This window comes from Chiloscyllium plagiosum, unplaced genomic scaffold (genome assembly GCF_037043375.1).
Source record: "Chiloscyllium plagiosum isolate Xiang-an unplaced genomic scaffold, Cpla_swu_hap1 HiC_scaffold_39, whole genome shotgun sequence".
Taxonomy (NCBI): Eukaryota; Metazoa; Chordata; class Chondrichthyes; order Orectolobiformes; family Hemiscylliidae; genus Chiloscyllium; species Chiloscyllium plagiosum.
In genome coordinates, this window is record NW_028270177.1 from 89,645,186 (window position 1) to 90,221,901 (window position 576,716).

Genomic DNA, 576,716 nt, shown 5'->3' on the forward strand with positions numbered 1-576,716 from the left:
ATGGCTGCGCTCTCATCCCCATACTGTATTCCGTGTTTACTTATGGCTGTATCCTCACCCCCGACTGTACTCCCTGTATACCAAGAGATGTGCCCTCAGCCCCCAACTGTACCCTCTATATACATATGGCCTCAGCCCCCTACTGTCCTCTTTGTAATCCACGGTTGTGTCCACTGCCCTCTTCTGGACTCTCTCTACACCACAGCTGTGTCCTCATCCCTCTACTGTACTCCCTGTATACAAAATGCTGTGTCCTCAGACCCCGAATGTACTCCCTGTATACCAACGGCTGTGTCCTCAGATCCCTACTGTATTCCCTGTACACACACGACTGTCCTCAGCCCCATACTGTACTCCCTGCACACACACGGCTGTGTCCTCAGCCCCCTACTGTACTCCCTGTACATCCACGGCTGTGTCCTCAGCCCGCTACTGTACTCCCTCTATACCACGGCGGTTTCCTCAGTCCCCTACTGTACACCCTGTATGCCAAAGGCTGTGTACTCTGCCTCCTACTGTACTCGCTGTACACACACGACCGTGTACTCAGCACCATACTGTACTCCCTGTACACAAATGATTGTCTCCGCAGTCCCCAAAAGTACTCCCTGTACATCCATGGCTCTGTCCTCAGCCCCCACCTGTACTCTCTGTACACACACGACTGTATCCCTCAGCTCCCTACTGTACTCCCTGTACATCCACGGCTGTGTCCAATGCCGGCTACTGTACTCCCTCTACACCACGGCGGTGTCCTCAGCCCCCTACTGTATTCCCTGAACACATACAGCTGTGCCCTCACCCCCCTACTGTTATCCCTGTACACCGATGGTTGTGCTCTCATCCCTCTACTGTATTCCGTGTTCACCTATGGCTGTATCCTCACCTCCGACTGTACTGCCTGTATACCAAGAGATCTGCCCTCAGCCCCCAACTGTACCCCCGGTACACATATGCCTGTGTCCTCAGACTCCTACTGTACTCTCTGTACATCCACGGCTGTGTCCAATGCCCGCTACCGTACTTCCTTTACACCACAGCTGTGTTCTCATCCCTCTACTGTACTCCCTGTATACAAAATGCTGTGTCCTCAGACCCCTACTGTACTCCCTGTATACCAACGACTGTGTCCTCAGATCCCTACTGTATTCCCTGTACAAACACGGCTGAGTCATCAGCCCCATGCTGTACTCCCTGTACACACAGGGCTTTGTCATCAACCCCTACTGTACTCCCTGTACCCACACGGCTTTGTCATCAGCAACCTACTGTACTCCGGCACACACTTGGCTGTGTCCTCAGCCACCTACTGTACTCCTGTACACACGTGGCTGTGTCCTCAGCCACCTACTGTACTCCCTGTACACATCCAGCTGTGTCCTCTCTTTTCTTCTGTACTCCCTGCACACATATGGTTGTGTCTGCAGTCCCCTTCTGTACTTCTGTACACACACGGCTGTGCCCTCAGCCCCCTGCTGTGATCCCTGTACACCGATGGCTACGCCCTCATCCCCCGACTGTATTCCGTGTTCACCCATGGCTGTATCCTCACTCCTGACTGTTCTCCCTGTATACCAAGAGATGTGCCTCAGCCCCCAACTGTACACCCTATACACACATGTCTGTGTCCTCAACCCCCTTCTGTGCTCCCTGTACATCCACGGCTGTGTCCAATGCCCGATACTGTACTCCCTCTACACCATGGCTGTGCCCTAAGCCCCCTACTGTACTTCCTGTACACATACGGCTGTGCCCTCAGACACGACTGTATACTCCCTGTACACCGATGGCTGTGCCCTCATCTCCCTACTGTATTCCCTGTTCACTAATGGCTGTATCCTCACCCCCGACTGCACTCCCTGAAAACCAAGAGATGTGCCCTCAGCCCCCAACTGTACTCCCTGTACACACACGGCTGTGTCCTCTGTTCTCTTCTGTACTCCCTGTACACACATGGCTGTGTCCTCAGCCCCCTACTGTACTGCCTGTACATCCACGGCTGTGTCCTCAGCCCGCTACTGTACTCCCTCTATACCACGGCGGTGTCCTCAGTCCCCTACTGTACACCCTGTATGCCAAAGGCTGTGTCCTCTGCCTCCTACTGTACTCGCTGTACACACACGACTGTGTCCTCAGTCCCATACTGTACTCCCTGTACACAAATGATTGTCTCCGCAGTCCCCTACTGTACTCCCTGTACACCCATGGCTGTGTCCTCAGCCCCCACCTGTACTCTCTGTACACACACGGCTGTGTCCCTCATCTCCCTACTGTACTCCCTGTACATCCACGGCTGTGTCCAATGCCGGCTACTGTACTCCCTCTACACCACGGCTGTGTCCTCAGCCCCCTACTGTACTCCATGTATACCAACGGCTGTGTCCTCAGCCCCCTTCTGTACTCCCTGTACACACACGGCGTTGTCATCAGACCCCTACTGTACTCCTGTACACACCCGGCTGTGTCCTCAGCCACCTACTGTACTCCTGTACACACACAGCTGTGTCCTCAGCCCCCTACTGTACTCCCTGTGTACACGTGGCTTTGTTGCCAAATTCCACACAATGCCAACTGTAATTTTGCTGATGACATCACCAGAGTAGGAGGGATATCAAACAACGATGTGTCTGACAACAGAATGGAGATAATGGGTTTGGTGGCATGGTGGAATGATAATAACCTCCCTCGCAAAACTGGTAAAAGTAATGAACTGATCATTGACTTTAGGACGTAAGGAGGGGAACAAGCCCCTATCTACATGAACGGTCGAGACAGTGCAGAGCATCAAGTCCCTCGGATCTTAGATAATGCTGATTTTGTTCATATTGATCTCGCCTAGCGCACGCCCTGTGCAGCGTAACCTATATGCCTCTCAGACATGTTTCACAGCCATCGTTCAGTCCATCCATGCTTACCATGATCTTCCTGGACATCTTGGCACAGGACAAAATAAATCCTCACCTCCCTTGCCACAGCTCTCTCCAGTGCTCACGCCCAGTTTTCTTCGGTCCTCACCCCAGCTCCTCCCTTTCCCCCCACCTCCCCTTGACCCTATCCACAGTTACCTGTGACATTTGTCTCTCCCTATTTCTCTCACACTGCCTATTTCCCTGTGATTTCCTTTTCCCTGTCTTCTGTTTCCTTCCCTGAACCTATTATCTTCCCTTCTCCCTGCACATGTGACAGTTTGTTTCCTTGTTTTGTTTCCTTTCTCTCTTTGACTGACTGTCCATCTGTTTCTCTCGCTGTGTTCTCTCGCTCCTTCCCTTTGTTTCTGTCTCTTTCCCCTTCGTTGTGATGGTGATGGCTTCGCTATTCGTTTCAAGCAGGTGATGGCTCATTGGTTCGATGCAATACAATATACTCAACAAGGTTTTGGTATTCGAGGACATAATTTAAAATTATCAATTACATTTCAATTGTTTTCAAAACAGCAACCAGAACGTGGGTATCCATTTAACAGCCAATTGTTACATCTAACTATTTTGAAAACGCCCATCTCCCAGTGCTATGTATACTGGCAACTCAAAGCATTCAATTCGGGTGCACAATGACCTGACATGGTAACTGCTCTGCCTCGTACCATAAGAAACTACAGACGGTTGTGCACAGTCCAGACCATCACGGAAGACAACCTTCCGTCCATTTATACTTGTCATTGTCGCAGAAAGGCTGGCAACATCAAAGATCTCTCCCAAACCAGTCATGATCTCCTACAACCTCTTCCAACAGGGAGGAGACACAGAGGCTTGAAAACATGGACCAGCATGCTCAGGAACACTTCCTTCCCTACCATTATTAGACTGACAAATTGACATCTCTCACTTTTCAAATAATACTAACCTTACTAATGTCGATTTTACTTTGCCCACCTCCTGTGAAGCTGTAACCTTGTATGCCTCACTCTGTCCAAGGACCCTGTGATCTCTGTTTTCTTGTTTAGGGTCATGTGCCTGCACTACAATAAAACAAACCTTTCCATTGTACATTTGACCAAAATAAACGAAACCAAATCAGATCAAACACGTGGACTGCAGTAGCTCAAGGTCTTCTCAAGGGCAACTGGAAAAATGAACTAATGCTGCCCCAGTCAGAGATACCCATATCTAACTAATGAATATAAGAAGATGACCACACTCAGAGAGGACAGACAGAGGGAATAAACTCGCTTTAAACATGATCATAGATTTATACAGTTTTCCCTCACTATTTGTAAGTAGAGTATTCCTACAAAACCGTTCTCAAGCGGATATGGTGTTTAGTGCAGTAGCACTGATTTATATGGGAACATTTTCGGCTTTCTTCGTAAAAGTGAAAATCATGTTCGGATTTCTTTTCGTTAGCGAAACAATGTCCTAATGTAAGTCATTCGGAAAGGGAAGTGGCGAAAAGTGAACTTTTGAAAAGCGGGGGATACCTGTATTTACAAGGGCATGATATTCAGGAAGATGGGAAAGGCGAAAAATAAATGAGGTGAATCTCACATTTTATTTCCAGCCCAGCTGATCATTATTCTCTTTGTTTGATCTTTTTCTTCTTTATCTGTCTTTCTCTGTTGATTCCTCCTCCCCTTCAAAGCACACGTCCCTGTCAACGGTATTAATCACACTCCTTTCCAGCTGCTTTCAGTTCAAGAAAGTTTCCCAGCATTTTCTGTTCGTTTCCTTGCATTTCTTTCTATAATTTCAGATTTTCAGCTACTTCCTTTATTTGATTCCACCTTCAATTTTGTTAATTCGTGGGATGTTGGCATTCGTGGGAAGGGCAGCATTTGGTTACCATCACTTATTTCCCTGACTCTGAGGCCATTCCACAAGCCAATATAAAGTTAAGCATATTGTCATAGGTCTCAAGTCACAATTAACCCACACTGGGTAATAACATTAGATTTCTTTACCGAAGGTGAACAGTGAAAGATGAAGGTTTTCAGACAAAATGTTGCTTTTATGTTTGTTTTTCGTGAAATTCACTTTTATTCGAATTCTTGTCATTATTATTTAAGTTCTGTCATCAGCTGTGGTAGGACTTGAAACAAATCACTTGAAACAATATCTTTCGTTTATTAAGCTTAGCTTCTGAATGACATCCAGCGACATTCCTACATTCATACAGTGTCCTAATCATGAAGTAACTTCCGAGACAAGAACAATTTTATGATTGAAATATTTGTAATCGGAAAAGTAGTCAGAAGAGAGCTTGAAACATTAAGTCTGAATTTTACCAACGTGCAGCCAATGGTTTGTTCAGCAACAATGCTGACACAGAGATGAAGATTGGGGATATTATGAGCTGGTCGTGGACAGTGTTGGTGACAGAGAGAACAGGAGACATAAATCAGTTCAGGGCAAAAAGGGATCTCAAGGTTTTGCACAGTTTTGTTCTCAGATGTTTGTGAGAGAGTGGTCTGCAATTCATGGGTAATGAATGGAGACTGAAATTGAAACTGAAGACAATAGTTTCTTTCTCTGACAAATATAGATAACAGAAATTGCAACGGAGTTCAAACTTGGTTCTGGGAATAAGGAATGGACAGAGGTAGAGAACACCAACAATAGCGAGAATAGGTGAGAAGCACACCGTCCACACCGCCCAGAGTAATCATCAGCACTGCTGATATCCGATATGGTAGAACTCGCCAAGAGAGGGAAATCTTGAAAAGACTCAAGAAAAACCTCCTCTCCATTGTTGTAACGTTCCAGTCCACTATTCTAAGATTCAGATCTATGCAGCTGTTGATCTCTGTTACTGTTGGAGCTGATGCATCTGTAACTACAGTGGGATAGCGCACTGAATGAATCCTCTTACTAAGATGAGAGTGAAACCCTCCAGTGACACAGTTGTATTGCATGGAGACTGATATCAACCACAGTCAGAGCAATAAAGTTTTCAATATAGCACATTCAGTTCACAATATATCTGGACTGGACTACATGTTGACATTGCTGGCTATTGGTCACATCACCCATCACCAATCGCTCTAGTGAAGTCAGTTGTGAGGGAGAATAAGAATATTTTCCTTTCGTAGGCTACATAATTCTGCTCTGTTTTCCGTTTACTATGCTGTAACCATGTCTCCAAAAATCCCTCCACCCCCAAAAGAATCACAGTCAGGATGTTGTTATTGTGCTGATCTCTCCTCCACGGGAACAAACGCTAGCGAACATAGACAGGAAGTGTGGACTTCTCCGAATGTTCCTCTCACTGCTCGAATAAGGCAACTTTTGAACTTCCAAAGGGAATATGCTTCAGTAATTTATTTATATAAATTGACAGACTTCTAAATGCAGTTTCATTTGCTGTAAACCGTATTGTTTAATGCATTTTGAACTCAGTCCAACACTAAAAGTGATAATTACAATGAGCTTATTCATTTAGACTTATGAATTAATGAGTCAGGTTCGAATGAACATGTTATTGGCTGAGAGATAGGGCGGAATGGGAGCAGTGGCTGTGGAGACTGCATGGGGAGTGCAATGATATTCCCCAGTCATCATCCCTCTTCCTGACAGACAGAATTAAATCTAATACACAACAAGGAAACAGCCAATGTTTGGGAGATGCAATGCTGAATGACAATGTGAACTAAAAGGATAATATTACATGTGATAAAGTGAATTATATTTTATATACATACCATTTAATCATTGGGAATATAGATTGAGTACCTGAAACATTCACTTTGATTTCTCTTCACAGATACTCTCAGACCTGGTGAGCTGGCCCTCTAAGATCTGTTTTGCTTTTTGTTTGAGATTGATCATATTGTTCATATCTGGCAGAATACGTACAATTAAAAGTTGACACTCGTAACAAAATGTGAAGGGCTTTGGGGACTATACAGGAGACTAACAGTAGAGATATAGTCATTCCAAGCTGGAAGAGACGATGGGCTGAGTTTCTTCCAGTTTTGCTGTAAATAATTCTGTGATATGTCATCAAAGCTTTTGCAGAGGGGGTAGACAAGCTAGTTCAACGAAGGACACAGAGTGCGCCACCATCAATAATCTATTCCTATTATCTCATGAAATTTCAGCTGCCTCTAAAATGTCTTTTCAAACAATGTGGAGTTCCTGAGATTTACAGGATAATCAGAAAAATATATATTTTTTTCCTTTGAATCTTAAAGAAGAAAGAGATTTCGGCCGTAACACAGGTGTCACAGACACACCAACTATAATAGGAACAGGAAAGGACTACATTGTCCATATATAACCAAATTCAGTATGTAGCCCTGTCAAGAATCATGAAATATAGTGATACGGAAACATGAAATACAAACAGAAAATGATGGTAGATGTGCAACAGATGAAGAAGTATCTGCAGAGAAAAACAGAGTGAACATATCGAATATGATGTGACACTGTTCTGAAAAAGTCATATTGAAATCAAAGGTTAATTCTGTGTATCTTTGCTCAGAGGGTGCCAGACCTGCTGAGTTTCCCTCTATCGGTTTCTTTTTCTTTCTGAACTGTGACAAATTGACTTATCTGAATGATATAAGCAAAAGCTGCTGTCTCAGTTGAATCTCGAATATTTGTTTATGGACATTAAATGAGAAATTACAAAGTTCCTATGTTTGACAGAGCTCTACATATCCATGACGTATTGCATTGTATTACAAAAACATTGGGAGACATTGTTGAAACAAAACCCGAAGTTGCTGAAAAGGTCTGCAGCATCTGTGCAGAGAAATCAGAGTTAACGTTTCTAGTTCAGTGGCCCTTCCTCAGAACGGATGGTAGCCCTGAAAATGTTGATTAGTATAGAGCAGAGGCTGAATAGCTGTTAATGGAGACGATCAGTAGCTAACACTTGGGAGTGAGTAATGGAAGGCCACGTGAGAACTAAGCCTGGTGTATGGGAATGGGGCATTGAGGAGTTCAGTCCCTAAAATTATTGAACATTATTTTGAGTCAGAAGGGCTGCAGGGACCACCCACGGAAAATGAGGTGTTGTTCTTCCAGCTTGCGTTGAAATGTCCTGGAACAATGCAGCAAGCCTGACGCAGAGATATTGGCCAGGGAACAGGATGGGGTATTAAACTGGCAGGCAACTGGAAATTCAGGGTCTTTTGCATAGGTACAGCTTGGATATACTGTGGAGTAGTCACCCGGTCCACCTTTAGTTTCCCCAATGTAGAGCAGACACAATGTCAGCAACAAATGTAGTAGACCGCATTGTGGGAAAAGTTGGTAGGATACTACTTCACCTGGAAGGTATGTTTGGCCTTTGGTTAGTGACGAGGGAGGAGGAAAATGGGAAAGTGTAACACCTCCGGCAGGGGCAAGTGAAGTGTACCTGTGGTGAGGGCTGGGGGAGATGGTGGAGGGGGAGGTGTGGACAGTGAATCACAAGCGGACCAGGGTGTCTTGGAGGAAATGGTCACTTCAGAAGGCAGAAAAGGGAGAGGGGGCAAATATGTGTCTGGTGGTGGCATCCCGCTGGAGGTGGGTACATTCATGGAGAATTCTGAGCTCAAAAACTGCATGAATTTATGTAAAATTCTCTTATCTCACTTTTTAGATTAGAATCAATCTAAACATCAGGTCATAGACAGAGACCACAGGGGGCTAACACCTTCAACATGTTGTCTCGCTATCACCATTGTTAACAGCTAACCCGAGAATGCAACTTTTTTTAAAAAAGGGTTTTGTGATTTACACATGGAAGAAGTAAAACTATCACGGTATAACTAACAGATGAAAGGCTTAACAGACAATCAATTTTTCAATGTTTAATTTCAGTTACATCACACTGCAAATTTTTGTAATAATTCTGTGTTACAATCGAGCCCTCCACTATCACCTGACGAAGGAGCGTCGCTCCGAAAACTAGTGTGCTTCCAATGAAACCTGTTGGACTATAACCTGGTGTTGTGTGATTTGTAACTTTGTAAACTCCCATGGAGAGTTCTCAATGAACAGATTGAATTCAAGTAAACGCCAGAGGAATGGATCCAGGTGGATGGAGAGTGTTGGAGCTGGGCGAAGGGTCTATGGGATGGGGGGTAGACTCTTGCCCAAAGAAATGGACACCGAAGAGAAGATTTTTGAAGAGGAGTTCAACATTATGTCGCTCCTGAAATTCATTAAAATGGGGCGCAGATGGATAAAGCTGAGACATTTGCTGAGTACAGAACATTCATCATTCGAGCGTGGAACGTTAGGAGGGATGGTGAATACACGACAGGCTTGGGGGTGGGGATGGACTCAAATTGCAGGGCATGGGTTGGGTGGCAGGTTCCAGAGGCTCATAGGCATCTGTAAGGTATTCCATCTTGTGGGCCTCGTATATCTGGAGAGCATGGCAAATGAGCTTGAGAATGAAGTAGAATTGGAGAATGGTGCAGCCTTGAGCCAATGTGATGTGATGCTGTTGAACAGAGAAAATGTTGATCTCAGTGGCAACGACACCGCACGACCAGACCTCAGAAAGTAAATGATTGAAAATAATCGGAATCGTTATCTTATTGTAATGCTCTGATTTCATTAGGGTGACACTCAACCAGCAAGGTCTTACTTTTCTGAGACTTTAGACCAAATTGTGAAAACTGATTGTATCTTGATGTTCTTCACAGTAAGGAGGAAAGAGTTAGGCTACAGGACGATATAAAAAGGTGATTTCTATATCCAGACTAATGGCAGATGAAGTTTAACACTGATAAATGTGAGATGATGCACATCTGAATTAACAAGACAAGTGAGTACTCAAATTTTGAAGGGTGATGGCGAAACATGCTCCTTTTTTCTTTGCAGCAGGGAAGGTTGAGTAGGGAACATGGTACAGGTATGCAAGAGCATAAGGGGTATGGAAAGGATGAACAGACAGCAGCTGTTTCCCTTACTCGAAGGGTCAAAAACAAAGGGATAAATACTTAGAGTGAAAGGCAGGGGATTGAGAGAGGATTTGTGGTGTCTGTATTGAATTGAGAGGAAGGCACAGACATAGAATATAAAGTTCTTATGTGTGGAAACAGGCCCTTCAGCCCAACAAATCCACACTGACCCTCCAAAACGTAATCCACCCAAACATGTTACTCCTATATTTACCCCTGACTAATGCACCTAACCTACACATCCCTGAACACATTCGGCAATTTAGCATGGCCAATTCACTTAACCTGCACATCTTTGTATTGTGGGAGGAAACCGGAGTACCTCGACGAAACCCACGCAGACATTGTGCAAAATCCATACAGGCAGTCACCCTAGGCTGAAATCGTACATTTCAGTGAGAAATTAAACTGATTGTTTATATATAAATATATAAGATCGCCAATTCTATTTGTATGTTCAATCGTTTGCTCACTCTGAACATGTAATCATTCAGAAGCCAACCACGTTAAAAATATTGGAGTGGCAAAACATTGCTTTGAATTCTGACATTGAATATCTAATTCTGATCACCACAAGAGTTATGTTCTTTCTTCGATAAAATAAAATGTACATGCTTTATTTCTGTGTTTGAAAATCTTGACATGAGTTTATATTTTAGTTCCATAAATATAGAATCAACATAATTGATTTAAGAGATTATAGTTCAGTTGAATGATTATCATTCACATCTTATTTTTGCCCAATTCATAAAATATAGCAAACACCCGATTATTGTTCGGGTCAGTAAACTCAACGCCTTGCAATGAGCTACGCAGAAAATTGCTTCCAATAGATCTGAAATCATTTACAGTGTTATTGGACCTCACAGCTCCCTGTGATACAGAGAGACTCAGTGGCCTGTTCCAAAATCTGTGCATAGAGCTTCTAACCTGGTTCAGGGCAGTCAGCCAAACATTCTTTCAAAGTAAATCATTTGGAATCCACCTTGGGCAGGGGTGGAAGTTCAAATGTTGTCCAGGTTAAATACTAATGGCTGACCAGCAACCAATCTTTAAAATTCATCTTCAGTCAGAGCCTGGCCCAGAGTGCAGACGTTTTGACATGGAGAGCCAGAATCACACAATACAATTTACCTTCGGAGATGAAACCTGACCTGCCTCACAGACTCCATACATCTGCACCCCGGATGAGATAAGAGTGAAGACGTTAACAAGTTGACAATCTATTGCAGTGCCTTGTGTCTCACAAAGAAACCTCTAAATCCATATCTAATAAATGTCACCTTCACATTCTCCAGTATCAAAATAAAATTGTACATCTGTGTGAATGGTCAGAGATTACTATATGGATCACACAGTAGAATGTATGTGAAATAACCAGCAGCAAACGGCAATCCAAAAATCACATTATTAACTGAATTTGGCGGATTCTGTCTGTTCTAAGTAAACACATATTATACTGGCTTTCAGGTGACTGTAACAATGCACACCATAACTGGAGGTTTTGGCCTTACACCCCTCCAAAGCTTCCTGATCTCACACACATCACTCCATCACACATTCAACAATTGATGAGAATCCAATAGCTGGGTGAAACTGGTAAGATAGAACAGTGCAGCACAGTGCAGGCCCTTCGGCCCTTGACGTTCTGACCACCGTTTATCGTACTCTAAGATCAGACTAACCTACATACCTTTCGTTATGGTATCATTCATGTGCCTATCCAATTAAAGAGCCCTAATATAGCTGACTTTACTACAACTGCTGGCTGTTCATTGCACACACCCACCACTCTCTGTCTAAAGAAACTACCTCTGACATCTCCCCTAAACCTTTTTCCAATTACATTAAAATCATACCCCGTCGAGAGCGATTTCCACCCTGGGAGAAAGTCTCTGGCTATCCACTCTATCTATACCTCACATCATCTTGAACACCCCTGTCAAGTCACTTTCCATTCTTCTTCGTTCCAATGAGGAAAACACCCTAGCTCCCTCAAATTTTCTTTGTAAGACATGCCCTCCAGTGCAGGCAGCATCTTGATAAGTCTCCTCAGCACCCTCGCCAAAGTTTCCACATCTTTCCTATAACGAGGCAATCAGAACTGATCACAATATTCTTAACGTGGTCTCACCAGGGCTCCATAGAATTGCAGCATAACCTCGCAGCTCTTAAAATCAATCTCTCAGCTAATTAACATATCACACACCTTCTTAACAACCTTATAAACCTGAATAGAAACTTTGTGGGAGCGATGCCATGGACCATTAGATCCCCCTGTTCCTCCACAATGTAGGAATCCTGCCTTTAACCCTGTATTCTGCATTCGACCATCCAAAATGAATCGTATCCCAGTTTTCAATATTGAACACGATCTGCCACTTAGCAGACGAGTCCTGCATCCTGTCAACGTCCTGTTGCAAACCAGAATAGAACTCTATACTATCCACAATTCCACCAACCTGTGTTACACCATCAAACTTACGAACATACCCTTCCACTTCGTCATCCAAGTCATTTATCAAAATCACAAACAGCAGAGGTCCCACAACCGATCCTTACGGAATACCACTGCTCACCTAATTCCACACTGATTACTTCCCACTTACCACCACCGTCTGTCTTCTTTGGGCTAGCCAATTCTGCATCCAGACAGATAGGTCTCCCTGTATGCCATGCCTTCTTACTTTCTGAATGAAACTACCACAGGGAAGTTTATCAAACACCTTGTTAAAATCCATCCACTCCGCATTCACTGCTCTACCTTCTCCAGTGTGCTTAATCCCATCCTCAAAGAATCCAATAAGAGTTATGAGGTATGACCTGCCCCTCACAAAGCCATGCTGACAATTTCTTATCAGACTATGATTTTTTAGAATCCTTTCCAATATTTTGCCCAATACTGATGTAAACTGACTGGTCTGTCATTCTAAGGACAATCCTTGTTTCCTTGCCTGAACAAGGGAGTAACATTTGCGACCCTCCAATCATGCGACACTACTCCATTGGAGAGTGAAGACGCAAAGACCATCGCTAAAGGCACAGATATCTCTTCCCTCCCTTCCTGTAGTAACCTAGGGTGTTTCCGTTCCGGCCTAAGCATTTATCTATCCTTGTGTTTTGTACTTCAATCAGTCTGTATTTCACCTCAACTTGTTTACTCCCTGTCCAGCCAACTGATTGACTGCTTACCATTTCAGGGCTCTGTACAGTGCTGCCTTCCTGAACAAATATGATTCCCAATATCCTGTGTATTATGGTATGGCAAAAATGGGATGGGCAGATGCCCAACGCTTTGACTCTGCTGCTCCTCAGATGCTGCCTGACTGGCTGTGCTTTTCCAGTGCCACAATTTTCGACTGATCACCAGGATCTGCAGTCCTCACTTTCTCCATTACTGAGGGCTGTCCCCTCTGCACAATGAACAGGGTAAAAACAATGACTGCAGATGCTGGAAACCAGATTCTGGATTAGTGGTGGTGGAAAAGCACAGCAGTTCAGGCAGCATCCAAGGAGCTTCGAAATCGACGTTTCGGGCAAAAGCCCTTCATTAGGAATAAAGGCTGTGAGCCTGAAGCGTGGAGAGATAAGCTAGAGGAGGGTGGGCGTGGGGAGAAAGTAGCATAGAGTACAATGGTGAGTGGGGGAGGGGATGAAGGTGATAGTCAGGGAGGAGAGGGTGGAGTGGATATGTGGAAAAGGAGATAGAGAGTTAGGACAAGTCCGGACAAGTCATGAGGACAGTGCTGAGCTGGACGTTTAGAACTAGGGTAAAGTGGAGGATGGGGAAATGAGGAAACTGTTGAAGTCCACATTGATGCCCTGGGGTTGAAGCAAATGTGGCTGTGGTAGCGCGTTCTTCAACCATGTCGTGAAACAAACTCAGGGATGACAACTCAATATTCTGTGGTACCAGAACTATAGTCAGGGCAGGAGAGTGGGTAAAAGAGGAGATGGCGTTGCCTTATTAATTATGGAGTCAGTTACTGACGTAAGAAGGGACGATATCTTGAAAGGATCTTGTAATGAGGCTTGGTGGTTAGAGCTCAGGATCAAAACCATGACAGAAACACTGCTAGGGATATATTATTACCCCCCCCCCCCCCCAGATAAAGAAAAGTAAGGGAGCAGGTATATAACCAATATATTGAGGTGTGTAAAAACAATAATAGGATCATTATATTCAGACATGTCAATTCCAAATATTCATTAGGGCAGTGATAACTTTTTAAGAGGGGGCAGGTGTTTTGAAATTTATTCCAGAGAGCTTCTTATATCAATATAGAGCAGATACAACAATGGGCAGTGCAGCGCTGGGCCTCACTGTGGGGCCGAAGCCAGTCAGTTGTTCCAGGCAGAAGTGGGAGAGCATTATAGGACCAGTGACCGTGATATCACACATTTTGACTTTGCTAAGGAAAAGACCCAAAAAAGTTAGAAAAATGAAAGCTTTTTGCATTGGGGAGACAGATTTTATGGAAGAAAATGACAGGATCTGGCCAAAATGCAGTTGTTTCTGGGTGAAACTATAGCAGAACAAGGTGGGGCGGGGATTGGGGGATCATTTGATTAAAATTGAATTGATGACAGTGTCGGCCCAGCATGTTACACCGAAGATAATATTTAGCAAAACAAGCCCAGAAAACTTCAGATATCGACACAAATCCCGAACAGGATGAAAAAGGAAAGAGAAGCTTAAAGCAGGTATCAAGTGAGCAGGTCAATGAAAGTCCTAAAATAGTATGGAAAGTGTCGGACTAAACTTAAAAAGTCAGTGGAAGAGCAGAAGGAGGGGTGATAAAACATTAGCGGGTAAGATTAGCAAGAATCCAAAGTCACTTTTTTTGGTTTATTAAGGGGAAGAGGATAACGCATGGAAGAAAAATGGGAGTATTAGCGACTAAGGAGACAGCCTGTTCACAGATCGAGAGAATATGTTAAACACATCCTACGAATCAGTTTTCAGTTTGTAGGAACTAAGGAAGAATTGGAAGTTTATGCAAGATAGAGTGGGCAAATCATCAGATTAAAGACCACCAAGTCTCACATCAGTGAGAGGGAAACAATTGTAGAAAATTCGGACGGCTGTTGAGGCTGGATCATTAAATATCTTCAAGGCTGAGACAGACAGATTTTTATACAAGTGTTACGGGGAAATCGCAGGAAAGTGGAATAGGGGATTAACAAAATAAATATAACTAAATCGAAGGAAAATCAGACTCAGTTAGCGGACAGACATACTGTTGCCCCTGTGTCTAATGGTGTTCTTTTCCAATAGCCCTGTATTCACAAGAACATCAACCTCTCTCACTATGGAGTGAGACACAGTGTGAAATGCAAGCGAGGGATTCAAGGAATTCAGAAACGCGATACTAATAGACAGAAAGTACGAGAAGACTGCAATAACACGGATTGCCTGTCGGGGTGAGGATTAGCATTGACACAGTCACCAATACCAGAAGGAAGACCTCAGCAAGACACCATCCAAGGCCAAGCAGAGACCTGCACTGGAGAGCAGGTAGTCAGGGACCAGGTGTCAAGGAGTGCTGAAGGCCTAAACACTACATCACTGTCGTGTCTCCTTCCTTCCCTGACCAAAATTAAACGTGGAAGGCTAGAGAGACATGCCGTTGGTAGCAGAGTAAGCAGGAAGGCTTTCACATGAGAGGCTTCGGACAGCTCCAGTTCAGCAAAATGTTCAGGTAAACTCATATAAAGTTCTTTTAACTTTATTGTTACAGCAGTCGAGATGGCATTTAGGGCAGTCGCACGCTCCTCTTGTGGGCTGTGGCAGCTCAGGGAGATTTCCACCGGCTCTGATGGCTACACGTGTGGGCACTGCACCCAGCATCAGCTCCTGGGAGACCGTGTTAGGGAGCTGAAGCTGGGCAGCACGGTGGCTCAGTGGTTAGCACTGCTGCCTCAGCACCAGGGACCAGGGTCCTGTGTGGAGTTTGCACGTTCTCGCCGTGTCTGCATGGGTTTCCTCTGGGTGCTGTGGTCCGCCCACAGTCCAAAGATGTGAGGTTATGTGAATTGGTCATGCTAAATTACCTGCAGTGTTGCGTGTAGGGGCGTAGGTCTGGGTGGGTTGCTCTTCAGTGGGACGGTGCGGACTTGTTGGGTCAAAGGGCCTGTTTACACACTGTTGATAATCTAATCTAGAATGCACTCAGGGTAATCCGAGATACTGACCGAGATAATGACTGTAATATTCCAGTCCAACGTTCATTGCCCTGAGTTTACCTGTCAGTCCTGTTGTATTTGAATAAACACAATTTAATCCAACAGGCATTCCTTGCTTCCTGTCATGTTCCAGGCAGAGAGTAGATGGGCGACCACTAGGAATGGCAAAGGGAGTAGGCAGGGAGTGCAGGAATCCCCTGTGGCCATTCCCCTCGAAAACAAATAGACCATTTTGGATTGTTGGGGGCGATGACCGTTCAGGGGAAAGCAGCAGGAGCCAGGTTGGTGGTACTACCACTGAGGGAAAGCGGGAAAGGGTAAAAGTAAACAGGACGTTAAAGATAGGAGGGTCGATTATTAGTGGGACAGGTCACAGATTCTGTGATCACAAACGGGAATCCAGGATGGTGCGTTACTTCCTGGGTGCGCGGGTCCAATATGTCTCCAAGTGGCTGCAGAACATTCTCAAGGAGGAGGGGGAGCAGCCGGAAATCATTATGCACGTTGGCACAAATGATACCCGTAGAAATAGGGACGAGGTCCTGCAGCATGATTACAGCGAGCTAGGAGAAACGTTATTTAAAAAAAAAACCTTGACAGTGGTAATCTCCTCAGAGGGAGATTACCGTCCGAGACATGCACTGGAGGGGACACCAATATCTTGCCGGCCAGTTTTGCTAGGGTTACAAGGGAGTGTTTAAACTAGATTGGCAGGTGGTCGTATCCTCAAGAGCAGGGAGGAAAGTGGAAGGAGATACAATAATCAGAAATAGTAAGGTTAGGCTGGAAAATGACAGAGAGAAAGTAATGCCTTTTGGATTAAATTGCATCTGTTTCAACGCAAGAGTGCTGACAGGTAAGGCCGATGAACTCAGGGCGTGGATAGGTAGGTGGGTCTGGGATATTATAGCCATTACAGAAATATGGCTATGTGATGGATAGGACTGACAGCTTAGTGTGCTAGGGAACAGATGCTTTAGGTGAGACAGAGCTGGTGGAAGGAGGGGAGGGAGAGTTGCATTACTGATTAAGGGGAGAACCACAGCATTAATCAGAGATAAAATAACTGATGGATCACCCACTGAGGCTTTGTGGGTGGAGTTTAGAAATAAAAAGGGAATGGTCAGGTGATTGGGGATGTAATATAGGCCTCCAAATAGTCAACAGGAATGAAAGTAACAAATATGCAGGGAGAGGGAGGAGACCTGCAAGAGCAATAGGGTTATCATAATAGGCTTTTTTTTCTAATACAGACTGGAACAGCCAGAGTGTTAAGTGATTTGATGAGGTAAAATCTGTTAAATGCGTCAGGAAAGTTTCCTCAAGCAGTATATAGAGTGTCCTACTCGGGAAGTAGCAAAATTCGAAATTTTCTTCGTACATAGGGCATGACAGGTGACTGAGTTAATAGTGGGGGAGCACTTAGGGACCAGTAAACATAGTTCTATTAATTTTCAAATACTTATGGAGAAGGACAAAACTGGTCCTCGGTTCATGTTCGAACTTGGGGCATGACTCAGGTACAGGCAGCTTGGATCAAGGGAATCCCTGCAGATATATAAGAGATACAGGAGTCTATGGAAGAAGGAAAGCAGTAGGGTGAAAAGGGGGCTGAGAAAATTAGGATGAATCCAAAAAGGTACTTTAAGTATATTAATAGAAAAAAAATAACTGGGGAGAAAATAGGACGCCTCAAAGATCAATGTGGACAAGTGTGCGTGGAACTATCAGAGATGATTGAAGTCCTTAACGAATATTTCTACTCTGTATTTACCGTGGAGAAAGACATGATGTCTTGAAAACTTGAGGAAGTTAGTAGTGATATTTTAGGGACAATCCATATCATAGTAGAGAGATTTTGGACGTACTAGAATGTTTGAAAGTTGATAAATCTCACGGTCCTTACCCGATATATCCAAGAACACCTCAAGGGGCTCCAGAAGAATTTGCGGGGACCCTGGATTATAATGTTGATCATCATTAAAGTAATGTCCCGGAAAACTGGAGGATAGAAAATATTGTGCCCTTATTCAAGAAGAACTGAACAAAAAAAAACCTTGGAACTATAGAACAGTAGGTTGAACATCCGTGGTAGGTAATTACTTGAGAAGGTTCTGAGGGATAAGATGTACATGTGTTTAGAAAGACAGTCTTTGATTAGGAATAGTAAGTGCGGCTTTATGCGAGCAAGTTTATGCCTGACAATTTTCTTAAAGTAATTGGATGATGTAACCAGGAAGATTGACTTGGGTGCGGCAATAGATGTCGAAACATGTGGTGTTGGAAAAGCGCAGCAGGTCAGGCAGCATTCGAGGGGCAGGAGAATCTATGTTTTGGACATAAGCCCATCAACAGGAACGTCCAAAACATCGATTCTCCTGTTCTTCTGATGCTGCCTTACCTGACGTGTTTTTCCAGTGCTACACTTTTCGACACTGATCTCCAGCATCTGCCGTGCTCACTTTCTCCAAGGGCGGTAGATTTAGTCAATATGGATTTCAGTTACAGCAGAACAGAATGAGGCTTTTTAGCCTCTAGAGCCTGATATACAATTACAGGAGGAGACCAATAAGCCCCTAGGGCCTATAAAACTGTAACCAGATCATGCAGCACCAGTATCCAGTTGCACAGCAACAGGATCAGTCTATTCAGCTACTTGAAGTCAGTAACACAGGAAAAGGAAGAGGCCACAAAGTGACTCGACTATGGGGTATACTGGAATAAAATCAGACTACATAGCTCCTCAGACCTGCCCTTCCATTCAGTCAGTCAGGGCTGATCTGCACTCGGCCGCAATTTCTCTTTCATGCCCAATTCTTTGTCGCCCTCGACTCTCTGTCGGGTCAAAATTCATTGACACCCACTCGCACCACCCCCAAAAATTTCAGTGACGTAGCCTCCCCTAACTGTCTGGTTCCAACTGTCACTACCCTTTGAGAGAAGGAAACACTCCCCACACATATACCTTGGCCTATTGACATGGATAGAAGATATGAACACCGCGTAAAGTGACTGGCCCTGATATCAAGATAGGATTTGATAAAGCAAGACGTCAAGGAGACTGAACAAAATTGAACTTGATGGGTATCATTTGTAAACTCCCCACTGGTTGGATCATTCAGAACACAATGGGGCTGGTGGATATCAATCCTCCCAGTCTCTGGATATCTCTGTGGGCAATCCTCAGGGTAGCTTCTTTGGCACAAACATCTTCAGCTGCTTCATCAATATCTTTCCCTCTGTCATACGATCAGAGGTGGAGATGTTCTGTGAAGATTATACAATGTTCAGAACAATGAGTCACCTCCTAAGGTACTAGAGTATCAAATCTGGACAACATTCCAGCTTGTACTGTTAATGTATAGGTAACATGAATCAAAAGCACTGCTGGGCACTAAACATTTCCACGGTTAAAAGAAAGAGAAACCCCTTCAGCATCTCTAGCTGGTTTCACAGTAATATAAGAAAGCCATTCAGCCCATCAGATCTATTGGAGAACAAGAGACGCAATGCGTTCACTCACTCCTGCTGGTTACACAAGAAGACAATTTAAAAAAAACAGTAGGTTTTGGAATCCAAAATACACATGCAGGAAGCTGGAAGAACAGAATAAGCAAGGCAGCATCAAGACTTTGAGAAGTAAATGCCTTGTATATAACCCTTCGTCAGGACTGTGGATTCAGGCGCGGTACACCCACCACCGAACACCTCCGTATCTCATTCGAATCTCAATAACTCATCAGCTTTCACGTTTGCACGACCTGCGCAATGGTCAGATTGAATGGCTGCAACAACAAGCTCCATCTAACCTGTCTGACATTTTTGTCCTTAATATTTTCCACAAATGTCAATGTGTTGCGATCAGAGATAACGATTGTCTCAGATGCATTGCTGGTAATATAAACACAGTTATGGTGTAATGCCAACACCAACTTTAAATCTCTTTAGCCACCGTTGAACATTTCTGTGGATGAACGTTCGACTTCCCAGAAAAATACCCGATAGGTCTTTCTATTCCCTCATCATCCTCCTGCAGGAACATCCGACCAATACCCACATCACTGGCATTGATAGCCACCTTGAAAGGATTCGTGTAATCTAGTGTAGCTAATACTGGGGCCAGTGTTAACACAGTCTTTAGGCTGTAAAATGCCTTTTGACAGTCCTCTGTCCACTGAGAGTTCTTGCCCTTGACAATTCGGTGAGTGGAGCAGCCGCATTGTTTAAAGTTTGGCACAAACTTTCAGTAAAATCCAGTCAATCCCAGGAACCGTAGCACTGCATATTTATTTTTGTCGACGGTGTGAAACATTCCCCAACTACTTTCGTTTTCGTATCTCATGGGGCAATTTGTCCATGTCCAATAACGTGACCCATGAACATGACTTGGGCATTCTCAAATTCACTTTTAGCTAGGTTTACCACCAAGCCTCCTTCTGAAGTTGATCGCACAAGTCCGATAAATGCTCTAAATGTTCCTTCCATGAGTGATTAAAAACCACCACATCATTAACGTACACTACATAGTTAGGTAATCCGGCAATGACCTTATTACCAGCCTCTGAAATGTGACTGGATCGTTTTTCATACCAAATGTGCATTTAGCGTTATGAAAGCACCGAAATTGCCTTCGATCTCTCTGACGAGGTCCTTGTCAGTAGCCTCTGAGCAAGTCCAACTAAGAAATGTAAATAGCTTCTCCCACTTTTTCGACACAGTTCTCCAAACTTGGAATTGGATATGCATCAGGCTTTGTAACGGCGTTGACTTTGTGATAGTCCACACGTGACCATTGGGGCCCATCTGACTTTGGCACCATGACTATACGTGAGCTCCAATCACTGTAACTCACTTCGATTATGCCATCTATCACTCTATCTCCTTCTGAACCTGTGCCAATTCTGGAGGGTCGTACCTGTAAAGATGTTGCTTCATCAGAACAGCATCTCCTGTATCTTTGTTATGCACAATTATGTTTGTACTTCACAGTTTATTTCCGCATATCTCTCCATGAGATTGTAATAAGTCTTTCAGGTCACTTTGCTTTTCTTGTGGAAGGTAATTCAATAATTTATCCCAATCTTTTACAACTTTATCGTTCAATTTGATTTGAGGAATGTCCAATTCAGAATCCTCTGAACTTGGTTCTTCCTTCTATGCTCTAATCATTAACGGCTTCTCCACTTGATTTCCTTCCCGATCAAAATATCTTTTGAGCATATTCATATGGCACATAATGTGAGATTTATTTCTGTCTGGAGTCCGTACCAAGTAGTTCACCTCATTCAATTTGTTCCCAATTTGATATGGTGCACTAAAATTTGATTTTAAAGGCTCACCTGTTACCGGAAGTAACACCAAGACCGTATTCCCAATTGCAAAATTGCGAATTTGTGATTTCTGATCCACTTCCTGTTTCATTGTATGCTGAGATACTTTTAAATGCTGCATACCCAACTCCTCAGCTCTATTTAATCATTCCCTAAAATTTGACACATCGTCCAAATGGTTGGTCTCTGAATTCTGACTTGTTAATATCTCCTTAACCAATGTTAATGGTCCTTTTACTTCATGCCTGCAAATTAATTCAAATAGACTGAATTTGTTCGATTCATTCTGTGCGTCTGTGATCACAAATAGTTCAAAAGAAATTTCCTTTTCGCAATCGTCTGGATAATCCTGACCTTAAACCTTCCAGATGGTTTTCAGTTTTTGAGGCCGTATCTCTCATGCTCCCTGTGATTCCGAATAGTATGCATAGATTTGAATTGCTTTATTCCCAAATTATCCATCAACTCGGTCTTATTACTGCCTGTGTGACATGTTTGAGACGTCTGGCAGAATTCAACTACATCCTTGTGTCGTACAGGCCAGTGAAAATATCTTTGTACTTCAGCCTGTATTGTCCTCTCCCCGAAATGATCTCCAAGTGGTAGCTCATATGCCACTCGCAGCGTCCTCCTTTCTATACCCAACAGGCAAAACAATTTGATGAATTTCTGCCCACATCTGATCAGCTTCAATGTGTGGAGAAAGTGAAGATTGCAGATGCTGGAGATCAGAGGTGAAAATGTGTTGCTGGAAAAGCGCAGCAGGACAGGCAGCATCCAAAGAGCAGGAGAATCGACGTTTCGGCTCATTATTTCCAAAACAAAACATTGATAGCATTAAATATAACATGCTTTCCGTGACACGTGTCTTCACATTTGGATGAATACGGAGATCAGAAAGATTTATAAGGATATGGACCAACCACAGAGAAATGGGATAAGCATGAATGGACATTTTGGTCAGAATGAACTAGTTTGGGCTCAAGGGGCTGTCTCCTTGCTATAGGATTCTATGACTCTATGATCATTTACAGAGTTCTGTAGATTCCCCATGTTGGTTGAGAGAGAGCTGCAGGTTCTGAATGAACTCTCACGGTCTCGATGTGCAGTTGGTGTGTGACGCTGCACTGAATGTCATGTTGTTCACAACCTGTCAGCAGCCACTCTCTGACAGAGATCAGCATTCCCACCAGCTTCTGACCTCCATACAAGACACTATCCTGTCTTCTCTGTCACATACCAATCCTTTTATTTGCTAAAAGCTGTTCATTGGCTAAAGGAGACTTTGCCCTTGATGTTTTCGGAGGGGCAATAAAAAGGACGGGCTCCGATCAGTCTGATTTTGTACAGACACGAAAAGGATTTTTAAAGGTTTTTTATTTATATGTAAACAGATGAAACTTCAGGCCAAAGTAGTTATGCTTTAGAAGTGACCTGTATAATGAACGGGGAGTGGACAGCTCTTTTAGCTCACGCTCGCTGAGTTGAGCTGAGCTGAGCAGTTTTCAGTTGAGTCTTGAACTGGATGTTCAACAGGTTAGAATAGTAATGGCTCTTTCAGTCGCCAAACGTTTCAGAAGAAGGGCTCATGCCCGAAACGTCGATTCTCTTTGAGCCAATGAACAGCTTTTCGCAAAACAAAAGATTGGTTTGTGACAGAGAAGACAGGATAGTATCCTGTATGGAGGTCAGAAGCTGGTGGGAATGCTGATCTCTGTCAGAGTGTGGCTGCTGACAGGTTGTGAACAATATGACATTCAGTGCAGGGTCACACACCAACCGCACATCGAGACCGTGAGAGTTCATTCAGAACCTGCAGCTCTCTCTGAACCAACATGGGGGATCGACAGAACTCTGTAAATGGTCATAGAGTCATAGAATCCTATAGAAAGGAGACAGGCCCTTTAGCCCAAACAAGTTCATTCTGACCAAACTGTCCATCCATGCTAACCCCATTTCTCTGCGTTTGATCCATATCCTTCTAAATCTTTCCGATCCACGTATTTCTCCAAATGTGAAGTCTCGTATAACGGAAAGCATGTTATATTTAATGCTATAAATGTTTTGTTTTGGAAATAATGAGTGGTGATTTATAATACTCAAGTGTTAATGCAATCACTTTTTATTCTTTTTATAGTGTTACAGATTAAACATTCATTTCCTTCACACTCTCCTCATGGTATCATCACCACAGGGATTAGTCTGATGAAACTCCATTACACTGTCTCTCTGTAGCAAGGAGATCATTCATTAGAAAGGAGAGAAAATACTGTCTCAAGAACACTCTACAACCGCAGGACGGCGTCTTCACACTTATACTTTAATCATTTTGCAATGATGGACACTATTCATTTATTGTGCAGATTACTTGCTGAGTCATAGAGTCATAGAGGTGAACAGCATGGAAACAGACACTTCGGTCCAACCCGTCCATGCTGACCTGATATCCCAACCTAATCCAGTCCCATCTGCCAGCACCCGGCTGCTCCGTATGAATTCTGTTAGTGACTCATGCCCATGGACATCCAGCTCCATTTCACAAAGAGCACTTCCCATCATCTCGCCTTCTCATAAATACAAAATGAGAAGGATGGTATGTTTTGCCAAATCATTTATTTGCCTTATGAAACGAAGTCACTCCAACAACAACACCACTGTTGCCATTCGAGTTGATTGGTGATGCTGAGGAGGCGATGGCCTAGCTGTTTTATCTCCGGAATATTAATCCAAGGAATCAGACCCCGGATCTGAATCCCACCACGTCAAATGTTGGAATTTAAATTAAATAAAATAACAGGAGTTAAGAATCAAATGAAACAATGAAACCATTGCCGAAAGTCCTCGGGCACCCTTATACCCTTCAGGGACAGAAATCTACCATCTTCACCCCGTCGGGCTTACATGTGACTCCAGACCCACAGCAATGTGGTTAACTTTCAGTTGCAGTTTGAAATGGCCAAGCCAGCCACTCAGTTATACCACTCACTTCAAAGCCTCAAAGAAATGAAACGCATGGACCTCAGCACTGACAACTTACAGCCCACGGACTGCAGTGGGTCAGGAAGACAGCTCACCAACACCTTCTCAAAGACAATGGGGAAAGGGAATTAAATACTGGCCCAGCATCCCACTAATGAATAAAGGAAGATGATCACACTCAAGGAAGAGAGCAAAATCTACATACATCACTTTAAGCAGGGACTTTGATGTATACCTTACATGGTCATGATTTTCATAAATATGGGAACAGGAGAAAAATAGATAAGATTAATATCATTTTTAAATTTCCATCCCAGCTAATCATCAAAAATCCCTTTGTTTGCTTATTTCTCTATATATCTCTCTTTTTCCATCTATTCAACTCAGTCCTCCTCCCTTTCATAACAGATGTCGCAGTCACCAACATCAATCACACTATTTCCCAACTGTGTTCAGTTCTGAACTATTGTCATTAGAATCGAATTGCCAATACTGTGTTTTTCTCTCAACCCGAGGCTGCCACATATGCTCACTTTCTCTGGCATTTTTCGTTCTTTATTGTTTCTGAACTATTGCATCATTCTTTGTTGTATTTAATCATTAATTTCGTTACTACTTGGAATGTCCGCATCGCTGACAGGGGCAGCATTGTTCACCTTACCAAATGCCCTTTAATGTGTGGTCCTTCTTTCAGGCAGTTCAGAACCAAGCACATTGCTGTGGGTCTGATATCAGTCTTAAGCCAGACCAGGTAATAACGCTAGTTTTCTTTACCAAAGGACATCAGTGAAATAGATAAACGCATCGACAAAATGCTGGTGATGTTAAGGTTGTTATTCATAAAACTTGCTTTTATTTCTAATTCTTTTCATTTGAATTTACTTTCTGACATCATCTGTGGTAGGATGTGGAAGAGTGTGTTTCTGTGCAATAACCTGTGCCTCTGAATTACATTTCTTCCGACATTACTGCTCTGAGAGAGTGTTCCTGTCATTAAGTTACTTTAGAGACAAGAACAACGTTGTGATCAAAATATTGCAACTGAAAGTGTGCTTAGAGGAGAGGTGGAACCATAACGTCTGAACTTTACCAAGTCATAGATAATGGCTTATTAAGCGTCAGCATTGATGCCAGGATGGTGCCTGGGGATATAATCGAGCTGGTAGTGGATAGGTTTGGTGATGGGCAGAATACCGAGACGTAAATCAATTCAGGGAAAAAAGGTACTTCCGTATTCTGAACAGTCTCGTTCTCAGATGCTTGTGAGGGCGGGGGTGAGGGCGGTTCTGAAATTTGTGGGGAATGAATGGAATTTCATTTGAAACTGAAGACAATAGTTTCTCTCTTTGTCATATATAGATAACAGAAATAGCAAAGAAGTTTGCCATGGTTAAAGAAATTAATAAATGGATAGAGATGAAGAAACTTACCAGGAACACCAACAATAGGGCGGATAGGATAGTAACCCGCCTGGATAATCATCAGTGCACCTAATATCCGATATGGTAATGTTGACTAACCCAGGAAAAAAAGAAAAGTCCCGAGGATAAACTCCTGCCCATTGTTGCAGCTTTCCAGTCTAATGTTCTCAGATTCTGATCAATTAATGGATCATTCCAGTCTATTCTCAGATGTTTATCTCTCCTTTTCCTGTCTCTGCAGCTGCTGATCCCTGTGAGCGTTGGAGGTGATGCATCTGCTGTTATAATGGCATAAAGCATTGCAAGAAGCCCCTGACTAACATGAGAGGGATACGATCCTGTGACATCATTAGAATCCATGGAGTCCGGCATCAATTACAGTCACTGAACAAACAGATCCAGGTAACACCTTTCAGTATGGTTCCTTCAGTTCACAAAAACAACTGGTCTGGATTGATTGTCGGCATCGCTGACTATTGGTCAAATCAACAATTGCTCTCGTGAAGTTAGTTGTGTGAGAGAATAGTGGATGTTTTCTTATCCCAGGCAAGACGATTCTGCTCCGTTGTCCGTTTGCAATACTGTAACCGCCTGAACGTCCCACTACCACCACCCTCAAAAAACACAATCTAGATGTTGTTACCGTGCCGATCTCTCCTCGACTTGAACAGATACCAGCCAATATAATTACAGTGGATATATTTGCACTCCAATACACAGGAAATGTGTATTTGCACGGGCATTCCTTTAATTGATCTAATGAGGCACGTTTGTATCTCCAACACTCAACATGCTTCAGCACTTTGTAATATAAACTCACAAGCACTTTAACACACTTTATTGACTTCATTGTTTGAATTCAGACAATCCAGACAATCACGTCCTTCTGTTTGAAGAAACCATTCTCTACTTCTACACCATGACGTATTGATATGAACAAAAGAGGGAACAAAGGGGCTCAGGTAAAAGAGACTGGCCCTGCACTCAAGGCAGTATTAGTCTGAGGATGGCATCAAGGAGCCTGAGCAAAATCGCAAAAATGAAAATCGATTGTGACCTCTCCACTGCTCGGAGTTATTCACAGCACAAGGGAAGGTATTTATTATCGGTGGACATCAATCATCTCAGCCGTGGGGTATCTCTGCAGGAGATTCTCAGGGTATCTCCCTCAGCCCAGGCAGCTGCAGTTGATCAGCGGGGAATCCCTGCATTGTGGAGGCAGGCCATTCAGTCCATTGAGTTCACAACGATCCGAAGTGAAGACTACACAATTTTCAGAAAAAAAATTCAGCACTCAGATTCTGAAGCCATCTGTGTTCACGTGCGACAAGACGTAGACAACATTCAAACTTGTGCTGTTAAAGTCTAGGTAACATACATGTAACAGACAAAACGCATTCCCCGAGAAAAAGAAAAAGCTCATTCAGTACCTCAATCTGGGTTCACAAGAATATGGGGAAGTCATTCAGCCCATCAAAACTACTGGGCAAAAAGAGGGATAGCCCATTCAATCCCTCCTGCCTATTCCATAGGAAGACAAGGATACCGATCACTCCCATGCATCATTTGCATGGGATCAGAAAGAGACCATTTCAAATCTGGAACCATTTACAAAGCTACAGGAAGTGGTCATCCAGCTTCTTCGGTCACTGACACAGGAATTGGAAGGTGTCAGAGATGCTCCAAAATCACAAACAAACAGTGCATTGGCTGCACAGATAGACTGCTCTAACTTGTTCCACATTGCTTCATTACTCATAGCACATATGTGTTATTTTATCATGGTTTTCTGGCAGTGCGAATCAAGACAACATTTTTACCCATTCACCAACGTGTTGTCCATTCCAGGAAGTTAGACCCATGGCCTCTATGGAGGTCAGAAACTGGTGGGGATTGGCCAACTGTTTCAGAATGAAGGTATTGCAGCTGCTGACAACGTAACATTCAGTGCAGGGTCACACAGAAACTGTACAGTAAAGTTCATTCAGAGTCTGTTCTTATCTGTCAATAGACATGGGGCTCTGCATAAGCACGGAAACTACCGGGAAACAAGCATCCAATGAGAAGGATGGAATCTTCACCCTATTCAGTTGCTTGGGACATAAAGAGTGTCCAACCATAACCATCGAGTTTCAATTTCTTATTCCCTCACAGTACTACATATCAAACACAAGTTTCTTCATTTCTCCTCATGGTAACACCATGCCAGGGTTTAGTCTGGTGAAATCCCTTCGGACTGTATTGCTCACAAGATCATTATTTATCAAGCATTTTCAACCTGTACACAATACCCTACATAGTGTCTAAACATATCAATTCCATTGGGAAAGATTCATTTACTTAGGTACTTTAATCATTTTGCAAGAAGAGCTACATCTCGTTTACTTCCTGCTGAGTAAAAATTCTGTCAGTGATTTATGACCAAGTACATCCAGGTCTGTTTCCACAACAGCACTTCCCAACCTCTCACTATTTAATGAACGTAAATGTGAATGATGTTGTTCCCATCTGAAACATTTTATTTCTTCTGATCCTTCTGATACCCCAAAGCCTTCACTCTAGATAAAAACACAACTCCCTTCATTCTCTCGATTATCCAACTTTTAAGACATTCGGTGTATTCCACCCCTATATACCCATGGGCTGTAACATTCTGTACTCACCTGTATTCAATCATGACAACGTCTGCTGAAAATGCAAATACTCCACTCTCATTGATTCTCCATTGTCGATGTCACAACGCACAACCTCCACAAAATCCAGCAGGTTTATCAAATATCATTTCCCTTTCCTGAATCTAGATTGATTCTACCAAATTATGTCATTATTTTCCAAGTGACTAGTTGTCACATTCCTCACAAAAGGTTCCAATGTCTTTTTTCCACAGCTGATACCAAGCTAACTACAATTTAGTTTTCTGTTTGGCCTCTCCGTCGTGTTTTAAATACTTAGGTTTACAATAGCTGCTTTCCAATCTGCAGGATCCTTTCCAGAATCAAACTAGCTTTGAAGAATAATCAGTAATTATTTCATTAGCTCTACTGCCACCTCCTCACTACTCTGGGATGTAGCTCATCTGATGCAGCAACATACCGACCTTCAATTCAATGAGATTTTCAAAGACACACCTTTTATGAATTCTAATTTCCTGCTGTTCCTCATTTAACCAGTCACTCTTTCCCTAGTATTACTGGAAGATTGTTTCTGTACCTTCCTCAGGGAGATGGACTCAATATATTGCACTCAGCAGACAGGTGACTTCTGTCAGCCAGTGAATACATTGGAGGACTGCACTTCGGTGATGATGGATATGTTACTCACTTCTGCCTGAAAAGTTCCAGAATTAATCCAGTTTAATTCATGGTGAGCATTAGCACAGTCATGTCACTGGTGTGAGGCTAAGTGGTAAACTGAAAGAGGAGACACAGCTCAGTGACCACCTCAATTTTGTAACAAAATGGTTTCATACCTTATACCTGGTCCAGCTGAGACAAATATCCCGGGAAATCTCAGGAAAGATAGTGCACTGTACTGCTCCACCCTATTTATAGCGCTTCCCTTCTGTGGAGTCTCATCTCCATTTGTTTACCATGGACCCAGACACTGTACATGCAGTGTACAGAGTGGGGTTACTAGATCCAGCAGCTGACAATACAAACCTGAGATAAGCATCCACAGAAACTCCACTGATTTTCCAATGATAGGCACGAGTCAATTTCCCACACGCATGGTGCACGCGTTCAGCGCTGAAGTCTATTTCCACTTCTGAGTTTCTCTTCCTGGCTGAGAAAGCCGTTGCATCCAGCATAGTCCCACAGTAACAGTTTCTCTCTCCAAAGAAGAAGTTGACAGTGTAACATTATCTTTCTCTGTATCTCAGCAACTATAAGGGCAGCACCAGTATTGCCAATGGATTTGATCATCACACTCTGAGAAGAGAGATAGATGGAACCTAACTCACTTTATACAGAGACATATCTAAATGAACGCGATATACAGGAATATGGGAAATGGGGAAATGTGAGAATAACTTGCCATTTTGTTTTCCTTTCAGTTCATCATCAGCAATTCCTTTGCTCACTTTTCATTTCTTTTCCTCTCTTTTTCTGGCCATTTCTCTGTCCATTCTATTTAAACCTGGCTCCCACCTTTCTCTCCAACCCAACCATCCCTGTTTCCAGGATAAATAATATTATTGCCCAGTTTGCTTTCAGTTGTGAATCATGGTTACTGGACTCAAACCGTTATCTGCATTTCTTCTGACAGAGGCTGCCATACCTGCTTAGATTGTCCAACACTTTCAGACGCCGGAGAGTTTTATTTTCGATCTCTAGCACCCACCGTTCCTTGGTTTATTTCACCTTTAATGGTGTTGTTTTCCAGGATGCCAGCATCACGGTCAAAGGCAGCATTTGTTGTCCATCACTAATAATCCTTGACCACGCGGCCATTTGTCAAGACAAAATGGAGCCAACAATTTTGTTGTGGGTCTGGAGTCACACTGAGTTCAGAGTGTGCAATAACGTTAAGTTTCTTCACCAAAGACTATCAGTGAAATAATAAAAATAAATCCTGACGGTTTCTGGTTTCCATGAGTGAAATTAGGTTTTATTCCAAATTTTGTCATTCGAATTTAAGCTCTGACATCGGCTGTGGTAGGATTTTAAACACTGCTTAGGAAGCACAGCCCTTTCCTCTGAATTAACCGTCTGGTTACATTATCACTCTGATACAGAGTCCTTGTTGCCTAGTCCGTATTCCCTAGACCCTGCCAGAGAGAGATGGCGGGGAAATAAGTTTCGTTACCAACAATCAAAAGGATTTTGTTGAAAAAAAAGAAAGGGAGTTTGAGAGACAATTTCATGTAAGGTCATAGATTTCAGAATGCTGAAATGAAGACATTTTGACAGCATTCTGCAACATGAGCCAGTATTCCCAGGAATGATAGCTGAAGGGGATATTGGTGTCAGTAAAGATGATGGAGAGTTTTGGATGAGCATTTGTTCTGCAACATTGTAACTGGGTGTGGGGTCAGCAGAGTCTTCGAATCATTGGGCTGCATCTAACAATATGTTTTTTCAGTGACAATTTTATTAATTGTGATAGAGGGATTGTCTGTACGAGGCTGAACTAGTATCTTGGTGCTATCTTATCGAACTCACCTCATTAACTACCCACTCAATCTCATAGTATTCCTCTCATTCAATGCCAGCCCGTTTCTTCCACCCATCATGGCTGGAGGGACTCACCATTGCACTGATGCCCCTGGATATTCCGTGATCACTGGCATTGGTCCCATCTTTCAAATGTCAATGGGCACACTGTTGAAATTTCTCAGTTTGGAGGACCCTGCACAGTTGACCCCGCACATGGCAGATAAGGGGAATTACCACGACGATGTTTCATCATCTCTGTCTCTCTCTCTTTCTACATATGCACCTATTTTATGTCCAATCACAATTATTAATTCTTGCTATTTCACGTTGTCTCACTTTATAGTATTCAGCCAAAAACCGCTTCTAAACACTTGTCCCGTTCTGAAATACAATTTCTAGTACAGAACATTTTATCCTCAACGTTTATCTTGAACGTTATTTGAAATGTTCCTCTTTCTTTGTTATGAAGTTTCTTTTTTACTTTATCTGTGACTGTCTGTAACAATCACACAATCTCCCACTCAGTTGGCGGGACGGCTGGTTTATGATGCAGAGGGAGGCCAGCATCGCAGTTTGAATTCCCCCCACTGACAGAGGTTACCATGAAGAGGACGCTCTCTCAACAATGGGCAATCTAGCATAGCCAATCCACTCCGAGCTGCACACACCTTTGAACTCTGGGAGGTAACTGGAGCATTGGGAGGGAATCCATACAAATACGTGGAAAATGTTCAAACTCACCTGAGTTTGGAATTGAACCCAGCTCCTTGGTGATCTGAGGCAGCAGTGCTAAGCACATATCCATCATACTCCTCAGTTAGTTCTATGAATTACTTGTAGCTGACTAACGAAATCTAATTGACTTGTTCTGATAATTGAACCTGACCCAATCTTAAACCTTATTCTTCGACCATATCACCAACCTGGTTACATTTAAAATTTGTTGTGAGCAGTGGAGGAGTGGGACTAGAAATTAAAACAGTAACACCCTCGAACCTCAGTCAGAACCGGAGTGAAGAGAAATTCACAAAGTGGGAATTCATCCTAGTGGGAATTCTCTTTCCCAGAAGTTTGGGAGGGCTGAATCTTTATATTATATCGATGCTGACTTTGTCTGATTTTCCATAGATATGTGAATCAGGGAAAATGGTGCAATGAGACGAAAGTGCAGCTGGGAACACAATGGCATGACCTTATTGACTGGTCGAATTGTGTCAAAGGGCCGAATGGCCCAGTCGTGTCTGTCATCCCTATGTTCTGATGTTCCATTCAGCCCTTTGGTCCTGCAGTACAGGAGCAGATTGAGGCCACTCAGATGGTTTGGTGCAGTTTGGGAAATGTACTTGGAAATTCCAGGCTGGGTCAGGAAGTGACACCCCCTCCCTCCAAATCCCTGTTTCCAGGCTTCCCCTCACTGTAACTTCTGCTCCAGATGTGGGTCATGTTACAGACCCAGATTCGCAGTGAATAAAGCCCCCATGCATCACATAGGGTCAATTCAGAAAAATCATCTGCTCTCCCTGAATGCAACATTTTACATCATGAAAATAACCAGTTATTTTCCAAAAGCATAAATAAGAACGTAAGAAATAGGAACAGGAGCAGACTATTTGGCCCCTCAAACCTGCTCTAACATCCAATACGGCATGGCTGATCTACTCCACGGCTCAACTCCTCTTTCCTGCTAACGCTTTACATCCCTCAACACGCTGAAATATCACAAACCAATCAACCCCGTCTGTAAATAGATTCAGTGACCCACCTTCCACAAAACTCTGGGTTAGGAACTTCCAGCCATTCACTACTTTCTGAAAGAAGACATTTCTTTACAGCTCAGTTTGAAATTGATATTGCTTTTTCTTTATCACCATCCCTGAGTTCGAGACTCTGCTCTGGTGTGGAACCACATTCTCAACACTTACCTTGTCAAGCCTCTTCTGTATCTTGTCCGTTTCATTAATGACACTCTCATTCATTTAAACCACAATGAAGGATCGCCTCAGCATTTTTGATTTATTCAATAGTTCAACCCTTTCATCCCAGGAACCAGTCCAATAACCAACATTTCTGCATCAGCATGCTGACGTTACGTTTCATATACAGGATGAGCCCAATCCGTTGTACTGCTCCTTTTTTGGGAGTCCTCTCCATGAAATAACAGCCTGCCTTTTGGTTGTCAGTGTCATCCACAAACTCGGATGTATATTGTACTCAGCTCCCGCCGTCAGGCTATCAGTATAGATTGTAAGCAGCACTTGCCATCGGACTGATATTTGTGGGACTCCAGTCGATACATTTTTTTTCATAATGAGCAATGAAGCCTGAATCTCCGATTTCTATGTGTTTACCAATTGTCATTCGATGCTAATGCATTATCCGTCATACTATAAGCTTCTGTCTTGTGTGAGAATCTTTATTTTGTGATATCTTGTGGAAAATCTATGGAAAGCCTCATGTTTAAAGAGAGTTTAAAGGGAGTTTAAGGGTTACTGCGGATTATATCTGCCTTAAATGCTAGTGGATGTGAATCTTATCAGATCGAGTGGATCGGTTGGAGAGACAGATAGAAGCGATGAAGAATTTGCAACAGCAACAGGATGTGATGGATGGCAGTTATAGGAAGGGGGAACGTCTCAGATACAGTCACATAGATAGGTTACCTCCAGGAAGGGCAAGAGAGATAGGGACCTAGGATAGGAGTCTTTTGTGGATATATCCATTTCGAACAGGTATGCTGTTTTGGAAAATGTAGAGTGTGATGGATTCTCAGGGGAACGTAGCACGAACAGTCAATTTTCTGGTATTAAGGCTGGCTCAAATGCAACGAGGGGTACGTCGGCTTCCAAGCGATCAATTGTGTTAGGGGATTCTGTAGACCGAGGTACAGACAGACGTTTCTGTGGCCAGCAGAAAAAAAAATCAAAATTGTGTGTTGTTTCCCTGGTGCCAGGATCAAGGATGTCTCAGAGAGGGTGCAAAATGTTCTCACGGGGAGAGGGGCCACCAAGAGGTCATTGTTCACATTGGAATCAACGATATAGGAAGGGAAAAGGTTGAGATTCTGAAGGGAGATTACAGAGAGTAAGGTAGAATTTTAAAAAGGAGTTCCTCAAGGGTAGTAATATCTGGATTACTCCCAGTGATACCAGCGAGTAGGGGCAGGATTAGGAGGATAGAGCAGATGAATGCATGGCTGAGGAGCTGGTGGATGGGAGAAGGATTCATATTTTTGGAACAGTGGAATCTCTTTTGGGGGAGAAGTGACCTGTACAAGAAGGACGAATTGCACCTAACTTGGAAGGGGACTAATGTACTAGCAGGGAAATTTGCTAGAACTGTTTGGGTGGATTTAAGTAGTAAGGTGGGGGTGTGGGGTGGGATGGGGGGTTTGGGACCCAGGGAGATAGTGAGTAAAGAGAGCAATCTGAAACTCGTTCAGTTGAGAACAGAAGCGAGTCAGACAGTCAGGGCAAGGTAGGACTAACAAAGTAAATTGCATTTATTTCAATGCAAGGGGCCGAACAGGAAAGGCCGATGAACTAAGGACTGGGATATCATCGCAATTACAGAAACATGGCCCAGGGATGGGCAGGACTGGCAGCTTTATGTTCCAGGATACAATGCTACAGGAACGATGGAAACGTTGGCAAGAGAGGAGGGGAAGTGGCATTTTTAATAAGGGATACCATTACAGCTGTGCTGAGGGAGGATATTCCTGGAAATACATCCAGGGAAGTTATTTGGGTGGAATTGAAATAAAGAAAGAGATGATCACCTTATTAGGATTGTATTATAGTTCCTCTAATAGTCAGAGGGAAATTGAGAAACAAACTTGTAAGGAGATCTCAGCTATCTGTAAGAATAATAGGGTAGTTATGGTAGGGGACTATAACTTTCCAAACGCCGACTGGGAATGCCATAGTGTTAAGGTTTATATGGAGAGGAATTTGTTAAGTGTGTACAAGACAATTTTCTGATTCAATATGTGGATGTAACTATGAGATAAGGTGCAAACCTTGACCTACTCTTGGGAAATAAGGCAGGGCGGTGACTGATATGTCAGTGGGGGAGCACTTTGGGGTCAGCAACCATAATTCCATTCGTTTTAAAATAGTGATGGAAAAGGATAGACCAGATCTGAAAGCTGAAGTTCTAACTTGGAGAAAGGCCAATTTTGACGGTACTAGGCAAGAGCTTTCACAAGCTGATTGGAGGCAGATGTTCGCAGGTAAAGTGACGGCTGGAAAATGGGAAGCTTTCAGAAAGGAGATAACAAGAATCCAGAGAAACTATATTCCTGTCAGACTGAAAGGGAAGGCTGGTAGGTATAGAGAATGCTGGATGACTAAAGAAATTGACGGTTTGGTTAAGAAAAAGAAGGAAGCATATGTCAGGTATAGACAGGATCGATAGAGTGAATCCTCAGAAGAGTAGAAAGGAAGTTGGAGTATACTTAAGAGTGAAATCAGGAGGCCAAAAAGGGGACATGAGATAGCTTTGGCAAATAGAATTAACCAGAATTCAAACGGATTTTACAAATATATTAAGGACCAAAGGGTAACTAGGGAGAGAATCGGACCGCTTAAAGATCAGCAAGGCAGCCTTTGTGTGGAGCCACAGAAAATGGGGAGATACTAAATGAATATTTTCATCAGCATTTACTGTGGAAAAGGATATGGAAGATATAGACGGTAGGGAAATAGATGGTGACATTTTACAAAATGTCCAGATTACAGAGGAGGAAGTGCTGGATGTCTTGAAACGGTTAAAGGTGGAAAAATCCCCAGGATCTGATCAGGTGTACCCGAGAACTCTGTGGGAAGCAAGAGAAGTGATTTCTGGGCCTCTTTCTGAGATATTTGTACCATTGATAGTCACAGGTGAGGTGCCAGAAGACTGGAGTTTGGCAAATATCGTTGCCACTGTTTAAGAAAGGCGGTAAAAACAAACCAGGGAACTATAGATCTGTTAGCCTGACCTCAGTGGTGGGCAAGTTGTTGGAGGGAATCCTGAGGGACAGGATGTATATGTATTTGGAAAGGCAAAGATTGATTGCATCTTGCAAAATGTCTAGATTGCAGAGAATGAAGTGCTGGATGCCTTTGAACAGATGAAAGTGGATAAATTCCCAGGACCTGATCAGGCGTACACGAGAAATCTGTGGGAAGCAAGAGAAATGATTGATAGGCCTCTTGCTGAGATATTTGTAAAATTGATTGTCGCGGGTGAGGTGCCAGAAGACTGGAGGTTGGCAAACGTGGTTCCACTGTTTAAGAAGGGCAGTAATGAAAAGCCAGGGAACAAAAGACCGGTGAGTCTGAACTCGGCGGTGGGCAATTTGTTGGAGGCAAACCTGAGGGACAGGATGTACATATATGTGGAAAGGCAAGGACTGATTAGGGATAGTCAACGTGGCTTTGTGCGTGGGAAATCATGTCTCACAAACTTGATTGAGTTTTTAAAGAAGTAACAAAGAAGATTGATGAGGGCAGAGCAGCAGATGTGATTTATATGGACATCGGTAAGGTGATCGGCATGGTTCAAACAAGGGTTGCAGATGCTGGAAACCAGATTCTAGATTAGAATGGTGCATAAAAGCACAGCAGTTCAGGCAGCATCCGAGGTGCAGGAAAATCGACGTTTCGGGCAAAAGCCCTGCATGAAGAGTAGAGGCAGAGTGCCTGCAGGGTGGAGAGATAAATGAGAGGAAGGTTGGGGGTGGGCAGAAATTTAGCATAGAGTACAATAGGTGACTGGGGGTGGAGATGGAGGTGATAGGTCAGGGAGGAGGGTGGAGTGGATAGGTGGAAAGAAAGATAGGCAGGTAGGACAAGTCATGAGGACAGCGCTGAGCTGGAGGTTTGGAGGGGTGAAAGGGAAATGAGGAAACTGGTGAAGTCCACATTGATGCCCTGCGGTTGAATTGTTCTGAGGCAGAAGATTAGGCGTTCTTCCTCCAGGAATCGGGCGGTGAGAGAGTGGCGGTGAAGGAGGCCCAGGACCTCCATGTCCTCGGCTCCGTGGGTGGGAGAGTTGAAATGTTGGGCGACAGGGCAGTGTGGTTGATTGGTGCGGGTGTCCCAGATGTGATCTCTAAAGCGCTCTGCTAGGAGGCGTCCAGTCTCCCCAATGAAGAGGAGACCGCATTGGGAGCAACGGATACAATAAATGATATTGGTGTATGTTCAGGTAAAATTTTGATGGATGTGGAAGACTCCTTTGGGACCTTGGATGGTGGTGAGGGAGGAGTTGTGGGCGCAGGTTTTGCAATTCTTGCAGTGGCAGGGGAAGGTGCCAGGATGGGAGGGTGGGTTGTAGGGGGGCGTGGACCCTTCTCGGTAGTCACGGATGGAATGGTCTTTGGTGAAGGGGGAAAGGGGTGGGGACGGAAATATATCCCTGGTGCTGGGGTCTGTTTGGAGGTGGCGGAAATGTCGGCGGATGATTTGGTTAATGCGAAGGTTGGTAGTGTGGAAGGTGAGCACCAGGGGCGTTTTGTCCTTGTTACGATTGGAGAGGTGGGGTTTGAGGGCGGAGCGGCGGGATGTGGATGAGATGCGTTGGCAGGCATCTTTAACCACGTGGGAAGGGAAATTGCTGACTCTAAAGAAGGAGGCCATCTGGCGTGTTCTGTGGTGGAACTGGTCCTCATGGGAGCAGATACGGTGGAGGCGGAGGAATTTGGGAAAATGGGATTGAAGTTTTGCAGAAGGTAGGGTGGGAAGAGGTGTGATCCAGGTAGCTGCGGGAGTTGGTAGTTTTTTAAAAAAATGTCAGTGTCAAGTCGGTCGTCATTAATGGAGATAGAGGTCCAGCAAGGGGAGGAAGGTGTCAAAGATGCTCCAAGAAAATGTAATGGCAGGATGGAATGTGTTGGTGAAATTGATGAATTTCTCAATCTCCTTGTGGGAGCACGAGGTGGCACCAACGCAGTCATCAATATAGCGGAGGAAGAGGTGGGGAGTGATGCCGGTGTAACTACGGAAGATGGTCTTTTCTACGTAGCCAACATAGACAGGCATAGCTGTGGCCCATATGAGTGCCCATGGCTACCCCTTTGATCTGGAGGAAGTGGGAGGAATCGAAAGAGAAATTTTTGAGGGTGAGGACCAGTTCAGCCAAACGAATGAGAGTGTCGGTGGAAGAGTGTTGTTGGGGACGTCGGGAGAGGAGGAAACGGAGGGCTTGGAGGCCATGGTCATGGCGGATGGAGATGTAGAGGGATTAGATATCCATGGTGAAGATGAGGCGTTGGGGGCCGGGGAAAGGGAAGTCTTGGAGGAGATAGAGGGCGTGGGTGGTGTCCCGAACGTATGTGGGGAGTTCCTGGACTGGGGAGATGGGTCAGTGCGTATTCAGGTAGAGATGTGTTCAGTGGGGCAGGAGCATGCTGAGACAATGGATCGGCCAGGGAGGTCAGGCTTATGGATAATGGGAAGGAGGTAGAATCGGGCAGTGCGGGGTTCCCGGACTATGAGGTTCGAAACAGTGGGTGAAAAATCTCCTGAGGTGATGAAGTTCTGTATGGTTTGGGAGATGATGGTTTGATGATGGGGTGGGGTCATGGTCGAGGGGGTGGTAGGAAGAGGTGTCTCCTTTATGGCGTCTGGCATCAGCGGCGTAGAGGTCAGTGTGCCAGAGTACCACTGCGCCCCCTTTGTCTGCTATCTTTATGGTGAGGTCGGGATTGGAACAGTGAGAGTGGAGGGCTGCACGTTGTGAGGATGAGAGGTTGGAGTGGGGGAGGGGATAGATAGGTTGAGGTGGTTAACATCCCAGCGGCAAATGGAAATGAAGTGCTCGAGGGCGGGTAATAGGCTGGCACGGGTGTCCAGGTGGATGGAGCGTGTTGGAGGTGGGTGAAGGGGTCCTCGGAAGGTGGGCGGGAGTCCTGATTGTAAAAATGAGCACTTAGGTGCGGAAGAAGTGTTTGACCTCTCAGCGTGTATTAAAGTTATTGATGCATGGGCGGAGGGTGATACAGGTGAATCCTTTGCCATGGACTGATCTTTTGTCCTCCGTGAGGGACAGGACTGGAGGGATAATGAAAGCTCGGCAGGGCTGGGAGCTGGGAATCGGTGTGGGTGTGGAGATGGGAGTGGGGGCGGAGCTTGTAACTGGAGTGGGTGCGGTGGTGGGGGGAATGGAGTTGGAGTCATGAGCAGGGGTGGTGTTCCTCTCAGGATTCGGGAGGCGGGGATGGTGACAAGGTTCCCCCAGGGAGACTGATTATCAAGGTTAGATCTCATGGAAAGCAGGGAGAACTCGCCATTTGGGTACAGAACTAGTTCAAAGGTAGAAGACAGAGGGTGGTGGTGGAGGGTTGTTTTTCAGACTGGAGGCCTGTGACCAGTGGAGTGCCACAAAGATCGGTGCTGGGTTCTTTACTTTTCGTTATTTACATAAATGGTTTGGATGTGAGCATAAGAGGCACAGTTCGTAAGTTTGCAGATGACATCAAAAATGCAGGTGCAGTGGACAGCGAAGAGGGTTTCCTCAGATTACAACAGGATCTGGACCAGATGGACTAATGGACTGAGAGGTGGCAGATAGAGTTTAATTCAGATAAATGCGAGATGCTGCATTTTGGGAAAGCAAATCTTAGCACTTATACACTTAATGGTAAGGTCCTAGGGAGTGTTGCTGAACAAAGAGACCTTGGAGTGCAGGTTCATAGCTCATTGAAAGTGGAGTCGCAAGTAGATAGGATAGTGAAGAAGGCGTTTGATATGCTTTTCTCTATTGATCAGCGTATTGAGTACAGGAGTTGGGAGGTCATGTTACGGCTGTACAGGACATCGTTTAGGCCACTATTGGAATATTGCGTGCAATTCTGGTCTCCTTCCTATTGGGAAGATGTTATGAAACTTGAAAGGGTTCAGAAAAGATTTGCAAGGATTTTGCTAGAGTTGGAGGATTTGAACTATAGGGAGAGGCTGAACAGGCTGGGGCTGTTTTCCCTGGAGCGTCGGAGGCTGAGGACTGATCATATACGGGTTTACAAAATTATGAGGATCATGGTAATGATAAATAGACAAAGTCTTTTCCCTGGGGTCGTAGAGTCCAGAACTAGAGGGCATAGTTTAGAGTGAGAGGGGAAAGATATAAAAGAGACCTAAAGGGCAACTTTTTCATGCAGAGGGTGGTACGTTTGTGGAGTGAGTTGCCAGAGAATGCGGTGGAGGCTGTACAATTGCAACATTTAAGAGGCATTTGGATGGGTATATGAATAGGAAGTGATTGGAGGGATATGGGCCGGGTGCTGGCAAGTGGGACTAGATTGGATATCAGGTCGGCATGGACAGGTTGAACTGAAGGGTCTGTTTCCATGCTGTACATCTCGATTACTCTATGAATCGACGTCTACCAGTCCCCATTTATCAAGGCCGCTTGTTACATTCTAATGGATCTCCAGAAAACCTTTGCATTATTTTAGAGACAAAATAAAGTTCGCCTTTTACATGACCACGCTGACTCTCTATGAAGCTTTTCTATATGCCCTGCAGTCCCTTCCTTAATAACAGAGTCTCACAAATTCCCAGCAATAATGGTTAGGCGAAATGGTTCCTGCTTTCAGGCTCGCTCGTTTCTTGAAGACAGGAACCACAATGGGAGGGTCTCCAGTTTCATTGGAACACCCCTTTAATCCAGAGAGTTATGGAATATTTTACACAGTGCCACCAGCCACTTTCCGACCACTTCTCTTAAAACCAGCTATGAATTGCTGATGACCTGTTTACACTTGCTCTTAACTTTTTGAGAAATCAACTAGGAGAAAGTGAGGACTGCAGATGCTGGAGATCAGAGCTGAAAATGTGTTGCTGGAAGAGCGCAGCAGGTCAGGCAGCATCCAAGGAGCAGGAAAATCGACGTTTCGGGCATAAGCCCGATTCCTGAAGAAGGGCTTATGCCTGAAACGTCGATTCTCCTGCTCCTTGGATGCTGCCTGACCTGCTGCACTCTTCCAGCAACACATTTTTCAGCTCTGTTTGAGAGATGTCTTGTTCCTTTCGTTAGAGACAGTACTAGATCTTCCTTCCTATAACCATTTTGTTTTTACCATTGAAATATTTATAGCACCTTCATCTGTGAGGATCGATGTAAAATGCTGGTGTAAATTACCTGTCTGCTCCCTGTACCAAGTTCCCCAGTCACACACTCCAAATGTCCTGAATATACTTTCCTGACTTTCTTTCTACCAAAGATCACACACACTTCTTGAACTCTTCTTAGATACATGGAAAAGCCCGTGCTGCTTGTTTTTATATTTCTTGCCAATTTGCTTGCATCACATCTTTTCTTCCTTTTTTTTGATTTCTATATTAATACAGCCATCTCACACACAAACACAGTCTTTGATCCAACATGTCCATGCCGGCCTGGTTTTCCAAACTAAACTATTCCCATCTGCTTACATTTGGCACATATGCATCTAAACGGTTCACATTCATATGTTTGTTCTAATGTCTTTCAAATGTTGGATCTATACTTGCATCTGCCAGTCTTCCTCTGGCAGCGTATTCCATAAACACGTCACCCTCTGTGTAAAATAAAATCCCTCTTCCTCCCTTTTAAATCTTCCCTATTCCACCATAAACCTATGGTTCTATGATGTAATTTTTCTATCCTGTGAAAAGACCTTAGCTTTTCACCCTGCACAAGCCTCCCCTGATTTTGTACATTACTATACTGTCACCCCTCAACCTCCGACACTCTATCTGATACTAATTTCAAGAACAAACATTTAAAGATCAGCACTGTAAATTTGAAACAATGTTAAAAGTGACAGGTAAACAACACTCAGCCCAAACTCCATACTGTTATTTGTTTTCTTCTTTATTTTACAATACTGAGGCAGCATGAAAATCTTACTAGTGCCAATAAGCCGGCAAGCACAAGAATTCATTTGTCTGACGGCAGTGATGATCTCTACAGTGAATATTTATCTCTGGCCAGATCTATATAATACAACATTATCAACATTCTCCCTCCTGGTCTCCCTATGATCTTTTGCGGTTGTCTTCTTTATCTTGCATTCAATAGAGAGAACCCCTTCCCCCATTCACATCTTAATTTAAACTCATTTCATGTCATCTTCTCGATCACCACTGCTTAAAGTCTGTTTATCGGTTGTCACGCCCTCCTTTCCCTGTCACCTACCCCCCTCCCCCACCACCTCTGGCAAGGCACTTAAATGCCCAGTTTCCAATAATTTCAGTTCGAAGGAAGTGTCAGACTGGACTTGAAACGCTAATTCTGTTTCTCTGCCTCTGTAGACCTGTTGAGTTTCTCCAGAAATGAATAGGCACGGCACAAATTTTCAATTAAACAAATAACTATGAATACTGGAAATAAAAATGCACAACTTGCTGTAGGAAGTGGGAGCTTTGTCTAAGGGTCACTGGACCTGAAAGATGAACTCAGCATTCACTCAACAAGATGCAGCCAGATCTGCTTAGTTTCTTCAGCAATTTCTGTTTTTGAACATTTTCCAAAGTCGTGTGTCGAATCTGCTCAAACACCCTGTCCAGCACAGAGCGCTGTACATTGGGAAGTGAACAAAAACGCAAAGTGGACAAATTTATTGGCTCTGAAACGAGATAAGGCTGGCATCACTGACGCGACAGAGGTCTTAATCATGGTCAGGGAGGAAAACAGTGGAAAAACATTCACTTCAATCACAGCAGATTGTATTACGGGAAAAGAAACAGATTAATATATTAAAGTATCGGAGTAATGTAACAAATTGGAAGCGTGACGTCAGGCTGAGACCTTCATCAGAATGAGATTATGAAACCGTATGTGTTCGCACATCAGAAACCAGGTTAGGTCACTGAGTACAGGGCTGATGGGTGAATGGGTCTCGGTGTGAACTGGGGGAAAGTCAGTAGAGTTGATTTGCAGATATTGCAGCTCACACTGGGTTATCTTGTGATGCTGTAGATCACAGCAGCAGCCGCAGCAGAGTTGCGCTCAATCACAATCCAAAGCTTTTCCCCCAGGACAATCCATGACTCTACCATTATCATCAAGCCGAGTGATGTTTCAGTGCCGAGTTTGGGTGAACATGCCAGAGTCAGAACCATGTGTATCTAAATCTGATGACAACCCATTAAAGCTACCGCACTTGACTGGTTACATTATAAACAGAAGAACTACCATCTGGTGGAGAGGGAGAAATAATCCGAAGACAAACAGATAAGATCGAAACTCTGCAGTCAAGTCACAACCGGTCATCAATTTCGATGGACTAATAAACAACTTACTGGAGGAGAAGACTCTATAAATAAGCCCAGCCCTGTACTTCAATGTAAAAGACAAGGTTGTAGTATCTGCACCATCCTCATTCAAAAGTGTTGAGTCGATAATTCACCTCACCCTCCTCATGATGCCCACAGAATCACAGATGCCTTTCTTCAATTAATTCGATTCGCTTCCCGTGACATGAAGAAATAGCTGAACACAGTAGATATTACAAAGGCAATGGGCCCGGACACCATTCCTGCAATAGGACTGAAGATTGTGCTGCACAACAAGTCTTTTCGCTGGCGAAGCTGTTTCATTCCAGCTCCAACTCTGACATCTGTCTGGCCATGTGGAAAGTTCCTCAACTATATCCAGTCCCATAACAAGGGAATGACCACAGTCCGACCATTTACCACGCCCTCAGTCCCATCGCGATAGTCGCATTGGTGGGAGTTCTTTTTGACACAGCTGTCAAGCAGCACAGAAATAATGTGCTCAGTGTGGTTTCCGATAGGTTCCCATGTGGACATGGTTCTGTTGTGCAAACCGCATTATTGATCCAGGCCAGAATAAATCTCTGGCAGCTGGTGGAAGTTAAAAACAATTAATAAAATATCCAGACATAAAATCTGGTGCCAGTAATATTGTCCTTGAATCTAATGTCCATTGTAAACATCTGTTCCTTCCCCAATGTACTTTCAGGAAGTGAATCTCCCGTGCTTCCTGGTCTGGCCTACAAGTGTCTCATGACAAACAGACTCGTGATAAACTCTGCAATGGTCTCTGGATCGGCCAAGCAAGACACTCTATTGTATCAAATTGCTCTGAGTTCTTAAAGGATAAAACCAGACAGAACACCGGCAACGAGCGTTCGAAAAGAGAACGGGAAACACAGTCCTTTCAATCAGACAGATGCTGCCTTCCTAATGTTTAAGAGCTTGTGACAACAATGACAGAGCTTTCCCGCACACTGCACAGAAACATCAGGAAGGGAGAAAGGCATTAGATACTTTTAGCTTTTCCTGTTCTAGCTCATGGAGACAAGTTCACTTTTATAACCCTAGTTAATGCATTCTTCAGAAACTCATGAATTCCTGTCTTATGCTGCTCAATGATTGACCGTCCAACCCATACAATCACAGAAGCACTGACTCTGTACTGTCATAAATGCAGCACGATCTACATTCGTCCCACTTTCCGGTACGAGGCACATAACCATGTATGTTATGGCACTTCAAGGGCACGACCATGTATTTATTAACGGTTGTGAGGTTATCTGTGCCAACTGCCCTCTCAGGAAGTGCATTCCTGACCTCAACAGCCTCTGGATTAAAACCAATCCTCCAATCCTCACTAAACATCAAACCCTTCACTTTAAAATGATACTCCCTTGTTCTTCGCCCTTTGACTGAAAGGAACAGTTGCTGTCTATCCATCCTGTCCATGCCCCTGGTAATTTTATCCTTCTGAAGCACGTCCCTCTCAGCCTTCTCTGCTTCAAAGTAAACAACCTGAGCTGATCTACTCCATCCAAGGGAACATCCTGGTGAATCTCCACTGCACCCGCTCCAGTGCAATCACATACGTATTGTAATGTGACTCCCAGAAGTGTACATAGTATTCCATTTGGCCTAACCAAAGTTCCACATAGTTCTTATAATCTGTGCCTCCATGAATAAAGGCTATGTTTATGGTCGCTATGCTTTGTCAACTTGTGCATTAACCTGTTTAATCACATTCAGGAATATGTGGAGAAGCACCCTCTGAGCTTCCTAGTGTGCTGCTATTCATTGAGTCCTCCGCTGTCATGTTCCTTCTTCCAAAGTACATCACCGCATATTTATCAGGGTTACATTCCAACGGCCATTGATTCACCCATTTGATCATTCCATCTGTAGCTTCCTGTAATATAAGGCCTTCCTCCTCACTGCCAACCAACCAGCCAAACTTTGTGTCAAACGCAAACTGATTTATCACTCACCCCAACACCTCCATATTCACAGCTGCATCATTTATGAATACTACAAATAATAAGGTTAAAAATCACACAACACCAGTTTATAATCCAACAGTTATATTCGCACACACGAGCTTTCGCAGCGCTGCTTCCTCATCACGTGATTATGCTCTTCGAAAGGTCGTGTCTCCAAATAAACTGTTGGAATATCATCTAGTGTTCTGTAATTTTTAAACTTTGCCCAAGCCAGTCCAATACTGGCCTCTCCGAATCACAAATAATATGGGACACAGCACTGATCCCTGTGGTACACGATTGGATACTGGTCTCCAGTCAAACAAACAGACTTCTACCAGCAGACCTTCTGACTCCTAAAACTAAGTTGATTTGGATGCAACTTGGCAAGTCACGAATGAGTCCTACCTATTCCCTGGTTATTCTCTTCCACTTGACGTACCAGTAGAATATCTGAGGATTCTCCCTAATCTTGTCCTGCCAGCAGGTTTCCATGTCGCTGTGTTCGTCAGTCCCCTTCAAATCAATAATTGCCTTATTTTCGCAGTCTGAAATGGTCTACCTTTGCCTGCCATTATTTGCCTTAAACGTAGAGTAGGCAGCCAGATAAAAATCCTGTTTATTTTCACCTTGTCCTATGTTTAGAGACTTTTCTAAATTTCACTTTGATCATCTCTCATTCTTTGAAACACTAAAGAACACAAGCCGAGTTTCCACATCAGGCAATCTCACCATCTGAGGGATTAATCTGGAGAATGCCCATTGCACACCTTCCGTGGTCAGTATAATCTTTGTCAGAGTGGGTCACCAACACTGGACTCAATACTCTATGTACAGTTTCATTAGCAAGCAGTGAAACTGCTTCAACATGACCTTCCGACTATGTTCTGATTCTCTTAAATGAAGGCGAACCTGGCTTTAACTTTCCACTTCTATATATTCCTCCAATTAGCATTCACATTACTTTATTTATGAATTCACTGCATGAGTTCTTATAAAAAAAGCCTTCTGAATATCGAAATATGCCATTTCTATGTTGCAATAAACAAGTTCATATCATTCTGACGTTTGTCAAGGATGAAGACTCTGTCAGACTCTGTCAGTGCAAACTGATTCTCTCCAATGTTGCTATTAATTTCTAAATATCCAATATTACATCCTACATAATAGATTCCATCGGTTTCCCTACAGATGTCAAGTTAATTGGTCTGCAGTTCTCTACACTATCTCTTCTTCCCTTTGCAGATGCTTGAATCCCTTCCATTCATCTACAATGCTTGGAACATATTTACTAAATTCCAGCCTCTGCAGAATGTACAGGAAAATCAAAAAGTCATCGACAACACAATTAATGCATCTATTGCTGATTTATTTCTAGTATTTTGATACGAAGTACAACTGGCTCATCATACTTAGCAATGCTCAATCCAGCTACACTACTACTATGCCAGCCTTCAACTACTACCTTGTCACTGATATGAATTGACTTAATGGCTTTAGTTCCACAAGTTCCATGTGATCATTTGGTATTTCTCAACGATTTTCTGGAGCTTCCTCCGTGATGGCAGATGCAAAGTAACTGGTTACTTTCTTGGTAATTTCCCTGTTCTCCACAATAACCACTCCTCTCCCGATTACAAAATTCCACATTGAACTTGCTTTTATTTTGTTTTCTTTGCAATATAGATTGTAGATTTATGTAAAGTTCGTGTTCCTCCTTCACAGAATCATTAAAAGCCTACTGTGTAGAAAATGCCCTTGGGCCCAACAAGTCCACCCTGCCCTTCCGAAGAGTAAACACGCAGACCCATTCCCATCTGATTCTACATTTTGCGACTGATGCACCTAATCTACACATCCCTGAACACTTTGGGCAAATAAGCATGGCCAATTCACCTAACCTGTAAATCTTTGGACTGTGGGAGGAAACCGGAGCCCCGCAGGAAACCCAAGCAGACACGGGGCGAATATGCAAACTCCACACAAACAAATATCTGAGAATTTTCCGGTTGCCACAATGTCCAAAATTCTTCTGAACTCACTTCCTTTGTTTAATATAATCTTTAATGTATTATGTTAGCCTTCATTAAGTCACTTGCCCTTTCTATGGTGATTCTACCTGAAAGAAATAGACATATTTTTCAGTCATTGCAGTATTTTGTGGATCTCCGATCCTGACCATGTGTATCCAAGAACACAGCAAGAGACGAGAGAAGATGTTGCAGGGGTCCTGGCTGATCTTTTTGCATCATCGCTGGCCACGGGGGAGGTCCCGGAAGACTAAAGGGTAGTGAACTTTGTGTCCTTGTTCAAGGAGGGCTGCGAAGAAGAACCTGTGAACTATAAACCAGTTAGCTTAACAACTGTGACAGGCAATTTCCTTGAGAACGTTCTGAGAGGTAACACAGACATGCATTTGAAAAGACACTGTTTCACAAGGAGCAGTCAGCACTGCCTTGTGCATATCATGGCTCATAATTCTTTAGCGTTCTTTTGAGGAAGGGACCTGTAATGTTGATTGATAGACGTAGTCTGTCTAGATTTCAGAAAGGCCTTTGATAAGGTTCCACATGATAGGCTGCTCTGAAAGGTTCGATGGCATGGAATCCAGGGGGATCTGGCAAATTCGATACTCAATTGGCTTGATGGGAGAAAGCAGAGGATAATACTGGAAAGATGATTGTTGGACTTGAGGCCTGTGACTAGTCGAGTGTCTCAGGGGTCGTTACTGGGCCTATTACTGTTTGTTATCTATATGAATGATTTGGATGAGACTGTACAACTCGTGATTAGTAATTATGCTGTTGACAATAAAATAGGCAAAACTGTGAACAGTGAGAAAGGTTATCAGAAATTGCTGCAGGACCTTTATCAGCTGGGGAAGTGGGCCGAGAGAAGGCAAATGGAGATTAATATAGATATATGTGGGGTGTTGCATTTTGGAAAGTCAAATCCAGGTTGGAGTTTCGTGGTGAATGTTAGATCCTTGAAGGAGTGTAGAGGAACACAGGGACCTTGGAGCTGACGTCCGTGGTTCTCTGAAAGTAGTTGTACGTAGACAGGACAGTGAAAAAGGCTTTTGGCACACTGGACTTCATCAGTCAGGGCACTGAGTATGGACGTTGGCGAGTTATATTGCAGTTGGGCAGGACACTGGTGAGGCATGCACTTGGAGTATTGTGTTCGGTTTTGTTCACTTTGCCATAGGAAGGATGTGATTAAACTGGAAAGAGGACAGAAGACATTTACAAGGATATTGCCAGGACTCGACGGTCTGAGTTGTAGGGAGAGGTTGCACAGGCCAGAACACTTCCCTTTGAGTGTAAGAAACTGAGGGGAAATCGTATAGAAATGTTTAAAATTATGAGATGCATGGATAAGGTGAATGCACTCATTCTTTCTGCCAGTTTGGGAATCAATGTCTAGAGGACATCAGGTTAGAGATGAAAGAATAGTGGACTATTGCGGAGTGGGCTCGATGAGCCCCAACGCAGAGGTTGGTATACATATGGAATTAGCAGACAGCGGTTTGGTTGAGGCACGTACATTAACAACGTTCAAAAGGCTTTTAGACAAATACGTGGATAGGAAAGATTTAGAAGAATAAGGGCAGAGAAATGGAATTAGCAGGATGGACATTTTGGTCGGCACGGACCACTTTGCTCCAAAGGGCCTGTATCCAAGCTGCAGGGCTCCATGATTCTATGACTCTAACAACCATTGCGTGTCTACCACTTCATGTTCAAACATTCTATATTGCATGCAGGCGCCGTGTAAAATACAACATATTAACATCTCTAGTCCTCAGAGCAAGGTTACTAATGAGTCCTTCTAACCACACAGAACAAAATCCAAAATTATCTGATCTCTTGTTTGAGTCACAACATACTCTTCAACCAAACTGTTATATGCTTATGGAATTTATTTTTCACAACATTAGTATTCACTTAGTTAACGCAGTTTAGATGCAATTTGAGATCATGCAGTAATACTGCAGCACCTACAATATTTGCATGTCTATTTTCCCGAGCATAAAATGCACAGACTTTGCACGCGAGCATTGGTTTAGATGCATAACACACCAATGCTTGCTTCTCTTTCCTATTTGTAAGATCCACCAAAATTGATTCTGTGGAATCTGAAGGACAGGGTCTGTGGCGTTATTAGTGATTGACCTGGACAAGACATTCGGGGAGGGTCACCTCGACGCTGACATGATCCGAAGAAATGACCAGCATCACAGGACAAGCATTAATATCCTCTCCACTCTGTCAGGTAAACTGTCACCGTACTCTCTCTCCTCCCTCACACTCACTACCTGTTATAGCGCCTACCCCCTAACAAGGCTCACATTCTGTCTCCAAATCAGGCTCACGCATTCACACTCCCACTATTGAATACAGCACCCTCCCCACCCCACCCCACGCGCTCTCTATCTCTCCACTATACTCTCAACACTAATAACACTGCATGGATACAACACTGAGGACTGACTCCCTCCGGACACCTCACCATTCCCCTCCCCCTCTATCTACACCAGCACTAACAGCAGGGCCACACATTCCAAACATCACTACCCCCTCCCCTTTCTCCCATTCCAGGAGAAACGGACTGTAATAGGAGAGAAAGGGCCAGGCCAGATTGTGGAGCACCCTATATCTGATCCCTCCTCCATCCCCGCCCCACCCCCGCGCCATGTGGGGAGAACCCTGGTATGAACCGGAGTGGACCGGGACGTGTCGTATGGAGATTCCGTGACATCCATGTCCCTCCAAATGAGTAAACAACAATGTTCAGTGAAGGGCAATTCGCACTTTAACCATTCTGTCTGTTCTCATAATTTTCTCCCTCCCAAAACAACAAATATCTCATTGCAGAGGGATACAGACACAAAAATATTCAGAGACATATGTAAACACGCTAATATACTGACACTCACAGTACTTACACGGAGATAGAACCGCACACGTGTAGTGGTATACGGAGACATAGACAGTCGCACACAAATAGACACAAGCACAAGTAAAACGCACAGGCTAATACACAGATGAACCGATGTCAGCACATAAATACACAAACACACAGACACATGAACAAACACACACAAGTGTACACATGGACCCATAGAGACACAAACACTAGTGCTTATAAGACAGAGATAGATAGGTTTTTGTTGAATAAGCATGTCAAGAGTTACAGAGAGTAGTCAGGAGAATGATGTTTTGAAACCTCTAAGCCACTATTAAATGCCATTCAGAGTCGATGGGCCGAATGTCCTAATTCTGCGATTTTAATGCTTGTACGGTGTCATGCTATCAGTTATTCTCTTCCTGGGACAGGAACAGAGAATGAGTTTAATACATATTTGATTGAAAAGATTCAGTGGTACAATTGGACAGGTTTAGAGGGCTGAATTGTTTATTTCTATGCCTAATTATTCTGTCCTTGTGTTTCAAAAGAGGTAGCGATTTCATGTTAGGTTAGCGCAGTTTAAAATAACAGGTCCCACACTGAAATAAGGTCGCCCCTTTCACTTTCGTGTTGTATTATCTGTAAGGTCCTCATCCTCAGGGAGCAGTGAAGACTCGGTTTTTGAAGATATTCAAGGGTGAGCTCGGCTGATCTTTGCTGGACAGGGAGTCAATATTTATTGGGAACAGACAGGAGATGGATGGTCAATCACAAAGGGATCAGTCATGAGCATTATGACTGGTGGCGCCAAATTGACATTTGCTGCCCCTACCCTAAGTGTTGTTCCCTCAATCCACCCTTCGATGTAGTTACAGAAATATACTGCTGTTACAAAGACATGCTGCTGTCCCGACGCCATGTGTTTTTCTCGTAATCCATGCTCAATGCTGTTGCAGAGACATACTGCTGCCACGATCCCATGTGTTGTTCCCTCAATCCACCATCGAGGGTGTTACAGAGACATGCTGCTGTCCTTACACCATGTGTTGTTCTCGTAATCCACGCTCGATGCTGTTGCAGAGACGTACTGCTGCCCCTACGCTTTGTTTTGTTCCCTCAATCCACCCTCGAGGCTGTTCGAAAGATATACTGCTGAAAATGTGTTGCTGGAAAAGCGCAGCAGGTCAGGCAGCATCCAGCGAACAGGAAAATCGACGTTTCGGGCATAAGCCCTTCTTCAGGAATGAGGAAAGTGTGTCCAGCAGGCTAAGATAAAAGGTAGGGAGGAGGGACTTGGGGGAGGGGTGTCGGAAATGCGATAGGTGGAAAGAGGTCAAGGTGAGGGTGATAGGTCAGACTGGGGTGGGGGCGGCGAGGTCAGGAAGAAGATTGCAGGTTAGGAAGGCGGTGCTGAGTTCGATGAATTTGACTGAGACAAGGTGGGGGGAGGGGAAATGAGGAAACTGGTGAAATCCGAGTTCATCCCTTGTGGTTGGAGGGTTCCTAGGCAGAAGATGAGGCGCTCTTCCTCCAACCGTCGTGTTGTTGTGGTCTGGCGATGGAGGAGTCCAAAGAGCTGCATATCCTTGGTGGGGTGGGAGGGGGAGTTGAAATGTTGAGCCACAGGGTGGTTGGGTTGATTGGTCCGGGTGTCCCAGAGGTGTTCTCTGAAACGCTCCGCAAGTAGGCGGCCTGTCTCCCCAATATAGAGGAGGCCACATCGGGTGCAGAGGGTGCAATAGATGATGTGTGTGGAGGTGCAGGTGAATTTGTGGCGGATATGGAAGTTTCCTTTGGGGCCTTGGAGGGAGGTGAGGGGGGAGGTGTGGGCGCAAGTCTTGCACATCCTGTGGTTGCAGGGGAAGGTGCCCGGAGTGGATATTGGGTTGGTGGGGGGTGTGGATCTGACGAGGGAGTCACGGAGGGAGTGGTCTTTACGAAATGCTGATAGGGGAGGGGAGGGAAATATATCCTTGGTTGTGGGGTCCGTTTGGAGGTGGTGGAAATGACGGCGGACGATGCGCTGTACATGGAGATTGGTGGGGTAGTAGGTGAGGACCAGTGGGGTTCTCTCCTGGTGGCGGTTGGAGGGGCAGGGCTCAAGGGCGGAGGAGCAGGAAGTGGAAGAGATGCGGTGGAGGACATCGTCGACCACGTCGGGGAGGAAATTGCGGTCCTTGAAGAAGGAGGCCATCTGGGTTGTACGTTTTTGGAACTGGTCCTCGTGGGAACAGATGCGGCGGAGACGAAGGAATTGGGAGAATGGGATGGCGTTTTCACAGGGGGCATGGTGGGAGGAGGTGTAGTCCAGGCAGCTGTGGGAGTCGGTTGGTTTGTAGTAGATGTCCGTGTTGATTTGGTCGCCTGAGCTAGAAATAGAAAGGTCGAGGAAGGGGAGGGAGGAATCTGAGACTGTCCAGGTGAATTTGAGGTCGGGGTGGAAGATGTTGGTGAAGTAGATGAACTGTTCAACCTGCTGCCCCTACCCAATGTGTTGTTCCCTCAATACACCCCTCGATGCTGTTACAGAGATACACTTCTGCACCTCCCCCAGGTGTCGTTCCCTCAAGCCACCCTTCGATGCGGTTACAGAAATATACTGCTGGCCCTACCCAATGTGTTGTTCCCTCAATCCACCCTCGATGATGTTACAGGGATATACTGCTGCCACTACCCTATGTATTGTGCCCTCCATCCACCCTCGAAGCTGTGACAACGATAGGGAGTCACCTCATTCAGCCAGTCATGAGACTGGAGGAGACCATTCTGCCTATTTAACGAGTTACAGAGGAAAATATAACTAATCATTTTAACTCATTGAGTATATTTTACTGCACAGAACACCATGTAAACATCTGAGCTGTTACACAGGAAGCTGTTGCTAACAGGAAATAGAGAGTAGGGATAAATGCTTATTTTCACATTACAAAGCTGTAACTGGTGGAGTGCCTGAGAGATGACTATGAGATCATCAACGATCAATATCTGGACCAAAGATCTGGTGGAAGGGACTGAATATATTAAAGCCCAAGTAGGTTAAACACCAAGCTGGTCATCCAGTATGTCATCAAATGGAGGTCATGTGTGATCAATGTGATATAGGCAAAAGAAGGTTAGTGAGCAAACCTTCACCAGATATAGCATAATGTGAGTTGTCTATTTTGGATGGAAAGATAAAACAATGGTAAACAATTTAAGTGGAGAGAGATTTCAGAACTCTGTGATACAGATGGTATTCATGATCCTGGTACACGAATCAGATGTAGTTAGTCTGCACTTGCTGTTAGTGATTTGGAAGCTAAGTGGAATGATTGTGTTTCTGGCAAAGGGTACCAGGTTTAATCAGGAATGTTTTACTGCATCTGTACCGGTAAAAGTAAGAAGTGCAGATGCTGGAGATCAGAGTCGAACAGTGTGAGGCTGGAAAAGCACAGCCAAACAGGCAGCGCCCGAGGAGCAGGAAAATTGGCGTCACGGGTATAAGACCTTCATTAGGAATATGCCGAAAACATCGAGTCTCCTGTTCGTTAGGTGTGCCTGACCTGTTGTGGTTTTCCAGCATCACATTTTTCGAGTCCACATCTGTACAGGGCGTTGCTAAGACCACATCTGGCACATTATGCGCGGTTTTGATCCCTTAACCTAAAAAAACGTTTTAGAAGCTTATCAACAATGTTTTGATCACACTTTCCTGGAATGAAGGCCTTTTGTTTTAAAACATTATCAGTTTTGGTCTTAGATGAGAAATCCTTTAGAAGCATGCACGATTTTGAGAAAAATCAGCTGGATGCACATTTTCTCTTCTCAGGGAAAGAAAAATTACGGAATAAATTTTAAGAATAAAATGTATTGATTTTAGCACAGATATTATGAAAACATCAAACGATTTTTTAAAATTAAGTGTATGCATACCAAAATATCATCAAATTATAAAGCAGGAATTTTCTCTTTTGCTAATGAAAGGCACTGTGTATAACAAGAGCAATGAAGCACTTGTATATGGTCCATTATGATCCATTCCAGAGAATGTTCACGACGAGCGCACGCGGTCCAGTTTGGTGTTCAGTTGACATGGTTGCATGTTTCAACACAGAGAGGGAGAACAATGCTCCCTGCATGAGAAGCAGCAATCAATTGATCCCTCTGTCTTCTTTTGTTCCACCTGACAACAGTAAATCTCTGACTCACCTCTACCTGATGAGTCGTGGAGAATCCCTGATGAGAGATTCATTGGAATCTCTCTACCGTCTGAAGCAAAGGGAATTCAGCTAAATCCAACTATTCTGGGGAGAAAGCACGGCGGCTCAGTGGTTAGCACTGCTACCTCCCAGCACCAGGGTCCTAGGTTTGATTCCAGCCTCGGGCGACTGTCTGTGTGGAGTTTGCATATTCTCCCCGTGTCTGCGTGGGTTTCCTCCAGGTGCTCCAGTTTCTACCCTCAGGTTCAAAAATGTGCAGGTCAGGTGAATGAGCCATGTTAAATTGCCCATAATGTTCGGTGCATTAGCCAGAGGGAAATGGGATTGAGTGGGTTAATCTTGGGAGGGTCGGTGTGGATTGTTGGGCAAAGGGCCTGTTTCCACACTGTAGGCAATCTACTCTAATGACTGCAGAGGACCGAATAACATTTGGGACATTCTATCATCTATCGGTTTGTTATGAGTTCAACTATTATGAAACTCTGGAAAGCTTTCATTTTTCAGTTTTGTCTTAAGATGTGTGTGTGTTTCACATTATTCTAGAAGGTGAGCCAGCTGACATTTATATCATTAGCCATATCATTAAACTCTGAAATTTGTTGTAAACAGTGGAGCAGTGTGACTGCAAAAGGAAACACTGACCCTGCAATATTGATAGGAGCACGAATGACAAATTCTAAAAGGGCTGTTCAAGTGGGAGTTCCCTTCCCCAGAAGTTTGTGGTGCCTGGATGTTTACATCTATTCAAAGTTGTGCCTGTTAAATATTTGATAGACAAGTGAATGTAGGAAAATAGTGCACGTGCAGAAGAAGTACTGTTGAGACCACAATCAGATCAGCTACAATCTTAGTGCGTGGCAGAGCAAAGACAAAGTGTCTAATGGCCTACTCCCACTCCTCAGTCCGATGCTCCTATATTCCATTCAGCCCCTCATAGCTCCTACACAGGAGTAGACAGAGGCCAATTGCTCGAAATACCTGGTCTACAGTAATACAGGATCTCCTTCTGTCCCTCACAATTGTCACACAAAGTTTGGCGTGGGTTGAAAAGTGTTAATTCAAAACCCAGGCTGATCTCAAAAGATGCCTCTGGTCTATTAATAGAGTGTCTCTTGTCTGCAACTTGTGCTTCATTTGTTGGTCATGGTGCAGACCCAGATTCACTGTGAATACAGTCCTCATACCACACCCTGAGATGACTCATAAAATGCTTTGCTCTCTCTAACTGCAACATCCAATAACGGAATGTTCAGGAAATTTACAACCATTGACTTCCTAATTACAGAATATGAGAGCATAAGGAAGAGGATCGGATGGTAATTCGGATGGTCAGGCCTGTCGTGCCTTATAATATTATGGATGATCGACTGTTGTTATCAACTCTGCTTTATTTCCCAATTCTTCATATCCCTCTATTCTATGGCAGGTCAAAAACCCACCCACCTCCTCTGTAAATACTTTCAGTGATATAGCTTCACGAACTCTCATGACCAGATAATCTCTGACATTCACTATCCTCTGTGAGAAGGTTACACTCCCCAACCATACACTATAATCTATTTGTATGTTCAAAAGATGTGAAGACAGCAGCTCATGTAAGAGTGACAGACCCTGATATCAAGGCAGGAGTTGACTCAGGATGGTATCAAGAAATGTTGACTAAATTAAATTTAATAGTAATCAGCCACAATCTCTCCACTGGAGGTCAGCCATCGCACAGAGGAAGATGCTCATGGTTGGTGGACATCAATCCTTTCAGTCCCGGGACATCCCTACAGGAGATCCACAGGGCAGCTTCCTCGACACAATCATCTTAAGCTGCGTCATATATGTCCTTCTCCATCATTACATCAGAAATGGGGATGATCACTGAAGATCACACAATGTTCAGAACATTTTCCCCCCTCAGCTCCTGAAGCTGTCTATGTCCATGTGCAGTTAGAACTGGACAGCATTCCAGTTTGAGGTGTTAAGGTGTCGGTAAAATTTATGTAATAGCAGGGCCAGACATTGCACATTTCCATCGTTAAAAAAGGAGCTCATTCAGTATCTCAACCTGGTCACACACGAATATGAGCTTGCATTCAGCCCATCGAAACAACTGAACAGGAAGAGTCGCAGTACATTCAATACTCCTGCCTGCTACATAGGAAGAGGAGGGGTCTGGTCAGCACATCGAACTGTTAAACAGGAACAGATGGAGCCCAAGCAGTCTCCAGAAACTGTTCCACGGGACCAGAAAGAGGCCATTCAGCCTCGCAAAGTCTTATACAGGAACAGGAGGATGTCACTCATGCTCCAACATGACAAATCACAGGAGTAGATCATGATGTTCATCGTGGCTCCATTGTCTATGGAACAATTGCTACTTTAACGTGGTTTGCTGACAGTGAGGAGGGAAGCAGATGTTTTCTGTTAAGTCTCAAGGAGACATCTTCCATTTCCGAAAAGGCAGACCCATGTTCTCCGTGGGGATCAGAAGCTGGTGGGAATAGTTAACTCTTTTAGAATGAAGGTATTATGGCTGATGTTGGGATTGTGAATAACATGACGTTCAGTGCAGGATCACACACCAAATGCACTGCATTAATATGTGGAGTTTTTATTCAAATTTTGGATTTCCTGCTCTCTCATTGATATGGACGGGGGGTGGTTGGGGGGAATGTTCTAAAAGGTCTTAAAAGTATCTAGAATTTCGTAAAGTTGGTTAAAAAAAAGAGGCCGTGGGATCTAACACCGTATCAGTGTCAGTTTAGAAAATCATGTGAGATTGTCCATCCCCCTGAAGTTCCAACGCAATCCCATCTTATTCTCTCACAGTGCGACCGATTAATCTTCACTTACTCCTCATGGTACCATCATCCCAGGGATTAGTTTGGTGGAACTCCTTTGAACCTCTCTGTGGTAAGGAGATCATTCCTTATAAAGCAGAGATAATCTATGGACAATGACCCAAATACTGCCTCAACAACACTCTCAGGGATGATTACATTAATTACTTTCCCTCACTTCGCCCTCTCCATTTCTTTCTTATGGTGTAAAAAGCATCATTCTCTATATATTGCCACTGTTGCGAAATTTACAACTTCCTTACATCTGTATGTCAGTGCCAATAAAACCAGCACCAGAGGTGCCTATCGAGATGGACATCACTCTCGGGCACAGACTCAATGAGATGGAATACACCTAAAATACGGAATAGTCGCCTGCCTGATGGAAATTAGATTACTTACAGTGTGGAAACAGGCCCTTCGGCCCAACAAGTCCACATCGACCCGCCGAAGCATAACCCACCCATGCCCCTACATTTACCCCTTACCTAACACTACGGGCAATTTAGCATGGCCAATTCACCTGACGTGCACATCTTTGGACTGTGGGAGGAAACCGGATCACCCGGAGGAAACCCACGCAGACAACGTGCAAACTCCACACAGTCAGTCACCTGAGGCGGGAATTGAACGTGGGTCTCTCTGCAGCTGTGAGGCAGCAGTGCTATCCACTGTGCCACCGTGCCGCCCATGAGCAGTAGCAATATGGAAAACAGGAAGTAGGAGGGAGTTATCTTTACTTTTCTTCTTTTTCACGAGGCATATGAAGCCCTGATCAGACCAGCATGGTATCTCTATCTTGAACTGAGTGGCTGGTTCAGCTGTTCCATTGGACAGTAAAACGTAAACCATATTGCTGTGGGTTTGCAGTTACACGGAGACCTGACCAAGGAAGGATAAGCCATTGCCTTCTCTAAAGGACATGACGCAAGCAGATGAGCTTCTGTTTATTACAAATAATGATGGTTTCTTTTAAATTCCATCAACTTGTTTCATGAGACATCAACAGATTATTATCTGTACCTCTACATGAAGAGTCAATGATTTGAGCATCACGCACTATCTTCCTGTCTGACAGATTCTATGGAGAGAACAAGTTAAACATCTCAAGTATAATTCTCTTGTCATGGACATGTGGTTAGAAACAGATGAATCCAGATTTCATAGTGGCACAAATAAAGAAGTTTATTCAGAAGTTGTACTGAGGCTGACGATTAGACCGGGACATCATATTGGTGGTACTGGGCAGGATTGGTGAGTGGGGAGGATATGGAAATGTAGATCTGTGCAGGGCTAGAAGGATTATGGAGTTTAAGAGCAGTTTGGTTCCTTCTCGCATATCAGTGAGCAATTTATAAATAGTAATTTGCTTTGTAGAATTTATCAGGAAGGAATTTTTGATTGTAAGTGAAGACACTGATTTCCCCTTTTCCAAAATTTACCCAACATGAGCAGAAACACAGGTCCGCCCGGCTTAATAGAGAAAGAGAATGACTTAGTAGGAATACCAACTATACCATTACCTCTGATTCTATCTTCTCCCTCTCAAATTGCAGAATAAATTCAATCATATATTGATTACTGCTTCCTTCGCGTTCCTTCACTTTAAGTTCTCTTAAATAGTCTGCCTCACTGCACAACACTAAACCCAGTATTGCCTGTTCCTGAGTGGGCTCCACCACAAGCTGCTCCAAAAAGCCCTATCGAAGATACTCCATAAATTAATTTTCTTCTGAACCACTACCAACCTGATTTTCCCAGTCCCCCCGTGTATTGAAATCTCCCATGTCTACTGTACTTTGCCTTTTCTATGCATCCTGATGTATATTGTGCCGCAGCTCCTGACTACTTTTTGGAATCCTGAACATAACGCCATCTATGTTTCTTTATTCAACCTTTGGGGATACTCAATTCTATCCACACTGATTTTGTGCCATCTGACCCTACTTTGTGTCATTCATTCAGAAAGTTATACAGTCAGAGAGATGTTCAGCATGGAAACAGATCCTTCAGTCCAACTCGTCCATGCCGATCAGATTACCCAACCTAATCTAGTCCCATTTGCCAGCACTTGGCCTATATCCTTCGTATCCCTCCTATTTACAAACCCATCCAGATTCCTTTTAAATATTATAATTGGACCAGTGTCCACCACTTCCTCCTAAAATTGTTTCCATACACACACTATCTTGTGCATGAAAAACTTGCTCTTTTGGTCCCTTTTAAATCTTTCCCTTCTCAACCTAAACCTATGCCCTCCATTTCTCCACCACCCCAGGGGAAATACTTTGTATATTTGTCCCAGGCATGCCCCTTGTGATTTTCTAAACCGTTATAAGGTCACCTCTCAGCCTCCAACGATCCACGGCAAACAGCCCCAGCCTATTCAACATCTCCATGTAGCTCAAATAGTCCAATCCTTGTAAATATTTTCTGAATACTTTCAAGTTTTGCAACAATCTTCCGATAGCAAGGAGACCAGGATTCTTATGATTGATTTATTTTCATTCTTACCCCCCGCCCCCAACCAACCTATCTTTTCGTAGGATGCATACCCTTGAATATTGTCAATCCTGATCCCCTTTCAGCACGTCTCTGCCAATTTCCATCTGCGCTGCAAGCTCATTTACCTTAGTTCTTATGCGACATGCATTCAGATATAACACTCTCAGTCCTATATTAACCGTACCTCCTCTCAATTTCATTTGTCTGTCCAGTTTGCTTGAAGTTTGATTGTTTACATTCTGTCCTATTTCTGCCTGTGCTGGAGATTTTAATAAACTCCCCTGCGTTCTGCAGTCTTACCTCCTCTTTGAATTCGAGATTTCTAATTTTCCCTATAACTGAAACCCCACCCAAACCTAAAAAATTAAAGATCTGACCGAAGCCCTAGTTATGTGTTAGGACTCTGGTACCATCATTGTTCAGATGAAGTCCATACCATCAGAACAGGTCCCTTCTTCCCCAGTAATACAATATGCTAATGCAACTCAAAATACAGCGTCAAAATGACTTGTCGTACATTCCAAAATATGGAAAGTACAAACAGATGTGATTGTTAAAATACACTCATGACGTTGAGCTATATAAATTGAAATGTGAATTACAAAACCATGGAAATTTTGTGCAAACTTTATCAATCATTATTCGGCCCACAGCTCATATGCTGATTTCCCCTTTGTCAGTATTCCCTCAACTGAGATTCTCTGGTCCTGTCCCACACACAGTATTTCTGGGGCTTATCAGTTCCTGCTGCTGTTCGCCCAGTCTATTGAAGTTAATCCACCTTCTCCCTGGAAGCAATCAATTGGTTGTATTGGATTCCGTTTAATTGTCAGCAACCTAGCTCTGTGATGTTTTGGAGATAAATGATCTGGGATGACAGCCAATATCAGCACAGTGCTTACAGTGTATGGCACCAGACAAAGGCCTTCAGTCCAGGGGGATATCGAAATAAAATTCCCACCTTCTGTCTATTTTCCTCATGGTGTCTCCTGATGTATCCAGCTTCACTCTCTTCTAACACCAGTTTCTCCCACCCTGTCCACGTTTTCTATCCACGCTGTTGATCTCCCTTCACATTCTTTTTTTCTGTTTCATTCTCTCTCTCTCTGTCTCTCTCTCTTTCTGTATCTCCAATAACGCTGTCTGCTTTCGGATAGTGCAGTTGGAGAGCTTGTGGATGTATGATAGGCTAAATTGCCTCCGTCTGTGCCATATTAATCCTGTAGGTCTCTGACACACAATAAAGACGTTCAGTGCCTGGCGAAACAAGCTGGTCCTGCGAAGGACACAGTACACAATCATCCATTATCTCTTCCTGTTTTCTGTCATGGAGTGTCCTATAAATATATGTTCAAACAAAATAGATGGACATTCGAGCAGTTGGGAGGACATTCACCAGACGATAGTGAAATTAGGATTCAATAAACAGGTCCACCATGCAAAATGTGGATTTGCCTGATAGCAGCTCCTCCCAATTAACAGCCTCTCCCTTCTGCCTGATGCAGATTTGCCTTCCACCAATTTATTAACTTCCACAAGGTCCTGACTTACTCCATGATCGTTGCTGTCTCAACCCTGAGGGCATTGTAATCACTGTTTCCAAAATGATCTTCTACTGAATGGTCAGTCACCTGGACAGACTCATTTTCTAAGACGAGGTCCAATATGGCCCCTCCTAGAGTTGGACAAGCCCCATACCGTTGCAAATAACTTTATTGGACGCACTTAAGAAATTCTATCCCGTCTAAGCCTCTTGCTCTAAGGGATTCCCAGTCAATATTGCGGATGTGAAAGTCACTCACCATAGCAACTCTGTTTTTAATACCCGTTTCCATAATCGGCCGACATATTTGTTCCTCAATCTCTCGGTGGCTGTTGGAGTGACAATCTGAACAACAGTACAATACTAACACATACATTCTTCATATCTTGAGCTCTCTTCATGTTGCCTCAGTAGATGAGCCCTCCAATACGTCCTAAGTGCAGATGCAACAACCTCCCTGATTAGTAATTCAACTCCTCCGCCTCTTTTAGCTACCCCTCTATCTCATCTAAAACAACAAAACAATGGAAAGTTGAGCAGCCAGTTCTGTCTCTTTCTCAACAGAGTCCCTATAATGTTTGCAACATCGTAGTCCCATCGTAGTCCCATTTAGGCTCTAAATTCATCTGTTTACCCATAATAATACTTGCATTGAAATGAATACACTTCAGCCAAACACATCACACAATGACCTGATATTTGGTTTGAGATGCCCTGAAGTATTTTCTGCTCTATTTTTCCGGTGACAGGAGATTACAAAAGACTATCAGTAAAGCAGAAAATATTGTAGACAGACAATTCCAGTTTCCTCCTTTGTCACTTCAATCTGTATATTTCATTACACATGGTCCGATTTCGATAGAGTGCTGGATAATTATTTCACTTTAAACGACTGTCTCCAGCCACTCACTGCATATTCAGCAAGTATTCCTGTACCCACTGGATTGATTGCTCTCTTGTCCCTCTCTCAAGAAATCTCTGTAATATTTACATTGGAGTTATATGTACTCATCCAATCTCCAGGTCCCTAAAAGCCAGATTCCTCACATTCAACTAATAACACTTCAGGTTGCCAGTCCCATTGTGTTCAGTGCCCTCTGCGTCTTTGTTGTTGGTCTTAGATGCACTGGTTTTAGTCTCCAATTCCTCCTCAGTCACTGTATTGTGGACCTACTGCTCTGGTTCCCACTCCCCAATGCCACACTAGTTAAAACTGTGCTGAATGACAATAGCAAACCTGCCTGCCAGGAGATTGCCGCCAGTATAGGTCCATTCCGTACTTCCTGTGTAGGTCCTACCGACCCGGGAATCCCAATGATCCAAATATCAGATATTGCTGCCAGTTCAGGTCCACCCCGCCCTCCTTGTGTATATCCTACTAACCCAGGAATCCCAATGATCCACATATCAGATATTGCTGCTAGTTCAGGTCCACCCCGCTCTCCTTGGGTATATCCTACCGAGTCGGGAATCCCCATGATCAACATATCAGAAGTGCTACCAGCTCTTTGGCCGTGTATTTAACTGTTCTACCTTCCTATTCCTAATCTCACTCGCAAGTGACATATTCTAGCGTCTCCAAAATTCAGCACAACTCCAGCAAGGCCTTTTCTTTAAAGTGGATTGACGAGATAATAAAAAAACGTAAGTGTGACTTCATTAACCAGGAAGGTGGAGCCCACTGACTCAGTCCAATGGCCAGAGGATCTGATATCTATCACCTCCACCAAACCTGTTTGACAAGGTAGACATATGGACCATTTCTTTGCAGATTGACGAGGATAAACAGAAGACTACAGAATGTCAGAGCAGATGATGTCATTCAGCCTGTTTACTCTGCTTTGCTTTTCAATTGGATTGTAGTTATTCTGATCCTTGCAATGGCAGGGTCTTTACCCAGCATCCCCAGCGGGTGAGAAAGTGCCCAGTGTCGTTGTGTGCACAGTCTTGCGAAGGGAGTATCCAGTGCCAGGCAATGGGGTGTGGGGAGTCCCAGGGGTGGCAAAGGAAAGGCTGCTTGCAGTGACGATGGACTGAGGGACTGAAAAAGATGGAATGAGTATCCAGGGACACTGAATTCAGACAAGTGGCCGGGCAAGATTCCTAAATACCCAGGGGAATCCGCGAACCACGGCTGCTTTTACAAAAAGCTGTCACATTTGCAGCATTTCTCCATCAAATAAAAGAAAAATACTGTAGATTGTAGAAATCCGAAGCAAATACAGAGACATACTATGGAGAGGGAAAAGAGCTTCTGCTCCCAATGCAGACACGGGAAGAATGTACAAAATCCACACAGACAGTTTGCAGAGATTGGAATTGAACCCACATCCCTATCAATGTGAGGCAGCATTGCTGTGTCACTGTGATGCCCAATTATGGATAATTGCGGATACGACAGTTAGAGGCATAGATAATATTCTCTGTGACCAGGATTGAGAGTCCTGAAGGTTTTGCTGCCTACTGCTACTTGGGTTTGGGATATGTCATCTGGAGTGCAGAAGAAGTTGGAGTGGAAGGGGAATGAGTCAGTGGCCAGGGTTCGTGTAAATACTAACGACTGGACAAGCAAATGACAATGGGAAGAGGGACAGTAAATACAGAACTGCCCTGTTATATCGGAATGCAAGCAGTAGAAGGAATAATGTAAATAAGCTTGTGACTCATATACAAATTGGCATGGATGATGTGGAGGGCATCACAGTGACACCACTGCAAGAGGATCAGGGTTGGGAGCTGAATATTCAAGGGTATTCATTCTGTCGAAATGATAGGCAGGTGGACAGAGAGACAGATTTGTCTCATTAGTAAGAAATGGAATTGAATAAATTAGGAGAAATGAACTAAGATCAGGTGATGTAGAATCTGTGTCGGTAGAATTGGGGAATCAAAAAGGTGAAAACATGCAGTCAGAGTTATGACCCGGCCGCCAAACAGTAGTCAGGAGCTGGGGTGCAAGATACACCAGGAAATAGAAATATCTGTAAGAAAGGCAACTTTACAGTGATAACGTGAGATTTCATTATGCAGGTGGAATGGGAATTCGATTTGATAGTGGTTTGCAGGAAAAGGAATTTGTGGAATGTCTATGAGATGGTTTTTTGTAGCAGTTTGTGCAGGATGACTAGATGAGGGGAGCTTTGGATGAAGGAAATCATAGGAGGCAGCGATCATAATATGATTGAATTTACTCTGCAATTTCAGATGGAGAAGTTAGAATCAGAAGTAATGGTATTACAGCTGAATAAAGGCAATTACAGAGGCATGAGAGAGGAGCAGGGTAGAATTAACTGAGATACAGGTCCAGAAGGAAGGAACGTGGAACAGCAATGACAGGAGATTTTTGGATTAATTAAGGATGCACCAGAGATTTATCTTGAGGATAAAGCGGCATGATAGAGAGATGATGAGGCAACCATAGCTGACTAGGGAAGTCAGGGACAGCATAGAAGCAAATGATAACACATATAATGTGTCGAGTGACTGTGGGAAACCAGAGGATTGGGAAGCTTACAAAGACAAAACGGAGAGCAAACAAAATAAAATAAGGAGGGAGATTATTAAATATGGGGGTAAGATAGCCACTAATATAAAGGAAGTCTGTAAGAGCTTCTTTCAATATATAAAGTACAAAAGAGAGGCAAAAGTAGACATTGGACTGCCGGAAAATGATAATGGAGAGGAAGTAGTGGTGAACAAGAATAGGGTGACGAACTGAAAAATTTGGTCACGGAGCAAGATACGAGTAATACCTTAACATTCAAGATAGTGAGGGGCCAGAGCTGAGTATGCTGGCCAGCACCATGGAGAGCGTGCTAGAAAAAAACTGAATGACCAACAGGTGGTTAATTATCCTGGACCGGATGGACTACATCCCAGAGATATAAGGAAGATAGCTGAAGAAGGTGTGGGGGGATAGTGGTGATCTTTCAGGAATCACTAGAGTAAGGAACGATCCCAGAGCACTGGAAACCCACTAACGTGACACCCCATTGTAACAAGGGAGTGAGGAAAAAGACTAAAATATCCACAATTAATGGCTTAACTTCAGTCATGGGTGTGATCCTGGAATCCATTGTGAAGGATGAGATTTCTGAATACTTGGAAGTCTTTGGTAAAATGGGACAAAATTACTTCATCAAGGGAAGGTCATGCCTGACAAATCTGTTGGAATTATTTGAAGAGGAAATGAGCAGGCTTGACCAAGCACAGCCAATGGGTGTTATCCACCTGGATTTCAAGAAGGCCTTTGACAAGGTGTCACACAGGAGATGACTGAGTATGATAAGGGCCCGTGGTGTTCGAGGTAAGGTAGCGGCATGAATGGAAGCTTTTCTGTCTGGCAGAAAGCAGAGAATGGGGATAAAATTGTCCTTCTCAGGATGGCAGTCGGTGACAAGTGGTGTTCTACAAGGCTCAGTTTTGGAATCGTAACTTTTTACTTGTTACGTTAACAATCTAGATGACGGAACTGAGTGTACTCTGGCTAAGTTTGCAGACGATACTAAATCGGCAGATGGACTGGTCGTATTGAGGAGGCAGAGAAGCTGACGAAGGAGATTGGCAGATGCATTTCAACGTTGAAAAGTGTGTGGCCATGCACTTTGGCATGAAGAATAGAGGCATTGTCTATTTTTAAAATGAGGAGAAAATTCAGAAATCTGAAGCGCAAAGGAACTTGGGAGTTCTAGTGCAGGGTTCTCCCAAAGTAAGCTTGCAGATTGAGGCAGTAGTCAGGAGGGCAATTGCATTTATTACTGATGACATTTATTACGAGAGGAATTGAATATAAAACAGGTTGCATAAGTCTCTGGTCAGACCACATTTGGAGTATTGTGCTAAATTTTGAGCCCCATATCTCAGGAAGGATGTAATGGCCCTGGAGCTTGTGCAGAATATTTTCAAGAGATTGGTCATAGGAATGAAAAGATTATCGTATGATGAATGTTTGTGCGCTCTGGATCTATCCTCGGTAATGTTTAGAAGGATGGGAAGGAACGTAATGGAAGCACAGAGTACTGAATTACCTGGACAGAGTTGATGTTGGTAAGATGTTTCCATTGGACGAGAGCTCGAGGGCAGAGACTTAGATGAAAGGGTGATAAGGAGAAATGTATTTAACCAGAGAATGTCGAATCTTTAAAAATTATTGCCACAGAAGGCAGTGGGGGCCAGGTCATTAAGTATATTTGAGACTGCTTTAGATAGGTTTTTGATTATCCAGGGGATGAAGAATTATGAGGAGAAGGCTGGATAATTGATTTGAGAAACCTATCAGCAATGATTGAATGATGGGCTGACTCGACAGGTTAACTGGCCTAATTTCTGCTCCTGTGACTTATAGACTTCTCTGAGAAGATGGATTCATGTTCTTCATGAATGTCCGAAGCTGTTGGGAATAGTTAATTGTTTTAGAATGAAGGTATTGTGGCTGCTGTCAGGGTGGTGGATACTCTGACATTCAGCGCAGCATCACACACCAACTGCACTATATTAATGTGGTGATAGTTTATTCAAAACCTGGATCTCTCTGTCTCTCTCAATCACCGTGTGGAGTGGAGTTTGGGGTGGGTGGGCGTAACATCCTCAGAGGCACTTAAACTATCCAGAATCATGCATTCTGAGTGAAACAGCAGACATGGAATTTATCATCTCCTCATTATCTATTGAGAGTATATTTAGTGATTGCCCATCCTGCTCAGTGTTCAATGCAATCACCTCTTATTCTCTGAAAGCACTCCAGATCAAACTTTACTCAATCCTTATGATGCCATTATCCCAGGGATTAATCTGGTGGAACTCCTCTTCACCATCTCTGTGGTAAGGAGATCACTCCATATAAAGGAAAGAAAATCTGTCCACAATACCCCAAATACTGCCTCAACAGCACTCTCAGGTTTGATCACAATAATTCCTTTCCCTCAATTAACTGACTCAATTTCCTTCATGTGACAAATGAAACAATTCATATACAATCCATTGCCACTGATGTGGAATGTAAAACATCTGTAGGTCAGCATCAATAAAGCCAGCACCAGAGGTGCCTTTCGAAATGGATATCACTCTCGGGGAGAGACTCAATCACAAAGAATGCACCTAAAACAGTGAATGGTCACCTACTTGAATGGAAATCAGCTGTTGGATTATGGGAAATAGGCAAAAGAAGGGAGCTGCCTTCACTTTTGGTTTTCCCTCACGGGATGTGTGCAGCCCTGGTCAGGCCAGCATGTTATACCGATCTTGAACTGAGTGGCTGGTTCAGCTGTTCCACAGGACAGTAAATAGTAAAATAAACTGCTGTAAATTTGCATTTAAACAGAGACCTGACCAGGGAAATATGACCCACTGCCTTCTCGAATGGGCATCAGGCAAGTCGATATCAATAGATTATTATTCTGTGCATCTAGATTACGAGCCAATGACGTGACCACCATACACTATCTTCCCATCTTTCAGATTCTGTACAGAGAACAAGTTAAACATCTCAAGTTCAATTACTTTGCAATGGACACGTGGTAAGAAGGGACTTGAAACATGTGTTCAGAATTAACAAAGGCGCAAACAATGGTTTATTCAGGAGTTGCAATGAGGCTGAGGAGGAGACTGGGCATCTTAATGTTTGTTCTGGATTGGCATGTGGGGAGGACATGGAGATGTAAACTTTGTAGGAGAAAATGAATCAAGATGGTTGAGAACAGTGTGTTTCATCCTCGCAAATTGTGGAGTTATTTGTAAATAATAATTTGCTCGTTATTATTTCTAAGGAATGGAATCTTTGATTGGAACTGAAAAAGTTGACTTGCGCCTTTCCAAAATTTACATATCATCAGCATCAATGCAGTTCAATCGACAGACTGAGTGACTTACCACGAACACCAACTATAGCAAGAATAGCATTGTAACTATCTTGAATAATCAGCAATACATCTTCAATCCAATATGCTAATGACATCCAAGGCTGGGAAAGCCAGTAAATACCATAGGATAAACTCATGCCCATTGTTGGAACATTGCAGTCTAATGTTCTAACAGACTGATCTCTCCAGCACCTCTCTTTGGAGCTGCTGATATCTCTTACTGGTGTGGGTGATGCTCCCGCTCATACTATGGGTTAAATCCCTGAAAGCATTCCCTTATTGATAGAAGAGAGTAACTCTCTAGGGACGCTGAGGATCCATGGAGACTGACATAATCATAATCGCTGCACAAATTGCTCCAGTTAACCGATTTGAATTCAATACTGTTTTATTAAAGTTCAAAATATCTTTGAACGTTTGTGCATTCTAGATGTGTTATGTGAGTGTGACTGAAGGAAGGAATGTTGAAGATGGCAGATGGATTGTGTGTAATCATTCAGTCTGCCTTGGATATGGAAGTAATTAAAGAAATATTGTTTAACGGAACATAAACACGCTTCTCTGCTCATAAATAGAGAAATAAATCCTGTAACTACAGATCAGTCATTGCAATATCTGTAAAACATTGACAGAACATCTTTCGTCCATGACCTGATGGCAAAATGTGCCTAAGAAAACGTAGGTTATAACAAACACATGGCAAGGATATGTTAACAGAGAATTGTACACGAAAAACACAATTCAGATTGTTATTCCAGAATCAGGGAGTGCAGGTGTGGGTCATGTTGTTGATGGTATCCATGTTAACGAACTGTGATGAAGTGTCATTTAATGGACTTCAATTACATTGTAATTATGACATTGGGGAAAGACAGAAGACGGAGTGGACTGGGTGACATAGTTGTTTAGACTGGGTGCAGGGACAGTGATGTTTCCAGTCACCAGTATTGGAAAGTTACTCTTTATAACTCATATGAAGAACAGATTCCAGGATACATTTATAATGAGGAACTGGCAGAGACAATATTAATGAAATGCATTCATGCAATATAAAATCCAGAAACAAAATGATTTTCTGCACATACCAGTATATGCAAAGTAGAAAGAGATAAGGTTGGTAATATGCACTCCTGATACTGTGCTATATAAATTGAAATGTGGATTACAAAACTAGGTAAGTGGTGTTCAAACTTTATCAATAATTATTCCACCCACAGCTGAGGTGCTGGTTTCCCCTCTGTCAGTGATCCCCCTCACTGTGATTCTCTGGCCTCTCAAACTGTGTGGTCTCTCACACAGTTTGGGGGGATGTGTCATCATTTCCTGCTGCTCTTGGCACAGTGTATTTAAGAACTCTGCTTTCTGCATGGAACCAATCTATTGGCCTAATGGGTTCTGTTTATCTGTCAGTAAATTCTGTGATATTATTGGAAATAAATACTCTGGGATTTGCATAGTTTCAGCATAGTGCTCACATAGTATGGCGTCCAGAGGAATTTCTAAATAAAACTTCTAATTACTGTCTGCACATATTTATATACCCTAATGCGGTCTCCTGATCTATCGAACGTCACCATCATCTAACACCTTTTCCACTCAGCCAGTCACTCCTCTTTCTATTAACTCTCAGTTTATCTCCTTTCACTTTCTTTCTCTCTGTTTATTTCTCTCACACATCATCTATCTCCACACAATCTCTCTATCTCCGTTTGTGTAGTTGGAGGGCTTTTGACTCCTCGATGGGCTGAATGGCCTCCATCTGTGTTCTAATAATTCGGAGGTTCTCTGACCCACAATAAATACTTTACGTGCCTGGACAGACACGCTGGTCCGGTGACACGAACAGTGCACAGTCAGCCATTCTTACTTCCTGGTCTTTTCTGATGTGCAGCTGCCTTGAAATGTCTGTTCAAACGAAACGGCTTAAATGAAATTCAAGCAGTCGAGAGGACGTTCATGACTGTGTATTTCAATCAGGATTTAATGAAGGATGAGATTACAGAATAACATAAGCAATTAATGAAAAACAGGGCAACACAAGAAATGGCAGTTGAGAACATCATGTGGTTCCAAGTAGGCTTGCTGATCTTACAATGTTATTGATTCTTAATAGCCTCCTGAAATGGTCCAGTGAGTCATTCAGTTGTACCAATCGTTACAACGTTTCAAAAAAATGAAACCGGCTGGACCACCTGGCATCAAACCCTGGACCAGAAAAATCAACATTAGAAACAGCACTGTCGAACCTCCAAAGTATTCCTTACTATCATCTAAGGGGTAATGGCAAAACTGGGACAACTGCCTTCCAGACTATTCAAGCAACAGCCTGACATAGTCATACTCACGGAATCATACCTGACAGACAGAACCCAGACACCACCATTACCATTCCTGGATATGTCCTGCCCCAGCAGAGGGGGAAGCTCAGTGAGGTACAGTCGGTAGGTAGTTGCTCTGGGAGTCCCCAAAATTGACTCCAGAGCCAACGAAGTCCTATGGCGTCTGATTGAACATGGACAACGATGTCTCTTACTGATTACCACGTAACGTCGTTCCTCATATGAATCAGTGCTCCTCTATGTTAAACAACACTTGAAGAAAGAACTGACTGTGGCAAGGGCACAAAGTGTATTCTGGCTGGGAGATTTCAAAGTCAACCACCAAGAATAGTTCGGCAGCAGTAAGTACTGATCAGGCTGGTCGGGTCCGAAAAGGACATAGCTACTAAATTGGGTCTGCAGCAGGTGGTGAGGGAAAGAACAAGAGGCAAAACATCATATATGACCACATCCTTACCAATCTACCAACTGCGGATATATCTGTTCATGACAGTATCGGTAAAAGTCTCACGGTGACATTCAAAATAAACTCTTTCGTGTTGTGTGACACTATCACCATGATAAATGGTACAGACTTCGAAGAGATCTAGCAACTCAAGGCTGAGCGTCCATAAGACACAGTGAACCATCAATAGAACCAGAACTGTACTCACGCACTATCTGTAATGTCACGGCCCAAAATATCCCCAACTCAACCATTACCATTAAGGCAGAGGATCAACTCTTGTTCAATGGACAGTGCAGGAGGGCATGCCAGGAGCAGAACCAGGAATATACAAAGATAAAATGTTAATCTGCTGAAGCTTCCAAACAGAAATACTTGTGTGCCAAATAACATAAACAGCAAGGGACAGACAGAACTGAGCTATCCCACAACGAATGCATCAGATTTAAGCTCTGCAGTCCTCCTAGTCCGATCGTGAATGGTGTTGGACGATTAAACAACTCACTGGAGTCTCCACAAATATTCCCATCCTCAATGATGGAAGAGCCGAGCACATCAGTGCAAAAGGTAAGGCTGAAGCTTTCGCAGAAATCTTCAGTCAGAAGTTTCGAGTGGATGGTCCATTTCGGCCTCCTCCTGTGGTCCGCATCATTACAGATAGCAGTCTTCAGCAAATTCGATTGACTGATGTCAAGAAATGATTGAAGGTACTGGATACTGCAAAGGCTATAACCCCTGATAACATGCCGGCAATAGTCCTGAAGGCTTGTACTCCACAACTTCTCGCTTCCCTTGGCCAGCTGTTCCAGTACAGTTACAAACCGACAATGGGAAAAAAATTGCTCAAGTATGTTCTGTGCATAAAATGCACAACCCGGCTCAATACCGCCTCATGAATGTACTCTCCATCATCAGTAAAGTGATGGAAGTTGTCATCAGTCATGTTATTAAGCAGCACCTGCTCAGCAATAACCTGCTTAGTGACGCCCCTTTTGGGTTTTGCCAGACACACCCAGCTCCTGACCGAATCACAGCCTTGGTCCAAACATAGAAAAAGGAACTGAATTCCAGCCCTTGTCATCAAGGCTGCATTCTTCCAAATGTGGCATCAAGGTACCCCAGAAAAAAGAGTATCGCGGGTCAACACTTGTTATTGGAGTCATAACTGACAGATAGGAAAACGGTCATTGTTGTTGGAGGTCAGTCTTCCCAGTTCCAGAACATCTCTGCAGTAGTCCCTCAGGATAATGTTGATGCAGGTTTGCTCCATGAACTGGAATGTTCATTTACAGACGTTTCATCATCATACTACATAAAATCCTCAGTGGCCCTCCGGATGAAACCTAGGTCCAACCATCTTCAGTGGCTTCATCAATGACCTTCTCTCCATCATAAGGTCAGAAATGGGGATATTCGATGATGACTGCACAATGTTCAGCACCATTCGCAAATGCTCAGATACTGAAGCAGTCCATGCCCAAAGCAACAATATCTGGACAATCTCCAGACATGAGCTGACAAGTGGCAAGTAACATTCGCCTCACAAAAATGTCAGACAATGACCATCACCAGTAAGAAACAATATAAACACTTGGTATTCAGCAGCATATTTGTCACTACATTCCCCACTCCACACCACTTTTCAATACACTTGGGATTACCATTGACCAGAACTTCAACTGGACTCGCCACATAAATATTACAGCCGATTAGAGCCTCGGAATACTGCGTGAGTAACTCACCTCCTGTCTTCCCAATGCATGTTCACCATCTACAAGGCAAAAGTCAGGAGTGAGATGGAATACTCTCCACTTACCTGAATGAGTGCAGCCACAACGACACTAAAGAAGCTTGACACCATCCAGGACAAAGCAGCCCATTTGATTGGCACCACATCCACTAACATTCACTGCCTTCACGACCAACGCTTAGTAGCAGCAGTGTGTACTATCTACAAGATGCACTGCAGAAATTCTTCAAAGATCCTCAGACAGTACTTTCCAATCCTACAAGCATTTCCATCTAGAATGACAAGAGCAGCAGGCTTTTGCGAACACTAGCACATTCAAACTCCCCTCCAAAACAGTCAACATGCTGAGTTGGAAATATATCACAACTATTTCACTGTTGCTGGGTCAAAACCCTGTAATTCCCTCCCTCATAGCATTGTGGGTCAACGCACAGCAGGTGGACTGCAGCGGTATAAGAAGGTAGCTCAGCACCACATTCTCAAGGGGGCAACTTGGGACGGACAAGAAATGGTGCGCCCATCCAGCGATTCTCATATCCGAAAAAAAATGTAAAAAGTTCCAAGTTGAGCGCATTGATGGGACAAGTCGTCTGATTGGAACATGAACAGGAAAGCAATGTTTCTGATGATGAACATTTTAGACCATTTTGTTATTAGAAAGGTGTTCAGTGTTCCATGACGTATTGTTGCTGAGCGCTGTGATAAATTGCACCTGTTTTGTTAAATTCAACAATATTAGCGTAACAGGATCGATCCTTCAAAAATACCAAACTGAAAATGACAATCATCGTAGAGACAATGTACTCCCGCCAGATGATACTCACAGATAGCAGCTTATATTCAACATATTACTGCGCTACTGACTGGCACTGAATTCTCCCACCGTCTGTATTACAGGATTACCATTGACCAGAAGGTGAAGTCAAATCAACGTACAGATACAAGGGTTACAAGTGCAGGTCTGAGACTTTCAACTCTGCACTGAATAAAAGACTATATGACCATAAGGGCATGAGATATCGCAATAGCTTTAGGCTATTCAGCCGATCTCTTCACTCAGAAACTGCCATTTTTTCTTAGTCTCTAAGACGAGAGGAAATATCTTCTATACTCTAACTGTATCAATCTTTGCAGTAGTCGGTCAGTTTCAATCAGATGCGCACCCCCCCCCCCATTCTTCTAAATTCCATTGAGTACAGACACAGAGTCCTCAACTGCCCCTCATATGACAAGCCATCATTCCCAGAATAAATCATGTCCAACCCCCGTAGATCCTTCCGCAGAATAGCTCACAATAATCCAAATGCCGTCTGACCATAGTCCATTACATTGTCATCAGTATGTCTCCGCTTTTGTATTCTCACTCTCTTGAAATGAATGCTAACATTGCATTTGCTTTCCTAACTGCCAACTGAACCTGTGCATTAACCGTAAGAGAGGGCGAGGACTCCAAACTGCTTTTGTGCTTCAGATTTCATGAAGCGATTTAGAACATAGTGTCTGCCTGTATTCCGCCTACTGAAGTGAATAATCTCACATGTTCCCATATTGTGTTCCATCAGCCATGTGTTTTCCCAGTGTCCTAAACTGTCCAAGTCTTTCTGAAGCCTCCCCACTTCCTCAATATCACCTGCCCATCCAATCATCATTGTATCATCTGCAAACCTAGCAAAACTGCCGTCAGGTCAGATGGTTCACGTAAATGGCACTTTCTGACGACCGAAGGACTGTCCACCATTGAAAAGGCACAACACTCAAGATGATTGACTCCACTTAGGTTTAAGCTGTGGCTTGACTGGAAGTACACCCTCAAAGTCTTCACTCCTGGCACCACTGGCACTGGCACCCTGCACACCATTTTATTCTGAATTTACCTCATTATCGTGATGCAGAACTTGATGGCGCATGATCCAGTCTATTAATGGCAATCTGTCTCAATGCTGACTGTGTGGTGCTCACACCAACCAATCTCATTGTGTGTTGAAGACGACAGAGGGAGATGGGGGTGGATCATAAATGACTGTGTGACTGTCACTGAGGGCTGACACCTGCCGTGAAAGTCCCAGATGTACCTGTGTCTGTTGTCCCCGCTGCAGGCATGGTCAGTCTTTCAGTGAGTCAAATCAAAGAAAGTGATGGGCCTGGAGAGTGTTCTTGACTGAGCACTCAGATCATGTTTGTACCAACTAGCAGAGGTATTCACATACAACTTCAGACTCTCCCTCCAGACGCCGAAGCCCCAAACTGATTCAAGAAGGCCATCATCATCAGCGTAAGTGAGAAAGCGTATGGAACGTTTCCTTATAGACGATGAAGTGCTTTGAGAGGCTGGTTATGGCCTACACCAACTCCAGTCTCCCAGCCTGACCTGCTGACCTATAATGTGCCGACTAATGTAACGGTTTCACAACAGATGCCATACCCGAGCCTGCACGCATCCCTGGAACATCTGGACAACAAGGGCACCTACACCAGGCTCATTGACTAAAACTCCACCGTCAAAATCATTATCCCTTACAGACTAATCACAAAACTCCGTGACCTTGGCCTTTGTTCGATCTTCTGCAACTGGCTCCTCAGACGTTTAACCCAAAATAGTGAAGATAGGTAAAATCACCTCCTCCACAATAACAATCACCACTAAAGCTGCTGAAGGATGCGTTCTCAACACCCGACAATACTCCCTGTACACCCACGGCTATACATTTAGCCCACTACTGTCCTCTCTGTACACCCACGGCGGTTCCCTCAGCACCTTACTGTACGCCGTGTACACCCACGGTTGTGTCCTCAGCCCCCCAATGTCCTTCATGCACACCCACATCTGTGCCCTCAGCCCCTTACTGTATTCCATGTACACCCACATCTGTGCCCTCAGCCCTTTACGGTACTCCAGCTACACCCACGGCTGTGACCTCAGCCCCTTAGTGTGTTCCCTGTACACCCACGGCTGTGCCCTCAGCCCCTTACTGTATTCCATGTATACCCACGTCTTTGCCCTCAGCCCTTTACGGTACTCCAGCTACACCCACGGCTGTGACCTCAGCCCCTTAGTGTGTTCCCTGTACACTCACGGCTGTGCCCTCAGCCAACCACTGTACTCCCTGTATACCCACTGTTTTTCTGCAGCCCCCTACTGTTCTCCATGTACTCCCACGGCTGTCTCCTCAGCCCCCTAATGTCCTCCCTGTACAACCACGGCTGTGTTCTCAGCGCCCTACGTACTCCCTGTAAAGCCACGGCTGAGTTTCCAAATTCCAAACAATGCCAGCTACAAGTTCGATGATGACATCACTATAGCAGTACGGATATTAAACAATAACGCGTCAGAATCTAGAAAGGCGATAGAGAGCTTGGTGGCATAATCTGTTGATAATGACCTCCCTCTCTAATCCGGCAAACGTAAAGGACTGATCACTGACTTTAAGAAGAAAGGAGGGGAACATATCCCATCTACATCAACCGTTTGAGGGAGTGCAGAGCATCAAGTGCCTCGGAGTGATGATAACTCACAACCTGTCCTGAACTTCTCACATAGGTCCGACAGTCGGTAAGGTTCAACAATGCCTCTCCTTCCTGAGGTGATACAGGAAATTCAGCATGTGCTACTTCTACAGAGGCACCATTGAGAGCGTACTGTCCCGGTGCATAACAGCCTGGTACGGCAACTGCTCTACTCAGGACCGTGAGAAACTACAGAAGGTTGGGTGCACGGCTCTGACCAACACGGACTCTAACATCCCAACCATCGATTCCATTTACATGGCTCGTTGCTGCAGAAAGACTGCTAACATCTACCACAGATTACTGAGGGAAGGGAGACAGGAAATAGCTGAGGTATTAACAGATATCTTTGGAGCATCCTTGAACACGGCTGAGGTCTCGGAAGACTGGATAATTGTTAATCCCCTAGTTTAAGAAAGGTAGAAGGGATAATCCTGTCAATTATAGACCGGTGAGACTGATGTCGGGGTAGGGAACCTGCTAGAGAAGATATTGATGGATAGGATCTACTCTCATTTGGATGAAAATGGTCTTATCAGTGATAGACAACATGGTTTTGTGCAGGGAAGGTCATGTCTTACCAACTCAATAGAATTCTTTGAGGAAGTGACAAAGTTGATTGATGAGGGAGAGACTGTAGATGTTATGTTCATGGACTTCATGAAGGCGTTTGGTAAGTTTCCCCACGATCGGGCTATGGAGAAAGTGAAGTCACATGGTGCGCTAGCTACGTGGATAAAGAACTGGCTGGGCAACATGAGACAGAGAATAGTAGGGGGAGGGAGCTTCTCAAAATGGTGAACTGTGACCAGTGGTTCCATTTCTGGAAAGATACATGAATGAGAAGAGAGCAAATGGATACAGATCCTTAGAAAATAGGCGACAGATTTAGATAGAAGATTTGGATCAGCGCAGGCTTGGACCATCGAATGGCCTGTTTCTGTGCTGGAATGTTTTGTTCTAACATTATCAAAGACCAATCACATCCCAGTAATGGTCTCCCACAACCTCTTCCATCAGGCAAAAAGATATGGATGCTTGAAAACACAGAGCAGCTGGTTCATTAAAAGGTATTTCCTGACTGTTATTAGACTGATGAATGTACTCCCTAATCTCAGATAATGCTGATCTTGTTCATGTTGATCTCGCCTCGCGCACGCCCTGTACAACGTAACCTGCATGCCTCTCAGGCATGTTTATAGCCATCGTTCTGCACATCCTTGCTTACTATGATTTGCCTGTATACCTTGGTACAGGTCATATTAAATCCTCATCTTCCTCCCCCCAGCTCACTCCGAGCCCTCTCTGGTCCTCTCCCCCAGCACCTCCCATTCCCCATCCTCAGCTCACTGTGTGCTTTGCATCTAACTATTTCTCTCAGACTGTCTGTTTCCTTGTATTTTCCTTTTCCCTGCCTTCTGTTTCTTTCCCTGAACTTACTAACTCCCCTTCTCCCTGTCCATGTGACTGTTGTTTCTTGTTTTGCTTCCTTTCTCTATTTTACTGACTGTCCTTCTGTTTCCCTCGCTGTGTTCTCTCTCTCCTTATATGTATCTGTCTATTTCTCCCTCGTTGTGATGGTGATGGCGTCTCTATTCTTTTGAAGCATGTGACGACTCTTTGGTTGGATGATGGCAAAAAAATAAACTCAATTGTGTTCTGGTATCTTGGACATAATTTAAATTTATTAGTTAAATTTCAATTGTTATCAAAACAGCAAGCAGAACTTGAATATCCATTTAACAACCAATTGTTACATGTAAATATTTTGGAACTGCCTTCTTTCAGTGCTCTGCATACTGGCAACTGAAAGCATTCTATTCATGTGCATAATAGTGTGATGGTAACTGTTCTTCCAGGACCATAAGAAACGACAGACGGTTGTGTGCGCAGCCCAGACTATCATGGAAGACAATCTTCCATCCATTTAGACTTCTCATTGTCAGCGAAAGGCTGGCAACATCAAATATCTCTCCAAAACCGGTAATGATCTCCTACATGTACCGGAATGGGCAAGATATTCAGGAATTTGGGAAAAGTCAAAAATAAATGAGGTGAATCTCACATTTTATTTCCATCCCAGCTGATCATCATTCCTGTTGTTTGCTCTTTTTCTTCTATCTCTCTTTCTCTATCGATTTTGCTCACTCCTCCTCCCTTTCATAACAGACTTCCCTGTCACCAGCATTAGTCACACTATTTTCCAACTGTTTTCAGTTCAGGAAAGCTCCCAGCACTATCTGTTCTCTGCTTTGCATTTCTTATGCAATTGCAGATCTCCAGCATCTTCTTTTATTTGGTTTAAGCTTCAAATTTGTTATTCCATGGGAAGTCGGCATCTCTGCCAGGGCAGCATTGGTTAATCATCACGAATTGTCCTGATTGTGACGCCATTCCACAACCCAATATAAAATCAAGCACATTGATATGGGTCTGAAGTCACACTTAACCCAGACCAGGTAATAACATTAGATTTCTTTAAGGTCATCATTAAAGCAGCAAGATTTTCAGACACGATCTGGGTTTTATGGTAGTTTTTCGTGAAATGCACTTTATTCGAATTCTTATCATTTTTATTGAAGTTCTGCCATCAGCTGTGGTAGGACTTGAAACAAGTCGCTTGAAACAATGTCTTTCGTTTAATAAGCTTTGCTCCTGAATTACATCCAACGACATTCCTACTCTGATACATTGTCCTAATCATGTAGTAACGTCCGAGACAAGAACAATTTTGAGATTGTAATACTTCCGACTTGAAAAGTGGCCAGAAGAAAGCATGAAATATAAAGTCTGAATTTTACCAACGTGCAGACAATGGTTTGTTCAGACACAGCGCTGACGCAGAGATGGAGATTGGGGATATTATGAGCTGCTCGTGGACAGGGTTCGTGACAGAGATAACACGAGACATAAATCAATTCAGGGCCAAAAGTGATCTTGAGGTTGTCCACAGTTTTGTTCTCAGATGTTTGTAAGGGAGTGGTCTGCATTTCAGATGAATGGAGACTGCAATTTGAATTGAAGCTAATAGTTTCTTTCTTTGATAAATATAGATAACAGCAATTGCAATGAAGTTCAAAATTGTTTATGGGATTAATGAATGGACAGAGGTAGAAAACACCAACAATAGTGAGAATAGGTTAGTAACACACCTTCCACCCCGCCCAAAATAATAATCAGTACCGCTAATATGCGATATGGTAGAAATTCCCAATAGAGAAAATTTTGAAAAGACCCAAGGAAAGCCTCCTCTCCATTGGTGTAATTATCCAATCCCTTATTCTCAGATTCAGACCTGTCCTTTTCACGTCTGTGCAGCTGCTGATCTTTGTTATTGTTGGAACTGATGCATCGGCTCCTACACTGGGATAGCGCACTGAGTGAAGCCCCTCACCAACAGGAGAGAGACACGCTCCAGTGATACAGTTACAATACATGGAGACTGACATCAATCACAGTCACTGAGCAAACAGTTCTGGCTTGCAATACAGCACTCTCAGTTCACAATATAACTGGACTGGACTAGATGCTGACATTGCTGGCTATTGGTCACATCTCCCATCACTAATTGCTCTAGTGAAGTGAATTGTGAGGGAGAATGTTGGATGTTTTCTTATCGCAGGCTAGATGACTCTGCTCTGTTGTACGTTTGCAATGCTGTAACCATCTTACCCTGAATTTTCACCCCTCCACAAAATAAAGAAACACAATCAGGATGTTGTTACTGTGCTGAGCTCTCCTCCACGGGAAGAAACGCTCTGCACATAGACAGGAAGTGTGGACTTCTCTGAATGTTCCTCTCCCTGCTCTAATATAGAAACGTTGGACATTCAATTTATAATATGCTTGAGTAATTAATTTATACAAATGGTCAAACATTTTAATGCAGTTTTATTTGCTATAAAGCAGTAATTTTTACGCTTTTTCTCCTCAGTCCAAAACCAAAAGTGAACTTATTCATTAAGATTTTTGAATTAATAAATCACGTTTGGCGGGGGAGGAGATAGGGCGGAATGGGGGCAGTGGCTGTGGAGACTGCATGGGGAGTACAATGATATTCCACATGTCATCATCACTCTTAACGTCAGATAGAATTAAATATAGTTCACAACAAGGATATTTTATATTTTATATACACACCATTTAATCTTTGGGAATACAGATTGAGTAGGGTCACCGCACCTGAAGCATTAACATTGAATTCTCTTCACAGCTACGGGCAGACCTGCTGAGCTTTCCCTCCAACGTCTGTTTTTGTTGGAGATTGATCATATTTTTCATAACTTGCAGGATGCTTGCAATTAAAAACAGATACTAATATGAAAATGTGCAGGGCTATGGGGACAATACAGGAGAATAATAGTAGAGATATCGCACATTCCAAACTGGAAGAGACAATGGGCTGAGTTTTCACCATCTTTGTTGTAATAATTCTATGTTATGCATTGAAAGCTTTTGGAGAGTGGGGAGACAAACCTGTTCAAGAAGGACACAGAGTGTTCCATCATCAGTAATCTATCCCTATTATTTCATGAAGTTCAGCTGCGTCTAAAATATATTTGTTTTAAAAAAAGTAGATTTCATGAGATTTATAGGATGTTCAGAATTGTTTTTACTTTCTATCTTAAAGAAGAAGCAGATTTCGATTGTAATTCAGGTGTCACAGTAATACCAACTGTAATAGAAACGAGAAATGACCACATTGTCCAAATATTACCAAGTTCAACATGTAGACCTGTCAAGAAACATGAAACATAGAGATAATGGAAACATGAAATATAAACAGAAATTGCTGGAGAAACGAAAAAGATGAGGAAGTATCTGCAGAGAGTAACAGAACTAACATATGTAATATGATGTGACACTGTTCTGAAAAGTCATATTAGAATCAAAGATCATTTTTTTGCATCTCTGCTCAGATGTTGCCAGATCTACTGAGTTTCGCTCCAGCTCTTTTGATTTCTTTCTTCTTTCTGAACTGTGACAAAGTGTCTGATCTGAATGATAACAGCAAAACTGTTATCTCAGTTGAATCTCGAGTAATTTGTTATGAACATTAAATGAGAAATTACAAAGTTCCTCTGTTTGACAGGGCTCTAAATATCGATGACGTATTGCATTGTGAGAACTTGCGATGAAAATGTTAAAACAAAACAGATGTTGCTGTAACCGCTCAGCAGGTCTGACAGCATCTGTGCAGAGAAACCAGAGTTAACGTTTCATGTCCAGTGCCCCTTCCTCAGAACTGATGGTAATACGGAAAATGATGGTTTATATGCTGAAAAGACTGGATGGTGAGATTGGATGAGAAACCATCACTGTTCAAGAAAGTCGGGATCTGGATTCCATTCAAAATTAAGAAAGGATTTCTTATACTCTCACTTCTATCGCTTGGTCCTTGTTCAGGTTGTACATGTACTATATATTTCTATATCTCTATCAAGTGCAGATGACATGTTTTTTTCTCGCCTACTGTTGTGTTTCAATATTTTTGATTATTTTCCAGTATGTATTTGCTTCCAATTCAAGGTGGATATGAGAATATGGTTTGACCTTCTGCAGTTTGCCCATAATATAGAATTTAATTGAATATTTATCCTCATCACACTTGTTGATCGAAGCAAACAATGCATGAGTCCTCGTCCATCCTGCAGATGAAAAATTTCTTCAGCTCTGGCTATTGCAGGGAATGTTAGAAAGAACAGTGCCACACAAAATGCTAATGTTCCACTGCAAGGTGCCAAACCCTAGTTTATCCTAAATTATTTACAATGCTTATAAATAAAACATGCAGAGGGGCAGAGTGTAAAAGGGGAACACAACTCTGTGCCGAAAATGCTATTTATGGCTCCCTCATAAAGTGTGTTAATTATATCACTCATAAATTCACCAAAATAGGGAAAGCAAGAACCTGGAATTGTCAAACAATCCTCTGAATAACATCAGGAGAACAGAAAGGAAATCACTGGTTGTTTGTGATATTCAGAAATGACGATTGTGAGAATGTTGAGGTGGGGAGCAGTGAAATGATGATCAATGTTGTGGATGACACAAAGATGGGCTGGGTGGATCAAAGTCAGGAGGGAAGTGTTAGGCTACAGGAGGATATAAACAAATTATTCAGATAGCCAGATGAATTGCCTGATGAAATTTAACACCGATAATTTGGGAAGATGCAAGTCAGAAGTAACAAGACAAGTAAATGCGCAAAAGTGAGTATGAAAGAGGAGGGCTAAATTTGCTCGTTTTTACTTTGCAGCCGGAAAGGTTGAGGAGGGAATCTGGTACAGGTGTACAAGAGCATAAGGATTATGGAGAGGATGGACAGACAGCAGCTGTTTTTCTTAGTCAAAGGATCAAAAACAAAGGGACACACTTTTAAAGAGAAAGGGAGGGGTTTGAGAGAGAATTTGTGGAATGTGTTTCGAATTGAGAGGTTAGACTGAATCTGGAATGGGTTGTGCAGGAGGGTGGTTGAGGCAGGTAACCTCACAAACGTTTAAAAAGCCTTTGGATATGCACTTGCTGGCACAGACATGATAGGCCTGTTTTTCATTGCATGATTCTTTGCAGTGGCAGCTATGAACACTCTGGTATATTCTGAAACAAGAAGCAACGGCATTTGCTGCTTTGTTCCTTTGACTCTACTCAGTAAATATAGCTATATTACAAAGCAGCAGCATCTCATGCAGCTTCAGCACTTACTCAACCAAAGTCAGCCCAGCCATCTCTGGGAACATCCAGGCGAATTCACATGCAGTTTGCAAGCATTGTCCAACAACAGCATTGACACTATTCTAGCTGTTTGCCACCATTATTATAGTTACAGCCACAATTTGAACACAGGTTTTCCTCCATTATAATAAACACCTCTATCAATAAGGATGTTATTTCGCTGAAGCATAATAAATTATTTCCCAGGTGTTCACTTTGACAAACAGCAAGTTTTCTGTGTTTTTTTGCCAGTTGTTTCTCACAGAATTCCACACCCCACCCTCTTTCCACTTTATCATTTTCTTGTGCACTGTCTCTCTGCTCTCACACATCTCTCTCCCTCACATCCCCCACACTCTCCATCCTGATTTATGAATCCCTGAAAAACTTGCGCCTAATCTCATTAATTTATTCCAACTCCCAACTCACATTTTGGACTGATTTGATTCCTTCTTTCGGCATGGTCATGAGACTGGTCGTGTCTGATGTCCTATTCACCTCGACCTTCTACTCACTTCCTGATCTGCTGCTTTTGTTCTCACTCTCCTGGTTTATTCAAATCCATCTGACTTGCACTAACAAACCCTCTCCCCCCACAAGGATGTTGGTGCTCGTCCAGTTAAGATACAACCTGTCTTTTTTGTACAGATCCCCACCTGTATTGGAAGAGATCGCAATGATCCAACAATCTGAAACCTCCACCCTTAAACGAACTTGTTAACAACGTGTTAAGTTACACTGTCTTCCTCATCCTTCCCTCTTTTCCACATGGTACGGGGAGTAATCCAGAGATTATAGAGGAATGTTTCTCTTTCTGTCTCTACCTCTCTCTCCGTCTGTCTCTTTCGCCCTCTCTCTCTCTCACCACCCCCCAAAACAAAACACACACACATTCAGAAGACAGACAGAGAGACAGACACCAAATTACTTTGCACAAATAACCTTAAAATAATTGGAATGATAACTGGAATGAAGGATTTAGTTAAAGGGAGGATGTGAGAATTTGCGCTTCTTCTGGATGTCAGTTTGCTCACTGAGCTGGAGAGTTCGTTTTCAGATGATTCATAACTATACTAGGGAACATTATCAGTGAGCCTCTGGTGAAGTGCAGGTATTATGTCCCACTTGCTATTTATGTGTTTAGGTTTCCTTGAGTCGGTGATGTAATTTCCAGTATTGGTGATTTTATGTCCGGTTCTTTTTCTCAGAGAGTGTTAGATGGAATCAAAATCGATGTGTTTGTTGGTAGAGTTCGGTTGGAATGCTCTGCTTCTAGGAATTCTCGTGCTTGTTTCCGTTTGGCTTGTCCTAGATGGACCCAGTCGAAATGGTGTACTTCCTCATCTGTATGTAAGGATACTATTGATAGTGGGTCATGTCTTTTTTTTCTGAATAGCTGTTGTTCATGTATCCAGGTGGCTAGTTTTCTGCCTGTTATTCCAATGTAGTGCTTGTTACAGTTCTTGCAAGGCTTATTATTCCTGGAGGAGAACAGACAAATATGTGAACTTATTGTGGTGCTCAAAAGTATTAAATAAAGTTGTAGAGTAAAACAGGAATACTCTGTTTCCGTTCGTTGGCATTACAGCATCAAGGAGTTCTAATTCCATGATTGTTAACAAAAGAACCAGGTTTGAGATAAGGAAAAACTTCTTTATTGAGAGAGTTGTTAGGATTTAGAATGGACTGCCTGGGAGAATTGTGGTTGAAGATTAAGAAGAGATCTGGATATGTATTTGGAAATATGAATTTAACAGGCTGCAGAGATAAGGCTAGCAAATGGGAGGGGCTTTGGAGACATTCCTGGAGCTGATGCACACACTCTATCATGTGTCTGATGTAAATAAAAGTCATTATACGATTATTTCCCATTGTAAATGCTCGCGGATAATTGCTTATTTAGTGCAGCATTAGCGTTTAAAATGCAAGTATTGCAAGACCATCTTCATTATATAGTCTAATTATTGCTCAGAACATGAATATTTTAAATGTTAAATTCCAATTATGAAAACAAATCTGTCATTGCTTTGGCACAAGTCTCTTTGAAAAGGTTTGACTTTTCACTCACAATAATATTTTATCGTTTTTGTTCACTGTCTGCATTTCAAATTAAATAACGTTTTTTCTAAAAATTAAACGTTGTCAAATTATTGGTCACTAAAATTTGATCACACAAATAATTTATTAAGTTTAATATTCACAGTGCATGTTGAATTATAGCCATTTCTAATTCGCTGGCAAACAGCTGAAGCTTGTACATTTGAGTAAGAAATTAAACTGATTGATTATGTATAAATGTATAAGAACGCTAATTCTATTTGATTGTTCAACCGTTTGCTCACCCTGAACATGCAATCATTCAGAAGCCAACCACTTTCAAAATGTTGGAGTGACAATGCATTGTTTTGAATCCTGACATTGTGTGTGCAATTCTGATCGCCAAAAGAGTTACATTCATGTTGTTTGTTCGATAGAAAATAAAATGTACATTCTATATTTCTGTGTTAGAAAATCTTGACAGGAGTTTATATTATAGGTCCATAAATATAGAATCAACCTAATTATTTTCAGAGATTATAGTTCAGTCGAATAAACATAGCTGACGTCTTATTTTTGCCCAATTCACGAAACATAGCAAAGTTCTGATTACCACATGGGTCACCCAACAGATTGTATCTGCAGAAAAGAGCAGCAAATGAAAAGTCAAGAATCATGTTAATAACTGAACTTGGCGGAGCCTGCCTGGTGTAGGACACCACACATACTGTAATGGCATTCAGGTGAGTGGAACAATGAACAACATAACTGGAAGTTTTGGGCTAACGCCCCTCCCCAGCTTCCTGAACTTTCAAATATCACTATCTCACGCATTCGACAATTGATAAGAATCCACAGGCTGGGTGAAATATAAAACACAGAACAGTACAGCACATTGCAGACCCTTCGACCCTTGACTTTCTGCCGATCTTTTATCCTACTCGAAGATCAGACGAACTGACATACCCAGACATGCTGGTCCGGTGACACGTACATTGCAAAGTCAGCCATTCTTACTTCCTGGTCTTTTCTGATGTGCAGCTGCCTTGAAATGTCTGTTCAAACCAAACAGATTGAATGAAATTCAAGCAGTCGAGACGACGTTCATGAGTGTGTATTTCAATCAGGATTTAATGATGGATGAAATTCCAGAATAACATAATCAATGAATGAAAAACAGGGCAACACAAGAAATAGCAGTTGAGTACAACATGTGGTTCCAAGTAAGCCTCATGGTATTACCGATAGATTATCACTCCAGACAATTAGCTCCTGTTCTTTGGACCCAGGTTCGAATCCCGCCACTGCAGATGGTGGAAATTCAATTCAATAATTTTAAAATATCCATGGATTTAAGAATCTACCTATGAGAATAAAATCATTGCCGATTTTTAGACAAATCCATCTGGATCATTAATATCCTTCAATGAAGGAATCTTCCATCCGCACCTGGTCTAGCTGACATGCAAATCCAGACCCAAAGCAACGTCAATGACTCCCAATCGCCCCCTGAAATGGTCCAGAGAGTCATTCAGTTGTACCAATCGTTACAAAGTTTCAAAGAAATGAAACCGGCAGCATCAAACTGTGCACTGGAAAAGTCAACATTAGAAACGCCACTGTAGAACCTTCAAAGTCTTCCTTACTATCATCTAAGGGATAGTGCCAAAACTGGGACAACTGCCTTACAGGCTATTCAAGCAACAGCCCGACATAATCATACTCATGGAATCATACCTTACAAAAATAACCCAGCCACCACCATCACCATCCCTGCAGGACCGATCCAGCAGAGGGGGCAGATCAGTGAGATATAGTCGGTAGGTAGTTGCTCTAGGAGTCTCCAGAATTAACTCCAGACTTAATGAAGACCCTTGGCTTCAGATTAAACATGGACAAAGAATTCTCTTACTGATTACCACGTAACATCGTTGCTCATATGAATCAGTGCTCATCTTTGTGAAACAACACTTGGAGAAAGCACTGACTGAGGCAAGGGCACAAAACGTATTCTGGCTGGGAGATTTCAAAGTCGACCACCAAGAATGGGTTGGCAGCAGTACTATTGATCACGCTCGTCGGGTCCTTAAGGACATAGCTACTAGATTGGGTCTGCAGCAGGTGGTAAGGGAAAGTACAGGAGGGGAAAAAAATCATAAATTACCTCATCCTTACCAATCTATCAACTGCAGATGTATCTGTCCATGACAGTATCGGTAAAAGTCTCGCGGTCACATTCAGAATAAGCTCTATTGTGTTGTGTGGCACTATCACCATGCTAAATGGCACAGATTTCCAAGAGATCTAGCAACTCAAGACGGAGCATCCATAAGACACTGCGGATCATTAATAGCAGCAGCACTGTACTCCAGCACAAACTGTCATGTCACGACCCATCATATCCCCCCACTCAACCATTACCATCAAGGCAGAGGATCAACTCTGGTTCAATGGAGATTGCAGGAGGGCATGCCACGAGCAGAAACAGGTATATACAAAGATAAAATTTTAACTTGCTGAAGCTTCCAAACAGAAATACTTGCGTTGCAATTAACATAACAGCAAGGGACAGACAGAACTGAGCTATCCCACGACAAATGCATCAGATTTAGGCTCTGCAGTGCTCCTATTCAATCATGGATGGTGGTGGATGATCAAACAACTCACTGAAGTAGGAGTCTCCACAAATATCCACATCCTCAATGATGGAAGAGCCGAGCACATCAGTGCAAATGTTCAGGCTGAAGCTTTCGCAGCAATCTTCAGTCAGAAGTTTTGAGTGGATGATCCATTTCGGCCTGCTCCGGTGGTCCCCATCATTACAGATAGCAGCCTTCAGCAAATTCGATTGTCTGATATCAAGAAATGGTTAAAGGTACTGGATACTGAAAAGGCTATAACCCTGATAACATGCCGACAATAGTCCTGAAGACTTGTACTCCAGAACTTCCAGCTTCCCTAAACATGCTGTTCCAGTACGGTTACAAACAGACAATGGGGGAAACTGCTCAAGTATATTCTGTACATAAAACGCAGGACAAAGTCAACCCATCCAAATACCGCCTTATCAGTGTACTCTCCATCATCAGTAACGTGATGGAAGGTGTCATCAACAGTGTTATCAAGCAGCACCTGCTCAGCGACTCCCATTTTGTGTTCTACCAGGGTCACTCAGCTCCTGACCTCATCACAGCTTTGGTTCAAACCTAGAAAAACGAACTGAATTCCAGCCCTTGCCATCAAGGCTGCATTCTGCCAAATGTGACATCAAGGACCACAAGCAAAAACGGTATTGCGTGCCAACACTGCATTATTGGATTCATACCTGACAGATAGGAAGATGGTTATTGTTGTTGGAGGTCAGTCATCTCAGGTCCAGAACATGTCTGCAGTAGTCCCTTAGGATAATGTTCTAGGTCCAAACAACTTCAGCAGCTTCAACAATGACCTTCCTTCCATCTTAAGGTCGGGAGTGGGGATTATCCAGGCTTGGGCTGACAAGTTGCAAGTAACATTCGTGCCACACAAATCCAGACAATGACCATCACGAATAAGAAACAATATAACCACTTGTTATTCAGCAGCATTATCATAACTAAATTTCCCCACTATCAAAATCCTAGGGGGTATTATTGACCATAAACTCAACTGGACTCGCCACAGATAAGAGCAGATCAGAAGCTAGGAATATTGTGCGATTAACTCACCTTCTGACTTCCCAAAGCCTGTCCAACATTTACAAGGCACCATTCAGGAATGAGATGTAATAATCCTCACTTGCCTGACTGAGTGCAACCCCAACAACACTAAAGAAGCTTGACACCATCCAGGACAAAGCAGCCCATTTGATTTGCATAACATCCATAAGCATTCATTCCCTTTCACCACGGTCGCTCAGGAACAGCAGTGCGTACTATCTACTAGACACAATGCAGAAATTTCACAAAGATCCTCAGAGAGCTCCTTCCAATCTCACGAACACTTCCATGTAGAATGAGAAGGGCAGTAGACTTTTGGGAACACCACCAACTTCAAATTCCCCTCCAAACCAGTCAACATCCTGATTTGGAAATATATCGCCGTTCCTTCCCTGTTGCTGATTCAAAACACTAGAATTCCCTCCTTAATCACGAGTGGGTCAACGCACAGAGCACGGAGATTGCACCAGTTCGAGAAAGTAGCTCACCACCACCTTCTCAAGGGCAACTCGGGACGGGCAAGAAATGCTGGGCCCGTCCAGTGATGTCCATATCCAAAAAATATTTTTTTAAACAAATAGTTCCAAGTTGAGCATCTCGATGGGACAGATTATCTGATTTGAACACGAATAGGTAAACAGTGTTTCTAATATTGAATATTATAGACTTTTTCTGTTATTGGAAAGGTGTTCCGTATTCGATGACATATTGTTACTGAATGCTTTGATAAATTGCACCTTTTTAGTTAAAATCAACAATACTGGTGTAACAGGCTCAATCCTTCGAAATGACCAGATTACAAATGACAATCATAGTAGAGACAATGTACTCCCGCCAGGTGAGACCCACAGATAGTAGCTTACATTCAACAGATTAATGGACTACTGGCTACACTGAATCCTCCCACCGTCTATTTCACAGGGGTTACCATTGACCAGAACGTGAATTCAAATCAACTTATAAATACAAGAGCAGATCAGAGACTTACAATTCGTCACTGTGCTGTTTTAGCATTGTCTCTCTGTCTAGTGGAAATATGTTCTACACACTGACTGTATCAATCTTTGCAGTAATCGATCAGTTTCAATCAGATGCCCCCCCATTCTTCTAAGTTCCATCGAGTACACACACTGCTGCTCATATGACAAGCCGTCATCCCTCAGCAGTTCACAATATGCCAAATGCCATCTGACCGTTGCCCATGACATTCTCAACAGTATGTCTCCTCTCTTGTATTCTTGTTCTCTTGAAATGAAAACGAACACTGCATTTGTTTTCGTAACTGCCAACTGAACCTGCACATTAACCATAAGGGAGGACGAGTGCTTCAAAATCCTTTTGTGCTTCAGATTGAATGGATCCTATTAGAACATAGTGTCTGCCTCTATTCCACCTCTCAAAGTGCATAATCTCACACGATTCCATATTGTGTTCCATCAGCCATATGTTTTCCCACAGTCCGAAACTGTCCAAATCTTTCTGCAGCCTCCCCACTTCCTCAATATCATCTTACCAGCAAACCATCACTGCATCATCTTCAAACTGAGCAAAACTGCCCTCAGCTCCTTTGTCCAAATTGTCCATATATAATACATTTCCTGGCTCAAGGTGTTTGACTCCATTCATGTTGAAGCAATGGCTTGAGTGGAATTACACCTGCAAAGTCTTCACTCCCTGCTCCACTGATTCTCAGTAGAAGCACACCCTGTCCCGTTTTGTGATGAGTTTACTTCATTATGGCGCACAATCCCAGTCTATTGATGGCATTCTGTCTGGCCACTAACTGTGTGGTGTCTACACCAACAATGCCACTGTGTGTTGATGACGATTGAGGGAGGTGGGTGAAGGAATGTCTATGATGAATAACTGTGTGACTGCCAGGCTGAAACCTGTCCCGACAGCCTCGGATGTATCTGTGTCCGCTGTCACCGCTGCAGACATGATCAGTCTTCCTGAGAGTCAAGGCAAGGGAAGCGACAGACCTGGACGATGTTCCTGGCTGTGTATTCAGATCCTGTGAGGACCAACTGGTAGAGGTATTCACATACAACTTCAGCTTCTCCCTCTTACAAGCCGAAGCCCCAACCTGCTTCGAGAAGACCACCATCATCCTCGTAAGTGAGAAAGCACATGTAACGTGCCTTAATGACTACTGCCTTGTGGCTCTGACCTCAATAAACATGGAGTGATTTGAAAGGCTGGTTATGGCCCACATCACCTCCAGTCTCCCAGCCTGACCTGATCCCTTATAATTTGCCTACTGATGTAACAGGTCCAGAACGGATGCCATACTCCGATCCCAGCACTTTTCCCTGGGACATCTGGACAACAAGACACTTACACCAGACTCCTGCTCATTGACTACAGCTCCACCTTCAACATCGTTATACTTTCCAGATTGATCTCAAAATTTCGTGACCTGAGTCGCGGCTCCAACCTCTGCAACTTGATCCCCCGGTTTCAGACCCACAGACCACAATCTGTGAAGATAGGTAACTGCACATCGACCACAATCACACTCAACACTGGATACCCCAAGGATGCGTCCTCAGCCCCCTACTGTACTTCCTGTCCACACACGATTGTGTTGCCAAATTCCAATCAACGCCAGCTGCAAGTTCGCTGATGACATGCCCATGTAAATACAGGTATCCCCTGCTTTTCAAAAGTTCGCTTTTCGCCGCTTCCCTTTCCAAATGACCTACATTAGGACCTGTTTTCGCTAATCAAAAGAAATCCAAACAGGATTTTCACTTTTACAAAGATTGCCGAAATTTTTCCTATACAAAAGAATGCTTCTTCACTTTACACCATATCAGCTTATGAAAGGAACACTGTGCTTTCAGATAGCGTGGGAAACCTGTGTATATCTAAGACAATGTTTAAAGCGATTTTATCTCCCTGTCTCTCTTCCCTGAACGGTGGTCATATTCTTATATTCGTTAATGGGATATGGGTATAACTGGCTGGGCCAGCATTACTTCACTTTTCTAGCTGCTCTTGAGAAGACCGTGAGCCACTGTAGTCCACGTGTTTTATTTGATTTGATTTGATTTATTTTAGTCAAAAGTACAATGGAAAGCTTTGTTTTGTGAGTAGTGCAGGAACATGATAATAGACTAAAAAACTCAGCTCATGAGGTACTTCAACAGAGTGAGGCATATAAGGTTACAGCTGCACAGGAGATGTGCAAAGTAAGATCGCTATTAGCAAGACTAGTATTGTTTGAAGTTAGAGATGTTAATTCGTCAGTCTAAAAACGGTAGGGAAGAAGGTGTTCCTGAGTATGCTGGTTCATGTTTTCAAACCTCTCTATCTTCTTCCTTTTGGAAGAGGTTGTCGGGGATCATTACCGGTTTGGGAGAGTTTTTTTTTATGTTATCAGCCTTTCAATGACAATAAGAAGTATAAATGGATGGAAGGTTGCCTTCCGTGATGCTCTGTGCTGTGCACACAACCATCTGTAGCTTCTTATGGTCCTGGGCAGAGCAGTTACCATGTCAGGCGAATAGAATGCTTTCAGTTGCCAGTATATGGAATAACAGTAGAGATACAGCTCACTATAAGCTGGAAGAGACAATGGGTTGAGTTTCCTCAACCTTTGCTGTAATAATTCTGTGGTATGTATTGAAAGCCTATGGAGGGGGGGAGCTTGTTCAACAAAAATCGATTCTTATTATGTTATGAAGTTCAGTTGCCATAAAAAGTGTTTTAAAACAAAGTGGTTTTCTGAGATTTACAGAATATTCAGAACTATGTTTTTTTCTCTTTGAATCTTATACAAGAACCAGATTTCGGCCTTAATACACGTGTCACAGACACTCCAACTGTAATAGGAACAGGAAAGGACCCAGTTTCCAAATACATCCAAGGTCAACATATGGACCGGTCAAGAAACATGAGATATAATGATATGCAAACATGAGATACAAACTGAAAATGGTGGAGAAACGAAATAAAACATGAAGAAGTATCTGCAGATAGAAACAGAGTTAACAAGGTTGATTATAGTGTGACACTTCTGAAAAGTCAAAAGTTAATTCTATGCATCTCTGCTCACATTCTGCCAGATTTGTTGAGTTTTGCTCCAGCTCTTTCGATTTCTTTTTCTTTCTCAACTGTGACAAATTGTCTGATCTGAACGGTAACAGCAAAGCCCCTGTTTCACTTGGATCTCGAGTAATTTGTTCTAGACATTAAATGAAAAATTACAGAGTTCCTATGTTTGACAAGGCTCTAAATATTGATGACGTATTGGATTGTGAAAACATGCCATAAAAATGTTGAAACAAAAACAGAAAGTGCTTCTAAAGCTCAGTAGTTCTGGCAGCATCTGTGCAGATAAATCACAGTTAACGTTTCGGGTTCAGTGACCCTTCCTCAGAACTGATGGTAGTTAGGAAAATGTTGGTTGATATGCAGAATGGGCTGGACAGCTGTTAATGGAGATTGTTAGTGGCTAAACACAATGGAAGGTGCAATGGAAGGCGATGTGAGAACTAGGCCTGGTGTATTATTGGTCGGGGGCGAGGACATTGGGAGATCAGGGCCGAAAATTAATGAACTTGATTTTGAGTCTGAAGGGCTGTAGGGTCCTCACACGGTAAATGAGGCATTGTTCTTTCAGTTTGCACAGACATTTCCTGGAAAACTGCAGCAAGCCTGACACAGAGATATTGACCAGGGAACAGGATGCAGTATTAAACTGGCAGGCAACTGGAAGCTCAGAGTCATTTGTATAGGTACACTTTGGATGTTCAATGAAGCGCTCACCCAGGCTACCGTTAGTTTCCCCAGTGTAGAGTAGACCACATTGTGAGCTGCGAATCTAGTAGACTAATTGCGGGAAATGTCATTAAGATACTGCTTCATTGGTTCGGTGTCGCTGGGCCCTCGGATAGTGAGAAAGGAGGACAGAAGTGCGAACATGTTACACTTTCGGCAGGGGCAAGTGAAGTGGATCTGTGGTGGGGGTGAGGGCGGGGCAATGGGAGTGAATAAAGAGTGAACCAGGGTGTCCTGGTCCCTCCAGAAGGCGGGCAATTTTGAGGAGGAAAATATGTATCTGGTGATGGCATCTTGCTGGAGGTGGGGGAAATGGCGGCTGATGATTCACTTCATGTGAATGCTGGTGGGATGGTAGGCCAGGACAAGAGGAATTCTCTCGCTGTTGCAGGAATGTAGAGAGACGGTGAGAATGGAAATGCAAGTTGTAGGTCAGACCTGGTTGAGGGCCCTCTCGAGAACAGTGCTGGGAAATTCTCAGTTGAGGAAGAAGGTGGACATTTTGGAAATTTACATCATCAGAAGCAATGTGGTGGAGACAGAAAAAATGGTGGAATGGAGTATTAGCAAGAAACTGGTTGTGAGGGTGTATACTCCAGGTAACTGTGGGAGTCGGTTGGTTAATACTGGATATTAGTGCCCTGTCGATCCCCAGAAATGGAAACAGAGATGCCGAGGAAAGGAAGAGATGAGTCGGAGAAAGACGAGGTGAAAGTGAGGGAGGGATGCAAATTGGAAGTGAAATCGATGATTTTTTTTTTAAAATTCAGGACAAGAGAGAGAAGCAGAATCGATGGAAGAAAGAGTTGTGGATTGGACTGGAATAGAAGTGGAACAGGGAATTGTCTACATACCCCTTGAAGAAACAGGTATGACTGGAGCCCACGTGAGTATCCATGCACCCCCCTCTGTTTGGCAGGAGTAGGCTGAATCAATGGGTCTGCCTGGGCAGTTCTGTTTGTGGAATTTCAGGAGTAGATAGAATTGAGCTCTGCTATCAGAGGACCCTCAGCTTGGGGACCGTTAGGTGTGGGCAAGTCGGGTGTGAATGACCAGATGAAATGTGGTCGATTATCATAGTTGATACAATGGCCTGATGTGCCATGGGAGGGTCATGGTCCAGCAGGTGATATGAGGAGATAACTGAGAGCTGGCCCTCAGTCTCTGCAATGTAGAGGTCAGTCCACCAGACTACAGCAGCATCACCCTTACCAGCACAGGCTGAATAACAAAGTCAGGGTTTGATCAAAGCACACGGCGTACAGACTGTTCAGAGAGTGATTTGTTGGATTGGATGAGGGGATGCAGAGAAATTAAGGCAACCAATGTCACATCGAACATTTTCAATTAACAGATTGAGTTCAAGCAAACAGCAGAGGGAGAGGTCCAGGTGGAGGAAGAGTATTGGAGCTAGGCGAAGAGTCTGTGGAACAGGAACAGAATCTTTGCCCAAAGAAATGGGCACCGAGGAGAAGATGGAGGGAGAAGAGTTCAACGTCATGCCGTACCCGAAATTCATTAAAGTCGGGGCACAGCGGGATAACGCTGGGACCATTGTCAAGTACAGAACATTCAACATCAGAGTGTGGAAGGGTAGTAGGGAGGGTGAAGATACAACAGGAGGTGCATTTGGGGGAGGGGATGCAGTCAGAGTGCAGGGCACGAGTGGGGAGGCAGGTTCCAAGGGATCATAGACATCTCTGTGTTATTGCATCTTGTGTGCCTCATATATCTGATGAGCATGGCGAATGAGCCGGAGAAAGAATTAGAATTGGGGAGTGGTGCAGCCTTGACCCAATGAGATGTGATGCTTTTGCACAGATAAAATGGTGATATCACTGGCACTGCAATCACCTGATCAGTCCTCATGAAGTAACTGAATGAAAATGAACGTAATCGTATTGTAATGCCCTGATTTCAATCAAGCGACACTCAACCAGCAAAGTCTTACTTTTCTGAGATTTTAGACAAAACTGTGAAAACATAATAAATGTTGATGTTATTAACAGGACAAAGTCATCCATGGTTTTGGAAGGTATTAGCAAGGGCAGAGTTTATTTGTCATTCTCAAAAGCTCTGGGGAAGGTGTCATCGTTCAGTGAGGAAATTACCAGGACAGACTTTCCTCCGATTCCCATTGACCACTGTTAACTCAGGGTCCGTGATGCCACATTAATCAAATACTACTTTGATGCAAGGGAAGTTACTCTGATCTCACTTCAAAAGAGGTAAACCGTAAAAATAATAAAAAAGCAAAAGTGTAAAACACGGCTTGTTTGAACAATGTGTTCACTGTACTCACAATGTTTAAGGGAAAACTGATGCATGGACTTCTGATTTTGAGGAAAGGTTCATCCTATTTGTGATGAGGCTGTTTGGTTGTGCACTGTGACACAGAGACAGAAAGACAAGCAAACAACAGAGGGAGAGGTCCAGGTGGACTCTGGACCATGGGAAACAAAACCATCCTATTCACGGTGCATCAGACAGGGACACTATTATCTATTCCGATTGGACATTGATCATCCCAATCTCAACATTCGTTGATGATCAATAGCAGAACAGAAGCCAGCGGATCCCATCATCCCAGTTGGAAAGCAAAAAGGGAATGCGATGGTCAGATGAAGTGAGAGTAACTGGGGAATTGGTGTAACTTACAGTGGGAGTGGCAGAAGGAGTGTGTAAAGAGAAATCATCAGTGGAAGAGCTTGTAGCAGCAGAAGGGGTAGTGCAAGGGAAGTAGGAGTGTGAGGAAAGAGTAGGACAAAGGAGAAAGAGTAGGACAAAGGATGAAGTTTTAGTGACAGGGAAAAACTTGTTTTTGGGGAAGCGGGATTGTGTGCAAAAACATCACTGTTCTGGAAAATCGAGATCAGGTTTCCTTTCAAAATTAAGAAAAAATTTCATGTTCTTTCTTTTCTATCACTTGATTCTTGTTAAGATTGTTCGTGTACTCGATATTTCTGTATCAAGTGCAGAGGATACTTTTTTCTTGTGTTTTGTGGTGTTTCAACATTTTTGATTTTTCTTTACAGTATATATTTGCTTCCAATTCAAGGTAGACATGAAAATATGATTTGATCTCCTTCAGTTTGTCCATAACATAGAATTTAATTGAGTATTTATCCTCATCACACTAGCTGATTTAAACAAACAATGAATTAGTCTGTGTCCATCCTGCAGATGAAAAATGTCTCCAGCTCTGACTATTGCAGTGCCCTCAAAAGGTTAATGTTCCAGCGCAAGATGCCAAACCATAGTTCATCTTAAATTATTTACAAGCTTTATGAATAAATCATGCAAAATGTAAAAGGTGAATTCACCTCTGTCAAAAATGTCATTTCTGGCTTCCTCATAAAAGATGTTAACCATATCACTCTGTAAATTGACCAAAATAAGAAAAAATAGAGACTGGGATTCTCAAATCTTCCTCTGAATAACATCTGGGAAACAGGAAGGAAATCACTGTTTGTTTGTGATATTCATAAATGACGATGGTGAGCATGTGGAAAATGGTGGTGGGGGGGTGGGGGTCAGTGGAATGCTGACCAATGTTGTGGATGACACAAAGCTGAGCTGAGTGGCTCACAATAAGGAGAATATAAATAGATTATTCAGATAGCCAGATAGATGGCCGATGAAATTTAACACTAATAAATGTGGGATGATGCACATCAGAAGTAATAAGACAAGTGAGTACTCAAACTATGAATGGGGAAGGCTAAAGTTGCTCGTTTTTTCTTTGCAGCAGGGAAGGTTGAGGAGGGAACCTGCTACAGGTATACTGGAGTATAGGGGTATGGAGAGGATGAACAATCAGAAGCTGGTTCCCTTAGTCAAAGGGTCAAAAACAAAGGAACGCATTTTTAAAATGAAAGGCAGGGATTTGAGAGAGGATTTGTGGAAAGTGTTTCGTACTGAGAGAGTGGTATGAATCTGGAATTCATTGTCTAGGAGGGTCGTTGAGGGAGGTAACCTCACAAACGTTTAAAAAGCCTTTGGATGTGCATTTGCTGGCACAGACGTGATAGGTCCTAAATTCGTTTCATGATTCTATGCGTTGGCAGCCATGAATGCTCTGATATATTCTGAAGCAATAAGCAATGACAGTTGCTGGTTTGCTCCTTTGACTGGACTCAGGAAGTGGCGAGATCACAAACCAGCATCATCTCATGGAGTTTCAGCCCTTTCTCCACCTACAGCATCCAAGCCATCTCTGGGAACATCCAGGGTAATTCACATGCTCAGTGCAAGCATTGTCTAACAACAGCTAGAGCATTGTTCCAGCTGTTTACCACCATTATTATAGCTACAGCAATGTCATGGACACAGATTTTCCTTCAATATAATGCAGACTTCTAGCTATGAGGGTGCTATTTCTCTGAAGCATAATAAATTACTTCCCAGATATTCACTTTGACAAACAGCAAGGTTTCCTGTGTTTTGCTGCCAGTTATTTGTCACAGAATTCCCCACTCCACTCCACCCCTTCAATATTTACCCTTTAATATTTTCTTGTGCACTGTCTTCCTAATCTCTCACACCTCAATCCCTCACACCCCCCGCACTCTCCATCCTCATTTGTGAATCGGTGATAAACCTGAGCCTCATCTCTATCATTTATTACAACTTCCATCTCACAATTTGAACTGATAGGTTTCCTTCCCTCAGCATGGTCATTAGACTGGCCATGCCTGATGTGCTATTCATCTCGACCTTCTACACAGTTTCTGACCCGCTGCTTTGGTTACCAAACTCCTGGTTTATTAGTTTAAATCCATTCGACATGCACTAGCAAACCTGTCCAAAATGATATTGTTTCTCCTCCAGTTAAGATGCAATCTGTCTTTTTTGTACAGGTCCCACCAGGAAGAAATCCCAATAATCCAAAAATCTGAAACCATCAACCCTGAACTAGATTTTTAACAACATGTTAAGCTATACTGCCGTCCTAATCCTTACCTATTTTCCATATGGCACGGGGAGTAATTCAGAGATTACAGCAGATTGTTCTGGCTCTCTCTCTCACACACACACACATTCGCACACAAAATCAGGCCGACATTACATTACTTTGCAGAAGAATACCAATAACCTTATAAATAATCAGAATGTTGACTGGAATGAAGGATTTAGTTAAAGAAAGAACGAGAGAAATTGCATTTCTTCTGGATGTCAGTTTGCTCGCTGAGGTGGAGAGTTCATTTTCAGATGGTTCATCACTATCCTAGTGAACATTATCAGTGAGACTCCGGTGAAATGCTAGTGTTATGTCCCACTTGCTATTTAAGTGTTTAGGTTTCCTTGAGTCAGTGATGTAATTCCCAGTATTGGTGATTTCAGGCCTGGTCCTTTTCCTCAGAGAATGTTGGATGGAATCAAAATCGATGTGTTTGTTGATAGAGTTCCGGTTGGATTGCCATGCTTCTAAGAATTCTCGTGCGTGTCTGTTTGGCTTGTCCGAGTTGGATGTGCAGATCCAGTCAAAATGATATACTTCCTCATCCGTATGTAAGGATCTAGTGATAGTGGGTCATGTCTTTTTGCTGGCTAGTTGTTGTTCATGTATCCAGGTGGCTAGTTTTCTGCCTGTTTTTCCGATGTAGTGTTTGTTACGGTACTTGCAAGGTTTATTCTACCTGAAGCAGAACAGACAAAGATGTGAACTTATTGTGGTGCTCAAAAGTATGAAGAAAGTTGCAGAGTAAAACAGGAAAACTCTGTTTCCGTTAGTTGGCATTACAGCATCAAGGAGTTCTAATTTCAGAATGGTCAGCAAAAGAGCAGGGACTGAGATACATAAATACTTCTTTATTGAGAGAGTTGTTAGGATTTGGATTAGACTGCCTGGGAGAGTTGTAGATGACGATTCAATAAAGAATTGGACATATATTTGGAAATTATGAATTTAATGGGCTACAGAAATAGGGCTGGCAAATGGAAGGTGCTTGGGAAACATTACTGGAGCTGGTGCACACACAGTAGCCAATAGCCTCCTCCTGTACCTTAAAGGCTTGTACTCTATCATGTGTCTGATGAAATAAAAGTCAGTATCGGATTATTTCCCGTTTTAAGTGCTCGCAAATATCTGATTATTTGGTGCAGGATAAACATTTAAAATGCAAATAGTGCAATGTCAGTCTTATTATGTAGTCTATTTATTACTCAGAACATGAATTTTTAAATGTTATGTTCTGGTAATGAAAACAAATATATCATTGCTTTAGCACAAATCTCTTTGAAAAGGTCTGACTTTTCCCTCACACCATAATAAGTCCATTCTTTTTCACTGTCCACGTTACATATTAAGTATCATTCTTTCTAAAAATCGGAAATTTTCAAATTATTGTCCGCTAAAATTTGACAACATAAATCATTCACAGTGCATGTTGAATTATTGCCATTTCTAAATTGCTGGCTATTAGCTGAAGCTCGTCCATTTCACTGAGAAATGTAACTGATTGATTATATATAAATGTATAACAGTGCTAATTCTATTTGATTGTTCAATCCTTTACTCACTCTGAACATGTAATCATTCAGAAGCCTACCATTTTCAAAATTTTGGAGTGGCAATGCATTGTTTTGAATCCTGACATTGAATACATAATTCTGATCACAACAGTTAGGTACCATGTTCTTTATTCGATGTAAAATAAAATGTGCATTCTTTATTTTTGTGTTACAAAGCATTGATAGGAGTTTATACTTTACTCCCATAAATATAGAATCGACCTAATTGTTTTCAGAGATTATAGTTCAGTTGAATAATCATACTTCATATCTCAGTTTTGCCCAATTCACGAAACCTCGCTAACAGCTGATTATTGTTCGGGTCAGTAAACTCAACACCTTGCAATGAGCTACGCTAAAAATGGCTTCCAAAAGATTTGGAATCATTTACAGTGTTACTGGAATTCACAGTTGCCTGTGATGCTGAGTGACACACTGACCTGCTCGTAAATCTGTGCAAAGAGTTTCTAACCTGGGTCAGGGCAGTTAGTCAAACATTTCTTCACAACACATAATTTGGAATCCACCCTGGGAAAGGTGGGAGCTCGCTAACAGACGATTACTGGTCTCAGTGTAGCTACACATAATGTCCAAATTAGATATCAATGGCTGACCAGCAACCAGGTTTTAAAAAATCATCTTCAGTCAGAGCCTGGCCCAGTGGGCAGATGTGTCGACATGCAGTGTCAGAATCACACCACAAAATGTACTGATGGTGCTGACACCTGGCCTGCCTCCCAGACTCCGTACATCTGCATCCTGGACCGGATGCTGGGAAAAGACGTTAAAAGGTTGACAGCCTGATGCACTATCTTGAGTCTCACAATGAAACCTCTGAAACCATACCCAATAAATGTCACCTTCATGATCACTAGTATCAAAACGAAATTTTACATCTCTGTGCATGGCCAGAGATTAATACATGGTTCATCAAACAGAAAGTATCTGCAGAAAACAGCAACAAACAGCAGGCCAAGAAGCACGTTAATAACTGAACTTGGCGGATTCTGTTTGGTGTGTGGTGACATGCACATATTGTACTGGCACTCAGGTGACTGTAAAAATGCACAACGTAAATGTAAGCTTTGACCTAACACCTCGTCAAAGCTTCCTGATCTCACACACATCACTCCCTCGCACAATCAAAAATTGATGAGAATCTATAAGCTTAGTGAAACAGGAATCATAGTACAAGCCCTTCAGCCCTTGATGTCCTGCCGACATTTTATCCTGTTCTAAGATCAGACTAACCTACATACCTTTCATTATACGATCATTCATGTGCCTATCAACATACATACACTCTCTGTGTAAAGAACCAACCTCGGACATCTCCCACAAATATTCCTCCAATTACCTTAAAGTCGCGCCCTCTCATTTTAGCCATTTCCGTCCTTGGTGAAAGTTTCTGGCTGTCTACTCTATCTATGCCTCTAATCATCTTGTCCACCTCTATCAAGTCATGTTCCATTATTTTTCGTTCCAATGAGAAAAAAAACCTAGTTCCCTGAATTTTCTTTGCAAGACCTGCCCTCCAGTCCAAGCAGCGTCCTGATAAATTTCCTCAGTTACACTCACCAATGCTTCCACATCTTTCATATAATGAGGCGACCAGTACGGAACATAACATTCTAAGTGTGATCTCACCAGGGTACCAGAGAGCTGCAGCAATACCTCACTACTTAAACTCAATCGCCTGCCAATGAAAACATCATCCGGCTTCTTAAGAACCTTATCAACCTGGGTGGCAACTTTGTGGGAGCGAAATCATGGATCATCAGATTCCACTGTTACTCCACAATGTATGAATCCCACATTTAACCGTGTATTATGCATTCAAATTTGACTTTCCAAACTGAATCGCTTCACAATTTTCCAGGTTGAACTCCAATTGTCCCTTATCAGCCCAGTTCAGCATTCTGTCAATGTCCTGTGCAAACTACAATAGACCTCCACACTACCCACAATTCCACCTTGCTTTGTTAAATTGAAAGACTTACTAATCCACCTACCATCTTCCTCATCGAAGTCATTTATAAATATCACAAACTGCAGAGGCCCCAGAACCGATCCCAATGGAACATCAATGGTCACCGAGCACCAGGCAGAGTGCTTGCCACCCCCCCCCCCACTCTGTCTTCTATGGGCCAGTCAATTCTGCATCCAGACAGGCCGGTTTCCCTGTATCCGATGCGTCCTTACTTTCTGAATGAACCTCCCATGGGGAAATTTACCAAACGCCTGGTTAAAAGCCATGGACTCCACATCCAGTACTCTCGTTTCTTCAATGTGTTTGATCTGATCCTCAAAGAATTCAGTAAGATTTGTGAGGCATGACCTGCCCCTCACAAAGCCATGCTGACTATTTCGAACCAAACTATGATTTGCAAGTAATCATAAATTCTGTATCTCGGAATCCTCTCCAAAACTTTGCCCAATGCTGATGTAAACTGACTGGTCTGTAATTCTCAGGATTATCCCGATTCCATTTCCTGAACAGTGGGCGGCACGGTGGCACAGTGGTTAGCACTGTTGCCTCACAGCGCCAGAGACCCGGGTTCAATTCCCGCCTCAGGCGACTGACTGTGTGGAGTTTGCACGTTCTCCCCGTGTCTGCGTGGGTTTCCTCCGGGTGCTCCGGTTTCCTCCCACAGTCCAAAGATGTGCCGGGTCAGGTGAATTGGCAATACTAAATTGCCCGTAGTGTTAGGTAAGGGGTAAATGTAGGGGTATGGGTGGGTTCGCTTCGGCGGGTCGGTGTGGACTTGTTGGGCCGAAGGGCCTGTTTCCACACTGTAATGTAATCTGTATTTGCCACCCTCCAATCATCTGGCACTACTCCTATGGAGAGTGAGGACGCAAAGATCATCTCCAAAGGTGCAGTAATCTCTTCCTGCTCTTCCTGTAGTAAGCCAGGATGGATCCCGTCTCGCCGAGGAGATTTATCTATCCCTATGTTTGTATTTCAATCAGTCTGTACTTCACCTCACCATGTCTACTCACTGTCCAACTATCTGATTGACTGCTTTCCATTTCAGGGCTGCTTTCCTGAACACATATGGTTCCCAATAACCTGTTAATCATGGAATGGAAAACAGGAAGGCACCAATGCCTTCTTTATGAAAGGCTGATGCCCAAAGCTTTGACTCTCCTGCTCCTCAAATGTCGCCTGACATGCTGTGCTTTTCCAGCGCCACACTTTTCGACTCTGATCACCAGCATCTGCAGTCTCACTTTCTCCATTACAAAGGGCTGTCCCCTCTGCACAGTGAGCAGGCAATTAATCAGCAGAAACCCGTTGTATTTGGAGCTGACGGTTCAGATCTGGAAAGTTGCATTTGATGAATACATTTACTGAAAACGAAATTGCTATTCAACAAATATTCATTCAGTCCCAGAGTTACAGTTTTGGTTCATGAATTAGGCAGTCAATGACTGAAGAACTCTGAGGTACAGAGTATTCCAGGTGATATATTCCAGGATGGATGTGCTTTCCCTTAATGTTGGGTATATTATCGGACAGACAGATGTGATAAGGGAACGAGGTGACACGTGGAATTGTGACATTTTGGCCATTACAGAGATGTGCTTGAGGGAGGTCAGGGCTGACAACTCAATATTCTGCGGTACAAGAACTATAGGCAGCGCAGGAGAGGGGTAAAGGAGGAGATGGTGATGCATTATTAGTTATAGAGTCAGTTGCTGCAGTAAGAAGGGAATTAAATCGGAAAGAGAAGATTAAAGCAGGTACAATTTGAACAGGTCAATGGAGGCAACTATCTTATGTGTAGGGCTAAACTTAAAACGGCAGTAGAAGCGTAAATATGAGGCGTGATAAAACATTAGCGGGTAATATGAGCGAGTTGAGAGAGATAGGGAGTAGTGTATGATTTGGGAGGGGCTTAGAGATATAGGGAGAGGTGTAGGGTTTGGAGTGGATTAGAGGGATTGGGGGCGTGCAGGGTGTGAGAGAGTTATGGAGTAGTATAGGGTTTGGAGGAAGTTAGAGAGATAGAGAAGGGTTACGGATTGGAGGAGGTTAGACGGATAGGGAAATGTGTAGGTTTGGAGGGGTTAGAGAGATAGGGAGGCGTGCAGGGTTTGAGAGAGATACGGAGTAGCATAGGATTTGGAGCAGGTAAGAGAGATAGGGAAGGGTGTAGCGATTGGAGGGGATTAGACAGATAGGGAAAGTGTTTGGTGGGGTTGAGTAAGTAGGGAGAGGTATAGGTTTGGAGGGTTCAGAAAGTTAGGGAGGAGAGTAGGGTTTAGAATGGGTTAAGGAGATAGAGTGTGGTGCAGGGTCTAGAGTAGGTTGAAGAGATAGGGATGGGAGTAGTGTTTGGAGGAGTTTAGAGAGCTAGAGAGGAGTTTAGTATTTGGAGATGGTTAAGGAGATAGGGAGGGGTGTCGAGGTTGAAGGAAGTTAGAGAGATATAAAAGGAGTACAGAGCATGGAGGGTGTTATAGAGATAGCAAAGGCGGTAGGGGCTGGAGGAAGTTACATAGATGGGATGGGTGGAAGGCTTAGAGGAGGTTAAAGAGATAGAGAGGAATGTAGGGTTTGGGGAAGGAGAGAGAGATAGCGAAGGGGGTAGGTTTGGAGAAGGTTTGAAGCTCATTGTGTCAGATCAAACACTGACACAGAAACCTCCTGCTGACTCCCGTCCCTCAGCCTCACGGTGTCAGATCAAAAACTGACACGGAAACCTCCTGCTGACTCCCCTCCCTCAGCCTCACGGTGTCAGATCAAACACTGACACGGAAAATCCCTGCTGACTCCCGTCCCTCAGCCTCACGGTGTAAGATCAAACACTGACACGGAAACGTCCTGCGGACTCCCCTGGCTGAGCTGGTGCATCAGTGTCCCTCTACATTGAACAACACTTGGAGAAAGCACTGAGAGACTGACAGAGCTGGCGGATGTACACTGGGTGGGCCATTTCAAAACCACCACCAAGAGGAGCTCAGCAGCAGCGTTGCTGATCGAGGTGTTTGGGTTCAAAAGGACACAACTGCTTCACTGCGTCTGCACCGGGTCAGGGGGAACGACTGATATGGAGAAACATCCTTGACCTCACCACCAACAACCTACCGGCTGCAGACATATTGTTCAATGACCGTATTGGGAACGGTGACGACTGCACACAGTATTTATGGAGACATTTTCGACTTTTACATTGTGAATACCCCTGTGTATATGTGACACCATCACTGTGCTCAACAGGGCAAATTTCCAATAGATTTTGGAACTTTGCACTGGCCTGTGTGAGGTGGTTCGGGTCATTACCAACAGCAGCAGAATTGTACTCCAGTTTAATTTTCACTATCACTGCCTGGCATATGCTCTACTTTATCCTGACCATCAAGCCAGGGATACACCCATGTAAATTGGAGAAAACAGGAGGACCTGCCTATTGTAGCACCAAATACACCTCTGAATGAGATGAAGTTACTAAATTGGGCCACTTACTCACCACATGGTATAAATAGCAAATGATACACAGATCTAACCAATGAATCAGACCTAATCTCTGCAATCCGTGTGAGTGGTGGTGCATAATCACACAACTCACTGGAGGAGAAGAATCCACAAATACCACCTTCTTCGAAGATTTAAGAGCCCAGCACAATAATAGAAAGGCTAAGGCTGAAACTGACACAACAATGTTCCGACAGAAATATCGATGGGATGATCTATTTTAGTCTCCTCCAGATGGCAGTCTTCAGCTAATCCGATTTATTTTTTGTGGTACTTACAAATACTTGGAGGGATTGGAGAATGCAAAGGTTGTGGACCATGATAACATTCCATTCAGGCTGTTCCTGCTGGGATACAGCACTGGGACCTACCTGACAATGTGGGAAACTATCCTGTTCTGTAGACACATAGACAAAACATCAGACAATCAATGACTGCCGCATTGCTCTAATCCCTGTCATTAATAAAGGGATGGCATATGTCATCTACAGTGGGATCAAGCAGCTCTTCCTCAGTTCTAACCTGCTCGCTAAAGCTCAGCTTGGGCTCTCATCCCTTGGGATCATTGAAGCCTTGGTTTAATGATGTACAACAAGAGAACACAGCTGAATTCCAGAGGTGAGGTGACAGTTACTGCACTTTTTACATGATCATAACTGCATTTGACCAAATGTCATATCCAGGATTAACGGCAAACAGGAATCGTCTGCACTGGCAGAAGTTATACCTGGTACAAAGGAAGGTGGCTGGGGTTGGTGGAGAGCAGCCATCTCAGCTTCGCCGCAGTTCCCCAGGGGCGGGATTTCTGGGCAAACCCGTAGATCAGAAATGTAAAGGTAGGGCACCGTATTCCTACAGTACGATAGAGACAACTGGCGGTAGTTTAACTGGACAGTCACCATGCCTCAAGTAAGGGAGAGATTTAGTAGGACAGTCCTTTAGTCACCCCAGAAATTGAACCCACACTGTTGGCATTAATCTGCATTATAAACCAGCCAAACAACTGATTGAGCTAACCAAATCCTCGCGCAGCTCTGTGTGGTAGATATTGTAATATTATTCCATTCAGATATGTTGTTGAGCACCTCTGGAGCAGGTGGAACTAGAAGCACGCTTCCTAGCTCAGAAAGAGGGACAGCATCAGTGAGCTATAAGAGTGCTCTCTGCTCTCGACCCAATAATTTTCAGCTGCTTCATGAATGACTGTATAATCACAAGTGAGGATGTTTTCCAATGACTGTACAGTATTCAACACCATTCATGATTTACTCAGATACTGAAGCAGTCCTTGTCCTAATGTAACAGGATCTGGAAATATGCAGGTGTGTGCTTAACAGTGACAATACAATTTCCATTACACATGTGCCAGACAACGATTACTTCTATCAATGGAACATTGAACCACATCCTCGAACGTTCAATTCCACCACCATAACTGAACACACACCAAGCAATATCGCGGGGATTACCGTTAACCTGAACTGGACTGACCATATGATTTTATACCCATTCCTGTGAAGGGCTTATGCTAAAACATTGACTTCTCCTATACCTCAGATGCTCCCTGACTTGTTTTACTTTTCTAGCGCCACTTTTTGACGCATATAAATTCATTAGCTACAAGAATATGTCAGGGGCTAGAACTTCTGCAGGAATAACTCACCTCAAAATTTCCAAAAGCCTGTCCCCTATTGCTAAGACACATGTTGATTGTGTGTGTGAGATTAAATACTTCCATTTGCCTGTGTGAGTGCAGCTTCACCTCTCTTCCACTGACGCTCAGTAGCAGCAATACCTGCCATTTACTCGGTGCTCTGCAGAAATTTACCAAGGCTCCTTACAACGCACGTCTGAACCCCCGACCATCGAGAAGGACAAGGGAAGCAGATACACGTAACCCCCACCATGTTCGCATTCCATTCCAAGCCATCTACCATCCGGATAGGGAAGTATATTGCCGTTCCTTCAGTGTCACTGTTTCAAGTTCCCTATCGATCAATAAATGCCGTCCAAATCACATTTCATGAATAAATTAACATAAAAGTATCGTCTCGACCTGTTCAATGCTGGACACGGTTTTGGGTTTTGTGAGCTTAGGCTGGTTGGTCCAGGCAGTAGATTGCTTGTTGTGAACAGCTGAAAGGATATGATGTTTGAAACAATCTGTCCGTCTCTCAGAGGCATGGCCTACATACCAAGCATCACAGACACTGGTATTCTCATCCCACATTACTGAGCTCTGAGATAGACAGAAGCAACTAAAAACGTACTCATGTCTGACTGGCACATGTTTAAACATACAGTGACATTGTTGCCATGAAAATGATTATGATGAATATTAGCAGGGAGAAAGAGAGGATTGCAGATGCTGGAGATCAGAGTCAAAAAGTGGTTCTGAAAAAAAAACACAGCCGTTCAGGCAGCATCTGAGGAGCAGTAGAATCGACTATTAGTTAACAATATTAATACAAGGGAAAGTAATTGTGTATTTTCAAAGTCCTTGTACTTAATAACAATTTGGTCTTGGGTGTGGCAATGAGACTCATCTTTTCTATGCTACTTACTGTGTGTTTTCATCATATTGTTGTTATAATAGTGTACTGAATAAATGGGTGAATTTTGTGCTTATTGGAAATCTAAAAGTTGGTATTATGAAAGTTATCGGACCTTCAGTAAAGAGACTTTACTTAATGGCTGTTAACGGTTAGAACAATGCTGCAAACATTTACACAGAGATTTCCAGCTCAAGTCACACACAAGGTTGTTGGGCTGGGATCACGCTGGCCATCAATGGAGCTGCACAATTCTGTTTGGTACTGACATTGTGGAGCTAACATAAACTGGATATGATTTATGAGGGATTCAATGTAAGATACCAGATGTTGCATGGGTTCATCACCTTTATAACACCTTCATTCAGGATCAGGTCCAAGGTGCAGAATTACAGAGTTTAGGTGGCACACGAGAAGAGATATACTTGCAAGACATTGCTGTTTACAGGTCGTTGCTATAAATATTGAACTGCGTCTGGACCAACGCTTTGTGCTAGTCCATTGAACAGTCTGCCCCACACACATCTCCCTGTTGTTCATGTGTATCTCTAACTAGTCTATTGTGAGGGATTGTGTGAGTAACTGCCCAGCTCCAGTTTGGAAACTCTCTGAACAGATTTTGGAGATGGCCAGTGATTTGGAGGTCATGGCGAGGCCTAATAACACTGTGTCTGAATTCAGGCTTTTCCTCAAAGTCATTTCCAACAGCTTTGCTGCCTGCAAGACGGTGTGTTCACTGATCTGAACATGAATTGGCTGTTTACTGCAGTCATTGAATTGTGTAATAGTTAGCTCTGTGCACTGGTATTTCAATTATTGTTCACTTCAATTGTTTTCAACTGAAAAACAATGATCTTTGGTTTATTTTAAAATAAGTAAGAAATAAAGTGATATTAACTCTTCATTACAGACCTGGTATATATTTCCCTTGGACTAATCAAGCAACAGTGAACAGGACTATGTTGCAGGCAACATCACCACCCTTTCTGGTAGGTTCTGTCTCACTGACAGGACACAGCCAGGCAGAGGGGGACAGCTCCTTGGTACATAGTCAATATAGGGTGGCATGGTGGCTCAGTGGTTACCACTGCTGCCTTATTGCACCAGAGTCCCAGCTTTGATTCCAGCCTCGGGCAAGTGCTGGTTGGGAGTTTGCACATTCTCCCTTTGTCTGCGTGTGTTTCCTCCCACAGTCCAAAGAAGTGCAGCTCTGGTGAATTGGCCATGGTAAACTGCCCATAGTGTTCAGTGCATTAGGCAGAGGAATGTATGTTGCTCTTCGGAGGGTCGGTGTGGACTGGTTGGGCCGAAGTGGCTGTTCCCATTCTGTAGGGAATCCAGTCTAACGATAGTGCTCAGCATTGATGCTGGATCCTGTGGCTGATAGACTGCTCTGTGGCAGCTTCTGGTGGAATTAATAAAAGCAAAACATATAATTGACCACATCATCACCGATCTGCCTGCTGCAAATTCGCCTCTCCATTTCATATATCAGTAAGAATGGTGACTCCACAATGGGGAGCAAGGGCTACCTTCACATTTTGCAGCCCCTCCTCACCATGATATGTAGCTCCTTGAGTACTGAATGGGACAGACTTTATACAGATTGAATAACCAATGCTGATGTAGCCATGAGGTGCAGAGGGCCATTGGCGGTAGCAGAATTCTCCTCTGTACAGCTCATGCAGTCTGCAACTTCACAACCCGACATACCTCCCACTGTACAGTAACCATCACGGCCCGACATACCTCCCACTGTACAGTAACTCTCACAGCCTGACATACCTCCCACTGTACAATAACCATCACAGCCCGGACATACCCCCACGATACATTAACCATCACGGCCCGACATTCCTCCACTGTACAGTAACCATAATGGTCCAACATACCTCCCACTTCCAATAACCATAACGGCCTAACATACCTCCCACTGTACAGTAACCATCACATCCCAACATACCTCCTACTGTACAATAACCATCACAGCCCAACATACCTCCCATATCGCGAGGGGCATGGTAGCTCAGTTTTTAGCACTGCTACCTTACAGTGCCAAGGTCCTGGGTTCGATTCTGGCCTTGGGTGACTAACTGTGTGGAGTTTGCACATTCTACCCGTGTCTGCATGGGTTTCCTCCCACAATCCAAAGATGTGCAGGCCAGGGGAATTGGCCATGCTAAATTGTCAGAGGCAGACAGGATACAGGCACGGAGTGCACTTTAATTCAATCAAAAACCGTTTATTTCAGGGACAGTACCAAAGGATCTTCCTCGAATCTGGCATTGACATGAGAAGACAAATGGTTTCCTTAATCCTCAGCTCAGATCAGAAAAGAGATCAATGATACACTCCGAATTTACAGCAAAAATACAGTATTTTTATACGTACTGTGTTGCAATGATCGTACACAACGTTGTCAGTGTCCCCTCCGCTCCCCTTCTGCGGAACCAATCTCGTAAAACAACTGATCAACGATGGACACTCTCATGGAAAGCGTAAGGTTCTTATTTGTTTTGGATGCTAAACGAAATTTGTTATCGCTCGGCTTTGGTATCTTTCTATGTTGCATTGCAAAGATAGTGGCTGTGCTCTTTTTAGTCATACCCCTCATTGTTTATCTTGAAGGATTGCATAATTTTTATTCGCCATTGGGCAGACTATCTGTTATCATATTCCATTGTCACATTTTACATTAAAAGGTTGATTCTGTTACAAAACTCGTAATATTATTATTATTTCTACTGTTAACTTTTTTTTAGCTACTTAGACAATACATTCCAGGCATCCATTTAAGGTTTTCTAATTACGTTGAAATCTGTCTCCATGATTAATTACCAAATCTTTATCAAGAATTTATTACAATTGTAAATACTTTCAAAGGCACAGCTAGCTTCTTAAAGATAATTTGAGTTGCTGTTTTTTGTGGCTGAGCACATCCTTAATGAGATCAGAATAAGTTACCTTTTGTAGTGATTCTTCAAAGTTTTTGTGCTACAATTTCATTATTTCATCTGTGTTCTGTTACAAATGATCTTTTTTTTAAAAAAAAGAACTTTTTTCATCTCTATGTTAGCATGTTTCAAGAATCTTAGATCAGATTATACTTTCTTTTGCCTTGGAATAAATCCCGGCTCAAAGGTCTTTTTTTCACTTATGCTGAAGCAATCTATTCTAAATTCTGACTATTTTGTGACACCTCAAAAACAGGCAGTTGAAGTAGACTTTTAAATTTTGGCTACTCCATGTCGCTAAAAAAAAAGGTAGCACCAACACTGACTATGATCTGCCAGAACTGTGTATAAACAAAGAGTTTCACTCTACTTAGATACATGCGACAATAAATCCTATCAAATCATATTAAACCAAATCATACGAGAGACAGTGATAAATTCTCGCAAAGCCAACAGATCCAGACTGAAGTTCTGCAGCCTGCCACATATGGAAAATATCGTGATAGACGATTAAACAACTAAATGGAGGAGAGTTCCACAGTTATCACTATTCTATCAATGGATCAGCTCTGGACATGTGTAAAAAAACAAGGAAATAGTACCTGTACCATCCTCAGCCAGGAGTGTTGAGTCGATGATTCAACTCATCCTCATCATGATGCTCAGAGAATCACAGCTGCCAGTCTTCAACCAATTCATTTCGCTGCACGTGACATGAAGTAACAATAGAACACTCAGTGTAATTTCCGATAGGTCCCCATGTGGAGATGGTGCTGTTGTGAATACACCACTGGATTAATAATCCAGACCAGACTAATGCTCGGGCTGCTGGCGGAAGTTAAAATCAATTAATAAAATATCGAGGTCTCAAATCTGGTGTCAGTAACAGTGACCCTGAAGCCAATGTCGATCGTAAGCACCAATTTGCTTCCCGATATACTTTCTGGAAGTAAATCTCCTGTGCTTTCTTGGTCTGGCCTAAAAGTGCCTCCAGACACACAGACATGTGATGCACTCTTCAATAGTCTCTGAAATGGCCAGCAAGACACTCAATTGTATCAAACTGCTCCGCGGTCTTAAAGGATAAACCCAGACAGAACAGCCGTCACTAGCCTCAGTGTCAGAAAAGGGAATGGGAAACGGTCCTGTCCATCGTGCAGAGAGCTTCTTCCTAACACCTGAGAACTTGTGACAGCATTTGCAGAGCTTTCCCGCAACTGCACAGAAACATCGGGAGTGGAGTAGGCCATACAGCACATTGAGCCTGCCCCATTCTTGTTCATGACTGAACATCTCCTCAATGCAATTTCCCCGCACACTGTACACATCCCTTAATGTGATTAACCTTGTGAAGCTATAAAATAGGAATTCCAGCAGTCCATTTGGTCTATCGAGTTTGCTGCCCAATTCAACATAATGATGACTGACCCTTTATTTCCACACCATACTCTTGCTCTTCCCCTCCCCCACCTCCCCCAACCCCACCCCCTGCATCCCTTCAGTGTCTAGACATCCTTACTTGTCTTTGGTGCCTTGTCTTCCACAGCCTTATGTGGGAAAGAATTCCCCGGGTTCACCAGTCTCTGAGTGAAGACATTTTTTCTCATCTCAATGAAGTGTGACCTGCTTGTACCTAATACTGTGACCCCTGGTTTTAGACGTTCCAGTCAGGAATATTAATTGCTTCTAATCTGTCTCCCCTTTCAGTGTTTTATACATCTCACTGAGATTTCCACTCATATTTCTAAACCCCATGGAATACAGTCTCAGTCGCTGCAAACTCGGCTCCCACAACAAGCCTGTCATCCCAGAGATTAGTCTGGCCATCCTTCGCTGCACTCCCTCAATGTCAAGTTTGTCCTTTATTAGGTAAGGAGACCAAAACTACACACATTACTGCAAAATGTTTGAGATGAGATCTCACCAAGGCCCTGTACACTGGTCGTAAGAAACCCCTTATTCCTGGACTCAAATCCTCCTGAAATAAAGTCCAACATACCATTGATCTTCCCAACCGCTTTCTACTCTTGCAATATTGCTTTCAGTGACTGGTGTGCAGGGAGATCCAGATCCTTTTCAATGTTACAACTACCCACTTGGTCTGTTTGTCAATGTATTCCCAGAATTGCCTTCTGTCTTCAGAACTCACTGCACTGCATGGAACACGGAGGTCTGTCCAAACAAAAAACAAAAACTGTGCAGTTCCCTTTATAGATCGACATTCCTCAACCACTCCCTTTTCAAATGGTTGGCTGGCGTTCTATTGTTCCCAACAAAGTAGACAACATCACATCTACCCACACTGCTCTTCATCTGCCACATATTTACTCATTCATTCCGTGTGTCTCAATCATCTTGAGACACACATCCTCCTCACCTTTCAAAATCCTAGTTCCGTCAGCAGACGTGGAATCTTTGCATTTGATTCCCTTAACCAGACGTTTAAGATGTATTGTGAATATCTGGCATCCAAACACCAATCATTGCGATGCCACACAAGCCTTCCAAACTGTAAAACATCCATTTATTCCTACTCACTGGTTCCTGCCAGTTCTCCCATTGTAACACCATGTCCATATATTATACCCTATCCCATGTGCTTTACTTTGCACACTAGGCTTGGAAATCTAATAAACATCTTGCTGAAATCCAAGTTCAGTCCCTCTATTGCTTTTCTATCATTCATCTGCCAGTCAGTTTCTCAAATATGTTTCCCATTTCATCAATATGTGTTGATTTTTTCTATGCCCATCCTTTTCTGTTCCAATTTCTCCAAATTAGTTTATTTACTAATTTCATTCTATCTCCTTTCCTCATCAGGTTTTCTCCTATTGTTGGGAAGGATTGTTTATGTCTTTTTCTGTGAAGACAGAAGTGAAGTAGTTGTGTCATGTTTCTCTGTTCTCCATTCTCCATTCCCTGGTTTCAGATTATAAGGAAGCTGAAACTTTGACTAAAAAGAACAGCTGCCGTCTATTCACCTTGTCCTTGCCCCTTGTAATCTTAAATCTGAATTCTTACCCACTCAAATTTCTCTGCTCCAACATAAATATCTCAAGCTTACCCAGCCTCTCTCCACAGCCCATTTGCTCCGTCCCAGGGAACATCCTCTACCTCATCCAGTATAATCATATCCTTCATGTAATGTGGGTCCCAGAATTGCATACGGTATTTAGTTTGGCCTTACCAAAGTGCTGTATAAGTCTTAAAATCTTTAGGTCAATGAATAAAGGCTTTATCTACGGTCCTGCTTAAGTCATCAATGATCATATACAGTCGCATTTAGGGATGTGGAAAAGCATCCTCTGAGCTTCCTTGTGTACTGTCATTCATTGAGTTCTCCGCTGTCTGGTTCCTCCTACCAAAGTGCATCACCTCATACTTATCAGGGTTACATTTCATCTGTCATTGATCTGCCCATCTGACCATTCCATGATATCTTCCTGGAACATAAGACCTCCCACCTCACTGCCAATCTTTGTGTCAAGAATGAACTTGCTTATCACCACCTCCCCTCTTCCCACACACTACTCCCCTCCCCCTGCCCCCCCCCCCCCCCCCGCCCAAACACACACACTTCTCGTTCACATCACTTATGAATACCACAGATAATAAGGGACACAGTACTGATCTCTACGGTACACTAGGAGACATTGATCTCCAGTCACACAAACAGCCTTCAACCACGAAGTGGAGTTTGGATTCAACTTGGTAAGTCTCTAATAGGTCCTACCTGTTCCCTGGTTGTTCTGTTCCACTTGAAATAGCTGTAGAACGTCTGGGGATTCTCCCTAATCCTGCCCTGACATCAGGTTTCCATGCCCTTGTGTTAGTCAGTTCCCTCTGAATGACGAATTTCCATCTTATTACGGTCTAAAATGGCTTGTCCCTTATCCTGTCATTATTTGCCTCAGATGTAGAATAGACAGCCTGAGAAACATCCTGTTTATTTCCACCTTGTCACATGTATCGTAGATTTTCTACATTTCACTGTGATCACCTCTCGTTCTCTGAAACTGGAGAGGTCACAAGACAAGTCTCCCCATCAGAAAATCTTGTCATCTGAGGGATTAATCTGGAGAATGTCCATTGCACGTCCTCTGTGATCAGCATACTCTTTCTTAGATTAGGTCATCAACGCTATACACAAAACTCGAGGTCCTCTCTCAACAACACACTATGCGACTGCTTCATGATGTCATTACATCTATATTCCGATTCCCTTAAACGAACTCCAACCTCACTTTAACTTTCTAATTATATGTATTCCTCAAAATACTATTCACAGTAATTGCATTTACGAACTCACTGGGTGACTCCTTACAGAAAGACTTCTGCAAATCCAAATGCGTCACTTCCATTGGTTGTCCATTGTCAATGCTGCAAGAAACAATCCTCAAACAATTCGGAAGTTTGTCAGGTGTGATTTCTCCGTTAGAAATGCATAGTGATTCTCCGCAATGTTGCTGTTAATTTCTAAATACCCAATATCACATCTTATATAATAGATTGCAACTGTTTCCCTACAGATGTCAAATTAATTGGTCTGCAGTCCTCCGCATTATCTCTTTTTCCCTGTGTACATATCTATAAGGGCTTATGGTCTTTGGAGATCTCCAGGAAAATAAAACACAGTCACCGACAGTTCAATTAATATGCTGCTTTATTTCTGACATTTTGATATGGAGTACATCTGGCCCATCAGCCTTAGCAATGTAGCTCTGTTTTCAAGTACTACCTTGTTGCTGATACGAATCGACTTTATGTCTTTACTTCCACAAGCCTCATGTGATCACTTGCTTTAAAATGAGATTTCCTGAACCATTCTCCATGAAGACAGATGCAAAGTAACTGGGTAGTTTCTCTCCCATTTCCTTGTTCACCATAATAAATTCTCCTATACCTTGAAAATGTTGACATTTGCCGTGCTTTTTTTTTCTTTGGTATATGGATCCGAGATTTAAGCAGCCTTCGTTTTTCCTGTTTGTTTGTATTCATGTTCTTTTGATTTCCTTAACGCTTTCTTCGTCCTTATTATCAGAGAGATAAATCTCTCCGTATGTTCAGGTTTCCACAATATCTTGAATTGTTCTGAAGCTGCTTCCTTTGATTTAATGCAATCTTCAATTTCTTACGTTAACTATCATTGAGTCAGCTTCCCTTTCTTTGGTGTTTGTAACTTAGTGATATGTACGTATTTTTCAGACATTGCTGTATTTCTATCAATAACAACCATTGTTTGACTCACACTAAATGTCGTATTGTAGTTTTCCAATTCACGTGACCTTCTAGCCTCTGAGCTTCCATGATATTTGAGTGTAATGTTCAAAAATTGTATATTACATGCTGACGCCGTGTAAAGTGCAACATATTAATGTCATTATTCCTTAAAAGCTGCTTCAGAGCACGGTTGGTAATTAGTCCTCCTGACCACACAGCACTACACCCGAAATAATCTGCTCTCTAGTTTGGTTCACAACATACTCTTCAAGCTACCTCATATACATCACAGCATTAGCAATCATTTAGTTAACACAATTTAGATGCAATTTTAGATCATCCAATATTACCGCAGCACCCACAATATTTGCATATCTAATTTCCAGAGCATAGGATGCACAAAATTTGCACAACAGTTTTGATTTAGATATGCGAGGCACCAATGCTTGTTCCTCCTTGTTGTTTGCAAGATCCACACAAACTGATTCTGAAGAAGCTGAGGGATGTGCTCTGTGGTGTTATTAGTGATAGACGTGGACAAGACATTGGGGAAGCTCACCCCGATGCTGAGATGATCTGAAGAAATGCCCATCAATTCAGGACAAACACCAATAACCTTCCCCGCTCTTCCATGACAAATGTCTCCCTATTATCTTGACTCCCTCACGCTCTCTGTATATCTGTTATAGTACTAACCCCCAAACAAGGCTCTTGCTCCACCACTCTCACTACTGAATGCAACACTCTCTTTTCTTCAATCTCTCTGCGTTGAAAGCAAATTGAGTTTGAAATTATTGTTTTGCCAAAATCGGACCAGAGAGATGATCTGATGCTGGGGATATAAAAATGCAGACATTTTGAAAATTGGAGAGACAGCAGATGCCATCGAGACGGAAGAAGCCTGGGGATCAACCATTTTGCTCTGCAAGAAATTAGGAAATACTCTCTATCAAAGATATTTTTTTCATATAAAATATATTCACAGTAAACAGAAATATGACGACCCTGGGAATTCAGCAGCCAGAGAGTAAAGTCACAGAGGACGGCAGTGGCTGTGTGGTTTTGAAATTAAATTGATGTAATCTTCATAAGTGTCTTATTGAAACAGCTTATTCTTATAGAGTTGGAGGCAGATATTAAGCAGTTATGGTGGGAGTTAGAGTTGTGAATAGAGTTGCGTAATGTTCACTTGAAGAGTTAAAACATAAATTGACTTTTGTTCTTTAAATAGTGAAATTTGGGAGTTCTCTGTCACTCATATTCTAATAGATTACGAGGTGAGGTTTCCTGAGTGTTTGGTTTAATTAACAGAGGGTTTCACCACCGTGTCGTAACCCTTGCTAAGACTAACAGAGAGCAACGGAAAAAGAAATAACGAGTGAGAAGATTAAATATGAGAGTAAGTAAGCTAGTCATGTAAAGAAAGTCTGTAAAAGCTTCTTCCGATACATAAAAGGCAAACGAGAGGCAAAAATGGGCATTTGATCGCTAGAAATCGACACAAGAGAGATAGTAGTGTGCAACAAGGAAATGGCTGAGGAACTGAATAATTACTTCGTGTCAGTCTTCACGTGGAAGACGCAAGTAACATCCCAAAAATTGATAAGAGTAAGTGGACAGAGCTGGGTATGGTGGCCATCACCAAGGCGAAGGTGCTGGAAAAACTGAAGGGTCTGAAGGTAAGTAAATCAACTGTACAGATGGACTCCAATCCAGAGTTGCAAGGGAGATAGCTGATGAGACAGTGGAGGCGTTGGTGGTGATCTTTCAAGAGTCGCTCGAATCAGGGAGATTCCCAGAGGACTCGAAAATCCGGTTTAAAAAGAGATGAAAGCAAAAGACGGAAACTTACAGGCCGACTAATCTAAACCTGGCTGCGGGTAAGATCGGAATCCATTGTGAAGGATGAGATTTCTGAATACTTGAACGTGGATGATAAGGTAGGACAAAGTTAGCATGGTTTCATCAAGGGGAGGTCATGCCTGGAAAATCTGCAAGAAAAACTTGAGGACGTTACGAGCAGCTTAGACCAAGGAGAGCCAATGGATGGCATCCACATGGGCTTCCAGAAGGTCTTTGACAATGTGCCGACAGGAGGCTACTGAGTAAGGCAAGGGTCCATGGTGTTAGTGGCAAGGTGCTAGCATGGATAGAAATTTGGCTGCCTGGCAGAAAGCAGAGAGTGTCGATAAAAGTGACCTTCCGTGACAGTTGGTGTTCCATAAGCTCAGTACTGGGACCTCAACTTTTCGCTGGATACATTAACGATCCAGATGAATGAACTGAAGGCATTCTGGTTCCGTTTGAAGATGATACAAAGATACGTATAGGGATAGGTAACATCGAAGAGGCTGGGAGGTTCAATAAGGATTTGGAAAGGCTAGAATAATGGGAAAACAAGTGCCAGATGGAATACAAAGTGGGAAATTATGGGAACATGTACTTTAGTATGGAGAATAATAGCATTGACTGCCGAGAAAATTCAAATGTCCGGAGTGGAAAGGGACTTAGGAGTTCTACTCCAGGATTCTCTCAATGTAAACTTTAGGTTGAGTCAGTAGTTAGGAAGGCAAATGCAGTGATAGCATTTATTTTGAAAGGATTTGAATGTAAAAGCAGGGATGTACTTCTGAGGCACTATAAGGATCTTGTCAGACCTCATCTGGAGTATTGTGCACTGTTTTGAGCTCTATATCTCAGGAAGGATGTGCTGGCCTTGGAATGGGTTCACAGGAGGTACTCGAGAATGGTCCCAGGAATGAAAAGCTTAGCATATAGGAAAGTATGAGGACTATGGGTCTGTTCTCGATTGGGTTCAGAGAGATGAGGGGGGATCGAATTGAAACATACAGAATACTGAATGGCCTCGACAGTGTGTATGTTGAGAAGATTTCCATTGGTAGGAGACTCTAAGTCCCAAGGATACAGCCTTAGAGTAAAGGGAAGACCTTTTAGAATGGAGATAAGGAGAAAGGTCTTCAGCCAGAGAGTGGAGAACCTATGGAATTCATTTTCACAGAAGGCAGTAGAGGTCAGGTCAGTGAGTATATTTAAGACAGAGATATTTAGGTTCTTAAGTATCAAAGGGATCAAGGGTTACAAGGAGAAAGCAGGAGAATTTGGTTGAGAAACTTGTCAGCCATAATTGTATGGTGGATCAGACTCGATGGGCTGAATGGCCTAATTTCCGATGATCTTATGGTCGTAAGCCGCAGTCTATTGCTCCCCTCTCTCTCTTACTTTGTCCCTCCTGACAGTAAAGTGTGAGAGTAAAAATTCCCTGAGTAATCTTTACTAACATTGAGGATTCTTGTTGAGGATTCATGGGAATCGTTCCACTGCTTGAAGGAAAGGAAATGCTGCCAAATCCAACTGATGCAGGAAGAAGTCTCATACCAGCAGCTTGTTTAAGAGAATACCGTCGGAGACAAAATAGCAGTTGGGACACGTATCACTTTTCCATTTGGTATGAGTTTAACTACTATGAAACTCTGGAAACTTTTCCTTATTCATTTTCGTCTTAAGACATGTGTGTTTGTGTGTGTGTCTGTAGTGTGTGACTCTGTATCTCACATTTTTCGAGAAAATGACCGAGGTTACACTTCAAACCTGTTGTAACCAGTGGAGAGGTGGGACTAGAAAAGGAAACAGCGACCCTCCAACATTGGTCGGAGCAGGAATGAGAAATTCTCACGGGCTGTTCAAATGGGAATTCTCTTCCCCAGAGGTTTCATTCCCAAGAAGGCAGCTCAACACCACTACTTCCAGCGAAATTAGACATGGCACATAAATGTTGGCCTATCAACAGCACCCACATTCCATAAACAAATCAAAAATGATAAACTGCAGCGGAATTAATTGAATGAGAAAAAGACAGATAGATAAAAGTCTGTGCCTTCCAGAATTGTGCTGCCGGTGTACTTTGGCTTCGTGCAGTTCCCTAGTATTGTGCCTGGGTGTTTGCATTTATTCCAAGTTGTATTTTGCAACATCTGACAGACATGTGAATGGAGGGACATTGTGGACAGACAGAAAAGTGCTGCGGAGACCACACTCAGATCAGCCATGATCTTACTGTCTGGCCGAGCAATGACACAGTGTCTAATGACCCACTCCTGCTCCTCAGTGCTCTGTTCCTATGTTCCATTCCGTCCTTAAAACCACCTGCACAGGAGCAGATAAGAGACCCCTTGCTCCAACTACCTGATCCACAGTAGCACAGGAAATCATTCTGTTCCAAAACACTGTGTGGTTTGGCTTGGGTTGGAAACTGTCATTGGGAAATCCCGGCTGGATACAAAAGAGGCCACCCATCTCTTTACAGATTGCAACTGGTGTTTCATTTGTTGGTCATGTTGTAGACCCAGTTTCACTGTGAATATCGGGCCCATATCTCACCCAGCATTGGCTCACAAAATACGTTTCACCCCCTGTCCTCAGCATTCAATAATAGCACTTCCAATAAATTTGCAACCATTCACTTTCCAAAGACAGAATATAAGAACATAAGAAACAGGAGTACGTATTTCGGAATGTCACACCATCGTATGCATTCATGGCTGACCTTCTGTTGTGATTAACTCCGTTTTAATGCCCAATTCTTCACACCCCTCAGCTCTCTGATAGGTCAAAAGTCCATCTATCTCCTCTTCAAATACTTGCAGTGATCTAGCTCCCCTAACTTTCTAGACCTGAGAATTGCTGACATTCACTACGCTATTTGAGAAAAAAAAAACACTCTCCACGCAGACACCATCACCTATTAACATTAATAAAAGGGGTTAGCTGACAGCTCAGTTAAAAGGGATTGACCCCGATATCAAGGCAGGATTTGACTGAAGATTTTAACCTTAGAGGCACTTAAATATCCAAAATCATGCATCCTCAGTAAAATAGAAAAATACATCCATGGAATTTATCACCTTCTTAGAACATAACGAGTGATTGTTCGTCACCATCAAGTTTCAATGCAATGACCTCTTACTCTGTGACAGTGCTACAGATTAACCTTCACTCACTCCTCTTTTACCATCCACACAGGAATTAGTCTGCTCAAATTCCTTTATACTGTCTCTGTTGCAATGAGATAATTCCTTTTAAAGTAGAAAACAAATCTGTCCATAATACCCCAAATACTGCCTCAACCACACTCTCAGTGATGATCATAGGTCTTTCCTGATTTCCGTGTAAACCTCAAGCACCCTAACTGAGTTTTCATATGTTGTCCTAACATAAGCCTTCTTCTTCTTCTTGACCAGGGATTCCACTTCCTTAGTAAACCACGGCTCACGTTCTATATCGTCCTCCCTGCCTAAGAGGTATATACTTATCTAGGACACACAGGAGGTTTTCCTTGAATAAGCTCCACATTTTTAATTTGCTCATCCCCTGCAGTTTCCTTCCCCATTCTACTATCCTAAATCTTTCCTAATTGCATCGTAATTTCCCTTCCCCCAGCTGTAACACTTGCTCAGTGGAGTACACCCATCGCTTTCCATCACTAAAGTACACCTAACAGAATTGTGATCGTTGTCTCCAAAGTGCTCACCTACTTCAAAATCTAATACCTGGCCAGGTTCGTTACCCAGTACTAAATTTAAAGTGGCTTCGCCCCTTGTAGGCCTTTCTACATACTGTGTCAGGAATCCCTCCTGCACACACTGGACAAAAACTGACCCATCTATAGAATTCGTACTTTAGTGATCCCAGTCAATATTTGGATAGTTGAAGTCTCTCGTGGCAACTACCTTGCCTCTCTTACTCCTATCGAGAATCATCTTTGCTATCCTTTCCCCTCCATCTCTGGGACTACTCGGAGGCCTATAGAAAACTCCCAGCATGGCGACTTCTCATTTCCTGTTTCTAAACTCAGCCCATATCACCTCAGTTAACGAGTCCCCAAACATCCTTTCTACAACTGTAATATTGTCCCTGCTCAACAATGCCACACCTCCCCCTCATTTACCATCTTCTCTGTTCTTATTGAAATATCTGAATCCCGGAACCTGCACCAGCCATTCCTGTCCTTGCTCTCCGTAATGGCCACAAAATCGAAGTCCCATGTACCAACGCACGCTGCCAGTTCATCCATTTTATCTCGGATGCTCCTCACGTTGAAGTACACACACTTCAGTCCAGGTTCTCGCTTGCCAGTGTCACAAATGATAATAGTTTCACTTCAATTGCAACAATTTCCTTCATGAGATATCAACAGATTTTTATCCTGTGACTCTAGATTATGTGTCAATGACAAGCAGCATGCAGTGTCTGACCTTCTGATAGACTCTGTGCAGTGAACAAGTTCAACATACTCAAGAGCAATTATTCTGTAACTGACATGTGGTTAGAAGGGACTTGATAAGTTGTATCCAGATTTAACAAAGGCACAATTGATGGTTTACTCAGATTATGCACTGAGGCTGGAGAGTAGACAGGGATATCACGATGGTGGTATTGTACAGGATTAGGGAGTAGAAACGTAGATCTGTGCAGAGCTAGAAGGATTATGGAGTTTGAGAACAGTCTGGTTCCTCCTCGCATATTGGTGAGTAATTTGTCATGAGCAATTTGCTTGTTAACATTTGTGAGGAATGGAATATTTCATTGGAATTGAAAATGTTGACGTCCATCTTTCTATATTTTAAATAATACGAGCAACAATTCAGTCTAATCTGGCTTAATGAACATATTGAATGACGTACCAGGAACACCAACGAGAGTGAGGTTGGGATAGTAAGCAGCTGGAATAACCATCAATACATCATAGATCTGCAAAGCTAATGAGATCCAAGGTTGAGAATGCCAGTAAAGACCCTCGGATAAACTCCTGCTCATTGTTGGAACATTCCAGTCTAATGTTCTCAGATTCGAATCCATTGTTGGAACATTCAAGTCTAATGCTCTCAGATTCTAATCCATTTTTGGAACATTTCCGTTTAATTTTCTCAGATTCTGATCTCTCCTTCCCCTCTTTCTAGATCTGCTGATCCCTGTTAGTGCTATCGGTGATGCTCCCGCTGATACAATGGGTTATCTCATTGAACCGAGTCCCTAATTAATAGAAGAGGAAAGCCCTCCAGTGACACAGTTAGGATCCACGGAGACTGACAACAATCGCAGTCACTGAACAAATAGCTCCAGTTAACCTATTTCAATTCAATGCCTTTTATTAAAATTCAAAATTATGATTAAAATTTACACACTCTGGATGGGATATGTAGAGGTGACTGAGGGAACAAATGTTGGGGCTGGTAGATTAATCAAGTGTAAGCATTCAATCTCCCTTGGATATGGGAGCAATGCCAGAGGTTTATCCGAACATAAACATGCTTCTCTGTTTATAAATTGAAACATACGTTCTGTAACTACTGATCAGGCATTGCAATATCAGTAAAACGTTGAGAGAACATTTTATCGTCCATGATCTGAGAAGAAAATGTCCCTAAGATGACTTGCGGTTATAACAGACAACGACATGGTTGTGTTAACAGGGAATTGTACCTCACAGACAATGGGGACTGCAGATATTGGATAATAGAGTGTAGGTAAAGTATGGCGGTGGAAAAGGCACAGTAAGCCGGCAACATCCGAGGAGCAAGGGAGTCGACGTTTCAGGCAAGACCTTTCTTCGGGACTGGGGAGGGGGGAAGGGGGTCAAGAGAAAATGGGTGATGGGGTGAGGCTAGCGGAAAGGTACGTGATAGGTGAGTGAAGGTAGGAGGTGATAGTGATAGATCGGTGGGGAGTGTTGAGCAGATGGTGGGAAGGAAGATGGACATTAGGTCTCCTCGAGAGGGCAGATGTGAATCAGTTGGTTGGATCTGGGATCTCGGTTGGTGAGGGGAGATTTGTACATCAGTGAATCCAATATTAATATCGTGTGTTTGTTGGGTCCCGAGGCAGAAGATGGGGTGTTCCTGGTAACATCCTGGTAAATCTCTTCTGAACCATCTCCAGCTTCATAATCTCCTTACTATAACAGAGCTGCACACGGTACGACAGAAGAGGCTGTATTAATATCCTGCACAATCTCAGCACGACTTCCCAACTTCGAACATCAAAGGTCTGAGCAATGAAATAACCTTAAACACCCTGCAGCACAAGCTTCAAAGAATTATACTGGCACCACTGTGTCACTCTTTTCTATATAACTACCAAAGTCGAGCACTAATTGTTTAAGCCCTGCCCTTGATTGTTTTACCAAAATGCAATACCTCACATGTATCCAGGTTAAAATCCATTGGACACACCTCAGCCCAGTGAGTGCTATTACTTCCCACTCACACTCCCCCCTTTGGATTAAAACGACACTCCCCTCTCCAGAAGACCTACAGACACCAGCCTTGAGTTTCCCAAAGTCAGAGCTTGGTTTGCCTTGCGCAGGCAGAGGGAGGAGTCAGTTCGGAGAAGGAAATAGTTGCCTTGTATCAATGAATAATTTTAGGAAGAGGGAAGCCACACGCTAGAAATTTGAAATAGTGGCCGGTGGTTTGGGGCCAGAATTGCGCTCTTTCCTCGTCTCTGGTGTTCAGTATTGATATCTACTCGAGAATCTTCATAGTGCAGAGTGCGTTGCAGGATATCGTTCCCTAATATAGCAGACTACTGATAATAGCCATTTAAACCGTAAATCATAGCCAAGCAATTAAAGATATTCATAGTTTATTTCAATGGCACAGCGAATACACTCAACATCCTATATTTGAGGGTAATAACTTGTACTTTTTTTTTAAAAATGAGAAATGTTCCCTGTATAATTTGGTAATATTAACTAGAATTCAATAAATCCATACACTTACAATATGACCCAAAATCTGGGCATGGTTTAGGTCTTGTTTAGTGGGTGGTGCCCACGTTTCTGAGCCAGAATTCTGATTCGATTCCAGTCCATGAATGATTGGTAGTGCCCCTATCTCTGAAAAGGAGGTGTCCTGTGGAATTGTGTCACGATATGTTAGAACAGACTTGAGGAACAAACACACAATAGCATCATATTGCAGATTTAGGGGCTAATGCTGAATGATGACAGTGTCCCTATCACTGCGGCGAAAGTTCTAGTTTCAATTCCCACAGAGCTGTGTCATAATATGTCTGAACAAGTTGATGAAACTTATTTTAGAATCGTGCCTCGGTGGAGAAGGAAGAGGGGCCACTATTGAATTTGAGTATTTAGGCCGGGGATGACTGAAAGTACAGCCATTTATGTTAATTGGAGTCACATTTGCACTTTGCAGAGGTTTATCAAATTATGACGGGCATGGATAGGGTGAGTGGTGAAGGTATTTTTACACATCACCTCCACCCCTCTCCACCTATATGGCTATATGAATAGTGGGATATGGGCCAAATGCTGGCAAATAGAACTAGATTAATTTGGAATATTTGGATGGCATGAACGAGTTGAAGGGTCTGTTTCCGTGTTGTACTTCTCTATGATTCGTTGATTTAATTAATAAAGATCTCTTTGTAATGTTCAATTCTTCACCATTATACAAACACTGTCCACTATACACTCAAACTTGATATCGTCCACAAATTTGCTAACTATGCCTTCTATAATTCTCATTTAAATCATTTATATAAATGACAAGCAAATGTGAACTCAACAAAATTTTTGGATCATCGCTGCTCCAGTTCGAAAAACAACCATCCACGACCACCCTGCATCCTGCCATTAAACAGATATACATACACAAACACCACACACACACACTCACGCACGCAACCACACAATCATCCATATAGAGACACAGACACAACCATGTCTGTAAGACAGAGGTAGGTAAAGTGGGATTAAAACAATGATCAAGCGTTACAGTGAGAAGGCGGGAGGCTTGGGTTGACAAACACGCAGGCAAGATTAAACAGCAAAGTAGATTTGATGGGCCAAATGGTCTAATTCCAATTTCCTATGCTCCGTGGCCTTAAAGTGTCAGGATTATTTTCTCAAGGATGCAATAGAAGCTAAGTTTGATAAAAGCTTAACTTAACTGTCAATTGGACTGTGTGATAGGTTTGAGGGGTTGAATGGCCTATGTTTTTATTTATTTGCTATAACCTTGTTTCTGAAAAGAGGTGACTTGCAGTGAGGTTAAAACGCTTTAAAATAAGAGGGGTCTTCCATTTCCATTTGAGATAACATTGTTCTTTTGTTCTTTGGATTGTGCAATCTGTGGCGTCCCAACCCCCGGAAGCAGTGAAGTCTGGGTAATCGAGGATATTCAAGGCTGACCTTGACTGACCTTTGATGGACAGGGGAGGGAATGTTTATTGGGAACAGACGGGAGAGGGGGTGGTCAGCTACATTCAGACCAGCCATGATGATTCCAAATTGAGTAGCAGGCTGGTGGGGCCGAAAGGCCAACTGCTGCTCCGATATCACACGTTGCTCCATCAACTCACCCCTCGAAACTTTTACAGAGGGACAGAAAGATCTCATTCCGTGAATCAACCTCGTGACAATGCAGCAGGGGAGGCCATAATGCCCCTCCATGGGGTTAGATAGGAAGAGAGTGAAGTATACAAGTCATTGCAGTCATTACACAGCACAGGAGGACGCCATATAAGCATTCCAGGCTGTTACGCAGGAGCAGGGGCGCCCTGGGTAGCTGTCAGGAAAAACAGAATGGAGATCATTATTCATTTTGTGTTTGAAAAGCTGTAACGAGTGGAATTCTTAAGGGATCGGTGTGAGCTCATCAACAAATTCCAATCGATACTAATGAATTGGATGAAGGGGATGGAGCTCATTTTGCATCAGTATAGCCATTCAATACGATGTCAAATGGAGACAGATCGTCTGCAATGGGACACAGACAGAGGGCGGGAAGAGCGTCTGCAACGGGATACAGACAGAAGAAGGCAGAGCGTCTGCAACGGGATACAGACAGGGGAGGGCAGAGCATCAACAATGGGATACAGATGGGGGAGGGCAGAGAATCTGCAATGGGATACAGACAGGGTGAGGACATAGTGGCTGCAATAGGATGCAGACGGGACGGGCAAAGCGTCTGCAATGAGTTATAAGAGGAGAGGCAGAGAGTCTGCATTGGGATATAGACAGGGGAGGGCAGAGCATCAACAATGGGATACAAATGGGGGAGGGCAGAGAATCTGCAATGGGATACAGACAGGGTGAGGGCAGAGCGTCTGTAATGGGATATAGACGGGGGAGGGCAGAACATCTGCAATGAGATACAGACAGGGGAGGGCAGAGCACCGACAATAGGATACAGACGGGGAGTGCAGAGCGTTTGCAATTGGATACAGACAGGTGGAAGACAGGGCATCTGCAATGGGATACATACAGAGGGAGGGCAGAGTGTCTGCAGTGGGATACAGACAGGGGAGGGCTAGGCGTCTGCAAAGGGATACAGACAGGAGATGGAAGAACATCTGCAGTGAGATACAGACAGGGTGAGGGCAGAGCGTCTGCAATGGGATACAGACAGGGAAGGGCAGAACGTCTGCAGTGGGATACAGACAGGGGAGGGAAGAGCGTCTGAAATGGGATGCAGACAGGGCAGGGCAAGGCATCTGCAATGGGATATAGACAGGGGGAGGGTAATCATCTGCAATGTGATACAGTCTGGGGCAGGTCAGAGACGTCTGCAATGTGATGCAGACGGGGGAGGGCAGAGCATCTGCAATGGGATACAGACAGGTGGAGGGCAGAGCGCCTGTAATGGGATAATGACAGTGGGAGAGCAGTGTGTCTGCAATGGGATGCAGATGGGGGAGGGCAGAGCGTCTGCAATGGGATGCAGACGGGAGAGGACAGAGCATCTTCAATAGGATACAGACGGGGAGGCCAAAGTGTTTGCAATGGGATACAGACAGGGGGACTGCAGAGTGTCTACAATGGGATACCGACGGGGGAGGGCTTGATGTTTGCAGTGGTATACAGACAGGTGGAGGGCAAGGCGTCTGCAATGGGATACAGACAGGGGAGGGCAGAGCGTCGGCAATGGGATACCGACTGTGGCAGGTCAAAACATCTGTAATGGGATACAGACAGGGGAGGACAGAGCATTCGCACTGGAATACAAATAGGGGGAGGGCAGAGTGTCTGAAATGGGATAAACATAGGTGTTAGGGGATATAATCTGCAATGGGAAACAGAAACTGTGACGGCAGAGCGTCGGTAATAGGATACAGACAGGGGGAGAGCAGTGTGCCAGCAGTGGGATACAGACAGGGGGAGGGCAGATTGTCTGCAGTGGGATACAGACAGGGGAGGGCAGATCATCTGCAGGCGTATACAGAGAGGGAGAGGATAGAACATCTGCAATGTGATGCAGATAGGGGGAGGATAGAGCATCTGCAATGGGATAAAGACAGGGGAGGGCAAGGCGTCTGCAGTGGGATACAGACAGGGGCTGGGCAGAGTGTCTACAATGGGATACCGACAGGGGGAGAGCTTGGTGTCTGCAGTGGTATACAGATAGGGGGAGGGCAGAGTGTCAGCAATGGGATTCAGACAGCGGAAGTGCAGAGTGTCTACACTGGTATACAGACAGGGAGAGGGCAGAGTGTCTACAGTGAAATGCAGACGGGGTAGGACAGATCATCTGTAATGGGACACCGCCTGGGGCAGGTCAGAGCGTCTGCAATGGGATACAGACAGAGAAGGGCGGAGTGTCTGCAATGGGATACCGACTGGGGCAGGTCAGAGCGTCTGCAATGGGATTCAGATAGGGGAGGGCAGAGAGTCTGCAATGGGATACAGACAAGGGGTAGGCAGAGCGTCTGCTGTGGGATACAGACTGGGGGAGGGCAGAGCGTCTGCAATGGGATGAATATAGGTGTTACGGGATATCATCTGCAATGGGAACCAGACAGGATGAGGGAAGAGCGTCTGTAATGGGATACAGACGGGGAGGGCAGTTTATCTGCAGTGGGATACAGACAGTGGGAGGACAGATCATCTTCAGGGGTAAACAGAGAGGTGGAGGGCAGAGCATCTGCAATGGGATGCAGATAGGGAGAGGGCAGACCATCTGCAATGGGATTCAGACTGGGGTAGGTCAGAGTGTCTAAAGTGGGATACAGACGGGGGAGGGAAGAGTATCTGCAATGGGATACAGATGGGCGAGGACAGATCATCTGCAACGGGACACAAACTGAGGCAGAGCGTCTGCAGTGGTATACAGACAGGGGAGGGCAGAGCGTCTGCAGTGGTATACAGACAGGGGTTAGGCAGATCATCTGCAGTGAGACACAGACAGGGGGAGGGAATAGTACCTGCAGTGGGATACAGGAAGGAGGAGGGCAGAGCGTTTGCAGAGAGATACAGATCGAGGGAGGGCAGATCATCTGCAATGAGATACAGACTGGGGCAGGTCAGAGCGTCTGCAATGGGATACAGACATGGAGACAGCAGTATGTCTGCAGTGGGATACAGACGGGGGAGGGCAGAGCGTCTGCAGTGGGATACGGACAGGGGAAGGGCAGGTCATCTGCAGTGGGATACAAACAGGGGGAGGGCTCAGCATCTGTATTAGGATACAGATGGGGGAGGGCAGTGTGTCTGCATTAGGATACAGACAGGAGGCTTGCAGAATGTCTGCAGTGGGATATAGACAGGGGGAGTGCAGAGTGTCTGCAATGGGTTGCAGACAGGGGGAGTGCAGATCATCTGCAATCTGATACAGACTGGGGCTGGTCAGAGCATCTGCAATGGGATACAGACAGGGGAGGTCAGAGCGTCTACAATGGGATACAGACAGGGGAGGGCAAGGCGACTGGAATGGGATACAGACACGGGAGGGCAGAGCGCCTGAAATGGGATGCCGAAAGGGGAGGGCAGAGCGTTTGCAATGGAGTACAAACAGGGGGAGGGCAGAACATCTGCAGTGAGTCACAGACAGGGGGAGGGCAGAGCATATGCAGAGTGATACAGATAGAGGTAGGGCAGATCATCTGCACTTGATACAGACTGGGGCACATCACAGCGTCTGCAATGGGATACAGACAGGGGAGGGCAAGGCGTCTGGAATGGGATACAGACTAGGACACGTCAGAGCGTCTGCAGTGGGATACAGACAGGGGGAGGGCAGAGTGTCTACAGTGGAATACGGACGGGGGAGGGCAGATCATCTGTAGTGATATACAGACAGGGGGAGTGAAGAGCACCTGCAATTGGACACAGACAGGGGGATTGCAGTGTGTCTGCAATGGGAGACAGACAGAGGGAGGGCAGAGCGCCTGCAGTGGGATACAGACGGGGAGAGGGCAGAGCGTCTGCAATGGGATGCAGACAGGTGAAGAGCAGAGCGTCTGTAATGAGATACAGACAGGGGGAGGGCAGAACATCTGCAATGGGATACAGACAGGTTGAGGGTAGAGCGTCTGCAATGAGATACAGACAGGGGCAGAGCAGTGTGTCTGCAGTGGGATACAGACAGGGGGCGGGCAGAGCGCCTACAGCGGAATACAGACAGTGAGAGGGCAGAGCATCTGCAATGAGGTACAGACAGAGTGAGGTTAGAGGGTCTGTATTGGGATACAGACAGGGGAGGGCAGAGTGTCTGCATTGGGATATAGACAGGGGAGGGGAGATCATCTGCAGTGTGAAACAGACTGGGGCCGGTCAGAGCATTTGCAGTGGGACACAGACATGGAAGGACAAGGCGTCTGCGATGGGATACACACAGGGGGAGGGCAGATCATCTGCAGTGGGATACAGAGAAAGGGAGGCGAGAGCGTCTTCAATGGGATACAGACAGAGCGAGGGCAGAGCATCTGCAATGAGATACAGACAGGAAGATGGAAGCGTATCTGCAATGGGATACTTGCAGTGGGATACAAACAGGGAGATGGCAGAGCATCAGCAATGGGATACATACAGAGGGAGGACAGAGTGTCTGCAGTGGGATAGCGACAGGGGAGGGCAGAGCATCTGCAGTGCGACACAGACAGGGGAGGGAAGAGTATCTGCAATGGGACACAGACAGGGGAGGACAGAGCGTCTGCAATGGGATACAGACAGGGGTGGACAGAGTGTCTGCAATGGGACACAGACAGGGGGAGGGCAGAGCTTCTGCAATGGGGTCCAGACGGGGGAGTGCAGATCATCTGCAATCTGATACAGACAGGGGAGGTCAGAGCATCTGCAATGGGATACAGTCAGGGGAGAACAAGGCTTCTGCAATGGGATACAGACGGGGAGAGCAGACCGTCTGCAATGGGATACAGACGGGGAGGGCAGAGTGTCTGCAATGGGATACAGACGGGGAGGGCAGAGTGTCTGCAATGGGATACAGACGGGAGGGAAGAGCGTCTGCAATATGATACAGACAGGGGGAGGCCAGAACATCTGCAATGTGATACAGTCAGGGGTAGGACAGAGTATCTGCATTGGAATACAGACGGGGGAGGGCAGAGCGTCTGCAATGGGATACATATGGGGGGGGGAAGATCATTTGCAAAGGGATATAGATTGGGGGAGGGCCCAGCGTCTTCATTGGGATACAAACGGGGGAGGGCAGTGTCTTTGCATTAGCATACAGACAGGAGAAGGGCAGAGTGTCTGCAGTGAGATACAGACAGAGGAAGGGCAGTATGTCTGCAGTGGGATACAGACGGGGAGAGCAGAGCATCTAAATTTGGATACAGATGGGGAGGGCAGAATGTCTGCAGTGGGATACAGATAGCGGGAGGGCAGACCATCTGCAATGGAATTCATACTGGGGCTGGTCAGAGTTGCTCCAGTGGCATACAGACAGAGGGAGGACAGAGCATCTGCCATGAGATGCAGACAGGGGGAGGGAAGATTATCTGCGATGGGATACAGATACGTGGAGGGCAGATCATCTGCAATAGGATACAGACAGGGGAGTGCAGAGCGTCTGCAACGTGATGCAGACAGCAGAGTGCAGAGCGCCTGCAATCGGATACAGACGGGGAGGGCAGATCATCTGCCGTGGGACACAGACAGGGGAGGGCAAGGCGTCTGCAATGGTATACAGACAGGGGAGGGCAGAGGGTCTGCAATGGGATACAGACTGGGGGAGAGCAGTATGTCTGCAGTGGGATACAGACAGTGGAAGGGCCTTGTGTCTGCAATGGGATATAGACGGGGGAGGGCAGAGTGTCTACAGTGGAATTCAGATGGGGAGGTCAGATCATCTGCAGTCATATACAGGGATACAGTCAGGGGGAGGGCAGAGTGTCTGCAATGGGATACAGACAGGGGAGGGAAGAGAGTCTGCAATATGATACAGACAGGGGGAGGCCAGAACATCTGCAATGTGATACAGTCAGGGGTAGGACAGAGTATCTGCATTGGAATACAGTCGGGGGAGGGCAGAGCGTCTGCAATGGGATACATATGGGGGTGGGGGGGAAGATCATTTGCAATGGGATATAGATTGGGGGAGGGCCCAGCGTCTTTATTGGGATACAAACGGGGGAGGGCAGTGTCTTTGCATTAGCATACAGACAGGAGAAGGGCAGAGTGTCTGCAGTGAGATACAGACAGAGGAAGGGCAGTATGTCTGCAGTGGGATACAGACGGGGAGAGCCGAGCATCTAAATTTGGATACAGATGGGGAGGGCAGAGTGTCTGCAGTGGGATACAGATAGCGGGAGGGCAGACCATCTGCAATGGAATTCATACTGGGGCTGGTCAGAGTTGCTCCAGTGGCATACAGACAGAGGGAGGACAGAGCATCTGCCATGAGATGCAGACAGGGGGAGGGAAGATTATCTGCGATGGGATACAGATACGTGGAGGGCAGATCATCTGCAATAGGATACAGACAGGGGAGGGCAGAGGGTCTGCAATGGGATACAGACTGGGGGAGAGCAGTATGTCTGCAGTGGGCTACAGACAGTGGAAGGGCCTTGTGTCTGCAATGGGATATAGACTGTGGAGGGCAGAGTGTCTACAGTGGAATTCAGATGGGGAGGTCAGATCATCTGCAGTCATATATAGGGATACAGTCAGGGGGAGGGCAGAGCGTCGGCAATGGGATTCAGACAGGGGGAGGGCAGAGCGTCGGCAATGGGATTCAGACAAGGGGAGGGCAGAGCATCTGCAATGGGATTCAGACAGAGGGAGGGCAGAGTGTCTACAGTGATATACAGACGGGGGTGGACAGAGCATCTGCAATGGGATACAGATAGGGCTAGGTCAGATCATCTGCAATGGGATACCGAATGGTGAATGTCAGAGCGTCTGCAATGGGATACAGACAGGGGAGGGCAAGGCATCTGCAATGGCATTCAGACAGTGGAGTGCAGAGAGTCTACAATAGGATACAGAAAGGGGAGGGCAGAGCATCTGCAATGGGATACTGATAGGGGCAGGACAGAGCATCTGCAATAGGATACAGACGGGGGAGGGCAGAGCGTCTGCAGTGGGATGCATATAGGTGGTGGGGAGATCATCTGCAGTGGGATACAGACAGGGTGACAGCAGAGCGTCTGAAATGGGATACACACAGGGGGAGAGCAGTGTATCTGCAGTGGGATACAGACCGAGGGAGGGCCGAGCGTTTACAGTTAGTTACAGACAGGGGGAGGGCAGCTCATCTGCACTGGGATACAGATAGGTGGAGGGCAGGTCATCTTCAATGGGATTCAGACTTGGGCAGGTCAGAGCATCTGCAGTGGGATACAGACAGGGGGAGGGCAGAGCATCTACAGTGAGATACAGACAGCAGGAGGGAAGAGTATCTGCAATGGGATAGAGATAGTGGAGGGCAGAGCATCTGCATTGGGATACCGACAGGGGAGGGCAAGGCGTCTGCAATGGGATGCAGACATGGGAGGGCAGAGCGTCTACAACGGGAGGCATACAGTGGAGTGCAGAGCATTTGCAATGGGATACAGACGGGGGAGGGCAGAGCGTCTGCAATGGGATAGAGACGGGGGAGGGCAGATCATCTGCAATGTGATGCAGACTGGGGCAGGTCAGAGCGTCTACAATGGGATACAGACAGGGGAGGACAGAGCGTCTGCAAAGGGATGCAGAAACGGGAAGGCAGATTGTCTGCAATGTGATACAGACAGGGGAAGGGCAGAGCGTCTGCAGTGGGATACAGGCAGAGGAAGGCAGCGCGTCTACAATAGGATACAGACGGATGGTGCAGAACATCTGCAGTAGGATACAGTCAGGGAAAGGACAGAGTATCTGCAATGGAATACGGACAGGGTGAGTGCAGAGCGTCTGTATTGGGATACAGAGAGGGGGATGGCAGAGTGTCTGCAGTAGGATACAGACAGGGGAGGGCAGAGTGTCTGCAATGGGATACATAGATGGGGAGGGCAGGGTGTTTGCATTAGGATACTGACAGGCGGAGGGCAGAGTGTCTGCGGTGGGATACAGAGAGGGGGATGGCAGAGTGTCTGCAGTGGGATACAGACAGGGGAGGGCAGAGTTTCTGCAATGGGATACATAGATGGGGAGTGCTTCGTGTGTGCAATGGGATACAGACATGGGGTAGACAGTGTGTCTGCAGTGAGATACAGAAAAGGGAGGGCAGAGCGTCTACAATGGGATACATATTGGGGAGGGCAGTGTGTCTGCAACGGGATACAGACGGGGGAGAGCAGATTACCTGCAATGGGATGCCGACTGGGGCAGGTCAGAGCGTCTGCTGCGGGATACAGAAAGGGGAGTGCAGAGCGTCTACAATAGGATACACACAGGGGAGGGTAGAGAGTCTGCAATGGGATACATATAGGTGGAGGGGAGATCATCTGCAATGGGATATAGGCAGGGTGACAGCAGAGCGTCAGTAATGGGATACAGACAGGGGAGAGCAGTGTGTCTGCAGTGGGATACAGACAGGGGTAGGGCAGAGCGTTTGCAGTGGGATACAGACGGGGGAGGGCAGACTGCATGCAGTGAGTTACAGACAGGGGGAGGGCAGATCATCTGCAGTGGGATACAGAGAGGTGCAAGGTGGAGCATCTGCAATGTGATACAGACAGGGGGAGGGCAGACCATCTGCAATGGGATTCAGACTGGGGCAGGTCAGAGTGACAGTAGTGAGATTCAGAAGGGGGAGGGCTGAGCATCTGCATGAGATACAGACGACGGGAGTAAAGATTATCTGCAATGAGATACGGACTGGGGATGGTCAGAGCGTCTGCAATGGGATACAGACAGGGGCGGGCAGAGGGTCTGCAATGGGATACAGACAGGGGGAGGGCAGAGCACCTACAATGGGATACATTCAGGGGGAGGGGAGATCATCTGCAACGGGATACAGAGAGGAGAATGGCAGAGCATCTGCAATGGAATTCAGACTGGGGCAGGTTGGAGTGACTGCAGTGGGATACAGACGGGGGAGGGCAGAGCATCTGCTGTGAGATACTGACAGGGTGACGGCAGAGCGTTTGTATTGGGGTACAGACGGGGATGGCATTGTGTCTGTATTAGGAAACAGACAGGCGGAGGGAAGAGTGTCTTCAGTGAGATTCAGACGGGTGGAGGGCCGAGTGTCTGCAGTGGGATACAGACAGGAAGAGGGCAGATCGTCTACAGTGGGATAGAGAGAAGGGAAGGGCAGCATCTGCAATGGGAGGGCAGCAAATCTGCGCTGGGATAGAGAGGGGGAGGGCAGAGCATCTGCAATGTGATGCAGAATGGGGCAGGTCAGAGGGTCTACAATGGGATACAGGCAGGGGAGGGCAGAGTGTCTGCAATAGGATACAGACAGGGGGAGGGCAGAACGCCTGCAATGGGATACAGACGGGGTAGGACAGAGCATCTGCATTGGAATACAGACAGGGGGAAGGCATAGCGTCTGCAATGGAATACAGATAGGGGAGTGGAGATCATCTGCAATGGGATAAAGACAGGGGGAGTGCCCAGCATCTGTAATGGGATACAGACGGGGGAGGGCAGTGTCTCTGCATTAGGATACAGAAAGGAGGAGGGCAGAGTGTCTGCAGTGGGATACAGACGGGGGAATGCAGAGCGTCTGCAATGGGATACTCACAGGGGAGGGCAGAGAATCTGCAATGGGATACAGACAAGGGGAGATCAGTGTTTCTGCAGTGGGATACAGACAGAGGATGGCAGAGCATCTGCAGTGGTATACAGATGGGGGTGAGCAGATCAACTGCAGTCAGATACAGAGAGGGGGAGGGCAGTGTCTCTGCATTAGGATACAGAAAGGAGGAGGGCAGAGTGTCTGCAGTGGGATACAGACAGGGGGAAGCAGAGTGTCAGCATGGACTACGAAATAAGAGGGGTATGATTACATTATTTGGGTTGTACTACAGGCCCCAAAAAGTAAACGGGGAATTAGAGTAACAAAAATATGTAGAGAGATTGGGGAGACATGCAGGGTCAATAGGATTGCCATAGTTGGAGATTTTAATTTTCCTAACATAGACTGGGAATGACATAGAACTAAGGACTGAGATGGGCTTTATGTATTAAATGCGTTCAGAATAGTTTGCTCAAGCAGTATGTAGGGTGTGCAACTCGGGAAGGGACGAAACGTGACCTATGCTAAGAACTAGGGCAGGACAGGTGACTGAGGTGACAGTGGGGGAGCACTCTTGGACCAGTGACCATATTTCCATTAATTTTGAAATAGTTATGGAAAAGGACAAAACTGGTCCATATGTTCAAATTCTAAATTGGGGCAAGGCGAATTTTGACGGATTTAGACAGCAGCTTTTAGGGGTTGGTTAGAGGAGTTTATTTGCAGGCGAAGGGTCCTCTGGCAAGTGGGAGGTCTTTAAAAGTGAAATGTCTAGAGTTCAAGGTCTATTTGTTCCCATGAGGGTAAAAGGCAAGTTTGGCAGGAATAAGGAACCCTGGATGTCAGGAGATATTGAGGCTTTGACCAGCAAAAAGGAGGTGTGGCTCAGGTCCATGCAGCTGGGATCAAGGGAATCCCTGGAGGTATACACGGCATACAGAAGTTTACTGAAGAAGGAAATCAGGGCGGCTAAAAGGGGGCACATCAATGTCTTGGCTGAGAAGGTTAGGGTGAATCCAAAGAGGTTCTTTAAATATATTAACGAAAAAAGATTAACTAAATGAGAATATGATCCCTCAAGGTCCAAAGTGGGCATATATGTCTAGAACTGTAGGAGATGTGCGAGATTCTCAATGGATATTTCTCCTCTGTGTTTACCGTGGAGAAATACATGAAGAATTGGGAGCTTAACAAAGGTCGTGTTGATATCTTGCGGTTAGTCAATATCACAGGAAAGGACGTTGTGGATGCATTAGAATGTATGAAGGTGGATAAATCCCCTGGTCCTAAACAGATGCATCCAAGAACTTTGCAAGAGGCTACCGAAGAAACTACGGGGAGCCTGGGTGATATTTTTGCATCATCGTTAGCCACAGGTTAGGTTCCAGAAAATTGGAGAGTAACAAATGTTGTGCCATTATGCAGGAAGGGAAATAAATAAAAATCTGGGAACTATAGACCAGGAAGTCTTACACCTGTGTTAGGTAAGTTACTTGAGAAGAGTCTGAGGGATAAGATGTACATGCAATTTGAAAGACAGCGTTTTATTAGAAATATTTTTTACAGATTCCCTACAGTATGGAAACAGGCCATTTGGCCCAACAAGGCCACAACGACCCTCCGTACAGTAACCCACCGAGTCCCATTCCCCTACCCTTTTTACCCCTGACTAATGCACATAACACTATGGGTAACTTAGCTTGGTTAATTCACCTGACCTGTACATCTTTGGATTGTGGGAGGAAAATGGAGTACCCAGAAGAAACCCACACAGACACAGGGAGAATGTGCAATCTACACACAGAAAGTCACCCGAGGCTGGAATCAAACCTGAATCGATGGCCCTATGAGGCAGCAGTGGTAAACACTAAGCCACATGCCAGCCTTGCGTTTTTTTCAACACAGTTCAATGACACTGGTACAAAATCTATTTTGCCCTTCACACATGATGCAAGTTCCAATACCACATAGCACGGATAATTATTTCTCCACTGAAAATGTCCTCTTATTACTGTTTATTATTGTTCGTTATTATTAATTTTAATAATTGCTAATAAACGTTGTTTTCAGACTAGAAAGATTGGATGGTTTTGGGAGTGGGAGATCATGCCTCACAAATTTGTTTGAGTTCTTTGATGAAGTGACCAGGAATGTTGATGAGGACAAGGCGGTAGACATAGCCTGCATGGTTTTCAGTAAGGCCTTTGACAAGGTTACCCTTGATAGGCTGGTCTGGAAGGTTAGAATAGCATGGAATCCAGGGAGAGCTGGAAAATTGGACACATAATTGGCTTGATGGTAGTAAGCAGAGGGTAATTGTGGAAGGATGCTCTCAGATTGGAGGCCTGTGACACATGAAGTGCCTGAACGGTCAGTGTTGGGCCCATTGTTGTTTATTATCTATATCAATGATAGTCTTGAGAATGTTCAAGGCATGATTAGTAAATTTGAAGATGACATTAAAATAGCTACTATGGTTGATAGTGAGGAAGATTATCAGAAATTGCAGCAGGATTCTGATCAACTGGAGAAATAGCCTGAAGAATATTTTTGCAAAGTTAGATCAAGGTAGGCGTTTCATGGTGAATGGTAGGGCATTAAGGAATGTAGTTGAATTGAGGGACCAGGGAGTTCAGGTCCACATTTCTCTGAACGTGGAGTCACAGGTAGACATGACCGTGAAGAAGGCTTTTGGCACTCTGGCAGTCATCAGTCAGGACATGGAGGAAAGAAGTTGAGAAGTTATCTTGCAGTTATACAGGATGTTGGTGAGGCTGCACTTGTAGTGTTGTGTTCAGTTTTAGTCACATTGCGATCGGAAGGATGTTTCTAAATTGGAAGGTGTGCAGACGGAATTTACAAAGATGTTGCCAGGACTCAACAATATGACTTATAGGGAGTGGTTGGACAAGTGAGGACTTTTTTCTTTAGAGCGTAGGAGACTGAGGGGGATCTTATAGAAGTGTACAAGATTATGAGAAGCATGCATAGGGTGAATGGACTCAGAGCTTTTCCCACATTTGGGGAAACGAGGACGAGAGGGCATCAGTTTAAGGTGAGAGGGGAAAGAATAAAAGGGAAACTTGTGTAAAGTGTTTTACGCGGAGTGGTACACAAAGGGAATGAGCTGCCAGTGGAAGTGGTTGAAGCATTTATATTAACAATATTTGAACAGCATTTGGACAAGTACATGGGCAGGAAAGGACGAGAAAGCTATGGCCCAAGTGCTGGGAAATGGGGTTAGTGTGGATGGACATTTGAGTCAGCATGAACTAGTTTGGGCCAAACGGCCTCTCTCCACGCTGTAGGACTTGATAACTCTATATATGCAACAGCATTTGGGCCAAACTCTCACTTTTCCTTTGGTCATGAGTTCGAATAATATTTTGACAAAGTTGTTTCAAGTTGCCATTGCAGAGATTTTGTTTTTCCGTTTGCTTTTAAACGTGTTTGTGTGTGTGTTCTTCAAAATTCTTCAAAGGGAAATATTAATGTACATATTTGCAATATCCATTCGTCATTCTACTTTTCATCATAGTTTCATTAACTTTGCTTTGGTCATAAACTTATTGTTTTAGCAGATTAAAGAAATCTGCCTGACAGACTCTGACACCTATAACATTGGCCATATCACCAATCTAGTTATAGTTAATTTATTTAGTTGCTAGTGGAGGAGTGGGACTAGAAAATGGAACAGTGATTCAAAAAACACAGGAAATTATCGACTCAGTGAGCCAAACGTCAGTGTATGGGAGATTGTTGGAGGGGATTCTGAGGGATAGGATTTACATCCATTTAGAAAGACAAGGACTGATTAACGAGTGCCAATATGGATTAGTCCGGTGGAAATCATGTCTCATTAATGTGATTGATATTTTGAAAAGGTGACAAAGAGGACTGATTAAGGCACTGTTAATACATTGTTTACACAAACGTCATCAAGGCATTTAATAAGGTTCCACATCACAGATAGATTTCTAAGGTTAGGTCACATGGAACCCAGATAAAGCCAACCAATTGGATACAAAATTGGCTTGAAGGTAACAGATTGTTTTCCAGACTGGATGCCTGGTGCCAGTGGTTTGCTGAAAGAATAAATATTGAGCTCACTACTTTTCATTATGTATATAAATGACTTGGATGTGAATATCAGAGGCATGGTTAGCAAGTTTACAGAAAACATCAACTAAGTGGTGCAGTGAACAGTGAAGAAGTTTATTTCAGAGAACAACGGCACCCTTGACGAACAAAGGGCCAAAGAATGACTGATGGAGTTTAAGTTCGATATTTGTGAGGTTTTGCATTTTAAGTTAAAGCAGGGTTGTGCCCTGTGGATTTTTGCCGAACAAAGAGACCTACGGGTAGAGGTTCATAGTATCTTGAAAGTGGAGTTGCAGATAGACAGAATAATGAGGAACACGGTTGGTACACTTGGCTTAATCAGTCAGAACATCGAGTATAAGAGTTGGGGTAGGATGTTGCGCTTGTACACGACGTTGGTGAGGCCACTTTAAAAATACTGCGTACATTTCAGTTGGCTCTGCTAAAGGATGGATGTTGTTAAGCTTGAGAGGGTGCAGAAAAGACTTACAAGGATTTTCTGGAACCACAGTGTTTGAGCTACAGGGAGAGGATGAACATGTTGAGTCTTTTTCGCCGGACTGTCGGTGGTTGAATAGTGACATGACAGAGGTTTTAAAAGTCCTGAGGGGCATGGATAGTCTGAATGGCCAAGGTCTTATTCCCTGTGTAGGGGAGTCCAGGAGTAGACGGCATAGGTTGAAGTGACAGTGGAAAGATTTAGAAGGATCCTTAGGGGAAACATTTTCATGCAGAGGCTGGTGGGTGTACTGTCAGAGGATGTGGTGAAAGCGGGTACAATTGCATGTTTAAAATGTATCTGGATTGGTAAATATCTGGGAATGGTACAGGAAGATGTGGGCCAAACCTGGAAAGTGGGACTCGATCAGATTAGGATGCCTGACAGGAATGGACAATTTGGATAAGAGGATATGTTTCCATGCGTATTCTATCTTATTCTATAAGAGGGATGAGGAAAAATGCTAAAAGGTCTTTTGAATGGGAATTCTCTTCCCCAGAAGTTTGTGGTGCCTCTCTGAATACAAGTATCCAAAGCTAAGTTAGTTAAAGATCTCACAGAAACTGAGTCACGGATATTGGGATGCAGACAGGAAAGTGGGACTGAGACCACAACCTGATCAGCCACAATCTTTGTGCCTGGTGGAAAAAGGCTCAAAGTCTCTAATGACCCACTACTACTCCTCAGTCCCATGTTTCTGTGTTCCATTCAGCTCCTCTAACCAACAAGTCAGGAGCAGTTAGAGGCCACTTACTGCTATAACCTGGTGCACAGAAACAGAGGAGACCATTCTGTCTCTCAAGACTGTCTCACATGGTTTGAGAGATTTGGAAAATGTAATTGAAAGACCCAGGCTGGGTATGAAAGAATTCACTCATCTACCTTTACAGAGGTTCCCCTCTCTGTAACTTGTGCTTCATTTGTTGATCATGTTGTAGACCCAGATTCACTGAATACAGCCCCCATACCTCACCCAGAGATGGCTCACAAACCCTCTGCACTCCCTGAATGCAACATTCCATAAAAGACCTTCCAGGAAAATAACACCCACTAACTTTCCAATAACATAATGTGAGAACATCAGAAATAGGGGCAGATAATTCACCTCCCAAGCCTGCCTTATCCTTCAATAAGATTATGACTGACCTGCTCCAAGTCTCACATCTTCTTTAATGTACAAGTCTTCTTCAGCACTTCAATAGAACACAGAACAAAGAACAGTACAGCACAGTACAGGACCTTCAGCCCTCAATGTTGTGCCGTTTATCCTACTCTAAGATCAGACTAACCTACATGATTCCATTCACTTTCTTCTATATGCCTATCCAAGATTCTCTTCTGTTTCCCTCATGTATTTGACTTTGCATCTATCGCTGGCGGTGCATTCGACAAATCCACCACTCTCTGTCTCTGCCTACCTCTGATATCGCCCCTAAACCTTCCTCCAATTTCCTTAAAATTATACCCCCGAGTGATAGACATTTCTGCCCTGGGAAAACGTCTCTAGCTATTCACTCTCTCTATGCCTTTCGTCATCTTGTACACCTCTATCAACTCACCGCTCATCGATCTTTCCTCCAATGAGAAAAACCCTCACTCCCTCAAGCATTCTTCATAAGACCTGCCCTCCTGTCCAGGCAGCATCCTGGTGAATTTTCTGTTTACCCTCTCTAAGGCTTCCTTATCCTTCCTATAATGAGGAGACCAGAAATGAACACAATATTCCAAGTATGGTCTAAACAGGGCTCTATAAAGCTGCAGCATAACCATGCAGCTCTTAAACTCAATCCTCCTGTTAATGAAAGCCAACGCACCATACGACTTCTTAATAACCCGATCAACTTACGTAGCAGCTTCGAAGGATCTTTGGACACGGACCCCAAGGTCCCTTTGTTCCTCCACTCTGCCAAGAATCCTCCCTTTAACCTGTATTCTGCTTTTACTTTCGAACTTGCAAAGGGAATCACTTCACTCTTTTCCAGTTTGAACTCCATCTTCCCCTTCTCATCCCAGCTCTGCATCCTGTCAATATCCTGTTGCAACCTACAATAGCCCTCCACATTCTGTACCACTCCAACAACCTTTGTGTCAATGGAAAACTTGCTAACACACTCTTCAACATCCATATCAAAGTCATTTATAAAAATAACAAAGAGCAGAGGTCCCAGAACTGATCCCTGCGGAATGCCACTTGTCCCTTTCAGTGATCCATCTCCCCTAACTCTCTGCATGAGAGAATTCCTGACATTCACTACCCTCTGTATGAAGAAAACGTTCTCTCCTTCTACACCATGACATATTGATATGAACAAAAGAGGTAACGCAGGTGCTCAGGTAAGAGAGACTGGCCCTGTACTCAAGGCAGTATTAGACTGAGGATGACATCAAGGAGCTTGAACAAAATCGCACTTAATGAGAATTAATTATGACATCTACACTTTTTGGAGTCATTCCCGGCACAAAGGAAGATGATTATCATAGGTGGGCATCAATCATCTCAGCCGTGGGACACATCTGCAGGAGATCCTCAGCGTCGCTTCCTCAGCCAAGGCATCTCCAGTTTGTCATCATAGAATCCCAACAATGTGGAAGAATGCCATTCAGCCCATTAAATCCAAACTGAGCAGATTACATCCCGTACAGTGTGGAAAATGGCCCTGCGGCTCAAACAGTCCACACCGACCCTCCGAAGAGTAACCCACTCAAATACATAGAACATAGAACATAGAAAAATACAGCGCAGTACAGGCCCTTTGGCCCTCGATGTTGCGCCGATCCAAGCCCACCTAGCCTACACTAGCCCACTATCCTCCACATGCCTATCCAATGCCCGTTTAAATGCCCATAAAGAGGGAGAGTCCACCACTGCTACTGGCAGGGCATTCCAGGAACTCACGACTCGCTAAGTAAAGAATCTACCCCTAACATCTGTCCTATACCTACCACCCCTTAATTTAAAGCTATGCCCCCTCGTAATAGAATTTCCCTCTGACTAATGCACCTAACATAATGGACAATTTAGCACCTGGCCTGAACATCTTCGGACTGTGGGAGGAAACCGGAGCAAAATCATCCAGACAAGTGGGAAGTGTGCAAACTCCACACAGTTAGTTGCCCAATGCTGGAATCGCACCTGGGACCCTGGTACTGTGAGGCAGCAGTGTCAGCCACTGAGCCACCATGCCAGCAGAAGAGGGGGTATTCACTGAAGTTTACAAAATTTTCAGAACAAGTTGTCCCTCTTCAGCTCTTGAAACAGTCTGTGACCATGTGCAGCAAGACTTGACCAACATTCAAGATCGTGCTGTTAAAGTCTGGGAGACATTTATGTAACAGGACTGTACATTTCCACAGTACAATGAAGAGTTCATTCAGCACCTCAATCCGGTTTCACAAAAATGTGGGGCAGCTATTCATCCCATAAAAAACTATTAGGCAAGAAGAAGGATAGACCATTCAGCCCCTCCTGCCTATTGCACAGGAAGGTGGGAGTCTGTTCTCTCCCACATGTCACGTATATGCGATCAGAAAGAACAATGTCACACCCGGAGTCACTTACGAAGGAACAGGAAGAGGTTATTCAGCTTGTCAAGCAACTAACACATGAACAGGAAAGTGTCAGAGATGCTCCAACATCACAAACAAATGGAGCAGGAGCTGTACAGACAGACTGCTCCAAATTGATCCACATCGCTTAATTACTCATGGTACATATGTGTAACTTTAACATGGTTTCTGACAGTCGGAATGAAGCCAACATTTTTTGCCATTCTCCAAGTTATCTTCCACCTCCAAAAAGGCAGACCCATGGTTTTCTTGGAGGTCAGAAACCGGTGGGGAATAACTAACTGTTTCAGAATGATGGTACTTTGGGTGCTGACTGGATTGTGTACAAAGTGACATTCAATGATGTGTCACACAGTAACTGTGCATTCAAGTGTTCAGAGTTCATTCAGAGCCTGCACCTCGCTGTCAATCGACATGGGGGCTCTGCAGATGCATGTAAACTGTCAGGAATCAAACATCCAATGAAAAATATGAATTTTTCAGCCTATTCAGCTGTTTGGGACATAATGAGTTTCTGTCCATACCCATCAAGCTTCAACATCTTATACTCTCACAGCTCTACAGATTAAGCACATAGTTACTGTACTCGCTCCTCATGGTAACATCATGCCAGTGTTTCGTCTGGTCAAACTACTTTGCACTCTCTCAGTGACAAATAGATCATTAATTATAAAGCAAACCAAACCTTTACACAATGCACTAAATACTCTCAACAAAACACGATCATTGGGAAAGATATTCTAACTTTTGTACTTCAATCATTTTGCATGAAGAGCCACATATCATTTACTTCCTGCCCCCGTATGAATTCTGTCAGTGTCTTATGACCAAGGACATCCAGGTCCTTTTCAATAAAAGCACTCGCCAACCTCCTTACCATTTAATAAATATAAATGTACATGATGGTATTTGTTGTTCATATCTGAATCATTCTTATACCTTGTGAACAGCTATTGTCCAAACACTGATCCTGCCTCCACCCATCAATCCTTCAGTCCAGAGAAAAACAGTATTCTTCTCGTATCTCCATCACCCAATTTTTAATCCACGTGATTTACATTCCACCCCTACCTACCCATGGACTCCAACATTCCCCATTCACCTGTATTCAAACATGTCTAAAAATACAAATACTCCACTCCCATTGGTTCTCAACTGTGATGTCACAACGGACAATCTCCACAAACAGGTTTATCAAAGATCATTTCCCTTTCCTTAATCTAGGCCGAATGTACCAATTCATATCATTATTCTCCAAGTATCTAGTTGTCACGTTCCTTATAAAATGTTCCAATATTTTTTTCTCACAGCTGACATCAAGCTATTTAGTTTTCTGTTTTCCCTCTCCATCCTGTTTTAAATATTTAGGTTTACAATAGTTGTTTTCCAGTCTGCAGCACCTTTCCAGAATCTAACTAGCTTTGAAGAATAATCAATAATTTTTTCACTAGCTCTGTTCTCATCTCAATCACTCTGAAATATAGCTCATCAGATGCAGCAACTTATGAAACTTCAATTCAATTAGATTTTCAATAACATGCTCTTCATTAATTCTCATTTCCTGCAGTTTCCAATTTTTACCAGTCATTCTGTTCCCTAATATTCCTGGAAATTAGTTTCTGTACCTTCCCCTGTGGAGATGGAACCAATGCATTCCTCTCAGCAGGCAGATGGTTTCATTCAGCTGTGAATACATTGGAAGTCTGCACTTCGGAGAAGGTGGATATATTACCCACTGCTGCCTGCAAAGTTCCAGAATCAATCCAGTTTAATTCATCGTGAGTGTCAGCACAGTCCTGTCCCTGGTGTGAGAACACAGGGTGATACTGAAGGAGGGGATACGCTCAGTGACCACCTCAATTTTGAGATAAACTAGTTTTACACTTTACACCTGAATGGGTGCAGCTTAGACAAATGTTCCTGGAAATTCCAGAGAGGAAAATACAGTGCTGTTTACACAGCTTTCCTTCTTTGTAGTCTCAGCAACAGAACTCAGGCAGAGCTGGAGACTGGGGATATTATGAACGTGGGCGTCGGCAAGTTTGATGACAGAGAGAATATGGAGACATAAAACAGTTCACGGTAAAAAGGAGACTCAAGGGTGCGCACAGTCTTATTCCTTCTCAGATGTTTATGAAAGTAGTTATAAATGCATGAGAAAGAAGTGGCGTTTGTGACTGAAAGTTTATGTATTTGTTAAATATAATCAACCAGAATAGCAATAACATTCAGCATCATTTATAGAATTGACAGAGATAAGCTTACCAGGAACACCAATAATAGCGAGGATGGGATAGTACCCAGCTTGAATAATCACCAGTACGGCTCGTATCCGCAACGGTAACTGTGGCCAATCCTGAGAAAGCCAGTAAAGACCATCGGAGAAAACCCTGTCCATTGTTGGAACATTCCAGTCTAATGTTCTCAAATTAAAATCCATTGTTGGACCATTCTAATGTTCTCAGATGCTGATTTCTCTCTCTTTCTAAATAGCAATCTTGTTGAGGTTGACTTTTGCACCGAATATTATGGCATAACAAGTTGAAAGAACTCCCTATTTATGGAAGAGGGAAATCCTCCAGTGACCCAATTAGGTCCAGGAAGACTGATATTAATCACAGTCACTGAACAAACAGCTCCAATTAACCCATTTTACGGCAACTCTGATATATCACAATAATACTTGGTGTGGGTGCGATTTAGATATCTCTGATTATTGGGCTAATGGCACATCTCCAGTTGTAAACATAGAGGTGAGGGAGCGAGATTATTCTTTCTCTTCACAAGCTCGATGATTCTGCTGTGGTTTGGCAATATAGGAATTGTTGGGCTCCTGAAGTGGTCTGTGTCTGATCACCAGGCCCGCTGCATCTTTTTGTTTTATTTATTTATGTTTAACTTTGACTTTTGCCTGTCCAGCATTTAACGGCTTAGGTGGGTTTAGGCATTTTTGAGAGACACCTACAGGGCCATAGACGAAGTAGATACAGTCCATTCCTTGTGTTCTTGCAGCCGTGGCCTGGTCCTGTGCAGTGATGGTCAAACTCTTGCAGAACCAGGATTCTTAGTTTTATCTTTCGCCAGTTATTGCTGGTGTCTCAGCAGGGTTGAGGCAGTAAATCTCTCCCGGGTGCTACACACTCTCTCTGTGATGTCTCTCAGAACTGTCTTTTGATGTTCTTTCCTGCTGGATTGGAGAACTGCATGTCAGACAATCTGTTTCCTGCATTTGTTTTTTTTTGGCATTTGTGTGCTTATCGGATGATACCATATTGGAGCAGTTACTGTATAGTAGTTAAATAAAATATTATTCTGCTAAGTTTTCCAACAGAATTAAGTTATTGCAAGTTTGTCTTCCTTTTGTAGCCTTTTATCGACAGTGTTCAAATAAATTGTAGTTTGCTTAATGTCGAATATTTTGACCAAGCAAATTCTATCTCAAACACAGCACCTCACATTTAGCAGCAGAATGGGCTGAGCTGGAGGAGTGATAATCATGCCAGGAATTATATCGGATACTCAATCCACCTCTCAGATCCAGCCCGGACACTTATAAGCCCAGATGAGATACCTGCTCAGCATGAAGCACTGCGTAGACCAGGCTCGTGTACTGCTCAGTAATCCGTCCAGGAGCTCACCAGTTCACTACATATGTGTCCAACAGTGCACTGATCCATAAACCTGGACTAAATGATCTGTTCATCACAGGGCGCTGTGCAGAACACACAAATGCATTGTTCTATACACACGGACTGATTATCTGTGCAGCATGGGGAGCTGTGCAGTGAATATCCGTGAATTTATCGATTAATCTGGAGCAGGTACCTTCCCAGCATACACAGCTGTGTACACCAATGCTGCATTGCTGAGTAACACTGTGTTACATCACTGCCCAGCGCGTGGAAACTTGCAGCTCATGCTGGAAGTGACAGGATGTGCATCTCCCCTCCATTTACAGCTCTATATCTCCATTGCGGCATGACACAGGAGTGCCGTGGGTGTGAAACTCACTGCCAGAGAGAGATGGCAGGGAAATCCGTTTAAATATCAACAAATGGGAGAAGCTTGGTTAAAAGAGAGGGGGAGATTGAGAGACAATTTCAGAGAAGGATCTGATGGTACGTTTAAAAATTGTGAAATGAAAACATTTCGATAGCATCTTGCAATATAGGCTGCTATTTCCAGGAATGATGGGGTGAGCAGAATATTGGTGTAAGTTAAGATGGTGGAGAATTTTGGATAAGCATTTGTCCTGCAGTGTTGTAATTGGGAGTAGGATCAACAGAGTCTTCGACTCATTAGGCTGAATCGAACAATAATTTGTCTCGGTGCCATTTTCATTGAATGTGACAGAAGGAATGTCTGCACGAGGCAGAGCTAGTTTCCTGGTGTTATCTTATCGAACTCACCTCATTAACAATCCACCCCACTCCATGGTGTCCCTCTCATTCAATACCAGCCCGATTCTCCCACCCATCATGGCTGGAGGTACACACCATCTCCCGGATGCCCTTGGATAGTCAGTGATCCCTGGTACTGCTGCCATCATTAAAAGGCCAATGTGCACATGGTTGAGCTTTCTCAGTTTGGAGCTGCCCTGCAAAGTTTATCCGACCATGGCAGACAAGGGGAAATTACACCACAATTTGTCGACAGGGGCACGGAGGACCTGGTGAATAGTTTAGTACAGAGGGAGACCATTCTCTTGCCAGAGGGAGCCGCACCACCAGACCCACCGAGCATGGGATGAGCTCCCCACCCAGCTCAGTGCAGTATCTGCGGTCCAATGAAAAGTCCAGCAATACAGGAAAAATATCAATAACCTTCCCCGTTCTGTCAGGATAAGGGTCACAGTATTATCTCTACTCTCTCACACTCACTGTATATCTGTTCGCGCCTTCCCCAGAATAAGGCTCCATAACTCTCACCACTGCAATGCAGCACCTTCTCTCTCTCTCTCTCTCTCTCTCTCTCTCTCTCTCTCTCTCCCCCTCTCTCTCGCTCCTACGCAGTACAAGGTTTGTGAGAAGATTTGTAGCTCGGGTGCTCATTGTTCTGGTTCTGTTCGCCGAGCTGGAAGTTTTTGTTGCAAACATTTCGTCCCCTGTCTAGGTGACATCCCCAGTGCTTGGGAGCCTCCTGTGAAGCGCTTCTGTGGTGTTTCCTCCGGCATTTATTGTGGCCTGTCCCTGCCGCTTCCGGTTGTCAGTTTCAGCTGTCCGTTGTAGTGGCCGGTATATTGGGTCCAGGTCGATGTGTTTGTTGATGGAGTTTGTGGATGAGTGCCATGCTTCTAGGAATTCCCTGGCTGTTCTTTGTTTCGCTTGCCTTATAATGGTAGTGTTGTCCCAGTCAAATTCATGTCGCTTGTCGTCTGCGTGTGTGGCTACGAGGGATAGCTGGTCGTGTCGTTTCGTGGCTAGTTGATGTTCGTGGATGCGGATCGTTAGCTGTCTTCCTGTTTGTCCTATATAGTGTTTTGTGCAGTCCTTGCATGGGATTTTGTACACTACATTAGTTTTGCTCATGCTGGGTATCGGGTCCTTCGTTCTGGTGAGTTGTTGTCTGAGTGTGGCTGTCGGTTTGTGTGTTGTTATAAGTCCTAGTGGTCGCAGTAGTCTGGCTGTCATTTCAGAAATGTTCTTGATGTATGGTAGTGTGGCTAGTCCTTTGGGTTGCGGCATGTCCTCGTTCCATTATCTTTCCCTTAGGCATCTGTTGATGAAATTGCGAGGATATCCGTTTTTGGCGAATACCTTGTATAGGTGTTACTCTTCCTCTTTTTGCAGTTCTGGTGTGCTGCAGTGTGTTGTGGCCCTTTTGAATAGTGTCTTGATGCAACTTCGTTTGTGTGTGTTGGGGTGGTTGCTTTCATAGTTCAGGACTTGATCTGTGTGTGTGACTTTCCTGTGTACCTTGGTGGTGAATTCTCCGTTTGGTGTTCTCTGTACCCTCACGTCTAGGTATAGAAGTTGGTTGTCCTTTTCTTCCTCTCTCGTGAATCGGATTCCTGTGAGTGTGGAGTTGATGATCCGGTGTGTTTTCTCTATTTCCGTGTTTTTAATGATTGCAAAGGTGTAATCAACGTATATGACCCAAAGTTTGGGTTGAATTTGTGGTAAGACTGTTTGTTCTAATCTTTGCATTACTGCTTCTGCTATGAGTCCCGAGATCGGTGAGCCCATGGGTGTTCTGTTGATTTGATCGTATATCTGAATGTGAAATGTGTTGTGAGGCACAAGTGTATATCTGGTTGTTGAATGTGAAGTGTGTTGTGAGGCACAAGCGTATATCTGGTTGTTGAATGTGAAGTGTGTTTGTGAGGCACAAGACACCTTTGTAATTATTAACAACACGGAGTTGTGAAGTACAGACTGGGAGCAATTGTTCCACAGAAAGGGCACAGCAGATATGTGGAGACTGTTTAAGGAGCAGTTGTTGCGAGTGATGCACAAATGCATTCCTCTTAGACAGGTAAGAAGGGGTAAGATTAAGGAACCTTGGATAGACGAGAACAGAGGAACGTGTCGACAAAAGAAAGCAGGCAGCTTACGTAAGATGGGGGAAGCAAGGATCTAGCACAACTTTAGAGGATTACAGGCTTGCTAGAAAGGAGCTCAGAAATGGACTAAGGCAAGCCATGACGGGGCACGAAAAAGGCTTGGCAAGAAGGATTAGGGAGAATCCAAAGGCATTTTTCTCATACGTGAGGAATAAGAGAATAATCAGGGAGTAGGTAGGGCCGATCAGGGATAGCGTAGGAACGTATTCGTGGGGTCTGAGCAGATCGGGGAAGCCCTAAATGAGTTTTTTGCTTCGATTTTCACCAAGCAAAGGGAACTTCTTGTAAAAGAAATCTTAGACGAGCTGGGCCAGATCACTCTTGACCAGGTCAAGATTGATAAAGTTGATGTGCTAGAAATTTCGGAAAACATTAAGATGGATACGTCCCCAGGGCCACATTTATCCAAGACTGTTCCGGGAAGCGAGAAAGGCGGTTGCTAAGCTGCTGGTGAGGATATTTGCCTCCTCACTCTCCACAGGAGTCGTAGCAGAGGATAGGAAGGAGGCGAATGTTGTTCCTTATATCAAGAAGGGTAATAGAGAAATCCTTGGCAATTAGAGACCAGTCAGTCTTACGTCTGTGATCAGCAAAGTTTGGAAAAAAATTCTGAGGGATAGGATTTTTGACTATTTGGCAAAGCATTGTGTGATTAAAGCAGTGAGCATGGTTTTGTCAGGGGCAGGTCATGACTCACAAATCTTATTGATTTCTTTGAGGAGGTATCAAGACAGGTCGACGACGGTCGAGCAGTGGACGTGGTGCATGTGGACTTCAGCAAGGCATTTGATAGGGTTCCCCATGGAAGGCTCATTCATAAAGTCAGGAAGTATGGGATACAGGGAGATTTGGCTATCTGGATTCAGAATTGGTTGGCTGGCAGAAGGCAGACAGTGGTTGAATATGGAAAGTATTCTGCTTGGAGGACAGTGTTGAGAGGGATCCCACAGGGCTATGTCCTTGGGGCTCTACTTTTTGTAGTTTTTATAAATGATGAGGAGGTTATGGGGTGGGTTAGTAAATTTGCTGATGACACAAAGGTTGGAGGTGTCGTCGATAGTATAGAGGGCTTGTGTAGGCTGCAGCGCGACATAGACAGGATGCAGAGCTGGGCTGAGAAATGGCAGATTGAGTTCAACCTGGGTAAATGCGAAGTGATGCATTTTGGAAGGTGAAATTCAAATCCTGAATATAGCATTAAATACCGGATTCTTGGCAGTGTGGAGGAGCAGAGGGATCTGGGTGCGCAAGTGCATAGGTCCCTCAAAGTTGCCATCCAAGTGGATAGGTGTCAAGAAAGCATATGGTGTTTTGGCTTTCATTAACAGAACGATTGAGTTTAAGAGCCACGAAGTTTTTCTGCAGCTCTACAAGACCTTGGTGAGACCACACTTGGAATATTGTGTCCAGTTGTGGTCACCCTACTATAGGAAAGATACTGAGGCTTTGGAGAGGGTGCAAAGAAGGCTTACCAGGATGCTGCCTGGACTGGAGGGCTTGCTTTATGAAGAAGTTTGAACAAGCTTGGACCTTTCTCTCTGGAGACAAGGAGGAGAGAGGGAGATCTGATCGAGGTGTACAAAATAATGAGATGAATAGATAGAGTCAATACCCAGAGACTTTTCCCCAGGGTAGGATTGACCACTACGAGAAGTCATAGTTTGAAGATATTAGGAGGAAGGTAAAAGGGAGACGTCAGAGGTAGGTTCTTTACGCAGAGAGTTGTGAATGCATGGAATGCATTGCCAGCTCTGTTGGTGGAAGCAGAGTCATTGGGGACAGTTAAGCGACTGCTGGACATGCACATGGATAGCAGTGAGATGAGGAGTGCGTAGGTTAAATTACTACATTTTACATTAGGATTAAATCTCAGGACAACATCGTGGCCTAAAGGGCTTGTTCTGTGCTGTACTGTTCTATGTTCTATTTAGTATATTTAAAACATACTCAGATAAGTTCTTGAATGACAAGGGGATCAAAGATAACTGACAGGAAGCAAGGGAATGGGGTTGAAAATCTATCATTCGTAATCGAATGGCGGAGCAGACTTGATGGTCCGAATGGCTTCATTTCTGCTCGTATAGAGTTGTGGCCTTATAATATTTCGGTCCTGGATGGCACGGTGTGTCTCAGCGGTTTGCACTGCTGCCTCACAGCCTCAGGGAACTGGGTTCGATTTCCTCTGGGTGTTCCAGTTTCCTGTCACAGTTCAAAGTTGTGCAGGTGAGGTGAACTGGCCATGCTGAATTGCCGATTGTGTTCAGGGATGTTGATATTAGGTGCAATAGTCAATGGTCTATGTATAGTATTAGGGTAGAGAATGGAATTGATTCGCATACTCTTTGGAGGGTCAGTATAAACCTGTTGGGCTGAAGGGCCTGTTTTCACACTGTAGGGATTCTAATAAAATGCAGGCTGCTGCAATGTTCCAATGATGCACAACCCAAGCTCGAGTAATACCCCACTTTACACTTTGGTACGTCAAATATAGGAGTTAATATTCAATTCCACAAATTCACAGCCTGAATCCATTATGGCTGTTCTCCATTTTCCGTGCACTCTCCCTCCTGGGCTCCCTAAGTTCGTGTTTTGTTTATGTTCCATTCAACAGAGAAAATCAGTTTCTAATATTTACACATTAATTTACACCTATTATATATCTGTGTCTCTTTCACCACAATTTCAAGCTCATTTGTCTTTCACACTGGGCCTCCAAACACTCTTTCCCACCTCTGCCAAGATACTAAAACACTCATTTTCCAATCCTTTACACGTCTGAAGAAGAGTTACACTGGACTTGAAACATTAACATTGTTTCCCTGTCTCTGCAGATGTTGCCAGACCCCTGAGTTCCTTCAAAAATAAAAAGTTACAGAACACATTTTCAATATAGCAAAGATCGTTGGATACAGGAAATCTGAAACAAAAACAAAAATTGTTGGACTTAATCTGTGCTTTGACGAACAGTCACAGAACCCGAAATATTAACTCTGCTTTCACTCCACAGATGCTGTCAGACTTTTCAGTGTCTTCCGCAATTTTTGTTTTTCACCAAGTTTCAAACATGTTTGTCAAAGCTGCTCACATGCCCTGTCCAACATGGAGCGTCATACACCAGGAAGTGAATGATTATGCAAGGTATACGAATTCGTTTGTTCTGAAAATAAAAAAGGCTGTCATCACCGACACTACAGAGCTCTTAATCTTGGTCATGGAGAGAAACAGAGGGAAACACATTCGCTTTCAACAGAAGATGGCATTACTGGAGGGGAAAAGATTCAGGTGAAAACGTTAAATGCTTTTGAGGAATGCGACAAATTGGAAGCATGGCATCATGAAGATACCGAAACAGGATGAGAATTTTAAAAAAAGGAAGCGTTCCCACATCAGAAATCGGGATAGGGCACTGTGTACAGGGGAGAAGGGTGACCGGGTCCCCATGCGAATTGAGGAAAGGCAGCAGAATTGTATTGCCGATATTGCAGCTCAAACTGGGCATTCATGTGATGCTGCAAATCATAGCAGCTGTAGCAGCAGCAGCAGCAGAATTATATTCAACCACAATATAATCTCTCAGTCTACCATTACCATGAAGCCGATCTCCGGTTCAGTGATGAGTGTGGGTGAACATGCCGCGGTCAGAACCATGTGTACCTAAACCTGATGACACCCCATTCAAGCTATCGTGCTTACTGTTTACATTAACAAACAGCAGAAATAACATCTGATAGAGCGGGCGCCATGACCCCAAGACTGTGACCACTTCTTTTAAAACCAGCTGGGAATTACTGCTGGCCTGTCTACTCTTACTCTTATCTGTTAGAAAACTCCTTGTTCCTTTTGTTAGAGACGGTTCAGGAATTTCCCTCCTATTACCATTTGGTATACATCATCGAAATACTTACTGTGAGGAAAGATGTAAAACATGGGTGTAAATTATCTGTCTGTTCCTTGTAGCCAATTCTTCAGTCACACCCTCCAATTATCCTGACTTAATTTCTACCTAAGGTCACACAATCATCTTGAACTGTTTTTAAATGCTCGGAAAAGCTCATTCTGCTTGTTTTTGTATTTCTTGCCAATTTACTACATCATATCTTTTCTCCCCTTCTCATCGCTTTCTAGATTCATACAGTCATATCGTGCACAAACAGACCCTTTGGACCAACTTGTCCATGCTGACCAGGTTTTCCAAACTAAACTTGTCCCATCTGATTGCATTTTGTCCATATGCCTCTCAACTTTTCCCATTCATATGTTTGTCCTAATGAGTTTTAAATGTTGTCGCTGTACTTGCATCTCCCACTCTTCCTCTAACAACTCATTCCGTATACACACATCACCCTCTGTGTGAAAACATTGACCCTTCGTCCGTTTCAAATCTTCCATCTTTCACCTTTAACCTGTGCCTTCTATGGTTGGACTCCCCCACCCCGTGGAAAAGACCTCGGCTGGTCACTCTATTCATACCTCTCATGATTTTATGAACTTCTACAATGTCATCCCTCAACCTCCTACACGCTATCTGACACTAACTGTACGAACAAGCATTTCAAGGTAAGCACTGCAAATTTGAAACAGTATTCAGATGACAGGTAAATGACATTGAGCTCAAGCTTCATACTGTGATTTGTTTTTCTCCATGTTACAGTACTAAGGCAGCAGGAAAGGTTACTAGTACCAATAAGAGGTCAAACGCCTGAATTGCTTTGTCCAAATGGGGCGATGATCTCTACAGTGAAAGCGCATCACTGGCCTGAACCGTTTCAGAAGGGGAATTCTTGTACCACATGGTCAGTGTGCAGTTGCCTTTAGCAGTGTGAGATGAAGGCTGAGTATATCTTTTTGAAATTTGGATCACAGTGTGAATTCAGTGCAAAGGGGGAGAGGTGTTTTCAATAAAGTTTACTCAAAGAAGGAAACATTCCGGAACGAGATGTGAGTTGATGGTGTGAAGCAGCATGATGGAGAGGCCGAGACACACTGAGACCAGAGGCAAAATGGCAGCACAAAACGCAGCTTGATGCTACTGCAGAATAGGTAGATTTGACCAAAGAGTTTCAGGTGAAGTGGGTAGGGACCATTACGTGAGAAAATTTACTCTGCAATTGGAGAGGGAGAACCTGGAATCGGAAAGGGGAGAAAAGCAGGGAAGAGGATGAAGCAGCATTGGCAGGGTTTTCTGGGGCGGGTGGGGGATAAATCAGGAAGCACAGCTGAAGTCCATCTGCTTATGGTCCCTGAAATAAACATTATAAATCTGGCCCTCCACTAATGCTCATCAATAGTATGCTCGAGAGCTTTAGACCAGAGTGGTTCACCTTCTTATCGAGTTCTTCTTTTTGAACAGAAACAATAATTACTGAGCGGTTTGGGGTATCTGCTTGAATGTCTGCTCACGTATACTCACTGACCTTCCTCTGGGTCTATATTCACGTTCCGCTTCAGATCAGATGTGAGGCAGAAATCCTCAATTTAGATGCTTGGTTCTTTTCAATCATTCAGGGAGAGCTTCTGCATGTGGCTGAACACATGATCGGGGAGGCTGAATCCATTTTTCAAGTTTCTCCATGTCTGTTGTTTCTGTTTGGTGACACCACATTCCAGAGAGCTGCGTCTGACGTGACCTCTTTTTCCTTCAAACTAGAAATCCCCAAACGTTTGTGAACAGGGCCTTCAGCTGTGACTGTCCGATCTCCCATGGTGTTGCCCTCACTCCATTCCCTCCTTCCCAGAACAATGATAGATCTCCCTTTGTCCACACTGCCTCCTAAACTAGAATCCACATTCACATAATCATCTTATGCCATTTCCACCATCTCCAGCAGGACAGCACCATCAAACACATCTTCCCCTTCCGTCCACTGTATTTCACAGGGACTATTCCCTGTGTGTCACCCTTCATCACCCCGAACACTTCCCCACTCCGCCATGGCACCTTCCCATGCAATTGCAGAAGCTGCAATACTTGCTCATTCACCTCTTCCCTCCTCACTGTCCAAGGCACCAAATATACCTTCCAGATGAAGCAGCATTTCACTTGTAAACTTTCAATCTGGTCTCCTATCATTGCTGCTCACAATGCAGTCTCTCTATATTGGCGAGACCAAACAGAGATTGCTTTGTGGAACACTCCCTCTCGGTCTGTAGAAATAACCCTGATCTTCTCATTGCTTCCCATTTCAATAACCTACATTGCTCTCATGCTAACATTTCGGACCTGGGCTGCTGTAATGTTCCAAGGAAGTCCAGCCCAAGCACGAGCAACACCTCACTTTACACTTTCATACGTTACATCCTGTAGACGTTAATGTACAATTTCATAACTTCACAGTCTGACCCCATTATAACTGTTCTCCAGTTTCCGTACATTCTCCCTCCTGGCCTCCCTATGACCTTGTGTGGTTGCATCTTCTTTATCTATCACTCAATGGAGAGAACGCCTTTTCCCCTTTCATAGCGTAATTTAAAGCTATTTCACATGATCATCTCGTTCACCACTACTAAAAGCTCGTTTATCTTTTGCCACACCCTCTTTTACCCGTCAACCCACTTCTCACATCTGTCAAGGGATTATAAAGCTCATTTTCCAATCCTTTTCATTTCTGAAATCGTGGCATACGGGATTTGAAACGCTAAATCTGTTTCTCTGTCTCTTGCAGATGATGCCAAACCTGATGAGTTTCTCTAGAAATGAATATGCTCAGAACAAGTTTTCAATTAAACAAATAACTATGGATCCTGGAAATGAAAATGCAAAAATTGCTGGAGAGAATGGGAGATTTGTAGGAGGAAAACTGGCCCTGAAAGATTAATTCTGCTTTCACTCCACAAGATGCTGCCAGACCTGCCGAGTTTCGACAGCAATTTCTGTTTTTAAACAAGTTCCATAGACATGTGTGAAAGATGTTCAAACGCCCTGTCGAACACGGAAGGCCATGCACTGGGAAGTGACCGATAATGCAAGGTGCACAAATTACTTGATCTGAAACTGCATAAGCTCTTAATCATGGTCAGTTAGAGAAACAGAGGGGAACACATTCACATCAAACACAGAAGATGGCATTGGGGGAATGGAAAAGATTCAGATACATATGTTAAGGAGTTTGAGTAAAGTAACAAATTGGAGGCATGACACCAGGGAGAGACCCTCAGCAGAATACGAATAGCAAAATGGAAGTGTTAACACATCAGAAACCAGGTTAAGACACTGAGTACAGGGCTGATTGGTGAATGGGTCTTGGTGTGAACTGGGGGATAGTCATCAGAATTGAATTGAACATATTGGAGCTCAAAGTTGACATTCATGTGCTGCAGTACAATCACAGCAGCAACAGAACTGTACTCAACTGCATTCTGTAACATTTTCCCCAGGATAATCCCTCAGCCTGCCATTACCATCAAGCTGACTTTTGGTTCAGTGACGAGTGTGAGTGAACATCATAGGGTCGGAACCATGTGTACCTAAACCTGATAATAATCTAATAAAGCTACCGCACTTGACTGGTTACATTCGAAACAGCAGGACTTATATCTGATACAGAGGGCGAAATGATCCCAAGACTAACAGATCAGATCGAAGTTCTGCAGTGCTGCCAAATACAGACAGAAATGTTGAATGAATATTAAATAACTCACTGGAGGAGAGGACTCCATAAACATCGCCATCCTAAATCACGGGACAGCCCTGTACATCAGTGTAAAATACATGGTTGTATTGTCTGCACCGTCCTCAGCCAGAAGTGTTGAGCTGATGATCCACCTCACCCTCGCCATGCTGCCCACAGATGCCAGTCTTTAATCAATTGACTTGCTGTATGTGACATGAAGAACAGCTGAACACAGTAGATAAGGCAAAGGCAATGGGCCCTGAATCCATTCCTGCCATCGGACTGAAGACTTGTGCTGCAAAACAAGCCGTGTCCCTGGGGGAGCTGTTTCATTCCAGCTGTAACTCTCACTGGCAATGTGGAAAAATACTCAGCTATGTCCAATCCCATAACAAGGGAATAACTACAGTCTGACCATTTACCACGCCCTGAGTCCCGTGACAATAGTCACATTGGTGGGAGTTCTTTTTGACAGAGCTGTCAAGTAGCACAGAAATAACCAGCTCAGTGTGGTTTCAGATAGGTCCCCATGTGGAGTTGGTGTTGTTGTGGAAATATCACTGGATTACTAATCCAGACCCGGCTAATGGTCTGCAGCTGGTGGAAGTTATAATTAATAAAATATCGAGATGTAAAACCTGGAGTCATTAACAGCGACCTTGAAGCCAATGTCGATTGCAAACACCAATTTCCCTCTCCAATGTAGTTTCAGGAAGTGAATCACCCGTGCTTTACTGGTCTGGCCTAAATGTGACTCCAGACACACAGAGATGTGATAAACTCTTCAATCGTCTCGGAACTGGCCAAGCAAGACACTCTATTGTATTAAACTGTTCCGGTGTCTTAAAGGATAAAACCGTACCGATCACCCAGCACCAGCCTCAGTATTGGAATGGGAAACACTAACCTATTGACCCTGCAGAGACCTCCTTCCTAACATCTGAGAGTATGTGACAGCATTTACAGAGCTTTCCCACAGACTGCACAGAAACATCGGGAAAGGAGTAGGTCATTTAACACACTGAGCATCCTCCATTCTAGTTCATGGTGAAAATCTCCTCAATTCAGTTTTCCCCACACAGTGTTCGTATCCTTTAGTATGTTTAAACATCGGAACATATAAAATAGGAACTACTGTATTCGCTTTGGTCCATCAATTTTGATCCTCCATTCAATATACAGGCAGTTATCCAGTAAAGGTTTGTCTATTAAACGCAATTTCGCTGCAACACAATGCAACACAATGAGTGAATTGCACCCATTTCTTTACAAAACGAGCTCCCTTTCACTTATGTGAGACCGTCTCTGGCACCAGCTGAACAGCAAAGCCTAGCCTCAGGATCCCTCTGTCTGCCAAATGCACCCTCAGCTAAAAGCAGTAACCGCTCTGCAAGCCTTGAAACTGTGCCTGAATGTGGGATTTGTAGTCTACATTTAGAAGGAACTTTATTTGAAAACCGGGAGGGGAATATCTTGGAGAGAACTGGAATTCCGCATCGGCATCACGTGGTCAGTCAGCTCGCGCACTTTCTGGAGAAGATCTTGGTGAAAGGTGCAGTGCTGTAGTCAGTTACTGTAATGGTAAAGTGTGACATTTACTCTACTAATTCATTACAATATACGGTTTAAAGATTTATGCAGGTTTGGATGGAATGGATGAGGTTTGCTGAGGGATAGAACATAAATCTTTTAATCTTTTTAATCTGTCTTCCCTGTATGTGGGAGTATTGTCGAAACACTGCACTGTTGTATATGTTTCACCCTGTTTATAAAAGGAAGCAGGAATAAAATAACAGACGGGCTGCATAAAATGTTTGGTGGAGAGGTTTCTAGATACTTTTGTCTAATGCTGCTCCAAGTTTGAAATTCCCTATTATCAAGTCCTTTCTTAACCTTGTGACATCATTCAAAGCATTCAAACGGCTGCTCAGGAACAGGGAGAAATAGGAGATAGTCACTTAACTGCTCGATTCTGGGACAGGAGACAGTCTTTCAACTGCTCAAGACTGGGACACAGGAACAGGAGGCGGTCAGTCAACTGCTCGAGACTGGGATACAGGGAAATCTGGAGGCTAGTGAGGCCCCAGATTTCTGTTCCCCAGGAACAGGAGGAGGTGACTCACTATCCACCAGAGTGGGACACTGGGACAAAAGGGAAATCGGTTTGTTATTACCAGAAATATCTGAATAGGTTGCATGAGCGAGCCACTCAATCCTGCTCCAACATTCTTCAAAACCATGAATGATCTGATTGCAATTCCCTCATTCCATTTTACAGAGATTCCCCTCTCTGCAGCCTCTGCGCCATTTGTTGGTCATGTTGCAGATCCAGACGCTTTAACTACAGTCACCATGTTTCATCCAGAGTTGGGTCACCAAAGCTTCTGGTATTCCTGAATTTCCACAGCAGTTTAATACATAGCCTCCAGGAAACCATCCCCAGCACTTCCACGAAGGTACAAAATCGAGAGTTAAGTCAAATGTCAGTGAAATGTAAGTGAGAAGTCTGATATGAATCACTAACAGTTGTGGGGATTCCTCACGGAACTGAGCACATGAGCAGCAGAGAGTGATTAACACAGGTGTTCAATGGATAGGCACAGAGCAAGTTACAAAGATGTGCCTCAAAACTGCTAAAACCCCACTATCCAACATGGAGCACAGGGCAGGACACTAGTTCATACACAGAGATAACACATGCACACAGACACACTAGCATCTTTAGGATATAACTAGATAAATTATGCTTAATGATGGGATCAAGGCTTGTTGTGAGAAGGCAGGAGAATTGGCTTGAAAAGCATGTCAGCCATGATTAATAGCTCAGTAGACTGGATGGGCCAAACGGCCTTTTATTCTGCTCTAATTATTTACGGTCTACGGTACATGCATTTGTCTGTGTTTGTGCGCATACTTGTATGTGCAAGTGTCTGTGTGTGTGACCGTGTTTTTGTGTCTGTGTTTTTGTGTGTTTGAGTGTGTCTGTGTGTACATGTGTGTGTGTGTGTTTGAGTGTGCTTGTCTGTGTATGTATCTGGGTGTGTGTCTGTGTATGTTTGTGCTCCTCAGTATTTTCAGAACTGGAAATATCAATGTACATTTTTTTAAAATTTCTATTCTGTTTGACATTCAACTTCCATCATAGTTTGAGGAACTTTGTTTTCGTCATGAATTTGTTATTTTCACAAATAAAGGAAATCAACCTGACCTCTTCCGAGGATGACCCTGACCCAATGTGAGACCTATAACATTGGCCATATCATCAACCTGGTTTCTCCGATAATTTGCTGTGATCAATGGAAGAACGGCAGTAGAAAATAAAACAGTTACCCAACAACCCAAGGAACTCTGGACCAGTGAGCCTGACATCAGTGGTGGGTGAGCTGTTGGAGGGGATTCTGATGGATAGCCAATTGCATGCATTTTCAAAGGCAAGAATTGATTGGGGATAGTCACCATGGCTTTTTGCATGAGAAATCGTGTCGCACTAATTTGACTGAGTTTGTTAAAGAGGTGACAAAGCAGATTGATGATGGAAGTGTTGTATATGTTTTCCATACAGACTGGAACAAGTTGTTCGACACATTCTGCATATTAGACAAGTTAGCAAGGTTAGGTTACATGGGAACCAGCGCACCCAAGCCAATTGAATACAAAATTAGATGGAAGGGAGGAGACAGAGGCTGATAGAGGATTGCTTTTCAGACTGGAGACCTGTTTTAAGGTACGAGGGGAAATATTTTAGAGGGAACTTAGACGCAATGTTTTCATACAGAGGGAGGTGTCCATATGGAATTATCTCCCAGAAGAAGTGGTGGAGTCTGGCATCTTGATGGGTATTTGAATAAGGAGATTTAGAGATATGAGACAAATGGTCTTAAATCAGACTCGAACATAATGGGATATCTGGTCAGCACTTACACATTTGCATGCTTTATGACTCTATAAGAGGGATGAGCAGAAATTCTAAACAGGCATTTTAAGTGGGAATTCTCTTCCCCACAAGTTTGAGATGTCTCTTTGTTTATATTTATTCAACACTGAGTTGGTTAAATATTGGAGAGAGAAGTGACTCTTGGATAATAGCACACAGACAGGAAAGTGGAGCTGAGACCACAACTTGATCAGCCACATTCTTAGTCCCTGATGGAGAAGGGCTCAAAGTGTCTAATGACCCACTCCTGCTCCTCAGTCCCATGTTTCTGTGTTCACTTCAGCCCATCAAACCTGCTAGACAGGAGCAGTTGGAGGCTACTTACTCCTATCACAGAAACAGAAGAGAGCATTCAGCCCCTCAAAACCGTCAAACCCAGTTTGGGCTGGTTTAGAAAGTGTAATAGGAAAACCCAGGCAGTGGTATGAAAGAGGGTCCTCATCACACCTAACTGAGTTTCTCCTTTCTGCAACCTGTGCTTTGTTTGTTGGTCAGGTTGTAGACCCAGTTTCTCTGTGAATACAGTCCCCATTCCTCAGCCAGAGATGGTCCAGACAATCTGGTAATATTCAATTACAGAGCTTCCAGGAAAATAACAGCCTCTATTTTCCAATAATAGAATGTGAGAAGGCCACAAACTGGGATATGTCATTCATCCACACGCCACCCACCCCCTACCCCCACACAGAAGCAGGTCTTCTCCCACAATAAGATCATCAGGTCTAATATCCTCTTTCGTGTCCAATTCATGGCAGAGCCCTCAACTCTGACTGGTCAAAAAGTACTCCCTGCCCCACACTGTGGCCTAATGATATGAGCAAAAGACGTGAACACAAGGGCTCAGGAAAGAGTGACCGGCCCTGACATCAAGGCATCATTTAACTCAGGACGGTCTCAAGGAGCCTGAGCAGGATTGCACTTAATGGGAATGAGTTGTAAACTTCCCTGGTTAGAATGATTTAAAGCATAAAGCACAATGATTGTGGTTTATGTAAAAAAATCCATGCAGTCCTGGACATGTCTGCAAAAGATCCTCAAGGTAGCTTCCTCAGCACAAATATCTTCAGCTGCTTCATAAATGTCTTGCCCACACCATAAGATTAGAAGTGGGGTTGTTCACTGAAGATCACACAATATTCAGGAAAAATGTTCCCCTTCAGCTCTTGAACTAGTCTGTGTCCATGTGCAGCAAGACCAGGACAACATTCAGGCTTGTGCTGTTGGAAGTATTGGTAACATTCATGTACCAGTGCTGCTGGACACGGCACATTTCCACAGTTAAAAGGAGAAGATTATTCAGCTCCTCACGCTAGCTTCACAGGAATATGAGGAAGTCATTCGGCTCAATGAAATTATTGGAGAAGTGTAGAGATAGCCCATTTAATGCCTCCAACCAATTATACAGGAAGAGAAGGTGTCACGTGTTATGAACGACAGCATAGATCCTCAAAAACATTTGAAGGCCTTGGTCTAGACTCTATTAATAATTAAGTGTTCTGATACAGTAATATCCCATACACATGTACTTGGCAAAAAGGAAAGATCAGACACAGATTTTCAGATGCAGTTCTCCAATCGAGGAGGGAAAACAAATCAAGTGAAAATTTAGAGAGAGTTGCAGCTAGGAGACTTCCACTGAAGCTTCCAATTCTGTGGAGACTCCAATAGCTTCTGATGCTACTGAGAAACCAAAACCCTTCCTGTAATGCGGCTGCCAGAACTGCACACAATATCCTATCTATGGCCTAACCAATGACATGTTTAACTCATATTATGTCGGCTCGATGAATAAACACTATGCCTACAGTCCCGTGTGATTTCTTAACTGGCCATTACACTGTCTAGTCACATTCAGGGATGTGTGGAGAAACTCCCTCTGACGTCCCTCGTGTTCTGCTATTCATTGAATTCCACCCCTGCCTGGTTACTTCTTACAAAGTGCATCACCTCATATTTATCAGGGTTCCATTCCATCTGCCATTGATCTGACCATCTGACCATTCCACTTGTATTTTTCTGTAACATAAGGCCTTCCTCCTCACTGCCAACCACCTGGCCAATCTTTGTGTCAAACACAAAATTACTTATTATGCTCAGCCCCCACCACCCCCTCCACATTCACATTTACATCATTTATGAATACCACAAATAATTTGATACACTGCACTGCTCGCTGTGGTACACCACGAGGCACTGGTCTATCTCTACCACCTTTCCAGTAACTTGGAACCACATGGCTATTCTCCAGTCCTCTAGCACCTACCTTGTGTGGTCAGATTCGACTAAAACAACTCATCTGGACTTTACATTATCCAAAACCATCAATCCCAACTTGCATCTCATATCAATTTGTTCGAGAGCTTCCCAGTCTATCTTCTTGAATTCTGTACCTGCATCTTCCTTATCCCAACTAAAACAGATGTGAAGCTCTCGTGTTACAGTCTATCAATGTTTCCCAGTTTCACAGACTGATTACCCCCCTTGGTTTCGAAATGGATCCTAATTTTACCCTGGTTATTCAGCAATGGAAGAGACCTGAACCATGGTGGAACTGATCTCAGCCAAGCTGCAGAAGCATGGCCAGGAGATCCAGCGTCTCGGGCCACATGTCGTGGAGGTGGAAGAGTGGACTGCGGCTTTGGAAACCATGGCAGAATCCTCAGCGGGTCGGGTCCAAGCCCTAGAATGGTAGGTACAGACCTTAGCAGAGCAGGTCGAGGACCTCGAAAATTGGAGCCGTCAGAAGAACATCAGCTTGGTCAGGCTGCCGAAACGGAACAAGAAGGCCAGCTCGTCAGCTTCTTGGAACAATGGCTCACACAATTTTTGAAACTGGAAGTCAGGGCAGACTGGGTGCGGGTCGAGCGGGCCCACCAGGTCTCAGCATCCCTGTCTGGTCCTTGTGCAACTCCAGCATGAAAGAGAAAAAAAACAGGTGCTGGAAGCTTCTTGAGCCTTGGGGCACGTCGTACAATTAAAGGGAGACTTTAACTGATGTGTGGACCCGGAGGTGAATAGGATGTCGAGGGGTATTGGAGGTATTTCCCCGCCACCCAGGCAGCTGGTGGACCTGAACAGGTAGCGGGGTTGGTGGATGTGTGAGATGTCTTCACGCTGAAGATAGGGACTTCACCTTCTTTTCTAACCCACATAAATGCTATACTAGGATTGACATCTTGTTTGCCCATTGGTCTTTTTGAATTCGGTGCTGTCCTTTAGAATTGGGAACCATTTCTGATCATGTGGCAGTGCACATGGAGTTCAAGGATGGTGGCGATGGGACAGGCTCATGGCACTGGCACGAGGGTTCTTTCCTCCTGAAGGACAGGAAATTCATTGAGTATTTTTCAGGGGAATTTAATTTTTTTTGGAACATGAACTTGTGCACGACCAGTAAACCGACGGTGCTCTGGGAGACTGCCAAAGCCTATACAAGGGATTTGATTATTTCTTACTCGGTGACTCAGAAGCGGCAAAGGGGAGAGCAGCAGCGTATGCTTGAGGCTCGGCTGAAGAGAGCTGATACACCATATTTTGTCTGACTGTCTATAACTTAATTGCAGCAGATTACAGCCCTCCGCACTGCTCTGAATGCTGCACTCGCCATGAGAGCAAAGAGAGAGCTTTCCTTTGCGAAACAGAAGGTATTCGAGCATGGTGATAACCAGGTAGATATTAGGCGTACTTGGCCAGAAAAAAGATTGCTGCTATTATCACCCGCGATCACAAAAAGATTAATGCAGCATTCAGTAAGTTCTACTCTGGGTTGTTCCAGTCAGCGGGCTGGGAGGACTGACTGGCGACGATGGAGTCCTTTATTAAGACCTTGGACCTCCCAGGTGTAAGTTCAGAGCAGGCGTCTCTTTAGATTGCCCCTCTGATAATCCGAGAGATACAGAAGACAGTGAGGCAGCTCCAGAGTGGTAAAGCCCTGGGCCCAGATGGATTTTCAGAATGAGTTTTAGAAGGAGTTCATAGACATGCTGGCTGGGCCAGTGTTGGATATGTACAATTATTGTACAGCCAGGACTGCCTCCCATCCTCTCTGAGAGAAGGAAATATTGATCTTATTCTCAAGAGAGGGAAAGTCCCAGAGGATTGCACTTTGTATGTGCCTATTTCATTATTAAACGTGGACTTTAAAATTTTGTCGAAAATGCTGGCTTTGAAGGTCCATTGCGAAAGAGGATCATTTTTATAAGGGGCCGTAGGTCCTCTGATAATATTAGAAGAGTGCAAAATATGGTTCCAGTGTGCCAGCAAGGTTCGATTCCAGGCTCGGTAGTCTCCCTGGTTGCAGAGAAAGCATTTGTCCTGATGGAGTGGATGTGCACCTTTTATGTCCTTGAATGGTTTGGTCTTGGAGGGGTCTTCGCCAGGTGGGTGGCAGTGTTATATAGTGACCCAAAAGCAGCGAATTTCACTAATGGTATAAGGTCTGACAATTTTAGTATTGACAGCGGTAGCCAACAAAGTTGCCCTCTTTCACCTTTACCATTTACATTAATGATTGAGCCGTTGGCAGAAGCCATCCGGAGGGACGCCAATATCACTGCCAAGGAGGTAGGACCAGGAAGGCATAAGATCACCCTTTAAGCAGATGGCGTTCCTCTCTTTCTAACTAGCCCAATGATATATGTGTCCTGTTTAATACGAATGATTAATTTATTTTGATCTTTCTCAGGGTATAAAATCAATTTTATGAAATCGGAGGCCATCCCTGTTGGGGGTCTTATTAGAGAACCCGACCTTGGGGTGGAATCTGATTCCCTTCCAGATGGTCACAAGGAGGTTTAGGTATTTTTATCACCCAAGCCTTCGATCAATTATATAAAGCTAACTTCGTGCAGATTCTAGAGAAGATAAGACAGAATTTTCCAATATCCTGTTTGGGTTAGCTCTGGTTAAAATGAATGTCCTTCCTTGTGTATGGTACCCCATGCCAATTCACCCTTTGACGCTCTCCAGGCAGGCGCTACGGAGGCTTAACAGTTGGCGTTGATGTTTCATCTGGCATCACAGATGGCCTCCTATTAAGCTGGACAAATTGCAGCTTCCACAGTGAATGGGGGCGCGTCGATTTACCATACTTTTTAGAAATACAAACCAGGTTCCTTGCTTTCTGATGTGGCTGATTGGGCTTGTCAGGACCCATGGTCAATTTGGCTGGACATCGAGGCCTTCTCGGCAAATTGTCCCCTCATTAATCTGTTGCTCATGGACAAGATGAGGACTGTTATGGAGAATTGCAGAAACCGATTGTCCTTAACACAGTGAAAGCATGGAAAATGATGGGACAAGTTGAGGGCACTTTACTAAACAAAAACTTTGGCTTTTACTCTCATTGTAGGATTGGTAGGATTCCAGCCAGGATTGATGGATTCTGGCTTTAGGCTCTGGGAGGCCAGATGAGTTTCCTGTTTTGGAGAATTTTTTGACAGGGAGGTCATGATGAATTTTGAGCAGCTGAGCCAGGAATATGAGGTATCTGGGTGGGACCTCTTTTGTTATTTTCACCTTCAGGATTTTATCCAGAAAAAATACTATATTAATGGTTCGTCTCTGTAAGATATGGAGACGAGAGGGGCCTCATAGTACGGTCTCTGTCGTTCAGCACTTTCTGTCATTTATTAGGAGGTAGTGTCTCGAAGGACATCGACCCTGTTACACCAGAACAGGAAGAGGCTATTCAGTCCCTGGAGCCTGATTTCCAATTACGGGAGGAGGCCAGTCAGCTCCTCGAGTCGATAACACTGGGCCCAGAGTAGGCCATGCAGCACAGTACCCTGTTATGCAGCAATAGGATCAGGCTATTCAGCCTCCTCAAGTCTGTAACATAGGAACTGGAAGAGGTCACACAGGGACTAAAGATTGGTGCACTGGGATACCAGGAGGACATTCAATCCCATCGAGTCTGTTGCACGGGAATTGGAGAAGAATGCCAACTCTCAGATTTCTTATGGGAAAGGAGGAAGAAGTTTACCTCACATGTCTCGTATATGGGAACAGAAGAAGCCCAATCATTCCATCAGTCCTATATCAGGGAATCAGGAGAGACCGTTCAGTATCTCCAGCCTGTGATGGAGGAATATGAGTAGGTTTTTTACAGCCCGTCAAACTGTTACACAGCAACAGGAAGATTGCATAAGCTCTCACGACTCTTATGCATCAACAGGAGGAGGACAGGCAGACCATCGAGATGGTGATGTGGAACACCAGAAAGATATCAACCCATCGATTTTGTACACAAGGAAGAGAATGAGTCCATTAAGCAACTCAGACCTCTTACAGAGCAATCAGAGTAGGTCATTTCACGCCATGTGCCAATTATACAGGTTTGCAGTGAACAAAAAGATTATAGAGAGTTAAGAATTTAGAATTATCACCTTCACGATGGAATATATAGTAGTGAGAAAACTGTTCAAATTTAAGAAATATTGTTAAAGTTGATTCTTCAGGACTTAATGACAAGAAATTTGAAAAGTCAAATCACAATCCATCAGAAGCAACATGATTTCGATCATGGGGATCCGGGAGATGAAATATTTGGACTTCCAGAAGGCATTGAATAGCTCTGCACAAATGATTAATCTGCAGAATAAGATCGTTTACGATTAAAAGTAATTTATCAACTTGGTACAGGCTTGGTGAGGCAACAAAACGCGGCGAGATGGAAAAAATATCAGTCATTTTCTGTTTGGCAAAATTCAACTTTTAGGAAACCATATGTCTTGGTCTCCAGGCCCCAAATATTTACAATCTATAGTCTTACGTACTTGAGAGGATAGAACATGTTATAACCAAATTAACAGATGACTCTAACTCAGGTGATAAATTGAAATGAAGATTGAAGAAATTAGAAAATGTATATGGATAGATTGGGGCAACATTTTGCAGAAGAAACTGAACAACTAAATGTATGAGTGTATCCATTTGGATCAGTGTAGCAGAAAGGCAAATTATTATCCAAATGGAGAGAGACTTCATAATGATTAGGTGCAGAGGGATCTGGCTGCCCGCGTCCATACTGCAGAATACTCAGATGTAGGTACAGCAGATAATGAGAAAGGTAAGTGCAACTTTGGCATTTATTTCTTAAACAATGGATTATAAAGGGAGGGAGGGGTGAGATCGCAACTGAGTACTGCGTACAGTGTTGGTGTCCTCTCTGTAGGAGGGATGCATTTGCCATGGAGGCAGTTCAGAAGTGGTTTACTCGATTGACTCCAGAGATGAGGAGTTTGTCCTCTGAAGAGAGATTGAGCAGTTCAGGCCAACTCTGCCTGGAGTATAGAAAAATGAGAGGAGATGTCAGAGGTCTGGACGATGTTAAAGGTGATTGACAATGTAGATGTGAAGTGGATATTTCCTCATGTGGGACAATCTCGAACGATCGTAAAACCATAGTTTTAGCATGAGGTGGGGGAGAATTTAAACAGGGGTGAGGAGAACGTACTTCTGTCACAGGGTTGGGAATCTGTGTAATTCACTGCCCCAGAGTGCAGTAGGTGCTGGGATATTGAGTAACTGAAGGAATATGGAGAGCGGACAGGAACGTGGAACTGAGGACGCAATGACATCAGCCATGATTGTATTCAATGGCAGAACAGGCCTGAGGGGCTGGATTGTTTCTCATTCTTATTCAGCCCTTTGAGTGTGTTACATATAAATGGGGAAGGACTGGTTATTAGACAGGAAACAGGCATTCAGGAAGAATCAGCCTTAGTCAGTTTGACAGAACGTCACCAGTGGAGTCACACAGTGACCAGTGCAGGGTCCACAGCTCTTTACAATCTGTATCAATGATCATGAGGTGTGGAAAAAATGTACTGTAACTAAGTTTGTCGATTAAACTAAGATAAACAGGAAACTAAATTATCCCGCCTCAGGCGACTGACTGTGTGTTTTTTGCACGTTCTCCCCGTGTCTGCGTGGGTTTCCTCCGGGTGCTCCGGTTTCCTCCCACAGTCCAAAGATGTGCAGGCCAGGTGAATTGGCCGTGCTAAATTGCCCATAGTGTTAGGTAAGGGGTAAATATAGGAGTATGGGTGGGTTGCGCTTCGGCGGGGCCGTGTGGACTTGTTGGGCCGAAGGGCCTGTTTCCACACTGCAAGTAATCTAATCTAATCTAAAAAAAAGGGAAGGTGGAGAATCTGTAATTTGATATGGATAGGTGAAAGTGAGGACTGCAGATGCTGGAGATCAGAGCTGAAAAATGTGTTGCTGGAAAAGCGCAGCATGTCAGGCAGCATCCAAAAATCAGGAGAATCTACGTTTCGGCCATGATCTTTGGATGTAGCCTGACCTGCTGCGCTTTTCCAGCAACACATCTTTCAGCTATGGACAGGTGAAGTCAATGGATAAATGTTTAGCAAATGGGATTTAAGGTAGTATATAGTCTGTCTTTTTTAGGAAGAATGGCAGGCAGTACCTTCCTGAAACGGAGAACGTGTAGAGGACTTAGTGATGCAGTGTGTACTGGGGGGTTCATTCTGACCGGATCAGACACGGGAAGTGTTGCTTCATCTCCCTGATGTTCCCAGGGACCCCATTGCTCTCAACTACCATATATATCCTCCGACTCCAAATGGTGACGTTGACGTCGACATACTGGGAGATGATGGAACTGTCACCCACTCCTGCCTGGAAAGTTCCAGATCATAGAAGCTGAATGAAACAGTGACCCTAACAACCACTGGCAGCACCGTCCTCCCCCGGTGTGAAGATGCAGGTCGTGTTTAAGGAAATGATATCGCTCTGTGACCAACTCCTTGTTCAATGAGGGTCCCCTCACACTCTGCTCCTGAGTTAAATGAAACTTGGGAAGCTGTTCCTGGAAAATCCAGAATGGATACAGCAGATCCCTTTCCCCACACACACTCACTCCGTGGTTTCAGATCTTCCACTCTGCTCCATTTGGTGTTCGTCTTACAGACACAGATGCAGTAACTACAGTCCCTATGCTCCATCCCGAGGTGGGTCACCAAATCCTCAGGTCTCCCTGAATGTCTGAGGCAGCTCGCAGCACAACCTCCAGCAAACCATCCAGAGCACTCCACTAACTTTTCAATAACAGAAGTCAGTCAGAGGCCCCTCAGCTACAAGTTAGATGCCTGCTCTTTTACAATAATACTCGAGAGGCTTCCTTGTGTTACTAACTACACAATCATCTGAGAGGGATAAGCACAGGTGTTCAGTGGACACGCACAGACCAAGGTTCAAAGACATGTCTAAAGCTGCTGGAACCCATGTCCAACATGGAGCACCACATGAGGCACACCGGGAAGTGAACAGCAGCCCAGCACACACACACCCCTGTCCATGGAGTACCACATGGGACACACCGGGACGTGAACAGCAGCCCAGCACACACACACCCCTGTCCATGGAGTACCACATGGGACACACCGGGAAGTGAACAGCAGCCCAGCACACACACAACCCTGTCCATGGATTGCCACATGATACACACCGGGAAGTGTGCAACAGTCAAACACAAACACCCATGTCCATGGAGTACCACATGGGACACACCAGGAAGTGAACAGAATCCTGACACACACCATTTCATTGTTTCTGAGCTTCACAATGCCAGCTCTCGATACACGAGGGAGCCAAATGGGACCCACGGACGGGATGTACATGAGAGCACGAGGCACACATTTTGCACATTGTTTCTGAGCTTCATAATGATTCTCCCGAGATTCCATGGATATGAGCACCAACGGCCAGGTTAAGGTACAGAAGGACGGATATTCATGTTATAATTGGATGATTACATGATCGACACGTTCAGTAAACGTGGCTCTTCTCAGACAAATGGCATTAACTGGATGAGTAGTACTTTCGTAGGTCCAATAACAAAAATAAGAATGTAAAGTAAATGTGCTGACAAATCAGCTGAAATCCACGTCACAGAATCAGGCACCATAATCCAGATGATATATCTGTGCAGCTGTGCAGCATGTAGCAGTGTTCAGACCAGGCTAGTGTACTGCTCAATACAACCAAGCAATCTGTGCAGACCACACCAGTCCATGTACTACCTCTCCAGCAGTGGGAGCTATGCAGTGAACAGCAGTAAATTGCTGTGTCACCCAGGAGCAGGTAACCTCCCAGCTTGTACAGCAGTGTACACCACCCCAGGGCATTGATCTGTAACCCAGGAGCTTTTATCCTCCCAACATGTCGAGCAGTGTACGCCAGCCCAGTGCATTGAACTGTAAACCAGGAGCAGTTACCCTTGCAGCGTGTAGAGCAGTGTACGCCACCCCAGAACATGGATCTGTAAACCAGGAGCAGTTCCCCTCACAGCATGTAGATCAGTGTACGCAAGTCCAGTGCATTGAACTGTAAACCATGTGCAGTTACCATCCCAGCATGTAGAGCTGTGTACACTGGCACAGTGCATTGTTCTGTAACACTGTGTTAGATCACTGCCCAGCGTGGGGAACCTTGCAGCCCATGCTGGAACTGACAGGATGTGCAGCTCTTATCCATTTACAGCTCCATATCTCCATTTTGTCAATAGATGCAGGATATCTCAGGAGGAAGGAGGAAGATGACTTAAGGTTAAGTAGGCAAGGATCATACAGGGCTCTAGAGGGTTACAAGGTAGTTAGGAAGAAAGTGAAGAATAATCTCAGGAGAGCAAGAAGCGGGCATGAAAAAGACTTGGTGAGTAGGATTAAGGTAACACTTACGACGTTCTACACTTGTGTGAGGAAAAAGATGACGGTCTGAGTGAGGGTAGGGCTCATCACGATAGTGGAGGGAACTTGTGCCAGGAGTCGGAGAAGATAGGGGAACATAGAACATAGAAGATTACAGCGCAGTACAGGCCCTTCGGCATTCGATGTTGCGTCGACCTGACATACCAATCTGAAGCGCATCTAACCTATACTATTCCATGTACGTCCATATGCTTGTCCAATGACGACTTAAATGTACTTAAAGTTGGCGAATCTACTACTGTTGCAGGCAAAGCATTCCATACCCTTACTACTCTCTGAGTAAAGAAACTACCTCTGACATCTGTCCTATATATATCACCCCTCAATTTAAAGCTATGCCTCCTCGTGCTCGCCGTCACAATAATTGGAAAAAGGTTCTCCCTGTCCAACCTATCTAACCCTCTAATTATCTTATATGTCTCTATTAAGTCACCTCTCAACCTTCTTCTCTCCAACGAAAACAGCCTCAAATCCCTCAGCCTTTCCTCATAAGACCTTCCCTCCATACCAGGCAACATCCTAGTAAATCTTCTCTGCACACTTTCCAAAGCTTCCACATCCTGCTTATAATGCGGTGACCAGAACTGTACACAATAATCCAAGTGCGGCCGCACCAGAGTTTTGTACAGCTGCAGCATAACCTCATGGTTCCGGAATTCGTTCCCTCTCTCAATAAAAGCTAGAAAACTGTAAGCCTTCTTAACAACCCCGTCAGTCTGGGTGGAAACTTTCAAGGATCTGTGCACCTGGACACCGAGATCACTCTGCTCACCTACACTACCAAGAATTTTACCATTAGCCCAGGACTTTGTATTCCGGTTCGTCCAACCAAAGTGAATCACCTCACACTCGTTCGCATGAAACTCCATTTGCCACCTCTCAGTCCAGCTCTGCAGATTATCTATGTCTCTCTGTAACCTACAGCATCGTTCATCACTATCCACAACTCCACCGAACTTAGTATCGTCTGAAAAGTTACTAATCTACCTTCCATGCCCTCATCCAGGTCGTTTATAAAAATGACGAACAGCAGTGGACACAACACCGACCCTTGCGGTACACCAGTGGTAACTGGACTCCAGTATGATCATTTCCCATCAGCCACCACAGTCTGTCTTCTTTCAGCAGGTCAATTACTGATCCAAACTGCTATATCTTCCACAATCCCATTCCTCCGCATTTTGTACAATAGCCTACTGCGGGGAACCTTATGGAACGCCTTGCTGAAATCCATATACACCACATCAAACGGTTTACTCTCATCTACCTGATTGCTCACCTTCTCAAAGAACTTAATAAGCTTTGTGAGGCACGATTACCCTTCACAAAACCGTGCTGACTATCCCTAAAAGAATTATTATTTTCTAGATGATTATAAATCCTATCTCTTATAACGTTTTCCAACACTTTACCAACAACTGGAGGAAGGCTCACTGGTCTATAATTACCAGGGTTGTCTCTCCTCCCCTTCTTGAACTGGGGAACTACATTTGCTATCCTCCAGTCTTCTGGCACTATTCCTGTAGACAATAATAATTTCAAGATCAATGCCAATGGCTTTAAAAACTCCTGCCTGGCTTCCCAGAGGATCCTAGGATAAATCCCATCCGGCCCAGGGGATTTATCTATTTTCACACTCTGCAGGGTTTCTAATACCTCTTCCTTGTGAACCGCAATCCCACCTAGTCTATTAGCCTGTATCTCAGTAATCTCCTCGAAAGCATTGTCGTTTTCAAGAGTGAATACTGTTGAAAGTATTCATTCAATACTTCCCCTATCTCCTCTGACTCCACACAAACTTCCCACTACTATCCTTGATTGGCCCTAATCTTACTCTCTTTATTCTTTTATTCCTTAAATTCCTATAGAAATCCTGAGGGTTTACCCTGATCCTATCCGCCAACAACTTCTCATGTCTCCTCCTGGCTCTTCTGAGCTCTCTCTTTATGTCTTTCCTGGCTACCTTGTAACCCTCAAGCGCCCCAACTGAGCCTTCACATCTCATTCTAACATAAGCCGCCTTCTTCCTCTTGACCAGAGTTTCCACTTCATTCGTTCCACTTCAACTACGGCTCCCGCGCTCTACAGATTCCTCCCTGCCTGACAGGTACATACTTATCCAGGACACACAGTAGCTTTTCCTTGAATAGGCTCCACATTTCTAAAGTGCCCATCCCCTGCAGTTTCCTTCCCCATAATATGCTTCCGAAATCTTGCCTAATGGCATGATTATCGTGTTTCCCCCAGCTGTAACTCTTGCCCAGTGGTATACAGCTACCCCTTTCTATCACTAAAGTAAACATAACAGAATTGTGATCGCTATTAAAAAAGTGCTCACCTATTTCCAAGTCTAACACCTGACCGGGCTCATTACCCAGTATCAAAACTAATGTGGCTTTGCCCCTTGTTGGCCTGTCTATATACTGTGTCAGGAAGCCCTCCTGTACACACTGGACAAAAACTGACCCATCGATAGTACTCGTACTATAGAGTTCCCGTTCAATATTTCGAAAGTTGAAGTCCCCCATGACAACTAACATGTCTCTGTCACTCCTATCGAGAATCATCTTTGCTATCCTTTCCCCTACATCTCTGGATCTATTCAGAGGCCTATAGAAAACTCCCAACAGGATGACCTCTCCTTTCCTGTTTCTAACTTCAGCCCATACAACCTCAGTTGACGTGTCCCCAAACATCCTTTCTGCAACTGTAATACTGTCCTTGACCAACAATTCGACACTTCCCCCTTTTACCATATTCTCTGTTCTTCATAAAACATCTAAATCCTGGAACCTGCAACATCCATTCCTGTCCCTGCTCTTAACCATTTCTCCGAAATGGCCACAACATTGAAGTCCCAGGTACAAATCCATACTGCAAGTTTACCCACCTTATTCCGGGTGCTCCTGGCGTTGAAGTGGACACACTTCAAACCAACCTCTTGCTTGCCGGTGCCATCTTGCGTCCGTGAAACTTGATTTTGGACCTCCCTACTCTCAACCTTTTCTATACTCGAACTTCAATTTTGGTTCCCATTCCCCTACTGGATTAGTTTAAGCCCACCCCAATAGCCTTAGCGAATTTCCCACCCCAGGATATTGGTACCCCCCCAGTTCAGATGAAGCCCACCCTGCTTGTAGAGGTCCCACCTAGCCCAGAAAGAGCCCCAATTATTCTAGAATCCAAAACCCATCCTCGTGCACCATGCTGTAGTCACGTGTTCACCTTCTCTCTCTCCCTATCCCTTGCCTCACTAGCACGTGGCACGGGCAACAGACCACAGCCAACAACACTGTTTGTCTCAGCTCTAAGCTTCCATCCTAGCTCTCTGAATTTCTGCCTAAAATCCCCATCTCTCTTCCTACCTATGTCGTTGGTGCCTATGTGGACCACGACTTGGGGCTGCTCCTCCTCCCCCTTAAGTATCCCAAAAACACGATCAGAGACATCACAGACTCTGGCACCTGGGAGGCAACATACCAACCGTGAGTGTCTCTCCTCCCCACAGAACCTCCTATCTGTCCCCCTAACTATGGAGTCCCCAGTGACTACTGCTCTGCTCCTCTTCCCCTTTCCCTTCTGAGCAGCAGGGACAGACTCTGTGCCAGAGCCCTGTACCCCACTGCTTTCCCATGGTAAGTCCCGCCCCACCAGTATCTATAATGGTATACTTATTGTTGAGTGGAATGGCCACAGGGGATCCCTGCACTGCCTGCCGGTTCCCTTTCTGTCCCCGACTATAAACCATTTGCATTTTTCTTGTACCTAAAGAGTAACTACTTCCCTGTAACTCCTCTTAATAACCCCCTATTCCTCCCGAATGATCCGAAGTTCATCCAACTCAAGCTCCAGTTCCCTAACGCAGTTTTCGAGCAGCTGGAGTTGGGCGAACTTCCCGCAGATGTAGTCAGCTGGGACACTGGTCGTGACCCTTACATCCCACATTCTGCAGGAGAAACATTCAACTGACCTAACTTACATTTCCACTATTCTAAATTCCCAAAGAGACTGTTGAAAAAAATAAGGAATAAAAAAAAAACTCGTTACCTTACCCTATCCCCAATCTGGTGCACAATCGGGCAACACAACCACACAAATATGTGACTTCCCAGAAGTCCTTCGCTCTTCCCTCGTACCTCTCGGCAAATGGAGGCCCAACTCCTGAAGTAAGTCCCTTTTAATGCCTTCCCGGCAGCCCTTGCTTCACCTCTCCTTCTCTCCTCGCCGCTCTGGCAAAATTCATTAAGGACCTCTGGGAGCTCCCTAATGAATTCCTTGCTTCAGTATTCAGTACAGAGAGGGACCTTCATGTTTTTGGGTACAGTGTGAAACAGGCAGATATGCTAGAACAGGAGTATGTGCTGAAAATTTTGAGAATCACAAGGATAGACAAATCTTCTTGTCCAGCTGGGAAATAAACCTAGGATATTATAGGAAGTGAGAGAAGAGATTGCTGTGTGTTTTGCGATGATCTTTGTGTCATCACCGTCCACTGGATTCGTGCCAGGTGGTAGGAGGTTGGCAAATGTTATTCCCTTGTTCATGAAAGGGATTAGAGATAATCCTGTGAATTAGAAACTAATCATTCTTACGCCAGTGATGGGCAAAGTATTGGAGAGGATTTGAGAGACACGAGTTATGATTATTTGGAAAACCATAATTTGATTAGGGGTAGTCAGCATGCCTTTGTAAGCAGCAGGTCATGCCTCATGAGTCTTATTGAACTTTTTGAGGATGTGAAAGAAAACACATTGATGAAGGTAGAACAGTGGATGTGGTGTATTTGGATTTTAGCAAGTCATTTGATAAAGTTACCAATTGTAGGTTCATTCAGAAAGTAAGGAGGCATGGGATACAGGGAAATCTGGCTGTCTGGATACAGAATAGTCTGGCCCATAAAAGACAGAGTGTAGTGGTAACTAGAAAGTACTCAGCCTGGAGCTCGTTGACCAGTGGTGTTATGCATGGATTGGTTCTGGGAACTCTGCTGTTTATGGCTATTATAAGAGAGTTGAATGGAGAATTGGGAGGGTGGGTTAGTAAGCTTGCGCACGGAGGTTGGTGGATCTGTGGATAGTGTGGAAAGTTGTTGCCCGTTGTAATAAGACATTGAGAGAACTGAGCTGATAAGTGGCAGATCGAGTTAAACCTGGAAAAGTGTGAAGTCATTCACTTTGGAAGGAAAACTTTGCATGCAGAGTACAGGGTTAAAGTCAGGATACTTGGCAGTGGAGAGGAATAGATGGATCTTGGGTTCCATGTCCACAGATCCACAAAGTTGCCACGCAAATTGATGTGGTTGTTGAGAAGGCGCAAGGTGTGTTGGCTTTACAAGCCGGGGAACTGAGTTTCATAGCTGTGATGTTATGCTGCAGCTCTATGAAGTTGAGTCCTGTTCTGCATTGAGAGCTTGTAAGCAACTGTCATATGACTAGGTAGCAGTCTCAGAATGTACTTGGAAAATTGAAAATATATAACGTTTGGCTGTTAAACAGATACCTTGAGTTTCGATTGTTCTCTGGACAACTTTTCATATTTAACGAATCTGTTTAAATTATGCCTCAGGATAATAAATCCAACAGATTTTGAATTTACTGTTTTTCCAACATTTAACCAGAGATGATTTGATGTTGAGGGGGTAAAGAGGTAGGCATTATGAAACTTAGACAGAGAGTAAACTGCAATCGACAGAGACTGCCATGCAAAACATTCTCGATTAAAATTATGTTTTTCTTTTGCATGCAATACCCTTGCAGTAAAAGACAGAAGACACTGGAGATGACAGCCGCTCTCTGGTTTCGAAATTAAATGATGTAATTTTAATTTAGTTATTTTTTAAAAGGAACAGTATATTGTTATAGAGGTGGAGACAAATAACAAATAGTTCAGAGAAAGGGAGCTAAGAGCTGTGAATAGTTGTTGTTCAATGTTCACTTTCAGAGTTAAGAAATAAATTGATATTATTTTTCTTTAAATAGTGAAACTTTCGAGTTCTCTGTCACTCGTGCTTTAACAGGCTATAAGGCAAGGTATGCTTTTCTGGGTGTTTGGTTTAATTAACAAACGGGTTCATTGCTGTGTCGTAACAGCACACTTGGAACATTGTGTTCAGTTCTGGTCACCTTGTTATAGGAAAGAAGTACAAGCTATAGTGATGGTGCAGAGATATCCTTACGGATCAACAGAAATATTGACACACATCACACGATTGAATGAAATATTGAGGAAGTCACCACGCTAAAAATAAATACTGGCAGATTCTCCATGTCTGTATAAACGTCAGTGAGTCAGTGTTTGTGGTATGTCTGTGCTGATGCCTGAATATGTGTGTGTGCACGTGCATCAGTGTATCGGCATTTGTCTCTGTGTGTCTGCTTTAGTATCTGTGTTCCTGCATCAGTCACAATGTGTACCTGTGTATCTATATTAATATCTGTGTGTATCTGCGTGTCTATGTGGGTATCCGTGTGCCGTGTGTGGATCTGCCAGCCTCTGTGGTGTTTAAAGTGATGCAATGTCCCCCTCTGATCGCCTTCACACTCTACTGCATTGATGGCAGTGGAGGTAGAAAACCAGAAGGGATTCAGTCTAGGAGGTGGGGAGAGGGAGATAGATCATAGCACCCTCCAAACTGACAGCACCATCTGCACATGCACACACACATACACACACGCACAATTGGGTATAGGGAGGATCATAATTGTACTGAGGACACTCAGACTGGCGATTGCCTCTGAGGAGTAATATCTGTGCTGGCTCTGCAATGTGGAAGCGATTTGTCTTTGAAGATTATTCGTTACACAAAGTGTACACCTTAAAGAGTATTTCCACTGCAACTGCATCCAAGCAATTCTGACCAAACCATTTATAAGGTGATGCGATGAATTTATTATATGTTCTTTAAATTGAAATATTTTATAAATCACCCCTACAATGTGTAAGTGAGAAAGGATTGAAAAGTCCTGAAACCGACACAGTGGTGGTGGTAATATATCTAGGTATCAGACAAAACTGTTCTGTGCCTCCAGCGATATTTGTAAAACTAAACAGCCGTGCAATGTGAGACATTCACAGTGTTTGATGTCCTCTGATAAAGAGAAAAAAACTGACACTTGTGCAGTGACATGGGGAGACCAGCAGAGGATGGCATTTTATGACTATAACCTTAACAGGGACAGACGGAGAGGTGGAGAAGGGGAGTAGCGGTTTATCTCAATTTCAATGGATTTACCCCCAAAGCCACAGAGCCATCACTTCACAGAGATGCACACAAACATACACAGACACATTAAACACACAACACATATACATATAGATATGGACACTTACACACAAACACATGCAAACGCCTGCACACAGACACAGTGATTTCTTTAATGATTCGGAGATGCCGGTGTTGGACTGGGATGTACAAAGTTAAAAATCACACAACACCAGGTTATAGTACAACAGGTTTAATTGGAAGCACACTAGTTTTCGGAGCGACGCTCCTTCATCAGGTGATTGTGATGAAGGAGCGTCGCTCTAAAAACTAGTGTGCTTCCAATTAAACCTGTTGGACTATAACCTGGTGTTGTGTGATTTTTAACTTGGTTTCTTTAAGATAGAGATAAGTACGTTTTTCATGAATAAGAGAATCAATGGTCAGTTGGTGAAAGCAGGAAAATGTGGCTGAGAAACATTTTAACCGTGATCAAACGGCTCAGCAGATCCAAGGGATTAAATAGCCTAATTCTGTTCTAATTTCCCATTTTGTGAAGGGATTCAATTTTGGAAGTCGAATTTGAATGCAGATTACTGGGTCAAATGTAGGATTCATAGCAGTGTGGTGGAACAAACGAATCTTGGGGTCCATGTCTGTAGGTGTCTCAGTTGCCACCGAAGTTGATAGGTTTGTTAAGATTCCTGAAGAAGGGCTTATGCCCGAAACGTCGATTCTCCTGTTCCCTGGATGCTGCCTGACCGGCTGCGCTTTTCCAGCAACACATTTCCAGGTTTGTTAAGAAGGCATATGTTGTGCTGGCTTTCATTAGCAGCAGGACTGAGTTTAAGAGCCGGGAGATTATGCTGCAGGTCTATAAAGCCCTGGTGAGACCACATTTGAAATTTTCTGATCGCCTCATTATAGAAAGGATGTGGAAGCTGTAGAGCGGGTGTAGAGGAAATTTAGCAGGAAGCCGCATTGACTAGAGGGCTTGTCTTATGAAGAAAGGTTGAGGGAGCTATGGCTTTTCTCATTGGAGTAAATAAGGATGAGAGGTAACCTGATAGAGCTCAAAAAGATGGTGAGAGTTACAGACAGAGTAAATAGCCAGAGACTTCTTCCCAGGGTGGAAATGATTGTCACGAGGTGAGCATAATTTTAAGGTGTTTGGAGAAAGGTTTTGGAAGATGTCAAAGGCAGTGAGACACCAGCCCCCCTCCACCTCCCCACAAACCAGGTCCATGGTACAGTGAGACAGCCGTGCTAACCACTGAGACACCATGCCCCCTCTCCCTCCCCCCAAACAGGGTCCCCGGTATTGTGTGACAGCCGTGATCACCACTGAGACACCAGCCCCCCTCCCCCTCCAAACCAGGCCCCTGGTACTGTGTGGCAGCCGAGCTAAACACTGAGACACAAGCCCTCCTCCCCCTCCCCCTAAACCGGGTCCTTGGTATAGTGAGACAGCCGCATTAACCACTGAGACACAAGCACCCCTCCCCCTCACCCAAACCGGGTCCCTGGTACTGTGAGACAGCCGTGCTAACCACTGAGACACCAGCCCCCCTCCCCCTCACCCAAAACCGGGTTCCTGGTCCTGTGAGACAGCCGTTTTAACCACTGAGACAGCATACACCCCCCCCTCTCCACAACCCCCAAACCGGGTCCCTGGTACTGTGAGACAGCTGTGCTCACCACTGAGACACCAAAGCCCCCTCCCCCACCCCCAAACCGGGTCCCTGGTAATGTGAGACAGCCGTACTAACCACTGAGACATCATGCGACCCCCTCCCCTACCCCCAAGCCGGGTCGCCGGTACTGTGCGACAGCCGTGCTAACCACTGAGACACCATGACCCCCACCCACTCTCCCCCAAACCGGGTCCCAGGTACTGTGACACAGCCACGCTAACCACTGAGACATCATGCCACCTTTCCCCTCTCCCCAATCCAGGTCCCAGGTACTGTGAGACAGCCGTGCTCACCACTGAGACACCATGCCCCTCCCCATCAAACCAGATCCCAGGTACTGTGGCACAGCCGTGGTAACCACTAAGACACCATGCCCCCTTCCCCTTCCCCCCAACCCGGGTCCCAGGTACTGTGACACAGCCGTGCTAACCACTAAGACACCATGCCCCCTTCCCCCTCCCCCCCAAACCAGGTCCCAAGTACTGTGACACTGCCGTGCTAACCACTGAGACACCATGCCCCCTTCCCACACCCCTCAAACCGAGTCCCCGGTACTGTGAGACAGACGTGCTAAGCACTGAGACACCATGCCCCCCTCCCCATCCCCCGAAACCAGGTCCCTGGTACTTTAAGACAGCCGTACTAACCACTGAGACAGCATACCACCCTCCCCCTCCCCCACAAACCATGTCCCTGGTACTGTGAGACAGCCGTACTAACCACGAAGACATCATGCACCCCTCCCCATCCCCCACAAACCGGGTCCCTGGTACTGTGAGACAGCCGTGCTAACCACTGAGACACCATGGAGCCCTTCCCTCTCCCCCTCCCAAGCCCCAAACCGGGGCCCAGGTACTGTGACACAGCCGTGCTAACCACTGAGACACCATGCTGCCTGGACTAGAGGGCTTGTCTTCGGAAGGAAGGTTGAGGGAGCTATGGCTTTTCTCATTGGAGTAAAGAAGAATGAGAGTTAACCTGATAGAGCTGAATAAGATGGTGAGAGTTACAGACAGAGTAAATAGCCGGATACTTCTTCCCAGGGTGGAAATAATTGTCATGAGATGAGCATAATTTTAAGGAGTTTGGAGAAAGGTTTTGGAAGATGTCAAAGGCAATGAGACAACACCCCTCCTCCCCCTCCCCACAAACCGGGTTCTTGGTACTGTGAGACAGCCGTGCTCACCACTGAGACACCATGCTGCCCTCCCTGACACCCCAAACTGTCTCCGTGGCGCCCTTCCCCCTCCCCCCAAACCGGGTTCCCGGTACGGTGTGACATTCGTGCTAACCACTGAGGCACCATGCCCCCTCCCCCCAAACCGGGTCCCTGGTACTGTGAGACAGCCGTGCTAACCACTGAGACACCCGCACCCTTCCCCATCCCCAAAACCGGGTCCCTGGTCCTGTGAGACAGCCGTGCTAACCACTGAAACAGCATGCCCCAGCCCCCTCAAACCGGGTCCCTGATACTTTGAGACAGCTGTGCTCACCACTGAGATTCCATGCCCCCACCCCCCACCCCCCAAACCGGGTCCCTGTTACTGTGAGACATCCGTACTAACCACTCAGACACCATGCGCCCCCCTCCCCTACCCCTACAAACCGGGTGCCCGCTACTGTGCGACAGCCATGCTAACCACTGAGACACCATGCCCCCTCCCCCAACCCCAAACCGGGACCCTGGTACTGTGTGACAGCCGTGCTAAACACTGAGATACAATGCCCCTCCCCCCCAAACCAGTTCCCAGGTACTTTGACAAAGCCGTGCTGACCACTGAGACACCATGCCCCCTTCCCCCATCCCCCCAAACCAGGTCCCAGGTACTGTGACACAGCCATGCTAACCACTAAGACACCATGCCCCCTCCCCCCAAACCGGGCCCCTGGTGCTGTGAGACAGCCGTACTAACCACTGAGACACCGCCCCCCCCCACCCCCTCCCCCCAAACCGGGTGCCTGTTGCTGTGAGACAGCCGTGCTCACCACTGAGACAGCATGCCCCCGCCCCCTCAATCCGGGTATCTGGTACTGTGAGACAGCTGTGCTAACCACTGAGACACCATGCCCCCCCTCCCCAACCCCCCAAACCGTGTCCCTGTTACTGTGAGACAGCCGAACTAACCACTCAGACACCATGCGCACCCCTCCCCTACCCCCACAAACCGGGTGCCCGGAACCATGCGACAGCCATGCTAACCACTGAGACACCATGCCCCTCCTCCCCCACCCCCAAACCGGGACCCTGGTACTGTGTGACAGCCGTGCTAAACACTGAGACACCATGCCACCCTCCCCCTCACCCCCAACCTAGGTCCCAGGTACAGTGAGACAGCCGTGCTAACCACTGAGACACCATGCCCCCCCTGCCCCACACCCAAACCAGTTCCCAGGTACTGTGACACAGCCGTGCTAATCACTGAAACACGATGACCCCTCCCCCACCCCCAAACCGGGTTCCAGGTGCTGTGAGACAGTCGTGCTAACCACTGAGACACCATGCCCCCTTACCCCAACCCCCAAACCAGGTTCCAGGTGCTGTGAGACAGCCGTTCTAACCACTGAGACACTATGCCCTCCTCCCCATCCCCCCAAAACCGGGTCCCTGGTACTGTTAGACAGCCGTTCTTACCACGGAGACACCATGCCGCACTCCCCATCCCCCACAAACCAGGTCCCTGGTACTGTGAGACTGCCGTGCTAAACATTGAGACACCATGCCCCCCTCCCCATCCCCCCGAAACCGGGTTCCTGGTACTGTGAGACAGCCGTAGTAACCACTGAGACACCATGCCACCCTCCCCCTCTCCCCCAAACCGGGTCCCAGGCACTGTGACACAGCCGTGCTAACCACTGAGACACCATGCCCTCCTCCCCCACCCCTCAAACCGGGGCCCCGGTTCTGTGAGACAGCCGTACTAACCACTGAGACACCATGGTCCCACCCCTCTTCCCCTCCCCCCTTAAACCGTGTCCCAGGTACTGTGACACAGCCGTGCTAACCACTGAGACACAATGCCCCCTTCCCCCTACCCCCCAACCCGGGTCCCAGGTCTGTGACACAGTCGTGCTAACCACTGAGAAACCATGCCCCCCTCCTCATCCCCCCGAAACCGGGTCCCTGGTACTGTGAGACAGCCGTACTAACCACTCAGACACCATGCGCCCTCCTCCCCTACCCCTACAAACCGGGTGCCCGCTACTGTGCGACAGCCATGCTAACCACTGAGACACCATGCCCCCTCCCCCTCTCCCCCAACCCGGTTCCCAGGTACTGTGAGACAGCCGTGCTAAACACTGAGATACAATGCCCCTCCCCCCCAAACCAGTTCCCAGGTACTGTGACAAAGCCGTGCTAACCACTGAGACACCATGCCCCCTTCCCCCAACCCCCAAACCGGGTCCCAGTTACTGTGACACAGCCGTGCTAACCACTAAGACACAATGCCCCCTCCCACACCCCCAAACCGGGTGCCTGTTGCTGTGAGACAGCCGTGCTCACCACTGAGACAGCATGCCCCCGCCCCCTCAATCCGGGTCTCTGGTACTGTGACACAGCCGTGCTAACCACTGAGACACCATGCACCCCCTCCCCCTCCCCCCCAAACCGGCTCCCAGGTGCTGTGAGGCAGCCGTCCTAAACACTGATACACCATGCCCCCTTACCCCACCCCTCAAACCGGGTCCCCGGTACTGTGAGACAGCCCTGCTAACCACTGAGACACCATGCCCCCCTCCCCATCCCCCGAAACCAGGTCCCTGGTACTGTAAGACAGCCGTACTAACCACTGAGACACCATACCCGCCTCCCCCTCTCCCACAAACCGGGTTCCTGGTACTGTGAGACAGCCGTTCTAACAACGGAGACACCATGCCGCACTCCCCATCCCCCACAAACGAGGTCCCTGGTACTGTGACACAGCAGTGCTAACCACTGGGAAACCATGCCCCCCTCCTCATCCCCCCGAAACCGGGTCCCTGGTACTGTGAGGCAGCCGTACTAACCACTGAGACACCATGCCCCACTCCCCATCCTACACAAACCAAGTCCCTGATACTATAAGACAGCCGTATTAACCACTGAGAGGCCATGCCCCCTTCTCCCAGCTCCCAAACCGGGTCCCCGGTACTGTGAGACAGCCGTGATAACCACAGAGACACCATGCCCTCCTCCCCATCCCCCCGAAACCGGGTCCCTGGTACTGTGAGGCAGCCGTACTAACCACTGAGGCACATTTCCCCCCTCCCGATCCCCAACAAACTGGGTACCTGGTACTGTGAGACAGCCATGCTAACCACTGAGACACCATGGCCCCTTCCCCCTGCCCCTCCCGCCTCAAACCGGGTCCCAGGTACTGTGACACAGCCGTGCTAACCACTGAGACACCATGCCCCCCTCCCCATCCACACGAAACCGGGTTCCTGGGACTGTGAGACAAACGTACCAACCACTGAGAGATAATGCCCCCACCCCTCACCCCCACTAAACCGGGTCGCTGGTACTGTGGGACAGCCGTGTCAAACACTGAGACACCATGCCCCCACTCCCCTCCCACCAAACCGGGTCCCTGGTACTTTGAGTCGGCCGTGCTAACCACTGAGACACCATGCCCTCCTCCCCATCACCCCGAAACCGGGTCCCTGTTACTGTGAGACAGCCGTTCGAACCACGGAGACACCATGCCGCACGCCCCATCCCACACAAACCAGGTCCCTGATACTATGAGACTGCCTTATTAACCACTGAGACACCATGCCAACTTCTCCCACCCCTCAAACCGGTTCCCCGGTACTGTGCGAGAGCCGTGCTAAACACTGAGACACCATGCCACCCTCCCACTCTCCCCCAAACCGGGTCCCAGGTACTGTGACACTGCCGTGCTAACCACTGAGACACCATACCCCCTTCCCCTATCCCACCGAAACCGGGTTCCTGGTACTGTGAGACAGCCATGCTAACCACTGAGACACTATGTACCTTCCCCCTCACCCCCACCTCAAACCGGGTCCCAGGTACTGTGTCACAGCCGTGCTAACCACTGAGACACCATGCCCCCACTCCCCTCCCACCAAACCGGGTGCCTGGTACTTTGAGTCGGCCGTGCTAACCACTGAGACACCATGTCCCAATTCCCCACCCCCCACCCCTCAAACCGGGTCCCTGTTACTGTGAAACAGCCGTAAATACCATTGTGACACCATGCCCCCTCCCCCTCCCCCACAAACCGGGGCCCCGGTACTGTGACACAGTCGTGCTAACCACTGAGACACGTTGCCCCCTTCCCCCTTCCCCCAAACCGGTCCCAGGTACTGTGAGGCAGCCGTGCTAACCACTGAGACACCATGCCCCCCTCCCCCTCCGCGCCAAGCCGGGGCCCTGGTACTGTGACACAGCCGTGCTAACCACTGAGACACGTTGCCCCCTTCCCCCTCCCCCACAAACCGGTCCCAGGTACTGTGAGACAGCCGTGCTAACCACTGAGACACCATGCCCCTCTCCCCCTCCCCACAAACCGGGTCCCAGGTACTGTGCGACAGCCGTGCTAACCACTGAGGCACCATGCCCCCCCTCCCCTTAAACCGGGTCCCTGGTACTGTGAGACAGCAGTGCTCACCACTGAGACACCATCCCCCCTCCTCCTCCCCCCCAAACCGGGTCTCTGGTACTGTGGGACAGCCATGCTAACCACTGAGACACCATCCCCCCTCCCCCCCATCCCCACACCGGGTCCCAGGTACTGTGTGACAGCCAAGCTAACCACTGAGACACCATGCTCCCCCTCCCCCTCTCCTCAAACCGGGTCCCTGGTACTGTAAGACAGCTGTGTTAACCACTGAGGCACCAGCCCCCCTCCCCCTCCCCTCACACCGGGTCCCAGATACTGTGACACAGCCGTGCCAACCACTGAGACACCATGCCCCCCTCCGCATTCCCCCGAAACCGGGTTCCTGGTACTGTGAGACACCCGTACTAACCACTGGACTCGGAGCAATTGTTCCATGGAAAGGGCACTGTAGACATGTGAAAACGGTTTAAGGAACAGTTGTTGCGAGTGATGCACAAATGTGTTCTTTTGAGACAGGCAAGAAGGTGAAAGATAGAGGAACCTTGGATGTCGAGAGCAGAGGAGCTTCTCGTCAAAAGAAAGTAGGCAGCTTACGTAAGGTGGAGGAAGCAACGGTCTTGCTCAGCTCGAAAGGATAACAGGCAGGCGAGGACGGAGATCAAAAATGGTCTGAGGAGAGCCAGGAGGGTGCAGGAAAAAGGCTTGGCAGGAAGGATTAGGGAGAATCTAAAGGCATTTTGCACATATGTGAGGAATAAGAGAATGATCAAAGAAAGAGTAGGGCCGATCAGGGATAGCATAGGGAACTTGTGTGTAGAGTCTGAGGAGAAAGGGGAAGCCCTATTACCCAGAGGAGATAGGGGAAGACAGTTTTTTGCTTCTGTCTTTACGAAAGAAAAGGACCTTGTAGTGAATGAAACCATTGAGGAGCAGGTAATCATGCTGCAACAGATAAATTGAGGAAGCTGACGTGTTGAAAATTTTGACAAACATTAATATTAACAAGTCGCCAGGGCCAGACCAGATTTGTCCTCGGCTGCTCTGGGAAGCGAAAAATGTGATTGCTTCCCCGCTTGTAAAGATGTGTGCATCCTCGCTCTCCATCGGATTCGTACCCGAGGAATGGAGGAAGACAAATGTAATTCCTCTCTTCAAGAAAGGAAATAGGGAAATCCCCGGCAATTACAGACCAGTCAGTCTCACGTCTGTAATCTGAATGGTTAGAAAGGATTCTGAGGGATAGGATTTATGACCATCTGGAAGAGCATGGCTTGATTAAATGCCATGATTCGGAGATGCAGGTGTTGGACTGGGGTGTACAAAGTTAAAAATCACACAACACCAGGTTATAATCCAACAAGTTTAATTGGAAGCACACTAGCTTTCGGAGCGACGCTCCTTCATCAGGTGATTGTCTGGTCAATCACCTGATGAAGGAGCGTCGCTCCGAAAGCTAGTGTGCTTTCAAATAAACCTGTTGGACAATAACCTGGTGTTGTGTGATTTTTAACTTTGATTAAATGCAGTCAGCATGGCTTTGTGAGCGGCAGGTCATGTCTCACAAAACTTATTGAGTTATTTTAGGATATTACTAGACAAGTTGATGAGGGTCGAGCAGTGGATGTTGTGTATCTGAACTTCAGTTAGGCATTTGATAAGGTTCCCCATGGTAGGCTCGTTCAGAAGGTCAGAAGGAATGGGATGCAGGGAAATTTTGCTGTCTGGATACAGAATTGGCTGATCGACAGAAGACAGCGAGTGGTAGTGGAAGGAAAATATTCTGCCTGGAAGTCTGTGGTGAGTGGTGTTCCACAGGGCTCTGTTCTTGGGCCTCCACTGTTTGTAATTTTTATTAATGACTTGGATGAGGAGATTGAAGGATGGGTTTGCAAGTTTGCAGAGGACACAAAGGTTGGAGGTATCATTGACAGTATACAGGACTGTTGTAGGTTGCAACATGACATTGCCAGGATGCAGAGATGGGCTGAGAGGTGTAGATGGAATTCAAACTGGATAAATGCGAGGTGATGCATTTTGGAAGATCGAACTTGAAAGTTGAGTACGGGATTAAAGGCAGGATCCTTGGCAGTGTGGAGGAACAGCGGGATCTTGGTGTGCAGGTACATAGATCCCTTAAAATTGCCACCCAGGTGGACAGAGTTGTTAAGAAACCATATGGTGTTTTGGCTTTCATTAACAGGGGGATTGAGTTTAAGAGCCGTGAGATCTTGTTGCAGCTCTATAAAACTTTAGTTATACCGCACTTGGAATACTGTGTCTAGTTCTGGTCGCCCTATTATAGGAAAGATGTGGATGCTTTGGAGAGGATTCAGAGGAGGTTTACCAGGATGCTTGCTGGACTGGAGGGCTTATCTTACGAAGAGAGGTTGACTGAGCTCGGACTTTTTTCGTTGAAAAAAAGAAGGAAGAGAGGAGACCTAATTGAAATGTACAAGATAATGAGAGGCATGGATAGAGTTGATAGCCAGAAACCCTTTTCCCAGGGCAGCAATTGTTAACACGAGGGGTCATAGTTTTAAGCTGTTTGGCGGAAAGTATAGAGCAGATGTCAGAGGCGGGTTATTTACACAGAGAGTTGAGAGAGCATGTAATGCCTTGCCAGCATCAGTTGTGGAAGCGAGATCATTGGGGATATTTAAGAGACTGCTGGACATGCGTATGGTCACAGAAATTTGAGAGTTCGTACATTCGGTTTACCTCACATTATCTTATGCTTTAACTTCCCAAAGACTACGTTTCATATATAAGCAACAAGAGGATAACTCGAGAACTATTTGGCCCACACAGGACAAAGGAAGAAAGTTATGCATGGATCAGAGATTCTTAGCGAGTACTTTGCATCTGTATTCACCAAGGAGAGGGACATGATGAATGTTGAGGTTAGGGATAGATCTTTGCGTACTCTGTGTCAAGTCGACATAAAGAGGCAGGAAGGTTTGGATATTCTAAAAGGTAGAAATGTAGACAAGCTCCCAGGTCTGGATGAGATCTACCACAAGTTACTGAGGGATGTGAGTGAGGAAATAACTGGGGCTTTCACAAATATCTTTGCAGGACCCTTGTACATGGGTGAGGTCCCGGAGGATTGGAGCATTGCTAATGCTGTCTCCTTGTTTAAGAAGGATAGCGGGAATTATAGACCAGCGAGTCTCAGATCAGTGGTAGGGAAGCTTCTGGAGAAGATACTGAGGGACTTGAGTAAGGTGTTTTATTAGGTTCTCCAGAGTAGGCTGATGGAAAATGTGATGCCGCATGGCGTCCAGGATGTTTTATCTCGAAGGATAGAGAACTGGCTGGCCAACATGAGACAGAGTATAGTAGTGAAAGGGGATTTCTCAAAATGGAGACCTATGACCAGTGGTATGCAACAGTGACCTGTGCTGGGACCACTGTTGTTTGTGATATATGTCAATGATTTGGAGGAAGGTATCGGTTGCCTGATTAGCAAGTTTGCAGATGACACCAAGATTGGTGGAGTAGCAGATAGTGAAGGGGAATGTCAGAGAATGCAGCAGAATATAGATAGATTGGAGAGATGGGCACAGAAATGGCAGATGGAGTTCAGACTGTGCAAATGCGAAGCGATGCATTTTGGAAGATCCAGTTCAAGACCAACAATACAGTAAATGGAAAAGCCTTGGGGAAAATTGACATAAAGTGAAACATGGGTCCATTGTTTCCTGAACGTGGCAACGCAGGTCAGTAAACTGGTCAAAGCAACATAAGGCATGCTTTCCTTCATTGGATCAGCTGTTGAATCCAAACGTTGGCAGGTCATGTTACAGTTGCATAGGACTTTGGTTTCACTGCATTTGAAATACTGCATATTTCTGGTCACCACGTTACCAAACGGATGTGGATGCTTTGAATAGAGTGCAGAGTAGGTTCACCAGGATGTTGCCTGGTATGGAGGGTGCTGGTTATGAAGAAAGATTGAGTGGATTAGGATTATTTTGATTATAAAGACAAAGGTTGGGGGGGACCTGATTGAGGTCTACAAATTCAAGATAGATATAGACAGGGTGGATAAGCAAGAAGCTTTTTCCCCAGATTTTGGAACTCAATTACTAGGCGTCATGAGTTCAAAGTGTGAGGGGAAGGGTTTAGGGTAGATATATGTGGGAAGTTCTTTACACATATGGTGGTGGCAGCCTGGAACGTGTTACCAGCAGAGGAGATCGGGGCAGGTACAATAGCGTTATCTAAGATGTATCTGACAGATACATGAATGGGCAGGCAGCAGAGGGATACATTCTCTTAGAAAATAGGTGGCACGTTTAGAAAATAGGAGGATCTGGATCAGCACAGGCTAGGAGGGTCAAAGGGTCTGTTCCTGTGCTGGAATGTTCTTTGTTCTTTATCATTCATTCTAAAAATAGCAAGATTTCAACTATTGTATGCTACAATTTAATGATATAAACCATTTATTTGACAGCACATATCAAATTATTGTCATTTCTAAATTACAGTCACAGAGTCAAAGAGATGTACAGCATGGAAACAGTTCCTTCGGTCCAACCCGTCCATGCCGACCAGATAACACAACCAAATCTAGTCCCACCTGCCAGCACTCAGCCCATATCCCTCTAAATCCTTTCTCTTCATATACCTATCCAGACACCATCTCAATGTTGCAATTGTACTAACTTCCACCACTTCCTCTGGCAGCTCATTCCATACACAAACCACCCTCTGTGTGAAAAGGTTGCACCTTGCATCTCTTTTATATTTTTCCTTCCCAATCTAAACCTATGCCATCTAGTTCTGGACTCCCCCACACCAGGGAAATGACCTTGTCTATCTCCCCATTCATGGCCCTCATGATTTTATAAACCTCTTTAAGGTCACCCCTCAGCCTCCAACGTTCCAGGGAAAATAGCCATAACCCATTCAACCACCAGCTATAGCTCAAACCCTGCAACCTTGGCAATATCCTTGTAAATCTTCTTAGAACACTTTCAAGATTCCCAACATACTACCGATATGAAGGGGAACAGAATAGCACGCAATATTCCAAATGTCGCCTAACCAATGTCCTGTACAGCTGCAACATGACTTCACAACTCCTGTACTCAATGCTCTGACCAATTAAGGAAAGCATACCAAATGCCTTCTTCACTAACCTACCTACCTATTCCTCTACTTTCAAGGAACAATGAACCTGCACTCCAAGGTCTCTTTGTTCAGCAGCACTCCATTGGACCTCACCATTAAGAGTATTAGTCTTGCTAAGATTTGCTTTCCCAAAATGCAGCATCTCACATTTATCGAAATTAATCTCCATCTGCCACTCCGCAGCCCATTGGCCCATATGATCAAGATCCTCTTGTAATCTGAGGTAACCTTCTTCGCTGTCCAGTACACCTCCAATTTTGGTGTCATCAGCAAATTTGCTAACTATACCTCTTATACTCACATGCAAATCATTTATATAAATGACAAAAAGAAGTGGACCCAGCACCGATCCTGTGACACTCCACTGGTCACATGCCTCCAATCTGAAAAACAACACTCCACCACCAGCCTCTGTCTTCTACCTTTAGCTAGTTCTGTATCCAACTGGCTAGTTCTCCCTGTACTCCAATGAAATCTAACCTTGCTAAACAGTCTCCCATGGAGAACCTTATCGAATACCTTACTGAAGTCCATATAGATCACGTCCACCGCTCTGCTCTCATCAATCCCCTTTGTTACTTCTGCAAAAAAGTCAATCAAGTTAGTGAGACATCATTTTCCACACACAAAGCTATGTTGACTATCCCTAATCAGTCTTTGCCTTTCCAAATACATGTTCATCCTGTCCCTCAGGATTCCCTGCAACAACATGCCCAACACTAACATCAGGCTCACTGGTCTATAGTCCCCAGGCTTGTCCTTACCACTTTTCTTAAACAGTGGCACCACGTTCGCCAACCTCCAGTCTTCTGGCACCTCACTTGTGGCTATCAATGGTACAAGTATCTCAGCAAGAGGCCTAGCAATCAGTTCTCCAGCTTACCACAGAGTTCTAGGCTACACCTGATCGATCGGGACCTGGGGAGTTATCCACTTTTATTCATTTGAAGACATTAGCACTTCCTCCTCTGTAATATGAACATTTTTTAAGATGTCATTATCTATTTCTCTGTATATCAACATCGGCCATGTCCTTCTCCTGAGTAAACACTGATACATAATACTCATTTAGTATCTCCCCTAACTCCTGAGCTCCACACAAAGGCTGTCTTGCTGAACTTTGAGAGCTCTATTCTCTCCCTATTTCCCCTTTTGTCTTCAATGTATTTGTAAAATCCTTTTGGATTCTCCCTAAATCTATTTGCCAAAACTATCTCATGTCCCCTTTTTGATTTCCTGACTTCCCTCTCTAGTATACTCCTCCTGCCTTTATACTCTACTAAGGATTCACTCGACCTATCCTGCCTGTACCTGTCATATGCTTCCTCTTTTTTCTTAACCAGACCCTCAATTTCATTAGTCATTCAGCATTCTCTATACCTACCAGCCTTTCCTTTCATCCTAACAGGATATGTTGTCTCTGGACTCTCGTTATCTCATTTCTGAAGGCTTTCCATTTTCCAGCCATCCCTTCCCCTGCGAACATCTGCTGCCATCAGCTCTTGAAAGTTATTGCCTAATACCATCAAAATTGGCATTTCTCCAATTTGGATCATTAATATATACATCTAGGCTATCCTTTCCCATCATTATTTTAAAACTAATGGAATTGTTGGCAAATAGCTGAAGCTCACATATTTCAGGTGAGAAATTAAATCGATTGATTATATTTGAATGTGTAAGAATTGTAAGTCTATTTGATTTTTCAATCATTTGTTCAATCTGAATATGTAATCAGTTAGAGGTCAGCCACTTTGTAAATGATAGAGCGACAATGTATGTATTTGAATGCTGAGATTCAATGTGTAATTGTGATCACCAAAATAGCCAGACATTTTCGTTTTCGATACAAAACAAAATGTGATTCTTTACTTTTGTATAATAAAAGGTTTTTCATTTTTAAATTTTAATTCCATCAATATAGAATCAACTTAATTGTTTTCAGAGACGATGCAGTTATTGTTCAGTTGAATAATTGTAGCTCATACCTTATTATTGCCCTATTCACAAACATGGCAAACTCCTGATCATTGTTCAGATCAGTATACCCATGACTTTGCATCATGACCAACATTAAAAGTGGATTACAAAAGGCCTGAATTCGGGTAAAGTGCTACTGGACCTCACAGCTGCCTGTGGTACTGAGTGAGACACTGGCCTGCTCCTGGATCTGTCCAGAGAGTTTCCAACCTGGGTCAGGGCAGTCATTCAAACATTCTTTGACAGAGATTCATTTGGGATCCGCCTTGAGCAGGAGGAAACTAGCCAACAGGCTATCACTGCTCTCAGTGTAGATACAAATGCTGTCTAAATTAGATACCAATGACTGACCAGGAACCATGCCTTATAAATTCATCATCAGTCAGAGCCTGGCCCAGGGAGACATGGAGTGTCATTATCACATCGCACACGTTACTTATGGTGATGACATGTGGCATGACCTCCAGATTCCATACATCTGCCCCCTGGACTAGACACTGGGTGAAAACGTTCACATTTGACAGTCTATTGCAGCGTCTTGTGTCTCACAGTGAACCCTCTGAAACTATATCCACTAAATGTACCTTCACATTAACCAGGATCAAAATAAAATCGTACATGCCTGTGGATGCTCAGATACTAATTATAGGTCATCCAACAGAATGTATCTGAAGAAAACAGGAGCAAATGGCAAGCCAAGAATCGTTTTAATAACTGAACTTGGTGGATTTTGTCTGGTCTTGGTAACCTCAAATATTGTGCTGACATTCAGGTGAATGTAACAAAGCACATCAAAACTGGAAGTCTTGGTCTAATGCCCCACCCCAGATTCCTGACCTCACACACCTCACTCCCTAACCCGCCTCACTTCCTCCCACATTCACCAACGGACGAGAATCCACAAACTGAGTGAAACTTGGAACATAGGACAGTACAGCACAGTGCAGGCGCTTCAGCTCTCAATGTTTTGGCAGCCTTTTATCCTACTCTAAGATCAGACTAACCTACATAATCTTCAATGTACTAACTTCCATGTGCCTTCTTAAATATCTCGAATGTATCTACTACCACCACTGGCGGTGCATTCCGCCCCCACCACATTCTGTGTAAAGAACCTATCTCTGACAGCCCCCGAAACCTTTCTCCAATCACCTTAAAATTACGCCCCTTGTTGATAAACACTCCTGTCATGAGAAAAGACTTTGGCTATCCAATCTATCTATGTCTCTCAACATCTTGTACACCTCTATCAAGTCTTCTCTCATCCTTCTTCGCTCCAGGAAGAAAAGCCCCAGCTCCCTCAAACTTTCTCCCTTAGACGTGTCCTCCAGTCCTGGCAGCATCCTGGTAAATCTCCTCTACACACTGTCTGAGGCTTCCACATGTTTCCTATACTGAGGCAACCAGCTCTGAACACAATGCTCCTAGTGTGGTTGAACCGCAGCTTTATTAACCTAAGCATCAGCCTCGCCGCTCTTAAACACAATCCCCCATAATGAAAGCCAACACAACATACACCTCCTTAACAACCTTATCAACGTCGGTGGCAATACGGAAGAAACTATGGACATGGACCCCAAGATCCCTCTGTTGCTCCACACTGCCAAGGAATCTGCCTTTAACCTTGTATCCTGTATGCAAATGCAACCTTTCCAAATTAAATCAATTCACACTTTTAACGGTTAAACTCTATCTGCCACCTATCAGCCCAACTCTGTATCCTGTCAATGTCCCCCCCCCCCCCCCCCAAACATCTGGCATTCCTCCAGTGAATTGTGAAGACGCATATATTATTACAAAAGTCACACCAATCTACCATCACCTCCTGGAGAAACCTTGTGTATACCCCATCTGGCCCAGGTGATTTATCCATCCTTATATTTGTATTACAATCAGTCTGCATTTCCCCTCAAGCTGTCTACATCCTGTCCAACCAATTGATTGACTGCTTTCGTTTTCAGTGCGAAAAACAGTGCTACCTTGCTGAGCAAGTATGGTTCCCAACGTCCTGCAAATCACAGAATCAAAAAACGGAATGCACCAGTGCCTTCCAGATAAAGAGCTCATGCCAGAACTATCGACTCTCCTGCTCCTCGGATGCTGCCTGACATGCTGTGCTTTTCCAATACCACACCTTTCGACTCTGATCTCCATCAACTGCAGTCCTTTCTTCATTACTGAGGGCTGACCCTTCTGCACACTGAGGGGGGGGGGGGGGGTGGTGGGGGGTGGAATTAACCATCAGAAACTCATTGTATATGGAGCTGACTGCGCAGTTCTGGAAAGTTGCACTTGGATGAATACATTCTTTTTTTAAAAAAGAAATTACAATTCAACAAATATTCATTCAGTCCCAGAGTTACAATTTTGGTTCATGGTTTGGGCAGCCTGACAATAAATAGTGAATGATTGAGGAACTCCGATACACACAGTATTCCAGGTGTTATATTCCAGCTTACATTAATGCTGGAAGTATTATCAGACAGACTGTTGTGAAAATGGCATGAGTCGACATGTGGAGGTGGAATATTTTTGCCATCACAGAGACGTGTTTGAGGGAGGTCAGGGCTAACAACTCAGTATTCTGTTGTACTGGAACTATAGTCAGGACAGGAGAGGGTGCTAAAGAGGAGGTGGTGTTGCATTATTAATTAAAGAACAGTTACAGCAGTAAGGAGGGACAATATCTTGGACGTGTCTTCAAATGAGGCATTATGGGTCGAGGTGAGTTCCAAACGATGACAGGCACACTGCTGGGGATATTTTATAGGGCCCCAGAAAGACGAAAATGCAGGAGCAAATATATAACCAGTTCACTGAGGTGTGTAAAAACCAATTCACAGAGGTTTGAAGGAAATCAGGCTGGATATATTACAGAGATAGGAAAGCAAAGCTGGAGATGTTACAGGGAGAGAGGAAAGCAAGGCTGGAGATGTTACAGAGAGAGGAAAGCAAGGCTAGAGATGTTACTGAGAAAGGAAAGCAAGGCCGGCGATGTTACAGAGACAGAGGATAGCAAGGCCAGAGATGTTACAGAGAGATAGGAAAACAATGTTCGAGATGTTACAGAGAGAGGAAAGCAAGGCTGGAGATGTTACATGGAAAGGAAAACAAGGCAGGAGGTGTTACAGAGAGAGGAAAGCAAGGCTAGAGATGTTACAGGGAGAGAGGAAAGCAAGGCTGGAGATGTTCCAGAGAGAGGAAAGCAAGGCTGGAGATGTTACAGAGAGAGGAAAGCAAGGCTGGCAATGTTACAGAGAGAGGAAAACAAGGCTGGAGATGTTACCGAGAGAGGAAAGCAAGGCTGGATATGTTACAGAGAGAGGAAAGCAAGGCAGAAGATGTTACAGGGACAGAGGAAAGCAAGGCTGGAGATGTTACAGAGATAGGAAAGCAAGGCTGGAGATGTTTCAGGGAGAGGAAAACAAGGCAGGAGGTGTTACAGAGAGAGGAAAACAAGGTTAGAGATGTTACAGGGAGAGAGGAAAGCAAGGCTGGAGATGTTAGAGAGAGATAGGAAAGCAAGGCTGGAGATGTTGAAGAGAGAGGAAAGCAAGGCTGGAGATGTTACTGAGAGAGGAAAGCAAGGCTGGCGATGTTACAGAGAGAGGAAAGCAAGGCTGGAGATGTTACAGAGAGAGGAAAGCAATGCTGGAGATGTTACAGAGAGAGGAAAGCAAGGCAGAAGATGTTACAGGGACAGAGAAAAGCAAGGCTGGAGATGTTACAGAGATAGGAAAGCAAGGCAGGAGATGTTACCGAGAGAGGAAGGCAAGGCTGGAGATGTTACAGAGAGAGGAAAGCAATGCTGGAGATGTTACAGAGAGAGGAAAGCAAGGCTGGAGATGTTACAGAGAGAGGAAAGAAAGGCTGGAGATGTTACAGAGATAGGAAAGCAAGGCAGGAGATGTTACCGAGAGAGGAAGGCAAGGCTGGAGATGTTACAGAGAGAGGAAAGCAATGCTGGAGATGTTACAGAGAGAGGAAAGCAATGCTGGAGATGTTACAGGGAGAGGAAAGCAATGCTGGAGATGTTACAGAGATAGGAAAACAAGGCAGGAGATGTTATAGGGACAGAGGAAAGCAAGGCTGGAGATATTACAGACAGAGGAAAGCAAGGCTGGAGATGTTACAGAGATAGAAAAGCAAAGCTGGAGATGTTACAGAGAGAGAGGAATGCAAGGCTGGAGATGTTACAGGGAGAGGAAAGCAAGGCTGGAGATGTTACAGCGATAGGAAAGCAAGGCAGGAGATGTTACAGAGAGAGGAAAGCAAGGCTGGAGATGTTACAGAGGTGCGAAAGCAAGGCTGGAGGTGGTCGAGAGATAGCGTGGCCTGTGCATGCAAGAACATGTTATTGAGATATTTTATAATTCATTCACAGGATATGGGGAGAGGTGTAGCAGCTGGATATTAGAGAGTTAGGGAGGGGTGCAGGGGCTGGCGGAATTTACAGTGAGAGGTGGGGCTGGAGTATGAGATAAAGATTATGGAGATACGGAGGCTTACTGAGATACAAATGGATGTAGCGGCTGGAGGAGATGACGGGAAAGATACAGAGATACACGTAGATAGTTTAAAAACGGAATTATGCAATGTCTTAATAGAGAAAATATTGTAGAAATCTATGGAATAGACAAGGCACTTGGAGGAACTGAAGGAGTGAGACCTGGACTGTCCAATCACATGAGTCATAGAGTGAGTGTCATACAGTACAGAAGAGGCCATTCGACTGATAGTGACAAAAATTAAAAGCACTGCAGACACTGGAAATCCCTCCTTCCTAATGTCTGGGGACTAGGGCGAGATGTGGGAAAGGTATTCAACAAACTCCTCAAGCAACAATGTGACATAACGAAACCTCATGGTGTCAGATCAAACACTGAAATTGAAACCTCCTGATGACTCCCCTGCCTGAGCTTGTAGATCCCTCTACATTGAACAGCACTTGGAGGACGCACTGACAGAGTGAATGAGCTGGGGAATGTATACTGGGTGGGCCGTTTCAAACCCCACCACCAAGAGGGGCTCAGCAGCAGAATTGCTGATCGAGATGGTCGTGTCCAAAAGGACATAGCTGCTGGACTGGGGCTGCACCGAATCGGGAGGGAACGACTGACAGGCAGAAACATACTTGACTTCATCAGCACCAAACTACCAGCTGCAGACACATTGATCGAGGACCATATTGGGAATGGTGACAGGACGTACAGTATTTCTACAGAGAAAGTCCCACTTTTACATTGTCAATAGTGTGTGTGCGCATGTGTGTACACATGCATGAGCGCACATGTGACAACTACTATCACCATGCTAAATGGTAAAGATTTCAAAGAGATCTAGAACACAGCACTGGCCTGTGTGAGGTGATTCTGGTCATTACCAACAGCAGCAGAATTGTACTCTAGCACAATTTTCACTGTCACTGCCTAGCATATGCTCCACTTTACCCTGACCATCAGGCCAGGGGTGAAACCCTTGTTCTATGAGGAACACAGGAGAACCGGTCAAGAGCAGCACCAGGTATACCTCACAATGAAGTGATGTTACCAAACAGGACCACTTACTTACCAAATAGTGTAAACAGCCAGTGACAGACAGATCTAACCAACAAATCATCCCTAATTTCTGCAATCCTGACGCATGCAATCAGCGTGGATTGTGTGTTCAATCAAACAACTCACTGGAAGAGTAGGATCCACAAATATCACCCTCCTCAACGATGAAAGGGCCCAGTACAACAATAGAAAAGCTAAGGCTAAAACATTCACAAACATGTTCAGACCAAAGTGTCGATGGGATGATCTACTTTAGTCTTCTCCAGATGGCAGTCATCAGCTCAGTCTATTCACTGTGTGTGGTAACTCCAAACGGCAGAACGGATGGGGAATGCAAAGGCTGTGGGCCCTGAGAACATTCCATTCAAGCTTTTCCTGCTGGGATACAGCACTTGCAAGTACCTGACAATGTGGGAAACGATCAGGGTGTGTCCTGTACACACACAGACAAAACATCAGACAATCAATGACTGCCCCATTGCTCTAATTCCTAACATTAATAAAGTGATGGAAGATGTCATCTACAGTGGGATCAAGCAGCACTGCCTCAACACCAACCTGCTCGCTGAAGCTCAGTTTGGGCTCTCATCCCTTGGGCACATTGAAGCCTTGGATTAACGATGTACAAAAGAGAACACACAGCAGAATTCTCGAGTTGAGGTGATAGTGACTGCACTTAACATCATCATAACTGCATTTGACCAACTGGATAACAGCAAAATTGGAGCAAATAGGAATCGTCTGCACTGGCTGAAGTTATACCTGGTACAAAGGAAGGTGGCTGGGGTTGGTGGGGAGCAGCCATCTCAGCTCCGCCGCAGGTTCCCAGGGGAGGGGTTTCCGAGTAAACTTGTAGACCAGAAATGGAAAGGCAGGGAACCATACACCAACAGGATGATAGGATTACTCTCTTGTTAGATAGATGCGACTAGCGGCAGTTTAACTGAACAGTCATCATGCCTCAAGCAAGGGAGAGGTTGAGTAGGACAGCCCTTTTCAGGCACCTCATTCAGTGCTGGAACTCAACCCACACTGTTGGCATTAATCTGCATTACAAACTAACCGTTCAACTGATTGAGATAACCAAGTCCTCGCTCAGCTCCTTGGGGAAGATACTGCAACATTATTCTGTTCAGATATGTTGTTAGACACCTTTGGAGCAGGTGGAACTAGAAGCAAGCTTCCCAGCTCAGAGAGAGGGACAGTATCAGTGAGCTGTAAGAGTTCTCTCTGCCCGAGACCCAATACTTTTCAGCTGCTTCATAAATGACCACCCCTACTCAAGTAAAGTCACAACTGGGGATGTTTGCCAATGATTGGACAATGTTCAACACCATTCGTTATTTACTCAGATACTGGAGCAGTCCTTGTCCAAATTCAACAGGTCCTGGAACTATGCAGGTGTGTGCTTAACAGTGACAAGTACCATTTCCATTACACACATGCCAGACAACGATTACCTCTGACAATAGAAAAGTGTACCATATCATTTAATGTTCAATGCCACCACCATCAGTGAACACCCACCTAGCAATATTCCAGGGATTATCGTTAACCAGAACTGGACAGACCATATAATTTCATTGCCCAGTCCTGTGAAGGGCTTATGCTAAAACGTCGACTCTCCTGTACCTCAGGTGCTGCCTGACCTTCTGTGCTTTCCTAAGGGCACACTTTGACACATATTAATTCATTGGCTACAAAAATATGTCAGGGACAAGAAATCCTACAGGAATGACTCACCTCAAAATTTCGGAAAGCCTGTCTCCCATCAAAAAGACTCATGTTGAATGTGTGTGTGATTAAATACACATTTGGCTGTGTGAGTGCAGCTTCACCCCTCATCCACTGACACTCAGAAGCAGCAATGTCTGCCATCTACATGGTGCTCTGCAGAAATTTGCCAAGACTCCTTACAACGTACTTCTGAACCCCCGACCATCAAGAAGGACAAGGGAAGCAGATACATGGGACCACCATGTTCACATTCCAATCCAAGCCATTTACCGAACTGATTGGGAAGCATATTTGCCGTTCTTTCAGTGTCACTGTTTCAACTTCCTCCCTAATGGTATTGTAAGTCTACCTACAGCACATGGGCTGCAGCGGGTCCATGTGACAGCTCACGCTCACCTTCTCAAGGCCAACAAGGGACAGGCAATAAATACTGGTCTTATCATATTCCATGAATAAATTAACATGAAAAATATTGTCCAGACCTGCCCAATTCTCGACACTGTACTTTGGATTTTTTGAGCTCTGGCTGGTTGGGTCCAGGCAGTAACCTATTTTTTGTAAACAGCTGAAGGAATATGCGATTTGAAACAATCGGACAGTCTCTCAGAGGCATGGCCTACATGCCGAGCATCACACAGACACTGACAGTCACATCACACATTTCTGAGCTCTGAGACAGACAGAGGCAATTGAAAATATACTCATATCTGGCTAACATGTTTAATCACACAGTGATATTGTTGCCACGAAAATGATTATGAGTGAATATTAGCGGGGGGAAAGTGAGGACTGCCGATGCTGGAGATCAGAGTCAAAAAGTGTGGTTCTGAAAAAAAAGCACAGCCGTTCAGGCAGCATCTGAGGAGCAAGAGAGTCGACTATTAGTTCAAAATATTAATACAAGAGAAAATAATTGTATATTTTCAAAGTCCTTGTACTTAATAATAATTTGGTCTTGGGTGTGGGAATGAGATTTATCATTTCAATGCACCGTGCCGCCCTTATCTTGTGGGCACAGTGTTTAGCACTGTTGCCTCACAGCGGAAAAGACCCGGGTTCAATTCCCGCCTCAGGCGACTGACTGTGTGGAGTTTGCACGTTCTCCCCGAGTCTGCGTGGGTTTCCTTCGGGTGCTCCGGTTTCCTCCCACAGTCCAAAGATATGCAGGTAAGGTGAATTGGCCATGTTAAATTGCCCATAGTGTTAGGTAAGGAGTAAATGTAGGGGTGGGTTGTGCTTCAGCGGTTCGGCGTGGACTTGTTGGGCTGAAGGGCCTGTTTCCACACTGTAATGTAATGTAATGTAATCTAATCTTACTGTGAGTTGTGCACTGTTTTCATCATAATGTTGTTATAAAAGTGAATGGAATAAATGGGTGGATTTTAGATTCGATTACATTACAGTGTGGAAACGTAATCTAATCTAAAATCCACCCATTTATTCCGTACACTTCTATAACAACATTATGATGAAAACAGTGCACAACTCACAGTAAGGAGCATTGAAATGATAAATCTCATTCCCACACACAAGACCAAATTATTATTATATACAAGGACTTTTGTGCTTATTGGACAATCTAAAAGTTGGTATTAGGAAAGGCTTTCGAAACTTCAGTAAAGACATTTTGCTGTTAACGGTTAGAACAATGCTGCAAACATTTACATAGAGATTTCCAACTCAATTCACACAGAAGATCATTGGGCTGGGATGATGCTGGCCATCAATGGAGCTGCACAATTCTGTTTGGATACTGACATTGTGGGGCTAACATACATTGGATATGGGTTATGAGGAATTCAATGTAAGATGCTATGTGCTGCAGGAGCCCATCACCTTTATAACACCTTCATTCAGGATCGGGGCTAAGGTGCAGAATTACAGAGTTTAGGTGCCATACCAGAAGAGATATACTTGCAGGACATGGCTGTTTACAGGTCTTTGTTACAAATGTTGAACTGCGTCTGGATCAGCACCATTTGCTAGTCCATTGACCAGTTTTCCCCACTCAAATCTCTCCATTGTTCAGGTATGTCTATTGTGAGGGATCATGTCAGTAACTGCCCAGCTCCAGTTTGGAAACTCACTGGACAGATTCTGGAGATGGCCAGTGTTTTGGAGGTCATGGTGAGGCCCAGTAACACTGTGTCTGAATTCAGGCTTTTCCTCAAAGCCATTTTCAAAAGCTTTGCTGTTTGCAAGATGGTGTGTTCATTCATCTGAACATCAATCAGCTGTTTACTACAGTCAATGAATCGTGTAATAGTTAGCTGTGTGCTCTGGTAATTCAATTATTGTTCACTTCAATGGTTGTCAACTAAAAAAAATGATGTTTGGTTTATTTTAAAATATGTAAGAAACAAAGTGATATTAACTCTTCATTATACAAAATGTAAAAGTGACCTGTTGTATATATCCCACAGACTAATCAAGCAACAGTCAGATATTATCTGTAAAGCAGGAGTCTGTGAACAGGACTAATACCAGGCAACATCACCACGCTCTCTGTTAGGGTATGTCACACTGACAGGACAAGCCAGCAGAGGGGGACAGCTCCGTGGTATATAGTCAGTATCGTGCTCAGCATTGATGCTGCATCCTGTGGCTGCTGGATTGTTCTGCGGCAGGTTATGGGGGTATCAATAAATGGGAAACATATAATTGACCACATCGTCACCGACCTGCCTGCTGCAGATACACCTCTCCATTTCATATATCGGTGAGAATGGTCACTGCACAGTCCTTACGGGGAACAGGGGCTACCTTCACTTTTTACAGACTCCCCTCACCATGATAAGTAGCCCCCTGTGCTTTAAAACAGATTGAGAAACTAATGATGATGCATCCATGAGGTGCAGTGGGCCAGAGTCAGGAGCAGAATCATACTCTGTACAACTCATACAGTCTGCAACCTCACAGCCCAACATAACCCCCACTATACAGTAACCATCACGGCCGGACATACCTCCCACTGTACAGTAACCATCACACCCCGATTTACCTCCCTCTGTACAGTAACCGTCACGGCCCGACATACCTCCCACTGTACAGTAACTGCCATGGCCCGACACACCTCCCACTGTACAGTAACCATCACGGCCCGACATACCTCCCACTGTACAGTAACCATCACGGCCCGACATATCTCCCACTGTACAGTAACCATCACGGCCTGACATACCTCCCACTGCACAGTAACCATCATGGCCCGACACACCTCCCACTGTACAGTAACCATCACGGCCCGACATACCTCCCACTGTGCATTAACTATCACGGCCCGACATATCTCCTGCTGTGCAATCACCATCAAGAGTTCAGTGCTTATCACTGCTGCCTCACAGCACCAAAGTCCTAGGTTCAATTCCGGCCTTGGTTGACTCTGTGTGGAGTTTGCACATTCCCCCCGTGGCTGCATGGGTTTCCTCTGGGTGCTCCGGTTTCCTCCCACAGTCGAAGGATGTGCAGGTCAGGTGAATTGGCCATTCTAAACTGCCCACCGTGTTTGGTACATTAGTCAGTGTTAAATAACGGGCAGGGGAATGGGTCTGGGTGGGTTACTCATTTGAAGGTTGGTGTGGACTAGTTGGGCTGAAGGCCCTGTTTCCACACTGTAGGGAATCTAATCCAGCCTCCAAGGTTCAAGTCAGGAACATGATGAAATAATCACTTGTCTGAATGAGTGCAGCTCCAACAGTACTCTAGTATAGACTTACAAGCAACAGGCAACACAGTTTTGTGGGGAAGATCATGTCTCACAAACTTGATTGATTATTTTGAGGAAGTGACAGAGTTGATTGATGAGGGCATGTAACTCGATGTTGGCCGTTTGGAACTTAGCAAGGCCTTTGATATGGTTCCTTATGGCAGGCTCATACAGAAGGTGAAGTGAAATGGGATCAGGGGTCAGTTAGTAAGGTGGATAGAGAACTGCTTGGTAATAGAAGACAGAGTAGTGGTGGAACAGTGTTTTTGTGACTGGAGGACTGTAAATAAATTGGCGGAGTTGATGATCGCCAGAGAATACAGCAGGATATAGGTCAGCTGCAGACTTGGACAGAGAAAACACAGTTGTAACTTTATCTGGACAATTGTGACGTGATGCATTTCAGAAGGTCTAATGCAGGAGAGAAGGATGAAGTGGATGGAAAAACTACTGGCCACATCAACATCCGAAGGGATCTAGGTTTACAGCTCCACAGTTCCCTGAAAGTGGCAACACGGGTGGATAGGGTGATCAAGAAGACTGATGGCAAACTTGCAGACAGGCATCGGAGCATGCAGTATGAACATTAGCAGGTCATATTGCAGCTGTAGAGAAACTTAGTTCGGGCAAATTTGGAATATTGTGTACAGTACTGGTTGCCACACCAGCAGAACGATGTGGAAGTGTTGGAGAGGGTATGGAAAAGTTTTACCAGGATGTTGTCTGGCTTAGAGGGTATTAGCCAGAAGGAGAGACTGAACATACATGTTTTGTGTGCACCTGGGCATCATTGGCTACCTGAAAAATATTTACAAAATTATCAGAGACAAAGATAGAAATACAGTTAGAAGCTTTTTTTTTCCCAGAGTAGAAATATCAATTACACAGCACCATAGGTTTTAAGTAAAAGGGAGAAAGTTTAGGAGATATGATTGGCAAGTTTATTTTTTGCTTTTCCAGACAGAATGTGCAAGTGCCTGGAATGCACTGATAGAGGGGAAGGAGCTAATATAGCAAGGTTTAAGAGGGATCTTGGCACAAATATGAGTAAGTAGGGAACAGAATTAAATAGAGGGTGTCGGAGCAAAAACTTTCTTTTTAACTTTAGAAAGGCATCATGTGTCAGTGTGGGCTTGCTGGGCTGAAGGGCCTGGTCCTGTGCTGGACTGCTCATTAAAACAAGAGTTGAGCAAGGGAGTGGCAAGATGTTGACTGAATGATTACATTCAGTGGGTCTCTCCTCAACAACTTGCAGCTTCATACCCTCCACCCCCCCCCCCCCCCCACAGTAGGGAAACTCAATATGGAGAATTGGATGTGAAAGTCCGAGCTGGTAACTGGTGACTTCATCTCGCCCTTCGCTCCTGCGGCCTGCTATCTTGGACACAATGTCTCGGGGGACACTGCACAGCCAGAAACTGCATGTACTCCACACCCACCAATGCTGGCATCTGTCACATGCTAGGCTCACCATGCCATCCCAGCACATCTCCGACCCACAGACAGTACGCTTCTGTACTTCAATGCTGCAGCTCAGGGTGCACTGCCAACTCTCATTGCAAGGACACTGAGCTCAGGGGGACACACCCAGCTCATGGACTGTCCCTCTGGGCTGCTCACTCCGTGTTTGTACACACTCACTTTGAGCGGACTTGAATGCTCACAGAATTATTTCCTTGCGTTACCCTGCCCTCAGCAGTGATTCCCCTCAGCCAGAGATAACAGACTCACCCGCCTGCTGTATTGTCTTGGTGTTTACCACAGACACAAAACCATGAAACTTGATATCATTGTCCACAGTCAGTTATGGTGCCCAGTAATGAGTCAAGGGGAGACTCAGATCCCAGTCCTGGAGCTTGGACACGGTCAGTCAGCCTCTCATGGCTGTTACGGTCAGGATCATTTCCCTGTGATGGGGTGAGGAGCTGAATGTTGGGGAGCTACTTATCCCTCTTGGCTCTTTCTGCTTTCGTGAAATGTGAGAATTGCCAAGCGGTATTAAGGGAGGTGGAATTATTTGGTACAGCTGATACAGCTGGGGGAAAGGTAGCGAGGTGTCCTGAGTGAGTGAGAAGGCAGCACAGACACCAGGCAGAGTTGGAGAGAGGAACAGAGAAGCAGTTAGAAAGAGATTGAGAGAATGTGCTGCATTCAGTGAGAGTGGGAGATCATGAGCCTTGGTAGGAGGTGGGTGCAGTAACAGAGAGAGTGATGGTGAGGGCACGAGTTGGAGATGGTGGCACTTACCCTGGTGGAGTGGGGAAGGTCACCGACCTTCTTCCTACACTGCTGGGCATTCACCCAGAAGGCTGGCACCTCACTGGCACAGGGGTCAACAACGGGCGAAGGTGGCACGGTCTGGTGCCATGCCCTCTCCTGCCAGTCATAGAGGAAGATAATGTCCCTCTCCTGCAACTTTCATTCACCAGAATCTCAGGGGCTTGTCCACAAAGTGGGGCCCCAGTTTTATCCCCTCTGCCATGTCTAGGACAGTTTCGGATTGACAATCCAAGAGTATAATGACTTTTTAAAGATGGCCACTTTAACAGGGAGGCCAGTGCATTCTGGGATATCCAGGCAGTGGGCAGTTGTTATGACAAAAGGGAAAATCATCGTGTTCGTGTCAGTTGAGAAGATAACCACTTGTGCAGGGAGGGTAGTTAATGAGGCAGACTGGGGATGGTGTCATGAGAAAATGCACTTCAGCTTGTGGAGAGTAACCCTCCATGAAACCCGACTAAAATGGGACTTGACCAAATCATAAGATGGTTTAGGTTTCTGTCTGTTTGAGTAAAAATAGGGATGAAATATTGGGTGCAAAGGATTGGAGCAGAGAATTTTACAGGATATTCAAATCCTTAAAATAGGGGTAACACAATGTTCCAGACTGTTAAAAGGAGCCGGGAAAAATCCCCTGCCTTATAGTTACCCACATTATCCAATCCTCACTGGTTGCAGGGATGATGCCGAAGGACAGGAGAATGGCTAATACAGCAACTTTGTTTAATTTGGATCAAGAGACTGACTGAATAGGTCGAGGATGGAATTTTGTGACAGTGGATAAACGGTCACTGAGGAAGTCCCAGGGACTCCAGGACAGTCGGTCTGGATTTGTTCAAGGAAGATCGTGTGTAATTAATCTGACTGTGTCTGTCTGAGGCAGTAACCTGTAACTGCATATGACTTCCTTGGATTTAACGAGAGATCCCATGGCAGACAGTTTAAAAACAGAAACGATAGGATCCAGGGTAATGGAGCAAACAACCCAGGCTAGTGCAAGGTAAGGCATTTGGGGGCATCAACAAGAGAGGAATGTACAATACATGAGAGTATGGTCAGTGTGGGCAAATAAATGAAGGTCGCTGGAAACATCAATAATCTTGTTATTGTAGCAAATGGCGTTATTTCCTCTATCAGACAAAAGGGAAAATCATCGTGTTCGTGTCAGTTGAGAAGATAACCACTTGTGCAGGGAGGGTAGTTAATGAGGCAGACTGGGGATGGTGTCATGAGAAAATGCACTTCAGCTGGTGGAGAGTAACCCTCCATGAAACCCGACTAAAATAGGACTTGACCAAATCAGGAACTGTATAAATAATGCAGGAACTGTATAAATAATGAGCTCAGTCACAGCTTGGGGACTGTGTGCAGTTCTGGTCACCCCACTACATGGAAGGATGGAATTAGACTGGAGAGGGTACAGAGGAGATTCTTCACCCTGTGACAGTGGAAGTGCAGTTATGAGGAAAGATTGGAACGGAGGATGCTGAGAGGAGATTTGATTGAGGTGCACATATTGTCAGGGGCCTGGGTAGAAAGGGAGAGAACACCTTGTTCCTGTTGGACAGCTCAGTTATCAGTGGCGAATATATATTGTAATTGGTTGAAATATTAGAGAAATTGTGAGGAAGGTTGTTATTTCACCCAGAGTATGGTCGGGCTCTGGGAGTCACACATGGAAGCAGAGTAGAGGCAGAAACTCTCAAACTATTTTAAAAAGGTGCCGGGATCGTCACCTGAAGTCCTACACTGTCCGGGGAGACAGAACTGGGGCTTTAAAAAACAACGTTATCTCTCGTCCAATACAAAATGTGGACAGAGTCATCTCCTCTATACTGTGCTATTTTCTGAAGTTTTCAAAGGTTACCAATATCTGATAGGATCAATACGCAGGGATGAGGGGAGAGGGCAGGGAGGAGCAGTGTGTGAATTGATTAGCATCACAATAATACTGATCCCATCCTTTATACACAATGCTACTTCACTGTGTTGGCTTATTTATCCTTCCTGTATAAATGGAGGAAACCTTTGATTATCCAGTTCTCAGTCGTGGTCACACTGCAGCCCCATCTCCATAATCCCAGCTCCATCTGACCTGGTTTACACTATTTAAAGCTACCATTTCACTGGCCTTGTGGAAAAGTTCCCAGCTTCATTCTTGCCCCATTGAAGTCTTCTCTCAGTCAACTACTGTTTCTCCCTCTCAATTATTGCATATCATTCTCTACCATCATCCTGAACTTTACAATAAAATGATCATTGCGCCCCAAAACGATCCCCGACTGACACTGGATCCACTTGCCCCACCTCTTTCACAAGAACCGGGTCCAATAGTACATGGTCTCTTGGGCTGGACACATATTCCTGCAGTAAACTCTCCTCCCTGAAATCCAGGAATACTCGAATCTCGTGACCCTGCACACCAGTATCCCTGGCTATATCTGGAAACATTAAGTTTCTCAGTATAACTAATCTGTAATGTCTTCATCGCTCTGAAATGACCCTGCCTATTTATTCTCTCCATCATTTCTTTAGTTGCTGGCTGACAGACTGTACCTCACAGTGTAATTGCATACTTGTTGTTCTGTAGCTCCAGCCAAATTCATTCTGTGCCTGGACGAATCCTCTTTCTCTTGGACTCCTTAACTAACGCTAATCGAAACCAATACTTCTACCATCATTCTTTCCTTTCCCTTCTAATATTTTGGAATCCTTTACATCCAGCAATATTTAACACCCAGTTCTGGCATTCATTGAACCAGCTCTCGATGAACAGTATATCAGATTTCCACACACCAACCTGCATCTGCAATTCCCCAAACTCCGTGAATTCACGTCCATACAGAGTACATCAGATTAAACCTTTCTTTCTCACTCCATCTTCCACTGATAAACGTGTTGTTGTAAATTAGGACCAACTGTATCTCCCATTATTTTGAGAATCCTGTTAGCCTCATCCACTATTCCTTTTTGGATCCTAAGCACACACCAAGTTATTTTCAATCCCTCCCGCACACCCTGTAAGAAATTCAGTCCCAGCTCTGTCACATTAGCCCATCCAGCTTGTACAGTTGCTACCTTCCCCAACACCAGCCACAATATCCCAGGAATCTGAAGCCCTTCCTGCTGCACCTTCGTTCCAGTCACACTCTCATCTACCTAAAACTCCGAGTCCTGTTCTCACTTGGACACGGCACTGGGAGTATTCCAGGGATTGCTACATTTGAGGCCCTGATTGTTAACCATCCACCGAGCTCCATAAATTCTGATTGACAGACCACTTCACCCTTCCTACCCAGGTCATTCCTACCAACATGGACACAACCTTGACTTTTCACTGTCCCCCAGACGAATGTTCTGCAGACACAGTGATATTCTTCACTCCACTATCCTGGAATTACAGATACGCTGACATGTTCTTCAATTTCCTTTCTCCCCTGTGAATATTGCTCCTCCTTCCTTCTCCCTTCCCTTCTGTACAGTCAGGCTGCTTGTGGTGCCACAAATTTGGCTCTGACTGCACTCCCCTGAGCAGCCAGCATCTTCATCAGCTTCCAAACTGGGAAACTGAATTGGGAGGGAGTCACCAGGATATTCTTGTATTCCCTGACTGTTTCTCTGCGATTGTCTAACCCCCCTTCCCTTCCTTATTCCAGGCCGTCATGTCTGCAGGGTGATCTGCTGTGTGTGTGTGTGCTATCCCCCTAATTCTCAGCATCACAGATGTCGCATAAGAGTCTCCAGTCACTGTCTGAGCTCCAAGACCCCGTGTCCATCTAGGACACGAGCAGGGGCTATGACTTCCCATTGTAACAGAACACATTTTCCATCTGACAAACATGTCTTGCCATGTCTTAAAGTGCACCATGTCTGGAGTAACTTAATTAATTACTTATAATGAAGTTAACATTCGGGAAGTAACAATGTAGTTAAGTCCCTTATTCAACTGTGGCTTACTGAGGGTAATTTATTATATTGGCTCAGAATTTCACTTCTCCCTCTTATTTCTGTGTTCAACCCTTATTGCAGAAGTTGAAAAAATAAATTTTCTAATTATACCAATTAACGGACAGTTGCTAATAACGGTGTATTTATCAGCCAATGAACTTACAGCCTTTTCGATGATGGCTCTGGCACTTCTGTCAAACTCAGTGCAGGCAGGTCCCAGCAGCAGAAATTTATGTCTGTGATTCCCAGGTACGTGTAATCCTCCAGCTCCACCTCCACCCTGCTCCCTCTCATGATCACTCCCTCTGTGACTCGGTGCTGATTTCGAGCCTCCTGCTCTGCTGTTTCTCCAACTCCAAGTCTCAGTCCACCTCTTTCCTCGCTGCTGATTTATATTCTCCCGCTTTGTGCTGCTCTGTCTCAGGTTCTCTCCCCTTGTGACTCCCACGTAATGGTAGGCCTCAAGCCTCAGCTGAGATTTATGACATCCCATTCCGCACTGCTCTCTCACAGGATCGCCGTTGTGCCTGGAAGACAGTGGGGAAGAGGAGGATTAGACAGAGCAGAGGGTCTTACAGTGATTGAGAGAGCTGTAGGGGATGAGACAGGTTATCTGGGGAGCTAGGCAGACCTGCAGCAACTGAAGAACGTTACTGGAAGATACAACGAGAGTTACAGACACTGAAGAAGGCAAAGGAAATAGAGAGATGGTGGCTTGTTCATGACGGAGCTTTGTCGAGTCTAAAGGGCTTTTTCTGAGCTGCTTACAGAGTTGTGTAGACTTCAACAAATGTAAACTGACAGCCAGCAAGTGTTGTATTGTACTGGAGACTGTTGGATATGACAGAGTGAGAAGACTTGCAGTAACTGGGGGAATATAAACTTTTGGAGCACTGGTGATGTTCAAGGACCCTCAGGACATGAGGGGGTGCAGAGAATGGGAGCGTTCGAAATAGAGGGATTATAGGAGCTGGAAGTCCTGAAATGGATAAGGAGGATGAAAAGTGCCAATTTAGCATACGCACCCATTGCAATTACAGAGATTTAAGGAAGGGAGCCTGTGCTGTCATTGATTACATGGAGAGTTACAAAAGCTGAAGGGGTTACAAATTTAAAAAGGGAGAGATTTTGGTGATCAGAATTTAAATAAGAATAAAGAAATTTTAGAGATCCCTAGCACAGATGGGAATGGAGGAGGCGAGATATTGTGAGGAACTAAAAGAGTTATAAGTCGGGGACGATGTCAGATATAAAAGGGAGAGCTGTATTGTCTGTACGCTGTTACAGACATGAGGAGTGTTGTTGTGCCTGCAGGAGGATACACAGGTAATAACAGTTCCAATGGTTGGTGCAGTGGCTTAGGAAGGCAGCTCACTACTACCTTCTCAGGGACAACTCCAAATCAACAATAAATGCTGACTCAGCCAACAACGCTCATGTTCATGATTGAATGTAGGAATAAAAGGTTTGCAAGTAGCACTGAGGTCACTCAGGAAGGCCCTTTCAACAGCCCTTCACAAATCCAGAGCAACTACACCCTGCAAGGACATGAGCTGCAGGTGCATGGGGACACCAGCATTTCCAAGGTGTTCTCCAAGCACTGTGCCGGCCCTACAGCCAAATAACTGCAATGGGTCAGGAAGGCAACTCACCACCATCTTCTCCAGGGAATTACAGATGGGAAGGTAATGGTGAAACTTTGTTGTTTACAGCCAGACAGAAAAATAAATCAAGCAGTATGTGTGAAATGAAATTTCCGTTTCACAACAACATGCTGAGCATGGATAGAGGATTTGTCTGATTGGCACAAGGCAGAGAGGGTGAAGAAAGGGGTCTTTTTCACGATGGGAACTGGTGATGAGGGGAGCTCCGCAGGGGTCAGTGTTGGGACTACACTCTATACGTTATACATTCAGAGTCTGGACAAAAGATGTGAAGGGGTACGAGAAGTGAATTTCCAAGAAAGATCCCAGGGATGAAATCTTTGTCACATGAGGAGGAGGTGAAGTCTCTGGGTCTGCACTTGATGAAGTTTCGTAGGCAGCGGCAGAATCTCATTCAATCTTACAAAATACTGAGGGGCCTGGATGGAGTGGACGTGGGGAAGATGTTTCCATTACTGGAGAGACCAGGGGCCAAAGGCACAGCTTCAGAGTGAAAGGACGACACTTTGGAATGGAGATGTGGAGGAATTTATTCAAACAGAGTGTGCTGTATCTGTGGAAATCATTGCTTCATGGGGCTGTGGATGCTAAGTGATTCAGTGTATCTAACTCAGAGATAGCTAGGTTCGTGGTAAGTAAGGAGATCAAGGGTTACAGGGACTAAGTGAGAGAATGGGGTTACGAAACAATTCAGCCATAATCAAATAGCGGTATAGACCCGATGGACCGAATGGCCTAATTGTACTCCTATAAATGATGGTCTTATGGACTGCACTTATTCCATAGGTTTCTAAGTGTGCAGTTATCATTTCTGGCATATCATTTACCATACATTCCAACACTTTCCTGATTATTGCTGTCACCTTTTGGTTTCGGACCAACTGCAGAAAACTACACCACAGAGTAACGTGGGAATCCTTGTGTATAAATCTCAGAAAGGGGGCATACAGGGTCAGCAGGTTTTAGAAAAGGCAAGTAGAATGCTGACATTGATTCAAAAGGGAATGGAGAATAAAAATACGGAAGGCTTCTCACAACTATAGAGGACTCCAATCTGCTCACATTGAGAATACTGTGATCAGGTTTGGTCCCCGATCTGGAGGGAAAATGTCCTTGCATTGGAGGCAGTCCAGAGAAGGTTCACCAGGCTGATCTTCAAAATGGAGGGACATTGATGGGAAGAGGTGGAGAAGGTTGAACTTGCAGTCGTTAAATTTTAGAAAATGAGGCAAAAGTATTGATAAACCGAATATTGTGTTCTTACTGATTTGGTGTTTCCCTGAGCAAGGATCTGTAACTGGAGATAAAGGGGAATACAGACACCAGAGAAGCAAACAGATATAAGCTGGGTTGTAGAGACTGGAGTATGTTACAGAGTTTGGGTGGTTTGAGATCACTATTGGTGGTTAGAGATCAAATAGGTTGTCGGGCTGAAAGATGTCAAGGAGAGTTACAGTTTTATCAGTCTTGAAGGAGTTACAGAGATCAGGAGGAATATAGGGACTAGAGATCACTCAGATAGGGGTGGTCGTTGAAGCTTCAGGAGATACAGAGACTGGGAGGGACTGGAGATTACACAGATATTGATGGTAGTTGGAGCTAGAGAAGTTTTTAGAGAAAGGGAAGGTTGTAGGCACTGGAGATTACACAGATTGGGGTGATAGTTGGAGCTGCAGGAGTTTATAGAGACCGGGAGGGTTATCGGTGCCGGGAATTACACTGACATGGACAATAGTTGGAGCTGCAAAAGTGAGTTAAATAGGGATGGTTGAAGGGGCTGGAACAGTTCACACAGCCAGGGAGAATTGTAGGGATTGGAGGAACCAGAGGTACTGAGGGCTGTAGTGCTGCAGGAGTTCGGACAGCTAGGGAAGACTGTGAAGGCAGGTTTGCAGCATACCCATCAGTTCCACAGAGATGTGGAGTGTTGTTCTGGAGGAGGTTATAGAAATCAACAGGGTTGCAGATACTGGAAGATATTACAAAGACAGTGAGCTGTAGTATTTGAGGAGGTAACAGCGACAGGATGCATTGAAGAGTTGGAGGCTGCTACAGGTATTAAACATGCTGCAAGGAATCAATAACCTTACATCGATCGGGAGATTGGAAGTTCTGGAGATAAAGAAACATAATTGCAGCAACTGAAGAATATCACAGAGATGGAGAGTAACATATGAGTTAAAGGAGTTAAAACATAAGACGAGCTGTATTCAATGGATTCAGGGAAGATACAGGGAGATCCAAAGGGACCACAGGTGATCAAAAGTACAGTGAGACTTCTCAGCGTAGGATTGGGGTAGTTTACGCAGACAGGGAGTATGTTATGGAATGGTGCTATTATACAGAGATTATGAAGTTGTATGGAATTGAGGAACGAAAAGAGATATGGAAGGCTGTAGTTAATGAAGACATTTGCTGATGCCGGATGCTGAGGTTCTGGAAATTATATAGACCGGAAAGCTGGGCAATCTGTCAGAGCTTACAAAGACAGGAACAGCAATAGAGCCCAGAGACACTAATAGAGATAGGGAGCATTGCACACACTGGAGGATGTTTCTGCTTTAGGGACGGTTGTAGGGGAGTGTAGCGTTTACATAGATAGGGGTGTAAGAGCTGGAGAAGGTTATGGAGATGTTTAGATTCATGGGGAGACTGGAGGAGCTTACATTGACAGGGCTAGTGATAGCGACGGGAGAATGTTACAGAGATAATAAGTCTTGTAGAAACTGATCGAGAGAGTCACAAGCATTGGAGATGGTTCCATAGATCGGGGGTGTTGCAGGGATCTGAGAGGATTACGCTGATAGGGAGGATTGTAGGATGTCCACATTTTCAGAGTGTTTCAGGATTGGAAAAAGTTACATAGTTAAGGAGGGATGTTGGAGCTGTGGGGATTCACAGGGTCTTGGAGGTTTGAAGGGTTTGGGGCTGTTTATGGATAGATGGATATCTTTAGGGACAGTAATATAGAACATAGAGGGAGAGTTTAGATTAGATTCTCTACAGCATGGGAACAGGTACTTCAGCCCAACAAGTCCACACCAACTCTCCAAAGAGTAACCCATCCGGACCCACTTCTCTCTGACAATGCACCTAACACTATTGGCACCAAACGCTGGATTCGAACCTGGGTCCCTGGCGCTGTGAGGCACCATTGCTCACCACAGAGCCACCGTGCTGGCCCAAATTGCAGAATTACACGAAGAGACAATGTTTGAGGTGCAGGGAGGGCTGTAGGGAGTGGAGGAGCAAACAGAAATGTGGATTGCTGTTGTGGCTTGGAAAGAGTCTGGCGGCGTTTATACAGATAAGGAGCTCGGTAGGGATCGGAGAAGGTTGCTGAGATCGTGTGGTGCTGTAGGTCAGGAGGCAGGAGTGTAATCGGACCTGCAGAAGATTACAGTCATATCATGTTCTCTTGGGGCTTGAGGAAGGTTCACAGGTGGGTATTTCGGTTCAAAATGGAGGCTTTTACAGAGACTGGGGCACGGTACATATTGTGCAAAACTACAGAAATAGGGATTATTGTACTGAGTGCAGGATGAGATCATTGCGTTTGGCATGTTATCGATATTGGAGCAATTTACACATAGGGAGAGTCGTCAGCATCGGAGCAGGTTTCAAATATACAGCAGGAATATGGAGGGGTGGAGGTTACAGAAATAGGAACATTTCTGGGAATTACAAGCATTTAAAACATTGTCCAATCAAGTTGGACCGAAAGGCATGTTTCCTTGCTGTGTGACTTAATCGTATAACAAGAGACAGTGTGAGGAGGGAATATAGAACAGCAAGATCCCAGGTTTCAATACCATCTCCTTGAGGGAGGCCTGCTTTCCCCTCTGTTGCACTGATCCTCACTAAGACAGCACAGGCCTGGATTGATAACTGTCAACTTCCTATATTGTCACAGGAAGGCTCAGTACAGCAGAGATGAAAGTTAACAAGAAGGTGGGGTTTGAGCCTGCGACCATCATGCTCTGTGTTCGTTCTTCAACACTGTATCTATGTCATGTCTTCTGGACCAAAGTTCGATCCCTTAAATACACTCTGCTCTGTTAACTGTGAATGATCTTACCCGCTGCAGGATTTACGGAAGGCTCCAGATCTCACTCTCCATCTCTCTGGCTGACCAACTGATAAACGAAACTTGAATTGGGAATTCTGCTGAGTCAGGAGCATCCTGAGTACCTACAGGAGACAGAGAAACAGACAGAATGGGAAATTAGGCTGATGCAGCAAGGGCTATACATGGAGAATGGCACTGAGTACCACAGAGGTCTGGAAAATCCCAGTCTTCATCCCTGGCCTGTGCTGCCTCATCTCCCTGGAGTCAAGAATTCTGTTGGCTCAGGATCTGGAGTAGCTGCAAAAGGTGCAGTCACCGGCAGCAATTAGACCCTCACAGTGACAGATACCACATGGAGAGATACTGCGTGATATCACCAGAGTGCAGGAAGGTATCAGGATCAAAGCACGGTCAGGAAGAAGGTGCATTGGGACCAGTAATCAGGGATGAGGAAGCTATCAGTGGGCCAGGCAATGACCTCGTGTTACTCTCACTCGACTGTTCATCCAGAATTTAATGCCGGAAGCAGGGATACCCATCTAACTGCTTAATACCCTTTCAGTAAGGAAATCTGTTATGGGCTGCCAGTCTGGCCAACATAAGAATCCAGACCCAGAGCAAAGAGGTTGACTCTCAACTGCACCCTGAAATTATCTGGCAAGCCACTCAGCTCAAGGGCAGCTCGGGGGTGGGCATGAAATGCTGGCCAGAAGGAGACAGCAACATTCCAGGAGTGAACTAAAAAATAACATTGCTGGGAGCAGTGTCCTGGTCAATCCTGTCGGTAGGTTTATGGACAGGGCTTTAAACTGACAGAGGGGATGCAGGGACAGGGTTCAGGTGAAAGGAGCTTTCGAACTCCAAAGAGAAAAGGTGACGCATCAGAACAGCTTGGGACTGTGACTAAAGACAAGCAGAAAGGAACAGTAAAGGACAGTGAATTAGGCTCTGATAGGAAATTCTGGTAAAACGTCAATTACAGTTTTTTTTGGAATTGTCAAAGTATCGGAAAGATTTGGTCACCAGAAAGATGTGGTTACAGGAGAAAATGTGCTGTACTATTCTGTGTTCTAAACAGGGAGGTTTACAATGGCAGGAAGAGGTTTCAGGAGGCTGGAGAGAATGGGATCGGAATGAATAGATACAATTAGGAAGGTTTGCTCGGAGTGCCAGAGGTAACAGAAACACCAATGGCCTGATCTGAAGTAGACGACCCAGACTGGGAGGGTTGTGGAGATTGGAGGTAGTTTCACAGAGAGGGAGGACCATAGAGCCACAGGAGATTACAGAAATGTGGAGAGCTGTCGGGCCTACAGGAGTTCATGGAGATGGGGAGGTTGGGAGGAATGGATCAGTTTACAGGGCTAAGGATGTTGGTTGGATGGGGTGTTTTACACAGACAGGAATGTTTCAGGTGAATGGAGCAGGGAAATGCGGAGAGCTGTATGGCCTGCAGGAGTTCATGGAGATGGGGAGGTTGGGAGGGTTTGGCCATTTGACAGGGATAAGGACGCTGGTTGGATGGAGCGGTTTACACAGGCAGAGATGTTTTAGGCGAATCGAGCAGATTACAGCTATAAAGTGGGTTGTATTGACTGGAGGAAGAATCAGAGATATGGAGGGTAGTCATGGCTGAAGACGTTTATAGATACAGGAACGTTTAGACTCTGAAAATTATTTAGATATGGAGAGTGTGGAGTCTGACAGATTTTCCAGAAGGACAGCAATTTTGGAAACAGTTTCACAGATAAGGGAACATTTGTAACCTCCTCCAGAATGGTCAAAGTGGGAAGAGTTGTAGGGGATTTTCCCTTCACATGAACAGAGTCATACTGGATTATTGAGATCACACTTTTAAAAGCCTCCCATTCCTTTTCCTTCAAACAGACTGACCCATGATTTGGACGTGTCGGTGTTGGACTGGGATGGGAAAAGTTAAAAACCACACAACACCAGCTACAGGTGCAATCGGTCTATTTAGAGGCACTAGCTGTCGAAGTGCTGCTTCTTCATCAGGTAGTTGTGGAGCACAGTCATAAGGCACAGAATTTATAGCAACAGGATGGCAGTGTCATGGAATGAAATATTAAACAAGTTTTGATTCAGTCTTTCATCTTTTAGAATGATTACCAGCACTTCGAAATCTAGTGCTTCCAAACACAGAGGGACCTTGATTATCCAAATATGAATTATCCGAATATCGGATTATCCAAAGGAGATCTCGAGGTCCCGACAGAAACATTACAACAAAGAGCTGTTTCAACGCTGATTGTGTTTTTTTATTGTTCACGTTGATTAAAACAGATCTAGGCTCACTGAAATGCTGCCAAGAACAGTCCTGGACATCGAGCCATCTCCAAATGACTGATCTCCCACCCTCTCTGGCTCTCCAGACTTGGACTGAAGTTCTACATAGGGGTAAATCCTAAATCACCCTTCCCCAGATATTCTCTCGAACATTGTCCTGCACAGGGCAGACGTGGAACTTTTCAAAATGTTGAAGGAAAAGTTGTGTGTGTGGCTATGTGTGCGTGTATGCATGCATGTGTGTGTATGTGTGCGTGCGCAATTTGGAGACTTACCCATCAAATGCAGTAGCTGTGTTACTGTTGGTGTCCGCTCTGGCTCCCCAGGAGGGGGAGGAGATGATGGGTCAGGGGCGCACAGGAGGCTGGGCAGCTGGGAGTATGGGCGCAAACGGTGGGTGGGGCGGGCAGGGGGTGTAGTGTTGGACGGGTTTGAAACCGGATGAGGAGTGGCTCTTTTGGAGGCGGGCGGAGGCAGTGTTTGACAGGTTTGGGGGATCTGAGGGTGATGTTGGATGTGTTTGGGGGCGGGCGGGGTGCGCTGTTGGAAGCGGGTGGAGGGGGATGTTGGATGGGTTGGGGCGGGCGGGGTGCGCTGTTGGAGGTGGGTGGGGGGGTGATGTTGGATGGCTTTGGAGGTGGGTGGGGTGCTCTGTTGGAAGTGGGCGGGGGGGTGATGTCGGATGGGTTTGGAGGCGGGAAGGGTGCTCTGTTCGAAGTGGGTGGAGGGGATGTTGGATGTGTTTGGGAGGGCTGGGTGCGCTGTTGGAAGTGGGCGGGGGAGTGATCTTAGATGGGTTTGGAGGCTGGCAGTGTGCTCTACTGGAAGTGGGCGGAGGGGGTTGTTGAATGGGTTTGGGGGCGGGCGGGGTGCTCTGTTGGAGGGGGCGGAGGGGAAAGTTGGATGGGTTTGGGTGCGGGTGGCATGCTCTGTTGGAGGTGGGCGCAGGGTGATGTTGGATGGGTTTGGAGGCGGGTGGGGTGCTCTGTTGGAGTCGGGCAGAGGGTGATGTTGGATGGGTTTGGAGGTAGGTGGGTGCTCTGTCGGAAACGGGCGGAGGGTGATTTTGGATGGTTTTGGGGCAGGTAGGGTTTTCTCTTGGAGGCGGACGGAGGGTGATGTTGGATGGGTTTGGGGGCGGGCGGGGGGGCTCTGTTGGAGGGGGCGGAAGGTGATATTGGATGGGTTTGTGGGCGGGCGGGGGGCTCTGTTGGAGGCGGGCGGAGGGTGATGTTGGATGGGTTTTGAGGTGGGTAGGGTGCTCTGTTGGAGGCGGGTGGAGGGTGATGTTGGATGGGTTTGGGGCGGGTGGGGGGGCTCTGTTGGAGGGGGCGGAGGGTGATATTGGATGGGTTTGTAGGCGGGCGGGGGGCTCTGTTGGAGGCGGGCGGAGGGTGGTGTTGGATGGGTTTGGGGGCGGGCGGGGGAGCTCTGTTGGAGGGGGCGGAGGGTGATATTGGATGGGTTTGTGGGCGGGCGGGGGGCTCTGTTGGAGGCGGGCGGAGGGTGGTGTTGGATGGGTTTGGGGGCGGGCGGGGTGCTCTGTTGGTGGCGGGTGAAGGGTGATGTTGGATGTGTTTGGGGGCGGACTGGGGTCTCTGTTGGAGGCGGGCGGAGGATGGCATTGGATGGGTTTGGGGCGGGGGCGGACGTGGGTTGGTGTTGGGGGCGAGCAGCGGGGTGTTTTGGGGGCTGGCGGGGCGTGAGGTCTCACGCATGGTTTGCTACTGCTTAGTCACCTCAACGGAGACTAGACATTACCGAAAACTCCGAGCCCCAGAGGAAAGGCATTGAATCGATTAATCGAATAATCAATTATCTGAATGAAATATTGCCCGCCCATCTCGTTCAGATAACGGAGGTTCCTGTGTAAACAGCTGGATGTTAACCTGGTGTTGTGTGATTTTTACCTTCACCCAATCAACCCCTGGTCGATCCTGCTGAATAGCGCCAATATTGACCCTGTTCCAGTTTAAGACCTTAATCTGTGAATCTGTCTGATCTTTTCCCATAACTATGTTAAAACGAAGACAGTTGTGGTTACTGGACCCAAAGTGGTCTCTAACTGACAATTCAGTCATTTGCCCGACCTCGGTTTCTGAGGGGAGGTCCAGTGTTGCTTCCGCCTGAGTTGTGTAGAGCCCTCTCCACCTTGGTTTAGGAAACGGTCTTAGACATATTTGACAAATTCCACCCCGTTCGGTCCTTTTACACTCTGGGTGGCCCAGTAAATCCATGGGAAGTTAAAATCTCCATTCAATACTACCCTATTATTTTTATAGTTACCTGCAATCTCACTACGCATTTTCTCCTCTTGTACCCGCTGGTTATTTGAGGGTCTGGAACACCATCCCAGCAGACTGACCATCTCCATTTTATTTCTATTTTTTTAAAAATGGCCTCATTTGAGGACCGCTTAACAATATTGTCTCTAAGCACTGTTTTTATGTCCTCCATAATCAGAGGGACAACTCCCCCTCTTCACTTCCTTGTCCTTCTGTCCCGCCTGTAGATTCTGTATCCTGGAACACTGAGCTGCCAATCCTGCCCTTCTCTCAGCCATGTTTCTGTTATGGTTGTAATATCGCAGTCCCCAGAGCTAATCCATGGTCTGGACTTGTCTGCCTTACCAGTCAGGTCTCGTTCGTTGAAATTAATGCCCTTTAAACCAGAAGTCTTTTCCCTCCCTATACTGTGCCCCGGCAATCATGGATAGGAAACTTGCTCTCGATGGCTGATGTATTTTCCCCTGACGAGTTGATGGCCCCTGTCTTATTCAGGGTCTCAACTCCCTGCCAAAATAGTTTAAATCCTGCTGGGTAACAATAGCAAATCTCCTTCCAGGGATACTGGTGCCCCTCTGCTTCCAGTGCAAACCTTCCCCCTTGTACAGGTCACCTCTACCCCAGAAGAGATCCAAATAACCTAAGAACTGAAAACCCTGCCCCCTATACCAGTGCCTCAGCCACACATCCATCCGGCCGATCGTTCTATTTCTATCCTCATTGGCACGTGGCACTGAGAATGACATGGAGATCTTTTAACCTCAATATCCTGTCTTTTTTAACCTCTTCCCTCATTCCCTGTACTCATTTCACAGGGGCCTAGCCCTTTGTCTACCGCTGACATATGGACCAATGTGCACAATGACCTCTGGATGCTGACCCTCCCCTTCTGAATGTTCAGTAACCGCTCAGAGATATCCTTCAACCTTGTACCCGGGAGGCAGCACACCATCCTGTGGTCTCTTCTGCAGCCAAAGAGTGTCCTGTCTGTCCCCATCACAACCGAGTCTCGTATCAGTATTGCAATCATTAGACAGGATCTGGCAAACAGAGACAGGGAGGAACTCCCTGCACTTGGGTCGATATTTGGAAAGTGGGAGTATTTAAAAGTGATGCTGTGAAAACTCGGGGCCAGCGTGTTCCTTGAAGAGTGAATAGTAAATGCAGCAACTCCAGCGAATACTGATCAAGTGATATCGTGGGTTTGATAAAGAAAATCCAGTTCAATAAAATCTGGTGAAACCATTCACAAGTACAGAGAGGGCAAGCGGATTGTAGAAAATGAGGGACAAACGATGGTCCTGAAATATATTTGGCAGATACAACTGAGGAAAAACCATAAGGTATTTCATCAACATCGTTACCATAAGAGGCTTCCCAGCGAAACAGTGAGGCCTGTTAGAAACCAAAGGGACAATCTGTGCATGGAGCAAGAGGAAGCAGGTGAGGTCTTCAATGAATATTTCCCATCGGTATTCACACAGGAGAAAGGCATTGTAGCTGGGGATTTCATTTGGGATAGTGAGGTTCCAGAACATGTTAAGATCAATAAGGAGGAGGAATTACATATTTTACAGGCATAAAAAGACGGAGAAATCCCCAGAACCCAATGAATTGTATTCCAGGCTATTATGGGAGGTAAGGGAGGAGATTGCAGGTCCCCTGGTGGTGCCCTGGTGGGTACACTTAATACTTTACTGGCCACAAGTGAAGTACCGAATGACTGGAGGATCGCTAATGTAGATCCTTTGTTCAAAAATGGCAGCATGTGTAGGCCAGGTAATTACAGAGCAGGGAGTCTGACAGCAGGGGGAGGGAAATTATTGGGAACAATTCTGATGGACAGTTTGAATTCATAACTGGAAAGGCAGGGATTGATTAGGGTTAGTCAGCACGGATTTGATACAGGAAGATCTTGTCTGATGAAATTAGCTCAGTTTTTTGAAATGGTTTCTGAAAATATTGATGAGGGCCGTGCAGATGATGTGGGTTCCAGGGAGTGCATTAAGGCCATTCACAAGGTCCCACATGGAAGGCTGGTCCAAAAGGGAAGAGCCCATGAGATCCAAGGTAAGTTGGCAATTTGGATTCACAATTGGTCGAAGGTTGATTTTGTGATTGAAAGCCTTTTGTCCAGCGGGTGTACCACAGGGATCTGTGCAGGAGCCATTGCTGTTCCTTATGGGCATTACTCACTCGGATATGAAAGCAGAAGGCATCATTAATAGGTTTACAGATGACATGAAAGGTTGTCCACAGTGAGGGGGATGTCTTCGGCTACAGTCTGAAGGTTGAGACTGGGACAGAATTTCAACAGAGTAATTTCAATTGATTAGCCAGGCAAGAGCACAGCAGGCTCATCAGGGAATACTCATCAATTAAATTACATTTAATTTGATGTAAAATGCCTGACAGGTAAGGCAGATGAATGCACGGCATGGATGCAAATATGGGACTGGGAAATCACAGGAATTACAGAAACACAGCTGAGGGAGGGACAGGACTCGCAGATCATTGTTCTAGGGGACAGATTCAACACGAAGGATTGAAGGGGAGGCAAGAGAAGAGGGGGAGTGGAGTTTTTGATCAGTGAAAACATCACCGCGGCACTGTGAGAGGATATTCCTGGGGATCGCCCAGTGAAGCTATGTCAGTGGAACTGAGAAATAAGAATGAATAATCAGTTTTATATGACTGTATTACAGGCCCGCTGTCGTCAGCAGGAAATTGAGCAGCAAATATGTCGGAGATCTCAGATACGGTTGTAATGGTCGGGGATTTTAACTTTCCAAACCTAGACTGGGACTGCCAGAGTGTTCACAGCTTGGATGGAAGAAATTTTGTTTTTAGATTACTTACAGTGTGGAAACTGGCCCTTCGGCCCAACGCGTCCAGACCTTCCCACGGAAGCGCACCCACCCAGACCCATTCCCCTACATTTACCCCTTCACCTAACACTACGGGCAATTTATCATGGCCAATTCATCTAACCTGTACATATTTGGAGGCAGGAAATGAAACCGGGTCTCTAGCACTGTGAGGCAGCAGTGCTAATGACTGTGCCACCGTGTCATGTTCAGTGTGTTCAAGAAAACTGTCTCAATCAGTATGTAACTGGTCCGACTGGAGAAAGGGATAAAACCTGACCTCCCCTTGGGAAACAAGGCAGTGAAAGGGGCTGAAGAGTTTTTGAGGGAGCACTTTTGCAAAGTCACCACAATTCTGTTAGTTTGAAAATAGCGATGGAAAAGGACAGGCCTGATCCACAAGTTAAAGGTCAAAACTGACCTTGCCACAATCTAGAAGGTATTGGACAACACCATCCAAAAGTTGATTCGTGGAGGCTATTTGCAGGTAAAGAGACGTTGGGATAAGCGAAATGCTTTCAAAAGAGAGATAAATTAAGATTTCAGGGCCAGCATATTCCTGTTAGCGTGAAGGACAATACTGACACAAGTGGGAAACACTGGATGACTGGGGATATTGAGGCTCTGATCAAGTCAAAAGGGGGCACATGTCATATATAGCCAGCTGGATTGAGGGAATCTCTTGAAGTTCATTGTGGGTGTAGTAATATTCTAAAGAGGGAAACCATGAGGGCTTAAAGGGGAAGTGACAGAGCTTTGGCAGATAAGGTTCAGGAAAATCCAGAGAGATTCTACAAGTATATTAACAACAGAAGATTAACGCTGGACAGAATGTGACTCCTTAAAGATTGGGCCACCCGGACGAACCAACCCAACCACCCTGTAGCACAGCATTTCAACTCCCCCTCCCTCTCCACCGAGGATATGCAGGTCATTGGACTCATCCACCGCCAAACCACAACAATGCGACGGTCGGAGGAGGAGCGTCTTATCTTCCGACTGGGAACCCACCAACCACAGGGGATGAACTTGGACTTCACCAGTTTCTTCATCCCCCCTCCCCCCACCTTGTCTCAGCCGAATCCCTCCAGCCCGGCACCGCCTTCCTGACCTGCAGCATTCTTCTTGACCTCTCCGCCTCCATCCTACTCCGACCTATCACCCTCACCTTGACCTCTTTCCACCTATCACATTTCCAACGCCCCTCCTCCAAGTCCCTCCTCCCTACCTTTTATCTTCTCCTGCTGAACACTCTCTGCTCATTCCTGAAGAAGGGCCTGTGCCCGAAACGTCGAATCTCCTGTTCCCTGGATGCTGCCTGACCTGCTGTGCTGTTCCAGCAATAAAGTTTCAACTTTGATCTCCAGCATCTGCAGACCTCACTTTCTCCTCCTTAAAGATTAACCAAGCCATCCATGTGTGAACCCGCAGGAAATGGGCAAGATACAAAACAAAAACGTCACGTCAGAAATTATTGTGGAAAACACACTGGGGAAGCAGGGAAATAAACAGTGATGTTTTCAACAGAGTCCACATTGGAGAACAGGACGTACTGAAGGTTTTCAAACACATTAAAATTAGACAACTCCCTGGCAACTAATCAAGTACATTCCAGGACGTTGGGGTAACTGAGGGAAGAAACTGACACCGATATTTCCATCACTGACAGCCACGGGTGGTGAGCTCGGAGCCTGGAGGTTGCCTAATGTTGTGACAGTATTTTGTTAAGGCTACGGCGGAAATCTGGGGACATAAACACCAATTAGGTTGATGTCAGTGGTGCCAATGTTGTTGGAAGCAATTCCGCGGGACAGGACTTGCATGCATTTCGAAAGGAAACGATTGATTAGGGATAGTCAGCACAGCTTTGTGCATACAAAGTCGTATCTCGCAAACTTGATAGAGTTTGTTGAAGAGGTGACCAAGAGGGTGGATGAAGGTGGAGCAATAGACGTTGTCTATCCTGACTTCAGCAAGGCCTTAGACAGGGTTTAGCCTGGTGCACTGCTTAGTAAGGTTAGATCACATGGGATCAGGGAGAGCAAGACAAACGGACACAAAATGGGCTTGACAGTAGGAGACAGAGGGTAGTGGGAGAAGGTTGTTGTGCAGACTGGGGGCCTCTGACCAGTGGTGTGCCATAAGCAGTGGTGCTGGGGTCACGCATGTGCATTATTGACAGAAACGAGAATATGTGAATTATTGTTAGTAAGTTTGTGGAAAGTAAATTAAGTGTTATAGTGTGCAGTGAATACAGTTATCAAAGGTGATCTAAACCAACTGAGCCAGTAGGTTAAGAAATGAAAGATGGAGCTAAATTCAGCTATTGAATTTTGTTAAGACAAACTAGGGATAACTAATACAATTAATGGCAGAGCTCTGGACAGTGTTGTTGAACGGAGAGAGACCAAGGGGTGCAGTTACATTGTTCCTTGGAAGTGGCGTCACAAGTGGACAGGATGGGGAAAGCGGATTTGGCACACTAGCCCTCATGGGTCAGAGCACTGAGGACATGATCTGGTCCATCATGATACGGCTGTATCAGACATTGCTGGGACGCCAGTTGGAGTACTGTGTAGAATTCCGATCCTCCTGCTTGAGGAAACATATTCTGAAACTGCAAATGGAGCAAAGATTGACGAAGATGTTACTGATACTGAAGGGTTTGACAGAAACAGAGAGTCTGGATAAGCTGGAAAGCAACACGGGTGGAATGAGATAGATTTGGCAGATAAGGCTAAGGAGAATCCAAAGAGATTCTACAGCACACAAAGATCAATAATGTCATCCATGCTTGGAATCACAGGAGATGGGCGTGACCAGAAATGAATATTTCATGTCAGAACGTACTGTGGACAAAGATTAGGAAACAAAAGGAAAGAAACAGTCATGTCTTGAAAAGAGTCCCCATTACAGAAGAGGTGGTGCTGGACGTCTTAGAACACAAAGGTAAAGAAAGCCCGAGGTCCTGAAAAAGGGTATCCCAGAATATTGTGGTAAAGTCGCAGTGGGGACCGTAGCAGAAATATTTGTATCATTATACTTCGTATTTCCATTGGGTGTGGGTGGCTGAGGGGCGACCTTATAAAGGTTTATAAAAACATGTGGAGTATACGTAGGGTGATTATTGAAGGTCTCTACCCCAGGGTAGGGGAATCCATTACTGGAGTGCAGAAATATGAGGTGGGAGAGGAAATACTTAAAAGCAACAAGAGGAGAACATTTCTACACAGAGAATGGCGCACATATTGAATGTGCTGCCGCTGAAGTGAGTGGTAGAGAAAAGTACAATTACATCATGGAATCATGGAAAAGACATTTGGGCAAGTACATGGAGAGGAGAAGGTTTGACGGGATATAGATCAAACGCAGGCAAATGCGACTCGTTCAGGAACCGTGGTCAGAATGGCTCTTTCTCCAGTTATTGGAGCAGGAGACTACTGAGATAAGGCATGTTGTCGGCACCGAAGCAAGTTACAGCGATAGGGATGGTAGTCTGGAATGCAGCATATTTCAAATATGTGGAGGGACTATCAGGAAGGGAGGAGATTACAGGAACAGGAACTGTTCTAGGAGTTAAAAATTATTGAAGACACTGGTCCACGAGACATGGCATACGTTGGAGGGAGAACACAGAACATAAAGATCTCAGGAGCATTCCCACACACTCATGGGAAGCCTGCTTTCCCCTCTGTTATACTGATGTTCACTAAGACATCACAAGCCTGGATTGATAACTGTGACACTATCGATGCTGTCTTAGTACAACAAAACTTACAGGAGGGGTGGTGATTGACCTGGGGTGTGTCCGTACTGTGCTCCCCCTCCAGCACGGTATCCAAGTCATGTCTTGTTAGCCGATGTTTGGAGCCCTCTCATTGCTCTCTGCTCTGCTCACTGTGAGTGATCTTACCTCACTGCAGGATTTATTGAAGGCTCCAGGTCTCCCTGCCCTTTGTCTCTCTGGCTGACCAACCATCTTCAATGTGGTGATGGACGAGACACCCAGCAGTTGGGAAGTCTATTCTGTCAGGAACTTCTCGAGTAACGACAGGAGGCAGAGAGATAGACAGGATGCGAAATTAGACTGACGTAGTGAGGATTACACATGGAGAATGGCACTGAGTCCCACAGAGAATTGGACAATCCCAGTCTCCATTCCTGGCCTGTGCTGTTGTGTCTCTCTGGATTGGAGAATTCTGTTGGCTCAGGATCTGGATTAGCTGCAAGAGTGATAGACACTGATAGAGGCAGACATTGGACCCCCTCAATGAGGAATACCACATGGAGAGAAGTTGAGTGATATCACCAGAGTGCAGGAAGGTATCAGGATCAAACAATCATGAAGGAAAAACAGGTTTGTCTCCATGATGTACTGGTATCAGTGTTCAGGGATGAATAGCCTGTGAGCAGGCGAAGTGATGGCTTAGTGGTGTTAATGCTAGAGCATGTATCCAAAACCTCAGCTAATGTTCGGGGGAGGAAGGTTTCAATCCCACCATCTGAAATGTGGGAATTTGAAACAAATTATTTTTAAAATAGTACTTGACAATCCATCAATACCATTACTGATGTACAATAAATCCAAAAACTTCGCCTTTCAAGAAGAACATCTGCCCACCCTCACGTGGTCTGCATGACATCCCCACATCGAATGTTTGCCTCTCAGTTACCCTCTGAAATGGCCGAGCAAGTTACTCAGCTGAACGACAGTTTGGTCTGGGCAAGAAAGTTTGGTCAGCCAGAGACATCCATAGCCCATACTTATTTTTTTTAATCCCTTCCGCTGGTCCCACTGGAACTGTGCTGGGGCCAGTGACCTGGCCAATCATGCCAGTAGGTTTATGGACAGGGCTTTAAACTGACAGAGAGGATGCAGGAACAGGGTTCAGGTGAACGGAGCTTTCCAAATCCAAAGAGAAAAGATGAAGCCTCAGAACAGCATGGGAAACGTGGTCGGAAATAAGCAGAAAGGAAAAGATGGGTCAGAATTCAACTAAAACTATACATTAGCGAATCGATTTGTGACAGGAAATTGTGGGAAAGAGTAAATTGTGTTTTATTTTGGAATGGACAAAGTCTCTTCAATAAGGTGGATGGATTTGTGACACAGAGGTAAAAGAGATTTAAACACCAGAGATGCATGATTTCAGGGCGAACAAAAGGTGGAAAATAAATATTCAATAGTTCAAAAGCTTGCAGAAACTCAGGCAAAATGGGTAACGCTAACAATAATGGATAACAAAGGCAGTACAGAGAAAGCATTTGATCTCAGATCATGAAGTAGAGTCAGTCTGAATGTAAATTCTGGCTACTACTTGCCAAGGACACAAGGAGCAGAAGAGATTGAGCCACCTAACAGCATTTCATTGCTCATCACTGCATTAAACAGAAACTCACTGGAACTTTTCATAAAGGTATTGTGATAATTTAGTGAAACTTCAACATTCATATAATCTTGACAATCATACTGACAAGAGTGATGATTGAAGAGGAGATTGTAGAATTCTTTTTCAGAGTTTCTTTGAATAACACATTGTGCAACTGGCTAGGGACATAACTATCTCAGAGTGAACGTTGTGTGATGAAACTTAGTGACTGAATAATGTCAACGGGAGAGATCCTCTGGGAAATTTTGATTAAATGCAATTAAAAAGAAATATAAATTTTTGAAGTGAATCACAGAAAGTACAAATTACAACTAGAAACAAAAATAGCCAGTTTTATGAGGTTGACAGAAGAACTGACCAAGGTAAACAGGCTAAACAAACTGAAATATGTGTCTGTAAATAAACAGTGGAAAACATTTGAAGGGACAGTGAAAGATACTCTACAAAAGGACATTCAACTGAAACAGATCAAACCTCAGCAAGAAATTCCCACCTGTCCATCACTCAGGACAAATGGATCATATGAGATTATCAGGCTGAGAAGATCACCAAAAAGTACTTAAAATCCTGAAGTTAGAGAGTGATTCAGGAGTAGGTTTTAAAGGGATTACAAAGGGTCTGCTAGCAGGAGGAGGACAGTGGGAAGGGGAATCATTGTCAGGGTTTAATGGCACAATAGGAACAGGGAGAGGTGAAAGTGCTGGAGGTGGTGAGAGTGTTACAGAGAGTGGTCAGGGCCTGAACGGTGTTAAAAAGTCAGTACGGATTGCTGCAGATGGAGGGGTTTGTAGAGGTAGGGAGTTACATATGTATTTTTATTTATTCATGCGATGTGCGTGTCACTAATTGGACCAGCATTCTTTGCCTCACTGCGAATTGCCCAGAGGGTAGCTCAGAGTCAGCCATATTGCTGTGGGCCTGGAGTCACATGTAGGCCACACCAGGTTAGAATGTCAGATGTCCTTCCCGAAAGTAGGTACGTGAACCAGATGCGTTCTTCCTACTGATCAGCAATGCTTTGACGGTGACCTCACCAATGTCTTGTGCAGATACAACATGGTATAAACAAGGGCTGCAGATGCTGGAAACCAGAGTCTAGATTATAGTGGTGCTGGAAAAGCACAGCAGGTTAGGCAGCATCTTGACATCCCAAATCTTACTCTCAATGCTCTGCCCAATGAAGGTAACCATCCCAAACGCCTGCTTCACCAGCCTGTTTACCTGTGACACCACTTTCAAAGACCTGTGTACCTGCATCCCTGGGTCTCTGACTGACATCACTACCCAGGGCCCAAACATTAACTGTACAAGTCCCGTCCTAGTTTGTTTCACTAAAATGGAACACCTCACATTTATCTAATTAAAATCCATCTGCTATTCTTCAGCACACTGTCCCAGTAGTACTGTTCATCCTGTTGTCTTATAGATATCCTTCTTGACTGTCCACTTTACCACCAATATCAGTATCACCCAAAAAACGTACTTACCAGGAAACCTTCACAAACCTTGCAGAAACCAGTATTCCCATCCAAATCATTTATCTAAATGACAAACAACAGTGGGCCCACTACACCGCTGGTCACATGCCTCCAGTCAGAAAAACAACACATCTCCCATCACCCTCTGTCTCCTACCAGCAAGCCATTTTTGTATCCAATTGACTCGCTCCTCCTGAATGTCATATCCTTTTACATTGATCTGAGCTTATTACCCAGTTTACCATTTAGAACGTAGAATACAGAACAATACAGCACAAGACACTTTGGCCATGATGCCATGCCAACCTTTCACCCGACTGTAAGATCAAACTAACGTACACACCCTTCATTTTATTATCATCCATGTGCCTATCCAAGAGGCACCCACCCACCACTTTCTGTGTAAAGAACCTACATCTGAAATCTCCCCATAACCATCCTCCAGTCAGCTTAAAATTATGCCCCCTTTAATAGCCATGTACGCAATGGGATAATGAGGTCTCTCACCATTCAATCTATCTATGCCTCACACCATCTTGATCACCACTACCAAGTCGCCCTTCACCCTTCTTCACTGCAATGAGAAAGGCCTTAGGTCCCTCAACCTTTCTTCATAAGACATGTTCTCCAGACCAGGCAGCATCCTGGCAAATCTTCTCTTTACCCTCTCTTAAGCTTTCACATCCTTCCTGTAATGAGAGCGTCCGAACTGAACACAATATTCTGAGTGGGGTCTAAACAGGGCTCTATAGAGCTGCAGCATAACCTCATGGTTTTAAAACTCATTCCCCAGCTAATGAAAGCCAATACAACATATTACTTTTTAACAACATTATCAGCTTGGGTGGCAAGTTTGACGGATCTCAGGTCATGAAATCCAAGATCCATCTGTTCCTCCATTATCCAGTATTCTGCCCTTTCCTCTGTATTCTGCATTCACGTCTGACTTTCCAAAACGAATCACTTCGCACTTTTCCAGATTTGACTCCATATACCACTTCTCAGCCCAGCGCTGCATCCTGACAATGTCCCATTGCAACCTCCAACAGACATCCACACTATTCACCACTCCACCAACCTTCGTGTCATTGACAAACGTGCTAACCCACTCTTTAGATTAGATTAGATTAGATTACATTACAGTGTGGAAACAGGCCCTTCGGCCCAACAAGTCCACACCGACCGGCCGAAGTGCAACCCACCCATACCCCTACATTTACTCCTTACCTAACACTATGGGCAATTTAGCATGGCCAATTCACCTGACCTGCACATCTTTGGACTGTGGGAGGAAACCCACGCAGACACGGGGAGAACGTGCAAACTCCACACAGTCAGTCGCCTGAGGCGGGAATTGAACCCGGGTCTCAGGCGCTGTGAGGCAGCAGTGCTAACTATTGTGCTACCGTGCCACCCACTGATACATCTAAGTTATTCATAAACTCACAAAGAGCAGTGGTCCTGTACCTTCTCCCTGCAGAAAACCACTGGTCACCGAGCTCCAGGCTAAATGCTTTCCATCTGTGATCACCCCCTGTCTTCTATGGGCCAGGAATTCTGTATCCAGACAGGCAGGTTTCCCTGTATCCCATGCTCTGTACTTTCTCAATGAGCCATAAATGTGTTTTGTCACATTCTCAAAGGATTCAATAAGATTTGTGAGTCATGAACTGTCCCTTACAAAGCCGTGCTGACTGTCTCTAAGCAAACTATAATTTTTCAAGGAATCATAAATCCTGTCTCTCAGAGTACTCTCCGATAATCTGCACATCACAGACAGAAGACTGAACGATCAGTACTTCCCATGATCATCTCTATTCCCTTTCTTGAACAATGCATGGCTGATTCACCTAACTTGCTCATCTTTGGACTTTGGGAGGAAACCAGAGCACCCAGAGGAAACCCACACAGACACGGGGAAAATGTGCAAACTCCACACAGACAGTAGCCTGGGTCTGGAATCGGAATTGTGTCCCTGATACCGTGAGGCAGCAGTGCTAATCACTGAGCCACCGTGCTGGCCCATGTAACACTTTCGAGCCCTGCTTCTGATTCTTGGTTCCTCAACCTTAGGTTAGCTTCCTTCTTCCTCTTGACTAGCTGTTCCCCATCACTTGGAACCTTGTCAAATGCTTTGCTGAAGTCCATGTAGACAACATTGACTGCTCTGCCTTCATCTATCTCTTGGCCAACTCCTCGAAGAGTCAATCTAGTTTGTGAAATACGGTTTTCCACTCTCAAACCAATGCTGACTATCTCTAATCAGCCCTTGCCTTTCCAAATACATGTAGCTCCTTTCTCTCAGAATCTCCTCCAACAACTTACCCAGCACTGGGCTCACGGCACTGTAATTGTATACATTTTCCCTGCAGCCCTTAAGTGATGGAATAGCATTAGCCACCCTCCAGTCTTCCAGTAACTCATTGTGTCTGTTGGTAATATAAATATCTCTGTTAGGGACACCGCAATCTCTTCCCTGGCTTCTCATAATATTCTAGGATAGACATAATGAGCTACTGAGGATTGACCTACCTTTATTTGTTTTAAGATTCCAGCACTTTCTCTTCTCTGTTGAGGATTCTTTCCAAGACATCACTATTTATTTCCCAAGTTCCCGAGCTTTCATGTCTTTCTCCACAGTAACTTCTGACAACACTACTTTGTCTAATATCTCACCCAACCCCTGATAGTTAAGGTGCCCTATTCTACCAAGTTACTCCTTAGCCCTTATTGAAACTTGTGTAAAGGTTTCTGAAAATTTAAATAAACCTTATCTTCGGTACAACCACTCCTACACCCGTATCTATTCTGCCATTTATACTCACTCCAAAAACAAAATACAATCCAACAGGCTCAAAAACACATTCTCTTTTTATTGAATGCATTTATAAGGGACCAGTTATTGTTTATTGACAAATCCTTTCTAACACATTCCATCTTCCGACTTACTGTCAGGCTAACACTGCTTGGTTTCAGATTGGCAGTAGAAAGAGTTATGGGAGTTCTTGTTAATCAATCTGAAAAAGGTAGCTTACAGGTGCAACAGGTAATAGTGGCTTTAGAAATAGGGAGGGTCGTGGGGAACTGAAGGACATTATGGAGATAGGGAGTGATGTGGAGACTTTATGAGATTATAGACATAGAGAGTGCACTGGTGACTGAAGAACATTATGGAGGTAGAGAGTGCTGTGGGGCCTGAAAGAGGCCAAAGAGATCTCAAGGGCTGTTGGGACTGAAGGAGGTTGCACAGATCAGGAGGATTAGATTACTTACAGTGTGGAAACAGCCCCTTCGGCCCAACAAGTCCATACCGATCCACCGAAGCGCACCCAACCAGACCCATTCCCCTAGTTTACCCCTGCACCTAACACTATGGGCAATTTAGCATTGCCAATTCACCTGACTTGCACATTCTTGGACTGTGGGAGGAAATCGGAGCACCCGAAGGAAGCACACGCAGACATGGGGAGAATGTGCAAACTCCACACCGGCAGTCGCCTGAGGCAGGATATGAACCCAGGACTATGGCGCTGTGAGGCAGCAGTGCTAACCACTGTGCCACCGTGCCGCCCACTAAGATTGAAGGAGGTTACTCTGAATGGGAGAGTCGTCGGGTCTGGATGAGATTATGGAGATAGGGAGGGTGGTGGGAATGATTCAGGTTACATGGATAGGATGAGTCATGAGGACTGAAGGAGTTTTTGGAAATAGGGAGGGCTGTGGGGACTGAAGGGGCTTACAAAATTGGGATGACTGTGGGGACTGAAGAAGGTTATGGAGATAATAAGTTTATACAGAAACATAGGAAAGAAGAGCAAGTATCGGCCATTTGACCACAGAGTCGGTCCCACCATTCAATATGATCAGGACTATCGTCTAACCCAGTACAGTTTTCCTGCTTTCACACCTTACCCTGATATAATAGTGACTACTGGTATTTAGCGATGCAGCGGGCTGTAGTAACTGGGACGGGGTGGGGGGGGGGGGGTTGCTTACAGAGATAGGGAGGGTTGTGGAAGCTGGAACAAGTGACAGTCACAGGAAAGGTTTTAGGAATGGGAGGAATTTACACGGATTTGGAAGGGTGCAGGGATAAGACGTGGTAACAATCCCAGGAAGGAGTTTTGGAGATCGATCTGAGACGGGTACAGCTGAGAACACAAGTGAGTCAAACAGTGAGGGCAGGCAGGAACAAGGTAGGACTAATAAATTAAACTGCATTTATTTCAATGCAAGGGGCCGAACAGAAAAGGCAGATGAACTCAGGGCATGGTTAGGAACATGGGACTGGGATCTCATAGCAATTACAGAAACATGGCTCAGGGATGGCCAGGACAGGTTGCTTAATGTTCCAGGATAGAAATGCTACAGGAAGGATAGAATGGGAGCAAGAAAGGATGGGGAGTGGCATTTTTGATAAGGGATAGCATTACAGCTGTTCTGAGGGAGGATATTCCCGGAAATTCATCCTGGGAAGTTATTTGGGTGGAACTGAGAAATAAGGAAGGGGTGATCACCTTATTGGAATTGTATTATAGACCCCAATAGTCAGAGGGAAATTAAGAAACAAACTTGTAAGGAGATCTCAGCTATCTGTAAGAATAATAAGGTAGTTATTGTAGGTGATTTTAACTTTCTAATCATCGTCTGGGATTGCCAAAGTGTTAAAGGTTTAGATGGAGATGATTTTTTTCCGTGTGTACAAGACAATTTTCTGATTCAGTACGTGGTTGTACCTACTAGTGAAGGTGCAAATCTTGACCTACTCTTGAGAAATAAGACAGGGCAGGTGACTGAGGTGACAGTGGGGGAGCACTTTGGGGCCAGCGACCATAATTCTGTTTGTTTAAAAATAGTGATGGAAAAGGATAGACCAGATATAAAAGATGAAGTTCTAAATTGGAGAAAGGCCAATTTTGAAGGTATTCGGCAAGAACTTTCGAAAGCTGATTGGAGACAGATGTTCACAAATAAAGGAACAGCTGGAAAATGGGACGCCTTCAGAAATGATAACAAGAATCCAGAGAAAGTGTCTTCCTGTCAGGGTGAAAGGAAAGGCTGGTAGGTATAGGGAATGCTGGATGACGAAAGAAATTGAGAGTTTGGTTAGGAAAAAGAAGGAAGCATATGTCAGGTATAGACAGGATAGATCGAGTGAATCATTAGAAGAGTATAATGGAAGTAGCAGTATACTTAAGAGGGAAATCAGGAGGGCAAAACGGGGACGTGTGATAGCTTTGGCAAATAGAATTGAGGAGAATCCAAAGGGTTTTTACAAATTTATTAAGGCAAAGGGTAACTAGGGAGAGAATAGGGCCCCTCAAAGGTCAGCAAGTACCATTTGTGTGGAGCTACAGAAAATAGGGGAGATACTAATTGAATATTTTGCATCAATATTTACTGTGGAAAATGATATGGAAGATATGGACTGTAGGGAAATAGATTGTGACATCTTGCAAAATGACCAGATTGCAGAGGTGGAAGAGCTGGATGTCTTGAAATGGTTAATGTTGGATAAATCCCCACGACCTGATCATGTGTACCGGAGAACTCTGTGGGAAGCTCGAGACGTGATTGCCGGGCCTCTGGCTGAGATATTTGTATCATCGATAGTCACAGGTGAATTGCCGGAAGACTGGAGATTGGTAAACGTGGTGCCACTGTTTAAGAAGGGCGGTAAAGACAAGCCAGGGAACTATAGGTCGGTGAGCCTGACCTCGGTGGTGGGCAAGTTGTCGGAGGGAATCCTGAGGGACAGGACGTACATGTATTTGGAAAGGCAAGGACTGATTGGAGATAGTCAACATGGCTTTGTGCGTGGGAAATCATGTCTCACAAACTTGAATCAGTTTTTTCAACAAGTAACAAAGACAAGTGATGAGGGCAGAGCGGTAGATGTGATCCATATGGACTTCAGTAAGGCGTTTAACAAGGTTCCCCACGGGAGACTGGTTAACAAAGTTAGATCTCATGGAATACAGGGACAAGTAGACATTTGGATACAGAACTGGCTTAAAGGTAGAAGACAGAGGGTGGTGGTGGCGGGTTGTTTTTCAGACTGGAGGCCTGTGACCAGTGGACTGCCATAAGGATCGGTGTTGGGTCCTCTACTGTTTGTCATTTACATAAATGATCTGGATGTGAGCATAAGAGGTACAGTTAGTAAGTTTGCAGATGACACCAAAATTGGAGGTGCAGTGGACAGCGAAGAAAGTTACCTAAGATTACAACAGGATCTGGACCAGATGGGCCAATGGGCTGAGAAGTAGCAGATGGTGTTTAATTCAGTTCAATGCGAGGAGCTGCATTTTGGGAAAGCAAATCTTAGCAGGACTTATACACTTAATGGTAAGATCCTAGGGAGTGTTCTTGAACAAAGACACCTTGGAGTGCAATTTCATAGCTCCTTGAAAGTGTAGTCGCAGGCAGATAGGATAGTGAAGAAAACATTTGGTGTGCTTTCCTTTATTGGTCAGAGTATTGAGTACAGGAGTTGGGAGGTCATATTGCGGCTGTACAGGGTATTGGTTAGGCCATTGTTGGAATATTGTGTGCAGTTCTGGTCTCCTTCCCATCAGAAAGATGTTGTGAAACTTGAAAGGGTTCAGAAAAGATTTACAAGGATGTTGTCAGGTTTGGGGGATCTGAACTACAGGGAGAGGCTGAACAGGCTGGGTCTGTTTTCTCTAGAGCATCGGAGGCTGAGGGGTAACCATACAGAGGTTTACAAAATTATGAGGTGCATGGATCGGATAAATAGGCAAAGGCCCTTGGGAGTCCAGAACTAGAGGGCAGAGGTTTAGCCTAGGAGGGGAAAGATATAAAAGAGACCTAAAGGGAAAACTTTTCACACAGAGGGTGGTAGTGTATGGAATGAGCTGCCAGAGGACAAGTTGGGACAATTGCAACATTTAAGAGGCATGCCAATGGGTATATGAATAGGAAGGGCCGGGTTCTGGCAGGTGGGACTAGATTGGGTTGGGATATCTGGTCGGCATTGACAGGTTGGACCGAATGGTCTGTTTCCATGCTGTACATCTCTATGACTCTATCATTCATGGAGGTTATAGAAATTAATTGCGTGGTCGCGTCTGGAGGAGATTAAAGACATAGAGCTTTGTAGTTACTGAAGGAAATTACATCAATCGGGACCAGCAGAGTTTACAGAGACTGAGTGCGTTTTAGAGAGAGGAAGTGTTCATAGTCATCATTAGAAATGCAGAAACGAATTTATGAGAGAAGCAGAGTCACTCAGCTTTGTGCCCAGAGACAAGGAGGAGTCTAACAGCTGGAGGAGGTTACTAAGTTACAGAGATTTGTTTGTTGTCATGACGGGGAATTTTACAGAGATCATGAAAGTAGTAGGCGTTTGAAAATATCACAAAGACAGGGAGGTTTTTCAGGTCTGGAAAAGACTACACTTACAGGGATGGCTTCAGGAATTGAAGAGTTGTTTTTCACAGTTAAGGAGAGATGTGACAGAACCCGGGATTAAAGGCAAAGGCAGAGACTTGGAGAGTTTTACTGATATGAGGAGCTTACAGGGATAAGCAGGATTGTAGGGGCTGACAGAGATAGGGAAAGTGGTATTTATGAAACAGACATTGGAGAAAGTGACAGACATAGGGAGGGTTCTGTGGAACACATGAATTTACAGACAAGGTGGTGATAATGAAGCCTGAGAATTTTGCATCAGGATCACACAACGGTATCATCAGAAGTGGTTATGACCAGTGAGCACTTCTACCAGTACTCAGGGAGGACTGTTCTATTTTATTGGGATAAGCTCCTCTCGTACCAGGATCACGCACTGTGCTATAAACGGACACAGATGAGGAGGGGGACGGGTCTCAGGTGAATGGAAATTCCCAAGTCCAAAGAGAAAGGTTGAAATATTGAAACACCATGGAGATGTGGATGAAGACCAACAGAAAGAAACATTAAGGGACTGAGCTTAATTAAAATACTACATTGTCAAATAGATTTGTCACAGGAAATTATTGTTTAAAATAAAGTAAATGTCATTTCTGCCCATCACAATTCCTCATACAGGACAAGTGACATCACTTCCGCCCCTCACATCATCGCTGATGTCACACACTCAGTGACTTCCTTGTCCCCCCCTGCCGTGTTTGCCACCACTTCCGACCCCACCAACGCCACTCACCTGCATTCTGCTGACCCCCCCCCCCCCACCCCCCCGGTCCCACCGTCACAATCCGCGTCTACAGAACCCAGAGGGGAACGCAACCACTGCTCATGACTCCACCCCAAATCGGCCTAATACCACACCCACTCCAGTTACAGGCTCCGTCCCCTCCCCCAGCTCCACACCTACGCCTGGTCCCGGCTCCCAGTCCTGCCGAGTTTTCACCATTCCCCTGACCTCCACCTCACTGAGGACAAACGATCAGTCCTCAGCAAAGGCCTCACCTTTATCCCCCTCCGTCCACACATCAATGAATTTAATACACGCCGTGACGTTGAACATTTCTTCTGCCATCTCCGAGCTTACTGTCCCAATCAAGATTCCCACCCACCTTCCTAGGACCCGTTTGCCTGCTTCTAGCACAGTCCATATACCTGGACACCCCGTTCTGGCCTATTACCTGTATGATCTCTTCATTTGCAACTGCCACCGAGACATTAACCGCCTCTCCCACTCGAACCTCTCACCATCGCGACGCGCAGCCCTCCACCCCCGACCTCACCATCAAGCCAGCAGATAAAGGGGCAGCAGTGGTAGTTTGGCGCACTGACCTCTACACCGCTGAAGCCAGATGCCAACTCACAAACACCTCCACCTACTTCCCGCTTGACTATGACCCCACCCCATCACCAAACCTTCATCTCCTAGACCATACAGAACCTTATCACCACAGGCGATCTCCCATCCACAGTTTTCAAACTCAGTCCGGGAACCCCGCACCGCCCGATTCTACCACCTTTCCAAGATCCACAAGCCTGACCACCCCAGCCGACCCATTGTCTCAGCATGCTCCTACCCCACCAAATTCATCTCTACCTACCTCGACACTGTTCTATCCACCGAGTCCAGGAAATCCCCTCATACATTCGAAACAACACCCATGCCCTCCAGCTCCTCCAAAACCTCCGTCTCCCCGGGCTCAAACGCCTCATTTTCACCATGGATATCCAATCCCTCTACATCTCCATCCACCATGACCAGGGCCTCTAAGCAGTCAATTTCTTCCTCTCCCGACGTCCCCAACAGTACCCTTCCACCGACACTGTCATTCGTTTGGCTGATTTTGTCCACACCCTTAACACTTTTTCCTTCAAATCCTCCCACTTCCTCCAGACCAAAGGTGTAGCCATGGGCACCCATACGGGCCCCAGCTATGCCTGTCTCTTTGTTGGCTACGGATAACAGTCCATCTTCTGTAATTACGCCAACACCACTCCCCATCTCTTCCTCCGCTACATTGATGACTGCATTGTGCTCCCACGGAGTGCCACCGTGTGCTCCCACGGAGGTTGAGCAATTCATCAACTTCACCAACACATTCGACCCTGACCTTAAATTTACCTGGACCATCTCTGACACTTCTCTCCCCCTCCTGAACCTCTCCATCCTCATTAATGACAACCCCACTTGACACCGACATTTTTTACAAACCCTCCGACTCCCACAGCTACCTGGATTACACCTCCGCCTACCCTACCTCCTGCAAAAATGACAACCTGTATACCCAATTCCTCCGCCTCCGCCGTACCTTCTCCCAGGAGGACCAGTTCCACCACAGAACACACCAGATGGCCTCCTTCTTTAGAGATCGCATTTTCCCTTCCCACGTGGTTAAAGATGCCCTTCAACACATCTCGTCCACTTCCCGCACCTCTGCTCTCAAACACCAACCCTCCCACCATAACAATGACAGAAGACCCTGGTGCTCACCTTCCACCCTACCAACCTTCGCATTAACCAAATCATCCGACGACATTTCCACCATCTCGAAACGGACCGCACCACCAGGGATATATTCCCCTCACCACCCATTTCCACTTTCCGCAAAGACCGTTCCCTCCGTGACTACTTGGTCAGGTCCATGTCTCCCAAAAACACACTGCCCCATCATGGCACCTTCCCCTGCCACCGCAGAAATTACAAAACCTGCGCCCACACCTCCTTCCTCACCTCCATCCAAGGCCCTAAAGGAGCCTTCCACATCCAAAGTTTTACCTGCACATCCACCAATATAATTTATTGCATCCATTGTTCCCGATGCGTCTCCTCTACGTTGGGGAGACTGGATGCCTCTTGCAGAGCGCTTTAGGAAACATCTCTGGGACACCCGCACCAATCGATCCCACTGCTCTGTGGCCCAACATTACAACTCACCTTCCCACTCTGCCGAGGACATGCAGGTCCTGGGCCTCCTCCACTGCCACTCTCTCACCACCCGACGCCTGGAGGAATAAGGTCTCACCTTCTGCCTCGGAACGCTTCAACTCCAGAACATCAATGTGAATTTCACCAGCTTCCTCATTTCCCCTTCCCCACCTCACCCCAGCTCCAGCCTTGCAGCTCAGTACAGCCCTCATGACCTATCCTACATGCCTATATTCTTTTCCACCTATCCACTCCATCCTCCTCTCTGACCTATCACCCCCATCCCCACCCCCACTCACCGATTGTACTCTTTGCTACCTTCCCCCATCCTCCACTCTGACCTATCACGTCCATCACCACCCCCATTCACCTATTGTACTCTCTGCTACTTTCTCCCCATCCCACGCCCCTCTCATTTATCTCTTCACTCTGCAGGCATCCTGCCTCTATTCCTGATGAAGGGCTTTTGCCTGAAACGTCGATTTTCCTGGTCCTCGGATGCTGCCTGACCTGCCGTGCGTTTCCAGCACCATTCTAATCAAGACTCTGGTTTCCAGCCTTTGCAGTCCTTGTTTCTACCTTATTGGAGGAGGAGACTACCGAGATAAGGCATCTTGTAGACACTGAACCAAGTTACAGGGATTGGGATGGTTGTCTGGAATGCAGTACATTTCAAATATTTGGAGGGACGATTGGGAAGCGAGGAGATTACAGAGATAGGAACTGTTATAGGAATTAAAAATTATTGAAGACACTGGACCACAAGACATGCCATAGATACAGTGTTGCAGAGTAGTAAGTCATTGTACAACATAACTTATAATGGAGTGGTAATTGAGCCTGGGGTGTGTGTGTACTGTGCTCCCCTCCTGCACTTTCTCTATGTCATGTTGTGTTAACAGATGTTTGGAGCCCTCTCATTGTTCTTTGGTCTGTGCGCTGTGCGTGATCTTACCTCACGACAGGATTTATTGAAGGCTCCAGATCTTCATTCTCTGTGTCTCTCTCTGGCTGACCAACTGCGTTCAATGTGGTGATGGATGATCCACCCCGCAGCTGGGAAGGCTATTGAGTCAGGACTTTCCTGAGTAACTACAGGAGACAGAGAAATAGACAGAATGGGAAATTAGACTGAAGCAGTGAGGGTTACACACAGAGAATGGCATTGAGTCCTACAGAGATCACGAAAATTGAGAGATATTAAATAATAGTCCCAGATTGCTGGAAGGTGTCAGGATCACATTGTCATGTTGGAAGAATTGGTTTAGCTTCATGAGGCCCTGGTATCAGTTCTGAGGGATGAGCATCCAGTGAGCAGGTGAAATAATGGCCTAGTGGTATTATTGCGAGAGAATGTATCCAAAACCTCAGCTCATGTTCAGTAGAGGCAGGTTTGAATCCCGCCATCTGAAAAAGAGACATTTAAAATCAATAATTTTAAAAATAGTAAATAACAATCCACAAAAAAGTATGAAACCGTTACTGATGTACAACAATCCAAACACTTTTCCTTTAGAGAAGGACATCTGCCCATCACCGTGTGGCCTGCACGACATCCCCACAACAAAGTTTTTGCCTCTCAATTACCCTCTGAAATGACCGAGCAAGTTTCTCAGTTCAAGGGCAGCTAGGGCTAGGCAAGAACGGCTGGTCAGCCAGAGACACCCACATCCCATACCTGATTTTTAAAAAATCCATTAGGATGGTCCCATTGGAACCGTGCTGGGACCAGTGTCCTGGCCAATCATGTCGGTATGTGTATGGACTGGGCTTTAAACTGACAGAGAGGATGCAGGAACAGGCTTCAGGTGAAAGGAGTTTTCCAACTCCAAAGAGAAAAGGTGAAGCAATGGAACAACATGGGAATGTGTCTGAAGACAAACAGAAAGGAACAGGAAGGGACAGAGTTTAACTGAAATTGTACATCAGCAAATATATTTGTGACAGAAAATTGTGGGAAAGAGTAAGTTACGTTTTTTTTGAATGGACAACGTTGCTGCAATAAGGTCGATGGATTTGTGACACAGATATAAGACCATAAAACATAGGAGCGGAAGTAAGGCCATTCGGCCCATCGAGTCCACTCCGCCATTCAATCATGGCCGATGGGCATTTCAACTCCACTTACCCGCATTCTCCCCGTAACCCTTAATTCCTTGTGACATCAAGAATTTATCAATTTCTGCCTTGAAGACATTTAGCGTCCCAGCCTCCACTGCACTCTGTGGCAATGAATTCCACAGGCCCACCACTCTCTGGCTGAAGAAATGTCTCCGCATTTCTGTTCTGAATTTACGCCCTCTAATTCTAAGGCTGTGTCCACGGGTCCTAGTCTCCTCGCCTAACGGAAACAATTTCCTTGCGTCCACCCTTTCCAAGCCATGTATTATCTTGTAAGTTTCTATTAGATCTCCACTTAATCTTCTAAATTCCAATGAATACAATCCCAGGATCCTCAGCCATTCCTCGTGTTAGACCTACCATTCTAGGGATCGTCCGTGTGAATCTCCACTGGACACAGTGCCAGTATGTCCTTCCTGAGGTGTGGGGACCAAAACTGGACATAGTACTCCAAATGGGGCCTAACCAGAGCTTTATAAAGTCTCAGTAGCACAACAGTGCTTTTATAGTCCAACCCCCTTGAGATAATTGATAACATTGCATTCACTTTCTTAATCACGGACTCAACCTGCATGTTTACCTTCAGAGAATCCTCAACTAGCACTCCCAGATCCCTCTGTACTTTGCCTTTACGGATTTTCTCACCGTTTAGAAAGTAAACCTTGCTTCTATTCTTTTTCCCAAAGTGCAAGACCTCGCATTTGCTCACATTGAATTCCATCAACCATTTCCTGGACCACTCCTCCAAACTGTTTAGATCCTTCTGCAGCCTCCCCACTTCCTCAGTACTACCTGCCTGTCCACCTAACTTTGTATCGTCGGCAAACTTCGCTAGAATGCCCCCAGTCCCTTCATCCAGATCATTAATATATAACGTGAACAGCTGCGGCCCCAACACTGAACCCTGCGGGACACCTCTTGTCACGGGCTGCCATTCCGAAAAAGAATCTTTTATCCCAACTCTCTGCCTCCTGACAGACATCCAATCCTTTATCCATACCAGTAGCTCACCTCGAACACCGTGGGCCGTCGCCTTGCTCAGCAGCTTCCCATGTGGCACCTTATCAAAGGCCTTTTGGAAGTCTAGGTAGACCACATCCACTGTGTTTCCCCGGTCTAACCTACTTGTCACCTCTTCAAAGAGCTCCAACAAGTTTGTCAGGCACGACCTCCCCTTCTAAATCCATGTTGACTTGTTCTAATCCGACCCTGCTCTGCCAAGAATTTAGAAACCTCATCCTTAATGATGGATTTTAGAATTTTAGGTTAGGCTAATTGGCCTATAATTTTCCATCTTTTGCCTTGATCCTTTCTTGAACAAAGGCGATACAACAGCGATATTCCAATCATCTGCGACTTTCCCGGATTCCAGCGACTTTTGAAAGATCTCAACCAACGCCTCCGCTATTTCCTCAGCCACCTCCCCAGAACTCTAGGAAGTATCCCATCGGGGCCAGGAGACTTATCAATTTTAAGACCTTTTAGCTTTTCTAGCACTTACTCTTTTGTAATGGCAACAATACTCAACTCAGGACCCTGACTCCCTTTAATTGTTGAGATATTACTCATGTCTTCCACTGTGAAGACTGACGCAAAGTACTTATTAAGTTCTCCTGCTATTTCCTTATCTCCCATCACTAGGCTTCCAGCATCAGTTTGAAGTGGCCCAATGTCTATTCTTGCCTGTCGTTTGTTTCTTATGTATTGAAAGAAACTTTTACTATCATTTCTAATATTACTGGATAGCCTACCTTCATATTTAATCCTCACCTTCCTTATTTCTCTCTTTGTTACCCTCTGTTTGTTTTTGTAGCCTTCCCAATCTTCTGATTTCCCAGGGCTCTTGGTCACTTTATAGGCTCTCTCTTTTTCTTTGATAGATTTCCTTACTTCCTGTCAGCCATGGCTGTCTAAGCCTTCCCCGGATAATCTTTCTCTTCTTGGGGAAGAACCTCTGTACTTTGTCCTCAATTTTACCCACAAACTCCCGCCATTTTTGCTCTACTGTCTTCCCTGCTAGGCTATGCTTCTAGTCTATTTTCGTCAGTTCCTCTCTCATGCCGTCATAGTTACCTTTACTTAACTGTAACATCATTACATCCGATTTTGCCTTCTCTCTTTCAAACTGCGGACGGAACTCTACCATATTATGATCGCTGCTTCCTAAGTGTTCCCTTACTTTAAGATTTTTTTTATAAAACTTGGTTCATTACATAGCACTAGGTCCAGAATAGCCTGCTCCCTTGTGGGCTCCATGACAAGCTGTTCCAAAAAGCCATCCTATAAGCATTCCATGAATTCCCTTTCTTTGGATCCACTGGGAACATTATTTACCCAGTCCACCTGCATATTCAAGTCTCCCATGATAAAAGAGATTTAGACAGCTGGGAGACATGGATACAGGGTGATCCAAAATATTCAGTGCTTCACAATCTTGTGCAAACTCAGGGAAAATTGGTAACGCTAACAATAATGGATAACAAAGGCATTACAGACAAAGCATTTGGGATTCAATCTTCCTATCTCATCATCTCTTTGGCAGTGGCTCACAGATGAGGCTGACTCTCTCCCACTCTCAGTGGGGGTGGGGGAGTCTGGAGTTGGCTGTACAGACCGATGTGGCCTTCCTCAGAATCTGTTACACTTGAGGCAGAAGGTGGACTTGGAAAGAGGGTGGTTGGGGCGTTGATATGACAGCGATCTCCTTGTGCTGTTTTCTCCTGGATTCCCGTATCCCCCACAGAAAGCCTCGAGGTGTTCGACACCTTCCCAATGCTCCTTCTCACTTCAGACGGTCTTGGCCGATTTGATTAAGAGATGAAAAAAAAACCGATCAATTCTGAAGTAACCAACATTCAGAAATGTGGAGGAGTGCAATCGGAAGAGGAAACATTGTCAGTGTTTGATCAGAGTAGCGGAAAAGGGAGAATTGAAGGTGCTGGAGGTGGTGAGAGTGTTACAGAGAGGGGCAAAGGCCTGAACAACGTTACAAAGCCAGTCCGGATGCTGCAGCTAGAGCTTTTTGCAAAGGTAGGGATGGACATATGTATTTTTCATTGATTCATTCACGGCCTAAGGATGTCACCCGTTGGACCAGAATATATTGCCCTCCTGCTAATTGTCCAGAGGCAGCACAGAGGCAGCCATATTGCTGTGGGACTGGAGTTAAATGTGAGCCAGACCAGGTAAGAATGTCAGATATCCCTCCCTAAAGGACATACGTGAACAAGTTGATTTTTTCCAGATAATCAACAATGCTTATACAGAGGCCTCGCTAATGTCCTGTACAGATACACCATGACATCCCAACTCCTACTCTCAATGCTCTGCCCAATGAAGGGTAACCCTCCCAAACGCCTGCATCACCAGCCTGTCTACCTGTGACGCTACTTTGAAAAAACTGTGTACCTGCATCCCTGGGTCACTGAAATGATTGACAACACTACCCAGGGCCCGAACATTAACTGTACAAGTCCAGCCTGGTCTGCTTTACCACAATGCAACATCTTGCATTTCTCCACCTGTTATTCCTAACCTCATTGGCCCAGCAGTCGTTTTGATTCCATTGTACTCTTCGATAACCCTCTTCACTGTCCACTTTATCACCAATTTCAGTCTCACAAGCTTGCTAACCATGACTCCTGTACTATCATCCAAACTGTTTATATAAATGATGCACAACAGTGACCCAGCACCGAACCCCATGGCACACTGTTGGTCACAGGCCTGCAGTTTGAGTAGTAACCCTCTATGAACACGCTCTGTCTCCTACCGTCCATGCTGTTTTGTATCCAGTTGGTGAGCGCTCCCTGGTTATGTCTGATCTAAACTTACTAACCAGTCTGCCATGTAGAACCTTGTCAAAGGCCTTGCTAAAGTTCATGTGGACATTGTGTACTGCTCTGCTTTGACCTTTCACTTGTCTACCTCCACACTCAGCTTTGAGGCATAATTTCCCATGCACAAAGCCATGCTGACGATCATTAATCTGTCCTTACCTTTCCAAATGCACGATGATCGTTTCTCTCAGAATCTCCTCCAACAACTTACCACCCTGCCATAAGTCTCACTGGTCGGTAGTAGCTGTCAATGATACAAATATCTCTGGAAGGGGCCCTGTAATTTCCTCCCTCGCTGCTCACAAGGCGCTGGGATACATCTGACCATGTTCCAAGGTTTTATCTAACTTTTTGCATTTTAAGACATCCAGCACCTCCTGTTTTCCCACTTGCACTCTTTTCAAGACATCACTATGTATTGCCCAAGTTCCCGAGCTTCCATGTCTTTCTCCACAGTAAATCCGAACGCAAAATATTTGTTCAGTATCTCACCCATCAGCAGTGATTCCACACAGACAGCCTCATTGATCTTTCAGGGGCCCTATTCTCTCACGAGCTAAGTTTTAGCCCTTGTTGAAACTTGTCAAAATGCTTCTGAAATTTCAAATATCCCTCTACCGCATCTCGCCTCCCCCACCCTTATCTATTCTGCATTTATGGTCACACCAAAATATAGAATCCAACAGATTTAAAAATATTCCCCTTTTATAAAATCATACATCTCCCATTGTTTCTATTGTCATTGTTTCATTTATTGTCATATCCTTTAAAACACATTCCAGCACGTTCCCGACTTACTGTCAGGCTAACACCGTTTGGTTCAGACTGACTGCACAAAGGATTTGGGGAATCCTTGTGTATCAATCTGAAAAAGGTAGCTTAATGGATCAGCAGGTAATCGAGAAGGCAAAGGGAATGGAGTCTAAATATAGGGAGGGCTTGCTAAAACGATGCAAGGTACAAATAAGACCACACCTAGATTGTAATGAACAGAATGCGTGCCGTAAGGAAAACATTCTTGTATTAGCGGCAGGCCAGGGAAGGTTCACTCGGCTGATTGTGGAGATGGCGGGATTTTCCAATGAGAAGAGGTGGAGTACATTGATCTTGAACCTAATGTGGTTTTGAAGAATGGGAGGGAAATTGAATGAAACATCCAGGATTCTGAGGGGCTTTGACTGGGTAGATGCTGTGAAGTTAGAAACTAGAACAGTACAGCAGAGTAATAGGCCCTTCGGCCCACCATGGCTGTGCTGACCATGATGCTATTCTAAACTAATCCCATCTGCCTGCACATGGGCGATATCCCTCTATTCTCTGCCTGTTCATGTTTCTGTCTAAATGCCACTTCAAAACTTTGCTCTCTTTGTCACATCTCCCATCTCCTGAGCAGCTTCCACCCTCTCGGTAAAGAAACCTGGTCTCATTCATCTCACTTCAAGCTTCTCACTCTCACTTTAAACAGATGCGCCCTAGTATTTGATATTTCTACATTGGACGGATTCCAACTATCCACAATATTCACGCCTCTCCTAATGGGATATAGCTGTATCCGGTCACCCCTCAGTCTCCAATACTCACGCAAAACAATCCAATTGCGTCCAACCTTCTTACAGTAAACACATTCTCATCCAGGCAACATTCTGCCAACCCTCTGTTGCACGCTCCCCAATACCTCTACATCCTTCCTGTAGTGTGTTCAACGAGAATGACACGCAACCTTCCAAACATGGCCGAATGAAGTTTCATTCAGTCACAACATGGCATGCAAACGTCTGTACTCAATACTGTGACCAATGAAGGGAAACCGACCTTACTCCTCCTTTACTGTGTTGTTATTTTGAGGGAGCTACAGATTTGCATCCAAGGTCATCTGTTTATCAATGTTTCCAATTAGTCAATTAGTGCACTTCTCTCTTCCATTTGACTTCATAAATGCATCACTTCACACTTGTCCCGATGAAATTCGATTTGCGATTTCTCTGCAAAGCGTTCCAGCTGATCTACATAGTTCTGCAACGTTTAACACTCTTCCTCACTATCCACAATTCCCCTAATTATCTCTAATCATTACATGTCTTTCCAAATGTCGTCTGCAAAATACTAAGCAAACTGCTGAAATTTTCATCTGAATCTCAGATATAAATTACACACAGACATCGCAGCACTGATCCTTGTGAAACAGCATTGCCCACAGACGTCCAATCAGAAATTAACCACTCCACATGCCTCTGTCTACTATCACCAAGAAAATATTGTATCCAACTGACCAACGAGCATGGATTTTGATCTGATCTTCCAGACCCCCTTGCTATTTGGAAGCTGTCCATTCAAAATGACTCTATATTTTGATTCCCTGATTAAATTGGCTGTCTCACTAATGCACTGAATGCATCATTTCTTCCCAAAAAATGGGATCTTGTTTGGTTGTTTGCTGATCCTGCCTAAATCCCTACAACCCCTCAATAATCACATTGCTGTCATGATCATTCTGCAGCCACACCTCCACAATAACATTTCGATCATATCTGTTCTCTTCAGTTAATGCTGTCATTCCATCTGCCTTGTTGCAAATGCATGGCGCGTGTCACCGAGAGAGGGCCTTTGAGGGATGGATAGAGGTCACAGAGTGGGAGTGACGTTTGCGGGCGCGACAATGTTGCAGGTTTAAACATAGTTACAGTTGCTACAGAATGTTCACAGGAGAAAAGTTTTTATTGTTTGGAGGAAGTTAGAGAGATAAAGCGTCTTTGATTAGACTTCAGTGATAGGGATGTGTGTCGGGTTGTGGATCGTTACATGTTCTTTGTTGATCAGGGTGTAGAAACATTCGCATGATTCCAGGATGTGGTACACTTAACAACAGTTGTGGGATCTGGAGGATATCACAGCGATAGGGAGGATGGTATGGACTGGAGATTATTATAGGGAAAGGGAGGGTGGTATGGACTGGAGAATGTTGCAAGCACATGGAAGATGATATAGACTGGAGAATGTTGCACGGATAGGGAGGAAGTTGTAGACTGGATAAAGTTAGAAGGAGAGATGATTTTATGTACTGGAAGGTATGTCAGAGAGAGAGTGGTGTGCATGCTGCAAGATACGACAGGGATAGGGAAGCTTGTAGAGACTGGAGGAGAGAGTCGTAGAGAGAATTGTGAGAGACCAGATTCACTTATGAGCATAGGATGTGCTGCAGTGAGCGGAGCCCTTTGCAGATATAAACGAGGATACAATGGCCACAAAGCAGTCACACCAATACATAGGTATATAGGAACTGAAGGATGTGAAGAGATTACACAGACAAGGAGTGTTGTATGCAGTGGAGGAGATTAAACTGATAGGGATGGTTTTAGAGACTCAACAATGTTAGGAAATAATGGGAGTTGCAGTGGTGAGAGCAGGTTTCAACAATTCGGAAAATAAAGACCTGAAAGAGTTTTGACAGGTAGCGATGGTACAGTAAAGGGAATTGTAGTGGCTTCCCTTTCATAAGCAATCCATAATCACTTAAAACAGCCTGTGTGACATATGCATTATCTTTCGACCATTCATCAGACAGTGCTGCAAATACTTCACTGGCTCCGCCTACTAGCTTAGACTGAACTAGCGTTACCCAGAAGACCTCGGGCCACTCTATCCGTCTATGCAATCTTTCAAATGAAATACCGAGTTCCTTGACAGTAGAGTCACACATAGTTAGGATAGCGAAGAAGGCGCTTGGTATGCATTCCTATATTGGTCAGAGTATTGAGCACAGGAGTTGGGAGGTCATGTTGCGGCTGTACAGAAGAGTGGTGAGGCCGCTTTTGGAATGCAGCATGCAACTCTATTCTACTTCATATTGGAAGGATGTTGTGAAACTTGAAAGGGTTCAGAAAAGATTTATAAGAATGTTGCCAAAGATGAGCTATAGGAAGAGTTTGAACAGGTGATGGTTGTTTTTCCTGGAGAGTCGGAGGCTGAGGGTGACCTTATAGAGGTTTAGAAAATCAAGAGGATAGGGTAAATAGACAAAGTCTTTCTCCTGGGGTATGCGAGTCCAGAATTATAGGGCGAGTTTTAGGGTAAGATAGAAAGATACAAAAGAGAACTAAGGGGCAACCCTTTCACGTAGAGGATAGTACATGCATGAACGAGCTGCCAGAGGAAGTTGTGGAAGCTAGTACAACTGCAACAGTTAAAAGGCACCTGGATGGGTATCTGAATAGGAAGGGTTTAGAGGGAGATGGGCCGGGTGCTAGCAGGTGGGACTACATTCGGTTTGGATATCTGATCTGCAGGAAGGGACCATGAATGGGTTGTGGAACCTGGAGGATGTTATGATTTGAACCACCTCTAATTTGTGATTGGATCTTTCAGCCAATCTTACAGATGGTACAATTGCAACATATAAGAAGCATTTGGATGGATATATGAATAGAAAGGGTTTGGAGGGAGACAGGCCAGGTACTGGCAGGTGGGACTAGATTGGATTGGAATATCCTGTCGGCATGGCTGGGTTGGAATGAAGGGTCTGTTTCCATGCTGTACATCTCTATGACTGTAAGATCGGCTGAATGGTCCAATCAAAACTTACCTGTGTTCAAATCATAATATCCCTCAGGATCCACAAGCCATCCTCGGTCCCAGCCTGCAGGTTATATGAATCCCAGAACCTCTAATCTCCTGCAAGTCCCACGTCCCTTCCGACATTTGTACTATCCTCCAATTTCTGCAGCCCTTCATACCTCGTAACATGGCCCAGACTCTCCAACTCCTCCTTTCTCTACAATGTTCCCCAGAAGGGCACTGGAGGATGGTAGGGGTTACAGGGATAGGGAGGGACATCAGGACAGGAGGGTTTTGCAGACATTAGGAATATAGGGACTTGAGGAGGTGTCACAGTTTATGAATATTGTCGGAACTGGAGGAACTGACAAAGATAGGGATAGTTTTAGATTGGAGGATTCTGCAGAAAACCTTTACGTGGTTAAAGGCAGGATTCTTAGCAGCGTGCAGGAACAAAGGGATCCTGTGTCCTTCAGGTTACCACCCAAGTTGACAGGGTGTTAAGAAGGCGGATGGTGTGTTGGCTTTCATTAGCAGGGGGATTGAGTTTAAGAGATGTGAGATTTTGCTGAAGATCTACTGAACCCCAATTAGACCACACTTCGAATACTGTGAACAGTTCTGTTCGCTTCATTATAAGAAGGATGTGGAAGCTTTAAAGACAGTGCAGAGGACATTTAGCTGGATGCTGCCTGGACTGGAGGGCATGCTCATAGAAGGTAGGTTGTGGAAGCTAGGGCTTTTCTGATCAGAGCGAAGGAGGAATATTGGTGACTTGATAGAGGTGTACAAGGGAATGAAAGGCATAGATAGAGTGGATAACCAGAGACTATTTCCCATGCCGAAGTGGCTATCACAAGGGAACATAAGTTTAAGGTAACTGGCGGAAGGTTTAGCTTAGATATTAGAGGGATATGGGCCAGGTGCTGGCAGGTAGGACTAGATTGGGTTGGGATATCCTGTCGGCATGGATGGGACTGGTACGTTATTTACACAGAGTGTGGTGGGTGCTTAGAATGGACTGCCAGCCACGGTAGTAGATTCAGACACATTACAGACATCTAAGCAACTCTTGGATAGGCACATCAATGATAGTAATATATAAGGTATGTCGGTTCGTTTCATATTCAGAGTAGGATAAAAGGTCAGCATAATATTGAAGGCGGAAGGGCTTGTACTGGAATGTGCTATTCCATGTTCTAAATAGCAAGGGTTATGATGGCAGCAAGAGGTTTCGGGAAGCGGGAGAGGATGCGATCTGAATGAAGTGACACAAATAGGAAGCGTTGCTAAAATTGTATGAGGTAACAGAGACAGCAATGGTCTGATCTGGAGCAGATGAACAGACTGCGAGAATTGTGGGGACTGGAGGTGCTTTCACAGGGAGGAAGGAGCATAGAGCTACAGGAGGTTACAGAAATGTGGAGAGCTGTCAGGCCTACAGGAGTTCATGGAGATGGGAGGTTGGGAGAAATGGAGCATTTTACAGGGATAAGGATGTTGGTAGGATGGGGTATTTTACACAGACAGGACTGTTTCAGGTGAATGGAGCTGAGTACAGAGATAAAGTGGGCTGTACAGATTGGAAAAACAGATAGACGTATGGAAGGTATTCGTGACTGAAGATGTTTATATTTAGAGGAAGGCTTAGGTTCTGCAGGTTATTTAGATAAAGAGGGTGTGGAATCAGACAGATTCTTCAAGTGACAATTTTGGTTGGAGACAGTTTCACAGATTATGGAGCATTAGTAACCTCCTCCAGTTTGGTCAGAGTGGGAAGAGTTGTAGGGGAGGGTGATGTTTACACATGTAAGAGCTGGAGAAGATTATGAAAATGAGTAGATGGATGGAGACACTGGAGGAGCTTACATTGACAGGGTGGGTGCTGGCAATGAAAATATATCACATAGATAGTGGGTCTTGCAAGAACTGTATTGAAAGAGTCACAGGCATTGGGATGACTTCTGCAGATTGTGAGTATTACAGGGACTGAGAGGATTGTAGGGTCTCCACAGATTGATCGTGTCTTTAAGAATATGTAGATACGGAAATCTTAAACCCAATGCATGCAGTCTTCATTTCAAGACCAGAGCCTTATTATCCCTCATCAGCCAAGGATCCCTAACCCTGCCAGCTTTTCCCTTTACCCCAATGGGGAATACTGGCCCTGGATTCTTGAGATCACACTTTGAAAAGCCTCCCATTTGCCAGTTGTTCCTTTTCCTTCAAACAGACTCACCCAATCGATTAGAATCACAATATGGAGGTGCCGGTGTCGGACTGGGGGTGGACAAAGTTAAAAATCACCCAACACTCGGTTCCAGTCCAACCGGTTTATTTGAAAGCACTAGCTGTCAGAGCACTGCTTCTTCATCAGGTGGTTGTGGAGCACAATCCTGAGGTACAGAATTTATAGCAACAGGATGGCAGTGTCATGGAATATAATATCAAACAAATGTAGTTTAAGCCTTTCATCTGTTACAGTGATCACCAGCTCTTCCAAAGCGAGTTAGATTATAGCTGGGCATTGTGCAATTTTAAATTCACGGCATTGACGCTGACCAGATCCTGCAGAATGGCCCCAAACCTGGCCCTGTTCCAGTTTTCCTCTTCAATCTGTGGACCTGCTGCTCTTTTTCCATAACTATGTTAAAACGAAGACAGTTGTTGGCACTGGACCCAAAGTGCTCTCTGAATGACACTTCAGTCACTTGCCCGACCACGTTTTCTGAGGGGAGGTCCAGTGTTGCACCTGCCTGAGTCGAGTAGGGCCCTCTGCATATTGATTTACGAACCTTCCTTGGACACATTTGAAAAATTGCCCTCCGTCCAGTTCTTTTTATACTCTAGGTGACCCAGTCAATACAGGGAATATTAAAATCTCCAGCCTGCACTCATCTATTATTCCCATAGTTATCTGCAATCTCTCTGCTCCTCTGGTATCTGTTGGGTCTACAACAGTCTACAATACAGTCCCAACAAAGTGACCACCCCCCTTCTTCTATCGAACTTCTAACCATATGGAATTTTAAATGAATATATGTTTTAAAAATTGGAATTAAAAATCCATAAATAAGTATTGATAAAAATCCAAACACTTGACCTTCAGAGAAAGACAACAGTTCACTCTCATGTTGTCTGCACGACATACCCACAGCAAAGTGTTTGCCTCTCAATTACCCTGTGAAATGGGCGAGCCAGTTGCTTAGCTCAAGGGCAGCAAGGGATGGACAATAAAGTTAGAGACACGCACATCCCATACCTGATGTTTAAAAAATCCATTCAGATTGGTCACAGCACAGTTCCAGTGGAACAATGTCCTGGCCAATCACATTGGTAGATTTATGGACAGGGCTTTGAACTGACAGAGAGGATGCAGGGACAGGCTTCAGGTGAAAGGAGCTTTCCAAATCCAAAGAGAAAACGTGAAGCATCAGAGAAGCATGGGGATGTGACCGAAGACAACAGAAAGGAACAGGATGGGACAAAGTTTAACTAAAACTGTAGATCAGCAAATCCATTTGTGACAGGAAATTGTTGGAACGAGTAAATTATGTTTTATTTATTAATGGACAAAGTCTCTGCAACAAGGTAGATGGATTTGTGACACAGAGATAAAAAGGATTTAGACAACAGAGAGATGTGGTTACAGGGCGAACAAAAGGTGCAACATAAATATTCAATGCTTCATAACCTTGTGCAAACTCCGGCAAAATGGACAACGCTAACAATAATGGGTAAGAAAGGCATTACAGAGAAAGCATTTGGCATGAGATCATGAAGTAGTGTCAGTCTGAATGTAAATTCTGGCTACTACTTGCCAAGGACACAAGCAGCAGAACAGTTTTAGACCACCGAACAGCATTTCATGGTTCGTCATTGCAATAAATAGGAATTGATTGGAATTTTTCATACAGGCATGGTGAACATTTCGTGAAACGTCAATATTCGCAAAGTCTGGGACAATCACACTGACTACAATGATATTGGAAGAGAAGTTCAGAGAATTTTTTCAGTGTTTCTTAGAATAACACATTGTGCAACTGGCGAGGGACGTAACAGTCTCAGAGAGACTGTTGTGTCATAAAACTTAGTGAATGAGTAATGCCACCTGGAGAGATCCTCTGGGAAATTGTGATAAAGTGCAGTTTAAAGAAATATAAAGTTTTAAAGTGAAACACAGAAAGGACAAGCTACAACGAGAAAGAAAAATAGCCAATTACATGAGTTGGACATGAGAACTGACCAAGATAAACAGGCTAAACAGACTGTAATATGTGCCTGTAAATGAACAGTGGAAAACATTTGAAGGAACAGTGTAAAATACTCAACAAAAGGACATTCCATTGAAGCAGACAAAAACTCAGCAAGAAATCCCCACCGGTCCCTCACTCAGGACAAAATGGATCATCTTAGATTATGAGGCTGAGAAGATCACCACAAAGTACTTAAAATACTGAAGTGAGAGAGAGTTTCAGAGTAAGTTTTAACGGGATTGCAATGGCTCTGCTTGCAGGAGGAGGGCAGTGGTAAGGGGAATCGTTGTCAAGGTTTATTGACACGATACGAACATGGAGAGGTGAAGGTGCTGGAGGTGGTGAGAGTGTTACAGAGAGTGGTCAGGGTGTTACAAAGCCAGTACGGTTTGCTGCAGCTGGAGGGGTTTGCAGAGGTATGGAGGGACATATGTATTTGTATTTATTCATTCATGAGATTTGGGTGTCACTGCCCAGACCAGTATTCTGTGGTACACAGCTAATTACCCAGAGATTGCTGGGGCCCTGGTGGATATATTTAATACTTTGCTGGCCACAGGTGAAGTGCTGAATGACTGGAGGATCGCTAATGTGGTTCCTTTGTTCAAGAAGGGCAGCAGGGATAGGTCAGGTAATTACAGAACAGATAGTCTGACAGCAGGGGGAGGGAAATTATTGGAAACAACTGTGAGGATGAATCGACACTTGCAAAGGTAAGGATCAACTCGGTTTAGTCATCACGGATTTGGCAGAGGAAGATACTGTCTGAGGAATTCAGTTCATTTTTTTTTTTGAAATGGTGCTTCAGTGTATTGATGAGGGCAGTGCAGATGATGTGGTTTGCATGGACTTGAATAAGTCCTGAAACAAGATCCAACATGGAAGGCTGGTCCAAAAGGACTGGGTTCCAAGGCAAGTTGGCAAATTGGATGCAAAATTGGTGGATAGAATATTTTCACCACCGGGTGTACCACAGAGATCTGTGCAGGAAACCTTGAACATTAATAACTCGGATATGAAAGCAGAAGGTTTCTTTCGTCGGTTTCCAGATGACATGAAATGTGAGGGTGTTGTTCACAGTGAGGTGGATTGTGTCCGTCTGCTGTCCGATGTCGATCGGATGATAATCTAAGCAGAGTTTAGTTCTGATCGAAGTGAGGGAATACTCTGTGGGAGGTACGATAAGTGAAGTACAGACATAATAAACGGTAGGTCCTTGCGGAGTACAGAGGAATACAGGGACCATGATGGACAAGTCCATAGATCCCTGAAGGTGTCAGCACAGGCTGACAGGGTGGGAAAGGCACCTCAACTGGGAGCGGGAGAGGGGCCCATATCCTGGTGGAGTGAATTGCTCGAGATGCTTGAGAGGATATAACCTGGTCTGACAGGGTGGTGGACCTTAAATAAACATAAGGCCAGAAAGAAGATTGAGGCTGATACACGAGTTAAAGACAGCAATTTCAGCAGATAAGGCAGGCAAGAACATAGCAGGGAATGGGGGAAAACTGATGATTAAGCTGCATTTATTTCAATGCAAGGGGCCAGCCAGTTAAGGAAAATGAACTCAAGGCATGGACTGGAACATGAGACTGGGATATTATAGTTATTACAGAAAAACAGCTGAGGGGGGGGGGGGGGTGGGCAGGACTGGCACTTCATTGTTTCAAGGTAGAGATGTTACAGGAAGGGGAGGCAAGAGAGGTCGCGTGCTGGTGGGTTTTGATTGCATATATCATCACAGCAGTACTTAGAGAGGATATTCCTGTGGGATCGCCCAGTGAAGCCATGTTAGTGGAACAGAGAAATAAGAATGGGTCATCACTTTGATACAATCGGAAAGCTGACCCCGACTAATCTGTGGCAGACTGAGGAACAGGAATTCAGAGAATTAGTTTTCAGTGTTTCTTTGAATAACAAATTGTGCAACTGGCTAGGGGTGTAACTATCTCAGAGCGACCATTGTATGATGAAACTTCGAGAATGAGCAATGTCTCCTGGAGAGATCCTCTGGTAAATTGTGATAAAGTGCAGTTTAAAGAAATATAAAGTTTTAAAGTGAATCACAGAAAGGACAAGCTACAACTAGAAACAAAAATAACCAATTACATGGGTTTGAGAGCAGAACTGACCAATTTAACAGGCTTAACAGACTGAAATATGTGCATGTCAATGAACAGTGGAAAACATTTGAAGGAGCAGTGTAAAACACTCAACAAAAGGACATTCCATTGAAACAGACAAATCCTCAGCAAGGAATCCCCATCGGTCCCTCACTCAAGTAAAAAGGATCATATTAGATTATCGGGCTTGGAGGATCACCAAAAAGTACTTAAAATCCAGAAGTGAGACAAGGTTTTAGGAGTAAGTTTTAAAGGGATTGCAATGGGTCTGCGCGCAGGAGGAGGGAATAATTGTCAAGGTTTTATGTCACAAAAGGAACCGGGAGAGCTGAAGATGCTGGAGGTGGTGAGAGTGTTACAGAGAGTGGTCAGGGCCTGAACGGTGTGACAAAGCCAGTACAGATTGCTGCAGCTGGAGGGGTTTGCAGAGGTAGGGAGGGATATATGTATTTTTATTTATTCATTCATGTGATGAGGGTGTCACTGATTGGACCAACATTCTTTGCCCCATTGCTAATTACCCAGAGTATAGCACAGAGTCAGCCATATTGCTGTGGGTCTGGTCTCACGTGCAGGCCAGACCAGGTTAGAATATCAGATGTTCTTCTCTAAAGGACGTAAGGAAACCAGATGAGCACTTCCTACTGGTCAACAATGCTTTTATGTTGGCCTCACCAATGTCATTAGATTAGATTACTTTACAGTGTGGAAACAGGCCCTTCGGCCCAACAAGTCCACACCGACGCGCAAACCACCCATAAACCTACATTTACCCCTTACCTAACACTACTGACAATTTAGCATGGCCAATTCACCTCACCTGCACATCTTTGTGACTGTGGGAGGAAACTGGAGCACCCGGAGGAAACCCACGCAGACACGGGGAGAATGTGCAAACTCCACACAGTCAGTCGCCTGAGGCGAGATTTGAACCCGGGTCTCTGGCGCTGTGAAGCAGCAGTGCTAACCACTGTGCCACCGTGTGTCCTGTATAGCCACAACATGACATCTCAACGTCTACACTCAATGCTCTGCACAAAGAAGGTAACCATCCCAAACGCCTGCTTCCCCAGCCTGTCTCCTTGTGACCCCACTTACAAAGAACTGTCTACCTGCATCCCTGGGTCTCTGACTGACAACACTACCCAGGGCCCGAACATTAACTGTACAGGTCCCACCCTGGTTTGTTTCACCAAAATAGCACACCTCACATTTATCTAATTAAACTCCATCTGCTATTCTTCAGCCCACTATCCCAGTGTACTATTCATCCTGTTGTATTATAGATAACTTTCTTCACTATCCACTTTACCACCAATTTAAGTGTCACTCAAAAAACTTACTTACCACAAAACCAATATTCCCATCCAAACCATTTATCCGAATGACAAACAACAGTGGGCCCACTACACCGCTGGTCACATGTCTCCAGTCAGAAAGGCAACATGTCTCCCATCACCCTCTGTCTCCGACCATCAAGCCCAATTTTGTATCCATGTTGACTAGCTCCTCCTGAATTCCATATCCTTTTACATTGATCTGAGCTTATTACCCAGTTTACCATACAGAACGTAGAACACAGAACAGTAAAGCACAAGATCCTTCGGCCATTATGCCATGCCCATCTTTTACCCGACTGTAAGATCAAACTAACTTACATTTCTTCATTTTGCCTATCCAAGAGTCTGTTAAAGTGTCCCATTCAACCCACCCACCACTCTCTGTGTAAAGAACCTACATCTGCAATCTCCCCTCACCCATCCTCCAATCACCTTACAATTATGCCCCCTTGTACCATGTATACCATGGGATAAAGAGGTCTCTCATTGTTCACTCTATCTTTACCTCACACCATCTTGTTCACCTCTACCAAATCACACTCATCTTCACTCCAATGAGAAAAGCCTTAGCTCCCTCAACCTCTCTTCATAATACATGCCCTCCAGTCCAGGTAGCATCCTGGTAAATCTCCTCTTTACCCTCTGTGAAGCTTCCACATCCTTCCTGTAATGAAGGGACCAAAACTGAACACAATATTCTAATTGGTATCTAAACAGGTCTGTATAGAGCTGCAGCATAACCTCATGGCTTGAAAACTCAATCCCCCAGCTAATGAAAGCCAATACAACATATGCTTTCTTAACAACACTATCAGCTTGGTGGCAAATTTGATGGATCTCTGGTCATGAAATCCAAGATTCATCTGTTGCTCCACACTATTCAGTATTCTGTCTTTACCCCTGTATTCTGCATTCAGGTCTCACCTTCCAACATGTATCACTTCATTCTTTTCCAGATTTGACTTCATCTGCCACTTCTCAGCCCAGCTCTACATCCTGTCAATGCCCCATTGCAACCTCCAGCAGACATCCACACTATTCACCACTCCACCAACCTTCGTGTCATTGTCAAACTTGCTTAACCACTCTTCCACTCACACATCCAAGTCATTCATAAAATCACAAAGAGCAGAGATTTTTTGACCTCTCCCTGCAGGAAACCACTGGTCACTGAGCTCCAGGCTAAATGCTTTCCATCTGTCATCACCCTCTGTCTTCTATGGGCCAGGAACTCTGTATCCAGATAGGCAGGTTTCCCTGTATCCCATGCTCTGTACTTTCTCAATGAGCCATAAATGTGTTTTGTCACATTCTCAAAGGATTCAATAAGATTTGTGAGGCATGACCTGTCCCTTACAAAGTCATGATGACTTTCTTTAATCAAACTATGGTTTCCAAGGAATCATAAATCCTGTATCTCAGAGTCTCCAATAATCTGCACATCACAGACAGAAGACTGACAGGTCTGTGATTCCCAGGATTATCTCTATTCCCTTTATTGAACAACGCATGGCTGATTCACCTAACCTGCACATCTTTGGGCTGTGGGTGGAAACCGGAGCACCTGTCGGAAAGCCACGCAGACATGTAGAGAATGTGCAAACTCCACGCAGATAGTCGCCTGGGGCTGGAATTGAAATCGCGTCCCTAGTGCTGTGAGGCAGCAGTGCTAACCACTGAGCCACCGTGCTGGCCCATGTAACTCTCTAGAGTCCTGCTTCTGCTCCTTGGTTCCTCAAACTTAAGTTAGCTTCCTTCTTCCTCTTGACTAGATGTTCCTGAAGAAGGGCCTATGCCCGAAAAGTCGATTCTCCTGTTCCTTGGATGCTGACCGACCTGCTGCGCTTTTCCATCAACACATTTTCAGCTCCTCCTAGATGTTCTACATCCCTTGGAACCTTGTCAAATGCTTTGCTGAAGTTTATGTAGACAACTCTGACTGCTCTGCCTTCATCTATCTCTTTGTCAACTCCTCGAAAAGTCCTCGGTTTGTGAAACACGGTTTTCCACTCACAAAGCCATGCTGACCACCTCTATTCAGCCCTTGCCTTTCCAAATATTTGTAGCTCCTTTCTTTCAGAATCTCCTCCAACAACTTACCCAGCACTGGCTCACTGGGCTCTGATTTCTTGGTTTTTCCCTGCAGACTTTAACTGATGGAATAGCATTAGCCACACTCCAGTCTTCCGGTAACTCATTGTGTCTGTTGATAATATAAATATCTCTGTTAGGGACAGTGCAATCTCTTCCCTAGCTTCCCATGAATATTCAAGGATAGACCTAATGAGCTACTGACGACTGATCTACCTTTATTTGTTTTAAGATTCCAGCACATTTTCTTCTCTGTTGAGGATTCTTTCCAATACATCGCTATTTATTTTCCCAACTTCCCGAGCTTCCATGTCTTTCTCCACAGTAAATTCTGACAACATTATTTTGTCTAATATCTCAACCACCTCCTGACAGTTAAGGTGGCCTATTCTCCACCAAGTTACTCTTTAGCCCTTATTGAAACTTGTGTAAAGGTTTCTGAAAATTCAAATAAACCATAATCCTCGGTACAACCTCTCCTACACCTGTATCTATTCTGCCATTTATATTCTCACCAATAAAAATAAAATCCAACAGGCTCAAAAACACATTCTCTTTTTATTAAAAGCGTTTCTAAGGGTCCAGTTATTGTTCATTGACATATCTTTGCAAACATATTTCAGCTCCCGACCTACTATCAGGCTAACACTATTTGGTTTCAGACTGGCAGCAGAAATGGTTATGGGAGTTCGTGTTTATATATCTGAAAAAGGTAGATTAGAGGTTCAACAGGTAATAGAGGCTTTGGAAATAAGGAGGGTCGTGGGGACTGAAGGACATTATGGAGATAGGGAGTGATGTGGGGACTGTATGAGATTATGGACACAGAGAGTGTAGTGGTGACTGAAGCACATAATGGAGATAGGGAGTGCTGTGGGGCCTGAAAGGGGCCAAAGTGATCTGCAGGGCTGTTGGGTCTGAAGAAGGTTGCACAGATCAGGAGAATCATGGGGATTGAAGGAGGTTACTTTGAACGGGAGGGTCGTTGGGTCAGGATGAGATTATGGAGATAGGGAGGGTCGTGGGGCCTTTTGGAGGTTATGGAGTTAGGGAGGTTTGTGGGGAATTATTCAGGTTACATGGATAGGAAGAGATGTGGGGACTGAAGGAATTGATGGAGATAGGGAGGGCTGTGGGGTCTGAAGGAGGTTATATAGATAGAAAGATTACAGAGAAGCACAAGAAAGAAGAGCAGGTATCGGCCATTTGACCACAGAGTCGGTCCCACCATTCAATATGATCACGACTGATCATTTAACCCAGTACAGTATTCCTGCTTTCACACCTTACTCTAATATTATAATGACTACTGGCATTTAGTGATACAGCGGGCTGTAATAACTGGGACGGGGGTGTTAGGGGGGTGGGTGTCTTACAGAGATAGGGAGGGTTGTGGAAGCTGGGACAGGTGAGAGATACAGGGCGGGTTTTAGGAATGGGAGGACATTACATGGATTTGGAGGAATGCAGGGATGGGACGTGATAATAATCACAGGGAGGATTTTGGGAGCTCGTTCTGAGATGGGTACAGCTGAGAACAGAAGTGAGTCAAACAGTCAGGACAGGCAGAAACAAGGTAGGACTAATAAATTAAACCACATTTATTTCAATGCAAGGGGTTTAACAGGGAAGGCAGATGAACTCAGGGCATGGTTAGGAACATGGGACTGGGATTTCATAGTAATTCCAGAAACATGGTTCAGGGATGGGCAAGACTGGCAGCTTAATGTTCCAGGATACAAATGCTACAGGAAGGGTAGAAATGGAGGCAAGAGGGGAGAGGGAGTGACATTTATGATAGGGGATAGCATTACAGCTGCGCTGAGGGAGGATATTCCCAGAAATACATCCAGGGTGGAACTGAGAAATAAGAAAGGGATGATCACCTTATTAGGATTGTATTATAGACCCCCCCCCCCCCAATAGTCAAAGGGAAATTGCTAAACAAACTTGTAAGGATATCTCAGCTATCTGTAAGATAATAGTGTAGTTATGGTAGGGGATTTTAACTTTCCAAACATCGACAGGGAGTGCCATAGTGTTAAAGGTTTAGATGGAGAGGCATTTCTTCCATGTGTACAAGACAATTTTCTGATTCAGTATGTGGATGTACCAACTAGAGAAGGTGCAAAACTTGACCTTACTGCTAGGAAATAAGGCAGGGGAGGTGAGTGAGGTGTCAGTGGGGGAGCTCTTTGAGGCTAGCGACCATAATCCTATTTGTTTTAAAATAGTGATAGAAAAGGCTGAACCAGATCTAAAAGTTGATGTTCTAAATTGGAGAAAGGCCAATTTTGACGGTATTAGGCAAGAACTTTTGAAAGCTGATTGGAGGCAGATGTTCGCAGCTAAAGGGACAGCTGGAAAATGGGAAGCCTTCACAAATTAGATAATATGAGAACAGAGAAAGTATATTCCTGTCAGGGTGAAAGGGAAGGCTGGTAGGTATTGGGAATTATGGATGACTAAAGAAATTGAGTGTTTGGTTCAGAAAAAGAAGGAAGCACATGTCAGGTATAGACAGGATAGATCGAGTGAATCCTTAGAAGAGTATAACGGAAGTAGGAGTATACTTAAGAGGGAAATCAGGAGGGCAAAACGCGGACATGAAATGGGCCTGACAAATAGAATTAAGGAGAATGCAAAGGGTTTTTACAAATATATTAAGGAAAAAAGGATAACTAGGGAGAGAATAGGGCCCCACAAAGATCAGCAAGGCGGCCTTTGTGTGTAGCCGAAGAAAATGGGGGAGATACTAAATGAATATTTTGCATCAGTATTTAATGTGGAAAAGCATATGGAAGATATAGACTGTAGGAAAATAGATGGTTACATCTTGCAAAAGAGGAGGAAGTGCTGGATGTCTTGAAACGGTTAAAGGTGAATAAATCCCCAGGAACTGATCAGGTGTACCCGAGAACTCTGTGGGAAGCTAGAGACATGATTGCTGGGACTCTTGCTGAGATATTGTATCATCAATAGTCACAGGTGAGGTGCCAGAAGACTGGAGGTTGGCAAAAGTGGTGCCACTGTTTAAGAAGGGTGGTAAAGACAAGCCAGGGAACGATAGAACCGGTGAGCCTGAACTCAGTAGTGGGCAAGTTGTTCGAGGGAATCCTGAGGGACAGGATCCACATGTATTTGGAAAGGCAAAGACTGATTAGGAATAGTAGACATGGCTTTGTGCGTGGGAAATCATGTCTCATAAACTTGATTGAGTTTTTCGAAGAAGTAACAAAGAATATTGAGGAGAGCAGAGTGATAGATGTGATCTATATGGACCTCAGTGAGGCATTTGACAAGGTTACCCATGGGAGGCTGATTAGCAAGGTTAGAACTCATGGAATACAGGGAGAACTAGCCATTTGGATATAGAACTGGCTCAAAGGTAAAAGACAGAGAGTGGTGGTGGAGGATTGTTTTTTTCAGACTGGAGGCCTATGTCCAGTGAAGTGCCAAAAGGATCAGTGCTGAGCCCACTACATTTTTGTCATTTACATAAATGATTTGGATGCGAGCATAAGAGGTATAGTTAGTAAGTTTACAGATGACACCAAAATTGGAGGTGTAGTGGACAGCGAAGAGGGTTACAACAGGATCTGGACCAGATGGGACAATGGGCTAACTACCAGATGGAGTTTAATTCAGATAAATGCGATGTGCTGCATTTTGGGAAAGTAAGTCTTAGCAGGACTTATACACTTAATGGTAAGGTCCTAGGGAGTGTTGCTGACCAAAGAGACCTTGGAGTGCAAGTTCATAGCTCCTTGAAAGTAGAGTCGCAGGTAGATAGGATAGTGAAGAAGGCGTTTGGTATGCTTTCCTTTATTGGTCAGAGTATTCAGTACAGGAGATGGGAGGTCATGTTGCGGCTGTACAGGACATTCGTTTGGCAACTGATGGAATATCTTGTGCAATTTCGGTCTCTTTCCTATCGGTAGAATTGTTGTGAAACTTGAAAGGGTTTAGAAAAGATTTACAAGGATGTTGCCAGGATTCGAGGATTTGAGCTACAGGGAGAGGCTGAACAGGCTGGGGCGGTTTTCCCTGGAGCTTCGGAGGCTGAGGGGTGACCTTACAGAGGTTTACAAAATTATAACGGGCATGGATAGGATAAATAGACAAAGTATTTTCCCTGGGGTCAGAGAGTCCAGACCTCGAGGGCATAGGTTTAGGGTGAGAGGGGAAAGATACAAAAGAGACCTAAGGGGCAACTTTTTTACGCAGAGGGTGGTACGTGTATGGACCGAGCTGCCAGAGGATGTGATGGAGGATGGTACAATTGCAACATTTAAGAGGCATTTGCATGGGTTTTATGAATGGGAAGCGTTTGGAGGAATATGGGTCGGGTGCTGGCAGGTGGGACTAGATTGTGTTGGGATATCTGGTTGGCATGGACGAGTTGGACCGAAGGGTCTGTTTCCGTGCTGTACATCTCTATGACTCTATCACTCATAGAGGTTATAGAAATAAACTGTGTGGTCGCGTCTGGAGGAGATTAAAGGTATAAAAGTTTGTAGTTACCGAAGGAAATTACATCAATCGGGACCAGCAGAGTTTACAGAGACTGAGTGCGTTTTAGAGACAGGAAGAGTTCATAGTCATCATTAGAAATGCAGGAACTATTTTAAGAGAGAAACAGGGTCACTCTGCACTGTGTCCAGAGACAAGGAGGGGTCTAACAGCTGGAGGAGGTTACTAAGGTACAGAGCTTTTTTGTTGTCGTGACGGGAAGGTTACAGAGATCATGAAGGTAGTAGGAGTTCAAAATAGTCACAAAGACAGGAAGATTTTTTAGGTCTGGAAAGGACTACACTGACCAGGATGGCTTAAGGAACTGAAGAGTTGTTTTTCACAGTTAAGGAGAGATGTGACAGAACCCGGGATTAAAGGCACAGGCAGAAACTTGGAGAGTTTTACTGATATGAGGAGCTTACACGGAGAAGCAGGATTGTAGGGGCTGATAGAGATAGGGGAAGTGGTATCTATGAAACATACAGTGGAGCAAATGACAGACATAGGGAGGGTTCTGTGGAACAGATGTATTTACAGACAAGATGGTGATAATGAAGCCCGAGAATTTTCTCATGTTCCTTGCCCAGCATTGTTCTTACATCATGCCCTCAGGGTCTGAATTAAAGTCCATGAACTCCTCCCTGTGCTGTTTACTGTGAGTGATCTTACCAGCTGCAGGATTTACTGAAGGCTCCAGATCTCACTCTCCATCTCTCTCTGGCTGACCAACTGTCTTCAATGCGGTGATGAACGAGACAGGAAGTGGGAATTCTGCTGAGTCAGGGACATGAGGAATACCTACAGGAGACAGAGAAATAGACAGAATGGAAAATTAGACTAATGCAATGAAGATTTCGCATGGAGAATGGCACTGAGTCCCACAGAGGTCTGGAAATTCCCAGTCTCCATCCATGGCCTGTGCAGTTGTTTCCCTCTGGAGTGGAAAATGCTGCTGGCTCAGGATCTGGAGTAGCTGCAAGAGTGAGAGACACTGATAGAGACTGCAATTAGACTCACACAGTGAGGGATATCACATGGAGAGGGAAAGCGATATCAGCAGAGTGCAGGAATGTATCAGGATCACACAATGGTATCATCAGAAGTGGTTCTGACTAGTGAGCACTGCTACCAGTACTCAGGGAGGACTGTTCTATTTTATTGGGATAGGCTCCTCTGGTACCAGTATTATGCAGTGTGCTGTAAACGGACACAGATGAGAAGGGGGACAGGTCTCACGTGAATGGAAATTCCCAAGTCCAAAGAGAAAGATTGAAATATTGAAACACCATGGAGATGTGAATGAAGACCAAAAGAAAGAAACAGTAAGGGACTGAGTTTAATTAAAATATGACATTGTCAAACAGATTTGTGATTAAAATAAAGTAAATGCCATTTCTGCCCTTCACAATTTCTCATACACCACAAGTGACATCACTTCCATCCCTCACATCATCGCTGATACCACACACTCAGTGACTTGCACACCCCCACCCCACCCCCCACTACCGTGTTTGCCACCACTTCCGCCCCCACCAACGCCACTCACCTGCATTCTGCTGACACCACCCCCCCCCCCGGTCCCACCGTCACCATCCCTGCCCCCAGAGCCCTGAGGGGAACACCACCCCTGCTCATGACTCCATCCCCATTCCCCCAACACTAAAACCACTCCAGTTACAGGCTCCGTCGCCTCCTCCAGCTCCACACCGACGCCTGATCCCAGCGCCCAGTCCTGCCGAGTTTTCAACATTCCCCCTGACCTCCCCCTCACTGAGGACGAATGGTCAGTCCTCAGCAAAGGCCTCACCTTTATCCCCCTCTGTCCACACATCAATGAATTTAATACATGCCGTGACATCGAACACTTCTTACACCACCTCCGCCACAGAGCTTACTTTTGCAATGAAGACTCCCGCCTATTTTCTAAGGACCCCTTCGCCCACCTCCAGCACACTCTATCCATCTGGACACCCCGCGCTGGCCTATTACCTGCCTTCGATTTCTTCATTTCCAACTTCCACCGAGACATTAACCGCCTCAACCTATCTACCCACTCCCCCACTCCAACCTCTCACCCTCACAACGTGCAGCCCTCCACTTCCTCTGCTCCAATACTGACCTCACCATCAAACCAGAAGATAAAGGGGGTGCAGTGGTAGTCTGGTGCACTGACCTCTACACCGCTGAAGCCATGATGCCAACTCAAAGACACCTCCTCCTACCACCCCCTCTACCATGACCCACCACCCATCACCAAACCGTCATCTCCCTGAGCATACATAACCTCATCACCTCAGGAGGAGATCTCCCACCCACAGCTTCGAACCTCATTGTCCGGGATCCCAATCTGACCGATTCTCCCTCCTTCCCAAGATCCACAAGCCTGACCGACACATTGTCTCAGCATGCTCCTACCCCACCGAACTCGTGTCTGCCTACCTCGACATTGTCCTATCCCCCAGTCCAGGAACTACCCACATTCGTTCGAGACACCACTCACACCCTCCACTCCTCCAAGACATCCATTTCCCTGGCCCCCAACGCCTCATCTTCACCATGGATATCCAATCTCTCTACACCTCCATCCACCATGGCCAGGACCTCCAAGCCTTCCGTTTCTTCATCTCCCGACGTTCACAATAGTATCCTTGCACAGATACTCTCATTCGGTTGGCTGAACTTGTCCTCACCCTTCACAATTTTTCCTTCAAATCCTCCCACTTCCTCCAGACCAAATGGGTAGCCATGGGCACCCGTATGGGCCCCAGCTCAGCCTGTCTCTTTGTTGGCTAAGTCCATCTTCCGTAGTTACAATGGCACCACTCCCCACGTCTTTCTCCGCAACATTGATGACTGCATTGGTATCACCTCGTGCTGCATCGAGGAGTTTGAGTAATTCATCAACTTCACCAACACATTCCACCCTGACCTTAAATTTACCTGGACCATCTCTGACACCTCCGTCCCCTTCCTGGACCTCTCCATCCCCATTAATGACAACCGACTTGACACCGACATTTTTTTACAAACCTACCGACTCCCACAGCTACCTAGATTACATATCTTTCCACTCTACCGCCTGCAAAATTCCCAACCCCTATTTCCAATTCCTCCGCCTCCACTGTACCTGCTCCCAGGTGGGCCAGTTCTACCACAGAACACACCAGATAGTCTCCTTCTTTAGAGATCGGAATTTCCCTTCCCACGTGGTAAAATATGCCCTCCAACGCATCTCGTCCACATCCCGCACCTCCGCCTCCAAACCCAAGCCCTCCAACCGTAAGAAGGACAGAACGCCCCTGGTGCTCACCTTCCACCCTACCAACCTTCGCATAAACCAAATCATCCGCCGCCATTTCCGCCACCTCCAAACGGACCCCAACACCAGGGATATATTTCCCTACCCACCCCTTTCCGACTTCCGCAAAGACCGTTCCCTCCGTGACTATCTGATCAATTCCAAGCCCCCCAAAAACCCACCCTCCCTTCCTGGCACCTTCTCCTGCCACTGCAGGAATTCCAAAACCTGTGCCCACACCTCTCCCCTCACCACCATCCAAGGCCCCAAAGGAGCCTTGCACATCCAAGGTTTTACCTGCACATCGACCAATATCATTTATTGTATCTGTTGCTCCCGATGCGGTCTCCTCTACATTGGGGAGACTGGACACCTCCTAGCAGAGCACTTTAGAGAACATCTCTGGTACACTCGCACCAATCAACCCCACCGCCTGTGACCCAAAATTTCAACTCCCCCTCCCAATCTGCCGAGGACATGCAGGTCCTGGGCTTCCTCCACCGCCACTTCGTCACCACCCGACGCCTGGAGTAAGAACGCCTCACCTTCCGTCTCAGAACAGTTCAACCCCAGGGCATCAATGTGGACTTCACCAGTTTCCTCATTTCCCCTTTCCCCATCTCACCCCTCTAAAATGAGCGATATTAAGTGATAGTCCCAAATGCTGGAAGATATCAGGATCACACAGTCATGTTGGAAGAATGGGTTTAGCTTCATGATGCCCTGGTATCAGTGCTCAGGGATGAGCATCCAGTGAGCAGGTGAAGTAATGGCCAAGTGGTATTATTGCTTGAGAATGTATCCAAAACCTCAGCTAATGTTCAGGGGAGGCAGGATTGAATTCCACCATCTGAAAAGGAGACATTTTAAATCAATAATTTTAAAAATAGTAATTAACAATCCACAAATAAGTATGAAACCATTACTGATGTACAACAAATCCAAACACTTGTCCTTTCGAGAAGGACATCTGCCCATCCTCACGTGGTATGCACAACATCCCCAGAGCAAAGTGTTTGCCTCTCAATGACCCTCTGAAATGGCCGAGCCAGCTACTCAGTTCAAGGGATTCTGGGACTGGGCAAGAAAGGCTGGTCAGCCAGAGACTCACACATCCCATACCTGATTTAAAAAAAAATCTATTAGGATGGTCCCCCTGGAACTGTGCTGGGACAGTGTCCTGGCCAATCATGTCGGTAGGTTTATGGACAGGGCATTAAACTGACAGAGAGGATGCAGGTGAAAGGAGCTTTCCAAATTCAAAGGGAATAGGTGAAGCAATGGAACAGCATGGGAATGTGGCTGAAGACAAGCAGAAAGGAACAGGATGGGACAGAGTTTAATTAAAGTTGTACATCAGCAAATAGATTTGTGACAGAAAATTGTGGAAGAGAGTATATCATGTTTTTTTTGAATGGACAACGTTGCTGCAATAAGGTCGATGGATTTGTGACACAGAGATAAAAGATATTTAGACACCAGGGAGACATGGATACAGGGTGAACAAAAATATTCAGTGGTTCGTAATTTTGTGCAAACTCAGGCAAAATGGGCAACGCTAACAATAATGGTTAACAAAGGCATTACAGAGAAAGCATTTGGCCGCAGATCATGAATTAGAGTCAGTCTGAATGTAAATTCTTGCTACGACTTGCCAAGGACACAAGCAGCAGAACAGTTTTAGCCACCGAACAGCATTTCATTGCTCATCACTGCATTAAACAGGAACTCAGTGGAATTTTTTAACAAAAGCATTGTGATAATTTTGGAAAACTTCAGTATTTGTATAATCTGGGACAATCACACACACAACATTGATATTGGAAGAGGAGTTCGGTTAATTTTGTTTCAGTGTTTCTTTGAAAAACACATTGTGTAACTGTTAAGGGACATAACTATCGCAGAGCGACCGTGTAATGAAACTGAGTGAATGAGTAATGTCACCTGCAGAGATCCTTCGGGAAATTGTGATAAAGTGCAGTTTAAAGAAATATAAAGTTTTAAAGTGAATCACTGAAAAGTCAAGCTACAACTAGAAACAAATATAGCCAATGACATGAGTTTGAGAGGAGAACTGACCAAGGTAAACACGCTAAACAGACTGAAATATGTGCATGTAAATGAAGAGCGGAAAACATTTGAAGGGACAATGCAAAATACTCAACAAAAGGACATTCAATTGAAACAGTAAAAATCCTCAGCAGGACAAAAGGGATCATACTAGATTATGAGGCTGAGAAGATCACCAAAAAGTACTTAAAATCCTGAAGTCAGAGTGTTTTAGAGTAAATGTTAATGGATTGCAATGGGTCGGCTCGCAGGAGGAGGGCCGTGGGAAGGGGAGCCACGGTCAGGGTTCATTGACACGATAGGAACAAGGAGAGGTGAAGGTGGTGAGAGTGTTACAAAGCCAGTATGGATTTCTGCAGCTGGAGGGGCTTGCAGAGGTATGGAGGGACATATGTATTTTTATTTATTCATTGGATGTGGGTGTCACTGCCTGGAACAACATTCTTTGACCCCTCTGCTAATTACCCAGAGGCAGCTCAGAGTTAGCCACATTGCTGTGGGTCTGTCGGCCAGACCAGGTTAGAATGTCAGATGTCTAAGATTAGATTACTTCCAGTGTGGAAACAGGTCCTACGGCCCAACAAGCGCAACCCACCCATACCCCTACATGTATACCTTACCTAACACTACGGGCAATTTAGAATGGCCAATTCACCTGACCTGCACCTCTTTGGACTGTGGGAGCACCCGGAGGAAACCCACGCAGACACGGGGAGAACGTGCAAACTCCACACAGTCAGTCGCCTGAGGAGGGAATTGAACCCAGGTCTCTGGCGCTGTGAGGCAGCAGTGCTAACCACTGTGCCGCCCTAAAGGACATAAGTGAACCAGATGAGTTCTTCCAACAGGTCAACAATGTTCTTTATGATAGATGCACCAATGTCCTTTACAGATACACCATGACATCCGAACTCCTACTCTCAATGCTCCCATCCCAAACCATCCCAAACGCCTGCTTCACCAGCCTGTCTACCTGTGGCACCACATTGAAAGAACTGTGTACCTGCATCTCTGACTGACAACACTACCCAGGGCCCGAAAATTAACTGTACAAGTCCCACCCTGGTTTGTTTCAGCAAAATGGAACACCTCACATTTATCGAATTAAACTCCCCATCTGCTATTCTTTATGCCCACTATCCCAGCAGTACTGTTAATCTTGTTGTATCATATATAATCTTCTCCACTAACCACTTTACCACCAATGTCAGTGACACCCAAGAAGTTAACCTACCAGGAAACCAATATTCTCATCCAATCCATTTATCCAGATGACAAACAACAGTGGACCCACTACACCGCTGATCACATGTCTCCAGTCAGAAAAACAACATGTCACCGATCATTCTGTGTCTCGACCATAAAGCCAATTTTGTATCCAGTTCACGAGCTCCTCCTGAATGCCATACTCTTTTTATACTGATCTGTGTTTATTACCTAGTTTACCAGAACGAACACAGAACGAAGAACCGTCGGCCATGATTTCATGCCAACCTTTTTTCCAACTGTAAGATCAAACTAACCGACATACCCTTCATTTTACTATTATCCATGTGTCTGTCCAAGAATCTATTAAATGTTCCGAAAGTATCTAATTTTACTACCACCATTGGCAGTGCATTCCAACCACCTACCATTCTCTATCCTCTTATCCATTCTCCATTCACCTTAAAATTACACCCACTTACAATAGCCATTTATGCCATAGGAGGAAAAGTCTCTCACTATTCACACTCTCTGTGCCTCTCATCACCTTGTTCACCTCTACCAGGTCGCCCCGCCACTCCTTCAGTCCAATGAGGAAAGCCTTAGCTCCCTCAAACTTTTTTCTTCATAAGAAATGCCCTCCATTCCAGGCAGCATCCTGGTAAACCTCCTGTGTACGCTCTCTAAAACTTGCACATCCTTCCTGTAAATAGGGGACCAAAGTTTGTGAGAAGATTTGTAGCTCGGGTGCTCGTTGCTGTGGTTCTATTCTCCGAGCTGGAAGCTTTTGTTGCAAACGTTTCGTCCCCTGTCTAGGTGACAGCCTCAGTGCTTGGGAGCCTCCTGTGAAGCGCTTCTGTGATGTTTCCTCCGGCATTTATAGTGCCCTGTCTCTGCCGCTTCCGGTTGTCAGTTTCAGCTGTCCGCTGTAGTGGCCGGTATATTGGGTCCAGGTCGATGTGTTTGTTGACGGAGCTTGTGGATGTGTGCCATGCTTCTAGGAATTCCCTGGCTGTTCTTTGTTTGGCTTGCCCGATAATGGTAGTGTTGTCCCAGTGAAATTCATGTTGCTTGTCGTCTGCGTGTGTGGCTACTAGGGATAGCTGGTCGTGTCGTTTCGTGGCGAGTTGATGTTCCTGGATGCGGATCGTTAACTGTCTTCCTGTTTGTCCTATGTTGTGTTTTGTGCAGTCCTTGCATGGGATTTTGTACACTACATTAGTATTGCTCATGCTGGGTATCGGGTCCTTCGTTCTGGTGAGTTGTTGTCTGAGTGCGGCTGTTGGTTTGTGTGCTGTTATAAGTCCGAGTGGTGACAGTAGTCTGGCTGTCATTTCAGAAATGTTCTTGATGTATGGTAGTGTGGCTAGTCCTTTGGGTGTCGGCATGTCCTCGTTCCGTTGTCTTTCCCTTAGGCATCTGTTGATGAAATTGCGAGGATATCCGTTTTTGGCGAATACCTTGTATAGATGTTCCTCTTCCTCTTTTTGCAGTTCTGGTGTGCTGCAGTGTGTTGTGGCCCTTTTGAATAGTGTCTTGATGCAACTTCGTTTGTGTGTATTGGGGTGGTTGCTTTCATAGTTCAGGACTTGGTCTGTGTGTGTGGCTTTCCTGTGTACCTTAGAGGTGAATTCTCCATTTGGTGTTCTCTGTACCCTCACGTCGAGGAATGGGAGTTGGTTATCCTTTTCTTCCTCACTCATGAATCGGATTCCTGTGAGTGTGGAGTTGATGATCCGATGTGTTTTCTCTATTTCCGTGTTTTTAATTATTACAAAGGTGTCATCCACGTATCTGACCCAGAGTTTGGGTTGAATTTGTGGTAAGACTGTTTGTTCTAATCTTTGCGTCACTGTGACCACTTGGACTTATAACAGCACACAAACCAACAGCCACACTCAGACAACAACTCACCAGAACGAAGGACCCGATACCCAGCATGAGCAAAACTAATGTAGTGTACAAAATCCCATGCAAGGACTGCACAAAACACTACATAGGACAAACAGGAAGACAGCTAACGATCCGCATCCACGAACATCAACTAGTCACGAAATGACACGACCAGCTATCCCTAGTAGCCACACACGCAGACGACAAGCAACATGAATTTAACTGGGATAACACTACCATTATAGGGCAAGCCAAACAAAGAACAGCCAGGGAATTCCTAGAACCATGGCACACATCCACAAGCTCCATCAACAAACACATCGACCTGGACCCAATATACCGGCCACTACAGCGGACAGCTGAAACTGACAACCGGAAGCGGCAGGGACAGGGCACTATAAATGCCGGAGGAAACACCACAGAAGCGCTTCACAGGAGGCTTCCAAGCAGTGAGGCTGTCACCTAGACAGGGGACGAAACGTTTGCAACAAAAACTTCCAGCTCGGCGAACAGAACCACAGCAGGGGACCAGTACTGAACACAATATTCCAAGTGTGGTCTCACCAGGATGCTATAAAGATGCAGTAAAACGTCACGGCTCTTAAAATCAATCCTGCTGCTTAGGAAAGCCAACACAACATATGCTTTTTGAACAACCCTACCAACGTGCGTGGAAACTGGAGGGATCTCTGGACATGGATCCCATGATCTCTCTGTTCCTCAACACTGCTAAATATACTGACTTTCAACCTTTATTCTGTATTCAAATTCGACCTTCCAGAATGAATCACTTCACACTTTTCCAGATTGAACTCCATATGCCACTCCCAGGGCAGCTCTGCGTCCTGTCAATATCCCATTGCAACCTACAACAGCCCTTCACATTCCCCACCACTCCACCGACCTTCATGTGATTGGCAAACTTACTAACCCACTCTCCAACATCGACATCCAAGTCATTTATAAAAATCACAAAGAGCTGAGTCCCAGAGCCGACTGTGACAGAACACCACAGGTCACTGAGCACCAGGCTCAATACTGTCCATCTGCTGCCACACTCTGTCTTCTCTGGGCCACCCAATCCTGTCTCCAGACAGATAGATTTCCCCACATCCCAATCATCCTTCTTTTATGAATGAGCCATCAACGTATTCAGTCATATCCTTAAAGAATTCAATAAGGTTTGTGAGGCATGATCTACCCCTCACAAACCCATGCTGACTATATATAATTTAACTATTGTTTTCCAAGTAGTCATAAATCCTGTCATTAGAGTCCTCGCCAATATTCTGCACACAACAAACATGAGACTAAATCTGTAATTCCCAGGATTCCCCCTCCGTAACAGTGACCAGACTCCACAAACCGTGCCTCCTCTGCCATGTTCCCCAGAAGGGCACTGGAGGTTGGTGGGAATTACAGAGATAAGGAGGAATATCAGGACACGAGGATTTTGTACACATTAGGAGGGTTGCAGTGCCAAAAGGAGGCTTCAGTAATTGTGAGGTTTCATGTGATGAAGGCATTTTTGGAGTGAGGGAGGGAGGATTGTAGGGAAATGAGACGTTTCACAGTTTGAGTGTTTCGTGAGGACAACAAGAGGACACTGAGTTGGGAAGCACTGGCGGTTGTTACATAGACATGGTTTTAGCTGCAATGGCAGGAAGAGGATTCAGGAAGCTGGAGAATATGGTTTCTGAACAAGATTACACAAATGGGAAAAGTTATCAGAAGTGGAGGTGTTTACAGAGACAGCAATGGTCTGATCTGGAGCAGAGGACCCAGATTGAGAGGGATGTGGGGACTGGAGGTGGTTTCATAGGGAGGGAGGACCATAGACCCACAGGAGGTTACAAAAATGTGGAGAGCTGTAGGGCCTGCAGGAGTTCGTGGAGTTGGGGAGGAGGGAGGAATGGAGCAGCTTATAGGGATAAGGAAGTTGGTAGGAAAGGTCAGATCACAGACAGGGACGATTGAGGGATCGGAGTAGATTACAGAGGTAATGTAGGATGTATAGAGTGCAAGAAAAAACACACATATGGAGAGTAGTTGGGACTGAACAGGTTTAGAGTTATCGAAAGGCTTTGGTTCTGGGCTTATTTAGACTTGGAGGGTGTGGAATCGGACAGATGTTCCTGGAGATGAGAACAGCAAGTTTGGTTGGAGACAGTTACACAGAAAAAGGAGCATTAGTAATCTCCTCCAGTTTGGCCTAAGTGGGGAAGTGTTGTAGGGGACGGTGATGTTCACACAGATAGGGGTGTAAGGGCTGGAAAAGTTTATGCAGATGAGTAGATAGGTGGAAATACTGGAAGAGCTTACATTGGCAGAGTGGGTGGTAGTGATGAGAGCATGCTACACAGATCGCAGTTCATTTAGGAACTGGATCGGGACAGTGAGAAGATTATAGGGTCTCCACAGATTGCTTGCGTCTTTAGGGTTGGAAGAGGTTCGGTAGATACGGAAATCTTCAACCCAATGTATACCATCTTCATTTGCCAGACCAGAGCCTCAATATCCCTCATCAGCCAGGGATCCCTAAACCTGCCATTTTCCCTTCAGCCTAACAGTTACATACTGACCCTGGATTTTCAGTCTCACTCTTTTAAAAGCCTCCCATTTTCCAGTCGTTTCTTTTCCTTCAAACAGACTCAACCGCTCAACCTCTGCTAGCTCGTGTTTCATCGCCCCAAAACTGACTGTGTTCCAGCATAACTCCTTAACCTGTGGACTTCCCCTATCGTTTTCCATAGTTACGTTAAAACTAAGACAGTTGCGGTCACTGGACCCAAAGTGCTCTCCGACTGACACTTCAGTCACTTTCTGACCTTGTTTTCTCAGGGAAGATCCAATGTTGGGCCCACCTGTGTAGAGTAGGACCGTCTACATATTGTTGAAACTTTATTGCTGGAACAGCACAGCAGGTCATGCAGCATCCAGGGAACAGGAGATTCGACGTTTCGGGCACAGGCCCTTCTTCAGGAATGAGCAGAGAGTGTTCAGCAGGAGAAGATAAAAGGTAGGGAGGAGGGACTTAGAGGAGGGGAGTTGGAAATGTGATAGGTGGAAAGAGGTCAAGGTGAGGGTGATAGGTCGGAGTAGGGTGGAGGCGGAGAGGTCAAGAAGAAGACTGCAGGTCAGGAAGGCGGTGCCGGGCTGGAAGGATCCGGCTGAGACAAGGTGGGGGGAGGGGGGATGAAGAAACTGGTGAAGTCCAAGTTCATCCCCTGCGGTTGGAGGGTTCCCAGTCGGAAGATAAGACGCTCCTCCTCCGACCGTCGGGTTGTTGTGGTTTGGCGGTGGATGAGTCCAATGACCTGCATATCCTCGGTGGAGTGGGAGGGGGAGTTGAAATGCTGTGCCACAGGTTGGTTGGGTTGGTTCGTCCGGGTGGCCCAGAGGTGCTCCCTGAATCGCTCCGCAAGTAGGCGGCCTGTCTCCCCAATATAGAGGAGGCCACACCGGCTGCAGCGGATGCAGTAGATGATGTGGGTGGAGGTGCAGGTGAATCTGTGGCGGATATGGAAGTTTCCCTTGGGGCCTTGGAGAGAAGTGAGGGGGGAGGTGTGGGCGCAAGTGTTGCACCTCCTGCGGTTGCAAGGGAAGGTGCCGGGAGTGGTGGTTGGGTCGGTGGGGGGTGTGGATCTGACAAGGGAGTCGCGGAGGGAGTGGTCTCTACGGAAAGCTGATAGGGGAGGGGAGGGAAATATATCCTTGGTGCTGGGGTCTGTTTGGAGGTGGCGGAAGTGACGGCGGATGATGCGCTGTACATGGAGATTGGTGGGGTGGTAGGTGAGGACCAGTGGGGTTCTGTCCTGGTGGCGGTTGGAGGGGCGGGGCTCAAGGGCGGAGGAGCGGGAAGTGGAGGAGATGCGGTGGAGGGCACCGTCGACCACGTCGGGGGGGAAATTGCGGTCCTTGAAGAAGGAGGCCATCTGTGTTGTACGTATTTTGAACTGGTCCTCCTGGGAGCAGATGCGGCGGAGACGAAGGAATTGGGAGAATGGGATGGCGTTTTTACAGGGGGCAGGATGGGAGGAGGTGTAGTCCAGGTAGCTGTGGGAGTCGGTAGGTTTGTAGTATTGATCAAGGAAACTTTCTTGGTAACATTTGACAAATTCCAACCCATCCGGGCCTTTTATTCTCTGAGTGGTCCAGTCAATCCAGGGGAAATTAAAATTTCCAATCAATACTACTCTCTTATTCCTACAGCTGTCTACAATCTCTCTACACATCTGCTCTTCTCATACCCGCTGGCTATTTGCGAGTCTGTAATACAGTCCCAACAAAGTCACCACCCCCTTCTTCTTTCTAACTCCTAACCATATGGCCTCATTAAATGACTCTTTAGGAGTATCCTCTCTGAGCACTGTTGTTATATTCTCCCTTATCAAAAACGCAACTTCCCCTCCTCACTGTCTTTCTGTCACGCCTGCACCCTCTGTATATGGAAACTTTGAGCTGCCAGTCCTGCCCTTCTCTCAGCCAAGTTTTATGTTATGGCTGTAATATCCCAGTCCCCAGAGCCAATCCATGTTCTGACCTCGTCTGCCTTACCAGGCAGGCCTCATGAAATAAATGCCCTTTAACCAGAAGTCTTTTGTGTACTTTGACTGTGCCCCTGGATATCCTGAATAGGAAACTTGTTCTCGGTGGCTGGTGTATTTTCCTCTGAGTGGCCGATGGTCTCTCTCTTTTTCAGAATCCCAATCCCCTGGCAAACTAGATTAAGCCCTCCAGGTAACACTAGCAAATCTTCACCCCCAGGTTGCTAGTGCCCCTATGGTTCAAGTCCAACACGTCCCCCTTGTCCAGGTCACCTCTACCTCAGAAGTGATCCCAATGATCCAAGACGTAAAAACCCTTCCCCCTCCACCAGCTCCTCAGGCACTCATCCATCCGGCTTATCTTTCTATTTCCATATTCACTGGTGAGCAGCACTGGGAGTAATCTGGAGCTCACTACCCTTGTAGCACTGCTTTTTACCTTCTTACCTAACTCCCGATACTCACTTGACCAGAACCCATCCAACTGTATCTAAGTCATGTATACTGATGTGCACAATTACCACTGGTTGTTCACCCTCCCCCTGGAGAAAGGGGCAAAACCTGACCTCCCCTTGGGGAAAAAGGTAGAGAAAGGGACTGAGGTATTAGTTGGGGATAGTTTTGACAAAGTGACACAACTGTATTAGGTTGAAAACAGTTATGGAAAAAGACAGGCCTGGTCCACAAGTGAACCATCAACATTGTCCTTCCACAATCCAGAATGTATCGGTCAAGAGCTTTTAACAGTTGTTTGTGGAGACTATTTGCAGGTAAAGGGTACCTCAGGCAGTTGCGAAGCTTTCAAAAGAGCGATAAAATGAGAGTTCAGGGTGAGGATATTTCTGTTTTTGTGAAGGACAATGCTGATTACAAGTAGAAAATTCTGGATGACTGGGGATATTGAGGTTCTGGTCAAGAAAAAAGCAGTCCATGTCATATATGGCCAGCTGGATTCCTCGAAGAACATTGTGGGTACAGTAATACACTGAAGAGGGAAAGCAGTAGGGCAAACAGGAGACCTGGGAAAACCTTGGCTGATAATGCTGAGTAAGATCCAAAGGAATTCTACATGAATACTAACGACAGAAGATTAACTAGAGACAGAATGTGCCCCATTTAAGATCAATGGGATAATCCATGTGTGGAACCACAGAAGATGGATGAGATCCTTGACGAAAATTTCGCATCAGTACTTAAAAACTGGGGAAGTCAGGGAAATAAAGTCTTCAAAAGACTCCGCATAACAGAACGTAAGGAGCTGGTGTTTTAAAAACACATTTAAAAAAGACAAATCCCTCGAGCTAATCATGTATATCCGAGGACATTGGGGGAAACTCAGGAAGAATTGCCCTTTAAAGAGGTATTTATATCAGTGACAGCCACGGGTGATGAGCTGGAAGCCTGCAGGGTGTTTAATGCTGTGCCAGTGTTTAAAACTGCTATGAGGGAAAGCCAGGCACCAAAAGATCAATTGGCTTGATGTTAGTGGTGCGTACGGTGTTGGAGGGGGCTCTGAGGGACAGGAGTTACGTGCATTTTGAAAGGCAAGGGTTGATTAGGGACAGTTAACGCAAAGTACACAAGTAGTGTCTCACAAAGTTGCCTGAGTTTGTTGAAGACGTGACTAAGAAGATAGAAGAAGACAGAACAGGAGACTGTGTCGATACTGACCACAGCAAGGCCTTGGACAGGGTTTAGCATGGAACACTGGTTAGTAAGATTAGATCATATGGGGTCAGGGAGAGATAGCCAACTGGATACAAAATTGGCTTGACAGTAGGAAACAGTGGTGGGAGAGGGCTGTTGTGCAGACTGGGGGCCTATGACCAGCGGTGTGCCAGAAGGAACAGTGCTACATCCACTGTTATGCATCATTTACAGAAAATATTTCTGTAAGAGCATAGGAGTCATTGTTAGTAAGTTTGTTGATAAAGGTCCGTATATAACACGGGTTATAGTGGGCTGGGAATACAGTTATCGAAGGAGATCGCGAACAACTGAGCCAGAGGGCCAAGGAATGAAAGAAGGAGTTGGATTCAGGTGATGGATTTTGTTAAGGCAAATTAGGGAGGACTATCAGTTAATGGTCGGGCCTTGGGCAGTGTTGTCGAACAGAGAGAGACCAAGGGGTACAGTTACATTGTTCCTTGGAAGTGGCATCGCAGGTGGACAGGATGAGTAAAGTGACAGTAGGCACACTTCCGTCATGGGTCAGAGCATTGAGGACACGAGTTGGTACATCATGATACGGCTGTACAAGACATTGCTGGGTCCCCAGTTGGAGTACTGTGTAGAATTCTGATCGTCCTGCTTGAGGAAGCATTTCCTGAAACTGTAAATGGAGAAAGGATTGACGAAGATGTTACTGATACTAAAGGATTTGAGAGAAATGGAGAAGCTGGATAAGCTGGAAAGCAACATTGGGGAATGAGATAGCTTTGGCTAGTAAGGTTAAGGAGAATGCAAGGAAATTCTACAGCACACACATAGAAAAAGCAACTCGAGAGGCAATGGGGCCCAGCAAAGATCAATAAGGCCATCCATGTGTGGAACCACAGGAGATGAGTGAGACCCTAAATGAACATTTTATGTCAGAACTTACTGCGGACAAGTCAGTTAAAGAAACAGTGATGGTTTGTAAAGAGTCCCCATTACAGAAGAGGTGGTGCTGCAGGTCTTCAAACATAAAGGTAGAGAAAGCCCGAGGTCCTGAACAAGTGTATCCCAGAACATTGTGGCAAAGTAGTGGCATGGACCCGAGCAGAACTATTTGCGTCATTGTCCTTCGATGACACAAATCGCAGGACGATGATTAAAACCACGAGGGATACAGGTAAGGTGATTAGCCAACGTCTTTAACCCAGGGTAGTGAAGTCCATAACTAGATTGAATTGAAGTGCAGAAGGAGGAGGTGTTAGCAATTCCGAAAAGTCCGAAAATAGATAAGTCCCCGAAACCAAATGGGATTTACCCTCGATTCTCTGGGAATCCAGGAAGGAGATTGGCAAGCCGTTGGCTTTGAGGTTTATGTCGTAATTTATTACAGGAATAGTGCCAGAGGTTGGAGGAGAGCAAATGTTATCCCCTTAGATTAGATTACTTACAGTGTGGAAACAGGCCCTTTGGCCCAACAAGTCCACACCGACCCTCTGATGAGCAACCCACCAAGACCCATTCCCCTACATTTACCCCTTCACCTAACACTATGGGCAATTTACCATGGCCAATTCAGCTAACCTGCACATTTTGGACTGTGGGAGGAAACCCACACAGACACAGAGAGAATGTGCAAACTCCACACAGACAGTTGGCTGAGGCAGGAATTGAAGCCGGGTCTCTGGCGCTGTGAGGCAGCAGTGATAACTACTGTGCCACCATGCCAACCCAAGCAGGGCATTGGAGAGAATCCTGGTAGTTATAGACCTGTGAGCCTTACTTTGATTCTGGGTAAAGTGTTGGAAAGGCTTGTAAGGGATAGGATTTATAATCATATGAAGATGAGTCAGTTGATTAGGGATAGCCAACACGATTTTGTGAAGGGTAGGTTCTGCCTCACAAAACTTATTGAGCTCTTTCAGAAGGTGAACAAAGAGATGGATGAGGGTAAAGCAGTTGATGTGGTGTATATGTATTTCAGTAAGGCGTTTGTTAAGATTCCCCTGGTAGGCTATTGCCGATAATACGGAGGCATGGGTTTGTGGGTGATTTAGCTGTTTGGATCAGAAATTGGCTCACTGAAAGAAGGCAGAGGGTAGTGGTTGATGGGAAATATCGATCCTGGAGTTCAGTTACTAGTGGGTACTGCCAGGATGTGTTTGGGTCCACTGCTGCTGTCATTTATATAATGACCTGGATGAGGGCATTGAAGGATGGGTTAGTAAATTTGCAGAAGACACTAAGGTTGGTAGAGTTGTGGATAGTGACGAAGGATGTTGTCGGTTACAGAAAGGTATAGATAGACAGCTGGACTGAAAGTTCGCAAATGGAGTTTAACGTGGAAAGGTGTGAGGCGATTCACTCTGGAGGGAGTAACAGGAACACAGAATACTGGGATAATGGTAAGATTGTTGGTCGTGCAGATGAACAGAGAAATCTCTATGTCCATGTACATAGATCCTTCAATGTTGCCACCCAGGTTTATGTTTTTTTTTAAGAAGCCATTCAGTGTGTGAGCTTGTATTGGTAGAGGGATTGAGTTTCAGAACCATTACATCATGCTGCAGCAGTACAAAACTCTGGGTGTGGCCACATTTGTTCAGGAAGGATGTATAAGCTTTGGAAAGAATTCAAAGGAGATTTACTAGGAAGTTACCTGGTATGGAGGGAAGGTCTTATGAGGAAAGGCTGAGGGACTTTAAGCTGTTTTTTTTTTCAAGAGAATGTGTTTGAGGTCAATTAATTGAGATAAGTAAGATAATCAACAGGTGAGATGGGTTGAACAGTAAGAGCCCTTTCTCTGGGATGGCGATGCCTACCACAAGGGGAGATAGCTTTAAATTGAGGTAGATATTAATATTAATAAATAGATATGGGACAGATGCCAGAGGTAGGTTCTTTACTCAGAATAGTCGGGACATGGAATGCATTGCCTGCAAAAGTGGTAGACCCACCAACTTTAAGGACATTTAAACGGTCATTGGATAGGCATCTGGACACGAATTGGAATAGTGTTGGTTCGGTGGGCTGCAGATTGGTTCCACACGTTGGAGCAAAATCGAACGCCGAAGGGCCTGTATTGCGCTGTCATGTTCTGTGTTCCAGTGGGCATAAATATGAGATGGGAGAGGAAAGACTTAAAAGAGATTTTAGGAGAAACTTTTCGACACAGAGGATGGTGCAGTTATGGAATGAGCTTCCAGGGGAAGTGGTAGAGAGAAGTACAATAACAACATGTAAAAGACATTTGGGCAGGTACTTGGGGAGGAGAAGGTTTTTATGGATACGGGTCAAATGCAGGGAAACGTGACTCGTTCATGGACACTGGTCAGCATGGACTAATTGGATTGAAGGAACAGTTTCCGTGCTGCATGACTCTGTCTCCAGTTATTGGAGGAGGAGATTAACGAGATAAAGCATGTTGTGGACACTGAAGCAAGTTACAGTGATAGGGATGGTAGTCTGGAACGCAGTACATTTCAAATATGTGGAGGGACTATTGGGATAGGAGGACATTACAGGGATAGGAACTGTTATAGTAGTTACAAGTTATTGAAGACACTGGTGCACAATAAATGCCATAGATACAGTGTTGCAGAGTAGTGAGTCTTAGTACAACAGAACTTACATTAGGAGTGGTGATTGGGCCTGGGGTGCGTGTAAACTGTGCTCCCCTCCAGCACTGTACCTGTGTCATGTCTTGTTAGCCGATGTTTGGAGCCCTCTCATTGCTCTCTGCTCTGTGCACTGTGAGTGATCTTACCTCACTGCAGGATTTATTGAAGGCTGTAGATCTCCCTGCCCTTTGTCTCTCTGGCTGACCGACCATCTTCAATGTGGTGATGGACGAGACACCCAGCAGCTGGGAAGTTAATCGAGTCTGAACCATTCTGAGTACCTACAGGAGACAGAGGAATATGCAGAATGGGAAATTAGACGGATGCAGTGAGGATTAAAAATGGCACTGATACCATTCTGTTAAAAACAGGCACGAAATTCCAGTGAAAACAAGACTTTCAAAGTGTATTTGACAGCCTAAATACTTTGTTAACCATTGCCAAAGTATCAGCCACACTTAATTACACGAAGGCTTTCAAGGTGCCTATCGATTCCAGTGATGTTCGTGTCTCTCTTCTTCTGCCCCTCTAATTTCGAAATGTAAACATGATTCATTTTTACTCTGCGTTTATGGGGTTTAATTATCTGGACTTCTGTATTTTTGGAAATGCATAATTAAGTCTATTTTGGATACCTCAGTTCTGTGGGTATTCTATATTCTGTTCACTGTGTTTCATCCCTTTATATTGTGAATAATTTTCTCTCTGTTTTTAAAACTGGAAGTCAACCCAGCTAAAGTATTCCGAGTAAATTTTACTATATATTCACCAAAACAAATAACGACGTTACGCTCTGAATTGCCTGCATAACAATGTTTTGAGTGGCGTGGCCTCGGCAAAACGGGGGTTGTTTTTCTCAGAGCAGAAATAATGAGGAGCATGGAATGACAGATTGAAGGACACATTTGCTCTTGATCGATCACCAGGGTTTGTAGATTTCAGAGAAGATGCAGAAAGCTTTGAATCGACTGGTAGGAAAATTTTTATCAGTCAGCGGGTGGTAGACTCTGGAACTCACTCTCTATAAAGATCAGTTGGACAGATAACACTTCATTCTTCTCTGATTCTACCGGCCAAAGAGTTTTGAAAAATGCTCAAAGCCGTTCATCCCCGCGAGCAACAGTTATTCGATCGGTGGCTTTATGAAATGGAAAGGTGCCCATGACTAACACGCGTGACTATCCGGCTTCCCTCCTGTGATGACGCTGGAACATTGACTCTCATGTTCTCAGGGACATTTAATGAAGGCATTCTCGTTCCCGCAGATGAGGAGCTCATACCTTATTTCGGCTTTAGAAAAATCAGTTTTTATGCGTAATTAAAATGTGCACTGACTTCGAGCGAGGTAGGATTCGAAGCTATAGTCTCCGTATCTGTAGTCAAGCGCGTTATCCATTGTGCCACTGGCCCGATGCACCAGAGTGGTTTTAAGAGCCATGATGTTAACACGAACATGGTTAATAGCTGTCATGTTTACCAGTTGAACAAGCGATAAAGATAATCACTGTCATTGCTTCAGTCCAATCTTCATCACCTTGTAAAGCAGCACATTTTCCAAAAAAATACCACATATGTCCTCATGAAGCTTTCAGTCACACTCTGTCTGCTCAGTCATTCAATGGAATCACTGCTGATCTGATAAATTTCGAATCCACTTCTTCAGGATAACTGACGTGAACGTGAGCCTCATCACCACATCGTATATACCAGTTAACTTTCAGAGGTTTCGAGTACAGTAACGACCTTTGCGAGTATGCAGGAAAGTGAATACTGTGAACCGAGCAAAAAATCCCTTCATGGAAATTAATCCAGTTCAAAGTCAACCATATAAGGACGGGCAGATGACGTAAACATTCCTCTGCATCTCTGTGCACAGATGCTTCTCCAAGAATTGACACTTTGCAGAATTCTTCTTTGTAATTTAGACTGTCCCAGTTGCAGATATTCTCTCAATCCACAAACAAGTGCCCTACTGAAAACTACTCCACTTCAGATTAAAATAGGTGACTATCTTTTCGCCCAGCTGATGTCCCAATGTTCCCTGCTCCATGTCAATACAAGTTCCTGCAGGTGAAATTGGATTTCCCAGCCTGATGTCCCATTGCTTCTTGATGCGTGGGAATTTAAGTCGTTGTCGTTAAGGCGAGAGCTTTTAGCCTCGATATTTCACGCGCCTCTGTATCATCGGAGAATGGCATTCCGCTCACCGATTGCATTTTCGCAGTCACATGATCGTGCTGAACGCCATCACCATTTCCAATTAGTTTTCGGTGCAGTGCGACTCAATTTCTCTGATTCCACGCCCTTGAACTGGGACTATATGACATGCCATTATATGATTACGTCAATGAGTGAGGAAATTGGTAAAGTAACCAATGTTAAAATACAGTGGTATTGAGAAAAACACATTTCACCAATACCCTGCAGTATCCCATGACCCTTTGAAGTTTTGTAGCTATCTCGCAAACGTAATATCCTACAACCTCAGTGTTGCAAACACTACAGTCTCTCGGGACATTCGAAGTTAAAGCTTCAACCGAATCTGAGTTCCCACATCTCAGTCACTGTTTGACAAGTATTCCTTTGTACCTGTGGTTCTGTTCCTGCCATAACCTCTGTCACGATCCTTGTTGCTTTTTTGCCTCGTGCTTTTCCATGTGGCGCCAGGATCATGAAATGGTTCATCCTTGGCATTGTCAACACAGCAAGTTCTGCTCGAATCACTGTCACAGCAATCGGTATTTTTCCCGTTTTAGTCCATGTAATATGTGCTTAGCAAACGCTGAGAAAATTCATCTTTGTTTTACATAAAATACTCTACGTGGTGATAAGTTTCCTTCTTCAAACACCCACTGTCTCACATCTTTGCGTTTCACATATTATAACCACCCTTTATCGGAGAAATCTCTCCCTCTCACAAGAGCTAACTCGCCTAAACGTCCACCCTCCCATTTCACTGAGGTATTGCATAATATAATACTCACATTTACACAGTTCGTTCGGTACTGCTGCGGTCACTGTTTTGGGTGAAAGTGCTTAATCCCATGGTCGGCATTTTCAAGCAATTCAATCCATTTAGATGCAGCTGTTCTGTAATTAATCCTCGTGGAGCAGCTTTTACTGACACGGACAAGAGATTACTGGAGCATCTGGCTCAGGGTAAGTGCACAGCGCAGGATTGAGCAAAAGATGTTTTATTGGAAAAGACAAGTTTCTGTGGCTTTCTCCAGTCATTTATTTCATTTGTTCTTTCGGTTCCCCCGAAAGATTGCGTGCAGTTCTGCAATTCATATTACAGTAGTCATGTGATCGCACTGGAAACCGTGAAGACATTTACCAATTTGAAAAGTTTAGGTTATGAAGACAGATTGTTTTGACTGTGGTTGTTTTCTTAAGGCAGAGGACACTGTGAGGATACATGTTTCATATGCACAAAGGAATGAGCGACATGAACAATGCAGACTAAAAGAAATGTTTCCTCTTGAACGATCAGCAGGGGCGAAGACTGAAGTTAAGAGGTGGAAAGGGTTGAGGAGATATGCAGAAAAATCTCATCAGCAAGCGGATGGTTGAATCTGGATTCACTGTCTGAAGGGATGCGGAGAGGTGAACTCACATAACCTTCAGAAATACACGGATCTGAACTTGAGTTCTTAATGCATGCAAGGCCAAGTGATGAAAATGAATGAAGACAGTCAAGCGATTGCATCTGACGAAAGCATGTACAACGACCTTGAGGGCTGTCATTCTACACATACGTGGTATTCGTGTAGCTGTCCATGGTTGGCTAGCAGTTCAATTCTTTTCGATTTCTTCGCTGTGACCCGGCTTTGATTCTCAGTCCGGGAGTTGGGGTTTGTTTTGATCCTGACAGCGACATCAGCAAAAGCAGACCACCTGCAAGGGGAGTGCTTTTAGTACCTCGGATCAATTAATGACGTCGAGAAGTGAGAGACGATGTCGCAGCCTCTTAAAGAAGGGGAACGGTCACTCGGCAGTCTCTGCTCATTCAGACAGTTCTCTCTCCATTCTCCTCTGATTCTGATTCCTGAAAGTTTTCCCAAGATTGCCAAAGCTGAGACTTGGCTCTGTGTCTTGTTTCCTTCACAATCGCAGGAGCCACAGTGAATTTCGGAAAGTTCACATGTGTAAAGGGCAGCGTGAGTGAAGAATTCAGCTTCCCCTCCAGTGATGACTCTGGGATATTGACTCTGACGTTCGCAGGGACATTTAATGAAGGGACTCCTGTCCCTGCAGTTCAAGGTGCAAACCTCATTTCGGCTTCAGAACAGTCAGTTTTAAGTGCAATAAAGTCAGCGCTGCCCGCAAGCCAGGTTGGAATCGAAATTCCACACAGCAGATCTGTCGTTAGGCATGTTATTCATTGGACCACTGGCCCGTTGTATGTCCTACATTGTGTGGGAGATTAGCTTCTATGTGAATTTTAAGCCTGCCAGTCTTGCTCTTGAACCAAGTCGAAACCTTCACTACAATCTCTGGACCAGAACCAAGCGCATTATCCATTGTGACACTGCGCTTGCGCGTGCTTGAGGTTGGTATTCTGCAGAGTTGTGATCTAAACACGGACATGACCAATCGTACTCATGCTCACAAGTTGAATAACCAGGAAAGATAACCGTTACAGCTTCATTTGAATGATCCACTGTTTGTGCAGCGGGAGGTTTTGTAACGAAAAGACATTCATCCTCATGAAGCTTCCATTCACTTTGTGTCGACTCAGCCACTCAATGGGATCTCCGCTCATCTGATGAATTTCAAATTCACTTCACTGATTTTGCTCCATCACTTTTGATAAACTAATGCCTAATCACAACATCATATTCAAGCTAATTTTCAAAGTCTGAAAGTATTTTAACGAGCTGTGCGAGTTTACAAGAAATTGAATAAAATGAAATTAGCAAACAAATTCCCTTTCTGCCCAGAGCAGAGTTAGACATATGAGATAGCTCAGAGAGCGAAAACATTACCTCCGTTTCTCTCTGTGCAGATGTCAATAGAAACTGCTCCAGATACAGTTGGACCTTCCAGCTTGATATCCCAATACTCCCTGCTCGTGTCAATGGAAGCTTCTGCAGTTGAGGTTGGAGCTCCCAGCCTGATGCGACTTCTACTACGTCAATAGAAACTGCTCCACGCAATGTTGGAACTCCCAGTCCCCGGCATCTCAATTCACTCTGAACTTTCCGTGAAATACTTCACACTCAATGATTTCATTACTGAACTCATATCCGCTGGCTCAGCCTCATCCGCATTTCCAGTTTGATCTTCGCTGCTGCACCACACAGTTTCTCGTATTCCAGGCCTGAAACCTGGCACTATATGATATTCCACAGCAGTTGTCACTTCCTTGTATGACGAAATTGGTAAAGTAACTGAAGTTAAACTACATTTCTTTTGCAGAAATACATTCCAGCAATTCCCTGCACTATTCCCTGACGCTTTCATTTTCTGGAGGACTATATCAATCTTCGCCTTCAACAAACTAAGTGATTAAATATCCATCGACTCTAGAGATACCGAAGTTAACCATTCAGCCATGAGTTTGCATGTCTCAGTCACTGTTTGTCAAGTATTCCTACTGTTCATGGAGACCTGATCCTAATATATCCTCTGCCACTATCTTTACTGCTTTTTGCATCATGCTATTCCATGCGGTGCCGGTATATGCAGTGGTTAGCTGTTTGCGTTGTGGCAGCAGAAAGATCATCTGCAATTTGACATCCAGTATTGTCACTTGTTACCGTTTTATGCAGAGTAAGTCATGCTGAACAAAAGCAGGAGCGAATCAATCTTTTTTGACATGAAAATATTCGTCGAGGTGATGATTTTGCTCCTTCAACCCCTCGCCCTTTCACATCTCTGCTGTCTATGTATCTTGATTCAAACCCACCAATTCACGGAGATTTCTCCCCATCACACGATCAGTAAACCTCCTTTAGGTCCCTCCTCCAATTTCACTGAGGTATTTGGCAATCAAGCACTCGCATTGACATTGTTCAGTCTGTGCAGCTGCAGTTAATTTTGTTGGGCGAACGTGACCCAATCCCACAATTAGGACCTTAAAACTAGTCGATCCATTGACATACTGCTGTTGTGAGATCAGTGCTCATGTAGCAATTTTTGCTGACATGTTCCGGAGATCACTGGAACATCCGGCTCAGGAAAATGACACAATGCATATTCAGCAAAGGGTGTTTTTTTTGGAAACGATCAGTTCCTCTGTTCTAATTTCAATGGGGAAGAGGAGATTGTGAGGAAACATGGCTGAAATGTGCAAAACAATGAGAGATAAAGGCATGTTCGGCTGAAAGAAATGGTTCCTGTCGGTCAAACTCCAAGTGGTGTAGACTAAATGTAAGAGGCAGAAAGTTTTCAGGAGATAAGCAGTAAAAACTTTATCTACCAGTGGTGGTGGATAAATCTGCAACTCATTGTGATGAAATCAACACAACCTTCAGAGGTATTGAATCTGTATTTGTGATGCTAAGGCATACAAGGTAAAGGGATGGAAAATGGAATGAGGATAGTCAAGTGGTTGTTTCTGCCAAGAACCGCGTCCAACACATTTGAGGGCTGTCACTCTACGAACGTCTGACCGCTGTACTTCTGTCGTGGTTCTGAATTGGCACTTTTACCACTGCGGCACGGGTTCAATTCCTACTAAGGGCTGTTTTGTTCAGCATCAACAGCGAGGGCTTCTGTGATAGGATTCCCTTCAATGTTTCGCATCAAATAATGTCTCCAAGAACATCAGAGTCAATGTCCCAGCCTCTTGAACAAGGAGAAGGTGCCTCGGCACTCCATGAACCAACATTAGACAAATATATTTATTTAGTTTCCTTGCCATTTCGAGGAACCGCAGCGATTGGGTCGATGGCTCTGTGAAATTGAAACGTGCCGATTCACAGTGTGTAGGACTATTTGGTCTTCCTCACTTGTGATGACGCTGCGACATTGACTGTGATGTTCTCCGGGACGTGTACTGAAAGAGATTGTCGTGTCTGCATATCAGGAGCTCAAACTTCATCTCGGCTTCAGAACAATGAGGAAAATTAGGTTGTAAGTGTAATATGTACGTACGTAAACCTCGAGCGAGAGAGGAGTGAAACCTGCAATGTTCTGATCTGGAGTCAGGCACGTTAGACTTTGCGCCACTTGCCCCACATGTTCTTCATACTTTCATGGTTCAGAGTTGTGATGTTAACATGGACAGGAGAAATAGCAGTCATATTCAAAAATTTAACAAGGAAAGAATATCACCACCACTGCTTCAGTCCAATCCTCCCCACTTTGTGTTTCAGCGCGATTCATAATGAAAACATATCTGTCATGATGAAGCTTCCATTCAGCATCTTGTATGTTCAGCCATTGAATGGTATCATCGTTGATCCTATAAATTTCAACATTAGTTTCCTGCTTTTCCTCCATAAATCAAGATAAACTCGAGCATAATGTCAACATCAAATAGAGTCATAGAGTCAGAGAGATGCAGAGGAAACAGACCCTTTGGTCCTACTTGTTCATGCTGACCAGATATCCCAACCCAATCTAGTCCCACCTGCCATCACCCCGTCCAAACCCTTTCTATTCGTATATCCATCCAAATGCCTCTTAAATGTTGCAATTGTACCAGCCTCCACCACTTCCTCTGGCAGGACATTCCATACACTTATCACTCTCTGTGTGAAAACGTTGCCCAGTCGGTCTCATGTATATCTTTCCCCTTTCACCCTAAAACTATGCCCTCTAATTTTGGACTCACAGACCGCAGGGAAAAGACTTTTTCTATTTTCCATATCTTTGACCCTCATAATTTTGAAAACCTCTAAACAGACACGCCTCAGCCTCCGACGGTCCATGGAAAACAGCCCCAGTCTGTTCAGCCTCTCCCTATATACCAAATTCTCCAACCCTGGCAAAATCCTCATTTTTTTTCTGAACCCTTTCAAATTTCGTAACTTCTTTCCGATATGAAGGAGAACAGATATGCACGCAATGTTCCAACAGTGGCCTAACCAATGTCTTGTACAGCCGCAACATGACCTCCCAACTCATGTACTCCGTACTCTGACCAAAAAAGGAAAGCATACCAAACGCATTCTTCACTATCCTATCTACCTGCCACTCCACTTTTAAGTTAAATTTCAAATATCAGAATTCTATGAACCTGCACTCCAAGGTCTCTTTGTTCAGCAACACTCCCTCGGACATTACCATTAAGTACGGAAGTCCTGTTATGATTTGCTTTCCCAAAATGCAGCACCTCACATTTATCTGAATTAAACTCCATCTGCCACTTCTCAGCCAATTAGTCGAACTGGTCAAGATCCTGTTCTAATCTGTGGTAACTCTCTTCGCTTTCCACTACACCTCCAATTAAATGACAAAAGGTAGAGGACCCAGCACCGATCCTTGTAGCACCCAACTGGTCACGAGATTCCAGTCTGAAAAACAACCGTCCAGCACCATCCTCTGTCATCTCCCTTTGATCTAGTAATATACCGTTAATTTTTGGAAGTTTAGTTTGCTTTAATGACTTGCGTGGGTTTTCAGGAAATTTAATAACATGACACGAGCTGAAAATCGCTTGCTGCAATTTAACCAAATACGCAGTCAGTCTTATGATAAAAGGCAGAAAAAGAAAATACTACCTGCGTTTCTTTCTGCACAGATTCACCTCCACGAGCTGAATCTTTGCCACATTTTTCCTTATTTTTGCGCGATTTCCCTGGGACAGATATTCACTCAATCTATAAACATGGGTCCTGCTAAATACTACTTTAATTCAGATTAAAATAACTGAGTATCCTTTCTTCCAACTTGATGTCTCATTGCTCCGTGCTCCTTATCAATACAATCTGCTCCAGGCGAGGTTGGAACGTCCAGCCTGCTGACACAATGCCCCCTGCTTTATGCCAACAGAAGCTGCTCTATATAAGTTGGAGGTCCCAATCTGATATCACACTGCTCCTTGCTCCATGTCAACAAAATGTACTACAGGTGAGTGCGGAGTCGCAGCCCCGGCATTTCATGCACCTTTATACCGTCACAGCGGGCTCATCATCATGCCCATTTCCAATTTGATCTTCGCTGCTGTACCACTCAGTCTCGCTTAGTTCAGCCCTGGGAACATGAGATTATATGATATTCCGCAACACTGGTTACTTGCGGAATATCACAATTCTCCGTTTCATAAATCAGAAGTCAAACCCACGCACCTTCAGAGATTTCCCTCTCTTCCATGGTCACTAACCTTCCTTTACATCGCTCCTGCCATTTCACTGAGGCATTCCATAATCTAACGCACATATCGGCACCATTCTGTCTGTGCTGCTGCTGTCACTCTTGCTGGGTAAACGTGTCCCATCCCATCATCGGGAACTTGAAACCAGTCGATCCATTTCAATACCGGTGGTTGTGAAATCAATCATCATAACGGAGCCTTTACTGACATGGACCAGAGATTACTTGTTAACAATCCGTCTTGATTTCCTGCCACTAAGCCAGTATGGCACCTCACTTGCTCCGTTTCCATTAATGCCACAGACTTTTATCTTTTAATCAGATTGCCATTGTAAAATAAACACACACTTTGTCAACCATACTAGCCTAATTCTTGTGCTAGGTGGCTTTCAGTCTGATGTTAAGCTGACTGGTTTGTGATCTCTACTACCAAGATGCTCTCTCGACGCCATTCCTCCTATTGTGCTGCTCTTGTTTGTCTTGCCATGACTGATCAAAACAGTGCTCTTGAAATCACTTCAAAAGTCATTTCGCATTACAATGACACACTACAGTGTAGTTGTGAAAAAAACCCCATTATTCCTACCCTTTTATTTGATCATTATTGAGAGATTAACTGCCGTTAGCTTCACTGTACCACGAGGTTGTTCTGGGCTCTGTGGCACTCTTCTAGCAGTGTCACTGCATTTTTTGTTCCTTCACTGAATTTTTACAGTCGCGTTTGATGTTCATTTTAAAGCATCATTCCTCAGAACTACAATTTGTCATTCGACCAAAATCGCCAGACTTTTCATTTAAAGTCTCCTCCAGTGATATCAAAAGGGGAAAAAGTGAGAGCTTTAGCAGCAGATGAACTGAGATTCGGCCGAGTTATCATTTGTCAGAGTGTGGGGCACATGTGATCGAGGTAATGATAAGATCCAACAGCGCAACCCAGCAGCTTTCATGCTAACATTTATTTGGTGTTAGCTGCACAAAATGCCAGCGTCATTCCACTTCATTTCACAATCTGTCTTTTTTGTTTTTGGCTTGTCTTTTTCTCCTATAGTTCTCCCTCGATGACAGTAACTTTGTCTGACGTTCAAAATGCCTGCCTTTTGTATACCCGAAAAACTGGATTATCTCATTGGTTCGATGTTGGTAGAATAATCAATTCGAAATCGATTGGCTTTTAGTTTACTTAGACGTAATTGAAACTCGTTGGTTAAATTTGAATTGTTGTCAAAATAGCAACCATTTCAGGTACCTATTACACAGCCAAATGTTATATATTTTCAATATTCCAGTAAACTCTGACACTGCTCTCATAAGCTCTCAGTGCTGAACAACATTCTACCTCTCTTAAAGGTATAGTATACACTTTCAACTTCATAACAATCTGGAATTCCACATCAGGCTGTCACTGGCCCACCACACACAAAACTAGAAATAAAGACGTCAAATAAAGGACAGTTATAAGTGAATGCGGGAGCATTTAAATGTAGAGAAAGTGAGGACTGCAGATGCTGGAGATCAGAGCTGAAAATGTGTTGCTGGAAAAGCGCTGCAGGTCAGGCAGCATCCAAGGAGCAGGAGAATCGACATTTCGGGCATGAGCTATTCCTGAAGAAGGGCTCATGCCCGAAACGTCGATTCTCCTGCTCCTTGGATGCTGCCTGACCTGCTACGCTTTTCCAGCAACACATTTCCAGCAGTAAAATGTGCCTTGTCACAGTCAAAATAAAACAGGGGATAGAGAAAGATACTGTACTAGCCAGCACACAGAAAGTCGTCAAGTATTTTGCAGGAATCTACATCATAGGCATGAGAATGAATTGTTTTTTTTTACATGACATGGTGATGTGGTAGAACTACATGTTAACGCCAAGAGCAGTAGCCTGTAGTGTTCAGTGAACTACAACCCTGCTTCAGACACGTTCATTCAGCGTAAAATCCATATCTGGCAGTGGGGGAGTAAGGAACTTTCGAATACAGAGAACAGAAGTAGAGGAGTGGGAAGAGCACAGAGGAATGTTGGGCTGGAAGCAGTGGTGGATGAATGGGGTGTAAGACCATGGATGGATTTGACAGCAAATCTGAGAATAACAAAATCAGTGGAGAGGCATCCTGGGATCCAATGCAGATCAGTGAGTTTTATTTCGTCAGAACAGAAGGGTAGTCAAGAAGGAAATGCCAGGCAGTTAGCTGAATATCTGTCACAGGAAAGCTTCTCATTATTCTTTTATTAAAGTTGTTGAGCAAGGCAATTAGAGAAATAAAATCACGGGTATGATGCAAATTCAAGATACTTTCCGAAAGTGTAGTCAGATTCAAACAGATTATTGAAGTTATTTGTGGAGCTATCGTGTACTATGGATAAACCGCCATGTCCTGATCCATTCGTGAGCCTGTCAAACTTCATTTGAAGGCTCCCTCCATCCTTAAACAATCCTTAATGAATGCTAGTACGTTTTCAACAATCAAATTGTATTTCGTGATATTGTGTGGGACCTGAAAAAACGCCTCCTGAGCAAGAAAAACAGTGGGGTTCCAACGTGAATTCCACTCCACAGGAGACTTTGCAGAGATCACATAACTTGAAAGATGACTCCCAGCGCATCCACATTCTCTCCTTGTCTTCCTCTTTCTTCAAATTTCTGGGACGAAGCCTGTCTGGTTTATTTGACTCAAAGTTTAGTCCAGTTAACTTTTGAAGTACGACCTCTTTCCTGTTCTTTTCTTGCCCCTTGTTTCATATTTTGGGATATTTAATCTCCTAATGAAGGGCTCATGATTGGATGTTTACTGACGGGCTGTGTTTTTCCAGTACCACATTCCCACATTCTTGGACACTGATTGCAAGCATTTGCAATCCTCACTTTCTCCTTTTCCACAATCCTGACATTTGTAAAGTTTCTCAGTGTGCTGATTCGCTTTGCGTCTTGCCAAGCCAGATGATCTCCTGAAGCCTCGCCCACACACACGTGCTCTGTTTATCCTGACTTTGAACGAAGTTTGTACTTTTCTGTTCAGAATTCCATATTATTCAGGTTTGGATAAATGATGTGACTCCGTCAGACTCTGCTGTGATCTTTGATCCAAATTTGCTGATTGCAAATCAATCCTTCTAATACCCTGTAAAATTGATTTGAAGCATATAATTGTGAGAGAACCCATTCAAACATGCTCGTCAATTGCCTAAACAACTCTTTATGTGGCTCAGTGTCAAGTGTTGCCTTTTCACATTCCTGTGAATCATCTTGTAAATTTTGATGTTGTTGATTTGGATATCCATTGCAATTGCTTCATCATTTCCAGGTGTTTAACCTGTAACTCATCATCTGCCAATGATCAGGGACCACGTGCACTACTGCACTGCAGCAGTTCAAGAAGATCATTCATCGAATTCTACACCGGCAATTGGAGATTGACAATATCTGCCAGTCTTGCTCAAGAAAGCGCTGGAAAGTGGGGTGAACTAATCTGCTCAGGGAACTAGCATGGGCACGATGCGCCAAATTACAATCTGTTGTAATCATTCGGTAATTGTGACTAAAAGTAAATAAACAAATACTCATACTTTAGTCCATTGATCTGTTTCTGTATCCACCACTCAGTGAGAAAGCAGCTAATCGTTGGAGCATCTGTACTTTCAGACTCAGTGTTGCGAGTAACACCTGCAAGAAAATAATAGCAAAATACTGCAGCAGCTGAATTTTTTTTTTAAAAAACCAGGATATGCTGGATTAAATTAGTTGGTCGGTTTGTATGTGCAGGGAAAGAAGGAAGATAAATGATTTAGCGTGTGCAGACAGACATTAGGAAATAAAAATGAAGCAGATTTTCTTGATCCTGACGATCTGAGAAGCAGAAGGAAAATGGAGTTGAGTTGTGACAGTCACAGGCTCCAGGGATGGTAATTGGTGGAAAACTCAAAAAGACACAGTCGACAAGACTTATGGTAAAATAACAAAAAGGGGTGTATAAAATTCAACACTGTCAATCCAGTTGAGAAATTCAGAAAACACAAATATACCTTGCTGAAAATGTGTTGCTGGAAAAGCGCAGCAGGTCAGGCAGCATCCAAGGAGTAGGAGAATCGACATTTCGGAAACGTCGATTCTCCTGGTCCATGGATGCTGCCTGACCTGCTGCGCGTTTCCAGCAACACATTTTCAGCTCTGATCTCCAGCATCTGCAGTCCCCACTTTCTCAACAAATATACCTTGGTTTGGGTTTGGTGTGTGTCAATGCTCTCCTCTGAACTCACTCTAAATGCAGTTTCGTAAACCCATCTCTACCAGTCCAGGAGAGAAACCCACAATCATTGTATCCTGGTCAAAGTCTTTTTCCATGGACTCTGCTATCCTGTAAAGTTGGCAGACGTTATCCCAAGTCCAAATGGCACTCCGTCAGCGCCTAATAACACCGGATCCAATGCTCACGCCACCTAAACATGTTTTAAGAGAGGATAAAGCAAACATGACTGATAAGAGAAGTCAGGGAGAGCACAGAAACAAAAGAAAAAAAAAATCTGATGTAGATTAGTGAAACCTGGAGCATTGGGAAGACTTTAATAACGAGCACAGAACAGCTGAAATGGCAAGATGAGTAATTAAGATTTAGCACGTAAGTGAGTGAACCTGAAATATAAAGAATGTTGCAAGAGTTTGTTCACATATTTAAAAGTTTACAGAGAAAATAGTAAGGTAAAAACAATGAGTGCAGATGCTGGAAACCAGATTCTAGAGTAGTGTGGTGCTGGAAATAGACAGCAGTTCAGGCAGCATCCAAGAGCAGGAAAATGCGACGTTTCGGGCAAAAACCCTTCGTCAGGAATACAGGCAGAGCGCCTGAAGAGTGCAGATATAACAGAGAGAAGGGTACAAATTGGAGCACAGGAAAAAACGTAATGGGGAACAACGAAATGGTGCAGGTGAGCACGTACATTGCATCAGTTTTCACAGTGGAAGACAACAACAAAATACGTGAATTAAGAGGCGCGTAGGGAAGAAGTGAATGAAATGCCAACACTAACGAGAAGATGCCGGGGAAGCTGCAAGGTCTCAAGGAATTAAATCATTGAGACCAGACGGACTGCATACCCGATTTCTGAAGGAGATTGCTGAGGAGATTGTCGAGGCAATGGTCTTGATCAATCAGAAGTCACTGGCGGCAGAGTGGGTCCCAGATGACTGGAAATTTTTAAATGCAACACCCCTGCTGAAAGAAAGGGGAGAGGCAGACACAGACTACTGTCAGCCATGCGAACGACAGTGTTGCACAGTACTTGGAAATGGATGGTAAAATAGAGCAAAGTCTGCATGTCTTCATCAATTGGACGTCATGTCTGACAGCTATGCTAGATCTCTTTGAGGAAGTACAAAGCAAGTAAGACGAAGCAGAGCCAGTGGACGTGATCTAATTAAATACTCATAAGTCCTGTGATAAGGTGCCATACAGCATACTGCTAAATAAGATAAGAGCGTGCTTAATGACAAGGAGGGGATTGGCTGATAGGCTGAGTGGGAACAGAGGGGTCCTTTACAGGATGGCAGCCACTGACTTCTAAGACGTACGCAGCGATCGGTGTTGAGAGCGTAAATGTTCACGTTATACATTAAACACCTGGACAAAGGAGCAGAGTGCATTGTCGCTGCATTTGCAGTTGACACAAACGAAGTTGGAGAGACAAGTCGTGTCAAGAAAGCTGGGAGACTTCATAAGGACCTGGGAAGACGCAGAGAGTGGTCAAAGAATTGGCAAAAGGAATACAACATGGGATGTGACAGGTTATGCAATATGAGAGGAAGAAGGCAGGCTTCGACTAATTTCTGTTCATGAAAGCCTTTAGAAATCCGAAGCGCAATGTGATTTGGGAGCCCTAGATCAGGCAGGTTCAGTTGGAATTAAGGAAGGAAAATTCAATTTTATAATTTATATCAAGGGGCCTCGAATGCCAGAACAGAGATGTCCAGTTGGGGATTTATATAGTTGTGGCAAACCGCATATGTAATATTGCAAGAAGTTAGGCCCGATATCGAAGGGTAGAGTCAGAGTCATGCAGCAGTTTAACAGACCATTCACTCCATATATACCATGTGGTACACATTGCCAAATTAAAATAGCTCCGCCTGCCTGCATTTGGCCCATATACCTCCAATATATTCCTAATCAGTTACTTATCCAAATGACTTTTAAATAATTTAACTGTACCTGCATCCATCACTTCCTCTCGAGGTTTAATGCACACAGTGACCAAAGTTCGGAAAACAAAAGCTGCCCATCATGTCCTTTATAAATCTTCCTTCACGTACTTTAAAAATATGCCCCTAGATTCGAACTCCCTCACCTTTGATAGTAATCTTATTTATGCTCCTCGTGATTTTACAAATCTCTATAAGGCCATACGTCGAAATCCTCTGCTCCAGTGAAACAAAACCGCAGCCTATTTTAATGACAGAAGACTTCCATTCATGACATCATCCTGGTAAATACTTTCTGAACCCTCTCCAATTTAATAAAATCCTTCTCATAACGAAAACCAGAACTGTACACAATACTCCAGAAGATGTGTTGACATTGGAGAAGGTTCGAAGAAGATTTAAAAGAATGATCCTGGGGGGAGGAAATGCTTGTCATAAAATGTTCAAAACTCGGGGGCTGTACTTGATGCAGTTTAGAAGTTTGAGGAGGATCTGATTGAAACTTAGACAATACGGAGAAGTGTAAGTAAAGTGGCTGTGAAGAAGTTTTTCATCGAGCACGAGAGACTGCACAGGAGCCGACTGTACAGTCTCAGAGAGAAAGGGTGACCATTTGAAGTGAGATGCGGAGGAGTTTCTTCAGCAAGAGGGTAGTCATTCTTTGGAACTCTTTGCCAAGTCATTGCGAATATTCAAGATAGACATAGAGAGGCCCCTGATTGATAAGGGGATCAACAGTTACAGGAGATGGCAAAAAAGCAGAAGAATGAGGTTGAGAAACATATCAACCATGACCAAATAATGGAGAGGTCTCGATGGGTTGAATGGCCTAATTCTGCTCCTTTATCTGGTGGCCTTCTCGCTGTTGCGTGTGACTTCAATCTGCCCATAGACTGAGCAAGTCAGATCAGTAACAATACTATGGAGGAGACGTACCTGGTGTATGTATGAGATGGTTTTCTGAGTCGCTATATTAAGGACACAAATGGAGTACAGAACACCCTCGATTACGTACTGTTTACTGGCCGTTGGTGGGTTAATTTATTTGGCTGGTCGACGAGATTACGATGAAGAATGACAGCAACAGCACGTACACAGTTGTTTTACTGGCCTCATGAAGTCCCCACATTCTCAATCCTGCGCCTTGCCTGAGGCACAACGACTCTCAAGTTAAAGCACCATCAGTCAATTCATGCGATCTCTCTTTCACTCTCTGATGAGACAGCAGGCCTGAGAATATGTCAACTTTGATTTCAAAGGTTTATTTGTATATATGACAAGGAATAATTGACAATCTATCTCTATGCTGTCCCTAATGGAAGAGTGAAGAAGTCAGTGAGCGAACTCTTCATTACGGTGGAGAGTGATTGAGCTGACTGAGATTATGAGCCGAAATCTAAATAGAAGAAATGACACTGATATGAAGCGTGAGCAGGGTACAACGAATTAGGGAACAGACTTAAAGGGAGGACGAGCACTTAAAAAGCATTTGCAGGCACTGCAACTGCTTCTCACTCCTGTATGACACAAAGAAAACGGGAAACATGGCAATGTTATGTCTAACAAGGGATATGAGGGCATTGTATTGCACTCAAGGAAGAGGCTTACAAATTGGCTGAAAATAGCAGCAGATATTAAGACTGGGAGCCGTTCAGATATCAGCACAAGATGAAGCAAGAATTAATGCAGACCGAAAATTTCGTTTAACAGTAAGCTTGAGAGAAGCATATAATGAATTGTTAAAGCTCCTGAAGGTATATGAAGGGAGAAAAAACGATTATTGAAAACAAATCCCTTCCAATGAGAAACAAATGATGTGATAATGTGGGATAAATAAATGGCATACCAAATAAATATGTATATTAGTTACGTCAACACAAAAGATGACAAAAGTAATATTCCTAAAATGCTGGGAAGAAAAGGAGAAGGAGGAACTGAAGGAAAACAGTATTATCAGGGAGTTGGTGTTGTGGAAATTGATGAGATTAAAAGACAATAAATTCCACCAACAGCGAATCAAACACCAGTGTACCCTAAATGCAGTGAATGCTTTCTGTAACTAGAGTGTGGAGTCTAACTAGAGTAAATTAAATGTCATATTTCAATATTCTTTCGAATCTGAAACGATATCAATGGATTGGAGGTCAGTTAATGTGACCCCAATATTTAGAAGAGGAAGTAGCGAGAAAACATGGAATGACAGAAAAGTTAGCCTAACAGGAACTGGATTGGACAGAAGCAGCATAAATTTACGAAAGTAAACTAGGAAAGGAGATCTCGTCTTCTTGTACACAAATCGCTGAACGTCAGCACGCAGGCGCAGCAGCAGGTGAGGAAGACAAACGGTGTGTTAGCCTTTATACTGAGAGGATTTGAACACAGGAACAGGGAAGACTTGCTGAAATTGTGCAGGGTCTTGTTGACACCACAACCGAGAGTGTTGTGTGCACTTATCTGATGAAGAATATTCTCCTTACGGAGAATGCACAACAATGATTTACCAGACTAATTCATGGGATGGCAGGACTCATGAATGAGGATTCGTTAGGCTGAAAATCACTCAAGTTTAGAATGATGAAGTAGGATGTCACAGAAACGAATAAAATTCTAAAAGGTACGAATAAGTTAAATTCAAGGATGCATTCAATGATCAGGGCGCCCAAACCATAGAGGGTGGGGAGGTGGCGTCACTCCTAATAACATGGGGTAGTCCATTTAAGACAGAGATGTGGATTTTATTTTTTTAATCGAAGACTGGTTACTCAGTGAAATTTGATGCCACAGAAAGTAATTAAATCCAGAACGTGGAATGTTGACAAGATGAAGATATCTATAGTTTTGAGGGCAAGAGGGATCAAAAGGTGTAGGCCTAAAGGGTTCGCAGGTCACTGTGTGGAATGATCAGCCAAGATTATACTGAATTGGGGAGAAGGATTAAACATCACAACAAGCCAGTCCTAATTTTTCATTCCTCCATTCTGTTAAAGAAAGGATAAACTATACAATTGTTTTCAACTGACACAAATATCAGTAACACATTATCTAGATTTTTAAAAATAATCCTGTAAATACATACCAAACAGCAATCAGGGAGCAATTTTAGCATACGAACTTCAGCAGTTCGAGGAGGTGCAAAGTAATTTTTGAGGTTCGTGCACAGGCTATTCTGTATCTCAATTTCATTCCAGTTCTCAAATTACTGAATGTTCTGACAAAGGCGACATGGTATGCATCAAATAAGTAAACGTCTTTAAAATGTTGCTGATACTGGGTGGAGGGAGTGGTAGGAAAGGGTGGGGAAAGGAAGCAGTGAGAAAAACAATGGGACGGGTTTTTATTGAGGGATTTGCAACGAATGACAATCGTGCTCAGGATTCCTGTCCCTCCACTTCCTGCTCCATTCTTTCCGTCACTGACACATTTATAGTAAGGTAAGGGACAGAGGTGTTCATGGGGTACACTTTCCCATCAATCCCAGTAACTAATATACACCGAAGCGTCTCCCAACAACATCATATCCTCATGGACCACAGCAATGATTTCAAACAATATCATTTATTTTCAGCTCTACTCACACTAAAGATAGATAAACCAACAGTGGCCTGGTAAATTAAAAAAAAAACAAAATAAAACTGAACCAGGAAAAGCGATCGCTGACTGGGGCCTGCTTCTGGGAAGAAGACTCAGGCTCTCTGTGGCTTAATTCGCGACCCCAGATACACTACGTTTGGGTCCAGAATCATGTAATAACCAAACATGAAACCTCTAACTGGGCTATCGCACTTGGTGCTTCGCTCCCCTTTAGCCCTCACTCACCGACTGTTGATTGGAGACAACAACATTTCGTTCCAATGATTGCTCGCCGCAAGCATGCTTACAGTTCATGGAACCCATGCATGCTGCAGGACCCATCCCAACTGATGACGTATAATGTCCAACAGCGAAGAAGAGGCGGACCTACAGGAACAGGCTAGAGGCACTGGTCCTCCAGCCAATCATACAAATTCATGGGAGTGCAAGGGGATCTGATAAATCAGAGAATGCAGTTGGGCTAAACTAAATTATCCAGAGCTTCCACACCCAAAACTGGCTTGAAAAACTTTTCCAGTTCAAAACACAATTGTTAATGATAACTCTGTTCCCTTTCCCGCAGGCGAAAGTGAGGACTTCACATGCTGGAGATCAGAGTCAGCATTAGAGTGGTTCTCAAAAAGCATAGCAGGTCACGCAGCATCCGAGGAGCATGAAAATCGAAGTTTCAGGCAGGCACCCTTCATCAGTAACCTTTCACGCAGCCAATTTATGATCAATATTGCTACTATCCCTTATATTCCTTCATGCCCAGGTTTCATGCACAGCGGTGTCACAGAAACTTTGTCTTTTGTTTTGCCAGTCTACATTTATCTGATCGTTTTGGATTAGCATCATCAAGACTTCTTCTTACCTCATCAAAATAAACGGCAGTCAGTTCTTCACAATTTTCTATGAACAGTTCTATTTTAGCTTTCCTGAATAAAACACATATTTCTTCACGTGACACCTCATTTTGTCTGATATGACCGTTTGCAACATGTTGCATACAGCTTTAAACGGTTATCCTGTCAGTACAAAATGAATTGACGAAACGTTTATCAGTAAACTGAAAGCGTGCATACCTTTTAAAGATGAGAAAATGTGTCTGAATGAGTCGTGACTTGGACATGAGTTATCGTGAATACAAAATAAAGACAGTTTTTGATGGCGTTGACCTCTACCACATTTTTAGAAGCTGCCAGACAAGCTGAATAGATTAGATTACTTACAGTGTGGAAACAGGCCCTTCGGAAACAAGTCCACACCGACCCGCCGAAGCGCAACCCACCCATACTCCTACATTTACCCCTTACCTAACACTACTGGCAATTTAGCGTGGCCAATTCACCTGATCTGCACATCTTTGGACTGTGCGAGGAAACCGGAGCACCCGGAGGAAACGCACGCCGACACAGGGAAAACGTGCAAACTCCACACAGTCAGTCGCCTGAGGCGGGAATTGAACCCAGGTCTCTGGCGCTGTGAGGCAGCAGTGCTAACCACTGGGCCACCTTGCCACCCACTTCCAGAGTCTTCTGTTTTTTTTTAACTATATATCAGATTGCCAGTATTTGGCTTCTTCACTTGTTCTTGGGACGAAAGGGATGAAACGTTATGGGTCGAAAGCAGGAGCAGTCACCTCCTTCAGTCATGCAACTCCCAGCTTTCGTCTGGTTTTTTGTTTTGTGAAAACACTATCTGGCTTTAAAATTGAATTTTAATGATAATCTAACTGTTTACATGTCACTCTTTTTGCCTAAATATGAAATAAAAATATTCATCAATTTATATCAATTTCACAATTTATATGTGCATGTCCCGGACAGAATTCAACTTTTAAGAAGAAGGCAGCATTTCATATCGGAAACAATAAATGCTAACGATTTGCAGGCCATGGCTGTGAAAGCACGGAATCCAAATTATGAGGCTTCCAGGGACAGTCTCTGTTTCTTTCACCCTGGACACTGTCTGATTCAGCATTACAGTCTCCCATCCTTCTGCACATGATGCCTTCAGTTCTGTTTTGGTTTTGTTACGACTGGTTTCTAATACACAGGCTATCCAATCATCTATTAAGTTGCAGTTTTTAAAGAGTGAGAATCCTTCTCTCAGAGCACACTGCATCCGTAGATCAATGGTTTGATAGAGGAGGAACACGGACAGGGGGATGGCTGAATTCTTCGTTTCATTGCTGTAACAGACTCTGGTGTTGAAAACTGAAATGACACAAAATAAGCCAATTGAGTGAAATCCTACTTTCTGGCTGATCTCTCCTGAGGCCTCAGTCACTTCGCCAGAACGTGTCTGTGTGTTTGCCTCACTAAATGAATTGGGGTTCAGATCACCGTGAGGATGTGAACACAGGTTATCCATCTTAAACCTCAGTCTCATACATTGTAAAACGTGACTGGATAATAGCATTGCGACGAGTCCTTGAAACATTTGAGAATACAAGGGGGCAGGTCAAGTGCTGAAAGCTTGGATGATGGGTTTCTTTTATATTCTGTAAACAGTCAATGACTTGCTCAAACGTATGTCCTGATAAATAAAATGCCATATGTTTTGGCATTACGAAGCAGTCCAACAGCTTGGCAGGCAGCACTGGGGGTGTAATGGCTAAGAGTCGGTGTTTTCTTCACCACGGCCAGAGTTGGGTGCCTGGTCAGTGACAGTGACAACAGCGAGAGTGGAGCAGCTCTGATGGGAATGCTTTCAACATCTCAGATCAGCTCGTGCCACGAGAACATCAGAGTTCATGTCCCTGCTCCTTCAAGAAGGGGAAGGTACCTTGACAATCTCTGCTCAGTCGGTCAGTTCACCCTTCATTCCCCTCCCACAGAGTTCCTAAAGATTCACAGAGTTGAAGCAGGGCTCTGTTTAATTGCTTCCTTTGCACTCCCACGGACTGTAGGTATTGCGTTGGTTTGAAACTGCTAATGTGCACAAGAGCAGCGTGCGAGGTGATGCTATCTTCCCCTCCTCTGACAGCGCTGTGAGGTTGACTCTGATGTTCTCGGTTGCATTCATCGATCGGAGACATTAATCAGTATATTAAGAAGTGCCACAAATAATTCCAAAGAGAATGAAATTCTTTCAAATGTTCTGGCTACAAAGTACTCAGAAACTGCTCATTTTTGAGAGGTATTTAGGAAAACCAAGGTTAAGAAGATAAACAACTTGCGTTGCAAGATTCTTCAAATGAAGACAGCAATTCTTTTGAACGATTCGGTGGAATTGGGTTGATCATTTTTGTACTTTCTGTTACCCCACCGAACTACTGTTTAAAAACGAATCTGTTAAACAAAGAATTATGGTGTAATCGACAATACTTATATGTGGACAATAGATTGAAGTTGGGCATGCCCTCATATCAATAGTTCAGACATCCCAGCATTTCAAAGATTCTTCTTCCTGCAGATAAGGAATTCAAGGCACATCCTGGCTTTGGGACAATGAGTTTCTAAGTGTAATAAAAATCGGCAGCGTTTTAGAGACAGTGAAGAGTCGAATGAACAACCCCCTGATTTGCAAACAAGCAAATCATTAAGCCACTGATTCAAGTGCGCTTGCTGCAGATCTGTGATGATATCAGGGACAAGAGAAACAATTGTAACCGTTCACAGGGTGAATAACTAGTAAAAATAATCAACTTCACCACTTCACACCAATAGACCCCACATTGTGAAACGGACAATTTCGCAAAGAAAACACACTTGTTCTCATGAAGCTTTCATTCCCCCTGTGTCTGCGCAGCCATTCAATGGGATTACCGCTGATCTGATAAAATTTATCTCTACTTTCGTGCTTTTCCTCGATACCTCGAGGTAAACTTGAGATGAATAAAAATGTCGTATATTCTCCTTAATTTGGGAATTTCGTGGCCGTACCACTCAGTTTCTCTGAATGGTAATAGAGAAGATGTGATCGTTGTCAGCAGTGGTTACTTCCACATGTGAGGTAACTGGTGAAGTAAATGATGTTAAACTACATGACTATTGAAACATACATTTCAACAATATCCCAGACTATCCTCTCACCCTTTGATATTCTGTGGAAAACAGTTCATCTCAGTCGTCAACATACCCAATGATGGAAACTACACAGCAACTAGAAATATCGAAGTTAAAGTTTCAGCCCATTCTGAGTTCCTACATCTCGTGCCAGACTTCGCCAAGTGGTCTACTTCTGTTTGTGTTGCTGTTTCTGACTTATCCTCTGCCACTGTAAGTATTTTTAAGTGCATTGGTTTGAATGATGCCGCGTTAGTATTCAGTGGTCAATACTTTGCTTTATGGCTGCATCAGTACGTTTAGAATTCGAGTCATGGTGCGTAATATTTTCCCCATTTTACGCTGGGTGACATGTACTAAATCAACACAGCATGGAATCAGTTGTTTTCATGTGCAAACATTCTCCAAGGTGATGATTTTCTTCCTTAAGAGCCTGCTCTCTCACATTTCAGCGTGTTTTATATATAAGGATTCGAAACCACCCATTGTCGAATATTTTTGGTTTTCTCCCACACTTACTGACCCTCCTCTCGATCTCCTCTCCAAGTTGCCTCAGGCACTGTGCAACCTAACACTTACTTTCACATTGACCCCATTCAATCTGTGATTCTGCAGTCATTGTGGCTGAGTGCACGTGCTCCAAATCAGCATTGGCAACTTCAAATTAATCGATCGTGTTCGATGACGCGGTTGCGTGATCAAAGCTCAAGTGGCAACTTTAACTGACATGAACCAGAGATTCTTGGAGCACCAGTATCAGGAAACGAGAAGTGTTCGGTGAATTGGCCATGCTACATTTCGCATCGTGTTCAGGGATGTGTAAGATAGGCGCTTGAGTTAGGGGTAAATGCAAAATAAAATGTCAGGAGAATAGGTCTAAGTTGAGTTATTCTTCGTAGGGTCAGTGTGGACTTGTTGAACTGAACTGTCTACTTCCATACTGTAGGAGTCCCATGGTTTTATGAAAAGGACACAGATAGTACTGAGAAAAATAGAGTTTGTTGGAAAGGTGTTGTGACATTCGAGCATTTATTTAATTTGCTCATTCCATCAACCAAGGTTTGTGATGCAACCTAAGTTTTGTGGTGTAAAATACTACTTGAAACTTACTTGTTTAATATAACACTTTGCCAGCTTCCCAATATCTCGTTATGCAACTGCGATCAGAATTTGCTTAAACTCCCTTCAGAGGAAAAGCGTTGAAGTTTCCAGTATATGAAAGGCAAGATGCAGTATTGATACAAATTACTGGCGTTGATTTGAACACGTATCACAGTTTTTCCTCATCTTTTGGTGAGTGTCTCCTTTCCTAACGGCATTATGAGATCTCCTTAATGAAGGGATCTCATACTTTATGGCCTTGATGCATGAAATTTCGGGCGCCAGACATAAAACAGTTAAAATCGAGCATGATCAAAAGGTTGGAATTCGAGGGAATGCAGATATCTGAGACAGCTTCATTTATAAAAAAAATATTGGATGTCGGATTCGCTGGCTGGGTTGGTATTTAGTGACCATTTCTAATTGTTATTTAGAGGGCTTTAGGACATTACAACGATAGATGTAGCGGAGACAGTGAAAAGATTTGAATAAAATGACGAAAAAAATTCAGAATTCGCTGAGCTGTGATGGGTGAACAATCACTGTTGTGAATACTCCCACGTGCATCATATGAGTTCGAAGACCTCAGGATTGCATCATTGGGTGAACAACACGCAACTCCTTCCCTTCCACCATGTGGGAGCTCGTGTGGGAAGGTAAAGCTGCGAAGGCAGCAGCACACGGTTGGGAAAAAAGGCGGTGCTAAAAACGTCATTCAAATAAGTCACAATAAAACACTGTACAGCGATCAAGTACACGCATGCATAGAGGCAGAGGACATTTGACCAGAGTAGAGAGGGAATATGAGAGAACGGATGGAAGTGCATTCGGATAGTTTAGTCGAAAGGAATGAAACAGAGGTTGAGCTGCTGAAGAGCAGAGACATTGAAGAGACGTGTGATGTTAATGCGGTGCAAGTGTGCAGACTTGGTGAAGTATCTCACCATGGTTATGACGTGACTGGTTCAGACTCAGACAACTGTCAAAGAGAAATTGAGCCAGTGGTGAGGCGATTTCTCCACTAACGTGGCCAATGCTGCCTTCCTGCGCATCTCATCCAATTACAGCAACTCGGCACTCAATACCCACCCCTCCAATTATGACGAAGGCAGAATTCCCCTGGTCATCACCTTCCACCCCACCAACCTCCGTTGACATCATATCATCCTCCGCCATTTCTGCCACGTGCAAACAGACGCCCCACCACCAGCCGCTTTCTGTGAAGATCATTCCGTCGTGATTCCCTTGTCAGGTCCACGCCACCCACCAACCCAGCCTCTCCTCCAGACACCTACCCATTCCATCACAGGATTTGCAAAATCCACAACACACCTTCGCCTTTAACTCCGTCCAAACACGTAAAGGATTCTTCCACATCCATCAGAGTTTTACCTGCATTTCCACACATGACATTTACTCTATCCGTTGCTCCCAATGCAGTCTACTTTACATTGGAGAGACAGGATGCCTAATTGCAGTGCCCTTCAGAGAACATCGCCGCCACACCAAACGACATCACTGCCCTGTGGACGAGCACTTCAACTCTCGCTTCCACTCAGCCAAGTACATGCAGTTCCTAGGCATCCACCATCGCGATACTTTTACCACCAGACGCCAGGAGGAAGAGGGCCTCATCTTTCACATTGGGACCCTCCAACCACACGACTTCAATATATTTCTCTTTTCCCCTCCGCCATTTTATCCCAGTTCGATTGTTCCAAGTTGGCACTGCTCTCATGAACTTTCCTATCTGTCGATCTTCCTTCTCGTAGTTCCGCTCCACCTTGCTTTCCGACCTATCACCGTTTCCCCCACCTCAACCCACCTATCACACTCACAGATATCTTGCCTCCTCCTATTTGTCTCTCTACCGCCTCGGCTCACAAGCCTCATTCCTAATGAAAGGCTCTTGCCTGAAACGTCGATTCTCCTGCTCCTCGAATGCTGGCAGCCCTGCTGTGCTTTTCCAAGACCACACTCTCTACTCAGTGGCGAGGCAGTGGATTTGTGTTTGGGACTGAAGGAAGAGGCCTCAGTTTTGCATGATTCAATTGTAGGAAATATCTGCTCCAATAGGACAGGATGTCGGACAAGTCCGAACAGTGTTTGACCTCAAGCGAACAGGAGTTGATGGGATTAACATCCAACTGTTGACCTGCTCCTTCTCAGTAGTGGAGGCTGTCTGTATGAAAGATTCTTGCAAAAGTCCGGTCAAATTGTTGCTGTCTACATCTCTTAACTTCAATCCCTATCTTCAGGCACAATCCAGAGTCTGTGATAGACTCTTCCTCATTCTCTTGATTCTTAAAACTATACATCATCAATTTCACAGCATATTAGAAGGGAAATATTGTTTTTTAAATCACTCCACCATGATCTGATGAAGTTGTGCATTTTCTCCCAAATTGAACTTTGATCAGAGTTTGAACATGGAAGGAAAAGGCTCCGTTTATATGGGAGAGAATCGTTCACGTGTTGTGTGTGGACATGGCTTCTGCTATCATCAGAACTCACAAACTACAATTGCAGTCATATTTAGGTGAGACTGTAGACATGTGAGGATTCATTTCTCCATCAGAGCTGGAACCCCATGAAAGCAATGACACCTGGAACAAGCTCAGTGTGTGGGAAGGGATACACTCCTTCTCGGACCTTCTGTGAAACCTGCTCGATCACAATGAGGAGAAACCATTTCAATGTCGAGAATGCGGAAAATGCTTTCAAACGTCCAATGATTGGATTATCCAACACTGTGCTCATACTAATGAGAAACCTTTTATCTGACCAGACTTTGGAAACTGTTATCATTCCACTGTGTTGTTGATGCATGGGAAATGTGCTCACACGAATGAGAGTCCTTGAAAATTTGTGGGGACCTGACGTCCGATCCACGTGCTCACCCGGAGGACAGACATCTTTAATTCCACAACTAACGGACGTGCTGCAAATGTCCGAGCGATATAAAGTCCCAACAACATTAAGAACACGTCTTTTCAACGCCCAGACCGATGGAAGTGCTGTAAATGTTCCTGGGGACTGACATGGCATCAACGTGTTCACAAAGAAGAGACCTTTTAAATGCTTAGACTGTGGGAATCCCTACATACGTTCCTTGTGATCGTTTTAGCATGAACGCCTTCACCTTGAAGAGAGACCTGTCAAATATCTAATGTGTGGGATGTGCTCTCCAGTCTCTGCAGGACTGCTGTTCCATCGGCATTTTCAGAGGATGAGAGATATTTCAATTATTTTCATTTTGGGACGAGGTTCAGGCGATCATCTCAACTCTCAGTACACCAGAGAGTTTGCAGTGGGCAGAACGTATTATCTGCTTCATTTGAAAAAATAACAGTTAGCTCACTGATCGACCCTGCTGAGACGGCAGAGCGATCCACTGGGGGAAAGAATTCACTCACTCATCGAGCCTGCTGAGACAGCGCAGATTTTACATTTCTCAACTGCGATTGTACTTTGTTGTTTATGACATTCAGGACTGAAAGCAAAGTTTTAATATTTTAAATAAATGTCAAACAAATCAATTTCGTATTAAGTACCATATGAGAGGTTAGTGTAACTGTGTGTTTGAGAAACTGTGCTGATGCTTCAAGTAATATGTAAAGGTGGGATTACATATTACTTGAAGCATCAGCACAGTTTCTCAAGGGCAAATGTGTTAGAATTCTATGAGGAGGGGATGATGAAATGAGAAAAGGTCTATTCTGTGAATGTGGTCAGCAGACATTTCTCAAGGTTCTACATCAGAAACTGCAAAATGATAGGCTATGGTGTTAGGGAGAAAGTACTGGCATGGCTTGAGTTCTGGCTGACTCACGGAAGGCAGACAGTTGGGTGAAAGGGTCTTTTCCAGGATGGTAGCGCGTGACGTGTGGAGTTCATCAGGGGTCAGTTTTGGCAACACAACTATTCCCGTTATGCATGAATGATCGGGTCAAAGGAACTGAGAGTGTTGTCGCTCCATTTTCAGAATACACAATGACATGTGGAAGGTCAGATCGTATTGAGGAAGCGGGCAGGCTGCAGAATTACGTGGACGAGCTGAGCGCTTGGATAAAAAATGGTTGCAGTTAGAACACTGTGTGAATAAGTGTGAGGTCATCGAGTGATGGAATGATTAGAGACATAGACTACTTTGTGACGGGAAAAGGCTTCAGAGATCTATAGTTGAAAGGCACTTGAGAGATCTGGTTAAGGTTTCTTTTATGTTTAACATGCAGGTTTTGTTGTCTGTTCGGAAGGTAAATGTAATGTCGGCATTCGTTCAATCGAGTTCAAAACCAACCGCAAAAGTTTGCAACTGACGCGATAAGAGGGTGTCGTCACACGCATTTGTATAATCGGGAATAGCATTTAGCCACATGTCTAAGGGAAGATATGTTATGAGTGGTTGATAGGAGGTTTAGAATAGCTGACTCAGTGGAGAGCACTGCTGTCTTCCAGCCTCAGCGACGCTGGTTTAATTTCTTCTCAGGCTACCGTCTGCAGTCTGCACATTCTTTCCGTGTCTGCCTGGGTTTCCTCCACAGAGGAAAGATGTGTAGTTGACATCATTTGGCTGTGGGAAATGCAGAGTTCCAGGAATCGAATAGAGGTATGAGTTTGAGTGCAATGATCTTCGCATGTTTCATGGGTTCTTCTTGGGCTGAATTGCCTGTTCCCACTTTGTCGGGATGCTACTAGAACACGTTGATCGCAGGGGTGAAGGACCCGTCGTCTTAGAATTTATTTTTTTAAAAATCACAGTTTCTATGTAAACATGCGGTCTCAAGTCAATCTCTTGATCACTATAAGGCGTGAAGGGGCATTCTTCAAAGAAAATCATGAAGGTAAAGCGAGCATATTGGATAGCCTTAGCACATAAAGTTAAGAATAAACTAAAGAGCTTTTATAAGTACATTCAGAGCTAGACACCAAGTAGGATCCCTGAAAGACTTAAGAGCTCACATTTGTCTTGAACCTCAGCAGATGGGAGAGATATTAAATGTTCATTTTGCATTAGTTTATACATTGGAGAACGAAATGGCGGCTACAAACATTGATGTTCTGAAAGTAGTTCATATTGAATAGTGCAAGTTCCAGACGAATTGGATAATATAAAGTTGGATATTTCTCTGGGATCTGATCTCGTGCACCCAGGGCTTCGTGGGAAATTCGGGCAGTAGTGGGCGGCATGGTGGCACAGTGGTTAGCACTGCAGCCTCACAGCGCCAGAAACCCGGGTTCCATTCCCGCCTCCAGCGACTGACTGTGTGGAGTTTGCACGTTCTCTCCGTGTCTGCGTGGGTTTCCTCCGGGTGCTCCGGTTTTTTCCCACAGTCCAAAGATGTGCAGGTCAGGTGAATGGGCCATGCTAAATTGCCCGTAGTGTTAGGTAAGGGGTAAATGTATGGGTGGGTTGTGCTTTGGCGGGTCGCTGTGGACTTGTTGGACCGAAGGGCCTGTTTCCACACTGTAATGTAATCTAATCTAAACTGTTGGGCACTTGGTGGAAATATTTGCATCATCTATTACTTCGAGTGATGTGCCGAATAAATGGGGAGTGGTTTTGTTGAGGAAGGGATGAATGGAGAAAACTGAAAACCATATGCCTGTGAGGCTGGCTAAGGTCGTGGGTAAGTTGCTGGTAGCAATTCTGAATGATAGGACTTATAAGCATTTTGAGACAGGTTTAATGAATAGGGATTATCGGTATGGTTTTGTGCGACGTCATTTGTGTCTCACAAACATGGTTGGGTATTTTGAGGATGTAACCAAGAATATTGATGAGGACTAAGTGGTCGGCATTGTTCACTTGGACTTTAAATAATCCTTTCAAAAGTTTCCACTTGGTCGATTATTTTTTAAAGTTAGATCACATAGAATTCAAGGTGAACTTTCCAATTAGATATAAAATTAGTTTAATGGTAGGAGGCTGGGTGGTGGAGGGTAGTTTCCAGACTGGAGGACTGTTACCAGCTGTGTTCTACAGGGATCAATGCTGAGCCCATTTCGTTTTTCATTCATACGAATGATTTAGATTGAAACATGGAAAGCATGGTCAGTGAGTTTGCAGATTACATCAAGATTGGTAGTAGAGTGGACAGTACAAAGGCTTATGTCAGATTGTAAATAGGTTTTCTCATCAGATCAGTTTCTCTCTGTTCTCGACATTTAATAGCGTGGGAGAAAAGCATCATTCGTCCACTGTGCAGCGCAGGTCATCAGACGTCCATGTATTCTAGTCCGAGTCTGACACATTTGGCCCATAAGCTGGCGCGTTTTGATGTTTCCAGGGCAAATGTCAATGATAATCTCTCTGTAATTTTAAATGGCACATCAATGGAACTGAAAGTTAACATGGTCATACTATGTTGTAACCCCGTTGAGGAAATTTATTCTCATGTTCACTCACAAAGGCAGACACATCAGCACATCCCTGACAGTGACTGAGGCCTCAGCGTTATGTGCTTCACGTCTGCAAGTTTCTCTGGAAAAAGGAAGCTTCACGCGGATACACGAGCCAATTGTCCAGAAAATGTGAACCATTGCGGTGAGCTGGGGTATGAAATGGAAACTGAGTTGAAATAATCCAACACGCTGCTCGTGTGTAAATTTAAATTTACAAATTCCACCCAAATAATCTCTGCGACTCCGGAGATCTGACAGGATAGTCATTCAATACTAAAAACAACCGACACACGCAAACTCGAAGCACTTTCAAGTCTCGTCTCTTTCTATTTCTGTCCTTGTCATAATTCCAGCTTCCTCAGAACATCCAACTCCATGTTCAATGAGCTGCATGATACAAACAGGCGACAGATAATGCAGGCGATCTTTATTTCGAAAGCAGAGCCAGGAAATGCTACACACAAGGGCTTACACACGGCTGGGTAATGTGACAGCACGATATTTTCTTCCTAATTATCCTGTAGATTGATACCAGGAATGTGCACTATACTAGTTATTAACGATTGAAATTTCCCAATGGATGCCGTAACTGACAGGCAGGTCAGGAGAGAGTAGTTAAAACCCTTCATCGCTCTGGGACATTTAGCAAAAAATTCCTGTTACTTCACAAACTGAGCTGCCTACGGCTGGTCATGGAGATCACTAGCACAGAAAAATGCGCTTTGCCCCACCAGGTCTGCACCAGTTTCAGGTAATCCCCTAACTGTTCTTAATTCATTTTGCAACACTTGGCTCAGAGGTGTAAATGAAGTCAGTAATGGATGTGTAAATTAAATGGGTCTCACCTCTTATGGAGGTTTCTGCTTGTTCAACCCTGACCTGCGATGGGTTCCAGATTCCCAACATTCCTAATCTGGGTTATGTGCGTTTTCCCTGAAGAAGGGCTTATGCCCGAAACGTCGATTCTCCTGTTCCTTGGATGCTGCCTGACCTGCTGCGCTTTTCCAGCGACACATTTTCAGCTATGTGCATTTTTCCCTATTCAGTGACTTGAATCCCAAACAAGAAAGCAGAGAACAAGCTCTTTTCCACTTTCCTCTCGGCTCCCAATTACAGTCAGCAAGATGTGAAACTGTACGACAAAAACGTAGTGGATTTAAAGCCCATCACCTTACCCACTTGGCAGCCACTGCAGAAGTACTGCAGAAGTACTGGTTTGCCAGTCCTCTCTCCCTGTGGCGCTAACGGACCGTGCATCATTCTTAGCTTTGTTTCATTTCATTCGACACTGTTAAACGTCGGGGAATGTATGGTCTGTGTGATCAATCCCGATAGTTGGAATGGATACTCAGTAAAAATCAAAAGCAGATATATCAGGAGAAACTAAACACGTCTGGCAGCATCTGTGGAAAGAAAAACAGAGACAATGATTCAGAGCTTCTTCAGAAAGTTGTTAGAACTCTGTTTTCCCCCACAGATACAGAAAACCTGCTGAGTTTCTGCAGCAGTTTCTGTTTTTATTTCTGATTCACGGCATCTACAGCCCCTTGTTGGTCACAAGAGCATTACAGAAACGCTGTTATGGTTCCTCACTGGGTAAGGTTTCCGTTTGGGTAATAGATCCCTGACCTGATTAAAAACCTAAAACCACACAGCAAAGGAAACAGATGGAGTAAGTACAGCGATTACTCCATCCATGAGTGGGTGCGACCCACCACCCTCTCGATTAACAGCCGACCGTGCTGACCCAAAGCACTGAGAGTGGGGAACAATCTTTGTATAGCATCTCATAAAGCAAGCGGTTCGTGGATCCAAGCTATTGCATGGCCTTTAAATGCCGTTTATCAGTTTTACTTATCCACTCTAAAGTCTGGAACATTCATTGTGGAAAGTAGAGACCAGTCTGATCCCACTCTCTGCAGGCGCCTCCATGTCACTGTGAACCAGCTCTACTACAACTGGGAACGACCCCCTTAGAACATTTCAGTGCGTTTTCTGTTCCATTGTTTTCTCATTGTGCCGGAGCCGAGATGAGGTTTGAATTCCTGACGTGCAAGAACGGGTGTCCTTTCAATGTTTCACTTTGTTTCTTTTCCCAAGAATATCAGACCCAACGTATCAGCCTCTAAAAGCATGGGAAGGTGTCGGGCCTGTCTCTGCTCAGTTGGACAGTTCACCCTTCATTCTCCTCTGAATCCACTTCCCGAGTAATGTCTAAAGATTCACAAATCTGGAGACTGGATTTTCTGTTTTGCTTCTTGATAATTTTTGCCGAGCAACATTTTCCCAGCATCTTTTTCACAATCTTTTGCTTTGCACCAGGTCCAGAGGTGAGGAAATAATATTTTGTGGAGAAATTCCGGACTCTGGGAACGTTCTCTTCGAAGCAAATAAGGTTAACGGGAGATTTCCTGGGGAAATTTACAGTGATGTTGGAGGGAGCAGTGGGGATTGGAGGGTTGATGATCAGGAGGAAATTTTGCCTCTGACCAGTGCAACTCACCAGAGGACTGGAATTGAGGACATTTAATGGAAAACAGCATTTGTGTCGAATAAACTTTGTGAATTCTAAATAAACCCCACAGGTCTGATATTGTCTGTGGTTGGAGGAACAGAGCGATGTTTTTGAGTCAGGTCCGTTTCTGCTTCATAACCCAAGTTTCCTACATGTCAATAAAGGAGCAGACCTGACAAAATGTGGAGTTATTGAGACGGACTTTCTGTAGTTTGAGGGAGACCTCATCCACGAAAGTCTTTTAAAAGCAACAGTGTAGGAACCGTATTCGTTTGATTAAAACCTGCGCGGGGAACCACAAATGGATATCTAATACATCGCCTTAACCACTCAGCCACAACTATAACCCTGAGACACTGCTTAATATTTCTCGCGAAATTGGGGCTTCCAACAGAAAACGTGAGGACACTATTCGGTTTGTTCTGTCTGCGCAATGATTCCAAAATTTTGGGTCCCCTGTAATCGATTAGAAAGGAGGAGGCTGATAGGAAATTGGATTGAATGACACATATTAATGAGAGACAGAGTGCTTGGGAAGGATGCATTTGCATGAGCAGAGAGATTAGTAATAATGTAATGGATCGAGAAATGAAGATGTCATTGTATTTTTTTGCGCATTTCAGCACTATCTGCGTCACAGGCACTCAAGGAAATTTGAAGCAGATGTGGCGTTGTCAACTCTAATGTGCAAATCAGGGCAGTTTGTTCAACCAGAGGTCAAAAAGAAAATGCTACAAATACTCAGAACTGACGCGAGAGACGCCAGTGAGTTTATGCCTTTTGGCGTTTGTTCAGCTCTGATTACGATCCAGGATAGTATCGGACTGGTGGTCCAAATATCAGAAGAAGGCTTCAACCAATTAAGACAGAGATGAGGAGGCTGTTCTCACATCCTGAGGGTAGCAAATACGTGTACTTATTTATAACAGAGAGATCTGCCAAGACGGGGTATAGTCAAGTTTCCACTTATGGAGTCAGCTATTACGAGGGGGCATAGCTTTAAGTTAATGGGTGGTATGTATAGGACAGATGTTAGGGGTGGATTCTTTACTCAGCGAGTCGTGAGTTCATTGAATGCCCTGCCAGTAGCAGTGTGGACTCTCCCTCTTTCTGGGCATTTAAACGGGGCATTGGTAGGCATATGGAGTATAGTGGGCTAGTGTAGGTTAGGTGGGCTTGGATTGGCGCAACATCGAGGGCCAAAGGGCCTGTACTGCGCTGTATTTTTCTATGTTCTAAGTATTCAGTTCTTTATCTCTCTGTTCATAGCATGCAGAAAGTGGCATTGTGAATATGTCCAAGTTTGCTGATGATAGACAATAATGGGAGAGCATGTTGTGATGAGGACGTGGGAATCTGCGAAGGCATATATATAGTTTGAGTGAATGGGGGGGGGGAAACTTTCCAGATTAAGTTTTATGTCGGGAGTGTCAGGTTGGAAGAGTCAAAAAGCAGAGCATATGAAAATAGAGGGAAAGTAGAAAAAACGTGTAGGACAGAGGAATCTGGGAGTTCTTGTGCCTAACAGAAACAAAGTTTTGTTTCTTTTCTTTTTCTGACCAACTGTATGGCCTCCTTTCCGAAAGCTTGCAATTAAAGAGATGGTTTCCCGAAAAAAGAACTATAAGTCGAAACTATAAAGCTAAGACCAATAAAAGACTGTGCCGTTCTATTGGACAACCTTGATGTGTATGGTTCTGTAAAATTTGTTTACAATCGATCCGGGAGTTGGAATGGTGGGAGCTCGGGAGTGGAAGTCAGGAGATCCATGATTACTGCCAACATTTATCTGTCTTCCTCACTTTTAGTAAGTTTTATTTTGCATTGTGGACCCTGTGAGTAAACTCAGGTGACGTATTTCCCTCACTGTTCCTCGTCACTCCCCAAAAGAATTCAACGTTCTTACCTACTGCTTCTAGGTAACCGCTAAACGTTGTACAAATGTGACTAAAACCTCGACATTTCCCATATCTGTCTGCCTTCTTACAATGTCAATTGGTTGATTACTGTGTTAGTAATGCACACATGAAGAGCAAAGCAAAACAGCATCAATCGACACTGGGTTGCGAACGCAGATGACTGCAGCCACATCTCAGGGTAGTGACAACTGTACGATCACAAACGCACATACCGAACCACCAGGAAACTCCATATAAGTACACTGCCAGAAGCCGTGCGAGGCATAGAACCTGAAAAACAACAGAAATGCTCTTTTTGGCAATGGACCTGGCTCTATTTCTCAATCAGCAATCGGAGTTTACACTGGTGACATCAGCAGTTCCCTCAAACAAAGAACTAACTACTGCTGCAGACGGAGGAGAAAGTGAGGACTCTATGTGCTTGAGATGAGAGAAGTGAGTGTGGTACCGGAAAGAATAGCTGGTCAGGCAGTATCCGAGGAGCAGGGGAATCGACGTTTTGGGTATAAGCCTGATGAAGTATTCATGCCCGAAACGTCGATTCTCCTGCTTCTTGCATCCTGCCTTACATGCTGTCCTTTTCCAGCAACAAACTCTCCACTGCCACAGACTGTCATATAATCCGAGCTCCCAGGCGCGGAATCAGAGAAACTCAGTGCCCTGAGTACACCTACTGGGGACACCTCGCGTTGGCGTTTAGGGGCAAGTTGTTCTTCATAAATGCAGCTCTGAATTTGCCTGCCTCTTGGTCCTTTACAATGTTTTCTGCACTCCTTGCTTGGAGCATTGTTTGTCTACATGTGCACTGCACATGCAGGGTAGTGGTCATTTGTTCTGGAGAGTTGTTGGCTGAACCTGGCTTTGGATTTATGCTCTCTCATAAACCTGAATGGTCAGAAGAGAGTGGCTGTCAGTTCTGAGATTTCTTTCATATATAAGGTAGAGTGCTTAGTGTGTCGGCTCATGGCATGTTCCACGAGCGTTGTTTATCTGCAAGGATTCTGCGGGAATATCTTTTGTTGGCAAAGCATTTCTGGAGGAGCCAGTTAACACCTCAGCTAGATTCCCTTGTCGCAATTCACACAGTCGACGAGAAAAACAAGTTCGACTGGGGCAACACAAAAATAATAGGACAAGCCAAATAGAGGGCGGCCAGAAAATTTCTAGAAGGACTCTCAGCAGCCCTGAAGATGTCGCCGAGAATGCGGAGGAAACGGCTGCAAACCAACTGCCCAAAACCGCCAAAAATCCCCAAAACCGCAACCTGCACTTGAATTACAAATCTTTAAACAAACCTTGAAACTCCAAATCAGGTCGGGCTGCGCCAGCAAGGAAATTAACTCTGGAATCCCACGTGACATGTGAAGATAATAAATAACACACGACAGAGGAGGTCAGAGCTCCCAAGCTCCCAGGTCTTTGTGCGTCTTCTTGTTAAAAATAACTGCTTGACTCTCCTCATCCCATTTTCCATCCTTTGGCCTTGTATGCTGTAAGCATTACAAATTCACACGTGAACATCTCAGAAGGTTATTAGGGTTTCTGCTACTTCGACACTGAGAGACAGTGAGTTCCAGATTCCAAACACTCGCTGTCTTATGAAGTTTTCATTTGCATCTAATCAGACATTCTTGCCTCTTAACTTAAATCTACGGTTCCCTGGTGATTGACGCCTCCATCAAAGGGAAACGTTTCCTTCAATCTGCCAAATTCAAACCCCTCATTATTTTCGACTTCTCAATCATGTTTCCTCTCAATCTTCCCTGCTCTCAAGAAATCAACTCAAGTCTGTCGAAACTCTTTAATAGCTGCACTTCTTCAATCCAGACAACATATTGACAAATCACTTCTGCACCGTTTTGATTACTGTCATATCGCTTCGATAATGTGAATTGCAGAATTGTATACAATACCCTCGCGAGAGCCGAATGATGATATGAACCAAATGTGTAGAAGCCACCGAAATTGGTCTTTTCCAATAAATCTCTTCCCTTCGATACTGTTCAGTGCCTTTTTCGTGAACCTGATGCTTCAATAATCTCTGGCCCATGCAAATACAACACTATACAGGAGGATTGGTCATGCAGCCGCCTTATCCGATTGCATTGAGTGTTCGAAGAACCTGATGTTGATATTGGGGCACGTTCACCGAGCAACAGTGACAGCTGCAGCACAGAGTTAATGGGGTCAACGTGAAAGTGAGTGTTAACAGTGTAATGCATCTGTGACATGGGAAGAGTGACGGAAATGGGGTATAGTGATTGTGAAAGGGAGAGAAATCTCCGATATTGGGTGAATTTGAATCCTGATATATGACACGCAATGATGTCAGAGAGCAGACTGGAGAGTATCTTCCTGTTAATAATGGATGATTCTTTTCGGTGTTTGTTTCGCACAGGTGATGTGTCATAAAATGGAACAAATGTGCATTGTCTCTACTCGGAAATCAGCGGAATTTGCTGCGGCCACAATGCAGAGTACGAACCACGATATGATCACGTGAAATAGCACGACGTAAAAAGCAAAAAATGCAATGGCATAGATAGGTGAGGAACAGCAGCACATGCACAAGAAAAGTTGCCACATACTGGATTGTGATTGGGTTGCATCTTCTTCTTCGATGTCCTCACAGACTGTGGAGCTTCTATCATTGAGAATATTGAAGACTGAATCCGATATGTTCCTACAAACGATTAAATGTACAGGCGATAGTGCATGGTATTGTCGAAATGCAGTGTTCAGTAACACCGCAGTTTCACATCGTTACTTTACCAGAACCATGAGACAAGGAAGTAAATATTGTTGCACTCTCACATCACACCGGTTCCCAGGTCTGGAATCAGAGAAACTGAGTGGCGCAGAGGCGAAGATCTAATCGGAAATGGGGAGTGGAATGAATGCTTGTATCTACTCTGTTGTCTGGTGACGAAATCCATGAGCACGCAGTCCTTCTATGAAAGCAGAGACGCGCGTGAAACGCGGAGGCTAGAAACTCCAACCACAGCTGGAGCAACTACTGTTCACATGGAGAAGGGAGAATTGGGACATCGGGCTGGGAGGTCGAACCTCACCTGGAGACGCTTCAATTGACATGGCGCAGGGAGCACTGGTCTGGGGGAAAAGATCTTGAGCTATTTTAATCACAATTGAAATAGTTCCTGGCAGCACACATGATTGTGGATTGAGGGAGGGTCTGCCCCAGGGAATGGTCTCATTTGTAAATAAACATTTTGGTAAGATTGAGCTAGTGTAGGCGTATCGGTACAGTGAGAAAATGATTTAATTGTATCGCTCTCTGACATTTCTCGTATGTCTTACTCAACAGTCGGGTAATTTTCTAGAAGGGTTTTTAAAAATCTTTTTTTCATACGATTCAATTTCCTGCAAGCTTGTTCGGTCCATTAAATTAATCTAAAAATCTGAACATTAAAGGAGATATATGATGCTGGGATTCGGCTTGGTGTTTCCCTCGAATTATGGAGGAAGAACAGGAGAGAGGAGGTGAAAATTAACTAGACAGACCGAGGGTGAAAGGAAGCTTCATGAGGAAAAATGTGTTTTCTTTGCCAATGAAGCTGAGCGCGTCACAATGTGGTGATGGCATCTGTGACAGGATTCCTTTCAAAGCCTCGGATCAATTAATCACCCCGAGAACATCAGTATTAATGTGTCGGATTCTGACAGAAGGGGAAGATGCCTGGATAGTCCCTGATCTGTCCGTCATTTCAGCCTTTATTCTCCTCTAATTCCGCTTCCCAAAGAGTTTCTGAGGATTTTGAAAATTGAGATTGGGTATTTCTTTCGTGTCCTTCCCAGTCCCTGGAGCCACAGCAATTGAGCAGCTGGGTTTGGTAAATAGAAAGTAGTGAGAACAAACTATTTCAGCTTCCACTTCTGTGATGACCATGGTATACTCAAGGCATTTATGGAAGTAATTCTTGCACTTGCATATCAGAAATTAAATCCATATTTTAACCTCACAGCAAATCGTCATCAGTTGTTAAAGCTGACAGGCCTTGCTGTCGAGCCAAAGAGGATTCCAACCTTCAATCTCCTGATCCGTAGACAGCTGCGTTATCCATTGCACCACTGGCCAGGATATTACAGCATGCATTCATGCTGCAAAACAGTGCTGTTAACAGGAATATGAACAACAACATGTTCACAAGTTGAATAACCAGCAAAGATAATCACTGTCACTGCTTCACGCCAATGGCTCCCACTTTTTGAAGCAACAGACGCAAAGAAAACACGTCTGTCCCCATGAAACTAACATTCACATTATATCTGCGCGACCATTCAATGTGATTTATGCTAAACTAATAAATTTCAATTCAAGTTCCTTACTTTTCGTAAATAAATCCAGGTAAACTCGAGTGTAATCACGACAGTAGACGTTCCTGTTGATTTTCGGATCTTTAGATTACTTTAACGACCTGTGCGAGTTCGTAGGAAAATCAATAATATGATACAAGCTAAAACTCGCTTCTGTAAATTTAACTCAGTGCAGAGCCAGCCTATGAGAAAGGTCACAGAGCGTACAAATTGCTTCTGTTTCTCTCTGCACAGATTAGGCTCCCTACAAACGGGAAACAGGCCATTTGGTCAAACAACTGCACACTGACCGTTCAAAGAGTAACCCACAAGATCCATTCCCATATGAGTAATGCACCTACCAGTATTGGCAATTTTGCATGGTCAATGCAACTGACAATTTTTATATTGTGAGAGGTGAACAGAGAACCCGGAAAACGCCCGCACATATTCATGGAGAATGTTCAAACTCCACAGAGACAGTCGTCCAATGCTGGAATCGAACCCGATCAATGGCGCTTCGAGGTTGCAGAGATAACCACTGAACTCCTCCACGAGTAGAACCTTTGCAGGATTTCTCTTTGTAATTGAGACATTTACCTTGGGAAACATATTCCCTCAATCCTCAAATATGTGTCCTGCTAAAAGCTGTTTCACTTCAGATTAAAATTGCTGAGCATCCTTTCCCTCAGATGTCCCAATGCTCCCTTCTAAATGTCAATAGAAGCTGCTTATGGTGTGTTTCAATCTCCAAGCCTGATGTTCAAATGGTCCTTGCTCCATGCCAATAAGAACTGCACCTGGTGAGGTTGGACCTTAACGTCTGACGTCCCAGTGCTTCCTTCTCAATGTCAGTAAAAACGGCAGCAAGTGAGGTTGGAGCTCCCAGCCTGATATTCCCATAAGTCCTGCTGCTCCATGTCAAAACAAGTTGGTCCATGTGAGGCTCAAACCCCCACCCTAATGTCAACTTGCTCCCTGCTCCACAACAATAATGGTGTTCTAGGTGAGTTTGGAGATCCCAGTCTCGGCATTTCACGCACCTCGGTACCGCCAGAGAAGGACATCACTGTTGTCTTCCTCCATTCCCATTTCCACCTGGACCTTCGGGGTTGCACGACTCACTATAGCCTCACCCACCCCCACTATTTATCTGGATGTAGGCTTGCTCGCTGATTTGGAATGTTCATTTCCATTCGTTTCGTCAATCTATTAACATCTTCAGTGGGCCTTCGGGAGAAGCACTGCTGCTGATTCCTGCTTTGTATTTATACGTTTCTTTGTTCGAGGTGACAAAACGTGTTTCATAATCGTTCTTTGCTCTCTCTCTCCTGAGTCGTTTTAACGCCACTTGTTGATGACTGAATCAAAGAGGTGTTTCACCGGAACTGCATATCCCTCCGTTTCCTATTCCTCCCTGTTTAGACGTTTCTAAGATGAATGAAACAAAATTGATACGTCGTGATTCGTAAGAAACACTAGCATTTCCTCAGTTTCAGTTCCAACATGGCTTAGATTTCAGAGCGACCACATGAGAGCGTGAGTCAAGCGGTTCATCTGAGGTTCATTGCTGTTGCTGACTGAATAAACGGTAAATGTGCACTGTGCTTAAAATCGCGAAAATGTGAATTGCTGCCAATCATGATTAAGGTTTTCTGGTTTTGTTTCACAAAGATTGAGAAACGGCAGACAACGTCCCTATCAGGTATTTCCCACTCTAGATTTGGATGCAGTTGACAAAGACCATACTTCAGAATCCAATGTTCGTTGTGACCCCAGCAAATGAGATTTCCCCTTGACACTGAACCAGGCCACCTTCGCATGTAAAACAAATGCTGTATGACTGGTGCAGAAGTGATCAATGCCCGGTAACTGGCCTGACACAGCACGGCCATCCAAGGTGAACAATTTGACTTCTATTTAGGAACAGGGAGGACAGAAAATTAGCAGAGAAAGTGATTTTGGAAAAGCACAGCAGGTCAGAGCAGCAGGAGATTCGATGATTCTGGCTTAAGCCCTTCATCATCTCCAATCCTCTTTCCCCAAGGAGAATAAAACATAACAAAGTTTCACACAGAAATTAATCCGGATTAATTATATTCCTTTGCACCACGGCAGCAGATATGAGCGTGCAAATTCCAAGACAGTTTTGCTGATGAGAATATCAAACACGGATGCTCTGTTCACGTCAACCCAAAAGGCTACCGTGTGTAAAAATGGAACAAATATGTTTCTGCCTCGTTTTGAACCGGGATGTCCCGTATCTGATGCGAATTTCGGCTGCGAAAATTTTCTCTGGGGCACTGAGGCGAAATGGAGCTCGTACCTTCCCTTTTAAGTAGGATAGCCACAAGTTCTGCAGACATCAGTGCATATTCAGGATCGCTGCGGAGACAAATTTGAAAAAAAGGAATTCATGCAGCAAGTATTTGCAATTGTGTCCTTTTTCGCTATTAAAGTAATGATGGGCGACTAAATTCAATTCGAGGTTTGCGAAAGAGACTGCAATGAATCCCCATCCACCACAATCCGGAAGCCTGTCGCCCATAAGGAAGGAACAACAATGTTTCTGCCCGTCTCTGAACACGGGCACTTTCGCTGAAGCTGATGCTTCTTCTCTACAGAAAGAATCAGGGCTCGCCGACTGCTCTTTTAAAAATAGTTCCCGTCCCTGGTGGAAACATCCATGCATATTCAGAACAAGGAAGAATAGATGACGAAGAAAATCGTACACAACAATTAATTGGACTTGTATTCCCTTTCACCACAGCGGCAGGAATGAGCTGGGACAATAAAAGGAAAGTTTACTTGCAAGGCCAGCAAGCAATGAGATCGACCCACGTTCAGAAACAAGCCTATCATTCTTTGCGCAGGGCAGTTGGAAGCAGGGATACTTCATGTTGGAGGTGAACGTGATAACCGCTCCCCCACAGAAACACAGCAGGGCCAGTGACTTGACCCCACCCCACCCCCACCCCAACACAAGTGGTGATTGCCTTGCTCACGGGAGATCGTGTTTGCCGTACTGGCATCATACTAAATTTGGTCACACACAAAAACATTGCAACAAGCTGCCAATATTCACGGAGGGGGCCGGGTTCAGACCCACGTTGGAAAACGCACTGGATCCTAAAATCAGATCGAGTAAGCATTGCAGGAAGAATGCAGGAGAATGGTGCTGAGACCCACATCTGCCATGATCACATGGCGGAGCATACTAGATGGACTGAAAGGCCTCACCTTCTGGTCTCTGGCCATCAGTAACGTAACGACACAACCTCTCAACCTCACAACGCGCAGCCCTCCAATCCCTCTGCTCTAATCCCAACCTCACCATCAAGCCAGCGGATAAAGGGGAGGCAGTGGTAGTCTGGCGCACTGACCTCTACACCGCTGAAGCCAAACGCCAACTCGAGGACAGCTCTTCCTACTGCACCCTCGATGATGACCCCACCCCCATCACCAAAACATCATCTCCCAGACAATAGAGAACCTCATCACCTCAGGAGTTCTCCCACCCACAGCTTCCAACCTCATAGTCCGGGAATCCCACACTACCTGGTTCTACCTCCTTCCCAAGATCCACAAGCCTGACCACCCTGGCTGACCCATTGTCTCAGCATGTTCCTGCCCCACTGAACTCATCTCCACTTACCTCGACACTGTCCTATCCCCCCTAGTTCTGGAACTCCCCACATACGTTCGAGAAACCACCCACGCCCTCCACCTCCTCCAAGACTTCCGTTTCCCCGGCCTCCAACGCCTCAACTTCACCATGGATATCCAATCCCTCTACACCTCCATCCGCCATGACCAGAGCCTCCAAGCCCTCCGTTTCTTCCTCTCCAGACGTCCACAACAGTACCCTTCCACCGACACTCTCATTCGTTTGGCCGAACTGGTCCTCACATTTAATAATTTCTCTTTTGAATCCACCCATTTCCTCCCGACCAAAGGCGTAGCCATGGGCACACGTATGGGCCCCAGCTATGCCTGTCTCTTTGTTGGCTACGTAGAGCAGTTGATCTTCCGTAATTACACCGGCACCACTCCCCACCTCTTCCTCCGCTACATTGCTGACTGCATTGGCGCCACCTGGTGCTCCCACGATGTGGCTGAGCAATTCATCAACTTCACCAACACATTCCACCCTGACATTAAATTTACCTGGACCATCTCTGACACCTCCCTCCCCTTCCTGGACCTCTCCATCTCCATTAATGACGATCGACTTGACACTGACATTCTTTACAAACCCACCGACGTCCACAGCTACCTGGATTACACCACTTCTCACCATATCTCTTGCAAAAATGCCATCCCCTATTCCCAATTCCTCCGCCTCCGCCGAATCTGCTCCCAGGAGGACCAGTTCCAAAACAGAACACACCAGATGGCCTACTTGTTTAGGGACCGCAATTTCCCTTCCCACGTAGTTAAAGATGCCCTCCAACGCATCTCGTCCACATCCCGCACCTCCGCCCTCAGACCCCACCCCCTCAACCGTAACAAGGACAGAACTCCCCTGGTGCTCACCTTCCACCCTACTAACCTTCGCATAAACCAAATCATCCGCCGACATTTCCGCCACCTCCAAAAAGACCCCACCACCAGGGATATATTTCCCTCCCCACCCCTTTCCGCCTTCCACAAAGATCTTTCCTCCGTGACTACCTGGTCAGGTCCAAGCCCCCCTACAACCCACCCACCCATCCTGGCACTTTCCCCTGCCATCGAAGGAACTGTAAAACCTGCACCCACACCTCCTCCCTCACCTTTATCCAAGGCCCGAAAGAAGCCTTCCACATCCATCAAAGTTTTACCTGCACATCCATTAATATAATTTATTGTATCCGTTGCTCCCGATGCGGTCTCCTCTACATTGGGGAGACTGGGTGACTCCTTGCAGAGAGTTTGAGGGAACATCTCCAGGACACCCGCACCAATCAACCACACCGCCCCGCGGCCCAAAATTTCAACTCCCCCTCCCACTCTGCCAAGGACATGGAGGCCCTGGGCCTCCTTCACCGCCGCTCCATCACCACCAGACGCCTGGAGGAAGAACGCCTCATCTTCCGCCTCGGAACACGTCAACCCCAGGGCATCAATGTGGACTTCACCAGTTTCCTCATTTCTCCTTCCCCCACCTCACCCTAGTTCCAAACTTCCTGCTCAGCACTGTCCCCATGACTTTTCCGGACTTGTCCTACCTGGCTATCTCCTTTTCCACCTATCCACTCCACCCTCCCCTCCCTGACCTATCACCTTCATCAGTATTTGTTGGGTATTGGTGTTGGGGAAGTTTATAGGATTAAAAGCAAAGCTATCACAGGAATGCTACTCTCCACCGAAGCATACTTAACAAAGTAGCCCAAGAGTTAGTGGATCTAATATGAAACAAAGAGTTGAACCTAAATAGAGTAATCTGAAGTTTCAAGATTCTGTAGAATCTGGAACAATTTCCAATGGATTGGAAGATAGCTGATGTGACTACATTTTTTTTTAAAAGGTAAATATGAAACATGGAATGAAAGTGCAGTTAGCCTAAAACTGGAAACCAATCAACAGATTGGGCAGTCAGTCAGCATGGTTTTACTAAAGGGAAAAGAGAAACTACTCATGGTGCCTGTGTACGCAAATGACTGAAAGTTTGCATGCAGGTGCAGCAGGAGGTAAAGGAGGCAAATGGCATGTTGACCTTTGTAGCGAGAGGACTTGAGTGCAGGAACAGGGATGTCTTGTTGAAATTGTATAGTGTCTTGGTGAGGCCATACGTGGAGTATTATTTGCACGTTTGGCTTGTGGAGACTGTACAACAAATATTTAACAAAGCGATTCTTCAGATGGCAGGACTGAACTTTGGGAACAATTCGAATTGGTTCGAATGAAATCCACTGATGTTTAGAAGAAAGAAGTAGGACGTCACAGCAACTAATATAATTCTAACATGATTAATATTAAATATAGGAAGGATTCCCTCATGACCACGGAGTGCAGACCCATAGGTGTGAGGTTCACAGTTTTAAGATATCGGGCAGGCCATATAAAATCCCTCAGGCGGGTGATCCTGTGGAATGTTCTGCCACAGCATGGTGCATAAGTCAAACCACGGAATGTTTCCATGAAGAAAATATATTTCTGTTTTCTAAAGGGATCAAGCACTATGTCCACTGTAATAACAGACTACCGAATGCAATGACAAGACTTGATTACAGTGAACATTGCAGCAGGATCAACACAACAACAATCTCCTCCTGTTTCAATTTTCTATGTTTATATACCTTTAAAGGTGACAGGCAAAAATAGTTGACACATATATCAGCACATATATCAGATATCATTGGATGAAAATCCGATAACTCCTTAATGAATGGCAATCTGTGATAAGCTTCACCACACGGACTGCATCACTTCATGATGGGTCAAGAAAATGCAGAATTATTTTCAAAGCTTTTGGACTGACTGCTCTGTCTCTTGTTTTCGATTCAGTTCTCAAACTGTTGAATATTCTTATAAATGAACGTAATAAGTCGAAAATAAGTAAACATCTTTGGAAATGTTGTAGGGCAACGGTGGTTGGGATAGGATGGAGCAAGTGTGTGAAGAGGAGCAATGAGAAAAACAATGAGCTGAGGTTTGCAGTGTGTTGGTGTGTGAAGAACAACATCAATTTCCAAACCCAACACCCCAGCTTTCTCAGCTCTATTCCTGCTCCATCCTCTCAGCTTATTTCACACTGACAGCCAACTCAGATGTACATAAATTCGCGGAGAGACTTTCCCAACAATCCCAGTCATTGACTTTCACTATGGCGAACAGAGATTGCAGAAACCAGGCTTAAATACAGCATGGCACAGAAAAAAAGTAATTCAGCCAATTTTATCATTGCCAATTTTCTGCACAGGAATGCAGACTCTTCAAATAATCTGTTTCATTGCAGGCAGGCTCAGATAGAGCTATGCAGTTATGTAACATTGAAAGAGACCCTTCCACCCAACTAGTCTATGCCAACCAGAATCGAAAATTGAACAAGTCCCATCTGTCTTTGCTTTGTCCTTATCACTACGAAAAAATCTTAGTCATGTACCTGAATAAAGGCCATATGAAAGCTTTTTTCCATTGCTCAACCAATTTCCAAATGCTGTAACCGTACTCGCATCCACCACTCCCTCAGGAAGTTCATTCCACACACGAAACACTCTCTTTATAAAGTAGTCTCTTTTTTAAAAAAATCTGTTATGTCTTTTTAAATCTTCCTCCTCTCACCTTAAAAATCTGTTCACTAATTTTGAAATGCCTCATCCAAGGTAAAAATGAACCTGCCATTCACGTTATGTATACCGTTTAAAACTTTATAGCCTGCTATAATGTCACCGCTTCATCTCCTACATTCCACTGAAAACGAGCCACAGACTTTCCAGCTTCTCCATCAAATACAAAACGTCCATTCCTAACTAACGCCTGACATATCTTTACTGCACCTTCCCCAGCTTAACAGTATTCTTCCTAAATCTCGACTGCGCACACTACTCCTGGCAATGCCTCACCAACGTCATGTGCTCCCAAAAGATGACGTCCCAACTCCTATACTTAACGAAATGAGCATCATAAACATCTCCTTTACCACCCGAACTACATGTCATGCAAACTTCAAATAATTATGCGTCAGAACTCCTTGGTTTTCTATTCTACAACATCACCCAAACGCACACTATTAATTGTAGAAGTATTGATCCTCTCATTTATCCTAATTAAACACAGCCTGCTAATCCTTCGTCGAGTCACATATTGATCTTTGTAATCTTAGATAACTTTCTTCACAATTGACTCTGCCACCAATTTTGCTGGCACCTACAAATTTACTTCCCATGCTTTGCATATTTTCATTTAAATAGCTTATGTGAAAATGAGAAACAGAAGTGGACCCAGCACCGATCCCTGACATAGACTGTTGCGAACAGTCCTTCATTCTGAAAAAGAAGCGACCGTCACATTTTGTGTCTGTCTCATGCTATCAGAACAATTTTATATCCAAATGGAAAGTTCACCCTGATTCACATGTAACCTAACTGTAAGAATAAATCGACCATGTGGAACCTTGTTAAAGGAATTACCAATGTCCAAGTGAACACTGTCTACTGCTCTGCTCTCATCAATCTTCTCAGGTATTTTCTCATAAATATGATCATATTTGTGAGACACAATTTCCCTCACTCAAAACCAAATTGACTATAACTAATTATTCTTTAACTCAGAATGCATACATGTCCTATCTTTTAGAATCGCTTCCAATAACTTACCCACCACCAAAGCCAGAATCACAGTCCAAAAGTTCACAGGTTTCTAGGTGCATCATTTCTTAAATAAATGCACAACAGTCGGCAATCCTCGGGTATTTGGCACTTCACCTGTGGTTATAGATAATAAAATTATTACTGAAAGGGGCCCTATATTTTCCTCACAGCCAACTGCAGAGTCGTGGGATACACTAAATCTGATCCCAGAAATATATCCAAACTTTATTTTCAAAGATCTCCAACACTTCCTCTTTAGAATTGTGAACTCTTTTTAAAACATCAATTTGAGTTCTCAAACATCGACAGTAAAACCTGCGAGACTGTCATGTAGTATCTCTCTCATCTACCACGATTGGACAGAAAGATAAATATTTTCATCTCCAAAAGGCACTAATTATTCTTTTGCTTGTAATGCCTTTGTAGAATCTCTTTCGGTTATCGCGGTTGAGCAAATGTATCTCACATCAACTCTGAAATAACCTACATGTCAACATTAAGAGAATACTGAACTAGATCTCCCAAATGTTTTTGCACTTCCCATTTCAGAAGCCTTTTTCCTTTCAGAAAATAGTTATATCTCCACTCTTCTGCCCAATACTTCTGATCACACATTGTTTCATACAGTATTCCATCTGACAAATCTTTATACACACTCCGAGATTGTCTAAGTCATTCTGCAGCCTCCCCGTTTCTAAATGCGACTCACCTGTCTCCCTATCACTGTCTCATCTGAAAACGTAATAATAACGCCCTCTATTCCTTTCAAAAGATCATTCATGCATAACGTGAAAAATTATAGTTTCAACACAAACAACTGATGAACTGTACGCGTCACCGCCTGCCATCCTGAAAAAAAAAACCCGCTATCCCAACTCCACGGTTTCTGCCACTCAGCCACTCTTCAATCCATGCCAGTACCTTGCCCGGAACACAATGTATTCTTATTTAACACCTCCCCAAAATGCACATTGTCAAATACCCTTTGGAAATGGAAACAAGTCACATCCACTGGCTCTGCTTTGTCTCACTTGTTCTTCGACTCCTCAAAGTATTCTACCAGATTTAATGAAGCCCCGCGGACTCTTCATTTACTCTGTGAATTTTATTTAGTGATACTCACTGAGTCGGTGTGATGGGTTACGAGGCCGCCATTTTAGATACTCAATTTATTTGGTATTATACATACGACGAATCTTTCTGTTTACCTCCTACCAGCATAATTGATCTATATAATGCATATAATATAGAATAAAATGTCCCTTGTGCGCTCCAGGGCTGTGATATCACAAAGTGTGACGGTGAGCCACATATTTAACGGTAAAGTCACTATCTTAATTCTGGACTGTTATTAGAGAGAGACAACTGGTGGTGGTTTACTCTGAGGGATAGTACACGGCAATTGAGCAGAGGGGATGCATAGAAGAGTCATTAGTGGGAGCCTGGCCGATTTAATCCAAAACTAATGGCATCATGAGGAAAAGTGGAAAACTGCACCGAGAAAGAGTGTGCTTTTCAGAAATGTCTTCAAACAGGAAAATGTAGCGTTCATGTTCCAACAAACAGCAATGTTTCCTGCCATTGATTAAAGACAATTTGCAAACCTGCTCCTTTTTCCGGAGGCGCTCTGATATTCTCGGCGACATTAACTGTTCTGAGATATTGATTCCCGTCAGACCTACTCAGATTTTGCAGTTGCGACAGTCAGGAATAATAAATATGAATTTTCGCATCTGGATTCGGAACCTGGAAAGTGGTGGTAAAAGCGCCGAATCCTACACAGTGTATGACCAGGGATGGAGGCAAGACAGCCTCCATCGTTAGATGAGGAAACAGTGTTAGGCTTTTATAATACTCAATGGCGATAAGTTTCTTCTCCAATATTTTAGAGTCATCGAGGTTATAAAATACTGACAGCAACCCATCATCCCAGTTTCCAGCACGTGGCCTGTATACTTGAGTGCTCTGCATTTCCGAGTGGTAATTTCAATACTATTTTCCCTGGAACATTTTAAACTCACACAACACAACAAATTGGACTGAACTTTGAGTTGGGAAACAAAGCAGAAGTTGATGAAAAACTCACTAGTTCTGGCTGCATCTGTGTGGAGAAATCAGAGCTTACGTTATGGGTTCGGTGACCCTTCCTCAGAACCAGGTCGTCCATCAACATCTGCTTTTGTCTGAGATTGAAAAAAAAGGGCTCATGCGCCCTCGGGGAACTGAACCTTGTTTTCAGCGACAGCGAAAGAAGTAAATCTGTGGCCTCTAGTTCTGGACTCGCTCCAAACCAGGGATAAGAATCTATCTATTTACCCTATCCACACTCCTCATGACTTTATAAACATTTATAATTTCATCCCTCAGCCTCTGACGGTCCAGGGAAAACAGTGACTTTCTCTTCGGTCTCTCCCGGCAGCTCAAATCCTCTAATTCTGTCAGCATCCTTGTTAATCTTTTCTGAACATTTTCCTGTTTTACAACATCCATTCCAGACGAGGGAGACCAGAATTGCACACAATATTCCAATAACTGACTGAACCTATTTCCTTCACAGCCGCAACATTCCCTCCCAAATCCGATACTCAATGGTGTGACCAATAAATGAAATCATCATGATGTCTTCCCTGCATGTTAAAGTCCCACATCAGCAGTGTCAGATGCAATTTCCTGAAGTGAAATCAGGGTGAAACGAGAACAGGTGGGACATCAGGGAACAAGAAAGACATTCATTGTTTCTGAGTGATGACGGTGAGCCCGTTGGTGCCAGGCTCCATGTAGGTGCTGAAGACGTGCCTTCCTGTTTCTTTTGGTATACACATCACTCCAGATGTATCAACTACAATGACTGCCTATTCTGTGTTGACCTTTTCAAACCTCAGGGGAAAGTGAGGATCACAAGTCATGGAGATCAGTGTCAAGAGTGTGGCGCTAGGAAATCACAGCAGGCCAGTCAACATCCGAGGAGCAGGAGCATTGACGTTTCGGACGTAAGCCCTTCATCAGAAATGAAGCTGGTGTGCTGGGGAGCTGAGAGATAAATAGCAGGCAGTTTGGGGCTGGGGGCAAGGTTACTGAGAATACAAAAGATAGATAAAAGAGGGGAGAAGGTGTTAGATTGGAGAGGAGGGTTCAGCTGATAGATGCGAAAGATTTTGAGCAAGGAAAGAGGGCGGTCTCCACTTGAGGCTTGGGACTGGCATGAGGTGGGTCAAGGGATTTTTGGCCAAAGGTGAAATCCACGTTAATCCCGTGGGCTTGCAGGGTGCCAAGGCGGATAATGAGGCTTCACTCCTCCAGGATTCACCGGCTAGGGTTTGGCGACTGAGGACCCAGAACCTACATTGGAGTGGATAGGGGACTTATATTGTTCAGTTAACCGGCAGTAGGATTGGTTTGGTGGACCAGGTATTTTCCCTCAAATGAGTCGCAAGTTGGCCTCCTGTCTGCCGATATGGAGGAAACATCATCAGATGCAACGGACACAGTGGATGACTTTTGCAAAGGTGCCAAGGATGGACAAATATAATCACAGCATCCGTTGGATCGATTGTGGTCTCCCAACCCTGATCCACTTGCAGGCACATCTCCGTGATACCCACAATAAAGTTCCTGCCAATTTCAAGCTCGTATACCTTTTTTCGTACACTGCTTCTATTTAGGTGCAACATTCTCACTCCTGTAGAGACTTCACCTCTTCTCAGAGATGTCCCCTTCCCTGTTGTGCCTGAAGTAGATTCCTTTTCCTTTACATACGTTCTGTTCAATTACTTGTTGCGGACATTTGAAATTGTGCAGAGCCTTCTACTTCTTTGACATTTTCCACAATTTTCTATGCAACTAAAACAAACACACATTATTTACTTTAAAGTTCTATCGACAGACCAAAGTTTTCAGCTTTTCCAAGGACTTTGGCTCCAGCATCATTCAGGTGGAGACTGTCCCACCGGACAGTTCAATCCTTCGCCAGTTCTGACCCCAAATTCCAATGAAATAGTACGCAGTTCTCCCACACCAGTCTTTCAACCACACAGTTGCCTCGTTATTTTTGCTGATCTTGTGCCGATTTCTTTATGGACCAGGTAGTAATCAAGAGATTATTACTTTTTGTGCATGTTTTCGAATTTAGCACCAACCTAAATTCCACCAACATAAATTATTTCCTCTTTCCACCTACATCAACCTCTGGATCATTCCTCTCCCACTCCAAGTTCATTTACAGCCCAGATGAGTAACTTGAAAATGCGCACCAAGCAGACAATAGAGCATTTGGGACCCTTGAGTCGGGCCATAGGGAACAGTCTCTATTTCCTGGCAGTTACTGTCAACGATTATACCGATATTCCTCTTTTCTCCCTCCTCTTGAATTCCCACCTCAACCACATTTTTTTCCTCTCTTTGCTCATCCTCCCTACAGCCAGCATTTTCATCCATACAGGGAGGAAGTAACTCAAACCTGTTGGAGTGGCTAAAGGGCTGAGAGTCCTTCGTTACTACCCTCTGTTTGCCTCTACCTGCCTCAATCCCAGTCACACGCTTCTGTTATTGATCACTGACCGATATGAGGTAGTTAATCTAAGGAGTGTGACTGTGTCCTCTGCAATACCAAAATGGATGCCTCAGATTTATAATTAACAAATAAACCTGTATCCGCTTCTGCTTGCACAAGTGTGTTCCAAACTTCTGACAAACACAGTGTGTTGCATGCTTTGGAAGATGCACCTCGAATGCTTCGAGAATGAGCCAAAGTAACTCACTAATATTTTGGTGAACAGCCGAACGTGCTGACTAAATGCACCACAGAGTCTGAGGTGTAAAGAAATCGGCAAGGTTCTGAAACCTGGGTGTCAGCGAGTTCTACCTTCAGACTGCAGTTACTGAAACCGCAATTTACCTCGACCAGTTTTACTTTACCAAAATACAGGCCGGGACTTTCATTGTGCAGAGACGAGGAAAGCTTGATCCCAGTCACTGCAAATTCATACATGTCACCAGGAAACGATTTTTCATGTGGATACACAAAACGTAGTTCAGCAGCCTGAACAATAACAGGAAAATCAGAATGGAACCCAGTCCATGTTTTTTTTGAACCCCACGCAGATACTTTGTCTCTCGTTGTCTCTGTCCTGAATCCACCGTGTGACGTACAGACTCGAATCAGACTTCCAGAGACAAGTTTAGAGCCGAATCTATGAAGCAGGAGGGGAATGGCCAAGTTGAGCGGAGTTCAGACAATGAATTGTAGAAGGGAGGAATGGGGGAGGCAAAGTAAAAAAGAAACAGACAGAGAGAAGGGTACGGTGATTCGAGAGACAAAGGGACAGAGCGCGAATGTTATAGAACAGGCATTCGTTTTTTCCCTCTACTGCTGGTCATAATGCAAGATTATCAAAGTACGATAACTTCCCTGAATCGAATGCAATAGCAATAGTGCGGCTGTTGGCTTGTGGAACGTCTGACTCCAGATCAGAAAATTGCGTGTTCAAACCACCTCAGCCTCGCAGTGCGTTTTGAGGATTTACCTCCGTGAGTTTTACCTGGCAACAGATTTTGCTGTATGCGATATTCACTGGGCAAAGTGTTTTTTTTTCAGCTCCTTTCAATCAGACGAGATGTCTTCCTGGCATTTGTATCTGTGAACAATGGTTAAGTGAAGTGGATTTCCCATTGTTTGGCTAAATGCTCAGTTCGCCAAGTGTGATATGTAAAGCACAAAGTGTTCATCATTGGGTAACACGCAGCCACATCCCTCTGGGCAGCCGCCTCTTTCAGTTGGAGACAGCATGGTGTTAATAACATGTAATGACATTTTGTTACTTAATATACCCAATTTTATGCTTTAATCCATCTGGAAATCCCACCTCCTCCCGTTACAGAAGAGTGACAGAGGTTTCGCAAAGAAATGTTTCGCAGCAACAGCAATTCTTTCCTCTCACTGGGCACAGTTAAAGTGATGTTTATCTCAACAACAGGAGCGAAAACCGAAGTCTAACAGACCCTCTCCACATTAACGGTGATTCTGAAATTTACGCGGTGTTGGTAAAATCCAATTACGGACATTTACTTGGTTCAGTCCGCAATATGTTTAATTGGCCGCCAGGACGTGGCTGTGTGAAACAGCATGGGGAATTACTGTGCGGAGTCCTGTGCATGAAACACATCACACCTGATCATTTGTTTTACAAATTCATGAGCTTATTCTCATCTCACAGAAGAGAGACGGTATTATGTAGATCATAGCAGACCGACTGAGAACAGGATAAGGCCATTCAGACCTTCACAAGCGTATCAACTTCTCTGTGCCAACTTCACCAATGTTTTATGCAATATATGTTTGTATCTATTACTGGAAGCACAGCAAATTACAGTGCTCGTGGAATTGACACACAGGAGGAGACGGCGTTGATTCAATGATCACTGGGTTTCACACCTTTAGCTCCGAATGCGCCATTCCACACACCTGAGGTCAATATCTGTAAAGACAAATCTCAATGATGGAGAGAAATACTCAGTTTTCCATCTGGCATGTAGCATGTAACGTTGATAATGATGTTATAACTCCTTCATTGCTGTTGTGTAATGTGCTGTTGGGCAAATATACACATTGTCAAATGTCCCACATTCTATTGTACTAAAGCCGATTTCACTCAGAATCATAACGTGTGTCATAGTGCAGTTGGAGGCCAGAGAGCCCATCTTCTCTCGACTGGCTCTCCAGTGCCATTCTTTTGCTCTCTCAATGTGATTCTGAACATTGTTTCTTTTCATGTAAACATCGAGTTCCCCTTTTTGTCCATCGAATCTGAATCTTTGTCACTGTCAGACAGTGAATTGCGGACGTGTCACTCCCTGTGCAAACTATTATTCCTCATGTCAGTTGTATTTCTTTTCCTGATGACCTTCAGTCTCTGCCGAGACATTCTAGTTATAATCATGCGTTGGAGCATTTTCACTCCCTTATTTCTCCTGACGAGAACCTTCATGACTTTGGAAATGTCAAGCAGATGCTAAACATTTGAGTCTGGAAGAGCATAGCTGGTAAGGCAACATCAGGAGCAGGAAAATTTACGTTGCAGACGTTCGCTCTTCATTAGGAATGTGTGGAGGATTAAAGTGCTGAGAGATAAATAGGTGTGTGGGGGACAGGAGTGGTACTGGAGCTGGGAAGTTAATCAGTCGATGCAGGCTGCAGGTTGATGGTGATAGGTCAGAGCGGAGTATGGAGCTGCTGGTGGGCTGGAAGATGGGCAGATAGGACAGTCAACGGGTAGATATCGAGTTGGAACGTTAAACCTGCGATGAGGGTTCAGGGAGGGCAGATGAGGAAACTGGTGAAGCTAACGTTGATGCCGAGTGGTTGGACGGTCCCATACAGGAAGACGAGGTGTTCTTCCTACAATCATCGATTAGCTTGTATTTGAAGGTGGAGGAGGCCCAGGACTTGCATGTCTTTGGGAGGGGGAGATGAAGTCGTCAGCAACAGTACTATGGGATTGTTTAGTGCGTGTATCCCAGAGATGTTCCCTGCAAGGCTCTAGATATTAGTGTCCTGTCTCACCAGTGTCAAGGACACCACATCAAGAACAACGGACACTGTAGATAAGGTGTTTGCATTTGCAAGAAAATCTCTGCCGGATATGGAAGGATCCTTCGGTGCAACAGACAGAGTGAGGTGAGTGCTCAGGGCGCAGATTTTTCACCCGCTGCAGTGGCAAGGGAAGACCAGCTTTCAGACTTCTGTTCTCTAAGGAAAACTGCCCCAACTTTCCAATCTACCTTCACAGCTGAAATTGCACATACGCTGCACCATTCACATCATCCTGTTCATTGCTTTCTTGAATCACGTAATTTCCCCAATTCCTGAAGTTTCACGAGCTGAATTTACAAATAATGCAGCTGGTAGTTTCATTCAGAGTCGGATTGACTCAGTGAACAATCTGAAACACAGGTTTTCACTTTGACAAATAGTTTCCCTTTTTTGTGTTTGCTGCAATAGCAGCTCTTCTCCATCTCGACTTCAGGCTGTTCAACGTCATTTACACAAACTATTTTTTTAGAAACTTGATCGAATATTTTTGTGTAAGTGCAGACAGGACATATGCACCTGTCCGGGATTTGAACCACGTAACTAAACCCTTGAATGCCATGACACTCGATGAGTAATGAGTGATAGCCTGGTGGCATAGCTCACTGCGCGAGCAGCGGACGTTTTCGCTATCTAAAATCTCAGATTCCAACTTTGTGCACCTTTCAGAACTCTTCCCGAAGCGGAATCAGGAGAATGAAGAGTGAACTGTCCAACTGAACAAAGACAGTCTGGTAATGTCCCCTTCTTTCAGAAAGAGCTCTGGTGTTCTCGACGGAATTGATTGATTCCCGTCATACTAGCTCTGATTTTGCTGTTGCAACAGTCTGCAACAATAAATTCGAATTTTCAGATTAGGAACCGGAAGACGAGCAAACGTGGTAGAAGCACCGATTCCTACTCTCTCTGTCACCAGGGATATAAGCAAGAGCACGTTTCTCATTTGTTTCAAAACAGCTATAGTCGTTGTTTTTGGTCTTTGGAGACAACTTTCTCTTCTAGTCTGATGGAGTCAACGAGTATTTTATTTCACCATTAGTGGCCCATCATCCCAGTTTTCAGCACTTGGCCTTTCACCTTATTTGCACTGAAGTTTCGACTGGTCATCTCAATGATATTTTCACTGGAATAGTTTGCACTTCAACGACACAACAATTAGGACTGAAATTTGAGATGGGAAACAAAAGTAGATGTTGCTGAAAACACTCACCAGTTCTGCTAGTATCTGTGAGGTTAAATCAGAGATAAAGTTACGGGTTCGGTGGCAATTCCTCCGAACCAGGTCTTTCAGCAACGTTTATTTTTGCCTGAGATTGATAAAATGTGTTCTTGCTCCCTCGTGGAACTGAGACTCATTTTCACTGACAGAGAGAATCATGCAGTGACATCCCTCCAAGAGTGACATCGGCCTCAGAACTGACCAAATCCAGGAAGTAGGATTTGACCGGCTTGGCATACTTGTCCCTTTTCAGGCTTGAACAGCAGAATCCGTTTGCTGCAAAGTGCTCCTTTGGATGTTAGATGCGGCAGGTTTGTCAAATTCCACACGTGGCTCAGGGTGGTACAAAACTCACAACCACAGGCTTACAAAAGCAATGAGTCAATCACTGTGATACAGCAGCATAGATGTAAGGTGGGGTCTCATGGCATAAGTACTGCAGTCTAATAGATGACTGAATTGTCTGTGTATTTCAAACAAGCTGTCACAGAGCTGAATGAATCATGTACTGAAAGATGAGGGAATGCAATATTGAATCAGATATTGCCCAATCTGATATCAACAGAGAACTTCCCTGGATTTAGCGTTACCTGTGCCATGGAATATTAATGGCTAAGAATTACAGTAATAATTGTGAAGCAAAATGATATTTTGAAGCAGAATGACGCAGTGGATTAGTCACAGAGTCATAGAGATTTACACAACAGAAACGTATCCTTCGTATCAACTTGTCAATGTCGACCAGATATCCTAACTTAATCTCGTCTCATTTACTAGCACTTGACCCATATTTAGCTAAACCCTTCCTACTCATGTAACTATTGAGATGCGTTTTTTCTTTGTTTGGCGTAATTGTACCAGACTCCACAATTTTCTCTGGCCGCTAGTCCCATACAATTACCACCCTCTGCGTGAAAATGTTGTCCCTTAGATCCCTTTTAAATGTTTCCCTAAATCTCTGGCCTTTAATTCTCGACTAGCCCTGCCCTAGGGATAAGAACTTATCTACTTACCCCATCCAGGCACCTCATGATTTTATGAATATGTGCAAGTGCATCCCGAAGCTTCTGACTCTCTCGGAAAAGCAGCCACAGCATAGTCATCCTCTCCCTATAGCTCAAACCCTCCAACACTGGCAACATCCTTCCAAATCTTTTTGGAACTCTTTCAACGTTTGCTCATCATTTCTACAGGAGGCAGACTGGAGTTGCACACAATGTTACAATGCAGTAAAACCTACGTCCTGCACTGCCGTAAAACGACCACTTTACTGTTTACTCACTGCACTGCTGCAAGATAATCTTTTTATTCTATACTTACTGCCCTGACCATTAAAGGAAAGCATCGGAATAACTTCCCTGCATGTTAAAGTCCGACATCATCAGTGTCAGCTGCAATTACCTGATATGCAATCGGCTTGAGACAAGAACAGAACAGACATTAGGAAAAGGAAAGTCATTGGCGTTTGTCAGAGGTGAAGGTGGCCAAGTGTAGCCAAGCTCAATGTTGGTGCTGAAGACAGATTTTCCTGTTTAAATTGGTACACTTATCACTCCGAATAGATCAGCTACAATGACTGTCCATTGTGTGTTGCACTTTGCAAATCTTAGGAGGAAATTGAGGACTGCAGATCCGAGAGATCAAAATCAAAAGTGTGGTTCTGAAAAGGTGCAGCAGTCAGGCAGCATCCGAGTATCAGGAGAGTCGACTTTTCAGTCATAAGCCCTTCATCACGAATAAAGCTTGTGGGCAGGGGAGCTGGGAGATAATTGGGAGACGAGTGGGACTGTGGGAAAGATAGCTGAGAATGCAGAAAGTAGATGAGGGTTCGGGAGAAAGTGATGGGTGGAGAGGAGGGTGGAGCAGATAGATGTGAAAGATGATGAACAGGTGAAAACGGAGGTGTCGAGTTGGAGGGTGGGGATAAGTTGCAGGGAATGGAATTGAGAAAACAGGTGAAATCTACATTAATCCCGTGGGGTTGCAGGATGGAGCAGCGGAAGATGAGGCTTCTTTTGTCCAAGTGTCAGGTAGTTAGTGTTTGGCGATGGAGTAGGCACAGACTCTTCATGTCCTTGTTGGAGTGGAAAGGGGATTTGAATTGATCAGTAACAGGGTGGTGTGGTTGATGCAGGTGTCCCAGAGTTTTCCCTGTAACGATCCACAATTTGGTGTTCTGTTTGCCGATGTAGGGGAGGCCAAATCGTGATCAACAAATGCTATCTACTCGATCCGTTGCACTGGTAGGGGTCTGCCAGGCCTGATCCCCTTGCAGCATCTACATCATCTGCAATCCTCACTTTTTCCTAGATGATCCCCTTGTAACCACGTCTCTGTGATACACACAATAATAACATACATGCCACTTTCAAACTGTGCTTCAAACTCGTTTAGCTTTTTTCGTATACTGTGTCTGTTTAGGTACAACACCATCACGCATGCCGTGACTGCTCCTCTTCTCAGAATTGTACCCTGAATTGCTGTTCTGAAAATAGATTCCTTACCCTTTCCATAGTTACTGTCCTATTACTTGTCGTGGAAACCTTAACCCGTGCAAAGCCCTCCACTTATGGAAGTTTTTCACATAATTTTCGATGCAATTGAAACCAACACCCATTGTTCACTTTACAGGGCTATAAACCGACCCCAGTTATCAAATTCTCAAGTTCTTTGGTCGCAACATCATGCAGCTGGAAACTTCCCCATCCCAACAGTTGCATCCGTCGTCAGTTCTGACCCCAATATCTTAAGAAATAACATGCATTTCTCCCACACCAGTCTTTCAATCACACATTTACCTCGCTGATCTATCTGACCTTGTGCTGATTTATTTATGGATCCCGAGGTGATACCGATTTGTATCTGTTTTCAAATTTAGCAAAAACTAAATTCCATCAGCAGAAACTCGTTACTCTTTCTACCAATGTCAACAACGGTATCGTTCCTGTCCCAAACCAAGTTCCTCTGCAGCCTAGAAGAATATCCTAAAACCGGGCTTCAGGCAGGCAACCCAGCCATCGGGACATTTGATTTAGGCAATGGGAAAGAGTTTCTGTTTCCTGGCATCTGCTATCCTCGATTATACCGACATTTTTCTTCAATCCATCCTCTTGAATCTCCCACTCTACCACATTTGTGTCCTCAGTTTGTTCATCCTCCAAACAGCCAACGTTCTCACAGCCACGAAGAAAGCTGGGTAACCGTTCGAAGGGCGGGAAACAGTCAGTGCATGGATCTCTTATGGTCTTTCCGCTGAAAACAAAAACAAGTATACCGTTTTGGTTAGTGTTCGGGGACGACTTATCAGGGGCATGCAGTACGTCGCAGGGCTCTGGACAGAGCCTGCCCCTGTTGCATAGAAACGAAGGTGGGAAAGGCGGAGAGTTTTAGTAATTGGGGACACAATAGTAATTGGGGCCAGTGAGAAGGTTTGTTTGGGAGGAACGAGACTTCTGCTTTGTGTGTTGCGTCTGGTGCAATGGTCCGTGTTGTCTCAGATCGTGTCTTTGCGGTCCTCAGGTGTGAAAGTGACCAGCTCCAAATCGGTTCCATGTAAGTACGAAAGACATAGGTTGAAAGAGGGATATGAATATAAGGCAGAATTTCAGAGAGCTCGGTTGCAAGCTCAGAGCTAAAACAAACAGTGTTGTTATCTTTGAATTCTAACCCACGCCACCTGATCGTGAGGGAAGGAATATGGAGATATATAAATTGAAAACGTCGCTAAAGGGATGGTGCAGCAGAGAATGCTTCTGGAACACGGATAATTGGGGATCATTCTGCGGAAGGTGGGAACTCCACAAGCAGGACGGACATCACTTGAAACTGAGGGGTATGATTGTCCTGGGTGGGAAATTTGCTGGTGGTTTTCGGATAAACGAGCTCAGCAGGGGAATGGGCTCCTGAGGTGTCGTTCGAGTGCAAACGAGGATGAGAGTAGGCAGGGCATGGAGAGGAATTCACGGTGATTATAATGTGCTGACTGACAGCAAGCTGGTTAAAAGTGTGCCTGTTTCAAAGCCAGAACAAACCGAAATCAGGTGTGTAAACTTGCAGCATGGATACGTAACTGGGACTTCGATGATGTGGCCATTTCGGGGACATGGATAGACAGGGTCAGGAATCGGAGTTACAGTTTCCAGGATTTGGAATCATCATTGAGAACAGGGGAGGTCTTTAAATATGGGGAGGTGTGGCTTTGTTAAGTCAAGGACAGCATTACGGTATCTGAAAGCAATCTTGACAAGGATAAGTCTACTGAGGTGGTATGGGATAAGGTTAGGAACAGGTCAGTCGAGGCCACACCGCTGGAAATTTTCTTTAGACTTCCACACATTTCCAGGGATGCGGAGGAGAGGTTCAGCCAAACGATTCTGGGTAGGAGTGAAAGGAACAGTTTGGTCATTCTGGGGACACTAACGTCCTCAGATTGAATGGAAATGTGAAACCTCTGGTACGTCGGATGGATCATTTTTAGTCTCAGGTGTGGAGGAGGGTTTCCTGACACAGTATGTCGAAGAACCGACAAGAGGGGCGGCTACACTGGATCTGGTGCTTAATAATGTACCAGACTAAATGTTTGAGTTAGTGTTAGACGAGCACTTTGGCGAAAGTGACCATAATTCAATTGCGGTTAGTTTAGCAATAGAAAGCAATAGGTACGTACCACAGAGCAAGAGTAATAGATGAGGGAAGGGCAACTATAATGCGATTAGGTAGGACTTCGGATGCATAGAATGGGGTAGCAAAATTAAGGGGATGGGACAATCAAAATGTGGCACTGGTTCAAGAAACATATAATGTGTGTCCTTGATAGTTATGCCCCTATAAGGCAGGGAGAAAGTGATAATGTATGGGAACTATTTCTTACTAAATCAATTACATGTCTTGTTCAGCGGAAGAAGGAGGCTTATACGACGTTGAGACGAGATGGTTCATATGAGGCGATGGAGTGTTGCAGATTGGCTTTTAAGTCTTTAAAGACAGACATAAGACGAACAATGAGATCAGGTAAGCAGTCTTTGCCTGGTACAATAACGGAGATCCCGAAAGCTTTCTATAGGTATTTGAGTAATAAAAGAATGACTATGGTTGGGATAGGGCCAGTCAAAGACAGAATTGAAAAGTTTTGTGTGTACACTTTGGAGACTGGAGACGTGCTAAACGAATATTCCCCAACTGTTTTCAATCAGGAAAAAAGAGAATATTGTAGTGTGGAAAAGTGTGATGTGGGATATTAGACTAGAAAGTATCGAGTTGAGTAAGGAGCAGGTGTTATCAATTCTAGAAGTAGTGGAAGTAGACAAGTCCCCTGGGCCAGATGGGATTGACCTGAGGATTCTGAGAGAAGCTGGGGGAGACGTTGTAGACTTTAGTGTTGCTCTTTGAGCAGTCATTGTTTATATTTTTAGTACGAGATTAGTGGAGAATTGCTAACATTGTGCTCTTGTTCAAAAAGGCAGTAGAGATGACCAAGGTAATTATAGACCAGCAAGCCTTACAACTGTTGTAGGAAAGAAAGTTTGGAAAGGATTGTAAGAGGTCGGATTTATAATCATCTTGCAAGCAATAAGTTTATTGCAGATAGTCAACATGGTATTGGCAAGGGTAAGTCATTTCTCACAAAACTCACGGAGAATTTGGAGAATGTGACGAAGCATGTGGATGAGGGTAGAGCAGTTGAAGTAGTGTACATGGACTTCAGTAAAGCTTTTGATAACGTTCCACATTGTAGGCTGTTGGAGTAAATACAGGATCGCTTTTGGGACCACTGCTGTGTGTCATTTCTATAATCACTTTGACGCAAGCATAAGTGGATGGGTTAGAAAGATTGCAGATGACGGTAAAGTCAGTGGAGTAGTGAACAGTGTGGAAGATGTTTGCAAGTTGCTGGGGAACTTAAGGTGATTCACTTTGGGAAAACTAAGAAGAAGGCTGAAAACTGGATCAATGGAAATATTCTTGGAGTGTGAATGGGTACAGTGATCTTGGAGTCCATGTACATAGATTCCTGAAAGTTGCAACTCAGGTTGATAGTACTGTTAAGATGGCATATATTGTGTTCGGTTTTATTACTGGAGGGATTGATTTCCAGAGCCATAATGTCGTGCTACAACTATACAAAACGCTAGTGCAGCTGCACTTGGAACATTGTGTACAATTCTGTTCGCCCCATTACCAGAAGGATATGGAAGCAATGGAAAATGTGCACAGGAGGTTTACCAGGGTGTTGCTTAGTTTGAAGGGAAGGTCTCATGAGGACAGGCTGATAGATTGCGTTCTGTTCTCATGGGAAAGAAGAAGGCTAAAATGGATTTGATAGAGATATAAAAGATGATCAGAGGATGATATAGGGTAGACAGTGAAAATAGTTTTCCGAGGATGATGACGTCAGACTGCATGAGGGTGAATAACTACAAACTGAGATTTGATAGATTTAAGACAGATGTCAGACGCAGGCTCTTAACTCCGAGAGTGAAGGACTTGGAATGCCCTGCCTGCTAAGGTAGTTAACTCAGCCACATTACGGAAATTTAAATAATCCTTGGGAAAGCACATGGATGATGATGAGATTGTGTAGGGGGCTGAGGTTAGATTAGTTCAAAGGTCGGCGCAACATTGAGGGCCGAAGCGCGTGTTCTGCGCTGCATTGTATTCTATGTTCGATGACACGAATGTCGGTGGAGTCGTATACAGTGTGGAAGAATGATGCAGGTTGCAGGGGGACTTGGATAAACTGCTCGTTTGGACTGAAGGGTGGCAAATGGAGTTCAATGCGGATAAATCTGAGTGACCCACTTTGGGAAGAATAACAGGAAGGCAGAATATTGGGTCAATGAAAATATTCTTGGTAGTGTTGGTGTACAGAGTAATTTTGGAGTCTATGTACATAGATCCCTGAAACTTGGCATACAGGTCGATAGTGCTGATAAGAAGGCATATAACGTGTTAGGTTTTATTGGTAGAAGGATTGAGTTCTGGATCCATAATGTCATTCAGCAACTCTACAAAAAGCTAATGCGGCCAAACGTGGAATATTGTGCATACTTCTGAACCCGCATTACAGGAAGGATGTGGAAGCATTGGAAAATGTGCAGAAGAGATTTCCCAGGATGTTGCCTGATCTGGAGGGAAGATCTGTGGGGAAAGTCTGAGAGACTTGATTGTGTTCTCACTGGAGAGAAGAAGGCTCAGAGGGAATTTGTTAGAGGCATACAAGATGACCTGAAGATTAAGTAGGAAAGAAAGTGATCAACATTTTTACGAGGATGATGACGTCAGCTAGTACGAAAGGGCACAGTTGCAAATTGACCGGTGAGAGACTTGTCAGCCGCAAGTTCATTACTCTGAGAATTGTAAGTGCGTGGAATGACCTGCCCGCTAATGTAGTCAACTCAGCCGCATTAGGGGCATTTGGGCAATCCTTGGATAAGCATATTGACAATGCTGGGATAGTGTAGGAGGATGAACAGGGATCAGTTCACAAGTCGGAGCAACTTTGAGGGCCGAAGGGCTTGTTCTTCACTGTAATGTTCCATTTGCTATGTTAATCACACAGGGAGAAAGTACCTCAAACCTGTTAAGCTGAAAGGCTGAGACACCTTCAGTACTACCCACTGCTTCGCTCTATCAGCCTCACTCACAGTCACACCCTTCTGACCCTGACCACAGACTGATTTGAAATAGTTAATCTACGGAGTGTGACTGTCTCCTCTGCAATAAAAACTGGCTATCTCAGATTTAAAGATAACAAATCATTCACTTTACACTGCTGAATGTCCAAAAGAGCTCCAAACATCTGATAAACTCAGTGTGTTGAAGTCATTCTGAACATGCACCTTGAGTGGTCTAATCCTTATTCTAAAAAAAGGAATCATATTAAGTCACTAATATTTTGGTGTATAGCTTAACGTGCTGACGAAATGCACCATAGAGTCTGAGGTGTAAAAATGTTCTGTAAGATTCTGAAGCCTGGGTATCAGCAATTTTAAGCTTCAGATTGCAGTTACAGAAGTAGCAATTCTCCTCTATCAGTTTTACTGTACCAAAATACAGGCTGAGACTTCCATTGTGGAGAAATGGCGACAGGTTGATCCCAGTCCCAGCAAACTCATCCATGTCACCAGGAAACGATCTTTTCTGTTATTACATTCAAAGCAATTCTCCAATCTATCTGTCATTTCCTTAGTTTCAATTGTCATCAAACTTCTGTCTTTATTAGAAACACGGACAAACCTCCCCTTATGGAGTCTCTCTCTACTGTAATCAGGCTAGATTTAAAACACTGCTTTAAGTATTGGTCTAGCATTTCAGGCTCTGGGCTAAACTTCCAATGGGCATCCATCTTGCCAGCAGTGTTTCTCACCATGTTAAACGTTATGCAGAAGTGACCACAGAAATCATTAACCTACATCTGGAATAAATGCTCGCAAACCTACCTGAGGGATTTCGGGTGATGGGTTTTCCCTTTTAAGTAGAAGGAAGGCAGGTTTGCCTCCAGTCTGTCTAATGTAGAGATATGTCCCGATGTGAACTGAACAATCAATGCTTCCCGTTGCAGGCCTGCCTGAACCTCAGGGACGTTTATTTCATAAACTGTCCCCGGGGCTTCCAGCTTCAGCGTGACCTCATAGGGCATGAGCTGGCCCCTGGGACATGAATATGGTTGGTCACGGGTCACGTGGTACTGGACCATTCAATGGAATGTTTTTCCAACGACAGGAATTTACAGCTGTTCATGTCACTCATACGTGATTCCGGGACTGGCTTACGGGTCATCAACTGTTCTGATGGGATATTTTTATTTCTGATATACATGATGAATTTCCTTGGTGAATTTCAAGAACTATTGTGCCTAAATAGCCGAATGTACTGGTCAATATCGGGAAAATGTTAACGAAACGTAGTCCGCATCTATTTTACCTCTCACACATTCTTTGTCTCTCGTTGTCTCGGTTGTTGTCTCTGCCCTGAATCCACCCTGTGACGTACAGACTCGAATCAGTCACCCCAGAGACAGGTTTTGAGCCGAATCAATGAGACAGGAGAGGCATGGCCGAGGAAAGAGAGGTTGAAACAATGAATTGCAGAAGGGGGGAATATGTGAGTGTGAGAGTGAAAAAAACACAGACAGGCAGAAGGAGGCGTTGTTTGGAGAGGTAGAGGAGTAGAGATCGATCTAGACAGTAAAGGCATTAATCTTTGGCCTGTGTTGCTAGTCATAACGTAAAATTGTCGCACAAAAATAGCGTTACTTTATGGAGCACAGTAATAAGTGTGTGGATGTGGGCTTGTGCCACATCTGACTGCAGACCGGAAAGCTGCCTGTTCGAATCACGTCAGGCTCGTGCTGTGTTGTGGATATTTCCCTCCCTGAGTTTTCCATGTCAACAAACGTGCTGTGTGCGGATATTCATTGGTCAAAATGTTCTTTCCAGCTCCTTTGGATCACACGAGAATTGTTACTGTCAGTTTTATTTGTGAATACTATTTCAGGGAGTTGAAATGCCCATCGTTTTGGTGAATGCTCACTTCAACCAGTGTGAGAATTAATAAAAAAACAAACTGTTCAGCGTGGGGTATAAACACACAACCGCCTCCCTCTGGGTAGACGCTTCGTTCAGTTGGTGACAGTTTAGTGTTTAGTTTTATATATTGATATTTTATTACATAATTTATGGACACCCAATTTTATGTTTCAGAAAGCATTGTTTCCCAGCAACAGCAAATATTTCCACTCACTGGACACAGTAAAAGTGATCTTTATTCAACAGAAGGGTCAGTAGTCTGACGGCTTTCTCCCAAAGAAACCGAAACATATAAATAGAAAGCAGGAATTTTCTGCATTGCTTCGTATGAGGTTCACTGAAGATGTTATCGAGTAAGTTAACGAAATGTCTGGAAAAGAGCCTTCCAGCTCAGCGAGCAAATCTACATCCAGAAAGGATTTCTCCATGTTAACGGTGAGACTGAATGTCACACTGTGTTGGTAAAATCCAATTGCAGACATTGTTTTGGTTCAGTCTTATATTTGTTAAATTTAATCGGCTGGGAGGACGCCGCTGTGTGAATCAGAGAGGGAAATTACAGTAGGGCGTGAAACACATCACAACTGACTTTTGTTTTTACAATTTCACGACTTTATTCCCATCTCAGTGAAGAGAGGTTGCATCATTTAGATCATAGCAGACTAACGGAGAACAAAAGAATGGTATTAAGGCATTCACAGGCATATCACCTCCCCTGTGCACATCTCAGCTACTTACTGGAAGCACAGCCAATTGTATTGCTCGCGGAATTGCCACACAGGAGGAGACGGCTTTGATACACTGACCGCGGGGTGCACACCTTTAAGCTCCAAATGCGCCACTCCGCTCACCTGAGCTTAATAACTGCAAAGAAAGCTCTCAGTCATTCAGAGTAATACTTAGTTTTCCATCTTCATGTCGCATGTAACTTTGAGAATGTAGTCATAATTCCTTCATTGCTTTTGGGCAGAATATACGCGTTGTCAAATGTTCCACATTCTGGAGTACCAAATGCGATTTCATTCAGAATCACAAAGTGTGTCACAGCGCAGAAGGAGGCTGGGCAGCCAACCTTGTATCTGCTGTCATATTATTGCTCTCTCCATGTAACTCTGAACATTGTTCCTTTTGAGGTTAACATTGAATTCCATTTTGCATCCATGGAGTCTCACTCCTTGTCAATCTCAGACAGTGAGTTACGGACATGCACCACTCCCTTTGCGAACACATTTTTCCTCGTGTCATTTGTAATTATTTTCCTCGTGAATTTCCATTTCTGCCAAGTCAGTCTGGATCGTTTCTGGCATTGGAGAATTTTCACGTCATTACTTTCTCTGTCGAGAGCATTCTTGACATAGAAAAGGTCAAGCAGATTAAAATAGTGGAGGGCTGGAGTACCACAGCTGTTCAGGCAACGTCGGGAGCAGGAAAATCGACATTTCAGACATTAGCCCTTCATCAGGAATGGGGCGGGTGGGGTGGAACGGGATTGAGAGACAAATTGGAAGGTGCGTGGGCCTCGAGTAAGAGTGAAGTTGGGACCAAGGAACTGGAACGTCAATCAGTAGATACAGGTTGAGGGGAGACAGTGATAGGTCAGAGCAGATTGTAGAAACGATAGGTGGGGGAAGGAAGATGGACAGGTAGGTCAGTTCAAGAGGGCGGTGCCGATTTGGAGGTTTTGACCTGCGATGGGGGGAGGGGAGGGGAGATGAAGAAACTGGAAAAGTTAATGTTGATGCCGAGTTGTTGGATGGTCCCAAAGAGATGTTTGAGGTGGTCTTCCTCCACTCATCGTGCAACTTGTATTTGATGGTGGAGGAGGCCCACGACTTGCATGCCATGACAGAATGGGAGCGGAAGATGAAATAGTTGACTACAGTACGGTGGACTGCTTGCTGCGCGTTTCTCAGACATATCCTCTGCAAAGCTCTGCATAATAGCATCCTGTCTCCCCAAAGTCAAGGAGACCACGATGAGAACAACGGACACAATAGAACAGATGTTGGCATATGCAGTAAACTCTGCCGGATGTAGAAGGTACCTATGGGGCGATGCACAGAGATGAGGGAGGTGCTGAGTGTGCAGGCTTTTCCACCTCTTGCCGTGGTAATGGAAGCCCAGCTTTCAGCTTTTTGTTCTCCAGGACTTGACCCAATTTTCCAATCTATCTTCACAACTGACATTGAACATACACTACACCATTCACTTCAACCTGTTCAGCGCTGTCGCCAATCACTTCACTTCCCCACTTACTGAAGTTTCACGTGCAGAACTGAACAATAAAGCAGCTGAAAGATTCATTTAGAGTCGGATTGACACCGCGAACAATTCGAAACGCATGTTTCAACTTTCAAAGTGCTTCCCTTTGTCGCATTTACTGCAATGCTCGATCTTGCCCATCCTGACTTCAGGCTGTCCGACGTCATTTAGAGAATCTACTTTTTGAGATTATCGAGCGAACATTTTTCCGGAAGTGCAGACAGGACACATTGATCCTTCCGGAATTTGAACGGTATATCTAAACAACTGAAAACTCGATAGAAAAATACATCCCTTGAGCAATGAGCCACAGCCTGGTTGCACTGCCCACTCTGCCAGAAGCTGATTTTTTCTCAGTTTAAATTCCATTCCACATTGCTCCAGAATTCCAAACATCAAAGTGTTTCCAGAGTATCTGCTTCTCATTCTGTCTCCCTGCTCCCTGATGCTGCTGTTTGTCTCATAAAAAGGAACCGGGCTGTCTCCACTGGTGGACAACTTTGTTTCTATGTGTAAGCTGTGCTGGGTGAGGGCAGAGTCCATTCGCTCTTCTGCTCAGTGTCAATCACTTGCGACGGAAGGAGTCAATTACATGGCGGGAAGTTTGCAACTTGATTTGTGGATTTTCTCCAAATGTCTATTATCTGAAAAATAGAAAGATGCTGAGCTGGCGGGAAAGGGATGACCTGACACTGGAGATTCTTCCTTCTGGTAAATAATATGAGTTCTCTTGAGTGCAGTCTGTGTGGTGTTCAGAATTCTTCTCGCAGCAATACTGCCGAATGTCCAATGCAAAACTGGCGTCCGTTGCTTCTCTGCAATATCTGAGCCACCACTGTCGCAGATCAAGAGGATCCAAGATAAATGTTCACTCACTGACAGTCATCAAAACGGCCAGGAGCTGCGTTGCTGCTGACAGCCCAGCGCAGAATATAGACTTAAAAATGAGCCATTGTTTTACCCTCTGTCCCAGCGATAGGGCGAGGGACGGCTTAAACACATGGCGTAATTCGCACGCAGACAGAAGCCGGACAGTCCATCCAGTCCATGGCGAAGCTATGCCACGTGAATCTCTCTGAGACTATTCATAATCGGTTACACATGTCCTAACATTGAGGAAATATGTCTGTGTGGTGATGCTGTCTCCCACATGCTGATCGTCTTGCTATTCATGTCTCAACCAGCAACGGATAACGCGCCTGAGGACGTGTCAGAAGAGTGTCGGTTCGACTCGTAACTGGCTCGAGAGCAATGCAGGTTTTTATTAAACTGACAAACCAATCGTGCCCTTTGATTTGAAGCCGAGTCGACGTTTGAATTCCTGATCTGCAGAAATCTTCAGTCAATGCCCCAACATCATCAGAAGAGTGGAAGCAGAAATAGTTAAACACACTGCTCATGGGTAATTTTCTATTTCCATAACACACTGACCCAAACACTGCTCCTCCTTGAAATGGCAAGGAAATAAAATGAGTAGCCAAGTTGCAGTTTTGAGACTCTTTAGAAACTCCTTGTGAAGTGGTTTCAAGGCAAAATGAAGAATGAACTGTCGGATTGATCAGGGATTTCTGAGGCACTTTCCCCTTCTTAAACATGATGAAAGATTGTCTGTGATGTTCTCGAGGACATTAATTCATCCGAGGCATTGAACGGACTAACGTAACAGATGCTCCACTTTTGTTGTTGGTGCTGCTGGGAGTAAAATAAAATCCGGTCTCCCTGGCTAGGAATCGAAACCCGACCAAAGTGGTGAAAACACTGAATCCTGCCCATTACATTATGCCCAGCAAATATGACTTCAAGAATCAAGCACATGGCTGGAATGACAACTCTCAAGCCCTTTGTAAGTGCTCTTGTCAGAAACAACAACTTGATTATCCTCATCTGACTTTCCATTACTAGGCCTTGTATGGCTCAGCATCACAAAATCACATCGAAATGCCGGTGAAGGTTATGCGGGTGTCTGCTTCTCTGATCCTTCCACAGAGTGAGATACAGATTGAAATACCCATTGGCTGTTTATGTTTTACTGCATATCTCTACAACTCTTTCCGCCTTTTACCTTAAATCTATCTCCCGCGGTGATCGATCAAAAGTAAACATTTCTTTCAGTCTACCCCACGCATGCCCTCATTATTTTATATCTCAATCATGCCTTTACAAAATCTACTCTTCTGTAAGAAAAATAACCCCAGTCTGTCCATTCTCTCTTCACAACTCAAAATCTTCAATTAGCCAATATCCTGTTGAATCTCTTCTGCACCGTTCCCAGTGCTACATTATCCCTGATTTAATGTGAATTGCAGAACTGCACACAATATTCAGATGACAAATGGAATGAACAAATGGAAGAAATGAGGCAGAAAGCTACACAAAATGATCATTTGCAATAAATTCTCTTTTGCTCAATACTGCACTGCATCATCTTCCTGAGCCTGATGCTCCAGTAATTTCTGGTCTACGTCAGTAAATGCTGCTATATGATGATTAATCTCACAAGCACGGAAGCTGAATGTATCGACTGGTTTGAAGGTCCCGATGCTGGTTAGAGGCACGTTCACCCAGCTACAGCACCCCAGCAACACGGATTGCTCGGTGTAATGTAAGTATTAGATTATGGAAAGCATCAGTGAAATCGCAGGAGCTGCGTAAAGGTTGGTTAGTGATTGTTGAGGGAGAGATATCTCCGAGGAAGGAGGGTTTGAATCCTGATATCTGAACCTCTGACATGGCAAAAAGCGGGTGTTTGAAGGCGCGAAATCATCGCCTCGAAGCGTATTTTCATGGCGTATGTTACTGATTCCTCCCCCCGTTTGCTAAGCTGGAGCAGCAGGAATTATTGCAATATTAAGCTGGGAGCTCCAACCTCACCTACAGCAGTTTTTACTGACATTGAGAAGGGATCATTGGGACATCAGGCATTACGTAGCATACAACGTGAATGAAGTATTTTGCCATAACTCAGACTGGCGCTGAACTTGCGGTAGCCACAAGGCAAAGCACGTTTCCCGTGCCACAAGTAAAACTACTATTCAAAAGCAGTAAGGATAGTAACAGAGGATATATCAGCAACAGCTTAACAGGCACAACAGAAATAGTTGCCAAAACAGTGTCTGAGATGTGAGTACTCAGGGTGGGGTGAATTTTTAACTTCGAGTTGTTGAATGCTGAGACTGATGAATTTCTACAAAACTTCAAAGGCTTGGGGATACTGCAAGGTATTGTTGAAATGTATTTCCCAATAGGAATGTAGTTTAACATCGGTTTTCTTCTCCAATTTGCTCACAAAATCAAGTAAGCACTGCTGCGAAATATCATGTCATCCCAGTTCACAGGTCCAGAGTCAGAGAAACTGAGTGACACAGTCCCGAAGATCCAAGTGGAAATTGTGATGGGGAAAAACCGCACCTGTGGCAACAGTGATGTAATCGATGAGGGCGAGGTCCATCTATGACGGTACAGACGTGCGTGAAATACCGAGCCTGGAAGCTCTAACGACACCTGGAGCAGCTTCTGTTGTTGTGGAGCAGGGAGCATTGTGACACGTGGCTGGGGGTTTTAGCCTCACGTGGAGCAATTTCTTTTGACATGGAGCAGCAGGGATTATTGTAATATCAGGGTGGGAGTTCCAACCTCACCTGCAGCAGTTTCTATTGACATTGAGAAGGGAACATTGGGACAACAGGCTGTGAGGTCTAACCGCACCAGGTCCAGCTCCTGTTCACATCGAGCAGGGAGCATTTTGACATCTGGCTGAGGGAAAGGATGCTAAGATATTTTAATCTGAAGTGAAATAGATCTTAGCAGTGCACATCTTTGAAGATTGAGGGAATATGTTTCCCAAGGTATATGTATCTGTTGTAAAGAGAAATACTACCAAGTTTCAACTCGTGGAAGTGTTCAATGGTTATCACTGCACCCTACCAGAGGCATGGATCGGGTTTCATTCCAGCACCGAACGATTCTCTCTGTGAAGTTTGAGCATACTCGTCGAATATGCGTGGGTTTCCTCCTGGTTCTATGATTTTCTCTCTCTATTCAAATGTTGTCAGTTGTATTGGCCATGCAAAAATTACTGATACTGTTAGGTGTATTAGTCAGAGGACGTTGAGTCTTCTGGGTTACTCTTTGAACTGTCGGTGGGCACTTGTTAGGCCAAATGCCTGTTTCCACTCTGTAGGAAATCTAATCTGTGCAAAGAGAAACGGAGGCAATGTTTTTTCCCTGTGGCTTTCTCACTGCACTGAGCTAAAGAAGCGAATTTTAGCTCGTTTCATAATAGTCAATTTCCTGCGAAAACTCACAGGTCGTTAAAGTACTCTAAAGCTCCGAAAATTAAGGGGAACATCCATTGTTTTGATTACACTCGAGTTTATCTTGAGTTAACGACGAAACGGAGGAAACTGGAGTTTAAATTTATCAGATCAGCAGTGATCCCATTGAATGTTTGATCTGACACAGAGTGAATGCCAGCAACATCAGGACAGATGTGTTTTCTTTGCGAAACTCGCTGCTTCAAAAAGTTGAGGACATTGGCGTGAAGCATTGACGGTGATTATGTTTGCTAGTTGTTTAACTTGTGAACATGAATGCTCTTGTTCATATCCGTGTTGACAACACTAATTTGTAGCGTGCACGCCCAAGGTATGCTCGGGGCCAGTGGCGCAATAGTTAACACGCTTGACTATGAATCAACAGCAAGGCTTGTAGGCTTTTGCCAAGCCGTTTCCAGTGGCGCAATGGGTAATGCGCCTATCTACAGATTGGGCAATTGCAGGTTCGAATACTGCTGGTCTCAGCACCAAGGGCTTTCGGCTCTCACAAACTTATGAAGTGTTGTTGTGAAGCTGAGATAAGAATTCAATTCGAGATAGGCAAAAGCAAAAATCCTTTGCATAAAAGTCCCTGAGGATATCCGATTCAATGTCCCAGAGTCATTACAGAGGAGGAAGCTGGATTAGTCTCAAACGCTACTCACGCACAACTTTCCAGTCCCAGCCATCCAATTGCTGTGGCTGCAGGGAATGGCAATGAAACGAAAAGAATACCCAATCTCAGGTTTTAAAATCTTCAGAAATTCACTGGGAAGCGGAATCTGAGGAGAATTGTGGTTGACCTGACCGACGGAGCAGGGATTATCCAGGCATCTGCCCCTTCTGTCAGAGGCCAGTTCATTGACTCTGATGTTCTCGGGGCGATTAATTGATCCGAGGCTTTGCAAGGAATCCTGTCACAGATGCTGTGCGTTTGCTGTTGCCATTGTCAGTAACAATAAAGTTCTCATTCACTGGCAGGGAATCGAAGACGGGACGCGGTGATAAAAGTGTAAAATCCGAACCAGTAAACCACCAAGGATGACTGTAGAACGGGGAGGTACTATTTGGTCATCAGCCATCAATCACCTCTCCGTGCTCTTGTCAGAAACAAAGGCTTGCCGATCCTCATCCCATTTTCCAGGACTATTTTTGCCTTTATATCAAATGTTGACATCTGAATACTTTTGTAGGTAATGTGGGTTCGTGCCCTGCGAACCCTGACAGTGAGTTCCCGATTCAACTACCCGATCATTGATAAATGTTTTCGTTTTCCATACTGCATGTCAGGATCAAAGTTCGGTCACGGTTTTGAGCGGCAATTGAGCTTGGACTGCGGCGCCGAAAGTGCTGAATCACAACGAATGCATCACCAGGGATGACAACAGACAAACGACACAGTTTTTGGCTTTATTTCACTGGAGATAAGTTTCTCTTCCAAAATGATTGAGTCCTCGAGGGTAATCAGCAAGTAAACAAACACATCATCCCATTTTATAAGCCTTATGTGCACTGACGTTCCCAAGTTTCATGTTAATGATGTTGTCCCCCTACCATTTTCAACTAAACGACATAAATACTGGGGTGAAGTTTGAGATGGGTCAATTTTGTGAACATAACCTTGAGGGATTGAACCTCATTTTGACCCACAGAGCGAAACATGAAAATCCATTCACCCGAGAGTGACAGATGTAAGGCGAGAGACGAACCCCAAAAAACAGGATTTCACCCACTTGACTTATATTGTTCCATGTCAGACTTCAACACCAGACTCTGTTTACCGTAGTGAAGGAAGCAAACGGTCACTCCCTGTCCGTGCACATCCCACATTAATTCCATGTAACTCTGCAGTTTATGCGGCCTCGACTGGCTCTTCCAGCCTCACTAGTAAATTGCTTACGTCAGCATCTTACTATTCTTCCAAGTGGTCTTCCTCAAATTCCTGAAAAGACAAAGAGGAATGGGATATTCCATGTGCATTTTTACTTTACAAGGCCGAAGTTCTATCCACTGAGCTACAGAACCAATGCATTGCCATGTGAGAGAGAACCTGCAAACTAATAGATGCACTGATAGCCTGTGTAACATGTAGGAAGTCAGTGTAACACAACCCAGACAGAGCCGAAGGGAGTATGTACGAAAAGATAGCAGGATGTAATTCTAAAATGCACAGTGTTGAGGGTGGTACAAACAGAGTACTTCCATGGTTAGGCTTCAAGAATTCCAATGTCATGGTCTGTTAAGTGTTACCAATTATAGTAATGAATAGGAAATGCTTACTGAACTTTAGAAGCAGAATTATGCGTGAAACAGTCAGAATCATTTCCCTCCATGTCACAGATTCACATCCGTAATGTCTCCTGCTATTGCCAGACGTGCATTCGGCTCAAAACAAGAACAGAGGAGGCCATCGGAATAAGGAAGACTGATGGTGCTCTGAAGGATAGTTTTCCTGTTTATCCTGGTGTAGTGACCACTCCGGAACAATCATCCAATTGACTCTTCTTTATGTGTTGGCCTTTGCAGGTCTCACATCGGTTCAGTGCCCCAAGTGGATGCACACATTTTTAACTTGGCGAACTTTACTCAGATCATCTTTGCAGATTCATATTAACACAGCTATTTTTAGAAGCAGAAAGAGACCATTCAAGCCAAGTCTGTTCCACCATGAACTGAGCTCATGCCTGATTTGATAACTTTTTTCATAACTCTTCATAACTGTACAACTTTGACTCTCTTCGACTTGAATATACTTAATGAGCTAGACCCGACATCCTATGCTGTATAGAATTCCACCAAATACAGAACAATAGTGAGTAAACTTGCCAAATAGGACATAACAGTCAGTCCCACTGGAGTGGGAGAATGGCGAAATCATGGTGAGAGAGAATGTACCAGTTCAATCTAAAGGAAAGGGAAGGAGTGGGTGTGGTTTCACCATTACACCATGGGTCTGCCATTCTCAGATTCCAATCACTTACCCAAACGATTAAGATCGTTACTCACACAGCAGGACACCCCCTCTCCCCACTGTTGCATAACCACTGACTGGATTAGTCCCAAACACTGCTCACGCACAACTTTCCAATCCCAGCCATCCAACTACTGTGGCTGCAGGGAATGGCAATGAAACGAAACAAATACCCAATATTATGATTTAATATGCTCAGAAATTCACTGGGAAGCAAAATCTGAGGAGAATTATGGCTGACCTGACCGACGGGGCAGGGATTATCCCCTTCTATCTGCCCCTTCTATCTGAGGCCAGGACATTGACTCTGATGTTCTCGGGGCGGTTAATTGATCCGAGGCTTTGCAAGGAATCCTCTCACAGATGCTGTGCGTTTGCTGTTGCTGTTGTCAGGAACAATAAAGTTCTCATTCACTGGCATGGAATCGAAGACGTGACGCGGTGGTAAAACTGCAAAATCCGAACCAATAGATCACCAAGGATGCCTGTAGAACGGGGTTGTACTGTTTGGTCATCAGCCATCAATCTCCTCTACGTGCTCTTGTCAGAATCAACGGCTTGCAGATCCTCATCCCATTTTCCAGCATTTCTTTTTGCCTTTACATCAAAAGTTCACATCTGAATACTTTTGTAGGTTATGTGGGTTCCTGCCCCTGCGAACCCTGACAGTGAGTTCCTGATTCGCTGGTCTCTGATGGTTAATTTAATTCAGTGAATGGCTTTTAAACAGTTACCTGGCCTTGATAAGAGATGTGATTGTAGCTTGTTAGTGTTGTCCACTTGCCAATGAATAAGCGATTTTAAATAACAGGTCATAAGTTTGGCACCCCCATTGCATAATCTTCCATTGAATATCTGTTTTCAGAGCTGAACATTGACTTTTCATTCCACTGTCAGTGTAAACATATTCGAAGCGAGTTTATCTGCTGTTCTGAATATTAATACCTTTGTTGCTGGTACAAAGTGACAATTAGGAGTGAATGAGAGACACGTTTGTAGATGTGGTGTAAAGTTGCCTGAGCGGGGGCACTTGAAATTTGACCGCTTCTGCTCATGTCCTGACACCAATAAGCGACTCAATCACAGAATTAGAATGGCCAAATGTTACATGAATCAAAAGAAACTGATCCATATCAACGAACAGATTGGATTCGTATCTAATTTGCCCCCCCCCCCCCCGGATGTGAGAATGGGGTACATATGTGTGCCATCACAGGTGATCAGGGCAGAGAACAGACAAAATTAGGGATTTCAAGGAATGGTGGAGATCTATCCACCATTGTCAGAGAGGAGCTCACTACCTTACCAATGTCCCTGTCCAACTAACATTGAATCTCTGGAGGCAGGGAACAGTAATGAGAATTAGTACGATGTGAAAAATCAAAGTGTTCCCATGGAAAACGGAAATATATTAACAGACAGCGGTCATAGATTTTACTGTGAGACCTAAGAGGAGGAAAGTGAGAATGATAGTGATGGCGCTCACACCCAAAATAATATGAGGTTACCTCCGACCTCTCTATCAGTAACATCCACGATCCTTACCATAACTGAAAGAAGGATGCCCTGGATAACGGTGAGAAATTTCCTTATATTTGAATCAATTTGCTGCTGAGGCAGGCTGGTCTTTGCAAACATCAAACAATCACAGAATTGGTTTCAGGGAAAACATACAAATTTTGGAAGCAAGTGAATTTATGGCTGCGTAACTGACTCTTAATCTTTCCACCGTCTGTTCATTGGAACACCAACTCAGTTTCTATGTACGATTGCAATTTTATACCAATAGGCTGTCACGGTGGTTTTCACTGCTGCCTCACAACGCCAAGGATCTGGGTTCAACTTCGGTCTTGGGTGATAGTCTGTGTGTAATTTTCACAATCTTCACTTGAGTGTGCGTATTTCTTACTACAGTTCAAATGTGTGCTGGTGAAGTGGATTGCCCACAGTGTTCAGGTTTATATTGACTGGTCTTGGAAAGTTCGCTGTTGGTGGGGAGAGTGGTGACTCTCGTATGAATGCTGTGCAGTAAGTTGGTGTGGACATTTTAAGCCGAATGGCCCATTTACCCACATCGGGAATCAATAATGCTAATGTTAGTAAACTTGTCACGTGAACACATTGAGAGGTAGCGTTCAGTTGCTGATGAAACGCGGGGCTCTTTCAGATCTCAGTATAGTGTCTTGTTTAATTTTCCCATCAGCAAATACTCTCGTACTAATCAATTAGAATAAAATGCACAAACCTCAGCTCTGCCAAATATAGAACAGGGATTTTGCCAGGCAATCCAGTTCGTGTTAAAAGTTTTTCATTTCTGGTAACCTCAAAGTTATAAATCTGTTTCCCAGATTCTTCCTTGCGCTTCCACAAAATCGAAATTCTGGTACGGATAATTTATTTATGAAGCTTTTTGTTTAAAAAATTGCATCTGGAATCAGTGATGTGCTTGATAATTCAAGTTAGTCAATGATTCTCTCAAATAATTAATCACAGCATTGTTCAGCAACCAGACTGAATATGAAATATTAGTGCCATGTTCTTGAGTGATTGTGTGGAGATTCAATGAGTAATTTTGAATCACAGAATTGTTCAAGTACAGAGGAGGTCATTCAACCCTTTGGGTCAACACGAGTCCCCGAATATGCTTTCTGATTTTGTGTCATTACCCTGACTTCTCCCGCTGTAATCCTGCAATTTTCCCTATAAAATAACGTTTTACTGTCCTTCACTGGAAAAGCCCAAACCACAGATCCATAAAAAGTTCAAATTCTAACTATGTCATTGTGTGAAGTTTATTTCTTGCATCACATTTTCTTCTTTTGTTTTTTTTAAATTCTCCACTCTTCCTCTCAAAGCTTTTCCGAGTGGGAACACTTTCTCACCATCAATTTTGTACTGTACCCATATGATTTTGAAAAATTGTTTTGAATTTCCTGTCTGCCTTCTCCAATTTAAGGTCATGGCTGAAATGTTTAACTGCCGGAGACTGTTGTTTCAATGTGATTTCTCTCAACCTGCCAGTTTTCCCTTCATTCCTGTTCTTCCGCTTGTACTCAACTGCATCTTAAATCCATCTCGAGAGCCATCTTGCTTTCTGCTTCACTTCATGCTGATTAGTTAACTCTAATAAATACTGAGATGATTTAAGGCAGTGTTTCTAATTTTCAAAACTGTCCACAGTCCCTCTCCCTTGTAATTCGACGAGATTCAGCTCGGAATGTTCACACTGTGCTTGTTACTGCAGGAAACTATGCAGCCGATGCTAACACAAAGTAATAAACAGTCTTATTTAGACTTCTAGGCCAACATTGGGTATTTCTGACATTCCCAGTGTTAGTAAGCCTCCGGTTCCAGCCAGTATGGCTCCAGGCCGTGGTTTGTGTCTGCACCAATACTTCACATAATACTGCACATGTCCGCTAAACAGGTGATTGACAGCGGCTCCTGTCCATTAAGAGTAGGGGGCGGAAAGATTAATCCACCAAACGCAGAGCGAACGAGGATGAGGCTAGTGCCAGCGTAGACAGGTCAGGGAGATATTAACTCGGTCCTTACTGTTAACAAGCCAGACTGGAAATGAGCTACTTATCTCAAAGGTTGTCTCTTTCATGGGGCAGACGGGGGCGCCCAGGACAATCCGTGCACAAGGTAAGACGGAAACATTTTAGTAATCTCCAGGCAGAAGCGTGAAATCATGGAGACCCTGGACGATTCTATACTAGTTCCCCCACCCCGAATGTCCCCAGCATTGATATATCGGTATAGCAGGCGGACATTTAGGCCTTCAAGTCTGTCTTTCCCTTCGATATAATGATTGATGGTCATCATACTCAATGCCCTGCTCCAGCTTTCACAACAGCGCATTGGAACCACGACATTCATATTAATACAGGTTAATAAAAATGCCCAGTTGTGACCAGTCCACAAAAGCAGGACTAATCCAACCCTTAGTCCAGTCAATAAATGCTAAACCATCAGCAAGGTGATGGCAGTGAGTAATAACTGTGCTTTCAGGTTGTACTCAGTCAACAATAAGCAGCTGACTAATACTGCGTGTTCCATCAGAGGCACTTAGCTTTTGTCCTCATAACAGAAATAGTCCAAAATAGATAAAATACTGCACTCAAAAGGCAAGGTGAGACTGACTGCCCTTGAAATTAAGGGTGCATCCGAATGACAAAGTCATTGAAGAGCTTTTGCAAAACTGGCGTCAGTTGGAATCAAAGGAAACATTGTTACAACGAGGACGTGGAATCCCTCGTTAATTAATAGCAAACATTCGGAAAACCTCTCCTCAAATCGTAATCTATTCCAACACTTAAATAAAAACAACTTTTTATTTCAATCTATTGCGAATAGTAAACAAATAATCAACGAACTAAATATTCTTTTCTTTAACTGAAAGCAATCTATTAACATGCTGTTTCAATAACACATTTGTAATACATTACATCAACTTCATCTCAAGTCGACACAGTTTGTATGTGATCCGCTGTTTCCAACTTCTATCTGCTTATCTCAATTGTTTCAACTTCTTTCATTTTTACAGAGTACGTTTTGCAGAAAAAGGTACCTTTTGATAGAGAGTACTTTCTAATTTCTTAGAGAGGGAAGTGTTAGATGGGCAGGTAACTCTCCAGCAATAGCTCTCACTCTAGTTTTCAAAATATTGGTTTATATACACTCCAATGACACATAAATTTGTATAAATTGATTAGATTCCAGATGCCAAAGCAAAACAAAAATTGAAAATTTATTAGCTTCTGGAACCCTGGGCATAATTTAATGTAATTGTTTCAAGGGGAGTTGTTGTCGAAACAGCAAGAAAAAAATTAGGTTTTCGCCGAGAAGTGTTACCTGTATATATTTTGGAACAGCCCGTCCCCCAGCCTTTTCATTCAGGGAGCAAAGCACGCAGTCTTAATTTCCTTCAACATTCAGAAAATACACTATTTTAAAGAGAACATGCGTGCTTTCAACAATGTAACTCTTGGTGTAATCATCCAGCCCAAATGCTTGCAATTTCTGAATGTCAATCATCCCAAGCCCAGCACATCACTGCAGGGGTTTTGCAGGTTATTGTCTCAGTCCCAATCGTTCTGAGCCGTTTCAATGTCTATTGTTCAATCAAAAAATAAGCGTTGGTTATTTGACTCACAGAAACATGGAATCCCTGAGACGGGCCAATTTACCCAACAAGTTCACACCTGCCTTCCAAACACTATCCCGCCCAGAATAATCCGCCAACCTCCTTCAGTAACCCTGCATTTCCCATCGCTAAGTGTCTTACCCAGTCTTCCTTGGATAATTTAGCCATTGCAAATCTTCCTAACCTGCACATCTTTGGGCCGTGGAATGGAAATAACACAAACATGGGGAGATTTTGCAAACTCCACACAAAATATCACCCAAGGCTGCAGTTGAAGCAAGGGCCCTGGCCCTGTGAGAAAACAGTGGTGACTATTGCGCCAAATGTCACACCTGACTGCCTATTATTTAGCACCATTTGTGACTTCTCAGTTACACAAGCATTTCCTGTCTGGACAATGTGGAGAAAATCAGGCACTTCTCTGATGTTTGAAGAATTTATTTTGAATGAATTAGCTGCTGTAGAATAGGAGGAAACTGGAACACATTTAGTTTCTTCTGGAATATTACCTTCATCGGAAAGAAGACACAATGGGCATCAGTGAATCACCAATTAAGAAACAGTTGAATTCCTTCGTACAGCTCCACAGTAAGCTGGAATTGAAACCAAAACTTCTAGTTGAGACTGGCACACGATGAAGCACAGTAAAAACCGGGCACTTCCTTCACTTATGAACTTGCTTTTGTTTCAGTAGTTTGGATTTCACATCAAATCTTTTCCCACACCAGTGCAGATGAACAGCCTCTCCACACAGTGAGATGGCGGGTGCACAGTGAGTCTAATTAACCACTTGAATCCAGGCCCATTTTGAGAGCAACTGACGTTTCTCATTCGTGTCAACGCGCTGATGGGTCAACAGATCCTCAGAGATTTTAAGGCGCTTCCCAGTTTCAGGGTATTTTAAAAAAAAAATCCTGTGTGGAAATGCTGTTGTTCAAACAGTGTGGTGGATCAAGTGAATTCTATCCCACACTCGAAACAGACGAATGACCTCGACCTCGTCTGACTGCGTTTATGTTCTGACAAGGCAGTTTATCTGTTGAATCCCTGTCCACACGTACAAGACACAGTTTCTCCACACTGTGAATGATGCTTTTCCCTTCCATGTTCAAAAGCGAATCATATTCAAGCAACAATCAATTGGACAACATCATCAGATGCTGAAATGATATTTGGTTTTAAGCCTTTGCACTGGAAATCTTCTTCTTCTAATGCCCGGGAAATTTATTGATAAAGGAAAAACAGAAGCATTTTGAAGTCCACAAAAAAAATACAATAAGATGCAAGAGCAGAAGTCAGCAATTCAACCTATACAGTCTTCTCTCTATAAAGTCATCCTTCGACCTCCGATGCTGCAGTCCGACAAGTCAAAGCCTACACAGTCTCTCCTCGTTATATTACAATCGAGTTCTGGGAAAATGTAAACGCTTTGTTGCATGAAGCAACACAGAGTCGAATGCAAACCAGCCGCTAGAAATATCACCTAATGTCAATTTCTTTGATGGTTGGTCAAATAGTTTAAGAAAAGGAATCGTCCTCTTCATACATGGAGAGTGAACATTCGGTATTGCTTTCTGTACAGTAAAAACTGACGTGAAAAATTCGTTTAATGGCTCTTCCATCTGCTGAGCTCAAACGCAATGAAAACCTCTTTAATCTTTATGGTACTATTTATAGAATTGTTCTCTTGCCAGATATGTACTTGTAGACCCTCTTCGGATTATCTTCAGCCCTGGCCGATTCGATAATTTCATATCCCCACTTTGTCTTCCTGGTCTGCATCTTATTGAAGTCCCGAAAAGAAAGTGAGATTACGGCTGATCTGGTAATCCACGGGTACAGCTTCCTGCAATATCAGCTATCCTTCGAATCCCTTACAGATTAAAATCTGTTTGTCACAGGGTTCAAATGACTTTCTTTTCGGGACTTCAATAATTTGCAGACCAGGAAGACAAAGTGGGGATATGAAATTATCGAATCTCCAGACCTTTTTTGGAAGAAATTTCTCATCGCAAGGAAAGAAAGCTGTGCTGTGAAGAGAAGATGCAATTACACATGCCGTCCTTCCTGGACGACTCGTGGTTATGATGCAGCGCTTTCACTGCTGTGGTTTGGGTTCATTTCTTGGTCACGGTATCAGGAATTATTGTACCTGATATGGGCAATAACAAAAGTAGAGCATATTTGACAGGAATCGCATTTCAACCGCGTTCGCATGTGACTTGCAATATTGTTCAGGGCCGCAAGGTGGCTCACTGGTTATCACTGCTGTCTCAAAGCGCCAGAGATATGATTTGCCGACAACTGAGTCGACTGTCAGTAAGGTGCATTATTCAGGTGCAAATGAAGAGAAAAAGGGTAAAGAATTGTTCTGTGAGGGTTAAATCCTGGAGGATTGGTGTGCATTTGTTGCATGTTTCTGAACTGTAGGCATTCTATGATCCCTTTCTGTGTTGCTTTAGCACATGTTCAGACAGGGGAAAAAAGTGAGGAAAAGCACTTCTCAGTCAGGGATTGATCCATAGTGCGACAACCAACGGATTCACTTTTGACTGAACTAGCTCCCATTTTCCCTACATTGGTAATGGCAGTATCCAGCATTAGAGCGGGTTTTCATGTGTTGCAATGGACCCAGCATCCTTTCTATACTGGGATATAAAGAGATAATAAACGACATGGATTACGATGACGTCAGGAGTGAAAAGACGTCAGGAAGAATGGACAGCGTTTACTTGGAAACAAGGAAATGGAAAGGAGGCCAACGATGTAGTGAGGGATAATGCCATTTGAAAAGACAAGGCGGGGTTTTATGGGTTGGTGGAAAAGACGAATAGATCATACGGTGTGACAAAAGGTAAAACGGAGTTGTGTCCATAGAGAAGGTTTCCAGGCGATGTAAATTTGGTGAGTGTAAACAGGAGGGAAATTCCCTCATTCGGATGGATCTACGTCTAGAGTTTAGAACTTCAAAACCAGCGATGAATGATAAAGAGAAGTTTGGAGCACGTTTTCTTTTTCCCTCTATAGCCATTGAACTCGAAAATGATTACTTTTTCGCAGGAAAAATTATTCAGAAGCCGATTCTAAAATATTTGGAAAGACGCGTGCAGAGTGAATTTCACTGGGACAGGGAGTGTGGGCGGCCAGGATGGGTACGCGTTAGGTGCACACTCTCTAATTGGTTAACGTTAATTGGAAAGAAACCTCATAACACCTGCAACTGAGTACGACTAAGTATAGAATGAGCTGATTGCGAGGAAAGGTTGAGCAGCTTGTTCTACGTGAACTTCTATAACTTGTAAAAGAACTGAGCTGTTTGTGTTAGATCAGCATTTAAGGGAAGCCGATTAGTTCAGTCCACTACATAACAGGTTTATGATATAAAGTGATGCCAACAATGTGTGATTAATTGTCGCAATGTCTCAGCATACCCTCAGGATCCTGATCTCCCAACTCAGCTAATATTTTCAACGATGGTGATAATCAAAGTGAAACTATACTATCGTGAGTTGGAACTGACCTGCCGTGTGTAATGCACCTTTTATCTTTCATCTGTTGCATTGGAAAATTTGGCTGCATCACAGAGAAGGGAGTGAGTCCCTTTGCTGCTCACTCATCTTCCCCAAAAATATACAGTGACAAGACACGAAAAATATTCCTGTTTGAATTCTGTAATCTTCACAGCAGTACTTAAAAACATCTTTGTCATTTCGATTCCAGTTTTTCCGATATCAGTCAAAATGTCCAATGAGATAAATCCAGTACTTTGTGGATTGTTTTAATGGCCTGTGCGAGTTTGCAGAAATATCAATAATATGAAACGAGCTAAATATCCTTTCCAGAATGTAACACAGCGCAGGCTCAGCGATATGAGAATCGCCATCGACTTCAAAAATCGCCTCTGTATCTGTATTGAGTGATGGATATTCACTCAGGGAGTATTTATGGCTGGTCTTAAGTAACTGAGGTCTTTCCCAAGGACAGTACACTCAACGAAATCATATTTCATTAGAATAAATGCTGTTTTACTCAATGTTCTTTTGCAACTTATAAACATATATATATATATATATATATATATATATATATATATATATATATATGCGCATATCTGTGTGTGTGTGTGAATTTAGAACATTAGAAATGGATGGTCGGCCATTTGAATGACCTTCCTGTAGAATGTGAGAGCTTGGACTTTACAGTAATGTCCCTGACATTTGAATCTGCGGGAAGTGTACCCAACTCCATCTCCTTGGCAACTGCATTAGGGAACTGGAGCTGGACATTGCATCTTTCGGGAGTCTGAGGGGAAAAGAGAGGAGTGATATGGAGGCTGTTACAATTCAGGTACAAGAAAAAGGTCGATGGGATACAGTCGGGAGACGAAAAGGGAACAAGCAGCCAGTGCAGGCATCCGCTATGGCCGTGCCCCTTAGTAACAAGCATACCGTATTTGTTACTTTATGGAGGGATGACATACTAGGGGTAAGCCATGGGGTACATGTCTCTGGTACAGTGTTTGTCCCTGTTGATCAGAAGGGTAGGGTAGAGGGGAGGAGAGCAATAGTTACTGGGGACTAAATAGTGAGGGGGACCGATTGCAGTTTCTGTGGGTACAGGGCAGGCTCATGATTGATGTGATCCCTCCAAGTTACCAGGGGTGGTGATGTTTCACATCGTGTTTTCAGGATCCTTAAGTGGGAGGGGGAGCAGCCCGAGGTCGTGGTTCACATATGCACCAACAACATAGGTCAGAAAATTGATGTGGATGTATGGCAGAAATTCAGGGATCCAGGGTGACAGCTTCGATCGAGATCAAACAGAGTTGTTCTCTCTGATTTGTTACACATGCCACGTCGTAGTGAGGGAAAGAATAGGGAGAGAGCAGGAGAACACGTGTTTGTAAGGATGGTACAGGTGATAGGGATCCGGATATCTGGATAGTGGTGGCTCATTCTGGAGTCAGTTGGACCTCTACAAACAGGATGGCCTTCACCTGAACCTGAAGGGTACCAATATCTTGAGGGGTATTTTCTAACGCTATTGAGAATGGTTTAAACGAATTCAGCAGCGGAGTGCGAACCTGAATGTTAGCTGCAGTGTGCAGGTAGTTGGGAGTGGTGAGGTCATAAATAGGTTTTCGTGTTCGCGAGTGTATATTTGGAAGAACGAAGGTTATTTGAAGTGTGTCTACTTCACCGAATGGAGCATCTGAGCTAAAGCAGGTGTCATGGGTTGATAACTGGGACTTCAATGTTGTGGCCATTTCAGAGACATGAATGGAGCACTGAAAGGAATGGTTGTTCCTGGCATCTCAGTTTCGAGTTTTCAGTAAGAACAGGAAAGTCGTTACAGAGGGAGAGATATGACGTTATTCGTCAAAGACAGTACTATGTTAGCAGAAAGGATATTTGGTGTGGATTCTACTGAATCTGCTGAACTAGAATGGGCTGAAATTAAAGTCAGGAAAGTAGAGGTCACCACCAAAATGTTCTAGAGATATGGAGGAAAATATTGCAAAGATGATTCTGGATAGGAACGAAAGTAACAGGGTAGTTGTAGTGGGGAACTTTAACTTTCCAAATATTATTGTTTGATTACCTCTGATTGGTCAGTCTTTGTCCATGTCTGCAGGAGGGTTTCGTGACGCAGCATGTAGACAAGCCAAAAAGAATCAAAACTTCATTGGATTTGGTACGACGTAATGAAGCAAGTCAGTTGTTCGATTTGGAGGTAAGTGAGCACTTTGGTGAGAGTGACCACAATTCGGTATGTTTATTTAGTGATGGATAGGAATAGATACATATATCACAGAGCATGAGTTACCGCTGGGACAAAGGCCAGTATGATGCGATCAGGCAAGAGTTAGAATGCACCAGATGGGGAAAGCAACGGCAGGGGTTATGCACACCTGATAAATGGAACTTGTTCAGGGAAGAGCTCCTGCATGTCTTTGATAAGTAGGTGTGCGTCATGCAGAGAATATGAGGTCGAGACTCTGAGCCATTTTTACTGAAAAAGTTGAATTTCTTGTCAAGACGGACAAGGAGGTGCATGTAAACATGAGATATGAAGGCTGAAATAGGGCACTTGAAAATTAAAAGCTGGCCAGGACGGTCCAAAAGAGAGAGCTACTTAGAACGAAGAGGAGACATGAGAAGTCTTTAGCTGGCATAAAATACAGAGACATGGGATTGACCGTGATTTAGCCGTTTAGATCTGTAATTGGCGAGCTGAACGAACATAGAGTGTGGTAGTTGATGGGTTATATTCATCCTGGAGTTCAGTTACTCATGGTGTACCACTAGGTTCCTTTTTAGATCCACTGCTGTTTGTCACTTTTATAAATGACCTGGGTTAGGGTCATGAATGATGAGTGAATTCGTTGAATACACTAAGCTCGATGGAATTATCAACAGTGCCAAAGTTGCTGCGGATTACAGAGGGACATGGATAATCTGCAGATCTGAGCTCAGAGGTGGCAAATGGAGGTTAATATGGAACAGTGTGAGATGATTTACTTTGGAAGGAGCAACAAGAATAAAGAGTTCTGGGCTAATTGTAATATTCTTGGAAGTTTAGATGAGCAGAGAGGTCTCGGTGCTTATGTACATAAAACTATGAAAGTTAACATCCACGTTGATCGATTTGCTTGCAAGGAGCACAGTGTGTTAGATTTTATTGGGAGAGGGATTAAGTTTCAGGGCCAAATGACCCCTTTGCATCTCCAGAAATGTTTCTGCTGTTGCCAAACTTGTAGAGTTGAGTGCAGTTCTGATTGCCACATTATTGGACGGATGTGAAAGCATTGGAAAGGGTACAGATGAGATTTCCGAGCATGTTGCCTTCTATGATGGGAAGGTCTAACGAGGAAACGCTGAGGGACTTGAGGCTGTTTTTGATAGAGATGAAAAATTTGAGAGGTGAATTAATAGAGACATAAAAGATGATCAGAGGTTGACGTAAGGTGGACAGTGAAGGTCTTTTTCTTCAAATGGTGATGGTTGGCACAAGGGCGCATCGATGTAATTTGAAGGCGATAGATGCCGAGGTAGATTCCTTTCTCAGAGAGTAGTAAGGGTGCTGAACGTCTTACCTTCAACAGTCGTAGTCTCACCAACCTTCAGGGCAATTAAATGATCATTGGATAAACTTACAGATTATAATGGTAAAATGCTGTTCAGATGAACTTCAGATTGGTATCATAGGTCTGTGCAACATTAGGGCCAACGGTACGTTTTTGCAGTGTAATATTCTGGGTTTGAACTGATCTTCAGCTAAGTTGCAATCATCTCTGGTCACTATCAGTAAAACAAAGACCTGGCGAGAATCGAATGCGCAACTTTGGCAGCTCATGTCCTGCCGTTCTGTCATGCAAGTATAGCAAACTAACTAATTGCACCACTGGACCTGTCATCTAATGGTGATGAATGGCTCCTGAACTTACCACTGGGACCCTCAACCCAATTACTCATTTTTTTGTCTGTGGATCTGACATGAAACACAGTGCATAGGAGGTTATACCGATCATGGATCATCGATTATGAAGCATCAGGTTCAGGAAAGTGATATAGAAAAATGTGGTGAAAATCGGCTTTATTGAATACTGCGTACAAATACCATGGTATCCTGCGTTGATCACAGGCAATGTGATGTCGCCACTGTACTGGGATTTTCCTTCTATCGGCTTCAATTCGTCAGAAAATTCGATTCACTGATATTTCACCAACGTCCTTTGGCATGTTCATATGACTTCGTCACACTTTCCAGTACCTGGTCCTTTTCCACGTGTGCATCGACCCACACTGCACACAACGTGAATAATGTTCAACTTACTGCATCCACGAGCACGTTGCATGGTTTGTATAAACAGTGAAGACTGAATAATGTTTTGTTAGGGCAATTTGAAATTCAGTTTAATTAGTAAAGTCGCAAGAGTACAGGTGAAGACTCAAAATATCAGAACTTCACGTTCATTACCTTGGCCAGAATTCCTGACCAGCAAAGGGGAAATCTGCCCTGGAATCCCCAGCATCCATGCAATTGCTTGCTCCACGTGTCCACTTGGAAACCTATGTGAAGGAACGTTCAGCCTGAAGGAGAACTTGTGAGAATCCTCCACTGTTTGATCTAAATCTGAAACAAGAGCTGTCTATTCCAGCTGGGAGGGAAGCGAAATGGAGGTGAGACCAAAATATTACTTGGTGGTTAATTCATATTGTCCTCATTGTGATTGTTTAAAAGCTTGTGCCAGAAATGGCACAGACACAAAGGAGCAGAAGGAGGCCATTCTGAACACCGATCCTGCCCAGCCACGTCATTCGATATCATCATGGCTGACACAACAATTTTAAGTCTTTTTCCAGCCTATCCACATCATCGCGTTCCCTAGTGGCTAACAGATATTTATCGATCTCTATCACAAATATACATCGAAAATGTAAATCTGTGAGAGGAAACTGTTCCGTTTAGAGACAGTGGGTTTCTGCACGAATATTGTTCGGTTTTCAGATAACAGCCGAGTCTGGTCTGACCACATTCCAAACAATAAACTAAAACTCGACTCTGATGGGACTCGAACCCACAACCTTTGAATCTCAACCTGAACAAAGGTCTTGAAGTCCAACGCGCTTTCCATTGCGCCACAGAATCACACCAGCAGCGAGCTTTAAGCATGTAACTTTGTCTTTGACCCATTGCGTTCAGGGCACCCACCTCGCGTCTGTCTGCCTTCGTCACAATTTCCAGTACCTGGTCCTAATCCACGTGTGCTCTGGCTCTTCCCGTGTTCGGCTACAGACTGCTGAAATGTTCTCATGACACTCAGCTTTACCACATGTTCAGATAATGATTTCCAGATAAACAACACGCTATAGGTGAAAGCATTCTTCCCAAATCTCCTCAAAATATCTTGTCTCCCGTCTTTCATTTATATCACTCTATTCCTTCCCAATATAGGCTTATCCTTGTCATACATATCTATCCTCTTCATACAATGTTCACGTTAATTGGTTTCTCACTCAGCCTTCGCTGTGCTTAGATAAACAACCCCAGTCTAGCTCGTCTACCTTCACAATGGGAGAGGTCCAACCCTTGCCATTCTTTTCATCTCCTGTGAACTTCTCCTCCTGCAATCAGACGCTTCCAGCAGTCTGGCGATTACAACGGAAAAGCAAAGTTCTCTGAAGAAAAGCCAAAAGGTCTGAAAAAATCAGCAGCTCTTGTCCATCTCTGATGAGAAAGGAAAGTTAACGTTTCGAATCCAATGATCTGTCTTCGGAGAGATGTGATGGGCGGGTGGGTGAAGAATGTGGAAGAGGGCGGACGGTATCTAAAATGATATAACTCGATTTTGGTTCCTAAAGTTTGCATGGTCTCTCGGTAGAAAATGAGTTGCTAATCTTCCAGCTTGTATTGTAGCTAGAAGGAGCACTGCAGCAGGCCAGGGACTGAAGTCGTAGCCTGGGAACACAGTGTCTCGATTAGAGTGGTGCTGGAAGAGCACAGCAGTTCAGGCAGCATCCCAATCGCATTCGACGTTACGGGCAACAGCCCTTCATCAGGAATTCAGGCAGAGAGGGTGAAGAGTGGAGAAACCGTAGAGAGAAGAGGAAAACGTCTTCAAGGCAGGCATCCTTGGAAGACGATTCGCAGTAGTGTTAAACTCAACTAGGTAAACACAATGACTGCAGGTGCTGGAAACCAGAGTCTAGGTTACAGTGGTGCTGGAAAAGCACAGAAGTTCAGGCAGCATCTGAGGGGCAGTAAAATCGACGTTTCGGGCAACAGTCCTTCATCAGGAATACAGGAAGAGAGCCTGAAGGGTGGGAACGGTGTAATGTTGAAGTTAGAGGAAACTGGAAAATCTGGATAGCTTTTCTTGATTATGAACAGACCGTAAGTGATCTCAGCTTTGTCAGCGATTCTGTTTTCCTCTCTCCATTGTACAGGGATCACATTCCGAGCAGGAAATACAGTTGCCTCGATCAAATGAAGTGCAGACAAATCTCTGTAAAATGTGACTGGAAACTTCCACAATGAGGAGAGCAATTGGAAGCCAGCAGGAAATGTAGCTTACGACATAGAACGTTACAATTCAATACAGGCACTTCGGCCCTCGCTGTTGCAGCGACCTGTAAAAATTTATGTGATATCCATTGTAATGGAAAATTAACGTGTATTTTGAAACCAATAAAAGCACAGGGAAACCAATAAGTAAGTATGTGACTTTGCAGAGGCAAGTATTGCAGACAGACAGAAGAAAAAAAAAGTAAAGTTAAATCGAACTAATAGCAGACTTACAAGGACAGTAAAATACCATATCAACAGTCAAAGAATGAGAAAAAAACAACTCCGTATCTGGAAAGGAACTCGATTGTTTCAGGTCGCTGACATTGAGGTGTTGATAAGAAGAAGCGAATTCTAGTATCAAGGGAAAATGTATTATATGTGCAAAGTGCACCAGATATATTTTTGGTAGATACAGGGGCAACATATTCAGTCCTTAAATTAAGGCAGTTCAGAGAGTCGACGCAATGGATGCATTAGGAGTTGTGACATGGTGAAGATTAACCGCACCCCTATTGTGTGAAACCAGTAATGGAGAAACATTCCAATTCTCATTTCTGAACTCGGAATTCTGTCCTTTAACTCTGATGGCTCGCGATCTCATAGAGGGATTGGAATCGGATGAGCGCAGTACCCCGACAGGCTTGCAAGTAATAAAAAAGATTTACCAGCACAGACTGTACAATACGACTCACGACCCCTGATGCATGTCTATGAGTGGCGATTAAGCCAGAGAGCCATAAGTTCCGTGAGCGATTCGCTCGCCCAGGAAGCAAGTAACCATGTTAATCCCATTAACAACTATTTTATTGCTGAGGATATGCTGCACTGCACAGCACACAGACACCATGATGGCCCTTACAAATCATATGAGAAGGATTGTTTGAGGAGATTGCTTTAACCAGATCAGTTATTGTTGTGCGAATTTTATTAAAATGATCACAGAAGTGCAGTCAGTGTAAACTTATCCAAAGTTCCTGTGACGGCAAGTAGACCCTATCTTTTTGACGTGGAACGCTCCTTTCCTCAATAACCATTGGTGAAGGCATCCAGCGACAGGTGGCAGGATTTGGGACCATGGGTACTACAGGCACACAAAACGAAATATTGTGTCTTCAGGGACGATGTGCGTATCTGCTTCAATGCAGATATAAGGACATACATGAAGAAACTAAATTTGCTAACTCAGGCAGATAGGGCAGTCCAGGCAACCCCCGCCAAAAGGGTAGCCTGACGTGTAGCTTATGGTAGATGTCTCGGAGCGAAGATTACGAAGAGTCCCTACTGAGTGCAGGGCAAAAGGCAAACGTGGTATAGGGTTCATACGAAGCTGTGAACCCATAAGAATAACTCCGAACGCTGAGTATCGTCCTTGCAGAACACAAGACTCGTTAGAACCCGAGGCTGTAAAAGGAATTACTCCAGACTTTGAATCCCTTCTGAAGGCTGGAGTGATAATCACCTGTGGATAATCACCGATGGGAGCCAATATTCTTCCGGTCAAAAAGGCAAACATTCCAGATGAATCGGTGAAACGGAGCTTTGTTCAAGACCTGCAGGTAGTCAATTATGCTGTTGTTCCGCCCGCCCCAAATGTTCCGAACCCTTGTACTATATTAGCTCAAATTCCACCGGACAGTAAATGGTTCTCTGCTGTGGGTTAAGCAAATGTCTTCTTTAGCGTACCGGTACACCCAGAAAGGATAGTGAATATTTACGTTGACAGCAGATACGCATTCGAGGTTGTACATAATTTTGGAACCCTGTGGAAACACAGAGGTTTCTTGACCGACACAGGAAAACCCAACATACAACGTGCCTGTTTCTGACTCCTGGAAGCGGTCCTTTCGCCGAAATCAATCGCTGTCTGTAAATGTTTGGACCACACGAAAAATAATGATTCCCTTTCTAAAGACAATGCGAACGCAAACTCAGCCGGAAGGACTGCAGCCCAGCAGCCGCCAAGTGATCAGTTGACATGTGTATATCAAATATTTGTAATGCAAAGCAGACTTATGGGAGTTACAGTCGCAGGCCACGTCGGAAGAGATGCGTGAATTGACAACGGCAGGGTGCAGAATGAGGGAATGGGTGTTGTGTGGCCCCATTAGTAAACCCTGTCTATTGCGATCATTATTCCCATTCTATGCCAAATAACACAGTAAGGACCATGTGTCAAAAGGGGGAATGTACGACAGTATTTCGGCTCACTGGTACACTAAGGGCTTACTCATTACTCCTGAAAATATTGTGAATGATGTGTTATCTGTGCCACTAATAATGAGGGGAGGGGAATCCAGATGAGTCAGGCAGACCATCTCCAATCGCAAAGACCCTTTGAACATTAACAGATTTATTTTGTTGAACTAATGCCCAGGGAAGGGAAAAGGCACTGTCTGGTAATAGTTGATATGTTTTCCAAATCGGTGGAACCGCTCCCCACGTCTAAACAGGATGCCATTGCAGGAGCCAAGGCTTTGCTAACTGAAATAATTCCGAGATGGGGAATTCCTGAATGGTTTAGCAGCGACAATGTGACACTATTTGTCAATATTGCCCGAGAGTAGATCAGTGAGACAACACTGGGCCAACCACCCAGCCAGCGGTGGCAGTGGACAGAGAAATGCTACCTTAAAAGATAAATTGACAAACGCTGTGAGGAGAAAGGCACTTCCAATTGTGCTAAAGAATATGAGATCTAGAAGGAGAGGAATAGCCAATCTTGGCCCGTTAGAGATATTGTTTCGTAAGTCGCCCAATTCAGGAATTGGCCGAAGACATACGGTAAGACCAATAACAGAGCACTGTGAGAATGAGATTACACTAGATTACGTGCAGTGTGGAAACAAGCCCTTCGGCCCAAGAGGTCCACCCCGACCCTCCGAAGAGCAACCCACCCAGAACCACTCCCCTACATCCACCCCACACCTAACACTACGGGCTATTTAGCATAGCCAATTCACCTAATCTGCACATTTTTGGACTGTGGGAGGAAACGGGAGCACCCGGAGGAAACGCACGCAGACACGGGGAGAATGTGTAAACTCCAGAAAGACAGTTGCCTGAGGCGGGAACTGAATCCGGGTCTCTTGGCGCTGTGAGGCAGCAGTGCTAAGCATTGACCACCGGGCAACTGTCTGCACTTCTGTCTCAAATACAGAATCAAGTAAAGGCAGCACTACCCAACTCAGCAGAAGGGAAGATGCACGACCTAGAACCTGGAGATGGATCGTGGTGAAAGACTTCAGGAGGAAACGCGGGAAGGCGAAGAGGTGGGAGGGACCGTTTGAAGTGCTCCTTACAACACAGTCGGCTGTTAAGTTCGCTCAAAGAGACACGTTGATACACGCCAGTCATTGCAAACGTGTAGCTGGACTTGAAGACACATCGGACAACACCGGAACCAAATAAGTGCAAGTAATGATGAGAAGACTCATACAAATATGGGCTGCCCTGGCAGGACGATCCGTGAAGGCAGGGGTGTCTAGGGTACATCCGCAGACGGTAGTCTTAACCAAGGATGCTAAGTTGACCATTACATGTGACTCAGTTTAGTAACCAGTACGACTATAAATGGGACAATAAATATTTATGCAGGAATCCTTATGGTCCCAGTGACTGGGACACAGTAGAAGCAACCACGGCTGCAAGGACACCTGACATGGGATATAAGTATTATATTGTCAAGGAAGGAGGTGCCATGGCACGGGTAATAATAACCAAGACTCAGAAGAGGGATGAGGAGGCCTGGTGGTGTGGAATAGACAGACCCTTCTCCGATATATATGGTGAATATAGTGGTACAGCCCACTCTCCCCGCGAAATATGTTCCACGAAATAGTAGCACCAGGGCACGGCAACCATCCAAACCAAATAATGGACCAAACACCAAGCAGAGCAGAACGTATAAATTTCACGCCAGAACCTCGAGGGAGTTGGTCGGGGTTCGGGAGCGAGTCTTACTCGGTAGTGGAATTGGTGCTTCATGAGATAATTGGCGTAAATGCGATGCCAGTAGGTTGGGAGGTGTGAAGGGCTATTGCTCGATGTGAAAGGAACAGAACGTGTGCCTTGGTCCTAACAACAACGGAGTTAAGAGGTTAGCTACCATTGTTGGATATGTTTGCACACAGCCCGACGTGGACTGCCGAACAAATGACAGAGATTGGCAAGAAATGCTAGCTGCCTGCTTCCACGGGCAGCGACTACCCTGACCCTGATAGGGGGAGCAATTATGGCAAATCTCGCGCCAGCACCCGAACTTAAGGCTAACTGCAATCACAATGCTGACACCCTTCCAACCACATCCTTCAATATAGTGGAAGGCAAGGGAGAAACCTGCATATGCTCACATCAGGGGAGACTACATTTGGGGTTCTTCCAGTGATATACGACGCTGTTCTTGAACAATGACTCTTGCTCCGCAACCTATGCAAGGGGTACGATTTTACACATTACTTGATCCTTTATCAATAATCAGACCAGGATGGCGGGTATAATATGGGCCTGTGCAGAGAAAGGAAACCACCAACGCCTGGGATGGAAGTGGTGCTGCTACCCCTTGGTACTGGTACTGGCACGACAGTGTTCGCCCCAAATGCCAGGAGCGGCCAAAAAGAAGTGACATCCGCGGAATTGGAATGTGTACACACTCGCAGACCCCTGGACTACACTAAGAGCGAATATTGGGTGGTCTATTCTCTTGTGAGCAGGTGCAACGGTGGCAATAAACTTGATGAATTGTCTCGCATACAGTGCATTACTGCCAGCAAATGAGACGGAAGAAGGTCTGACGCTCATTAATACTGAGTTAACGGCAGTAAGCGAAACAGTGATACTAAATCTATTAGTCCTAGACATACTGACGGCCGAGATCGGGGGCGGGTGTAAAATGTTCGTACCTCAAGCTGTTTTAATATTCCTGTCAGCACGTTCCATCTTCAGACTGCAGTTACTGAACCGCAATAATCCTGTACCAGTTTTACTTTACCAAAATACAGGCTGAGACTTCGATTGTGCAGAGATGAGGACAGTCGGATGCCAGAAACTGCAAACTCATCCATGTCACCAGGAAACAATTTTGTGTGTGGAGACACACAACGTAATTCTGCAGCCTGGACAATAACAGGAAAATGGGAATAGAATCCAGGCCATGTTTGTTTTTATCTCACGCAGAGTGTTTTGTCTCTCGTTGGCTCTGTCTTGAATCTGTCTTCACGCTGAAACACGAAGTGGTGAGGATTGGACTGAAGCAGTGGTGGTGATTTTCTTTCCTGGTTAAATTTTTGAATATGCCTGCTATTTCTCCTGTCCATGTTAACATCACAACTCTGAAGCATGGAAGCGTGAAGAACACGTGGGACAAGTGGCGCAAAGTCTAATGTGCCTGACTTCAGATCAGAACATTGTAGGTTTCACTCCTCTCTAGCTCGAGGTTAACGCAGGTATTTATTAATCTCACAACCTAATCTTCCTCATTGTTCTGAAGCCGAGATGAAGTTTAAGCTCCTGACATGCAGACACGAGAATCCCTTTCAGTACACGTCCCGGAGAACATCACAGTCAATGTCGCAGCGTCATCACAAGTGAGGAAGACCAAATAGTCCCACACACTGTGAATCGGCACTTTTCAATTTCACAGAGCCATCGACCCAATCGCTGCGGCTCATAGTGATGGCAAGGAAACAAAATAAATATCTCAATCTCATGTTGGTACATGGAGTGCCGAGGCACCTTCTCCTTGTTTAAGAGGCTGGAAAATTGACTCTGATGTTCGTGGAGACATTGATTGATTCGAAGCATTGAAAGGAATCCTATCACAGATGCCCATGCTGTTGGTGCTGAACAAAACAGCCCTTACTGGGAATTGATCCCGGGCCGCAGTGGTAAAAGTGCCAATTCAGGACCAGTACACAACAAGGGACGAGTACAGTGGTCAGACGCACGTAGTGTGATAGACCTCAAATGTGTTGGACGTGTTCTTGGCAGAAACAACCGCTTCACTATCCTCATTCCAATTTCCATCTCTTTGCCTTTTATGCCTTAGCATCACAAATACAGATTGAATACCTCTGAAGGTTGTGTTGATTTCATCACAATGAGTTGCAGATTTATCCACCACCACTGGTGGATAAAGTTTTTACTGCTTATCTACTGAACTTTCTGCCTCGTACATTTAATCTACACCACTTGGCGTTTGTCCGAGAGGAACCATTTCTTTCAGCTGAACATGCCTTTATCTCTCATTGTTGTGCACATTTCAATCATGTTTCCTCACAATCTCCTCTTCTCCATTGAAATTAGAACAGAAAAACTGACGTTTCCAAAAAAAAACACCCTTGCTGAATTGTGTCATTTTCCTGGGCCTGATGATCCAGTGATCTCCGGAACATGTCAGTAAAAAATGTTACATGAGCAATGATCTCACAACAGCAGTATGTAAATGTATTGACTAGTTTTAAGGTCCGAATTGTGGGAGTTGATCACGTTCGCCCAACAAAATTGACCGCAGCTGCACAGACTGAACAATGTCAATGCGAGTACTTGATATCCAAATGCCTCAGTGAAATTGGAGGAGGAACCTAAATCAGGGTTACTGATCGTGGGTTGGGGAGAAATCTCCGAGAATTGGTGGGTTTGAATCCTGATACATAGACAGCAGAGATGTGAAAGGGCGAGGGTTTGAAGGAGCAAAATCATCACCTCGACGAATATTTTCATGTCAAAAAAGATAGAATCGCTCCTGCTTTTGTGAAGCATGTCTTACTCTGCATAAAACGGTAACAAGTGACAATACTGGATGTCAAATTGCAGATGATCTTTCTGCTGCCACAACGCAAAGCGCTAACCTCTGCACGATACGGGCACTGCATGGAATAGCATGATGCAAAAAGCAGTACAAATAGTGGCAGAGGATATGTTCGAATCAGGTCTACATGAACAGTAGGAATACTTGACCAATAGTGACCTGGACATGCAAACTCATGGTTGGCTGAATGGTTAACTTCGGTATCTCAAGAGCCGATGGATATTTCATCACTTAGTTTGTTGAACGCGAAGATTGATATAGTCCTCCAGAAAGTGAAAGCGTCAGGGAAAAGCGCAGGGAATTGCTGGAATGTGTTTCTGCAATTGGTTCCTTTACCAATTTCGTCATACAAGGAAGTGACCACTGCTGCGGAATATCATATAGTGCCAGGTTTCAGGCCTGGAATACTAGAAACTGTATGGTGCAGCAGCGAAGATCAAACTGGAAATGCGGATGAGGATGAGCCAGCGGATATGAGTTCAGTAATGAAATCATTGAGTGTGAAGTATTTCACTGAATGTACAGAGTGAACTGAAATGCCGGGGACTGGGAGTTCCAACATTGCGTGGAGCAGTTTCTATTGACGTGGTATACGTCGCATCAGGCTGGGAGCTCCAACCTCAACTGCAGTAGCTTCCATTGACACGAAGCAGGGAGCATCGGGATATCAAGCTGGAAGTTCCAACTGTATCTGGAGCAGCTTCTATTGACATCTGCATTGAGAGAAACGGAGGTAATGTTTTCGCTCTCTTAGCTATCTCATATGGCTAACTCTGTTCTGGGCAGAATGGGATTTTTTTTGGTCATTTCATTTTATTCAATTTCTTGTAAACTCGTACAGATCGTAAAACTACTCGCAGACTTCGAAAATTAGCTTGAATACGATGTTGTGATTAGGCATTAGCTTATCAAAAGTGATGGAGCAAAATCAGTTAAGTGATTTGGAAATTCATCAGATGAGTGGAGATCCCATTGAATGGCTGAGAAGACACAAAGTGAATGGAAGCTTCATGAGGATAAATGTCTTTTCGTTACAAAACCTCCCGCTGCTCAAACAGTGGATCATTGGAATGAAGCGGTAATGGTGGTTATTTTTCCTGGTTATTCAACTTGTGAACATGAGTACGTTTGGACATGTCCGTGTTTAGATCACAAATCTGCAGAATACTAACCTCAAGCACGCGCAAGCGCAGTGTCACAATGGATAATGCGCTTGGTTATGGTCCAGAGATTGTAGTTAAGGTTTCGACTTGGTTCAAGAGCAAGAATGGCAGGCTTCAAATTCACATACAAGTTAATTTACCGCACAATGTAGCACATACGACGGGCCAGTGGCACAATGGATAACATGCCTAACTACAGATCTGCTGTGAGGAGCTTTGATTCCAACCTGGCTTGCGGGCAGCGCTGACTTATTGCACTTAAAACTGACTGAAATCTGAAGCCGAAATGAGGTTTACACCTTGAACTGCAGGGACAAGAGTCCCTTCACTAAATGTCCCTGCGAACGTCAGAATCAATATCCCAGAGTCATCACTGGAGGGGATGCTCAATTCTTCACTCACGTTGCCCTTTACACCTGTCAACTTTCCGAGATTCACTGTGGCACCTGCGATTGTAAAGGAAACAAGACACAGAGTCAAATCACAGCTTTGGCAATCTTGGGAAAACCTTTAGGAATCAGAAACAGAGGAGAATGGAGAGTGAACTGTCTGAATGAGCAGAGATTGCCGAGGTACCGCTCCCCTTCTTTAAGAGGCTGGGACATCGCCTCTCATTTCTCGACGTCATTAATTGATCCGAGGAACTAAAAGCACTCCATCTGCAGGTGGTCTGCTTTTGCTGATGTCGCTGTCAGAATCGAAACAAACCCCAACTCCCGGACTGAGAATCAAAGCCGGGTCACAGCGAAGGAAGCGAAAAAAATGGACCTGCGAGCCCACCATGGACACCTACATGAATACCACGTATGTGTAGAATGACAGCCCTCAAGGTCGTTGTACATGCTTTCGTCAGATGCAATCGCTTGACTCTTAAGTTCAGTCTACGCCCAGGTGATCGGTCAAGAGGAAACATTTCTTTTAGTCTGCATTGTTCATGTCGCGCATTACTTAGTGCATATGAAACATGTATCCTCACAGTTTCCTCTGCCTTAAGAAAACAACCCCAGTCAAAGCAATCTGTCTTCATAACCTAAACTTTTCAAATTGGTCAATTTCTGCACGGTTTCCAGTGCGATCACATGACTACTGTAATGTGAATTGCAGAACTGAACGCAATCTTTCGGGGGAACCGAATGAACAAATGAAATAAATGACTGGAGAAAGCCACAGAAACTAGTCTTTTCCAATAAAACATCATTTGCTCGATCCTGCGCTGTGCACTTATCTTGACCCCAATGCTCCAGTAATCTCTTGTCCGTGTCAGTAAAAGCTGCCCCACGAGAATTAATTACAGAACAGCTGCATCTAAATGGATTGAATTGCTTGAAGATGCCGACCATGGGATTGAGCACTTTCACCCAAAACAGTGACCGCAGCAGTACAGAATGAACAGTGTAAATGTGAGTATTATATTGCACAATACCTCAGTGAAATGGGAGGGTGGACGTTTAGGCGAGTTAGTTCTTGTGGGCGGGAGAGATTTCTCCGATAAAGGGTGGTTATGATATGTGAAACGCAAAGATGTGAGACAGTGGGTGTTTGAAGAAAGAAAGATTTATTTTCTCAGCGTTTGCTAAGCACATATTACATGGAGTAAAACGGGAAAAATGCCGATTGCTGTGACAGTGATTCGAGCAGAACTTGTTGTGTTGACAATGCCAAGGAAGAACCATTTCATTATCCTGGCGCCACATGGAAAAGCACGAGGCAAAAAGTAATAAGGATCGTGGCAGAGGTTATGCCAGGAACAGAACCACACGCACAAAGGAATACTTGTCAAACAGTGACTGAGATGTGGGAACTCAGATTCGGTTGAAGCTTTAACTTCTATGTCCCGAAAGACTGTCGAGTTTGCAACATTGAGGTTGTAGGATATTACGTTTGCGAGACATCTACAAAACTTCGAAGGGTCATGGGATATTGCAGGGTGTTGCTGAAATGTGTTTCTCAATACTACTGTATTTTAACATCGGTTACTTTACTAATTTCCTCACTCATTAACGTAATCATATAATGGCATGTCATATAATCCCAGTTCAAGGGCGTGGAATCACAGAAAATGAGTCGCACTGCACCCAAACTTAATTGGAAATGGTGATGGCGTTGAGCGCGAGCATGTGGCTGCGAAAATGCAATCGGTGAGCGGAATGCCATTCTCTGATGTTACAGAGGCGCGTGAAATATCAAGGCTAAAACTCCCGCCTTAACGACAGCGACTTCAATTCCCACGCATCAAGAAGCAGTGGGACATCAGGCTGGGAGCTCCAATTTCACCTGCAGGAACTTGTATTGACATGGAGCAGGGAACTTTGGGACATCAGCTGGGCGAATAGATAGTCACCCATTTTAATCTGAAGTGAAGTAGTTTTCAGCAGGGCACTTGTTTGTGGATTGAGAGAATATCTGCAACTGGGACAGTCTAAATTACAAAGAAGAATTCTGCAAAGAGTCAATTCTTGGAGAAGCATCTGTGCTTCTGCCGTCCTTATAAGGTTGACTTTGAACTGGATTATTTCCATGAAGGGATTTTTTTGCTCTGTTCACAGTATTCACTTTCCTGCATACTCGCAAAGGTTGTTACTGTAATCGAAACGTCTGAAAGGTAACTGATATATACAATGTGGTGATTAGTGTCAGGTTCATGTCAGTTATGATGAAGAAGTGGATTCGAAATTCATCAGATCAGCAGTGATTCAATTGAATGACTGAGCAGACAGAGTGTGAATGAAAGCTTCATGAGGACACGTGGTTATGTTTTGGAAAATTTGCTGCTTTGCAAGGTGATGAAGATTGGACTGAAGCAGTGAGAGTGATTATCTTTATTGCCTGTTCAACTAGTGAACATGACTGCTATTAACCATGTTCGTGTTAACATCATGGCTCTTAAAACCGCACCTGTGCATCAGGCCAGTGGCGCAAAGGATAACGCGCTTAACTACAGATCAGAAGACTGTAGGTTTGAATCCTACTTGGCTCGAATTCAGTGCACATTTTAATTATGCATAAAAACTGATTTTCTAAAGCCGAAATAAGATATGAACTCCTCATCTGCAGGAACGAGAATGCCTTCATTAAATGTCCCTGAGAACATGAGAGTCAATGTTCCAGCGTCAACTCAGGAGGGAAGCCGAATAGTCGCACACGTTACTCATGGGCACCTTTCCATTTCATAAAGCCACCAATCGAATAACTGTTGCTCGCGGGAATGCTCGGCTTTGAGCATTTTTCGAAACTCTTTGGCCGGTGGAATCAGAGAAGAATGAAGTGTTAACTGTCCAACTGATCTTTATAGAGAGTGAGTTCCAGAGTCTCCCACCCGCTGACTGATAAAGTTTTCCTACCAGTCTATTCAAAGCTTTCTGCATCTTATCTGAAATCTACAAACCCTGGTGATCGATCAAGAGCAAATGTGTCCTTCAATCTGTCATTCCATGCTCCTCATTATTTCGTACACGTCAATCATGTCGCCTCACAATCAGCTCTGCTCTGAAACAAAACAACCCCCGTTTTGCCTAGGCCACGCCACTCAAAACATTGTTATGCAGGCAATCCAGAGCTTAACGTCGTTATTTGTTTTGGTGAATATATAGTAAAATTTACTCGGAATACTTTAGCTAGGTTGACTTGCAGGTTTAAAAACAGAGAGAAAATTATTCACAATATTAAGGGATGAAACACAGTGAACAGAATATAGAATACCCACAGAACTCAGCTACCCAAAATAGACTTCATTATGCTTTTCCAAAAATACACAACAGTCCTGATAATTAAACCCCATAAACGCAGAGCAAAAATGAAACAGGTTTACATTTCGAAATTAGAGGGGCAGAAGAAGAGAGACACGCACATCACCGGCATCGATAGGCACCTTGAAAGCCTTCGTGTAATTAAGTGTGGCTGATACTTTGGCAATGGTTAACAAAGTATTTAGGCTGTCAAATACATTTTGAAAGTCTTGTGTTCACTGACATTTCTTGCCTGTTCGGTGAGCGGAGCAGTCCCACTGCTAACATTCAACACAAACTTTCAGTAAAAGCTACTCAATCCGGGAAACCGTAGTACTGCTCTTTTCGTCAGCAATGTGTAAAAGTCCCCCGTAACTTTCGACTTCGCATTCCGTGGGGCTATTTGTCCGTGTTCAACGACATATCCCAGGAAGGTGACTTTGGCTTTGGCAGATTCACTTTCAGCTAGGTTTACAAACCAGTTTGACTTCCGAATTCGATCAAACAAGCCCGATAAATGCTGTAAATATTCAATCCATGAGAGACTGATAGTCACCAGGTACAATATACACCACACAGTTGCGTATCCGACAATTACCCTGTCAGTTAACCTCTGAAATGTGGCTGAAGTGCTTTCCGTACAAACGGCATTACTTTAAATTTCTGCAGGCCAGTTGGCGTTGTAAAATTGCCTTTGATCTTTCTGACAAAGTTCACTACCAGAAACCTGTGAGGAAGTCCAACTTCGAAATGTAAGTTGCTCCTTCAATCTTTTCCACACAGTCCTCCAACTGCAGATATGTATATGCATCAGTCTTTCTAACAACATTGATTTTGTGATCGTCCACACATAACTGTTGGGTCTTTTCTGGCTTTGGCACCATGATGATGGGTGTACTCCATTCATTGAAACTCACTTCGGTTATGCTATTTTGGAGCAGACGTGACATCTCCTTATGAACTTGTACAACTTTAGAGGGTTATGCCTGCAAGGATGTTCCAAAGTCAGAACATCATCTCCTGTACTTACGTCATCTACAATTAGATTATTAATACCCAGTATATGTAGCAGGTCTCCCCATGCAAGAGTAATAACTTCCAATTTTGTTCTGGAAGGTAACTGAATAACTTTACCAATTTTAGACAACTTTTGCATTGTCCAATTTTATTTTAGGAATTTCCAATGCAGAATTCCCTGACATTGGTTCTTCTAATTGTGTCGTAGTCAATAACACATTCTCCTCTTGCGTTCGTTCTCTGCCAAATTACCGTTAGAGCATATTCCAATCGCACATTCTGTGAGATTCCTTCATGCCTGGAATCGCTATCGAGTAGCTATCCTCACTGAATTTCTTCTCAATTTGATAAGGTCTTCTAAACCTTACTTTAAAGTTTAATCGATTATTGAAATTTAAATAAATACATTAATCCCAGTGGCAAAATTGTGATTTTTTTGATTTCTCATTCACTTCCTGCTTCACCATTTGCTGCGATACTTTTAAATACTGTCCTGACAACTCCCCAACATTATTTAGTCCAACTCTAAAATTTGACACATCGTCCAAATGCGTGGTCTCTGTAATCTGACTTAATAATTTTTCCTTAATAAATTTTAATAGTCCTCTTACTTTATGCCCAAAGTTGGTTTCAGACGGACTTAGTTTGGTGGATTATTTTGGTACATCTCAGATTGCAAACAGCACTGACACAACTCCCTTATGGAAATAATCTGGCTACTCCGAGCCATAAAACCTCAACATAGTCTTTAATAATTGATGTCACCTTTCCAGTGCAACCTGAGATTCTGGATGGTACACAGTAGATTTGAATCGTTTTATTTCCAAGCTATCTATCTACCCCTTGAAAAGTTTGGATGTGAAGTTTGACCTTTGAGCTAATTGTATCTCTGATGGTAGTCTTAATCTGGTTTGTAAAAAAATCGTAATTATTCCACAATCCTTTTAACTGTCATATTGCACGATTGAACAACATTTGGAAATCTCGTCAATACATCCATTTCTGTTAATTAATACATATTCCCATCGCTTGATGGATGTTGGGAACCTACACAATGAATGAAGACACTTAAAAAAGATTCCTCGAACGCTGGAATAGGTATCAAAGGTGCAGGCTTTATTATTTCGCAAGATTTTCCTATTAGTTGAAATGTATGATACGTCTGGCAAAATCCAAATGCATTCCTCTGCAATCCAGGCCAGTAAAAATGTTTTTGCATTTTAGCCTCCGTTTTCCTCACGCCTAAGTGACCTCCAATTTGTGGCACATGCAGCACTCGCAGCACTACTTTTCTGTACAATACTGGAAAACTAATTCTTCCCATTTATCACTTGCTTGAACATGTGTTGCTCTCCACTTCCTCCTTAACATATCATTTACTAAGTAATATCACACGGGGATGCATTCACTCTCCTTCCAAGTACATGTCTTCTGATCCAACTGCTTTAATTTTTCATCTTTCTGATGTAACTCAGTAGCATAGTAGAGCTGAATATACTTGCATTATTAACGTTTGTCCCCTGCTGTATCCCACTGATCTGATAAAAAAATTGTAATCATAATTCAGCTTCCATATCCGTGCCTTTTGATTTCTCCTGCTTCAACTTATGACTCTGTGATCGCGTTAAGACAGAATCTGGGAAATTTTCTTGATAAACTTCCTGCATTGCTACACTTGCCTGCATCTCGACTGGCTTTTCAACTGGAGTAGGCAGCACGGTTATCGGTAATTGATGAACATCATTTGAAAGCACAAATTGTATCTTTGGAGCTGCGATTGTTTCCATAACTCCCACCACAAATTCCCCACTCTTTTCTGCACGCTCTAGCCTCACTGTACATAACTGAGCAATTTTTCGTCCCACCATGAATTCCCATAAACATATTTCTTCAGGACTACATATTTCCCCTTCCTTCTGCATCACAGACAGACACGATCCCGTGTCCCTGAATATTGTTACCTCTTTATCTGCTACTCCTAGCCAAGGTAAATGAACTTTAACTTTGCAGGTATATTATTAATGCAGATGTGGCATTTCCCTCTTACCAACCTCTGATCGGTTTGTGCACTCTGATGCAGCTTTCCACCCTCCACTGTGCTTTCTATTGCCTTGCCAACAAAATATCCAGGCTTGTTTCGTTTCCCTGCATCTGACTTTCCAGTGCTTTCCCTCGTTCTCCAACACTGATTTCATGGGGCCTACTTTATTGTAATGAAATCCTCCGATCTTGTTCCCTTCTAGAGTTCCCTATTTATACTGTGATAAGTTATCCTCATGATCTTCACAGAGATTTAACTTTCCCTTTCCACGTGAGGATTTCTCTTTGCCCCAATTTCGAGCCCTCAGACTTAAAATGATTCTGGAAGCCCATCCTTGTTTTATGGACCACTTCATAACAATCAGCCATTTCAGCTGCTAACCTTGCCGTTTTAACAATATGCTCTTCCAGATTAATCTTATCTTCAGCCTTAATCTCCAGCCATTTAAGGTGAATTCCTTTAATAATAGCCATTTTCTGAAGTTCAAACTGTGTCTCCCTTTTTCTCTGATCTGCCGCTTTCTCTTCTTCCCTCTCTCTACTTCGAATCGTATCTCAAACTGCTTCAAATCTGTTATCCTTTCCTTATCTATCCCGTCTAACTCAAGCTGCTTCATTGTTAAATGCATTTTAACCATCTCTACAGATTCTTATGGATTTTCCAGCTTAGTTAAATGCTGAGCGATTGCGGGAATGATCTCTCCTTTCCTCACAGAAATAGACAACTACAACCCCAACATTTCTGCTAATTCCAGAAGCCAGGCCTGAATTATTTTATGTAAGATTACCAACTTTACATCGTCCATAGCCAGAAAACTATTTGTATCTAAATGAGACATTGCTTTCCTAGGCATTGTCTACCCCAATCCAAATCAACACCCGAAATAAAGACGCAAGCACCTTTCAGTTGCTCTTTTAATCCATCAACTACCTCCCAATTTGTTATGGACGAGGCTAAAGCATTCAAAATGTTATTAAGCAGACAACCCAGACCGTAACATTATATTTTTTTTCGTTAAGTGTATAGTGAAAATTACCCGAGTAAACTAGTTACAAACATTATTCACAAAATGACGGATTGAAAAACAAAAAACAGAATATAGAATATCCACAGAACTTACTCTATCCAAAGTAGACTTACTTATTCTGTTCTGAAAATACACAACAATCCTAAAAAAACAAGAACCTTAAACACAGTAAAAATGAAACAGAAGCTTATAGGTAAAAATTAGAAGGGCAGAAGGAGAGAGGTTGTTAGTTCGTGCACCACTGCTGCAGGATCTAAAAACCAGAATTCAGCTTTCCAGAATGACAACTCCTTTTCCATTGTACAGTTCTTTTCTAAAACATTAAGCCTTTAGCTGTTTACGGAGGAATGAAAGGCCTCTCAGCGAACATTTTTATCTCTGTAACACTTCATCCGATTTTGAGCCTGAACTGTTTTACAACGCCTTTGATAAAAAAAAGATATCAAGACACATTATCCTTGAGGAAAAGAACAGCTCCGTTTTTTTTTATAAAAGAGAACATCTTTGTGAGAGCCCAGTCCGTCCAAACTGTCTTCATAAGTGAAACTCTTCGAACAGACAATATCCTGGTAAATCTGTTCTGCACCGTTACCAATGCAATCACATCCGTGCTGTAATGATAATTGCAGAAAGCCACACAATACTCCAGCGAGAGCCGATTGGGCAAATGAAATTAACAACTTAGAAAATCACATAAACTGTACTTTTCCAATAATTTGACTTTTACACAATGCTGCCCCGTGGAGAAAATTAGAACTGCAGATGTTAGAACTCAGAGTCGAAAGTGTGGTGATAGAAAACACAGCAGGTCAGGCAGAAGGCGAGGAGCGGGAGAGTTAATGATTCGGGCATAAACCCTTCATCAGCAATGATGTTCGTGGCCGTGGGGGCTGAGAGATAAATGGGCGGTTTAGGAGGTTTGGGGGAGTGATAACTGAGAATGCGATGAGAAGATAAAGGTCGAGAATAAGATATTGGTTCTGACAGGAGGTGGAGCGCATAGGTTGCAAAGGTGATGTGCAGGTCATGAGGGCAATGCCGAGTTGGAATCATGAAACTAGAATGATGTGAGGGGAGGGCGAATGAGGAAATTGGTGATCCCATGTGGCATCAAGGTCCCAAGTGGAAGATGAGGCCTTCTTCTTTCAGACGACAGGTGTTTAGGGAATGACAATGAAGGTGGCACAGGACCAGCATGTGCTTGTCAGATTGGGAGGGGGAGAATGAATTGCATCAGTGATGAGCTTCCAATCGCATATCAAACGTATCATTACGAACATGTCGTTACACGTCAGGAACAGTATCTCACACTACCACACCTGAGGAGAAGACGAGGATTGCAGATGCGAGAGATTAGAGTCAGGAAGGATGGCGCTAGAAAGCACAGCGGTTAGGCAATATCTGAGGACCAGGAATGTCAATGTTTCCTACATTCCTGACGAAGAACTTATGCTCTAAACATCGACTTTCCTGCTCCATGGATGCTGCCTTCCCAGGTGTACTTTTCGGGATCCACACTTTTAACTCGACACCACCTCAGCTCATCTGCATAGGAAAATTAAGATGCACCTGTCACCACTCAATTGATTCTTCTATCGCATGCGAGACAAACTGCAACGTTCATTTCCCCATAAACATCAGGTCATTCAGATCACTAAAGAAAAGAAAAATGCAGAGGCTGAATGTCTGAGAGAAAAGAAATAATTGTTGTAGAATTTAGCATCCTGTCAGTTCAACTGAATGTTTGGATATTAAAATTGGTAAAGGAAAAGAGAAATCTGCAGTTCAATAACTGCTACATTCTGTTTCTCAAAAGAAAAACGAGTTTAATGAACTGGAATGTTTCGATCAGGAAATGCATGCTCACCTTGTCAAGTGCTGATAGGAATGGAGGAATATATATTGGCTTCGCCACTGCTGACCAGATGAAACATATAATTTTGCATTCCAAATCTGTTGATGCTCCTGCAGAAAAGTCAATGTGACTCATATCCCAGCACTGCCAGTTCGGTGTGTATTTCAGAATCCTGCAACATCACATTTAATTCAAATGATCTTTATTGATTGGTCCTTATAAATATGGCATTCTCCATTTCATAGTGCATTGGACAATATTGCACACACTCATTTATTCATCGTTTCATCACTCAATTTTAGCACCCCTAACTTTCAATTCACGACTTATCTACCAAACGACATTCACGAAAAATGCCTGTTGCAAATCAACCATCATTATCTCACTCTCTATAACTTACTTTGTGTTTCTCAGTGCCTGTCACCATAAACCTGTGCCCTCCAGTTTGAACTTCACCATTCTGCGCAAACGATTTAGGCCAGTTCCCAACCACACCCGTCAAGATCTTATAAACGGTGAGAACGTTACGCGCTGCCTGGAACATTACAGCTAAAAAGCTCCTGCCGACCCCATCTCCACGCTTAAATCCAGCTCTCAGGTCCCCACAACATCCATGTAAATCATTCGCGGACAGTTTCAATTTTCACAAAATCCTTCCTGTAGAAGTTGACCATATTTGCAATCAGTATTCTAAATGTGATCTCACCAATGCTCTATATCGCCACAACATGACATTCCAACTTGGATAATCGACTTTCTGACGAATGACAAAAAGCGTGCCACGTACTTTCTTCACCATCTTGTCTACTTGTGACACCATTTTATCTGCTTTTATAAATTTTGCCTTTACTGATAAAGTTGTGATTGTCACGATGTTCTGCTGCCTTGACGGACTTGTGGCCCAACATGCAAAGTCTCTGTGTTCCTCTGGGTTTCCGCGTGTCCTGCCATTCATTGAGTCATCCGTTGATGTGTTACTTCCAATGTGCATCACCTCACGTTTTTCATGGTTAGTTTCAACATCCCCTATCTGAATTTGACATTTGACAAATCCATCTCTGAGCTCCTCCATCCTAAGACCTTCTTCCTCACTATTAACCACTTTGCTAATATTCGTATCATCGACAACTCTGCTTCTCATTTCCCTCGACTTTGTTCTATATTCTTTACACACATTCACAAACGACATGGGACCCAGCATTCATCCTTGTGTTACACCATTGAATACCAGTTCCAATCACACAAACAGCCTTCATCACCATCCTGTGTCTCCTACCACCAGCAAATTAAGTTTGGATCCAACGTGCCAGGGGACCTTAAATCCCTTTTCACTTTTATCCTCTTACCAGTCTCCAGTGTGGTGTCGTGTTAAAGGCTTTCTTGAAAACCACACAAACAAAATCAACTTTACTGCCCTCGTTAAATAAAACCGATCACTTGCCAATAAAATATACTTCATCCAATCTGTTAGGCATGACATTCTGTAACAAAACCGTGATGACTCTTCCTGATGAAACCTTGCCTGGACAAGTGGCAGTTAACTCTCTCCTTCAGGGTTTGCTCCAAAAGATTTCCTTTAACTGATGTGAGAGTCACTGCTGTATGATTCTCTGGTTTATCTCTCCCAATCTTGCTGGATGTTGAACTGCGTTAGTTCAGTCCACTACAAACCTCAAGAGGAAAGTAAAACATTGCTCCGAACACCTGTAATTCCCTCCCTTGTCACAGAGAGGAACAAAAGATACAAGTGTGTCCTGAATTGGGAATATGCCCACTTCAAGCCGGTCAGAACCACGAACACTTCCTCAGTCACTATATCGCACTTCTTCAGAACCTTTCCATTCCTCTTCCTGAATTCTGCCCCTATATCTTACCACAAGAGGAACGTTCGCTAGCTGAATAAGTAAAGTGATTCACTCAGTTATCCCATTTGCTGACACAACTGTACTGTCAAACTGGAGGGAGATCATTCAGATATTTTAACTCAAAAACGCTGTATTAAGTCTTTGTGGTTATAAAACATTTTGCTTTGATAGGCACAGGCTATTCCAGTAATAAATGGTTTGAATTTTCTCGAACTGAAAAACATTCAGTGATTTCCACCGCTTGTGGAGATTCCTATCTGTTCCCACCTGACATGACGGAGATTTTGCTCTCTGTTGTTTGTCATATCCAGAACAGAACTGCGGGACAAATCCAAGCACATGATTTCTGTATTTATTAATCTTCGAAGTCGATGCCAATGGCTCACATTATAATGGGATTCATCAACAAGAGAACTTTTATGGATTAACACAGTTGTGACTTATGTGCAGGCGGTCATTACACAAGCCCAGTATTAAGCTTCATCGGAGCAAGACCAAAAGATGTTGGAAAGACAAATCGGAGTTAACATTTTCGGTATATAGCCGAAAGAGAGAAACGAACAGTTGGGCATAGGAATTGATAATGATTTGTTTGGAGCATTAACAACTGTTCACGGAGACTGTTTATGACTAACCATAGGCAGTGTATAATGGCTGCTTTGCTATAACTAGGCCTGGGGGTGTGTCGGGGGCCAGGACATGGGAGACTGCAGGCCTCTAAAATGACTGAAATTGATATGGAGGGTTGCGGGATCCTCAAGCAGAAAATCGTCTGTTGCTTTCCCAGCATGCGCTGAGCTATGGTGGAACACTGCAGTCAGCCTGAGATAGAGACGTTGGCGAGGAAACATGGTTCTGTGCGAAAGGAGCAGTCACCCTGAAGCTCAGGGACATTTCTGGCGATAGAACTTGGTATTCTGCAAAATGGTCATTCAGTCCACAGTTCATTTCCCAAGGTAGTGGCGACCACAATAAGAGCAGAGAATCTATTCGACTGGATTGTGCAAAGTGTAGGGAAAGTGTTGCTTCACGTGGAAGGTGTATTTGAGCACTTGTGTACTAAGCAGGGAGTTCAGAAATGGATAAGTGAGGAGAAACAAGAAGAAAGGATAACGTAGAAGATATTATTAGAGATGTTGTTAATCAATGGGTAAGAAAGCGACCATAAAGGCACTATACCTGAATGCTCGTACATTTCAGAAGAAGTTTGGAGATATAACGGTATAAATTATCACGAAACATTCGATTTAGTAGACATTGCAGAGGCATGGAGACAGCATAGTCAAGACTGGGAGGGAAATATTCACGGGCATGAGACAATTTGGAAGGACAGGAAGGTGGTGGAACTCATACATTCAAGGACAACCTCAGACCGATGCATACAGATGATATACGTTCTATGGAGAACAAGTTTGAATCCATTTGGGAGGAAATTAGAAGTTCTAAGAAGAAAATGTGACTGATTCTCGGAGTCTACCGAGTCCAAATTTTAAGATCACATTGGGGAGGGCAGTAAACAAAGGTATAAATAACACCTGAAAAACTGGTATGGCAATTATCATGCGGGATTTTAATCAACATGTCGATCGGTCGAAGCAGCTCAGACAGGGTAGCCTTGATGAGGAGAGTATTGAGTATCTGCGATAGATTCCTTAAATACTGTGCAATGGAACAGGTCAACAAGGGGAGAGGCCAAATTAGATTTGATACTGGGTAATGTACACGGCAAGGTGTTTGATTTGGCGGTAGGTGAGCACTTTGATAAAAGTTATCAAAGTTCAGTTATGTTTACTTGAGCTTTTCAATGGGATAGTAATACACCGGAGGGCAAGCGTTACTGCTGGGGGAAAGAAAATTGCTATGCGATTAGATAAGATTACGCATGCAGAGGTTGGGCAAAGAAACGGCAGGGAATGGGCAGAATAGAAATGTGGAGCTGATTTAAGGAGCAGGTTCTGTGTGTCTTTGATAACTATGTACCTGTCAGAGAGGAAGGAAATTGTCAAGCGCAGGAGTCATGATTACTAAGAAAGTTGAATCTCTTGTTAAGATGAAGAAGGCTTGTGTTAGCATGAGATGTGAAGGCTCAGTTCGGGCCATTGAGAGTTACAAGTGAAACAGGAAAGTCCTGAGGAGAGACTGAAGATGAGCAAAGAGAGGAGCTGAGAATTTGTTGGCAGATAGGATGAGGGAAAATCCTAAAGCTCTCCATCGGTATGTAAGGATTAAAACAATGAATGGAATAAAATATGGCCAATGAAGGACAGTCTTGGTAAGTAGTACGTGGAGTCAGAAGTCATGGGGGAAGGTCAAAAGGAATATCTTTCGTCAGAATTCGCACTGGAAAAACAAAATGTTGTCGAGGACAATACTGAGAAACAGGCTCCGAGACGAGATAGGATTGAAGTCCCCAAGGACGAGGTGTTACAAACTCTGAAAATGTGAAAATATATATATTCCCGTGGGCCGGATGGGATTTATCATAGGATTCTCTGGGAAAACAAGAATCTGATTTCCGAGCCTTCGACTTTGATCTTTATGTTGTCATTGTCCAAAGGTATAGTACCAGAACACTACAGGGTAGTAAAAGTTGTTCCCTCACTCAAGAAGGGAAGTAGAGAATACCATGGAAATTATAGACAATTGACCCTTCCATCGGTTGTGGGTAAAGTGTTGGAAAAGTTCTAAGAGATGAGATTTGTAATCATCTCGATTGGAATAAGTTTATGAGGGAAAGTCAAGCCGATTTTGTGAATGGGAGGTCGAGTCTCACAAACATCAAGTTCTTTGAGTAGGTCATTAAACTAGATGTCAGTTTGCTCACTGAATTGGAAAGTTCATTACCAGACGTTTCATCACCCAACTAGGTAACAATTTCAGTGGGTCTCCAGGTGAAGCACTGTTCATGATTCCTGCTTTCTATTTATATGTTTGGGTTTCTTTGCGTTGATTATGTCATTTCCGTTGGTTATGTCATTCCTGTTCTTTTTCCTCAGGGGGTCGTCGATGGCGTCGAGCTCGAAGTGTTTGTTGTTGGATTTCTTGTCAGAACGCCATGCTTTGAGGAATTCTTCTGGATGCATCTGTTTGGCTTGTCCTAGGATGGATATATTGTCTCAGTCCACTGTCGTGTTTGTCTAATGTAGTGTTTGTTACCGTTCTTGCGCGGTATTTTGTAAATGTCATCAGGTTTTGCATGTGGACAAATAGGCAGAACACGAGACACCAGGATATATGAACATCATTTAGCCACAAAATGACGTGACCCTCTCTCACTGGTATCCTTACATACAGATATGGAAAGGCACAACTTTGACTTGGACAACGCATTCCTCCGAGCACAAGTGAAACAGAGACAGACACGAGAATTCCGAGAAGCATGGCATTCCAACCGGAAATCTATCAAAACGCACACCGAGATAGACCCCATCTACAACCCACTGAGAAAAAGAACAGGAAATGAAATCACTACAGGAAATATCATGACCAATCCAAACAACCCCAAACATGTAAATGGAAAGCAGAAATCATGAACAGTAGGTCGACCGAAGGCCTACTGAAGATGTTACCCAGGAGGTTAACGAAACGTCTGGAAATGAGCCTTCCAACTCAGCGAGCAAATCTTCATCTGGAAGCTAAACCTGAGCTACAAATCTTGTCAAAACTCGCCAGGTGACTCAACAGATAAATGAGGATAAAGCCGTTCATGTAATGCACGTTTGGATTTAAGTTAGCCGTTTGATAAATTCCGCCATGGTAGGTGACAGCACAAAATACTGAGGTATGGTCTTGAGGAGTATTTCGTGCTTTGGATCAGAAATTAGCTCGCTGAAAGAAGGCAGAGGGTGATACTTGATGGGAAAACTTCATCCTGGAATTCATTTGCTTTTGGTGTACTGCAACGATCTGTTTTGGGTTCACAGCGTTTTGTCATTTTTTATAAACGACCTGGATGGGGGCGTTGAAGGATGGGGTAGTAAATTTACGGACGACACTAAGTTCGGTACAGTTGTGCATAGTGCTGAAGGATATTGTAGGTTACACAGGGACACAGGTATGCTGCAGGGCTAGGCTGAGAGTTGGCAAATGGAATTTAATGCAGAAAAAATGTGAGAAAGAACATGGCATTAAAAATTAGCACAGAATATAAAGACCGATAGCAGAAGTTTCTTTTAAAATATAAAATGAAAAAGAGTGGCAAAAGTAAACGTTGACACTTTCGTGGATAAGAAGGGGCATTTACTTATGGGATATGCGGAAATAGCCGTGACATTGTTCAGGCATTCGCTTCGGTCTTCACAGTGGAGGATATGAATAACATGCCAACAGTTGACGAAGAGATGACGGTTGGTGACGACCCGGGAACAGTCATTATAACATAAAATCTATTGTTGGATTGTTGGAGCTAATTTAGCAAAGGATGGTTACGTCTCCAGGCCGTGATGGAAAGCATCGCAGGGTAATAATCACGATAGTGTGTTAAAAAGAGGGGCGCTGGCAGTATTTTTACAGAAATCGTTGATCTCTGGGGCAGTCCCAGCTGATTGGGAAACCACTTCCGCAACATTATAGAAGAATGTTTAATCTCTGCAGTGCAGACATTTCTTGAGTCTATTATTGAGGAAGAGATGGCAGGGCATCTCGACAGAAATTGGACAGACGTAGCATGGGTTAATGAAGGGCAGGTCATGCCTGAAAAATCTTTTCGAATTCTATGATGGCATTACGAGTATGGTGTATAACGGGACCCAGTGAATTGGTGTACCTAGATTTTCAAAATGCCCTTGACAAGGTGCCGTTCAGGGGATGACAGCAAACGGATGCATGCTGTTAAGGGTAAAGTAAGAGAATGGATTCAGGATTGTTTGTCCAACAGGTAGCGCAGAGCGGGAATAAATCAGTGCTATTCTATTGACCATCAACAGTGTGCCTCAGGGATTAGTACTGGGACTGCAATTACTTACAACTTATGTGGATGATTTGGATATTGGAGCCATGCGCATCGTGTCAATGTCTGCAGTTGACACAAAGGTGAGTAGCTGAGCAAAGTGAGCGGAGGACTGTGAAAATTTGCAGAGGAACATTGAAATATTGTGTCAATGGGCAATATTCTGGCGGATGGAATTCCGGATTTGAAGGTGTTCGCTGATGACAGGAGACTATGTGGAATAGGATTGTATCGAAAATTCAGAAGAATGAGGCCGGATCTTATGGAAACATATAAAATTATGAAGGGCATGTGTGAGATAGAAGTAGCGAGCATGCTGCCATTGGCGGATGAAACTAGGACAAGAGGGCACATCCTCAAGATTAGAAGGAGCCGATTTAGGACTGAATTGAGAAGGAATTTCTTCAACCAGATGGTTGTTACTCTATGGAACTGCTTGGCCAACGAAGTTGTTGATGCTACATCAATAAATGTTTTTTTTTAAGCTAGGGCTGATTTTTGACTGAACAATGAAGGAAGTAATGATTATCTTCAGAAGTTGATTAAGTGAATGTATGTCCAATGAAAGATCAGGCATGATCTTATTGAATGGCGAAGCAGTCTCTAAGGCCCGTATGTCATAGTCTTGCTCCGCGTTCTCATGTTCTATGAATGGATGAGTCATATATTCCGCGATTTTAGGGAAAGCTTCCGGGGCCTGTTCGGGAAGGTGTTGAGAGAGAAGGCACAGTGCACCACTGTGCCCCAGAGGGAATGGTTCCTGGGCAAGGCGGACAAGGTCGGGGAGGGGAATACATGTTTGGTCACTGTATTTCGCTGGATGTGGTGGAATTAGGAAAATATTTCGTTGATCACTTGGAGTACCACAGCACTTAAGGATCCAGACCAAGTTCTGAAAAACACAGGATGAGAATGGATCGTTGCTTCATGACGGACATTTGCAAGATGGGACGAAAGTCTTTCTTTGGTGCAGTGAAAGTCACAATGTCTTTGAGAAGCTACCTTTAGCAGCCCAAAGCATTGTGGCCACAAGAGCGGGACATAGTCAGAGATTTTCTTGACTCCCTAAAGCCTGTCTAACACATAGCCTGTGACTACACGCCACCAATGATTTGGCACAGGCAGTCTCCACGAACAGCTGTTCACTCTCCGAGCGAGAGCGGTATTTAACTCAATGACCAAATGTTCTTCTCTTTCTTTTGTTCTTTCCCGACCAACTGTTTACTCCTTTACAATACAGAATGGGACATGATGGGATAGTTCCTGTTCGCCTGGATGATTGCAATGTTAAAGAAACAATGGACAGGAGAAGCACAGCAGATTAGTCAGCATCTGAGTTGCAAGAGACATTTAAATCACAACCTTGTTGAGGATTCCTTAGTGCAGTTAGAACAAAACCGAAAAGCTCAACACCGTCCAGAACAGAGCAGCTGAATTGAGCAGCAACACACAACTAATAAAACATCGACCAACATCCATTCCACAACAACAAAACACTCAGACATGCAGTCTGCACCATCCACAAGATGCACCGCAGATATTCACCAAGGCTCCTTAATCAGTACATTACAAACTCACAACTACATCCATCTAAAAGGAAAAGGGTAGTAGATAGATAGGAAAGACCTCCAACCCACTTACCATCCTGCTCTGGAAATATATTGCCGTTCCTCCAGAATCACTGGGTCAAAATTGTGGATTTCACTCCCCTATAATTTGGGTCTACCGACAGCACACGGAAACGATGGTTCAAGAAGGCAGCTCATCACCACCTTGTCCAGTCAAATCATGAATGAACAATAGATGCTGACTTGTTCTGGAATACCCACATCCGACGAAGAATGAAAATCATATGCTTCGGTGTTTTGAGGAGTTCTCTCTTACTGAGATGTATCTGAATTTATTTGACGGGTATCAAAGATGAGGATTTGCATTTGGGAAACTGAAACGAAGCATCACATCAGAATTTGATGGAGTTGCTTTGTTCCATGTAGCCTGAACCTCACCGGCCTTTGAAAATGAAAGCAGAATGTTACATTCACAGTGGAGTGAAAGCATTCACTATCTGAACTATCGAGACATAATTGGAGGGGCGCTGGAGAGAAACTGCGGAAATGTGGTGACGATTCCATTACTTGTCTGCCCTGAACATTCATCAGTGCTACCACACCGGGGGAAAGCCATTCAACTATTCTGAGTGTGGAAAGGGAGTTACTCAGTTTTCTAACTCGCTGACTCACCAGTGGGTTCACATGGAGAAGAAACCATTTAATTGTCCAGAGTATGGAAAACGCTTTAAAAGTTTTCACGAACTGCTGTACCATCAATGTGTTCACGTTGATGAGAAACCATTCAAGTGTTCTCACAGAGGGAGTGGGTTCAGGCCGTCACTTGATCTCACTTTACATCTGCGAACTCAGTGTACATAGACCGTTACCCTGTTCGAAGAATGGGAAATGATTCATTCAGTCATTCAGTCTGCTGAGACACCAGTGAGTTCACACAGAGTAGAGATCATTCGTCCGTTGTGATTTGAAGTCATTAATTGATTCCGGAAATCTGCTGAAATACAAGAGCGTTCACACTGGAAAGAGACCATTCACCTGCTCTTACATTTCTCAAACTTACTGAAAGACGAGCGAATTCATATTGGCGGGAGGCCATTCATATGTTCTGAATTGGGGAAAGGATGCACTTTAGCCATCCATCCTCCTGATACATCAACAGGTTCACTGTGACAATAATTTGTTTTAATGACGCAGTGTGGGAAATGCTTTATAAGGTTCCATTAGTTGAGGTCCCATTAACATGTTCACGCTGATGAGAACACAATCTTGTGCTCTCACTGTAAGACTGTTGTTTCTCGGATATAAGTGAATACACTTCACAAGGTCTTCATTGAGATGTGAAGAGCATTCAGAAATGCTGAATGTATCGAAATATTTTTAAGTACAAATCCACACTTAACAATGAAGAAAAGGATCAAGAACAGGGCATTTAATGGATATCTCCCAGTCTCCTCTAGTTGTACAGAAATCAGGGGAAATAGTCTTTGAATTTGATGTGATTGAAGACTGAACAATTAAACACCAGATCAACTGAAGAGACTAAACACATCCAATGAAGTAAACCCCTGCTGACAGAATGAACATAGTTCAATTCTCGATGCAATAACACTATATCACATTCACATGCGACCTCACTCGATTATTTGCACTATTACCATTTTACCAGACCGCAGAGGCTGCAGCCTTCATTTGAGAAAGAAGGGGCGGTGGTGATTTAACCAGAGCACCACCAGTCCACAGGTCAGAGAATAATTAGTGAAGAACAACGTTTAAATTAACCTCAAACCAGTGATAGGAATTCGAACCACGCTGCGAGCATCACACTGCTTTATAAGCCAACAAAGCAGCCAACTGAATGGGCTGTCACGCCTGCGAATGAATATTTGAATCCCTTGCTACCCACAGTGCAAATTAACTGCCTCTCCACGCACAGTGCCTCAGTCTTTAGCACTGCTGGCTAAGAGCATGAGGGGCTGGCGTAGATTTCAGCCTCGGAGACCTGTATGTGCGGAGTTTACACGTTCTCCACGTGTCTGCGTGAGTTTCCTCCAGCTCCTCAAATTTCATCCCACAAGACAAAAGGGTGCGCCGATTAGTTGAATTGGCCATGATATATTACTCGTACCGTAGATTAATAGTTGGGGTAAATATAAGGGAGTTTAATGGGTTTGAGTGTTCTTTGGCGGGTTTGTGTGGACTTGTTGGGCCGAAGGGCCTGTTGCTGCACTGCAGGGTTTCTCATGTGTTTTCTGGTGTTCGATCGCATCATTGCTACTCCTTAAGCTCTTTTCAAAGTCAGAATATTAAAATCTTCTCTCATTTGTGGGGACAAGTCCATATCTGCTGAGATTGGCGACCCGAGTGAATCACTTCCCAGGCAAGGAACAAGTAAATGTTTCTCGCTCGTGTGAATATGTTCGTGCTCACTGAATAGAGATGACCAGGTGAATCTCTTTCCACACTCAGTGCAGGCCTCTCAATAGTGTGCCCATTCTTGTTTATCTGAAGCTTTGCTTATTTAATAAATGCCTTTGCATACACAGAGCAGAAGAACGGTGTCTCTCCAGTATCATGTCGATCGGGTGACATGAGGCGGGGTTGTTAAGATAATCACTTACCAAACAGAGCAGACAAATCTTCTCTCCCTTTGTTGAAGTCGTTTGCGTGCCATTAGGATTGATCCCCGAGTGAATACCTTCCAGTCCATGGAACAGCTGAGTGGTTTGTCCCAATGTGAACAGGTTGATGTCGAATTAAGATTTGGAATTTAAAACCTTTGAAGATCTGAAAGTTTATTTTTCAACAGTATGGGAAATGACATGCAAACCTGCCTACAGACAGCATGGCCAATAAGAACACAGAAAATCAAGCCTGTCAAAGCCATACAACGAACACCCAAAATGCATCAGCATTGACCAAACAGGCTGACAAGGGAAACCATACATGATCACAGTCATTCACAAACCAGGGAATACACTTCCCAAGACAAACTACCAATAAGCTTCCTCGACCCGATAAACACAGCTGTCCCAAAGGCCGAAGTGTAATCTAATACCCCAGTGATATCAAAGCCACATGAAACTCAGGTCAGCCAGGGATGCATCAGAATACCTTGCTCATCTCTGGAGAGCACCAATGGTATCACCTTACTGCCAAGGAAAGGGACATTCTCACATACCCACGAAGAGAGCTGGAACCCCCTGATCCCATTCTAGAACTGATTAATGCCGCTGGATGCTTGATTGTATCTTGATTGTATCAATCACGGCCAGAGATTGTGCCGTGATCCGGATCCAGCCAGGGGAGAGCCGGACGGGCAAGGGAAGCCTAGAAAAATAGAATGAGAGACTGCTGATTCAATTTTTCGCATCAATCCTAAGAGATTCCTCAGCTCGAAGGAAATTGCCAGAGGCTCCAACAGTTCACTTATTTTTCTGTCTTGTGGTTTCTGAGCATTTGCTTTGGATATGTCTTTTTGTTTTCCGGTGTCTGACGGCATGTCTTGTCAGTTTCAGGCGCTTCGTCTCAGTGTGTTTATCCATCAGACAAGTGTTTGTTTACAGTGCGGTGCGCGATAATCCTTTATTGCGTGACCTGTCAATCACTCACTGCTTGTGTGTTCTGTGAGTACTCCCTCTGTCTTTCCTCGAAAGCTGAAGTGCAATGCTAAGCAGTCAACGCAGGACGTCCAGTACGCCATGGGAGCAGGGAATTCCACCCACTGCTGGTTTGTCCTAGTTGAGCAACCCCAACCATGTGGTGCGAACGGCCCAGGACCGAAGTTAAGTAGGCGTGTATGTTTAGATTCCCTACAGTGTAGAAACAGGCCCGACGACCCAAGAAGTCCACACCGACCCTCGGAAGAGTAAGCCGTGCGGACCCATTTCCCTCCCACCAATGCACCTGACACTATGGGCAATTTAGCACGGCCATTTCACCTGACTTACACACCTTTGTGATTGTGCGAGAAAACCGGAGCACACGGAGGAGTCCCAGGCAGACATGGGGAGAATGTGCAAACTGCACACAGACAGTTGCCCAAGGCTGAAATCGAACCCGGGACCCTGGCGCTGTGAGGTAGCAGTGCTAACCACGCTGCCCTGTAATTGCGTGAACTTCAAAATAAAGATCGGAGATTCTCTTGTTATACCTGGTTCACTGGCAGACACTGTGCTGAAAGAGACAGGGAATGGTGGTTACTTTACCCACTTTACAGGAGACTTTTACACATGGCCACAAGGAAATTGGCCATATGGGAGGGCCTTTAAATCCGATAAGCTTGATTAATGTAGCACGGCCATTACGGGAGGGCACGTTGACCCCTCCTGGGACACTGTATACATGCTGCAGTGACTTGAAAATTTTCGACATGTTGCCCAGCAGTATCAGGCCGCGAAGGTGAAAGACTGCTGCAATAAGAACCGACACTGTGATCCCAACAATTCCAGATACGGCCACATCGCCATTTGCCCCACAGTACCCGAAATTTCCCATACTAGCTTTAAAGCCAGATACATTGGGCCTGAATGAAGTGGCTGCATTTTGTTTAACCATGCATTACACAGCAAGCCCGCGATGGGACACATTAGCCGCCGGGCAGTATGAATCACCACTGCTGCCCAACACAAACGATAACTCCAGACTCACAAGAAGACCGACTGCTTGCCGAAATTACCAGGCCACCAACTGTCAGTTTCTCCGCATCATGATTGGGTCCACTCCCCTGTATAAGACCTGAATCCAAGCAGAGATCCGGTCCATGCTACAAGATGCCCCAGACCCGTTGAAGTGACTGCTCCCGTTCTATAATTGGGTCCTCGAAATTTCCTGAATATACAACTGTCTGTCCCAAGGTCTGCAGATCGTATTACAGCTTTCGCATATGACCCACTGGGCGATCATTAGCCCTGTTAATGACATCACCATCCAACCCTGGGACACCGCTTCAGACTGGGAAAAAGTGGTTGGACAGCATCGTGAAGGATGCAATAAAGGCCACTGCAAGACTGCACGCCGATATCGGGCTGTTGTCCAGTGTCTGCAGAGCAGCCAAGCATATGCTCGATGTCATTGTCCGCTTTAGGGAGGTCTGTGACTCCTCGTCGGGCATTCCATTCGCAGAGAACGAAAAGCTTGCCGTGCAGACCTTACATATGCTCACGTTTTCACGTTGCACAATCAAACGACGAGCTGGACGGACACTTTAATTGTACTTAGTAATTTGGACGGGAATGGGTTGTTCACTGCACCAAAACCGACGGGGGCATTCGATTGGCTCGCACAAACTGACAACCACAGGGACACCACCAGGGCAATATAGCAAGCTAGGGAAATTCAAAGAAGGCAATGCTGGAACAGTGTGAATTTGGAACACTGAATGAGACAGTGCTGATCTAGGCAATGTCGCCCAGAGACATCTACACTCTCCCTCTCCCCTCAGGCTCGACAGTCCACCAACCTCAGAGGCAGCTTCAACAGACTGCCTACACTGTGGCTGGTCCCTTCTCCCGTGCTCCAGAAACTAACTAGTGCAATTGTGAGAGGGACTTTTCACAGGCGATCTCAATATGTCTCTCAAATGCCCCATCTGAAATTCTGATGATGGATGTGGATGTGGTGGGGAGCTGCTCATTTCTTTTGTGCTGGATTCTGGGTCTTTCCAACCGTCTGCGGCTCCCGACTCGGAAAATTACCGGAGTTGCAAGACCCTCTGACTGTAGGGGTTTTCAGGAGGACACATGACAGACCCACTCTCCTAACCCATTAACTTCAGTATTGTACCTGCCACTGCGACTGATGCTGCCATTATTTCAGATTCTTGCCCAGTCGCCCTCCTGAGCCGGCAGACCTTGTGTAAATTGAATGCCAGTATCCAGTGTTCCTCTGAGGGTCTCACATTAGAGAACCCGGACGTCCATTATTCCGTGCTGCGGGCAGTAATTTCACACAGCCCTGAACCCTCTGTCCAGATAAGCTCCTGATGCTCTTGGTCATGCTCCAATTCACCTCCGTGCGCTCTTCTCGACGCCTACTTGCCCTTTTTCCAACGGCCCCTTTCTGTAGACAGTTCTCTGACTCGCTGCTTCCATAGGGGTGCAAAATTGACGGCATTGGCTTGTCATGCATCTCACCAGAATTAATTGAAAATGTCGATAAACCACGGTGACATGTAATAACAAAGTAGATTCTAGAGAAACTTAAGGTCTTCAAGGTGACCTTCGTAACAAATGCCGGTGCTATGATGTTGCACCTCTCCCCTGACAGCTGAAGTGATGTCAAGCTGCTATCTGTTTTCTCCATTGGTTTTGATCATTCTGGCTCTCGTCTAATTGCCTGAAGACGACAGGGTGCCGATAACCTGAGAGATGTCTGCGCGGATTGTGGTGTAATTTTCAGAGGGAATGAGGAGCTGCTGTTGGTCACGGGAAGTGCCTGTGAGGCCCCCAACCCCCACTCCCCCGAAACCCCACCACTCCCCATTATCCAGTTACTGCAGTCAGCAGCTGATCTACCCTGTCAGGGCACAATAGATCCTCCTTACCCTGACCTTTTGGAAGGACAGTCTGCTGCCATGAATTTGCCAATGGCTAGATGTGATGTGTTTTGCTTTCAATTTCACTTTCATCTCTGGCCACATGTAAGTTCTTCAGTTTAACTTTGTAACTCTTCCAGAAAATGTCCGCTCACTGATCACTTTTTGTCAACTTAACCAGGGTCCCCATACGTAGTCACCACCACAGCAATCTCTACCTGAACTTGCCCACATTGACTTTTGATCTTCTCCAGCCTTGACAAAACAGGGATTGTTCCAAACAGCCTGCAGGAACATTAATGATTCAGGGAGAAACCTGAATCTAATTGATGGAAAATGTTTGTTAGTAGCCAATATCTCTCCAAAGCTGTTGTTTGAAAGTATAGATAACAGTTTTTAAATATGATTGCTGCATTCTCTGAAACGGAACATACTCTGCCCGCATTGGTTGGACGACAGTTAATTGACCAGTTGTGACAATATTGCATTCAATACTTTTCCTACCGTGCCTACGTGGCCACACCTCCTGATTCCAATCCCTGGCCCCAGTATTTCATAGTTTCCAGTAATATTTTGGCACTTATGCTCAATTCCACCACAAACCCCATTCCCGACCTATTACTTTGTGCTTCCAAGCAACTTTGGGCAAGAAAGTTGGGATGCAGAGGTTCTGTTTTGCACCCTTATCATTTTGTTATCTCATCATTCCTGCACTTTCATTTTGTTTTTCTCCCCTCTGGTTCCCCTGTTTGTTCTTTGTCACGAAATCGTTTTAATTGCTGCATTTTTAATTTCTGACGAAAGCAGATGGAACTCAGACAGAGTAAGAGTCTACAGCAGATTGTGAGTATTTGTTAATTGGCAATATAATAAGTAAAGTATGATTAGGATTCATGAAAATTTACGCTTAATACTTATTGATGTTGGAATATAAAGTCCAGGTTCTCCCTTATTGACACTTCGTATTTTCCCCGATTTAATTTTTATATTTCAGATTCCAGTACAATCAGTTCAGTTCAAATGGCAAAAGACAGCTGGAGTCGCTGTAATTACTGCAACACAACTTGACATTGGACACGTGAGAACTTCAGCTTCTCTCCCCAGTGCTCTCTCTGTCTGAGCAAATTTCTCTGATTTACCTTCCTTCCCGTTTAAGCGTCCGTGCTCCAGGGGGAAATGCAATTGGTTGTTGTTGAATCTCCAGCTCGAACTGAGAGAGGGTTATATCCCATTGTGAGGTCAAGAGACCCAACCGCAGTGTGATGAGATTCAGTGGTCAGGCCCCACCGAACAGCCTCTGTACAATCTCCATGTCTCAGTGTTCCCCAATGAGAAAGGCACGAAAATGAAGGAGTCACTGTGGGCCTCACTATAGGCTGCACAGGGGGACACTGACCATGACACACAGAGCTTGGACAGCCAGTTCCAAGGGAACCGATGTGACACCTGTGCCCTGTGACTTTGCTTGGGCATTGAACCTGCATGTGTTTAGGACAGGAACTGTTCCACTGGGTTAGATCCAGACATTCCACAGGGTCGAATATCTACTTTACGAATACCTGATATACTGCAGAACACCTCATGGAGAGTATCGTTTACAGCTGATCCTAGTGGATTGTGCAACCAGAGAACTACACTGAAACGTATAAATAGTTGTCTGCATTAGCTCAGTCAGAAAGGTACCATTCCAGTGGTCAGGTATTTGTTGCAGAAGCACCAGCTGGCGTTGCATGTCAGGGCCCTGCAAAAACCTGGACACAGACTCTGTGGTAATCAACTGGGGACCTGAAGACACTGATGGGGAGACCCTCCTAAATAATTCACTAAATTTTGACCATTTGGAGGGTTCCAATTGGAAAGTTACTATTTGGCCAGGAAATGCGAGCCAAGAATGCTCCCACCTAACAACATTTGGATAGTCACTTCGGCCACGTGCAGGCCTCGTCACATGCCCAACATGTCGCTCTGCATACTCTGCCATTTTTTGTAATCCTTCCCACTCGCCCAAATCCCCAAGCCACCAGCCCCACATCCCTAACACCGCTCAACTCCAGCCTCCCATAACCACTTTTATGACACTCTAACTCCTGAACAAACTGCCACCTGATCCCACAATTACCTAGATACGCATTCTTTCACAGCCGGTATCAGCGTTTGGCTGTGGATCTGAGTGTACAAATCACAGACACTGTACACTCCTGCAAGGAATGACATTATGTGCCTTTCCCCAATACAGCTGAATTGAAGAAAAATGTGTTCATTTCAATTTTACTTTGTGTTTTTGACGGGACTGAAATCGAATTTCCAGCTGGACGTTTGGAGCTCAATACAGTCAGTTCTTACATAACATGATGGGTGTGTTCCTGTGCAATCGTGTAGTATAGAAAAATTGCTCTTTCCAAACCTCTTAAAGTGTTGGCATTGTAATCGTGTGATAATTAAGATACACCTTTTAAAAGTTTGTGCAGTAGGAGTAACATCCCTAATTCGTTAATCGGTACTGCAAAATTGTGGTGACGTTAAAGCAGAATGTTATAACAGCAAGACCTGTACAGACACCTTACAACATAAAATGATTGGACGAGCAATCATAGTCAGAATATCCAGGCCATTGGACTTAATGCAGACTCTATCGCACTGTTATTGGTGTCATTTTCAACTGAACGATGAGTTTTGTAACTGCAGAAAGGGCAGATGACATCTTGAGTATGTCGGATAAAGAACTGACAGGGTAAATTCACCTGCATGCTCGAAAAATAACAAATGTTGTTGATTCAGTGTGAACTATATTGCAGTGAATGGGCAAATAGGGCCTGCATCTAAAAGACTGTGGGTATAATGCATGGTATCTGGTCTTAACAGAACAAGCTTATCGGCAGATAACCAGAGTTAGGACAGTTTGATGTTCTGGGTCAGGTTCCCGATCTCATCACTCTGTTGTATTGATGCTGTTTTCATGATCTGATGACCCGACAATACATCACGTTACATCGTGCTTTATTTTACATCGCGATCAGATGTGGTTTGTCCATTTGTCTCCTTAGGCTTGTATAAGAAATGACAAAGATTCACTGTATGTATCAGTCCTCAGTCATTACAGGATGGCAAGAGTTAATCCAAGTTTCAGGAAGTTGGCCGAACAGCAACAATTCCGGGCAGTGTAGTCCAGTGCAGCATGCAGCATTGAGTTCCTTGTGTTGGGGCAAAGAATACCACAGGAAGGGAGTGAGGCTGAGCTAGCAAGACGGCTGTCAGAAGGTCAACTGGATTTATTCATTCAGAATGTGGCTTTCACTGCCTGTGCTGTCACTTATTCCTCCCGAGAAGGTGGCAGAGTGAGCTCACTTCCTTAACCACTACAGATTACTGGAATATCGTGTGCATTTGTTCATGGGTCAGCACCTTCAATGTTGGGGATGGATTGGAAAGAATGAAACTTTTCACATTGGGAACCTGATGGGACATTCAAAAATCATGAGACCTCTGGGAGAAATTGTTCCCCGAATATAAAGTTCAAGAAAGAGACAACACAGGCTGAAATTATCTGCAAAAGTAACAGATATGTAGTAAGAGATGTTTTTTGTTCAGACAACGCTTGGTGGTTGTGTGGAGGGGCTTGCTGGAGTTCTAATGGGGGCTGCTCAAACTGACGCTTCTAACAGGGAACTAGGTCATTATTTGAATTTCACTGAGAGGTGGAGAATCAATGGACAGAACAGAGTGTCACAGTTATTCAGTTTCTGAATCTCAACCTCCCAGTTAGTCAATGAGGACTTGGTCACTGACATCAAGAGATGTCAGCATGCTGATGCTTGGCTTGGGAGTCCTTGTTGTGGACATCGAGCTTTACTCGCTATCAACCTCCATATAGTAGGACCTGTCTTCAGAACGTGCAGAAGACATAAATTGACAGTGCAGTAAACAGTGAAGAGAATAGTAGCAGAATTTATGAGGGCACATGCAGAAGCTACTTCCAGTCGGTCTGAGGATGAAAGTGGTTCACAGGATTCCTATATTCTCGCAATGAACGAGTCAAAGCCAGACTTCCTTATTGTTAGTGGCCAATTAATATGAAGCACAGAATTCCAGTGAAACAGACACGAGACAGGCGAGAGCTTTCTGTTTGTCATAAAGAGCAAAGCAGTCACCCAATGACCGTGGGGGAAAGACAATTCCTGTATTTAATCAAAATCACACTCTGTCATGGCAAAGCCTCAAAGTCGCTGAGGGATTGAGATTTCTAAAGCATATTCCACGTGAAGCTTGTTCAGAATCAGTCACAGATTTTTTTTTAAATCTGCAATCTGACTAGATTGATCCTGAAGGCAGAAGTTTTAGAGACGCTGGAGAGAAGATTTACCACCATGCCTCCTGGACTGGAGGGCATTTCTTATGAAGTTAGATTGAGGGGCCGACGGCCTTTCTCATTAGAATGAAGAAGGATGCGGGTGAATTTATAGGGGTGTATAAGATAATAAGAGCCACAGATAGAGTGGATAGCCATAGACTTCTTCCCAGTACTGAAATATATTTTCAAGGGGGCATAATTTAAAGGTGATTGGAGGAAGGTTTCGGGGAGATGAGAGGTAAGTTATTTCTATGCACCGACCAGACTCTGTGGCAGGTGGTAGTTGAATCAGATGCATTACGGATGTTTACACGACTCTTCCATAGGCACATGGAAGATAGGTTATGCAGATTAGTTTGACCTGAAAGTAGATTAACCGATCGGCACATCATCGAGGGCTGAAGGACATGCACTTAACTATTCTGTATCAATTGTCCTCCACATCATTGACTCCACTGTCAGTTAAATTACTGATACCATAAATCCTCCTGAATGATAATATTTAATGATGTTTCACCACTTTCATCGGAATCATTCAGTTTCTGTTCGATTCTTCCTGCATACGTGAAGCAATTGTTGTAATTGTACCATTCTCCACCCTGACCTCTGGCGAGAATTTGGGAATATAGCGTTGAGACAGGGAATCAGGCATTATGACATTAAAGGGGAGAGCAGGCTTTAAGGGCTGAATAGCTTCTTCCTGCTCCTGGTTTTTGGCGCTAAATATCTTCCTGATAATTTCATCATAAGAAGTATCAATGATTACATTGCGGAAGCACATCAGTATTTGGTTTCGTTCAGACACTCCTGCATCTTGAAAATTTGATTTTTCTTTGCAGTGACGATGAACAGTCAGTCTGAGAATCAAAGTGTTCTTCAGGATACCTGATAGCGTCTCAGGGAAAAAAAAAATCATAGGAACACTTCCTTACTGTTAATGGCCAATCGCATCCAATAAAGACAGACATTTCATGGAACTTCCGGAGTGTTCACGGACCCGAGATGTTAATTTGCTTTGTGATTTACGGACCATATAAATGTAGAGGAATTACACTGGATATCCGCAAGTAACGTGAGATGGATATTTATAAACACTGTAAAAAAATCTTAAAATATCTTTAAAATGTTTTAAATGTAACTGAACGGTTTTGAAATTTATTCAACACTGTCGAGGGAATGGGAGGCACTTTCAGAAACCGAGAGAGACTCACAAACACAGGTAGAGAGCCACAGCCACAGGTACAGGATAAAATTGCCCCGGAGGTGTTTCGGAGCTCACTCTGTGACCCACAATAGGCAAGGCAGTAGCAGATGGAATGCAGTCATTTTCTGGTTATATGGACGATGTTTTGTTTACTATTTGTCACAGTATTGTTCCTGTTCTGGGAGAGTTTGATGTGGAAAATACAAAGGGAACTTTACTCTTTCTCTAACTCAGCTGTTCCTGACCTGTGAGTCGTTGATGGGAACAGTGTAATTGGACTTTAATCTGTACTTAACCGTATGCCTGTGCTTTTCTGTGAGAGATTGATGGGGACAATGTCGTGTAATTTAAACAAAACCTAATCTCATGCTCAACGTGGCCTGAGTTTTCAAAGGGTTCCAGTCTATTGTTAGATTACTCGACACTGAACCTACTTATAGACTCCAGAAGCAACAACGATATTTTCTCCCTACCTTATCCTGCAGTTCCTGTCGTTGACATTCAAACGTTGATCACTTTAGACCATTCTGAATTCCAGGGATACAGTCGTGGGCTTGTGTCATTTCCATGGCCATTGAACCCGTACCGCCCAGCTATAGTTCTGTGAATCTACTGCATTCATTTGCACATGGACTCCCAAGTCCCCAACCCGTTCTTGCCTTTCCCTGTTTATAAAGTCGCTGTCAGCGCTGTGCTGACATGAATTGACTACCTGAAACAAACCTATAATGGCTAACAGACACTTTTGGAATCATCTGTCCTGGTTTGGCAGATTAAAACGCATCTTACACTTTATAGATTATCCTTGAAAGTGGAGTCGCAGGTAGATAGGATAGTGAACAAGGTGTTTGGTATGCTTTCCTTTATTGGTCAGAGTATTGAGTACAGGAGTTGGATGGTCAGGTTGCGGCTGTACAGGACATTGTTTTGACCACTGTTGGAATATTGCGTGCAATTCTGGTTCCCTTCCTGTTGGAAATTTGGTGTGAAACTTGAAAGGGTTCAGAAAAGATTTACAATGATATTGCCACGGTTGGAGGATCTGAGCTACAGGGAGACGCTGAACAGGCTGGGGCTGTTTTCCCTGGAGCTTCGGACTGAGGGGTGTCCTTATAGAGTTTTACAAAATTATGAGGGGCAAGTGTGTTACAAAGTTTCCATTGATTAAGATGCAGATTCCAAATCCTTTTAAAGTCCGTGCCCTGATATTTTTAAAAGTCTGTCTAACTTTCCAGACTTCAAGAGGAAAATACGATCAACATATGACAGGTCAGCGACAGAATTGTAGGTGCGTGGTCTTGTTCAGAATCTGTCAGAGATTTAACGTGGAGTAAGGTGAATTTTATCCAGAAAACAGGCATTTATCAAGGGCCAGCCTGAAGTAACATGCTTTCAAATTTTGTGTTCTCTAAAAATAAAGAAATCGATTTACCATTAAGCAAGCCTCTCGGATTGTGAATCATTAGTATATATTTGTGAAAGATTAACTATGTATGTGAACGAGCGAGTGTGGATTTGAGGTGTCTGTGACTGATTGAATGTGAGTTGGTGGCTGAGATAGTTTGAGTGAGAGGTTGTGTTCTAGTGTGAGATTCTGAGATAGGGAATTCGAAACGCTCTACTGTGTGTGTGACTGAACATGTGTGACTGCATGACAGTGTGTTTGTGTGTATGAGCTATGTAAGAGTTTGTGATAGACACTGTTGAGGCAGCTTTTCTCTGTAATCGAACACAGAGGTTCCCCTGATACTAGAGTGTTTGTGGACATATCTGTACATTGTATGTAACCCTATTCTTCCCAGACCCAGGGAGTTTTAGCTGTAGAAAGTGCACAGGGAAACATACTCTGCCTCTAAGCCAGTGACATAACTATGCCACGTGTGTTTGACAGGGACAGTGTGAGGATAAGTGTTGACTTAGTCATTATCTAACTTCATGGTGAACATGGTATGGGAGTTAGAAAAGCTGAAGTGTAGAGACAGCTTTCTCTGAACTTTGCCTAAATACAATCTGAAAGAACTGCAGATGCTGTCAATCAGAAACAAAACCAAAAGTAACTGAAAAACCTCGGATACGAAGTGTCTGGTTTCTTTGCACAGATGCTACCAAATCGGCTGAGCTATTATCAGCAATTTTCGGGTTTTTTCCCCTATTCTCTCCCTGCTCAACGAATTGATCCCCTCAATTAGCTTAGATACTTTGTTCTGCTGTACATCAGCTCGCTGACAACACATGGAATTCCAGTTTCTAACTCAATCTTGAGTAAATGAATATATAATCCCAGCGGTGTGAAATTCCCCTGCCCTATCACTGTACATTTCGCTGACTAATGCACCTAACATACACATGTCTAATCACTATGGGCAATTTAGCATGGCCAATGTTACCTAACCCGCACATGTCGAAGTAAACCAGACCATCCGAAGGAACCCCACGCAAACACGGGGAGAACTTAAAAACTCAATATACAGTCGCCTGGAGTCAAACACGAGTCCCTGGAACTCTGAGGCAGCCATGCTAACCACTGAGTCACCGTGCCACCCAAACAGTTAGGTTACAAATTGGGACTGAGAATATAAAAAGCTGTAGTTTATTTTCTGCTACATTCAGTTTCCCCCAAAATAAACTTTTATTGAGTACACCAGTTCAATATGACATTTCACTACCACCTTCTCAAGGGTTGATGGGAATGAGGGATAAATGCTGAGTGCAGCCAGTGATGCTCACATCCAATGAACAAACGAAAACTTCATTCCTTTTCCTTGCTAATACCGTGCTGCTGCTGCAGCTTAACTCAATGTTTTTGATATCCCAGGACACACAGATCCCTCTCTACGTCAGAGTCCTGTAACATCTCCCCATTTAAACTAAAGTCTCTGTCGATTCTCCCTGACAAACATTACACTCTCCACTTTATATTGTAACGGACAATGCTTTGCCCATTCACTTACCATCGCTGCATTGGTCTATGTGACAGCAGCTTACTTCCACTTCACAATTTATTTTAAAATAGTTTCACCAATAACATACTCAAGTTTTAAATCAAGACTGACTTGAACGGATGCCTGTTGAAAATCCCAAAGTCTTTCTGTCACTCTCTGTCCCTTATTCAGTGTGTCTGCCTGTTTCGCTCTGGTCGCCCAGAATATCTGTGAATTGCGACATTCATCCGTTAGCCTTTTGGAGTTGCTTCATGGTGTCCATATCTCCTGTACGATCACAGTAAAAATTCTTCACTTCCCTCCGCCCATGCCCTTGTTGTAATTGCCAAATCGTCCAAATATTTGGTGACGCCATCACTTAAACTCTCCCGATTTGTGTTCAAGAATGTGGACAACGATGTTGAATCACTGAATAAATTCCAGCGTAAAGAAGTATTTGGCTGAAAACAAATACAGTTTTACTAATGGACTGGAGTCAAACTAACATCGGAATTTCCAAACATCAAAGCTTGATTAAACAATCCTGGATGTCAGATAAACAGGACATTCACACACCTGGGTCAGAATCAAGACTGAATTCCCCCGATACCGAAAGGTTCCTGTATAAAACAATACTCTGTATTGGAATCAAAAGCAGTTTTTGTGAGCAGAACAGAGCACATGGGTTGAGGAAAATTGTCCATGGGGATGCTACGATTCAGGAATCGAATTGGAAATCCAATTCGTTTAAAATGGGAACCCGCTTGGATAACAATCGAGAATTAGTGTGTGTGTGTGCGTGTGTGTGTGTGTGTGTGCGTGTGTGTGTTGGTCTGTGTGTGCTCACGCGCGTGTGTGTGCGCGCACGTAAGCGCGTGTGTTTCTGTGGTGATAGTTGAGAGTGAGTTAAATTTCTATCACGTCTCAGATTATACCTTTCTTCAAAATGTTTGGTTAGGCATCATCGACTGAACATTACTTTGTATTTAACCTTGTGTTCTCAATTGATCTCACAACTTCCTATGTACTCTTTTCAAGGCTTCATCCTTTGCCACATCTTATATTTGGTACTATCCTTTTCAGACTGTCCTTCAGCCACTCAGTGACATCCCAGACTCTGCAACCAGGGAGGCAGCGTGCTACCTGATGTCGCATCTACACTGTCACAGACATGTGCCTGATTCCCGAACAATGCAACTCCCTTATCACTATTGTTCTCCACTTCTTTTGTTTTCGGCATTAATTAAATTCAGAGAGGTTTCATTTAGACTCGTAAGCAAGAAATGTAACTTTTCGATTTGAAAATGGAGGGATGCAGAAAACAGGGCCACTGCTGAAATTCTGTCCAAGTAATAATGATAAACCTTTTCATCGTTCTGTGGTTCCTAACATTTATACACTTCCTGTACTTTAGTATTGAAGTATTTCAGGGGGTGGGTGCTGCCTTGTTACGGAATGATGAACTGAGAATAAACGACCTAGTTCTCGAAAAATATCTCGTTGCTTTCATTCAGAAAGTGGTTGCTGATTCCTCTCCTGGCGGCCAGAGGGGATCGCTCTCCCTCACCTCACGGCCCTGACACGAGTCACCTGTTGCCTCCTCTCGCTTCCTCGTTGTCAGACTTTCCCCGCTGGTTGCGGCCATCATTTCGTGACGTCACTGTGCAGCCGCTTGCGCCTTTGCGTCATTCAGGACATTGTGAGACTGTCAGAAATAAAAGAATGAACAGGGACAGGACCAAAGTGTCTCAGAAAAAAATCTGTTGCTTGTACAGTTACACTGGGAGGCCAGCAGTTGGCGGTATTGTATTACTTTAAACAAAGACAGACAGAGAGAGTCTGATACATTTATTCATCAAATTTTAATTAATTCATTTATTGATCAACTCACATTAACACTTCTGTTAATATCGGATCTACACCCTCACTCCCAGGCGCACCTCCCTTGTCTTGGGTGATTCTTGTGCAGATGGCCCTCTTCCTAACAACACTTGCTGCTCTTGGACTCCTTGTGATCCTTCGTCTGATACCCTCCTCTTTGAGCTTCCTGCTGAAGTTCATTTCACAGTCGTCTACCATACATCCAGAAGAACGTAAAGTCTCACACTTTCTCCTTGCTAGGATGAATATTTGAATCATAAGCATTCATATTACCTGGGTGGTATTTCAATAATCCCTTTCATTGCAGAAACATTTAGGGCAATGGGCTTATAGCCGAGAAATGGAGTTTGTGTATGTGCACCTTCATTGTCTGCCAGGACCATTCGTTAACATGTTTCCCTCTGAGCTATAAAGAACAAATGAACACAAGAAATAGGAGCATGAGTCTGGAATTCGGCTTCTCGAACCTGCTACGATATTTAATACAATCATGGCCGATCTCATCTTTGAAGTGTTTTGAGAGGTGAGGAATGGCATACATTAAAGCCCAGATTGCTCAGGTCCTCGATAATTCGCCCACAATCGTAATAGATCCGTGCAGACCCCATCTCTCTGGCACTTCACTCATCCCTGTAACATCTGGATAACAAGGACACCGACATCAGACTTCTGTATATTGGCTTTTGCTCTGCCTTGAATCGCATCATGCCAACAAGACTCATCGACAGAGTCTGTGTACTAGGACTCTTTCCTCACATCGAGAAGTGGATAATTAACCTTCTGACCTGCAGATCACAATAAATGAGGTTAGTTGGTAACACCTCCTATACAATTATCCGCAGTACTGGTGCCCTTCAAGGCTGTGTACTCAGCCCACTTCAACACTGATTACCCTCCCACCACTGTACCGCCAAATTCAGCTCCAACTCCATTTACAGATTTATTAATGACACCATCTTAGTGGGTAGGTCTCAAACAACAGTGAGACAGTGTACAGGAAATAGAGCTTAGTGACATGGTGTAAAAACAACAATCTTTCTCTCAATGTCAGCAAAACAATGGAACTGAAAATTGACTTCAGGAATTCGACCGAAGGACAGACATTGGTCTCTGTCGCTGGCACTGAGTTGGAGGAGATGGACAGCTCCAGGTTCCGAGGAATAAATATTACAAACAATCATTCTATCCATGCCAAATCTACAGCCAAGAAAGCACATCAATGCATGAAGAAAATTTAGCATTTTGGTAATAACCCTGACCAATTTTTACATTGCACTGCAGAAAACATTCTATCCAGACACTTCGTATGGTAGCTGCTCTGCCCGTACTGAAATGAATTACAGAGATGCGTGTACCTCACCGAATCCATCACGCAAATCACATTTCCTTCCATTGGCTCAGTCGTGACTTCCCACTGCTTCAGGAATGCAGCCAAAACAATCAATAGACAATAGACAACAGGTGCAGGAGCCGGCCATTCTGCCCTTCAAGCCTGCACCACCATTCAATATGATCATGGCTTATCATCCTTAATCAGTATCCTGTTCCTGCCTTATCTCCATAACCCTTGATTCCACAATCCTTGAGAGCGCTATCCAACACTTTCTTAAATGAATCCAGATACTGGGTCTCCACTAACCTCTGGGGCAGAGCATTCCACACAGCCACCACACGCTGGGTGAAGATGATTCTCCTCATCTCTGTCCTAAATGGTCTACCCCGTATTTTTAAGCTGTGTCCTCTGGTTTGGCACTCACCCATCAGCGGAAAGTTGTTTCCTGCATCCAGAGTGTCCAATCCTTGAATAATCTTATATGTCTCTGTCAGATCCCCTCTCAGTCTTCTGAACTCAATGGTATACAAGCCCAGTCGCTCCAGTCTTTCAGCGTAAGGTAGTCCCGCCATTACAGGAATTGACCTCGTGAACCTATGCTGCAATCCCTCAATAGCCAAAATGTCTTTCCTCAAATCTGGAGACCTGAAACTGCACACAGTACTCCAGGGCCCTGTACAGCTGCAGAAGAACCTCTTTGCTTCTATACTCAATCCCTCTTGTTATGAAGGCCGGCATGCTATTAGCCTTTTTCACTACCTGTTGTACCTGCAGGTAGTGAAGGCCCCTCTCACCACCGCAATGTTCTTTTCCAACCTCTTCCATCGGACAGGAGATGCAAATGTTTGAAAATACGCACCAATGGATTCAGGAACAATTTCTTCCTTGCTGTTATTAAACTTATGAATGGACCTGTCATATATTAGAGTTGATCCTTCTCTGCACCTGCTCAAAAGCTGTGAAACTATATTAAACTGATGTCTTTATGTAAGGTATGATTTGGACTGAAGAGAATGCAACACATTTTTTTTAACTTTTTCTCAGAATGCATGACTATCATAAAACAAGCAAAATCAATCTGCATACCATACGTTTGGGTCTGGTCTGCTCGATAACGCCTTCAACCTATTTCTCCTGTGGTCTGTGTAAAAAACTTTCACTATCCATTACTTCCATGCCTGTCATAATTTCGAAAGGATCTATTTAGTCTCCCTCAGCCTCGACGTTCATGTGAAAGAAATGATTTATTATATTGTCCCGCATCATTTATGATGGGAGCTGGCAGGATTGCAGAGTTTCTGTCTGATCATGAAAGATGAAGTCAATTAGACTTGTCTGTCCGTTGCTTCTTATGGTTTCTGGCATGCAACTACTTCTGTGTCGTAGCTTCACCAGGTTGACACCTTACGTTTAGATATACCCAGTGTATGCACTCATAGAACATAGAACATAGAAAAGTACAGCACAGAACAGGCCCTTTGGCCCACGAGATTTAATCCGTATGTCAAATATAGTAACTTAACCTACGCACCCCTCAACTCACTGCTCTCCATGTGCATGTCCAGCAGTCGCACTAATGTCCCCAGTGACACTGCTTCCATGACTATAGCTGGCAACCGATTCCATGCATTCACAACTCTCTGCGTAAAGAACCGACCTCTAACGTTTCCTTCATACCTTCCTCCTAATATCTTCAAACCATGACTTCTCGTACCAGTGAATCCCGCCCCGGGGAAAAGTCTCTGGCTGTTGATTCTATCTATTCCTCACATTATTTTCTCTACCTCGATCAGGTCTCCTCTCTTCCTTCTTCTCTCCAGAGAAAAAAGTCCGAGCTGACTCAAACTTTCTTCATAAGGCAAGCCCTCCAGTCCAGGCAGAATCCTGGTAAACCATCTTTGCGTTTTCTCCAAAGCTTCTGCATCTTTCCTATAGTAGGGCGGCCAGAACTGGACGCAATATTCCAAGTGTGGTTTCATCAGGAACTTATAGAGCTGCAGCAAATCCTCGCAGCTCTTAAACTCAATCCCCTATTAATGAAGGCCAAACCGTCATATGGTTTCTTAATAACCCTATCCACTTGGTTGGCAACTTTGAGTGATCTATGTACTTGCACACCCAGATCCCTCCGTTCCTCCACACTGCCAAGGATCCTGTCTTTAATCCTATATTCAGCATACGTGTTCCACCTTCCAAAATGCATCACTTCACGTTTATCCAGGTTGAGCTCGATCTGCCATTTCCTAGCCCAGCTCTGCATGCTATCTCTGTTGCGCTGCAGCCTGAAGTCGCTGTCTATACTGTCGACGACACCTGCATCCTTACTGCCATCTGCAAATTTACTAACCCACGCTTCAACCTCCTCATCCAAGTCATTTATAATCACGAAAAGAGCAGAGGCCCAAGAACAGAGTCCTGCGGAACCCCATTCAACACTGACCACCTGGGAGAATACTTTCCATTTACTCTGCCTTCTGTCAGCCAGCCAATTCTGAATCCAGATCTACAAATCTCACCGTAACCCATACTTCCTGACTTTATGAATGGAACTCCTGTACTCTTCATTTAACCAGGTTTGATCACTGGCTTCAAGTCATAACCCGCCCATTCATCTGCTTCCCCTTCCCTTCGATTTCTTCGTTGCCATGACTTTGGAATGTGCTTTCTTTAGAGCCTTGGTAAAGTTGTACAGTGCATCTTGGAGGCTGTCATTAATTTATACCATGCAGAAGGACTGGTTAATACTTACAATAGTCTCTACCACAATGATTAAAAGGCAGAGCCTTTAGGAACAGCTGAAACAAAAATAGACCAGGTTTCTTCAGGATTAAAGCACCTATCACTGCCGAGAACAGAGAGAACTCCTGAGGAGGTGAAGACTTGTTCAGAGTATCTTGTTCAGAGTAACAAGCTGTTTAGTTGCCTGAGAAACAATCACATCGTTCCTGGCAGCGGACCGCCTTTGTCATTAGTGAATTAGTGGCCAATCATCAATGAGCTCCTTGTTACAAACCAAAGTTGCATCTGTGTATAACTCCGTTCATCTCCAATCACACTTCAATTATTGGATCAGTATCAGGTGAATTGCTCTCAAACCTTACAGCCATCCTCCACTTACGATCTGTTTGTTAGGTCGCTCTTTTCACATTTTAGTCCACAATTAAACTCAATCCTTTAAAAAAAATGTTTTTTTTAAATATGTATTCGCCCTGAGTAAACTAAAATGCCATTTTAAAGACGCATTTTCTTGCAAAATACACGATGCACAATTTATTTTAACAAATGCAGTCTATTTATTCTTCTCCCCTTCTTGCAATGTTATGCAACCTTCGCATTTCTTAAAGCTTTTACGTTTTTCACCATTTGTATTTTAGGACAATATATCAGAATTCACATTAGGTTTTCTAGTGATGTGTATAATAAAACGGTTACAACAAACGACACCATCGAAGTATCTTGCATTGTTAATTTGAAACTTTTAAAGAAGGCCAGTGGATTACAATCTGTGTAATTTTGTATTTCATTGTTCTTTGTTGAGTGGTCTTCGAAGTGCTGAAGATCTAACAGCAATCCCAAAGTCCCCTTTCCTATGGAAGAGGACTTTTCCAATGATCGGTATTGATTCGAATAGAAATATCCTCCAGGTTCTCAATTCCTAATTCATCACCCTGGAACAAGAAAACACTTCGACCCAATTCAGAAGCATCAGCGGCCATTTTGAAAAGACTGGAAAACACAGGGATGGCCAAAATAGCTTCACCGATTCAAATTGCTTTCATCCTTTCAACATTAACTTCGCACTCTGATAACTAAACCAACTTTCTCTTATTTCTTTCGAAAACTTGTTCAAGGTACAGCTGTCCAGCTAAAATTATGGACAAATTTCCTGTAAAGTCAAACAATCCAAAAATCTATTAATTTCTCATTTAGTTTTAGGAAGTTTTACTGGTATCACTTTTGCTATCTCCATCAACATCTGTGTGCTTGTGTGAGCATGTCTGTGTGACTGCTCGTGCACGTGTGTCTCTCTAAGTCGATATGTGTGCTTCAGTCTGTAGGGTTCTCTGCACATCTCTCTGCATATGTGATTGTGTCTAAGTAGTTGTACGGATTTCCGTCTGTCTCACACACACAGAGACAGGGACAAAACTCTCTCTCTCTCACACACACACACACACACACACACACACACACACACACACACACACACACACACACACACACACACACACACACACACACACACACACACACACACACACACACACACAGATAGATTGGGGTTTAAACCCCATTTCAATTGTTACAATCCCGAAGACAACAGAGAGCCCGTTGCACAGACTACAGACACAGAGATACATAAAAATGGAGACACACACTAATACACACAATGAGACACAAACACACTCACATAGGCACAGATAGTCAGACGGAGATAGATGGATAGACACAAACAGAATCGCAGAGACAGGAATACACGATAATGCACACACACATTCAGAGAAGCACATGCTTAAATCCAAACAGAATCAGTGTGCAGTAACTGACACTGCGCTGTGTCTAATCATCTGTAGCACAATCTGTGTCCATCAGCTCGTACCCAGTTTTTACAGATGAAATGTTGGTGAGAAAGTGGAACAGTCGCGTGACGTCTCTCAGCATAATATCCGTGAAAAGGTGAATCTAGTTAAAAGTTCATGGTCATTTGAGCAACTGACAGACTTGTACACCATATCTGTGTAATCACTGGATGTCCAGCTACGAAATGGATTGATGATAATGGCAAGTAGTTATGTTCTCCAAAATGAAGTAGAATTAACTTGCAGTGCAGCTTGCTCAACACCACAGTCACAAACATTCTCTGTCTCCACCACCCACTCTCAGTAGCAGTGGAGTGTACCACAGACAAGATGCAGTGTAGAAATTTCCTCACAGAGCAGCTTCCAGAACCACGGCATTATCGCGTGGAACACTGAGCACAACAGATACACCGGACACCAGTTGACAATTCCACATCAAGCCAATCGCCACCCTGGCTCGGAGAAACGTCTCAGTTCCACAAGTGCCATTGGTTGGAAATCCTGGAACTCCCTCCCTGACATCATTATGGGTTTATATGGACCATATGAATGGCAGCAGTTCAAGAGGATAACTCATTGTCAACTTCGCCAGAACAATTATATCTGAGTCAAACGTGGTAACCCAGAGGCAATGAGCCAAACACATTAATGTATCACAAAAACAAGTTCACTATTTGGACACCACTTGCTCCAGTGCTGAGCTTTTGAATAAGTTGTGCCATATTTCAGAAAATTGAAATACGATTTCATTTGAATGTTTCAAATTCTGAACAGGCTTCAAAGGTTAGATGGTGAGAAATTGATCCTGTGGGTCTGGGTGTCTGAAACACGATAACACAGTCTCAGGAGTTGCAGAAAAGCTCTGCAGGTCTGGCAGCATCTGTGAAGAGAAGTCAGTGTTAAAGTTACACCATTTGCAGATCTTTCAGTTATTATTGCCACACTCTCAGGGTAAGGGGCAGGTTATTTGGGAATGAGATGAGGAGAGAGCGATTAACTGTATGGCCTCTGAGACTTTAATATTCTCTGTTCCTGACGATTGCTGATGCACCCTCACTGAGTGCATTTCAGATTGGAAGACACAGATTGCTGGTGTCTCAGGGAGTCACGCTATATGTGGATTGGACAGGAAACTGGATATGAAATCTAATTGTGGCTTTGATTCGATTGACTACTAGAACAGACTGAACATGTTTAACAGGCTGTATAGTCCCCTCATTATTTCTTCAGCGTTATCCCCATTCCAATTGTACAGTAACTATTACTTTTCTAACTTCCTACCGCTCTGCTGAATTCCCCTACTCTCATAACACAGAGCTAACCTTTCCCTTCTCTCGGCAGATGTTGCATGACCTTATCAGATTCCTCTGAATGGCCTGTGTTTATTTCAGCGAGAATTACATCTCCCTATTCCTGATTCTGTGAGAGGAAACATTCTTCAATCCGACTCCTTGATATTATGTTTGTTCACACAGAAAGGAGGCATTGTTCTATCCAAATTCATAACATGCTCAGAAGTGCATCAATATATTGCGATGATTTTAAAAATAAAATATCTTAAACATAATGAAATTCATGATGAAAACATGAGACGCAATTCGATCTGTAAGGGGCCGGAATTCAGTCATGCGAGGTGAAAGTGAGGACTGCAGATGCTGGAGATCAGAGCCAAGATGAGAGTAATACAGGAAAAGCAAAGCTGGTCAGGTAGCATCCGAGGAGCAGGAGAATCAACAATTTCGGGCAAAAGACAGTCATCAGCAATGAGGCTGGCAGCCTCCAGCGTAGACAGGCAAATGGGAGGGAGTGGGGCTACGGACAAGGTAGCTGAGAGCGCAATAGATGTATGGAGGTGGGGGTAAAGGTGCTTGGTCGGAGTCGACGGTGTAGCAGCTGGGCGGGAACTGGTATTAGCTGGTCGGAGGCGGCAATCAGGCAAATAGTAAAGCCACATTGATTCTCTGGGTTTGGAGGTTCCAGAGGCGGATGATCAGGCGTTTTTTCTCAAGGCGTTGGGTGGTGAGTGACTGGTGATAGAGAAGTTCCTGGTCCTGCATGTCCTCGGCAGATTCGGAGGGGGAATTCAATTCTCCCTCCGCCAGTTGTTGTTTTGTATGTTGCTCCTGACCCATCAAAACACAGATCAGAGTGAATGCACAAACAACCTGTCTCTATACATTTCACTCAGAATAATGTCAATAACAGGGCGGATAAAAACAAAATGAAAACTGTGTTGAATGCAGGATGTAGGGAATCATGTTACTGTCGAGCCTTTACAACACTGACATCAGGCTTTCGGCCCATCATTCACAAACCAGTCTGCACTCCCACTTGAAACCTATCCAATTACTCAGATTCCGGTCTGATTGAAGACTGTCTGTGTGCAGTTTGCACATTCTCCCCATGTCTGCGTGAGTTTCCGGGTGCTCCAGTTTCCTCACACAGTCCAAAGATGCGCAGGTGAGGGTGGATTTGCAATGCTCAATAGTCATAAGTGTCCAGGTGAGTGTAGGTTAGGTTGGTTCGCCATGAGAAATGCTGGGTTACAGAAATAGCGTAGAGGGTAGTATTGGTGGAATGCATGATGTGGCAAAAGGCCTGTTTCTGCACTGTAAGAATTTTATGATCCTATGCTCCATCCCATCTTTCTCTCTGGATGAAGTGAACTGTCACCAGATCAAATATCCCCTTCAATGGGTCAACGTTTGTTTCCTATTTGACAAAGAACTGCAAATGTTGCAGATCTGAGAGACAGCACAGAGATTGCTGGGAAACTCTGCAGGTCCGGCAGCATTTGTGGGGGAGTGAACCTTTTGGATCCAGTGATTGTTCTTAAGAGCTGAAGACTTCTGATTCTGCAGCTATCAGACCTGGTGAGTTTTACTACCAATTTCTTGTTTTGCAATCAGCCCAAATGCAGTTGGTGATGGTCACGGCCTTGTTGTTTGAGACAGCGCTGAACAGGGTAATGTGAATGGTGCAGCGTATGTACAATGTCAGCTGGAAAGTTACATTGGAAAATTAGGTCAGTTCTCTTTGGAGAATAGAAGGCTTAAACCAGGTCTACCCTTGCCACCGCAAGAGTTGAAAGACATTCACCTTCAACAACGACCTCACCTCGTTCCACCACCCCAAAGGATCTTGACATATCCAGTCGAGATTTTCATGCTCATGCAACCACCTCATTTACTGTGTCTGTTGTTCTCGATGCGGTCTCCTTGACACTTGGGAGACAGGATGGGAAAACACAGAGCGTTGCGGAGGACATTTCTGGGAAACAAGCACCAAACAATTCCACCGTGCTTGTGCTGACTACTTCATCTCCCCTTCCCACTCCAAGTGCATGCAAGTGCTGGGCATCGCCCACCATCAAAAACAAGCTACTCGATGAGTGGAGGAAGAATACCTCATTTTCCTCTATGGAGCCCTCCGAACACTCGGCATCAACGTTAACTTCATCAGTTTCCTCATTTCCCCTCCATATCCTCCCATCACAGCTTAAACCATCCAACCCGGCACCGCCCTCTTGACTGTCCTACCTGTCTATCATCCTTTACATCAATCAGCTCCACTCTCCGCTCTGATCTATCGCCATCACCCCGCAGGCCCCCTTTTTTCTCTGATCCCCTCATTCCTACCTTCTTCAATTCATTGTCTCAACTCTGCTCAACTTGGCCTTTCCTCTCCTGCTTCAAAGGTTCAGTACTAAACTTGGAGATTCAAGACAGAGACAACGAGAGACAAAACAATCTGCATGAGATAAAAACAAACATGGGCTGGATTCCATTCGCATTTTCCTGATATTGTCCAGGCTGCAGAATTACGTTGTGTGTCACCACACGCAAAATTGTTTCCAGGTGACATGGATAAGTTTGCAGTTTCTGGCATCCGACTGTCCTCATCTCTGCACAATCGAAGTCTCAGCCTGTATTTTGGTAAAGTAAAACTAGTACGGGATAATTCCGGTTTCAGTAACTGCAGCCTGAAGACGGAACGCGCTGACAGGAATATTAAAACACCTTGAGGTACCGAACACTTTACACTCGCCCCCTATCTCGGCCGTCATTATGTCTAGGACTAATCGATTTAGTATCACTGTTTCGCTTACTGCCGTTAACTCAGTATTAATGAGCGTCAGACATTCCTCCGTCTCATTTGCTGGCAGTAATGCACTGTACGCGAGACCATTCATCAAGTTTATTGCCACCGTTGCCCCTGCTCACAAGAGAATAGACCACCCAGTATTCGCTCCTCGTATAGTCCAGGGGTCTGCGAGTGTGTACGAATTCGAATTGCGCGGTATGTCACTTCTTTTCGGCAGCTCCTGGCATTTGGGGCGAACACTGTCGTGCCAGTACCAGTACCACGGGGTGGCAGCACCACTTCCATCCCAGGCGTTGGTGGTTTCCTTTCTCTGCACAGGCCCATATTATACCCGCCATCCTGGTCTGATTATTGATAAAGGATCAAGTAATGTGTAAAATCGTACCCCTTGCATAGGTTGCGGAGCAAATGTCATTGTTCAAGAACAGCGTCGTATATCACTGGGAGAACCCCAAATGTAGTCTCCCATGTTGTGTGCAAATGTAGGTTTCTCCCTTGCCTTCCACTCTATTGACGGATGTAGTTGGAAGGGTGTCAGCATTGTGATTGCAGTTAGCCTTAAGTTCGGGTGCTGGCGCGAGATTTGCCATAATTGCTCCCCCTATCAGGGTCAGGGTAGTCGCTGCCCGTGGAAGCAGGCAGCTAGCATTTCTTGCCAATTTCTCGGCAGTCCACGTCGGGCTGCGTGTAAACATATCCAACAATGGTAGCCAACCTCTTAACTCCGATGTTGTATAAGGGCCAAGACACACGTTCTATTCCTTTCACATCTAGCAATAGCCCTTCACACCTCCCAACCTACTGGCATCGCATTTACGCCATTTATCTCATGAAGTGCCAATTCCACTACCGAGTTAGACTCGCTCCCGAACCCCGACCAACTCACTCCAGGTTCTGGCGTGACATTAATACGCTCTGCCCTTCTTGGTGTTTGGTCCATTATTTGGTTTGCATGGTTGCCGTGCCCTGGTGCTACTATTTCGTGGAATGTATTTCGCAGTGGGAGAGGGCTGGACCACTATATTCACCATATATATCGGAGAAGGGTCTGTCTATTCCACACCACCAGGCCTCCTCATCCCTCTTCCGAGTCTTGGTTATTATTACCCGTGCAATGGCACCTCCTTCCTTGAGAATATACTTATATACCATGTCAGGTGTCCCTGCAGCCGTGGTTGCTTCTACTGAGTCCCAGTCACTGGGACCATAAGGATTCCTGCATAAATATTTATTGTCCCATTTATAGTTGTACTGGTTACTAAACGGCCATGGGTCACATGTAATGCTCAACTTAGCATCCTTGGTTAAGACCACCGTCGCGGATGTACCCAAGACACCCCTGCCTTCACGGATCGTCCTGCCAGGGCAGCCCCATATTTGTATGAGTCTTCTCATCATTACTTGCACTTATTTGGTTCTGGTGTTGTCCGATGTGTCTTCAAGTCCAGCTAGACGTTTGCAATGACAGGCGTGTATCAACCTGGCTCTTTGGGCGAACTTAACAGATGACTGTGTTGTAAGGAGCACTTCAAACGGTCCCTCCCACCTCTTCGCCTTCCCGCGTTTCCTCCTGAAGTCTTTCACCACGATCCATCTCCAGGTTCTAGGTCGTGCATCTTCCTTTCTGCTGATTTGGGCAGTGCTGCCTTCACTTGATTCTGTATTTGAGACAGAAGTGCAGACAGTTTCCCGGTGGCACAGTGGTTAGCACTGCTGCCTCACAGCGCCAGTGGACCCGGATTCAATTCCCGCCTCAGGCAACTGTCTGTCTAGAGTTTACACATTCTCCCCGTGTCTGCGTGGGTTTCCTCCGGGTCCTCCCGTTTCCTCCCACAGTCCAAAAATGTGCAGATTAGGTGAATTGGCTATGATAAATAGTCCTTCGTGTTAGGTGTGGGGTAAATGTAGGGGAGTGGTTCTGGGTGGGTTGCTCTTCGGAGGGGCGGGGTGGACTTCTTGGGCCGAAGGGCCTGCTTCCACGCTGCAAGTAATGTAATGTAATCTCATCCTCACGGTGGCCTGTTATCGGTCTTACCGTAGGTCTTTGGCCAATTCCTGAATTAGGCGACTTACCAAACAAAATCTCTAACGGGCCAAGATTGGCTATTCCTCTCCTTCTAGATCTCACAATTGGAAGTGACTTTTTCCTCACAACGTTTGTCAATTTATCTTTTAAGGTAGCATTTCTCTTTCCACTGCCACCGCTCGCTGGGTGGTAGGTTGTATCACTGATCTACTCTAGGGCAATATTGACAAATAGTGAAACATTGTCGCTGCTAAGCCATTCAGGAAGTCGCCATCTCGGAATTATTTCAGTTAGCAAAGCCTTGGGTCCTGCAATGGCATCCTGTTTAGACGTGGGGAGCGGTTCCACCCATTTGGAAAACATGTCAACTATTACCAGACAATGCCTTTTCCCTTCGCTGGGCATTAGTTCAATAAAGCACATCTGTTAATGTTCAAACGGTCTTTGGGATTGGGGATGTTCTGCCTGACTCATCTGTATTCCCCTCCCCTCATTATTAGTGGCACAGATAACACATCATTCACAATATTTTCAGGAGTAATGAGTAAAGCCCTTCGTGTACCAGTGTTCCGAAATACTGTCATACATCCCCCCTTTTGACATATGGTCCTCACTGTTTTATTTGGCATAGAATGGGAATAATGATCGCAGTAGACAGGGTTTACCAATGGGGCCACACCACACCCATTCCCTCATTCTGCACCCTGCCGTTGTCAATTCACGCTTCTCTTCCGGCGTGGCCTGTAACTCCCATAAGTCTGCTTTGCATTACAAATATTTGATATACACATGTCAACCGATCACTTACCTGCTGCTGGGCTGCCGTCCTTACGGCTGAGTTTGCGTTCGCATTGTCTTAAGAAAGGGAATCATTATTTTCGTGTGGGCCAAACATTTACAGACAGCGAGTGATTTAGACGAAAGGACCGCTTCCAGGGTTTTCTAGTATCGGTCAAGAAGCCTCTGTGTTTCCACAGGGTTCCAAAATTATGTACAACCCCGAATGCATATCTGCTGTCAATGTAAATATTCGCTATCCTTCTCTCAGCCAATTTACATGCCTCAGTCAAGAGAATCAGCTCTGCTGCTTGAGCTGACAGATGAGAAGGGAGTGTTCCATTTTGACTACCTCGTGGGCAGTTACTACAGCATACCAAACACAATTCTGGCCTGTCTGTTTGCTCCTGAATCCTGACCCATCCACAAAAACGCCATATCCTAATTCTGAATTTTTGAATCCTGCACGTCTGGCCTTGTGGTGCAAATTTCATTAGTTACAGCGATACAGTCATGTGAGTCTCCGTCTCCTTCTGTGGGGAGAAGGCTAGCAGCATGAAGGACGTTGCATCTCTTTATTGTAATGTTGGCATCTCCAATCGCGCAGTATTGTATCTGAGCCAAAGTGCTGCCAACATGTGTTCTGTGTTTTGCTTGAAAGAGAGTAAGCATGCATGTGGGACCAGGAGGGTTAATTCACCACAGCCGACTGTGTCCCTTTTGGCTACAACAAACGTTTTCAGCTGCAGCCGCGACTCGCAGGCATTTAGTCAATCCTGCTGCTACGGGGTCCACGTTTAGCAGAAATGTAAGCTACCTACCTCAATTTTCTCACAGTATCCTGCATCAGCACAGATGTCATGCAGCCACGCTTCTCATCTACCGTTTTTACAAAAGGCTTGTTTGGGTTCGGAATCCCCAGTGTAGGTGAAGATTGGAACGCCACTTTCAATTCAACTGCAACCGTCTCTGGTTCTGCAATTCTTAGCCATGGGAAATGGGGTGGGGGGGGCCTCAAGTGTTGTGTAATGTGGGATTAAAATTCTACAGTAGGAGCGCATGACCAAAAAGGATAGCAATTGTTTCTTAGTGTGAGGCTTTGAAATTTGCTGGATCGATTGAACTCTGTCTTGACCAATGGCCTTCCCTTGTTCAGATAAGAATTGACCTAATAACTTCACCTGTTGTTGCACAAATTGTAGTTTTGTGAAACTAGCTTTGTGCACATCCCTGGGTAGATGGCAGAGCAACGCAAGTGTATCTTTCTCACATTGTTCCTCTGTTGGTGCTGCTATTAAGCATTCGTCTACATACTGCAGAAGCGCTGACCCCGGGGTTAAACCAAGAGTCTCCAGACTCCTGCATAGAGCCTCATTAATTTTGTTGGGGACTCACACTTTTCTTGACAAAGTCGCGTGAATGTACATGATTTGCCTTTGAATGGAAAAGTGAACCAGAAGTGACTTTCTGGGTGTACCAGTACACTAAAGAAGGCATTTTCTAAATCCACAGCAGAGAACCATTTACTGTCCGGTGGAATTTGAGCTAATATAGTACAAGGGTTAGGAACATTTGGGGCGGGCGGAACAACAGCACAATTGACTCCGTGCAGGTCTTGAACAAAGCTCCATTTCCACGATTCATCTGGAATGTTTGCCTTTTTGACCGGAAAAATGGGGGCTCTCACCTGTGATTATCCACAGGGGATTATCACTCCAGCCTTCAGGAGGGATTCAAAGAGTGGAGCAATTCCTTTTACAGCCTTGGGTTTTAACGAGTGTTCTTGTGTTCTGCAAGGCCGATACTCAGACTTCGAGGTTATTCTTATGTGTTCACAGCTTCGTATGAACCCGACATCACGTTTGCCTTTTGCCCTGCACTCAGTAGGGACCCTTCTTAATATTGGGTCCGAGACATCTACCACAGCTAAACGCCAGGCAGCCCTCTTGGCGGGAGTTGCCTGCACTTCCCTGTCTGCCTGGGTTAGCCAATTTAGTTACTTCATGTATGTCCTTGTATCTGCATTGAAGCAGATACGCACATCGTCCCTGAAGACACAATCTTCCGTTTTTTGTGCCTGTAGTACCCATGGTCCCAAATCCTGCCACCTGTCTCTGGATGCCTTCTCCAATGGTACTTGAGGAAAGGAGCGTTTCACATCAAAAGATAGGGTCTACTTGCCGTCACAGATACATTGGACAGGTTTACACTGACTGCACATCTGTGATCATTTTAATAAAATTCGCAAAATACTAGCTGATCTTGTTTAACCAATCTCGTCAAACAATCCTTCTCATATGATTTGGAATGGCCATCGCGATGTATGTGTGCTGTCCCCAGCAAGAAAATCGTTGTTAATGGAATTTACATTGTTACTTGTGGTTTGGACTGTTCTTGGTGTCATTTCCAACTAAACGATGAGTTTTGTAACTGCAGAAAGGGCACATGACATCTAGAGTATGTCGGATAAAGAACTGACAGGGTAAATTCACCTGCATGCTCGAAAAATAACAAATGTTGTTGATTCAGTGTGAACTATATTGCAGTAAATGGGCAAATAGGGCCTGCATCTAAAAGACTGTGGGTATAATGCATGGCATCTGGCCTTAACAGAACAAGCTTATCGGCAGATAACCAGAGTTAGGACAGTTTGATGTTCTGGGTCAGGTTCCTTATCTCATAGCTCTGTTGTATTGATGCTGTTTTTATGATCTGCTGACCCGACAATACATCACGTTACATCGTGCTTTATTTTACATCGCGATCAGATGTGGTTTGTCCATTTGTCTCCTTAGGCTTGTATAAGAAATGACAAAGATTCACTGTATGTATCAGTCCTCAGTCATTACAGGATGGCAAGAGTTAATCCTAGTTTCAGGAAGTTCGCCGAACAGCAACAATTCCGGGCAGTGTAGTCCAGTGCAGCATGCAGCATTGAGTTCCTTGTGTTGGGGCAAAGAATACCACAGGAAGGGAGTGAGGCTGAGCTAGCAAGACAGCTGTCAGAAGGTCAACTGGATTTATTCATTCAGAATGTGGCCTTCACTGCCTGTGCTGTCACTTATTCCTCCCGAGAAGGTGGCAGAGAGTGAGCTCACTTCCTTCACCACTTCAGATTACTGGAATATTGTGTGCATTTGTTCATGGATCAGCACCTTCAATGTTGGGGATGGATTGGAAAGAATGAAACTTTTCACATTGGGAGCCTGATGGGACATTCAAAAATCATGTGACTTCTGGGAGAAATTGTTCCCCGAATACAAGGTTCAAGAAAGAGACAACACAGGCTGAAATTATCTGCAAAAGTAACAGATATGTAGTAAGAGATGTTTTTTGTTCACACAACGCTTGGTGTTTGTGTGGAGGGGCTTGCTGAAGTTCTAATGGGGACTGCTCAAACTGACGCTTCTAACAGGGAACTAGGTCATTATTTGAATTTCACTGAGAGGTGGAGAATCAATGGACAGAACAGAGTGTCACAGTTATTCAGTTTCTGAATCTCAAAATCCCAATTTGTCAATGAGGACTTGGTCACTGACATCAAGAGATGTCAGCATGCTGACGCTTGGCTTGGGAGTCCTTGTTGTGGACATCGAGCTTTACTCGCTATCAACCTCCATATAGTAGGACCTGTCTTCAGAATGTGCAGAAGACATAAATTGACAGTGCAGTAAACAGTGAAGAGAATAGTAGCAGAATTTATGAGGGCACATGCAGAAGCTATTTCCAGTCGGTCTGAGGATGAAAGCGGTCCACAGGATTCCTATATTCTCGCAATGAACTCGTCAAAGCCAGACTTCCTTATTGTTCGTGGCCAATTAATATGAAGCACAGAATTCCAGTGAAACAGACACGAGACAGGCGAGAGCTCATAAAGAGCAACACAGTCACCCAATGACCGTGGGGGAAAGACATTTCCTGTATTTAATCAAAATCACACTCTGTCATGGCAAAGCCTCAAAGTCGCTGAGGGATTGAGATTTCTAAAGCATATTCCACGTGAAGCTTGTTCAGAATCAGTCACAGATTTTTTTTTTTAAATCTGCAATCTGACTAGATTGATCCTGAAGGCAGAAGTTTTAGAGACGCTGGAGAGAAGATTTACCACCATGCCTCCTGGACTGGAGGGCATTTCTTATGAAGTTAGATTGAGGGGCCGACGGATTTTCCCATTGGAATGAAGAAGGATGCGGGTGAATTTATAGGGGTGTATAAGATAATAAGAGCCACAGATAGAGTGGATAGCCAGAGACTTCTTCCCAGTACTGAAATGTATGTTTTAAGGGGGCATAATTTAAAGGTGATTGGAGGAAGCTTTCGGGGAGATGAGAGGTATGTTCTTTCTATGCAACGACCAGACTCTGTGGCAGGTGGTAGTTGAATCAGATGCATTACGCATGTTTACACGACTCTTCCATAGGCACATGGAAGATAGGTTATGCAGATTAGTTTGACCTTAAAGTAGATTAACCGATCGGCACATCATCGAGGGCTGAAGGGCCTGCACTGTACTATTCTGTATGAATTGTCCTCCACATTATTGACTCCACTGTCAGTTAAATGACTGATACCATAAATCCTCCTGAATGATAATATTTAATGATGTTTCACCACTTTCATCGGAATCATTCAGTTTCTGTTCGATTCTTCCTGCATACGTGAAGCAATTGTTGTAATTGTACCATTCTCCACCCTGACGTCTGGCGAGAATTTGGGAATATAGCGTTGAGACAGAGAATCAGGCATTACGACATTGAAGGGGAGAGCAGGCTTTAAGGGCTGAATGGCTTCTTCCTGATCCTGGCTTCTGTCGCTAAATGTCCTCCTGATAATTTCATCCTAAAAAGCATCAATGATTACATTGCGGAAGCACATCAGTATTTGGTTTCGTTCAGACACTCCTGCATCTTGAAAATTTGATTTTTCTTTGCAATGACGATGAACAGTCAGTCTGAGAATCAATGTGTTCTTCAGGATTCCTGATACCGTCTCAGTGAAAAAAAAAATCAAAGGAACGCTTCCTTACTGTTAATGGCCAATCGCATCCAATAAAGACAGACATTTCATGGAACTTCCGGAGAGTTCACGGACCCGAGATGTTAATTTGCTTTGTGATTTACGGACCATATAAATGTAGAGGAATTACACTGGATATCCGCAAGTAACGTAAGATGGATAATTTTAAACACTGTAAAAAGTATCTTAAGGGTGTTCTAAAATGTTTTAAAGGTAATTGAACGGTTTTGAAATTTATTCAGCGTTGTCGAGGGAATGGGAGGTAATTTCAGAAACCGAGAGAGACTTACAGACACAGATAGAGAGCCACAGCCACAGGTACAGGATAAAATTGTCCTGGAGATGTTTCACAGCTCACTCTGTGGCCCACACAAGGCAAGGCACCAGCAGATGGAATGCAGCCATTTTCTGGTTATATGGACGATATTTTGTTTACTATTTGTCACAGTATTGTTCCTGTTCTGGGAGAGTTTGATGTGGAAAATACAAAGGGAACTTTACTCTTTCTCTAACTCAGCTGTTCCTGACCTGTGAGTCGTTGATGGGAACCGTGTAATTGGACTTTAATCTGTACTTAACCGTATGCCTGTGCTTTTCTGTGAGAGATTGATGGGGACAATGTCGTGTAATTTAAACAAAACCTAATCTCATGCTCAATGTGGCCTGAGTTTTCAAAGAGTTCCAGTCTATTGTAAGATTACTCGACACTGAACCTACTTAAAGACTCCAGAAGCAACAACGATATTTTCTCCTTATTTAATCCTACAGTTCCTGTCGTTGACTCTCAAACGTTCATCATTTTAGACCATTCTGAATTCAAGGGATACAGTCCTGGGCTTGTGTCATTTCCATGGCCATTGAACCCGTACCGTCCCGCTATAGTTCTGTGAATCTACTGCATTCATTTGCACATGGACTCCCAAGTCCCCAACCCGTTCTTGCCTTTCCCTGTTTATAAAGTCACTGTCAGCGCTGTGCTGACATGAATTGACTACCTGAAACAAACCTATAATGGCTAAAAGACACTTTTGGAATCATCTATCCTGGTTTGGCAGATTAAAACGCATCTTCCACTTTATACATTATCCTTGAAAGTGGAGTCGCAGGTAGATAAAATAGTGAACAAGGCGTTTGGTAAGCTTTCCTTTATTGGTCAGAGTATTGAGTACAGGAGTTGAATGGTCAGGTTGCGGCTGTACAGGACATTGTTTTGACCACTGTTGGAATATTGCGTGCAATTCTGGTTCCCTTCCTATTGGAAAGATGGTGTGAAACTTGAAAGGGTTCAGAAAAGATGTACAATAATCTTGCCACGGTTGGAGGATCTGACTACAGGGAGAGGCTGAACAGGCAGGGGCTGTTTTCCCTGGAGCATCGGAGGCTGAGGGGTTTCCTTCGAGAGTTTTACAAAATTATGAGGGGCAAGTCTGTTACAAAGTTTCCATTGATTAAGATGCAGATTCCAAATCCTTTTAAAGTCCGTGCCCTGGTATTTTTAAAAGTCTGTCTAACTTTCCAGACTTCAAGTGGAAAATACGATCGACATATGACAGGTCAGCTACAGAATTGTAGGTGCGTGGTCTTGATCAGAATCTGTCAGAGATTTAATGTGGAGTAAGGTGAATTTTATCCAGAAAACAGGCATTTATCAAGGGCCAGCCTGAAGTAACATGCTTTCAAATTTTGTGTTCTCTAAAAATAAATAAATCGATTTACCGTAAAGCAAGCCTCTCGGATTGTGAATCATTAGTATATATTTGTGAAAGAGTAACTTTGTATGTGAATGAGCGAGTGTGGATTTGAGGTGTCTGTGACTGATTGAATGTGAGTTGGTGGCTGAGATAGTTTGAGTGAGAGGTTGTGTTCTAGTGTGAGATTCTGAGATAGGGAGTTCGTAACGCTCTACTGTGTGTGTGACTGAACATGTGTGACTGCATGACAGTATGTTTGTGTGTATGAGCTATGTAAGAGTTTGTGATAGACACTGTTGAGGCAACTTTTCTCTGTAATCGAACACAGAGGTTCCCCTGATACTAGAGTGTTTGTGGACATATCTGTACATTGTATGTAACCCTATTCTTCCCAGACCCAGGGAGTTTTAGCTGGAGAAAGTGCACAGGGAAACATACTCTGCCTCTAAGCCAGTGACATAACTATGCCACGTGTGTTTGACAGGGACAGTGTGAGGATAAGTGTTGATTTAGTCATTATCTAACTTCATGGTGAACATGGTATGGGAGTTAGAAAAGCTGAAGTGTAGAGACAGCTTTCTCTGAAGTTTACCGAAATACAATCTGAAAGAACTGCAGATGCTGTCAATCAGAAACAAAACCAAAAGTAACTGAAAAACCTCGGATACGAAGTGTCTGGTTTCTTTGCACAGATGCTACCAAATCTGCTGAGCTATTATCAGCAATTTTTGGGGGTTTTTTGCCTATTCTCTCCCTGCTCAACGAATTGATCCCCTCAATTAGCTTAGATACTTTGTTCTGCTGTACATCAGCTCGCTGACAACACATGGAATTCCAGTCTCTAACTCAATCTTGAGTAAATGAATATATAATCCCAGCGGTGTGAAATTCCCCTGCCCTATCACTATACATTTCGCTGACTAATGCGTCTAACATACGCATGTCTGATCACTATGGGCAATTTAGCATGGCCAATATTACCGAACCCGCACATGTCGAAGTAAACCAGACCATCCGAAGGAACCCCACGCAAACACGGGGAGAACTTAAAAACTCAATATACAGTCGCCTGGAATCAAACACGAGTCCCTGGAACTCAGAGGCAGCAATGCTAACCACTGAGTCACCATGCCACCCAAACAGTTAGGTTACAAATTTGGACTGAGAATACAAAAAGCTGTAGTTTAATTTCTGCTACATTCAGTTTCCCCCAAAATAAACTTTTATTGAGTACAACAGTTCAATAAGACATTTCACTGCCGCCTTCACAAGGGTTGATGGGAATGAGGGATAAATGCTGAGTGCAGCCAGTGTTGCTCACATCCAATGAACAAACGAAAACTTTATTCCTTTTCCTTGCTAATACCGTGCTGCTGCTGCAGCTTAACTCAATGTTTTTGATATCCCAGGACACACAGATCCCTCTCTACGTCAGAGTCCTGTAACATCTCCCCATTTAAACTAAAGTCTCTGTCGATTCTCCCTGACAAACATTACACTCTCCACTTTATATTGTAACGGACAATGCTTTGCCCATTCACTTACCATAGCTACATTGATCTTTGTGACAGCAGCTACCTTCCACTTCACAATTTATTTTAAAATAGTTTCACCAATAACATACTGAAGTTTTAAATCAAGACTGACTTGAACGGATGCCTGTTGAAAATCCCAAAGTCTTTCTGTCACTCTCTGTCCCTTATTCAGTGTGTCTGCCTGTTTCGCTCTGCTCGTCCAGAATATCTGTGAATTGCGACATTCATTGGTTAGCCTTTTGGAGTTGCTTCATGGTGTCCATATCTCCTGTAAGATGACAGTAAAAATTCTTCACTTCCCTCCGCCCATGCCCTTGTTGTAATTGCCAAATCGTCCAAATATTTGGTGACGCCATCACTTAAACTCTCCCGATTTGTGTTCAAGGATGTGGACAACGATGTTGAATCACTGAATAAATTCCAGCGTAAAGGAGTATTTGGCTGAAAACAAATACAGTTTTACTAAGTGACTGTAGTCAAAATAACATCGGAATTTCCAAACATCAAAGCTTGATTAAACAATCCTGGATGTCAGATAAACAGGACATTCACACACCTGGGTCAGAATCAAGACTCAATCCCCCCGATAACGAAAGGTTCCTGTATGAAACAATACACGGTATTGGAATCAAATGCAGTTTTTGTGAGCAGGACAGAGCACATGGGTTGAGGAAAATTGTCTATGGGGATGCTACGATTCAGGAATCGAATTGGAAATCCAATTCGTTTAAAATGGGAACCCGCTTGGATAACAATCGAGAATTACTCTGTGTGTGTGTGTGTGTGTGTGTGTGTTTGTCTGTGTGTGCTCACGCGCGCGTGTGTGCACACACATAAGCGCGTGTGTTTCTGTGGTGATAGTTGAGAGTGAGTTAAATTTCTATCACATCTCAGATTATACCTTTCTTCAAACTGTTTGGTTAAGCATCATCGACTGAACATTACTTTGTTTTTAACCCTGTGTTCTCAATTGATCTCACAACTTCCTATATAGTGTTTTCAAGGCTTCATCCGTTGCCACATCTTATATTTGTTACTATCCTTTTCAGACTGTCCTTCAGCCACTCAGTGACATCCCAGACTCTGCAACCAGGGAGGCAGCGTGCTACCTGGTGTCGCATCTACACTGTCACAGACATCTGCCTGATGCCCGAACAATGCAACTCCCTTATCACTATTGTTCTCCACTTCTTTTGTTTTCTGCATTAATTAAATTCAGAGAGGTTTCATTTAGACTCGTAAGCAAGAAATGTAACTTTTCGATTGAAAATGGAAGGATGCAGAAAACAGGGCCACTGCTGAAATTCTGTCCAAGTAATAATGTTAAACCTTTTCATCGTTCTGTGGTTCCTAACATTTATACACTTCCTGTACTATAGTATTGAAGTATTTCAGGGGGTGGGTGCTGCCTTGTTACGGAATGATGAACTGAGAATAAACGACCTCGTTCTCCAAAAATATCTCGTTGCTTTCATTCAGAAAGTGGTTGCTGATTCCTCTCCTGGCGGCCAGAGGGGATCGCTCTCCCTCACCTCACGGCCCTGGCCCGAGTCACCTGTTGCCTCCTCTCGCTTCCTCGTTGTCAGACTTTCCACGCTGGTTGCGGCCATCATTTTGTGACGTCACTGTGCAGCCGCTTGCGCCTTTGCGTCATTCAGGACATTGTGAGACTGTCAGAAATAAAAGAATGAACAGGGACAGGAGCAAAGTATCTCAGAAACAAATCTGCTGCTTGTACAGTTATACTGGGAGGCCAGCAGTTGGCGGTATTGTATCACTTTAAACAAAGACAGACAGAGAGAGTCTGATACATTTATTCATCAAATTTTAATTAATTCATTTATTGATCAACTCACATAAACACTTCTGTTAATATCGGATCTACACCCTCACTCCCAGGCCAACCTCCTTTGTCTTGGGTGATTCTTGTGCAGATGGCCCTCTTCCTAACAACACTTCCTGCTCTTGGACTCCTTCTGACCCTTCGTCTGATACCCTCCTGTTTGAGATTCCTGCTGAAGTTCATTTCACAGTCGTCTACCATACATCCAGAAGAACTTAAATTCTCACACTTTCTGATTGCTAGGATGAATATCTGAATCATAAACATTCATATTACCTGAGTGGTATTTCAATAATCCCTTTCATTGTTGAAACATTTCGGACAATGGGCTGAAGCCGAGAAATGGGGTTTGTGTATGTGCATCTTCATTGTCTGCCAGGACCATTCGTTAACATGTTTCCCTCTGAGCTATAGGAATAGGAGCATGAGTCTGGAATTCGGCTTCTCGAACCTGCTCCGATATTTAATACAATCATGGCCGATCTCATCTTTGAAGTGTTTTGAGAGGTGAGGAATAGCATACATTAACGCCCAGATTGCTCAGGTCCTCGATAATTCGCCCACAATCGTAATAGATCCGTGCAGACACCATCTCTCTGGCACTTCACTCATCCCTGTAACATCTGGATAACATGGACACCGACATCAGACTTCTGTATATTGGCTTTAGCTCTGCCTTGAATCGCATCATGCCAACAAGACTCATCGACAGAGTCTGTGTACTAGGACTCTTTCCTCACTTCGAGATGTGGATAATTAACCTTCTGACCTGCAGATCACAATGAATGAGGATAGTTGGTAACACCTCCTATACAATTATCCGCAATACTGGTGCCCTTCAAGCCTGTGTACTCAGCCCACTTCAACATTGATTACCCTCCCACCACCGTACCGCCAAATTCAGCTCCAACTCCATTTACAGATTTATTAATGACACCATCTTAGTGGGTAGGTCTCAAACAACAGTGAGACAGTGTACAGGAAATAGAGCTTAGTGACATGGTGTAAAAACAACAATCTTTCTCTCAATGTCAGCAAAACAATGGAATTTGGCATTGACTTCAGGAATTCGACCGAAGGACAGACACTGGTCTCTGTCATTGGCGCTGAGTTGGAGGAGATGGACAGCTCCAGGTTCCGAGGAATAAATATTACAAACAATCATTCTATCCATGCCAAATCTACAGCCAAGAAAGCACATCAACGCATGAAGAAAATTTAGCATTTTGGTAATAACCCTGACCAATTTTTACATTGCACTGCAGAAGACATTCTATCCAGACACTTCGTATGGTAGCTGCTCTGCCCGTACTGAAAGAAATTACAGAGATGCGTGTACCTCACCGAATCCATCACGCAAATCACATTTCCTTCCATTGACTCATTCGTGAATTCCCACTGCTTCAGGAATGCAGCCAAAACAATCAATAGACAATAGACAACAGGTGTAGGAGTCGGCCATTCTGCCCTTCAAGCCTGCACCACCATTCAATATGATCATGGCTGATCGTCCTAAATCAGTATGCTGTTCCTGCCTTATCTCCATAACCCTTGATTCCACAATCCTCTGCGTACCATCGTTCAGTTGACAATTCCACATCAAGCCAATCGCCACCCTGGCTCGGAGAAACGTCTCAGTTCCACTAGTGCCATTGGTTGGAAATCCTGGAACTCCCTTCCTTACATCATTATGGGTTTATATGGACCATATGAATGGCAGCAGTTCAAGAGGATAACTCATTGTCAACTTCGCCAGATCAATTATATCTGAGTCAAACGTGGTAACCCAGAGGCAATGTATCACAAAAACAAGTTCACTATTTGGACACCACTTGCTCCAGTGCTGAGCTTTTGAATAAGTTGTGCCATATTTCAGAAAATTGAAATACGATTTCATTTGAATGTTTCAAATTCTGAACAGGCTTCAAAGGTGAGATAGTGAGAAATTGAGCCTATGGGTCTGGGTGTCTGAAACACGACAACACAGTCTCAGGAGTTGCAGAAAAGCTCTGCAGGTCTGGCAGCATCTGTGAAGAGAAGTCAGTGTTAAAGTTACACCATTTGCAGATCTTTCAGTTATTATTGCCACACTCTCAGGGTAAGGGGCAGGTTATTTGGGAATGAGATGAGGAGAGCGCGATTAACTGTATGGCCTCTGAGATTTTAATATTCTCTGTCACTGACGATTGCTGATGCACCCTCACTGAGTGCATTTCAGATTGGAAGACACAGATTGCTGGTGTCTCAGGGAGTCACGCTCTATGTGGATTGGACAGGAAACTGGATATGAAATCTAATTGTGGCTTTGATTCGATTGACTACTAGAACAGACTGAACATGTTTAACAGGCTGTATAGACCCCTCATTCTTTCTTCAGCGTTATTCCCATTCCAATTGTTCAGTAACTATTACTTTTCTAACTTCCTCTGCTGAATTCCCCTACTCTTGTAACACATGAGCTAACCTTTCCCTTCTCTGGGCAGATGTTGCATGACCTTATCAGATTCCTCTGAATGGCCTGTGTTTATTTCAGCGAGAATTACATCTCCCTATTCCTGATTCTGTGAGAGGAAACATTCTTCAATCCGACTCTTTGATATTATGTTTGTTCACACAGAAAGGAGGCATTGTTCTGTCCAAATTCAAAACATGCTCAGAAGTGCATCAATATATTGCGATGATTTTAAAAATAAAATATCTTAAACATAATGAAATTCATGATGAAAACACGAGACGCAATTCGATCTGTAAGGGGCCGGAATTCAGTCATGCGAGGTGAAAGTGAGGACTGCAGATGCTGGAGATCAGAGCCAAGATGAGAGTAATACAGGAAAAGCAAAGCAGGTCAGGTAGCATCCGAGAAACCGGAGAATCAAGAATTTCCGGCAAAAGACAGTCATCAGCAATGAGGCTGGCAGCCTCCAGCGTAGACAGGTAAATGGGAGGGAGTGGGGCTCCGGACAAGGTAGCTGAGAGCGCAATAGATGTATGGAGGTGGGGGTAAAGGTGATTGGTCGGAGTCGACGGTCTAGCGGATAGGCGGGACCTGGGATTAGCTGGTCGGATGCGGCAATCAGGCAAATAGTAAAGCCACATTGATTCTCTCGGTTTGGAGGTTCCAGAGGCGGAAGATCAGGCGTTTTTCCTCAAGGCATTGGGTGGTGAGTGAGTGGTGATAGAGAAGTTCCTGTTCTTGCATGTTCTCGGCAGATTCGGAGGGGGAATTCAATTCTCCCTCCGCCAGTTGTTGTTTTGTATGTTGCTCCTGACCCATCAAAACACAGATCTGAGTGAATGCACAAACAATCTCTGTCTATACATTTCACTCAGAATAATGTCAATAACAGGACGGATTAAAACAAAATGAAAACTGTGTTGAATGCAGGATGTAGGGAATCATATTACTGTAGAGTCTTTACAACACTGACATCAGGCTTTCGACCCATCATTCACAAACCAGTCTGCACTCCCACTTGACACCTATCCAATTACCCAGATTCCTGTCGGATTGAAGACTGTCTGTGTGCAGTCTGCACATTCTCCCCGTGCCTGTGTGAGTTTCCTCCGGGTGCTCCAGTTTTCTCACACAGTCCAAAGATGCGCAGGTGAGGGTGGATTTGCAATGCTCAATAGTCATAAGTGTCCAGTTGAGTGTAGGTTAGATTGGTTAGCCATGAGAAATGCTGGGTTACAGGAATAGCGTAGAGGGTAGTATTGGTGGAATGCATGATGTGGCAAAAGGCCTGTTTCTGCACTGTAAGAATTTTATGATCCTATGCTCCATCCCATCTTTCTCTCTGGATGAAGTGAACTGTCACCAGATCAAATATCCCCTTCAATGGGTCAACGTTTGTTTCCTATTTGACAAAGAACTGCAGATGTTGCAGATCTGAGAGACAGCACAGAAATTGCTGTGAAACTCTGCAGGGCCGGCAGCATTTGGGGGGGAGTGAACCTTTTGGATCCAGTGATTGTTCTTAAGAGCTGAAAACTTCTGATTCTGCAGCTATCAGACCTGGTGAGTTTTCCTACCAATTTCTTGTTTTGCTATCGGCCCAAATGCAGTTGGTGATGATCACGGCCTTGTTGTTTGAGACAGCGCTGAACAGGGTAATGTGAATGGTGCAGCGTATGTACAATGTCAGCTGGAAAGTTACATTGGAAAATTAGGTCAGTTCTCTTTGGAGAATAGAAGGCTTAACCCAGGTTTACCCTTGCCACCGCAAGAGTTGAAAGACATTCACCTTCAACAACGACCTCACCTCGTTCCACCACCCCAAAGGATCTTGACATATCCAGTCGAGATTTTCATGCTCATGCAACCACCTCATTTACCGTGTCTGTTGTTCTCGATGCGGTCTCCTTGACACTTGGGAGACAGGATGGGAAAACACAGAGCGTTGCGGAGGACATTTCTGGGAAACAAGCACCAAACAATTCCACCGTGCTTGTGCTGACTACTTCATCTCCCCTCCCACACCAAGTGCATGCAAGTGCTGGGCATCGCCCACCATCAAAAACAAGCTACTCGATGAGTGGAGGAAGAATACCTCATTTTCCTCTATGGGGCCCTCCGAACACTCGGCATCAACGTTAACTTCATCAGTTTCCTCATTTCCCCTCCATATCCTCCCATCACAGCTTAAACCATCCAACCCGGCACCGCCCTCTTGACTGTCCTATCTGTCTATCATCCTTTACACCAATCAGCTCCACTCTCCGCTCTGATCTATCGTCATCACCCCGCAGGCCCCCTTTTTTCTCTGATCCCCTCATTCCTACCTTCTTCAATTCATTGTCTCAACTCTGCTCAACTTGGCCTTTCCTCTCCTGCTTCAAAGGTTCAGAACTAAACTTGTAGATTCACGACAGAGACAACGAGAGACAAAACAATCTGCATGAGATAAAAACAAACATGGGCTGGATTCCATTCCCATTTTCCTGTTATTGTCCAGGCTGCAGAATTACGTTGTGTGTCACCACACACAAAATTGTTTCCTGGTGACATGGATGAGTTTGCAGTTTCTGGCATCCGGCTGTCCTCATCTCTGCACAATCGAAGTCTCAGCCTGTATTTTGGTAAAGTAAAACTAGTACGGGATAATTCCGGTTTCAGTAACTGCAGCCTGAAGACGGAACGCGCTGACAGGAATATTAAAACACCTTGAGGTACCGAACACTTTACACTCGCCCCCTATCTCGGCCGTCATTATGTCTAGGACTAATCGATTTAGTATCACTGCTTCGCTTACTGCCGTTAACTCAGTATTAATGAGCGTCAGACATTCCTCCGTCTCATTTGCTGGCAGTAATGCACTGTATGCGAGATCATTCATCAAGTTTATTGCCACCGTTGCCCCTGCTCACAAGAGAATAGACCACCCAGTATTCGCTCCTCGTATAATCCAGGGGTCTGCGAGTGTGTACGCATTCGAATTGCGTGGGATGTCACTTCTTTTCGGCCGCTCCTGGCATTTGGGGCGAACACTGTCGTGCCAGTACCAGTACCACGGGGTAGCAGCACCACTTCCATCCCAGGCGTTGGTGGTTTCCTTTCTCTGCACAGGCCCATATTATACCCGCCATCCTGGTCTGATTATTGATAAAGGATCAAGTAATGTGTAAAATCGTACCCCTTGCATAGGTTGCGGAGCAAGAGTCATTGTTCAAGATGAGCGTCGTATATCACTGGGAGAACCCCAAATGTAGTCTCCCCTGATGTGTGCAAATGTAGGTTTCTCCCTTGCCTTCCACTATATTGAAGGATGTTTGGAAGGGTGTCAGCATTGTGATTGCAGTTAGCCTTAAGTTCGGGTGCTGGCGCGAGATTTGCCATAATTGCTCCCCCTATCAGGGTCAGGGTAGTCGCTGCCCGTAGAAGCAGGCAGCTAGCATTTCTTGCCAATCTCTCTGTCATTTGTTCGGCAGTCCACATCGGGCTGCGTGTAAACATATCCAACAATGGTAGCCAACCTCTTAACTCCGGTGTTGTATAAGGGCCAATACACACGTTCTATTCCTTTCACATCTAGCAATAGCCCTTCACACCTCCCAACATACTGGCATCGCATTTACGCCATTTATCTCATGAAGCGCCAATTCTACTACCGAGTTAGACTCGCTCCCGAACCCCGACCAACTCCCTCCAGGTTCTGGCGTGACATTAATACGCTCTGCTCTTCTTGGTGTTTGGTCCATTATTTGGTTTGGATGGTTGCCGTGCCCTGGTGCTACTATTTCGTGGAATGTATTTCGCAGGGGGAGAGGGCTGGACCACTATATTCACCATATATATCGGAGAAGGGTCTGTCTATTCCACACCACCAGGCCTCCTCATCCCACTTCCGAGTCTTGGTTATTATTACCCGTGCCATGGCACCTCCTTCCTTGAGAATATAATACTTATATACCATGTCAGGTGTCCCTGCAGCCGTGGTTGATTCTACTGAGTCCCAGTCACTGGGACCATAAGGATTCCTGCATAAATATTTATTGTCCCATTTATAGTCGTACTGGTTACTAAACGGCCATGGGTCACATGTAATGCTCAACTTAGCATCCTTGGTTAAGACCACCGTCTGCGGATGTACCCAAGACACCCCTGCCTTCACGGATCGTCCTGCCAGGGCAGCCCCATATTTGTATGAGTCTTCTCATCATTACTTGCACTTATTTGGTTCTGGTGTTGTCCGATGTGTCTTCAAGTCCAGCTAGATGTTTGGGCGAACTTAACAGATGACTGTGTTGTAAGGAGCACTTCAAACGGTCCCTCCCAACTCTTCGCCTTCCCGCGTTTCCTCCTGAAGTCAATCACCACGATCCATCTCCAGGTTCTCGGTCGTGCATCTTCCCTTCTGCTGATTTGGGAAGTGCTGCCTTCACTTGATTCTGTATTTGAGACAGAAGTGCAGACAGTTTCCCGGTGGCACAGTGATTAGCACTGCTGCCTCACAGCGCCAGCGGACCCGGATTCAATTCCCGCCTCAGGCAACTGTCTGTCTGGAGTTTACACATTCTCCCCGTGTCTGCGTGGGTTTCCTCCGGGTCCTCCCGTTTCCTCCAACAATCCAAAAATGTGCAGATTAGGTGAATTGGCTATGATAAATAGTCCTTCGTGTTAGGTGTGGGGTAAATGTAGGGGAGTGGTTCTGGGTGGGTTGCTCTTCGGAGGGTCGGGGTGGACTTCTTGGACCGAAGGGCCTGCTTCCACGCTGCAAGTAATCTAATGTAATCTCATCCTCACAGTGTCCTGTTATCGGTCTTACCGTAGGTCTTTGGCCAATTCCTGAATTGGGCAACTTACCAAACAAAATCTCTAACGAGCCAAGATTGGCTATTCCTCTCCTTCTAGATCTCACAATTGGAAGTGACTTTTTCCTCACAACGTTTGTCAATTTATCTTTTAAGGTAGCATTTCTCTTTCCACTGCCACCGCTCGCTGGGTGGTAGGTTGTCTCACTGATCTACTCTAGGGCAATATTGACAAATAGTGAAACATTGTCGCTGCTAAGCCATTCAGGAAATCGCCATCTCGGAATTATTTCAGTTAGCAAAGCCTTGGGTCCTGCAATGGCATCCTGTTTAGACGTGGGGAGCGGTTCCACCCATTTGGAAAACATGTCAACTATTACCAGACAATGCCTTTTCCCTTCGCTGGGCATTAGTTCAATAAAGTACATCTGTTAATGTTCAAACGGTCTTTGGGATTGGGGATGTTCTGCCTGACTCATCTGTATTCCCCTCCCCTCATTATTAGTGGCACAGATAATACATCATTCACAATATTTTCAGGAGTAATGAGTAAAGCCCTTCGTGTACCAGTGCGCCGAAATACTGTCGTACATCCCCCCTTTTGACATATGGTCCTCACTGTGTTATTTGGCATAGAATGGGAATAATGATCGCAGTAGACAGGGTTTACCAATGGGGCCACACCACACCCATTCCCTCATTCTGCACCCTGCCGTTGTCAATTCACGCTTCTCTTCCGGCGTGGCCTGCGACTGTAACTCCCATAAGTCTGCTTTGCATTACAAATATTTGATATACACATGTCAACCGATCACTTGCCTGCTGCTGGGCTGCCGTCCTTACGGCTGAGTTTGCGTTCGCATTGTCTTAAGAAAGTGAATCATTATTTTCGTGTGGGCCAAACATTTACAGACAGCGATTGATTTAGACGAAAGGACCGCTTCCAGGGTTTTCTAGTATCGGTCAAGAAGCCTCTGTGTTTCCACAGGGTTCCAAAATTATGTACAACCCCGAATGCATATCTGCTGTCAATGTAAATATTCGCTATCCTTCTCTCAGCCAATTTACATGCCTCAGTCAAGAGAATCAGCGCTGCTGCTTGAGCTGACAGATGAGAAGGGAGTGTTCCATTTTGACTACCTCGTGGGCAGTTACTACAGCATACCAAACACAATTCTGGCCTGTCTGTTTGCTCCTGAATCCTGACGCATCCACAAAAACGCCATATCTTAATTCTGAATTTTTGAATCCTGCACGTCTGGCCTTGTGGTGCAAATTTCATTAGTTACAGCGATACAGTCATGTGAGTCTCCGTCTCCTTCTGTGGGGAGAAGGCTAGCAGCATGAAGGACGTTGCATCTCTTTATTGTAATGTTGGCATCTCCAATCGCGCAGTATTGTATCTGAGCCAAAGTGCTGCCAACATGTGTGCTGTGTTTTGCTTGAAAGAGAGTAAGCATGCATGTGGGACCAGGAGGGTTAATTCACCACAGCCGACTGTGTCCCTTTCGGCTACAACAAACGTTTTCAGCTGCAGCCGCGACTCGCAGGCATTTAGGCAATCCTACTGCTACGGGGTCCACGTTTAGCAGAAATGTAAGCTACCTACCTCAATTTTCTCACAGTATCCTGCATCAGCACAGATGTCATGCAGCCACGCTTCTCATCTACCGTTTTTACAAAAGGCTTGTTTGGGTTCGGAATCCCCAGTGTAGGTGAAGATTGGAACGCCACTTTCAATTCAACTGCAACCGTCTCTGGTTCTGCAATTCTTAGCCATGGGAAATGGGGTGGGGGGGCCTCAAGTGTTGTGTAATGTGGGATTAAAATTCTACAGTAGGAGCGCATGACCAAAAAGGATAGCAATTGTTTCTTAATGTGAGGCTTTGAAATTTGCTGGATCGATTGAACTCTGTCTTGACCAATGGCCTTCCCTTGTTCAGATAAGAATTGACCTAATAACTTCACCTGTTGTTGCACAAATTGTAGTTTTGTGAAACTAGCTTCGTGCACATCCCTGGGTAGATGGCAGAGCAACGCAAGTGTATCTTTCTCACATTGTTCCTCTGTTGGTGCTGCTATTAAGCATTCGTCTACATACTGCAGAAGCGCTGACCCCGGGGTTAAACCAAGAGTCTCCAGACTCCTGCATAGAGCCTCATTAATTTTGTTGGGGACTCACAGTTTTCTTGACAAAGTCGCGTGAATGTACATGATTTGCCTTTGAATGGAAAAGTGAACCAGAAGTGACTTTCTGGGTGTACCGGTACGCTAAAGAAGGCATTTTCTAAATCCACAGCAGAGAACCATTTACTGTCCGGTGGAATTTGAGCTAATATAGTACAAGGGTTAGGAACATTTGGGGCGGGCGGAACAACAGCACAATTGACTACGTGCAGGTCTTGAACAAAGCTCCATTTTCACGATTCATCTGGAATGTTTGCCTTTTTGACCGGAAAAATGGGGGCTCTCACTTGTGATTATCCACAGGGGATTATCACTCCAGCCTTCAGGAGGGATTCAAAGAGTGGAGCAATTCCTTTTACAGCCTTGGGTTTTAACGAGTGTTCTTGTGTTCTGCAAGGCCGATACTCAGACTTCGAGGTTATTCTTATGGTTTCACAGCTTCGTATGAACCCTACATCACGTTTGCCTTTTGCCCTGCACTCAGTAGGGACCCTTCTTAATATTGGGTCCGAGACATCTACCATAGCTAAACGCCAGGCAGCCCTCTTGGCGGGAGTTGCCTGCACTTCCCTATCTGCCTGGGCTAGCCAATTAAGTTACTTCATGTATGTCCTTGTATCTGCATTGAAGCAGATACGCACATCGTCCCTGAAGACACAATCTTCCGTTTTTTGTGCCTGTAGTACCCATGGTCCCAAATCCTGCCACCTGTCTCTGGATGCCTTCTCCAATGGTACTTGAGGAAAGGAGCGTTTCACATCAAAAGATAGGGTCTACTTGCCGTCACAGATACATTGGATAGGTTTACACTTACTGCACATTTGTGATCATTTTAATAAAATTCGCAAAATACTAACTGATCTTGTTTAACCAATCTCGTCAAACAATCCTTCTCATATGATTTGGAATGGCCATCGCGGTGTATGTGTGCTGTCCCCAGCAAGAAAATCGTTGTTAATGGGATTTACATTGTTACTTGCTTTCTGGGCGAACGAATCGCTCATGGAACTTATGGCTCTCTGGCTTAATCGCCACTCAGAGACATGCATCAGGGGTCGTGAGTCGTATTTTACAGCCTGCGCTGGTAAATCTTCTTTTTCAATTACCTGCAAGCCTGTTGGGGTACTGCACAATTCCGACTCCAGTCTCTCTATGAGATCGTGAGCATTCAGATTTAAAGGACAGAATTCCGAGAACAGAAATGAGAATTGCAATGTCTCACCATAACTGGTTTCACACAATAGGGGTGCGGTTAATCTCTCTCGTATCACGACTCTCTGAACTGCCTTGATTTAATGACTGAATATGTTGCCTCTGTATCTACCGAAAAGGTATCTTCTTTGTTTCCCTGTGCTTTTACTGGTTTCAAAATAACTGTTAATTTTCCATTACAATGGACATCACATTATTTTTACAGGTCTCTGCAGCAGCGAGGGCCGAAGTGCCTGCACTGCATTGTAACGTTCTATGTCGTAAGCTACATTTCCTGCTGGCTTCCAATTGCTCTCCTCATTGTGGAAGTTTCCAGTCACATTTTCCAGAGATTTGTCTGCAAATTCATTTAATCGAGGCAATTCTATTTCCTGCTCAGAATGTGATCTCTGTACAATGGAGAGAGGAAAACAGAGTCGGTGACAATGCTGAGATCACTTACGGTCTGTCCAGAATCAACAAGAACTATCCCGATCTTGCAGTCTCCTGTAACATCAACATTACACTGTGCTCCCACACTTCAGGCTCTCTACCCGCATTCCTGATGAAGGACTGTTGCCCGAAACGTCGATATTACTGCACCTCAGATGCTGCCTGAACTTCTGTGCTTTTTCAGCAGCACTCTTATCTAGACTCTGGTTTCCAGCATCAGCAGTCATTGTTTTTGCCTGGTTGATTTTAATCCTACCGAGTTGATTTTAATCCTCTTCCAAGGATTCCTGCCTTGAAGACGTTTTCCTCCTCTCTCTACGATCTCTCCACCCTTCAGGCTCTCTGCCTGTATTCCTGATGAAGGGCTTTTGCCCGTAACGTCGATTTAACTGCTACTCGGATGCTGCCTGAACTGCTGTGCTTTTCCAGCACCACTCTACTCTAGACACTGTGTTCCCAGGCTACGACTTCAGTCTCTGGTCTGCTGCAGTGCTCCTTCTAGGCACAACATAAGCTGGAAGATTAGCAACTCATTTTCTACCGAGAGACGATGCAAACTTTAGGACCCAACATCGAGTTTAATCATTTTAGAAACCGTTCGCCCTCTTCCACATTCTTCACCCACCCGCCCTTCCCATCAGTTCAGAAGACGGATGGTTGGACTCAAAACGTTATCTTTCCTTTCTCATCAGAGATGGACAAGAGCTGCTGATTTTGTTCAGACCTTTTGGCTTTTCTTCAGACAACTTTGCTTTTCCGTTGTAATCACCAGACTGCTGGAAGCGTCTGATTGCAGGAGAAATTCACAGGAGATGAAAAGAATGGCAAGGGCTGGACCTCTCCCATTGTGAAGGTAGACGAGCTAGGCTGGGGATGTTTATCTTAGCGCAGAGAAGGCTGAGTGAGAAACCGATTAATGTGCACATTTTATGAAGAGGATAGATATGTATGACAGGGATAAGCCTCTATTGGGAAGGAATAGAGTGACATAAATGAAAGACAGAAGACAAGATATTGTGAGGAGATTTTGGGAGAATGCTTTCACCTATAGAGTGTTGTTTATCTGGAAATCATTATCTGAACATGTGGTAAAGCTAAGTATCATGAGAACGTTTCAGCAGTTTGTCGCCGAACACTTGAAGAGCCAGAGCACACGTGGATAAGAACCAGGTACTGGAAAGTGTGACGAGGGCAGAGATGGGTGTCCTGAACGCAATTGGTCAAAGGCAAATTTGCATGCTTAAACAGAGTAGCTGGCGCGGCTCTGTGGCGCAATGGAAAGCGCGTTGAACTTCTATGCCGTTGTTCCGGTTGCGATTCAGAGGTTGTGAGTTCGAATCCCATCGGAGTCGAGTTTTAGTTTATGGTTTGGAAGGTGGTCAGACCAGACTCGGCTGTCATCTGAAAACCCAACAATATTTGTGCAGAAACCCATTGTATCGAAACGGAACATTTTACTCTCACAGATTTACATTTTCGATGTCTATTATATCTGTTAGCCACTCGGCAACACGATGACGTGGATGGGCTGGAAAAAGACTTAACATTGTTGTGTCAGCCATGATGATATCGAATGACGTGGTGGGGCAGGATCGGTGTTAAGAATGGCCTCCTTCTGCTCCTTTGTGTCTGTGCCATTTCTGGCACAAGCTTTTAAACAATCACAATGAGGACAATATGAATTAAACACCAAGTAATATTTTAGTCTCACCTCCAATTCGATTCCCTCCCAGCTGGAATAGACAGCTCTTGTTTTCGATGTAGATCAGACAGCGCAGGATTCTCACAAGTTCTCCTTCAGTTTGAATGTTCCTTCACATAGGTTTCCAAATGGACACATGGAGCAAGCAATTGCATGGATTCAGGGGATTCAGGGCAGATTTCTCCTTTGCTCGGCTGGAATTCTAGCCAAGGTAATGAACGTGAATTTCTGACATTTTGAATCTTACTCTGGATTCTTGCGACTTTACTAATTAAACTGAATTTCAATTTGCCCTTGCAAAACATTATTCAGTCTTCACTTTTTATAAAACCCATGCCACGTGCTCGTGGATGTATTATGCTGAACATTGTTGACGTTGTGTGCAGTGTGGGTCGATGTGACATATGAACGTGCCAAAGGAAGTTGGTGTAATATCAGTGAATCGAATTCTCTGACGAATTGAAGCCGATAGAAGGAAAATCCCAGTACAGTTGCGACATAACATTGCCTGTGATCAACGCAGGGAGCCACGGTAAACGTACGCAGTATTCAATAAAGCTGAATTCACCACATTTTTCTAAGTCATTTTCCTGAGCCTGATGCTTCATAATCGATGATCCATTACCAGTATAACCTCCTCGGCAATGTTTTTCATTTCAGATACACAGAAATAATTGAGGGATTGGGTTGAGGGTCCCAGTGGTAAGATCAGGAGCCGTTCGTCATCATTAGCCAGCAGGTCCAGTGGTGCAATTAGTTAGCTTGCTGTACTTACATGACAGAATGGCAGTACATGAGCTGCCCAAATTGCGCATTCGATTCTCGCCAGGTTTTCGTTTTACTGATAGTGACCAGAGATGATTGCAACTTCAAGCTGAAGAACAGCTCAAACCCGGAATATTACACCACAATAAAGTGCCGTTGGACGGAATGTTGCACCGATCTGTGATACCAATCTGAAGTCCATCTGAGCAGAATTTTACCATTATAAGCGGTAAGTTTATCCAATGATCATTTAATTGCCCTGAAGGTTGTTGAGTCTACGACTGTTGAAGGCAAGACGTCCAGCACCATTACTACAATCTGAGAAAGGAATGTAACTCGGCATCTATCACCCTCTAATTACATCATGTGCCCTTGTGCCAACCATCACCATTTGAAGATAAAGGCTTTCACTGTCCACCTTATGGCAACCTCTGATCATCTTTTATGTCTCTATTAATTCAACTCTCAAAATTCTCATCTCTCGCAAAAACAGCCTCAAGTCCCTCAGCATTTCCTCGTAAGACCTTCCCTTCATAGAAGGCAACATGCTCGGAAATTCCATCTGTACCCTTTCCAATGATTTCACGTCCGTCCTATAATGTGGCGACCAGAACTGCACGCATCTCTACAAGTTTACCCACAGCAGAGAAATTTCTAGACCTGCAAAGGGATCATTTGGCCCTGCAACTCAATTTTTCTCCCAATAAGGTCTAACACACTGTGCTCCTTGCAAGCAAATCTATCAACGTGGATGTTAACTTTCAGAGTTTTATGTACATATGCACCGAGACCTCTCTGCTCATCTAAACTTTCAACAATATTACAATTAGCCCAGAACTCTTTATTCTTGTTGCTCCTTCCAAACTAAATCATCTCACACTTTTCCACATTAACCTCCATTTGCCACCTCTGAGCTCAGATCTGCAGATTATCCATGTCCCTCTGTAACCTGCAGCAGACTTTGGCACTGTTGACAACTCTATCGAGCTTAGTGTATTCAGCGCATTTACTCATCCATTATCCCATGCCCTAACCCAGGTCCCTTATAAAAGTGACAAACAGCAGTGGACCCAAAAAGGAACCTTGTGGTACACCATGAGTAACTGAACTCCAGGATGAATATTCCCCATCAGCTACCACACACTCTGGTCTTTCAGCGAGCCAATTACAGATCTAAACGGCTAAATCGCCGTCTTTCCCATATCTCTGTATTTTATGCAATAGCCGACCCTGCCTTCATGAAAACCATATCCACCACGTCAACCACTTTACTCTCATCCACCTGTTTGCTCACCTTTTAAAATCGCTCAATAAAGTTTGTGAGGCACAACCTACTATTCACGAAATCGTGTTGATTGGAGCGAATGAACTTCTTCCTTTTTGAGATGATCATAAATCCTATCTCTCATAATCTTTCCCAAAACTCACTATTCTATAATTACCAGCGTTTTCCCTACTCCTCTTCGTGAAGACGGGGACAATATTTGCTGAACTCGAGTCTTCCCGCACTAATCACATCGTCACTGACGAAATAAAGTTTGCAGTCAAAAGTTCTGCAATCTCCTCCCATGATTCCCAGAGAAATCTAGGATACATCCCATCCAGCCCAGGGGACCAAACTATTTTCTGGCTTTCAAGAATTGCTAACAACTCCATTTTATGAATATCAATTTCATTTATTCCAAAAGGTTGCATCTCAAAATTCTCTTCGACAACATTGTCTTTTTCGTTTGAGATATGATGAAAAATATACATTCAGCGCCTCTCCTATTCTTAGACTCCGTTGACGACTTCCTGCTGCTGTTCTTGACAAGCCCGAATCATATCCTAGATATTCTCTTATTCTTGAAATGACAAGAGAAAGCTTCAGGGTTTTAATTGACCCTGCCAGCTAAAGACTTCTCATGCCCTCTCTTTGCTCAAAGTAGCTCTCTCTTGTGGCCCTTCCTGGTGAGCTTTTAATGATCAAGTGCTCTGTTTCAGCTTTTATATCTCATGTTTACATGCACCTCCTTCTCCCTCTTGACAAGAAATTCAACTTTTTCAGTAAAAGTGGCTCCCTGTCTCGACCTCATATTCCCTGCTTGACGCACACATACTTATCAAGGACATGCATGAGCGCCTCCCGGAAAAAGCTCCATATTTCAGGTATGCATAACCCCTGCGGTTACTTTCCCCATCTGGTGCATCCTAACACTTGCCTGATCGCATCATACTGGCCTTTCTTCCAGCGGTACCTCATGCTCTGCTATATATGTATCTATTTCTATCCATCACTAAATAAACATACCGAACTGTGCTCACTCTCACCAAAGTGCACACTTACCTCCAAATCGAACAGCTGACTTGCTTCATTACGTCGTACCAAATCCAATGAAGTTTTGATTCTTGTTGGCTTGTCCACATGCTGCATCACGAAACCCTCCTGCACACATTGAACAAGAGCTGACCAATCAGAGGTACTCAAACAATAACATTTCCAATGAATATTTAAAAAGTAAAAGGTCCCCACTACAACTACCCTGTTGCTTAAGGTGTAGATTTGCTCGCTGAGATGTTGGTTTAATATCCAGACGTTTCGTTACCTGGCTATGTAACATCATCCGTGGCAACCTTCAAGTGAAGTGCAGCTGTTGTCTCCTGCTTTCTATTTATATCTTTCTCCTGGATGGGGTTCCTGGGGTTTATGATGATGTCATTTCCTGTTCGTTTTCTGAGGGGTTGATAGGTGGCATCTCGGTCTATGTGTTTGTTTATAGCGTTGTGGTTGGAGTGCCAGTCCTCTAGCAATTCTCTGGCAAGCCTTTGCTTAGCCTGTCCCAGGATTGATGTGTTGTCCCAGTCGAACAGGGGGCTTTTTTATCCGTGTTTATGTCTACGAGGGGAGAGGGTCGTGTCTTTTTGTGGCTAGCTGGTGTTCGTGTATCCTGATGGCGAATTTTCTTCCTGCTTGTCCTATGCAGTGTTTGTGGAAGTCCATGCAAGGAATTTTGTAAAGACCCAGTACATCCCATGAACAAAATCAATGTCATCTACAAAATTCCAGTTCTTACTGAAAAATCGAAACTGAGATGCCTTTCAGTGCTCCATTAATGTCTCTGAAATGGCCACAACATTGAAGTCGCAGGTAACAACCCATGACACCTGCTTTTTCTCAGATGCTCCTGGCAGTGAAGTAGACTCACTTCAAATCACCTTCATTCTTGCCAGTATACATTCGCAAACACGAACAATTATTTATCACCTAACCACTCACAACTTCCTGCAAACTGCAGCAAAAATTCAGGTCCGCAGTCCACTGCTGGATTTGTTTAAACCCTTCTGAAAATCGTTACCAATATCCCATCAGGATATTGGTAACCTTCAGGTTCAGGTGAAGACAATCCTGTTTGCAGAGGTCCAATTGACTCCAAACTGAGCCCCAACTATCCAGATATCCGTATCCCTATCACCTGCACCATCCTTACAACCACGTGTTCAACTCCTCTCTCCCTATTCTTCTCCTAACTACGACGTGGCATGTGTAACAAAGAGAGAACAACTCTGTTTGATCTAGATCTAACATGTCACCCTGGATCCCTGAATTTCTGCCATACATCCACATCAATTTTCTGACCTATGTTATTGGTGCATATGTGAACCATGATCTCGGGATGCTCCCCCTCCCACTCAAGGATCCTGAAAACACGATGCGAGACATCACCACCCCTAGTAACTTGGAGGGAGTTAACCGTCACAGAACAATTCCATACCCTTTTTCTGTTCATTTGCTCCTGAATAAGGCACCTTACTAACAGTCGACCCAGTTGTAGGCAAATCATATCTCTGGCGCTGTGAGGCAGCAGTGATAACCAGTGAGCCACCTTGCGGCCCTGCACAATTATGCAAGGCACATGCGGACGCGTTTGAAATGTCAAAGGCGCTCGACTTGTGTTGTAACCCTTATCAGGAACAATAAATCCAGATTCCCTGACCAAGAAATTAACTCAAACCACAGCGGTGAAAGCGCTGTATCGTAACCACTAGTCGACCAGGAAGGACGGCATGTGCAATTGCATCTTCACTTAACAGCATAGGTTTCTTTTCCTGCGATGAGAAATTCCTTCCAAAAAAGAGTGTTTGTGACACCGTGCTTTTACAACACAGAATAATACATTATGTCAGTGCCAGTCATCAAACATCCAAATATTTTCGTTTCCAATTTCCACTAATTGGCCCACAGTCTGACGTCTGAAGTGTTCATCTGAATGAGACTTTCCCTGCAAATTTTTAATCTCAAACGAACCAGTGAATGACACTGAAGTCAGATACCGTCAAATTTGTTCATGTACTGCGGGTGAACTGAACCTCATTTTGACCCATAGAGGGAACTATACAGACACATCTTTTGAAAGTGACAAAGGTCTCAGGAGAAGCCAACTTCCATAAAATGAGGAATTGACTCGTTTGGCCTCTTCTTTCTTCATGACTCGCTTTAAAACCCGATTCTGTTTACATAAGCAGAGGGGTAAACAGGCGGGAGGCTGTCCCTCTAGGACAGTCCCAATCGGCAATAATTGGTACCTGCTAAACGTTGACTTCTCCAACTCCGAGGCAGCCTGGCTAGCTGTGCTCTTCCAAATTCCTGCCTGTTTAATTGGATTCCAGCAGATTCCTGTCTCTACATAAGGAACAGAAGCATTCAACCGCATCCCTGTACGTTTTCGCCCCCCCCCCCCCCCATTGTTCACCGTTACTTTTCTGCTTCTAATGAATCACGTTGTTCTTCCTGCCAAACGAAGGAATTCTTCGTATCAGAAAATTGTCATCCTCATGTTCCTCGAAGGGAAAGCACGGATGTGGACTTCCAAACTGAAACAAATGGGGTCTGGGGCCGGCGGAGGGACGGCGGCGGGGGGGGGGGGGGGGAGGTTGGGGGAGGTCTGCCGATAAAACGACTTCCAGCTATTCCTTCAAAAATATTTCCTAACAACATGGAGAACGCACCTTCGGATGCTTGCTGCAATAGTTGCAATAAAATTCAGCAAGGCTGTAGTGTGAATCGAGGTTACATCCCCGGGCTCGAACCACTGAGCTATGGCAGCACTAACATATGAAGCGTTTTGAGACTGACAAAAGATGATGACCACGAGCAGAAAAACTTCAGTCATCTCAGTTTTGTGATACAAGCTTCGTTTTGTGTGACAAAATACGACTTGAAACCCACTTCTTTGATCACTTGTTTGATATAACACTTTGTCAGCTTACCAATATCTCAAAATGTGACAGGGATCAACATTTGTTTAAACTCACACAGAGTAAAAGTTTTTTGAAGCTTCTATTATATATAAGGCACGATGTAGTATTGATACCAGCTCATTACCCTTGATTTCAGCATGTATTGCAGTTTTTCTCAATCACTTGGTGAGTAATTCCTTTCCTTTTGCCTGGTGCGATTTACGTGGCTACGGGAATTCATAATTTATGGCCTTGGCAGGTGACGTTTAGGCACCAAACGCGAAACAGTTCAAATCAAACATGCTCCAGAGGTTGGAATTCGAGGGAATGTAGATATCTGAGAGTGCACTTTAAAACATAATCTTGGGTGTCGTGTCCACTGGCTGGGTTGGCATACTATTGACCAGCTCTATTTGCTCTTGAGTGGGCTGGAGGACATGACAGTGATAGATGGAGGGAAGACTGTCAAGAGATTTGTAGAAAATGATAAAAAAATTGAAATTTAGCAGCCCTGTGATGGGTGAGCAACCCTTGTTATGAGTACTCCCACATGCTGGAGAGGTATTGGAAGACCTCAGGATTACATCATTGGTTGAATAACCTGCAACCCCTTCCCTTCCACCATGTGAGAGCCTTTGTGGAAAGATAAAGCTGCGAAGGCCGCAGTTCACGTTTGGGAAAATGGGCGTTCGTAAAAATGCTATTCAGATCATGCACAATGAAACACTGAACAGAACGCAAGTACATCCTTGAATAGAAGCAGAGGGAGTTAGACCATAGAACATAGAACAGAGAACATTACAGCGCAGTCCAGTCCCTTCGGCCCTCGATGTTGCGCCAACCTGTCATACCAATCTGAAGTCCATCTAACTACACTATTCCATGTACGTCTATATGCTTGTCCAATGACGACTTAAATGTACTTACAGTTGGCGAATCTACTACCGTTGCAGGCAAAGCATTCCTCACCCTTACTACTCTCTGAGTAAAGAAACTACCTCTGACATCTGTCCTAAATCTATCACCCCTCAATTTAATTCTATGCCCCCTCGTGCTCGCTGTCACCATTCTTGGAAGAACGCTCTCCCTGTCCACCCTATCTAAACCCTCTGCTTATATAACATGTCTCTATTAAGTCACCTCTCAACCTTCTTCTCTCTGACGAAAACAACCACAAATCCTTCACCCTTTCCTCGTAAGACCTTCCTTTCATACCAAGAAACATACGAGTACATCTCGTCTGCACCTTTTCCAAAACTTCATCATCCTTCTTTTCATGTTGTGACCAGAACTGTATACAATAGTCCAAGTGCGGCCGCACGGGAGTTTTGGTCCAGCCGTAGCATAACCTCATGGTTCCAGAACTCGATCCTTCTATTAATAAAAGCTAAAAGACTGTATGCCTTCTTAACAACCTTGTCAATCTGGGAGGCAAATTTCAAGGATCTCTGTACCTGAACACCGAGATCTCTCTGCTCACCTACACTGCCAAGAAACTTAGCATTAGCACAATACTTTGCATTCCGGTTGTTCCAATCAAAATGAATCACCTCTAACTTGTCCGCATTAAACTTCATTTGCCACCTCTCAGCCCAGCTCGGTAGCTTATCTTTGTCTCTCTGTAAACTACAACATCCTTCATCACTATCCACAACTCCACCGACCTTAGTGTCGTCTGCAAATTTACTAACCTACCCTTCTACGCCCTCATCCATGTCGTTTATGTAAAATAACGAGCAGCAGTGGACCCAACACCGACCCTGGCGGTATACCACTGGTAACTGGACTCCAGGATGAACATTTCCCGTCAACCACCACCCTCTGTCTTCTTTAGCAAGCCAATAACTGATACAAACTGCTACATCTCCCAAAATCCCATTCCTCCGCATTTTGTGCAATAGCCTACAGTGGGGAACCTTATTGAACGCCTTTCTGAAATCCATATACACAACATCAACCGGTTTACTCTAACCTGTTTGGTCACCTTCTCAAAGAAATCAGTAAGGTTTGTGAGGCACGACCTACCCTTCACAAAACCATGCTGACTATCCCTGAACAAATTATTCCTTTCCAGATGGTCATAAATCCTATCTCTTAAGCCTTTTCCAACAATTTACCAACAACTGAAGTGAGGCTCACAGATCTAAAATTAATAGGATTGCCCCTACTCCTCTTCTTGAACATGGGAACCATATTTGCTATCCTCAGGTCTCATGGCACTATTCCTGTATACAATGACGATTTAAAGTTCAATGCCAAATGCTCGGCAATCTCCCCCCACCCCGCCCCCCCCCCCCCCCCCCCCCGGCATCCCAGAGGATCCTAAGATATAGCTCATCCGGCCCAGGAAGCTTATCTATTTTCACACTCTGCAGGATTTCTAATACCTCCTCCTTGTGAACCTAAATCCTACCCAGTCTAGTAGCCTGTATCTCAGTATTCTCCTCGACAACATTGTCGTTTTCTAGACTGAATACTGTTGGAAAGTATTCATTTAGTGCTTCCCCCATCTCCTCTGACTCCACACACAACTTTCCACTGCTATTACTGATTGGCCATAATCTTACTCTCGTCATTCATTTATTCCTTAAAAACCTATAGAAAGCCTTAGTGTTTACCCTGATCCTATCCGCCAAAAACTTCTCATGTTTCCCCCTGGCTTATCTGAGCTCTCTCTTTCGGTCTTTCCTGGCTACCTTGTAACCCTCAAGCGCCCTAATTGAGCCTTCACATCTCAAACTAACATAAGCCTTCTTCTTCCTCTCGACCAGACAGTCTACTTCCTTCGGAAACCACGGCTCCCGCTCTCAACAGCTTTCACTCTGCCTGACAGGTACATACTTATCTCGGAAACACAGTAGCGTTTCCTTGAATAAGCTCCACATTTTTAATGTGCCTATCCACTGCAGTTTCCTTCTCCATCCTCCGCTTCCTAAATCTGACCTAATCGCATCATAATTGCCTTTCACCCAGCTGTAACTCTTGCCCAGTGGTACACACCTATCCATTTCTATGTCAAGAGTAAACATAAAAGAATTGTGATCGCTATCACCAAAGTGCTCACCTACTCCCAAGTCGAACAACTGGCCGAGCTCATTACCCAGTACCAAATCTAATGTAACCTCGCCCCTTGTTGGCCTGTCTACATACTGTGTGAGAAAGCCCTCCTGCACACATTCGACAAAAACTGACCCAACTATAGCACTCGCACTATAGTGTTCCGAGTCAATATTTGGAAAGTTGAAATCCCCCATAACAACTACCCTGTCATTCTCACTGCTGTCGAGAATCATCTTTGTTATCCTTTCATCTACATCTCTGGAACTATTCGGAGGCCAATAGAAAACTACCAACAGGGTGACATCTCATTTCTGGTTTCTAACTTCAGCCCATATTACCTCAGTTGACGAGTTCCCAAACATCTTTTCTGCAACTGTAATACTGTCCTTGACCAACACAGCCAAACGTCCCCCCTCTTTTACCTTCTTCTCTGTTCTTACTGAAAAATCTAAATCCTGGAACCTGCAACAACCATTCATGTCCCTGCTCTATTCATGTCTACGAAATGGCCACAACACCGAATTCCCAGGTACCAACCAATCCTGTAAGTTCATTGACCTTATTCCAGGTGCTCCTGGCATTGAAGTAGACACACTCCAAAACAACGTCTTGCTTACCCGTGCCATCTTGCGCCCCTGAAACGTGTTTTTGGACCTCCCTGCTCTCAAACTTTTCGATACTTGAACTACAATATTGGTTCCCATCCTTCTGCTTGATTAGTTTAAACACACCCCAATAGTCCTAGCGAATTTCCCCCCAGGATATTGGTTCCACTCTGGTTCAGATGAAGACCATCCTGCTTGTACAGGTCCCACCTACCCCAGAACGATCCCCAATTATACAAGAATCCAAAACCCTCCCTCCTGCACCTCCCTGTAGCCACGTGTTCAATTCCACTCTCTCCCTATTCTTTGCATCACGAGCACAACAGCAGGGAGGGAATTTGAAAGGACGGATGGAAGTGTATTATGACCGTGACTTTAAAGCGAATGGATAAGAATTTGAGCTGCAGAAGAGCAGAGACGTGGAAGAGTTAATGATGTTAATGAAATGCAAGTCGGCTGACGTGGTGATGTTGGGGATATGTGGTTAAAAACATATCAGGAAATGAAGTATGTCACCATGGTTATGACGTGCCTGTTCAGACTCAGGCAATTACCAGGGAGGAGATTGAATCAGTGGCAAGGCATTTTCTCCTAGGATTTGGTCGATGATACCTTCCAGCTCATCACATCCACTTCCCTCAACTCCGCTGCCAAAACCCATCCCTCCAACTAAGATGAGGTCGGAACTCCCTTCTACATCACTTTAACATCCAGCAACCTCTGTAGAGATCATGTTATCCTCCGGTATTTTCGTCAGCTGCAAATGAAACCGACCAGCTAAGATGTGTATCCCTCCCCACCCCTACCAACTTTCTGTAATGGTCCTTCCCTCTTCGACTTCCTGGTAGTGCACGCCTCCACCAAACCACCCTCCCATTCGCTCCCAGCAAACGTCTCATTCCAACACGGGATTTGCAAAACATCCATCCAAACCTCCTCCCTCAACTCTGTCCAAGGCCCCAAAGGACCCTTCCATGCCCATCAGAGTTTCACCTGCATTACCCCGCATGTCATTTACTGTATCCATTGTTCCCTTTGCAGTCTCCTCGACCCTGAGGAGATCGGATGCCTAATTACAGACCACTTCAGAAAACTTCTCCGGGACACCCGCACCAAACAACACCACTGGCTCCTGGCCGAACATGTCAACTCTCCCTCCCACACAGCCAAGTTCATTCAGGTCCAGGGCTTCTGCCGCTCTCATGAATAGTCCTGTCTGTCCATCTTCCTTCCCACCTATCTGCTGTACCCTGCGCTGCGACCTATAATCATTACCGCCACCTCCATCCTCCTATCACACTCCCAGCTACTTTGCCACAGCCACACACGCTCCCATTTATATCTCTACCACCCCCCCCCCCCACCCCCCCACCCCCCCACCCCGCTTCACAAGCCTCTTTCCTGATGAAGGGTCGTGCCCGGAACGTCGATTGTCTTCCTCATTGGATGCTGCCTGCCCTGCTGTGTTCTTCCAATACCAGACTTCCAACTCAGTGGCGAGGCAGTGGATTTTGAGTTAGGGACAGAAATCAGATGCCTCAGTTTTGCAATGATTCAATTGTAAGAAATATTCTCCATCAGGACTGGATGTCAGACGAGTCAAGACAGTGTTTGGCCTGGAGGGAACAGGGAGGTGATCGTGTTCATATCCACTTGCTGACCCGCTTGTCTCTGTGGTGGAGGCTGTGTGCATGAAAGATTCTGACAAAATTCTCTTCAAATTCTTCGTGTTGAAAATCCCTTACCTTCAGACCTTATCTTCAGACAGAATCTAGAGTCTTGTGAAAGACGGTTTCACACTCTCATTTTTGGATAACATCAGTTTCGCAGGATTTTAGAAGGGGAAGATTTACAAACCAACCTCTCCACCATAATCTGATGAAGCCACGCAGTTTATCCCGAATACAACTTGATCAGATTTCGAACATGAAATGAAAAAGCTCTGGTTGCAGTAGGAGATAAATCGTTCACTTATTGTGTGTGTGGACGAGGCTTCTACCTGTCATCAGACCTTACACACCTCAATTGTAGTCATACTGAGGAAAGACTGGGGAAACGTGGGGATCCACTCCCTGTCTGAGCTGAATTCCAGTGGAAGCAATGATACCAGGAACAAGCCATTCACCTGCTCAGAGTGTGGGAAGGGATTCACTCTGTCTCTGACCTGCTGCGACACCTACTCGTTCAAAATGATGAGAAACTATTTCAATGTCTGAACTGCGGAAAATGCTTTAAAACGTCCAGCGATTGGAGAACCGAACACCTCGCTCATACTAATGAGGAACCTTTTATCTCTCCGAATTTTGGAAAATGTTATCAACCCTCTATGTGCTTCATCTTTGAGAAATATGCTCACATAAATAAGAGTCCATTAAGAATCATAGAGACCTGACGTGTGATCCACGTGCTCACCCGGAGGAGAGACATCTCCAGTTCCAAATCTGTGGGACGTGCTGTAACGTCCGAGCGACCGGATGGCTCATCATCTTTCACACAGTATTAACAGGTCTTTCTAAATGCCCTGACTGCGGGAAGTGCTGTACTCTTTCCTGAATACTAACGTGTCATCAACGTGTTCACACTGAAGGTAGACATTAATCACTATAAACGTTCATGGGGACAGTATATCATGAACGTCTTCACATTGAGGAGAGACCTTTAAAACATGTAGTCTGTGGGATATGCTCTCCAGTCTCTGTAGAACTGATATCCCATCGATATTATCGAATTGTGATAGATGTTTCCAGTGTATTTATTCCAGGAAGAGGTTCAAGCAATCATCTCAACTCTCAGTACACCATCTGTTTTGCAGTTGTCAGCAAAGGTTTACTGGCTGCATGTGAGAAAAACAGTTAGGTCACTCATCGAACCTGCTGAGAGAGTGGAGGGATCCCACTGAGGGATGGAATTCACTCACTCATCGACCCTTAAGAGACAGCGTAGAGTTTACATATCTCAACACCGATTGAACTTTGTTCTTCTCATTCAGGTCTGAAAGCAACGTTTTAATATTCTAGATAGCAATTAAATAAATCAGCTTTGTGTTAAACACAGTATCGAAGTTCATTGGAAGGATGGGATTATAGAGTACGTGAAGCATCAGCACAGGTTGTCAAGAAGAAATCACATTTGACAAATATATTAGAATGCTTTGAGGAGGTAATGAGCAAGTGAGACGAAGTCAAGCCTGTGGAGGTGACCGGCTTGAATTTCCATAGACATATGTCAAGGTGCAGTATGGCAAACTGCTAAATAAGAGGCCATGGATTGAGGTTTGGATGACTGGCAGAAGGCAGGCAGTTGGGTAAAGAAGTCTCTTCCAGGATGGCAGCCCGTGACGAGTGGAGTTCAAATGAGTCAGGGTTTGCACCACAGCTATTCACATTATGTATGAATGATCCATTCAAAGGAACTGAGGGTGTTGTTGCTCCATTTGAAGAAGACACAATGATAGGTGGAAGGCCAGATCTTATTGATGAAGCGGGCATGCTGCGGAATGACTTGAACGGAGTGAATGCTTCGAAAAATGTTGTAGTTGCAATACTTTGTGGAAAATATGAGGTCATATGTTTGGTGGAAAGAGTAGAGGAATAGATAATTTTCTGAAAGCAGAAAGAATTCCAAGTTCAATTTTCTCTTATGTTTAGCATGCAGTTTCAGTTGGTGTTTCGGAAGGCAAATAAAATGTCGCCGTTCAGTTCAAGCAAATTAAAAAGCACGGGCAGAGGTTTAGGCCTCAGTCAATAGGAGGCTCTGGACCATTGCATTTGGAACATTGAGAGGAGGTTTTGGCCCCATATCTAAGTGATGGTATGTTTTGCATGGTGGATAGGAGGTTTATTATGGCTGACACAGTGGTGAGTACTAATGTCTTGCAGCCTCCGCGATGTTTGTTCAATATCTACTTTGGACGAATGTGAATTTGGAGTTGGCACATCCTGTCCGTTTCAGCCTGTGTTTCCTCCCCAGACTAAAGATGTATGGCTGACGTTCTTTCGTCACGGGAAATTCAGAGTTACAGGAATTGGGTAGAGCTGTGAGTTGGGTGCGATTCCCTTCGCATGATTCGTGGGGGTTTCTTGGTCAAAATGCCCGGTTTGCAAATTTTCGGTATTCCGTTAGAACAACGTTGATTGCAGGGATTTAGGCCTTGTCTTAAGATTTTTTTTAACGGAGGTGACACCTTCTTTATAAACACATGGTTTCAAGTGAACGTCTTGAACGATATAAGGAGTGGAGGGACATTCTTGAGGAGGACATCATAAAGGTCAATGGAGAATTTGAAATAGCCTCAGACCATAAAGTTAAGTGTAATCTAAAGAGGTTCTGCAAGTACATTAAGAAATTGAGACCAAATAGGACCACTTTAAGTTGAAAAAGCTCACCTATGTCTTGACCCTCAGCAGATGGAGAAACATATAATGTTCATTTCGCGACAGTTTACACTGTGGAGAACGAAATGGCTAGTACACCTAAATACTGATGATTTGAAAGTAGTTCACATTGAAAAGGGGAAGTGCTGGAGGACCTGCAAAATATAAAGTTGGATATTTCTCTAGGATCTGATCTCCTGTATCCCGGAAACTTGTGGGAATTTAGGGAATGAAACTGTTGGGCCCTTCGTAGAAATATTTTTATCATGTAATATTACGAGTGAGGCGCTGAATGACTGGGGGATGGCTAATGTTGTGCCTTGGTTTAGAAAGGAATTCATGGAGAAGTCTGGGATCGATAGACCTGTGTGTCTGGTTATGGTCGTGGGTAAGTTGTTGAATGCAATTCTAAACGATAGGATTTATTTGAATTTTTAGATACAAGGAATGAATCGGGATAATCAGCATGGTTTTGCACAAAATTGATTGAGTTTTTTGAGGGCGTAACCAAGAAGATCAATGAGGACATAGTGGTAGAGTTTGCTCACTTGTGCTTTAATAAAAGCTTTTACACTGTTCCACATGATTGACTAATTCATAAAGTTAAATCGCATAAGTTAAATGTAAGGATTCCAATTCGATATAAAATTAGTTCGATAGCAGGATGCTGAGAATGGTGGTGGATGGTAGTTTTCAGACTGGAGGATTATTACCAATGGTATCCCATTGGCTGAACGCACATTCATTTTATTTTTCATTTAAATAAATAATGTAGGTGGGAAGATAGAAAGCATGGTAAGTACGTTTGCAAAATTGGTAGTAGAATGGACAATAATAAGGTTCTGGAAGGTTATGAACCGATTTTCTCGTCAGGTCCGTTTCTCTCTGGCCTCGAGTTTAAAAAGGGTGTGGGGGAGGAGTTGTGAAGGGCCATTCGTCCATCGTGAAGCGTACGTTATCAGGCATCCATCTATTCTCGTTCCCGGTTTGCAGCAATGAGATTGTCTATGTGATTTGAAATTGTAACCCCTCTGAGGAACTTATTCTCATGTTCAAATACAGAGGTAGTCACGCAGGCACATTCCCCGATAGTGACAGAGTCATCAGGATTATATCCATTCCATGTGCTTTATGTCTACAAGTATCTCCGGAGAAAGGCGGCTTTAAGTGAAATACAAGGCACTTCGCCAGAAAATGTGCACCGTTGCTGTGAGCCGCGATATGAAATGGATACTGAGCTGAAATGGTCCCAAACGCTTCTCATGTGAAACTTTCAGATTAGATTAGATTACTTTAGATTACTTACAGTGTGGAAACAGGCCCTTCGGCCCAACAAGTCCACACCGACCCGCCGAAGCGTAACCCACCCATACCCCTACATTTACCCCTTTCCTAACACTACGGGCAATTTAGCATGGCCAATTCACCTGACTTGCACATCTTTGGACTGTGGGAGGAAACCGGAGCCCCCGGAGGAAACCCACGCAGACACGGGGAGAACGTGCAAACTCCACACAGTCAGTCGCCTGAGTCGGGAATTGAACCCGGGTCTCTGGCGCTGCGAGGCAGCAGTGCTAACCACTGTGCCACCGTGCCGCCCACTAACACAAATCCCACCACAACAAGCCCTCTGTATCTGTTTCAATACTGTTAATACAAGATACTGTTTCAATACAAGATACTGTTTCAATAACACAAATCCCACCACAACAAGCCCTCTGGCTCCTGGGACCTGACAGGTTAGCGCCCAGCAGACATTCCTCCCTAAAAACAACGGACACACGGCAAAATCGAAACACTTTCATGTCTCGCCTTGTTCTGTTTCTATCGCTGTCACACCGCCAGTTTCCCCTGAACGTCCAGTCTCGATGTCAATGAGCTGTTTGATATAAACACAGGCACATCGAGAAAGTAATCTTTATTTCAAAACCAGAGCCAGGGAATGTGAGCTACAAGGGTTTGCTCTCTGCTGGGTAATAAAACATCACGGTCTCGTTGTGTTCATTATCATGTAGACTGAGTCCACAAATATACAACGCAATAGTTATGACCAATTGAAATGTCCCAATGAATACCATGACTGACAGAAAGATCAGGGGAGAGTAGCTTCGACCCATTCCTCGCCGAGGGACATTTTGCAATGAATGTCCTGTTACTTGACAAAATGACCTCCTCGAAGCTGGCCATGGAAGTGTCTAATACAATAATATCCTTTGGCCCATATGTCTGCACCAGTCCAACACAATCCCCTGAACTGTTCTTATCTCATTTGGCGTCAATTGGTTCAGAGGGGCAAATGTATTCAGTCATGGAAGTGTACAACTAAATGGGTCTTACCTGCTCTGGAGTTTTCTGTCTTTTCCATCCTGACAGGCAGTTGGTTGCAGATTCCTAACGTTCCCTATTTGAGTTTTACGCATTTCACCTAATCCTGCTATTGAATTTCAAACAAGAAAGCAAAGAACAAGCACTCTTCAAGTTCACTCTCGGCTTTCAATCACAGTCAGCAAAATGCTTAACTGAATGAGGAATCCACATTGCATTTAACGCCCATCGCCTAAACTACATGGCCACATCTGCAGAAGCGTGCTACTAAACTGGTTTCAAGTACTCCCTCCCTGTGGAGCTGAGGGACAGGCAATCATTGTTCGGTTTGTTTGAATTCAATCACCACAGTTTCGACAGGGTTAAATGTCAGGACATGTTTGGTCTGTGTAATCAATCTCGATGGTTGAAATGGTCATTCAGTTAAAAAGAAAGGTAGAGATTGCAGGAGAAACTAAACAGATTTGGCAGCATCTGGGGAGAGACAAATAGAGACAACGAATCAGAACTTCTTCAGGAATTTCTCCGAACTCTGTTTTCTCTGACAGGTACTGGCAAACCTGCCGAGTTCCATCATCAGTTTCTGTTTTTGTTTTACATTGCGAGTGTCCACAACTAGCCAGTCAACAATACAGTAACGCATGTGTGGTTCCTCAGTGGATTTGGTTTCCATTTGGGTGCATATCCCTGACCCTATTAAAAACCCGAAAGTGCACAGCAAAGGAGTCGGATGGATAGGAACAACGGCCGCTCCATGCGTGTGTACACTTTCTCGGTTACCAGCCAAACGAGTGGACGAATTGCTCCACAGAGACGTGGTAGTCCCCTGTAGCAGGCCCCTTGCAGGGTCTCCGAAAGCAGACTGTCAGTGAATTCAAGCTTTCGCCTGCCCTTCGCAGAATGAAAATTATCCTCAATTAGTTAATGTTTCCAAAATGAATCCTGGGGCATTCATTGTGGACAATAGGAAAAGTCTGATCTCATGCTTTGCAAAAACATACATGTCACCAGGAAACAGATCTCCTAAAATGGGGAACTTCTCCCTTTGAGCCTTCTGAGGAACATTTTCCTGACCTTGGTAAAAACCCAAAACTGTGCAGACAAAAAAAAAACAGATGGTGTGAGAACAGCTGTCGCTCTGTTCCTGGGTCGTAGGAGAACAGCAACCTGTCAGTGAAGAGCCGAACGCACTGACTAACATCGTCACAGAGACTGATGAGCCAACGGCATCACTGACCCCCGAATGCAAGCTGCAGCCTGCTCCTCCCATATTGACAATCATCCTTAATTTGCACTTGTTCCTAAATAAATCCAGGGAAATTCACGGTGAAGACATGGAAATAGTCTGATCCCACCCTCTATAGACGCACCCATGACACCGGAACCAATTATCCTCCAACCGGGATTGTCTCACTTCCAGCTTTTCAGTGTCCTATCTGTTCCTGCGTTTTCGAATTGCCCTGGAGCTGAGATGAGATTTGACATCCTGACGTACAGGAACGAGAATCCTTCACCATCATAGATCATTTCATGTCCAGAGAACATCAGAGTCAAAGTACCGGCCTCCGAAAGAACGGAAGGATTTCTAAACTGTCTCTGCCCAGTCGGCCATTTCACCCTTCACTTTCCACTGAATCTGCGGCCCAAGGATTATCGAAAGATTCAGAAAGCTCGAGTCTGGGATTTCTGTTTTGCTTGTTGACAGTTTTCCCACTTGACAAGTGGCAACATGTTCCCAGAATCTTTTCACAATCCTCTGCTTTGCACCATGTACAGAGATTCACGACCCTGGGAATGTTTTGTTTGGAGCAAAGAAGATTAATGGGAAATTTCTTGGGGACGTTTATAATGATGTGGGATAAAGAGCTGTGGATGGGCGGATTAATGGTCAGGAGGAACTGCTGCCTCTGACCAGGGTAATTGACCAGAGGACGAGGAGTGAAGACGTTTAATGGAAAAAGACAACTTGTTTGAAATAAACTCAGTGAAACCCATATCCCATGCTTTTTCTTTATCATCTGTGGAGACAGAAACAGCTCCGTTTTGAGTCAGGTCCGTTTCTTGTTCAGAACGCAAGTTTCCTGCATGTCAAGAAATGAGCAGACCTGAGAACATATCGAGTTGTTTAGGCGAGATTTCTGGAGTTGCAGCGATAACTCTTCCAACAAGAAAACATGTAAAATAAACTGTGAGGGAAATGTGCTCGGTATTGATGAGAGATAGAATGAATATGAAGGATCCCTTTTCATGAGCAGAGAGATTAATAACACGGCAATGTTGGAGGAATAAAGATGCACTTCTATCGCGCTTTTCAGCTCCACTTTAATCACAGGCACTGAAGCACCTGTGAAGCAGATATGTCATTGTCAATAATAATGTGCTAATCAGGGCTGTTTGTTCAAACAGAGGTCAAAAAAGAAAACTCAGAACTGGCACTGGAAACGCCAGTGAGATTATGTTTTACTTTAAAAGTTTGTCCTGCTATTGTCTATATCCAGAATAGTGCAGGACCAGTGATCCCAATCTCAGGGGAAGGCGTTACCCTCTTAAGAAACAAATGAGGAGGATGTTCTCACATTCAGTGGGTAGCAAGTATGTAGAAGTATTTACAGCCGAGACTTGTCAAGACTGGGTATGTTCAAGGTTTCAATTATCTCTCTGTTAATAGCATGGAGCAAGTGGCAGTGTGAAATGTGTCCAAATTTGCTGACAATACACACTCGTGGGAGCGCATGTTATGATAAGATCATGGCAATATGCATAGGTATATAGGTAGATTGGGTGAGTGGGGACAAACTATTCAGGTGCATTTTCATGCCCGGATTATGAGGTCATGCACTTTGGTCGGAAGAGTCAAAAGAGAGATTACTATTAAAATCGAGAGAAAGTAGAAGAAACGTGTGACGCAGAGGAATATTATACACGGCACAAAGTTTAGTAACGTATTCTTTCCCTGACAAAAAGGATGGCTACCTTTCCGAATGCGAACAATGAAAGAGATTGTTTCCCAGGAAAGAAAAATAACTGAAACTAATAGTCTAATCGAAAATTTAGAAAAGACTTGAATCGTTCCAATGGATGTCGTGGATGTTTATGCCACGCTAACATTTGTTTCCAATGGGGCTGGGAGTGGGAGTTAGGGGACCCGGGGAGTGGAAGTTAGTTTACCCATGATTACTGTCATCCTTCATCTGTCTACGTCATTTTGTACGTTTTATTTCGCATTTTGGTTTCTGTGGCTGTCATTGTAAACTGTACCCGCTGGTGACTTATTTCCCTGGTTGTTCTTCATCACGACCCGAAAGAATTCAAAATTCTTTTCTCCTTGATTTCGGTGATCTCAAATCAAATGTCACCAGTACCTCGATATTTTCCACGCCTGCCTGCCTTCTTGCAATATCAGTTGATCAGTCAATGTGTTACTGTTTCACAAATTAAGAACAAATCAAATGGCACCAATAGCATCTCGGTTCCGAACGCAGATAACTGCAGCCACTCCCCAGAGTACTGCCAACTGTGCGATCACAGAAGCACACATTGAGCAGCCAGGAAACTCAAAACAACAGAAACACTCTTTTGGGTTATGGACCTGGTTGTATATCTCAATCAACAAACGAATTTTACATTGGTGATCTCAACAGTTCCCTCACACAAGGAACTAACCAATGCTGAGACGGAGGAGAAAGTGAGGACTGTCGATACTGGAGGTCAGATTCGAGAGTGTCGTGCTGAAAATCACAGGTCAGGCAGCATCCGAGGAGCATGATAATCGACGTCTTGACCGAATGCCTGATGAAGTATTCATGTCAGAAACGTCCATTCTCCTGCTTCTTGGATGCTGCCTAACCTGCTGTATTTTTTCAGCAACGCACTCTCCATTGCTGCAGACTATCACACAACCGAGCTTCGAGCCACGGAATCAGCGACACTCAGTGTCATGAGTAAACCTACTGCCGACACCTGGCAGTGGTGTTTTGTGTCACGTTGATCTTCATGAATGTGTATAGTGAGTTGTCTGTCCTTTATAATGTTTCCTGCAGTCACGACGTGCAACATTGTTTGTCCAAATTTGTCCTGCAGATGAAGGGTATTGGGTCCATTTTTTGTTGAGTTGTTGTTAAACGTGGCTTTCGGTTTATGTTGTCTCATAAATCCGAGTGGTCAGAGGAGTCTGGCTGTACGTGCCGAGACATTTTTTTACCTAAAATGTAGAGTGATTGGTGTGTTGGGTCATGGCATGTCCTCCTCGCGTTGATTTTGGCAAGGGATCTGCGGCAATATCTACTGTTGCAAAGTATTTCTGGAGGATCCAGTAAACCACACAACTAGCTGTTCCGAGTAGCAATGCACAGCGATGACGAGGACAACAAATTCGACTGGGTCAACACAAAAAATAATAGGACAAGCTAAATAAAGTGCAGCCAGAGAATTTCTAGAATGACGAGACTCATCCAATGACTCCATCCAAAAACATGTTGATCTGGACCCAACATACTGGAACATGCAAAGGACGACAAGAACCAGCAACTGAAATCTGTGGGAAGGAAATCAAACCAATTCGAAACGCTGCAGGACAGCAGCGCTTCACAGGAGTTTCATCTGCTTTGAGGATATCACCGAGAAACGGGAGGAAACGGCCGCAAAAGCAACTTCCCACAACCACCGATAATCCCCACACCATCTGCACCCTTCACTGGAACTGCAGATCTTTACACAAACCTTGAAACCCTGAAACAGTCAGAGTCACCCCAGCGGGAAAGTGAACCCTGGCCTCTCACGTGACAACTGAGGTTACAAAACGCCACACGGTGGATGTCAGAGCTAACTGAGCCTGCAAGCTACCTGTGCATGTTCTTGTCAATAACACCTGCTTGATTATTCTCATCTCAGTTTCCATCATTTAACGTTGTATGCCTTAAGCATTACAAATTCACAGTTAAATATCTCTGAAAATTGTGAGAATTTCTGCCGCTCTGACACATACAGACAGTGATGTCCAGATTCCAACCACTCCCTCGCTGATAAAGTGTTCTATGTACAGCTACTCGAACATTTATGACTCTTATCTTAAATCTATGGCTACCGTTTGATTGATCCCTCCATCATAGGGAAATTTTTCGTTCAGTGTACCCAATCCATTCCACTCATTATTTCCTACATCTCAATACTGTCTCCTCTCAATCTCTACAGCTCTCACAAAAACAAGGCCAGTCTGTCTGAACTCGATCATAGCTGAAATTCTTCAATCCAGACAATATATTGGCAAATCACTTCTGCACCGTTTCCACAGCTGTCATATCGATTCTTTTATGTGAATTGCAGCATTGTACATAATACTCTAGTGAGTGACGAATAAAGACTTGAAATAAATATGGGGAATTCACAAACATTGGTCTTTTATAATAAAGTCTCTTTCCCTCGAAACTGTTCTGTGTCCTTTCATGAACCCAGTGCTCCAATGAACTCTCGTCCATACAAATCAAACACTGTGCATGAGGATTGATAACCAACCACATTATCTGATTGCATTGAGTGGCTTAAAATTCCTCATGGTGGTATTCGGGCATGTTCAACTAACAAGTGTGACAGCTTCAACACTAACTTAACGGTGTCAATGTGAAAGTGAATGTTAATTTGTGCAATGCCCCAGAGGCATGGGAGGAGGGATGGAAAGGAAGAATAGTGATTGTGAAAGGGAGAAAATTCTCCGAGATTCGATGCAGATAAAGTTTGAAGCAAATAAATCATCGCCTAAGAGAGTATTTTCACATTAAAATTGAATGTTTCCTTTCTGCGTTTGTTTTTTACAGGTTATATGGAGTAACATGGAACAAATGCGCATTACTGATACTCGGATTTGAATGGAGGTTGCTTCAGCCACAATGCAGAGGACGAACCACTACATGATCACATGAAAATCTCAACAGTAAAAGCAATAAATGCAATGGCTGAGATTGGCGAGGGACGGCACCACATGCACAAGAGGACAACGCACTGAGATTGGAATGAATCGTCATCTTCAATGCCTTCATTGGCTGTGGAGATTCCATCATTGAGAATGTTGAAGACTGAGTTCAATGGATTTCTAACAAAAATGAAATGTTCAGGCGATAGTACACAAATTGTTGAAATGTAAGTTTCAATAACAACGAAGTTTCACATCTTTACTTTATCAGTGCAGACGGACCACATAGTAACAACTGTTGAACACTCACATCATACCGGTTCCCAGGTCTGGAGTCAGAGAAATTTAGTGGCGCAATGGCGAAGATCCGATCGGAAATTGGGAGTGGAATGAAGGCGTGGATCTCTACTCCATCTGCCAGTGAAAAAGTCCGTGAACATGCAGTCCTTCTATTAAGGCAGAGAGGCGCGTGAAACGCCCAGGCTGGGAGCTAAAAACCCGGCTGGAGCAACTTCTGATGACATGGAATAGGAGCATTGGGAGAAGAGGTTGGGAGTTCGAACCTCATCTGGATACACTTCAATTGACATGGTGCAGGAAACATTGGGTTGATGGAAAGTATCATGGACCATTTCAATCTGAACTGAAATAGTTTTCGGCAGCATACATTTTTGTGGATTGAGGGAGGATCTGCCCCAGGGAATTGTCACAATTGTAAATAAACATTTTGCAAAGACTCACCTCGGATAGGAATACCTGTGCATTATGAAATGGACTAAATATCATTGCACTCTGACATTTCTCATATTCTGACTCTGCAGTCGGTTAATTTTCTGGAAGGATATTTTAAATTTTTTTTTGTGTCATTCAATTTCCTGCAACCTTGTTCTGGTCTGGTCATTGATGTAACATAAACAACCAGAAATTAGCATGAAGTTAGGATTCGGTTCGAGGTTCCATCAAATTACGGAAGAACAACAGGAGAGTAGAGGTGAAATTTATCAGAACAGCAGTGATCAAATTGAGTGGATGGGCAGACAAAGGGTGAAAGGAAGCTTCATGGTGATAAATGTGCTTTCTTTGCCAATGAAACTTACCGCATCACAAAGTGGTGACAATTGAAGTCAAGCAATGGGGGTGATAATATTTGCTGGTTTTCTGAATGTCTCACCTGCACTGACGGGAAGCTTATAAGTCCTTCTACACAGAGTGAGGCAGGGAGAATGTGAACACAGCAAGCTCCAAAAAAACAGAAATATTTCTTCTTTTCTGAACTTCAGTCCTGGACTGACTAAGATGACCTTTGCAAAATTATTTTACACCATGTCAGAGGAGGATTTACAGATTCGAACACGAAAACCAAATTATGAATCAAGATTAAATCATGCCACTTTATTCGCTAAGACAAAAGCAACATGGAAGTTTCACCTTCTGACTCGCAGTAATTCTTGCACCAGTATCATAAATTTGTTTCCCATGAAACGGGAACAGTTGCTCTTCCTCTAACTTCCTAAACGTATTAAAACCTTGGTATGTTGAACAAATCACACCTGAATCGTTTTTGATCTCTGTAGAACAAATTCAACTTCTCCACCCTGAACTTAGATATAATGTTCCGCATTTCTTTGACTGTTTTGATAAATCTCCTTTTCGATTTCTGCACAGACATTCACATTCTTTGTCGAGATTACCTGTTTGCGCAAACCCAAATGCTGTGTATTCATGTGGGTGATGTTATCACACACAGGCAATTGCTCAGTAACATCGCCCTGATTCCTGTGTATTTCCTCAACTGTGAACGTTTGCTTTGACCACAGTGCTTCTGATTTCGTTCGAGCTGCCGGGTCCAGCATTTGATTACCAAAATGAAATCAAATAAATCAAATAAATTACTTCAGTATTTTTTACTAATAATCTGCTGTTACAATCTGACACAACCTTTTGTACTGTCCACTCTACAACCAATCTTGATCTCATCTGCAAACTCACTGACCATGCTTTGTACATTTATATCTAAATCATTTGTATGAATGAAAAACGAAAGTGGGCTCAGCTTTGAACCCTGTGGAACACAGCTGGTAACAGTCCTCCAGTCCGAACACTACCTTCCACCACCGTTAATGCCTTCTACCATTAAACTAATTTTATCTCGAATTGTAAAGCTTACGTTGAATTATATGTTAAAATTTAATAAATCTTGTGGAACCTTTTAAAAGGATTTATTAAATTCCAACTGAACAATGCCTACCACTTAGTCCTCATCAATATTCTTTGTTACGTCCTCAAATAACCCAACCATGTTTGTGAGACAGAAATTTCCTCGCACAAAACCAAACTGATTAGCCCTATACCTTACTCGTCTCTCAAAATACTTATAAATCTGATTGCTCAGAATTGCTTCCAACAACTTACCCACGACCTTAGCAAGCCTCACAGGTATATCATTTTCAGTTTTCTCCATTCATCCCTTCCTCAACAAAACTACACCCTATTTATTGGGCACATCACTCGCAGTAATAGATGATGCAAAATATTTCTACCAAGGGCTCAACTGTTTATTTCCCTTTTTCCCACAAAGCCCTTGCTGCACGAGATCAGATCCCAGAGAAATATCCAACTTTATATTTTCCAAGTCTTCCGGAACATTCTTTTTTCAATGTGAACTACTTTCAAAACATCAATGTTTGTAGCCTCCATTTCGTTCACTAATGTGAAATGAACATTTAGTATCTCTCCCATCTGCTGAGGTGCAAGACAAATGTGAGCTCTTGCATCATTCTGGGATCCAATTTGTTCTCAAGCTCTGAATGTACTTATAAAATATCTTTACTTTATCCTTAAATTTATGTGCTAAGGCTATCTAATATGCTCGCTTTGCCTTCATGATTTCATTTGAAGAATGCCCCTCTACTCCTCACATTGTTCAAGCGATTGACTTGAGATCGCATGTTTACATGGAAACTGTGACTTTTAAAAAAAAATAAATTCTTAGACGACAAGTCCTTCATCCCTGCGATCAACGTTGTTCTAATAGAATCCTGACAATGTGCAAAAAGGCAAATCAGCCCAAGAAGAACCCATGAAACATACGAAGATCATTTCACATAAGCTCACACCTCTCCCCAATTCCTGTAACACTGCGTTTCCCATGGCCAAATGACATCAACAACGTATTTTTCTTCTGTGGAGGAAACTCACGTAGACATGGAAAGAACGTGCAAACTGCAGACAGTCGCCGATGAAGAAATTGAACCAGCGTTGCTAAGGCTGGAAGACAGCAGTGCTACCATTGTGTCAGCCATTGAAAACCTCCTATCCACCACTCATAATATATCTCTCCTGAGACATGAGGGCAAAAGCTATTCCAGATAATCCAAATGCGTCTGACGAAAGCCTCTTCTCGCGTTAGTTGCAAACCTGTGCAGTTGGTCCTTAACTCGCCTAAATGAATGCCGACATTGCATTTACCCTCCGAAGGGCCAACAGGACCTGCATGTTAAACGTAAGAGAAACCTCAACTAGATCTCTCAAGTGACATTAACCGAGGGATCTCTGAAGCCTTTCCCCGTCACAAAATGGTCTCTGCCTGTAATCATGCCATTACTTTATGACCTCACTATTTTCGACACAGTGTTCTAACTGCAACAATTTTTTATCCAAGCATTAAGCAATCCAAGCATTATCCAAGTATTCTGCAAAATATCAACAAAACTCTCAGGTTTTTTGACCCGATCAGTCACGCATAACGGGAATAGTTGTGGTGCCAAAACTGACTCTTGCTGAACCCCACACGTCACGCGCTGCCATCCTGGGAAAGACCCTTTCACCCAACTGTTTTCAGCCAGTCAGCCAAAACTCAAGCCATGCCAGTACTTTGCACCTGACACCATAGACCCTTATTTCACAGCTTCCGATACTGCACCTTGACAAATACTAGCTGCGAATTCAAGCTGATCACATTCACAGACTATACTGTTTCTCACTTGCTCATTACCTCCTCATAGAATTCTATTGCATTTGTCCTTAAGAACCTGTGTTGATGCTTCAAGTCCTACGGAATCCCATCCTTATATTGACCTCTCGTACGGTATTGAATACAAAATTGTTTTGTTTGACATTTATCTAAAATATTAAAACTTTGCTTTCAGTCCTGAATGTCACGAACAACAAAGTCCAATCGCAGTTGAACTCTGCGCTCTGAGCTCTCTCAGCAGGCTCGATGAGTGAGTGAATTCCTTCCCCCAGTGGATCTCTCTGCGGTCTCAGCAGGGTCGATGGTGAGCTAACTGTTTTTCTCAAATGAAGCATGTAAATACGTTCTGCCCACTGCAAACTCGCTGGTGTACTGAGAGTTGATATGATCGCCCAACCGAGTCCCACAATGGAAACAATTGAAGTGTCTCTCAACTTGTGAAAATGTCGATGGAACATCAGTCCTGCAGAGACTGGAGAGCACATCCCACACACCGGATATTTGATAGTCTCTCCACAATGTGAAGATGTTCATGATTAAACGATCCCAAGGAACTTGTATAGTGATTACCACAATCTCAGCATTTAAAGGGTCTCTTCCTTGTGAATACGTTGATGCCATGTCAGTCCCCAGGAACATTTGCAACACAAGTCACGGTCTGGGCGTTGAAAAGACCTGTTAATAATGTTGATGGGACTTCACGTCGATCGGACATTTGCAGCACGTCCCATAGTTGTGGAATTGAAGATGTCTGTCCTCTGGCTGAGCACATGGATCGGACGCCAGGTCCCCAGAAGTTATGAAGGACTTTCATTCATGTGAGCACATTTCCCGTGCATCAAGTACACAGAGGTATGATAATATTTTCCAAAGTCTGGACAGATGAAAGGTTTCTCATTCGTATGAGCATGGTGTTGGATAATCGAATCACAGGATGTGTTATCGCATTTTACGCAATCCAGACATTGAAATGATTTCTCGTCATTGTGATCGAGCAGGTGTCGCAGTAGGTCGGAGAAGGAGTGTATCCCTTCCCACACATTGAGCTTGTTCCTGGTGTCATTGCTTTCATGGGGTTTCAGCTCAGATGGAAAAATGAATCATCACTTTTCTACAGTCTCACTTAAATATGACTACAATTGTAGTTTGTGGGCTCTGTTGGGTGCAGAAGCCTTGTCCACACACACAAGTGAAGGATTCTCTCCCACCGTAACCGGAGCCTTTTCCTTCCATGTTCAAACTCTGATCAAGTTCTATTTCGGATAAATTGCGCGACTTCATCTTATCATGGTGGAGTGATTGTTTATTAAAACTACCCCTTCTAATATGCTGTGAAATTGATGTTATAAAGTTTTTACAATCAAGAGAATGAGAAAGAGTCTCTCACAGACTGTGGATTGTGCCTGAAGCTAGGATTGAAGTTAAGGGATTTAGGCACCAACAATTTGACAGGAAATTTGCAAGAATCTTTCAGACACACAGCCTCCACTTCTGCGAAAGAGCAGGTCAACAGGTGGATGTGATCACCATCAAATCCCCGTTCGCTCGAGGTCAAACACTCTCCGGACTCCTCTGATATCATGTCCTGTTGGAGCAGACATTTCCTACAATTGAAATGTGCAAAACTGAGGCCTCTATCTTCAGTCTCCAACACAAATCCACTGCCTCGCCACTGAGTCGAGATTGTGGACTTGGAAAGGCACAGCAGGGCAGGCAGCACCCGAGAAGCAGGAGAATCGACGTTTCAGGCAAGAGCTCTTCATTTGGAATGAGGCTTTTGAGCTGAGGAGTTACAGAGACAAATAGGAGGAGACAAGGTATCTGAGAGTGTGATAGGTGGGTTGAGGTGTGGGCAATGGAAGATTGGTAAGATAACGAGTTTTTTTTTATTCTTTGTTTTTTCAACAATCTCTTTGGGAATTTAGAATCGTGGGAATGGAGGTGAGGGCATTTGAATGTTCCTCCTGCCGAATGTGGGAGGTGAGGCTCATGACTAGTGTCCCTGCTGACTACATCTGCGGGAAGTGCACCCAAATCCAGCTCCACGAAAACCGTGTTAGGGAACTGGAGCTAGAGCTGTATGAACTTTGAATCATTCGGGAGGCAGAGAGGGTTATTGAGGGGAGTTACAGGGAGGTAGTCACTCCTCAGGTACAAGTAAAAGGCAAAATGGTTACAGTCAAGGGACGGAAGTGCAACTGGCAGGCACTGCAGAGATCCCCTGTGGCCATTCCCCTCAACAATAAGTATACCGTTTTGAATACTTTTGTGGGGGACGACTTACCAGGGGAAATCAGTGGGGCACCGGGCTATGGCACAGTGTCTATCCTTGCTGGTTAGAAGGGAAGGGGGGAAGAGGAGCAGAGCAGTATTCATTGGGGACTCCATAGTTAGGGGACAGATAGAAAGTTCTGTGGGGACGGAAGAGACTCACGGTTGGTGTGTTGCCTCCCAGGTGCCAGGGTTCATAATGTCTCTGATCGTGTTTTGGGGATTCTTCAGTGGGAACGGGAACAGCCACAGGTCATGGTCCATCGAGCACCAACGATATAGGTAGGAAGAGAGATGGGGATTTAAGGCAGAAGTTCAGGGAGCTAGGATGGAAGCTCAGAGCTAGGACGAACAGATTTGTTGTCTCTGTTTTGTTGCCCATGCCACGTGCTAGTGAGGCGAGGAATAGGAAGAGATTGGAGTTCAACACGTGGCTACAGGGATGGTGCAGGCTCTTGGGTTTTGGATTCTTGGTTGATTGGGGCTCTTTCTAGGGTAGTTGGGAAGTGCACTAGCAGGATGGTCTTCGTCTGAACCAGAAGGGTACCAATATCCTCGGGGGCGGGGGGGGGGGATATTCGCTAAGGCTATTGGGGGTGGGTTTAAACTAATCCAGCAAGGGGATGGGAACCAAAATTGTAGTTCGAGTATACAAAAGGTTGAGAGTATGGAGATCCGAAATCAAGTATCAGGGATGAAAGATGGCACCGGCAAGCAAGGTGTTGGTTTGAAGTGTGTCTACTTCAACGCCAGGGGCATCCAAAATAAGGTGGATGAACTTGCAGCATGGGTGGTACCTGGGACGTCAATGTTGTGGCCATTTCGGATACATGGATAGAGCAGGCACAGGAATGGTTGTTGCAGTTCCCAGGATTTAGATGTTTCAGTAAGAACAGTAGGCGGCAGGGTGACACAGTGGTTAGCACTGCTGCCTCACAGCGCCAGACGCACCAGGTTCAATTCCCATCTTGGGCGACTGTCTGTGTGAAGTTTGCACATTCTCCCCGTGTCTGCGTGGGTTTCCTCCAAGTGCTCCGGTTTCCTCCCACAGTCCAAAGGATGTGCAGGTTAGGTGAATTGGCCATGCTAAATTGCCCCGAGTGTTAGGTGTAGGGCAATGGGTCTGGGTGGGTTGCTCTTCGGAGGGTCGGTGTGGACTTGTTGGGCCTAAGGACCTGTTTCCACACTGTAAGTAATCTAATCTAATCTAAACAGAGAAGATGGTAAAAGTGGCATTATTGGTCAAGGGACAGCATTGCAGTTGCAGAGAGGATGTTTGGGGACTTATCAACTGGGGTAGTATGGGCTGAGGTTATAAACAGGAAAGGAGAGGTCACGCTGTTGGTAGTTTTCTATCAGCTTCCGAATACTACCAGAGATATTGGGGAAAGGATAGCAAAGATGATTCTCGATAGCAATGAGACAGACAAGATAGTTGTCATGGGGGACTTCAACTTTCCAAATATTGACTGGAAACACTATAGTACGAGTACTATAGTTGGATCCGTTTTTGTCCAATGTGTGCAGGAGGGCATCCTGACACAGTATGTGGACAGGCCAACAAGGGGTGAAACCACATTAGATTTGGTACTGTGTAATGAGCGCGGCCAGGAGTTAGACTTGGAAATAGGTGAGCACTTTGGTGATAGCGATCACAATTCTGTTATGTTTACTTTTGTGATAGAAACGGACCGATGCATACCACTTGGCAATATCTACAGCTTGGGAAAAGGCAATTACGTTGCGATTAGACAAGATTTAGGAAGCATCATATGGGGAAGGAAACTGCAGGTTTTGGGCAGAAATGTGGAGCTTAATCAAGGAAACGCTCCTGAGTGTCTAACATAAGTATGCACCTGTGAGGCATGGAGGAAGCTGTAGAGCGCGGGAGCTGTAGTTCTTGAAGGAAGTTGAATCTCTGGTCACGATGAAGAAAGAGGTTTATGTTCGGATGAGATGTGAAGGCTCAGTTAGGCCGCTTGAGGATTACAAGACAGCCAGGAAAGATCTAAAGAGTGAGCTCATAAGAACCAGGAGGAGACATGAGACGTTGTTGGTGGATCGGGTCAGCATAAACCCTGAGGCTTTCTACAGGTATTTAAAGAATAAAAGAATGACAAGAGTTAGATTAGCGCCAATCAATGATAATAGTGGGAAGTTGTGTGTGGAGAAGAGGGCACAGGGGAGGCACTAAATGAATATCTTTCGACATTAATCTCCTAGAAAACGGCCATGTTGTCGAGGAGAATATTGAGATACAGACTACTAGACTAGGTGGGATTGAGGTTCACAAGGAAGAGGTATTAGAAATCCTGCAGAGTGTGAATGTAGATAACTCCCCTGGGCCGGATGGGATTTATCCTAGGATCCTCTGTGGAGCCAGAGAGGAGATTGCCGAGCCTTTGACATTGATCATTAAATCGTCATTGTACACAGGAAGAGTGCCAGAAACTGGAGAATAGCAAATGTGGTTCATCTGTTCAAGAAGGGGAGTAGAGACAACCCTGGTAATTACATACCAGTGAGCCTTACTTCAGTTGTTCGTAAAAAGTTATAAGAGACAGGAGTTATAATCATCTGGAAAAGAATAATTTGATTAGGGATAGTCAGCACAGTTTTGTGAAGGAAAGGTCGTGCCTCACAACTTTTATTGAGTTCTTTGAGAAGGTGACCAAACAGGTAGATGAGAGTAAACCGGTTCATTTAGTGCATCTGGTTTTCAGCAAGGCGTTCGATAAGATTCCCCAGAGTAGGCTGTTGCACAAAATGCGGAGGAATGGGATTATGGGAGATATAGCAGTTTGGATCAGTAATTGGCTTGCCAAAAGAAGACAGAAGGCGGTGGTTGATGGGAAATGTTCATCCTGGACACCAGTTCCCAGTGGTGTACCGCAAGGGTCGGTGTTGGGTCATCTGCTGCTCTTCATTTTAATAAACGACCTGGATGAGGGCGTAGAAGGGTGGGTTAGTAAATTTGTAGACGACACTAAGGTCGCTGGAGTTGTGGATAGTGACTACGGATGTTGTAGTTTACAGAGAGACATAGATAAGCTACAGAGCTGGGCTGAGAGGTGGCAAATAGAGTTTAATGCGGAAAAGTGTGAGGTGATTCTTGTTGGTCGGAGTAACCGGAGTGCAAAGTATTGTGCTAATGGTAAGTATCTTGGAAGTGGAGATGTTCAGGAACAGAGATCCTTGAAATTTGCTACCCAGGTTGACAGGGTTGTTAAAAAGCCATACAATGTTTTAGCTTTCATTAATAGAGGGATCGAGTTTCGGAATCATGAGGTTATGCGACAGCTGTACAAAACTCTGGTGCATCTGCACTTGGAGTATCGTGTCCAGTTCTGTTCACCACATTATAAGAAGGATGTGGAAACTTTGGAAAGTATGCCGATTTCCTCGGATGTTGCCTGGTATGAAGGGAAGGTCTTACGAGGAAAGGTTGAGGGACTTGACGCTGTTTACGTGGACGAGAAGTAGGTTGAGAGGTGACTTAATAGAGACATATAAGATAATCATAGGGTTAGATAGGGTGGTAATTATTTCTGATGAAAAAGCGTGAAGTAGTTTTCTCCAGGGCTAATCTGTTTGAGTTTGGAATTCCACTTCTGTGTTTCTCTTTCGAGGAACATGTGGATAACAAGCAGCTGACGCGAAGAATGCTCCAGTTTGGCAGGAAGAGCAACATGAGAGAATAGAAGCCGTAGAGTAACCGGGAAACAGTTGGGGAGGAGACGTACGGGAAGCGGCTTAATGCTTCTCTTCCTATGTAACGACAACACAACCAGAGGAATCCAAAGTAAACAGGCAGGATGATGGGAGTTTACAGGAAGCCAGGCTGCCTCAGGAGGTATACGTTCAACGTGTATCAATTCTAAACGGCTTGGCCTGTCCTCGAATTGCAGCCTGCTGCCTGTTTACATCTTTGCTTACGTAAACAGGCTCTGGTTTTCAAGTCTAAAGTGAAGAAAGAAGTAGCCAAATGGTTAAATTCCTAATTTTCTGAAAGTCGGTCCCTACTGAGGCATTTGTCACTCTCGCAAGATGTGTCTGTGGTAATAGAAAGAACTAAAATTCCACAGAATCGTTCAAAAGAATTGACGTCTTCATTGGGATCATCTTGCAAAGCAAGTTGTTTATCTTCTTAAACTCGGTTTTCCTAAATATCTCTCAAAAATGAGCTGTTTCTGAGTACTTTGTAGCCAGAACATTTGAAAGAAATTTATTCTGTTTGTATTATTTGTGGCACTTTTTGATATACCGATTAATGTCTCCGATCGATGAATGCAACCGAGAATATCAGAGTCAATCTCAGACCGCTGTCAGAGGAGGGGAAGAGAGGAGCATCTCGCACGCTGCTCTTGTGCACATTATCAATTCCAAACCAATCCAATACCTGCAACCCGTGGGAGTTTTAAGGAAACAATTAAAAAGAGCCCCGTTTCAAATCTGTGAATCGTTAGGGGAATGAAGGATGAACTGACCGAATGAGCAGAGACTGTCAAGGTACCTTCCCCTTCTTGAAGGGGCAGGGACATGAACTCTGATGTTCTCGAGGCATGAACTGATCTGAGTTATTGAAGCATTCCCATCAGAGCTGCTCCACTGTCGTTGTTGTCACTCTCAGCAACAATATAACCTGATTCCCTGACCAGGCACCCAACCCTGGCCGCAGTGAAGAAAACACCGACCCTTAACCAATACACCACCAGTCCTTCCTCGCAAGCTGTTGAACTGCTTTTTAATGCCAAAGCATATGGCATTTAATTTGTCAGTACGTACGTTTGAGCAAGTCATCGACTGGTTACAGAATGGAAAGAGGCCCATCATTCAAGTTTTCAGCTCTTGGCCTCTCCCGTTGTGTTCTCAAATGTTTCAAGAACTCGTCGTAATGCTGTCATCCAGGCACGTTTTGCAATGTATCCGACTGAAGTTTAAGATGGATAACCTGTGTTCACACCCCCTCGGTGGTCTAAACCCCATTTCACGTACAGAGGCAAACACACAGACACGTTCTGGTGAAGTGACTGTGGCCTTTGGAGAGATCAGCCAGAAAATAGGATTGCACTCAATTGGCTTACTTTGTCCCATTTCAAATTTCAACACCAGAGTTTGGTTGCAGCAAAGAGAGGAAGCATTCAGCCATTCCCCTGTCTGTGTTCCTCCCCTATCTAAGCATTGAACTACGGAGGCAGTGTGCTCTGAGAGAAGGATCCTCACTCTTTAGAAAAAGCAACATAATAGATGATTGGATAGCCCGTGCATTAGAAACCAGTCGGAACAAAACCAAGACAGAACTGAAGGCATCATGACCAGAATGATGGGAGACTGTAATGCCGAATCAGACAGTGTCCATGTTGATAGAAACAGCGACTGTCCCTGGAATTCCAGTCATTTGGATTCCGTGCTCTCACAGCCATGGCCTGCGAATCGTTAGCATTTACTGTTACCAATATGAAATGCTGCCTTCCCCTCAAAAGTAGAATTATGACCTGGACATGCACACATAAATTGTGAAATTGATATAAATTGATGTTTTATTTCTTCCATATTTGGGCTGAAAGTGTAACATATAAATACTTAGATGATCATTAAAATCCAATATTTAAGCCAGTTAGTGTTGTCACAAAACTACAAAAACCAGAGGAAGAGCTGGGTTTTGCATGAATGAAGGAGGTGACTGCTCCTGCTTCCGACCCACTTTTCATCCCTTTTCTCCCAAGTTCAAGTGCAGAAGCCAAATACTGGCAATCTGATATATATTTAAAAAAACACAGAAAATGCTGGAAGTATTCAGCTTGTCTGGAAGCTTCTGAAAGTGTGGTAAAGGTCAACACCATCACAATCTGAATATCTTTACTTTGTATTCACGATAACTAATGTCCAAGTCACAACTCATTCAGACACATTTCCTCATCTTTAAAATGTATGCACGCTTTCAGTTTGCCATGAGAAACGTTTTGTCAATTAATTCAGTACTGGCAGGATAACCGTTTAAAGCTGTATGAAACATGTTGCAAACGGTCATACCAGACAAAATGAGGTGCCACGTGAAGAAATATGTGTTTCATTCAGGAAAGTTAAAATAGAATTGTTCACAGAAAATTGTGGTGAACTTTCTGCCGATTTGTTTGATGAGGTAAGAAGAAATCTTGATGATGCTAATCCAAAGCGATCAGATAAATGTAGCTTGGCAAAACAAAAGACAAAAGTTCTGTGAGACCGCTGTGCATGAAACCTGGAGATGAAGGAATAGAAGGGATAGTAGTAATATTGATCATAAATTGGCTGCGTGAAAGGTTACTGATGAAGGGTGCCTGCCTGAAACTTCGATTTTCATGATCCTCGGATGCTGCGTGACCTGCTGTGATTTTTGAGCTTGACTCTAATGCTGACTCTGATCTCTAACATTTGCAGTACTCACTTTCGTCTGCGGGAAAGGGAACAGAGTCATCATTAACAATTGTGTTTTGAACTGGAAGAATTTTTCAAGCGAACTTTGATTGAGCATTGGTGTGTGGAAGTTCTGGTTAGATTATTTTAGACAAGCAGCATTCTCTGATTAATCAGACCGCCCAGAGAGCCCATGAGATTCTCTGATTGGTTGGAGGACCAGTGCCTCCAGCTTGGTCCTGTAGGGCCGCCTCTTCTTCGCTGTTGAACATCATACGTCATCACTTGGGATGGGTCCTGCAGTATGCAGAGGGTTAACATGAACTGTGAGCATGCTCGCGGCGAGTGCTCAATGGAACGAAATGTTGTTGTCTCCAATCGACAATCGTTGACTGAGGGCTAAAGGGGAGGGAAGCGCCAGATGCTATAGCCCAGTTAGAGGTTATAGGTTTGGTCATGAAATGATTCTGGAACCAAACATAGTTTATCTGGGATCGCAAATTTAGCCACAGAGAGCATGAGTCTTCTTCTCAGAAACAGGCCCCCGTCAGCGACCGCTATTCCTGTTTCAGTTTTTTTTTAATTTATCACGTTACGGTTGGTTGATCTATCTTTAGTGTGAATAGAGCTGAAAATAAGTTATATTGTTTGAACTGATTGCGGTGGTCCATGAGGATGTAATGTTGTTGGGAGACGCTTGGGAGTGTATTAGTGACTGGAATTGGTGGGAAAGTGTACCCCATGAACACCTCTATCACTGACCTTGCTGTAAATTTGTCAGAGACGGAAAGAATGGAGCAGGAAGTGGAGGGACAGGACTCCTGAGCAGGATAGCGGGTCGCGGGAGTTTTGGAATTTGGGGTCATTCGTGGCCAATCCCTCAACAAAAACCCGACCCATTGTTTTTCTCACTGCTCCCCTTCCCCACACTTTCCTACCATTCCCTCCACCCAGTATCAGCAACATTTTAAAGACGTTTACTTATTTCATACATACTATCTCGTTTTTGTCAGAACATTCAGCAATTTGAGAACTGAATTGAAATTGAGATACAGAACAGCCAGTGTGCGAGTCTCAAAAGTTACTTTGCACCTCCTCGAATTGCCTAAGTTCGTATGCTAAAATTGCTCCCCGATTAGTGTTTGGTAAGTACTTACAGAATTATTTTTTAAATCTAGACAATATGTTACTGATATCTGCGTCAGTTAAAAACAATTGGTTTTCATATCCTACTTTAACAGAATGGAAATATGAAATATTAGAACTGGCCTGGCTTGTTGTGATGTTTGATCCTTCTCTATAATTCAGTATGATCTTATATGATCATTCCGCACATTAACCTGGTACTTCTTTAGGCGTACACCTTATGATCCCTCTTGCCTCAAAACTTTAGATATCTTCATCTGTCAACATTCCACATTCTGGCTTCAATTACGTTCTGTGGCATCAAATTTCACTTAGTAACGAGTCTTTGATTAATAAATAAAATCGTCATCTCAGTCTTAAATGGACTACCCATATTCTTAGAAGTGACGCCACCTCCCAACCGTCTATGGTTTGGACGCCCTGGTCATTGAAAGCATCCTCCTGCTTTTACTTTGTTCGTACCTTTTAGAATTTTACTCGTTTCGGTGACATCCTACTTCATCATTCTAAACTTGAGTGATTTTCATCCAAACGAATCCTCATACGTCAGTGCTGTCATCCCATGAATTAGTCTGGTAAACTTTTATTGTGCCATCTCCGAATGGAGAACATCCTTTATCAGATAGGGATCCCTAAACTGCACTCTCGGTTGTGCTGTCAACAAGACTCTGCACAATTTCAGGAAGTCTTCCCTGCTCATGTGTTCAAATCCTCTCAGTACAAAGGCTAACACACCATTTGCCTTCCTCACCTGCTGCTGCTCCTGCATGCTTACGTTCAGCGATTTGTGTACAAGAAGACGAGATCGCCTTTCCTATTTTAGTTTCGTAAATTCATGCTGGCTCTGTCCAACCCAATTACTGTTTTCCAGTGTTAGGCTAACTTTTCTGTCATTCCATGTTTTCTTGCTACCTCCTTTTATAAATCGTGGCGTCATATTAACTGACCTCCAAGCCCTAGATATTGTTTCAGAGTCGATAGAATATTGAAATATGACAATTAATTTACTCTATTTAGACTCCACACTCTATTTACAGAACGCATTCACTGCATTTATAGTACACTGATGTTTGATTCGCAGTTGGTGGAATTTACTGTCTTTAATCTCATCAATTTGTTTTCAATAATCGATTTTTTTTTCAATTCATATACCTTCAGGAGCTTTAACAATTCTTTATATGCTTACTGTTAAACGACATTTTCGTTCTGTATGAATTCTTTCTTCATCTTCTGCTGATGTCTGATGTTTGCTGCTATTTGCAGCCAATTTGTAAGGCTCCTTGAGTGCAATGCTATGCCTAATATCGCTTGTTAGCCATGACATGGCCACGTTTCCCGGTTTCTTTGTGTCAGACAGGAGTGAGAAGCAGTTGCAGGTGACTCAAGCGTGAGAGCTCTTCACATCGAGAACAAAAAGCACTCAAGTGCAGTTAGCACCTCTTCCGGAGTGGGGGTGGGGTGAGGTAATTACCTTTTGACTTCTGTTACTATGTTCAGAAACTGGATTTTAGATTGAGGTGAACAGAAACTGCATTTCTAATAAGCACCATGGAATTTAGCAAAATTTATTGAGTCGCTTCTCTTCGATTCCCACACAGGTTTCCAACTCAGTTGGTATCCATGTAGATCATGTCCAGGAATGAACATCTCTGCAGCAAATTGCACGGTTCAGGTAAAAGGCAAGGAAAGTGGCATCTAGAACTGGCCCAGACGTCAGAGCATCCTCATTATGTGTTCTGTCGTTCTAGCATTGTAATGCTACCTCCGGTTTTAGGGTGGAGAACATTCTTTGGGACTCTTATTCTGCAAAACAGACACAGTGACTGAAACTATGCTGCACGGTATGATGTGGAACACGGCCTGCTCAGCTTTGTGCATTTTCCCTGTAGTCCGGTGTGTTTCGTGTTCCGTGTAAACGTGAAAGTCGTCCTGTTTCGAGCAATGGGTGAAATCATTTAGAAAAGCAAGAATCGAAATTGCAGTAATGTCAAGCAGCTCATGGTTATTTCACCAAATCATAAGCGAATATATATCCTCACGCACTCACAGATACATTTGTAGCTGAAAAGAGTCTGAGAAGATAGACTCTGCTTACCATTGATTTTTGTCTGGATTGATGGGCTATCATTATCTGCTGCGAAATTGACAATGTAGCCGGGCACATCCCAGCAGCTGTGCGGATCGGAGAAGGATCATGGAACCCTTTTCATCGCTGTCCTGCAGTGACTCGACTAACAGCTGACTGTGTTGTAAGGAGCACTTTAAACGGTCCCTCCCACCTCTTCGCATTCCAGCGTTTACTTCTGAAGTCTTTCAGCACTATCCAGTCTCCAGGTTCTAGGTCGTGCATCTTCCCTTCTGCTGATTTGGGTAGTGCTGCCTTCAGTTGATTCTGTATTTGAGACGAAAGTGCAGACCGTTGCATGGTGGCACGGTGGTTAGCACTGCTACCTCAAAGCGCCCGAGACCTGGATTCGGTTCCCGTCTCAGGCAACTGTCTCTCTGGAGTTTGCACATTCTCCCCGTATCAGCCTGGGTGTCCTCCGGGTGCTCCAGTTTCCACCCACAGTCCAAAAATGTGCAGATTAGGTGAATTGGCCATGTTAAATTGTCTGTAGTGTTAGATGTAGGGGAGTGGTTCTGGGTGGGCTGCTCTTTGGAGGGTCGGGGTGGACTTGTTGGGCCGAAGGGCCTGTTTCTACACTGCAAGTAATCTCATCCTCACAGTGATCCTTTATCGGTTTACCTTAGGGTTTTGGCCAATTCCTGTATTGGGCGGCCTACCAAACAAAATCTATAACGGGCTAAGATTGGCTGTTCCTCTTCTTCTAGATCTCATATACTTAATCACAATTGGAAGTGCCTTTGTCCATGCCACCCCGAGTTGCTCACAATGTTTGTCAATTTATTTTTTAAGGTTGCATTTCTCTTTCCACTGACACCGCTTGTTGGGTGGTAGGCAAAGTGTTGTCTCACGTTTATTCCCAAGTAATCACTGATCTACTCCACGGCAATAGTGACAAATGGTGTCGCATTGTCCCTGCTAAGCCATTGAGGAATTCCCCATCTCGGAATTCTTTCAGTTAGCAAAGCCTTGGTTCCTGCAATGACATCCTATTTATACGTGGGGAGTGCTTCAACCCATTTGGAAAACATATCAATTATTAACAGACAATGCATTTTCCCTTCGCTCGGTATTAGTTCAATAAAATACATCTGTTAATGTTCAAAGGGTCTTCGAGATTGAGGGTGTTCTGCTTGACTCATCTGTATTCCCTTCCCAACATTATTAGTGGCACAGATAACGCATCATTCACAATATTTTCAGGAGTAATGAGTAGATCTCTTCGTGTACCAGTGCGCTGCAATACTGTCGTGCATCGCCCCTTTTGACGCATGGTACTCACTGTGTGTTAATTGGCATGGAATGGGAATAATAATCGCGGTAGACAGGGTTTACCAATGGGGCTACAGCATACCCATTCCCTCATTCTGCACCTTGCCATTGTCCATTCACGCTTCTCCCTCGGCGTGGCCTGCGACTCTAACTCCCATAAGTCTGCTTTGTATTATAAATATTTGACATACATATGTCAACTGATCATTTGGCGGCTGCTGGGCTGCCGTTCTTCCCACTGAGTTTGCATTCGCATTGCCTTGAGAAAGGGAATCATACGTTTTCGTGTGGACTTCACATTTACAGACAGCGAATGATTTAGGCGGTAGGACCGCTTCCAGGGGGTCATAAATCAGGTCACGGTGTACGTTGGGCTTTACAGTGTAGATCCAGAAGCCCCTGTGTTTCCACAGGGTTCAAAATTATGTACAGCCCCGAATGCATATCTGCTGTCGGTGTAAATATTCACTATCTTTCACTCAGTCAATTTAGATGCCTCAGTCAAGGCAATCAGCTCTGCTCCTTGAGCTGACAGATGACAAGGGAGTCATTCTGCTTTGACTACCTCGTGGATAGTTACTACAGCATACCAACCACAATTCTGGCCTGTCTGTTTTCTCCTGAATGCTGACCAATCCACAAAAAAACTCAGAATATCCTGATTCTGAGTTTGTGAATCCTGCACGTCTGGTATTGGGCTGCAAATTTCATTCGTTACAGCGATACAGTCATGTGGGTCTCTGTCTCCTGTTGTGGCGAGAAGGCAAGCAGCATTACGGACGTTACATCTCGTTATTGTAATGTTAGGCATCTCCAATAGCACAGTATTGTATCTGAGCCAACGTGCTGCCGACATGTGTGCTGTGATTTGCTCGCAAAACAGTAAGCATGCATGTGGGAACAGTGGGGTTAATTCTCCACAGCCGACTGTGTCCCTGGACGCTACAGCAAACATTTTCAGCTGCAGCCACGACTCGCAGGCATACAGGCAATCCTGCCGCTGCGAGGTCTAAGATTAGCTGAAATGTAAGCTACCTGCTCAATTTTCCCACATTATCCTGCATCAGCACAGATGTCATGCAGCCACGCTTCTCATCTACCGTTTGTACAAAAGGCTTGTTTACATTCGGAATCCCCAGTGTTGGTGTAGTTTGGAGCGCCATTTTCAATTCAACTGCTACGGTCTCTGGATCTGCAACTCTTAGCCATTGGAAATTTCACTTGCGGGGGGCCTCAAGGGTTGTATAATGTGGGATAAACATTCTACAGTAGGAGCGCATGACCAAAAAGAATTACAATTGTTTCTTCGTGTGAAGCTTTGGAATTTGCTGGATCGCTTGAACTCTGTCTTGACCAATGGCCTTCCCTTGTTCAGACAAGAAGTGACCTAAGAACTTCACCTGTTGTTGCACAAATTGTAGTTTTGCGAAACAAGCTTTGTGCCCATTCCTGGCAAGATGGCAGAGCAACGCAATCGTATCTTTCTCACATTGTTCCTCTGTTGGTGCTGCTATTAAACATTCGTCTAAATACTGCAGAAGCGCTGACCCCGGGGTTAAAACAAGAGTCTCCAGACTCCTGCATAGAACCTCATTAATTTTGTTGGGGACTCACAGTAATCTTGACAAAGTCGCGTGAATGTACACGATTTGCCTTTGAATGGAAAAGTGAACCAGAATTGACTTTCTGGGTGTACCGGTACGCTAAAGAAGGCTTTTGCTAAATCCATAGCAGAGAAATATTTGCTGTCAGCTGGAATTTGAGCTAATATAGTACAAGGATTAGGAACATTTGGGGCGGGCGGAACAACAGCATAATTGACTACCTGTTGGTCTTGAACAAAGCTCCGTTTCCATGATTCACCTGGAATGTTTGCCTTTTTGACCGGAAAAAATGGGGCTCTTACCGGTGATTATCCACAGGGAATTATCACTCAAGCCTTCAGGAGGGATGCAAAGTAATTCCTTTGAGAGCCTCGGGTTTTAACGGGTCTTGTGTTCTGCAAGGACGATACTCAGACTTCTGGGGTTATTTCTATGGGTTCACAGCTTCGTATAAACCCCATACCACGTTTGCCTTTTGCCCTGCACTCAGTAGGGCCCCTTCTTAATCTTGGATCCGAAACATCTACCATAGCTAATCGCCAGGCTACCCTTTTGGCGGGGGTTACCTGGACTGCCCTATCTGCCTGTGATAGCCAATTTAGTTTCTTCACATCTGTCCTTATATCTGCATTGAAGCAGATACGCATATCGTTCCTGAAGACACAATCTTTCGTTTTTGTGCCTATAGTACCCATGGTCCCAAATCCTGCCACCTGTCGCTGGATGCCTTCGCCAATGGTACATGAGGAAAGGTGCCTTCCACATCAAAAGGATAGGGTCTACTTGCCGTCACAGATACTTTGGACAAGTTAACACTGACTGCACATCTGTGATGATTCCAATAAACTTCGCACAACACTAACTGATCTGGTTTAACCAATCTCCTCAAACAATCCTTCTCATATGATTTGTAAGGGCCCTCACGGTGTATGTGTGCTGTTCAGTGCAGCATATCCTCAGCAAGAAAATCTGTGTTAATGGAATTACCATGGTTACTTGATTGCTGGCCGAGCGAATCACTTACTGAACTTATGGCTCTCTGGCTTAATCGCCAATCATTAACATGCATCGGGGTCGTGAGTTGTAATTTACAGCTTGCGCTGGTAAATCTTTTCGTATTACCTGCAAGCCTGTCGGGGTACTGCACAACCCGACCCCAATCTCACAATGTGATCGCGAGCCATCTGATTTAAAGGACAGATTTCCGACAATAGAAATGAGAATTGGAATGTTTCACCGTTACTGGTTCCACACAATAGGGGTGCGGTTAAGCTTTCTCATATCACGACTCCTGAAGCATCCACTGCGTCGACTCTCTCATACGCGTTGATTTAAGGACTGAATATGTTGCTCCTGTATCTACCAAAAAGGTAACTAGCTCACCTTCCACAAATAATACATTTTCCCTTCATACTAGAATTCGCTTCTTCTTATCAAAATCTCAAGTTCAGGGGCCTGAAACATTCGGGTTACTTTCCAGATACGGAGTTGTTTTTTTCTCATTCTTGACTGTTGATATGGTAGTTTGCTGGCCTTGTCAGTCTGCTATTATTTCGGCTTAACTTTACATTTTATTCAGTCTGTGTGCAACACTTGCCTCTGTAAAGTCAGGTACTTACTTATTTGTTTCCCTGTGCTTTCTTTGGTTTCAAAATAAATTTTAATTTTCCATTACAATGGACATCACATTATTTTACAGGTCGCGGCAATAGCCAGGGCCGAAGTGCCTGTACTGAATTGTAACGTTCTATGTTGTAAGTTACATTTCCTGCTGGTTTCCGATATCTCTCTTTACTGTGGAAGCTTCTCGTCACATCTTCCAGAGATTTGTCTGCACTTCATTTAGTCGAGGCAACTTTATTTACTGCTCAGAATGTGACCTTTCTCCAATGGAGAGAGGAAAATAGTGTCGGTGACAAAGCTGAGATCACTTACGTTCTGTCTAGAATCAACAAAAACTATCCCGATCTTCCAGTCTTCTGTACTTCAACATTACAATGTGTTCCCACCCTTCTGGGTCTCTGTCTGTATTCCTGATGAAGGGCTGTTGCCCGAAACGTCGATTTTACTGCTCCTCGGATGCTGCCTGAACTGCTGTGTTTTTCCAGCACCACTCTAATCTAGACACTGTGTTCCCATGCAATCATTTCAGTTTCTGGTCTGCTGCTGTGCTCTTCAAGACACAACAGAATCTGGAAGACCGGCAACTCATTTTCTACCGACAGACCATGCAAACATTAGGACCCAACATCGAGTTCAATCATTTTAGAAACCGTCCGCCCTCTTCCACGTTCTTCGTCCACCCGCCCTTCCCATCATTTCCGAAAATGGATCATTGGACTCGAAACGTTAACTTTCCTTTCTCATCAGAGATGGACAAGAGCTGCTGATTTTTTCAGACCTTTTGGCTTTTCTTCAGAGAACTTTGCTTTTCCGTTGTAATCGCCAGACTGCTGGAAGCGTCTGATTGCAGGAGGAGAAGTTCACAGGAGATGAAAAGAATGGCAAGGGCTGGACCTCTCCCATTGTGAAGGTACACGAGCTAGGCTGGGGATGTTTATCTAACCGCAGAGAAGGCTGAATGAGAAACCGATTAACGTGCTCAATTTATGAAGAGGATAAATATGGGTGACAGGGATAAGCCTGTATTGGGAAGGAACAGAGTAACATAAATGAAAGATAGGAGACAAGGATTAGATTTAGGAAGAATGCTTTCATCTGTAGAATATTGATTATCTGGAAATCATTATCTGAACATGTGGTAAAGCTAAGTATCATGAGAACGTTTCAGCAGTCTGTAACCGAACACTTGATTGGCCAGAGCACAAGTGGACAAGGACCAGGTACCGGAAAGTGTGACGAGGACAGACAGGCGCGAAATGGGTGTCCTGAACGCAATGCGTCAAAGTCAAACTTGTGTGTTTGAAGCTTACGGCTTGCGCGGCTCTGTGGCGCCATGGAAAGCGTGTTGGACTTCTATATCTCTTTGCAGGCTGCTATTCAAAGGTTGTGGGCTCGAATCCCATCAGAGTCGAGTTTTAATTTATGTTTTGCAAAGTGGTCAGACCAGACTCGGTTGCTCATCTGCAAAACCAGTAATATTCGTGCATAAACCCAACTGTCTCGAAACAGAACATTTTCCTCTCACAGATTTACATTTTCGATGTCTATTTATGATAGAGATCGATAAATATCTGTTAGCCACTCGGCAACACGATGTCGTGGATGGGCTGGAAAAAGACTGAACATTGTTGTGTCAGCCATGATGATATCGATTGAAGTGGCGGGGCAGGATCGGTGTTAAGAATGGCCTCCTTCTGCTCCTTTGTGTCTGTGCCATTTCTGGCCCAGGTTTTTAAACAATCACAATGAGGACAATATGAATTAAACGCCAAGTAATATTTTGGTCTCATCTCCACCTCGCTTCCCTCCAAGCTGGAATAGACAGCTCTTGTTTCAGCTTTAGATCAGACAGCGGAGGATTCTCACAAGTTCTCCTTCAGGCTGAACGTTCCTTCAAATAGATTTCCAAGTGGACACATGGAGCAATCAATTGCATGGATGCTGGGGATTCAGGGGCAGATTTTCCCTTTGCTGGGCTGGAATTCTGCCCAAGGTAATGAACGTGAATTTCTGACATTTTGAATCTTACTCTGGATTCTTGCAACTTTACTAATTAAACTGAATTCCAATTTGCCTTTGCATAACATTATCCAAACTACACTGTTTATGAAAACCATGCCACATGCTCTTGGATGTAGTATGCTGAACATTGTTGATGTTGTGTGCAGTGTGAGTGGATGTGTCATATGAACATGCCAAAGGAAGTTGGTGAAATGTCAGTGAATCGAATCCTCTGACGAATTGACGCCAATAGAAGGAAAATCCCAGTACAGTGGCGACATAACATTTCCTGTGATCAATGCAGGAAGCCACGGAAAACGTACGCAGTATTCAATAAAATCGATTTTCACCACATTTTCTGTGCCATTTTCCTGAAGTTGATGCTTCATAACCGATTATCCATTATCAGTATCACCACCTCTGCACTATGTTTCATTTCAGGTCCACAGAAAAAAATGAGTAATTGGGTTGAGGGTCCCAGTTTGTCATCATTTGACGGCAGATCCAGCGGTGTAATGAGTTAGCTTGCTGTAGTTGCATTACAGAATGGCAGTACATGCACTGCCAAAATTGCGCATTGGATTCTCGCCAGGTGTTTGTTTTACTGATAGTGAACAGAGATGATTGCAACTTCAAGCTGAAGAACAGTTCAAACACGGAATATTACACCGCAATAAAGTGCTTTTGGCACTAATGTTGCACCGACCTGTGACGCCAATCTGAAGTCCATCTGACCAGCATTTTGGCATTATAAGCCGTAAATGTATCCAATGATCATTTAATTGCCCTGAATGTTGGTGAGTCTCCGACTGTTGAAGGCAAGGCGATCTGCACCCTTACTACTCTCTGAGAAAGGAATCGACCTCGGCATCAATCACACTCAAATTACGTCGATGTGCCATTGTGCCAACCATCACCATTTGAAGAAAAAGGCCTTCACTGTGCACCTTAAAGCAACCTCTGATTATCTTTTATGTCTCTATTAATTCACCTCTCAATATTCTTATCTCAATCAAAAACAGCCTCAAGTCCCCCAGCCTTTCCTCGTAAGACCTTCCCTTCACAGAAGGCAACATCCGAGGAAATCTCGTCTACAACCTTTCCAATGCTTTCACATCCGTCCTATAATGTGGCGACCAGAACCGCACGCAACTCGACAAGTTTGGCCATACCAGACAAATTTCTGGAGCTGCGAGGGGATCGTTTGGCCCTGAAACTCAATCCCTCTCCCAATAAAAACTAACACACTGTGCTCATTGCAAACAAATCCATCAACGTGTGTGTTAACTTTCAGAGTTTTATATACATGGACGCCGAGATCGCTCTGCTCACCTAAACTTCCAAGAATATTACAATTAGCCCAGAACTTCTTATTCTTGTTGTTCATTCCAAAGTAAATCACCTCACACTTTTCCACAATAACCTCCATATGCCACCTCTGAGCCCCGATCTACAGATTATTCATGTCCGTCTGTAACCTGCAGCAGACCTCGGCACTGTTGACAACTCCATCGACTTAGTGTGTTCTGCGAATTTACTCATCCATCATCCCATGCTCGCACCCAGGTCATTTATAAAGGTGACAAACAGTAGTGGACACAAAAAGGAACCTTGTGGTACAGCATGAGTAACTGAACTCCAGGATGAATATTTTCCATTAACTGCCACACTCCGTGTTCTTTCAGCGAGCCAATTACTGATCTAAACCGCGAAATCACCCTCAATCCCATGTCTTTGCATTTTATGCAACAGCCGACCGTGCATTCGTGAAAATCATATCCACCATGTTAACCACTTTACTCTCATCCACTTGTTTGTTGACCTTTTCAACGAGCTCAATAAAGTTTGTGAGGCACAACCTGCTATTCGCAAAATCGTGTTGACTGTAGCGAATCAACTTCTTCCTGCTTAGGTGATCATAAATCATATCTCTCATAACCTTTTCCAAAACTTCAACTTCAAGGAAATGCGGCTCACTGTTCTATAATTTCCAGCGTTCTCCCTACTCCTCTTCGTGAAGAAGGGGACAATATTTGCTGAACTCGAGTCTTCTCGCACTAATCATATAGACACTGACGAAACAAAGTTGGTAGTCAAAAGTTCTGCAATCTCCTCCCACGATTCCCAGAGAATCCTATGATACATCCCATCAAGCCCAGGGGACAATCTATTTTCAGGCTTTCAAGAATTGCGAACAACTCGTCTTTATGAATATCAATTTCGTTTATTCTAACAGATTGCATCTCAAAATTCTCTTCGACAGCATTGTCTTTTTCATTTGAGATATGATGAAAAATATACATTCAGCGCCTCTCCTATCCTCGGACTCCGTTGACGACGTCCTCCTACTGTTCTTGACAGGCCCTAATCATATCCTAGATATTATTTTATTCTTGAAATGACAAGAGAAAGCTTCAGGGTTTTAAATGACCCTGCCAGCTAAAGACTTTTAATGTCCCCACTTTGCTCTGAGTAGCTCTCTCTTTTGGCCCTTCCTTGCTAGCTTTTAACTTTCAAGTGCACTAACTCAGCTTTCATATTACATGTTTACATGCACCGCCTTCTCCATCTTGACAAGAAATTCAACTTTTTGAGTAAAAATGGCTCCCTGTCTCAACCTCATATTCCCTGCATGACGCACACACACTTATCAAGGACATGCATGAGCGCTTCCCTGAACAAGCTCCATATTTCAGGTGTGCAAAACCCCTGCGTTTACTTTTCCATCTGGTGCATCCTAACTCTTGCCTGATCGCATCATAGTGGCCTTTCTCCCAGCGGTACCTCATGCTCTGCGATATATATATATATTATATATATATATACCTATCCATCACTAAACAAACATACCGAATTATGGTCACTATCACCAAAGTGCTCAATTATCTCCAAATCGAACAGTTGACTTGCTTCATTATGCAGTACCAAATCCAATGTTTTTGATTCTTGTTGGCCTGTCTACATGCTGCGTCACGAAACCCTCCTGCACACATTGGACAAAGACTGACCAATCAGAGCTCATCAAACAATAACATTTCCAATCAATATTTGGAAAGTTAAACTTCTCCACTACAACTACCTTGTTACTTCCGTTCTTATCCAGTATCATCTTTGCAATCTTTTACTCCATATCTCTAGAACATTTTGGTGGTGACCTCCACTTGCCTGATTTTAATCTCAGCCCATTCTAGTTCAGCAGATTGAGTCGGGTCCTCACCAAATATCCTTTCTGCTACCATAGCACTGTCTTTGACTAAAAATGCCACATCTCCCCCTCTTTAACGACTTCCCTGTTCTTACTGAAAAATCGAAACTGAGGTGTCAGGAAAAAAACATTCATTTCAGTGCTCCATTCATGTCTCTGAAATGGCCACAATATTGAAGTCCCAGTTAACAACCCATGACACCTGCTTTATCCCAGATGCTCCAAGCGGTGAAGTAGACAGACTTCAAACCACCTTCATTCTTGCCAGCATTCACTCGCAAACCCGAAAACCTATTTATGTCCTAACCACTCAAAACTTCCAGCAAACTGCAGCTAAAATTCAGGTTCGCACTCAGCTGCTGAATTCGTTTAAACCCTCCTGAGGAGCTTTAGACAATTATCCACTCAGGATGTTGGTACCCTTCCGGGTCAGGTGAAGACAATCCTGTTTATTGAGATCCAACCGACTCCAGAATGATCCCCAACTATCCAGATATCCAAATCCCTATCAGCTGCACCATCCTTACAACCACGCGTTCATCTGCTCTCTCCCTATTTTTTTCCCTCACTCCAACGTGGCATGTGTAACAAATCAGAGAGAACAACTCTGTTTGATCTAGATCTAAGATGTCACCCTGGAACCCTGAATTTCTTCCATACATCCACATCACTTTTATTACATATGTTGTTAGTGCATATGTGAAACATGACCACGGGCTGCTCCCCCTCCCCTTAAGGATCCTGAAAACACGCTGCGAGACATCACAAACCTTGGTAACTTGGAGGTATCACATCAATCATGAGCCTGCCCTGTACCCACAGAAACTGCAGTCTGCCCCCCTTACTATATAGTCCCCAATAACTATTGCTCTCCTCCCCTCTCCCCTACCCTTCTGATCACAGGGACAAACACTGTGCCAGAGATCTGTACCCCATGGCTTACCCCTCATATGTCATCCCCCCAAAAAGTAACAAATACTGTATGCTTGTTACATATGGGCACAGCCAAAGTGGATGCCTGCACTGGCTGCCTGTTCCCTTATCGTCTCCCGACTGAATCCCATCGACCTTTTTCTTGTACCTGAAGTGTAACTGCCTCCCTATAACTCCTCTCAATTCACCTCAGACTTCCGAAAGATCCAATGTCCAGCTCCAGTTCCCTAAAGCTGTTACCAAGGAGATGGAGTTGGGTGCACTTCCCTTAGATTCAAATGTCAGAGACATTACTGAAAACTCTTCGCTCGCACATTCTACAGGAATAACATGCAAATGGCCGACCATCCATTCCTAATATTCTGAATTCACACACACACACACACACACACACACACACACACACATATGCGTGTGTGTGAGAATTCAGAAAATTTGGAATGGATATATATATAAATGTGTGTGCGCATGCATGTATGTGTGTGTGTGCATATATATGTATGTAAGTTGCAAAAGAACATTGAGCAAAACAGCATTTATTCAAAAAAATATCTGATTTTGTGGAGTGTTCTGTCCTTGGGAAATACCTCAGTTCGTTAAGACCAGCCATAAAGACTTCCTGAGTGAATATTCATCACTCACAAGAGATACAGAGGTGATTTTTGAAGTCGATGACGTTTCTCATGTCGCTGATCCTGCGCTGTGTTAAATTCTGGAAAGGATGTTTAGCTCGTATCATATTACTGATATTGCTGCAAACTCGCACAGTCCATTAAAACAATCCGAAAATTATTAGGTTTATCTCATTGGACATTTTGGTTATTATCAGAAAAACTGAAATATAAATGACAAAGATGTTTTTATTTACTGCTATGAAGACTACAGAATTCAAACAGGATTTTTTTTCGTGCCTTGTCACTAGATATGGTTGGGGGAGATGAGTGAGCTGCAAATGAACTCACTCCCTTCTCTGTGATTGCAGCCAAATTTTCCAATGCAACAGATGAAAGAACAAAGGTGCATCACATCGGCAGGTCAGTTCCAACTCACGATAGTATAGTTTCACTTTGATTATCGCCACCGTCTAATTTATGAGCTGAGTTGGGAGATCAGGATCCTGACGGTATGCTGAGACATTGCGCAAATTATTCCCACACTGTTGGCATAACTTTATATCAAAAACCAGTTATGCAGCAGACTGTGCTAACCGGCTTCCCTTTAATGCTGAGCTAACACAAACTGCTCAGTTCTTTTACAATTTATAGAAGTTCACGTAGAACAAGTTGCTCAACCTTTCCTCACAATCAGCTCATTCTACACTTAGTCGTGCTCAGTTGCAGGAGTTATGAGGTTTCTTTCCAATTAACGTTAACCAATTAGAGAGTGTGCACCTTTTGTACCCATTCTAGCCGCCCAGACTCCATATCCCGGTGAAATTCACTCCTTGTTTGTCTGCACGCGTCTTTACAAATGTTTTAGAATAAGCTTCTGAATAACTTTTCCTGAGAAAAAGTAATCATTTTCGAATTCAATAGCTGTAGAAAGAAAAAGAATGCGAGCTCCAAACTTCTCTTTATCATTCATCGCTGGTTTTCAAGTTCGAAACTCTAGATTTAGATCCATCCGAATGAGGGAATTTCCCTCCTGTTTACACTCACCAAATTCACATCGCCTAGAAACCTTCTATACGGACACAACTCAGTTTTACCAAGTAAACGCTGTCCATTCTTCCTGATGTTTTTCATTCCAGTCATCGACATCCATGTCTTTTATCATCTCTTTCTGTCCCAGTATAGTCCATGTGGAGAAAGGATACTGGCGCCAAAACAACACATGAAAACCCGTTCTAATGCTGCATACTACCATTACCAATGTAGGGAAAATGGGAGCTAGTTCAGTCAAAAGTGAATCCGTTGGTTGTTGCACAATGGATCAATCACTGATTTGGTCGTGCCTGTTTTTCCTCACTTTTCTCCCTTGTCTGAACATGTGCTAAAGCAACACAATAAGGGAACATGGAATGCCTACAGTTCAGAAATTGCCTATTCGATGCAACAAATGCACACCAATCCTCCGGGAATTAACCCTCACAAAACAATTCCTTACCCTTTTTCTCTTTATTTGCTCCTGAATAAGGCACCTTACTGACAGTCGACCCAGTTGTAGGCAAATCATATCTGTGGCGCTGTGAGGCAGCAGTGATAACCAGTGAGCCACCTTGCGGCCCTGCACAATTATGCAAGGCACATGCGGACGCGTTTGAAATGTCAAAGACGCTCACTTTTGTTGTTGCCCTTATCAGGAACAATAACTCCAGATTCCCTGACCAAGAAATTAACCCAGACCACAGCGGTGAAAGCGCTGTGTGGTAACCACTAGTCGACCAGGAAGGACGGCATCTGCAATTGCGTCTTCTCTTAACAGCATAGGTTTCTTTTCCTGCGATGAGAAATTCCTTCCAAAAAAGAGTGTTTGTGACACCGTCCTTTTACAGCACAGAATAATACATTATGTCAGTGCCAGTCATCAAACATCCAAATATTCTCGTTTCCAATTTCCACTAATTGGCCCACAGCCTGACGTCTGAAATGTTCATCTGAATGAGACTTTCCCTGCAAAGTTTTAATCTCAAATGAACCATGAATGAGACTGAAGTCAGATACCGTCAAATTTGTTCATGAACTGCGGGACAACTGAACCCCATTTTGACCCATAGAGGGAACTATACAGACACATCTTTTGAAAGTGACGAAGGTCTCAGGAGAGCCCAACTTCCAAAGAATGAGGAATTGACCCGTTTGGACTATTCTGTCTTCATGACTCGCTTTAAAACCCGATTCTGTTTACATAAGCAGAGGGGTAAACAGGCGGGAGGCTGTCCCTCAAGGACAGTCCCAATCGGCAATAATTGATACCTGCTAAATGTTGACTTCTCCAACTCTGAGGCAGCCTGGCAAGCTGCGGTCTTCCAACTTCCTGCCTCTTTAAATGGATTCCAGCAGATTCATGTCTCTACATAAGGAACAGAAGCATTCAACCACATCCCTGTACGTTTTCTTCCCCCATTGTTTCATCGTTACTTTTCTCCTTTTCATGAATCACGTTGTTCTTCCTGCCAAACGAAGGCATTCTTCGCATCAGAAGCTTGTCATCCTCATGTTCCTCGAAGGAAAAACACGTATGTGGACTTCCAAACTGAAACAAATGGGGCCTGGGGGCGGGGGTCTGCCTATAAAATGACTTCCAGCTATGCCTTCAAAAATAATTCCTAACAACATGGAGAACGCACCTTCGGATGCTTGCTGCAACAGTTGCAATAAAATTCAGCAAGTCTGTAGTGTGAATCGAGGTTACAACCCCGGGCTCGAACCACTGAGCTATGGCAGCACTAACATATGAAGCGTTTTGAGACTGACAAAAGATGATGACATCTAGCAGAAAAACTTCGGTCATCTCAGTTTTGTGATACAAGCTTCGTTTTGTGTGACAAAATACAACTTGAAACTCACTTCTTTGATCACTTGTTTGATATAACACTTTGTCAGCTTCCCAATATCTCATAATGTGACAGGGATCAACATTTGTTTAAACTCACACAAAGTAAAAGCTTTGAAGCTTCTTTTATATAAAAGGCACGATGTAGTATTGATACCAGCTCATTACCCTTGATTTCAGCATGTATTGCAGTTTTTCTTAATCACTTGGTGAGTAATTCCTTTCCCTTTGCCTGGTGCGATTTACGTTGCCACAGGAATTCGTAATTTATGGCCTTGGTAGGTGACTTTTAGGCACCAAACGTGAAACAGTTCAAATCGAACATGCTCCAGAACTTGGAATTCAAGGGAATGCAGAATATCTGAGAGTGCACTTTAAAACATAATCTTGGGTGTCGTGTCCGCTGGCTGGGTTGGCATACCATTGACCAGCTCTATTTGCCCTTGAGTGGGCTGGAGGACATGACAGTGATAGTTAGAGGGAAGACAGTCAAGAGATTTGTAGAACATGAAAAATTTGAAATTTTGCCGCCCGGTGATGGATGAGTAACCCTTATTGTGAGTACTCTCACATGCTGGAGAGGTATTGGAAGACCTCAGGAATACATCATTGGTTGAATAACCTGCAACTCCTTCCCTTCCACCCTGTGGGAGCCCTTGTGGAAAGATAAAGCTGCGAAGGCCGCAGTGCACGTTTGGGAAAATGGGCGTTCGTAAAAATGCCATTCAGATCATGCACAATGAAACAGTGAACAGAACGCAAGTACACCCGTGAATAGAAGCAGAGGAGTTAGACCATAGAACATAGAACAGAGACCATTACAGCGCAGTCCAGTCCCTTCGGCCCTCGATGTTGCGCCAACCTGTCATACCAATCTGAAGTCCATCTAACCTACACTATTCCATGTACGTCTATATGCTTGTCCAATGACGACTTAAATGTACTTACAGTTGGCGAATCTACTACCGTTGCAGGCAAAGCATTCCTCACCCTTACTACTCTCTGAGTAAATAAACTACCTCTGACATCTGTCCTGCATCTATCACCCCTCAATTTAATTCTATGCCCCCTCGTGCTCGCCGTCACCATTCTTGGAAGAAGGCTCTCCCTGTCCACTATATCTAAACCCACTGATTATATTACATGTCTCTATTAAGTCACCTCTCAACCTTCTTCTCTCTGACGAAAACAACCACAAGTCCCTCACCCTTTCCTCGTAAGACCTTCCCTTCAGACCATGCAACATACGAGTAAATCTCCTCTGCACCTTTTCCAAAGCTTCATCATCCTTCTTATAGTGTTGTGACCAGAACGGTGTACAATAGTCGAAGTGCGGCCGCATTAGAGTTTTGTCCAGCTGTAGCATAACCTCATTGTTCCAGAACTCGATCCCTCAATTAATAAAAGCTAAATCACTGTATGCCTTCTTAACAAACTTGTCAACCTGGGTGGCAAATTTCAAAGATCTCTCTACCTGAACACCAAGATCTCTCTGCTCACCTACACTACCAAGAAAAACTTACCATTAGCACAATACTTTGCATTCCGGTTGTTCCGATCAAAAGGAATCACCTCTCACTTGTCCGCATTAAACTCCATTTGCCACCTCTCAGCCCAGCTTGGTAGCTCATCTATGTCTCTCTGTAAACTACATCATCCTTCATCACTATCTACAACACCACCGACCTTAGTGTCGTCTGCAAATTTACTAACCCACCCTTCTACGCCCTCATCCAGGTCGTTTATAAAAAATAACGAACAGCAGTGGACCCAACACCGACCCTGGCGGTATACCACTGGTAACTGGACTTCAGGATGAACATTTCCCATCAACCACCACCCTCTGTCTTCTTTCAGCAAGCCAATAACTGATACAAACTGCTACATCTCCCAAAATCCCATTCTTCCTCATTTTGTGCAATAGCCTACTGTGGAGAACCTTATCGAACGACTTGCTGAAATCCATATACACAACATCAACCGGTTTACTCCAATCGACCTGCTTGGTCACCTTCTCAAAGAAATCAGTTAGTTTTGTGAGGCACGACCTAACCTTCACAAAACCATGCTGACTATCCCTGAACAAATTATTCCTTTCCAGATGGTTATAAATCCTATCTCTTATAACCTTTTCCAACAATTTACCAACAACTGAAGTGAGGCTCACTGATCTAAAATTAACAGGATTGTCCCTACTCCCCTTCTTGAACATGGGAACCATATTTGCTATCCTCAGGGCTCATGGCACTATTCCTGTATACAATGACGATTTAAAGTTCAATGCCAATCGCTCGGCAATCTCCCCCCGGCTTCCCAGAAGATCCTAGGATAAAGCTCATCCGGCCCAGGGGGCTTATCTATTTTCACATTCTGCAGGATTTCTAATACCTCCTCCTAGTAGCCTGTATCTGAGTATTCTCCTCGACAACATTGTCGTTTTCTAGACTGAATACTGTTGAAAAGTATTCATTTAGTGCTTCCCCCATCTCCTCTGACTCCACACACAACTTTCCACTGCTATTGCTGATTGCCAAAATCTTACTCTCGTCATTCATTTATTCCTTAAATACCGATAGAAAGCCTTAGTGTTGACCATGATCCTATCCGCCAAAAACTTCTCATGTCTCCTCCTGGCTCATCTGAGCTCTCTCTTTCGGTCTTTCCTGGCTAACTTGTAACCCTCAAGCGCCCTAACTGAGCCTTCGCCTCTCATCCTAATATAAGTCTTCTTCTTCCTCTTGACTAGGCAGTCTGCTTCCTTCGGAAACCACGGCTCCCGCTCTCGACAGCTTTCACTCTGCCTGACAGGTACATACTTATCTCGGAAACACAGTCGCGTTTCCTTGAATAAGCTCCACATTTCTAATGTGCCTATACACTGCAGTTTCCTTCTCCATCCTATGCTTCCTAAATCTGACCTAATCGCATCATAATTGTCTTTCCCCCAGCTGTAACTCTTGCCCAGTGGTACACACCTATCCATTTCTCTGTCAAAAGTAAACATAACAGAATTGTGATCGCTATCACAAAAGTGCTCACCTACTTCCAAGTCTAACAACTGGCCGAGCTCATTACACAGTACCAAATCTAATGTAGCCTCGCCCCTTGTTGGCCTGTCTACAGACTGTGTGAGAAAGCCCTCCTGCACACATTGGACAAAAACTGACCCATCTATAGTACTCGCACTATAGTGTTCCCAGTCAATATTTGGAAAGTTGAAATCCCCCATAACAACTACGCTGTCATTCTCACTGCTATCGAGAATCATCTTTGCTATCCTTTCCTCTACATCTCTGGAACTATTCGGAGGCCTATAGAAAATAACCAACAGGGTGACATCTCATTTCCGGTTTCTAACTTCAGCCCATATTACCTCGGTTGACGAGTCTCCAAACATCTTTTCTGCAACTGTAATACTGTCCTTGACCAACACTGCCACAGGTCCCCCCTCTTTTACATTCTTCTCTGTTCTTACTGAAACATCTAAATCCTGGAATCTGCAGCAACCATTCATGGCCCTGTTCTATTCATGTCTACGAAATGGCCACAACACCGAATTCCCAGGTACCAACCAATCCTGTAACGTCATCGACCTTACTCCAGATGCTCCTGGCGTTGAAGTAGACACACTCCAAACCAACGTCTTGCTTACCAGTGCAATCTTGCGACCCTGAAACTTGTTCTGGACCTCCCTACTCTCAAACTTTTCGATACTTGAACTACAATTTTGGTTCCCATCCCTCTGCTGGATTAGTTTAAACACACCCCAATAGTCTTAGCGAATGTCCCCCCAGGATAATGGTACCCCTCTGGTTCAGATGAAGACCATCCACCTACCCCAGAAAAATCCCCAAAATATCCAAGAATCCAAAACCCTCCCTCCTGCACCATCCCTGTAGCCACGTGTTCAACTTCACTCTCTCCATATTCCTTGCATCACGAGCACAACAGCAGGGAGGGAATTTGAAAGGACGGATGGAAGTGTATTTTGACCGTGGCTTCCAAACGAATGGATTAGAGTTTGAGCTGGAGAAGAGCAGAGGCGTGGAAGAGTTAATGATGTAATGAAGTGCAAGTCGGCTGACGTGGTGATGTTGGGGATATGTGGTTAAAAACACATCAGGAAGTGAAGTATGTCACCATGGTTATGACGTGCCTGTTCAGACTCAGACAATTACCAGGGAGGAGATTGAATCAGTGCGGAGGCATTTTCTCCTCGGACTTGGTCGATGATGCCTTCCAGCTCATCACATCCACTTCCCTCAACTCCGCTCCCAAAACTCATCCTTCCAACTGAGACGAGGATGGAACTCCCTTCTACATGACTTCAAAATCCAGCACCCTCTGTAGACATCATGTCATCCTCCGGTATTTCCGTCAGCTGAAAATGAAACCCACCAACTAAGATGTGTTTCCCTCCCCACCCCTACCCACTTTCTGGAAATATCATTCCCTCTTCGACTTCTTGGTGGTGCACGCCCCCGCCAAATCACCCTTCCATCCGCTCCCAGCAAACGTCTCATTTCAGCACGGAATTTGCAAAACATCCATCCACACCTCCGCCCTCAACTCTGTCCAAGCCCTCAAAGAACCCTTCCATGTCCATCAGAGTTTCACCTGCATTTCCACGCATGTCATTTACTGTATCCAGTGTTCCCTTTGCAGTCTCCTCGACACTGAGGAGATCGGATGCCTAATTACAGACCACTTCGGGAAACCTCCCCGGGACACCCGCACGAAACAACACCACTGGCTCCTGGCCGAACATGTCAACTCTCCCTCCCACACAGCCAAGTTCATTCAGGTCCAGGGCTTCTGCCGCTCTCATGAACTGTCCTGTCTGTCCATCTTCCTTCCCACCTATCTGCTCTACCCTGCACTGCGACCTATAATCATTACCCCCATCTCCATCCTACTATCACGGTCTCAGCTACTTTGTCCCAGCCACACACGCTCCCATTTGTCTCTCTACCCCCTCGCTTCACGAGCCTCTTTTCTGGTTGCCACCCAGGTAAATAGTGCGGTGAAGAAGGCATATGGCGTACTGGCTTTTATTGGTAGAGGAATTGAGTTCCGGAGTACTGAGGTCATGTTGCAGTTGTATAAGACTCTGGTGCGGCCACATCTGGAGTATTGTGTGCAGTTTTGGTCGCCATACTATAAGAAGGATGTGGAGGCACTGGAACGGGTGCAGAGGAAGTTTACCAGGATGTTGCCTGGTATGGTAGAAAGATCGTATGAGGAAAGGCTGAGGCACTTGGGGTTGTTTTCATTGGAGAAAAGAAGGTTTAGGGGTGACTTGATAGAGGTGTATAAGATGATGAGGGGTTTAGATAGGGTCGACAGTGAGAATCTTTTTCCACGTATGGAGTCAGCTATTACAAGGGGGCATAGTTTTAAATTAAGGGGGAGTAGGTATAGGACAGATGTTAGGGGTAGGTTCTTTACTCAGCGAGTCGTGAGTTCATGGAATGCCCTGCCAGTAGCAGTGGTGGACTCTCCCTCATTATGGGCATTTAAGCGGGCATTGGATAGGTCTATGGAGGATAGTGGGCTAGTGTAGGTTAGGTGGGCTTGGATCGGCGCAACGTCGAGGGCCGAAGGGCCTGTACTGCGCTGTACTCTTCTATGTTCTATGTTCTATGATGAAGGCTCGTGCCCGAAACGTCGATTGTCTTGCTCATTGGATGCTGCCTGCCCTGCTGTGTTCTTCCAATATCACACTTCCAACTCAGTCGTGGCGAGGCAGTGGGTTTTGAGTTCGGGACAGAAGTCAGATGACTCAGTTTTGCAATGATTCAATTGTAAGAAATGTCTGCTCCATCAGGACTGGATGTCAGACATGTCTAGACAGTGTTTGACCTGGAGGGAACAGGGAGGTGATCGTGTTCATATCCACCTGCTGACCCGCTCGTCACTGTGGTGGAGGCTGTGTGCATGAAAGATCCTGACAAAATTCTCTTCAAATTCTTCGTGTCGAAAATCCCTTACCTTCAGACCTTATCTTCAGACAGAATCTAGAGTCTTGTGAAAGATGGTTTCACACTCATTTTTGGATAACATCAGTTTCGCAGGATTTTAGAAGGGGAAGATTTACAAACCAACCTCTCCAACATAATCTGATGAAGCCACGCAGTTTATCCCGACTACAACTTGATCAGATTACGAACATGAAATGAAAAAGCTCTGGTTGCAGTAGGAGATAAATCGTTCACTTATTGTGTGTGTGGACGAGGCTTCTACCTGTCATCAGACCTTACACACCTCAATTGTAGTCATACTGAGGAAAGACTGGGGAAACATGGGGATCCACTCCTGTCTGAGCTGAATTCCAGGGGAAGCAATGATACCAGGAACAAGCCATTCACCTGCTCAGAGTGTGGGAAGGGATTCACTCTGTCTCTGACCTGCTGCGACACCTACTCGTTCAAAATGATAAGAAACTATTTCAATGTCTGAACTGCGGAAAATGCTTTAAAACGTCCAGCGATTGGAGAACCGAACACCTCGCTCATACTAATAAGGAACCTTTTATCTCTCCGAATTTTGTAAAATGTTGTCAACTCTTTATGTGCTTCATCTTTGAGAAATATGCTCACATAAATAAGAGTCCATTAAGAATCATAGAGACCTGACGTGTGATCCACCCGGAGGAGAGACATCTCCAGTTCCAAATCTGTGGGACTTGCTGTAACGTCCGAGCGACCGGATGGCTCATCACCTTTCACACAGTATTAACAGGTCTTTCTAAATGCCCTGACTGCGGGAAGTGCTGCACTCTTTCCTGAATTCTAACGTGTCATCAACGTGTTCACACTGAAGATAGACATTAATCACTATAAACGTTCCTGGGGACAGTATATCATGAACGTCTTCACATTGAGGAGAGACCTTTCAAACATGTAGTCTGTGGGATGTGCTCTCTAGTCTCTGTGGAACTGATGTCCCATCGATATTTTCGAAGTGTGAGAGACGTTTCAACTGTATTTATTCCAGGAAGAGGTTCAAGTAATCATCTCAACTCTCAGTACACCATTTATTTTGCAGTTGTCAGCAAGCATTTACCTGCTCCATGTGAGAAAAACAGTTAGGTCACTCATCGAACCTGCTGAGAGAGTAGAGGGATCCCACTGAGGGATGGAATTCACTCACTCATCGACCCTAAAGAGACAGCGTAGAGTTTACATATCTCAACACCGATTGAACTTTGTTCTTCTCATTCAGGTCTGAAAGCAACGTTTTAATATTCTAGATAACAATCAAATAAATCAACTTTGTGTTAAACACAGTATCGAAGGTCATTGGAAGGATGGGATTATAGAGTACGTGAAGCATCAGCACAGGTTGTCAAGGAGAAATCACATTTGACAAATATATTAGAATGCTTTGAGGAGGTAATGAGCAAGTGAGACGAAGTCAAGCCTGTGGAGGTGACCGGCTTGAATTTCCATAGACATATGTCAAGGTGCAGTATGGCAAACTGCTAAATAAGAGGCCATGGATTGAGGCTTGGATGACTGGCAGAAGGCAGACAGTTGGGTAAAGAGGTCTCTTCCAGGATGGTAGCCCGTGACTAGTGGAGTTCAAATGAGTCAGGGTTTGCACCACAGCTATTCACATTATGTATGAATAATCCATTCAAAGGAACTGAGAGTGTTATCGCTCCATTTGAAGAAGACACAATGATAGGTGGAAGGCTAGATCTTATTGATGAAGCGGGCATGCTGCAGAATGACTTGAACGGATTGAGTGCTTCGAAAAACGTTGTAGTTGCCATACTTTGTGGAAAATATGAGGTCATATGTTTGGTGGAAAGAGTAGAGGCAGAGACAATTTTCTGAAAGCAGAAAGAATTCCAAGTTCAATTTTCTCTAATGTTTAGCATGCAGTTTCAGTTGGTGTTTAGGAAGGCAAATAAAATGTCGGCGTTCAGTTCAAGCAAATTAAAAAGCACGGGCAGAGGTTTCGGCCTCAGTCAATAGGAGGCTCTGGACCATTGAACTTGGAACATTGAGAGGAGGTTTTGGCCCCATATCTAAGTGATGGTATGTTTTGAGTGGTGGATAGGAGGTTTATAATGGCGGACTCAGTGGTGAGTACTAATGTCTTGCAGCCTCCGCGATGTTTGTTCAATATCTACTTTGGACGAATGTGAATTTGGAGTTGGCACATCCTGTCCATTTCAGCCTGCGTTTCCTCCCCAGACGAAAGATGTATGGCTGACGTTCTTTCGTCATGGGAAATTCAGAGTTACAGGAATTGGGTAGATGTGTGAGTTGGGTGCGATTCCCGTCGCATGATTCGTGGGGGTTTCTTGGTCCAAATGTCCGGTTTGCACATTTTAGGTATTCCGTTAGAACGTTGATCGCAGGGATTTAGGCCTTGTCATAAGATTTTTTTTAACGGAGGTGACATCTTCTTTATAAACACATGGTTTCAAGTGAACGTCTTGAACGATATAAGGAGTGGAGGGACATTCTTGAGGAGGACATCATAAAGGTCAATGGGGAATATTAAATAGCCTCAGACCATAAAGTTAAGTATAATCTAAAGAGATTCTGCAAGTACTTTAGAAATTGAGACCAAATAGGACCACTTTAAGATGAAAAACTCACCTATGTCTTGATCCTCCGCAGATGGAGAAACATATAATGTTCATTTCGCGTCAGTTTACAATCTGGAGAACGAAATGGCTAGTACACCTAAATACTGATGTTTTGAAAGTAGTTCACATTGAAAAGGGGAAGTGCTGGAGGACCTGCAAAATATAAAGTTGGATATTTCTCTAGGATCTGATCTCCTGTATCCCGGAAACTTGTGGGAAGTTAGGGAATGAAACTGTTGGACCCTTCGTAGAAATATTTTTATCATGTATTATTATGAGTGAGGCGCCGAATGACTGGGGGATGGCTAATGCTGTGCCTTGGTTTAGAAAGGAATTCATGGAGAAGCCTGGGATCAATAGACCTGTGTCTGGTTATGGTCGTGGGTAAGTTGTTGAATGCAATTCTAAACGATAGGATTTATTTGAATTTTTAGATACAAGGAATGAATCGGGATAATCAGCATGGTTTTGCACAAAATTGATTGAGTTTTTTGAGGGCGTAACCAAGAAGATCAATGAGGACATAGTGGTAGAGTTTGCTCACTTGGGCTTTAATAAAAGCTTTTACACTGTTCCACATGATTGACTAATTCATAAAGTTAATTCGCATAAGTTAAATGGAAGGATTCCAATTCGATATAAAATTAGTTCGATAGCAGGATGCTGAGAATGGTGGTGGAAGGTAGTTTTCAGACTGGAGGACTGTTACCAATGGTATCCCATTGGCTGAGCGTACATTCATTTTATTTTTCATTTCAATAAATGATGTAGGTGGGAAGATAGAAAGCATGGTAAGTACGTTTGTAAAATTGGTAGTAGAATGGACAATAATAAGGTTCTGGTAGGTTATGAAGCGATTTTCTCGTCAGGTCAGTTTCTCTCTGGCCTCGAGTTTAAAAAGCGTGTGGGGGAGGAGTTGTGAAGGGCCATTCGTCCATCGTGAAGCGTACGTTATCAGGCATCCATCTATTCTCGTCCCAGCTTGCAGCAATGAGATTGTCTGAAATGACATAACAATGGTACTGAAGGTTGACCTGGTCACACTGTTGGAACACCTTTGAGGAACGTATTCTCATGTTCAAATACAGAGGTAGTCACGCCGGCACATTCCCCGATAGTGACAGAGTCCTCAGGATTATACCCATTACATGTGCTTTATGTCTACAAGTATCTCCGGAGAAAGGCGGCTTTAAGTGGAATACAAGGCACTTCGCCAGAAAATGTGCACCGTTGCTGTGAGCCGCTATATGAAATGGATACTGAGCTGAAATGGTCCCAAACGCTTCTCATGTGAAACTTTCAAGAACACAAATCCCACCACAACAAGCCCTCTGGCTGCTGGGACCTGACAGGTTAGCGCCCAGCAGACATTCCTCCCTAAAAACAACGGACACACGGCAAAATCTAAACACTTTCATGTCTCGTCTTGTTCTGTTTCTGTCGCTGTCACACCTCCAGTTTCCCCTGAACGTCCAGTCTCGATGTCAATGCGCTGTTTGATATAAATACAGACACATCGAGAAAGCAATCTTTATTTCAAAAGCAGAGCCACGGAATGTGAGCTGCAAGGGTTTGCTCTCTGCTGGGTAATGAAACATCACGGTCTCGTTGTCCTCATTATCATATAGACTGAGTCCACAAATATACAACGCAATAGTTATTACCAATTGAAATGTCCCAATGAATACCATGACTGACAGAAAGATCAGGGGAGAGTAGCTTCGAACCCTTCCTCGCCGAGGGACATTTTGCAATGAATGTCCTGTTACTTGACAAAATGACCTCCTCGAAGCTGGCCATGGAAGTGTCTAATACAATAATATCCTTTGGCCCATATGTCTGCACCAGTCCAACACAATCCCCTGAACTGTTCTTATCTCATTTGGCGTCAATTGGTTCAGAGGGGCAAATGTATTCAGTCATGGAAGTGTACAACTAAATGGGTCTTACCTGCTCTGGAGTTTTCTGTCTTTTCCATCCTGACAGGCAGTTAGTTGCAGATTCCCAACGTTCCTTATTTGAGTTTTACGCATTTCACTTAATCCTGCGATTTGAACTTCAAATAAGAAAGCAGAGAACACGCATTCTTCAAGTTCACACGCGGCTTTCAATCACAGTCAACAAAATGCTTAACTGAATGAGGAATCCACATTGCATTTAACGCCCATCGCCTAAACTACATGGCCACATCTGCAGAAGCGTGCTACTAAACTGGTTTCAAGTACTCCCTCCCTGTGGAGCTGAGGGACAGGCAATCATTGTTCGGTTTGTTTGAATTCAATCACCACAGTTTCGACAGGGTTAAATGTCAGGACATGTTTGGTCTGTGTAATCATTCTCGATGGTTGAAATGGTCATTCAGTTAAAAAGAAAAGTAGAGATTGCAGGAGAAAATAAACAGATCTGGCAGCATCTGGGGAGAGACAAATAGAGACAACGAATCAGAACTTCTTCAGGAGTTTCTCCGAACTCTGTTTTCTCCGACAGGTACTGGCAAACCTGCCGAGTTCCTTCATCAGTTTCTGTTTTTGTTTTAGATTCCGAGTGTCCACAACTAGCCAGTCAACAATACAGTAACGCATTTGTGGTTCCTCACTGGATTTGCTTTCCGTTTGGGTGCATATCCCTGACCCTATTAAAAACCCGAAAGTGCACAGCAAAGGAGTCGGATGGATAGGAACAACGGCCGCTCCATGCGTGTGTACACTTTCTCGGTTAAACGAGAGGACTAATTGCTCCACAGAGACTTGGTAGTCCCTTGTAGCAGGCCCCTTGTAGGGTCTCCTAAAGCAGACTGTCAGTGAAATCAAGCTTTCGCCTGCTCTTCGCAGAATGAAAAGTGTCCTCAATTGGTTAAAGTTTCCAAAATGAATCCTGGAGCATTCATTGTGGACAATAGGAACAGTCTGATCTCATGCTTTGCAAACATTTACATGTCACCGGGAAACAGCTCTCCGAAAACGGGGAACTTCTCCCTTTGAGCCTTCTGAGGTACATTTTCCTGACCTTGGTAAAAACCCAAAACTGTGCGGACAAAAAAAAAAGATGGTGTGAGAACAGCTGTCGCTCTGTTCCTGGGTCGTAGGAGAACAGCAACCTGTCAGTGAAGAGCCGAACACACTGACTAACATCGTCACAGAGACTAATGAGCCAACGGCTTCTTGACCCCCGATTGCAAGCTGCAGCCTGCCCCTCCCATATTGACAATCATTCTTAATTAGCATTTTTCCGAAATAAATCCAGGGAAATTCACGGTGAAGACATGGGAATAGTCTAATCCCACCCTCTATAGACGCACCCATGACACCGGAATCAGTTTTTCTCCAACCGGAATTGTCTCACTTACAGCCTTTCAGTGTCCTATCTGTTCCTGCGTTTTCGAATTGCCCTGGAGCTGAGATGAGATTTGACATCCTGACGTCCAGGGTCGAGAATCCTACACTATCATCGACCATTTCATTTCCGGAGAACATCAGAGTCAAAGTATCTGCCTCCGAAAGAAAGGAAAGATTTCTAAACTCTCTCTGTCCAGTCGGTCATTTCACCCTTCATTTTCCACTGAATCCGCGGCCCAAGGAATATCTAAAGATTCAGAAAGCTCGAGTCTGGTATTTCTGCTTTGCTTGTTGACAGTTTTCCCACTTGACAATTGGCAACATTTTCCCAGAATCTTTTCACAATCCTCTGCTTTGCACCATGTACAGAGATTCACGACCCTGGGAATGTTTTGTTTGGAGCAAAGAAGATTAATGGGAAATTTCTTGGGGACGTTTATAATGATGTGGGCGAAAGAGCTGTGGATGGGCGGATTAATGGTCAGGAGGAACTGCTGCCTCTGACCAGGGTAATTGACCAGAGAACGAGGAGTGAAGACGTTTAATGGAAAAAGACGACTTGTTTCAAATAAACTCAGCGAAACCTATATATATCCCATGCTTTTTTTTATCTTCTGTGGATAGAGAATCAGGTCCGTTTTGAGTCAGGTCCGTTTCTTGTTTAGAACGTAAGTTTCCTGCATGTCAAAAAATGAGTAGACCTGAGAACATATCGAGTTGTTTCGGCGGGTTTTCTGGAGTTGCAGCGATAACTCTTCCAACAAGAAAACATTTAAAATCAACTGTGAGGGAAACATGCTCGGTATTGATGAAAGATAGAATGAATATGAAGGATCCCTTTTCATGAGCAGAGAGATTAATAACACGGCAATGTTCAAGGAATAAAGATGCACTTCTATCGCGCTTTTCAGCTCCACTTTAATCACAGGCACTGAAGCACCTTTGAAGCAGATGTGTCATTGTCAATATTAATGTGCTCATCAGGGCAGTTTGTTCAAACAGAGGTCAAAAAGGAAAACTCAGAACTGGCACTGGAAACGCCCGTGAGATTATGTTTTACTTTAAAAGTTTGTCCTGCTCTTGTTTATATCCAGAATTGTGCAGGACCAGTGATCCCAATATCAGGGGAAGGCGTTACCCTCTTAAGAAACAAATGAGGAGGATGTTCTCACATTCAGTGTGTAGCAAGTATGTAGAAGTATTTACAGCCAAGGCCTGTCAAGACTGGGTATGTTCAAGGCTTCAATTATCTCTCTGTTAATAGCATGGAGCAAGTGGCAGTGTGAAATGTGTCCAAATTTGCTGACAATTCACACTCGTGGGAGGGCATGTTATGATAAGATCATGGCAATATGCCTAGGCATATAGATAGGTTGGGTGAGTGGGGACAAACTATTCAGGTGCAGTTTCATGTCCGGATTATGAGGTCATGCACTTTGGTCGGAAGAGTCTATTACTATTAAAATCGAGAGAAAGTAGAAGAAACATGTGACGCAGAAGAATATTATACACGACACAAAGTTTAGTATCATATTCTTTCCCTGACAAAAAGTATGGCTTCCTTTCCGAATGCTGACAATGAAAAAGATTGTTTCCCAGGAAAGAAAAATAACTGAAACTAATAGCCTAATCGAAAACTTAGAAAAGACTTGGATCGTTCCAATGGACGACGTTGATGTTTATGGCTCGCTAACATTTGTTTACAATGGTGCTGGGAGTGGGAGTTAGGGAACCTGGGGAGTGGAATTCAGGTTACCCATGATTACTATCATCCTTCATCTGTCTACGTCATTTTGTACGGTTTATTTCGCATTTTGGTTCCGGTGAGTGCCCTTGTAAACTGTACCCGCTGGTGGCTTATTTATTTGGTTGTTCTTCATCATGACCCGAAAGAATTCAAAATTATTTTCTCCTTGATCTCGGTGATCTCTAATCAAATGTCACCAGAACCTCGATATTTTCCACGCCTGTTAACCTTCTTGCAATATCAGTTGATCCGTCACTGTGTTACTGTTGCACAAATCAAGAACAAATCAAACAGCACCAATAGCATCTCGGTTCTAAATGCAGATAACTGCAGCAGCTCTCCAGAGCACTGCAAACTGTGCGATCACAGAAGCACACATTGTACAGCCAGGAAACTCAAAACAACAGAAACACTCTTTTGGGTTACGTACCTGGTTGTATATCTCAATCAGCAAACGAATTTTACATTGGTGATCTCAACAGTTCCCTCACACAAGGAACTAACTATTGCTGCAGACGGAGGAGAAAGTGAGGACTGTTGATACTGGAGGTCAGATTCGAGAGTGTGGTGCTGGAAAACACAGAAGGTCAGGCAGCATCCGAGAAGCATGATAATCGACGTTTTGGCCGAATGCCTGATGAAGTACTCATGTCAGAAACGTCCATTCTCCTGCTTCTTGGATGCTGCCTAACCTGCTGTACTTTTTCAGCAACGCACTCTCCATTGCTCTGGACTGTCACACAATCCAAGCTTCCAGCCACGGAATCAGCGACGCTCAGTGTCATGAGTCAACCAACTGCAGACACCTGGCAGTGGTGTTCGTGTCAAGTTGATCTTCAAGAATGCGTATCGTGATTTGTCTGTCCTTTATAATGTTTCCTGCAGTCACTACAGGCAACATTGTTTGTCCAAATTTGTCCTGCCTTTGATGGGTATTTGGTCCATTTTTTGGTGAGTAGTTGTCAAATGTGTCATTCGGTTTATGCTGTCTCATACATCCGAGTGGCCAGAGGAGTCTGGCTGTACTTGCCGAGACATGCTTTTACCTATAATGTGGAGAGCTTGGTTTGTTGGGTAATGGCATGTCCTCCTGGCGTTGGTTTTGACAATGAATGTGCGGGAATATCTATTGTTACAAAATATTTCTGGAGGATCCACTAAACAACACAACCAGCTGTTGCGAGTAGCAATGCACAGCGATGACGAGGACAACAAATTCGACTGGGACAACACATGAATATTAGGGCCAGCTAAACAGAGTGCAGCCAGAGAATTTCTAGAATAACGAGACTCATCCAATGACTCCATCAGAAAACATGTTGATCTGGAGACAACATACTGGGACATGCAAAGAACGACAAGCAACAGCAACTGAAAGCAGTTGGAAATAAATCAAACCAATTCGAAACGCTTCAGGACAGCAGCGTTTTACACTAGTTTCATCTGCCTTGAGGATATCACCGAGAAACGGGAGGAAACGGTCGCCAACCAACTTCCCAAAACCACCGAACATCCCCACACCACCTGCACCCTTCACCGGAACTGCAGATCTTTACACAAACCTTGAAACCCTGAAACAGTCAGAGTCGCCCCAGCGGGAAAATGAACCCTGGCCTCTCACGTGACAACTGAGTTTACCAAACGCCACACGGTGGATGTCGGAGCTAACTGAGCCTGCAAGCTACCTGTGCATGCTCTTGTCAATAACATCTGCTTGATTATCCTCATCTCATTTTCCATCATTTAACATTGTATGCCTTAAGCATTACAAATTCACAGTTAAATATCTCTGGAGATTATCAGAATATCTGCCGCTCTGACATATACAGACAGTGATGTCCAGATTCCAACCACTCCCTAGCTGATAAAGTTTTTTTAATGTAGAGCTACTCGAATATTTATGACTCTTATCTTAAATCTATGCTTGATTGATCTATCCATCATCGAGAAAATTTTCGTTCAGTGTACCCAATCCATGCCCCTCATTATTTCCTACATCTCAATACTGTCTCCTCTCAATCTCTCCTGCTCTCACAAAAGCAAGGCCAGTTTGTCTAAACTCTTTCATTGCTGAAGTTCTTCAATCCAGACAATATATTGGCAAATCACTTCCGCACCGTTTCCACAGCTGTCATATCGCTTCTTTTATGTGAATTGCAGCATTGTACATAACACTTTAGGGAAAGACGAATAAAGACTTGAAATAAATGTGGGGAATTCACAAACATTGGTGTTTTACAATAAAGTCTCTTTTCTTCGATACTGTTCTGTGTATTTTTCATGAACCCAGTGCTCAAATGAACTCTGGTCCATGCAAATCAAACACTTTACATGAGGATTGATAACCCAACCACATTATCTGATTGCATTAAGTGGCTTAAAGTTCCTGATGGTGGTGTTGGGGAAAGTTCACCTAACAAGAGTGACAGCTGCAGCACTAACTTAACGGTGTCAATGTGAAAGTGAATGTTAGTTTGTGAAATGCCCCAGTGACATGGGAGGATGGATGGAAATGAAGAATAGTGATTGGGAAAGGGAGAAATTTCTCCGATATTGGGTGCAGATAAAGTTTGAAGCATAAAAATCATCACCTTCGAGAGCATATTAACCTTAAAAATTGATTGTTTCCTTTCTGCGTTTGTTTTGCAAGGGTTATATGGAGTAACATGGAACAAATGCGCATTACTGATACTCGGATTTGAATGAAGGTTGCTGCGGCCACATGCAGTGGACGAGCCACGAAACGATCACATGAATAAATAACCAACAGTAAAAGCAATAAATGCAATGGCTGAGATTGGCGAGGAATAGCACCACATGCTCAAGAGGATTACCTAATGAGATTGGGTTGTATTGTCATCTTCGATGTCCTCAGTGGCTGTGGAGATGCCATCATTGAGAATGTTGAAGACTGAGTTCGATAGATTTCAAGAAAAGATTAAATGTACAGACGTAGCACACAATTCGTTGAAATGTAGGTTTCAATAACAACGAAGATTCACATCGTTACTTTACCAGTGCCTCGAGACGAGGTAGCAACTAAGGTTGCACACTTCAATCACAGCGGTTTACAGGTCTGGAATCATAGAAATTTAGTGACGCAATGGCGAAGATCCGATCGGAAATTGAGAGTGGAATGAACGCGTGAATGTCTCCTCTTTCTGCCAGTGACCCAAGTCCGTAAGCATGCAGTCCTTCTATGAAGGCAGAGAGGCGCGTGAAACGCACAGGCTGGGAGCTCCAAACTAGTTCAGCGCAACTTCTGTTGACATGGAATAGGGAGCTGTGGGAGACGAGGCTGGGAGATCTAACCCCTTCTGGATACACTTTAATTGACATGGCGCAGGGAACTTTGGGTTAATGGAACGTATCCTGAGCGATTTTAATCTGAACTGAAATAGTTTTTGGTAGCATACATTTTTGTGGATTGAGGGAGGATTTGTTCAAGGGAATTGTCACAATTATAAGTAAACATTTTGCAAAGACTGAACTCGTCTGGGAGTATCTGTGCATTGTGAAATGGGCGAAATATCAGTGCAGTCTGACATTTCTCATATTCTGACTCTGCAGTCGGTTAATTTTCTGGAAGGAATTTTAAAAATATTTTATGTGTTATTCAACTCCCTGCTAGCTTGTTCTGGTCTGGTCATTGATGTAACATAAACAACCAAAAATTAATATGATGTTGGGATTCGGTTCGAGGTTCCCTCGAATTACGGAAGAACAACAGGAGAGCAGAGGTGAAATTTTTCAGAACAGCAGTGATCAAATTGAATGAATGGGCAGGCAGAGGGTGAAAGGAAGCTTCATGGGGATAAATGTCTTTTCTTTGCCAATGAAACTACCTGCGTCACAAAGTGTCTCACCTGGACTGACAGGAATGGAGTTTATAAGTCCTTCTCCATAGAGTGAGGCGGGGAGAATGTAAACACAGCAAGCTCCAAAAAAACCGAAATATTTGTTCTTTTCTGAACCTTAGACTGACTAAGATGACCTTTGGAAAATTATTTTGCACCATGTCAGAAGAGGAGTTACAGATTCAACCACGGAAACCAAATTACATATCAAGATAAAATCATACCACTTTATTCGCTACATCCCCCCTTTTGACACATGGTCCTCACTGTGTGTTAATTGGCATGGAATGGGAATAATGATCGCGTTGACAGGGTTTACCAATGGGGCCACACCACACCCATTCCCTCATTCTGCACCCTGCCATTGTCTATTCACGCTTGTCCTTCGGCGTGGCCTGCGACTCGACCTCCCATTAGTCTGCTTTGGATTACCAATATTTGACGTACACATGTCAACTGATCACTTGGCGGCTGCTGGGCTGCCGTCCTTCCCGCTGAGTTTGCATTCGCATTGCCTTGAGAAAGGGAATCGTACTTTTTTGTGTGGGCTTCACATTTACAGACAGCGAATGATTTAGGCGGTAGGACCTCTTCCAGGAGGTCAGAAGTCAGGCCACGGTGTATTTTGGGCTTTCCAGAGTAGTTCAAGAAGCCCCTGGGTTTCCATAGAGTTCCACAATTATGTTCAACCCCGTATGCATATCTGCTGTCGGTGTCCATATTCACTATCCTTCACTCAGCTAATTTACATGCCGAAGTCAAGGCAATCAGCTCCGCTGCTTGAGCTGACAAATGACAAGGGAGTGATTCCGTTTTGACTACCTCATGAGTAGTTACGACAGCATACCAAACACAATTCTGGCCTATCCGTTTGCTCCTGAATGCTGACCCATTCGCAAAAAAAAAAAATTCCTTCGTCTCCGCCGCATCTGCTCCCAGGAGGACCAGTTCAAAATACGCACAACACAGACGGCCTCCTTCTTCAAGGACCGCAATTTCCCCCCCGACGTGATCGACGATGCCCTCCACCGCATCCCCTCCACTTCCCGCTCCTCCGCCCTTGAGCCCCGCCCCTCCAACCGCCACCAGGACAGAACCCCACTGGTCCTCACCTAACACCCCACCAATCTCCATGTACAGCGCATCATCCGCCGTCACTTCCGCCACCTCCAAACAGACCCCAGCACCAAGGATATATTTCCCTCCCCTCCCCTATCAGCTTTCAGTAGAGACCACTCCCTCCGCGACTCCCTTGTCAGATCCACACCCCCCACCAACCCAACCTCCACTCCCGGCACCTTCCCTTGCAACCGCAGGAGGTGCAACACTTGCGCCCACACCTCCCCCCTCACTTCTCTCCAAGGCCCCAAAGGAAACTTTCATATCCGCCACAGATTCACCTGCACCTCCACCCACATCATCTACTGCATCCGCTGCAGCCGGTGTGGCCTCCTCTATATTGGGGAGACAGGCCGCCTACTTGCGGAGCGATTCAGAGAGCACCTCTGGGCCACCCGGACGAACCAACCCAACCAACCTGTAGCACAGCATTTCAACTCCCCCTCCCACTCCACCGAGGATATGCAGGTCATTGGACTCATCCACCGCCAAACCACAACAACCCGACGGTCGGAGGAGGAGCGTCTTATCTTCCGACTGGGAACCCTCCAACCGCAGGGGATGAACTTGGACTTCACCAGTTTCTTCATCCCCCCTCCCCCCACCTTGTCTCAGCCGGATCCCTCCAGCCCGGCACCGCCTTCCTGCCCTGCAGTCTTCTTCTTGACCTCTCCGCCTCCATCCTACTCCGACCTATCACCCTCACCTTGACCTCTTTCCACCTATCACATTTCCAACGCCCCTCCTCCAAGTCCCTCCTCCCTACCTTTTATCTTCTCCTGCTGAACACTCTCTGCTCATTCCTGAAGAAGGGCCTGTGCCCAAAACGTCGAATCTCCTGTTCCCTGGATGCTGCCTGACCTGCTGTGCTGTTCCAGCAATAAAGTTTCAACTTTGATCTCCAGCATCTGCAGACCTCACTTTCTCCTGGTGTAGATGCAAGATGATTTTCCCAATTGGAAGGGAGAGGCATCATTTTGATTACAGAAACAGATAATATTCACTGCTCCTTTCGGCGGGGAAATTCTAAGGCTATCGATAACAACCTGGGTTTTCAGGGCTGGCCTTGGGAACCATCCTGCAAAGTTATATTTGCTCCTCTCAGATTCCCACTTTGTATTATTTAAGCCCGAGTCAAATTGATATGCATCGTAAATTTCTCTTTTGGTGAGCGGTATTACCGAGGTGGAGATCCCAGATTCGCCATGGTGTGGGATCTCTGAACGGACCCAACAATTAGTAAGTCATTTTAGCTCAGCATAATTTTGGCATAGTGTAGTAAAGTGATTTCTCCCGTTTCCTCGAATAGTTAGTATTACTATTGTTATAATACTATACCAATACCCACCCATATTTAACCACTATCTACTTTCCTGTCACCATATCTTAATGTTTTTTGGCGCCAGAGAGAGGGATGTCCACGCAACCCTTACAATCAGTGCAATATATATCATCAAATATTAATCCTCTCTTTCTCAGCTTAACTTTCAAAGGGTTGTCTGTAGGATGAGCGTGCCACTCCACCAATGGGGTGTTCACAGGACTTTGACGCGAGTGTGATGACTCCACCCTTTCTCAGCAGTCTGGATATCTGTCTCAGTAGTCAGGAGGGTTAGGAATGGTCCCTCCCAGCTCGGGTGGAGATGCTATTTTTCCAGGTCTTGATCAGGACCCAATCACCCGATTGTTGAACTCAAGTTGAGGCATCTGTGTCAACAGACCCTTCTTCCTAAGGACAGACAAACAAGAGCCGAGCATCACAATACAGTTCTTTAAAAACATATCATTTAACTCTACAGTTGGTCATTCCCCTCTCCCACCCAAGAAAGGTAATTCAAACATCATCTTTTAAGGAGAGAAGCCTATATCATGTCCAGGAACAATCCTAATGCGTAGCAATGCGGTAGGGAAACATTTTGTCCATGGTAATCGAGCCTCTAGGACTAGCTTAGATAATTGCTTCTTTAAGATTTGATTTATTCGTTCCATCCGCCCAGAGGAGGATGGAATTGCCAAGAGATCTCTAATCCTGCCATTACTCATTGTAAGATCTTGGAAGTAAAATGGCTACCTTGGTCTGAATCTATACTTTCCACCATTCCATATCATGGGATGATATGTTCAAGGAAGGTTTTCACCACTCCTTTTGAGGTGGCTAATGACTTTAAGAAAGCTTCCACCCACCCGGTTAAGTGGTCGACTAGGCCCAACGGGTACTTCTGTTTTCCCACTGGGGGTAGTTCTGTTTAATGCACCTGTATACTTTGGAAGGGTCTCACCCCTGGGTTTCTTCCTATTTTCAGCCCTTCCCTGACTATTTTATACATAATTAGAATCAGTGTAAATTGTCCAATCCCGATTCTCTAAGTGTTTTGAAGCTTGATTTAATGCGTAAAATTCACAGGTCTGGGCTGACCATGTGTTAGGCAGCCGGTCTGCCTCCACTGGTTGGTTTTTGTTACGTCCATTACTGCATATCCATTATGCCTTTTTTGCTTCTACTACTCTGGATGATCCATCTATAAACAATCTGTCCCCGTCATGTAAAGGTAGATCTCTTAGGTCCTGTCAAATTTTGGTTTGATACTCTATGATATTTAAACAGTCATGTTCTGGATTCTCGTTTGTCTAGAGGTTCTCGCTTCCATAAGAAGGAAGCGGCTTGCCATTTTCGTCCATGTAAAAGGCTGCAGTTAGCAAAACAGGGCATTTCTACCCAAGATCGAACTGGGGACCTTTCACAGGGAAGGCGAATGGGACGACCACAACACTACAGAAACAAGCCTCAGCTACCTCTGCCGGGCGTCAGTGGTGTCCAGCACTGAAAGTTGAAGCCATTCTACGTTTCACCTTCCTGTTTCCAACAGCTCGTTGATGACCAGCGTAATTGACATCTTGAAAACGTAAAAAAAAGGCGCTTGAAATTGATGACAAAATATAGACAAGAATGTCGTCAATGATTGGACCGTAGGGCGAGGTGGAATAGGCTGGGACGACTTTCCTTGCAGCGTAACGGCTGCGACATGATCTTATGGAAGAGTTGTAAACTGAGTATTTACATATTTTAACTAAGCTGGGGCAAGTTGAAAACTCGAGAGCATAGGTGTAAGGTGAGTGGGCTGAAATTGACAAAGGATCTGAGGCACATTTCCCACACAGAAGGTTGTGCTTGTATGGTATGAGCTACCAGAGGAAGTAGAGGAGGCTATTACACTCAGAAAATTGCAAAGGTAATCGAATGAGTTTCTGGATAGGATGGGTTTAGAGGGATTGGGGCCAAATGCTGGGGAACGGGACTTGTTTAATTTTGGCTATTTGGTGAGCATGGACGAGATACCCCAAAGTATCTGTTTCCACGCGGTGTACCCCAATAACGTCGTGTTGCTTACACCGGCTTTAAAGGATTACTTTTTAGCGGAACTTGCCGTCGCAGTCTGTGGCACAATCATTTAGTCTGTTCGACTGCTCACGGGAAAGGTAGTATTGTGAAACACTGCAGAAACGAACGACTTCCTTAATTTTGCTCCGACTGACCATACTCCGTGAAATTTTCCCAGATCCTCGGTTGAGGATTTTTGCAGCTGGAAGTTACCTCAGAAACCCTGTTAACTCGAAATGTATTGAGCGAATCGCAAAACAGAAAGCATTTCACACGGAACACACACACCTAATGCATTTTCAGACACAGCGAAGCATGAATGCTAAATGAGAGTCGTTCCGAGGGCATGAGTCATAAAGTGATCTCACAACTAACAACAGGGCAATTCCAAATGACTCTTTCAAGCCTTAGTGCACCACCACTTCACAGACAATGCTGTAAAGAGAGAAAGAAAGAACATAATAAGTAATGGGCCATAAAAAGTGAATTTCACCAATCACAGTCTCGATTAGGTTACCTTTCCCTTCCGATGTCTCCAGGACGGAAATGAAGGAACTGGGAGAAATTCAATAACATACGACATCCAAATTCATTGGAACGATTTTCCCATTTGCCAGAAAGCCAAATAAAGACGAGTAGAGTCACCGTAGGACTTTGTTTCACAACAGCGATTAAATAACGGTCTCCATTCAGTGCCAGTAAAAGCTCAACTTGCCTGGAAAGGCAGAGTTGTTTGCGATTTTCCGCGCGGGAGGCGAACACAATCATGCACCGTGCACCGTGGGCGGCACGGTGGCACAGTGGTTAGCACTGCTGCCTCACAGCGCCTGAGACCCGGGTTCAATTCCTGCCTCAGGCGACTGACTGTGTGGAGTTTGCACGTTCTTCCCGTGTCTGCGTGGGTTTCCTCCGGGTGCTCCGGTTTCCTCCCATAATCCAAAGATGTGCAGGTCAGGTGAATTCACCATGCTAAATTGCCGCTAGTATTAGGTAAGGGGTAAATGTAGGGGTATGGGTCGGTGTGGACTTGTTGGGCCGAAGGGCCTGTTTCCACACTGTAATGTAATCTAATCCAATGACAGCAGAGACACTTTGAAAAATTTGGCACTATCCCAAACCACAGTTAATCCCCTGGGAAGCGAGCCCATTTTACTTTTGTTTTCTACATCGATATACACATGTTTAAACAGCATTTCAACAAGGCGCAGTGTTGGAGTGGATCAGTGGCGAGATTCGAGCATACGCCCTTTCCGAGACAGGAACCTGGAGCGCGTTAGACCGCTCGGCCACACTACCAGCAGGCCAAGGTCCCCATTTTCTTGCATTTCTAATTGTGCTCCTGCAAAACAACAGATGCAAACTCACGTGAAAAGGGTTCCATGATCCCTCTCCGACTCGCACAGCTGCTGGATGTACCCAGCGACAAGGTCAATTTAGCAGCAGATAATGATAGCCCATCAATCCAGTCAAAAATCAATGGTCTGCTGAGTCTATCTTCTCAGATTCTTTTCAGCTACAAATGTATCTGTGAGGACGTGAGAATACATGTTCGCTTATGATTTGGTCAAATAACCATGAACTGCTTGACATTACTGCAATTTTGATTCTTGCTTTGCTAAATGATTTCACCCATTGCTCGAAACAGGTCGACTTTCACGTTTACACGGAACACAAAATACACTGGACTACAGGGAAACTGCACAAAGCTGAGCAGGCCGTGTTCCACATTATACCGTGCAGCATAGTTACAGTCACTGTGTCTGTTTTGCAGAATAAGAGTCCCAAAGAATGTTCTCCACCCTAAAACCGGAGGTACCATTACAATCCGAGAACGACAGATCACATTGTGAGGATGCTCTGACCTCGGAGCCAGTTCGAGATGCCACTTTCCTTGCCTTTTGCCTTCACCGTGCAATTTGCTGCAGAGATGTTCACACCTGGACATGAGCCACATGGATACCAACTGAGTTGGAAACCTGTGAGTGAATCGACGAGAAGCGACTCAATAAATTTTGCTAAATTCCATGGTGCTTTTTAGAAATGCAGTTTCTGTTCACCTCAATCTAAAACACAATTTCTGAACATAGTAACAAAAGTCAAAAGATAATTACCTCACCCCACCCCCACTCCAGAAGAGGTGCTAACTGCCCTTGAGTGCTTTTTGTTCTCGATATGAAGAGCTCTCACGCCTGAGTCACCTTCACGTCTCTGGTTGCTGAATGAATCACAAAGAAGGAATTTCACCAGAGCTGTAACTGCCTCACTTCCCCACTCGCCCTCCCCGTTTACATTTTGCTGCTCCTCAGTGATTTAAAGAAAACCAAATGGATGCGATGTCATTCTGTAGCCTCTCTGTCGATTCCTCCGTTTCAGTTCAAACGTGGCTTAGATCTCGGGGCGCACCTTAATACTAGCGATGCTATTAAAGCACAGGTCCAGAGGTTCCTCTGACAGTGTAATTTCTTTCATTGCTGTTGCTGATTGAATGAGCCACTAACGTGCGAACTGCTCCAAAACATGATTCAGGACCTCTGGTGACGACTCTCGCACGTTGAATAACGACAGACAGCTTCCAAATGAGGCCTTTCAGAGACGACTTTGGGGTACATTTGACAGACAGACAAGTTCAGGAATCCGTGGTGCGCTGTGACACCAGCGCATCAGCTTCTTCCCTGTCTTTGAACCGGGCCGCCTGCGCAAGGAATGCAAATGCGGTACTGCTTATCGTGGAAGAATCAGAAGGCGGTAACTCCACTCTCAAACAGAATGGCAATCTGCACATTCTCTGCGTGTTTGTATTTTTATTTCTTCCTCTGACCAAAGATGTGTCAGTTACAGGGATCAACAGCAGGAAACGCAGGCTTATGGGAGAGGGAATGCCGTGGGGTCTGGTGGGATGCGCTTCGGAAGGACCGTGTGGACTGGAAGGGCCGACTAGCCTGCTTACCCACACGATGTGGATTCATGGATTGAGGGTCACCCCTTTTTGTGTGGTCCTGGAGTCTCTCGTAGGCAGGACTGGGTGAAGATGGTAGAATCCCCTGCATAAGGGACATGAATGAAAGGGATTGCAGGAGATTAATGTTATTATCTCTGTTTATGAGGTCAAGCTTGCATTTCAGGTTTTATTTGTCGAACTTAAACATCACCGTTTCCGTGTACCAGTCGCCAAGGATGACTAGTTTAAAATATCAGCCCAACACCACCTTCTCCAGGTTGAAGTCTTAACTGTGTGGAAGAAACTGATACTGAGCTGATACAAGCAAATGCAGCTGCCACCGCCAGTGTCGGAAACACAGATCCAAATATCAAAAACTTATTTTAAACCCACCACTGGAAAGTTCACGGCTCAACACGCTCCTTTTGTGCCACTTAGCTGTCTTAGCAAGATGCACTGTAAATAGCTATGATAGTATAGACGGGGACAACCATCACAGTCAACCTACGAATTTCTTGCGCCTCTATACCATCACAGAAGGGCAGGACTCTTACCTATTGCATCACTGGAGCCAGAGAGTAACTCTGTGCACTCATTCCCATCCCCATTTCTGGTTGGATCTGTGTGGCTGTGCCGATGTTCAGCTAAAATGCTATTGAGGCACACATTTCAACAATATCCTGTACTGTCCCCCGAGTCTTTGATGCTTGTCGAAATCTATCAAACTCAGTTTTCAACATTCTCATTCAAGGGATCTCCACAGCCTCTGAGGACACCGAACTTAAAGATTCAGCTCATTCTCAGTACCCACATGTCTGTCACTGTTCGCTGAGCACTGATATTATACATTTGCTGTTCTTCCGAACATTTCCTCCGCTAGTATACTTATTGCTGCTTGCAAGCATCCAGTTCTGTGGTAACTGTGATCGTGGTCGACGGTATTTTGCATTGTGACCACAGCAACCTCGATTTGAAACCAAATCACGGCACTAAGTGTTCTCTCCGTTGTCTTTTTTGTGGCACATGGTAAGAAATTAATTATTTTACCTTCAATTTTTGCTCTCTCACATCTCTGCGTTTCATATTTCAGGATTCAAACACACCCGTTATCGGCGATTTCTCTCCTTCCCACGATCATTAAACCTCCTTTCCGTCCCTCCTCCCATTTCTCTGAGGCAATGCACAATCTCTTTCACGTTCATATTGTTCTGTCTGTGCTGCTGCCGCGGTCACTGTTGTTGGGTGAACGTGCCCCAATACTACCATCGGGGCCTTCAAACAAGTCGACCCATTTGGATACGATGGTTGTAAAATCAATCCCCATGTAACAGCTTTTACTGACATAGGCCAGAGACAATTGGAGCGTCAGGCTCATGGAAAACACCCAGAGCAGTTTTGTAGAAAAGACATTTTATTGGAAAAGATCAGCTTTTGTGGCTTTCTGCATTGGTCTTGTGGTAATTTCATAGGACTGATAATCCAGAGACCAAGGTAATAGTCTGGGTACTCGGGTTTGAATCCCACAATGCCATGATCGTCAAATTTGGATTCAATAAATATCTGCAAGGAAGAATTTTATGACTACTATAAATCCATTGACAATTGTTGAAAAAACAAATCTGTTTCACTGATGTCATTTCGGGATGGAATTTGCTGTCCTTACTTGGTTTGGGCTGCATGTGACTTCAGACTCACAGCAATATGGTTGAATCTCAACTGCCCTCTGGGCAATTCGGAAGTGGTAATAAATTCTACCTAGCCAGGAACGCCTTCAGACAGATCCAGAAATTTTAAAACAAATCATGTGCCGATGTTCAGCTAAAATGCTATTGAAGCACACATTTCAATAATATCCTGTACTGTCCTCCGAGTCTTTTATGCTTGTCGAAATCTATCAATCTCAGTTTTCAACATTCTCATTCAAGGATCTCCACAGCCTCTGAAGACATCGAATTTGAAGATTGAATTCATTCTCAGTTCCCACATGTCTGTCACTGTTCGCTGAGTACTGATATTGTAATTTGCTGTTTTTCCGAACATTTCCTCCGCAAGTACACTTATTGCTGCGTGCAAGCATCCTGTTCTGTTGTTGCTGTGATCGTGGTCATCTTTATTTTGCATTGTGACCACAGCATCCTCGATTTGAAACCAAATCACGGCACTAAGTTTTCTCTCCGTTGTCCTTTTTGTGACACATGGTAAGAAATTAATTATTTTACCTTCAAATTCCGCTCTCTCACATCTCTGCGTTTCATATGTCAGGATTCAAACACACCCGTTGTCGGAGATTTCTCTCCTTCCCACGATCATTAAACCTCCTTTCCGTCCCTCCTCCCATTTCTCTGAGGCAATGCACAATCTATCACTCTCTTTCACATTCATACTGTTCTGTCTGTGCTGCGGTCACTTTTTCTGGGTGAACATGCCCCAATCCCACCATCGGGACCTCCAACCGAGTCGATCCATTTGAATACCGCGGTTGTGAAATCAATCCCCTTGTAGCAGCTTTTACTGATTTTGGACAGAGACAATTGGAGCGTCAGGCTCATGGAAAAGACCCAAGCCAGTTTTGGGGAAAATAGCTTTTACTGGAAATGATCAGCTTTTATGGCTTTCTGTGTTGCTCTTTTGGTAATTTCATTGGACTCATAATCGAGACACCGAGGTAATAGTCTGAGTACTCGGGTTTGAGCCCCACCATGCCATATTGCAAAATTTTGATTCAGCAAATATCTGCGATGAAGAATCTAAAGATTACTATATATCCATTGACAATTGTTGAAAAAATAGTCTGTTTCACTGATGTCATTTCGGGATGGAATTTGCTGTCCTTACTTGGTTTGGGCTGCATGTGACTTCAGACTCACAGCAATATGGTTGAACCTCAACTGCCCTCTGGGCAATTAGGAATGGGTAATAAATTCTGCCTAGCCAGAATCGCCCTCATACTAATACAGAAATTTTAAAACAAATGCTCATTAGCCTCAAGCAAGAGCGTTGTGTACAGTTTTGCAAGTCACATTATAGCAGGGCTATGATCACACTGAGAAAATTGCAGGAGATATTTACCGGGATATTGTTTGGGCTGAAGAGTCTCAGTTTGGAAGAAAGACAGGACAGAGTGGAGTGTTTCTCGCAGTGCAAAGGAGATGTAGACAAGACATGATCGAGTTAGGGTATGGACAGGGTTGACTGAACGAGTTTGCCATTGATGGAGGGATCGATCAGCAGGGGCCAGAGACTTAAGCAGAAAGGCAGAATGGTTTGAGAAGATGTGCGGTAAAGCTTTATCAGCCAGCAAGGGATTGGAATTTGGAATACACTGTCTGTAATGTTCAGAGCGGCAGAAACCCTTATAACCTGAACAAATATTCAAATGTGAACTTGTGATGCCAAGACATATTAGGCTGTGGGATAAGCATTGTGAAATGGGATTCAGTTCATTAGGTATTGTTTTTGACAAGTGTGGCCACAATGGGTTGAAGGGCTTCCTTTGACACTCTTGTCCTCGGTAGTACAATGGTTAATATCCCTGCCTGTCACAGGGCTCAATTCTCCACTGGGGACAGTGTAAATATTTTAAAACTGTCGCTCCATTTCCAAGTGCGGATATTGATACCAGTCCTTCCATTCTCGATGGGGCATGTCACAGGAAGGACAGTGCTGCCTGAATCAAGGTGGGGAAGGAATGCAACTCTCAGTGGGGAAGGGGAGCTCGGTCTGGGTGAGATGCTCTTCAGTGTGTCGACACCGGCTTGATTGACTGAAATGCTCTTTCTGCACTGTAGGATTATGTGATTCTCTCGGAGAGGGTAATGACGGTGTTTACTGGGGGTAAAGCCATTAGAGACGATGCTGACGGGGTTTACTGAGGATGAGATTTTATTCACTTGTTGTCTTCGAAAATTTAGAACAGTTAACCCTGAACCAAGGAAGACTTAATTGGTTTTTTTTCAGGTTATGAAATGTTTGGACAGAGTAAATAGGTGGAAAATTCCCTCTTTCAAGTAAGTAAACATCAGGATGCTAGACATTCAAAACCTTTGATAAAACCTTTGAAGGACAAAGAAATGATGACAACAGAATTGCTGTCACTCTGAGAATCTGTTTTTCAAAATATTTGGAAAGGCACATTTGGTGACATATAAGGAATAAATTTCACAAGGAGAGAGACAGCATGTGGCTCGGTAAAGGTGTAGGGGTGCGGTGTAGTCGGTCGGAAGTTGCGGTGAAACAATGTCTAAGTGGGTTGACTTTAAATGTAAAGAAATTTCGTGAACGTGTGCAGCTGAATAAGATTCGGTTTCAAAAACTCTGGATTTTGAAAGATTTGGCATAATATTTTACCTGAAGAATTGTAAATGGAACTCAGTGGATTTTTATTTATTGCGAAGAGAAGATATTACATAATGAATAGGAAGTGACCAGTTGCTTGGAGATCGACTTCCGGCTTTAATCACATGCGTTAAAGATGTGAGGACAAACACCATGATGTTTGGTCCATTTAATACTCGGTGAAATCTGCCAAAGGAACGAACAACAAAACTGGTGGGTTTTCCATTGCACTTTAACACTGTGATTTTCTAAGCAATATTTTCCTTAAGTTAAGTTGGAGCAAATTTGAATAAAACATTAATCGTTAAAATGAGATTTATCTACTTCACTTCTGATTATTACAATGAATATTGTGAGGTTGCAGCAAAATTAAAATGAAACGCACAAATCAGCATTTCTTGCGATTTAATCTAATTCCGGTTCAGCCATATGAGAAAGGCCATTGAGCCACAGCAACACCTCTATTTCCCTCTCCAAAGCCTATTCGTCACGTGAGAGAGAAAGTGACTGAAGAAGTTACGAATCAAAGGTAGGTGTGAATATGACGGAAAATTCTTGTTCTCTATTTCATTCTGACACAGTTCTGACTCAGAATGTATCACTGACAGCTATTCATTCTGACGAGCATGGCTATTTATTGGAATTTGCTGTTATTATAATTCTGATGCAAGCAGAAACACAATGGCGTGGATTCGATTCAGTTCTGCAAATTTCTCATCCTTTACTTTCACCACATGCAACCTGATGAGGTGACATGTCACTCCTCTAAAAAATGCGCTGCGAAGACTGAACGATTATGGTGGTGGGTTATTATACCGCTGTGCTCCACATTCACGGATCCGAGTCACACTCTGGTTGCTAACTTCACAAAACCGCTCCAGCAGTTTTTATTGGCACCTCACACTCTGGTATACACTGGATCCAGAATCTTGTTTTTGCCATTCACTGCACGGGAGATTCACAAATAATCGACACCACAATAAAGTCGCAATGAAGAGTGAGAGCAGTTATTCTATTTAATTGTAGATGAAATTGGTGTAATGAGAAGGAATGCATTTTTATTTGCGCTCCAGATTCCATCTTGTCTTTCTAAGAATTTGCATCGAAAGAAAGAGAAACAAATAACAAGAGATCGGGAGCACAAGTTTATCCAGTGGGGGTGCACACGAGTATTTTAACCTAACACTTCACACAATAATCTGATCAGTATTTCAAACGTCACACGTAATTGGAACCGCAGAAAACTTCTCCAATGAAGCGAACCTTTCATTCTTCCACAAATTTCTGCTGTGTGTGAATCATGCAACGATCCATCATTGTGATAACTGACTTGCTAATTCTGTAAGGTCTACCAACTTTCTTCAGCAATCACAGCTTCTGTACACAGCCACGTATGCTGTGCCCAATGCAATTTGTTGCCCCCAGGTCACAGCACATTTCCTCTTCCTAAGTTTATGAACATTGTTCCTGATCTGTCTGATCTGTTTAATAAATCTTTTCTATCACTTCATCCCATCCCCCCACAATTCTGAACTTATGAATAAAATAAGGAGTTAGACCAAATGTTAAACAACTGGAAGTTTGCCATTCAGCCCATCGAGTCTGCCCCACCAGTCAACTAACTCATGGTTGATTTGATAATCTTTAACTCCTTTCTGCTCACTTACCTCGGCGAATTTTCATCATTTTTCTGACTAACTATCTGGCACAGTTTGAAAATACCCAACAACAGAAATGGCACATATTTTTTGGCCCCTGAGCAAAGAAATCACTCCACATTTCAGAATTAAATGGGCAATATCTAATTCTGAGATTATGTCCTCTGGTACTCTCCTCACAGCACAGGGCAAACCACGTGCCCATATCTACCCTGTCAAGATCCCACGAATAGTGAACGTTTATGATTGGTGTTATGTGAGAATAGAGTTCCCCTCCACCTCCTTTGATTCGAGGAAAATAATCCCAGCCTAACCAGTCATTTCACGAAGCTCCATTTTATACAGAGCTGGTAACATCCTCGTAAATCTCTGCTGTCCCCTGCAGCGACCCGACATATAATGAAAGCAGGTGGAGAAATTTATGTGAAGAAACGGGTTGCAATATCAGGTGCAGACGGGAATTGGAACTTGAAATCAGAAAGTGAATGGAATCGGATTGATCCACAGAAGGACCAAATATAACAATGATAACTCTGATAAATGAGAATCTAATCATATACGATTAACATTCAATGGCTTCATTGTAACTGAATTCCTCCGTGTAATCGTCCTGGGAGCTAGTATTTAGGAGAATTGGCGCCTGATCGCGTATATAAAAAGTTGACGACAAAAACATATCGACTTTGTTTGATTATTAACTCAACCCTTGTCTCCGTGAAGCCGACATCGTCCGCAACGCACAAATTAGATGTTTAACAGAACTCTCTCCATTTGCCGAGGTGGGTGCCGCTGAAATACCACTGAAGGAACGGGACACCCTCCACCACAATACAGTCACTTAACTGTACATTGTTCAACGCCTGGATATTTATTCCCTTAACTGCTGAGGCACAATTGCAGCAGAGTGCGCCACCTAGAAGATTCACTGAAGAAAGTCATCCAGGTTTTGTTGACAGAACCTTCAAAGCTCAAAGACTGTACCGACTATAACGACAAGGTTGAAGATGCACTGAAACGTCACCATTTACAAATTACCCTCCAATGCACATGCAGTATGACTTGGAGAGGAATCATTGCTAAATTCATTGAGTGGTGAAGCGGTCTTGATGGGAAAAGAGTTATACTCGAGCCCTCCACCTTTTATTTTACAATTTTGAAAAATGTTGATTATTGCATGGACCAGACTTGTGCTCAATCCTTCAGTTGTTTCCGAAACTGGCGTTTGCTAAAGATCGAATATCATTCTCAGACTGTGGTCAACAATATAACATATACAAAGAACCTCTCGAACAACTGATCTCCCTGTCCAACAATCTTCAGAGATCTGTGAATATCTACTCCAAGATCTCTTTGCTCCTCTACACCACCCAGAATCCTCACTGTTATTGTGTCAACTCCCAAAATTCACTACCACTTATTGGTTTGGATTCAATTCCATTCGCCGGTGTTCCTTTCCACCTGATTGATACATCCCTGCGGTCCCTGATATTATTCATCACAGTCAACTACACGACCAATTGTTGCATCGTCTGTAAACCTCTAAACGTGACTCCTACAACTAAATTTGAATTATTGATCTACATCAGGAAATAGTGACACGCCAGTGGAAACAGGCATCCAAGCATTGTTCATTGCTGGATGGGTTGAACACCTGCAATAACAGCAGAATCGGATCCTTGCTATCATTTGTAAACCTGATGGTGACTCTGCAGGTTGGTCTCCTGGCTGATTCCTTCTCACATATGGGAGTGGTGAATGACCTGCCCACCTTGTGACTGAGGAAGTGAGTTTACATTTCAGCTGGTAAGTGAATCCCTTCCTACAGACCCCGCCACCATGGACCTGACTTCATGGAGGCGTGGGTATCCTTGTGTCTATTTAGTTTGGATAATCAGCTGAATTTGAGACCACGCTGAGCCGACTCCCAATTTTCCCCGTCATCCATGTATCTTTTTTATCTTTCCTTATTCTCTCACGCAGTGTGGCCATCATAATCTGAATAGCATTTGTGTCCATCCGTAAATCTGCTTGAACTGAGTCAGAGTGAATTTATGGGTGAACCGTACTATTGTGGGTCTGGAGTTATATGTTGGCAAGTCTCGTTGAGGACAGCAGATTCCCTTTTGAAGGGACATGAATGAACGGGCTTCAGCAAATTAAAACTTTTTGTCACTCTTCCTCTGAGCGGGTTTTTATTCCAGATTTTATTCATCAAATCTAATTACCAGCAGCTGCCATGCTCCAGTCTCCAAGGTTTGCTCGCCCAAATTTCGCCATTACAATTGCAGATAAACGCGAAGATCGGTGCAGTAGCAGAAAACAGAAAGGGGACTGTCAAAAAATGAAGCAAAATATAGATAGACAGGAGAGTTGAGCGGAAAAGTGGCAGGTGGAGTTGGATCCAGGCAAATGTGAGGTGATGCATTTTGGGAAGTCTAATTCTAGAGCCAAGTAAACGGAAGAGCCTTGGGTAAAGTTGATGAGCAGAGAGATCTGGGAATTCAGGTCCTTTGTGGCTTAAGGTGCTGCACAGGTGGATCGAGTGGACATGGCAAGCTTGCTTTCACCAGATGGGGCATTGATTATAAGAGCTGGCAGATTATGCTAAAATTGTACAAGATTTTGGTTCAACCGCATTTAGAATGCTGTGCACAATTCTGGTTGCTAAATTACCAATACGATGTGGACGTTTAGGAGAGTGTGCAGAGAAGATTTATACGGATGTTGCCTGGTATGGAAGATGCTTGCTCTGAAGAGAGATTGAAGGGGACCTCATTGATGCCTACAAAATCATGAAGGGTATAGCCAGGATGGATAGAGATAAGCTTTTTCGCAAGGTGAGGGATTAAATAATGAGAGGTCACGCGTTCAAAGTGAGAAGTGAAAACTTTAAGAGAGATATATATTGGAAGTATTTTTCACAGAGAGTTCTAGGTGCCTGGAACGTGTCGCCATCAGAGGTAGTAGAGACAAGCACGATAGATTCATTTCAGGTGCGCCTGGACAGATGAATGAGCAGGTGGGGTGCAAAGGGACACAGATTCTTAGGAATTGGGTGATATGTTTCGACAGTGGATTTGGATCAGCTCAGGCTTCCACGTCCAAAGGGCATGTTCCTGGGCTGTAAAATACCTGTGTTCTTTGTTCTTCTTTGTTCACGACACTACCAATTTCATGCTACATTGCTGCATCTCACAGAATGACATTGTCAATTCCAATTATCACAGAGAGAATGAGAATATCAAATGTGGCTGTGTGGTACGCTGGATTGGAGTGTTTACTGGGAGCAAGAGCTGATGTGGAGACGATGTGATCAATAACAGCTCTTACTGTCAAAGTAACAAAACAGCGAATTCTTAAGGAAAATTTCAGAGAATGCTTTCAATTAATCGACCTCCCGCTTAAGGCTCCAGCATGTTTCCGCTGAGCCAATCTGCAGTGCGGGTTAATGCTGGTGTTGTATCTTAATAATCTAATAAACAGACTGAAATATGCCCATTCCTCCCCTCTTTGACCAAGAACACTCCCAGCTTTGACATTTCATGCGCCTCTGTGCCGTCACAGAAGAACCACATACTCACTATCAAACCAGTCAATCGATAGCGTGATTGTGAGATCAATTCTCATGTAGCAGCTTTTACAACATGAAACAGAGATTATTGGGATATCAGGCTCAGGAAAAGGACACAGGGTAGCAGCACTGTGAAAAGATTTTTTTCGAAAATACCTCTTTCTGTGGACTTCTACATCATTTATTTAACTTGCTCATTTTGCTCTATTGCGTGCAATTCTACAATTCGCATAATAGCACGAACACGATAGCACTGGAAATGATGCAGGAGAGTTTTACCAGGATATTGTCTGTGTAGAAGAGTTTCAGTCATAAAGAGAAATTGGATAAACTGGAGGCGTTTTTCTTAGAGCAGAAGACATTGAGAGCAGAAGACATTAAGAGGAAACATGATTGAGATGTACAAAATAATAAGGAAAATGGATGGCGTAGACTGAAATAAACGTTTCTCTTTGATGGCGAAATCGATCACGGGGGAGGGGTAGGGTGGCATAGATTTAAGAATAGAAGTGGAAAGATTTGAGTGAATGTGTAGACAAATGTTTTGAAACAGCGGTTGTTTTAAATTTGGTGTCAGTGCTTGCAAAGTTTGGAAAGGCAGTAATCCTCATAGCTTTCAGAAGCATTCAGATGTGGATTTGTGATGCCAAGACATACGAAGCTGTAGGCCAAGTGATTTCAAAATGAGTTCGGACAGTTACGTGAATGTTAATTTCCAATATTAACAAATAGGCTTCTTTTTGCATACAATTCCTGGCTAGTACCTCCGCCTGTCATTGCGTGAGATAGGATTCAATTCGCTTCCATGATGGGCGCTTGCATATTGGGAAGGCTCAGTGGATAGAAACGCGCCTTTCAGCGCCAGAAACCCGCATTCTATTCCAGACTTGTGTGACTGACTGTGTGGAATTTGCACACTCATGCTCTCTCTCTCTCTCCCTTGTGAGTTTCTTCTGGCTGCTCCGATTCCTTCCCACAGTGCAAAGGTGTGCAATTCTGGTAAATGGCACACAAAATCTGAATGGACTGCAAGTGCTGTAAATCAGAGACAAAAGTCAGAATTGCAGCTGGAGGAAAACAGAATGACCATTTCGGGTCAACAGACCCTTCCTCGGAACTGTTTTTAATTTGCAATGATAACTTTGATTTCTCTCCACTGATGCTGATCTTTTGCAGTAATTTCTATTTTTGCAGGTGGATCACAAATGCGGGTTTAGAAAGATAGAGTGGGGGTGTGTGAAAGGCAGACTCGTCCACGGCACAGTGCAGATTCAACTGGCCAAATGGTTTCTGTCTGCACTGTATCTAATTCCATTAACTCTGAATCTGTACGTTTTTGTCCTTTTTTTAGTCTTTGGTTTTCACACCTCTCCTGCCATGTGAATTGCAGAGCAGGTCAATCGATCTTTCTGGCATAAGCCACCACTAAAACTTTGCCACCTGATGCCTGGAAGATGAACGCGTCATCTTGGGACCCTGCAACCACACGGGATAAATGTGGATTTCAACGGCGTCCTCATTTCCCCTCTCCCCACACTATCACAGTCTGAAGCATCCAAATCAGCACCACCCTCCGAACCCATTCATCTCTCCCCCTCTGACTGACCACATTCTCCACGCCTCCAGCCACCATTCGCTTTCCCAGCTACCTTGCACCCAACCCCAACGCCCTCCCATTTGTCTCTCAGTCCCCAAACACAAGACTCAATCATGAAGAACGACTTATGCTAGAAACGTCGATTTTCCCTCTCCTCGAATGCTGCCTGACCTGCTGTACTTTTCCAGCACGACAGTATCGCCATGGCGAAGATAGGCGAGCTCAGCACAGGCTCTCGATCTGAGAGCGGACAAGGCTGACTGAGGAAGTGACTAAGATGCACATTAAGGGGATCGGTATATGTGATAGGAATAAACTTCTTCTGGGAAGAGTTAACAATCAGGGATCTCCGTTAAACACAGGGGGGAGGATGTTCAGACGAGATGTAGGAAGAACGTTTTCACTCTGAGGGTGTTGTTTGTTTGGAATTCACTGTTTGAACGTGCGGTAAAGCTATGAGTCATCAAAATATTTCGGGAGCCTTGAGCCGAATACTTGTGAAGCTAGAGCACACATGGACAAGGACCAGCTACTGGAAAGTGAGTGAAGATAAACAGATGTCTGATGAAAAATTCGAACCATGTGCAGAAAATACAGACCATGAAAGCATGGGAAGGGTAAAGGCATGGAAACTACTGGTGATCTGTCACAAAGGTCCGTGGAATGCTACACTCGTCAAAGGGTGACTGGGGCAGGATGGGACAGGTGCGGCAGGATGGGATAAGAATTGTGGAATGCTCCTACACCAGAAAGCAGAGTCAGATTGTGGTTAAGGGTTACTATGGCAGGCTGAGCTAATAACAATTAGTAAAGGCAGACTCGCCCACTAACTATCATCGTGGCAGGTTGGGACAAGTCGTGACAATAAATACTTAGGACATGAATTTAAATAATAAATTGATAGTAGAGTCAGCCTGTTTGAGACGCTTGTATCAGGATATGACATTAAATATCTGATCAGAGGTTAGTAGAGTCAACTTGGGACAGGAAAGCATTGTGATAGATGGGGTAGCAATATTTCTAATCATGACAGGTTAGTCTGGGGCGGAAGACCATGGTAGCACAGCCGGCAGTAGAATACCTAACGGTGACAGTAGAATAATATTAAGTAGAATTAGGAAAACCATAGTGGCAGAAGTAGAACGACAATGGGAACTAACACTATTGGTTTTTTGTACAGCTGGAGTGAGGTAATTCTGACTAACACAGTTGGGCATTTTGATAAACTAACAAAACAAAATTAAAGAAAAGGTAGGAAGTGATGGAGTTTAATTCAGATAAATGAAAGGTGCTGCATTTTGACAAAGCAAATCTTAGCAGGACTTATACACTTTATGGTAAGGTCCTGGGGAGTGTTGCTGAAAAAAGAGACCTTGGATTGCAGGTTCATAACTCCTTGAAAGTGGAGTCGCAGGTAGGTAGGAGAGTGAAGAAGGCGTTTGGTGTGCCTTCCTTTATTGGTCAGATTCTTGAGTACAGGAGTTGGGAGGTCATGTTGCGGCTGTACAGGACATTGGTTAGGCCACTGCTGGAATATTGCGTACAATTCTGTTCTCCTTCCTATCGGAAAGATGGTGCGAAACTTGAAAGGGTTCAGAAAAGATTTAAAAGGAAGTTCCATGGTTGGAGGATTTGAGCTATAGGGAAAGGCTGAACACGCTGGGGCTGTTTTCCCTGGAGTGTCGGAGGCTGAGGGGTGACTTCATAGAGGTTTACTAAATTATTAGGAGTATGGTTAGGATTAATATACAAAGTTTTTTCCATGGGGTCGGGGAGTTCAAAACTAGAAGGCGTAAGTTTAGGGTGAGAGGGGAAAGATATAAAAGAGACCTAAGGGGCAACTTTTTCACGCAAAGGGTGATACGTGTATGGAATGATCTGCCAGAGGATGTGGTGGAGGCTGATACAATTGCATCATTTAAGAGGCATTTGATGTGTATATGAATATGAAGGGTATGTAGGGATATGGGCCGCGTGCTGGCAGGTGGGACTAGATTGGGTTGACAGAGGGGTCTGTTTCCATGCTGTACATCTCAATGACTCTATGACTCTATGCCAGGGACCCTGACGTTCGGCGCATTCAAGAATTTGCTTTCTGAATGTCACGGGTATTGTTTGCAAATAAAAGATCTACTCCTTGAAACACTCCCCGCATCTCCTGGTGATTGTCGACATTTTCTCCACGACAACCGCAACTTTGGTTGCAGTAAAATTGTGGCGACTGCAGCTCTATGGCGCAATGAAAAGCTTGTTAGATTTCTGCAACTTTAGGAACGTTGTGGGATTCAATGTTTGTGGGATTGAACCACACCAGAATTGATGTTTACTTCAATTTTCAGCTGAATCATTGACTGTTGCGCTGATTCATCGCCACTTCCTGTCGTCTGGAGATCTCGTCCCTGCTACTGACCAGACGCAATTCCTTACCTTTTTGGTTGTACGTTTTTACGGTATCATATCGTTTGAAACATGATCAGACCAGAATCAGATGCGCACCTGCAAAACCTGCAAATTTCGTTCAGGCATCCACTGTCTGTAAATACATTTCCCTCCCAAAGTTGCACAGAAGTTTTTGATTGCTTAAATGTATTTATCCCGTTGTATGACAGGTTGTTGTGAATGAGCTGGGGAAAGACATTGACTGTTTGGTCAGCCATGACGCTATCAAACGGCGGGAAGGACAGGTGTTTGGAATCGCCTCCTCCTGTTCCACTCTTTCTGTGCTGTTTCTTACAGAAGGCTTTCAACAATAATTTGATGAGGGCAATGTGAATCGACACTACGGAATATCAAAGTCCTCCCTTTTACACCACCGCTCTCACAGCCAGAATAGACAACTCCAATTACATCTTTAGATCAGATAGTGAAGGATTCTCTCAGGCGCTCTGTCAGACTGCAAGCTATCTTCACACAGGTTTCCAACTGGGTACATGGAACAAGCAAACGTGTGGATATTGGGATTCAGGGGCAGATTTCCACTCTTCTGATTTGCAGTTCTGATCAAATGAATCTCTGACATGCTGAGTCGTTCTGTGCATTCTTCCTACTTTCCAATTTCAACTGTAATTGAATTTATTCTTGCATACCATTCTTACATCTTCAACATTCATGGAAACTGTGCATCGTTTTCTTGAATGTAGGAATGCTGAACATTATTCATGAATTCAATCAGTTTCATGTTACCTGTATGAACTTTCAGAAGGAAGTTGGTGAGGTTTCATTGAATCGAATTCTGTGCCGATTGAAGCTGATTGAAGGAAAATCCCTGCGTCAGTGGCAATCTAACATTGTCTGTAAACAACGCAGGAACCAATGGAAACCCATTTCTCAATTTAGTCTATTTTTCACATTTCTGTCTCCCTTTTGTATTCTTTTCGTCAACCTGATGCTCCAATAATCACAGGTTCATGTCAGTTTCATCTTGTCTGTATTCGCTTTAATTACAGAGCTAGACGGCTCAGGGAAATGAGGCAGGGTGAGTAACTGAGGTATTATTGGCCAGCACATCACCACCAAAAAATCCCACAGTGTTATGTTTCAGTGGTTAGCACTGCCACCTCAACAGAGTCCCAAGTTCTATTCCAGCCTCGGTGGACTGTCTGTGTAGAGTTTGCACATTCTTCCCGTGACTGCGTGGGTTTCCTCCGGATGTTCCATTTTCCTCCCACAGTCGAAAAATTGTGCAGGTCAGGTGTGTTGGCCATTCTAAATTTCCCATAGTGCATTTGTCAGAGGGGAAATGGTTCTGGTTGGGTTCCTCTTCGGAGGGTTGGTGTGGACCTGTTGGTCCGAAGGGCCTGTTTCCATACTGCAGGGAAGCTAATCATCACAGCAGAAGTAGAGCAGTTGAGTAAAAGTTCCCATGGTATGTGTTGGTCACTTGACAGGTTTGTAGTCTGAGGGTCCAGTCGCGCAATTGGTCAGCACCTAGTACTTAAAGGTGCATAAAATGCCTAGGTTGTAAGTTCTATGCTTATCTAAAGATGCTGTTGCTGACATTGATCAGGGATTATTGAAGTATAAGACAGAAACGCCGTTGGAAACAATGTTGAGTAAAGTCGCATTTATTTGAAAACTCCAGTTTCTGACATGGGGAAATGTTTTGTCTTTCGGAAACATGCCAATTATTAAACAGAAATCTGCAAATTCCCCCAGTTGAATATCCATCTGTGGATTAAGAAACAGAGGGAAAGTTTCTGCTTGATGCTCTTCCTCAAATCGCTGACCCAGCACTGGATTACATCCTGGGAATGTCTGTTTAACTCGTTTCATACCATTCCATTTCCTGAGAGCTGCACAGCTCATTAAACCAATCGAAATTATTTGATTTATCTCTTTGTCGAATTTGAATGTTGTCAGTAAACCTGGTAAAGCATCTGGACAAATAATTTTGCTGTTGTGAGGGACAGGGGGTCAAACTCCAATCAGGTTGTGTCTTGACGCAGGATTTTTCAAGAGGAGATCAAAGAGTATTAAATGGACTCACTCTCTTTTCGGTTGATTGTGAACAAATGTTCAAGACAACAGCTGGCAATAATAATGATGTTTTACATCGACAGGCCAAATCTTGCTCTCCAGAGGCACCACAGAGTTACAGATCTGATAAGTGGTGGAGATGATCCTTGTGGAAACATGAGACAGTGAGACAATTAATCCCACGCTGCTGGTCTCATAAACTTTTCTCGTAAACCAGTTAGTTAGCTAGCAGACTCCCATTCAATGCAGAGCTAAATCAAACAGCTCAGTGCATTTACATTATATAATATTTCATGTAGAATGAGCTGCTGCACCTCGCAACTCCACCAGCTCTTCTTATATTTAACATTTTATGTTGCATGTGCTTTGTAATTTCTTTCCTCTGAATGTTAACCAAGTCGAGAGTTTTTCCCTTTTGCACCCCCATCCAGGCAGGCCAGAATCCCTGTCGCTGTTTAATTCACTCCTTTTGTGCCTGCACGTGATTTTCAAATATCCTGGAATCAGCTGCTAAAATGCTTTTATTTATGAAAATTCACCTCCGAATTCAATAACTCTCAGAATAAAGAATGCCTACTCTAAACATCTTCATCCTGCCCCGATGGGTTTGAAGCTCTAACCTCTAGTTTCCACTTACCTAAACGAGGGAATTTCCCTCGAATTTACTCTTAACAACTTCACATCAGCTGGATAACCTCTCTTCGGACACAACGAAGTTTTCCCTGATTTCTCCCGCATTATTCTTTATCTATGCCACATCCCATTAACCCTCATCTATCCTTTTCTAGTGGCTTTATCACCCAGTAAACCTCATTTGCACCGTTTCTAACGACATGTTTTCAAGTGAACCATTGTCCATGTCATTCCTAACGTCTTAATGTTCCAATAAACGCTGCTCGTGTCATTCATCATGTCTTTATATCCCAGAAAATTTCAATCTGAGATAGGATGCCGAGTCCAATTCAATGCATGAAAACTCACCTCAAAGTTATGCAATCTTATTCCCGACACAGGAAAGGTGGAAGCAATTTCAATTACAGCTGAATCGATTGGCTGCAACAGAATTGGATAAAATCCCAGTCACATATATGACTATTGTTCTTATAGTTATTTCTTCTCTCCGTGTGCTGAAGTAACAAAGATCAATTACTATTGCCAGACATACACAAGGCGGCGTTTGAAATGCTGAAGTTGTGAGATCAGAGCAGTTTTATTTAATGACATAGATTATTCACTGTTTGAATCTCAGTCTTAGGAATTAGGCAGAAAGCGATTTTGAGCGAAAATTGAGCAAGTACGTCTACCCCATGACGTAACCCTAATTTGTGTGGTTGTTTACCTCATTTGTGTGTATTGCCTCGTTGAGGATTTTGAAGTTGTCCCCTCTATTCAAATGTTCCATGCTTTTGCACTATTGTACAAAAGATGCAGTACAATAACACCCAACACTGATTCGGTTAACTTGTATAGATATTGACTCCTGGAAACAGCACTATGCACTCTCCTCGAGTCTGGAAAATAATTTGATACATTCCCACTCTTATGGCTCTTTTCATTCCATCGGCTTCCGTTCTTCAGGGAATGCGATTCAGCAGATCTTGTCACTGAGTCATTTCTTTGTATGTGGTCAGATCATGTGAGCAGAATATCACAGTCCATAACCCAGAAGTCAGACCATACTCAATGAACCATATTCTGCTCTGATCATTTAATGAAAGCCAAGAAGAAACATCTATGCTCTTCAAAATTTACTCACCTGTTTTTCAGAAGCAAGATAAACAGTTCCAGGTTTCTGCTTTTGTTGTCACACGGACCAAGGTTGTAAATGCTGGAAACAGTTGAGCCTGTCCGCTCTCCCACATCCATTTTCTCCCCAGGAGGTGTTAAGATAATGGTCTGAATCGGATTCTTCTAAAACGAAGAATTTTTTTTATCCATTAATTTCTGGTTTATGGGCCCACCAGGCTCCCGTTGGGGTTCTGTGTTAGCGCTGACCACAGCAATTTCCCGCAGTCTTCAGCATTTTGGAGCATGTACCTTCAAGGATGACATCAAAAGATATTCACTGTTACTGTGTGGTACTCTAACAATGGAGACAGCTCTACCAATGGAGGCAGCTCAGTCTGTGGGGATGGATAAACAGCACCGTCCCGCGTGGGGAAATTCTGCAGTGTGTCCTGCGGATCTGAAACAGTGCACTTTATCATTCAGATCATACTAGAGTGAGAGCACTCGAGAAGGCCAATCGGTCTCTCGTACCTGTGTCAGCTCAGGCGTTACAAAAGATGGGTTTAAGTGGAAATGCTGGTGATTAGATCAGGTTTCAAGTGTTTACGTGAGGCAGGAAGCAGAAAAAAGATACACTGCGAAGCGAATGGGATCTGAATACAGGAGCAGCAAATAGTTTGTAAGGTGAAGAGGAGAGCTTTGAAGTATTTAATTCTGATTGATGGGCTATCATGGTTTTCCTTGGCCACGTTGCTACAGAAGGTAATTTGTCAGTGTCTCTTGGAATTGTGATGTCGCAGGCAAATATCGCCATTACACTGCTGGAAATTCCTTGTATCCAATGTGTGTAAAATAGCTTAAATACTGAACCTTTTCTCATAAATAATTCCAATCCATGGCAGTGTGTTGTATTTTCTCCTTTCCACTTTACCTGTCATTGTGCCTGCACTGAAGTTGATTTGCTCCTTCTGCGTGTCTTTTACAGTCTGGGGGATATGATGCAGTCGTACTGACCCACCTTCTGACAGAATTTTCCCCTTCACTTCAGCCCGCCCTAACTTCGCTATCTGATACCATTCCGGTTGTTTAGGTGTTAAGCGCTCGTCTCAGATCCAGCCTGGCCTCACCCAAAATAAACACAAACCTCAGTAACACTGTGATCACTGCACTCCAGGAGCATCCTCACTCCGACGTCATTGAATATTCCGAGGAGAAAGTTAGGACTGCAAATGATGGTGATCAGAGTCGGGAGTGTGGTGCTGGAAAAGCACAGCAGGTCAGTCAGCTTCCGAAGAGCAAGAGAGCCCACGTTTCAAGCATAAGTCCTTCACCAGGAATAAAGCATGTGATTCGGGGACTGAGGGATAAATGTTAGGGGTGTGCGGTTGGGCGGAGGTAGCTGGGAAAGCAATAGTCGGATGAAGGTGAGGGAGAAGATGATAGGTTAGAAGGAGCAGTGATGGAAAAGGCCCAGGTGGCTGTGCCAAGTTTGAGGTTTGGGACGTGGGGAAAGAGAAATGAGACACTGTTCAAATCCACACTTATCCCGTGTGGATAAGTTCCAAGGTGGAATGTACGGCGTTCGTCTTCCAGGTATTTGGTCGTTATGGTTTGGCGGTGAAGGAGGCCCAGGACCTGTACGTCTTTGATGGAGTGTGAGGGGGATTTGAAGTATTCAGTCAGAGGATGGTGACATTGGTGGATGCGGGTGTCCCAGAGATGTTCTCTGAAATGATCTGCAAAAGGCGTCCCGTCTCCCTGACGTAGAGGAGACCGCACTGGGTGCAACGGATGCAGTAGATGACATTGGAAGCGGTATAGGTGAATTTCTAACGGATGTGGAAGGATCCCTTGGGGCCTTGGACGGAGATGAGTGGAATGGTGTGGGTGCTGGTTTTACCCTTCCTGCGGTGGCATGGAAAGATGCCAGTAGTGGGGTGTGGGCTTATTGGGGGTTGTAGAACTGATGGGAGAGGGGTTCTGGGAGGGAATGGCCTTTTCAGAATCATAATAGAGGTTGGGAGGGAAATATATATCTGATGATAGGGTCTGTTTGTAGATGGCAGAAGTGGTGGACTATGATGTGTTTTATGCGGAGGTTGGTGGGGTAAAAGTTGAGGACCATGGGGTCCTGTCCTTGTTGCGGGAGGGGTGGGGTTCAAGGACGGTGGTGTGTGAAGTGGACGAGATGCAATGGAGGGCATCGTCAACCACGTGGGAAGATAATTTGCGATTCTGGAAGAAGGAGACTTTCTGAGGTGGAATTGGTCATTCTGGGAAAAGATGTGGTGGAGGCGGAGGAATTGGGACTAAGGGATGGCGTTTTTACACGAAGTGGGGTGGGAGGAGGTGTAGTATTGGTAGCTGTGGGAGTCTGTGGCCTTGCTATATATATCTGTAATTAGTTATTCCCTTGAGATGTTGATGGACAGGCCCGGGAAGGGGAGGGAATTTGCCAAGATGATCCAGGTGAATTTGAGGTCGGGCTGAAAAGTGCTGGTAACGTTGGTGAACTGTTCAATCTCCTCGTGGGATCACGCAGTGGCGCCAATGCATTAATCAAAGTAGCATTGGAGGAACAGGTGGAGACAGGTGCCAGTGTAACTGCGAATGCCGGGCAATTCCACATATCTGTCAAAGAGGCAGGCATAGCTAGGTCACATGCGAGTGCCCATGACTATCCCTTTGGTTTGGAGGAAGTGGAAGGATTGGAAGGAGAAGTTGTTGAGGGTGAGGACCACTTCAGGCAGGTGGAGCAGGGTGTCGGTGGAAAGGTACTAGTTGGGATGGGGTGAGACAAAGAAACAGAGGGCGTGGAGACTTTCGTCATGGCAGATGGATGTGTACAGGGAATGGATGTCCAAGATGAAGATGACGCGTTGTAGGCCTGGGAAACAAACGTCTTGGAGGAGATGAAGTGCATAGGTGGTGTCACGAACGTAGGTGGGGATTTCCTGGAATGGGGAGACATGAAGATGTTGAGATGGGAGGAGATGAGTCGGGTCGGACAGGTGCAGTCTGAGACAACAGAACTAAGGAACGAGGTAGAAATGGAGAGTGCAGGGTTCATGAAAAATGAGGTTGGAGACTGTGGATGGGAGATTCCCCAGAGGTGGTGAGATTGTGATTGGGAGATGATGGGAGGTAAGGCTGTGATCGGGGGCAGTAGTAAGGGTTGTCTGCGAGTTGGCACCTAGCTTCAATAGTGTGCCTCACACCGATTCACAAGCCTCATTCCTGATGAAGGGCTTACATCTGAAACGTCCATTCTCCAGCTCCTCGGATGCTGCCTGACATGCTGTGCTTTTCCAGCATCACACTCTCGATTCATTCATCATTGCGGTTTCATTTCACACGACCAGGTCCGTGCTGTCTGTTTATCTCCAGAAAGCACCGTTATCATAATGTACTGCAACATCTGCCAATCTCAAACATAAACAGAAATTGCTGTAAAACCGCAGCAGAGCTGGCAGCATCTGTGCAGATGAATGACAGTTAACGTTTTAGATCCACTGGGTCGGTCCCTCCACAGATGGTGACATACTTTCTGAACTTTTCCAGCAAACTCTGATTTTATTTGATTTTCAACATCGGCAGTTCTTTTGCTTTATTTTTTTCTTATTTTCTACGAATATGATTTGGCTCAAGATTATGTTAAATGTTTTGAATATGACTGCGATCGAATGGCCAGATTGCACCAGCCCGCTACTGCTACTTGGTTCACGTGACCAATTCCTTTCAAATTGGTCACCGTGCCCTACAGCTGCACGGCATATAAATTAACAAAATTATGACATTCTCTCAGATTGGTAATCAGGAGTGAGATTGTTTGAATTGTTGAAAAAGTAAGATAAACTGAAAAAATACCAGGATATTAAATGAGGAAATATAAGGGAAAGAGAGAACAGTGAATGATAGTGTTCTGGCAAAATTTAAATGTCATTGCTCAAGATTCCGAAAATGCTATCATTCACAAACGTACCACAATTTGGAATGTAACTTTTAGGACATGTAATGCAAGCAGATTGCAAAAACCTAGTCTGAAACTTTTGCTGCAACTGCTTTAGTTTGAATGAACGCATACATGGGCTTCAGTGCTGTAATAATCGCCTAACTTTCGAAGGAAATCCTTGCCTTCGAGGATACGTGGAGAAAATTCACTGATTCATCACAGTCATGGAAGGACTGTCCTCTGGAAGCATATAAGTACAATTATTCAATGCTCCATGGAGTTTCAATTAAGAGGTGAAGGGAATGTCTCCATTCACAAATTAATAATTCAGTAGAACTCGATACAGGGACACATGAATTGATTAACAAAGTGGGCAAGAACACGGACATACGATAAAATAGCTACGGCAATTACTACGTGGAAAGTTTTGATTTCAGATCCACAGTGGAATTTCGTAATGATGTTTACTGTCCAGAATCACTGCTGGAATGACTAGAGCCCGACTGTGATGTATTTGAACTTCAGTAACCATGAGAAATAGCCGAGACTCACTCAGGTCATGGAGGTTTAGAGAAATTATATTTAAAAAGCACAGAGTTCATCACGTAACTGTGAAATCTTTTGGTTATCCTCAGTGGTAGCATTGTGTGTAATCCCGATCCTCATTCTCCACCAAAGACATGTGAAGAGGTTAGAAAAGGCACAGACGCTGCTTACTGAATATCAAGATATTAGGAAGCCCAGGGACGGGGTTTCCCGAGACATAAAGACATCAGAAAGGATAGAAATAGTTTCATCGGCATGAGAGACAGAATGAAGGAGTTTATTCACGAGATGTGGAAATGCTGGACCAGAAACACACAAGTTTAAAAGTAAACAAAAGAGATTTTAACATAATGTGATTTTTGAAGTGACTAAATCGGGGAAATTCCTTCTTTCGAATAAATAGGCAACTTTAGTTCGAGCTTCAAAACTATTAGTGAATGATAAAGAAATGATTGGATGAGAAGTTTCTTCCACTCAATAAAGTTACTGAAATCCTGAATGACTTTGCAGAAATAAAACGTAGATTTCTGATTTCGTAGTGTTTTAAAAGATGCACGAACAAACGTACAAGGAGGGAATTTACCATTGGAAAAAAGAAAACGTGTCGGTCTGGATTAATTTCGAATTGTTTTCAGACACAAAGGCATTTCATGAACACGTACAGCTGAATAAGATTGAGTATAAAAAGTTCATGGATTTGAAAGAGGTAGCGTATTATTCAAGGTGAAGCATTCTAAATGGGGCTGATGTCCAAAAATAACTGCGACAGAAGTTGCATCCCAATGAGTAGCAATTGAATCGTCACGTGGAGACGCAACACCTACTTTAAAGACTTGATCACATTCACATGATGTTAGGTGTATTTCACGCTTTCTTATCTCCACCACCAAGTAGACCCTGCCTTTTTTTGTATTTTTAACCCTCTGTACTTCTCTGCAGCACACCATTTCAGCTGAAAGATGCTCAGACTAAAATTGAAAACAATATTCCGACGGTCCTATGCGATCAGTCTGTTTTTTTTTTTGATTATTACAATGACCATTGCGAGTTTGCACCTAACTGCATAACATGGGAACCAGCTCAACATCGATTTTCCCGGAATTTAATGCAGTGCACATGGGAAACGTCATCCATTTAAAAAAATCACCTTCGGCTCTCTCTCCACACATGTCTCTTCACGTTTTAAATATTGGTAGTATGTTTGTTGATCAAGGTGTCATTATCCAGAAAAGGTAGTTTCTCAATCCACAAAAACTGGTTCTTTTCCAGAAACTTGACTTTGCTCAATATCACCTTCCATCCGTACCTCTAAACACGACAACAAATCGAAGCTGCTCCATGTGAAGCTCAAACTTAAAACTTCGGCAGAGCACAGCCCACTGTACTGGCACAGAGATACCTTGCACTAGTAACCTGCAGGACTGAGGCGACACATTAACGCTTACCTCCACATTCCTGGCTGTACTTTAACGGTAAGGAACCGAGTTTCTCTGATTCCACAGCTGGTAACTGGCATTATGCGATCATCTTCACCAGTGGTTCTGACCCCGTTTGAGGAATTTGGTGAGCTACTCATTGCAAAGATGGGTAGTTTGTTGAAATGTTCAAATTCAACATTTGCATTCCCTGGCCCATGAGTCTTTTATTTTGTTTTTCATCGGTAGAAATGTTAAAATCGTCATCTTGAACAGACTCAATGACAGATCTCCATTGTGTCTCTGGCATCAAATTCCAAAATATAAAGCCCCTCTGAATTCTTCCACCGCAGTCCGCTGTTTGGGAAGTGTTCCTGTTGTGGGAAATGCACTTCCCCGTGTGTCAACTGCAGCTCCCAGCATGCGCTCTGGCACTGCACTCATTTTCCTTCTGACACTTGCTCACTGTGTTGCTGAGATCATTCAGTGACTTGGTGTCGTACAGTCCAGGAAAATGATACAGATCAAGGTTTTTGCATTGTTGAAATCAATTGTCAGTTTAGAATTATTTAGTATTTTGAAATTGTCTGCCCTGTATGCAAGGGCGTGTCAAAAATATCTGCGCAGAAGAAAGATATTCCAAATAATGACATTGAGCACTATGCACTCTCCTCCAGTTTGGAAAACAATTCCTCACACACAACTTTAATCTCCTGCTCTCACCAGCTCTCCACTCCATTGACTTCAAATCTTCACAGAATTCAACAGATCTTGTTGCATAGCCATTTCTTCATTTTTGCTCTGATCACTGTGAGCAGAGTGTCACAGTGGGAGTGCGCTTTCCCCACACCCAGAGGTCAGACGATACTCTTGGAACCATACTGTGCTATTTATCATTTCACCAATACCAAGGAGAAATATCTATGGTGTGCATAATTTACGCAATTCACTTATTCATAAGATCAGATAAACGATCACAAAACTGACGAGGTGGCCGAGAGGTTAAGGGGATGCACTGCGAATCCATTGTGCTCTGCAAGCGTGGGTTCGAATCCCACTCTTGTCGCTGTTACCGACTGTTTTCAATGTTGCTGTTTTTGGATGATCACATCTGTCTTATTGAAATTGGAACTCCAATAGTGTGTTTATATGCATCGACGCTATTATAAAGTTTCAAAGAATAATTTGATTTTGTTGCCTAAACTGCATTGAAATGTAGATTGAATTGGAATAGTTGAAAGGAACTCCATTTTCTTTTCCAAGTCAATTACCCTGAACTTTTACTGTCTGAGCAGAGATCCAGGAAAACCAAATAACGAGAGATGCGAAGTGCATGTTTATGCAGTGGAATTCTTAATAAGTGTTTTGTCAGATGAAATCTGTAGCAGGTTGGGTAGAAGTGATTCGCCTTGGTGAAAAGAGCACAGAGAGACAGCACAAAACAATGGAGATATTTCAAAGGTGGCAGGGGCTGAGTGTCGGAGCACCCAATAACTGGCTGTAAATGCACAGTAGAGAATTACCGATGTGGGTGCCGTGCATGGGCACGGACAGACTTACACATTGGTCTCATCCTTTCCCTTGCTCTAGCCATTGGTGAAGGCTGGACATAAGACACATATAAACAAAAGATGTTGGAAACAAGTTCCCTCTCGTTATACACACACTTGATGCATCACATTGAACTATGAAAAACTGGAGAAGTCAGCAAGTTAACTACAGGGACTGAATCTAAACTGTGGATCAATAACCGCAGATTAATGCAGCATAAACATGAAATGATTGCAAGAGTCTTGAAACGCATGTCATTAACAGACGTTTCGTTCTCATACCCGTGTGGCTGAATGAAGCAGCAGTGAATCCCATTATTACCGACAGACTGAAGCACGCAGACACATTCCCCCAAGAGTGACACAGGCCTCTGGAGAAAACAAGCAGAAAGTAAGATTTCACCCACTTGGCTGATATTGTCCCATTTCAGACTTCAACACCAGTGTCCAGTTACAGCAAAGAAAGAAAGCATTAAGCCTCTCCCGTCCCAGTGTTCCTGACCCATTCTTTCCTCATCACGCTGTAGTTTGTACTTTTTCACTTCGTTCTTGCTGCAAAACGGATCATTGCTCACGCCCGTTTTTTTTCCTGTCTTGCCGAACCGTAACGCTTGATGTCTTTGCTGTTTGAAGATCTGCCAATCTCAACCTGAGTACACCTAATGACCCTTCCTCAACAGCCTTCTGCGACAAGAAATAATATAGATGCAGAACTGTCTGAGACAATAAATGCTTCCTCATCTCTGTTTTAATTGTGAGATCCGCATTCTAATATGAAGTTAAAAATCGCACAACACCAGGTCATAGTCCAACAGGTTTAATTGGAAGCAGTAGCTTTTGGTCAGCTGCTCCTTCATCAGGTGTTTGTGGAGTACACAGTTGTAAGATTCAGAATTTATAGCAAATGGTTACAGTGTGATGTAACTGAAATTATAAATTGAAAAATAACTTGATTGTTTGTTAAGTCTTCCATCTGTTAGAATGACTACGTTAGGTTCATTTCTTTCTTATGTAAATCGCAAAACTTTCTTTTCATAGTTACACTCTCAGGTGAAATTTAACAATTAGTGTCAACCCAAATAATTTGTTGAAGATATTCATCCCGGTGTGCTGTGTCCGTGCCATAATGTTTAGACTGACGCTAATCTAAAAACAAACACGCTGCAGGCAAGGATGCTTTGAGCAGATGCTACAGAACGGATTTATGGCGACTGCACATCAATTAACAGATCGGTGTGTCCCTTCCCTGTTGGGGAACACTTCAGTGGTCCAGGACATTCATAGCAGCAGAGATGTGGAGAAACAGATTGGGAAACAGATTTTCGAAAGGTGCAGAAGCCACAGGATATTCGTCATGGGCGATTTCAACTTCCCAAATATTGATTGGAAGCTCTTTAGATCAAGTAGATTGGACGGGGCAGTGTTTGTGCAGTGTGTCCAGGAAGCTTTTCTAACTCAGTGTGTAGATTGTCTGACCAGAGCGGAGGCCATATTGGATTTGGTCCTCGGTAACGAACCAGGACAAGTAATGGGCTTGTTAGCGGGTGACCATTTTGGTGATGGTGAACACAATTCTGTGACTTTCACCTTGGTTATGGAGGAAGATAGGTGCATGCAACAGGGTCGGTTTTACAATTGGGGGGAAAGGCAAATACGATGCTGCAAGACAGGATCTGAGGAGCATAAGTTGGGAGCAAAGGCTGTCAGGGAAGGATGTCATTGAAATGTGGAACTTTTTCAAGAATACGACGTGTCCTTGATATGTATGTACCTGTCAGGCAGGAAAGAGATGGTCGTATGAGGAAACCTTGGTTAACGAGGGAGGTTGAATATCCAGTAAAGAGGAAGAAGGAGGCTTACATAAGGCTGAAGAAACAAGTTTCAGACAGAGCGTTGGAAGGATACAGGATAGCCAGGAGGGAGCTGAATAAAGGGATTAGGAGAGCTAAGAGAGGGCATGAAAAATCTTTGGCGGGTAGGATCAAGGTTAACCCTAAGGCCTTTTATGCGTATGTGATAAACATGAAAATGACGAAAACGAGGGTAGGTCCGATCAAGGACATTATTGGGAGACTGTGTACTGAGTCGGAAGATTTAGGAGAGGTCTTGAATAAGTACTTTTCTTCAGTATTTACAAATGAGAGGCACCGTATTGTTGAAGAGGAGAGTATGAAATGGACTGGTAAGCTAGACAAGATACTTGTTAGGAAGGAAGATGTTTTGGGCATTTTGAAAAACCTGAGTATAGACAAGTCCCCTGGGACTGACGGAATATATCCTAGGATTATAGAAGAAAGAGAGGAAATTGCAGAACCATTGGCAATGATCTTTTCGTCTTCACTGTCAACGGGGGTGTACCAGGGGAGAGGAGAGTGGCAAATGTTGTGCCTCTGTTCAAAAAAAGGAATAGGGATAACCCCAGGAATTGTATTTGATAAGGTTCCCCATGGTAGGCTTATGCGGAAAGTCAGGAGGCATGGGATAGTGGGACATTTGACCAGTTGGATAGAGAACTGGCTAACCGGTCGAAGTCAGAGACTTGTGGTGGATGGTAAATATTCAATCTGGAGTCCAGTTACAAGTGGAGTTCCACAGGGATCAGTTCTGGGTCCTCTGCTGTTTGTAATTTTTATTAATGACTTGGATGATGGAGTCGAAGGGTGGGTCAGTAAATTTGCAGATGATACGAAGATTGGTGGAGTTATGGATAGTGAGGAGGGCTGTTGTCGGCTGCAAAGGGACTGAGATATGATGCAGAGCTGGGCTGAGGAGTGGCAAGTGTGAGGTTGTCCATTTTGGAAGGACAAATAAGAATGCGGAATACAGGGTTAACAGTAGGGTTCTTAGTAAGATGGAGGAGCAGAGGGATCTTGGGGTCTATGTTCATAGCTCTTTGAAAGTTGCCACTCAGGTGGATAGAGCTTGTAAGAAGGACTATGGTGTATTAGCGTTCATTAGCAGAGGGATTGAATTCAAGAGTCGTGAGCTGATGTTGCAGCTGTACAGGACCTTGGTAAGGCCACATTTGGAGTATTGTGTGCAGTTCTGGTCGCCTCACTTTAGTAAAGATGTGGACGCTTCGGTGAGGTTGCAGAGGAGATTTGCCAGGATGTTGCCTGGAATGGAGAATAGGTCGTACGAGGATGGGTTGAGAGTGCTAGGCCTTTTCTCATTGGAAAGGCGAAGGATGAGGGGTGACTTGATAGAAGTTTATAAGATGATCAGAAGAATAGATAGAGTAGACAGTCAGAGACGTTTTTCCTGGATACAACATCGTGTTACAAGGGGACATAAATTTAAAGTGAAGGGTGAAAGGTATAGGGGGGATGTCAGGGGTAAGTTCTTTACCCAGAAAGTGGTGGGGGCATGGAATGCGTTGCCTATGGGAGTGGCAGAGTCAGAATCATTGGTGACCTTTACGTGGCAATTGGATAGGTATATAGATAGGTGCTTAAGCTAGGACAAATTTTCGGCACAACATCGTGGGCCGAAGGGCCTGTTCTGTGCTGTATTGTTCTATGTTCTATGTTGTACATTCGACCTCAGACTTTGGGGTGACCATCATCCAAGGCGGACTTCGGAACAGGTAGCAGCTGAAAGTGCCCGAGCAGAGGCTGATAGCTAAGTTCGATACCCATGGTGATGGCTAGAGCCGGGACCTTGGGCTCATGTCACAGTACAAGTGATCCCATTACCCTATCTACAAACAGAGACCTTCATACACACACACACACACACGCATATACACGTTTGTGGGGTGATTTTTTACTTGCAGAGTTACATTGTACTTTGCTCAAAAATTGTATGAATCCATGTAAGTCTCTATTAACTCATTTTATACAATTAATATCAGTCTAAATATTTTAGAACAGACAGCAGTGCACGGGGGATAACACCAATTCTTAAAGTTCATCTGAGAATGTAACTTCAAAATAAAAAGTTTACGCTTTACTTATGAAAGAAGTGAAGCTAACACAGTCATTCTAATAGATGGGAGACTTAGCAAACAATTAAGGTATTTTTCAATGTATAATTTCAGTTACATCACACTGTCAACTTGTGCTATCAATTCTGTGTCTTACAACTGTGTTCTCCACAACCACCTAATGAATGAGCAGCGGTCCGAAAGCTAGTATTTTTGATATTTTGTCATGTCAATTTACGATTTTCATAATGAACAACAAATATTTTTCCCTGACTGGAAATCAACATTGGGAAATAGCAGTGAGAGAGCTGAATTTCAACACTTTCACAACAAGGAAGACATATGCAATGCTTGCAAATTTTCTTGGTGAATTTGTTTTTGCCTTATTGGTTCAGTTGAAAAATGACAGTCATTGAGTTTTTAAAAGCATGGCGAGAGGCCCTTCAGCCTATTGCATCATTATCAATTATCAAACATCTTGTTTGTAAACACAGTTTCCAGCACGTGACTCATCGCCTGGTGTGTTGTAAAATTTCAAGTCTTCAGTTAAATTGTCATTCAATTTCTGAAGGGCTTAAGTGGTACAAAACACCTCTGTGAACTAACAATTCTGAGAATGAAACTCTTTCTCAGAGCCGATTATCAGTTTTTCTCAACATCCTGTGGAAAATGTTTATGCACTCAGATCTGAATTGGTGTACCCTGTTTCTTCTTCAGCTTCCTTCTTCTTTCTATTAAATGGTTTAGACTCCAATACAGACACAAGGAGCAGGTTGCAGAAATCACGTGTGTGTCCTTTCACAGACACTCTGTCTCGCCGGGAGCTGCAGTCCTTCCCCATGCTGATTCACAGAGCACTGTCCTTCCTGTGACATTTCCCATGGAGAATGGAAGGACAGGCACTAATAACACTTAGAAACGAGCGGCAGTTTTAAAGTATTTACAATGCCCCAGCGAGGAATTGAGCTCCTATCTCCCGCATAGCATGCGGCAACACTAACCATTATACTACCGAGGACAACAGTTTTTAAGGAGACACTACAGCACATTGTGGCTCCATTTGTCAAAAACAATTGCTTAACGATCCGAATCGCTTAGCCCATAGCTTTATAGGTATTGGCAGAACACATTCACATCTGAATATTTCTTCAGGTTATAAGGGTTCCTGCCTCCCTGACCGTTACAGACACAGTGTTGCAAATTCCAACACCTGCCGGCCAACAATGCTTTTCCACACATTTACTTAAACCTTTCTGTCTTTCTCATTAAATTTCTGGCCCCCTATGATCGATATCTCCGTCGATGGGAAACGCTACTTTCAGTCGACCTAATACATACCTCTCAAGATTTTGTCCAACTTAACCATGCCTTCTCGCAAACTCCTCTGCACGGTGACAAACAATCCAAGTCTGTCCTGTCTTTCTTCATAACTGAAACTGTTCAGACCAGACAATATCCGAGTGAATCTCTCCTGCACCTTTCCCAGTGCAATCACATCCATGGACTTATGTGAACTGTAGACAATAGTCTCGGTAGAACTGAATGAACCGTTTTTACGTTGTCGCACCAGCATGCGGTGTGGCAATGCAACATTTATCACCTTGTGGTCTGGGGACACGTGGAAGCCAAAGGAGACATGGCTGGTAGTTTCCTTCCCTCAAGGACGTAAGTGAAACATATGGGTTTTTCAGACAACGGATTTGGCATATTCTTAATTGGAGGTATTTCTTGCGTTCATATTTTACCATTGTCGTGGTGTGGTGGGAATCGAACCCATCCACCTTGGAATGTTACTCGGCGTTTTGTATTACAAACAAACGATAATACCAGCAGGCTATCGCAGAAAGCCATCACGGCTGATCTGTTCCAATAGAGTCTCTTTTTTTCCCATTATTATCTGTGTCCATTTATTGAGCCTCACGTTCCAATAATCTCTGGTCCATGTCAGTAAAAACCGTTAAAGGAGCTACGATATCCAAACGAATCGAATGATTTAAACGTGCAAATGAAGAGATTGGGGCATGGTCATCCAGCAATAGTGAGTAGTTGGTATCAACGTGAAAGTGTGTGTTAGATGGTGCAATGCCTCTGTCAAATGGGACGAGGGTCGGAAAAGAGAGTTAGGGTGAGTGAGAGGGAGAGACATCTTCAAGAACATTTGGGGTTAAATGCTGATACATGAAACGCAGAAATATCAGAGAACGAAATTCCATGGAAAACAAATCATCACCTCGGAGAATATTATCATTAAAAAAGAGTAATTTTTTACCGTGTTTCACCAAAAGTAAAACTTTGAGAGAATTGACTGTCATGATGTAGAGTCGATCCGAAGTCATAGCAAACACAACCAGCAAACGAAAGACTAAACAGTTGCAGCACTCCACAGACCACGCTTGCCAACTGCAGCTAGCATTGCAGCAGAGGAAATGTAAGGAATAATACACAATATCAGGACTTAACGACAGGCATGTGGGAACACAGAATGGGCTGAATCTTTAACTTTAACGTCCCCAGAGTCTGTGGCGATTCCATTAATGAGAGCACTGGAGAATGGGGTTAATGAAACTCTCGAAACTCATGGGACTGTGCAAGATATTGTTCAAATATATGGTTCAATAGCATTATAGTTTAACATCGGCTACTCCATCACTTTGCCCACACAAGTCAATAACAACTGCTGCAGGCAATCACACTTAATTCCAGTTCCAGACCCGGAATCAGGGAAACTGTGTGAAGCAGCCATGAAGATCAAATTCGAAGTTGGGATGGAATGACGGGAGAGCAGCGCGTGTATTTCCGAGGTCAAAAACTGGGCTGAAGCGTATACTTGCCCCCATTTATAGTATTATAGCCATAAGCAGTACATGTTGCAGAGACAGCCGATTGGCGCATCTCAAGAGTGTTAAGACTTTAACTTTGGGGTGGCAAGGTTCGCAATTTCATTTTCATGTTTGGATCCATGTTTTTGACATTGGCGGTAGCCGCTGCCTTTGCTGGTGTCAGCGCAGAATCAGCTTCTTGTTCCCAGGAAATACTGCAACCTGGAGAAGGTGGTGTTGTAGTTATTTAATAAACGAGTCACCCTTGGAGATTAAGACACGGAACTGGTAATGTTAAAATTCGTCGAATAAAACCTGGAATGAAAAGCTGACCTCAGGAACAGAGAACATGACTTTAATTTCCTGCAATCCCATTCATGCATGTCCCTTACGCAGGGCATGCTACCATCTTTACCCAATCTTGCCTACTTGTGACTCCAGGGCCAGAACGACTCAGCTGACCCTTAATACGGGAATGCCGACCGTGTGGGGACGCAGTCCATTCGGCCCTTTCAGTCGACATCATCCCTCCGAAGCACATCCTATCAGACTCACACCCCATACCTATTCCATTCCCCTTCATTTCCCATGGCTGATTGCAGTAACCTGCACACCTTCAGACTGCGGGAGGAAAATCACACAAGCAATGAGAGAATGTGCAAACTGCGCACAGTTACACGAGATTGAATCCATGTCTCTCGTGCAGCGAGGCAGCAGCAAATCAGGAAGAACAACAAATGCTGTCCTGACCAGCGACATCCACACACTGTGGGTATATCAGGAAGCATAAAAAACACATTCACAACATGGACAACGGGACTTGCATCTGCGTGGACATGATTTGAACCAATCGTTCACTCGGGGAAGATACAAGGACACCGATATCACAGAGAAACCAGCGCAATGCGGGATTCAATTACCTGTTGAAGTGGAAATTCATTTACTCAGTCAAACTGGGGACAGACTGTTCAACAGTCCCATGTGTGGGAAGGGCTCAATGATCAAAAAAAGCTCCAGAGTAACCAACAAAATTACATATTCCAGAAGGAGATCAATTAAACTGTCAATGCTGCTGTTCATCCCAACCAGCTGCCAGTTTAATACCGTCAAAGCCATAGACTCACGTAACATGAAAACAGGCCTTTCACTCCTACCAGCTCATACTGAACATAATGCCAAACTAAACGAGTCTCATCTGACGGCTCCTGTAATTGTTGAGGGTTCATAATGCCTTTGTATTATTATTACTGCATTGTTAATATGAATGTCCAGATATAATTCTGTTCAAATCCTGGCATGGCAGATGCTGGAATTTTATTTCTATAAATACCTAGAGTTGAAGAGTCTAATGATGATGTTGAATCAGTTTTTGTAGTTCTGATTCACTAATGCCTGATAGAGAAAGAAACTGCCATACTTATCTGGACTGGCTGGCATGTGACTCCAGATCCATAATATCGTGGTTGATTCCGAACTGCCCTCTGGGCAATAAATAATGGACTAAGTATGAATGAATAGTTATTTTTAAATCCCACTGAAACTTTCCAATTCATTTATCGATCTAAATATCCTGTAAACATTGCAAATGTACTTTCAGTCATCACTGCCTCAGGATGTGAATTGCACACATAACCCATCCTCTGTTAAAAACAAGCCTCTCATGTCTTAATTTAAATCTCTCTATTTTCAACTAAAACATTTGCCCTCTCGTTTTGAAGTCCCCCTCCTTGGAGAAAAGACAGTTCCAGGTAACTTTATCCGAACTCTCAAAAATTTATAAATTTCTATCAGGTCGCCTTTCATCCTCCATTGCTCGAGTGAAAATATTCTCAGCCTATGCAGCCTTTCTTTATAACTCAAACCTTACCCACTACCATTATACTAGTATACCTCTTCTAAACCTACTCCAGCTGAATAATTTTCTTGCTATTACTTGGCGACAAGAACTGGATGCAGTACTCCAGAAGAGACCTTACCCAATGGCCTATTCAACTTCAACTTTGCGTACAAACTGCTACGATCAAAGGACTGAGCAACGAAGGCCCCGATGACATTTTTTAACCATTCTGTCTATATGTGAAGCAAACTAAAACGAAATATTTAATTGCATTCCTGGCCTCCGTGTTCCACAACACTATGCAACGCCCTATCACTAATTGTATAAGCTGTACTCATATTTGATGTAGCAAAATGCAATACCTTCCATTTATCCAGATTGAACTCCGAGTGACATTTTTCAGCCCAAAGACACATTGGATTAAAATCCTTCTGGAATCTTAGATCACCTTCTTTACAGTCTCCAATTCTGGTGTCCTCTGTGAGCTTATGAAACATGGCTTCTATGAATTCCATTGTTTTCTCACATAGGTCAAGATTTTTCATTATTTGTCGTGGTGATCATTTAGCAGTGTGCAAATCATGTAACAATTCGTCATGTAGTTAACCATGAGGAAGAATGCCATAGACTGCAGGGAGATTGGAAACAATTGGCAAGAAAAAGTGCTGAAATGAATTCAATCCAGTGAAGTGGGTGATAATGAATTTGGGGAGGAACAATGATAAAAGTGTGAACACTGAGTGGTTAACAGTAATAAAAGAGAAATTGGAGTAGGCATTCACGAATGTTTGAACGTGATTGGACAAGGGATCAAGTGGTCTCGAGGCGTTGGAGATACTTTCTGTTCTTGACCGCAGGTGGGAATATAACAGCAGGGAAATGATGCTGGAACTTTAGCAACTGCCTGTTCAGAGAAGAGTCAAGGGACCGGCCACAAGTCTGGTCATTGCATTCATCTTTTTTTCTGAAGAATGATAAAATAGAAGATGGAGGGCGGAAATAGACCATTTGGCGCATCATGTCTGGATCAGCACTCAATCAGATCTTCGCTGACAAGGCTCCAAGTCAGGCTGGCACGTTCCTTGGAGGAGAACTTGCAGATGGAAGTCTTTCGTTGCATAAGTCCATTAGACAATAGAGCAGAAATTAAACCATTCAGCACAGTGTGTCTGCTCTGCCGTTAAATCATGGCAGATACTTTGTAAACCCAATTCTCCAGCTTTCGCCTCATAAACCTTGATCCCCTTGACAACCACACTGCTACATACCTCAGTATTACATATAATCACAGTCCTGGATTCTACAGCTTTATCTGGCAACGAATTCCATACATTCACCACTCTCTGGCTGAATAAGTGTCTCTTCTTACTGCTCTCAAATGTCTTCCCTTTTCTCCAAAGTTGTGCCTTTGGGTACTAGTCTCTACTAAAAATGGAAGCACCTTCCCGGCTTCCACTCTGTCTTGGCGATTCACGATTCTATAAGTACCAATTAGATTTCCTCTTATTCTTCGAAACTTCATCGAGTATAGACCCAGAGTCCTCGAACGTTCCTCATGTGTAAAGCTTCTCATTTCTGTCACCATAATGATCAATTACCTCTGAATGCATCCCAGGACCAGTGCATCCTTCCTGAAATTTGAAGACAAAACATACACACAATAATCCAGATGTGGTCTGCCCAGATGTTTATAGAGCCGCGCAAGTGCATCCCTGCTTTTATATTCAAATATTCCAAAAATAAATATCAGCATTGCAGCTGTCTTCCAAACTACAGCTTCAATCTGCAAGTTCATCTTAAGAGAATCATAGGCTAAAATACTCAAGTATCTTTGCACTATAGACATGTAAACCTTCACCGCAGTTAGACAACAGTCCGTGTCTTTATTCTTCCTACCAAAGTGCAACACCTCACACTTTCCCACATTATGCTCCATCTGCCATTTATTTTCCGATGCTCCCTACGTGTCCATATCCTTTTGCAGCATCCCCACCTCCTCAATGCTACCTGTCCTTCTGCCTTTGCATTGTTTGCAAATTGACACGCAGTGCCCTCAGGTACTTTATCCAGATCGCTAATGGAGAAAATGAAAAGTTGTGGTCCCAACACAGCCTTGAGGAACGCCACTTGTCACCAGCTGCAATCCTGAGAAGGATCATTTGCTCCCAGTCACTGCTTTCTATCCTGCGAGCACAGCTTGCCTCTGAAACCATGGGCCCTTTTCTTATTCAGTAGCCTCCTGTGCGGCAAATATCAAAGGCCTTCATGAAGCCCAGACACATAACATTCAATGGATCTCCCTGGTCTACCTTCCTCGTTACTTCCTCAAAGAGGAGGTTTTGCAGATTTGTCAAGTATGGCCTCTCCATGATGAAACATTGGTGACTTTTCCTTATTTCAACATGCACTTCCAAGTATTCAGAAATTTCTTCCAATGGAATGGATTCGAGGATCTCATCCACAACCAAGATTCTGCTGATTCGTCTTTAATTTGCCAGCTTTTCTGTTGTTTATTTTTAAAATGGGGTGTCACGTTTGTGATTTTTCAGTCTTACAGCACCCTTTCTGATTCTTTCGATTCCTGAAAGCTCTCCACTCACCTATCCACTGTTTCTTCAGTTGTCTTCCTTAGAACTCTGGAGGGAACTCTATCTGATCCAGATGATGTATCGCCCTTCAGGCCATTCAGTATTTTTTGCATCTTCACAGTGATGGCCACTAGACTCACATCTCTTCCCCCATTCTCTTGTATGTTTGGGTATAACTCATGACTTCCAATGTGAAGACTGTCACAAAATATTTTTTCAGTTCCTCAAGAATTTCCTTGTTCCCCACTACTTTCTGTCAAGTGTCATTTTCCAATGGCCCATTGTTGACTTCTACCTATCTTTTGCGTTTATATGAATAAAGAAACAACTGCAGTCTTCCTTTATATTAGTTGTTATCTTAGATTTAATCTTCTCCCTCCTCATTTGTTTTGTTGTTGCCCTTTGTGGGTCTTTGTGATCTTCCCAGTCCTTTGATTGCCCACTGTCCTTCGCCACATCATATATTTTCTCTTTTTCCTTTATGCTATTGATGACTTCCTCAGTCCGCCATGGTTGCCTCATCCTCCCTACACCATGCCTCATTTTCCACAGGATGTGTCTCTGATGTGTCTGCTTAATTACGCTCAGACACTCCTGCCATTGCATTTCCACTTTCCTGTTTTCTCGTTAGGCTCCTCTCCTCACCAATTTCACCCAGCTCCTCCCTCATGCCTCTGTACTTGTATATATTCAACTTTAATACCGTTACCTCTGATTGTATATTCTCCCTCTCAGGGTAATTGCAGGGTAAATTCAATCATATTATCACCACCGCCTCCTAAGGGTTCCTTCATCTTCAGCTACCTTGTCCCGTCTGCCTCATTGCACAACGCTAAATCGAGTATTGCCTATTCCTTACTTGGCTCCACCATAAGCTGCTACAAAAATCAATGTCGTCGACATTCCACAGTTCAATTGAATTGAATTCATTGTCACGTGCACTGAGGCACAGTGAAAAGCATTTTCTTGCGATCAATGCAAGCATATCACAGAGTTAAATTGCATAGATGTATAAATAATATGCAATCATATAATAGGTTGTCATTTGTGTTTGTCTGGGCCGAGTTCACCACTCGCTGTAACCATCATCGATCTTGAATGGTACAGGTGCCATACCAGGTAGTGATACTCGAGACAGAATGCCCTCAGTTGCGCACCTTTAAAGTTGGCAAATGTATTCGTAGTGGTGCTTCAAGTGATCATCGATTTTTTTTTAAATTTTCACCACCACTAGCGAGATGCCATGATCAGACATATATCCCTCTCCCGTCCCTCTCCAACATCCCCGGTGACTATTCCCTACAGTAAACCCTGTTGCAATCTGCCTTCACTCCCAACACCTCCCCCAACTCGCCCCATGGAGTCTTCCCCCTGCATCTCTGCTTTTCCAACACATACATGCATAGAACGTAAAAGTCCGAGCAGGACGAGGCTGTCCGGTCCTTCACGCCTGCTCCGCCATTCAATCATATCATTACTGGTCTTTCTAAAGACTCAAATCCGCTTACTCGCCCTCTCACTGTATCCCTTATTACCTTTTTTTATTGAAATGAAGTACCGCTCTTAGGCTTTAAAAACCTTTATTGAACGAGCGTCAACCTCTTCGCTGGGCAAGGTATTCCATGTGCTATCATCCATCTGGGTGAAGAACATCCTTCTGAACTCAGTCTAAGTCTGTTTCCTCTAATCCTGAGGCTACGCCCTCTTGTTCGAGTTTCACCCGAATGTGGAAACATCCTTTCTAATTCTATCTAATCTATTCTGTTCAAAGATTTATGTTTCAGTAAGATTGCCCCCTCATTTTTCTAAATTCCAAAGTAAATAATCCTAATCTACGCAGTCTCTCTTTAAAGGCCAACTCCCTCAACTTCGGAATCAACCTAGCGAACCTCCTCTGCACCCCTCCCCCCTCTCCAACTGTCAGTTCATCCGTTCTCAAGGAAGGGAACCAAAAGTGCACACAGTACACAAAGGATAGCCTCACCAGCACCTTGTACAGCTGTAACATAACATCTCTGCTTGAACCTTCATGAACCTACGTTGCATCTGTCCAATTTCTATATCGATGCCCTGCTATTTTTTCCTTGATAATAGACATCTTCCCCTCTGCAAACATTAAGCTAACTGATCAATAATTCCCAATCTTTTATCCATCTCACTTTTTAAACAGTGGTGTCACACTAGCTGTTTTACAACTTGCACGGACGGCCACGCAGTCTAGTGAATTTTAAAATTGCCACAAGAGCACTTGCTGTTTCTGCCGCAATCTCCTTTAATGCCCTGAAGTGCATTCCCTCACGGCCTGGAGACTTGTCGATCCTCAGCGCCATTAGCTTGCCTAACACTATCTCTTCCGTAATGTTTGTTTCAAGGGCCTCACCTACATTTGTCTCTTTATAACTTACTGGCATGTCCTAAGTATCCTCCACCGTGAAGACTGAGACAAAATACAATACCTCGACCATTTCACCACATCCAATAACTAAATGTCCCTTATCATCCTCGAAAGGACCAACCTTTACTTTAGCCACTTTTCCTTCGTTTTATATTTTTATAGAAACTTTTGCTATCCGTCCTTGTATTCTATACTTCGTCATGTTTATCTTTAACGTTTCCCCAATCTTCCAGTTTCAAACTGTTCTCGGCTACATGGTATGCTTTCTCTTTGACTTTGATAACCTCCCATATTTCCTAAGTCACGCAAGGCAGATTACCTCTTTTCTTGCGGTCCTTCCTTTTCACTGGAATATACTTTTGCTGAGAACTTCTACAAAAAAAATTTTTTTGGAAGTCCTCTGCTGCTCGATATCTGTCCCATCAAATAACCTTTTTTTTCAGGCTACATTAGACGGGTGTGCTCTCATTCTATTGTTGTGTCCCCTGTACATGCACAGGATTTTATCTTCACACTCCCCATCTGAATTCTAAGTTCTGCCATCCTGTGATCACTCGTTCCAATAGGATCCCTAACTATGAGATCATTAATTATTCCTTTTCCATCACACAGGACTAGATCAAGGATTGCTTTCTCCGTCGTCGGTTCCATTGCATACTGTTCAAGCAAACTATCATGGGTACATTCATCGACCTCCTCCTCAAAGGAACTGTGACTGAGCTTGTTCGACCAAGCTACATGTAGATTAAAATCCCTAATGATAAAAGCTGACCCATTTTTACAGGCATTGCTTATTTGTTTGTTTATTGCCTTCACCAGTGTGATGTTATTATTTGCTGGCTTACAGACTGCACTTATCAGTGACATTTCCTTCTTAGAGTTTCTACTTTCCATGCAAAGTAATTCAAACTCATTCCCAATAGAACACACATTGTCTCTCCACACGGCCCTGATGTCGGCCTTGAATAACAGAGAGACACCAACTTCTTTACACTGCTCTCTAACCTTCCAAATACTCTTGTACTCCTGGATATTTAACTCCCAATTGTGTCCAGCTCTTAGCCGTATCTCTCTAACGGCTACTAAATCATTTTCATTCGTTTTGATTTGTGCCATTAAGTCTTCAACCATGTTACAAATGCGACCAGCATTCAGTTGAAGTGCCTTTTTGTTAGGTTTCTTGTCCTCATGATTTCTCTAATAATATTTCCGTTTGCTTCTCGTCTCTACTCACCTGTCTATTGGCGTCTTCTCTCCTCTGTTTCCAATGGCCCAAACACACTTTCCAGGTGAAACAACACATGAACTGCACTTCACGCAATCCAATCTAAGGCAATGCGGTTTCCACTATCTTGGGAAACGAAGTTTGGATTCGGTGAACACATTGCAGACCATTCAAATTCTGTCTTCAAGAAGAGTTCCAGCGAAACTCAGGGAATGCTGGAAGGATACCACCTCAATTTCTATTTGGGGCCTGTAGCCTTCCAGACCCCATATCATTTTCATTTTTTTTAGGGCCTGAACTCTCCCAATCCTATCTCTCTATCAAACACGCAAAGGCCCTGTTTAAACATAGCCTGCCATAACACACTACATATGGTTCGCCACTAACAGTCTCCAATAACAGCTATTCACCCTGCCAGCCAGATCATCATCCACTCCATTGTCCAACTGTTCCTCGCTCTATTTGAACTCTATCCATCCCTTTCGTTTACTCCGTATCCTCCCCCAACCACCACTATATCTTCTGCAGATAAACCAACATTTTCCAAGCGATCATCAGTTCTGAGGATGGTCACTGGACTCGAAATATTAACTCTGATTTCTTTTTTCAGATGCTGCTAGACCTGCTGAGTCTTTCTAGCACCATCTGGTTTTGCTCTATTTAGAGTCGGTAACTGTGAATATTCGAAGAAGAATGACTGCGCATGACCTGGTAGAAGCCTGTTACTCTGCTTGTGCCATTACAAGGTGAGCCATCGGCATCAACCTCTTAGGTCAATGAAGACAGCAATCATTTCTACCGCAATTCTATCCTGGATGTGATGAACAGCAGAGGGAAAGAAATCCCTCATGTCAGATGTGAACGGATTGGAATCCACGCAGGAGATGTCATCAAGTGGCGGTCTTTTTTCGGATAGAAAACACTGAACCGCTTCCCCACTGTAACAATATGCCATTGGGTATCAAAGCTAAAGGTTTAATAGGCGCAAAGGCTGAAAACAGCGTCTTCCAGTTAAAATAGGTGAATGCGTTCCCCCCAGTGTGAATACAGTAGTGTACAGTTGTAAAGATATATGGATCAATCACTTTACACATTCAGCTGGCAAGCAGTCCCTTTGTGGGAAGACATCTGTATAGAATACAGGAAGATGCGCTTAGAGGTTCTTGATCAGTTTCATATCGGAACTGAGACTATACTGGAGGTTTTGAGAGTCTTAAAGTTGGACAAATCCCCAGGCCAGAGTGGAGTTGTACCTAACGTAACTTTGTGAGACAAAGGAGCAATTTAAGGGGTTTTGACCAATGTTAACATTCCTCTTTGGCCATAGGGGAGTTGGTCGAGGACTGCAGGACTACTAATGGGGTTCCACTTTTTTACAAGGCAGGTAGAAACAAACCAGCGAAATACAGCCAAGTGAGTCTCACAGGAGTGGTCGGGAAACGTTTGGAGAAACCTTTGAAGGAGAGAATTAATTGCAACTTGTCCAGGCAAGGTTTGATCAAGGAGTCAGCATGATTTTGTCAAAGGCGGTGATGCATAAAGATTTGATTACATGATGTGAGGCAGTGATCAGATGTTCAAATGAGGGGAGTGAAAATGATGTGTATGTGCATTTCAGCGAGATCCCCCACAGGAGTCTGATAACAGGGTAAAAACATAAACAATTCACGATCACGAGGTGTCAGAGAAATTCAGCCAAATGGATCAGAGATCAGGTACAAACCTGGCAAGCAGTTTGCTTAAACAAATTGACATCGCGGTAAAGACATGTACCAGGCTGACCTAGAACTGATTCTCTGCACAGATGGCAAGAATGTTTTCCCCCTAGCAGAGAGTGCAGGCAGATTTCATAGGGGTACAAAACAAAGAGGATAATTTTAAAGCTGTAACAGCATAGTGTCGAAAATTGTAAAGCGATTAAAACAAGAATAAACGAAATGGAAATTAAACAAGCGTCTGACAGTAATAATTCATTTGTAATTGCCATTGGAGATTCCAGCCATCTCCTTGAATGGGTGAAAATGTCTTCTCGAGGATTCCTAACGGTACTTCCTGTCTGCACGAGTCTGTGTAAATGTTCGTTCTCCTGTCATTCAGTTCTGGCCATTGTGTTCCTCCTGGGAGCAAAGCCTTCCGGGGTCTCTCAGTCTGCCTCTTTGTTTATGCGCCATCGGTTTATATGGGAAACGAGACTGCGCTTAGGGTATTAGGACTGAAGTGATGATCGAGGCGAGGAGCTTACTGGGAAGGCTGTTTGAGAAGTTATTATCTGGTCTGGGAGTAGCTTAGAATATCTGGATTCTATATTCGCCTGTTTGGCCTGTGTGGGTGTGTTCTGTGTGTGTTGGCAGGCATGATTTCTGTGTTTCGCCAACATGCTTCTGTGTTTTTTTTATGTGGTTATGCTGTGACTGGGAAGTGTACCAGATTTTCTCCCACAGTTCGCCCTTTGCTGAAGAGCATGTTGAAAAGATGCAATGTTGCCCAGACAGGGGAGGCTATCAGTGGTGGGGCGTCGGTGTCAGAGAGGTAGAAGTCAGTGTCTGAAACTGACTGAGCGTAGTTTGTGTCAGGGTAAGGGATCTCACTCCAGCGAACTTGTACAAGTTGGTTTGTGAGGAGAGCAGGGGTAAAAGTGCTGTACAAAACCGGCAGCAGCACATACGGAGGTCCATGACCAGGGTAATGATACACACAACCGCAATAAAGGATATCAGTTCCTCTAGCAGTTCAATGCCCCGTGATGGAAATGTGTTGCTGGAAAAGCACAGCAGGTCAGGCAGCATCTAGGGAACAGGAGAATCGACGTTTCGGGAATTAGCCCTTCTTCAGGGCTAATGCCTGATTCCTGAAGAAGGGCTAATGCCCGAAACGTTGATTCTCCTGTTCCCTAGATGCTGCCTGACCTGCTGCGTTTTTCCAGCAACACATTTTCATCTCTGATCTCCAGCATCTGCAGACCTCACTTTCTCCTCAATGCCCCGTGAGCCATGCCAGGAGGTTGCCCAGGTCCACAGGTCCCAGTGGGACTCCGGTTCATTTGGGGCCGAAGCAGCCTGTGGAAAGTGGTGTGACAGGTCCGTTATATTTTCGTTGGGTTCAGGGATGCAGGTACAGCAGTCTTTGCGAATTAAGGCGCGAATGCCCCTTTTTTTGTCCAGCCAGTAGTCCATGGCCATTCTGTTTTGTAGGGCTACAGTGCGAATGGCGACAGCCTCTGTATTCAGCTGGACAAGCCCTTCAGCCGTGGCATGTTACCTCCTCTAGCGTGGTGGCCAACTAATGTGCCTCTATGTCGAGGTCCAGGGTATCGTAAGTTGTCACAAAAAGGGGGGAGAGAGTATCTCGTCTTGGGCAGTGAGGGTGCGTTTTCTGTGGGGAATAAGCTTTTGGAAAGGAGTCGACTGGGAGTGGTACCACATACCACGTGCCAGCCCATGACAATGCCAGCCAGGATATGCGTGGTGGCACCAGACAAAATAAGTGTCATTGTATGTTCTTAGCTGGTGGGTTTGGAATTCTGTCCAAACATTATTGAAAATGGAATTGTGGGCAGACATATTGTGACCAAGTATATCTAGGACGCTGCACTCTGCTACAGACCAGAGTACTGCAGAGGTCAAGAGCAGTGAGTTAGTGCACCAGATCCAGCCAGCCACCCATGCGGATGGCTGGCTTCTCGTCAGGCAGATGGTTCCTCTGTGTGAACCCCATGCGGTGGTGTCAGTGATGGTCAAGGTTGGGTGTTCATGTGAGAGGTTCTGGGTTGTGTAGAACCATCCGGTGAATTTGTCGAGGTGGTATCCTGCGGATTTCCAGTAGTCTCAGCTATTAGCCACATGAATGGGCGGTCTGATCAGCAGACTGATCGTTGTGACCCCAGGGACCTGTCCAGTTTTAGCCACAATTCTGCCATCTCTGCGGTGTTAAAAGGAACTGCGCCATGGGGAATGCGTCCATAGGAATATTCAGAGAAACAATCACACACCCACCAGCTGGTCTGGTTTACCCTCTGGGCATACCCTGTGGGTTATATCAAGGAAAACGTTCACCCACGACTCACGGTGGATTAAGTGCCCTGTTCTATGTGTCCTGTTACCGATCAGTGGTGATGTGCAAGTCAGACCAAGAATGATGATCCCGATGGCTGCAGCGAGCATCTGGATCCCTCTGTGGTGTCTGGAGCTGTATCCTGTTCTGCTTAGTTGTCCATCTGTGGAAGCGGACCCTCTTTCACCGGGTCACATTCTGGTCACCCTGAGAGCATGACAGCTGTCGTGGTCGTGAGATAGACCAAGAGTGGTCCTTTCCATCTACGGGAGACAGAATCTTTCGGCAGGGACTGTCACGTTACATAATGCCCAGTTTAAACGGGTGAAGTGGTTACTGCCGTGGTGTGGACACCGCAGCTTTTTTTTTGTTTATTTTGTTTTACCCCCACACTATTGCCTAATTATGGTAGTGTTTATTTTTCCCCAGCACCCATGTTGCGTGTGTGTGGGTTTGAGACACAGTGAAGAACACAAGATGCACGAATCTTTATTCAGTTTCCATCCGTAGGAAGAAAAGAAACACCCAAGTGCCCAGTACACTGCAGCTTTTGCAAATCATGGTTTAAAGTGATCCTTCTACTAAGGGCTTGAACCTAATCCAAGAGAGTATCCTGTGTTCAAAGCAGCGCTGTGTCATTGGCTAGTTTTGGGGGTCCAGCTGTGGGAATGGGTCTTTCCATTAGCAAATGGTGTAAAATCCGTCGTTTGGTTTCCCTATCCTCTTTCTGTGTAAACACCAGTGGTCGACCATCTGGCCAAGCCAGTCCTGTGTCCTGATGATTTTAGGGAGGGTGGTTTTGAGGGTGCCGTTCATTGACTCCACCATTCCTGATTACTGGAGGATGGTACATAATGTGGTATCTCCAGGGTATCCCGAGGGCGTCCCAGTCAGCAGTAATGAGCTTCGCGCGGAAATGGGCCCCATTCTCCGTATGTTCCTATGTGCCCTGACATAGAAACCTCTTGTAATAACGTCGTGCAGGATACACTTTATCACTGCTCTGGGGGCTTTTTTTGGATGGGTAATGACTTGACCCATTTTGAAAACATGTCGACATTAACTAGGATATACTTGCATTCCTCTTTCTGAGGCATGTGGGCAAGGTCAATTAGAAGGTGGGTGAAATGACCCTCAGGAACTTTTATTTAGTCATGTTTGGCCATCGGCTTCCCTGCATTTTTGGTGGACAGATGAGGCACTGTGACAGCAGGGCTTGGGCAGCTGCAGTGAATCCCGCTGCATAGCA